This window comes from Homo sapiens, chromosome 12 (assembly GCF_000001405.40).
Source record: "Homo sapiens chromosome 12, GRCh38.p14 Primary Assembly".
In the NCBI taxonomy this organism is placed as follows: domain Eukaryota; kingdom Metazoa; phylum Chordata; class Mammalia; order Primates; family Hominidae; genus Homo; species Homo sapiens.
The window spans coordinates 21,634,435-22,171,434 of record NC_000012.12 but is presented as its reverse complement, the minus strand read 5'-3'; the positions used below and the strand labels follow the sequence as shown (position 1 = coordinate 22,171,434).

The window sequence follows — 537,000 nt, the reverse complement described above, 5'->3', positions numbered from 1 at the left end:
GTCCTTTTTGGTGATTTTTTTTTCCCATTCCAGGATCGGATCTAGAATCACACATTGAATCATTGTCATGTTTCTTTAGTCTCCTTTCATCTGGAACTATTCTTCTATCTTTCATCATCTTTAACATTGATTTTTATTTATTATTATTATTATTTTTTGAGACAGAGTCTCGCTCTGTCGCCCAGGCTGGAGAGCAGTGGCACGATCTTGGCTCACTGCAAGCTCCGCCTCCTGGGTTCACGCCATTCTCCTGCCTCAGCCTCCCAAGTAGCTGGGACTACAGGCGCCCACCACCACGCCCGGCTAATTTTTTTGTATTTTTAGTAGAGAAGGGGTTTCACCGTGTTAGCCAGGATGGTCTCGATCTCCTGACCTCGTGATCCGCCTGCCTTGGCTTCTCAAAGTGCTGGGATTACCGGCGTGCGCCACTGCTCCCGGCCCCAGCATTGATTTTTTTAGAAATTCAAGCCAATTACATGTCTCTGAATTTGGGTTTGTCTGATGTCTTCACATGATTTCTTTCCATTAATACATTTTTGGCAGGAATTTAGCATATTTTGAGACTATTACATTAGGAGGTCAGAGATTCCCCTTGTTAGGGGTTAAACCATTTTTTTTAAATTCCCCAAGCAATGTAAGAGTACTGATTTCCCCACAGCCTCACCAACAGAGTGTGTTGTCAAGTTTTGCATTAACTGCCAATATGATTGATGAATAATATGATATATTGATGCAGTTTTTAAGAAATAAACTTCATCGAAGTAGAATTAGAAAGCAATAAAATGGATCCATTTTAAGCACACAATGTGATGAATTTCAACAACACTTATAAGATACAGACTATGTTCATCACTTTAAAAAGTTTCTCATTGGCTGGGCGCGGTGGCTCACGCTTGTAATCCCAGCACTTTGGGAGGCCGAGGCTGGCGGATCAGGAGGTCAGGAGATCAAGACCATCCTGGCTAACAAGGTGAAACCCCGTCTCCACTAAAAATACAAAAAATTAGCCGGGCGTGGTGGCGGGCACCTGTAGTCCCAGCTACTTAGAGAGGCTGAGGCAGGAGAATGGCGCGAACCCGGGAGGTGGAGCTTGCAGTGAGCTGAGATCGCACCACTGCACTCCATCCTGGGTGACAGAGCGAGACTTCGTTTAAAAAAAAAAAAAAAAAAAAAAAAGTTTATCATTTTGTTTCAGTTAAATCCCCCCAAATTCTTGCCCCAGAAAAACACTGATCTGCTTTCTGACACTATTGATTATATTTGTGGAGGCTAGAATTTCATATAAATGGAATCATAAGGCGCTATAGTTTTTCTTTTTCCTATTTTATTTATTTATTTATTTATTTGAGATGGAGTCTCGCTCTGTCACCTAGGAGTCACCTAGGCTGGAGTGCAGTGCTGTGATCTCGGTTCACTGTAACCTCTGTCTCCCGGGTTCAAGTGATTCTCCCTCCTCAGCCTCCTGAGTAGCTGGGGTTATAGGCGTGCGCCACCATACCCAGCTAATTTTTGTATTTTTAGTAGAGACAAGATTTCACCATGTTGGCCAGGCTGGTCTTGAACTCCTGACCTCAAGTGATCCATCTGCCTCAGCCTCCCAAAGTGCTGGGATTACAGGCGTGAGCCATTGCGCCCGGCCGATGCTATAGTTTAGATGTTTGTCTCCTCAAACCTCATGTTAAAGTCTGATTCCAGTGTTGGTGGTGGGGCCTAATATGAGGTGTTAGGTCATGCTCTATGGCTGAACTACTCCATCCTATTCATATCCCTCATGAATACACTAATGCCTGCAAGAGTGAGTTCTCACTCTTACTAGTTCCTGAGAGATCTGGTTGTTAAAAAAAAAAAACAGCCTGGCACCTGCCTCTCCTCTGTCTTGCTTCCTCTCTCACCATGTGATCTTTAACACACCAGCTCTCCTTCACCTTCTGCCATGTGTGGAAGCAGCTTGAGGCACTCAGACTGCAGAACCACAAGACCAATAATCCTCCTTTCTTTATAAATTACCCAGCCTCAGGTATTCCTTTATAGCAACACAAACAAGCTAAGACATAAGGCATGTACACATTGTGTCTGCCCTGGCTTCTGTTTCTCTGCATAACACTTTTGCAACCCACCCACGTTGCTGCATATACCAGCAAATTATTTTTCTTATTACTGAGTAGTATCCCATTGTGTGACTATGCCACAATTTATTTATCCATTGTCTTTTTTATGGTGTTTTGTTTCCAATTCGTGGCTGTTATAAATAATTTATGAGCATTTATGAACAAGTCTTTGTGTTGACTTATGATTTTATTTCTTTTAGGTAAATATGTAGGAATGAGGTTATCAGGTCATATTGTAGGTGTCTATCTAACTTGATAAGAACTTTCCAAACTGCTTTCCATAGAGGTTGTACCATTTTACATTCCTGCCAGCAATGTTTGAGAGTTCCAATTTCTTTGCATTCTCACCAACAGCTGGTATGATTATTTTTAATTTAGAATTAGTGGGTGTGTAATGGTATCCCATTGTGGTTTAAATTGCATGTTTATGTTAACTAATGATTTTGAGCATCTTTTTATGTGCTATTTGTATATCTTGTATTGTGAAGTCTCTTTTCAAATGTTTTGCCTGTTTATTATTTGGTTGTTTGTCTATTACTGAGTTTAACAAATACTTAGATGTACAGATTGCAAATATTTTCTCCGTTTGTGCCTGTCTTTTCATTGTCTTAAGTATATTTTGAAGAGAAGTTTTAATTTTGACAAAATGAAACCTATCATTTTTCTTCTTTTATGGTGTGCATTTTGTGTGATATCTAAGAAAACATGCCATAAGCGTGGGTTGATTTTCTCATGTTTTCTTCTAGAATATTTATAGTTTTATCACAATGTAGACATATATCAAAACATCACATTGTGCCCCATAAACATATATAATTTTTATTTGTCAATTAAAAACAAGAACAAAGAATAATAGAATAAAAATTAAAAAATTAATTACATTGAGATTAAAAAAATATGTGTGTATGTTTATAGTATATATGTATGTATATAGTTTTAGCTTTACATTTTAGGTCTGTGATCTATTTTGAGCATCTCAAATCTTGTGTCACTCTAGCTTCATGAAAATCTCTTTTTATCCCCCCACCACTTTGTTTCTCAAGAAAATTTTTCTCTCAGGGGACAAGCCTGATTTTTTTCACCCTGGCAGTGCCCAGAATCAGCAAATGCCTTTATGAATAGTTGCAGATCTTCTACTTCCTTCTGAAGGATTTTCCTTCTTTGAAATTTTTCTCCAAGTCATTGTTGCTTTCACCCCTCTCTGATGCTCTTAAATATATGACTGATGTAATTTACCTGGATTTTCTGTTTATTTGTTTGGTGTCCCTGACCTGTTGTGAACTACTTTATCCTGTTAGAAGTGGGTCACCTTTTCTGACTGCTTTTAATATTTTTTAAAAATTTGTCTCTAATTTTTAACAGCGTGCCTGTGTGTAGTTTTCTTTGTATTTATCTTGCTTGTCGCTGTAGCCCTTCTTAAATTGGAAGCTTGATGTCATTCATAAACTTTGAAAAATTATTGCCTATTAGCTTTTCAAAATGCTCTGCCCATCTTTTCTAACCTTTTCTCCTGAGATTTGAATTTTACATACTTTAGATCTTTTCACTGTATGGCATATATCTCTTATGTTCTTGCCTGTGTATTTCCATCCTTTGGTTTCTGTGATTTAGTTTGTATAATTTCTTCTGCCCTTTCTCCCAGTTTATTAATTCTTTCTTTAGCTCTGTGTGATTTGACTTTAAATGTATTCACTGAGGTCTGAATTCCATTTAAAAAATTTTAAGCTCTAAAATTTCTCTTTTTTTTTTTTTCTTTTGGCAGAGTTTCGCTTTTGTTGCCCAGGCTGGAGTGCAATGGTGCAATCTCGGCTCATTGCAACCTCTGCCTCCTGGGTTCAAGAAATTCTACCTCAGCCTCCCAAGTAGCTGGGTTTACAGGCGCGCGCCACCACGCCTGACTAATTTTTTGTTTTTAGTAGAGACGGGGTTTCCCCATGTTCATCAGGCTGGTCTCGAAGTCCTGACCTCAGGTGATCCACCTGCCTCAGCCTCCCAAAGTGCTGTGATTACAGGCGTGAGCCACCACACCTGGCCTGGTTTTTTATATAAATTATATTCAATTTTTGTTGAAATTCTTCATTCTTTCATTTATTTTCTTGAATATATTGTCATACTTATTTAAATTATGTGTCTGGCAACTTTAATGTTTAGATCACCTATATATCTGATTCTTTTGTCTGCTTTTTCTCTGGCGTTTGACTCAAAATTTTTAATATGTCAATTTTGGATTGAGTGCAGGAAATTGCATATTAAAAACCTTCAAGATAACTGGGTGCTCTTAATTATTGTATCTTCCTTCCTGAATAATTTATTTTGCTTTGACAGAAGGTTAGGATAGAGGTGGGTCACCTTAAATTTTTTAAAGACTTAGTTGATATAAAGACTTCAGTCTCTGTGAGTATATTCTACTTCCAGGTCACCCTTATTTCTATGTCAGGGATCTTTACCAAAAGCCCCTCCTCCTTGAAGAGTCCTAACCTGCCATTTTTGTTCTTTAACTCTCCTGAGACTGCAGAAGTTCTGCCTAATTTTTAGGTTTTCAGCTATGCTTTTTGCTTTTGAAATTACCAAGTAAATTGAAGTAAAATTTCAACTCAAATGCTCTGTTCATCTCTTATTCTCTCTTCTTCTAGACTTTCACCTTTAAAATTCTCACCATTTCTTATGTCTTCAAATGGATTTTTTAAAAATTTGTCTATTTTTTATTGTTTTCAATAGGGAAGTTGGTCTAAGTCAACCTAGTCATCAATACTAGGGATGAAAACTATGAGTATCATATTTAATTTCCATGTGTATCATTCAGTACTTGCTAATCATCTTCCCACATCATGCTAAGCCAAAAGAGTGGCTTTTACAGTATTGTAGGGAACTGGGTGGAGAGGCAGGTTGGGTGAATGAGAATTTTCCCCAAGCTGTCCTCTGTCACATCTGTGGCCTCAGAACAATCATCTGTAGTGGTAATTGCAAAGTGTATTGCAGGGCATACACGCGGCTGGTGAGGGAAAATTGGACTGCCCATGAGATGATGTATCTGGTAGACTTTGGAGGTAGGTGAGCTGAATTAGTCATGACTGCTTGGGATCATGCCATGGAAACCCTCAGAAACTATCAAAAGGAGGTTATTTGTATCCTCAGTTTAGGTGGCCTGAATATACAGACTATATTTAAAATGGAATTCCTCTAATTTAAATAAAATACACTCTTCATTCTGAATTTTCTTATTCATCTTGTTACTGTGTCAATTCACTAAGCCTTCAAAGGATGGCAGAAGTATAATATCTGTGGAAATCTCAAGAGGTCATTTTTATGAGTTCTAACTTTATTATCAAATAATATTTTATAAACCTTCTGTGATAGGATTTTGTATCTTCCAAAGACATTATTCTCCATTGTAGAGTAATCTTCTTTTTCATTTAGAAAACTGTATACTGGGATCAGTGGTTAGGTCTTAAGAAGAAAGGAACTGAGCTAAAAGTTTAATTCTACCCCTGTAAATTGTTCACTGGAACCTTTCCAATTCATTCGGAACAATCAAGTATTGTAAGGGTTATGGGTGGAGGGAAGAGGAAAGAAATTGCTCTTATTGATTAAATTTTCTTTTCTTTCTGAGTTCTTGATTTGTCAGATTCCTCTGAGTTCTTGTTTGCACCAACCTTTGAGTTCTTGTTTGCACCAATGATTTTATCCGATAGTTGATCCCAAATCGTCTTAGCTTTTCATAGGTCACCCTTCCAAGGTTCATGAGAAAAAAGTGAAAGTTTGCATCTTTGGTACTTCAATTAACACTGACTTCACTTGGTATTAGTGCTACTTTTAGCAACTGTATTAGTGTATCCTCACACTGCTTATAAAGAAATACCAAAGACTGGGTAATTTATAAAGGGAAGAGGTGTAATTGACTCACAGTTCAGCATGGCTTGGGAGGCCTCAGGAAACTTACAATCATGGCAGAAGGGGAAGCAAACACATTCTTTTTTACACAGCGGCAGCAAGGAGAAGTGCCTGGCAAAAGGGAGAAAAGCCCTTTATAAAACCATCAGATCTCCTGAGAACTCACTTATTATTACCAGAACAGAAGCAGGGGAATAACCACCCCCATGATTCAATTACCTTCCACCAGGCCTCTCCCACAACATGTAGGAATAATGGGAATAACAATTCAAGATGATATTTGGGTGGGGACAGAGCCAAACCATATCATTTCATCCCTGTCCCCTCCCAAATCGCATGTGCTCACATTTCAAAACACGACGATGCCTTTCCAGCAGTCCCCCAAGGTCTTAACTCATTACAGCATTAACCTGAAAGTCCAAGTCCAAAGTATCATAAATTGACACTCAATATTAACCATTGGCCAGATGTGGTGGGTCACACCTATAATCCCAGCACTTTGGGAGGCCGAGGCAGGAGGATCACTTGAGGTCAGGAATTCGAGACCAGCCTGGCCAATATGGCAAAACCCCAGCTCTACTAAAAATACAAAAATTAGCTGGGTGTGTTGGTGGGCACCTGTGATCCTAGCTACTTGGGACGCTGAGACAGGAGAATAGCTTTAACCCAGGAGGCAGAGGCTGCAGTGAGCTGAGATCGCACCACTGCACTCCGGCCTGGGCGTCAGAGTGAGACTTTGTCTCAAAAAAAGAAAAAAAAATTAACCATCACAGCAACCTTTCAGAATTCATATGTACCTGTGAGCATGGTGTATAAACTGAGCTGAATCAATAAACAAGACCTACTTGATGGAAAAACCCTAATAACTCCTCCCATAACAATCTCTACAGTACACCTATTTATTCATCGCTAAGCTCCTTGGTAACTATGGACCAAAACCTGTGTGAAACTTAAAAGAAGAAAAGCAATTAATCTTCTGAACTACAGAAAAACACCCACAATCCAGGTATAAGATAGTTCCCCAATCTGAGCCTCATCTGCATAAAGTGTGTCGGAATCAGCAGCTAAATGAGGAAATAAAGCCCTGATATTTAAAGTCGGTAATGCTTTGGTTCATTTGCCTTTTGATGTAGTATATTTTTATGGCTGAGAGGAAGTAACACACTGAAAAGGACAGAGGAGAGGAGGAGGAAGTGGCAGGCAGTGAGGGCGGAGAAAATAAGGGCAGAGCCACTGAGAAGAAAAACATTAAAAAGCAATAACTTTAGCAAGAAAGACACCAAAATGATTACATGATATCTCCAATAGATTTTACATTAATAAAAAAACTACTGATCGCATTTCTAATGAAAAAGACTTCGAACAGTTGATAAAAAATGATTTATCAGATAATTTCAGTAATAATTTTCAAGACCCACTTTATAGTGAACACATGACACACATCACATGGAGTGTTACGGTCATCTTCTGATTGTTGGGCTTTAATTATGTAAATATTTTCTTCAATCATTTAATTGCTTCATTCAGGTATAATTGGTATGCAACAAACTACATATTTAAAGTGTGCAGCTGACATATGTACACACTTGTGAAGCCATCACCACAATCAACATATTGAGCAGATCAATCACACCCAAAAGATTTCTCATGCCTCATGCCCCTTTGTGTCCCTGCCTCCTGCCTCTGCCCACTTCCTTCCTACCCTGAGGAACCAGTGATCTGCATTCTTTTATTACAGACAAGTTTGCAGTTTTTGGATTTTTGTTTTGTTTTTGACAGTGTTTCGCTCTGTCACCCAGGCTGGAGTGCAGTGGCACGATCTTGGCTTACTGCAGCCTTCACCTCCTGGGTTCAAGTGATTCTCCTGCCTCAGCCTCCTGAGTAGCTGGGATTACAGGCACCTACCACCAAACCTAGCTAATTTTTGTATTTTTAATGGAGACAGGGTTAGGCCATCTTGGCCAGGCTGGTCTCAAACTCCTGACTTCAAGTGATCTGCCTGCCTCAGCATCCCAAAGTGCTGGGATTACAGGCATGAGCCACCATGCCTGGCAGTTTTCAGATTTTTATATCAATAAAATCACGCTACATGTACCCTTTTTCTGGCTTCTCTTAACCCAGCAAAATTATTTTGAGATGCATCCATGTAGAGCACATATCAACTGTTTCTTTCTTGTTATTGGTGAATATGATATATATCATACATTGTTTTTTCATTCACTTGCTGATGCACCTTTTTGTTTGTTGCTATTGCAAATCAAATTGCTGTGAGCATTTATGTACAGGTCTTTTTGTGGAGGTTTGTTCTTAATTCTGTTAGGTAAATACCTAAGAGTAGAATGGCTAAATCATGCGGCAGAAATATGTTTAACATCTCAAGAAATTCTCAAACTGTTTTACGAAGTAGGGAGTTCTAGTTCTTCCACATTCTCACCAAAACTTGGTGTGGTCAGTCTTTCTAATTTTAGCTCTTTTTATTTCATACAACAAGACATGCTTAAGATTCTAGAGGATCACCCTTTGAATACAGAAAATAAAGACCAGCCCCTCATCAGAGAAGCTTTCCATGACCACCCAAATTAAAGTAGCATCCCCCAATTATTCCATACTGTATCACCCTCGTTTTGTTTTTTGTATTGTACTTATTGCTACTTGATATTTTCTTGTTAATTTGTCAATTAAAAATAATTCTCATCCTGTGAGCTAAAATTCTCTCCATAAAAACATACACATTTCAATCTCATTCAGGGTATATTTCCCTTAGCCAGAATAATATCTGGCCCATTTTAAGTGCTGAATAAAATGCTGAAAGAGTATTTTCCAGCTCTGGCCTGACAGCGTTGCTCCAATGGAAAGAATTTCAAATGAAAAATCAACTTGTCTTAAAAAGTGGAAGACAGTGTGGTGATTCCTCAAGGATCTAGAACTAGAAATACTATTTGACCCAGCAATCCTATTCCCAGGTATATACCCAAAGGATTGTAAATCATGCTGCTATAAAGACACATGCACACGTATGTTTATTGCAGCACTATTCACAATAGCAAAGACTTGGAACCAACCCAAATGTCCAACAATGATAGACTGAATTAAGAAAATGTGGCACATATACACCATGGAATACTATACAGCCATAAAAAAGGATGAGTTCATGTCCTTTGTAGGGACATGGATGAAGCTGGAAACCATCATTCTCAGCAAACTATCACAAGGACAAAAAACCAAACATCGCATGTTCTCACTCATAGGTGGGAAGTGAACAATGAGAACACTCCGGACACAGGAAGGGGAACATCACACACCGGGGCCTGTTGTGGGGTGGGGGGAGGGGGGAGGGATAGCATTAGGAGATATACCTAATGTAAATGACGAGTTAATGGGTGCAGCACATCAACATGGCACATGTATACATATGTAACAAACCTGCACGTTGTGCACATGTACCCTAGAACTTAAAGTATAATAAATATATATATATAAAGAAAAAAATAGCACCACAATGAAGCTCCAAGCTCACTGACATCTACACTCCATCTCTACTTATGACTTCTTTGTTCATGTCACCAGTGATTTCATTCTACCAGTTGTGATTCCTGTTGCTTAACATTTCCTGTTCTGGAATCTGTTTTATCCTGACCTCAAAGTCATCATCATACCTATCTCTGGTGCCAAAGCAATGGGAGAAAGAAAAATAACTTCCTTCCTGAGTTTATTATTTCTGTAAGCAATCACTCCACTTTTTTTGATGGTTGTTGTTGTTTGTTTGTTTTATATACCCTCCATCCTGCTGCCGCATCCCAGACTTTCTTTCTTCATAGTCCTACACCTGAAAATACCTTTCATTTCCTTGGCTACCTAGTCAGTTCAAGCCAAGATTTTTGCCTATCCTGACTGAGTTGCCTGCTTCCAAGTTCCCCTTTTGCTTTCATTCGCTTTACACACAGCATCTAGATAACATTCCCAAAGTAAATTCTCACCTTTTATTCTATCAAAAAAAAGCCTGAATGACGTTCTAGGCAAAGGTTGCAAATGAGCCACCTATGGTTCTAATTTCGATGGAATATATGTTTTGTTTGTTTGGGTTTCTCAGTTTTAAAACAAAATTTTTACCCATTTGTTAAATAGTTAAGGGATTTTATATATAAATCTGATTTCTCATAAAAACTAAAAGATCTGCAAACAGTGACCTAGGCTTTCATGAGACAGTAAACAGCTGAGTATTGTCTGCTCCCTATAAACAAAGTAAATACTCCCCAGTTTGCCAGAGTCCCCAACACTCCCTGTTATCTCCCTGCTGGAGCCAAGCATAAGTTGTTATTTATGTTACTCTTGTGCTGTTGTTTTTCTTAGAGTGGAGAAATATTTCTCTAACCTTGTCTGTTTTTCAAACATAAGAAAATGAAAACCTGAGAAGGCTACATATTTGCTTATGGGAATGCAGACCATTTCTAACTATATAATATGGAAAAACTTGTATATGTCTTCATCATACATTTAGCACTATTTACTCTCTTCCATTTCCTACCCAGCCTCTGTGGAGAAGAGAATTTGTGACCCCATGTGATTATACCCCAGAATGGGAGCAGATCCCTCACTCAGACATTCAGCACTTTCCACCGCAGAGGCCCAGGTGGACTTTTTAACCTCACTACTGCTGCACCTATTCTATCTTCAACCAAGATTGTTGTGGCTGAAACTTCTTATGCACTGTCCTGCAGGCCTAAAATCTTTTTCCTATAGCCCCACTCTTTTCAGACTTCACAGCCCACCCACACTTTTTCTGTGAAAAGCCTTTCTATCTTCAAATTGGCCCTTGTCAAAGGCGACTGTCCCTAGTAATCGTTACTGATCTGTCTGCCAGATGTGGCTTCCTTCCTCTCAGCTTCCGTAGCTTTGTTCTTCTACTGCACTTATGGGGCCTATATTCTGCTTTAAGTTTTAATATCCCACTAGGTATTATGTCTAGGGTTCTGGAAAGCTCCAAAGACGCAAATAATATTTTTAGAACTGGAAGAGAATAAAAAAAGCTTAGGACAATAAACAGCAGATATAAACATCTGACATTTAAAGATTTATTACTCAGGACATTTTACTTATACATGCATACACACACATTCTTGCACAAACACTTCTAGGAAGAATATCACAGTGATTTGGAGAATGGGTTTTCAGGTTAGTCATATGTACCAATAGCAGTGATATTCTAGCTAAATTTATTCTGGGGTGAAGTACTTAATCCCACTGAATCTGTTATCACTAAAAAACTACAGGTTTAATATTTCTTTCATAGTGTTGTTAAAAAGATTAAATGAACATAAAACAGTTATCACAATGCTCGGCGTGATATAATAAGCACATTATAAATGGTACCTGTTGTGACAATGGTAATAATTTTAAAATAATTAATGTACTTTCCTCTTGTGACTTTTCAGGTGTAAAAACTTTACCCCAGTACTACTAGAGATGGGGAAAGGAAATTAGCAGTGTTACAAAAGAAAAATAATGAAAATATTATTTTTCATATTTGACATTGAAAGTAGAATTTATGCATCAAGACAATAGCCTAGGCCAGGCATGGTGGCTCATGCCTGTAATCTCAGTACTTTGGGAGACTGAGACGGGTAGATCGCTTGAGGTCAGGAGTTCAAGACCAGCCTGGCCAACATGGTGAAACCCTGTCTCTACTAAAAATACAAAAGTTAGCCATTGTGCACTTATAGTCCCAGCTACTCGGGTGGCTGAGGCATGAAAATCGCTTAAACCTGGGAAGCAAAGGTTGCAGTGAGCTGAGATCGCACTGCTGCACTCCAGCCTGGGCAATGAAGTGAGACTCTATCTCTAGAAAAAAAAAAAAAAAAAAGACAATAGCCTGGTAAAACAGATTATCATTTTGAGAGAAGATTTTAAAATTTCCTTAATATTCTCCCCAACTCTTATTTTTTAGCATATCAAGATAAGCATATTTAGCCTCATAACTAGATTCTTGAGGTTAGAGTTTTCCATAAGGAGTCCCAGACAGCAAGATTCAAGTAGAGAGCCTGCACTTTTCTGGCCGCCAAGGGTTACAGGGAGGAGAGAGAGGGAGGGAGAGAACCACACAGGCGTTGCTCTTGCTAGTTGTCCGCTAGCACACACCTCTATCACCCACACTGATGCTCTTTCTCTCATTCCAACACTGCTATTGGCTCAGTCACCACACCCAGGAGGATACGGAACCCTTTCTCAGAAAAGAAGGAAGCACTCCTGTGAATACGATGCTGGAAGGGGTTTTCCTGCCCATACAATTAGAGCTATCTTGGCTTTTTTTTTGCAGGATCACCCAGGGTTGCATCTAAACACATTTCTTGCTCATGATCAACCAGTCATCCCTTCATTCCTCTTCTATATCCAGGCGTGTTTGCTCCAAAAGTTTATCTAGCCCTCATCTGTCCTCTTCCTTTTAATTTAAAATGAAAACAATTTCACTTCTTGAGAAGATGGACAATATATGCTCCCTGTAAAAAACTGCAAACAATATATGAAGAAGAAATAAACTGATTCTTGAAATCCACTTATCCTGTGATAACCACCGTTAATATGTAGTGACTCTCCTTTTATATATCTCATCATGCAAATAGACAAATATTATGTGTATATATTTTCACATAGTTTATATCATATGCTTGCTGTTCTTGTCAGAAACAATCTTCTAGTTCTTTAAAAAATTACGTCTTTCCTCATATGCATTTTCATAAGACTATAATATCTATGTATTGTAAATTTTCATATCTTTCTACTGCTCACATCATTATATATACACAAATACAAAGGAAAGAAGGAAGATAAGTAGGAAGGAAAGTTACCTGGTAAACATTCAGATGAGCTCCCAAATGATAGCCAGCATGAACTCCTTGCTATGTAGGTGAGCCATCTGCATGACCAGGTCAGCCTTCAGGGGACTTCAGTCCCAGCTACCATGAAAGACTCCAGATGAGAATTGCCCTGGTGAGCCTAGTAACACCATAAAGCCATGAGAGATAATAAACTGTTGTTCCAAGGCACCACATTTGGGGGTGGTTTGTTACATAGCAAATAGATAATGGAACAGAAATTGGTACCTGTATGTGAGGTGTTTTTGTAACAAACAGCTAAAACATGTAATATTGACTTTGGGATTGAACAGTTGAGTGGAACCTTAGCAGTTGGGAAAAATGTTGGCAAACTCTTGAAGAACAGTAAGGAAGTTATTATTTGTTGCTGGATGGAAAAGGCTGGGAGTTATATATAGCAGAACAATTAGCAACACTATCTCCTGAGTTCCTGTGGAATACAAAAAGGGTACTTAACAAACACTTGGCTTTGCAAAGAAAATATCCAGGCAGAATGTTGAAAGTGCTGACTGGCGTCTTCTAGTGTCTATGATGAAATAGAAGAAAGGTTAAAATAAAGATGAAACTGCCCAGTTTTTATTAAAATTTATTGGAAAATAGGATCCATGCCAGTCTTTCTAGCTAGCAAAATCTTCTCAAAGTAAGAAATTGGCTCAGAGCAAAGATTATACCCATGGCACTACCAGCAACACATAGTTTCAGGGTACAGATTAAATAAAAAACATGGCCCTTGTAGATATCTCAGAAAAGTTAAAATTAATGTCCTCATAGACCTCTGAGGTAGACAAGAAAGCATTTAGCAATCTTAAGGGCGTATCACTCAGTCCTAATCTGCTGGGCAAAAAGTTTCTGAGAACCTTGGCATCATCTCAAAGCACCTGATGCTCATTCCAAAGGAGAATGTGGCCTATCCTGAAGATATTCATGTGTGTGGATTTGTCTCATGGAAATAGCACCAGTAATATTCATTGGGAACCTTAAAGAGCACTGTGTTGGAGAAACATACAAACACACATACAACCCACCTACTTGGACTTAAAGGAACACGGGCAATTCAAAAGGAAAAGAGCTCACAGAGGCCCCAACCGTCTTCGGGCCTGAATAAATCTATGAAATCAGCTCAGCTGTTAACAGTGCTATCTCTTATGGAAAGGAAAGATGTCCTGGAGTGCAGAATCAAGAGCTCAAAAGACAGAGCCTAGAACCACAGAGAATTGGCATGGTGCAGTGGCTCACGCCTGTAATCCCAGCACCCTGGGAGGCTGAGGCTGGTGGATCAACTGAGGTCAGAATTTCTAGACCAGCCTGGCCAACATGGTGAAACACTGTCTCTACTGAAAATACAAAAAATTAGCTGGGCGTGGTGGAGTGTGCCAGAAATCCCAGTTATTTGGGAGGCTGAGACAAGAGAATCACTTGAACCCAGGAGGCAGAGGTTGCAGTGAGCTGAGATTACGCCATTGCACTCCAGCCTGGGTTACAGATCAAGACTCTGTCTCAAAAAAAAATCCCACAGAGAATTACCTGTAGGGTGGAGAATGGACTCAGCACTATTTCTACAGTCCACCGACAGTGATGTGCCTCCTGATCTTCCCCCTTTTTAAGTGGAAGTGTTTCATACAGTTCTCTCATCCCTGTCTCACCATTGTACTTGGGTGTGTAAGGGCAGATAACTTGTCTCTTGAATTCACAAGTCTTCAGATTGAGAGGGATCATACTCCAAGAGTGCATTCAAGGTGCTTCAGCAAAGAACTGGCCCCAAGGAGCCCCATTCATACCTGGACCTGCTTTAGGTGAAATCACAGACTTACAACCTGACCCTCGTGACTTAATACAGTGAGACTTTCGGGGTTTGAGAAGGCTGTGAGAGCAATTTGCTGGTAGAATGAAAATAAATCATTAGAAGTAAAAGGAAGACTTCAAGACCTAGTTTCCCATGATGACCCCAGTGAACTACACTTCCCTTTATTCATGCCTTTGTGTAGTTCCTGCACACACTGAATCTGGACTAGCCCTGTATAACCAATAACATATGACTGATGTGATGCTGTGTGACTCCCTGGGCTAGGTCATAAGAAGCCTTGAAGTTTCTGCTTAAGTCTCCTGGCATATTTACCCTTGGAACATTCCCTTTCAAAATCCAGCTGCCATACTGTAAAAAGCCCAAACCACATGGAAAAGCTACATATAAGGACCCAGCTAAACTCACAGTCAGCAGCCATAATCAACTGTAAGCTACATGAGTGAGCCATCTTCTATGTCACGTCCAATCAAATTTTCAGATGAATATGGTACTTACTGCCACCTGCCACCAGCTGCTTGAGAGATCTGAAGCAAGAGCTACTCAGCTAAAGTACCCATAGAACAGTGAAAGATAACACATTGTTGTATTTAAGTCACTAAACTTTATGGTGGTTAGTAGCAATAGAAAAACAGGATACTGCCAAATACTTTTCCAAAATATTGTAGCCAATTTACACTCCTGTCAGTAAAGTATGACAATATCATATGTTGGTAAGGATTTGAATCAACTAGAATTCTTATATTTTGTTGGTGAGAGATTCTGGTGGATGTATAGTGTTAGATGGTTGATTTTTTTTAATATGACAGATTTATTTTATATATCACATACTATGCAATTCAATCATTTAAATAGAATATTCAATGGTTTTTAGCATATATTTACAGAGTTATGAAAGAATCAGCACAATCAATTTTGGAACATTTAATCACCTTGAACACAAGAAACTCCATACCCATTAGCAGTTACTGTGAATTTTCCTTCAACTCCTCGGACAGTAGGCAACCACTACCCTGCTTTCTGGCTTCATAGGTTTGCATATTCTGGACATTTAATATAAATTGAATCTTAAAATATGTGGTTTTTTGTGACTAGCTTCTTTCACTTAGCATAATGTTGTCAATGTTTGTCCATGTTGAAATATCTACCGGTAATTCATTCCTTTTTATTGCTGAATAAGTTTCCATTTTATGGTGTGGTAGACAGAATAATAGCTCCCCAAAAGATGTCAATATACTAATTCTCAGAACCTGTGAATATGTTACCTTATATAGCAAAAGAGGCTTTGAAGATCTGATTAAGTTAATAGTCTAGAGATGGGGAGACTATCCTAAAGTGTCTGGGTGGGCTCAGTGTAATCACAGGGGCTTTATAAGAGGGACACAAGACAGTCAAAGTTAAGGAGAAGGTGATGTGACTACAGAAACAGAGAGGAAAAAGAGGCTATGTCTTGCAGAACCATGAAACAATGAATGAGGGAAGCCTTTAGAAGCTGAAGAAGTCAAGAAAATAATTCCCAGAATGAACCTCCAAAAGGAACATAGCCCTGCAAACACTCATTTTAAAATCTCTGACTTCTAGGATTATAATATAGTAAACTAGCATTGCTTTAAGCCATCAAATTGTGGTAATTTTTTACAGAAGCAATAGGAAATTAAGACATATTGATGTGCCACATCATATATGTGTGTGTGTGTGTGTATGTATATATGTGTGTATATATACACACACATGTGCTCCAGTTAATGGATATTTAAGTTGTTTCTACTTTTTTACTATTATGAATAATGCTTCTGTGAACATTTGTGTGTAATTTTTTGTGTAAACCTGTGTTTTCATTTCTCTTGGGCATCGGGCTAGGAGAAAGATTGCTGCATCAGATGGTAACTATGTTTAACCTTTTGTGGAAATACCAGAGTGTTTTCCAAAGCAATTCTGCCATTTTATATTCCCACCAGCAGTGTCTGAGGGTTCAACTTTCTCCACAACTTGTCATCATTTTTTATCTGTCTTGTTATTACAGCCATCCTAGTGATGTGAAAGCTCTCTGATTGTGGTTTTGATTTGCATTTCACTGCTGGTTAACGTTGCTGAGCCACTTTTCATGTGCTTATTGGTCATTTGGATATCTTCTTTGGAGAAATGTCTGTTCAGATACTTTGAACAGTTTTCTAATTGGATTTTGTTTTATTACTGAATTATAAGTGTTTCCTACATATTCTGGGCACAAGTTCCTTATCAGGTATATAATTTGCTAATATTTTCTCCCATTCCACGGGTTGTATTTTCACTCTCTTGATGGTACCTTGAAGGAGAAAAGTTTTAATTTTAATGAGGTCCAATATATCTTTCTTTCTTTCTTTTTTGTTCATGTGCCTTTGGTATCAGATCTGAGACAAGGTTGTCTAGTCCAAGGCTGTGAAGATTTCCTTAGATGTTTTCTCAAAAAATTTTACAGTTTTAGCTCTTATATTTAGGACTACAGTGCATTTTAGTTAATTTTTAGATACAGCTTGAGGAAGAGATCTAACTTTATCCTTTTATATGTGGATACTCACTCATCCCAACAATATTTATTAAAAACACTATTCTTTTGCCCTCGAATAGTCTTGAGATCCTTATAAAGAATCAATTGACCATTAACATGAGGGTTTATTTCTAGATTCTATATGTCTATCCTTATACCAGTACCATACTGTCTTGATGATTTTGCTTTATTGTGTGTCTTGAAATCCAGAAGTGTGCGTCCTGCATCTCTTTTCCTTTTCAAGAATCATCTGGCTATTTTAGGTCACTTGTATTTCCATATGAATTACAGGATCAACTTCTCAATTTCTTTACAGAAATCAGCTGGAAATTTAATACAGATTTCATGGAATCTCTGCATCAATTTGGAGAGTATTGCCATTTAAAAAGATTAGTTCTTCCAAATCATGAACATATGGAATGTGTTCCCACTGTTTTAGATCTTCTTTAGTTTTTTTCAACAATATGTTATAGTATTCAGGATGTAAACTTTGTTAAATTTATTCTGAAATAATTTATTCTTTTCATGCTATTATAAGTAGAATTTTCTCAATTTCATTTTTGAGTTATTCTTTGCTAATGTATAGAAACAGAATTGTTTTCATATATTGATCTTTTTCATGCAACTTGCTGGATTAGTTTATTAGTTCTACTACATTTTAGTGGATTCTTCAAGATTTTCTACATACAAGATTGTGTCATCTGTATATATAAATAGTTTTACTTCTTCCTTTTCAATATAGATAGCTTTTTACCCCCCATTTTCTTACCCAATTACTCTGGCAAGAAACTCAGTACAAAATTGAATAGAAGTGATGAGAGCAGATATTCTTGTTCTGTTGCTGTCTTACTGGAAAAGCATTAAGTCTTTTATCATTATCTATGATGTCAGCTGTTGGTTTTTTGTAGATGACCTTTATTAGTTCTGTTCTATTCTTGGTTTATTGAATGTTTCTGTCTTGAAGGGCTGTTTAAATTTTCAAGTTTATTTCTGTATCTATTGCAATGATTATTTGATTTTTGTCATTACTTTTTAGTAGTGTATTACATTAGTTTATTTTCAGTTAAAATTGTTTTGTCATGGTACATAATCCTTTGTATATGTTGCTGGATTTAGTTTTAGCATTCCACTGAACATTTGTGCCAAAGATATTAGTATGTAGTTTTCTTGTAACCTTTGTCTGGCTTTAGTATCACCCTGATACCAAGGCCAGAATAAAACTTTGATTATGTTGAGGAGTGTTCTCCCCTCTTCTATTCTTTAGAAGAGTTTGTGAAGAATTGTTAACTCTTCTTTCAATGTTTGGTAGAGTTTACCACTGAAGCCATTTGGACCTGGACTTTTACTTGTGAAATAATTTTGATTACAAATTAATCTATTAACTTTTTAAAGTTTGTTCAGTTTTTCTATTACTTCTTAAGTCGGTTTTGATGATTTGTATCTTCCCAGGGTTAATTCATTTCATCTAAGTTGTCTAATTTGTTTTAATATAATTGTTCACAGTATTCACCTATAATCTTTTTAATTTTTTTTTATTATTATACTTTAAGTTCTGGGGTACATGTGCAGAATGTGCAGGTTTGTTACATAGGTATACACGTACCATGGTGGTTTGCTGCACTCAGCAACCCATCATCAACATTAGGTATTTCTCCTAATCCTATCCCTCCACTAGCCCCTCATCTCCCCAACAGGCCCAGGTATGTGATGTTTCCCTCCCTGTGTCCATGTGTTCTCATTGTTCAACTCCCACTTATGAGTGAGAACATACGGTGTTTAGTTTTCTGTTCTTGTGTTAGTTTGCTGAGAATGATGGTTTCCAGCTTCATCCATGTCCCTGCAAAGGACGAGAACTCATCCTTTTTTATGGCTGCATAGTATTCCATGGTGTATATTGGACACATTTTCTTTATCCAGTCTAACATTGATGGGCATTTGGGTTGGTTCCAAGTCTTTGCTATTGTGTACAGTACCACAATAAACAAACGTGTTTATGTGTCTTTATAGTAGAATGATTTAGAATCCTTTGGGTATATACCAAGTAATGGGATTGCTGGGTCAAATGGTATTTCTGGTTCGAGATCCTTGAGGAATCGCCACACTGTCTTCCACAATGGTTGAACTAATTTACACTCCCACGAACAGTGTAAAAGCATTCCTGTTTCTCCACGTCCTCTCCAGCATCTGTTGTTTCCTGATTTTTTAATGATAGTCGTTCTAACTGGTGTGAGATGGTATCTCATTGTGGTTTTGATTTCATTTCTCTAATGACCAGTGATGATGAGCTTTTTTTCATGTTTGTTAGCTGCATAAATGTCTTTTTTAGAGAAGTGTCTCTTGATATCCTTTGCCTGGTTTTTGATGGGGTTGTTTTTTTCTTGTAAATTTGTTTAAGTTCTTTGTAGATTCTGGCTATTAGCCCTTTGTCAGATGGATAGATTGCAAAATTTTTCTCCCATTCTGTAGGTTGCCTGTTCACTCTAATGATAATTTCTTTTGCTTTATAGAATTTTGTTAGTTTAATTAGATACCATTTGTCAATTTCAGCTTTTGTTGCCATTGCTTTTGGTGTTTTAGTCATGAAGTCTTAGTGCATGCCTATGTCCTGAATGGTATTGCCTAGGTTTTCTTCTAGGGTCTTTATGGTTTTAGGTCTTATGTTTAAGTCTTTAATTCATCTTGAGTTAATTTTTGTATAAGGTGTAAGGAAGGGGTCCAGTTTCAGTTTTCTGCATATGGCTAGCCAGTTTTCCCAGCACCATTTATTAAATAGGGAATCCTTTTCCCCATTGCTTGTTTTTGTCAGGTTTGTCAAAGATCAGATGGTTGTAGATGTGTGGTGTTATTTCTGAGGCCTCTGTTCTCTTCCATTGGTCTAGATATCTGCTTTTGTACCAATACCATGCTGTTTTTGTTACTGTGGCTTTGTAGTATAGTTTGAAGTCAAGTAGCGTGATGCCTCCTGCTTTGTTCTTTTTACTTAGTATTGTCTTGGCTATGTGGGCTCTTTTTTGGTTCCATATAAAATTTAAAGTAGTTTTTTTCTAATTCTGTGGAAGAAAGTCAATGGTAGCTTGATGGGGATAGCACTGACTCTATAAATTACTTCAGGCAGTATGGCCATTTTCACAATATTGATTTTTCCTATCCATGAGCATGGAATGTTTTTGCATTTCTTTGTGTCTTCTCTTATTTCCTTGAGCAGTGGGTTGTAGTTCTCCTTGAAGAGGTCTTTCATACCCTTTGTAAATTGTATTCCTAAGTATTTAATTATCTTTGTAGTAATTCTGAATGAGAGTTCACTCACAATTTGGCTGTTTGTCTGTTATTGGTGTATAGGAATGCTTGTGATTTTTGCACATTGATTTTGTATTCTGAGACTTTGCTGAAGTTGCTTATCAGCTTAAGGAGATTTTGGGCTGAGACAATGGGGTTTTCTAAATATACAATCATGTCATCTGCAAACAGGGGCAATTTGAATACCCTTTATTTGAATACCCTTTGAATACCCTTTATTTGTTTCTCTTGCCTGATTGCCCTGGCCAGAACTTCCAATACTATGTTGAATAGGAGTGGTGAGAGAGGGCATCTTGTGCCAGTTGTCAAAAGGAATGTTTCCAGCTTTTGCCTATTCAGTATGGTATTGGCTGTGGGTTTGTCATAAATAGCTTTTATTATTTTGAGATATATTCCATCAATATCGAGTTTATTGAGAGTTTTTAGCATGAAGCAGTGTTGAATTTTATCTAAGGCTTTTTCTGCATCTATTGAGATAATCATGTGGTTTTCGTCATGGGTTCTGTTTATGTGATGGATTACATTTTTAAATTTGCATCTGCTGAACCACCCTTGCATCCCAGGGATGAAACAGACTTGGTCATGGTGGAGAAACATTTTGATGTGCTGCTAGATTCAGTTTGCCAGTATTTTATTGAGGATTTTTGCATCAATGTTCATCAGGGATATTGACCTGAAATTTTCTTTTTTTGTTGTGTCTCTGCCAGGTTTTGGTATCAGGATGATGCTGGCCTCATAAAATGAGTAAGTAAGGAAGGAGTCCTTCTTTTTCTATTGTTTGGAATAGTTTCAGAAGAAATGGTACCAGCTCCTTTTTGTACCTCTGGTAGAATTCGGCTGTGAATCTGTCTGGTTCTGGACTTTTTTTGGTTGGTAGGCCATTAATTATGGCCTCAATTTCAGAATTATTTATTGGTCTATTCAGGGATTCAAATTATTCCTTGTTTAGACTTGGGAGGGTGTATGTGTCCAGGAATTTATCCATTTCTTCTAGATTTTCTAGTTCATTTGCATAGAGGTGTTTATAATATTCTCTGACGGTAGTTTGTATTTCTGTGGGATCAGTGATGACATGCCCTTTATCATTTTTTATTGTGTCTATTTGATTCTTCTCTCTTTTCTTCTTTATTAGTCTGGCTAGCAGTCTATCTGTTTTGTTGACCTTTTCAAAAAAACAGCTGCTGGATCATTGATTTTTTGAAGAGTTTTTGGTGTTTCTATCTCCTTCAGTTCTGCTCTGCTCTTAGTTATTTGTTGACTTCTGCTAGCTTTTGAATTCGTTTGCTCTTGCTTCTCTAGTTCTTTTATTTGTGAAGCTAGAGTGTCAATTTTAGATCTTTCCTGCTTTCTCTTCTGGGCATTTAGTGCTATAAATTTCCCTCTACACACTGCTTTAATGTGTCCCGGAGATTCTGGTACACAGTGTCTTTGTTCCCCTTGGTTTCAAAGAACTTCTTTATTTCTGCCTTCATTTCGTTATTTACCCAGTAGTCATTCAGGACCAGGTTGTTCAGTTTCCATGTAGTCCTTCATTTCGTTATTTACCCAGTAGTCATTCAAGAACAGGTTGTTCAGTTTCCATGTAGTTGTGCTGTTTCTTAATCCTGAGTTCTAATTTGATTACACTGTGGTAAGAGAGACTGTTATGATTTCTGTTCTTTTGCATTTGCTGAGAAGTGTTTTACTTCCAATTACGTGGTCAATTTTAGAATAAGTGTGATGTGGTGCTGAGAAGAATGTATAGTCTGTTGATTTGTGGTGGAGAGTTCTGTAGATGTCTATTAGGTTCACTTGGTTCAGAGCTGAGTTCAAGTCCTGAATATCTTTGTTAATATTCTGTCTCGTTGATATTTCTAATATTGACAGTGGGGTGTTAAAGCCTCCCACTATTATTGTGTGGGAGTCTAAGTCTCTTTGTAGGTTTCTAAGAACTTGCTTTATGAATCTGGGTGCTCCTCTATTGGGTGCATACATATTTAGGATAGATAGCTCTTCTTGTTGCATTGATCCCTTTACCATTATGTAATGCCCTACTTTGTTTCTTTTGATCTTTGTTGGTTTAAAGTCTGTTTTATCAGAAACTAGGATTGCAACCCCTGCTTTCTTTTTTTTCTTTCCATTTGCTTGGTAGATCTTCCTCCATCCCTTTATTTTGAGCCTATGTGTGTCTTTGCACATGAGATGGGTCTCCTGAATACAGAACACCGATGGGTCTTAACTCCTTATCAAATTTGCCACTCTGTGTCTTTTAATTGGGTCATTTAGCCCATTTACATTTAAGGTTAATATCATTATGTGTGAATCTGATCCTGTCATTATGATGCTAGCCGTTTATTTTGTCCGTTAGTTGATGTAGCTTCTTCATAGTGTCGATGGTCTTATAATTTGGTATGTTTTTGCAGTGGCTGGTACCAGTTGTTCCTTTCCATGTTTAGTGCTTCCTTCAGGAGTTCTTGTAAGGCAGGCCTGATGGTGACAAAATCTCTCAACATTTGCTTGTCTGTAAAGGATTTTATTTCTCCTTCGCTTATGAAGCTTAGTTTGGATGGATATGAAATTCTGGTTTGAAAATTCTTTTCTTTAAGAATGTTGAATATTGGCCCCCACTCTCTTCTGGCTTGTAGGGTTTCTGCAGAGAGGTATGCTGTTTGTCTGATGGGCTTCCCTTTGTGGGTAACCTGACTTTTCTCTCTGGCTGCCCTTAACATTTTTTCATTCATTTCAACCTTGGTGAATCTGACTAATATGTGTCTTGGGGTTGCTCTTCTCAAGGAGTATCTTTGTGGTTTTCTCTGTATTTTCTGAATTTGCATGCTGGCCTGTCTTGCTAGGTTGGGGAAATTCTCCTGGATAATATCCTGAAGAGTGTTTTCCAACTTGGTTTTATTCTCCCCATCACTTTCAGGTACACCACTCAAACGTCGGTTTGGTCCATTCACATAGTCCCATATTTCTTGGAGTCTTTGTTCGTTCCTTTTTATTCTTTTTTTCTCTAATCTTGTCTTCTCACTTTATTTCATTAAGTTCTGCAATCTCTGATATCCTTTCTTCCACTTGTTCAATTCGGGTATTGATACTTGTGTATGGTTAACAAAGTTCTCGTGCTGTGTTTTTCAGCTCCCTCAGGTCATTTATGTTCTTCTCTAAACTGGTTATTCTAGTTACCAATTTCTCTGGCCTTTTTTCAAGGTTCTTAGCTTCCTTGCATTGCGTTAGAATATGCTCTTTTAGCTCAGAGGAGGTTGTTATTACCCAGCTTCTGAAGGCTACTTCTGTCAATTTGTCAAAACTCATTCCCTGTCCAGTTTCATTCTCTTGCTGGTGAGGAGTTGTGATCCTTTGGAGGAGAAGAGGCATTCTGGTTTTGGGAATTTTCAGCCTTTTTGCACTAGCTTCTCCCCATCTTCATGGATTTATCTACCTTTGGTTTTTGATGTTGGTGACTTTCAGATGGGGTTTCTGAGTATACATCCTTCTTGTTGATGTTGATGTTGATGTTGATGTTGATGCTATTCCTTTCTGTTTGTTAGTTTTCCTTCTAACACTCAAGCCCTTTTGCTGCAGATCTGCTGGAGTTTGCTGGAGGTGCACTCCAGACCCTGTTTGCTGGGGTATCACCCGTGAAGGCTAAAAAAACAGCAAAGATTGCTACCTATTCCTTCCTCTGGAAGCTTCGTCCCAGAGGGGTATCCACCAGATGCCAGCCAGAGCTCTCCTGTATGAGGTGTCTGTTGGCCCCTACTTGGAGGAGGTGTCTCCCAGTCTGGAGACATGGGGGTCAGGGACCCACTTGAGGAGGCAGTCTGACCCATAGCAGAGCTTGAATGCTGTGCTGGGAAATCCGCTGCACAGAGTCGGCAGGCAGGGACATTTAACTCTGCTGAAGCTGTGCCCACAGCCTCCCCTTCCCCCAGGTGGTCTGTCCCAGGGAGATGGGAGTTTTATCTATAAGCCCTTGGCTAGGGCTGCTGCCTTTTTTTCAGAGATGCCCTGCCCAGAGAGGAGGAATCTAGACAGGCACTCTGGCTGCAGTGGCTTTGATGATCTGTGGAGGGCTCCGCCCTGTTGGAACTTCCCCACAGCTTTGTTTACACTGTGAGGGGAAAACCGCCTACTCAAGCCTCAGTAATGGCAGACGCCCCTTCCCCAACCAAGCTCGAGTGTCCCAGGTTGACTTTAGACTGCTGTGCTGGCAGAGAGAATTTCAAGCCAGTGGATCTTAGCTTGCTGGGCTCTGTAGGGGTGGGATCCACTGAGCCCCACCACTTGGCTTCCTGGCTTTAGTCCCCTTTCCAGGGGAATGAACAGTTCTGTCTCACTGGTGTTCCAGGCACCACTGGGATATGAGAAAACTCCTGCAGCTAGCTCGGTGTCTGCAGAAATGCCTGCCCAATTTTGTGCTTGAAATCCAGGGCCCTGGTGGCATAGGCACCCGAGGGGAACTCCTGGTCTGTGGGTTGTGAAGACCATGAGGAAAGCCGACTATCTGGGCCACGATGCACTGTTCCTCATGGCACAGTCCCTCACAGCTTTCCTTGACTAGGGGAGGGAGTTCCCTGACCCCTTGCACTTCCCAGGTGAGGCAATGTGGCATCCTGCTTTGGCTTGCCCTCTGTGGGCTGCACCCACTGTCTAACCAGTCCCAATGAGATGAGCTGGGTACATCAATTGGGAATGCAGCAATCACCCGCCTTCTGCATAGATCTCACTGGGAGTGGCAGACCAGAGCTGTTCCTATTCGGCCATCTTGCTAGGTCTCTCTGTTTCTATTTATATCTTACTGTACTGTCTGTGTCTTGAAGATTTGTTATTATTATTAATTAATTAATTAATTTTGAGATGGAATCGTGCTCTGTCACCCAGGCTGGAGTGGATTGGCACAATCTTGGCTCACTGCCACTTTGCCTACCCAGTTTAAAGCAACTCTCCTGCCTCAGCCTCCCAAGTAGCTGGGACTACAGGCATGTGCCACCATGCCTGGCTAATTTTTGTATTTTTAGTAGAGACAGGGTTTCACCATGTTGGTCAGGCTGGTCTCAAATTCCTGAGCTCAGGTGATCTGCCTGCCTCAGCTTCCCAAAGTGCTGGGATTACAGGCATGAGCCATTGTGCCCGGCCTTTATTATTTTAGATTAGTTCATCTTTTACTCTTTCTGCTTAAGATATAAGTAGTTTACAAACCACAATTAAATGATAATCATATTCTGTGTTTTCTTTTTTTTTTCTTTTGTTTTTTTGAGACGGTGTCTCACCGTCACCCAGGCTGGAGTGCAGTGGCGCAATCTTGGCTCACTGCAGGCTCTGCCCCCCAGGTTCACACCATTCTCCTGCCTCAGCCTCCCGAGTAGCTGGGACTACAGGCACTCGCCACCTCGCCCGGCTAATTTTTTGTATTTTTAGTAGAGATGGGGTTTCACCGTGTTAGCCAGGATGGTCTCGATCTCCTGACCTCGTGATCTGCCTGCCTCGGTCTCCCAAAGTGCTGGGATTACAGGCATAAGCCACTGCGCCCGGCCATATTCTGTGTTTTCTGTGTACTTACCATTACCAGTGAGTTTTGTACCTTCAGATGATTTCTTATAGCTCATTAATATGTCCTTTTCTTTCAGATTGAAGAACTTCCTTCAGCACTTCTTGTAGGGCAAGTCTAGTGTTGATGAAATCCCTCTGCTTTTTTTTTTTTTTTTAATCTGTGAAAGCCTTTATTTCTCCTGCATGTTTAAAGAAAATTTTTGCCAAATATACTATTCTAGGGTAAAAACGTTTTCTTCCTTCGGCACCTTAAATATCATGCTAATCACTCATGGTTTCCACTGAAAAGTCTGCTGCCAAAGGTATTGGCACTCCATTGTATGTTATTTGTTTCTTTTCTCTTGCTGCTTTTAGTGTCCTTTCTTCTATCCCTGACTTTTGGGAGTTTGATTATTAAATGTCTTGAGGTAGTCTTCTTTGGGTTAAATCTTCTTGGTGTTCTATAACCTTCTAGTACTTGAATACTGGTATATTTCTCTAGGTTGGGAAAGTTTCCTGTTATTTGCTCTTTGAATAAACTTTCCACTTTTATCTTTCTCTCCACCTCCTCTTTAAGGCCAGTAACTCTTAGATTTGTCCTTTTGAGGCTATTTTTCTAGATCTTCACTGTTTTTTATTTTTTCTTTTGTCTCTTCTATGTATTTTCAAATAGCCTGTCTTCAAGCTCACTAATTCTTTCTTCTGCTTGATCAATTCTGCTATTAAGAGACTCTGACACATTCTTCAGTATGTCAATTGCATTCTTCAACTCCAGAATTTCTGCTTGATTCTTTTATGTCATTCTAATGTCTTCTTTAAAGATATCTGATAAATTCTGAATTCTTTCTTTGTGTTATTTGGAATTTCATTGACTTCACTCAGAACAGATATTTGGCCAGCTGCAGTGGCTCACATCTGTAATCCCAGCATTTTGGGAAGCCGAGGCTAGTGGATCACCTGAGGTCAGGAGTTTGAGACCAGCCTGACCAATATGGTGAAACCGTATCTCTACTAAAAATACAAAAAAATTAGCTGGGTGTGGTGGCAGGCACCCTTAATCCCAGCTACTAGGGAGGCTGAGGCAGGAGAAGCGCTTGAACCTGGGAGGTGGAGGTTGCAGTGAGCCGAGATCATGCCATTGCACTCCAGCTTGGGTGACAGAGCAAGACTCCATCTCAAAAAACAAACAAACAAACAAAAAAGCAAAAAAACACAGCTATTGACTTCTCTGTTTGAAAGGTCACATACCTCTGTCTTTCTAGGATGGGTCTCTGGTGCCTTATTTAGTTCATTTGGTGAGGACTTCTCCTCAAGCAGAAGGAAGGAGGGCTCTTTTGGAGCTGTGAGCTATGCTGCCTGGGATTGAGGGAGGGGTGGTGCAACACTCCCTTGTCTGCCCTGGCTGGCGTTTCAGTAGGTCATGTGCCCACCAAGTCCCCTAGCTCTGAGCCCAGCACAGCAGTAGAACTTGCCTAGGAGTTGCAAGTTTTGTACCCTAGACTGCCTGACAAGGTAATTTAGGACCCCAAAGCACTTTAGCCCATGGAGGCAAGGCTTGCTGGAACTGAAATTACAACCTCTGGATAAACAATTCCCCTCTGCCTATGGCTGGTCTAAATGCTCCCTCTGCGGGTGTCAGCAGAGTTCTGTCCAGTCTTGACAGCACTGTAGGCCATACAAAGTCCTACTGGCTGTGCCCTCCCTCCCTCAAGTGCACAGATTCTCTGTGCTACATGACACTGCCAGGGTATGAGGGAGGGGTGGCATCAGCAAGTGAAGACTGTCTTTCTTACCCTCTTCATTGCCTCTTTCAGTGATATAAAGTTAAAACCAGTTATTGTGATTGTTCACCTGATTTTTGGTGATTTTCTTGAAAGGTCCTTTTTGGGTGTGTAGATAGCTGTTAAATTTGGTGTTTCTGCTAGGCGGTGGATGATTGATAGGGGCTTCTATTTGGCCTCTTGTTCCACCTCCTCCAGCTAGTTTTTATTTAATGACAAATAATGTTAAATACCTTTTCGAAGGCTTATTTATGTCTTTTGCTCTTTTTAGTTGTTGAGATTTTTTATTTTTAAATTATTGATTGGTAAGAGTTTATTAAAGGGTCTGGAAATGCATACAGTATTGAATATATTAATATGTATTACCCTATTTTCTTCTAGACCGTGGCTTATTTTTCACTCTCTAAATGATGACTTTTAGTCAACAGAGGTTCTCAATTTAATGAAATTTAATTGTAATTTCTTTCCTTAATGCTTAGGGCTTTCGTGTATCCTGTTTAAGCAATCTTTACCTTTCCAAGGATTATAAAACTATTCTCCCATGTTTTCATCTAGAAGCTTTTTATTTTTTAAATTTAATTATCTGATGAATTTTTATTTTTTCTTTGTATATAGTATAAAGTAGAATTCATTTTACTTCCCAGATGGATCAAAAAAATAAGTTCTACTCATTTTATTTTATTTTTTTATTATTTTATTTATTATACTTTAAGTTCTAGGGTACATGTGCACAACGTGCAGGTTTGTTACATATGTATACATGTGCCATGTTGGTGTGCTACACCCATTAACTCGTCATTTACATTAGGTATATCTTGTACTGCTATCACTCCCCCCTCCCCCACCCCACGACAGGCCCCGGTGTGTGATGTTCCCCTTGCTGTGTCCAAGTGTTCTCATCGTTCAATTCCCACCTATGAGTGAGAACATGTGGTGCTTGGTTTTTTGTCCTTGTGATAGTTTGCTGATAATGATGGTTTCCAGCTTCATCCATGTCCCTACAAAGGACATGAACTCATCCATTTTTATGGCTGCATAGTATTCCATGGTGTATATGTAAGTGCCACTCATTTTATTTTATTTTTTTATTTTTTTTTAATTTTTTTTCTTTTATTATTATACTTTAAGTTTTAGGGTACATGTGCACATTGTGCAGGTTAGTTACATATGTATACACGTGCCATGCTGGTGCGCTGCACCCACTAACTCGTCATCTAGCATTAGGTATATCTCCCAATAGTATCCCTTGCCCCTCCCCCCACCCCACAACAGTCCCCAGAGTGTGATGTTCCCCTTCCTGTGTCCATGCGATCTCATTGTTCAATTCCCACCTATGAGTGGGAATATGCAGTGTTTGGTTTTTTGTTCTTGCGATAGTTTACTGAGAATGATGATTTCTAATTTCATCCACGTCCCTACAAAGGACATGAACTCATCATTTTTTATGGCTGCATAGTATTCCATGGTGTCAAGGTGCCACATTTTCTTAATCCAGTCTATCATTGTTGGACATTTGGGTTGGTTCCAAGTCTTTGCTATTGTGAATAGTGCTGCAATAAACATACGTGTGCATGTGTCTTTATAGCAGCATGATTTATAGTCCTTTGGGTATATACCCAGTAATGGGATGGCTGGCTCAAATGGTATTTCTAGTTCTAGATCCCTGAGGAATCGCCACACTGACTTCCACAATGGTTGAACTAGTTTACAGTCCCACCAACAGTGTAAAAGTGTTCCTATTTCTCCACATCCTCTCCAGCACCTGTTGTTTCCTGACTTTTTAATGATTGCCATTCTAACTGGTGTGAGATGGTATCTCATTGTGGTTTTGATTTGCATTTCTCTCATGGCCAGTGATGATGAGCATTTTTTCATGTGTTTTTTTGGCTGCATAAATGTCTTCTTTTGAGAAGTGTCTATTCATGTCCTTTGCCCACTTTTTGATGGGTTTGTTTTTTGCCTGTAAATTTGTTTGAGTTCATTGTAGATTCTGGATATTAGCCCTTTGTCAGATGAGTAGCTTGCAAAAATTTTCTCCCATTTTGTAGGTTGCCTGTTCACTCTGATGGTAGTTTCTTTTGCTGTGCAGAAGCTCTTTAGTTTAATTAGATCCCATTTGTCAATTTTGTCTTTTGTTGCCATTGCTTTTGGTGTTTTAGACATGAAGTCCTTGCCCATGCCTATGTCCTGAATGGTATTGCCTAGGTTTTCTTCTAGGGTTTTTATGGTTTTAGGTCTAACGTTTAAGTCTTTAATCCATCTTGAATTGATTTTTGTATAAGGTGTAAGGAAGGGATCCAGTTTCAGCTTTCTACATATGGCTAGCCAGTTTTCCCAGCACCATTTATTAAATAGGGAATGCTTTCCCCACTTCTTGTTTTTCTCAGGTTTGTCAAATATCAGATAGTTGTAGATATGCGGCGTTATTTCTGAGGGCTCTGTTCTGTTCCATTGATCTATATCTCTGTTTTGGTACCAGTACCATGCTGTTTTGGTTACTGTAGCCTTGCAGTATAGTTTGAAGTCAGGTAGTGTGATGCCTCCAGCTTTGTTCTTTTGGCTTAGGATTGACTTGGCGATGTGGGCTCTTTTTTGGTTCCATATGAACTTTAAAGTAGTTTTTTCCAATTCTGTGAAGAAAGTCATTGGTAGCTTGATGGGGATGGCATTGAATCTGCAAATTACCTTGGGCAGTATGGCCATTTTCACGATATTGATTCTTCCTACCCATGAGCATGGAATGTTCTTCCATCTGTTTGTATCCTCTTTTATTTCCTTGAGCAGTGGTTTGTAGTTCTCCTTGAAGAGGTCCTTCACATCCCTTGTAAGTTGGATTCCTAGGTATTTTATTCTCTTTGAAGCAATTGTGAATGGGAGTTCACTCATGATTTGGCTCTCTGTTTGTCTGTTGTTGGTGTATAAGAATGCTTGTGATTTTTGTACATTGATTTTGTATCCTGAGACTTTGCTGAAGTTGCTTATCAGCTTAAGGAGGTTTTGGGCTGAGACAATGGGGTTTTCTAGATATACAATCATGTCATCTGCAAAGAGGGACAATTTGACTTCCTCTTTTCCTAATTGAATACCCTTTATTTCCTTCTCCTGCCTAATTGCCCTGGCCAGAACTTCCAACACTCTGTTGAATAGGAGTGGTGAGAGAGGGCATCCCTGTCTTGTGCCAGTTTTCAAAGGGAATGCTTCCAGTTTTTGCCCATTCAGTATGATATTGGCTGTGGGTTTGTCATAGATAGCTCTTATTATTTTGAAATATGTCCCATCAATACCTAATTTATTGAGAGTTTTTAGCATGAAGGGTTGTTGAATTTTGTCAAAGGCCTTTTCTGCATCTATTGAGATAATCATGTGGTTTTTGTCTTTGGCTCTGTTTATGTGCTGGATCACATTCATTGATTTGTGTATATTGAACCAGCCTTGCATCCCAGGGATGAAGCCCACTTGCTCCTGGTGGATAAGCTTTTTGATGTGCTGCTGGATTCGTTTTGCCAGTATTTTATTGAGGATTTTTGCATCAATGTTCATCAAGGATATTGGTCTAAAATTCTCTTTTTTGGTTGTGTCTCTGCCAGGCTTTGGTATCAGAATGATGCTGGCCTCATAAAATGAGTTAGGGAGGATTCCCTCTTTTTCTATTGATTGGAATAGTTTCAGAAGGAATGGTATCAGTTCCTCCTTGTACCTCTGGTAGAATTCGGCTGTGAATCCCTCTGGTCCTGGACTCTTTTTGGTTGGTAAGCTATTGATTATTGCCACAATTTCAGATCCTGTTATTGGTCTATTCAGAGATTCAACTTCGTCCTGGTTTAGTCTTGGGAGAGTGTATGTGTCCAGGAATTTATCCATTTCTTCTAGATTTTCTAGTTTATTTGCGTAGAGGTGTTTGTAGTATTCCCTGATGGTAGTTTGTATTTCTGTGGGATCGGTGGTGATATCCCCTTTATCATTTTTTATTGTGTCTATTTGATTCTTCTCTCTTTTTTTCTTTATTGGTCTTGCTAGCGGTCTATCAATTTTGTTGATCCTTTCAAAAAACCAGCTCCTGGATTCATTAATTTTTTGAAGGGTTTTTTGTGTCTCTATTTCCTTCAGTTCTGCTCTGATTTTAGTTATTTCTTGCCTTCTGCTAGCTTTTGAATGTGTTTGCTCTTGCTTTTCTAGTTCTTTTAAGTGTGATGTTAGGGTGTCAATTTTGGATCTTTCCTGCTTTCTCTTGTGGGCATTTAGTGCTATAAATTTCCCTCTACACACTGCTTTGAATGCGTCCCAGAGATTCTGGTATGTTGTGTCTTTGTTCTCGTTGGTTTCAAAGAACATCTTTATTTCTGCCTTCATTTCATTATGTACCCAGTAGTCATTCAGGAGCAGGTTGTTCAGTTTCCAGTGGTTTTGAGTGAGATTCTTAATCCTGAGTTCTAGTTTGATTGCACTGTGGTCTGAGAGATAGTTTGTTATAATTTCTGTTCTTTTACATTTGCTGAGGAGAGCTTTACTTCCAAGTATGTGGTCAATTTTGGAATAGGTGTGGTGTGGTGCTGAAAAAAATGTATATTCTGTTGATTCGGGGTGGAGAGTTCTGTAGATGTCTATTAGGTCCACTTGGTGCAGAGCTGAGTTCAATTCCTGGTTATCCTTGTTGACTTTCTGTCTCGTTGATCTGTCTAATGTTGACAGTGGGGTGTTAAAGTCTCCCATTATTAATGTGTGGGAGTCTAAGTCTCTTTGTAGGTCACTCAGGACTTGCTTTATGAATCTGGGTGCTCCTGTATTGGGTGCATATATATTTAGCATAGTTAGCTCTTCTTGTTGAATTGATCCCTTTACCATTATGTAATGGCCTTGTCTCTTTTGATCTTTCTTGGCTTAAAGTCTGTTTTATCAGAGACTAGGATTTCAACCCCTGCCTTTTTTTGTTTTCCATTTGCTTGGTAGATTGTCCTCCATCCTTTTATTTTGAGCCTATGTGTGTCTCTGCACGTGAGATGGGTTTCCTGAATACAGCACACTGATGGGTCTTGACTCTTTATCCAATTTGCCAGTCTATGTCTTTTAATTGGAGCATTTCGTCCATTTACATTTAAAGTTAATATTGTTATGTGTGAATTTGATCCTGTCATTATGATGTTAGCTGGTGATTTTGCTCGTTAGTTGATGCAGTTTCTTCCTAGCCTCGATGGTCTTTACATTTTGGCATGATTTTGCAGCGGCTGGTACCGGTTGTTCCCTTCCATGTTTAGCGCTTCCTTCAGGAGCTCTTTTAGGGCAGGCCTGGTGGTGACAAAATCTCTCAGCATTTGCGTGTCTGTAAAGTATTTTATTTCTCCTTCACTTATGAAGCTTAGTTTGGCTGGATATGAAATTCTGGGTTGAAAATTCTTTTCTTAGGAATGTTGAATATTGGCCCCCACTCTCTTCTGGCTTGTAGGGCTTCTGCCGAGAGATCCACTGTTAGTCTGATGGGCTTCCCTTTGAGGGTAACCCGACCTTTCTCTCTGGCTGCCCTTAACATTTTTTCCTTCATGTCAACTTTGGTGAATCTGACAATTATGTGTCTTGGAGTTGCTCTTCTTGAGGAGTATCTTTGTGGCGTTCTCTGTATTTCCTGAATCTGAACGTTGGCCTGCCTTGTTAGATTGGGGAAGTTCTCCTGGATAATATCCTGCAGAGTGTTTTCCAACTTGGTTCCATTCTCTCCGTCACTTTCAGGTACACCAATCAGATGTAGATTTGGTCTTTTTACATAGTCCCATATTTCTTGGAGGCTTTGCTCATTTCTTTTTATTCTTTTTTCTCTAAACTTTCCTTCTCGCTTCATTTCATTCATTTCATCTTCCATTGCTGATACCCTTTCTTCCAGTTGATCGCATTGGCTCCTGAGGCTTCTGCATTCTTCACGTAGTTCTCGAGCCTTGGTTTTAAGCTCCATCAGCTCCTTTAAGCACTTCTCTGTATTGGTTATTATAGTTATACATTCTTCTAAATTTTTTCCAAAGTTTTCCACTTCTTTGCCTTTGGTTTGAATGTCCTCCCGTAGCTCAGAGTAATTTGATCGTCTGAAGCCTTCTTCTCTCAGCTCGTCAAAGTCGTTCTCCGTCCAGCTTTGTTCCATTGCTGGTGAGGAACTGCGTTCCTTTGGAGGAGGAGAGGCGCTCTGCTTTTTAGAGTTTCCAGTTTTTCTGTTCTGTTTTTTCCCCATCTTTGTGGTTTTATCTACTTTTGGTCTTTGATGATGGTGATGTACAGATGGGTTTTTGGTGTGGCTGTCCTTTCTGTTTGTTAGTTTTCCTTCTAACAGACAGGACCCTCAGCTGCAGGTCTGTTGGAGTACCCTGCCGTGTGAGGTGTCAGTGTGCCCCTGCTGGGGGGGTGCCTCCCAGTTAGGCTGCTCGGGGGTCAGGGGTCAGGGACCCACTTGAGGAGGCAGTCTGCCCGTTCTCAGATCTCCAGCTGCATACTGGGAGAACCACTGCTCTCTTCAAAGCTGTCAGACAGGGACATTTAAGTCTGCAGAGGTTACTGCTGTCTTTTTGTTTGTCTGTGCCCTGCCCCCAGAGGTGGAGCCTACAGAGGCAGGCAGGCCTCCTTGAGCTGTGGTGGGCTCCGCCCAGTTCGAGCTTCCCAGCTGCTTTGTTTACCTAATCAAGCCTGGGCAATGGCGGGCGCCCCTCCCCCAGCCTCGCTGCAGCCTTGCAGTTTGATCTCAGACTGCTGTGCTAGCAATCAGCGAGACTCCGTGGGCATAGGACCCTCCGAGCTGGGTGTGGGATATAATCTCGTGCTGCGTCGTTTTTTAAGCCTGTCGGAAAAGCGCGGTATTTGGGTGGGAGTGACCCAATTTTCCAGGTGCCATGGGTCACCCCTGTCTTTGACTAGGAAAGGGAACTCCCTGACCTCTTGTGCTTCCCAAGTGAGGCAATGCCTCGCCCTGCTTCAGCTCGCGCACAGTGCGCGCACCCACTGACCTGCGCCCACTGTCTGGCACTCCCTAGTGAGATGAACCCGGTACCTCAGATGGAAATGCAGAAATCACCCGTCTTCTGCGTCGCTCATGCTGGGAGCTGTAGACTGGAGCTGTTCCTATTCGGCCATCTTGGCTCCTCCCCCCCATGTGCCACTCATTTTAAAAGACAACTTTCTTCACTAAAGTTTACCTTTGCCATGAATCAAATGACCATTTATGTGTGTGTCTTTCTCTACACTCTTTATTCTGTTCCGTTGTTCTATATGTGTAGCCTTGAGCTCAGGTCATGCTATCTTAACTACATTTGCTTTGTGGTAAATCTTGAAATCTGATAGTATAAGTCATACAGAATTTTTTCTTCTTTCAGATTTTCTTGGCCTTTTCATTTTCATATAAATGATTGCTTGTCAATTTACACACACACACGCATGCACATGTTGAGATTCTGACCAAGTTAAATTGACTTTTATAAATCAATAAGGTGAATTTTGTCATTTTAATAATATTAACTCATCTGGTACGTGGACATAGTATATGTTTCTCTTTATTTATTTCTATTTCTTTATTTAACTAGTCTTAGTAATACTTTCTGGTTTTCCATGCCTTTCAGTAGCAGATTTATTTTCAGAAAATTTATTTTTTATATTATTGTAAATAGTATTGTTTTTCAAATTTTATTTTTCACTTGATTGTTGCCGGAACACAGAAATACAATTTATTTTCATGTATTGACTCATAATCTAACAGTCATGTTCAATTTATATTTCATTCGAATTGAGATTCTTTGGATTTTCTGCATACATGATGATTCTGAACTTTATTTTTGCCACTGGTGTGAATATTTCTCTTCATTTCTCCCACAGTAGACCTTTATATTTTTTTGTGCTCACTTGAAATGTTGGTCAGTCCTTTGTTGGTATACAATCATTTTAAGGGTTTGACCAGCAAAGATTCAACTCTGGTTCACTGAAATAATTGGGCACTTTGTTGCCCTATCTAACCAAATCCAGAATGTCACAATATTAGTGACAAAAACTACAAATGACTCAGACAAGGGTTTATACACATTAGCCTAAAAATTTATGTTTACAGGAAAGCTCAAGATATTTATTTTCTGGCTTAGGTGTCCTGATTCCCGTGTTAGCTAAAGTACTGCTTGTAAGGTTTGTATTTAGTCATAGATTTATTTGCCAATTTCCAGAAAAAATTATATTTGTCTTTTCTCATTCTATGATTCTCTTTTCATGAAATGCAATACTAGCTACTTCCTCATCTCTGTGTTAATATTAATAAGAAGAAATCTAATTTTTCGAATCATTTCCACAATGACAGAATCCATTACAGCCACTAATAGCCTTTCCTTATCTAGGCCAAAGAATTTGATTAATTTTGTTCCTTAATATAATGATTACATTATGATAGTTTGGTAGCTTTTTATGCAAACCATCCTGAGTGTCCAGTTAGAGGAAATATTTTGTAATGTGTGTTATCAAAATTCAGATATCATTTTCACAGTAGACCTTGGCTTGGTAAGGTTTAAAAACTACTTGCGAAGAATTGCAAAGTGTTCCCCAGTTCGAATGTTAGCTTAGTTATTCTAAGGTTACTTTCACATTGAGCTAGGGTTAAGATTAAAGACCATACTTGCTCTGTGTCTTGTGTAATATCAGTGTTTAGTAAGTACTTTTTGATAGATTTGATGAAAGGTGCCATCCCAGGACCAGTTAAGTATTCTTCATAACTTCAAGGAGGTCCTCTTTTCCACCATGTCTTCAGAAGATCTTCTAAATTCCCTGGTTTTGTTTTGTTTTGTTTTGTTTGTGCAGAAGAAAATGATGTCTTTCTGGTTTCCTATCCAAACTCTGGTACATTTGTTTTAATGCATTTTAAAAAATATAGAAATGCTGTTTTTGTTACTGTAGTAGCCTTGTAGTATAGTTTGAAGTCAAGTAGCATGATGCTTCCAGCTTTGTTCTTTTTGCTTAGAGTTGTCTTGGCTATGGAGGGCTCTTTTTTGGTTCCATATAAAATTTAAAGTAGTTTTCTTCTAATTCTGTGAAGTAAGTCAATGGTAGCTTGATGGGGATAGCATTGAATTGATAAATTGCTTTGGGCAGTATGGCCATTTTCACGATATTGATTCCTCCTATCCATGAGCGTGGAATGTTTTTGCAGTTGTTTGTGTCTTCTCTTATTTCCTTGAGCAGTGGTTTGTAGTTCTCCTTGAAGAGGTCTTTCACATCCCTTGTAAATTGGATTTCTAGGTATTTTATTCTCTTTGTAGCAATTGTGAATGGGAGTTCACTCATGATTTGTCTCTCTGTTTGTCTATTATTGGTATATAGGAATGCTTGTAATTTTTGCACATTGATTTTGTATCCTGAGACTTTGCTGAAGTTGCTTATCAGCTTGAGGAGATTTTGGGCTGAGACGATGGGATTTGCTAAATATACAATCATGTCATCTGCAAACAGGGACAACTTGACTTCCTCTCTTCCTATTTGAATACCCTTTATTTGTTTCTCGTGCCTGATTGCTCTGGCCAGAACTTCCAATAATATGTTGAATAGGAGTGATGAGGGAGGGCATCCTTGTCTTATGCCAGTTTTCAAAGGGAATGCTTCCAGCTTTTGCCTATTCAGTATGACACTGACTGTGGGTTTGTCATAAATGCCTCTTATTATTTTGAGATACATTCCATCAATACCAAAACAGATATATAGACAAATGGAACAGAACAGAGGCCTCAGAAATAATGCCACACATCTCCAACCACCTGATCTTTGACAAACCTGACAAAAACAAGCAGTGGGGAAAGGATTCCCTATTTAATCAATGGTGTTGGGAAAATTGGCTAGCCATATGCAGAAAACTGAAAGAAAACCCTTCCTTACACCTTGTACAAAAATTAACTCAGATGGATTAAAGACTTAAATGTAAGACCTAACGTCGTAAAAACCCTAGAAGAAAACCTAGGCAATACCATTCAGGACATAGGCATGGGCAAAGTCTTCATGATTAAAACACAAAAGCAATGGCAACAAAAGCCAAAATTGACAAATGGGATCTAATTAAACTAAAGAGCTTCTGCACAGCAAAAGAAACTATCATCAGAGTGAACAGGCAACCTACAGAATGGGAGAACATTTTTGCAATCTACCCATCTGACAAAGGGCTAGTATCCAGAATCTACAAATAACTTAAACACATTTACAAGAAAAAACAAACAAACCCATTAAAAAGTGGGTGAAGGATATGAACAGACACTTCTCAAAAGAAGACATTTATGCATCCAAACAACCTATGAAAACACGCTCATCATCACTGATCATTAGAGAAATGCAAATCAAAACCACAGTAAGATACCATCTCATGCCAGTTAGAATGGTGATCATTAAAAAGTCAGGAAACAACAGATGCTGGAGAGGATGTGGAGAAATAGGAATGCTTTTACACTGTTGGTGGGAGTGTAAATTAGTTCAACCTTTGTGGAAGACAGTGTGGTGCTTCCTCAAGGATCTCGAACCAGAAATACCATTTGACCCAGCAATCCCATTACTGGGTATATAGCCAAAGGATTATAAATCATCCTACTACAAAGACACATGCACACATGTGTTTATTGCAGCACTATTCACAATAGCAAAGACTTGGAACCAACCCAAATGCCCATCAATGATAGACTGGATAAAGAAAATGTGGCCTATATACACCATGGAATACTATGTAGCCATAAAAAAGGATGAGTTCATGTCCTTCGCAGGGACATGGATGAAGCTGGAAACCATTATTCTCAGCAAACTAACACAGGATCAGAAAACCAAACACCACATGTTCTCACTCATAAATGGGAGCTGAACAATGGGAACACATGGACACAGGGAGGGGAACATCACACACAGGGGCCTGTCAGGGGGTCGGGGGCTAGGGGAGGGATAGCATTAGGAGAAATACCTAATGTAGATGACGGGTTGTTGGGTGCAGCAAACCACCATGGCACGTGTATACCTGTGTAACAAACCTGCACGTTCTCCACATGTATCCCAGAACTTAAAGTATAATAATAAAAAAAAGAAATGCAATACAAAGAAATACAATAATTTTTATAAAACATTGATTTTAAAAATGTTCCCACTGCTGATTCTAATTTACAACCTTGATATTAGAGAGATAAACAGTGTGCCTTGTTGAAAATTCAGCTGGAAAAATTCAAGCTTACTATACTCTTGTTTCTATTTTATTCATGAAGACATACAGACAATATATAATAAGCATAATAGCTATAACATTATAGAGTTCTCATCATGCTTTGTACAAGTAATAATGATAACTAAATAGTGTTTGTTCAATTCACACTTATTAATTGATGTATAAATAATTTTTTTCTTCTGGGTGAATACAAACCATATATATTTTTATTGTCAAAGTTTGTTCTTTCATATAGGTATATGCCCATGAAGGGAAAGAATAATTATTTTGAATAATATCATTTCAGAGAGAATCAAAATTATTTCTATGTTACTTTTGTTTTAGAGAAATGACCAAGTTATGTAATATCTTGTTTGCTATTTCCAGAAGAGCAGGCATAGGGGATGGGCATGTAACTGCTGGCATGAGTAACTAAGAGCCAAGCTCCCTTTGAGTTGATGTGCATTATAGTTCCTTTATCTGAGGACCAAGAGAACCTACCTAAGGGAAGATGCAGGGCTCACATTGGGCCAGATCTACCAGATGCTTTTTGAGAATAAATGTAAACCGTATAACTATGTTTGTTGATAAATATGAAAATGTTGTTGCAAATGGATATTAAATGATTGCCCTTAAAATACTTTAAGGTAAAGTTGAAACGTATTAGTGTGCTCTGTGAATAAATATATCTTACCTAAAATTGATCTGTTAGTTTAGAAAGTAACTTATGATACTTTAAATGTTCCTAGAGAAGGTGGCTAACTTATGCCATATGAAAGCAACCAATATAGGTTTTCACTGTATAATTTCACTGCCTATAATTTAACATCTTCTGCCATCTAAAGCATCAAGTACCAGGAGGTCCTCATTAATAGCACAAAGCCATGTATATTCTCTCTCCCTCATCAAAATAAATCAATATGTTTTGTTAGAATAATGCAGCTATCACTACTAGTCACATTTGTATGAATATTACAATTATAAATACTTAAGACTTATTAACGTAATTTAAAATAGTCTTAATATTAAAACATAACATGCAAATGAGGACCTTGTTTAAACTCTAAATATTTGTTTAACTGTAAGTTTGTTAATATTGTATCTCATTGAAAATACAATGAGATAAATGAAGGCTAGGCCTGATTTAAAGTCTTTGAGAACATTGCTTTCATATTAGTAAGACATCTGCCCTACTTCCTGCAAACTTCTATTTCCCTGCCCCAATTTACTGTTGTCTACCACACTGGAGCATATCCACCATTTGCTTCATGTAAATATAAAGTTGAATTCCTTCCAGGTTCCATGGTAGCAGGCTTGTACGTCAATGATGTTTGAATATAGCATACGTTCTTTGTTCAGATGCTTTTTAGCACAACTGCTATGTATCTACACACAAACAAAATCAAGAAACAATGGCTATCTTCAAGTGGAGAGTGGGAAGATAGGCAAGGACATGAGCTATGCAACTATCCTCTGGTGTGTGCTCCAGTGGAGAGAGGAGCTGGGTACACTGTGGGAAGACAAAGAGGCATGAGCAACTCTGCCCAGGGGTGGGGACTCAGGAGACAGTTTATACAAGAGGAAGATGCCTGAGCTTGCAGGACCAGTAGGAAACCTACATGGAAAGATCTGTGTGAACTTGTGATATGAAGGGCCTAGGGATGAGTCATAGCATAGAAGAGTATTTCAAGCTGAGGAAACAGCATGCGGTTTCCATACCTTTTCACACTCTTTAGAATGTGATTCTACCTATAAAATGAGTTAGCAGCTCAAGTGTTTCCGCAGGTTTTGACGGGTTTCAGGAGGTAATAATAACTACTTACAACAAAACTAATGTATGAATCACTTTTATAATATGCTAATTTTCTACATCCATTTTGTCAGGAGTGACATGTCATGAAAATTATGTTTTATTTTTGCATGAAGGCATTCACTGGGATGCAGACGTCATTGCGAACATTCCCAACACTAGACTTACTCTAACATCTCCTATTGAATTGGGAGACATTTCTAAATTTGAAGAGCTAAAATTGTATTCTAACAGAAGAATAATTCCAATGCCTTTGAGCTATGACATATGCCACCCAGGAATATTAAACAAATGGAATGCAAGGTAAGTTCTATGGGATAAAGACAGAGGTTTGTAGATCTGACAAAACCGGGCTTGGATGCTTGGTCTGTTACGCAGCTTGAAAGGCAGAGCAAATGCCATTTAAATTTTAATAATTTTATTTGTCATCCTTGCATGGGATTATATAGGAAAATAAATAAATAAATTGTAATAAAAATGCAAAGAATAGTTACCTCTAGCCATTTTAAAAATGAACGTTATTATTTTTATTTTTTATTTTTGAGGCAGGATCTCGCTCCTTCACCCAGGCTGGAGTGCAGTGGCACAATCTTGGCTCACTGTAACCTCTGCCTCCCGAGCTCAAGCAATTCTGCCACCGCAGCCTCCCAAGTAGCTGGGACCACAGGTGTGTGCCACCATGCCTGGCTAATATTTTGTATTTTTTTTTGTAGAGATGGGGTTTCACTGTGTTGCCCAGGCTGGTCTCAAAATCTTGGGCTCAAATGATCCTCCCACCTCAGCCTCTCAAAGTGCTGGGATTGCAGGTGTGAGCCACTGCATCTAGTTAAAGTGCACACATTATTATTTTAAAAGTGAATTGTAATTTAAAAGAATGCTTTCTATTTTCAAAACTTTCTTATTCAAATTTAAGTTTTCATGGAGAAATGCACATGGGTTAAGGTTAAGTAGAAACTATGTTTTTAAATTCATACATATAAAATAATTTCAATTTAGTTAAAATATACACATACATGCATAAAAAAAGAGTAGATATAAATATATCAATGTGCCAAGTGACTTTCTACAGTATGGCATTAGCGTTGAATTTTATTTTCTTTAGAGATATATGTATGAGGAATATTTTAAAATTCTATTTTGATGAGGAAAAAAAGAATATTTGAAAAGCAAAATCAGGATACATTGCAAATTCCCAGTAATAAAGCCTCTTCAAACGATGTCAGCCATGTTCTAAACATAAAAACAGAAACAATCTACCAGTCATATATGTAACTGATTGTAACTCTGTGACCACAGTGCCTCTGCCCACACCATCTACTCTTGTGCCCCAAAGAAAGTAAACACAATCAACCAGAGGCGAAATGTCAGAGAGTTTGCCTTTGTCCCCAGTGAATCTGTCAGAACAGGGAAGATGTATTAACTGGATTACAGTTTCATTGAATAAATCATTTTCGTTTCAGCAGATGATTTCTCAGATGGGTGGGAAGGAGGGAGAGAGAGAGACAGAGAAGAGAGAGAGATTTGAGGAGAAAAGAAGTCCGGTAAGCTAAGAAACACTTAGGGTAATGCAATAACATTGAAAACAAATGACTGCCAGAAAGTAAGCTATGTGTTTTGTATACATTACAACAATGACAAGTGTATGTATTTCTCCTTTTATGAGTAAAGAAACTGAAGCTCAGAAGGATTGGAGTACTTTTAAACTATCACAGTGAAAGAAGGTACAGCCTTAAGATACAGTACTTTCAGTGTGTCCCATACTGGGAACTGAGACCTTCCAGTTCTCTCTCCTGAGAAGATAACCTGCCCACTGTTACTGATGGCTTGGTCCCTGAGAGCTCCCAAATTGGACAAGCTTCTTTTGCCCTAAAACGGCCTGTCAAATAGGAGCTTCCTCCCCTAGTCTTTCCCTCCCAGCTCTCAACCCTACTTTGCCTTCTATATTTTCTTCCTAATCCTTGTTTTTCCTTTTTTATGTTTCTAAACTCTCTGATGTGAAAGGTATGCTTCCCAGCACATTTCATAATGTTTTGTTTAATATTTGATCCCCTGTCACTTCCAGAGTCCTGTTCCACCTTCCCTGTATGTCCCCCAACCTCCTCCAATAATTCTTCTGATTTCATAGAATACAGTCTTTGGCAAAATAGGCATTAATGGGTTGCATTGTCTTTCCCAGAAGATAATAGACATGTAACTTTAGGTGTTCTCCAAAAGCCCTAAAATCTCTCTTCTTTGTCAAAACAAATACGTCCAACTAAATGGATGAGGCTTAAAGTTCTGCCATTTTATTCCTTTTTATTAAGAAGTAGATTTTTTAAATTGTGCTCCCTGAGCCTTGGGGTTCTGTGAATCTGCTGAGAAAATCTAGAGCAGTTAGAGAAAGCATGACATGTTGGCTTACTCCACAATTCCTTCCTGGGATAAAGAGAGGATATTGTGGTATTGGAGATGAGTGAGGGGGTCGGTGACTATTTATTCTTGTACACAGTGGCCTTTATACATCTCTCAATTAAAAATAAGCAGGTGCTATTCATGTGGACTCACACAATACCTGGACTGTAATTGAAACTACCTTTAGAAAATTATTACAGCAAGACAAATCTGACACAGTTGACTCCATGTTGCTTCTAACCTCTAAGCTGTCTTTGGTCATTTCTGGGTGTAGACCAAGTTGACTTTGGCAGAAATGTAGTTTATACTTTAACCTTAAAGCAAGGATAAAAATAGCCCTTCCCAAAACTAAACCACCTTTGTAAAACTAATGTAACACCATGATATGGTTTGGCTGTGTCCCCACCCAAATCTCATCTTGAATTGTAACTTCCACAATCCCTACATGCCATGGGAGGAACTTGGTGGGAGGTAACTGAATCACAGGGGCAGATCTTTCTCATGCTATTCTCGTAACACTTAATAAGTCTCATGAGATCTAATGGTTTTAAAAATGGGAGTTTCCCTGCACAAGCTCTCTCTCTTTGCCTGCTGCCATCCACATAAGATGTCACTTGCTCCTCCTTGCCTTCTGCCATGATTGTGAGGCCTCCCTAGCTGTGTGGAACTGTAAGTCCATTAAACCTCTTTCTTTTGTAAATTGGCCAGTCTCTGGTATGTCTTTATCAGCAGCATGAAAATGGACTAATACACACCACAATGTTAGGATTATGAGAGGGTCCTAAATTCTGATAAGGTGTAGGTATAGTTTCTATAATCCCTTACTGCTCAGGAGTCATGTGGCCAAATGTCATAAGATTTGTGTCTTCCCCAATTACTCCTATAAATAACATCACTATTATAGAACCTAAGATTGGATTTTTGAGATATTTTTCAGGCTGACCCCACCCAGACTCTTAACTCATGACTCAACTGATCCCGTGGTCCCACCCAGAGGTGGACTTAGTGCACAAGGACTGTTTTCCACACTCCTATGATTCCATCTGTAACCAATCAATATTCCCCATTCCCTAGTCCCCTGCTCACCAAACTTCCTGGAAAACTCCTAGCCTTTGAGCCTTTGAGATTGATTTGAGGCTGGTCTCACATCAATTAAACTATTTCTCTACTGCAATGCCATGGTCTCAGTCAATTGATTTTGTCTGTGCAGCAAGGAGAAAGAACCCATCAGGTGATGATATAAACATGACACCGAAAGAGAGTTATGTATTAAAAGTGACTCAGCAAATGCTTTCTTACCTAAGTAAAATGTGCCTGTTCTGATTGTCAATTAAAAACCAAGTAGAGCATGCAATGTTGAGCATCACTGAAAATATTACTATCACATCCACCTTCTAATACTGTGTTTAATCATCAGCTGAAGCTGCCCAAAACAACTGTGACTTACACAGGTGAATTTAAATGCTACTTCCTTATAGAAATGTTTTGTACTGGGGTTATTTCCATCCAAGAATAAATGAATCTAACAGATTTTCTACATCATTAGGAATCCAAAAGACACAGCTCTTTCTTTATGCCACTACTATAGAGATAACCCTAATCTCACCTGCATTAAAACATGGGCTACAATTTTAGAGCCATTCCTAAGAGGAAATAGTAAATATAACAATAATTTTTATTTTTAATTTACATGAACTTTATCACTCAAAATGTAAGCATTTTCCAAAAGTTTAAGTGGATCATAACCATTTTTAGAAATACACTGAATATATTATTCTTATATTCTTTCTAAGCAAATTCTTTTTCAGTTTGCTTCTTCACAGTTGTGTTAATCCGTTTTCACACTGCTATAAAGACATAACCAAGACTGGGAAGAAAAATAGGTTTAATGGACTCACAGTTTCACGTGGCTGGGAAGGCCTCACAATAATGGCAGAAGTGAAAGGCACTTCTTACTTGGTGGCAGCAAGAGAGAATAAGAGCCAAGCAAGAGGGGTTTCCCCTTATAAAACCATCAGATTTCATGAGACTTACTCACTGTCATGAGAACAGCATGGGGGAAACTGCCCCTATGATTCAAATTATCTCCCACTGGGTCCCTCCCACAACACATGGGAATTATGGGAACTACAATTCAAGATGAGATTTGGATGAGGACACAGCCAACTCATATTATTCCCTGGCCCCTCCCAAATCTCATATTCTCACATTTCAAAACCAATCATGCCTTCCCAACAGTCCCCCAAAGTCTTAACTTATTTCAGCATTAACTCAAAAGTCCACAATCCAAAGTCTCACCTGAGACAAGGCAAGTCCCTTTCACCTATGAGCCTGTAAAATCAAAAGCAAGTTATTCACTTCGTAGATACAATGGGTATACAGGCATTGGGTAATACAGCTGTTCCAAATGGGAGAAATTGGCCAAAACAAAGGGGCTACCAGCCCCATGCAAGTCCAAAATCTAGTGGGGCAGTCAAATCTTAAAGCTCCAAAATAATCTCCTTTGACTCCATGTCTCACATCCAGGTCATGCTGATGCAAGAGGTAGGTTCCCATGGTCTTGGGCAGCTCCACTCCTGTGGCTTTGCAGAGTACAGCTCCCCTCCAGGGTGTGTTCACAGGCTGGCATTGAGTATCTATGGCTTTTCCAGGTGCATGGTGCAAGCTGTCGGTGGATCTACCATTCTAGGGTCTGGAGGATGGTGGCCCTATTCTCACAGTTCCACTGGGTGGCACCCCAGTAGGGACTCTGTGTGAGGGCTCCAACCCCACATTTCCCTTCCCCACTGCCCTAGTTCTCCACGAGGGCCCCGCACCTGCAGCAAACTTCTGTCTGGGCATCTGGACGTTTCCATACATCCTCTGAAATCTAGGCAGAGGTTCCCAAATCCCAGTTCTTGACTTCTGTGCACTCACAGGCTCAACACCATATGGAAGCTGCCAAGGCTTGGGGCTTGCACTCTCTGAAGCCATGGCTTGAGCCCTATGTTGACCCCTTTCAGCCACAGGAGTGCCTGGGAGGCAGGGGACCAAGTCCCTAGGCTGCACACAGCACGGGGACCCTGGGCTCAGCCCACAAGACCATTTTTCCTCCTAAGCCTCTGGGCCTGTGATGGGAGGGGCTGCCGTGAAGATAGCCCAAATGTCAAGTTCCTCATCTCCATCTGAGTCTATCTCAGCCTGCACTTTATTGTCCATATCACTATCAGCATTTTGGACAAAGCCATTCAATAAGTCTCTAGGAAGTTCCAAACTTTCTGACATTTTTCTGTCTTCTTCCAAACCCTCCAAACTGTACCAACCTCTTCCTGTTACCCAGTTCCAAAGTTGCTTCCACATTTGTGTGTATTTTTCCAGCAGTGCCCCACTCTACTGGTATCAGTTTACTGTATTAGTTTATTTTCATGCTGCTAATAAAGACATATAAGCCAAGTGAGAGGGGTTTCCCCTTATAAAACCATCAGATCTTGTGAGACTTATTCACTACCATGAGAATATTATGGGGGAAATCCACCCCCCTGATTCAATTATCTCCCACTGGGTCCTCTCACAACACTTGGGAATTATGGGAGCTACAATTCCCATAATTGTATGGGACACAGCCAAACCATATCAACAATCTTTCTTATAACATGTGGGTAGCACATATTAGTGATTACTTATTGAGCTAGTGTGTTCAAAACAGAGATTAATTCTGTACAAGCACCTTTTGTTTTCATATACCACCAACCTTTTTAGTGAAATAATTATGCACTGATTGAAGTGCATAGACATATAGCTGAAACCTGAAGAGGTAGTCTGAAATGTGCCTTATATATATACCTGCCTAGAAAATAAAACAACACAAATAAAAAAATACATACACTCACACAAGTAAGTTCCTCAAACAAACAGTGAGAGAATTGGTTTTATAAAAACTAATGAAGGCCAGGTGCAGTAGCTCACACCTGTAATCCCAACACTTTGGGAGGCCATTGCAGATGGATCACGTGAGCCCAGGAGTTTGAGGTCAGGTTGGGCAACATGGAGAAAACCTGTCTCCATTATTTAAAAATGTATTTATTTAAAAAAAAAACTAACGGAAAGTAATTTATCCTGAAAACATCACAATGAAATGTGATTTGATTAAGCTGTACAGCACACATTGGTCCTGCCACTGTGCACAACCATTGACCCCAACCCTTTCTCCTTGACTCATTGGTGTCTGAAGCACTTAAAAAAACTATTCTGAATTCCCAAGGCTTTCACTGAACAAAAATAAATATACCAAGATGATACAGAATTTTGAAAACAAATCATTTAGGAATGCTGCACACCCAAAGAATCCTGTCTCTTATTGGACTTAGAGTAGATCTTTTTAATTGTTATATATTGTTATTTTGCTTGAAAATTGTTATACTTTTATATTTTCATTTCAGGAAAGTCACAGCAAGTGTAGCTTTAACATAAGGACATTGGTAACTCACCAGCAAATAGGTTTGCTATTCCCTATAGAAGAATATGCAATGCTCACACTATTTGAACTCCTGTTTTTCATCATCTATTTTCTTCTTTAACTAATGGCACACACTTAGTGGAATCATAAAGTTTCAGGAAGGACAGGTACCTTAATGTTTATCTGGTCAAAACATCCACCCAATGTTTGAATTACCCTTACAAAGCAACACATTCTATGTGGGAACTGCTGAGATGTTTAAAAAAAAATCTCTTGGCCAGGCACGGTGCCTCACCCCTGTAATCCCAGCACTTTGGGAGGCCGAGGCAGGTGGATCACCTGAGGTCAGGAGTTTGAGACCAGCCTGGCCAATATGGTGAAACCCTGTCTCAACTAAAAATATAAAAATTAGCTGCGTGTGGTGGTGCATGCCTGTAATTCCAGCTACTCTGGAGGCTGAGGCAGGAGAATCACTTGAACCCAGGGGCAGATGTTGCAGTGAGCCGAGATTGTGCCACTGCACTCCAGCCTGGGCCACAGAATGAGATTCCATCTAGAAAAAAAAAAATTAGCCAGGCTTGGTGGCATACACCTGAAATCCCAGCTACTCAGGAGGCTGAGGCAGGAGGATCACTTGAACCTGGGAGATGGACGTTGCAGTGAGTCGAGATCATGCCACTGCACTCCAGCCTGGGTGACAGAGTGAGACTCCAACTCAAAAAAAAAAAATCTTAACAATTTACTGTTTGCTAACCATGTGCTACAGACACTTATCTAAGTGTCATGCTAACATTATCTCATGTCTTCCTTATTAGAACACTATGAAGTAGATGTCCTTATCCTTATTTTACAGAGGAGGAAAATGCAAACCTTTGGAGGCCAAATAACTTGTCCACAGATGTGTAACTAATAAGGAAAACAGTCAAGATATAAATTCAAGTAGCAGCTCGAAAATCTTTGCCCTTACCACAGTGTCATAATTTGTCCTAAAACAAAACAAAACAAAACAAAAAACCAGTCCTCCTCGTTATTAATTCCTCCTCCACATGAAAGGCTTCTAAATATTTGAAGATAGTTTGCATGCCTCACTCCACCTCAATTCCATTTTTGGAGTAAGCAGTGCTGAAATACATATATTTAAAAAAAAAAGATTGGGTCTGCTTTTCCTCAAGAAAAGAAATACTGTTTTTGTCTACTGTCATTACACACTGTGGTTCACCACCTCTCTCTCCTGGCTGCATGAGCTCTGATTTGGCCACATCTCTATTATAGTGCAGTGCTTAGAAGGAAACGCACACCATAGATATGGTCTGACTAGGGCAGGGTAGAGCAGACCTAGCACTGCTTCTGTTCTAGAGATTATTTTTCTGTGACTGCAGCTACAAAAATGCCAGCCCAGACCAGAACTCAGTGAAGCTCACTGGCTTTCAGGGAACATCTGTCTTTGTTGTCACCACGTTAATCAGGACTCATAGCAGAATATCTAGGAGGGGCAGAGTGTGGTTGGAAAAATATTCCACATGATTCTTTTACACCTTCTTAGGTGTGAAGAGATTTTACTTGTAAGTATTCTACATCAGGATGTTCCAGCCTGTGCAAACCCTGTCACCACCAGGAATAGTCACTGAATCACTAGAGCTTTTAAAAGAAATCTGTATGAATGGAAGCAGTAGCTTCACTTTTCTTTACTTATAATGATATGGGGGGGGCGTTAGGGAAGTGCTGGGTAGAGAAGGGTGGGATCCCTGGCGAGGGCTTCACCCTCGGGCATGTGCCTGCGGACCTAAGTGAGAATGAGCACTCCTGTTTTCACACCTGAGTATTGCATTTTCCAAGACGACTCTGGTCCACCATGCCCCCATCCTGCGCCCATATATTCCTGAGATTTTAGCAGGCACACACACAAGTGGCTGAATGTCGAGACCAGCAGACCAGAGATGGTGGAATGACACACAGCAGAGAAAGAAGGAAGATGGGGGATGTCTGGAAGCTGAGGGGAGTTTGGCGGGGAGTGGTCAGAGAAGAATTCGGCCGCTGGGCAGCCCAACTCCAGGGGAATACCATCTTCCCACTCCACCCCCACTTCTAGCTCTCCATCCATCTCAATGAGAGCCACCTCTACCACTCGATAAAACCTTGAACTCATCCTTTGAGCCCACGTGTGATCTGATCCTTCCAGGATACTGGGCAAGAGCTTAGAGTCCAGAAGGCTCTCACACTGGCCCTCTGCCCTTGCAATAAGGAAGAGGGTCGATTGAGCTGATTAACACACAAGCCATCTGCAGGTGGCAAATTTGAAAGACCTTTGTAACACACGCCCACTTGGGCTTTGGGAGTCACGGACACCCACCCCTAGATGCTGCTGTGGGGCCAGAGCCCAAAAGTGCACAGGTGGCCTCTGCACCTGCCCATCTGCATGCTCCCCCTAGCGGTTTGAGCTTTGGGGTGACCAAGCAGATGAGCCACACCCTGGCACATGTCCTGTGAGGGGAACTGGGGAACTCTCCCATTTCAATAAGATAGGGCTGTTTGTCTTTCTGAGTGTATGCATGTATGGATGTATTATATGTATGTGACTGTGTTTCAGGGATGTTCTTCAATGACTTTCCTTTATTTTTCTTTTGGTTTTGAGACAGGGTTTCCCTCTGTCACCCGGGCTGGAGTGCAGTGGTGCGACCACAGCTCACCACACCCTTGATCTCCTGGCCCCAAGCAATCCTCCCACCTCAACCTCCTGAGTAGCTGGGACTACAGGTGCACAGCAACATGTCCAGATAATTTTTGTATTTTTTATACAGATGGGGTTTCTCCATATGGCTCAGGCTGGTCTTGAACTCCTGAGCTCAAGCAATCCACCTGCCTCAGCCTCTCAAAGTGCTGGGATTATAGGCATGAGCCACTGCACCTGGCCTTCAATGGCTTTTTGAGGGGAGGCTTATTCTCTTGCAAATGAAAACATAATGTAGTAGAAAGAAAAGGCTATGGACGTAGAAGACTTGGCATCAAGTTCTGACTATAATTTATTCCCTGTATGACTTTGGATGAGCAGAGTAACCATTCTGAGTTCTACATTTCTAATATAAAATAAGACCAATAAATCTATTCTGTAGGATTATTTAGAGATTCAAATTAAGTAATGGCTGAAATATGCTATAGAAATCTACTCATTATTCTACTAGACACAGAAGACTTTTAAGTAGTTTTATATCAACGTGAAAATACTGCAAGTAGGTATTTTTCTAAAGAGATTGTTTTACAACTGAGGCATCATGATATTCTGTATTCATCTTCAAATGTAGTCATAGACATGAGTTATATGACAAGACAGTATAATAAAGAGACAGCAGGTTGGGCACGGTGGCTCACTCCTGTAATCCCAGCGCTTTGGGAGGCCGAGGCTAATGAAACACCTGAGGTCAGGAGTTTGAGACCAGCATGGCCAACATGGCAAAATCCCGTCTCTACTAAAAAAAAAACAAAAATTAGCTGGGCGTGGTGGCATGTGCCTGTAATCCCAGCTGCTTGGGAGTCTGAGGCAGGAGAATCACTTGAACCCAGGAGGCGGAGGTTGCAGTGAGCTGAGATTGCACCACTGCACTCCAGCCTGGGTGACAGAGCAAGGCTCTGTCTTAAAAAAAAAAAAAAGACAGCTACATTTATCTAATCTTGTAATTTACCTTTTAGATAGTATATAAATATGCTTTATTTTTTCAAGTTAAACAATAACTGTAAATTGTGTTCTAGTAATATTTTGATAGGTTAGTATTTTGATGAAATTAATATATTAGCATTTTTTTTCCTTGTAGCTCTATCTCCAGTCTTACATTATTACTCTATATTTCCTAGGCCAATTCATCCTAGAGAATTTATATTTTCTGTACGATTATCTTATCCTCAAAGTACTTTCTAGAAATTCAAGACTAAGATGCTCATTATAATGAGATATAAGTGTGGGGCAGAAGGTTTGCAGAAAGTGTGGAAGGTTTGAAATAGCTGATGTAAAGAATAGAATGTGTTAATGTAGGATAAGTAGGTTTGGTAGGTGGCCTTGGTGTGAATAGAGTTGTGTAAATTTCTCCAGCAGCACTCTGTAGCAATGGAGAGAAGAAAAGATGGTAAAGTGTTTTGATTCAATACTGGGCACATTTTTAGGTGACTGAAATAAGCAATAAGGGGCAAGGAAGTTGAAGGTTTTGGAAAGAAAACTGTTGAGAGGATGAACAAGGGAAAGAAAGTGAAGATAGAAAGGGACAAAAGTGGTCAGAGTAGGGATTGTAGAAACTATTTATTAAAGTCACTCCAGCTGATGGTGAGACTTGAGATGACACAGAAAATGTTCTAAAGTCAGAATCTTCTGTGAATGTAGGGGAGAGACCAGGAGGTCAACTTATGGCTGAAATATTGAAGGAAAGAGTGGCAGATTCCCATGACTCTCAAAGAAGCCTGGTTTCTATAGGAGGAGGGAGTTCTGGAAGTTTCTAGGAAGCAGTGAGATTGTTGACTCACTCTTCAGACCCTAAGACATAGGTTGGGTGAGAGTGAGCAACCTCTATTCAGGGGCACACAGGGGAAGGAGCCATTTGGACCACAGAGAAAGGGCAGTCCAGGTATATGTTAAGGCCAAGAGGTGGTAGGATAATTCTGTAATTAACCAAAGAAAAGTATTTCCTGGAAAAAGATTTCAAATCTCTATTTTGGAAGCTACATTTTCTTTAAAGCCACAGATCTATTAATAACCTGCACAATGAGGATTCTGATTTAAAAATTAACTAAAATGCTTTCTTAAAAATTCTAACTTTTGGCAGGGTGTGGTGGCTCACGCCTGTAATCTCAGCATTCGGGAGGCCTGGGCAGGTGGACTGCTTGAGCCCAAGAGTTCGAGACCAGCTTGGCCAACATGGTGAAACCCTGTCTCTACCAAAAATACAAAAATTAGCCAGACGTGGTGGCGTGCACCTGTGATCTCAGCTACTCAGGAGGCTGAGGCACAAGAATAGCTTGAACCTGGGAGGCGGAGGTTGCAGTGAGCAGAGATTGCACCATTGAACTCCAGTCTGGGTGACAAAATGAGACTCAAAAAGGTTAAAAATAAAAAAATAAAATATTAAGTTTTTTAAAAAAGGCTTTAAATATATTAATACATTCACTTTCCTATAGTAGTAAGAAAGACACAGGCAGCCAATTCTTTGCATTCTTTTGGCTGACTTAAGTCTTTTTGGAACAAGGTGGGGTATAAATTAATTAGTAACAGAACAGCTTGTTGTCAAATTGCAATCAGGCGATGCTCCAAAAGTTCTTTTTTAAATCTATTTTGAGGCATGTTGCAATATATTTTCAACTGAAAAAACATAATGGGCAGAGTCAATTACACCTGACCTTGGAGTGTGACACTGAGTCTCTAACCCTGCACAGCCTCCTGGGCACGAGAGCTTGAGCTTCACTGACAGTCTCAAGGGCTTCTGCAACCTCAGCAACCCTGGGCAGTGACATCATCCAGGAGGCCTGGGCTGTGGCTGTTGGTGCGAGGTGGGGAGGCAGGTAATATTTTTGAACATTGTTTGGGTGCTAGGGACTAGTTAATTTCCCAAATGTGCATCAGAGATCAGTTTTTCTATCATCCAGTTTTTGTGTCTGGGGAAAGATTGGCTATTCTTAGAGGGCAAACCCCTTATCGCTGACATGGTAATTTGAGTAATTCTAAGATAATGTTTTTTGTAAGTCATTGGAATAGCCTGAGATTGCTAATAGCTAAAGACTGTATCAGGACAGCTTTTTCTAAGCACCAATTCTTATTACATATATAACCTTGTGGGTCCCAGGGACAGAAAATGGTACTGATTTTTTAATGACACTACAGTCATCCTGGAAATTCTTGTTCTAAAAATACATTATGGTTATTTTCTTGCCTTTAATTTCCTCAAGAACTGAAGCCATGAAAAACTGCATTTAGTTTGGAGTTAATTATACTTCAATTTAATCAAAGCTTTAATGTTCAGAATGTCTAGCACAATGTCTGGCAGACACTAATGGCTTTAATAAATGTTTATTCAATGAATCAAAAGTCAGCAGATCTTCAGGAAATCACTAGCACAGTAGCTCTTTTATGCTTGGGCATTAGCTAGAATTTAAACTTTGGATGATGAGTGCACGGAATGATGGATTATAGTACTTTCAATTACTATGTTTTGTGCTTGAGATTTTCATACTATTTGGCTTCTTGTAAGGACAAGAAGTTGCTCACATTTTGTTTTTAATCATCACTGCTGAAGAGATTATTTTGCACGACAATATTTTACTTTTAAGCCCTAGAGGTTTTTTAAGGCTGTCCTTTACCAACAAGAAAGAGATAAAATCAGCTACAGATAAATCCCTAGGACTGTATTTTTCAGCCTTGAACTGAGATAAGTGAATAGAATCTTTTATTTGAAGTCTGTAAACTTTTTGTGGTGAGCCTACAATTATGAAAAGCACGTCACTTTCAGAAAGAAAATGATAAATTCTCAATGTTTGTCTATTTCTCTCAAAAACCAAAGCAGTAATCAGAACACAGTTATTAGGAAAAATGTGTAGCTCTGTATTTCTGTTGCCACTTTTGCTTACAATAAGATAATATTAACTAGAAATAGAAAAAAAACACTAATAGGCTTAATAAAAGATATGGCCATCTGGTTTCATATCACAACATTGTATTTAGTTGAAACAATAGTGAAATTGAGCTCTTCTAAGGAAACTGTCTCACTTTGCGCTGAAGTGGGAAGAACTCAGGGATGCAAACCCATAATGTTTAATATGAACAATTCACTTTTCTTCCAGTTGTATATGGATCCTGGTTTGATCATATTTAAGGGAAGAGTACAAGAGTGACAAAAAAATTATATTTCATGAAGAAATGAAAAAAAGTAAGTCCTTCCCAATGTTCCAACAACCAAAATTTAAATCAAATTAAGTTAAAACACAAAATTTGTCAATGAATTTAGGTTTCAGGGAATTAATTTGGCATTTTGACAAGAGTTGCCCTTACTGTTTTAATTCAATTATTGCTCAGGATCTTTCTGAAAGCATAAAGAAAATAACTACTTTCCTCAGTATAAACGTGAAATTAATAAAATTGCTTAGAAAATATCATTCAGTGAAATGAGAAATGACGCAGCCAAAGAAAATTGTGATCCAAATCATACCATCTGTGCCTCACATCTAGCAGGAACCTGGTATTTAGGAAAGGTAAGCCAGAAAGCCATGTGGTGCTTTGTCTGCAGCCTATATTTGGAAGCAGTTCTGATATGGACAGGAGACAGGGAGATACTGGGTAGAAGAGGGTGGTTCCCTGGCAAACGCCCCATCCTCAAGCTTGAAGATCTGCAGCCCTAAGTGAGAACAGGCATTGTTGTTTTCGTGCCCAAAAAGTTGCCTTTTAGCCCACCATGCCCCCACTATCCTGTACCCATATAAACCCCAAGGCTCCAGAAGCAGACGAGGAGACAAGGAGACAAGCAGGCAAGCAGATGGATAGCAGAACGGCATGGCAGAGAAAGGGAGAAGAGAAGGAATGTCTGAAGGCAAAGAGGAATTCGGCTGGGGACAGTCGGAGGGGAGTTCGGCAGCTGGATGGCCAAACTCCAGGGGAAGATCATTTTCCCACTCCATCCCCCTGCCAACTCGTCATCCATCCCGCTGAGCAACCTCCACCACTCAATAAAACCTCACATTCATCCTTCAAGCCCGTGTATTACCCGATTCTTCCGGGATGCTGGGCAAGAGCTCGGGATACAGAAAACTGTCACACTAGCCCCCCACCCTTGTGAAAAGACAGAGGGTCCACTGGGCTGGTTAAAACTTAAGCCATCTACGGATGGCAGAGCTAAAAGAGCATTGTAACACTGGGGCTGCAGGCACCCACCCTTAGACACTACCATGGGGCTGGAGCCCACAGCACTTGCCTTGGCTTCTGCACCTGCCTATCTATGTGTTCTCTCTCCTATTGGAGGTTTGAGCAGCAGAGGCAACTGAACAAGCAAGCCACACCCCTGCTGCATGTCCTGCAAAGGGGATAAGGGAACTCTCCCATTTCAGTTCCAGAGTTTTGCCCTTTTTAATTTCTCGTTTCATCTTCATACACCCCATATCTTGTGCAATGGATTCCACATTGTCACCCTTCAGTGAATGTTTATTAAACGAAATTCTTGAGTTGCATTCTTTCCAGAGTTGAGATTTCTATGCCCAGTTAGAAACCAATTGAGAGGGAGGCACAGGAGTCAAAAAGTTGGAAATGATAAAGCTATTGAATTCTATGCCTCAAGTCTGCAGCCTAGTGTGTTTGCTTATCGTTTACCCTGAATTTTACAAACATATCCACTTAGTTACAGTCAATTGAATGCAGGCCTTTCTCCCACTGGGGCCAGTCACCAGACTGTGGTAGGGAGCCCTATAAGACACTTGTTTTTCAGGAGACAGAAGGGAGCTGAGGGAGTATGAATGGTACATTTCTCTCAACTCACCAACCTGCAAAATTACCCTCCAGAAATAAGTAGAGGTTAGGAGAAAAGCTGGGATTGCTATCTAGGGAAGTTCCTCACATGAAAACACAAAGAGAAGGAAATAAATCGTTCTCACTAATTCCTGAGGTTTAACTAATTCCTGAGATTACACTAATTACCACGCCTGTAATCTCAGCACTTTGGGAGGCTAAGGTGGGCGGATCACCTGAGGTCAGGAGTTCAAGACCTGCCTGGCCAACATGGCAAAATCCTGTCTCTACTAAAAATACAAAAAAATTAGCCGGGCATGGGGGCAGATGCTTGTAATCCCAGCTATTCGGGAGGCTGAGGCAGGAGAATGGCGTGAACCCGGGAGGCGGAGCTTGCAGTGAGCCGAGATCGCGCCACTGCACTCCAGCCTGGGCGACAGAGCAAGACTCCGTCTCAAAAAAAAAAAAAAAAAAAAAAAAAAAAAGATGTTGTTGTAATAGTTTTGGGTGGGAAACATCGAGGGTCATAATTAGAGCAGTGACAGTGGAATCACTGTTGGGTGGAGCTCAGCTGAAAAGTGAGTTTAGGAGCCATCAGCTTGTCGTGGAATTAGGTAAAATTGTCAAGGCAAGTGGGAAGAGCTAGTGAAGAATGTGATAGAAGATGGAGTGCTGGAGACCCTAACGTCAATGGGAATGAAACAGTCCAAGAAAAGCTTCAAGAAGAAAAGATCAGCCAGAATTAGGAGGAAAACCAGGATCACATATGGCTATTGGTTTATCATTCCTGAATTCTGAGAGCACAGCATCTACAGCAATAGAGATGGAAGCCACGTTGAGGAGTTTGAAGAGATGAGATGTGAAGAGGGGAGCAGCAATAAGGACTGCTCTTCCAAGTAGTTGTTTCTTTATTTGTTTTTATGGCAGAGTGGAGTTTTATTATTACTCAAATCAGTCTCCCTGAAAATTTGGGAATTAAAGTTTTAAAGATAATTTGGTGGGTTGGGGGAAAGCCAGTGAGTCGAGAGTGCTGAATGGATGCATCTTGCAATATTGCTCTTAACAATGAAAACCTAGAATGCACTTAAATGACCATTAATCAAAAACTGTTAAGACACAACCATATAGGGACTCAGTATGAAGTCATGAAAATTGGGTCAGAGATGAAATCATAGGGAATTGAATCTGTCCTCTTGCACTGAGTCAGTTCCTGGGTGGGGGGCACAAGATCAGATGAGCCAGTTATCGATCTGGGTGGTGCCAGCTGACCCGTCAATGCAGCGTCTGCATAATATCTCAAGTACTGACCTTAGGAGCAGTTTAGGAAGGGTCAGAATATTGTAGCCTCCAGCTGCATGACCCCTAAAACATAATTTCCAATCTTATAGGTAATTTGTTAGTCCTACAAAGGCAGTCTAGTCTCCAAGCAAGAAGGAGGTCTGTTTTGGGAAAGGGCTGTTACTGTCTTTGTTTTAAACCATAAACTAAGTTATTCCCCAAATTTGTTCAGCCTACACCCAGGAATGAACAAAGACAGCTTGGAGGTTAGAAGCAAGATGGAGCTGGTTAGGTCAGATCTCTTTCACAGTCTCAGTTATAATTTTGCAATGGCACTCTTTCAAGAAGTTTGAGAGTAGACGATGGGGACAAGACGACGTGGGAGCTCGAGAGAGAGAGAGAGAGGCAGGGTCAAGGCAAAGATTAGGAGTGGTTGGGGAGAGAAGATGAAGGGAAGACAGACTTTAGAAAAGAACACGTGAAGGAAGGCAAAATAAGCAAAGGGGAGATAAAGAGATTGGGAGGGACCCTGGTAAAGAGGACAGTGAGAAATGAAGAAGTTCTGATGCTCAGTGGTGTTTGGTGTCACTGTTGACACCAGTTATCACTGCTCTTTGAGATTTGGATGAGCAAAATAATTGTGATTCACGCATCGTATCCTACAAACTTGGGTAATTTTACTCTAATAGGAAGAGAGTTAATCTCTGGCCTGCCGCACTAGTAACCCTGGTAAATATCCTCAGGTGAAATCATATCGACATGATTGTAGCTGGTGACTTTAGTTCTAATGCATTGAAATTCTATCTAATAAGTGTTTTTCTTGTGCTGGATCTAATCACAGAAGGTTACAAGTGGAAACACCCTCACTGACAGTTATCACCTGAGCACCTGTTGCAGAATTAAACACAAGGATGAACCAATAAAGCCCATTTGCTTCACTCTTTTCATTGATTGATTGGATGGGGTGGGAGTTAGGGACCTATCATGTGAGAATAATTATTTCAAATAAATTACTGAAGTCATTGATTCAGACTCCTTCGCTCACAGAGATACTCCACACTTTACGAAGAATTTATGCTTGTGGTTCTCTTATTTTTTATTTTTTATTTTTATGGGGGTCTCACTATGTTGCCCAGGCTGGACTTGAACTTCTGGCATCAAGTGATCCTCCTGCCTTGGCCTCCCAAAGTGCTGGGATTACAGGCATGCCTGCAGTTCTCTTTACTCTGATGTCAGAAATAGAGCTGATATTCAATAAAGTCGGTTGGGAGCAGTGGCTCACGACTGTAATTCTAGCACTTTGGGAGGCTGAGATGGAAGGATTGCTTGAGGTCAGGAATTCAAGACCAGCCTGGGCAACATAGTGAGACCTAATCTCTACAAAAATAAAAAGTAAGTAATTAAACACTTTTTTTTAAAAGAAAGCGATTATAGTCGTCATGGAGATAAGGTGAGAGGTGAGAACACAGGTGTCACAAGTTTCAGGTCCCATACATATTAAAAATCAGGGGAAGAATTACAGGTGGATGGAAGGACATAAGGACTGGATGCATCTTGCAATATTGCTTATAACAATGAAAACCTAGAATGCCCTTAAATGACCATTAATCAAAAACTGTTAAGACGCAACCATATGGGGACTCAGTATGAAGTCATGAAAAATATAGAAAATTGTATAACTAGCTTTTATTGAGTGCTTCTTATGTGCCAGGCACAGTACTTGGTTTATCTTAAACATGGCAGCAGGCTTGAGGATGACATTCATGCTATCCACACTTTGCTGAGATGTCAGGCACCTGAATAATTTGTCCAAAGTCACAGAGCTAGTAGAAGGTAGTCAAGTTTTGAATTCAAACCGTTTTATTCGTCTTCTCTTTACTCTTAGTCTAACCAAAGGTTTGTCAATGCTGTCTACTTTTCAAAAAACAACTCTGGGTTTTGTTGACTATTTTCCTATTTTTTTCTATTCTCTATGTCATTTATTTCTGCTCTAAGCATTATTATTTTCTTCCTTCAGCTAACTTTGGGCTTAGTTTATTCCTTTTATAGTTCCTTGAGGTATAAAGGTAGGTTGTTTCTCTGAGATCATCTTCTTTTTAAATATAAGTGTTTAACCCTATAAACTGCCCTCTTTGTACTGCTTTTGCACCAACCTAATACATTCTATAACTTTTTTTTTTTTTGAGATGGAGTCTCGCTCTGTTGTCCAGACTGGAGTGCAGTGCCACGATCTCGGCTCACTGCAACCTCCGCCTCCCGGGTTCAAGTGATTCACTGGCCTCAGCCTCTCGAGTAGATGGGATTACAGGCACCTGCCACCATGCCCAGCTAATTTTTTGTAGTTTTAGTAGAGATGGGGTTTCACCATGTTGCCCAGGCTGGTCTCAAACTCCCAACCTCAAGTGATCCACCCACTTCAGCCTCCCAAAGTGCTGGGATTACAGGCATGAGTCACTGCGTCCAGCAACATCTTATAATTTTTGATATGTTGTGTTTTCATTTTCATTTCTAATCTTTTGATTTCTTTTTTGACCTACTGGTTACTCATCTTGCTCTACTGAACCATATATTTGCGTGTGTGTGTATATACACATATTAATGTTAACATTGAAGATAATCAAAGTATAATAAGCAAAAAAAGCAGGTTGAAATTGTGTGATTTTTAAATGTAGTTTATATATGTGTGTGTGTGTCTGCAAAGAGAAACATCTGGAAGAATGCATGTTAGCAGGTCTGTAAGCCATGTTAGCTGAGTGTATTTACTCTATTTCATCTTTTGCTTATATAATTTTCCATAACCTACATATACAATTGTGATATTATTTTTTAAAATAGTTTTTCTTTAAAAAAAGGAAAAAAAATGGCAAGGCGAAAGAACAAATTAAAAACAGGGCAAAGAAAAAGAGTCAGGTCAAATGAAGTAAGAGTTCAGGTGAATAATATAGAAGCCAGACGGCAGAACCAGAAAGGACCAAAGAATGTTGACAATCACAGGCACACCTCATAAATTGCACTTTGCTTTATTTCAGTTTGCAGATATTGGTATTTGTTTTTATTTTATTTTATTTTTTTACAAATTGCAGGTTTGTGGCAACCCTGTGTTAAGCAAGTCTATGGATGCCATTTTTCAACAGTATGCACTCACTTTGTGTCTCTGTGTCACATTTTGGTAATTCTCCCAGTGTTTCAAACACTTTTATTATTATATATGTTAGGGTGATGTGTGATCAGTGATCTTTGATGTTACTATTGTAATTGTTATGGGTGCCATGAAATGTGCCCATGTAAGATGGTGAACCTAATTGATAAGTGTTGTAAGTGTTCGGACTGTTCCACCAAACAGCTGTTCCCACCACATCTGTCTCCCTTTCTTCTAGCCTGCCTGTTCACTGAGACACAACAATATTGAAATTAGGACAATCAATAAAACTACAATGACTTTCAAGTGCTCAAGTGAAAGGAAGAGTCTCACATCACTCACTTTAAATCAAAAGTTAAAACGATTAAACTTAGTGAAGAAGGCATGTTGAAAGCCTTCAGGCTGAAAGCTGGGCCCCTTGCACCAAATGGTTGGCCAAGCTGTGAATGCAAAGGAAAAGTTATTGAAGGCGACTCAAAGTGCTACTTTACTATTTATTTACACAAATAATAAGAAAGTGAAACAAATTTCTTGCTGAGATGTAGAAAGTTTGACTGATCTGGAGAGAAGATCAAACCAGCCACATTTCCTTAAGTCAAAGTCTAATCCAGAACAAGGCCGTAACTTTCTTCAATTCTGTGAAGGCTGAAAGAGGTGAGGAAATGATAGAAGAAAAGTTTAACGCAAGCAGAGGTTAGTTTAAGGCAAGCAGAGGTTTAAAAAAAGAAGCCATCTTTAGAACATAAAGACACACAGAGAAGCAGCAAGTGCTGCTTTCTTTATGTTATAAAGCTGTTTTTATGTTATAACATAAAGATATCTTTATTTCTCTATTTCAATAGGATTTTGGGGAACAGGTTACGGTATTTGGTTACATGAAAAAGTTCTACGGTGGTGATTTGTGAGATTTTGGTGCACTCATCACCTGAGCAGTGCGCACTGTACCCTATGTGTAGTCTTTTATCCCTCACCACTCCCCACCCTTTCCCCTGAGTCCCCAAAGTCCAATGTATCACTCCTATACTTTTGCATCCCCATAGCTTAGCTCCCACATGAGTAAGAACATGTGATGTTTGGTTTTCTATTCCTGAGTTACCTCACTTAGAAAAATAGTCTCCAATTTTATCCAGATTGCTACAAATGTAATTATTTCATTCCTTTTTATGGCGAGTAGTATTTCATGGTATACACACACACACCATATTTTCTTTCTTCACTCGTCGATTGATGGGCATTTGGGCTGGTTTCATATTTTTGCAATTGCAAATTGTGCTGCTATAAAGATGCATATGCAATTATCTTTTTTATATAATGACTTATTTTCCTCTGGGTAGATACCTAGTAGTGGGATTGCTGGATCAAACAGTAGATCTATTTCTTTAAGGAATCTCCACACTGTTTTCCATAGCGGTTGTACTAGTTTACATTCCCACGAACAGTGTAAAAATGTTTTCCCTTTTCACCACATTCATGCCAATATCTATTATTTTTCAATTTTTGCAGGAATGAGGTGGTATTGCATTGTGGTTTTGATTTGCATTTCCCTGATGATTAGTGATGTTGAGCATGTTTCCATATGCTTGTTGGCCATTTATAGATGTTCTTTTGTGAATTGTCTATTCATGTCCTTAGCTCACTTTTTTGTGGGATTTTTTTTCTTGCTGATTCGTTTGAGTTCTTTCTAGATTGTGGATATTAGTCCTTTGTCAGATGTAAAAATTGTGAAGATTTTCTCCCACTCTGTGGGTTTTCTGTTTACTCTGCTTATTGTTTCTTTTGCTGTGCAGAAACTTTTTAGTTTAATTAAGTCCCACCTATTTATCATTGTTTTTGTTGTATTTGCTGTTGGGTTTTTGGTCATAAAGTCTTTGCCTAAGCCAATGTCAAGAAGGGTTTTTCCAATGTTGTCTTCTAGACTTTTTATGGCTTCAGGCCTTATATTTAAGTCTTTGATCCTTCTTGAGTTGATTTTTGTATAAGGTGAGAGATGAGGATCCAGTTTCATTCTCCTACATGTGGTTTGCCAATTACTCCAGCACCATTTGTTGAATACAGTGTCCTTTCCTCACATTGTGTTTTTGTTTGCCTTGTCAAAGATCAGTTTGTTGTAAGTATTTGGCTTTATTTCTGGGTTCTCTATTCTGTTCCACGGGTCTATGTGCCACCAATACCATGTTGTTTTGTTGACTGTGACCTTATAGTATACTTTGAAATCAGGTATTGTGATGTCTCCAACTTTGTTCTTTTTGCTTAGTCTTGTTTTGGCTATGTAGGCTCTTTTTTGATTCCATATGAATTTTAGGATTGTTTTTTCTAGTTCTGTGAAGAATGATGGTGGTATTTTGATGGGAATTGTATTGAATTTATAGATTGCTTTTGGCAGTATGGTCATTTTCACAATGGTGATTCTACCCTTCTATGAGCATGGGATGTGTTTCCATTTGTTTGTGACATCTATGATTCCTTTCAGCAGTGTTTTGTTGTTTTCCTTGTAAAGGCTTTTACATCCTTGGTTAAGTACATTCCTAAGAATTTTATTTTTTTTTTTGCAGTTATTGTGAAAGGGGTTGAATTGTTGATTTGATTCTCAGCTTAGTCACTGTTGGTGAATAGCAGAGCTACTAATTAGTATACATTAATTTTGTATCTTGAAACTTTGCTGAATTCATTTACCAGTTCTAGGAGCTTTTTGGATGAGTCTTTAGGGTTTTCTAGGCATATGATTGTATCATCAGCAAACAGCAGGAGTTTGACTTTCTCTTTACTGATTTGGATGCCCTTTATTTCTTTCTCTTGTCTGATTGCTCTGGCTAGGACTTCCAGTACCATGTTGAATAGAAGTGATGAAAGTGGACATCCTTGTCTTGTTCCAGTTCTCACAGGGAATGCTTTCAACTTTTCCCCGTTCAATATAATGTTGGCTGTGGGTTTGTCATAGATGGCTTTTATTACCTTAAGGTAATATGCCGATTTTGCTGAGTGTCTTAATCACAAAGGGATGCTGGATTTTGTCAAATGCTTTTTCTGTGTCTATTCAGATAGTCATGAGAATTTTTTTTTTTTTTTTGAGATGGAGTCTCACTCTGTCCCCAGGCTGGAGTGCAGTGGCATGATCTTGGCTCACTGCAACCTCCACCTCCCGGGTTCAAGTGATTCTTCTGCCTCAGCCTCCCAAGTAACTGAGACTACAGGCACGTGCCACCACACCCAGCTAATTTTTGTATTTTTAGTAGAGACGGGGTTTCACCATGTTGGCCAGGATGGTCTCGATCTCTTTACCTCATAATCCACCTACCTCAGCCTCCCAAAGTGCTGAGATTACAGGCATGAGCCACCACGCCTGGCCTAAGTTTTGTTTTTAATTCTGTTTATATGATGTATCACATTTATTGACTTATGTATGTTAAACCATCCCTGCATTTCTATTTCCAGGCAGCTGGTGACCAGGACTGAGAACTTGTCCCAGGCCACGAGCCTCCCCATTGAGAAGGCAAGCAGACTCACAGTTTTTTGGCATCTCAGGGATGCTGCAGCAGTGACCTAGTTCTTTCAAAGGGTCTGTGGATTCTCTTGACTTTCCTGATATGTTCCTGCAGTAGTTCTGGGAGCCAAAGTTCACAATGTGAGTCTCCACATGCTGCTCTGTCTGTCTAAGTGGAAGCTACAAACTAGTCTTGCTTCCTATCTGCCATTTTCACTCAATCACGCCAAGATGTCTTTATAACATAAAGATGCAAGGAGAAACAGCAAGTGCTAATGAAGAAGCTGCAGCAGGTTATCCAGAAGATTTAATTAAGATCATTGATGAAGGTGGCTACACTAAACAAGATTTTCAATGTAGACGAAATAGCCTCCTGTTGGAAGAAGATACCATCTAAGATTTTCATAGCTATAGTGGAGAAGTCAATGTTTCAAAACTTCAAGGGAAAGGCTGACTCTCTTGTTAGGGGTTAATGCTGCTGGTGACTTAATGTTGAAGCCAGCGCTCACTTACCATTCTGAAAATTCTAGGGCCCTTAAGTATTTGGGTAAATCGACTCTGCCTGTGCTCTATAAATGGAACAGCAAAGCCTGGATGACAGCACATCTGATTGTAGCACGATTTATTAAATATTTGAAACCCACTGTTGAGACCTACTGCTCAGAAAAAAAGATTCCTTTAAAATGTTACTGCTCGTTGACAATTCATCTGGTCACCCAAGAGCTCTGATGGTGATATAAAAGCTGATGAATGCTGTTTTCATGCCTGTTTATGCCTGCTAACATAACATTCATTCCACAGTCATGGATCAAAGACTAATTTCAACTTTCAAGGTCTTATTACTTAAGGAATACATTTCGTAAGGCTACTGCTGTCATAGATAGTGATTTCTCTAATGTAACTGGGCAAAGTAAATTGAAAATCTTCTGGAAAGGGATTCATCATTCTATTGCCATTAAGAACATTTGGGATTCATGGAAAGAGGTCAAAATGTCAACATTAACAGGAGTTTGGAAGAAGTCAATTTCAATACTCATGGATGGGTTCAAGTTTTCAGTGGAGAAAGAAACTGAAGTTGTGGTGGAAATAGCAGGAGAACTAGAAATAAAAGTGAACCCTGAAGATGTGACTGAATTGCTGCAATATCATGGTCAAACTTGAATAGATGATGATGTGGTTTGGCTCTCTGTCCCTACCCAAATCTTACCTTGAATTGTTATACTCCCCAGTGTCATGGGAGGGACCCAGTGGGGGTAATTGAATCATGGGGGTAGTTTTCCCCATACTGTTCTTGTGATAGTGAGTGAGTTCTCACGAGATCTGATGGTTTTATAAGGGGCTCTTCCTTTCGCTGTGCCACTCTTCTCATTTCTGGTGCCTTGTGAAGAAGGTGCTTTGCTTCCCCTTCACCTTCTGTCCTGGTTGTGGGTTTCCCAAGGCCTCTCCAGTCATGCTGAACCGTAAGTCAACTAAACCTCTTTCCCTTATAAATTACCCAGTCTTGGGAGGTTCTTTATAGCAGTATGAAAAATGGACTAATACAGATGAAGAGTTGCTTCTTATGGATGAGAAAAAAAGAGGTTTTTCCTGGTGAAGATGTTGTGAACATTGTTTAAATGACAACCAAGAATTTAGAATATTACATATACTTAGCTGACAAATCACTAGCAGGGCTTAAGAGAATTGACTCCAGTTTTGAAAGTTCTACTGTGGATAAAATGCTATTGGATAGCATTGCATGCCTCAGAGAAATCTTTACTGAAAGGATGAGTCAATTGATGTGTAAACTCAGTGTTTTATTTTAAGAAAATGCCACTGCTATTTCAACTTCAGCAGTTACCACTCTGTTCAGTTAACAGCCATCAACATGGAGTCAAAACCCTCTATCAGCAAAAAGATTACAACTTGCTGAAGGCCCAGGTGTTTGTTAGTAATTTTTAGCAATAAAGTATTTTTAATTAAGGTATGTTCATGGTTTATTATTAGACAAAATGCTATTGCACACTTAATAGACTATAGTATAGTGTAAATATAACTTTTTATACACTGGGAAACAAAACAATTCAAGTGACTCACTCTATTGTAATATTCACTTTATTGGGGTGGTCTGGGACTGAACCTGCAATATCTCTGAAGTATGCCTTTGACATTAATATTAATCTTCTATGGGCCAGGCACTTTGACCTCATGAAGTTGGCCTTGTCTCCCAATTCGTGCATTTTCGGAGCAATGTCACTTCCTTACTCTGAGATCTCTCTGGTACTACTTTTTGTCATTTCTCTCTGCTTCTTCTTAAACTCAGTTTTTTGAACCCGGAATCAACAACATCAAAAATTCCTAGATTTTACTGTATTTTTTTGCTGTGGGAAATTGTCTGACACTCAGTCAAAACACAGGTATTTACTCAGGACCTGCTGGCTGCTGGTCAGCACTGGATGAGAGGTTCTGCAGGATTACACATGAACAGCACATCACAGTTCCTAACATGAATGAACATATAAGCTATTTGGAAAGAAAAGATGATAGAGAACAACAGAAGATGTTCTGTAATGGATGGATAAAACGTATCACTGGCTCCAGTACAGGTAGACCCCAGAGATGAAGTTTGAGGCTAGAAGTGGCAAAAGACCATTGTAGGCAAGATCCAGGGTTGGGGTTTGGCATTGTGTGCATAGTGGGGGCAAAAAAGGCAGTCCTGTGTGGTTGACCCTGTGGCCAAGGCTGAGAGAGATGATTTGTATGATCAAGAGAGGCTGATGGACTATGTGAAGTGTATATCTTATCTCAATCACCCAACACTTTATATTGAAAGTGAGGATATCACACAAGTAAATTTTGTTTGTGTTTATATAACTTGGCACTTATGTTTTCAATATCATGTTGTAAAATAAATGTCTTTAAAATTAGACTAATTACCGCCACCCTCCAGTCATCAGCACAGCTTCTGCTGTGGAGATGTGCAAGTTGGGAAATAAACGAAACATCATTATGTCCATATTGCCCGCTTTATGATTTTATTAAGTTTAGGTGAGAAACTTTGCCTGTTAGAGTAAAACCTATGACATTCATGTATTTTTAATCTGCCTTTTTTTCCAGAAATAACTTTTTAAACTGCATAATATACAACCATTACAGAAGAAATTAGAAACAACAGATAAGTAAATAAAGAATAATCCCCTATCATCTTGGCACCAAGAGATACAAGATGTTCACATTTTATTTTAAAACTGGCAGATTTCTTTTGTGAATACAATACATTTAAATTGGTTCTTGTCTAATACATTTCCAATCTATCCAGGAGCGGTGGATGATTGGATAAACTACTTCAGAGCAGAAGAGTATTTAATGAACTATTCACAGAGAAGATGAAACACAGTGAACTGGTAAGACACTTTGAAGATCACTCAGTACAAATGGGAAATGAAACCAATTTTTATTTTATGCAATGCAGTGCTTTGGGAAAACATAAATATTTTTCACCATTATAGAAAGCAGATTTTTTTTCAGTGCAAAACAGACACTTTATAAATGTGTCAAAAGTGTCATGTGTGATATACTATTTCATATTTTGTGATAGCAGAGAATTATTAGTAAGAAAAAAAGTGGTGGTGAGGGGGTTAGCCAAGATGGCTGACTAGTAGCAGCTACGTTGTGCCAATCTAAGAGAAATAGAAGGGGTGAGTAAATACAGCACATTGTACTTCCGGTACAATGTGTACACCGGAAGCATCCAGGTACACACATTGGGATTCATCAAGGAAACAATTTGACTCATGAAGAATGGAGAAAAGCAAGGCAGGGTAACTGCCCACCTAGGAGTGCCATGGAACCAGGGGAGCCTCCCTTGCCTAGAGAAGTGTTGACTGAATGAGGAAGTGACTGCAGAGACCCACTGTTCTACCACAGATCTTTGCAACCCTCAGGTCAGGAGATCCCTTCATGGACCCACTCTACCCAAACCTTCAGTTTGACATGCAGAGCTACATAATGTCTCTGCAGAGTAGCCACTCAGGCACATGTGGAGCCCTGGGAGCCTTAGATATCCAGCTTCCTGTCAAAAAGTAGCTGCAGCTCTTTCAAAGTGAGAGGTTAGATCCTCGTACCTACCCGTAGGAAAGGGGCTGAATCCAGGGGAGTGAGCAGCGATGGACTACAGGCACCTCACTGGATAAGACCCACCGGCTTGGGAACCCAGCCAGTCACCAATAATAACCGTTACACCTCCCTGAGATGAAGCTCCCAGAGGGCGGGGTGGGCCACATCTTTGTTGTTTTACAGCCTTAGCAATTGTTGCCTTTGGACTCTAGGAGTCTGAAGTGACTGGAGGCTGGAGCGGACCCCCAGTCCAGCATAGCAGCTCTGCAAAGCAGCAGCCGACTGCTTTTCATGTGGATCCCAAATCCCATTTCTCTTCACTGGGTAGAATCTCCTGACCAGGACCTCCTGTCACCCCCACTGGTGTTTTCTGGCTGACAGCAGTTCCAACCCCTCCCTGAGATGTAGCTCCCAGAGGGAGGGGCAGGCCACCATCTTTGCTCTTTAGCAGCCTTAGCTGCCTTCAGGCATTAGAGTCCATGGTGACCAGGGGCTGTAGTGGATCCCCAGAAAAGCACAACTATCTTGAGGAAAAGCAGCCAGGCTGCTTTTTTACATGGGTCCCTGATCCTATACCTCCTTACTGGGTGGGATCTCCTGATTGGGGTCTCCAACCACTTCTTGCAGGTGTGTTCAGGTTGGTAACAGGTCCGACCTCCCTGGGATGGAGCTCCCAGAGGGAGGGGCAGGCCACCTTTTTGCTGTTTTGCAGCCTTCACTGTTGATATCTTTAGATACTGGAAAATTCAAAGCCACTGGGGACTGGAGTGGACCCCCAGCATACTGCAGCAGCCCTGTGGAAAAGTGGCCAGACTGTTATGTGGTCCCCAATCGTGTAGCTCCTCACTGGGCAGGTCCTCTTGGCTTGGGTCTCCAACTACCCTCTGCTGAGGCTATAGAGCCAATAGCAGCTCTGTAACTCCCTGGGCAGAGCTCCCCATGGTAGGGGCAGGTTGCCATGGTGGCTGTCTTGCAGCCCTTGCCCTTGGTGTCTCCAGGCTCTGGAGAGTCTGTGAGGATCAGGGACTGGTCCAGATCCCCAGCACAGAGCAACAACCCCATGGAAAAATGGTCAGATTGTTCCCCATACAGGTCCCAGTCCTCACTTCTCACTGGGCAGGGCTATCCAACCCCCAACACAACCACCCTGACCCTGCCTGATCACTTCAATCAGAGCCAGCTCAGCACTTCTCCCAGGAGGAAATCGCAGAGCCAACCCACAAACCCTCCTTCGCTGCAGCTGCAGTGGTACAGTTCCAACAGCCCTCGTGCTTGGGAAGGAACAAGGGGCTTAGTCATTATGCTGGCACTTCCAGCACACCACAGCCACGCTATAGAGAGGAGCCCAGCCCCTCTTCCAGGGGAATCCCCACCCCACACTCTTCACCAGGCAGGGCCCCTGGCTCATGACTGCAGAACAGCCACTCCACCCATGGCTGAACATATCCACTGGTAGTGGCCTGAGGAGAGGCTTGTAGAGACATGTTACAGCCCCTTCGTCACTGGTTCTATCCCTGCTGCCCTCAGTCTGAAGAAGAAACAAAGAACCTGAGGGCTACATCTGAGCTTACAGCATGCCACAGTCATATGGAGAGGAAACCAGTCTCTCCTCCCAGTGAACCATTGACCCCCTGCTGCCAAACAAGCAGAGCCCCAAGCTCATGTGCCAGCACTGCACCTGCCCCTCCCCACTGGCTGAACACTCCCAATAAGAGCAGCTCTGCTTCACAGAGGTGGAACCCCCAGGGGCAACCAAAAGCCTCTCTGCCACTGCCTCTGCAGTGGTATTACCCCTGCCACTCTCAGAGTAACAAAGGCAGAAGCAGTGGCAGAGAGGCTTTGGTTGCCCCTGGGGGTTCCACCTACAAGAAAGATGGAGTGCAGGAAAGGGAACTCCAGGCTTGGGCCCACAGCACAGACCCATCCTAGGCTGATTGCACTGAGCGATTGCTGACCTGCATTTCTCTGGGGTGGAGCCCCTAGGATACAAATAAAAGACCATCGGCTACAACCACTGCTAAGGTTCCTTCCTCTGCTGCCTCTAAGTTGGGGAGGAAACATAAACCTTGAGTTCACCCCAGAGCTCTGGTGGACAGCCTGGGAGTGCCAAGCCGCAATTTACAGCCAGCGCTCAAGTGGAAGAGGGGCCCTTGATTTCAGAGCATTGAGAGGGAACATGGCTGCAACTGTGAGGAAATACAGGGGAACCACACAACTGAGCAAGAGCCTACCAACTGACCACTATGCCTAAGCGCCACCTACTGGATCATACCCCAAAGCTTCAACACCAAAAATGTCTAGGTAACATACTCCCCTGTAAAACCAAAGACAAGAAGTTAGCCACAAATAAAAACCCTGCACAAAGCTTCAGCCCTGTGAAAACATCCAGAAAAGAAGTCTATTGACTATACTCAATCTACGCTGCAGTTAAAGGAACACCCACATGCAGAGATGAGAAAGAAGGCAATACAAGAACTCCAGTAACTCAATGGCCAGAGTGCCATATGTCCTCCAAATGACCACACTAATTTTCCAACAAGGATTCTTAACCAGACTGATCTGGCTGAAATGACAAAAATAGAATTCAGAATATAGGAAAAACAAAGATAATTAAAATTAAAATTCAGGAGGATGGCAAACCCCAATCCAAGGAAAATAAGAACCACAATAAAACTATACAGGAGCTGACAGACAAAATAGCCAGCATAAAAAAGAACCTAACTGATCTGACAGAGCTGAAAAACACACTACAAGAATTTCACAATGCAGTTGCAAGTGTTAACAGCAGAATACACCAAGCTGAGGAAAGAATCTCAGAACTTTTTTTTTTTTTTTTTTTTTTTTGAGACGGAGTCTCGCTCTGTCGCCCAGGCCGGACTGCGGACTGCAGTGGCGCAATCTCGGCTCACTGCAAGCTCCACTTCCCGGGTTCACGCCATTCTCCTGCCTCAGCCTCCCGAGTAGCTGGGACTACAGGCACCCGCCACCGCGCCCGGCTAATTTTTTGTATTTTTAGTAGAGACGGGGTTTCACCTTGTTAGCCAGGATGGTCTCGATCTCCTGACCTCATGATCCACCCGCCTCGGCCTCCCAAAGTGCTGGGATTACAGGCGTGAGCCACCGCGCCCGGCCAGAATCTCAGAACTTGAAGACTGGTTCTCTGAAATAGGACAGTCAGGCAAAAATTAAAAGAAAATAAAAAGGAATTAATAAACCTCCAAGAAATGTGGGATTATGTAAACATGCCAAATATAAAAATGATTGGCATCCTGAAAAGGGATGGGGAGGAAGCAGACAACATGGAAAACATATTTCAGGATATCATCCATGAAAATGTCCCCAACCTCACTATAGAGGCTGAGAGTCAAATTCTGGAAATACAGAGAGCCTTGCAAGATTCTATACAAGAAGATCATCCCCAAAAAACACAGTCAGATTTTCCAAGGTTGAAATGAAAAAATGTTAAAGGCAGCTAGAGAGAAAGAGCATGTCACCTACAAAGGGAACCCCATCAGGCTAACAGCAGACCTCTCAGCAGAAACACTACAAGCCAGTAGAGATTGGGGGCCTATATTCAACATTCTTAAGGAAAAAATAATCTTCAACCAAGCATATTATATCCAGCCAAACTAAGCTTCTTCTAAGTAAAAAAGAAAGAAGAACCTTTTCAGATAAGCAAATGCTGAGGGAGTTCATTGCCACCAGATGTGTCTAAGAAGAGATCTTGAAAGGAGCACTAAATATGGAAAAGAAAGACCATTACCAGCCAATAGAAAAACACACTTAAGGACACAGACCAATGACACTATACAGCAACCACACAAACAAGCTGGCACAATAACCAGATAACAACACAATGACAAGATCAAATTCACACATATCAGTACTAACCTTGAAGGTAAACAGGCTAAATGCCCCATTTAAAAGGCTCAGAATGGTCAGCTGGATAATAAAGCAAAACCCAGATATGCTGTCTTCAAGAGACCCATCTCATACACGATGACACCCATAGGCTCAAAATAAAGGGATAGAGGAAAATATACCAAGCAAATGGAAACCAGCAAAAAGCATGAGTTGTAATCTTAATTTCAGGCAAAACAGACTTTAAACCAACAAAAATCAAAACAGACAAAGAAGGGCATTACGTAATCATAAAGGGTTCAATTCAACAAGAAGACTTAACTATCCTAAATATATATGCACCCAATACAGGAGCACTCAGATTCAAAAAGCAAGTTCTTAGAGGCCTACAAAGAGACTTAGACTTCCACACAATAATAGTGGAAAACTTCCTTACTCCACTGACAGTATCAGATAGATCATTGAGGCAGAAAATTAACAACAACATTTCAGGACCTGGACTCAATATTGGACCAATGGATCTGATAGACCTTTACAGAACTCTGTACCCAAAAACAAAATATACACTTTTCTCATCACCACATGGCACATATTCTAAAACTGGCCACACAGTTGGACATAAAACAATCCTCAGCAAATGCAAAGAAACTGAAATAATACCAAACACACTCTCAGACCACAGTACAAAATAGAAGTAAAGACTTAAAAATAAATCACTCAAAACCATGCAATTACATGGAAATTAACCTTCTCCTAAACAAGTTTTGGGTAAATAATGAAATTAAGTGAGAAATCAAGAAATTCTTTGAAACTAATGAGAACAAAGATACCAGAATCTCTGGGACACAGCTAAAGCAGCGTTAAGAGGGAAATTTATATCACTGAATGCCCATATCAAAAAGTTAGAAAGATCTCAAATTAACAACCTACCATTACAACTAAATAACTAGAGAAGCAAGAACAAACCAATCCCAAAACTAGCAGAAGAGAAGAAATAATGAAAATCGGAGCTGAACTGAAGGAGATTGAGACACAAAAAAACATTCAAAGGATCATCAAATCCAAGAGTAGGCTTTTTGAAAAAATTTAATAAGATTGGCCACTAGCTAGATTAATAAAGAAGAAAAGAGAGGAGGTCCAAATAAACATAATTAGAAATGACAAAGGGGATATTACCACGACCCCACAAAAATACAAATAACCATCAGAGACTGCTACAAACACCTCCATGCACACCAACTAGAAAGCCTAGAAGAGATTTATAAATTCCTGGACACATACACCCTCCTAAAACTGAACCAGGAAGAAGTTGATTCCCTGAGCAGACCAATAACAAGTCCCAAAATTGAATCTGTAATAAACAGCCTACTAACCAAAAAAGCCCAGGACCAGACAGATCCACAGCCAAATTCTACCAGATGTAGAAAGAAGTCTGGTACTGTTCCTACTAAAACTATTCCAAAATATTGAGGAGGAAGAATTCCTCCCTAACTCATTCTGTGAGGCCAGTATCACCCTGATACCAAAACTTACCAGAGATCCAACAAAAAAAAGGAAATTTCAGGCCAATATGCCTAATGAACACGGATGTAAAAATCCTCAACAAAATACTTGCAAACCGATTCTAGCAGCACACCAAAAACCTAAACCACCATGATCAAGTAGGCTTTATCCTAGGGATGCAAGGTTGGTTTAACCTATGCAAATTAATGTGATTCATCACATAAACAGAGCTAAAGACAAAATCCACATGATTATCTCGATACAGAAAAGGGTTTTGATAAAATTCAACATCCCTTAAAACCTCTCAATGAATTAAATATTGTAAGAACATACCTCAATATAATAAGAGCCATCTATGACAAACCTACAGCCAACATCATACTGAGTTAGCAAAAGCTGGAAGTATTCCCATTGAAAATCGGCACAAGACAAGATGCCCTCTCTCACTACTGTTATTAAACATAGCATTGTAAGTCCTGGCCAGAACAATTAGGCAAGAGAAAGAAATAAAGCACATCCAAATAGAAAGAGGGAAAGTCAAACTATTCCTTTTTGCAGACTACATGATTCTATGTCTAGAAAACCCCATAGTCTCAGTCTGAATGCTCCTTCAGCTGATAACTTCAGCAAAGTCTCAGGATACAAAATTAATGCACAAAAATCACTAACATTTCTATACACCGACAACAACCTAACTCAGAGCCAAATCAGAAAGGCAATCCCATTCGCAATTGCCACAAAAGGAATAAAATACTGAGGAATACGGCTAACCAGGGAGGTGAAAGGTCTCTGCAATGAGAATGACAAAACACTGCTCAAAGAAATCAGAGATGACACAAACAAATGGAAAAACATCTCATGCTCATGGATAAGAATAATAAATAAAATAGTCATACTGCCCAAAGCAATTTACAAATTCAATAACATTCTTCACAGAACTAGAAAAAACTATTTTAAAATTCATATGGAACCAAAATAAGCCTGAATAGCCAAGGCAATCCTAAGCAAAAAGAACAAAGCTGATAGTATCTTGTTACCCAACTTCAAGCTATACTACAGGGCTACAGTAACTAAAACAGCATGGTACTGTTACAAAAACAGAAATGTAGATAAATGGAACAGAATAGTGAGCCCAGATATAAGAACACACACCTATGACCATCTGATCTTTGACAAAGCTGACAAGAAAAAGCAATGGGGAAAGACTCCCTATTCAATAAATGGTGCCTGGATAACAGGGTAATCATATAAAGAATACTGAAATGGGACCCCTTCTTTATACCATATACAAAAAAATCAATTCAAGATGAATTGAAGACTTAAATGTTAAACCCAAAATTATAAAACCCCTGGAAGACAATGGAATAGGCAATACCATTCAGGGCATAGGAACTGGCAAAGATTTCATGAAGGCACCAGAATTAATTGCAACAAAAGCAAAAATTGAAAAATGGAATCTAATTAAACTTAAGAGCATTTGCAAAGAAATTATCAACAGAGTAAACAGCCAGCCTACAGAAGGGGAGAAAACATTTGCAAACTGTGCATCTGACAAAGTTCTAACATTCAGCATCAATAAGGAACTTAAATTTAAAAGAAAAAAACAACCCCATTAAAAAGTGGGCCAAGGACATGAACAGTCACTTTTCAGAATAAGATGTACATGTGACCAACAAGCATATGAAAAAAAGTTCAACATTACTGATCATTAGAAAAATGCAAATCAAAACCACAACAAGATACTGTCTCACACCAGTCAGGATAGCTATTATTAAAAAGTCAAGAAATAACAGATGCTGGTGAGGTTGCAGAGAAGAAAAAAACACATATACACTGTTAGTGGAGGTGTAAGTTATTTCAACCATTGTGGAAAGCAGTGTGGCAATTCCTCAAAGAGCTAAAAACAGAACTACTATTTGACCCAGCAATCTCATTACTGAGTATATACCCAAAGAAATAAAAATCATTCTATCATGGAGATACATGCATGCATATGTTCATTGCAGCACTGTTCACAATAGTGAAGACATAGAGTCAACCTAAATGACCATCGATGACAGACTGGATAAAGGAAATGTGATACATATACACCATGGAATACCATGCAATCATATAAAAGAATAAGATCATGTCCTTTGAAGAAACATGGATGAAGCCGGAGACCATTTTCCTTAGCAAACTAATGCAGGAACAGAAAACCAAATGCCACATTCTCACTTATAAGTGGGAGCTAAATGATGAGAACACATGGACACAAAGAAGGAAACAACAGACACTAGTGCCTAGTTGAAAGTGAAGAGCAGGAGAAAAGAGAAGATCAGAAAAAATAATTATTGAGTACTAGGTTTTATACCTGGATGTCAAAATAATCTGTACAACAAACCCTTATGACATGAGTTTACCTATATAAGAAACCTGCACACATACCCCTAAACCCTGAACCTAAAATAAAATAAAAGTTAAAAAAAAAATAGAAACTTATAAAGATGGCAACACTACACCAAAATGCAAACTGTGACTCTTGGCCCTTCTATTCAAAGCTCTATAAATGTTAGGTGTCACTTTTCTCTCGTTTTAATTGTGAATGCAAGCAATCCTAGAAGAATAAGTATCTTCAATGATTTATATAGAAATAGGTTACATCAACTTCTTATCTCTGAAGAAAGAAACCAAATGTAACTCACTTTTTTGGAGAGTAAATGAGTGAATTGTTTGTGCTTGCTTTAATGAAAAAGATGATCTTATTAGGATCAGAAAAAAAATTCAAGAAGCATTGAGTGTCATCAATGAAGAAGCCACATATGGCAATAGACTAGTAGATAATTTTGGTTATTATTGCGAAGCTATTTTTACATGAGAAGATGAATATGGCCAAATGAGTTTCCCCATAAATGTCCAATTTACTTCTTTTTATGTAACTAATTTTGTTTATACTTGCATGCCTCTTACTGATAATGAGTCACTAATAGACTGGTTTATGATTCTGATAAATTAATCCCCATGCATTTGTGTAGCCAGTTTATCTCCACCCTCACACTCCTTTTGTTTTTAAGCGGTGGGGAAAAAACCTAGTCATGTAAAGAAAATCTTTTATAATTGTTAAAATGTATTATTTATCAATAGTGAAGTAATGTGGGTAGTTTTTTTATAGTTTTTGGCAGATGATTCACATTTGTGCTGTGTCTAGGTTGACAAAGAAACCCACTATTAATGGGCAAGAAGTGATACGGTCTAGCGGAATAATACATTTTGAATGAGACCTGTGGTCTTTCCCTGCTTTTCTTCTTTTCTCTGGGCCTCAGTTTCTATATTTTTAAATCAATTAAAATTGCCTTTATTTTGAGCAAAAGAAGGTAATAGCCAGGGTACCATTGATCAATTGATAAAACCACTTCACTGAAAATTATTTTTCTCTTGTAATTAACTGTTGACACTTCTATTTGAATGCGTTTCCATTCTGCGGTTAAAAGATATATTAGTTGGCCGGGCGCGGTGGCTCACGCCTGTGATCCCAGCATTTTGGGAGGCCAAGGAGGGCAGATCACTAGGTCAGGAGATCGAGACCATCCTGGCTAACAAGGTGAAACCCCGTCTCTACTAAAAATACAAAAAATTAGCTGGGCGTGGTGGCGGGTCCCTGTAGTCCCAGCTACTCGGGAGGCTGAGGCAGGAGAATGGCGTGAACCCGGGAGACGGAGCTTTCAGTGAGCCGAGATCGCCCCACTGCACTCCAGCCTGGGCAACAGAGCGAGACTCCATCTCAAAAAAAAAAAAAAAATATATATATATATATATATATATATTAGTCGAATTTTTTTTTCTGTTGTTTCTCTCCTTCTCCTAACAAATCAAAGGCACACTACTACATATGGGTGAAGCGCTATGAACAAGACGTATTAGTTGAGAGATTTTCTGTTTGAATCACCAGAATTATTCATTTATTCATTCAGCAGATATTAGTATGCCTACCATAGACAAGACATGATGCCAGGTACTATGAGTCTTATCACGATGAAAAAGGCCAAAATGCTATGTGTCCAGAAAAATAAGAGATCATACTTTACTGGGTAAGCCTCAAAGTCAAGGAATACTTTACAGAGTAAAAGGCATTTGAGCTGTGCCTTAGAATAAGGTGGGTAAGATTTTTAACAAGTGCAGTGTGCCCATGGGGAGGCCTTTCTAGGACGGAGGAAGAGCATAGACAAATGCATCAGTGCTGGAAAGCAGTGAGCTTGGCTTGCAGCCCTTGCTGCAATGTTTCGGTTGTAAAGCAGCAGGTTGAAAATCTTTCTCTCTCTTCCTCACGCTAATCAGGAGGTCTAGTCTGACTGAAATTTTGAGTGCACGTAGAACAATGTAGGCTTAGGCCTAAGCATAAGGCCAGATTATTGAATGCCTTAAATGTTGGCAGTCCAAAGAGTTTAGAAAGATGTCTACCTGTCCATGTGAGATTTCTCCTTACATTCTGAGTTTGAAAACAGTATACTGTGTTAAACCAGACGCATGAGCTAATCTAATTATACATATTTTTGAGATTTGTCTTTAGATCTTCTAAACTTATTTTAGGTTTGCAAAAAGACCATACAAAGAAATGTAATATGCAAATATGAGTAATTTCAGCAAATCTTATACAATTTGAAATTAAATTTCCATCTTTTGCTCGTATTCATGGCAGTCATGCTGAGAAATATCACTAATGATTTTAATGAATGAATTCTTTTAATAAAAAATGAATACATCTTTTAAATTAAAAAAAAGAACATAAATTTTTTGAATGGCCAAATTGTTCAGGATATTCAATAAGGCAAGAATACTTCTATTCAGAAAGAGCATATCACTGTGGGTGTTCAAGCTGCATTAATGTCCAACAAAAAACGTGAAGGATTTTCTAAAATAACAAATGTCTGACAATTTATTTTCTGCCTATTTGGATGATTATGACCTCTAGACAAATATTTTTACTTCAACATTCCCTGATGTTTGTGTAGAAATAGCCTCCAGTGTCATAACAGTGACAAACGTAATCTTACTAACGTGGAAACACTTAATAGATAGATTATATCAAATAACCATATTCCAGTATAGTGGTGAGAATAAAATATGAAAAAATAGTCTACGCCAGGCAAAGTGGCTCACGCCTGTAGTCCCAACACTTTGGGAGGCTGAGGCAGTTGGTTTGCTTGAGCCCAGCAGTTTGAGACCAGTTGGCAACATGGCGAAACCCCATCTCTACAAAAATTAACTGGGCATGGTGGCATGCGCCTGTGGTCCCAACTACTCAGGAGGCTGAGGTGGGAAGATCACTTGTGCCCAGGAGGTCAATGCTGCAGTGAGCCATGATCGTGCCACTGCACTCCAGCCTGGGCAACAGAGCTTGACCCTATAATAACAAAAAAAAAAGAGGCCAGGCACGGTGGCTCACGCCTGTAATCCCAGAACTTTGGGAGGCCGAGGCGGGTGAATCACGAGGTCAGGAGATCAAGACCATCCTGGCCAAAATGGTTAAACCCTGTCTCTACTAAAAATACAAAAATTAGCTGGGCGTGGTGGCACATGCCTGTAGTCCCAGCTATTCGGGAGGCTGAGGCAGGAGAATCACTTGAACCTAGGAGGCAGAGGTTGCAGTGAGCCAAGATCACGTTACTGCACTCCCACCTGGTGACAGAGCAAGACTCAGTCTTAAAAAAAAAAAAAGTCTCGGCTTGGCATTCCAGCAGTATTTTCTTTATTTTTAATGACATTAGTTAAATCACAAAATTTCCTATTTTCCAGTTTTGAAAAGCACAATTTTTCTTGAGATGTTTATGATTCTTTACAGTATTTTGAATATGTGTGCTTTTCTCCAAAACAATTCCCGACATTAATCTAATTTCTAGAATTCTCTCTCTCCTGTAATCAATACTTTTCTATTGCATTAGTGTTAGCCTAGAGGACCTTGTAATGAAAACACTTATTTTAGGGTTATTTATTACCTAGATGACAATATAAAAATTATGTCAGATTGTTTCCATATGTCATAGCTAACGCAAGGCTTAATGGGAAATCAAAATTGTGTTTTGTATATAACACTGAGCTCTGAACTCAAAGCAATGGGCTAAATTAGTTAATTCAGTCAAACACTTTGGTTTTGTATCTTAATGCATGGTGAAATTTATGTTTAGTAACAAATCTATTGGAGTCTTTTGTATCGAGCTCACAGTTCAGTAAGCAATTAGATCCTTGTAAATCTTATATGTATATTTTGTTATAAATAAAGTGTTCTCCTATTGACTTCATGCAATTCAGTTTTTTTCCTTCAAAATTAACATTCGTAGAGATTTACTTAGACATCTCCCTTCCCAAATAAATGAGGTTAGTAGATGAGAAAGGTAATCAAATGTGATCTGGTGAAGTCTTCATGTTGGAGCTGAAATCACACCTGACGTTGGTGTTCAGAGAATGCCAAAGCCATCCGAGTAAGGCAAAGGAGATCTAATGAGGCTGGCAAGTAAAAAAAATGAAAGTAGTGTTAAAGGAACCAAATCCTATGAGTCTATATCATCTTCTCTCAACATTATAATAATTTTGAAACTGAAAAAACTGAAATAGGACTATATTTGATGACATTATAGTATTTTAGATCTGTAAGGTAACTTTGAGATGTTGTAATCCAATTTTGATAAAAAATTGCTTAAGGTAAAAAATATAAAGGTGTAGCCAAGAACCTTAATTTCCAGTACATTATCCATGAGTCAAAAATATTGTTGAGCACATTTTATGTTCCAGGCTCTATTTTAGATTGTATGGGCACATGAAAAACTTGGAGTCTCTGCTGGCAAGATGCTTACATGCTAGAGGAGGTACATATGTAGTTGTTTTTTTAAAAAGTAAACGTATGAGACTGGACATGGTGTCTCAGGCCTGTAATCCCAGCACTTTGGGAGGCTGAGGTGGGTGGATCACTTGAGGTCAGGAGTTCCAGACCAGCCTGGCCAATATGGCAAAATTTTGTCTCTACTAAAAATACAAAAATTAGTCAGGCGTGGTGGCATGTGCCCATAGTCCCAGCTACTCAGGAGGCTGAGGCATGAGACTCATTTGAACCCAGGAAGCAAAGGTTTCAGTGAGCTGAGATCATGCCACTGCACTCCAGCCTGGGTGACAGAGTGAGACTCTGTCTCAAAAAATAAAAATAATTTTTAAAAGTAAACATATGAGATATGCTAGGTACCAATATGTGCTATAAAGAAGATAAAATAAGGTTAATGCAGTAGACAGTGACTGCTTTAGCTGGTGTGTTTGGCCAAAGACCTTAAGGTGACCTAGGAAATCCAATGTGGATGATAAATGGGGCTGGATGAGCTTGGAGGCGTGGCAAATAGTTTGGATTTTATTCTAGGTGGAGGATTTTCCGCAAGGGAGTGAGACATTCTAATAGACACTTTTGAAAGATTAATCAACGGCTAGATGGAAGATGGACCTAAGGGGTCAAGGGCAGTGGTGCAGGGATAAAAGCCTATTGCAATGGTATAGGTGAGAGAAGAGGCATCTTGGACTATTAGAGCAGGGGAGATGGTGAGAAATGGACATTTTCAGGATATAATATGGATATTGAGCCGGTGAACCTATAATAGATATAAGAGACAGAAAGAAATAGATGATAAAGACTAGATTTTTGGCTCATCAACTGAATATCTGAGGATGGCACTTATTTAGGTGTGAAGGTGTATTAGTCCATTTTCACACTACTATGAAGAACTACCTGAGACTGGGTAGCTTGTATAGAAAAGAGGTTTAATTGACTCACAGTTCCACATGACTGGGGAAGCCTCAGGAAACTTGCAATCATGGCGGAAGGGGAAGCAAGGCACATCTTACCATGGTGGAGCAGGAGAGAGAGAGTGAAGAGGGAAGTGCCACACTTTTAAATCATCAGATCTCATGAGAACTCACTATCACAAGAACAGCAAGGGAGATATTCATCCCCATGATCCAATCACCTCTCACCAGACCCCCCTTCTGACATGTGGCGATTACAATTCAAGGTGAGATTTGGGTGGGGACACAGAGCCAGACCATATCAGAAGGCTTGATAGCAGAATGGTTTTAGTGGGCGGGTAGGAAGCAAGTGATTAAAGACTTCTGTTTTGGCCATGCTCTTTGAAGTGTCTATTAGACACCAGATAGTTTGTTGTATATAAGAATCTTTCTGACTGCTGCAGTTTTTGCTGGATTCCAGTGGGAAGTTGCATCAGATTAGAAGATTTATAGAACATTATGGTAATGAGCATCTGTATGATGATGAATGACCTGGGAATCTTGGACTTCTGATAGTGGCTGACATAGCTTAGGATATAAATTAAGACATATTGATCCTGCAAGTCAGAGCATACAATAGATGTAGATGCTGGTCCTTACTTGGCTTGCTTCCACTGAGACAGTTTAATGATATGCAACTGTATATGATGTCGAGATTTATCTTTAGCTTTTTCTTTTTCATAAAAAATTTTAATAACCAGTTTTAAAATCATTTTCGTGGTTAATCTTTCTAAAATGAAACTTTGGAAGAATTATTTTGTCAAAGTTTATTCTGTACCCATGAGTTCAATACTTCAATAATAAACACCACCCAGGAGTTGTGTCTTAGTGCACACGAATACAACAATATAAATTGTAAATTGTTGGTTCTTTCATTAAAGAGGCCAAATAAAGCTAAAATATCCTAAGGAGTCACTTATTTTTTTTCTTTACTTGTAGATATCAGGTACAAGGTACCCAGTCACTGGGTATCTAGATTCTAGTGAGAATGCCATCTTCCCTAACTTTAATTTACACCCATTGGGAAGGGGAGGTGCTCTGCTTTTGGAGGGCAGAGCAAGGTCCGAGAATGTACAAATAGACTTGGGTAAGTTCTTTCAAGTCTTACTACTCATCCTTCATTCATCTCCTGGATCATTGCCCAGAGAATGAAAGAAATTGCCAGTCAAGCCAGCCAGGTAGGTTAAATCTATCCTGGCAGTCCTGGAGACTGCTGCAGACTGACTGCCTGATGTCCGTGCCCACTGGGGTTTTTCCCTTTTCAGAAAGGATTTCTCCCTGATCTCTCCCCACAAACTCTGGCTTTGCTTTTTCATTTCCTAAGAGCAACTCAATATGCATTTCCCCATCCAAGCTACCTTCCACTATTCCCCTACTGATTCTCTCTGTCATTTATATTTTTCACTCTTCTCTTCCTTTCTCTGCTCTACCCTTGCCCCTTTGTTGTCAATGAGTAACTGCTAAATGTGAATGATTCTTCTAAGTTTTATCAACCAGGACTTTCTCCCACCCAAGCATTTGTTTGTGGCTCACAGGCATTTCATCCCATAGTAGATTAACACCAGTTCTATGACAACCTGCTCTGATAGTCCCCAGTCCTTGCCCCTGTTATTTTTCATTTCTTCCTCATTGACTCTCCATAGACTCTTCGCTTATATTTTACTTTTCATATTTTATCATTTGAGCCTTGTGTTATTAAGTAAATGTCCACCTGCCATTCCAGTTTGTAAAGTTCTTGCCAATTAGAGTTCACATGCTGTTCATTTTTGCATCCTTCAGCACACCTAGCCAAGCACAGCACTCATAATAGATGTTTAACAAATGTTCATTGTGAATGAGCTCATGGACCAACTTAAATTCTATGTCTTCTGGAAAAACTCAGTTCCAATACTGCAACCCACATTGATCCTATTTTTGTATTCTCCTAGTACTTCATGTCTGCATTAGTCAATTCTTTGTTTTTAACCTAATCATATGTTCTCTTCCATTATCATTTAGCTGTTTCACATTGTGTAAACCTTTTTTCCCTCATTTTATTGTAAACATACAGAGAGCTCATAACCAGCCTCTTCGGGGACTGATGCAGTGTATTTTCCACAGAAATTGTTCAATAAATACGTGTTGCATGGAAGAATGAATTAATTAATGCATGATTTGAAGAATGAATAAACACACTCCTGTCTTTTTATCTACTGTGCAGCTTCCTGATCCTGTAGGCATGAATGCTTAGTGTCACCTAATTCTTTGCTTTTCCTCCACTTTCCAAATCAAACCAGTCACAATATGTTATTGATTCTTGCCTTTCAGTGCCTCTTAATCCATTCTGAGTGTAATAAGAAATTTTACCCATCCTCCTTCAAACATAAAGGTAAGCAAAAATCAGTTATAAATTATAAAACTAGCCCGTAGCTATTACCTATATGATAAACACATCTGGCAGACAGGTTGGTGGGTTTCATTCAATGTATTTTAGCCTTTTCTCTTTGATAATTTCTCCTTGTAAAGTGTAAGACTATAGAACAGAATCTCTTTCTGCCTTTAAGCAGCTCATTCACAGATTTATAAGATACCATTTAAAGTCAGGTGTATTAGTCTGTTTTCATGCTGCTATAAAGAACTACCTGAGACTGGGTAATTTATAAAGAAAAGAGGTTTAATGGACTCACAGTTCCACAGGTTTAACAGGAAGCATTACTGGGGGGCCTCAGGAAACTTACAATCATGGCGGAGAGCAAAAGGGAAGCAAGCACGTCTTATGCTTGACAGAGTGAGCGAGGGGGGAAGTGCCATACTTTTAAACCATCAGATCTCATGAGAACTCACTCACTATCATGAGAACAGCATGGGGGAAATCCGCCCCCATAATCCAGTCACTTCCCACCAGATGCCTCCCCTGACACATGAGGATTACAATTTGACATGAGATTTGGGTGGGGACACAGAGCCAAACCATATCGTGTAGTTGGAAATCAGTGTTAAAGAAGGATAATGTAGCATTTAAACAATGTTCACATTGGTTTTATTTATTTTTATACTTTAGTTTAATAAAAGAATTGTTGGTTTTTTCCTAGATGCACAGGTACAGGCCTAGGTGGAATTTCCATTTAGCAGAGGAAATGGCCCTTGTGGCTACTTTCGATGAAAAGCAACATGACACTTGATGAATAAGGAGTCAGCCACACACCTAGCCCCATGAGTAACCAATTAGGAAACTAATTACAGGCAAATGCTGTGCCCCATTTAGATAAGAAGAGTGGATTGCCACATTTCCAAAGTATGAGGAACACAAGGTATAACTAAACAGATTTTTAGGTAAATAAATTTGAGCAGTTTTGGTTCAATTGCAATATAATCATTAGTAGTTTTAAATAATCATGACTCTTGCTATGTAGCTATGAGAGTTTACTCATCCCTAATTGTTGACTGGCTGTATATTATTGCTGGGATGAAAAGGAAATTCTCAAGCTGCAATTAATAACTGCAGTACACATCTGAGACAATTTGTATCTACGATAAACACGTATTTGTATGTATATTTCTAAAAATGTCCTCTTACTCAATTCAAATTTGCTATTTCTTTCAATGGATTATATCAGTTTACAGTATCAATTTGACTTAATAGAGATGAGAAGACATAGGTCTTTAGATGTTCTCCATTAGTTAGATTGCTCCTTCATTTTGTGAAAGTTTCACAGTCTACCGGGTCTGTATAAATGACAGCCGAAGGGAGATTCAGGCAGGTAGGGAGAGAACATCCTAGTGATGACTAACTGGGTTTTAGAAAGAGAGCATACTTCTGAGTAATTGTTCCAAGGGAATTTTAATTAAAGTAAATTAGTGTGACCAGCTAAATCTTGCTAGGTAGTACACAGCTGAGCTGGAAAATGATATAGAGAAGTTTATTTGCTCCAGACAGAAATATTTTAAAGGCATCGGGTAAATATATAAACTAATAATGTTAATTTTGCTTCAAAAAGCAGTTCTAGACAATTCAATAAATATTTCATTCTTTTGCTGATACAATAAAGGCCAACTATCCCATCTTATGAGAGTCCAGCTTCTAATTTCAACTGAGGTTATAATGCTTCTGTACCTAATGGAGTAGTATCCTCCCTGAGATTCATAAAACCTAAATAGGAATTCCTTGAGTCCTCTACAAAATGTAAATAAAGCTGAGGCCCAAAGAGTAATGAGGCTGTAGTGACAGCCCTTGCCACAGTACTCCTTCTAGGATGCCAATCAGCAAAGGGACAAGTATGGCAGGAAGGACACCTAGTCAGTGGGCTAGTCGGGCCTCATTTGATATACGAAGGGTAATCTGTAGGCTCATATGAACTCTTGGCCTCATTCATAAGTGTTGGCTCTACAAAGGCTTTTCTAGGCCTGGGTTTCTGCTATAAAATACAAGACATGAAACTTGAAGTAAACTTAAGAAGTAATATATTTATTTCCATAAAATGAGGAAGTAGTACAGAAAGACCCCTTGAGGGCCCATCCAGGTCAGTACCATTTCCACGCCCTGAAATGCCTCCCTCAGGGACACCACCCCTTGGAAACACAGAGAATAAGGAATGCAGTGCAAGTGTATGGAACAGGATAAAGAGATGTGAGGTCACTCCCCAGCCACAGTCATCTACTCTGGCTCTCATAGGTACTTCAGGTTTTCTGCTAAGCAGGCACAAAGGGGTTTCATTTTGAAGAATTATCCCACTATTTTTTACAGTGATGAAGGAAGGATAGGAAGTCCTTTAGAAGGGACTCCAGGAGCTGTACCAAACTCTGAAAATACTGATGATTAAGCCACATGGGGTCATCTCTTCTGAGCCTCCATACAGAAGTGAAGGGTGACAATTAAATAAGAAAAGTGTGACGATAGAGGTCTGCAGATATGAATCTGTGTGTTGGGGGACCCAGGAATGGGGCTCAAAATGAAGCCTCAGAGGCTGCAATAGGTAAGCAATGTTTCCTCAGACACAATAGGTACACCTAATGTACAATTGTTCTGGTGGGCATGTGTCCAGCATGCCCACATAGCCAGCTGGGTCTCATCTTTTGCAAAATATGGCCCTCTGGCCAGGTGGATCAGGCATGAGCAGAGAGACTATGGCTGAACTTGACGGCTCCTTGACAGATCCCTCACCCTCTTTATGGTCCAAAGCTGCCCAGTCTCCAGAGCCACAAAACCAGCCTTAGTTTAATGTTGCCTAGAGGGGTCATAGTCCAACTTTTTTAACTTCATTGGCATTCTTTTCCCAGTTGTACATTCATATCTTTTAGACCATTTCTCAAAGCACATTTTGCAAAATATCAGCATGCTAATTACCTCTGAAGTAATTGTTTAAAATTCCATTTGGGAATTGTTGCTCAAGAACAGTAGTAGTCAACTCCGGCTCCACATGAGAATCACAGGGGAAAAATATTTTTAATAGCAATTATCTGGGCCTCATACCAAAAGACACTGGTTTGATTGGTCTGGGTTATTCTAGGCATCTGAATGTGCTGGAAGCTCCCCACAGTGACTTGAGTGAGTTAGAGTCTCTTCCAACGAACAGGTGTATGTCTGGAGGCAGGTGGGCGGGATGAGGCCACCTGAGGCCTGTTGGTAATCAGGAAGAAAGTCTCCAATGCACACGGAGTACCTATTAAAAAGACTATAGGATGGTTCCTGAGCCTGGATTCCATCCTGCTGTGCTTTCAGAGGGCTGCTCTCTCTCCTTCCTTTCCAGAAAAGGGGGCCTTCACAATTTCATTCCTCTAATAGATTCTCACAATTCAGTGTGCATAAAAGTCATCTGATGGAATTTTACTAACATGCCAATTCCCAGACGTTATCCCAGAAATTTTGATTTAGTAGCACTGGGAAGGTGCTGGAATATATATTTTAGCAATTACTATATGATTTTGATGAAAGTGGTTGAGGGACCATCTTTGAGGAAACACTGCCTAAGCCTTCGCCAAGGTATAATCTGCTACCCTTGGGAATGTTCCCTGTCTTAAATTTTGGATCTAGCACCTAGTGTCTGGCCCTGGGTATAATCATTAACCTTTCTGTGCCTCAATTTCCACACCTGTAAAATAAATGAAATAAAAGTGCTTTATAGAGGTTGTGAGGATTAAAAGAAATTAAGATAGAGGTCATGGTAATGGCCTGAGGTAACCAGGTGATAGATCTGGGTAGCTTAGGGAATACGTGTGTGTGTGTGTGTGTGTGTGTGTGTGTGTGTGTGTTTTGAGACAGTCTTGCTCTGTTACCCAGGCTGGAGTGCAGTGGCACGATCTCGGCTCACTGCAACCTCTGCCTCCGGATTCAAGCGATTCTTGTGCCTCAGACTCCCAAGCAGCTGAGATTAGAGGCGTGCGCCACCATGCCTGGCTAATTGTTTTTGTATTTTTAGTAGAGATGGGGTTTCGTCATGTTGGCCAGGCTGGTCTCACAGCCCTGGCCTTAAGTGATCCACCTGCCTCGGCCTCCCAAAGCGCTGGGATTACAGGCTTGAGCCACCGCACCAGGCTGGGAATACATCTTTCTTTTCGGTTGGCGCTGGTCCTCTAGTAAGGCAGTAGCTTAATCATTTACGTGTCCTCTTTCTATCTCAGCCTTCCCACCACACTTCCCCACTCAAGGCTCACTCCAGACATTGTTAGAAGAAATTTTCCTTCTATCCATGTGATGTGTTGTAAAGAAAGACTAAAAAGTATCCAAATTGTACTTTATAAACAATTTCCTATAGTGGAGATTGATACTCAATGTATGAAGGTCAAATGATGAAGATGTACCATTAAGCCTCATCAGACTCTATTAGTTAATTTCAGTCAGCAAGTGACAACTGCACATTTTAAAACCTAGATCTGTGATGACACCCAGTGGCCAAAATGTCAACCACTGAAATTTTAAAAATACATCAAGTATTTTCATCAGCATACAAATAATATTGCATCAACTTTAAATTTTGAGAGCTATTCAATAACAAAGCATGAAAAGGTTCTACACTGGGAATGTCACCAATGAAATGTGGACAAACCAACTTTCTTTAGTACTGTATTTAGTAGAACTTTCCCAACCAGTTCAGGCAGATAAAAGCACCAGGTTATCAAAGGTGACACATTCCTAAAAAAAAAAAAAAAAAAAAAAAAAAAAAGCTTTTAAACTTGGAAAAAGTAATTTGCATCAGTATATAGCAAAGAACCAATGACCAAATGCAGGAGAGTACAACAGAGATTATTAAGACTTCACACATGGTCCTTTAAATAATTAGAAAATCATTAACATGCTTAGCTTGGCAATTCAGATAACAGTAATTACTTTAGCCAGTACCCATCCCAAAAGGTACAGGATATTTTGGACATTCTTTCACTTGCTCATTCAAAAATATTTCCTGGTGTCCTGGGTTGAGAAGCAGGCTTGGGGAGGGAGATTAATGTCCATGATGTTTGTGAAGGCAGGCTCCTGGGATCGCACTTGTAGATGGAAAACGAAGGAGGAGGATTGTGGAGAGAGAGAGGAGATGGTTCCTATACAGCCTCGGTTGACTCACAGAGAGCGCTGAAGCTAGCCTGGCCTCTCAGCTGTTGTCCATTCTTGGGGTAATGAAGCAGGGCTTTTATCCTCTGCCTCCATCCAGTCACTGGATGTGGGCTACTCCCAGAAAGGGAGTAACCTTAGGTGAGGCAGCGCTGAAGAGGCCTGACAGCTGAGGCTTGTCTACTGACAACACTCCCAGCAGCTGAGGGGGATAAGACCTCCAGGCTCAAGGGTGAGCTCTACGGCCCAACACAGCGTCCACCACACTGACGCAATATGATGCCGACAAAATAAACAGGCTTTTCGATCTTCTGTAACTTGAAGGTAAGTATTAAGCCAATGAACACTTCGATATATACTTAAGGCTGTGAAGGAAGAGAGGGCTTTAAGAGAAGAAAGGGCAGGGGTTGGGGGAAGGAGAGGAGGGCTAACGCCTGGCTGTCTGCTGGTTTCATAATCAGGGCGGAGTGGCAGGAAGGATACAAAAGAGAACTATAACACTTGGACTGGGAATTGTTTACCTTATTCTGTGGGCAGCATGGAGTCACTGAGACTTTTACAAAGGGAACAGAAAGCATAAAGTAGACAAGTAAAGTGGTAGTGGAATAGATTGGATTCGAAGGAAATTAAGCATTTCAAAGTCAACACAGGAATCAAGCATTTTCTTTTGAAGGTCATCTCCAATTTGGTCCTGTGTTTCTGGTCTCATTTCTTACCATTACCTTGTAGATCCTTTCAGGCCTATACAGATAACGACCTCTTCCATTATCTGAACACAAACGTTAACTCCATTTTTTTTGATATTGTCCTTTGACACCAATGAAATTTTCTAGTTTAAGATCCAGCTCAAATTTCACCTCCACTTGAAAAGATTTTTCTGCTTCAAGCCCTTTAAGGGTCTCTCTCTACCCTTATTTTCAGGATAAAGCAAAAATGTCTTAATGTAACTCACAAAAACCAGTACAATCTGGCCTCTGTTTATTCACCTCGCCAGACTCATATCATCCCATTCCCCTATATTTGTTTGCCGAGGTGGTGAGCTTGTGCCTTATTTGGCTTTTTATTAGGTTGGGGCAAAAGTAATTGTGGTTTTTGCCATTAACCACAATCACATTTGCACCAACCTAACAATTTCAGGAAATGTAATAATCTTTGACATGCTAAATGCTATTCATTGTTAAATTGAGAAAAGGTAAACAATCTTCACAAATAAAATTACTTACTTTTGATAGCTCTTCCCCTTCAATGAATCATGGTTTAATACAGAGTATTGGCTGGGTGCAGTGGCTCATGCCTCTGCTCCCAGCTCTTCAGGAGGCCAAGGCGGATGGATGGCTCCAGCACAGGAGTTCAAGACCAGCCTGGTAATGTAGTGAGACCTCATCTCTACAAATAAATACATACATAATAATAAAGAATATTTCTTTTCTAAGTTCACTGATGTACTAAGAAATTTAAGACTTCTGCACTATAATTTGTAGCCAATCATCCCCAGAGCCTTAAATGCTCATGTTAATCATAAATATGATATATGTTTCTTCTATGTGAAATATTTCTTCTAAGTAAAACATTAGTACATTTGCATCTGTAGAATTAGAAGGGACAATTAAAAGGGACAATAGAGATCATCTATTATAAGCGCCTCAGATTATAGTCAAATAAACTGGCTTGTGGGTGTTAAATGTCTTGAAAAGCATACCTTAGCTAGTTCGTGACAATGTTGAAGCTAGAAACTAAGTTCATTTATTGCCAATAATAATAAACATTTAGAGGCCCTACACGAGCCAGGTACTCCTCTAGACATGCTATATATATTATCTCATTGAATCTTCACAATCCTGTGAGGTGATACTGTTATTATCTTCAATTAGAGCAAAGAAGCTTAGCCACGGAAAGGTTGGCTAAACTTGTCCAAATTCCAAAATGCAAAATAATTAGAATAAAAACCCTCAAAAAGATCTTTCTCTTTTCACCTTCTCAAATTTCCAAACCCAGATGTATCAACATATATAATGCATTAAAAATTAAACTCCTTCCATTAGAAAGTAGACTCCATCTTCTGACCCCTTGATCTGAGCTGGATGGTCAGTAACTTGACTCACTTTGACCAGTAAAATTGAGGCTGAAGTAACATTGTGTGACTTCTGGGGAAGTTATCAAAAAGTGTTGCAGCATCCAATCTCACCTTCCAGCTGCTCAGAGACTGTCACGTTAAGACACTTAAACTAGTTTCCTTAAAGTTGAAAGACTGCAAGAAGAGAACAGCCCAGACACCAGTAGATATATGTGAGGGAAATTGACTTGGACTGTTCATCGATTCCCACCATCAACTGACTGCAACCACAGAGTGAGACCATGAAAACAACTCTACTTACCTTAGCCCAAATTGTTGATCCACAGAATTATGAAAAAGTAGTTATTTTTTCAAGTAAACGTGCTTTGAAGCTATTTGTTATATAGTAATTGATAATTGACAGAGCATATGATACTGTCGTTTGATCGATTTACCATGGAATTTCTCTTCCTATCATTTTGTTTTTAACTTTTCTGAGTCTTTAAATTTAAAGTAGGTTTGTGGTAGCCAGCACACAGGTAAGTCTAGTTTTTTTTTTTAATTTAATTCAACCTGACAGTCTCTGGTGTGTTTAGAACATTCATATTTAAAGGGATTATTGATATAGTTGCATTAAAATTTACCATCTTTGTAATTGTTTTCTGTTCATTGCATTTGTTCTTTATTTCTTTCTCCTGCTGTTTTTCTGACTTCTCTGGGGTTAATTAAGCATTTTGTATGATTTGATTTTATATCTTTACTTGGTATATCATATATCTTTTATAAAAAATTTAGTAATATCCCTAGGGTTTACAATATATATTTTAAAATAAGTCCACCTTCAAATAACATTATATAACTTTATAAGACTACTCCCGATTCATTCCTCCCATTCCTTGTGACATTGGTGTCAATTATTTCACTTGTCCATATGCTATAGTCACCCTATACATTGTTACTATTATTACTTTAAATAGCTATCTTTTAGATCAATTAAAAATATTATTTTAATTTCACTTGTTCCTTTTCTAATGCTTTTCTTTGTATAATTTTTGACCTATATCATTTTTTTTTCTCTCTGAAGAATATCTTTAACATTTTTGCAGGGCAGGTCTGCTGGCAATGAAATCCCTCAGTTTTCTCCACAAAAGGCTTTATTTTTCACCGTTGAAGGAAAATTTTGCTGAATATAGAAATATAGGTTGACAGGGTTTGTTTCAGCATTTCAAAGATTTCACCTCACTCTTCTTGCTCACGTGTTTCTGAAGCCAAATCTGATATAATCTGTATCCTTAGTTCTGGTTTGTTTTTTTTTTTTTCTCCTTCTGGCTTCCTTCAAGATTTTCTTTGTCTTTGATTTGCTGCAGTTTGAATATGAAATGCCTGGTTGTAGGATTTTATTTTTAATTGTTTGTTTTGGACTTCTCTGAGCTTCCTGGATTTGTAGTTTGATGATACCGTTATTATCTTCAATTAGAGCCAGGAAGCTTAGCCACAGAAAGGTTGGCTTTGGTGTTTGTCATTAGTTTTGGGAGTTCTTAGCCATGTATTATTTCAAATATTTCTTCTGTCCTGTTCTATTTCTTATGCTTCTGGTATTCAGTTATACCTTTTGATATTGGCCCACAGTTCTTGCATATTGTATTCTTTTTTAAAATTTATTTTCCTTCTGTTTTTCAGTTTGGGAACTTTTAAAATTGAGCAATATTCTGGCCGGGCGCAGTGGCTCACGCCTGTAACCCAGCACTTTGGGAGGCCGAGGCGGGTGGATCACGAGGTCAGGAGTTCGAGACCAGCTGACCAACATGGTGAAACCCCGTCTCTACTAAAAATACAAAAATTAGCCAGGCATGGTGGTGCGTGCCTGTAATCCCAGTTACTTGGGAGGCTGAGGCAGGAGAATCACTTGAACCTGGGAGGTGGAGGTTGCAGTGAGCCAAGATCACGCCACTGCACTCCAGCCTGGGCAACAGAGTGAGACCCCGTTTCAGAAAAAAAAAAAAAAAATTTGACCAATATTCAAGTTTACCTATTCTTTCCTTAGCTATCTCAAGTCTACTGATAAACCACCAAAAGGCATTCCTCATTTCTGCTACTGTTTCTTTGATTTCTAGCATTTCCTTTTGATTCTTTCTCATAGTTTCTGTCTGTATTGACATTATCTATCTGATTTTGCATGTTGTGTACTTTTTTCCATCCCTTTTTTTATTAATCATAGTGTAACTGTGTACCCTCATTTTTCTAAGAGATAGTTTTTTACTATCTTTCTTCTTCTCGCTCTCCTTCTTTTCCCCACTTCCTACTTAGGTCTTTAGAAATGCAGTTATAGCCTTTACCTCCTCTTCACCAGACACTCCCTAGAGGGCAAGTTTATTTAACTAGGTTGTTAGAAGCTCCAGAGTGAAACTCTCCTACCAGGAGGCTGCCTAAAGAAACAACAGTCCATCTACTACCTAAAGTATTTCCACTGTGAAACTCTCTCCCACCTGGAGAATTTTCTGCTGCTTTTACAACCTAGTCTTGTCCACAAAGGGACCAGCAGTTACCAGCTTGACCACCCGGTAGATAAGGCACCGAGGCTAGTATGCAGACCCCCCACCTGCTCACTGACTCCTCTGCATGTCATTCATGCCAGCATGCTGGGCCCCCTTTAAAAGCACCCCACTTTCTGCTCCAAAAGTGAGGTGGTACCCATAAAGACAAGATCCTGCTCCTCTTCCCCTAAGCAAGCTTTGGAATAAAATGTCACTTTCTTTATACCTTGCTCCTGTTAATTGGAGTGACTGGACTTGTGTTTTGGTTACAAAATGTGGAGTGGGGAGTGACTGGACTTGTGTTTTGGTTACAATTTTTGTGGCTCATATGGGGAAGTACTTCATGCCCTGGGTGAGCTAACTTTGTCAGCCCAGTTTCACTACCAGGTGAGGTGTGGGGTCACCTGTGAGTGCCAGCTGCTCATGGCTAGCAGACCCCATAATGGGAACATTAGGAAACTTCCCAGAAGCTGCCAAAAATGAATTTGTTTTGGGGGAAGCTCCCTTTTGCCTCATGGCATGACAACTGCTGCCTTTGGTGCTTCACTGGTACAAGCAAAATGGCCTCTTAAGACGCTGACAAACTTTGAAACTGAGTGAGTAGTTGGAGTGTACCCAAACTGGGTGGCCTTGCCCTATTTAAGACTTGGCTCTTTTGGGGTGTCGCTGGGGCCGTGCTATATATATATTATTTTTTTTTTTGAGATGGAGTCTTGCTCAGCTGCCCAGGCTGGAGTGCAGTGGCCCAGTCTCGGCTCACTGCAACCACCATCTCCCAGGTTCAAGCGATTCTCCCGTCTCAGCCTCCCAAGTAGCTGGGATTACAGGCACCCGCCATCATGCCCCACTAATTTTTGTATTTTAGAAGAGATAGGGTTTCTCCATGTTGATCAGGCTGGTCTTGAACTCCTGACCTCAGGTGATCCGCCCACCTTGGCCTCCCAAAGTGCTGGGATTACAGGCATGAGCCACCGCGCCTGGCCCAAGGCCCTACTGTATTTAAGACCTGGCTGCTAGTGATAGCATTTGAGCATTTTATGCATTTGTATTTATTTGAATATGAAGTTCCATAGGAACTTGGCTCAGACTCAGCTTCCTGTGGAGCCATTTGGAACTGGGGCGGGGGATTCAGGACCTCACCCAGACCCTTGACTGGGGACTCATTTGGAAGCACACCATTTGCATGTGTGAATGAATGACTTTTTGTATGGGCCCTATTGCCTTTCTTTGCTCTCTACCTCCCATTTCACCCTCCTGACTATCTCGGAGAGCTGCCCACCTAGGGTGCTGAGACTCTCCCTGATAAATGAGAAGGGCGGGCCTGGTGCCCCCACACTGTGTAATGGTTGGAAGGTTCCCAAGGTTCCATCTGGTCACTTTACCTTTTTTTTTCTTCTCCTCCTTTCTTTCTCACACCCCACTTGTGAAACCTGGCTCCCATGCCCAGTACGAACTTCACCGGGGCATAGGCCTGGCTCCTGTGCAGGCTGTCTTTCCCTCTCTCTTCTTTTCTCCCTACTTTAAATATGCTGTTACTAAGCTGCTGGTGCTGAGATAGGACTCATGTGGTCTAACTAGAATGTAAACGTTGGAAACTGTTTTGAAACTGAGGGAAGAAAAGATGAGTTTGGGTTTTTTTCTTCTTTTTTATAAGGAAGGGGTTTCTTTTGGAGCCAGGAGCTGTGCAACCACCTGGGGTTAGGGGAGCGGGGATGCCAGAACTCCTTTAGCCGCCCCAGCTGGTGTCTAGTAGGTCACGTGCCCCTCCAGTCCACTGTCCCTTGACCGAGTCCAGCACTAGGACTCTCCTAGGTGTTGAAGTCCTTGTGGCCTCAACTGTCTTTCACGTTTATTTAGAGCCTCAGAACACTTTAGCTCGTGGTGGCAAGGCTTGTAGGAACTCAGGGTCTGACAGTTGGGATCAGTGATTTCCCTCTGGCTAGGGCTGGTTTAAATGCTCCCTCCATAGACAGGCATCAGCTGAATTTGCTCTGATTTTTTTCTTTCTGCTATAACAGGGCAGCACTGAGTTCAATGCCTTACAATTGGAATGCTCTCCCTCCCCCAGGACTCAGAGACACTCTTTGCCCCACACTGCTGCTGCCACAGTGGGTCGGGGCAGGGGGCAAGGGGTGGCATCGGTGATTCAAGAGTGTTTTTTCTACCTGTTCAGTTCCTCTTTCAGTGATACAAAGTTAAAACCAGGTACTGTGAGTGCTCACCTGATGCTAGAGGCTTTAAGGTCATAAAATACTTTTATGAGTTATAATAATAATTTGACTTGCCTGTTTTACAGCTATTGGATTCTAGGTAAGGTCTAGGGACATACTGAGTTAGGTAGGTTCCCTACCTAGGCTGGAAGAGTCAGACAGTTGTCTGCAGCTCTGTCCCTTGTCCTGGGCTTTACAATCCAATATATGGTTAAAATTACTTACTTACCAGATTTTTCACAAAAAATAAAAGTTGCTGAGAGTTAACATTGTAACATGTTAATTGAGACTACTGGAGAAACAGTTTCATACGCAAGATATACAAGGAAAGTAGAATGTGGTTTTGGTAAAAGGTTATAAGAAGGCATATAAGTATGATATGGTTTTTGCTAAAGGGAATGTAATTTTGTCTAATTCCGAGGTTTTTAAGGATTGGCCTAAGCTAAAAGAACGATAGAACAAAACTGAAAATTTAAACAAATTGTGAAAGATTTGTGAGAGATTAATCTTGGAAAAGAAGTTCTACAAGTGTGAGAAAGCTGGCTAAAATTTGAAAGGGATTATTTAGTTTTTCCATAAATCAAACATTAAAATAAAAGCACACTGATGCAGGACCAGAATCTGGGCCCATGTGTCTGAATAATAAGGCTTTCTTAGAAAGTTGATCTGCTCTTTAACACAACATTGTAAAGGATTATAAAAAATTTATGAAAATTTTACCTTATGGTCAAATTAATTAAGATTGGATAGATTTGTTTATAAGGTTTTATTGAAAATTGGGTTTAACATTAATAGTACACTAATGCAAAGGTGAAATTTGGCTTTCTCTTTTGAATAAATTTTTGTGTAATATTAAAAAGTAATAAAAAATGTTTTGTTTGCCTTTTGAATAAATGACAGAAAAAAGAAAGGAAAGAAGAGACAGATTCAGTTGGCCTCATACTGTCTTTATTGGGTTTTATTTGAAAAGCTGTCTATCCTCTATCAATAAGTAAAGATTTTTCCCTTTTACTTATAGTGACATGAGATTTTATTTTGTAATACCAAGTGTTTAAACCTTTGATATTTGATAAACTTTCAAAAGTCAAATTCTAAATTAAGTTCTTTTTTTTTTTTTTAACCTGTTTAACCTTTTCAGATATCAGGTCCCTTAAAGTCTAAAAGAGACATATTTGGCTTATTTGGTATATAAAAACCATACAGGAAACATTGTCAAATATAAAATGGTGTTTACAGTTCTTTGAGTTATAGTCATATAAACATGTTTTGAGCATGTGTTCCAAAATTGTATAAGATTCCTGTAATTCTGATATGTCTTAACATATGTTATCAGTAATAATTATGATTGTTATGCTAAATTACTATGTGCCACATAGCCAGGTTTCCTTGTTGATTGTGTCTTTGTGGCTATTCTGAGAGTTTTGTCATCCATAATTGTTATTTTACTCTGATTCTTTTCAAAGGTGGTTTTATAACCAGCTATAGGACACTGACAGGTGCTCTTGAAGGCAGGTTTCTAATAACTGGAGATTTTGACATTAGAATAAAGAAAAAAAAACTTCCAAAACTCCCATAAAAAGCTAATGCATTTATGCATATCAAACAGAACAGGAATAAATTACATAGACTGAACTAATGGAAGACTGAAATAATCTTTATGACACTTTGTTTGAAACACTGCTAATTCTTTGATTTTTCAGAGTCCAAAAATCCTTTTTCCTTTTGAGCTATTTACAGCTTTTAATAGTTGAGTAAAGTACAGTCCTCTGAGCAAAATTCGGAGAATTTTTCTTTGTTTTTACCTGATTTCTCCAGAATTTGAAAACTATTTGTAAGTATACTTAATTTATGGCAGTATAGTTATCTGCATATGTTCAAGAAGAATCTGTTTTCTTCTGTGAAAGGACACCATTGGAGACACCAGTTATTTTACCAAGGCTTTGACTGAAAGGGCATACTTCCAGGTATAAATAGACTGCTTTAAGGAATCAAAGTTGACTTATACAGCCAATTAAAGCCTCTTGGAAAAAAACTGGCCTCATACCTTGTCCATGCAGTCCCTGCACAGGATTTCCTGACCTGTAGTAAGTAAGAATGTCACTTTGTGACACGCCCAAGAGCCCCAAATTATCTTGAGACCTCAAGAAGAGGAATTCACCCAATTCATACAAGTATTTGCAAGTACAGATGAGTCTGTGGCTGTGCTCAAGGTTTTAAAAGGTCAATTTAAGATTTCTTATAAGTAAAAATTTCAGCAAAGCCAGTTTTAAAAGGAGCCAATATGACAAATAATTATTCTTGCTGCACTTTCTGCAAATAATCAGGCCAAGTATAATAAGACTAAAACTTATTTTGCAAATAAATTTGTCCTATTATGATTTGTCTTTAGTATAACAGGAACTGGAGAGAGAAAAAATTATATTTCAGAAAAAACTATAGTACACCTGTTGTTTGATTCTAGTTTTGTCCTTTGTTTTAGAGTTTTTATTATTTTCTGCAATTTGGACTAAATCCTGAATTCTTTCTGGGTTACAGGTCCCTAAACGAATGCTTTCAAATTCCTTTTCCATTTTTTTTTTAAGACAAACTCTCACTTTGTTACCCAGGCTGGAGTAACAAAGTGATCTTTGGCGTGATCTTGGCTCACTGCAAACTCTACCTCCCAGGTTCAAGCAATTCTCCTACCTCAACCTCCTGAGTAGCTGGGACAACAGGTGAGCACCAACGTACCTAGCTAACTTTTGTATTTTTAGTAGAGACAGAGTTTCACCATGTTGGCCAGGCTGGTCTTGAACTCCTGACCTCAAGTGATCCACCTGCCTCAGCCTCCCAAATTGCTGGGATTACAGGTGTAAGACTGTGCCTGGCCTTCCATTTTTCTGATTTGGACTTGGTGAAATCACTACTACCTTATTCCTCGTAATACAGGAGAGAAAAATATGTCAGCCTGCTACCGCCCTCCTCTGTAACTAAAGATGCTTTGAGTCTATCATCTAGATAAATTGTGCCCAACATTAACCTTTGTTTTTCTTCTGTTTCTATAGAAATGCCTCTTATTAAAAATATATTTGCCTTCATCACATACAGAGGACTAACCCATCTGCAATGCCACCTCCTAGATGAGACACAGCTAGCTAACTAAACTGATTCATTCTCAGAAACTAGACAGGATTTATGATGACTTTCGTGAATATTCACAGCTCTTCCTATAATCCGTTGAACACATATTTAACCAACCTGTTAACATATCTGGTTATAATTGGCAGTGGGGAATCTGCATGACAATTAAGACTAAATGCTACCTAAAGATCCAAGATAATACAGGAAATGTCTTGATAGCCTGCAAGACACAAACCAACAAATCAAAGCTATTTCTAACCCCACATATTGCTAGATCAATGGTTAGCATTCAGTTTCAGGTCAGGATTGTCCTGGTGGTGGAAGCTACTTATCAGTTTAGCCCCGGCTGCAAGAATAGGCATACTTCTCTGCTTTGGATTTTACTACTGTTGCACCCTGTGTAGGGAAATGCAAGACAGGATTTTTCATATACTTTCCAGACCTCACACTATAATGTTCCAACCAATATCATCTGTAAATCCGGGTACTCATGAATATTTCCAGTTCCAAATAGATCAGTTCCATTCTGATACACAATGACTATGCCCCTTTCAGCAGGAAGCAGCCAGAATGAATATGGCACCTAAATCCCATAGAAATGAAATGGAACTTGGCAGTGGGGAATCGTAACCCAATACTCCCATTTTTCTTTTCTTTTTTCTTTTCTTTTTTTTTTTTTTTTTTTTTTTTGAGATGGAGCCTAGCTCTGTCGCCCAGGCTGGAGTGCAATGGCACGATCTCGGCTCACTGCAACTTCTGCCTCCCGGGTTCAAGTGATTGTCCTGCCTCAGCCTCCCAAGTAGCTGGGATTACAAGCGCCCACCACCACGCCCAGCTAATTTCTATATTTTTAGTAGAGATGGGGTTTCACTGTGTTGGTCAGGCTGGTCTGGAACTCCTGACCTCATGATCCGCCCACCTTGGCCTCCCAAAGTGCTGGGATTACGAGCGTGAGCCACCACGCCCAGCTATACTCCCATTTTTCTAAGAGATAGTTTATTTTCTCACTCTCTTCTCTTTCTTCCATTTCCCCATTTCTCTAGTTAGCTCTTTAGAAATGGAAGTATAGTCTTTACAACCACTTCATCAGATACTCCCTACAGGGCACGTTCATTTAACTATGTGCTCAGAAGCTCGAGAGCAGAACTCTCCACCAGGAGGCTGCCTCGAAAAACAGTCCATCTACAATCCAAAGTGTGCCTGCTGCAAAACTCTCTCTCACCTGGAGAATTTTCAAAAGCTTTTACTACCTAGATCTTCCCATGAAGGGGCCAGCAGTCACCTGCTAAACTGCCCAGGGGTCAATAAGCCGCTGAAACTAATACACACCTGCTCCTTCTCCTCTGGATGCCATTCATGCTAGCATGCCAGGCCCCCTTTAAAAGCACTTGCTTTCTGCTCCAAAAGCAAAGCAGTACTCTTAAAGGCAAGAGCCTATACTTCTTCCCCTAAGCAAGTTTTGGAGTAAAAAGTCACTTTCTTTATACCAGAACTTGCTTTTTTAATTGGACTCTGCACGTGGCAAGTGGCCGAACCTGTGTTTTGGTTACCATGGCATTTTAAATTGCCTGCCTGATAGTACCAGAATCTGTGTCATATCTGAGTCTGAACCTGATGACTGTTTTGTCTCTTCAGACCCTGCTTTTTCTTGTTTTTGATATATCTTACAATTTCTGTTGTTATTGTTGTTGAAAACCAGATATATTGCCTATGGTAATAGGTACCAAGAGAAGTCTTTAGTGTGAAAAATTATATTAATCTTGCTTGGAGTTAAAATGCGATTTAATCTTTCTTATAGCTATAGATACCAGAGATTGCAAATTCTTTCAGTGTCCTTGTTTTTGGCTTTAAGACTTCCTTTTGTATTTTTTTCCTTAGAGAAAATCTGTGTCTTGTAGCTTTTTTGGCTGAAATCCACTTTTATTACATTGGAGACTTATTGGTGTAGTGTATGGTGTGGAACAGAGGGAGCACTCTAAAATCATCTGTGTCTTGGTCTTTTAGTGGGCTTGTGTCTTGGGAGATGACCTTCGCAAGTGTTTCAATTTCTCCTCCAGGGGTATAGTTTTTTTTTCCCATTGCTCCCCATTTTCCCTGGCTGTGGCATTCTCAATCAACTTCCTTGCCGCCTTCTCCCCTGCTGACTATGGATTTTTTTGTCCCTTAGGTGAGACGGGAAAGTGGGCTGGAGTTGAGCAGAGTTCAGAGTTCTCCTAGCTAGGTGAGTTTTCAGTATTGCCCTCTGGGGAGAAGTCCTTTCTACTGGAGACAAGTTCTTTGTGAGGGAGAAGGGGCTGGCAGGATTTAACAATGACTATTCTTTACCTCCTCCTACCAGGGCCATTGGAAGATTATTCTTGAATCCTCAGAACCTCCCTGTGAGAACCCACTGGTATTTCTGGAAATACCAATATTTCCAGTATTTCCACGCCTGCCCCCTGCATGACAGCAACCACGAGGAGTTTCTCACTCTCACATTAGACCATACTCAGGGTCTAGCAATTCATGAAAATTACTAGTTAAGTGTTCCTATCAGCTTAGGGCATCCAGGAGCTTCTGCTGGATGTGTGGCAAAAGTAAGCAAGTATCAGATGCTCTTGTATCTCACTGGATGTGCATATCTCTCCAGATGGGTGGCTGTTTGCCCTGAGTCCTTGGTTCTCTGGTAGGTCCAAAAGCCATTGATTTTTGGACCTACCAAAATCCAGTTTTTCTGGATGTAAGGATGGGACAAAATCCAGTTTGTCCAGTTTTTCTGGATGTAAGGATGGGAATGGCAACTTCTAAGTTCCTTACATATTGGAGCTGAACATGTGATATTTTCTTGAGTAAGATTTCCTACTGCTAGGAACACAGGAAGTAGTTGTAACAGTGAGAACTGAATTATCTCCTTGTACTTGGCTTGGAGTCATTGAAACGAAACAAGGACTCCAATATGGTTTATACTCATACAGAGAAATTGATTTTGGAGGTATTTTAGCAGAAGTTTTTTGAGGAATGAATTGTTCATGCTGATAAAGGTAGGACTTGAGAATAAGCTATGACTGGGGTGAAGAGGCCCACAATAACTTGTAGGAACGACGGCTGGAAATATTAGGTTGTGACCAGGCTACAGTGTTTCGTTTGAAGTATGTTTTATTCTGTGGTCATCAGCATGGAGTCACTAAAAGATTTCAAAAAGGTTAACAACTAGCAAAAATCTGAACAAGTAATCTGGTGACAGTACTGAATAAATTGAAAGGACACTGGGTTAGTAGTATCAAACTCAAGCTTTGGTATCTGAATAGAGATAAAAAGGAGAAACTGAAAAGCTGTAAGATTTTAATAATGATAAAATCAGCAACTTGAGGGATGAAGTCCAGGAGCCTGGCCTATAATATGAAGAATTTGAGATGTGACTAGAACTCACAACAGAGTATTGGGGTTGAAGATTATATTTGAGTTTCGTCTGCATGGAGATTGTCGCTGAAACCTTGAATAGAGATGTGATACCTGGGAAAGAACAAGAAGTGGGGTTAGAACCTTTGTGGATGTGTAAATGCAAAGGAGTGGGAAAAAATAAACTTAATAGCAGGAAAACCGGAAGGATGAGAGTAAAACTAGGACAAGATGTAAAGAAAATTAATAAGCCATTAATTTATTTTAATAGCTTTAAAATAAATAAACCATTAATTTTTGTTTAATGGTTTAATTTAAAATAAACCATTAATTTAAAGTTTTTAAAATAAATTGGTGGTTTTTTTTTTTTCTCCAACTTATGTCTGTTCTACAGGGGCATACTCTGGAGTACGCAAATCCAACAGTCCTGACAGAGGAAAGCAGCTTCCTGTATAGTTGACCTGGAAGGTCAACTTCTTGTCAGAGTTTTACATGAATTATTTTTATGGTGGAAATAGATGTAAATGTTCCACCAAAAATGATTTTTATCAGGTAAATATCCACATTTATGAGATAATGCTCCACTGTTAGAATCTAATCAGGTAGAAGAGTGATTTATGTCAGCTGTAAAGTTGTGACAATAACCATATATAATACAGGCATACCATGTTTTATTGAGCTTTGCTTTATTGTACTTCACAGATACTGTTTATTAGAAATTGAAGGTTTGTGGCAACTTTGCATCAAGCAAGTCTATTGGCACAATTTGTCCAACAGCATTTACTGACTTCATGTCTTTGTGTCACAATTTAGTAATTCTCACAATAGTTCAAACTTTTTCATTATTATTATATCTGTTATGATGGTCTGTGAATCTGTGATCTTTCATGTTACTGTTGTAATTGTTTTGGGGGTTGTGAACTATGCTCATAGAGACAGAAAACTTAATCCATAAATATTGTGTGTGTTCTGACTGCTCCACCAACCAGCTGCTCCCTCATCTTTCTTCCTCTTCTTGGGCCTCCCTATTCCCCGAGACACAACAATATTGAAATTAGGTCAATTAATAAGCTTACAATGGCCCCTAAGTACTCAAGTGAAAGGAAGAGTCACACATCACTCACTGTAAATCAAAAGCTAGCAATAATTAAGCTTAGTGAGGAAAGCATGTCAAAAGCCAAAATAGGCCAAAAGCTGGGCCTCTTGTGCCAAATGGTCAGCAAAGTTTTAAATACAAAGAAAAAGTTATAGAAGGAAACTCAAAGTGCTACTTAAGTGAACACACAAATAATAAGAAAGTCAAACAGCCTTCTTTCTGAGATGAAGACAGTTCAAGTGGTCTGGAAAGAAGATCAAACAGGCCACAAGACTACCTTAAGCCAAAGCCTAATCCAGAGCAAGGCCCTAACTCACTTCAATTCTATGAAGGCTGAGAGAGATGGAGAAGCTGCAGGAGAAAAGCAGGTAGCTAGCAGATGTTGGTTCATGAGGTTTAAGGAATGAAGCATCTCCATTACATAAAAATGCAAGGTGAAAAGCAGCAAGTGCTGTTGTACAAGCTGCAGCATGTTATCCAGAAGATCTAGCTAAGATGATTGACGAAGGTGGCTACACTCAACAACAGATTTTCAGTGTTGACCAAACAGCCTTCTGTTGGAAGATGCCATCTAGGATTTTCATAGCTAGAAAAAAGTCAATGTCTGGCTTCAAATCTTCAAAGGACAGGCTGATCCTTTTGTTAGAACGTTAAAGCAGCCATGATTTTACATTGAAGCTGATCCTCAATACCATTCTAAAAACCCTAGGACCCTTAAGAATAATGCTAAATCTACCACGCCTGTGCAGTATAAATGAAACAGAAAAGCCTGGGTGATAGCACAACTGTTTATAACATGGTTTACTGGATATTTTAAGCCAACTGTTGAAACCTACTGCTCAGAAAAAGAGATTCCTTCAAAATGTTACTGCTTATGAACAATGCACCTGGTCACCCACGTGTTCTGATGGAGATGTACTAGCAGATTCATGTTGTTTTTCATGCCTGCTAATACAACATCCATTCTGAAGCCATGGATCAATGCATAATTTCAACTTTCAAGTCTTGTTATTTAAAAAATACAGTTCTAGGGGTATTGCTGCCATCAATAGTGATTGCTCTGTTGGAAATAGGTAAATCGAAAACTTTCTGGAAAGTATTCACTATTCTAGATGCCATTAAGAACATTCATGATTCTAGGAGGCCAAGGCGGGTGGATCACGAGGTCAGGAGATCGAGACCATCCTGGCTAACATGGTGAAACCCCGTCTCTACTGAAAATACCAAAAATGAGCCGGGTATGGTGGTGGGCGCCTGTAGTCCCAGCTACTTGGGAGGCTGAGGCAGGAGAATGGCGTGAACCCAGGAGGTGGAGCTTGCAGTGAGCCAAGATTGCATCACTGCACTCCAGCCTGGGCGACAGAGCGAGACTCCATCTCAAAACAAACAAACAAACAAAAAAACAGAATTCATGATTCATAGAAGGAGGTCAAAATATCAACATTAATGAGAGTTTGGAAGTTGATTCCAACCCTCATGGATGACTTTGAGGGGCTCAAGATTTCAGTGGAGGAAGTAACTGTAGATATGGTATAAATAGTAAGAGAATGAAGTTAGATGTGGAGCCTGAAGATGTAACTGAATCACTGCAATCTCATGATAAACTTGAATGGATGAGGAGTTGCTTCTTACAGATAAGCAAAAAATGTGGTTTCATGAGATAGAATCTACTCTTGGTAAAGATGCTATGAACACGAAGTGACAACCAATAATTTAGAAAATTACATAAATGTAGCTGATAAAGCAGTGGCTTGAGAGAACTGACTTCAATTTTGAAAGATGTTCAATTGTGAGTAAAATGCTATCAAACAGCATCACACACTAGAGAGAAATCTTTCATGAGTCAATTGATGTGGTAAACTTCATTGTTGTCTTATTTTAAGGAACTGTCACAGCCACCTCAACCTTCAGCAACCACCACTGTTCAAGGCAACATCCTTCAGCAGCAGAAAGATTGACTCGCTGTAGGCTCAGGTAATTGTTAGCATTTTTAAGCAATATTTTAAAATTAAGGTATATACACTGTTTATCTGGGCATAATGCTACTGCACACTTAATAGACTACAGTTTACTTTAAACATAACATTTTATGTACCTGGCATCCAAAAAATTCCTATGACTCGCTTTATTGCAACGGTCTGGAACCAAACCCGTAATATCTCTAAGATATTCCTGTATGCAAAATTACCATTATCTCTCAGGGGTAACTGCAAATAATTTGCTTCCTCCAAATAAATACATAATCTTCATAATATATAAATTTATTTGGATATTTGTATTTGTGTATACTGCTGATCCTTGAACAACATGGGTTTGAATTGTGTGGTCCACTTTTATGTGAATTTTTTTAACCATGTGCAGATCAAAAATACATGTGAATCATGCAGTATATGGAGGGCCCACTTTTTGTATATGTGGGTTCAACAGTGTTGACTGTGGTACTTGAGTATGCACAGATTTTGGTATATGTGGGTGGTCCTGGAACCAACCCCCACATAGACCATATGCTGTTACGTATACATATGTGAAGTACAATCAGATGCTCTACCCCGGCATCGAGTGGCTTGTTTCTCACTAAGATTGGTTAATGTTTAAAGGAAAGAAAGAAAATGCATGGTAAATTTCTTCTAGAGCAACAAGGCAGTTTTCATCAAGTTTGAGAAATGTAGTTTTATTAATAGAAGGGCATGTCTTACCATACACACTGTCCCCAGATAAATAAAATCCCAACATCTTTGAAAGCACACAAACACACAGTTTTACAGGGTACAATACAAAGTGAACTTTGATGATGTTCTTACTTGCATTTACTAAAAATCTGAGAAAGACTGTAATCAGTCTCTAAATAATTATCTTGCGTAAAGAGAAAAGTAGAGCACAATATATATATATCACAAACCAAATCACACTCTCTGTAACATTACAACATGGAATTTACTTAATCAAAAATAAAAGCAAACTGGCTGAAGAAGGCTGTATCATTTTTTTCTCAATATTACGCTAATTTCTATTTTTGGCATGAATTATTAACCTTTTCCATTAGTAGGCAAATGTGCTCTGCAAATTCTCGGATGGCACCACGGCCACCATTACATTTGCAAATGTATCCAACAGCCTTCTGGGCAGTAGAACAGGCATCAGCAGGAGCGCCACTTAGGCCCACTCTCTTCAAGCACTCTTCATCAGACACTTCATTTCCTATCAAGTAAAATAAATACTGAGCAAACATTTAAAGAGACAAAGAATATTCTAGCTAAATAATGCAGACAGCAACCAACAGGTAACTCTGGCAACTTCAGTAAGACCTAGGGGCACTGCATATAAGAATACTAAAGATTAGATGGAACAAAAATATTTTACAGTATAATTGAGGTCCAGGGTTTTCCCTAAGCAATCAAAAATAAACTCTTATGAGCTAGAGAAGAAGAATGGAGCATAATTGCTACCTGCCATGCATATTACAAATGTTAGAAATTTTATATATGAATTCTAAGTAAGTTATTTAAATTTTTCATTAAGCAAAATTTCAAACATATGCGAGAACCCCAATTTTATATTGAAAAATTATCAGAATTTAAAATCACTTAGTAATATTGTTTTCTATGCACTGCCCCCTAGTTTATTTGGGGAAAGGGAGAAGAAGGAATTCCCAGACATAATATTTTATCCAAAAACTCTTCAATATTTATCTCTGATAAATATAATTTTTTATCTGACAGAATATCATTAAACCCACAAAATCAGTAATAGTTCCTTAATATCCTCTAATAACCTAGTATATGTTGAGATACCCCCAGCTGTCTCAAAATTGTCCTTTTATAGCTGACTTATTTGAATCAGGAATGAAATAAGGTTAACATATGGTCTTTTGTTTATATATATATAATCTCTTAAATCTCTTTTAATCTGTAATGGTTCTGATTGGTATGCCATTTATTAATAGTTGCTGAAAAATTACCATTTTTAAAGAATAAAAATAGATACTAAATCATACTGACATAACGATATCCTTTTCCTCCCTCTCTGTTAACCCCTTTTTTGGAATAGGATGCATTTCAGAAGCTCCCAGTATCTTTAATTCACCATTCTGAGTAAAACTATTACTATACTTTAGACCACATACAATAGTACAATCTTGGTTGAAGAGAGTTTCTTTTACATTTGTTCTATGCTTATCTACTGAAATTTTCTCATTTATTATTAAATGTGTTGAAATTTGAATCGTTTTCACTAAAATAAAAAAAGTTAGTATTTGCATAATCCAGCCTTTAAGCTCTATTTACTAAATTTTACTTATAAAAGTATTGATTTTTTTAAGAAATATATTTTTATACACTTATGTCACCCATATAAAACATTGGTGAGTGAGTTATTATTTTTTTTTTTTGTAGACATGGGGCCTCACTATGTTTCACAGGCTGGTCTAAAACTCCTGAGCTCCAGGGATCTGCCTGCCTCCGCTTCCCAAAGTGGTGGGATTGTAGGCATGAGCCATCATGCCTGGCCTGCTGTGAGTTTTAAATAAAAATGTAAATGCTCTTCTCCATTTTCTTACCTCTCCTTTTAAAGTGTGTGTGTGTGTGTTTTTTTTTTAATGTCATATAAGTAATACGTATTCGTGGTAGAAATATTTTTTTAAAAAATAGAAGCAAAAAAGTCACAATCATCCTAATTATCACTATTTGTAGATAATCACTACATTTTGACACATATAATTCTAGAGTTTTACCTATATAAATGATACACTTATTACTATCTGTAGGCACTATGTTAAGCATTTTATATTATCTTTGTTTTTCTTTCTAATGGCTTTATAAAATTTGGTTTGTGTTTATATTCTAAGTAGAAAACTAAGGTATACAGAAGCTTGCTTAACATCCCAAAGAAAGATAATAAGTATAGTTGGAATTTGTTATACATTCCACTAAAATTTTCTTCTAATAAAAATTGGATCTGTCTTTAACAAACATTCTGCAGCATTTATGTCCATTAAATCTTCATGTGTGGTTTAAGGGTTATTCCTGAAGTCTCTAGATCACATGCTCCCAAAGTTTTTCCTGTGCTTCTTATTTTGAGGCTCATATTACCCTTGTAAATACTGCTTTCATACATGATTTATAGTTATTATGCATCTTAATAACTTATCAATTTTAAAATGTTGACATCATCAGACTGTAAGCTCTGCAAGCAGAAAGCCTACAGTTCCCACAACCAGTTCCATGCTGCGTATCATCATAGGTACCTGGTAAGTAAGTGTATTGCTTAATATCCAAGTGAAAAACATTGTTATATTTGATCATGCAAATAAATACAGGTCACAGCACTGTTTGTAATGGTTGCATAGTAATCCTTTTTAGGGATATTCTATTTTTCACAGGACATTTAAGTGGGTTCTTTTAACTTCACTATTGGCCCATTTGTCTCATTTCTTTCCTGGAATTGGAATTTGGAGGAAAAAGTATGTACATTCAATTAGCAGCAAAAACTATTCAGAGTGTAATTCATATGTACTAGAAATTCTGCTAAGTGCTTTACTCATATTATTTTATTAATCCCTTCCAGAGCCCTACGGTAATAGGTACTCTCGATATCTCCAGTTTACAGATGAGGAAACAACATTCATCTTATCACAACTGGCTAATCAGTGGTACAGTCTGACTTCACAGCTTGTGCTAATAATCATTCTACATTTGATACCTATTATCAAACTAACCTCCAGAAAGACTGTCCCAGTTTAACAGTTTGATCAGCAGTGTTTGTTAAAAGAGTTCCTATTTCCCTACAATCATACCCATTTGGAGGATGTGCTTTGTCATTTCTTTAAAAATAAGTAAATAATTAATTCCTGGTCCATTTTACTATGGGTGAATAAAAAGATACCAACCAAGATATGCCACTTCTTTCCAGCACAGGCCCATTTCTTTTCTCCATTCATCTACAACTGCTAGCTTGTCTGATACACTGACTTCCATTTTGCAATCCAGTTTTAAAGAAGACAGCGTCTGCTTTGAACAGGCCCTTTCTGAGATTAGCCTCACCTTAAAAAAAAAAAAAAAAAGGATTGGAGGAAGAAGGGAAAAATTAAAAAGTGAAGAAAACAGAAATCTTTCATAATAATTGACCTTGTAGACAGTCCAAATCACAAACGAGTCATCTTTTGACTTTCTGAAGGTCCAAGTAAGAAAACTGACTGTCGAATTAAAATCATGATGCTTTAAAACAAAGCTCATTTTATTTCTCATAGCCCAATAAAGGTGAGACACAGTATTTTATTTTCTACAATAGAAAGGATTCTATCTACAGGTAAAAATTACAACATATATTGTCTGATACTACTCTAAGATTCTCCTATAATTCAATTTATCCAGAGGAAAGTCTATAACCTCTCTCTTGTGCTGCTTAGCAATACATATTTAGGATTTCTGGTAAATTATAATTATCTTAGCTAGCTTTCATTTAAAAAAATACACTTAAACGTTAAGTTATTTTGAATCAAAAATGTCATTCATAAGAATAAGCTAGATTTTAAAAATCCACAGGATATCGTCCTTTTCTAAAATGGTACACCTATTATCTAGGGAATCTTTCTTGCTGCAAGATCCTTTGGGAAACATTAGATAGCTCCCATTTAAAAGTAGTTATGTTTATATTTACTGAATAAACAAGAAATATTATTTGCTGATTAACAAATTCCTAATTCTACTCATCTAAAACTAAATAGTATAATAATTTTCTAGGCGTATGAAGGCCAAATTTCAGATATTTTAAGAGTTAATACTAAAAATTTAAATCTCTTAATTCCTTGCATGTTCTTTGACCCTGAATCAAAATATTATAAAATACTGCTATATTCAGGGAGCACATACCTCAATACCACTTTTCTTTAATAAACTTATCCCAATAGCATCTTTTACATCATAAGATATTATTTCTTTTTGGTCTCCTGATACATAAATGTGGCCATTGGTGAGACATCCATCAATATTGCAAACCAAAAGTTTTATTTCCTTAAGCTTCTCTTTGCCAAAATAGCCATATCTAAAAGAAACCAAAATAGACCTTTGAGTACAAGTGCAGTACTAATCACTCCCTCTCATCTGGCTAAACCAATACATGAAATGTCACCCTCCATTCAATTATTCAAACATTACTCTCCAAATTTACTTCACATATATATTTTAACATATAGTACAGTAAGTAAAAGTAGTGTGGTCTAGCCAGATAATGTTTCTCACTTTATTGAAGCCATGTAAACACATATTTTACATGTCTTCCTCACATGAACAAAGTAATTACAAAGATCCTAAGATGTCTGAAGTATCAGAAATCAGTATCTAGAAATATAATTATTAAGATTTAGTACAAAGGTTATAAAGGTTTATTTGTTTTTACCTTAATACTCTTTGCTCTGCAATAGGCCAATCAATATCCACATCTATATCCACACTATGTTCAGCTCGCATTTCGTAGTATGCCATTTTTCCACCCTAAAGGTAGTATAAATGTCATGAATACTGTTTTTAATATTCATTCACATATATCAAAACTTTATTATAATACAGAACAATGAATTCATTTCTACAGTACTGAGAAAAATGAATAACCCAGTAAAAATCAGTCACATAAAAATGATTTTTAAATTTATTTTTACTTTTTTATTTTTTCGAGTCAGGGTTTCACTCTGCCTCCCAGGCTGGAGTGCAATGGTGCAATCATAGCTCATTATAACCTTGAAATCTTAGGCTCAAGCAATCCTCCCACCTCAGCCTCCTAAGGATCTGGTACTACAGGTATACAGCACCATGTCCGGCTAAATTTTTAAAAAGTTTTTTGTAGATATAAGATCTTGCTATGTTGCCAAGGCTGGTCTTGGAAACCTGGCCTCAAGCTATCCTCTTGAGGCCTCAAGCTGGCCTCTCAAAGTGCTGGGATGACATGCTTCAGCCACCACGCCCAGCTTTTTTTTTTTTTTTTTTTTTTTTTTTAAGGAGAAAGCTCACACAAAAGAAATAACCTTAACATTTTTCAAATTCTATCTAAACAGTTCAAGTTCCCTATTTAAGAAAATTTCTATTTTAATATTGAAAAAAGCAGAAATATTACATCCTCCAGGTTTCTGACCACAAGGGATTTTGTGGAAATCCCTTAATCATATCCTCCTTTTTTTCAAGAAGTCTCTCCTGTCATCATCCAAAAGCAGTATTAAGGTTTTTGGAACTTCTGTTCTAATTTGCAACTAACAGGCAACACAGGGGAGGAAAAATAACTGTAGCATCTGTTGTACAGAGTTTTCTTAGATCTCTGAGCTACTGATGAAAATGACTAATAGTCATCCAAGTCACATGCAGGCAAAGGCAAGGGCAGTCTCTTGATTCTAGGCAAGGGTCAGCAAGAGAAAGGGTCTTTCTTCTGATAGTAATTATTTGAATGACAAGATCAATTACTGGACAATTTCAATTTCATTTTTTTTTTCAGAATTGTCAGTCTCTTCATAAACCTTGTTTTAATGAGAAACATTTTTCTCCACACTTTAGGAATGGGTTAATCATGGTCCTCCTTAGAAAAAAGCTTAAAAATGGTAGTATCTATGTGTGTCAAATCCAATTTTTCTGAACACTTAAATTTAACTAAACAGCTAGTCTATAGTTTGCCTACACATTGACCAGAAGATTTGTAAAAATGTTTTTCTCTCTTTTGCTCAGAATAATAGTCCCATTAGAATTTTTATTACACAATGGAGAGGTTTCTCTCTCTCTCTTTAAAACCGCTATTTCTTGAGTAACATAAGAACCTGAATCCAAATCCTGACAGTACCATTTATTAGCTGTTTTTGCCTTGAGTCAATTACTTCATATTTCAGTGAGGCAGTTTTCCTCCTCTGTAAAACTGGGTAGAAATGTCCACTTCATTCATTCGCTATGCAGATTACATAAGATAACATATGCAAAGTGTTTCACCTACTCCGAAGTACACAGTAAATAATAAATAATAATGATAACTAAAATTAACAAGTTAAGAAATATATGATGCAACCATGTTGCAGGCTCTAAAATGAGAGAGACATTAAATCTGTTATTTGAAAATGAGAGTCAGGACAGATAAAATGATACATATTCAAGCTTACATAGTAAGAGGCAGTTGACTTAAAGTATAATAAAAAAAAAAAAAAATATATATATATATATATATAAAAAGATTCCGGGTTTCCTGACACCCAGGTTGTAACTCTTTTCACCTCTATGAAATTATTTGTCTTTTTAAAGCAATAGAAGTTATTCAACCCTACAGCCACAATATAACTATAACACAAACATGGATTACGTAGTTTTGAGTGGAATAATATGAGTACCAGGACATGTGTAGACACCCAGTACTTGATTCATTTTTTTATCGTTGTAGCAGAATTCCTTGCATATTTACTGAATGGATTCCAAAGATCACTTTGGGGTAAACCTGCAGGATAAATGCCTCAGATAGCAAATGTTGTTGGCTATTACCTTTCCTCTATAGGTTGATACTTTTCTTTATCATAAAGAAATTGTACCATACTTCTTCCCTAGAACTCAAAGTATGCCTACAAAAGCGCTTAAAAGGGTTATGCAAAATGAAGGTACAAACCTGCAAGTAACCCATCTCTATCAAATGTCTTTTAGCAAAATAAAATGAGCCATTTTCATATAATTCTCCATCCCAGTCTTGTCGACGAGGCCGTTTAGCTGGATTTAAATTCAGAGGTTCGGTCACTTCACGAACTAAAAGCAAAAAGTTAGAGTAAGTCCACGTTGCCCTGAATATAGAAAGTGTTAATTTAGTAACTAAAAAAGTTAATAAAAATGAACTCAGAATGCAGAGCATTTCTTTATCTAGATAAAGAACTTTTCTTTTTTTTTTTTTGAGACAGAGTCTCGCTCTGTCACCCAGGCTGGAGTGCAATGGTGCGATCTTGGCTCACTGCAACCTCCGCCTCCTGGGTTCAAGCGATTCTCCTGCCTCAGCCTCCCAAGTAGCTGGGACTACAGGCATGCACCACCACACCTGGCTAATTTTTGTATTTTTAGTGGAGATGGGGTTTCACCATGTTGTCCGGGCTGGTCTCGAACTCCTGACCTCGTGATCCGCCCACCTCGGCCTCCCAAAGTGCTGGAATTACAGGCATGAGGCACTGCACCCGGCCTGATAAAGAACTTTTTTTAGGCTGAATGTGGTGATTCACGCCTGTAATCCCAGCACTGTGGAGGCCAAGGCGGGCGGATCACTTGAGGTCAGGAGTTCGAGAGCAGCCCAGCCAACATAGTGAAACGCCATCTCCACTAAAAACACAAATTTAGCCGGGCATGGTGGTGGGTACCTGTAATCCCAGCTACTTGGGAGGCTGAGGCAGGAGAATCGCTTGAACCCGGGGGGGGGAGATTGCAGTGAGCCGAGATTGCGCCACTGTACTCCATCCAGCCTGGGCAACAGAGTGAGACTCTGTCTCAAAAAAAAAAAAAAGAACTTTTTTAAAGGAATAAAATCTGTAATAATTCTGATGATTTATCTTTGCTTTCCAATAGCTACTAGAAAACTAAAGTATTTTATAATGAAATGTGGAACAATTAAGGTATTCATACAAATATTATGCTTTGGGAGGACATCAAGACAACCTTAAAGTAGCTTTAAAAGAACTGAATTTGTCATAAAATACCTATATTAATATTTGGGCCCTTTAATCTAGTTCTCATTGTTTGCATATACAGAAATAAGTTTTATTTATCTAATGTGGTTGAGAACTTGTTTTTATACAATTATTGCTGAAAAGTAAAGATTTCTCCATTAAATTATTGAAGATTTTATATTGATGAAAATGTTTATGTAACATATTATACATTCTTACCATTAGTTAAAAATATACTAAACATAATAATAAATTATGTTTATGAGTATACCTGATAATAAAGGCTCAGTAATGTCAACATTAATGAATAGAACATAATGTAATCAATGAAGACTTTGGTACTGTCATGTAGAGATTCCTTTGCCTTTCCACTGAGTTTTCCTCAAATCTGTGTGTGTGTGTGTGTGTGTGTGTGTGTGTGTGTATGTGTGTGTGTGTAATAGCTGGTTACTCTCCAGAATCTTTCTTCACTTTTTGCTGCCATTTCTGTGTTTATACAGGCTTCTAGGAATAACCTCTACTTACTTGTTTAACGAAATCATCCCCTGTTCAATTCCACCCCAGTGTTTGAAATAACCCAGGAAAAAACCTTAGCAAATACAAATTAAATAGCTAGAGATAACATAGCTTTATGGGCACTGGCTACAGAGTAGTGACCAGAACTCTCTCTATTCTCAAAAAGTATACAATCTAGGGGTAGAGACAGGTAATAAACCAACTAGATAATTCAAGTGGTACTTTGAAGAAAAGAGAGGGACAAATCTTTCCTAGTATCGGTGGCTGCTTTCTCCCTGGTCATATCTGCTGAGTATGAGGAGAAGGTACAAGAAAGATCAAGCTTTGCATAATCAGAGGGACTCTGCTGAGGTAGGCAAAAACTAGAAGGGCTTTCAATGACCTTGTGGACTTGAGTTACAGATTGTCATCTGTAGGAACCACAAACATATAGCTCGTTTTTCCCCACCTAATGCTTCCCCCTTACAAGACTTTGGCTGAGTGTACTGGGTGGGAAGCTGGGAATGGGCTGGAAAGCAGGGAGACATCATAATAGTATTGTGGTCATCAGATCCCTTAGTCTTGTTAGCAAGAGTAGGGTATGGGTGTGAGTGTCAGTAACACATACAAGATGTATCTCCTAATAAGACACCTATACTAAGAGGTGAGATGAAATTAAAGTTTCAACCCAGCCCAACTCCTAATTGAATCAAAGTGATCAGCCCCTTATCCTATCTTCCTGATAGAAGAAAAGGTGTACCCTCTCTGGAGGAAAATATGTACTCAAGTGTCTATGCCAGATATACAATTAAACATGAGCCAAATGAAGAGGCAGAAATAGGTGACTCACAATCAAGAAAGAAGCAGATTACAGAACTGTAAGTGACTAGATGTTGAAATTTGCAATCAAGGACTTTCAAATAGCTATCAAAAATATGTTAAATTAGAGGAAATGACCTTTTTTTAAAATGGATAAAAAAATGGAAAATTTCAACAGAAAATGGAATCCCTACGAAACAACTAAAATGTACATTACTGAATGGAAAAACACAGTGTTTATAATAATTCTCTGGATAAGATTTATAGCACACTGGACATGGCAGGCAAAATGCCTAGTAAACCCTAGGGAACCCTTCTTATATATGGAGTTAGGAATTTGGGGAAGAACTTCAAAATGTCATTCTTGAAATCCTTCAGAACACTTTGGTGGATGCTTTCTATCTCTATATGACTTGTATGGAGTTCATCAAACATGTCTAGAACAAACATAAAAGTATTTGATCTAGAAAAACAGCATATCTGCCTCAAAAGGCAAACAGAAATAAGAGGATTAGAATGTCCCTTTGTAAAGAGTAAAGCAAAGAATTAATTTGGTCTAGCTGTGTTGGCTCGATAACAGATTTACAGCTGATTGTAAATGTCATTACCTACTAAAGTAATGAGTCAAATACTCTCTTTTACAGCTCCCCTTTTACTCTCCTCATGCCTAAAGGATATTTATATACAAAAAAATTGATTCTCAATAAAATCAGCTAAAATAAAGACTGAAAAGAGATTACCTCCTTTCTGAATTTCACTCCATCGAAACTGATGGCGTCTCACAACAGAGAAAACAGAATCATATCCTTCTTCTCGAATCATTTCTGCAACTTTTTGAAGATCAGTAGGATGTAAACATGGAGAAGTAGCTTGAATATTTCCTACAATGTCAACCTCTTAAAAAGACAAGAGAAATGAAAAGGATATTTAAAAAAAAAGTTCCTTGCAAGCAAGTAATATTAAGGTTTGGAATTCAAATGTTAAAACAAGTCTTATAAGATAATAAAGGAAGTAGAAAAGTACATAAAGGTTTGAATAAACTATTAATCAAATTCATACCATTATGATAATTAAGAAATTCTATGATGGCATCTAGTGAGGTAGAGCTGTCTTTTGAAACTTCAGAACTTCTTCGATGAACTTGTGCACCAAATTGTTTGGCCACATTCTCAATTTCATCATGGTCTGTCGAAACCCATACACTGTTCAGATATCAAAAGAAATTAACAGCCAAATCAAAAGAAATCATTAACAATAAAATGGAGCTCTGTAACCATAAAATACAGCTTATATAATGTGAGAATATTTTTTGCACAATGATAATAATGTTACAGATCCAAAGGAGTATAAAATGTAAGAAATTATAAAGTATTTTGTATATAAATATATTAATGAATAAAAATGCAGTCCTAGATATGCTTTATATAAAGAAAGGAACAACAGACACTGGGGCCTACTTGAGGGTAGAGGGTGGGAGGAGGGTGAGGATCAAAAAACTACCTATCAGGTACTATGCTTACTACCTGAATGACGAAATAATCTGTACACCGAACCCCTGCAACATGCAACTTACCTCTGTAACAAGCCTGATGTACCCCTGAACCTAAAATAAACGTTTTTAAAAAGGCACTAGAAGTCAAATCTAAAGAAAATTAAAGATCTTGCTTATTCTCCATCCAAATCCAAAATATTGTATAAAATATTTTAATATGCTTGCTAAAAAAAAAAAAATGGACTTGGCTTAGCCAAACCCTAAAGGTGAAACAGTTTCAAGCTTAGAAGATAATAAATGCCCAAGTCTGGGCTCAAAAAAAATCAGATGAAACAACTCTTTCTTTTTTAAACAACAAACAATGGGTATATAGATGTAGAATCAGCTGGGTTATAGCCATTGATAACAACAAACATGAAGAACATGACTTCATTAGCTCAAAAGAATTTAACTTAATACTCTATTAACCGCAGGTTACACAGTTGCCTATTTAGCCTTTACAAAATGATGAGTAGGCAAAATGCTGTTTTGGAGAGGGGTACCAGTTTCTATTGAAGTTTTGTTTCCTGGACAGTCACAAATTCCCACTGCTAAATGCAGAAGATGTAAATACTACTCTAGCCACAATGTTTGGTCAGGCCTGGAGTCTCACACCTGTAATCCCAACACTTTGGGAAGCCGAGGCGGGTGGATCACCTGAGGTCACGAGATGGAGACCAGCCTGGCCAACACGGTGAAACCCGGACTCTACTAAACATACAAAAATTAGCTGGGCATGGTGATGCACACCTGTAATCCCAGCTACTAGGGAGGCTGAGACAGGAGGATCGCTTGAACCTGGGAGGCAGAGGTTGCAGTGAGCCGAGATCGCGCCACTGCACTCCAGCCTGAGAGACACAGCGAGACCCTGTCTCAAAAAAAAAGACAAAAAACAACAACAAAACCCTGCCATGTTTTTTTGTTTTGTTTTGTTTTGTTTTGAGACGGAGTCTCGCTGTGTCTCCCAGGTTGGAGTGCAGTGGCGCGATCTCGGCTCACTGCAAGCTCCGCCTCCCAGGTTCATGCCATTCTCCTGCCTCAGCCTCCCAAGTAGCTGGGACTACAGGCGCCCGCCAACACGCCCGGCTAATTTTTTGTATTTTTAGTAGAAACGGGGTTTCACCGTGTTAGCCAAGATGGTCTCGATCTCCTGACCTCGTGATCCGCCCGTCTCGGCCTCCCAAAGTGCTAGGATTACAGGCGTGAGCCACCGTGCCCGGCCCCCACCATGTTTTAATAGTGATTTATGCAAAGATATCTTAATGACTTATAGTCTTTGGTGTATGTGTGTGTATATATATATATATATTTGGTGTGTATATATATATATACACACACAAACATATATACACATTATTTTATATACATACAAAATTATATATAACGTGTATATATAATGTGTATATATAATGTGTATATGTGTGTGTGTATATGTATACATATACACACACACATATATATTTTTCCTTTTATCCCACTCTTTCGATATCTACTGAGGGAAAGATGAACTGCATGTTTTGTTTGTTTTTTTGACAGAGTCTTGCTCTGTCACCCAGGCTGGAGTACAGTGGCCCATTATCTGCTCACTGCAACCTCCACCTCCCAGGTTCAAGCGATTCTCATGCCTTAGGCTCCTGAGTAGCTGGGATTAGATTACAGGCATGTGTCACCACGCCCGACCAATTTTTAGTAAAGATGGGGTTTTGCCATGTTGGCCAGGATGGTCTCAAACTCCTGACCTCAAGTGACCCTCCCACCTCAGCCTCCCAAAATGCTAGGATTACAGGTGTAAGCCACCACGCTCGGCTGAACTGCATGTTTGTCTATGCTCAATTATCATGAGTGGAAAGAAAGTGAAAAACTAAAGAAAATCTTCTAACATCCCTGGATTTCATTTATTTATTTCGTTTATTCCCTTTAATATTTATAGAGGGATTTAAATCAAGGGATAAAGTCAGTAAGAAAAAATAATCAAAGAAAGCCTAGCAAACAAGATGAGCCACTGGCTAGGGGTCAAGAATCCCGTGATATCTACTTATGTCACTCTATGCAGGGCGAACGCAGGAGCCCCCATTTTCCTCCATCTTGAAATCTGAAATAGTGGGAAAAAAATGTTCTCTTGGGAAATGTCATAGTCAAAGGTATATAACAAAGTAAAGTAGCAATGAAAACCTAGTGCATTTTTAAAATAGAGATGACGAGAGGATAAGATGAAATTAGAATACAATAAAAAATAAACAGGGAAGGCAAAAGACATGGTAATTTGGCATCTAATTTACATTAATTGAAATAAATTGCTGAAGCCATTTACTTCATTATCCTGATTTTTACTGCAATGAAAATTCAATACCAGAGGGTTCAGTGGTCTTTAAGTAATGTTTAAAAAGCAAGAAAAAAAACAGAATTTTGGAGGAGGTTTGCTTTTCTTCCTTCCTTCCTTCTTTCGTTCATTCATCCTTAATTTATGAACCATTTACTAAGTGCTTATTCTGTCCCAGGCACGATTCTGGACACTAGGGATGTAATAACATATAGAGCATAGTTTATTTTCTTGAGAAAGTCTTGGCCTACTGATGGAGACTGAGGCCAATATAGCGGTGTAATTCTCTTTAAACCATTAGGAAAAGAGAAGCGAGGGATCAATTAAGTAACTACGCTCTTTTCAGTGCTTTACTTTTTACAAAGTACTTTCACAGTGCCTGCTACATATCAGGTGCTCAATATAGATCTGTTGAATGAATGAAACAGTAAGGGATTAAAAGGATGGTTTCTGAAGGAAGAGGTTCAATTCTGGCTCCACCACATGCTAGCTATATGACCATGGGAAAAATCCATATCTCCCTATGCCTCAATTTTCAGTAAAATGGAGGTAAGTAATAATAGTGGGTACCTCATATGGTTTAGAGGATTAAATATAAACCATTTACTACAGAATAAACATTTAATGTTAGCTATTCAAAATACCAAAATAGGAATGGTAATAAAGTAACATCTACTCTGTCTCATTTAATCCTCACACTCAATCTTCAGAAGGTAGACTGAAGTTCTGCTTCCAGACCTTCAAAGGTCCAAATGTCTAATTTGTATGTTATGTTAAGCAATTACACTGTGAAAAAAATATGAAAACAGTATCCCATATGTACACTTAAAATACTATGATCATAACCTATGAAAGAGACTGAGTAGATAATTTTCCTTTGGTTTAGGGACATAAGATGGGGCTATGCAAAAGAGAAAATGAGCAAGTGAACAAACAGGCCAGTCAAGCAGAGTGAATGTCAAAGTCTAATGCCAATGGCTTTAGCCTCAAATGAAGTCACACCACATCTAACAGGACCAACAGGAATATCAACCATGGTGCCTGTGATAACTATTTTAAATCAGAAGCTGCCATTTTAGGGATAATAACAGCATAGGCCTTTCATTAATCAAAAGTCTATACCCTAAGCATAAAACTAAAACATGTTTACTTTTCCCAAGTATGTTAGGCAACACTTACAAATCAATTTGTTCTGAGGTTTACTTACACAGCACTGAACCACTGTTGAAAATTAAGCTCTTACAAAATCAACTCTGGCAATAACTTTGTACTAAAGGAAAAAAAATTATCTCAGCATTTTTCTTAACTACTAACTAGCCTAGTTAGTATGCAAAGTTAGCAACCTTGAAAAGTACTGTTAGCTTTGATTCTGAGCAGGCCAGAGAAATCTGCCTCAATTAAGTCAAATCGTGGTTTTGAACAAAATAATCTCAAAGGTATCTTCGAGCCCTGAAAAACACAAATCAGACAGCTGCAATTTTCTTCAGCTCTCTCCTAAGGTAAACATTTTTTGAAGAAACAAAAGAGAGGGTAGGAGGCAGGAAGGGTGCTCCAAAGTCCTCTTACAGCTTCATAGTAAGTCAATTGAATATAAGTCAACACATTTTAATGATCTAGTATATAAAGCATACCATGATGAATAAGAGGGTACTTGCTCATAAGAAGCTTAGCTTTTCACCTAGTATGGCAGGAGTCTCCCCAGGCCAAATTCTGCCCACTCCTCAGCCTGTTTCTGTAACATTTTATTGGAATACAGCCACACTCTTTCATTTATGTATTGTCATGGCCACCTTCACAACATACACAACAGTAGAGCTGAGTGATTGCAACAAAGACGATCTGGCTTACAAAACCTAAAATATTTACTATCTGGCCCTTTACAGAAAAAGTCTGCTGGCCACTGAAACTGAAAAAGAGAATAAAGACATCTTTCCACTAACTCTTCAAAGTCAAAGAATGTTAGCACCAGAAATAATTTTAAAGATCATTACAACTTTCCCGTTTTACAAGCAATGGGAGAGTTTCCCATTTTACAAGCATGGAAGATAGTAAAAACCTTCTAAACAAGAGGAAAATGTCAATAACAGATTACATACTATGTGCCAGGCACTATTCTAAGGGCTGCACGTACATTATCTCACTTAATTCCCTCCACAAGCCTGTGAGGCACACACTTCAGTACATTTTGTAGATGAAGAGACTGAGGCACAGAGAGGTTAAGCGATTTACCCAAGTTTGCACAGTTAACACATGGTGATGCTGGAATTCAAATCCACAGTTTGATTTCAGAGTCTGTGATCTTATCTCCCTGCATAGGGCATGCACTAAATGAAGGTACAAACGACGTAGCTATGTATGGGAAAACAAAGGCACAATTACTTTTCACTGAGGGGATCAGTAAAGGCTTCATGGAGGAAGAAGTGCTGGTCCCTTCTATTACCTTTTGACCTAATCTCTCCAGATGCCTGGAAAGGATGACAAATAGCACATAGCCACAAAACTTGAACAGAGTAAATTCACATTGTTACATGATACTGTTAAGTTAGAAATACATTCATTTTGCTAGTTTAGAAAAAAAATTTTTTTTTTTTTTTTGAGACAGAGTCTTGCTCTGTTGCCCAGGCTAGAGTGCAGTGGTCCAGTCTCGGCTCACTGCAACCTCCACCTCCCGGGTTCAGGTGATTCCCCTGCCTCAGCCTCCTGAGTAGCTGGGATTACAGGCATGCACCACCACAACTGGCTAATTTTTGTATTTTTGGTAGAGATGGGGTTTCGCCATGTTGGCCAGGCTGGTCTTCAACTCCTGGCCTCCGCCTGCCTTCGGCCTCCTAAAGTGCTGGGATTACAAGTGTGAGCCCAGCCAATTTTATTTCTTCTAATCGCCACCATTGATATAGTGACAGATACCACAGGTGGCTTGAAGAAGTATAAAACATTATCCCTGTGGTCAATGAGTTTACACTCTAGTCTAGAAGTATTAAATAAAACTACTTGGTACAGAAAAGGTTGATACTAGAGTCTTTTTTTAAAAGAAGTTTTGTACAAATGCTAAAATGTGGAAATGGGAAAATCATTGGTCAATATATATACATATTTTCCAATCATTTCATAGCAAAATCCCCAATGCCTGCTGTAATGGTTGGTTGTTGGGTTCTGACCAACAGAATCTATTCCCCCTCACTTTTGGTAATTGTACTCCAATTTTCCTCTTGATGAACCTGTCATGTTTTTCAGCGGGGGCTCCATCGCTGGTTTCAAGAGTGGAAGATGAAGCTATACTGTAGCAATACAAGCACTATGTTCCTCTTGCCATAGTGACTGGTTGAAGAATGAGCAGGGTACCCAATGAGGCACAATGAAACTTCGAGCTTCGAGGAGAGCACTCCTTCTGACTTACATTTAAACCTGTAAGAATATGAGGACTGCTATCAAAGACACACAAAATCGGTGACTAAAGTGTTAAGGACAGATTGTATTCTGTTACTACTGCAACAGGGAAAAGAGTCCAATGTGAATTGCATTCACAGCCCCAGAAAACGAAAGGCTGGAGACTTTAAAGGCTGAGTTGTGCTAAGGGAAAGGCACTGAGGGGTGCTAACAGGGCTTAGTCCGTGTGACTAGGCCATATGGATTTGTTAACTAGCGCTTATCTGGAAGAGAAACAATCTTCTATCCTTATGAGACAAGGCAACTGAGCAAGTTGAAGCAAGGTGTCCACTGAACTTTGCCCTTTATCTTCCCAGAGGGACTAGGAAGGAGAGTAAGAGTTATTTCCTAGAATGTTCGCATTTCACTGAGACAGGGTTCTGGGGCTCCCAGGTCCTTGAGGAAACAGTTTTGTGTGGTAGATTTACATCTCAAAAGGCAGGGAAAGTTTTTATAATTGCAAGCTTTCTAAACTAATTGCTCTAAAAGAGGGTTCAGGGGCCTCTCACCAGGTTTTTCCTGGAACAATCAGGAAATTCTGGCAGCTTTGAGCCTCTTCAGGAAGCCATTTTAAGGGAACCTGAGATCATCCTAGGGACATGGCCTTAAGCTGCTAGAAGCCATGCTAGGGCTTGGTCAAGTCTCTTGGAGCAGAGGTTTGGAGCAAGTCATTAGGTACCCTGAGAGTTCTGCAGTTCTCAGTACAACCACCTTGAAACCATAAAGGGTCTATCCAGAGCTAAGAAATTGAGGATTCTGGCAACAAAGTGCACCATCCTCTTATCCTGCTTTACTTTTTCTTAAAAATATTTATCATAACGTGATACAACACACATTAATGTTCTTGTATACTGCATGTCTTTCCTTATTATAACGTAAGCTCTATGAGACTAAGGGCTGTCTCTACTGCTACTACACGTGGTTCGGTACATACAACAGTGCCTGTTACATAGTAGGTAGGCAGTAAGTATGCTGAATGAATGAATCATTTTTTTGTCCTTGAATCTGACTGTACCTTAATAAGCCTTTCCCTCTTTTGTTATGCCAGTTTGAACAGGGTTTCCTGATATATACAACCTAAGAGTTGTAAATGGTATTAACAGTTTTGTTCTCCATTTACTGTGAATATGATTTTGATCTCTAGTTCATTTCACAAAAATGATATTTCACTATATTACTGCAGTCTGGATGCACCTACTTCTCTCAGTCCTTTTTAGTTTGTACCCTTTCTAAGAATGTAAAAATATCCCAAAGTTTGTGAGCTTCACAAGGACAAAAACTGTGTCCCAATCATCTTGGTATTCCCTTGGACATGTATAGCAGAAATTAGGGCTCAGTAAATAGCTACTGAATTGAACAAAATCCCCAGGTCCTTCCCTATCTCTCCTTCGCACACTTCCTATTGCACTAGTGTTATCTTCTGAGTGGTGGCTCCTATTTGCCTTGGTCCATCCAGGACTTCTTTTGGGTTGAAACATTAAGAAAATTAGTATATTTATACTTTTTTGGCATCTCCCGTTTTTGAACAAGACTGGTTAAATGAAAATCATTTACCCATATATTAATATGGGTAAGCAAATATAGGTTCAAAAAGAAAAAGAGATGACTTCAAAAACAGTCATCTCTTTAAAAATCGAAACATCAAAAGGTTAACATAAATTAATTTCCACAATAACAACACATTCAAATGTAGTTAGGTTGAAGCTATATGTGTAAATTCATTCTTGGCACAGAATTCGATCTCCCTTCTTTTATGAATAACATCAGCTTGTAACTCCTGACCAATTTGGCAATGTATCTAAATTACGCATAATTAAAACTGTCCATAGGGCAGGCGAGGTTCCAAAGGTATGATTAAATGATTTGTAAGTATTAATATATCATAAAACAGTCAGTTGTACACCTTCCCACTGAGTCTCACGTATTTATAAATGTAGGGAGTTTTCTAGATTGTGCTGACTCACAGGAAGATAGCTGGAGTATTTTTCAAAGGTTAGGAAAAGATCTCCAAGCTGAGCTTGAAATTCAGCTCTGACACCCCGACACTCAACTCCATTCATGAACCTGATGCCTCCCTAATCGAGCAGCACCAAGCAGTTATCAGAGGCTGAGCAACAGGGGAGCTTCGATGGCCCCCATCCAAAGAAGTTCACATATTATCACAGATGTTGCACCGGGGTGGCCTCCTTTACTTTTCCCCGTAAGGTCAACCCGGGAGGAGGGGACGGTTGGGGAGGTGTAATCTCCCCTTTTACGGATGATTCTCAAGGGCGGAGACAGGAACTGTCCCAGGTTATGACCATTGGCAGCTACGGAACAAGGAAGGAGCTGGAGCCCTTCCTCCTGGGCTCTCAGCCCGGCCCCAGGCACCCCGGATCTTGCACATCCCTGGCATGAGAGATGGCCCCCTTCCAAGAGCGGTGGCCCCGGAGGCCCCAGCCCCTCCAGCAGCCCGACTCCCTCTCCCGACCCCCGCCCAGGCCGCGCCGCCCACTCTCGCACATGCGCACCTCTGGAAGGCCCCTGAATCCAGGGCCGCACGCAGGACCCAGCCAATGAGCGGGACCCCCGCCAGGTGCTTAATGTTCTTCAGGGGGATGCCTTTGCTGCCTCCCCGGGCCAGAATTAGGGCTGCCAGGTGCGGGGGCTTCTCCACACCTCGGCCCTGGCCGCCGCGAGAGTTGCGCTGCAGCTTCGGCGGCCGGCCCCGGGACGGTCGCCCCCGCGGGTTGGAGACGGAGGTGGCGGCCCCCTTCTCCACCGAGTCCATCTTCCTCCCACGCCTTCTCCCCAGCTTCTCCACATCCGGGAGCTAGTCCCTCACCACCTCAGCTCGGCGCCGCCCGATCCCCGCCTGGCAGCTGGCGCGCGCGGCCGTCCCTCGCCCCGCCCCCTCCCCCGCCCCTCGCGGTGCTCGCTGGGAATTGTAGTCCGCGGCCGCCTCGTCTGGGGCCAGTAGGCCAAGTAGGCTCTGATGAGGTGACCCCAAAACTAAGTCAAGCAGTGGGAGTCCAGAGATATTTGGAGGAAGTGCGGCTTTTGGGGTGCTTGCAAGTGTCTGTAAATTTCTAAAATTAAAAAAGAAAAAAAGTATTTATAATTGCTGAAGAACTTCCCCACTTTAGAATTGTGGTGGGTTTCCCGTTGCATACCTTGATGCACCCTGACACGAATCCATTTTATATTTTAAAATGTACATTTTAAACATACACCTTTTTTTAATGCCCCTGGGTCATTTTTTCCAAGAAATTACTGACCAGCTCATTCAAATATCCTACAGGCGCCTTAAACTCAACGTTTTAAAAACTCCATTTTTCATATGCTCTCCGCACTTTGATCGACATCAGCATTCCCTAGCAGCAGAAATTTGGAAGTCAGCTTTACTGGTCACCTCTAGTGTGGCCGACACTTGGTTTTTTGGTTTTGTTTTGTTGTCTGCTAAAAATCTTTTCCTTTTAGGAATTGATCCCTCTCTCATCCGGTGAGGGTTTCCCTCACATTCTCTGCACTGTGTGTGACCCAAGCTGGTCCATCTACGCACCCCATTTTCCTTAACACACCTGTGGTCTAGGGACAGGCATATGACCAAGCAGAGCCCACTGGAGTCCTTTCCAGAGAGTCTTGGAAAGAAAGGATCTTTCTCGTGCTGACTGGGTGCTAAGGACCTTGTTAACCTGAAGCCTCAGGGCAAGGGTAGGGTAGGGCGGCAGGGGGGCTTTGCTGTTCTGAAATGGGCTGGAAGACTGATGTTCTCCCTGAGGAAGCAGAACAATGACATGTAGGGATTAAAGAGAAAGAATTCTGGAGGCATCATTTAAACTCTTTTTTTTTTTTGAGACAGATTCTCACTGTGTCCCCCAGAAGGCTGGAGTGCAGTGGCACAATCTCGGCTCGCTGCAACCCTCTGCCACCCATTCTCAAGCGTCCTGAGTAGCTGGGATTACAGAGGGGCACCACCACACCCAGATAATTTTTGTATTTTTAGTTGAGTTGGGGGTTTCACCAGGTTGGCCAGGCTGGTCTTGAACTCCTGACCTCAAGTGATCTGCCCGCCTCAGCCTCTCAAAGTGCTGGGATTATAGGCATGAGCCGCCACGCCTGAGCATTTAAACCCTGATCCAGCCAAGAGGCTCAAAGACATACACCCACACACACCTCTCTTAGGAAAAAAAAAAAAAGAGACTTTAAAGCAGGCATCTCTGACCTAGCATGCATTTTGTCTTTCAGCATGTTTGCAAGCCTATATTTGGAAGTAGAGTCTTTTACATTTCTGAGATGGAGGCTGATACAAACAGAAAGAATGGATTGTAGTGTGTCGGCTTGCCTTCTCCCAGAGGGCAAAAGGATTTTGTACTTCTCAGGTCTTGGCCATTTTTGAGGGGAGAGAAGAAGTCTTTGATGTTTTGGGTCCTATGAGAGGTACTGGATACTTTACATCTCTTAGTCTGTGAATTAACTGAGGGCCCAGCCCTTCCTGGGACTGGTGCTGGAAGAAGGTGCTTCGTGCAGACACAGATAAGGGAGGCTGTGAGCAGACATCAATGCCATGCTTGGGAAAGGGGCAGGCTCTATGAGCCATTCCAGCACTGAAGGGCAAGGGGACAACTTGCCCCCATACACTGGCTCTTTGAGTAGGGCCTTTGCAGTTGCTGTGCCTCAGAGACACCAGCACTGAGCTTTTGGTAGTCATGTGAGGACCCCTACTACACCCCAATAACAATCTTGATTCCTATTAATGATTTAGTTGCCCTTCTCCACAGTAATTCCCTACAGGCCCATAAATCCTAGTGGACCACAGACACCTGAGTAGTTTTGACTCCTGGGGCATATTGGTGTCCTCTAAGCTGGGAACAGAGCAAGTGGCACCACTGTTACTTATCAAATGAGATTATAGCGATTTACATAAATACCAAGAGACTTTGAACTCTTCCAGGAGAGGGACTGTTCCTTCTTTGTAATCTTCTCATCCAGAACAATGCATGGGTCACAGTACTGCTCAGTAAACATTGGTGAACTGCCTCTCATATTACTTTTTCAGTCTCTGCCCACGCATGCTTTTTAAAATATAGTTGCAAACTTATGATAATAAAGCATTTTATATCCTTTGTATGGTTACAGCACAATTTTGATTAGACCTGACACTTAGCTACTCCCAATCTTGAGAGACGGAGACAAAGGAAGAGAGAGAGGTGGTGGTAGTAGAAGGGGAAGGTGATGCATCTAGTTCAGCATATGGCACACAGAAATTTGATGAATTTTAAAAAATGAAATTAGAGTTTACTCTTTTACAATATTTTTACTTAGTCCAAAGAGAGAATGATTGTTCCAGGAAGAGGAAGAGGATGGGTTATCCTGTCTTTTTCTTTGGATTAGTTTTGAGGAACAAAATAAACTACTCTCAAAGCAAATATTCGGTCATCTTTCCTTTAAAGATCAGTATGAAGTGTTGCTGCTGAAGAATAATTCATTCGTATTTATTGTGAAAGAATATATCCTTATATTATCTCTTGTTTTATGATTTTGTATGTAAACAAACTTTGTATACAGAGGAGTCCTTTGACTCACTCATTTGTTCACATTCACTGCATTCCAAAAGCCAGGCTCTGTGCTACACGTTAAAAATACCAAACCAAGAGGTGAAAGGCAGCGAACTTAGCATTATGACAGGGAGACAGGCACACCCCAGTAGAGTGTGATTTGTGCTGTGAAAAAGTGTACATGAGGTAGGCAAGCACAGAGGGAGGTATTTAGGCTAGAGTAAAACTTTTCTTTGCTGAGATGACTCTTGAAAGATTGTTAAAGTACAAAAAAGACCTCAGCTGAGGGAATGGCATTGTGCAAGGTGCAGAGGAATGAGACTACATGATGATTTAGGAAACTTGAAGTGAGTCACTATGACTGAAGCAGAATATACTGGTTGGTTAGTGGCGAAAGATGAAAATAGAGAGGAACGCGTGGGCCAGATTACAGCACATAAAGACCTTATGTGTTCAGCTTTGTTAAGGAAGTTACAGATAGAAGGGATATAACTTGATTCACGCCATTCTTTCAACAAATCGTTATTGCATGACAACTGTGTCAGGCACTTTTCTGGGCACTGAAAATACACTGAGGTGATGAAAAGTGCTCAAATTTTCCGGATATATCTTAAAAGTATAGCTAATAGGATTTTCTGACAGACTAGGTGAAATGCATGAGAGAAACAGGAAAATTGGTGTGATTCCAGGATCTTTGGCCTGACCATTAGTAGGAGGGAGTTGCTATTAACCGAGATGGAAAGGATAAGAAGGACTAAGGTTTGGAGACAAAATTATGAATTCTGTTTTATAAATGCCATGTGTGAAATATCTATTAGCTATCCAAAGGGAAATAAACAGTGGGCTATTGAATATGTTACCCTAGAGTTTATAGGAGGGGTCTAGGATATGAATATAGCTTGGGAGTCATCAGCATTTGGGTACTATTCTCAGCCATAGGACTAGATGAGAAAGAGAGGTGATGGCAGACAGAAAAGAGAAGAAACTAGATGAGATCAGCTAAGATTGAAAAGTTAACAGAAGAGAAAACAAGTCCGAAGACTGCGCCCTGGGGGTCTCCAACACTTAGAGGTTAACGAAATGAGAAGACATGGCAAAAGAGACTGAGACAGAATGCAAAACAGAAGCCAATAGGGTACCCTGAAATCTATGCGAATAAAAGTAATGGAAGGAGGGAAAAGTGATCAATTATATCAAATGCTGTGATTGTCACTGTGAAAGTTATCAATACCAAAATGAAGTTGCTTATGTCTAACCCTAAGATAATAGAGCCAGAAGGCCATGAGGGAGGGGCACTCATGCACTATGCTTCCACCAAAAAAATACCACAGGAAATTTTTTCAAAGTGCAGCTTGCTACATGAGTCATACAATGAGAGCTAGCAGCCACACAAGGACACAAAGCTAGCCACACAAGGACAGCTAGCTGCTTGCATAAGAACACTTGCCTGTCTCCACTAATAAACAGATGTCAATTTCTGCCATAAGACTCTGTAACCAATGTTTTCTGTTTCGAAACAACTTGTATGTACTTCTTTCTCTCTCTCTCTCTCTCTTTTTTTTTTTTTTTTTTTTTTTTTTTTTTTTTTTTTGAGACAGGGTCTTGCTCTGTCACCCAGGCTGGAGTGCAGTGGCACGATCTCGGCTCACTGCAACCTCCGCCTCCTGGGTTCAAGCAGTTCTCCTGCCTCAGCCTCTCGAGTAGCTGGGATTACAGATGCCCACCACTGCACCTGGCTAATTTTTGTATTTTTAGTAGAGACAGTGTTTCACCATGTTGGCCAGGCTGGTCTCGAACTCTTGACCTCGTGATCTGCCCACCTTGGCCTCCCAAAGTGCTGGGATTACAGGCCAGAGTCACCGTGCCTGGCCTTCTTTCTCTCTTTTGTCTTTAGAACCTTACCCTTACCACAATATTGGATGTGCCTATGAACCACCATAAGTTGCATATCCTGACTCGTAATTCTCTCCTAATACCAAGTAAGCTCTTTCTTTTGGCACCCATTTAATCCCTCAACTACTATCCCTTTTCTCTTTTTTCTTTACACCAAAAAAACTCTTTAGTTGTCTATAATCATGATTCCACATTCTCTCCTCACATTCCCTCCTCTCATTCCCTCCTTAATCCACTCTAATCAGGTTTTTTGGCCACCACAAAACCAGTGGACTTACTTTTCTTAAGAGCAACAGTGCGTCCACATTCCTAAACACAACAGCACATGACAATATATTCTCCCTCTTACATGGTGTCAACCTAAAAAGGAACAATCTATTGTCATGTGTTGTTGTATTTAGGAACGAGGACTCATTGTTGATCTTAAGAAAAGTAAGTCCACTGGTTTTGTGGTGGCCAAAAACCTGATTAGAATGGATTAAGGAGGGAATAAGAGGAGGGAATGAGAAGAGAGAATGTGGAGATCACGAGTATAGACAACTGAAGAGTTTTGGTTAAAAGAGGAAAGGGATAGTAGTTGAAGGATTAAATAGGTGTCAAAAGAGTTGTTTTTTTTTAAGAGGTGGGAAATGATACTATCTTTGTGTGTTGATAAAAGTAATCCAATAGAGAGGGGGAAAATTAATGATAACAGAGAAGAGAAGGAAGAACTGCTGAAGCAATTTCCTTGATTAGACCATAGGGGATGTAATCTAATTCTAGGTGGAAGGACTGGCTTTGGCTAGTAATAGAAAAGTTGAACTTTCTGGGCATGAAGCTATAGAACCGAGCCCTCAAACTGATTTAAGACCACCAAAACCAGAAAAAGTTCTGCCTAGCAGCCCTGGAAAAAGAATGCTTCCAGAACAATACCCTGCGATACGATGAATGAAAAATGCTCACTGCTTTGATAATATTAATGGAGAAAGGTCATTTTCTAGAGATACCTAAACATATTCAGTTTACCTTTATGGAGAACTTATATGGCATTCAGACTGCTCAGTGTTTACATGCATTATCTCATTTTATCCCTCAACAACTCTTAACCACTTAACTTCATCCCCAATTACAGATAAAAAAACCGAGCCTCATTTCGAGATGTTTAACTCCTATTCAAATCCCCACAGCTGGCAAGTGGTCAAGGGAAGATTTTTTTTTTTTTTTTTTTGAGACAGAGTTTCTCTCTTGTTGCCCAGGCTGAAGTGCAATGGCGTGGTCTCTGCTCAACGCAACCTCCGCCTCCTGGGTTCAAGCGATTCTCCTGCCTCAGCCTCCAGGTAGCTAGGATTACAGGCACTTGCCATCATACTCGGTTAATTTTTGTATTTTTAGTAGAGACGGGGTTTCATTTGAATGTAGTCTTAAGCCCTAGAAGCAGCATTCTAAGCCCTTATGCTATGAAAACCAGCTTGAATGATTTAGTAAAGTTGAATTTGATGGGGAGAGAAAAAAATAGAGGCATCTAGCATCTACCCAGACTCAGAATAGATATAATCTACTGAGAGATATCTTTATAGCATGTTCTCTTCTTTTAGATAGATGGGGCCCTTGGGCAAGATAGTAGATGAGATTTCAGGAGTGAGGCCAAGAAGAGAGTTGGTACTGTTAATATCAAATATCCTCCCAGGTTACTTCCTAGAAGGGTGCTGATGGAGAATTCCACTGTTCACCACACACTCACTAGAGAGGCATTAAGGCTGGAGTAGGGTAGGAAGGAATTGTTCCAATTGGAACCACCAAGGATGTAAAGACAAAAGTGTAACCCCTCATCAAAGGATGAAGAGGGTGGGTCATCTTACCAGATCTATGTCCCCAGATGTCTTGAGCAGAAGACAGCTACTAGCCCCAAGTCACACAGAAACATATCAACAGGGGCCAGCCCCATTGCTGAAGGAGCCCATGTTGGGGAAAAGGAGGCTCTAGACAAAGGTGAGTTATCTATAGGAAATGTCACAAAGTTGCCCCGTGTCCCTGCCTACTTGTGCTGCTGCTTGTCAACGTGGGAATGGGACTAGATAGCATTGCTCCTTTCAGATAAGTAGGAATCTGTGACCCTGGGAAGAAGCCAGAAATACCAGATTGTCCTAGTTAACACATTGTCCATTTCTCCAGCTGCCACGATGTGACGTGTGCATGCATTGTGCTCAATGGCCTATGTGTTCAGATCTTTCCTTAACCACTTATGAGTGAACTGTCCTTGGGAAAATTACTTATCCTCTATGAGTCTAAATTTTCTCATCTGTCTCATAGATATGATAATAATAATGATCACATCATAAGGTTGTTTCGAAGACTAAGTGACAATGCATAAAAAGGATTTAGCACAGTGAATAGCATATAATAAGAGTCCAACAAATGGAGTTATTAAAATATTTGTATGTCAACAAAGTGTAGTTTACAAGCAGATGCAAAATAACATATTTCATAAGAAAATAACTGAAGTGCTTGATTTTCTTAAAGCATAATACCAAGAGAGGCTCCATATAAAAGAGGTGGAGGGCATGGCCAGGATGAGCTAGAATTAGGGCATTTTAAGATGTTTGCTGTGTTCCTGCTGTGCTTTGCTGTAAACACCTTCTGTGCCTTCCTGTTTCAACTAGAATCAGCTATCCAGATAGCCTCTGTCTGGATTAGGGTCAGGGTTAAGGAAGTGCAGTCCTCAGGGCTATGTCCAGCATGTGGGAGAGCATGTTAAAGGGGCATAGAAAGCACAGGATACCAGATGTGAGTAGGATTGTGAATACTGCAAAAGCAAGAAGTCAGAACTGCTGATGAGCAGAAGAGCAAGCCTCCCAAGTGCTCTGAGAAACATGGAGAGATAATGGCTACCCAATTATATGTAATGCAGGAGTTGGAGGAAATTTTCTTTAAATCTTTTAGTAAAATTGTACTTCAGTTGTAACCACACCAGGCTCAAGGACTCTGAGGACTTATACACAACTGATACTTAGGTTACAATTATTACTAGTTTGATTCCAAACTTAATAATGTTGGCGAATGATTGGCAAACATGGTGATGGGTCTTGAATTACTCAATTATCTTTGTTTTCATGAAGGCTGAAGGACAGTGCAGTAGGCTGAATATTGGCTCTCCAAAAATCTCCAAATTTGAATCCCTAGAACCTGTGAGTGTGTTACCTTACATGGTAAAAGGGGCTTCGCAGAGGCATTTAAGTTAGGGATCTTGAGATAACAAGATGACCCTGGGTTTTATCCAGGTGAGGACAATGTACTTAGTGTAATCACAAAGGCCCTTAAAGAGGGAGACAGTAGGGTCAGAATCAGAGACCTTGTAAAAATGGAAAGCAGGGGTCAGGGAGGAGAGAAGATACTGGCTTTGAAGACAGAGAAAGGGGCCATTAGCCAAAGGATGCAGGCAGCCTCTAAAAGCTTGAAAAGGGAAGGATATAATTTCCCCCTGGAGCCTCCAGAAGGAACTCAGGACTGTGGATGCCTTGATTTGAGCCCTGGGGGCTGGCTTCAGCCTATTGCACATCGCTATGGTATGCCAGAGCAATAACCTGAGCACTTATAGTCTGTGGGTACTATTTTCGTTTGTTTGTTTTACAGGGTTAGATTAATGCACAAGTTCCTGTTTTTCACTCTCTTTTACTTACAAGTGTTTGGTCACTTGCACGTTGAACAGGACCTTCTTATCTATGAAGTCATATCAATTCTATGTTACCTAGTGGGCTTGAAATGTAGGAGGGAAAAACACTGAAATTAATCTTGTTTCAAAGATTTAATTTCTTTCTCCTTTTGAGAAGGATAGAAGGATAGAATACAAATGAATTTAACTGTTTTTCACTTTAAATGTTGTTAACAACAATATATTCATCCATCTCTTCATCAAACAAACATTTATTGAAGGCCTATTCTGAGCAAAACACATTCACTAAGTATTGTGCTAGGTTATATACATTTTTTTTGAAAACCCACAGCTCTAACTGTAAAGAACCTTAAGATTTCATGGAAGAAAACAGATGTGTAAATTATTAAATATGACATATGGGAAATAAAATATATAATATAAGCTGTCTTCAATCTTCATGCATTCAACTGTCAGACATTCTTTATTTTTATACTTGATACATTGCCACTTCCTTTCACTAACATTTATAATATTATGACACTAGGAAAATGTGTTTGAGCTTCCAAACAACTGACAAAAAATAAAATCTTGAAACACAGCCATTATAAATTCAGCATTCATATCCCTAGACCTAAGAGAAATGACAAGTATCCATAAAATTGATCTGAAATCATTAGAAAGTCCAGGAAATGGGAAAAATAGAGAATTTTACTTTGTTCTCTAAATGACCAATCAAAAATGAAATGGAAACAAGTAAAAATATTGTAGTAGAATAATATTTTGAAATACTAATAATGTTTGAAAAATACTAATGTATTCTCCCTATTACCTGGTTGTCCTTCTCACTGTTTGGGCAGCAGGTTTTGTTTTGTTTCCTAAGTTAAGGTGATGAGATTTGAGATAACAGTCTTGTTTATTACATTCTGTTACTGTGATCTCGGTTCACTGCAAGCTCCGCCTCCCCGGTTTGCGCCATTCTCCTGCCTCAAGCTCCTGAGCAGCTGGGACTACAGGCGCCTGCCTCCACGCCCGGCTAATTTTTTGTATTTTTAGTAGAGACGGGGTTTTACCGTGTTAGCCAGGATGGTCTCGATCTCCTGACCTCCTGATCTGCCCGCCTCGGCCTCGCAAAGTGCTGGGATTACAGGCGTGAGCCACCGCGCCCGGCCTTCCCTTTCATTCTTACTCCCCACTAACTTTCTCTTCCTGTTCACAGACACTTACCCTATTATGGTTCATATATGTCTTTGGTTACGCATGTATATGTGTACATATACATGGACACATGTACATGTGTACGGATGTAGCTTTGGTTCGTGTATTTTAAAAGTACTATGTACTAAAAGAAAACTCCTCTTTTCACTTAAGTGTGTCCAGAATATATACCAGGCTACTGGTATAAGGAGGGGAGCAAAAATACCAGGTAACCTTGAAGACTCCGAAAGCAGAAGAGACCAATGCCCTGTTCCTAAGCAGAGACTGGGGAAATGGTAAGACTTCAGAGCTAGGGTTGATTGCTTCCCTGAAGAGATTCATACCCACTTTTATTTCAGGAAATTTTGTTAGTATACAGTTGACCTTTGAACAACGTTGGGGTTAGGAGTGCTAACCCCTTGTGCAGTCAAAAATCTGTGTATAAATTTTTGCTCCCCCAAAACTTAACTACTTAACAGCCTACTGTTGACTGGAAGACTCACTGATAACGTAAACCACCTATTAACATTTATTTTGTATGTTCCACATGTTTACAGTGTATTCTTACAATAAAGTAAGCTAGAGAAAAGACAATGTTGTTAAGAAAATCGTAACAGAAAAATATATTTACCTTTTATTAAGTGAAAGTGGATCATTGTAAAGGTCTTTATCCTCATTGTCTTCACACTGAGTAGACTGAGGAGGAGGAGAAAGAAGAACAGTTGATCTTCTGTTTCAGGGGTGGCAGAGGTGGAAGAAAGTCTGCATGGAAGTGGACTTCGTAGTTCAAACATGTGTTGTTCAAGGGTCATCTGTCACTTCAAATGCATCTTCTGTCCTATTATTGAAGTTTTATTTAACATGGGAAATTTGGTGACGTGTATTATCTGTCTTTGCCTTTTGTCAATTTCTATTACTTTTTCTCTAATCATGTGTAACTCTTCATTTTCATTGAATTTTGTGAGCTCACTTGATTTTTATCTTTGATGTCACTTGCTGTACTTTCACCAGTACCTGTTTCCCCCTGTGTCTCTTCCACCTCATATTTGTTCTGTAATGATTCTATGTATTCCCCTCATTTCTGATTTCTCCCAGCTTTTATTTCATCTCATTCTATTTTCTCACTAAATCTTTGCTGAGTTGGTGGATCTTTGCTGCTGCTGCTGCTGCTTTTTTTTTTTTTTTTTTTTCCACAGAGGCAATTGCTACATTAAGATTTTCTCATTTATATCAAACATCCGCCAAGAATTATTTAATCCTTTGCAAAATTATTCTGCTGAGTGTCCCTAATGTGTCAGTTGATTTTCCTGTTTCTTCCTATCCCCCCACCCCATTCTTATATTCCCCCTCCTTCTAGAATCTTTATGTGGGTTCTGAACAGACTTCCTTCTTATTATTTATCACTGAAACAAGTACATTCCTCCAGATAGCTACAGGAATTTGTGGGCGTGAGGGAGGACCAAGGTCTTGTGTCAGAATAGCTGGATAGGCAAGCTAAGTTTTGTTTGTTTCTTTAACAAGGCAAAGTCTCTCCTCTACTGCCACAGAGAAGGCCTGCTTCAACCAAAACGGCCCCTGTGTGTGGTTCCTCATGTGGCCTAGCCTGCACCATTTGAAAACAAACTGACTTCTTATATTTAGTGCATGCTTTTTCTTCCTACCATTGTGGACCAGGGACATAGATTTTTGCACTTTAGGGTGTCACCGTGTTTCATGAAATGTCCTTTCATTCTGGCTCCTTCTGAGGTGAACAGCAGCAGCATGTTTTTTCTCTGCTCCCTTGTAAGAATTTGCTGTTTGAAATTCGTTTCACCTATATTATGGTGAAGTTTTAACTGACTTCTCATCTTGCCAAAAATAGCTTTAGTCTTTTATTCTTCTTTTTCCTCATTGCTTTTGGATGAGTTCCAGGAAAAGTCAGAAATGCCAACTCTACACTACTATTTTGAAACAAATGTCTCTTTCTTGAATTTGTACATTTCTTGCACTTGCTTTTCTTCTCCCTCTTCTTTCACTTTATACTCTTCTTTGTAGTTTCATCTGTGCTCACAGTTTCATCTAAATGAAATAACTATTGAATCACCATCTTTTTCTTGCTTTTCTCCTATTGGTTAGTCTCTTTTTTGGCCTACTGTCAGTTTCACATGGATATTCCCAAGAGACTTCCATTATTGTCATTCTCTATATCAATGGCATCACAGGTTCTCCCAGCTAACATGGCTGAAACGACTGGAATCCTATTTGGTGCCATTTTTCTGTTCATTCTGTTTTCAAAATATCTCTTGCCTCATTGTCTCCTTTTTATTTCTGTTAATAAGACCCTAGTCTGGACCCCATATCTGGATACCATACCTAATATTCTTGGTTGTCTTATCTAGTTAGCCTGCTTATTGTACCATGTCAACTTCCTTAAATATATCTGATCCGGCTGGGCGTGGTGGCTCACGCCTGTAATCCCAGCACTCTGGGAGGCTGAGACGGGTGGATCACAAGGTTAGGAGTTTAAGACCAGCCTGGCCAACATAGTGAAACCCCATGTCCACCAAAAATACAAAAACTTAGCTGGGCATGGTGGCAGGTGCCTGTAATCCTGGCTACTTGGGAGACTGAGGCAGGAGAATCGCTTGAACCTGGGAGGCAGAGGTTGCAGTAAGCCAAGATCATGCCATTGCACTCTAGCCTGGATGACAGAAAAAATATATGTATATATATATTATATATAATATAAATATATTTATATGATATACAATATGAATATATTATATATTAGATATAATATGAATATATTTATATTATATACAATATGAATATATTATATATTATATACATATATTATCTACAATATGAATATATTATATATTATCTACAATATGAATATATTATACATTATCTACAATATGAATATATTATACATTATCTACAATATGAATATATTATACATTATCTACAATATGAATATATATAAATATATAATATGTTATATACAATATAAATATATAATATATTATATGTTATATACAATATAAATATATAATATATAATATATTATATACAATATAAATATATAATATATAATATATTATATACAATATAAATATATAATATATAATATATTATATACAATATAAATATATAATATATATTATATACAATATAAATATATAATATATATTATATACAATATAAATATATAATATATATTATATACAATATAAATATATAATATATAATATGTTATATACAATATAAATATATAATATATTATATGTTATATACAATATAAATATATAATATATTATATGTTATATACAATATAAATATATAATATATATTATATACATAAAATATATAATATATATATCTGATCATGTTACTGCTTTCCTGCAAAGTCTTTGTTGTTCACCAACACAAACAGAATAATCTCTTTAACCTTCCATAAACTGACATCCAAATTCTCTACTAACATAGAATTATTGGTTGTTTTCTACCCTTCATTCATTGATTGCCATAGCTTTTTTATTTTTCATTCTTTTCCTGATAGGACTATTTATTCATCCCCATTTGCTGATGTTATGATTAGCTGCCAAGGATCTTCTTTTTAAAAACAATTATTTTTATTTTTTTGATAAATTATGATTGCATATAAATATGGGCTATGCAAGGATATTATGACATGTGTGTACAATATAGAATGATTGAATCAAGCTAATTCAAGGTTCTGCTTAAAGAGGACCTTTCAAAATATCCATTTGCTAGTCACTCATTTCCTCACACTCTCCTTCCTTTCCTTCCTTCTTTCTTTCCTTCCTTCCTTCCTGCCTTCCTTCCTTCCTTTCCTCCCTTCCTCCTTCTGTTTTTTTCTTTTCTTTCTTTCTTTCTCTTTCTTTCTTTCTTTCTTTCTCTTTCCTTCCTTCCTTCCTTCCTTCCTTCTCTCTCTTTCTCTCTCCCTCTCTTCCCTTCCCTTTCCTTCCCTTCTCTTTCCTTCCTTCCTTTCTCTCTCTCTCTCTCTTTCTTTTCTTTCCTTTTTCTTTCTTTTTTTTTTTTTTGTGACAGGTTCTTACTCTGTTGCCAAGGCTGAAGTGCAATGGTGTGATCTTGGCTGGCTGCAACATTTGCATCCCGGGCTCAAGCGATTCTGTCACGTCAGCCTCTGGAGTCACTGGGACCACAGGCGTGCACCACCACACCTGGCTAATTTTTGGCATTTTTAGTAGAGATGGGGGTCTCACCATGTTGCTCAGGCTGGTCTCGAACTTCTGAGCTCGAGTGATCTGCCTGCCTCGGCCTCTCAAAGGCCTAGGATTACAGGTGTGAGCCACCGCATCTGGAATTCTTCTTTTTCCTTTTCTCAACTTATGTGTTATACCCATCTATGCATGCCATGTATGTGTCTGCCTTCCTCATTACTTTTGGATTTCCTGAAGCACAGGAGCCATGCCTTTTTCAGCTTATATTAACCACATTACATAACACAGGTTCTTGCAGAGTGTATACGATTCTTTGATTTGAATTTAAGTAAGTTGTGCTAATATATATTTGTAGTGTACCCTACTGATTGTATTTGACTTTGAATATATATATATATATATAAAAATATATAAATATTTTGGATATATATCCAAAATATATATCCAAAATATTCAAGTATTTTATATATATAGTGTGAATATATATCTCAAATCATGTAAAATTGTTTCATATATATATAACTGACCAATTTTATATATACATATAAAACCAAATAATTTTATTTTATTGCTATTTTATAGTAGCTCTAATAATATGAAACAAATATAAAGTACTTTTTTTAGAGCTGCTATAATAAAATGCAATACATCAAGAAAATGGAAATTTATTTTTGATAGTTCTGGAGGCTGGAAGTTTGAGATCAAGGAGTCCGTGGATTTGGTGTCTGGTGAGGACCATCTGGCTCAGAGAAGAAGTCTTCTCGCCGCACCCTCATATGGTGGAAGGGACTAGCTATAAGTGCACCAATCCCATTCATGAAGACAGAAGCCTCACAACCTAGTCATCTCTCAAAGGCTCGACCTTCTAATACCATCACCTTGGTGATTAGAATTTCAATATATAGATTTAAAAAATATATTTGAAGAAATGTATTCTGAACCAAATATGGCCACCCAATGGCTTGTGACATAGCCCTCAGGAGATCCTGAGAACATGTGCCCACGGCGGTCAGGCTACAGCTTGGTTTTATGCATTTTAGGGAAACATAAGACATCAATCAATACATGTAAGATGTACATTGGTTTGATCTGAAAAGGCAGGACAACTCGAAGTGGGAGTTTCCAGGTGGATTCACAGGGCAATTGGTAGAGAGAGTTTATCTAAAGACCTGGAATCAATAGTGTTGAGTGTCTATGTTAAGATAAGGGCTTGTAGAGACCAAGAGTTTTTTTATGCAAATTAAGACTCCAGGTAGCAGGCTTCAGAGAGAATAGATTGTGTTTCTTATCAGACTTAAAAGGGAGCCAAACTGTTAGTTAATTTTCTCCTGAATCAGGGAAAAAGACCTCAAAAAAAAGGGGATTCTCTTCAGATTGTAGATTTTCTCCACAAGAGACAGCTTGGCAGGAATTCAATATATGGATTTTGAGGGGACATAAACATTTAATTAAGCCATAGCAATATTTAATTTATAGTAATTGTAGTCTTTGAAAGCAACAAATCTATATTTATTGTTTTATTTTTTGAGACAGGGTCTCACTCTGTCACCCAGGCTGGAGTGCACTAGCATGATCTCAGCTCACTGCAGCCTCGGCCTCAGGTTGGGGTGATCCTCCCACCTCAGTCTCCTGAGTGGCTGGGACTACAGGCATGCACCACCACACCCTACTAATTTTTTTTGTATTTTTGAAACAGAAGAGCTTTTTATTCCCCTCTCAGGGCATGTGACAGGGGTGTGGCTCACCTGCTTGGTTGCCCCAAAGCTCAAACCCGTAGTGGGTAGGGAGAGCATGCAGACAGGCAGGTGCAGAGGCCAGGGCAAGTGCTTTTGGGCTCTGGCCCCATGGCAGTGTCTAGGGGTGGGTGTCTGCAATTCCAGAAGCCCAAGTGGGCATGGGCATGGCTCTTTCAGATTTCCTGCCTGCAGACAGCCTGTATGTTAATCAGCTCAATGGACCTTCTGCCTTATCACAAGGGCAGAGGGCCAGTGTGACAGCCTTCGGTATCCTGAGCTCTTGCCCAGTGTCCCAAAAGAATTGGACCATACATGGGCTTAAAGGATGAGTGCAAGGCTTTATTGAGTAGTGGAGGTGGCTCTCAATGAGAAGTATGGGAAGCCAGAAGCAGGGGTGGAGTGGGATGGTGGTCTTTCCTTGGAGTCGGGCTGCCCAGTGGCCAGACTCTTCTATGAACACCCCCAGCCAAACTCCCCTCAGCATCCAGACATCCCTCCTCTTCTCTCTTTCTTGTCATGTCATTCTGCCATGTCTGGTCTGCTGGCCTGCTGGTCTCGATGTTCAGCCACTTGCATGTGTGCCCACTAAGGTCTTGGGTTTATATGGGCATAGGATGGGGGGCATGGTAGGCCAGAATGGTCTTGGAAAATGCAACATTTGGGCATGAAAACAGGAGTGCCTGTTCTCACTTAAGTCTGTTGGCACAGGCCCAAGTGTGGACTGCTTGCCAGAGACCTCACCCTCTCTACCCAGCACTTCCCTGACCCCCTTCTGTATCATTTTTTTTTTGTAGAGATGGGGTTTCACCATGATATCCAGGTGTCTTGAACTCCTGGAGTCAAGAGATCTGCCTGCCTTGGCCTCCAAGTGTTGGAATTACAGGTATGAGCCACCATGCCTGGCTTTAATCTGTATTTATTTAAAGATTTTTGTAATTTTGATTTTACTAATAAAATATTTTTAAGTATTCCATTGAATTTCAATTTATAATGCATAATAACATAACCAAGTAACTTAGCTTCATAATTCATTTTAAAATGCTTCTTTTCTTCTCTCTGGCCTTGGAATGTTCTTTGAAGCCTTTTATTTCCCTCCCCTCCCACTGGGTACTTTTTGCACTGGGCTAGTTTATCTAATTATGTACTTGTTTAGAAATGACAGGGGCTAATCTTGAAATAAACCCAGCATGGAGATCCGGCTGTGGAATCCTCCCCATCTAGAGATTACCTCAGGCTGGTTCATTAACAACACAGCCATTGTCAAGATGATACAAGTGTGTACCAGACTGACAATAACTCAAGATAGCCATTGGAACAAGACATGCAGACTCCGTCCCTTATGCTACTCTTGCATGTTTATCATACCAAGTTTTCCTTCTTAATTCCCTTACCCAGACCCAAATTTGATGAATATGTTAATTTGCTTTATTGCAGTAATCATTTCACAGTGTATACATATATCAAAGCATCATTTTGTACACTTTGAATATATATCATTTTCATTTGTCAATTACACCTTAATAAAACTGGTTAAAAAAGAGAACTTAAAACTCAGTCAAATGTCATATTTTAGCTTCATCACCTCAATATCAATTCAATACTTTGTCCTGGTTCTTAACTTACCCAGCTTTGATAATTTGGCCAAGTCTCTTTCTCTTTTTAAAAAAAATTTTGATAGCTTTAGGGGTACAGTGGCTTTTGGTTACATGGATGAATTATACAGTGGTAAAGTCCGTGATTTTACTGCACTAGTTACCTGAGTAGTCTACATTGTACCCATATATGTTTTTTTAATTCCTCACCCACTCCTCTTCTCCCCCTTTCTGAGTCTCCAATGTCCATTATACCACTCTGTATGCCTCTGCATTCCCACTTATAGTGAAAATATAATGTGATTCTTTTTATGGCTGACTAGTATTCCATGGTGTCTACACACCACATTTTATTTATTCACTCACTGGTTGATGGGCACTTAGCTTGGTTCAACATCTTTGCTATTGTGGATTGTGCTGTGATGAATATGTGCATATAGGTGTCTTCTTGATGTAATGACTTCTTTTCTTTTTCCTTTGATACTGCTGGATAAAATGGTAGATCTACTTTTAGTTCTTCAAGAAACCTCCATACTGCTTTTCGTTGCGGAGTTTGTACTAATCTACATTCCTACCAGCAGAGCATAAGTGTTCCATTTTTTTTTTTTTTTTTTTTTTACCACATCCATGCCAACATCTATTATTTTTTGACTTTTTATTAATAGCCATTCTGGCTGGAGTAAGGTGGCATCTCGTTGGGCTTTTAATTTGCATTTCCCTGATAATTAGTGATGTTGATTTTTTTATATGTTTTTCGGCCATTTGTATGTCTTATTTTGAGAAATATTTATTCATATGATTTGCCCACTTTTTGATGGGATTTTTTCCTTGCTAATTTGTTCGAGTTCCTTGTAGATTCTAAATATTAGTCCTTTGCCAGATGTATAGTTTGCAAATATTTTCTCCCTTTCTGTGGGTTGTCTGTATACTTTGATGATTATTTCTTTTCCTGTGCAGAAGCATTTTCATTTAATCAGATCGCATTTATTTATTTTTATTTTTGTTGTACTTGCTTTTGGGGTCTTAGTAATAAATTATTGCTCTAGGCCAATGTCCAGAAGAGTTTTTTTGATTTTCTTCTAGAATTTTTATGGTGTCAGATCTTAGATTTAAATCTTTTATCAATCTTGAGTTAACTTTTGTATATGGTGATAGATAGGGATCTAGTTTAATTCTTCCACAGATGGCTATCCAGTTTTCCCAAAACCATTTATTGAATAGGGTGTCGTTTCCCCAATTTATGTTTCTGCATGCTTTGTCAAAGATCTGTTGGTTATAAGTATTTGGCTCTATTTCTGCATTCTCTTTTTTCTGTTCCATTGGTCTGTGTATCTACATTTATACCAGTATCATGTTGATTTGGTTACTATAGCCTTATAGTATAATTTGTAGTTGGGTAATGTGACGCCTCCAAGTTTGTTCTTTTTGCTTAGGATTGCTTTGGCTATCTGGGCTCTTTTTTGGGGTTCCATATAAATTTTTGGATTGTTTTTTCTAATTTCAAGAAAAATGATTTTGGTAGTTTGCTAGGAATTGCATTGAATCCATAGGTTGCTTTGGGCAGCATGGTCATTTTTGCAATATCGATCCTTCTAATCCATGAGCATGGTATGTATTTCCATTTGTTTGTGTCATCTGTGATTTCTTTTGGCAGTGTTTTGTAGTTCTGCTTGTAAAGATCTTTTACCTCCTTGGCTTAGTATATTCCTAGGTATTCTGTTTTATTTTATTTTTCCAGCTATTGTAAAAGGAGCTAAGTTTTTTATTTGATTCTCAGCTTGGTCATTATTGATGTATTGCAGTGCTGCTAATTTGCATACATTGATTTTGTAATCTGGTACTTTATTGAATCCCTTTATCAAATCTAGGAGTCTTTTGGAAGAGTTTTTAGGATTCTATAGGTATATGATCATATCATCAGCAAACATATAATTTGACTTCATCTTTTCCAACTTAGATTCCATTTATTTCTTTCTCTTGCCCGATTCCCTGGCTAAGACTTCCAGTAATATGTTGAAAATAAGTGGTAAAAGTGGGCATCCTTGTCTTGTTCCAGTTTTTAGGGGGAATGCTTTCAACCTTTCCCCACTCAGTATGATGTTGGTTGTGAGTCTGTCATACATGGCTTTTATTATTTTGAGTTATTTTCCTCCTATTCCTAGTTTGTTGAGGTTTTTTTTTTATCAGAAAATGAAACTAGATTTTATTGAATACTTTTTCTGCATCTATTGAGATGATTATATGGTTTCTGTTTTTACTTCTGTTTATGTGATGAATCATATTTATTGAGCTGAATATGTTGAACCCTCCCTGCATTCCTGGGATGAAACCCACTTGATCATGTTGTATTATCTTGTTGATGTGCTGTTGGATTCAGTTTGCTAGTATTTTATTGAAGATTTTTTCATCCATGTTCATCGGGGATATTAGTGTGTTCTGTAGCTTTCTTTTTTTTGTTATGTCCTTTCCTGGCTTTGGTATCAGAGTAAAACTTCATAGAATGAAGGGATTCTCTTTTTCTCAGTCTTTTGGAATAGTTTCAGTAAGATCAGTACCAATTTTTCTTAAACGTCTGGTAGAGTTTGGCTGTGAATCTGTATGGCCCTAGACTTTTTTAGTTGTTGTGACAATTTTTAAATTACTGATTCAATCTCATTGCTTGTTACTGGTCTGTTCAAGGTTTTTATTTCTTCCTGATTCAAGCTAGGAGGGTTGTATGTTTCCAGGAATTTATCCATTTCCTCTAGATTTTTCAGTTTGTATGCATAGAGGTATTCATAGTAGGCTCGAATGATATTTTGTATGTCTGTAGTGTTGGTCATAATGTCTACATTTTCATTTCTAATTGAACTTATTTGAAACTTCTCTCTTCTTTTCTTGGTTAATCTAGCTAATGGTCTGTCAGTTTGTTTATCTTTTCAAGGAATAAACTCCTTGCTTCATTAATCTTTTGTATTATTTCTTGGTTACAATTTCATTGAGTTCTGCTCTGATATTTTTTATTTCTTTCCTTCTACTAGCTTTGGGTTTCGGTTTGTTCTCGTTTTTCTAGTTCCTTGAGGTATGCTGTTAGGTTGTCAGTTTGTGATTTGTCAGACTTTTTGATGTGGGCATTTAGCACTATAAACTTTTCCTTCAGCATTTGCATAAAAGTTTCCTCATGTGTTTGCTGATATATAAAATAACTGCTTGCTCTAAAATTATAATCCTCTGCAAGTTGATGAGGCATAGAAAAACCTTGGATTACTTGAGAATGTTTATTCTGCCTGGCCTATTTAATTTTGGCTTACTTAGACCCATAATAATAAAATATAATCTTTAATTAAACATGCAAATACTTAATAATGCTAATAATTTTAAGTATTCATTATATAACAGAATGGTTTGCATTTATTTTTAATATTTTTCAATGTGAATATATTTTAGTATCATATCAGTGTTTTTAAACGCTTTAATGAGGTATATTTGATATACAAAAATGCACATATTTAATGTATACGATTTGATGAATGTGAATGTATGCATAAAACTGTGATATCATCACCAAAACCAAGGTACTGAATATATCCATCACCTCCAAAAGTGTGTGTGTGTGTGTGTGTGTGTGTGTGTGTGTGTGTTTTGGTAAGAACACTTAACATAAGATCTATCCTCAACACATTTTAAAGTGCACAATACTGTATTGTTAACTATGGCACTATGTTGTACACAAGATCTCTAGGACTTATTTATCTAGCATGACTAAAACTTTATACCTATTACAACTTTGTACCTTTATACCTATTGAAAATAATTTCCCATTTTCCCTTTCCCCACCCCCTGGCAATCACCACTTATTCTTTGCTTTTATGAGTTTGATTATTTCAGGTACCCTATATAAGTGAAATCATGAGCATTTGTCTTTTTGTGACTGGCTTATTTCATGTAGTGTAATAACCTCTAGGTTTTTCTGTGATGTCACAAATGGTAGGATTCCCTCCTTTTTTAAAAAGGCTGATTAACATTCCATTGCAGTGTATACTACATTTTCTCTGTCCAGTGAACTCTTCATGAACATTTGTTTTGTTTCCATGTCTTTACTATTATAAATATTGCTACCATAAGAAATAGAAAAATACTTATTATGAGGAATTGGCCTATATTACTATGGAGTCTGAAAAGTCCATCTGATATCTGTAAGCTGGAGACCCTGAAAAACCTGTGATTTTGTCTCTGTCCAAACACAAAGGCCTGAGAATGGAGCCAATAGTTTAAGTCCCAGGAGCACTGATGTCTGAAAAGAGGATGTCCCAGCTGAAGCAGAGGGAAAATTAACCCTGCTTCTGCTTTTTTGTTCTGTTTGTAGGCCCTAAAAAATTAGATGATGCCCACCCACATTAGTGAGGGTGATCTTTATTCAGTCTATTGATTCAAATTCTAATCTTTTCTAGAAATGCTTTCACAGACAAGCCCAGGAATAATGTTTTACAAGCTATCTGAGCATTCCTTAGCCCAGTTAACGCATAAAATTAACCATCACATAGCCAGGCATGGTGGCTCATGCCTGTAATCTCAGGACATTGGGAGGCAGAGGTGGGCAGATTACTTGAAGTCAGGAGTTCAAGACCTGCCTGGCTATATTAGTGCACTTTTATGCTGCTGATCAGGACATACCTGAGACTGGGTAATTTATAAAGAAAAAGAGGTTTAATGGACTCACAATTCCACGTGGCTGAGGATGCCTCACAATCATGGTGGGAGGCAAAAGTCACGTCTAACATGCTGGCAGGCAAGAGACAGAATGAGATCCTAGTGAAAGAGGTTTCCCCTTATAAAATCATCAGATCTCATGAGACTTATTCACTACCACTAGAACAGTATGGGGAAACTGCCCCCATGATTCAATTATCTCCCACCAGGTCCCTCCCACAACATGTGGGAATTCTGGAAGCTACAATTAAAGATGAGATTTAGGTGGGGACAGAGCCAGACCACATCATTCCATCCTTGGCCCCTCACAAATCTCATATCCTCACATTTAAAAACCAATCATGCCTTCCCAACAGTCCCCCAATGTCTTAACTCATTTCAGTATTAACTCAAAGTTCACAGCCCAAAGTCTCATCTTAGACAAGGCAAGTCCTTTCCACCTATAAGCCTGTAAAATCAAAAGCAAGTTAGTTACTTCCTAGGTACAATGGAGGTACAGGCATAAATACAGCTGTTCCAAATGGGAGAAACTGGCCAAAACAAAGGAACAACAGGCCCCATGTAAGTCTGAAATCCAGCAAGGCAGTCAAATCTTAAAGCTCCAAAATGATCTCCTTTGACTCCATGTCTCACATCCAGGTCACATTGCTGCAAGATGTGGGTTCCCGTGGTCTTGGGCAGCACCTCCCATGGCTTTGCAGAATGCAACCTCCCTCCTGGCTGCTTTCATGGGCTGGCATTGAGTGTCTGCTGCTTTTCCAGGCACACAGTGCAAGCTGTTGGCAGATCTACCATACTAGGATCTGGAGGACAGTGGCCCTCTTTTCACAGCTCTATTAGGCAGTGCCCCAGTGGGGACTCTGTGTGGGGGTGCCCACTCCACATTTCTCTTCTGCCCTCCCCTATCAGAGGTTCTCCATGAGGGCCCCACCCCTGCAGCAAACTTCTGCCTGGACATCCAGGCATTTCCATACATCCTCTGAAATCTTGGCAGAGGTTCCCAAATCCCAATTCTTGACTTCTGTGCACCTACAGGCTTAATACCACATGGAAGCTGCCAAGGTTTGGGGCTTGCACCCTCTGAAGCCATGGCCCAAGCTGTACCTTGATCCCTTTTAGCCATGGCTAGAGTGGCTAGGATGCAGGGCACTAAGTCTCTATGCTGCACACAGCAAGGGGGCCAATAAAACCATTTTTTTCCTTCTTGGCCTCCAGGCCTGCAATGGGAGGGGCAGCTGCAAAGATCTGTGACATGCCCTGGAGACATTTTCCCCACTTTCTTGGCGATTAACACTTGGCTCCTCATTACTTATACAGATTTCTGTAGCTGCAACATTAAATGCAGAATCTGCTTAGTGGGCCCATATCAATAAACTTGATCTGGTCCAACTTTATGTTGTATTCAGGCCCTCAATGGATTGGAGGATAACCCCCACATTGCTAAGGGTGATCTTTACTCAGTCTGCTGATTCAGATTATCCCAGAAGTATCCTCACAGACACACAGATAATATTTTACCAGCTGTTTGAGCACCACTTAGCCCCATTATATTGACAAATAAAATTAACAATCATGCTACTATTTTGCCTTAATTTACTACCTACATGCTAAACTACTCTTATCAGTTATTTGTAATAATCTTTTAATGAAGATTAAAAATCCTAACAAAAACTATTGCTTGAGTAGATGTTTGTCTCCACTATAGAGGTGAATCAAAGGAGTACCTGTAGGAAGCATTTGTTCTGGTGTCATATTTTATATGTCTGGTACCTTAGTCGCCATGATTCTTATTCTAAATCTATTTTGAACCTTTTGGGTTCTAGCACTAAGCATCTTAATGGTTCTTCTAATAGCCTGGACTGTTTCTCTGGCTACCTACATTGTAACCTGCTACTTTCTTTTGGGTCTGTGTTAAATTAATTCATAGGCATTTTATTTTCAGAAAATTTGGAAAGAAGCCTTCCCCGGAGATGACTACAAAACGTCATTATTGCATTATGCTCAATTCCTGAATGACATGACAGATTTTGTAACATTGTTCACTTTGCTAAGTAAACAAAATTGCGTAAATGTTACTTTTACCTTTGTTGTCTCCTTTTGATTTGATCTTTCAATCACAAATACTCTTTTGTAGACCTCACACAGTGTTGGGGGGTTATATCCTATGAGGTTTCAAATGAACAAAGAATTTTTATCATAACTTTTACTTTCATATAAAAGGTTACGAATTGAAGATGAAAAATAGCTCAGTAACCTGGAAAATGATTTTATTTATTTAAAAGAGATCAGTTTGGAAGTGCTGAAGAAGTAACCTTTCAAATTTAAAGAGATCCCTTAGGAAATGCAATAGAATAGCATATAGACTGAAACATTTCACTAAATAAATACAAATATATAATTTTATAAATATATGTGACCATACATGTATATATGTGTGTGAGTGTACACAGTTTTGAAATGAGGACGTTTACATTCCAAGCTGTGTGATGACAATAGGTGGTAAACAAGTCAGTTTGATTTGAGTAACTTGCTTATAGGCAGATGAATTATAACTTTTTAAGGTTCAATCAAATCAACATTTATTAAGCTCATGTTATGTAGAAGACACTAGCGTGAATAAGAGACAGTTTCTCTACTAAAGGAATTATTGAAGGGCATTATACAAACAGATTTAACAGAAGATAAGCGGAGAAACCTAAGTACCAAAAGACGAATAATAGAGTTTGGCTGTTTAAAGGGAGAAACAAATTACATCGAGTTCAGAGAAATTACATCAAGTTTGGAGGATCAGAAAAGACTTCAAGGATTATATGGGCTTTTGAAATAAGCCCTACAAAGATATGGGAATTTTAACAGATATTGATGGGATGGGACAGGAAAATTTATGCTATCAGATACTACAGGTGGTTTTATTTCTCTCTCATCACTACCCTTTTCTCTCTCTGGCCCTCTTCCTTCAAGGCCTCTTTTTCTTTGCCTACTAAGTGAATTTGAGGACACAGTGAATTTGAGAGTTCATCTTTCTTTTTAACACAATGGAGTATTACTATGGGCCGAAGAATAACTGGTTAAAATAAAATGAAAACCTGCTGAGACCTTCTGCATATATACTTTCTGTCTTTGTTTCCTCCTTGCCATTTCTATTCCTATGATTCACACTTCGTTTCATGGCACCAAGGTTTGCTCACCACTGCACACCCAGAGCTTGCATGTGTCACCACTGCACACCCAGAGCCTGCATGTGTCACCATTGCACACCCAGAGCCTGCATGTAGCAGGAATTCAATAAATATTTGCTGAATGACTAAACAAATGCAAGTATAGAGGCGAGGAAGGAACAGAGGAAAGCCTAAAGGTTTTTTGTTTGTTTGTTTTGAGACAAGAGTCTCGCTCTGTCGCCCAGGCTGGAGTGCTGCAGCATGATTTTGGCTCACTGTAACCTCCATCTCCTGGGTTCAGGTGATTTTCCTTCCTCAGCTTCTGGAGTAGCCAGGATTACAGACAGGCACCACCATACCTGGCTAATTTTTCTATTAGTAGAGACGGGGTTTCACCATGTTGGCCAGACTGGTCTTGAACTCCTGACCTCAAGCGATCTGTCTGCCTCAGCCTCCCAAAGTGCTAGGACTACAGGCATGAGCCACCGCGTTCAGCTGCATAAAGATATTTTACTAACTTCACATCTTTAATGTTTACCAGTTATTCTGTAAACTTATTGTAGAATAATTAGAATGTTGACAGGTAAAATGACACTTAACTTGGTTGTAGATGCAGAGCACTTAAAACCCAAAGAAAAATAAAAGAGCCAAACAATGACCTTGTATTATGAAAACACAAAGGTTTATATCCTAGTAGTTTAAAAATTAAAGTCATCTTATCAAACAAAATATCTTTGTGTAATTTTAAAGGGAATTTTAAAAAGGGAGCATAAGGTGAGAAAATGTTGAATATAAAATTTTGTTAAAGCTTGTGAATATCTGAAATTAGGTGATAATATTTGAATCCAGGTCAGGTTGTTGTCTATCAAAGATGTGACAAGTCTGTGCAACATACAGACATTAGTTAATAGAAATTTAGTCCTTACTCTTCTCAATGTGCCAAAGTCCACAGGCCCCCACAGAACTCCCCCTATTCAACAATTTCCTATTAAAAATGGCTGTTGGTGTTCCATACCCTAACTTCATAGAACATATTTATTCCTTATTGCAATTTTTTTCTGCTAGTTTACATATTTTCTATTTACATTGCTAAAACCCCATACAGCTTTTAATTTCTTTCACTGTATTTAATTGAATTGCTTGTCCTATTTAATCGTGCTTTATAATTATGTAGTTGAATCTACTAAGCAAGGTATATTTAAGGAAGCCTTGTTTCAATTTTTTTTTTCTCTGCTCGAGTCTCCTTATCCTTCTATGGGATACCACTTAACACACATATAACTATATATACTTATGTATTTATATAACTATATATAGATAATTGACCCTTGCACAATGTGGGGGTTAGGAATGCAGATCCCCCATGCAGTGAGAAATCCAAGCATAATTTTTGTCTCCTTCAAAACTTAATTACTAATAGCCTACTGTTGACCAGAAGCCTTAAACCATCAAGAACACAGATGGTTGATTAACACATATTTTGTATATTCTATATATTGTATATTGTATTCTTACAAAAAAGTAAGCAAGAGAAAAGGAAATGTGAAAGAAAATCATAAGGAAGAGAAAATACATTTACTGTTTATTAAGTGAAAGTGGATCAGCAGAAAGGTCTTAATCCTCATTGTCTTTATGTTGAGTAGACTGAGGAGGAACAGGAAGAGAAAGGGCTGGTTTTGCTATCTCAGAAATGGCAGGGGAAGAGAAAATCCATGCATTAAGTGGATTCCTGCGGTTCAAACACATGCTGCTCAAAGGTCACTGTATATTATAATATTTTCCCCTTTTTCTTAAATAAATGATAGATTATGGCCAATGTTTTCTACCTTACATTTTTAAGTATAATGATAGACCCTACAGGTAACTCTATAGCATTATAGTAGATATAAATATTTAAAAAAATGATTAGGGAAAATGCCTAAAGTAACATCACAAATAAAATTGCAATCACTGGTAGACTTTTGGAATATATGTCAATGGTCAACAAATGTTACCACACACTACGAAACCGCTGTTTACTAAAAACTATCGTAATTGGTAATCAAAAAGTAATGTTTTAAGCATTTACATCCTAACGTAATGATTCGTTGTGTGTGTGTGTGTGTGTGTGTGTGTGTGTGTGTGTATGCTTTAGTGGGCTTTCATATATTTTATAAAATTGGTAGGAGTTGCAGGTTGATAAGTAATATGTTATACTTTTTCCTCATTGAAATAATGTGATATGTTCTCTAAGTTAGTGTTGTCGCACAGAATGTCTGATTTCCAAAAAGAGATTACTGATAATAAGAGGATTATGTATTTTATTTCTTTATCTTAATTCACCTGTATGGATGATTGATGTTATAATTTTACTACCAGACAGTAGGTGGCACTATAAGTATGCATTCATTAGAGACCAAATTAATTTATAATAAACTCCGACACGTAATTTGTATTTAATACTTGAAGTTGTTGCGCTTAATGTTGTTCGGAAAATGGACCATTGTCTAATGCCTAGAAATATATTTCTGATATATTTAGAATGTATATCCAAAATTTATTTGAAATACTTTCAGTTATAGCTATTAAGGGTGTGTGCGTGTCTGTCTGTGAGACAGTAGAAAAATATTATGTTACTGATACTCCAATACCAAATTATTGTTTAATTTAGTATAGTGAATAATTTTAATGAGTCAATCATTTCAGTATTACATTATCCAAAATAAAGACTGAGTATATTCCTTAGGCACTGACAAATGAGCTACCTTTCCCTCAATTTTTAAATACTGATTTTTTAAAAGGAAATCAGGCCAGGCATGGTGGCACATGCCCATAAGCTATGCAGTTTGGGAGGCCAAGGCAGGAGGATAGCTTGAGGTCAGAAGTCCGAGACCAGCCTGGGAAACATAATGGGATCCAATCTCTACAAAAAAATAAAAATAAATAAATTAGTCAGGTGTGGTGACATGTGTCTGTAGTCCCTAGGAGCCTAGGAGCTCAATCGCTAGTCATGATGATGTCACTTACTCCAGCCTAGGTGATAGAGTGAGACGGTCTCAAAAAAAGAAAGAAAGAAAGAAAAACAAAGTAGATTTAATGTCAAAATTAGAATTTTGTTGGTCTTCTTAATATTTATTATGATTTTTTTTTTACTTTGAATTTTTAATGGTGCTTTAAAAAAACGTTACCACTGACCTCCATGTTGCTAAATCCAGTTTTCAATTCTCAGGCCTCATGATGTTTGACATATCAACAGTATTTCACACACAGCAGATTACTCTTTTTTTTTTTTTTTTTTTTTTTTTGTGACAGTCTCTATTTTCCAGACTGGAATGCAGTGGCACGATCTTGGCTCACTGCAACCTCCGCCTCCCAGGCCCAAGTGATCCTTCCACCTCTTCCTCTCCAGTAGCTGGGACTACAGGTGCCCGCCACCACACTTGGCTAATTTTTTGTATTTTTAGTAAAGACAGGGTTTCACCATGTTGGCCAAGCTGGTCTTGAACTGCTGACCTCAAGTGATCCACCTGCCTCGGCCCCCCAAAGTGCTGGGATTACAGGTGTGAGCCATTGCTCCCGGCCCTACTCTTTTCTCCTGAAAACATCTTTTTTTTCCTCCCTTAGCTTTTAGGACACCACACCCTTCTAGTATTCATTCTACATCACTGACTGGTCCTTCTCTGTTTTCTTTGCTTTTTTGACTTCCCCTGAATCTTCTAATGTTGAATGCCCCAGAGATCGGTTCTTGATCAACTTTTTTCTTATCCATACTCATTGCCTCACTGATATCATCCAGATTTATGGTTTTAAATATAAGTAAAATTTTCATATTTTAAGTGGAGTTCAAAAGCTTCAGTTGTGTGAAAGGAGCTATTACAGTATTTTAAGGAGAATCTGATTGCAAATCAAGTCACATTTAAGTTCCACAAAATCATGAGATGTGTTATGGTAGCCTCTGTGTACCATCATTCTTATGGCGAAGATTCCCAAATGTATATCTCTAGCCTAGACCTCCTCTCTGAATTCCAGACATAAATTCAACTGCCTACTTGGCAATTCTACTTGGATACCTAATTAACATCTCAAATTAAATGTGCCCAGATTTTTTTCCCCACCACCAAACCTCCTCCACCTCAGTCTTATTCAGCTCAGGTAATGTTAACTACATATATTTTCCATTGCTCAGGCCAAAACCATTGAAAGCATTCTTGACTCTTATTTTCAACCTGCCAGGAAGTCCTGTTGACTGTACCTTCCACATATACCCAGAATCTGACCACTTCTCACTATCTCCACTGTTCCTACCATCCAATCAATTATCACATTTCACTTGAGTCATTGCACTAGCCCTCCAACTAGCCTCTCAACCTCCATCCTGACTGCCTTACAATCCACTTTCAACACAGCAGCCAGAGTTGCTCTCAAAATGGAAGTCAGTTTATTTCATCCTTGCTCAAAATTCTGTAGTGACTCCACTTTTCATGCAGAATAAAAATCAAAGTCCTTGGAATATACTCTAAGGTCTAACATGACCTAGTCCTCATTACCTCTTTAAGCTCATCTCTTACTGCTCTTCCCCTCTCTCACTCCATTTCATCCACTTAAACTATACTGGCCTCTCTTATTGTTCCACAAACACGGCAGGTGCACTCCTATCTCAGGGCCTTTGTACGAAGTGTCTCCTTTACCTGAAAGGCTTTCCTCTTATTCTTATTTATTTATTTTATTTTTGATAGAGTCTCACTCACTCTGTTGCCCAGGCTGGAGTGCAGTGGTACAATCTTAGGCACTGCAACCTCTGCCTCCCAGGTTCAAGTGATCCTCCTGCCTCAGCCTCCCGAGTAGCTGGGATTACAGGCCACCACGCCTGGCTAATTTTTGTATTTTTAGTAGAAACGGCGTTTTACCATGTTGGCCAGGCTGATCTCGACCTCCTGACCTCAGGTGATCTGCCCGCCTTGGCATCCCAAAGGGCTGGGATTACAGGCGTGAGCCACTGTGCATGGCCATCCTCTTACTCTTTCTGTGGCTTGCTCTCTCCCCTCCTTGTTCTCTTCTCCTCTCACATTGAGGGGTATAGTGAAGTTACTACTTACAGTTTCAAACTTTGTCACTGGCCCCAGCATCCCATCTCTCTTACCCTACTCTCTATTTTCTCCAAATAATATATCATCTTTGGTATAATGTATATATCATTTTTATATAGTATATAAAAATATAAATATATTTTAGAAATAATATAGATACATTTATAACTAATATAGGAATTATATAATGGCTTATTATATTTATTATTTTCTGCACTAAAATATAAGCTTCATATGAACAGAGATTGTCTTTTTGAATCACTCCTCTGTTAGTGATTAGGACAATGCCTAATTGTAGGTAATCAATAAATATTGTAGGTAATCAATAAATACTTATTAAATGATGAATAAATGAATGAATGCTGGGAAGATAGTGCACCATACATTTTCAGTATTCAGGGTCTCTAAAGATTGCTTAGATTGTTAATTTAGAAATGATCACTTGGATTTTTAAGGATGATTCACTGATATAATAGTTGTTTTTTCCTTTAAAGCTGATTGAACCAGTGGTGGACTTAACTAGAATGAAATTTCAAAATATTATACAGCTGGCCTAGTTAAAAATATAATTCACACAGTTTAAGGTATAATAAGAAAGTGTCTAAGGTTTGAGAAATATTTAATATATTGAATATCTAGATTGCCCAGTAAGAAAGGAAATTGACATTAATCAGGCTATTAACATACAAGTCTTTCACATACATATTATCATTTACTCCTTGCAACTCTGGGATGTAGGTATTGCCCTAATTCTCCTGACTTGGAGGTTTTGGCTTGGGAACATATAATTACTTGGCCACCGTCACATACTACTTGGGAGCACAGTTGGGATTCAAATCCAGTTTTGTTTCCTAAGCTCATGGTCATTAATGACATGATTCTGCCTCACTATTCTTTAAGAGGAAATATATTTAAATCTTTAACAGAATGTATTTGTTGTGCCAAGGCCAAGTACAGGTAATAAAAAATCAGATAGACAAACCGGTGATTTATGAACATTTATAGCCCAGAGAGACCTCAATCAACTTCTAGACCCACCTCCAATTTCAACCTTGGTCCAGGATCAATTTTATTTTATTTTATTTTGATTTAGATAAGAGATAGATTAAAAAGAAACACTGATGTTAGGTCCCTTCATACTCTATATCTGGATAACTGAAGATAGTGTTTTTCAAGTCTTACTGTACATTCAACTCTTTAGTTCCATCATTAAGGACAAAGCAAAGTAATCTATGTAATAAAATCAACCTGACCGGGACATAGTCAATTTGATTATTCTGACCACTCTGGCAGCCAAGCTAGATTTTGGGTTGATTCCCATAAAAAATTAACCTATCTATCTCCTCTCCTAAACTTGGATGGGAAAAAAAAAATAGAACAAAGTTCTTCTGTCTGAAGTAGATTCTGCTTCCGGTCCCAGCCTCCGGATGATAATGACTCAAAGGGCAAAACATAAGTAAAGTGCATGCAAGGGTCATCTGTTGTTTTGAAATGAAATGAAGTCGCCTAACTCACACATCTGCTCCCCACCCCTGCTTTCTGGAGACGGCTAATGATCAAACGGAGCCCAGATTCTCCCCATACCCGTTTTGTGGAAATACCACCAGGGAAAGTGTTCCCTTGGCACTTAAGCTATAACTCAGAGTCTCAGAAAGTTCTTTTCTCTCTCATGCCCCAGTGTTAGTCGAGTGACTTTTGAGGCTTGAGGATGTTCTGCATGACTTTTATTTTGAGATCACATGTCTTGACACAGCTGGTGAGTGTTAATGACCAGGCCACAGCGCTCAGGTCTGCACGTCCACTCTCCCCATTTCCCAACAAGGGAAACATCCTGGGTTGTGGTTCTCACAACACAAAGGAGACACTAAAGCCTTAGAATAATCCTCAGTGGGAGAGGAGCTATTTTTCAATTTGGCTCAGGACCAAGTGCCAAAAAAACGTAAAACCATTGATTACATATTACTCCTTTTGGCCAAAAAGCAGAAATTATACAAACATGCAGGAACAATTTACTATATTTCTTTCCCACATTCTTTATTTTCCCCAGATATATTGTTTAAATTTGAACAGTTCTGCAAAAGATCCCATGGGAATAACACTTCCCACATGAACAGCTTCCTTGCTTATGAGAGTCAATTCGGTTCTCTGGTGGCCTGAAGGGCCAATTTAAGGTTATGTAAAGTAGCTGAGTAGCTGAGATAATATAACACCAGACGTCCTCATATGCCATTCTGTGGGGGAAGGGAAGAGGGAGAATCGTAAACCCCCAATATCTATGAGTTAATAAAAGACCATTCTCTGTAGCTTTGGGCTTAGTGTTACCTTCATACTATTCTTGCTCATGCCAACACAAAGCCCTGGTGATACAACAGAAAAGACAAGGAGGAGGACTGAGATATGATGTGGTGCAGCTCAGATCAACAACCACATATCATGATTGATATGCTAGGAATTAAACTGAAGGTTCAAAGGCAAGTTACATTCAATCTTTGCCATGAGCGTCCAGCAGAAAGAAAGGGCTATAATTTAAACCTGGTACCTCACAAACCAAAAGCAAGAATCTCAACTACAGCAAGGGGATATTATCTATCACTTTACAATTTCTTTCAACACAGTGATACTACTCTTGTTGGCCACTACCAATCACAGGGATAAAATGAATTAGCAGTTTCAGCCCCATATTAATGAAGCATCCAAAGCAATTGAAATAGAGCAGCAGTTTACCTAACAGCAGAAGTCATTTATTTTGTTATGTAGTTCTGTTATACTCCTGTGAAATTCAAATTATGTTCCCTGCCAAACAGAAAAAAATTTGGTGTATGGATAAAGTTGGAAGGGTTTGGGCAGGTTTTCTGTTTCTTTGTTAAGTGTTGTCTTAGTTATTATATTATCAAAGTCCAGTAGGGCTCCCCAGCCATCGTATTTCTAAGACTGAGGAAGAACTGATTCTTATGCTACGAGGAATTACTTTACTTCGCATAAAACCTTGATTAGCTATCTTTTGAGCAGACTTCAACCTATAGCAAAGCCTACTGAAGAATTTATTGAATGTTACTATATGCCAGGTTCTATATTAAGTGCTTTCTATATCCCATCTCTTTTACTCTTTGTAACAATTCTGAGAAAGTTAATATTATTTCTGTTATTCTGGAGGAAGAAATTGCTAGAGGTTACCTAACTTGCTGAAGATTACTCATCAATTAACCTGTGATGGAGTGGTGGAGCCAGAATTCAGAGCCAAAGTGTTGTAAATAATGGCCAAATACAATGAAATAGTATTGTGCTCAAATTTTAAAAATTCATCAAAAATATAATTTGTTAACAATAAAGATTTTTTACTTACATGTAATTGCTGAGAATATATTTGTATTTTCCAGAGTAGCCTTGAATTTTGCAAAGCTATTTTTTTTTTTGAGACAGGGTCTCTCTCTGTTGCCCAGGCTGGAGTACAGTGGTGTGATCTCAGCTCACTGCAACTTTGGCCCCGCCAGGTTCAAGTGATTCTCCTGCCTCAGCCTCCTGAGTAGCTGAGATTAGAGGCAGGAACTCCTGACTTCAAGCTATCCACCCACCTTGGCCTCCCAAAGTGCTGGGATTACAGGCATGAGCCACTGTGCCTGGACAAATTTTGCAAACTTTAATTCCACTTGAAAGAACAAGATTTTGACAACGTCAGGTGAAATATTTTTCTCAAACAAATGATTTGGGGGAAAAAGCTGGATAGTTAAGAACAATCTGTGTTTTTTTTTATCTTTCTTTTTCTGGAAATTAACCAGCACATTCTCATTGACATGATTTCTGCCAAGATATTTAAAAGTACCATAAATATAGAACAGGTATGCTCAGTGGAACAGACAGGGAAAAGACAGATGTTTAAGTAGTGCTGTTTGAATGGAAAATAGAAACTAGGCATGCATGTAGAGTTAGGTTGTATGATTCAATTAGCCTCAAAACATAAAACATGCTTTTTCTCTTGTTATGGCTTAATAACCTTCTTTATTCTTGTTCTAGTTCATAATTTGCTTTTGCATTGTAAAGAAAATATTTTTGTAGAAATGCAGGTAAGAATTATTTATGCAGTAATAAAATTCTACAGAACAAAATTTATAACACACACATACACATATATACACACACATATGCATATATATATATACATACATACACATATATATCATTTGAAAAGCATATAATATCAAACAAATCAGCTTTGTACCTGACCTGAATTATCACCATTTTTTTCTTTCTTTTTTTTTTTTTGTTTTTGTTTTTGGGATGTTTTTGTTGTTGTTGTTTTTGAGACAGGGTCTTGCTCTGTCACCCAGGCTGGAGTGCGGTGATGTGATCATGGCTCACTGCAACCTCCACCTTGTAGGCTCAAATGATCCTCCCACCTCAGCCTCCTGAGTAGCTGGGACTACAGGCATGCCACCATGCTTGGCTAATTTTTGTATTTTTTGTAGAGATGGGGTTTTACCATGTTACCCAGGCTGGTCTTGAACTTTTGGGCTCAAGCAATCTGCCCACTTCAGCCTCCCAAAGTTCTGGGATTACAGGTATGAGCCACCACACCCAGCTTGTTTGTTCTGTTTTTAATACCTACTAATGTTGGAATGGGAATGGCTGCAAACAAACTCAGTCTCAAAGTTTGTTTTGGGAGGTCTATTTAGTTGTGTGTCACTTGGTTTATCATCTCATTTCAAAGCTTTCATAACATTAAAAAACACAAAAACTAAACTTCATTTTGAGGTTCTATAGCTATGAATACCTGTGTGATTCCAAAGTATAGGGAAAGTGTATGTTTATTTTTATTTATTTATTTATTTATTTTTTGAGACAGGGTCTCACTTCTGTCACCCAGGCTGGAGTGCAGTGGCGTGACCATGGCTCACTGCGGCCTCAACCTCCTGGGCTCAAATGATCCTACCACCTCAGCCTCCCAAGTAGCTGGGACTACAGACATTCAACACCACACCCGGCTAATTTTTGTATTTTTTATAGAGAAGGGGTTTCACCATGTTGCCAAGGCTGGTCTCGAACTCCCGGGCTCAAGTGATCCACCCGCTTTGGTCTCCCAAAGTGCTAGAATTACAGGCATAAGCCACAGCGCTCAGCCTGTTTATTGTCATTTTAATGGTAATGGTATCAATGACCTTCTAATGTAGTTAGGTGTCTTATCTCTGAGGAGATGCTCCTGTGATATTTAAACTGAGATTAGAAGGAAAGTCCTCAGCAAAATACTAGCAAGTCAAATTCAGCAGCACAATGAAAAAGATAATATGACATGGTCAAGTGGGATTTATTCCAGGAATGCAAGGATGCACAACATATGCAAATAAATAAACATGATATATCACATCAACAGAATAAAGGACAAAAACTATATGATCATCTCAATAGACACATAAAAAGCATTTGATAAAATTCAAAAACCCTTCATAATAAAACCTCTCAACAAACTCATAATAGAAGAAACATACCTCAACAGAGTGAAGGCCATCTATGACCAACCCACAGCTAAAGGTAAAATCATACCAAGTGGGGAAAAGCTGAAAGCCTTTCCTCTAAGAACTGGCACAAGACAAGGATGCCCACTTTCACTACTACTATTCAACACAATACCGGAAGTTTTAGCCAGAGCAATCAGGCAAGACAAAATGAAAGACATCTGTACTTGTCTGTTTTCACACTGCTGACAAAGATATACCTGAGACTGGGTAATTTATAAAGAAAAAGAGGCTTAATGAACCCACAGTTCCACGTGGTTGGGGAGGCCTCACAATCATGGCAGAAGGTGAAAGTCATGTCTTACATGGCAGCAGACAAGAGAGAAAATAAGAACCAAGTGAAAGGGTTTTTCCCTTATAAAACCATCAGATCTCATGAGACTTATTCACTCCCATTGGGTACCTCCCACAACACATGGAAATTATAAGAACTAAAATTCAAGATGAGATTTGGGTGGGGACACAGCCAAACAATATCATTCTGCTTCTGGCTCCTCCCAAATCTCATGTCCTCACATTTCAAAACCAATCATGCCTTCCCAACAGTCCCCCAAACTCTTAACTCACTTCAGCATTAACTCAAAGTCCACAGTCCAAAGTCTCATCTGAGACAAGGCAAGTCTCTTCCACCTATGAGCCTGAAAAATCAAAAACAAGTTAGTTACTTCCTAGACACAATGGAGATACAGGCATTGGATAAATACAGCAATTCCAAATGGGAGAAATTGGCCAAAATGAAGGGGCTATAGGCCCTGCGCAAATCCGAAAACCAATAGGGCAGTTATTAAACCATAAAGTTCCAAAATGATCTCTTTTGACTCCATGTCTCACATCCAGGTTATGCTGATGCAAGAGGTGGTTTCCCATGGTCTTGGGCAGCTCTACCCCTGTGACTTTTCAGGGTTCAGTCTGTCTCCTGGCTGCTTTCATGGGCTGGCATTCAGTTTCTGTGGCTTTTCCAGGTGCACAGTGCAAGCTAGCAGTGGATCTATCATTCTGGGGTCTGGAGGACGATGACTCTCTTCTCACAGCTCCAGTAAGCAGTGCCCCAGTGGGGACTCTGTGTAGGGGCTTCAACTCCACATTTCCCTTCTGCACTGCCTAAGCAGAGGTTCTCAATGAGGGCCTGACCCCTGCAGCAAACTTCTGCCTGGACATCCAGGTATTTTTTTTTTTTTTTAATGGCACAGTGGTTTAATCTCTAGAATCCCAGAAAACAGATTTGAGGTATTCATTCCTATAGGATCTGGCTGTGCCTCCTACTCTGATCAAAAAGATTCATGTGTTCAGATACAACAAAGCTAGCTTTCTAACTTACTAACTTACAATGTATATGCATATGCACATGCCTGTGTGTTCCCCGCCATGTATTTATTCTTCATGCTTGGTTTTCTGGCATTTTGAAGTTTGCAGCAAAAGTTTCAATACACATTTATTTCTCTAGTCCGCAGTTGAGCAGGTAACATATCCTGAGACAGAGTTTTTTTTGTTTTGTTGTTTTTTTTGAGATGGGTTCTTGTTCTGTTGCCCAGGCTGGAGTGATGTGGCATGATCTTGGCTCACTGCAACCTCCGCCTCCCGGGTTCAAGCAATTCTCCTGCCTCAGCCTCCTGAGTAGCTGGGACTACAGGCACACGCCATCATGCCCAGCTAATTTTTTGTATTTTAGTAGAGATGGGGTTTCATCGTGTTGCCCAGACTGATCTTGAACTCCTGAGCTCAGGCAATCCGCCTGCCTCGGCCTCCTAAAGTGCTGGGATTATAGGTGTGAGCCATAGTGCCCAGCCTAAGAGTTGTTGATATGCTCGCAGGAAGTGTTTCTGTGTTAAAAAGTTGAGAAGATGGAAACTGAATCCTCCTCGTATTCAGAAGGCTGTTTCAGAAGGTCACTGTTGGCAGGCTTCTCCCTACAGGGATTCAGCAGTGAGGGAGCAGAGTATTCAGGGGACAACTGCTTCTTCTGGAGGGGAGAGAATGAGATGGAGTTCACCAGCAGCTCTTTATGTCAGACTTTTAGCAGGATTCAGCTTTATAAATAAGCTTGTTGCCTCTGAGTATGAGGTCTTCTCATCAACACTCTGAACATTACAGGAAACAAAAAATTTTCTTCCTTCAACTTTATCAAGTTGGCAATTTATCATAACAACAGAACAAAGAGGAATAGGTCTTTTGTAATTGATGTTGAGATTGGCAGTCATGACAATTCCCCCAGCCATCATTGCACACATACCAACAGTAGCATCAATCATCGTTGCAATGGCACCTCCATGAACGAATCCAGGTGGTCCTTCCAGGTAAGGGCCTCCTTGAAATAAGCAAACCATCCTTTTCTCAATGTCATTCTAGAACATCATGTATTCAAAGCCCAGGCCATCATCAAAGCTTCTGGTGAAGAGCTGGGCCTGTGATATCTGTTCTTCTTTCATAAGCTTTGGGTCAGCACAGGTCACGGCTCACTACCCAGCAGGGGCAGGCCTACCGGTGGTGGGCGCAGGGACCCCAGCATGCGGAGGCACGCAGCACAGCTCCTCAGCATGGCTCTGGGCCACAAGGGCCGGAGGACCGCACTTACTCTAGCCCTGGACAGTGAACACTACCTGACATCCAGGTATTTCTATAAATCCTCTGAAATCTAGGCAGAGGTTCCCAAACCTCAATTCTTGACCTCTGTGCACCCACAGAACAACACCACATGGAAGCTGCCAAGGCTTGGGGCTTGTACCCTCTGAAGCAACAGCCCAAGCTGTATCTTGGCCCCTTTTAGCCATGGCTAGAGCATTTGGGATGCAGGGCACCAAGTTTGTAGGCTGCAAACAGCAAGGGGGCCCTGGGCCCAGCCCTGGAAACCATTTCTTCCTCCTAGGCCTCTGGTCTGTGATGGGAGGGGCTGGCTCAAAGGTCTCTGAAATGCCCTGGAGACATTTTTCCCGTTGTCTTGGCAATTAACATTTGGCTCCTCGTTACTTATGCAATTTTCTGCACCTGGCTTGAATTTCTCCTTAGAAAATGGGTTTTTCTTTTCTATCACATCATCAGGCTGCAAATTTTTCAAACTTTTATGCTCTGTTTCCCTTTTGAAAACTGAATACCTTTAACAGCACCCAAGTCATATCTTGACTGCTTTGTTACTTAGAAATTTCTTCCACCAGATACCCTAAATCATCTCCCTCAAATTCCAAGTTCCACAAATCTATAGGTCAGGGGCAAAATGCCACCAGTCTCTTTGCTAAAATAAAGCAAGAGTCACTTTTACTCCAATTCCCAACAAATTCCTTATCTCCATCTGAGACCACCGCAGCCTGGATTTCATTGTCCATATCATTATCAGCATTTTAGTCAAATGCTGATTTGACCAAGTTCTCTAGGAAGTTCTACACTTTCCCACATTTTTCTGTCTTCTTCTGAGCCTTCCAAACTGTTCCAACCTCTACCTACTACCCAGTTCCAAAGTCACTTCCACATTTGTGTATATCTTTACCACAGTGCCCCACTCTACTGGTATCGATTTACTGTATTTGTCTGTTTTCATGCTGCTTTTAAAGACCTACCCAATCTGGGTAATTTATGACAAAAAAAGAGGCTTCATGAACTCACAGTTCCACGTGGCTAGGGAAGCCTCACAGTCATGGCAGAAGGTGAAAGGCACATCTTACATGGCAACAGACAAGAGAGAAAATAAGAACCAGGCAAAAGGAGTTTCCCCCTTATAAAACCATCAGATCTCATGAGACTTATTCACTACCATGAGAACAGTATGAGGAGAACTGCCGCCATGATTCAATTACCTCCCACCAGGTCCCTCCCACAACACATAAGAATTATGGAAGCTATAATTCAAGATGAGATTTGGGTGGGGACACAGCCAAACCATGTCAACATCCAAATTGGAAAAGAGGAACTAAAATTGTCCCTCTTTGTAGATGACATGATCTTATATTTAGGAAAACCAAAAGACTACTCCAAAAAACTCTTAGAACTGGTTAAAAAATTCTGCAAAGGTGCACAATACAAAATCAACATACACAAATTAGTAGTATTTCTTTACACCAATGATGAGCTATCTGAAAAAGAAATCAAGAAGACAATTCTATTTACAATAGCCAAAAAATGTAAAATACCTATGAATAAATTTAAACAAGGAGGTGAAAGACCTTTACAAAAACAAAAACAAAAAACAAAATACACCAAAAAACAAAACCACAAAACGCAGATGAAATAAATTGAAGAAGACACACACACACACACACACACACACACACACACACACACACACACACACAAACATGAAAAGAAGCCTGGGCATGGTGGTTCATGCCTCTAATCCCAGCACTTTGGGAGGTCGAGTCAGGCAGATCACTTGAGGTCAGGAATTCAAGACCAGCCTGACCAACGTGATGAAACCCCGTCTCTACTAAAAATACAAAAATTAGTTGGGTGTGGTGGTATGTGCCTACAATCCCAGCTACTCAGGAGGCTGAGGCAGGAGAATCACTTGAAGCTGGGAGGTGGAGGTTGCAGTGCAGTGACCCGACATTGTACCACTGTGCCACTGCACTCCAGCCTGGGCAACAGAGTGAGACTCTGTCTCAGAAAAAAAAAGGAAAGAGCATGCTCATGGATTAGAATAACTAATACTGTTGAAATGACCATACTACCCAAAGCAATCTACAGATTCAATGCAATCTCTATCAAAATATCAATGTCATTTCTCACAGAAATAGTAAATATCCTAAACCATAAAAGAGCTTGAATAGTCAAAGCAATTCTGAGCAAAAAGAATAAAGCTGGAGGCATCATACTACCAGAATTCAAAATATATTACAGGGCTATGATAACCAAAACATCATGGTATTGGTATAAAAATACACACATAGGCCGGGCATGGTGGCTCATGCCTGTAATCCCAGCACTTTGGGAGGTAGAGGTGGGCGGATCACGCACTCTGCCCTATTTTATGCTTGGTTATGTTTTGTCATCTTTCCCTTGCGGTACTATATCTATTGCGTCAAGATACAATTTCTATCACCTATACTTTATTTGGGTAAATGATTTAGAGGTCAGGAGATTGAGACCATCCTGGCCAGCATGGCGAAACCCTGTCTCTACTAAAAATCCAAAAAAATTAGCTGGGTGTGGTGGTGCATGCCTGTAATCACAGCTACTCCGCAGGCTGAGGCACGAGAATCGCTTGAACTCAGGAGGCGAAGGTCGCAGTGAGCCAAGATCATGCTCCTGCACTCTAGCCTGGCGACAGAGCAAGACTCCTTCTCAAAAAAAAAAAAAAAAAAAAAAAAAATAGACACATAGATCAATGGAATATAATAGAGAACCCAGACATAAATCCACATATTTACAACCAACTAATTTCTGACAAAGGCACCAAGAATATGCACTGTGGAAAAGACATCGTCTTCAATAAATGGTGCTGGAAAAACTGAATATCTATATGCAGAACAATGAAACTGGATCTCTATCTCTCACCATATACAAAAATCAACTCAAAATGGATTAAAAGTTTAAATGTAAGACTAGAAACTATAAAAGAAAGTTATACTAGAAGAAAACATAAAGGAAATACTTCAGGACGTTGGTCTAGACAAAAATTTTATGGCTAAGATCTCAAAAACACAGGCATCAGAAACAAAAATAGACAGATGAGACTATGTCAATTTAAAAAGGTTTTGCACAGCAAAGGAAACAGTCAACAGAATGAAGAGACAATATGTAGAATGGGAGAAAATACTTGTAAACTATTCATCTGACAAGGGACTAATGTTCAGAATACACAAGGAACTCAAACATCACAATAGTAAGAAAACAACCCTTTTAAAATTGGACAAAAGATAGCCTTGTATATAGTGAGACCCTGTCTTTGCCAAAATAAAATAAAAAGATTAACCGGGTGTGGCAGTACATGCCTGCAGTCCCAGCTACTTGGGAGACTGAGGTGGCAGGATTGCTTGATCCTGGGAGATGGAGGCTGCAGTGAGCCATGATTGTGCCACTGCACTCTAGCCTGGGTGACAGAATGAGACCATGTCTTGAAAAAAGAAAAGTGGGCAAAGAAAATAAATAGACATTTCTCAAAAGAAGACATACAAATGGCCAACAGACAGATGAAAAAAAATGCTCAGCATCACTAATCATTAGGAAAAAGCAAATCAAAACCACAATGAGATGTCATTTTACCCCATTTAGAATGGCTATTAAAGAGACAAAAAAATAACAGATGTTGGCAAGGATGCAGAGAAAAGGGAACTCTTATACACTGTTGGTGGGAATGTAAATTACTACAACCAGTATGGAAAACGGTGTGGAGATTTCTGAAGAAACTAAAACTAGAACTACCATATGATCCCACAATCCCACTACTGGGTATTTATACAAAGGAAAGGATATCAGCATACCAAAGGGATACCTGCGTCCTCATGTTTATTGCAGCACTATTTACAATAGCAAAGATACAGAATCAACCCAAGCATCCACCAACATATGAATGAATAAGGAAAATGTGGTATATATGCACAATGGAATATTATTCAGCTATAAGAACAATAAAACTATGTCATTTGCAAAAATATGGAGGGAACTGCAGGTCATTAGGTTAAGTAAAATAAACTAGGGACAGAAAGACAAATGCAAAAAGTCGATTTCATGAGGTAGAGGGTAGAAAGATAGATACCAGAGGCAGGGAGGATGTAAGGGTGGGAGGGGCAAATGAAGAGAGCTCGGTTAATGGGTATGAACATATAGTTCGATAGAAGGAATAAGTTCTAAAGTCCAACAGTAGAGTAGGGTGACTATAGTTAACAATAACATAATGTATATTTAAAAATAACTAAAAGAGAGGATTTGAAGTGTTCCCAACACATAGAAAGGATAAATACTCAAGGCCATGGATACCCTAAATACTGTGACTTGATCACTACACACTTTATGCATGTAACAAAATATCAAGTGCACCCCATAAATATGTACAAATATTATGTATCAATAAAAAGACATAAAAAATAAATTAGGCGAGAAGATTTTTTGCTTTCGTAGTACAGCAGCCACAGGCTATGACTCAACCATATGGCCATGTGAAAAGAACTGGTTCACAGGTGGGGGAAATAAACCCAACACACAGAAAGATGAAAAAGTGTGTGTGTGTGTGTGTGTGTGTGTGTGTGTGTGTGTGTGTTTCTGTAAGAGAGAGAGAGAGAATTAATGTGCCCTTAATTCCTGGTTCTATTCCCTGAGGGACCTGAGGCTGCTCTGATGCCTACAACAAAATACCATAAACTGGATAGCTTATAAAAAGCAGAAATTTATTTCTTAAAGTTCTGGAAGCTGGGAATTCTACCATCAAGGTGCCAGCAGATTTGACATCTGGCAAGAGCCTGCTTTCTGATTCATTGATGGTGCCCTCTTGCTGTGTCCTCACATGGCAAAAGGGGTGATCAAGCTCTCTGAGGCCTTTTTTATGAGGACACTAGTCTAGTCCTGTTCATAAGGTCTCTGTCCTTAAGACCTAATCATCTCCCAAAAGCCCCATCTTTTAATACCATCACTTTGGGAGTTAGGATTTCAATGTACGAATTTGAGGGACATAAACACTAGTCCAGTGCAGAGTCCTTTTACATACAGTGATCTTTTCATCTCAAAGGCTGAAGGACAGTCTGAAACCCACATTCTATAACCAAGAAGCAAAAGACTACACACAGGGTATTGCCCCTAGCCTACGAAATAGTTTTCAGGTGCATATTAAATGGCTGAGGAGAGGCCATGATAATAATGTTAACTAAGAGGTAAAGGCCATATATTCTAGTTTGCCCAGAAAATCTCAGATTATACCATCTGTCCTAATCTCCTGTCTGGCTTAGCATTTGTCTCAGTTTTTATTTTCCAATTAAGCATTATTATTAATAGTTGCAGTAAAATAATCCAGCATGGATCTGATAGAGCTCCACTTTTTATTTCTATTTTCTGCACTGGTCCTAGGTAGTGTGTGAGAAGTATAAGCAGTGAAGATTCTATTTCACATGGGATTAAGTGTGAAAGACAGCAAGCAACACGCTCTCTCTTTTGTAACCCTTCTCACATGCAGTGTAACTAACACTTCTCTTTAAATGGCAGTATACAGAATGCCTAAAGGTGTATATAAAGACAGAAAAATCCTGCAAGTCTTCGGCGGTGGTAGAGAAGTGTTCACACTCACTGCTCTTGCCACCACTAAAGGACCCACCAGTCTATGCCACAGTCTGCAAGAGGCAGGAAGCTGCCAGACCACCAGTTGCTAGGGTTAGGGTGAATTGTAGGAAATCACAGCTTAGGTCTATATGAAATATATACAGGAAATTGTAATTGGGCAGTCTTCAGTCATACATAATGCACTGTTTCTTATAGTTTTTTTGGTCATTTGTTGTATAGTAGAAATTTGCAACTATTTATATATTATTGTTTGGTAGTGTTTTTATATTTTGTCATAATTTTAGGCAATAGTGAGCTCCAAAAGACAAAAGTGCCTATCTTTTGAAAAATTAAATACTTAATTTCTAATTATTAAGAAAGTTCACAAAGGACATGTAATTTTGAAAAAGATGTTAGTTGACATTTACCATCACTGACTACCTGAAACCCGAAAGACACAATCTATGAAAGGAGAATCAGCATCTACTTCAAAATTGAGTCATTATTTTAAGAGTAATGTGCCTGAAAGCAACCATTTCATAAATTCAGCTGTAATATGTGTATTTTATATCACTTATGCAGATCAAATAACTTCTTGTTTGTTGTGTTTTTGGCTTGCAAGTTTTGTTGTGCATATTTGAAAAGGGAAAAGATAGTAGGTGCTAAAATATACATACATATAGTTTTAAGTGAATAATTTATTTGTTGACAAATAAGAACAAAGCAGAATGGAACATTCCATATGAGATAATTATAGGTATCTTTGGAGAAACTAAACCTTAAATACCTTCTATATACAAAATGTTTAATAAATAAATAGATACTCAAAATGCAAAGCTAATTCCTTATATTTCCTTCTATCAATCCTATCCTCTCATTGACTTGAAAAAATTTTTTAAATACTGAAAGATCTTCAGAATTTTTAAAAGAGATGATACAAGTTAAGTATGCCAATAATTTTCTAATTTAATTTTATGGGTTGAATTCTTTATATATATAGATATTTTTCCTGGCATTAAGCAAGGAATCTAGATAGAATTTATCTTTTAAAGAAGTGAAGGACTGTATAAAGGCTTACTTTTTAATCCTAGTTTCAAAATGTCTCTGTCTCTGTGTATGTATATACTCAGGTACCACCTAACAATTTTTCGGTCAATGACGGACCACATATAAGATGGTAGTCCTATAAGATTACAATGGAGCTGAACATTTTCTATCACCTTGTGACTCTGTAGCTGTCCTAACATTGTAGTACAATGCATTACTCACATGTTTGTGGTAGTGCTGGTATAAGCAAGCCTACTGTGCTGTTGATAGTATAAAAGTATAGCACATATAATTATGTATAATACATAATACTTGATAATGATCATAAACAACTGTTACTGTTATATATATATACACTGTACTTTTTATCATTATTTTAGAGCGTACTCTTTCTACTTGTTAAAAAGGAAAGTTAAATGTAGACAGTCTCAGGCGTGTCCTTCAGCAGGTATTCCAGAAAAAGGCATTGTTGTCACAGGAGGTGACAGCTCCATGCATGTTATTGCCTCTGAAGACCTTCCAGTGGGACAAGATGTGGAAGTGGAAAACAGTGATATTGATGATCCTGACCCTGTGTAGGCCTAGCCTAATGTGCATTTTTGTGTCCCAGTTTTTAACAAAAAGTTTTAAAAGTAAAAAAAGAAATAAAAATATTTTTAATAAAAAAGCTTATAGAAAGAGGATATAAAGGAAGAAAATATTTTTGTACAGCTGTACAATGTGTTTGTGTTTTAAGTGTTATTACAAAAGAATTTTAAAAGGTAAAAAATTAAAAACTTTATAAAACAAAAATTTAAAGTAAGCTGAGGTTAATTTATTATTGAAGAAAGAGTGTTTTTTTTTTAATTTAGTGTGGCCTAAGTGTACAGTGTTTATAATGTCTACAGTAATGTCCTAGGCCTTCATATTCATTCACCACTCACAGACTCATTCAAAGTAACTTCCAGTCCTCCAAAGTTCATTCATGGTAAGTGCCCTCTACAGGTGTAACATTTTTATCTTTTATATCATATTTCTATGATATAAAAGATCATCGATGATTGTACCTTTTCTATGTTTAAATATGTTTAGATACACAAAACTTAATATTGCCTACAATATTTGATAGAACAACACGCTGTGCCGTGTAGTAGCCTAGGAGCAATACACTATACCATATAACCTAGGCTTGTAGTAGGCTGTATCATTTACATTTGTGTAAGTGCACTTGATAATGTTCACACAATGGTGAAATTGCCTCATGATGCATTTCTCAGAATGTATTCCTCTTGTTATGTGATGCATGGCTGTAAGTGTGTGTGTATGTGTGTGTATGTGTTTAAAATCAGACTTTTAAATTATGAATCACATTCGAATTCTTTGGAAATCCAAATGAAGCAAGCTAATTTTAAAAAGAAACATCAGGAAATTTTTTCATGAATTTAATCAAAGGAAATAGCTAAGGCTGATAATTACATGTAGTTTATTCATTGCCTAAGCTCAAATAATAATTGCTCATATTTTTATTTTTCCTTGTTTACATAGTATAGATTTGACTGAAGTGTGCCAAAATATGTTGCTGAAGAGGAGCATGTCAAACACCTAGCATACAAACTTGCTCTTATGTTTCCTCTTTTATTTAAGGATCAGTGATTAACAAGACATGGACTTAGTCACCTCAGTTTGTCATCTTATTAAAGAAGATAATCTGTCCAGATAGATTATCAATGGGTCCTGGTTCTTTCTGCATCCCCTAGTTAAGTCTCCCCACAAAGTTCAGATTTCTTGCATGCTATGTGTTAAGCGGAAACATTTGCAAGTTAGGATAGCATAGTGCTATAGTGGCCTAAAATCTCCCCAGTACCCAATGAAAGTAGGCAACAATAATAACCACGTTAAGCAAAGCTAAGAATTCACCAGAAGAAACCAATTAAGGAATAGAGAATGACATCAGGACACACATTTCAAATTCTTTTTTTTTTTAATAACAGAAATTGAAGTTTCTGATGCTGCTACATTTTTTTCCCAGCACCCTCATCCAAGAGCAGTACTGAGGACAAAAGAGGAACTGATAAGATCCTAAGAAGCATCACCAACATCCTTCACTTTGAAGAGAAGCTGGCTAATGCAGTCAGAAGGCAAGAGAACAGTGCAAGGAAAGAATCCATGAATACATCAAGCTAAAGCAAGAATAGAAACCCCTGCATCCCATCTGAAGTCCACAGTAGAGGCCCTAGGTAATTGAGCAGAGATGGAGCAAATGAGTTATAGTTCACAAGAGTCACACACTGATTGGAAATAAGGGCCTCTGATATAGCATAATTAACAACATCTCAGAAGACAAAACAGAATCTATGTCCTGAGCAGGTATTTCATTCAGCCCCATCTGGGTTCTCCCCCTTCTTTATTCCACACCTTCATGCTAGAGCAAGTACAGAGACCACCTGGTACTTCAGTTGTTGATACAAGGAGGTGGGGTGGGGGTGAGCTGGGAGAAATAGTGTGGGATAACTAGGAAGAATATTTTTACTATTCCTCTCCAGAAAAATTTCAAAACTAATCATTTAGGAAAATGTCTCTTGAGTGGAGAAACCTTCAAGGTTGGCTTACAAATCTGTTTCACATGAACAAATAACCAAAAAAAGAATTGTGACATTAGTCCTCCAAGTGTGTCAATACAACATGGAGATATTTTCCTAACCCCAGAGAGTGTTAACACTCTTTCCCACAGTCACTTTGACTTTTCTGACATCTCATTCTAATCAAATTGTCATTAACATCTGTTTTAAGCAATAAGACATTCCCACGGTAGCAAAAAGTATAATGAGTTTTTCATATGGAGAATGTAATGGAAACAAATGAATTGAGGAAAACAATTCAACAACTTGAAAATTCTTGGGTTTAGAGAAAAGAAATACTTTGATCAATGAACATAAACCTTATTTTGTAAAGAGGAATGTGAAAGGAAAAAGAACCAACCAGTAGCAACACTTCAGTTATTTTGAGACAAGCCTCAACTAATGCTTCTTCCTTATTGCCCTTTCCAGAAACTTTCTCAAAATGGAGGGAGCTTTTTAGACTTACTCTTTATTGTCATTAGTGGGTTTTTATTGCCAGAAGTAATGTGGCAAGACAAAAAAAATTCCTTAGTAGAGGATAAACGTAGGTGTCAAAATCTATTGGACAATAACCAGTGTCTCCCTCCTGTCTTTTGTCTTTGCTGTTATAACCACTCAAGGGCTAACACTGTGTGTACCTCCCGTCATCACTTGTGTAAAATTTTACCCATTCCCATCACCACAAGAAGAACTGAAAGAGGACAATAACCAAAAGACTGTCAGTATGTTCTTTTTAGATCAGGTTTTTGATGACTTTCTACAGATAAGAGCTCTCCTCAGGCCAACTCAAACCTATGTTATTTTGGCTCCTTTAAAAACCATCCTGTAATATTGTACCCAAAATAATTATGCCCCCAAAAAAGACAAAGGAAGAACTGGTTTAGCAAAAGGCCTTTTAAAAAGCAAAAGCATTCTCTTTAAATGCTCTGAGATGTTGACTAACACTACAGAAAAATTCTGTGGAATCAAGATTTAAAAATTAGAATGTCAGAGGTGGAAAAATATCTCAAAGATATCTTGCATATCTCTAGTCTACTTACGTGAAATATAATTTCTCTTAATTACATTCCTTAATTTATTTGCTTACCTGATATTTAGAAGTCTATTAATTTCTGGTAAGCACTGGGTATGGAGTTCTGAACAAAATATATGGTCTCTGACCTCAAACAGCTTCAAATCTACTGACAGAGAATAAAACATTGTTATGCAAATAACTATGTAATCTGAATTTTGTAATATTCAGTTATTCCAGTTGCATGGAATTTATTATTTTTATAGGTAGCCATACCATTTATATAGTTCTATGAGAACTAATACTTCTAAGTCTATTTTTACCTCGTGTACTTTGGGCCATCACTTTTCCTATGCTTCTAGGAACCATCTTAACATCATGTTTACACCATCTCCTTAGGTCTTTGCCAGAATTTGAAAGCATGTATGTCAGGAGGATGCTCTCTCTTATTCAAATTTATGTTCCACCCCTCTTGATCTAGCACTCTCAGAATCCAGCACCATGTGAATTTTCCCAGCTTCTGCCAGTATATGTTGGCTAGGTCCTACAGCTCCTTTGGGGTAGAGTCCGTTTTCTTCTTTATCAGGATGTTCCATCATGTTCCAGCTGGGCCATTATTGTCCCAGTGGCAAGGAGGGGAAGTTGCGGAGATCCTGGTTGTAGCTTCTACTGTGCTGCAGGGGATGACCTGTCTGCATTATCTTCAAGTAAAGGGGGAATTCAGACTTTTAATAGAAAGGAGTAGACCACTTCTGAGGCTCTCAAAGAAGGGGAATCTGGGGATTCAAGGATTTTGGATGTCACGATTCCGTGAGTCAGAACCCCATTCTTTCCCATACAAGGCCTGATCTTGGCACAGCAGGCATAGCAGCAGAACTTGAAGTTCCACTACTCTTACTATGTGCTGGGCTTGGTCTTCAGCTTTTATTGCCCACTAACTGTAGAAGATCAAAATATATTTTGCATGGTACAAAGGAAGTACCCTGGCTAACTTAACTTTTAATTGCCTATTAATCACCCTCATCATTTAATTTTTTCCTAAAGTGCCCATAGAATATAGCATCCAATTTTTCTGTCCTTATAGCTATTACTTACCCAGTATTTTTCAAATGCCAGAAACATCACACATGCTAGTGTACTTTCTTTCACCAAAATATCATTGCAGTTCACCATCGATGAGTTTTAGCAGTAGCATGGAGACTTTATGCCAGGGACTATCTGTACTACTTCTCAGCCTTTTGGCTAAGATCAAGTGCAGGGACCATCTGTGTTTCAACTATTACCAGTGCTGAAATCCTCATTACCAGCTGAGTGGTAGGTAATTCAACTTCAAAAGTCCATTTTAATGTCTGCTTTCTTGACTCCACTTCTGGTACTATTGGTACTGGTACTATACTTCTGGTAATATTGCATGGTTAGTTCCCTATGAAGCAGACTCAGAGATTGCAGAGCAGGAAGTTCCTTTGGAAATGCGCTCGGAATCAGTATGTGTGGAATGGAAAAGCAACAGGAGACAGGATTGGGCAGAGGAATAAATTGGGCTGAAACATAGTCTCAACAGAGGCCTCAACTGACTCCATGGGGAGTTCTGAAACTGGGACAGATAGCCCTTTAGAGTTGTCTCAACTTAGGGCAAAGGGACAGATATTTATGTCCCTGAATCAATCAGTGAATATAGACCACGCTTGGAAGAAATCATGACCATCGGGGAGCTGGGACTCTTCAGCAGAGGAACTCACTAAACAGAATGGATAGCTGGGCTATCTGCTGGGAATCCTTCCAGCAGTTAGGAAAATAAATTTTTTATTCATGAAGGATATATTGGTGGTACACTGTGTCCATTACTGACAGCATGAGGAAACTTGTGGAAATATCCCATTTCAGCCAGGAATGTGGGTCTCATAGTCATTTGAACTGCGGTAACAAAATACTGTAAACTAGGTATCTTATAAAGGCCAGAAATGTATTTCTCACATTTCGGGAGATTGGGAATTCCAAGATCAAGGTACAGGTAGATCCAGTGTCTGGTGGGGGTCTACTTTCCGGTTTATAGATGGCACCTTCTTGCTGAGTTCTTACATGGTAGAAGGGATGAGTAGCTCTCTGGGGTTTATTTTACAAGGGCACTACTCCCATTCATGAGGGCTCCATCTTTATATCCTAATCACTCCAAAAGGCCCTACCTTCTAACACCGTCACATTGGGAGGTTAGGATTACAGACATTCAGACCATAGCAGTGGGCAAAGGCATGTGGGGTGGCTGGGGCTATCTCTAGTACTCTCTTCTTACACATGCTTTAATATCATTCTCCTTTGCAGTAAATGCATTGTGATGGCAAAACGGTATCTATTTCTTTGAAACCATCTCCTGTCGGAGCACCAAGAGGATCTGCTTTGGCTCCCTTATTGACATGCTTACTTTTTTTTTTTTTTTTTACTATCTCAAGAACACTTTAAAATATTTCAATCTTGAGAAAAGGAGTAGGACCCCTTGAGTCTAACTTCTTCCTCCACCCCACCTGCATCTTGCCTTCCTATCGAGTTGATAGCATTACTTATGCCATGTTCTCTGAGCACTCTTCACTCTGAATTGTAGAATAGCTCCACTGTCAAAGTCCACGAGATTTGCCTTGTAATTTGTAAATGGCGTTTTGGAGTTTAGGAATGCCCTTTCTCTTTATACAGTCTGGCTCTTAAATCAAGTCTCTCTTTAAAGAGTAAATAATAAAAAAATCTAATGAGATAATCAAAGCTGATTAGGAAGTGCATGGTTCCCTAATCATGCACATAATTTAAAGGATGAAGAATCACAAAGAATCACAGTGTAAATGAAATGAGTGTACTTGTGCTTAAAGTTTTCCAGATATTATACCTGATATAATAGTAGTTTTCCTAACTTTGTAGATATATTGGTATAATAGACTTAAAATTTTTAAATTATTTGCACCCTCCCCCTATCTTTGCATTTATTGTTATCCTCCAAGTGCTAAAAACAGCTTTCTATATGCACCACCCTCGAGGGTTGGGTAGATAGGACAGTGTACAGCAAATAAGCTAATTAAAATTCTAAATGAGACTTATAAATCTATAGCAGAAACAAATAATCTCGAAAACATAGCTTTCATTTGTGAGAGCAAGGCTCTATTGAGAGAAAAAAGGTAAGTGAATTCTGACATGACTGAGCCATTGTGACTTGAAGAAGATTATTGTATATACGACATGACACCAAAGAATAAGTTATATTACCCGCAGGAAAAGAGAGAGATGAGTTTGACCAAATGAAAGAAGAAAATAAAGGTGATGTATTGAGAGGTTAGAACAAGCTGGTTTCTAAGAAACATCCTTTCCTACCCACTCCTGGAAAGAAAGAATTGAAATCCCAGATACATTTGAAAGTATTAAAGAGCAAATGTTAACCATTTTCTGGACTCTGGAAAGTGGCCTAGGAGACCACAAACTTCACAGAGAAGTTCCATGTCACTGTGCCTTACAGGTAGATCAGCAGTGATTGAGTGAGTTGACTAGACTGAGGGGCCTGAGGGTGGACTTACAGAGTCATAGTCAGCTTGAGAGATAGATAGACATTATCAATTCTATCCATTACTCCTTTCTTCTTTCTTCACAGGCATTGAAAGAAACATTTTCCTCTACTCTTGCAATTAGGTGGACCATATCTTAATTTGATCAATAAAATGAGATTGGAAGTGTCTTAGTCAGTTTGGCTGCTATAATAGAATACTGTATATTGGTGGCTTGAACAACAAGCATTTATTTCTCACAGTTCTCAGGCTGGAAGGTCCAAGATCAAGGTGCAAGCATATTTGGTGTCTGGTGAGAGCCCTCTTTCTGGTTTGCAGATGGCCACCATTCTGCTGTATCCTCACATGGCAGAGGCAGAGAGGAAGTTGGCTCTGGTCTCTTCCTATAAAGACACCAATCCCATCATGAGGACCCCAGCCTCATGGCCTCATCTAGATATAATTAGCCTCCATAGTCCTCACTTCTAAATATTATCACTTTAGGGGAGAGGGTTCCAACATATGAATGTTGGGGGACACAAACATTCAATCCCTGGCAGGAAGTGATGCTGTATCAATTAGGGAGCTGATAGCAAAAACCCAAGGTGATTCTCCAGTCTCTCTTCCCCTACCATAGTGACAGAGAAGACCACATGGTCTAGATAAGATGACTACAAGTTGGTTGGCAGAATCTTCCTCAGCATGGCCTCTGAGTGACTGCATAGTCACTCAAAGACCCCACTACAGCAGAGGCCTTGCTGAGGAAGGTTCTACAAACCAACTGAGTGACTATGCACAGTGACTAGGCTTCTGAGTGACTATACAGAGGCTTCCAGAAACCTCGACAGACATGCAGTGTGAGTTAGAAATAAACTTTTGTGTGTTCAATCACTGAGATTTGGGGATAGTCTCCCTTCCCTTCCCTTCCCTTCCCTTCCCTTCCTTTCCCTTCCCTCCCCTCCCCTCCCCTCCCTCCCTCCCTTTCTCTTCTCTTTCTTTTCTTTTCTTTTCTTTTCTTTTCTCTGCAGCATAGCCTCTCCTATCCTAACCATGGGCAAGGGCAGAATCTCCAACCTTACAAACGGCAGAAGATTGAAGGCCCTAAAGAGACCTGAGGTTGGAATGAGTAGGATTTGGAGTGTATGAACTTCACGACCAAGGACCACAGAGAAAGCATAGACTCAGCAGTAATACCGGCCTCATGATGGCAATAAAAAGTCTTGCTGTGATCAGCAACACTATAGCTAAGGCAGAGACCCTTCTTCTGATTGCAGCATAATATGTAAGTTCTCTGGAAATTTAAGTTTACTTTAAGAAAAGGGAGGAAAAGTAAAGATACAAAGGAAAATCTTGAGTGATTGAATTTAAATACTAAGTTGATTGCTTTAAAATCAGAAAAGATGATATGCTGTGTCATCGTCATGTTCTGCTACAGAGACTGTTGTTTGTCTGCCCCTATATCTTTCTCTTTCCTTATGCCTTGATCTTATTCAGCACCATCAATGAAGTGGAAGTGGAAGTGTGTAACTTCTGAGAAATTTTCATAAAAGACAGCTGGAGGGTGCCCTTTGGCCTCTCTGCTACTTCCTCCTTCCTGCTGCTTAAGATGCAGATGCAATGCATTTGTAAGCACTGTGGATGGGAGAGCTCAGAGATCTCTGTGGGCCCCTACGACTCTAGGAAGCCACTGTATCAGGCCCCAGCTGCGTTCTCTAATCTTCATTAAACTTAAGAGCATAAACCTGCACATTTAAGCCTCCATAGTAGGGTCTCTGTTCTATGAAGCTGAACCGAATCCTAACTGATACCCTTTCCTTCTCTTGGTTATATGGCAAGCAATTTCAAGAACCAGAAGCCACAGGAAAGTAGCAGCAGAATTCTAGGTAGAAACCACATTCTGAAGAAGGATCTCAAAGATAACAGTGGGAAAGATTCTTTGTCCTGTGCATTGGAAAAGACAAATTCTCTAAGACAAACATTCACTGTGTTTTATTACTATATTCTTACAAATAGGAAAATTATCCTTTCCAAACCAGTTGCTTGCATCCTAAGAAATGTAGGGCTCCTTATGCTAGCATAAAATGGTGCATTAGTAAACCAAAATTATCCAGCATCAACTAATATGATAGTTGGACTTGCAATCCAGGAAGCACATTTGATGAAGTGTTAACTGTCTAAACAACAGTGAGGCACAGGTAAGTATGGGATTCCCAAATGTGCTTCAGCAATATTTTTGAAATTTTGCATTATTTAACACTGGAAATAATCTTATCTAATTCTTCTATATAGATTACTAGCCGGCTAGGTAGGAATCTTTATTACACTAGAATCTTGTCTTATCTTTTTGCATACTCTTGTGGTTAAAGCGATAATAAAATTTCCTAACTCTAAACCAATTGCTCATGCAATTGGTTTAATGCAATTGATTTAAAGCAAGTTAACAGCTTCTAGGAGACTGTGGCTTTCCCTCAAAGGAGTCTTTGTGAAATTTACAAGAAAGCTAAGAATCAGCTACTTGCTTCCATAATTTAGAGAGGCATTGAGAGTCTCTTTAAACCTTATTTAAACATGCAGTGAATAATCAGAATAGAAATGACCAGAGGTATTTTGTTTCCTCCGTCGTGTAAGAGACAGAAATGTGTCTTTCCATCTTTTTTTTGTCCTCACCCCCAATTCACACACATTTATGTGATGGGTCAAAACATTTTAACATATGTGCAAATACGTGTGTGTGTTCTTAACCTTCTTTTTTTTTTTTTTTTTTAACTTTTGCTGACCTAAGAGATTCTAACTCTGTCTACCAATCTGCCAAGTCTTCTTTCCTTCACCTTCTGTGAATAGTTCTGCTTTTTGCCATCTGGGTTCTTCTGAGCTTTGCAGAATAAGGAAAAAAGTGACAGGCGCAGGACAAATAATATGAAAGACTGTGGAATGGAGGAAAGAAAGATGGAAAAGAAGAGGGGTCTATGTATAAACTTCACAGTGTTTGTGAAATAAAAGTAAAGATATTGAGTTATTCTGAAATTACTTTTTGGTAGCTGGATTGTGTAATTGTGAGCAATCAGTCTTAGAGTTTAATAAGGTCATAGACTTAAACCCTCATACCTCTTTAGACAGTCCCCTCTAAATTAGACCCCTACTTCTCAACTATTGAAAACCCATGGATTAACACAAAAATTTTATGACCATCCACTTTCAGGGATTTTGACATGGCCCTTGAGGGCATAGTTGAAAGTCACTGGGGAATCTATGTTTTCTCACCAGCGAAGGCAATTTTGTTAAATTTACTTTCTGTAGACTGTATTATAAAAATCAATAGAATGCCTGTTAGATGTATATAGGTATCTTATAACATATTGAATAGTATATGACCTGTCATGCAAAACGTGGATGTCTTCCTGCCCCTGTTGCTTTAAATGGAGAATCCTGCTCCAAATCTGAAGTGAGTATTGTAGAGAGGATCCTAGCCAACAACCTGCAGGTTAAAGAGTAAAGTGAATAAAGTATGCTCAACTGTAAAATGGAGCTGTTTGGATTTGGGAGCATTAAGCAGGAGAGGTGAAAAGTAAAGACAATACTGGAAGCAAATGGCTGACTATTGAGACAAGAGTTGAAGATAACTCTGATAGGGTAGATCGCATTGAGTGAAGTAAGCTTTGCCAGCAGCTATCCCCAACAACAGACTGTGGGATTCACAGAAGTTTAGTAGCTCTAGCTTGTGGTATGCAGAAGAATTCCTCAAAAGTCTGTGTGCACAACATCCAAATGTCAGAATTCCCGCTAAGTTAGAAACTGCTAAGCTGCTTCTTTCTACATATATTTGAATCACATACCTTATTCTTATGACAAATATTCTGAAGAATTACTTATTTCATTTTTCTTTTTCTTTTGAGATGGAGTCTCACTCTGTCACCCAGGCTGGAGTACAGTGGCGCGATCTCAGCTCACTGCAACCTCCGCCTCCCAGGTTCAAGCAGTTCTCCTGCCTCAGCCTCCTGAGTAGCTGGGATTACAGGCGCATGCCACCACGCCCGGCTAATTTTTGTATTTTTAGTAGAGACAGGGTTTCACCATGTTGGGCAGGCTGGTCTTGAGCTCCTGACTTTGTGTTCTGCCCGCCTCGGTCTCCCAAAGTGCTAGGATTACAGGTGTGAGCCACTGTGCCTGGCATTATTTCATTTTTCATAGCTAGCTAAATAATGCTGTTCTATGATAAGATCTTTCTAAAACTTTAGGTGTCACTATAAAAGGCACATCTTGAATTAAAAAAGTTAAGATAGAGATAGAGTCTTAATTTTTTTTCCGTCCTATGTATTCTCTCAGCAGTTTGGTTCAAAGCATATTTGTTAGGAGTCAATGCTGCACTGGCTGCTGGAGATATGGTAACGAATGGTACCCTAGCCCTGGCATGTAGAAATACTTTCAATGTGTTAATAACATATTTTTTTTCCACAGTTAACTTTTCTATTAGTTAAATTAGGAAAATTTTTACATTGTCTTACGAATATCCAGTCTCTCAACTCAGCACTAGAGGGAGCAACAGTGCAGAAGAAAAGCTATGAAAATGTGAGCTTCACTATTATTATAGCAATATTGAAAATCACAAAATTTCAGAAAAAAAATATGGCTGAAAGGAGGTAGAATGTCTAACAGTGTGTGGAGGTGAGTGGCTAACCCGTCAGTAAAGTTAGGGAAAGCTGGAGATACCGCTTTGGAGAACTGAAATCTTTTTGAGGGATTTTTTTCCAAGAATAGGGCTTGAAATCTACATTAAACAGTATCTAGGAGACTAGGAGACATCACTCTCAAAGACTTTACTGCCAATATTTATTGACAAGTGCCACCAATCAGCAAGGATAAGACAAGAATAAGTGGGTAGAAACGTTTTTGGCCACAAGCAATACAATTTTGACCTGGGCAATGACCAGACCCTTGAAAACACAGTACTTTTAGAATGAATAACTATATAATGCACAGGACATGCTGTGTTATTTTCTGATAAGAACTTTTTGAAAAATTCAAAAAATTTTGAATGGAAGACAAAGAATTATGCAAAAATTTTAGTACTGAGGACAGAATGATGACTACCATGTACTAAGTGCCTGTCCTTGGCTTTAAATGTATTGTTATGTACAGTTTATTATGACCCTAATGAGGTAGGTAGTTCCAGCTGTATTTCTCATATTGGAAAATAGGCTTAATATAAGCCAAGTGTTAAAGAAATAATTACTGGATCATCATACTATATTTATGTAATATATAATACTGAAAATAAGTAAGATTAACATTCATATTGGTAGTCAGGAATATTATTAGGATTGATACAAAGTATGGCTAAATTTATTATTTGATTTAATATAAAGACCTAAAAATGTGTATTATCTAAGAAAAATTTGTAGCTTTTGGCTTTTGACATTTAGTAGAAGTATTAATCATTCAGAAGTAAACTATATATCTTATTACCAAAATAAAAGGCCTAGGTCATATTGTTCTTGAATTTTAAGTGATGGTTTAAATCTTAACATATTTGAGCTAATACATAGAAGTGCTTATTGTCAGAAGTCACTTAAACTCTATAAAGTCCTTGTAATTCCTTATACTGATTCAAGTGGTGCTGATATCACTTTCTTTGCAAGGTTTTATGTCATGAGTGTGTTGATGTGGACAATGGGATGTGATGTACCAACTTAGATTCTTTCCAGCTCCCTGGTGTTACTGCTTTTGTGTAGGACTTGCTAAACTAATAGCTGAGAACAAAAGGCACTGGGAGTTCACCTTTTAACATGAACAATGTCTACTGTTCCCCACTCCCGTAGTATGAGATACCCACCATTGAGTTCATAAAATGATGGGTTCTCACAGCACCCTGAAGGGTAAAAATTGTCACTTTCTTCTTTTTTTTTTGAGATGGAGTCTTGCGATCACTTTCTTGAGAACACAATTTCTAAAGCATTTAACTTCTCCCCCAACCCCTAGATTGAAGGAGGCACTAGATTTATATATTCTAAAATATGAAGGGTTCTAAAAATTGGAGAATGCCACTGACTTTTCATCTGGAGACTCGTGAAGGCAGAAACCCCACTGCCGAGGAGATCCTCTGATGCCAGAAGCCAGCAGAGCATGAGAGTATCACAGTGTTCCTATGAAGATGAGAGCTGAGGGCCACTATATCCCAGTTCCCAGAGTTCACGGAGGCTAGTTCTCAAGATTCCAAGTGAGAGAGCCAAGAGTTGAACAGAGGGACAGGAGCCACTCAGATTGCTCAGGAGAATGTACACAGAGGAAGGTGTGTGCACCACTGATGAGGGGTCAGGGGAAGATAAACGTTGATTAGAAAATTCCATATGCCACCTACATGAAGATCCCACATCCCTAGAGACAACTGACAGACTGAATCTGATTGAGAACACAGACTCCCGTCCCTTTGAAAGCACCCGACTATGACTTTTGTCTTTCACCAGGACCTTCCATTCCAGGGGTCAGACCAGGGATGGCATCAGTGGCAGAAGCTTGTGAGGAGGAACAGGATTGGAGGTAGGCAAAGAAAATCAGTGAGGCGGAGAAGGAGGGCATGGGAAGATGACCTAAATCTGCAGAGTACATGTTTCCATAAGATTAGGTGACAAAACTCAGTGGGTGGGATGGAATTCAGGAAGGACGGAAGCGGTGAGGAATAAGGGTTAAGAGCACAGGCTGCAGAGCTGAACTACCACATTTTGAATCCTGCCTACTCCATGTGCTAGCTATGGGACTTAGAGCAACTCATTGTCCCTGCACCGAGAGTTTTTGAGAAAATTAAATGGATTAGAACAGTGACTTGAATATAAGAGCCATGCAATCCATGTGAGATCTGATGTTGATGGTGATGATGGCACAAGTGGGCACACTGAAAGTAAACTTGACACCAGTTATGGGAAAATACATTCTAAGTTTGTACATAACTAAGTTCCAGTGCTTGATCTACACCTATTTCAGTGTTCCAATAAAGCACCATGTAAAGTTGATTATTAATGAAATGTCCTTTATCAACTGTATAGTGTTTGCAGTTATATATTATATGTTAACTAAAACTGAGCTCATAAAAATAATTACAACCAAAGAGTTGTTGTTTTCAAACCAAATAGAAACATTCTTTACTTTTAAAATTAAATCCCCAAAGGAGATTTAAATTTCCCATCTTGTGTTGAAACAAATGGCCATCATGCGCACTGTTATTTGTAAGATGAAATGTCCACTCTTTTTGCATAGCAACCAGACTATTTGCATCTGGTCCCTGCCTGCCCATCTAACCTCTCATTCTAATGCCACAGTATCCATTCTCTTGAGTTTACACAGAATCTTTGTTCTGCTTGGTGACACACACACACACACACACACACACACACACCCCTTTGCTTCAGGCAAATGTTTTCCTCAAATATAATTGAGGAGACACCTTCCATGAATCCCCTATTCATGCATTCATTCTTTTACCTAATAGCTCTTGAACACATAATTGTTTTAGGTATCATTCCATGCCCTCAGAGTAAAGGTGACAAACAAGATAGACAAGGTCTCTTCTCTCAAAGATGTGGCACACTAGTGCAAAGAAACGTAATAAATAGGAAAACAGGAAAATAAGTAACATTGGCATTTATATTGGTGGTCAGGGAAGACCTTACTGAGTGAAAATTTGCCAGCTACTAGAACATACATTCCATAATTACAGATATTTTTGTTTATTCTGTTCACTGCTGTATCTCTACTGTCAGGAACATCACTGATTTTCAGTAAACACTTTTTTAATGCAAATGTGAATGCAACAAAGAAGTTTGTGATGAATGCAAAAACAGAGCAGAGTGCTCCAGGCAGAGAAAAGAGCAAGTGCAAAGGTCTTAAATAGGTGGAAGGAGGTTGGCATGTTTGAGGAAAAGAAAGAGAAGAGGAGAGAGAGAGGAAGAGTAGAAGGAAGTGGGGTTAGACAGGGAGACAGGACTCGGCACGAAGGACTCTAGGAAGCCGCTGCGCACAGGAGGAAACTTGAACATACTCTCCTCACAAGTTATCATGTTGTGCTATAATTTCTTGATCTACCCTATTGAGTGTGTTTTTTTCACTTTGTTATTATTATTTGCTCTTTATTTTTTTTTGTAAGCCGCTTTCGTTGGGTTTACAATTTTTTCACTCCTGATTTTGATGTTTAGATAACCCATTTTTAATATTTCCTCATCTGTAATATGTGAACATACACTATAAAATTCATCTAAGGATTGCTTCAACTTTATTCTGTGTTTTGATGTGCAGTGTTTTTGTAAAACATGAAGTATGTTTTTATCATAATTAAGATTTCTTCTTTGAGGTTGGGCGCGGTGGCTCACACCGGTAATCTCAGCACTTTGAGAGGTCAAGGTGGGAGGATCACTTGAGTCCAGGAGTTTGAGACCAGCCTGAGAAACATAGAAAGACCATGTCTCTACAAAAAAAAAAAACCTTAAAAGTTAGCCAGGTGTGGTGGTATGCCTGTAGTCCTAGCTACTTGGGGGACTGAAGCAGGAGGATCACTTGAGCCCAGGAGTTCAAAGTGGCAGTGAACTATGATCACACCAGTGCACTCCAGGCTGGGTGACAGAGTGAGATCCAGACTCTAGGGAAAAAAAAAAAAAAAGATTTCTTTGACAATTAAAGTTTTAAAAGTGTACTTTTAAATCTCCAAGTATATGGACTCTTAATTACCTTGGTTTAATTTTTAATTTTGTTATGGTAAGAAAATGTGCTTCTGCAAGATATATAAATTCTGTGGCACTTGTTGAGATTTGCTTTGTAGCCTAATATGAAGTCAACTTTTATACAGTCATGCTTTACTTAACAATAGAGATGCATTCTGAGAAATTCATCCGTAGCTGATTTTCTAATTGTGTGAACATCGTAGAGTGATCTTCCACAAACCTAGATAGTGTAGCGTCTTACACACCTAAGCTATATGCTATAGTCTATTTCTCCTAGGCTACAAATCTGCACAGCATATTATTATACTGAATACTGTAGGTAATTGTAACACAATGGTAAGTACTAATGTATGTAAACATATCTAAAATAGAAAAAGTACACTAAAAATACAGTATAAAACATAAAAACCGGTAGACCTATTTAGGGCACTTATCATGAATGGAGCTTGCAGGACTGGATTTGCTCTGGGTGAGTCAGTGAATGAGTGATGAGTGAATGTGAAAGCCTAGGACATTATTGTATACTACCGCAGACTTTATAAACACTGTACATTTAGGCTGTACTAAATTTATTTTTTAAATTGTTTCTTCAATAGTAAATTAATCTTAGCTGACTTTTTTACTTTTACAAACTTTTCAATCTTTTTTTAACTTTTTGACTCTTTTGCAATGATACTTAAAATACATTGTATAGCTATACAAAACTATTTTCTTTCTTTATACCTTTAAAAGCTTTTCCTATTTTAAAATTTATTTTACTTTTAAAACTTTTTGGCTAAAAACTAAGACAAAAACACACACATTAGCCTAGGCCTACACAGCATCAGGAGCATCAATATAACTGTCTGCCACCTCCACATCGTGCCCCACTGGAAGACCCATTGGAAGGTCTTTAGGAGCAATAACACCCATGTCATCTTCTATGATAACAATGCCTGCTTCTGGAATAAGAAGGAAGTTCTGAAGGAATTGCCTAAGGATATTTTACAATTAGCTTTTTTTTTTAATAAGAAGAAGTACACTTTGAAGTAACTATAAAAAGTATAGTAAATATATAAACCAGCAAGTCATTTATTATCACTATCAACTATTATGTACTGTACATAATTGTATGTGCTATACTTTTATAGGACTGGCAGTGCAGTAGGTTTACACCAGTATCACCACAAACAGGTCAGTAATGCCTTGTGTTATGATGTTACAATGGCTTCAATGTCACAAGGTGTCACTAGGTGATAGTAATTTTTCAGCTGTATTCTAATCTTATGAAACCATCTTCAAATATGCAATCTGTCATTGACCAAAATGTTGTTATGTGGAGTATGACTGTATATATCCTTTCTGTACTTCAAATAATGTTTCTTTATGTGCAATATAGAAATCAAGTATGTGAACTGTTGTTCAAATCACCTCTTGACTCATTTTTTATCTGTTCTATCAATTACTGAAGGAACTGTTCTAGAGTTTATAATCATGATTGTAGACTTGTCACTTTCTCCTGGTAATTGTGTCAGTTTTTGCTTTTCATATTATTGTAATTTATATATTGTCAGGTGCATATACAGATTTAGAATTAACGTATTTTTCTAATGAATAGCTCCTTTTATCATGGTGTAACAACCCTGTTTACAAATAACAATGCTTCCTCCCACCCAATTGTCTATTTTGTCGCTGCCACTATCACCTGATTAGCGGGCCCACACATATCATTCTGTTTTTCTACTTCCTGTATTTTACTTTGTGTCCTTTCTTCTCTCTTCCTATTGGATAAATGATGATTTTTCAAAATCTCCTTTTATTGTAATTGCACGGTGAGAATGTCAGAGACGTCTAAACCAGAGTGACCCCATCTTGAATAAAGGCTGGAGAAAGCAATACCTGCTGGGTTACATTCCCAGAAAGTTAGGCAGTCTTGATCACAAGATGCTTCTGGTTGAAGAAACGAGTTAATGGAAAAAGGCACTCTCAGTTTAAAATAAGTTTTGCTCGGCCTGGAGCAGTGGCTCATGCCTGTAATCCCAGCACTTCGGGAGGCCAAGGTGGGTGGATCACGAGGTCAGGAGATCGAGACCATCGTGGCTAACATGGTGAAACCCTGTCTCTACTAAAAATATAAAAAATTAGCCGGGCGTGGTGGTGGGTGCCTGTAGTCCCAGCTACTCGGGAGGCTGAGGCAGGAGAATGGCATCAACCCAGGAGGTTCATGCCTTGCAGTGAGCCGAGATCGCGCCACTGCACTCCAGCCTGGGCGACAGAGCTAGACTCCGTCTCAAAAAATAAATAAATAAAAAATAACTTTGGCTCTAAAGATAATAGTACACTCATAAATTCTTCCTGAAATTAATAATTACAAAAGAGAAAACAATACTAACAGTCTGTCACAAGCTAATCACAAGCGTTTATAATAAAGTACACTGTTCTTATCTGTAATATCCGATATAAGCAAGAGTTACATTTGAGGTAGGGGCATTCCTCCTCTTGCTTTCTGAGGACACTCTACTCTGTATTGGAGTAGTTTCTAACAAGCTATTTTAACTTTATTGTACACTGTGACTCACCCTGAATTCTTTCCTGCACAAAATCCAAGAACCTGCCCTTGGGATCTAGGACGAGGCCTCTTTTCCAGAAGTAAGAATAGCTTAAGTCATTATGCTTCAAGTTGATAAATCTGTAATGTTCATATATTATGTGCAGAGGATAAAGATAAGTGGTATCTTTACTCTCCTCTCAGACAATATCTAATTGGTAGAATGCATTAGCTCTCATCTCTGCATTCTACTCACATGTCATTGCTTCTAAATTTAATCTTGCTTTTAAGCACCCATGTTTCCAAATTAACCATTTTTGTTATGGGGATTGTTATTTTTTTTAGAGTTGATGCTAATTTAGTTGAGCCCACATACGTTACCCATTGTTGGCTTATTCCACCTTGTTTCTTGCCTCTCACTTCTTCCTTCTGAGGTCAATTTCTTTCTTCAGTGAAAATTTATTATATTATGAAATCTCACAGTTATCATCTAAAAATGTCTTTATTTTATCCTCCTTCCTGAGTAATATTTTAGTTAATTTACTTTATGTTGACAGTTATTTTTCCCTTTGAAGACATTATCTTGCCATCTTCTGGTATCTGTTGTTACTATTGATAATATATTCCTAGCAGTTTAATTCTTGTTTCTTTACAGGTTATCTGTCTTTTCTCTCCGGTTGCTTTCAAGATGTTTTCTCTACTTTTGAGTTGTGCAACCTTTCTTTCATGTGGATTTAATTTTTATTTACTCTACTTAGGAATTGTATGTTTACTTGTATTTCATAATTTCTGTAAACTCCTTATACATATTGCCTCAGAGAGTCCCTTTCCATTTCTTTCTTCTCTCTTCTTAGGAACTACTGTTAGATCTATGTCAAACCTTATCATTATATCCCTGTATATATTAAACTCTCTGTCAAACTTTCCATTTTTGGTTCTCTCCATCTGTATCCTGGATAATTTATACATTTTGTCAAGTTATTTTTCTACTACATGAAGTTCTTTGTTGCATTAATACATCTTATTGTTTCTGCAGACTGTCTTAGATGAATTTTTTCCCTTGTACATATTGCAATTATTTTCTTGAGTTTATCTTTAGAGGTGCTTGTTTATTTTCCTGCGGGAATCCCACAGCAATGTGTTGGGTCCTGGTCCTTTGAAGCAGACATGTGAGATGAGGATTCAGAGATAGTTTCTATTAAGGAGGTTCTCTAGAGGAAATTGGCAAGAGAGTGGGGGAAGACTGAACAGAGAAGTGGAGGAAGCCAAGCAAGGGTATGAGCTCAGGCAAAATCCCACAGAAAGTGATCTCAGGCTTAACCTGCAGGGGACTCTGGTAAGTTATGCCTTAGAGTTATGAAAACAGAGGCAAGAGAGCTGCTGAAAAACTTAGGGTGGGGGATGTGTCTTGGAGGGCAGTCCTCTGCAAAAGGAGACTCAGTAGATGCTGGCTGTTGGATGGGAAAACACACCATAAAGGGAGTCCCCTGCCCAGCCCCCCCACCAAAATAGTAAAAATGGGCCCAGGGGATCTGGGTGAAGCATTGGACATTGACATTATCCACGACAATGACTCCCATGGGCAATTTTGCATTCGATTCTGCCAGGCACTGAAGAATGTAACTGGCTAAGAATCAACATTGATGTTTGTTTTCTCAGCTTGGGGATTCTCGGATACCATGTAGGTTTCTATTCTTAACCTGTGAAAAGTGCAGGCCAAAGGAGCTGATTTCTTATTTACGATTTGTTTTCACCAAACAAATGAAGCCAAGCAGAAGCCAAGGCAAGCTTGAAGGTTAGGTCCCTGGGCTGCTAAGCCATTTTTTTCCTTCCTAGCTTCTCTTTATATTGAGGATACAGCTCTTCTGGGAAAGGCCATTAAGCAAAGTTTCAGTTCCAAACCCTAATCCCCTGTCCTATGCAAGGGTTAAAATCCAACCCAGGTATTAGCTAATTTAATTATCCCTCCTCCTCCCTCTGTATCACCCCCTAGGGCTATCATAGTATAAACTCTATACTTACAACCCTTTGATTCTGATATCTCGCTATTTCTTTTTCTTTTGAGGGAGCTCAGCTATGCATCAACATCTTCTGTAAATCCAGATTTTCTAGGAGTTCATAGTGTGAATGATTTTTCCGCGTTACTGAAATCCAGAGTCCTAATAAACGTTTGCCTGTTCATTATAAGAATATAAGCGCCTTGAGGGTAGGTACTATGTGTTTTGCTCTCCATAACTTGGACCACGTAAATTGTAAACCTTTGATAAAGATTTGTCAAACAAATGACTGTCTAAGAAAATATCTTCCTTGAAGAAACAAACATTATTTTGTTAATAGTCCATATGTGAGACCACAAAAATTTGAGTATAGATATGTGAAAGAATGGTGCCAGGCACATATTTGTAATAGTGGCATAATTTCTTGTACAGAATAAGAACTCAGTGATCATTATTATTTCTCAGTCACTAGTTATAAAATGAGTTGAAAGTAAAAATGTCTTGATACTTTGCTGTACACATTTATTGCTAAATATGTTCACTTTCTCATAAACTCCTTAGTCATCAATGTTATTTTAAACAGTCTCATGGAGTGCTTACATTTTTCAGAAACTACATTGTTGTAGTAATAGCCCCATTTCAGAAATTTTGGTCTAAAACCTGAAATACCTTTTATTCCTTTTCTCTGATATCTCACGTTCCAATAAAACATGAGATTCTGATGTAGAGAGGGTGAAAAAAAAGATCTCATTATTTTGATGTTAATGGTATGCAGACACTTCTTGATTACAGTATGTATCAGTGACTATAGCAAAACCAATGGAGCTTCAATGACATCAACTATTATTTCCCAAATCATGTTATTTTACTTTAATGAGTTCTCCCCTTTAGTCTCTTATCTCTACCCTTATTGTCATTACTCTGGTCCATGAAAATGAAGCAACAATCTCATAGCTGTGAGATGTCTCTACCTCGAGTAGGTCTCTATTCCAGCATCCAATCTGCAGGTCACAGTCAACTTAATCTATCTAAAAAACAGTTTTAATTATGTATTTTTCCTGTCTAGAAATCTTCAATTTTTTTCCTATTTCCTCATGAAATAATGAATTCTTTAATCTGTCAACTAAAGTTTTCCTTGATTGCAATCTAACCTATTTCCTTTCTTTTTTTTTTTTTTTACTCTTCAGATCCTCCCTGAACTCTGGTCAAACTGAATCTATTGCTATTTTGATTCTACTACAGATTCTTTACTTTTGCTTACGTTAGTTTTTTTGTCTTGAATGCTCTTAACCAAATGTTTCAGTTATGCTCAGTTTTGTCACGGTGGGAGCTCAATAAATATGTGTGGTATCCATTGTTTCTTGAATTAAGTGCAAACCCTTAACTGCATATGGTCCTTAGCTCAATTTGCCTAGCATTTATATAATGAAATCATTGAAGCTCCTATGGTTTTGCTACATTCAGTGATAGTCACTGTAACCAAAGAGTGTGAAATGCCTTTAACTCCAAAAAAATGAGCTCCTTTTTTCATGCTTTCTACATTAGAAAAAGCTCAGGAAACTATGAATCTATGACTGTACATGTTTGCACACTATTCTGCTTACAAACTTTGGACTATGTCTGTGAAAGGGCTCTTCTTACTGTTATTTTGGTTTTCTGCTTACTTAGTCCTTCAACTTTGGATCTTTTATCTTGTCTCTCTTTCAAACGGTTTGTTGTTGTTGTTGTTGTTGTTGTTGTTGTTGTTTTGTGGGAGTGTGTTCAAATTCAAACTGGAAGTAAGATTCTTATCCTTTTAGTCTTGGTTTGGACCCTGGCAGTCTTGAGTGAACCCTAAATGGCCCTGATGTTGAGATCAGTGATGGAGGAACACTGGAGAGAGGGTGTAGAGAACACTGTGAGATTAAAGAGTTCTGAGAATGGAAGTGGAGAAAAGTTGATATCCTCAAGAAAGATAAACAGGAAGAACATATCACCACTATAGCCAGAGGATGAGGTGAACATATTTGTATGCTCTGTGGTCTACAAATGTATTTTATTTTGGTAGCATGAGAGGAATTGGCAAGGGAAGTCTCTCTTTTACACTCTTTTTTCCTGGAAAATAATATATGATTTCTAGAATAACTGAACAACCGAAACACAGCTTTCCTTGGTTTTCATTTTATTCCAAAGAAATTGGAAATTCCTATTTGCAGAATGAATGACTGAAAAGTAGAATAATGTCTTGAATTCTGATTTTTTTTTTCTGTACTGCTATCCTAAAAGTACTGACACAATTTTGCCCCTTCTAATTGTTAGTGAAAATTACCATTGTCCTACCTGGTAACAGCCCATATAAAGCCATGTGAGAAGAAAGTAGGCTTCCTGCAAGAAAAACTTTTAACAAATCATTCAAATGCAAAGCTGCAGGACCAATACTGACCTCTTCAAGCTATAGTTCCAAAACACAAAGCATGATTTTGACTTTCTTAAAGGTAACTTGCTGGACTGAAAATATTCTAGGGTGGTATTAGTGTAACACATAACAAAATCAGAGAGAAGCCTCAAGACTATTTATAAGGAGTGTTGCATGTTGATTCTGCCCAGTTGGGAAACAGACTTATAGCAATAATGGCCACGTGCGGCCCACCATCCTGCAAGGAAGAGTTCTTTAACGCTTTATAAAGACAGGAAAAGGATTTGTTGAGAATAACTCTATTTACACTGCTAGTGATAATTGTAGTCAGTGTCTTATAGAGATAGTTATGATTATGGTATATAAAAAGTATCAGCTATTCAGTTAATTTCTGATATTAATTTCCCATTCCTTAGAAATCAGAGAAAACTCTTAGGCAAAGGTAGCAGGTATCTCAGCTTGCCCTTACGTGAAGCCATGACCATCCTAGGGTATAAGAATATCTGCATAAATCTGAAATACTAGAGGGCCAACACAACAATCTGTTTTTCCACTAAGAAAGAACTCATTCTATAAAAAAAGGAGAAAGTGGAAATACAGAAACTTGGAGAAGTCCAATACGTTACTGTCACTAGATTATCAATTAGACCAGCCATTCTCAATCTGAGAGCAAGAAAGCTGCAACAAAAAAGTAAGTAAAATCTCAAAAAGCTGTTGTTCTATAACCTTCATGAGACATTGAGTCCTCTTAGAAGTGATGACATTGATGACACAGGGACAGAATGTTAGCAATGTTGATGAGTTGTGTTATTGATAAAATGATAAAATGCTGATTTCAGTGCCTTGTATTCTCTGGATATAAAACATCAGAACCCCTGAATAGAAGTCAGAACCCTCAGTCTTGGGCTATGTAGCATCCTCAGGAGTAGTGTCTGGGAAGTGAAACTGCCAATGGTTTGGCATAGCTACCACTCTTAACTTAGGAGCAATTAGACACATTATCCAGTGATCTAGATTAGGAGATAGGAAAATTGGTAGAATCCCCGATGGTAGTCAACAGCATGTTATTAGAACTCTTGTGAGACACCCACTGGATATTCATAAATTTACTCGAGAAGAACTTCTGGGGGTTATATTGCTTGAGGAGTAAGTAGGATTACAGATCTTTTTTTCTTAACTAGTTGTTTTTATAACTTTGTTCTTAAATTTGAAGTACTGCGCCTCAGGGAATGAGGGTTACATATTTAGAATCAGAAGAATTATTTCTCTTTTTCTTTTTTTGAGTCATCCAAGCTCTGTGTGTCTGTGACAGACACTAAGATGTACTGCTCAGATCTTCCTTCAAGAGGGCTTTCTACCCAGCTATGAGGAATATAGTAGCTGACAATCTCCCACAATTGGCTCTCTTAGGATCGGCCTTAGCTATTAATTAGAGGTCAAGTTCTTCACAGTATGCCCCTATCAATTAGACCAGCCATTCTCAATCTGAGAGCAAGAAAGCTGCAACAAAAAAGTAAGTAAAATCTCAAAAAGCTGTTGTTCTATAACCTTCATGAGACATTGAGTCCTCTTAGAAGTGATGACATTGATGACACAGGGACAGAATGTTAGCAATGTTGATGAGTTGTGTTATTGATAAAATGATAAAATGCTGATTTCAGTGCCTTGTATTCTCTGGATATAAAACATCAGAACCCCTGAATAGAAGTCAGAACCCTCAGTCTTGGGCTATGTAGCATCCTCAGGAGTAGTGTCTGGGAAGTGAAACTGCCAATGGTTTGGCATAGCTACCACTCTTAACTTAGGAGCAATTAGACACATTATCCAGTGATCTAGATTAGGAGATAGGAAAATTGGTAGAATCCCCGATGGTAGTCAACAGCATGTTATTAGAACTCTTGTGAGACACCCACTGGATATTCATAAATTTACTCGAGAAGAACTTCTGGGGGTTATATTGCTTGAGGAGTAAGTAGGATTACAGATCTTTTTTTCTTAACTAGTTGTTTTTATAACTTTGTTCTTAAATTTGAAGTACTGCGCCTCAGGGAATGAGGGTTACATATTTAGAATCAGAAGAATTATTTCTCTTTTTCTTTTTTTGAGTCATCCAAGCTCTGTGTGTCTGTGACAGACACTAAGATGTACTGCTCAGATCTTCCTTCAAGAGGGCTTTCTACCCAGCTATGAGGAATATAGTAGCTGACAATCTCCCACAATTGGCTCTCTTAGGATCGGCCTTAGCTATTAATTAGAGGTCAAGTTCTTCACAGTATGCCCCTGCGGCCAACGACTGAGCAAAGTAGTGTTACAAGGTGGTATGAACAAGGGCTTAACTTTGGACACACTGCTCTGGAGCTCCCTGTTGCGCTGGCAGAAACCTCGTCATGTTCATGTCATGGTTTGAAAGCTCCAAATTCTACTTTCTACAGTTTCTTTTTAAGATATTACTTCTCCAATAAACTGTTTGCATTGTTAACTCATGTTGACATTTGCTTTCTAGAGAATCTAACAATGAAGAAGACTGAAAAAACATGTAATGGAATGTGAAAACAAAAGTCTTTCAGTAGAGCTCAGTGATACCAGGCACCTACCAGGCAGTCCTCTCCCCACTTCTGGGTGGGTGGGAGACTTCGGAGCAGTCACACACAGAGTGGAACAAGCACAAAGGATGGCTCTGTCGCCCAGGCTGGAGTGCAGTGGCACGATCTCAGGTCGCTGCAACCTCTGTCTCCTGGGTTCAGGCAATTCTCTTGCCTCAGTCTCCTGAGTAGCTGGGATTATAGGCACCCACCACCACGCCCTGCTAATTTTTGTATTTTTAGTAGAGATGTGGTTTCACTATGTTGGCCAGGCTGGTCTTGAACTTCTGACCTCAAGTCATCCACCAGCTTCAGCCTCCCAGAGTGCTGGGATTACAGGAATGAGCCACTGTTCCCTGCCAACTCTCTGTCTTTTGGGGTATTGATTCTGCACTCTACAACAAATACAAAAAAAAAAAAAAAGAAAGAAAGCAATGCATAAGGGCCCACTTCAAATGCTGGTACTACTTTGAGCATGGTCTCTCCCTTTACTTCAACTCAGAATTAAAACTTTTGATTTTAAGAATTATCTAAATGGTTTTAGCCACATTATTTTTGCAAGTCCAAAAATAAAATGCATTTAAATGAATTTAAATGCATTAAATTTGTATTAAACTAAGAAGCATTCATAGTTTAATACATATTTAAAGTAAATCATCCTGCAATGTTCTGAGAGAATCTTAAGAGTTTGGTTATAGACCACTAGTACAAAACATAGACTGTTTTCAGATAACTTCTACAGTGAAAACTACTTCTGGGTCTGGAATATAAATCAAAAGTCTTAATTCTGAGTTAAAGCAAAGGGAAAGACCATGCTGAAAGTAGTACCAGTATTTGAAGTGGGTCCTTATGCATTTCGTCACCTACAAACAGCAATACTTAACTCTGGAAGGGAGTTGCAAAAGAATAAAAAGAGACTAACACAGTTGGAAAAAAAGTTTTGTATATTTTCCCATCCTTTGACTAGGTTTTGTTGTTATTGCTTTTGTTTCCTAATGAGGACAGGTATCAGATCCTCACCTTTATAATTAATATGTCAATTTTCAGACATGGGTTATGTCCATTGTACTATTTGCTGTTTTCTTAAATGGAGTAAGAGAGATCTTACTCCACTTAACTTCCTCTTTGTCTTTTAAAATAATGACTTGAAATATTTTCCCTGGTGTTTTTTTTCAGGGAAACAAAAAATTGAGGGAGAGATGGAAAGAGAAAGAAAATTGTGGAAAATGTTTTAAGTGAACTTAATGTTTTTTTTTAATGCTTTTTACTTTCCTTGCCAAGTTTAAGCCCATGACATCTTGACTAGAGACTAAATATAAGAAAGCTCCAAACAAATGGAGTCTGGTTAAAATATGGTCACATATGCCTATATTATGTTTTGAGAAGGGATTTTTTCAGTGCAACAAGTATGTATGATAAATAAGCACAAAATAATAATGTCTTATAATTTTATGGTGTTTTACAGTTTGCCAAGGGCTTCCACTTTAATTTATTTTAACCTTTTGTAAAAATACCCAAAAGGCTGAACTGTTGCTTTCGGAGTTTTCAGAGGCTTCAGCAAATGAAGCAGACTGAAAAAACATGTAATGGAATGTGAAAACAAAAGTCTTTCTTGAGACCTTAAGACAGTAGATCTCAGAGATACCAGACACTTACCAGGCAGCCCTCTCCTCGCTTCTGGGTGGGTGGCAGACTTCAGAGCAGTCACACACACAGTGGAACAAGCACAAAGGATGGGAGTGAAGTTATAGCACTTCCCAAACTTCACCTCCTGATCTTGCCTCTCCCCCTTTAAATTTATCAGGCATGATGCCATATTGTCCACTTTGTCTTTCAAACTGCGGGAGACATGTATTAAGCCCACAAACTGATCTCCTTAAGTCCCTTCTCTAACAACATGGGGTTAGGAGGAAACTTCCCTGACTCTTCCTTTTTGGGAGAGTTCTATTTAAAGACGCTTCTTCAAAAGTCCCCTTCAAAAATCATCTTCTGCATGCTAATCCTTGACTCCTTCTTTGCCCTTGTGGGCAAGGACATTTTAAGAATTATCTAATTGGTTTTAGCCACATTATTTTTGCAAGTCCTGCAGGGTGTTCTGCCTCAGTTTGATATATGGTATCTGTTAGTCTCAGTCAAAACTTCTATTTTGATAGCTTATTTCAAATAAATTTTTGAAAACCTAGTGGCACCCATGCACTGCTTACACAGAAGTAAATGCCATGAGATCTGGTTGTCTATCAAAATTGATGGTCCCCACTTCAAAATTCATCCTCGATATTAAATACATGGCTTCACATCTCAGAAGATCATCACCCAACATTTTTGAGCATCAACTTTGTATAAGCTAATATAAAATTCTACGTTCACTTCTGATCTTCTAGATGCTAAGCCCAGACAAAACAAAAATATTTAAAATAATTTCAAATATTTGAAAAACATTGAAAAGTCACATTTAACAGTCATTAAAAAACGGGACAAAATTTATAGCAACACATAAGGTCTTTTAATACTTTCTTAAAGACATAAGGTCTTTTAATACTTTCTTAAATACTTTCTAAAGGCCTGTAGCTGTTCCCTTGTCTTTTGAGCATACAGCTAGATTATATTTTCCAGCCCCATTTGCAGATATGCATGACTGTGTACTTAGCTCTAACCAACAGAATATGTGTCCCTTCTGAGACAAGGCATTTAGGGAGACTGTGCCTTTTTCACACTCTCTTTTCCCAATCATTCTCTGAATGCCTTACTACCATGCCCCAGACATTCTGATTTAATTCATATGGGGTGTAATCTTGATATCAAAAAACTTAAAACCTCCCAAGTAATTCTAATTGCAAAGCTTGGGAATGACTGTCTTAGGGGATAGCAGACCCACCAGCTAGGGGAGTCACATGGAGGAGAGTCACATCAAGTCACATGGAGGAAACCCAGCTGTTCATCAGAAACATAAACCTTCATCTACAGTAAGAAGACTTTTGAGGTCTCTGAGAGAGTATTGTACTGATTCATGTACTTAGTAAATCAGCAAAAGGTACAAGAGGAAAATCATAATGCTAAAGATTACAGGTAGGTAAATGATATGCAGTTGCTTGTATTGCTTTTGCTTCTAAAAAAACTTTATATTAACATATAGTATGAGAAATAAAGACATTTCTACCATTTAATTAGTAAGTCTATTCGTAGTCATGTGTCAAAAAATAACACAAAGAAGCAGATGAGTATAAAAGATCTCTATATAGGCTTATGCAAAATAGGAAAAAAAGTAAACAATTTAAATGTTCACCTGTTGGCTGGCTTTCCACTGATCTTAGAATAAAATCCAAGATCTTTATTATGACCAAGGCCCTGACTGTTCTGTCTCGTATCACCTCACTTTTCCTTGCACTAACTATATTTCAACTACAAGCCTTCTATTGGTTCCTCAAAGGTACCTCCTTCCTCTGCAGGGCCTTTGCATATGCTCTTTTGGTTTAGAACATGAGTATCTTCCCAAAACTGTCTTAGCCTTCACCTGGCTTACTCCTTCTCATCCTCCAAGCTGCAGCTCCAATGTCATTTCTATAGGGAAACTTCTCTGATTAGATCTAGTCTTGCAATAATACAATCTCATCCCATTCTGTACTTTCCTTTTTTAGTACTTACCATGATTTTAATTTTAAAAGTCTTTGGTATTATTTATTTAATGGTTTTCTTCCTTGTTAGACTTAAGGCTCTAGAAAGACAAGAGGTATGTCTAAGTTGCTTCATGCTATTTTCTTCTACCACATGTGAGTCACATGGTGGGCACTCAGTAAATATTTGTGAAAAGAATACATTAACCCAAGTCTTAATACTCTTTGTTTCAAGAAACAAATGATTTCTGAGGTTTGTGGCTGATAGAACCAAGAATATAAACCTGTTGATTTTCACTACTTTCTTTTCATCAAGATCTGATGAACTGTACTTTCTCAGGCTTAAGACCGATATCTGTTTCCCCAAATGAATCATTAGAGAAGGAAATGCACTGTTTAAATGGTTTACATTTGTAATAGAATAAAAAATTGTTATTACGTGACCAAACTACTGTAATCGCTAGTGCTTATCTAAGCGTATTAAATGCCCTCAGGATCTGGTTCCCAGATTGGTCTCTGTGATCTGCTATTCCAGGAACAACATCAAGTTTTTTTTGTTTTTCTGACTTTAACCTTTTATAGCATTTCCTAAGGAAGTTCATCTGTATTCACATCCTCAATAGAAATTTTGAATATTAAGTATTAAAGGCATGTGTATGAGTTGGTATTCCAAAATTATAAGATACATAATAATAGAGATATACATCTTAATTATGCTTTTGTTTTGTACAAGTGAGTATCTTTTTGTTTTGTACAAGTGAGTATTCCCACAAACTGTCATCTTTGGGGAAAACTGCTCTCTAGTTTCTATTGCTTGACTCATGTTAACTGTAGTATGATTTAGAACAAAGTTCATTGCTTCAAAAACAATTTGTCTGTCTCAGGATCCTGTTGGGCTCACATCTACAAGTGTCCTCACTGATATCTCTCCAGAAGCACAGCTCATTACTCTTAAGCTGGATAGTTATCTTCACTTGAATCTCTGCTCTCATTCTAAAGAGTTATGGATGGAACACTACCAAGTTTTCCATGAAAGTTGCTATGGGGCAGTGGGAGCTGAGGTGTAGGCTTGCTTCATTTGAGCCTGCTGGCTTTTTCTCCTTTGTCCTCTGGGTAATCTATGTTTGCACTTGGGAGAAGAGAAGGAAGGAGTAGCAGCCACTAAGACTGCTGCCTCTAGGCTGTCTTTATTTGGTGAGGATTCTGCTGCTGTAACCGGAGCCTATGCTAAGTGGGGGAAACACTGCAAAAGCCATATCAAAGGTGGTGCTACTACTGCAGTTACAGGAAGAAAGGGTTTTAGCACCAATTTAATACCTAGTATGTGTGGCAGACACTGCTAGACCCAGAGTTAGGTGACACATAAAATGAGATATCTGGGAAGAGTGTTGAAACAGGACAGAATTCTTCAGAAAGGAAAAATAGAAAAGGATTACTTAGGCAGTTGGATGAGACAAAGTAAGGACACTGAAGTGGTTAGAGCAGGGGTGTGCCGGGGCTGTAAGTGGTAGAGTTTGGTTGGAATATAAGGAATCAGTGAAGATGGGCAAGCTTTGTGAAGACTTTAAATGACAGAGTGACAACATCAGTGAGTCATGGGAGGTTTGTGTGTGTGGTAAAGCTGTAATTGGAGATGTATTCTGGAAAGATTAACATGATATGTATGTGTAAAATGGTTCAGGTGGGAGAGGCCAATTAGAAGATTGATACAATAATTAATGATTGATATAATAACTAATAACTATCGATACAATAACATTACTAATACAATAACTAATCTAAAGGAGAAAAGAGGCAGAAAGGAAGAGATGGAGGCCAGTCATTGCTGAGTGTATCGTAAATGATTGAATATTTGTATAAGAATGGAAGGGAACAGAGAGACAGTGAGTGATGAATTCAAGACTAACTCCAAGCAAGGCTTTAAGTCAGAGGCACCAGTGCAATACATAGGAAAGTTGGAGGTGGAATTAGTTTAGGAGCAGGGAAAGAGAAGAAATAGACTATGGGTAGTTTAAATTTTTATTATGCCTCCAAGGCACTCTAATATTATGAATTTTATATAAGAAAAAAGTTTAGATTTTACCAAAGTCCTAATGATATGTAGAAATTTTTCTTGACCAATATCAATATTCTAGGTTTTTCCTACTGTCCTTCAAAATAATGTCTAACCCTCACTGTATTTGTGAAGCAGACATATTCTAATTACCTGCCTATTTATCTCCACTCCATAATGTTCTCTATGCTCCTTGCTCCTGGAAGGCAGCAGGAAAAATTCTACCATATCCGCAGTGCCACTAAGTTGGTGGTGGGGGTGGAGAGGAATGTAATTATTTATCTTTTGTTAGTTTCTTCACCAATGTCACAGGAATTATTAAAAACTTAGCTTATAGAATGGAAGTGAGGTTTGCCTACCTAGTGCTAGGCCCATGGTAATTGCTCAAATTAGCGGTCGTTATTGTGACTTTTCATGAATAAAGTAGTAAATCCTTGTGACTTCCAAGTAGAATCATAAAGATAGGATGGTTTTTTACTTTTCTTTTCTGGCTCCTTCTCCAACCAGGTTATCCATATAATTGTGTCATTTCCCAACTCAGTCAATTTTTACCTAAATGATGAGGATGATTGCTTCCACTTTCTTCTTCACAGAATCTGGACAAAGAAATTGCTGAAACAATCTGCTGAAGGAAGAGAGGCACTAACTACTTGTGTAGTAAAAAGTTTGATTTTGACTGTTTAAATGGCTATTTCTCTAGTGCATAGCTAACTCAGTAAGGAAACAAAGATCAAGATTAAATTATATTTTCTGTGGCCCAAGAACTATGTTTGGCATAATGATTCTCCACTATTGCCTGTATTTAAAAATATTTCTGGGAGCTATCGTGGTAAAGAATCAGTTATGAGACCATTATACCACCATGTTTCTAAACTGTGATATGTGCCTTTGATACTTGACGCAACAGAGTAATCATGAAGGGTATTCCTGGTGCACTGATTTTACTTGAAAATATAGGAAGATATACCTCTTTCCATTAAAGTCAACTCGGATGTATAATTTAGTAATTAAATAAATATTTATTGCATTCAGGCAGAATGTCAGATGCTACAAAATTCTGATTTAGAAAATGGACATGGCTCTTTATTGGTGGTAGTGGTGGAGTTATAGGATAAAGGGCCAAATTTGAATCTACTTTTAAGTTGAAACACAAGATGATAAGAAACATTGATCTTGAGATGGGTTTCTTTGGATTAAACTGTCAGGTTCATGAAGATATACATTTGTTCTCAAATGTTGAGGGTAGCTCTGTGGAACAGCTTTGGAGAAACATATGTAAAGCTGGAGAAGCATGAGAGAAATAGGATCTGAACTTCTGTTGAGCAGATGTAGAGTTTTTGAGGTTCCTACTCTGCCTGTGAGCTGCCCTGGCTGTTAGTGGTTGGTTGTCTTTAACAAACATATAGTGTCTTCACTGAAACTAGTGATTAGCTCCTGGCCCAAAGAACACTCTTTGCCTGTGGCCTTTGAACACTGGCAGAGCATGAATAACTTTCTCCCTCTTTTTTTCTTCACATCTGGTAATCTCTCTTTTTTTTTTCCTTTTTACTTGACATGTAATGATTGTAGGTATTTATGGGATACTGAATGGTACTTTGATACATGTATATAAGGTATAATGATCAAATCAGGGTAATTAGCATATCCGTCACCTCAAATGTTTATCATTTCTTGGTTTAGGGAACTTTCAAAATCTATCTTTTTGAAAATATAAAAGAAAATTAATTATGTCAAACTACAGTCATTCTACAGTGCTATCAAATGCTAGAACTTATTCCTCCTATCTACCTGTAGCTTTGTATTTTCTAACCAATCTTTCTCTATTTCTCCCCCAGCTGCCCTTCCCAACCTCTGGTAACCACAATTCTTCTCTCCACTTCTATGATTGCAACTTGTTTTTAGCTCTTACATATGAGGGCTATGATTGCAACTTGTTTTTAGCTCTTACATATGAGGGATAACAGTATTTATCTTTCTAGGCCTGACATTTCATTTCACATAAGGTCCTCCAGGATCAACCATGTTGCTGCAAATGAACAGATTTCATTCTTTTTTATGACTGAATAGTATTCCATTCTCTACATGAACCAAATGTTCTTTATCTATTCATCTGTTGATGGGCATTCAGGTTGCTTCCATATCTTGGCTATTGTGAATAGTGTTATAATAATAAACATGGGAGTGCTGATATCTCTTCAATATACTAATTTTCTTTCTTTTGCTTAAATACTCGGTAGTGGGATTGCTGAACCATAACTAAACTAGTTATAGTTTTAGTTTTTTTGCAAAACTTCCATACTGTTTTTTAATTACTATTATACTTTAAGTTCTAGGGTACATGTGCACAATGTGCAGGTTTATTACATAGGTATACATGTGCCATGTTGGTTTGCTGCACCCATCAACTCATCATTTACATTAGGTATTTCTCCCAACGTTATCCCTCCCCCAGCCCCCCACCCCCTAACAGGCCCCAGTGTGGGATGTTCCTCTCCCTGTGTCCATGTGTTCTCATTGTTCAACTCCCACTTATGAGTGAGAACATACAGTGTTTAATTTTCTGTCCTGTGACAGTTTGCTAAGAATGATGGTTTCCAGCTTCATCCATGTCCCCGCAAAGGACATGAACTCATCCTTTTTTATGGCTGCATAGTACTCCATGGTGTATATGTGCCACATTTTCTTTATCTAATCTATTATTGGTGGACATTTGGGTTGGTTCCAAGTCTTTGCTATTGTGAATAGTGCCGCGATAAACTTACGTGTGCATGTGTCTTTATAGTAGCATAATTTATAAGCCTTTGGGTATATACCCAGTAATGGGATTATTGGGTCAAATGGTATTTATAGTTCTAGATCCTTGAGGAATCACCACACTGTCTTCCACAATGGTTGAACTAATTTACACTCCCACCAACAGTGTAAAAGTGTTCCTATTTCTCCATATCCTCTCCAGCATCTGTTGTTTCCTGACTTTTTAATGATCACCATTCTAACTGGCGTGAGATGGTATCTCATCGTGGTTTTGATTTGCATTTCTCTGATGACCAGTAATGATGAGCATTTTTTCATATGTCTGTTGGCTGCAAATGTCTTCTTTTGAGAAGTGTCGTTTCATATCCTTTGCCCAATTTTGGTGGAGTTGTTTGCTTTTTTCTTGTAAATTTGTTTAAGTTCTTTGTAGATTCTGGATATTAGTCCTTTGTCAGATGGATAGATTGCCAAATTTTTCTCCCATTCTGTAGGTTGCCTGTTCAATCTGATGATAGTTTCTTTTTCTGGGCAGAAGCTCTTTAGTTTAATTAGATCCCATTTGTCTATTTTGGCTTTTGTTGCCGCTGCTTTTAGTGTTTTAGTCATGAAGACTTTGCCCATGCCTATGTCCTGAATGGTATTGCCTAGGTTTTCTTCTAGGGCTTTTATGGTTTTAGGTCTTACATTTTAAGTCTTTAATCCATCTTGAGTTAATTTTTGTGTAAGGTGTAAGGAAGGGATCCAGTTTCAGCTTTCTACATGTGGCTAGCCAGTTTTCCCAGCACCATTTATTAAATAGAGAATCCTTTCCCCATTTCTTGTTTTTGTCAGGTTTGTCAAAGATCAGATGGTTGTAGATGTGTGGTGTTATTTCTGAGGCCTCTGTTCTGTTCCATTGGTCTATATCTCTGTTTTGGTACCAGCACCATGCTGTTTTGGTTACTGTAACCTGATAGTAAAGTTTGAAGTCAGGTAGCATGATGCCTCCAGCTTTGTTCTTTTTGCTTAGGATTGTCTTGGTTATATGGCTTTTTTTTGGGTCCATATGAAATTTAAAGTAGTTTTTCCAATTCTATGAAGAAAGTCAGTGGTAGCTTGATGGGGATAGCATTGAATCTATAAATTACTTTGGGCAGTGTGGCCATTTTCACAATATTGATTCTTCCTATCCATGAGCGTGGAATATTCTTCCATTTGTTTGTGTCCTCTTTTATTTCATTGAGCAGTGGTTTGTAGTTCTCCTTGAAAAGGTCCTTCACATCCCTTGTAAGTTGGATTCCTAGGTATTTTATTCTCTTTGTAGTAATTGTGAATGGAACTTCACTCAGGATTTGGCTCTCTGTCTGTTATTGGTGTATAGAAATGCTTGTGATTTTTGCACAATGATTTTGTATCCTGAGACTTTGCAGAAGTTGCTTATCAGCTTAAGGAGATTTTGGGCTGAGACTATGGGGTTTTCTAAATATACAATCATGTCATCTGCAAACAGGGGCAATTTGACTTCCTCTTTTCCTAATTGAATAGCCTTTATTTCTTTCTCCTGCCTGATTGCCCTGGCCAGAACTTCCAATACTATGTTGAATAGGAGTGGTGAGAGAGGGCATCCTTGTCTGTTGCTGGTTTTCAAAGGAAATTATTCCAGTTTTTGCCCATTCAGTATGATATTGGCTGTGGGTTTGTCATAAACAGCTTTTATTATTTTGATATACATCCCACCAATACCTAGTTTATTGAGAGTTTTTAGCATGAAAGGCTGTTGAATTTTGTCAAAGGCCTTTTCTGCATCTATTGAGATAATCATGTGGTTTTTGTCGTTGGTTCTCTTTATGTAAGGGATTACATTTATTGATTTGTGTTTGCTGAACCAGCCTTGTGTCCCAGGGATGAAGCCCACTTGATCATGGTGGATAAGCTTTTTGATGTGCTGCTTGATTTGGTTTGCCAGTATTTTATTGAGGATTTTCGCATCAATGTACATCAGGGATATTGACCTAAAATTCTCTTTTTCTGTTGTGTCTCTGCCAGGTTTTGGTATCAGGATGATGCTGGCCTCATAAAAGGAGTTAGGGAGGATTCCCTCTTTTTCTGTTGATTGGAATAGTTTCAGAAGGAATGGCACCAGCTCCTCTTTGTACTTCTGGTAGAATTTGGCTGTGAATCCATCTGGTCCTGGACTTTTTTTTGGTTGGTAGGCTATTAACTATTGCCTCAATTTCAGAACCTGTTATTGGTCTATTCAGAGATTCAACTTCTTCCTGGTTTAGTCTTGGAAGGGTTTATGTGTCTAGGAACTTATCCATTTCTTCTAGATTTTCTAGTTGATTTGCATAGAGGTGCTTATAGTATTCTCTGATGGTAGTTTGTATTTCTGTGGGATCAGTGGTGATATCCCCTTTATCATTTTTTATTGCGTCTATTTGATTCTTCTGTCTTTTCTTCTTTGTTACTCTTGCTAGTGTTCTATCTATTTTGTTGATCTTTTCAAAAAATCAGCTTCTGGATTCATTGATTTTTTGAAGGGTTTTTGTGTCTCTATTTCCTTCAGTTCTGCTCTGATCTTAGTTATTTATTGTCTTCTGCTAGCTTTTGAATATTTTTGCTCTTGCTTCTCTAGTTCTTTTCATTGTGATGTTAGGGTGTCATTTTAGATCTTTCCTGCTTTCTCTTGTGGGCATTTAGTGCTATAAATTTCCCTTTACACACTGCTTTAAATGTGTCCCAGAGAGTCTGGTATGTTGTGTCTTTGTTCTCATTGGTTTTGAAGAACATCTTTATTTCTGCCTTCATTTCGTTATTTACCCAGTAGTCATTAGGGAGCAGGTTGTTCAGTTTCCATGTGGTTGTGAGGTTTTGAGTGAGTTTCTTAATCCTGAGTTCTAATTTGATTGCACTGTTGTCTGAGAGACAGTTTGTTGTGATTTCTGTTCTTTTACATTTGCTAAGGAGTGTTTTACTTCCAATTCTGTGGTCAATTTCAGAATAAGTGTAATGTGGTGCTGAGAAGAATGTATATTCTGTTGTTTTGGGGTGCAGAGTTCTGTAGATGTCTATTAGGTCCACTTGGTCCAGAGCTGAGTTCAAGTCCTGGATATCCTTGTTAATTTTCTGTCTTGTTGATCTGTCTAATATGGATAGTGGGGTGTTAAAGTCTCCCATTATTGTTATGTGGGAGTCTAAGTCTCTTTGTAGGTATCTAAGAACTTGTTTTATGAATCTGGGTGCTTCTGTACTGGGTGCATATATATTTAGGATAGTTAGCTCTTCTTGTTGAATTGATCCCTTTACCATTATGTAATGGCCTTCTTTGTCTCTTTTGATCTTTGTTGGTTTAAAGTCTGTTTTATCAGAGACCAGGATTGCAAACCCTGCTTTTTGTTTGCTTTCCATTTGCTTAGTAGATCTTCCTCCATCCCTTTATTTTGAGCTTATGTGTGTCTTTGCACGTGAGATGTGTCTCCTGTATATAGCACACCAATGGGTCTTGACTCTTTATCCAATTTGCCAATCTGTGTCTTTTAGTTGGGATATTTAGCCCATTTACATTTAAGGTTAATATTTTATGTGTGAATTTGATCCTGTCATTATGATGCTAGCTGGTTATTTCTCCTGTTAATTGATGCCGTTTCTTCATCACGTTGATAGTCTTTACAATTTGGCATGTTTTTGCAGTGGCTGGTACCAGTTTTTCCTTTCCATATTTAGTGCTTCCTTCAGGAGCTCTTGTAAGGCAGGCCTGGTGGTGACAAAGTCTCTCAGCATTTGCTTGTCTGTAAAGGATTTTATTTCTCCTTCACTTATGAAGCTTAGTTTGGCTGGATATGAAATTCTGGGTTGAAAATTTTTTTCTTTAAGAATGTTGAGTATTGGCTCCTACTCTCTTCTGGCTTGTAGGGTTTTTGCCAAGAGATCTGCTATTAGTCTGATGGGCTTCCCTTTGTGGGTAACCCGACGTTTCTCTCTGGCTGCCCTTAACATTTTTTCCTTATTTCAACCTTAGTGAATCTGACAATTATGTGTCTTGGGGTTGCTCTTCTCAAGGAGTATCTTTGTGGTGTTCTCTGAATTTCCTGAATTTGAATGTTGGCCTGCCTTCCCAGGTTGGGGAAGTTCTCCTGAATAACATCCTGAAGAGTGTTTTCTAACTTGGTTCCATTCTCCCCGTCAGTTTCAGGTACACCAATCAAACGTAGACTTGGTCTTTTCACATAGTTGCATATTTCTTGGAGGCTTTGTTAATTTCTTTTCACTCTTTTTTTCTCTAATCTTGTCTTCTTGCTTTATTTAATTAATTTGACTTTCAATCACTGATATCCTTTCTTCTGCTTGATCGAATTGGCTATTGAAGCTTGTGTATGCTTCATGCAGTTCTTGTACCGTGGTTTTCAGCTCCATCAGGTCATTTAAGCTGTTCTCTACACTGTTTATTCTAGTTAGCCATTCGTCTAACCTTTTTTCAAAATTTTTAGTTTCTTTGTGATGGGTTAGAACATGCTCCTTTAGCTCAGAGAAGTTTGTTATTACCGACTTTCTGAAGCCTACTTCTGTCAACTCGTCAAACTCATTCTTTGTCCAGTTTTGTTCCCTTGTTTGGCGAGGAGTTGTGTTCCTTTGGAGGATAAGAGGCATTCTGGAGTTTGGAATTTTCAGCCTTTCTACTCTGGTTTCTCCCCATCTTAGTAGTTTAATCTATCTTTGGTCTTTGAGGTTGGTGACCTATCGATGCGGTTTTGATGTGGATGTCCTTTTTGTTGATGTTGATGCTATTCCTTTCTGTTTGTTATTTTTCCTTCTAACAGACAGACCCCTCAGCTGCATGTCTGTTGAAGTTTGCTGGAGTTCCACTCCAGACCTTGTTTGCCTGGGTGTCACCAGCAGAGGGTGCCGAACAGCAAATATTACTGCCTGACTCTTCCTCTGGAAGCTTCATCCCAAAGGGGCACCTGCCTCTGTGAGGTGTCTTTCCGCCCCTGGTGGGAGGTGTCTCCCAGTCAGGCTACACAAGGGTCAAGGACACACTTGAGGAGGCAGTCTGTCTGTTAACAGATCTCGAACACTGTGCTGGGAGAACCACTGCTCTCTTCAGAGCTGTCAGGCAGGGATGTTTAAGTCTGTATAAGCTGTCTGCTGCCTTTTTTTCAGATATGCCCTGCCCCAGAGATGGAATCTAGAAAGGCAGTAGGCCTTGTTGAGCTGCAGTGGGCTCTGCCCAGTTCAAGCTTCCCTGCTGCTTTGTTTACACTGTGGGCGTAGAACCACCCTGTGCAAGCTTCAGCAATGGCAGACGCCCCTCCCCCTGCCATGCTCCAGTGTCCCAGGTCCATCTCAGACTGCTGTGCTAGCAGCGAGCAAGGCTCTGTGGGTGTAGGACCCACCAAGCCAGGCATAGGAGGGAATCTCCTGGTCTGCTAGTTGTGAAGACTGTGGGAAAAGCACAGTATTTGGGCATGAGTGTACCATTCCTCCAAGTACAGTCACTCATGGCTTCCCTTGGTTAGGAAAGGGAAATCCCCTGACCCCTTGTGCTCCCTGGGTGAGGCAACACCCCGCCCTGCTTTGGCTCACCCTCCATGGGCTGCACCCACTATCCAACAAGTCCCAATGAGATGAATCAGGTACTTTAGTCGGAAATGCAGAAATCACACGTCTTCTGCATCAGTCTCACTGGGAGCTGTAGACTGGAGCTGTTCCTATTCTGCCATCTTGGAAACGCCTCTCCATATATTTTTTTTAATGGCTGCACTGATTTACATTTCCACCAACAGTGTATAAGAGTTGCTTTTTCTCAGCATCTGCTGCAGCACTTATTATTTTTGTTCTTTTTGATAGTAGCCATTCTAACTGGTATAAAATGATATCTCATTTTTGTTTTGATTAGCATTTCTCTGATAATTAGTGATGTTAAGCATTTGTCATATACTTGGCCATTTGTATGTCTTCTTTTGAGAAATGTCTATTCAGGTTTTTTTTCTACTGTTGAGTTGTTTGAGTTCCTTGTATATTCTGAATATTAGTCTCTTGTTGGATGAATAGTTTGCAAATATTTTCTCCCATTCTACAGGTTGTCTCTTTACTCTGTTGATTGTTTCCATTGCTGTGCAGAAGCCATTTAGTTTAATATAGTCCCATTTGTCTTTTTGCTTTTGTTGCCTATGCATTTGAAATCTTAGTCTTAAAATCTTTGTTGAGATCTGAAGCATTTTCTCTATGTTTTCTTCCAGTAGTTTCATAGTTTTGGGTCTTACACTTAAGTCTTTAGACAATTTATTTTTGTACATGATGAGAGACTCGTTTTATTCTTCTCCATATGTATATCCAGCTTCCCCAGCATCATTTATTGAAGAGGATATCCTTTTCCCAATGTATATTCTTGGCTCCTTTGTCAAAATTCAATTGACCATAAATATGTTTATTTATTTCTGGATTTTGTTGGTCTTCATTTTGTTGGTCTATGAGTCTGTTTTTATACTAATACCATGCAGTTTTGGTTACTATAGCTTTGCAATATACGTTGACATCTGGTAGTGTGATGTCTCCAGCTGTGTGTGTGTGTGTGTGTGTTTGAGATGGTGTCTGACTCTGTCACTCAGGCTGTAGTGCAGTGGCACAATCTTGGCTCACTGCAATCTCTGCCTTCCAAGTTTGAGCGATTTTCCCACTTCAGTCTCCCAAGTAGCTGGGACTACAAATGTATGCCACCACGTTCAGCTAATTTTTGTAGTTTTTAGTAGAGACAGGGTTTCACCATGTTGGTCAGGCTGGTGTTGAACTCCTGACCTCAGATGATCCACCCACCTTGGCTTCCCAAAGTGCTGAAATTACAGGTGTGAGCCACTGTGCCCAGCCAAGCTTTGTTCTTTTTGCTCAGTTTTGCTTTGGCTATTCAAGATATCTTGTAATTACCTATGAATTTTAGGATAGGTTTTTCTGTTTCTATGAAGAATGTCATTTGTATTTTCAAAGGAATTACATTGAATCTGTAGATTGCTTTGGGTAGTATGGTCATTTTAATGATATTAATTCTTCCAATCCATGAGCACAGGATGTCTTTCCATTTTGTGTGTGTGTGTCCTTTTTGATTTATTTCATCAATGTTTTGTAGTTTTCATTGTAGAGATTTTTCATTTCCTTGGTTAAATTTATTCCTAGGTATTTTATTATTTTTAGCTATTGTAAATGGGTTTGCTTTCTTGATTTCTTTTTCAGGTAGTTCATTATTTGTATATAGAAAGCTACAAATAATGTAATTTTTGTACATTGACTTTGTATCCTGCAGTTTTATGGGATTTGTTTATTAATTCTAAGAGATTTTGGTAGAGTCTAGGATTTTCTATATATAAGATCATGTTGTCTGTAAGGAAGAACAATTTGACGTCCTCATTTCCAATTTGGATACCCTTTATTTTGTTTCTCTTGCCTAATTGCTCTGGCTAGGACTTCCAGTACTTCTGAAAACTGAATTCCCATTGTGTTGGTATTAAGAGATGGGGCCTTTTAGGATTGTCATGGGTGCTCCACTCTCATGAATGGATCAGTACCTTATAAAAGAGCTGGAGGCAACTAGCATAGGCCCTTATGTAATTAACACCCTTGAAATGTTTATAATATTAATCTGATAAGCTATTGTCAGAAATACTACAAACGTAAATAATCTAATCAAAATTACTATTATACCAAAGTGAAAATAATTTTACTATTTTCTGTTTAAATAAATAAAAAATATAGTTTCTGAAATATTAACTGAACAAAAGTATGAGTCACTAATTGTGTGGATGTTTAGATTTTCTGAAATCAATATTTTTAGTAAATTTGAGCAATGTTAGAGACAGGCTAGCCCCCTTTATTTTACAACTAAGGACTGGAAATTCCCATCCTATTTTCCAACTATATTACTTTTAATACTTGATATCATTTATGTTAATGGTTTCCCACTCCTCTTTTTTATTGTTTCACCATGTCAGTGTTTAATTTGCACAAAGAAATAAACAGCGTATCTGGAGTTGGCTGGGCCAATTCAAAGAAACCAGTGCTCATGAAGTTAATATCACTAAGATTTATTAACAAAGCAATGAAAAGACAGTGTCATAGATAAGCTCTAGATAAGAATACTAGCAGGCAAGTGGATGCTATTGCTTCCTAATGCCTCTTGATTGTTTACAGAAATGCATCTGAAATCTGGTGATGAATATAGCCTACTTGGAATGAGGAACCAACCCTCCAGTTTGGAGGAGTCTTAGTTTCCAAGGCTTATTGTCATTAAGCCCAGGGAGGGCTCGATAGAGCCAAGCAAGGTAGTTCTTTGCTATACCACAGGGACATACTTCTGCATTCTATTCCTTTCTGCATCACTTGGCCTATAACAACACCACAGAAAAATAAAGTGTAAAAAACGACAATTGTGGAGATAACTCAGATTTCACTCATCACATATTCATTGATTGTCTGTTGTTTTCCAGATAATGTAATTGATATTGAAGTTACAGGGTTGAAGACGATGTGGTTCCAGCTTTTAAAAAGTTTAAAACTTCATGGGAAAAAAGACACATAAATAAATATGATATAATGTCCAGTTCAATAAAAGACATAACTACCAGCAATCACGGAAGCTTAAAGAATATAATTAACAAACTGGATTCAACAGCTGGACAAGGAATTGAAAAGCATTTCAGACAAGTGGAGCAAATGCATGAACAAAGATTTAGGTGACATAAAAATATAATTCATGGACAGTAGGCACTAAGTGTGCCTAGAACATAAGGTAGCTGGATGATCTTAAAAATATGACTGAAAAATTATAGGGAAAACTAAAGCATTGAGCTTTTATTGAGTAGATCAATCTTTCTTCAAATTTAATAGTGCTAAAAATCACCTAGGATTCTTGTAAAACATATTGATATTTGGTAGGAGAGCTCCTTCTCCTGATCAGTAGATCTAGGCAGCATTGGGCCAAGGAATTGGCATTTTTGGACAAACATATAGGCAGATTCTGGTGCTTCTGATGAAGGTCTTTGATGGACCACACTTTGAAGGATTGGGGCAGAGTGTTATGATGAGATTTGTGTATATGACGATGATTCTGGATCTTGTGGAAGAAAGGCAAAGGAGGACAGTTCAGCCATGGAAATGCCAGTTTGAGGTGTAAAATAGTCTCATCAAGAAATAAGAGCATGAATTAAGGCAGCAGCATCAGGGATGGGGAAGGAAAAGAGAAGTGATAGGTAAATCTCAGAGGCATTTATGTTCAATTGGATGTGAGTGCTGCAAAACTGATTCTGAGGTGTCTAAACTGTATGACTACTACAATTGTATGACTATTACAGGGCTAGTGGCAGCATGGACAGAGATAGGAAATTAGAGTAGTTTGGAGTGGTAGGAATAATAAGCTCAATTATAGACTAGAGGATTTAAGGTACTATATTAGGACATTTTTCTCCTAACACAGAGTTCCTCTTTGGTGAGCTGAAGCAAAATGAGGAATCCACAGGGATCTTGGCACAACTGAAGGGAAGACATAAGCTGCTGGCCTAGATTATGGGACACCAGTGCCATCTAGACTCTCTTGGCTCTCTGCAGATCTCCTTTATTCTCTTTCTATTTATCTCTATCAGGTTCAGTCACCTAGGGAGAAACTGAGCTCTCTTTATCTTCTCTATTTTCTTTTCAGTTCCAATTTCACAATATTAAGGAAAGACCCTGACAGTCTAACTTTGGCTGCGCACCCATTACATGTCAAATGAGCTGTATTTAGGTGTCCGGGGTAACAGACTGACATTGCAGCTCCTATAGAAACCATGTATTAGGTTGGTGCAAAAGCAATGCCATTTTGGACTGTGAATTTTAAATCATAATTAGGCTCAAACACATCTTTATTAATCAGAATTGGAACAACTGTAATCAACACATTTTTGCCAATGAGAAATAAGTTTGTTTATTCCTGTAGCATACAAATCCGTGTTTTGGGATTCAACAAACTCTTGGAAAGCATTTTCTGCCTCCTGCTGGTTGTAGAAGCGTTTTCTCTGTGAAAAGTTGAGATGCTTGAAGAAGTGTTAGTTGGTTGCTGAAAGGTCAGGTGAATATAGCGGATGAGGCAAAACTTCATAGCTCCATTTGTTCAACTTTTCAAGTGTTGGTTGTGGGACGTGCGGTCGGGCATTGCCCTGAAGAATTAGGCCCTTTCTGTTGACCAATGCCAGCTGCCGGTGTTGCCATTTCTGGTGCATCTCACTGATTTGCTGAGCATACTTATCAGATGTAATGGTTTCACTGGGATTCAGAAAGCTGTAGGGGATCAGACCAGCAGCAGACCACCAAACAGTGACAATGACTTTTTTGGTGCAAGTTTGGCTTTAGAAATTGCTTTGGAGCTTCTTCTCAGTCCAACCACTGAGCTGGTCATCGCTGGTTGTCATATAAAATCCACTTTTCATTGCACATCACAATCTGATTGAGAAATGGTTCGTTGTTGTGTAAAATAAGAGAAGACACTTCAAAACGACAATTTTTTTGATTTTCACTCAGCTCATTAGGCATCCATGTATTGAGCTTTTTCACCTTTCCAATTTGCTTCAAATGCCAGATGATCATAGAATGGACGACTTTGATTTCTTCAGCAACTTCTCTTGTAGTTGTGAGAGGATCAGCTTTAATGATTGCTCTCAATTTTTCATTGTCAACTTCCAATGGCCGACCACTATGCTCTTCATGTTCCAGGCTTTTGTCTCCTTTGCAAAACTTCTTGAACCACCACTGCACTGTACGTTCATTAGAAGTTCTTGCACCAAATGCGTTGTTAATGCTACGAGTTGTCTCTGCTGCTTTATGGCCCATTTTGAACTCAAATAAGAAAATTGCTCGAATTTACTTTTTGCCAAACATCATTTCCATAGTCTAAACATAAAATAAACAGTAAGTAATAAATCATGAGAAAAAATGATGTATAACATAACCACATTTAAGAATGTATTCCAATATCAGATGGCAAATTCCAACAATGCAAAAACTGCAATTACGTTTGCACCAACCTAATAGCTCGAGAGAGGGAAAAAATACTAGGAAAAAGATGCTGGACAGATAATATTATAGTATTTACCAAAGTGCCTATAGGACTTCCATTTATAGAAGTCGATCTTGAGAGAAGAATAACTAAGGGAAATATTATTTGTTGAATACCTTCTGTATGGCAGACATTTTATGTGGTACATAGTTCATTAAGTCATCTCAACAATCCTCTTAGGGAGACAACATTATCATACCCATTTTCAGCTGGAGAAATTGAGCCTTTGAGAGCAGGTAGTGACAAAATTTTCAGGAAAGTCTATACTTTTAACCATTTAACCATATTAGCTAAAGCCATGGGGGTGAATAAGTTCTCTTCTGGAAAATATATAAGGTGATTTTCTTTTGAAAGAGAATGCGGTGGCTCACACCTGTAATCCCAACACTTTGGGAGGCCAAGATGGGTGGATCATTTGAGGTCAGGAGTTTGAGACCAGCCTGGCCAACATGGTGAAACACTATCTCTACTAAAAATACAAAAGTTAGCCAGACATGGTGGTGTGCACCTGTAATCCCAGCTACTCGGGAGGCTGAGGCAGGAGAATTGCTTGAGTCTGGGAGGCAGAGATTGCAGTGAGCCAAGATCGTGCCTCTGTACTCCAGGCTGGGTGACAGAGTGAGACCCTGTCTCAAAAAAAAAAAAAAAAAAAAAAAAAAATAGAGAGTCTAGAATGGAACCAGTATTTAGGAATAAGTACTGAAAGAGGAGTCACTGAAAGCAAATGAAAACAGGTAAACTATGACAAGGGAAGAAAAATTTGATGTGTTCAAACTGAAGGAAGCAAAACTTTTAAAAAGGAAGAGTTAACCAAGATTATCAAAGTGGTAGAGAGAAGCCAGGCCAAAGGAAGCTGCTGCATTTGGCAATTAAGGAACTATTTAGTACAGTTACACTTCCATAATAATCTTGTTCGCTGTCCTGCTGTGACTGTGACGATTTAGGCACCCACCATCTCTCACCTGGACTACTGAACATGCTTTCTGTTTTGTATCCTTGTCTCCATTCTTATCTCCACCAATTCATCTTTCACACTGAATGAAAAATAATCTTTTAAAAGCAGGGAACTGATCATAACACTTCACACTTGCTTGGAAAACCTGAGAAGATATTCCACATTGTTTAGCTTGAAATATATGCCCATCACAATCTCCTAGCAATCTTTCTGTCAATAGCTCACTCTAGCAATCTTTCTATTACTAGCTCACTCTATCTTTATTTATGCCACATTAAACTACTCAAAGTTCTCTAAGCATGCAAGATTGTTTCAGCTTCTGTGCTTTGGCACATGCTCTTCTTCCTGCTAGAGAGACTTGTTGAGCCTCCTTCCCCAACATTGGCTGGTGATGAAAAGATTCTATATCTTGATTTTGGTGGTAGTTACATGGCAGTATACAATTGCCAAAACTTAAAGAACTGCTACCCTAAAAAAGTTATATTTTATTGCATATAAACTTTAACTAAATAAGCCTTAGCTAAATAAATGTTTAAAAGGGATATACTGATAATCTCCAAATATATAGCAATTAAAACAAACATTTCTAAATAACCAATGAGCCAAATAAAAAATTTCAAAGAAAACTGGTAAATATAAAGTCAATGAAACCAAAAGTATTTTTAAAGCTAAATAAACTGGATACATCTTCAGCTAAACTGATCAATAAAAAAGATTGAAACTATAACTTAGCAATATTAGGAATGAAAGAAGGGATATCAATAAAAATTCTATATACATCAAAAAGATACTAAAGAAACAGTGTAAACAACTTTATGCCATGGCATTCAATAAATTAGAAAAAAATGTACAAATTCTTTAAAAGTCACAGGTTATCTAAACTGACAGAAGAAGAAATAGAAAATCTGAGTACCATCATGTCTAGTAAAGAAATTAATAGCCATTTTACAAGGAAAATTCCAGGCTCTCATGATCTCAACTTTTAATTCTACCAAAAGTTTAAGGAAGAAATAATAATTAAATAAAATTCTTTCAGAAAATGGATGAGGAGGGAAGACCTCCAGATTTATTTTATGAGACTAGCAGAATCCTAATATCAAAATTGAATGAAGACATTGCTGATAAAACAACAAAAAACAACCCCTAAACCACAAAAAAAGAAAGAAAGAAAAGAAAATGAAAAAATGTTCTTCATGAAGATAGATGAAGAAATTATAAATAAGATATAAGTAAATTGAATCCAGGAATATATAGATGATATCATGACCAGGGAAAACTTATCCTTGGAATTCAAGATTGGTTTAATACTCAACAATCAAACAATTCATTTTGGCCTATTAACAGAATAAAAGGGAAAGAGCTTAAGATTATCACAATATATGCACAAAAAATTTTTTGACAGAATTGAATAACAATTCATAATAAACTCAGCAAACTATGAATAACAGGAAATGTCCCTGATATGACAAAGTAATCTATAAAAATCCTAACCATAATATAATATTTAATAGTGAAAGACTGAATCCTTTTTCCTCTCATACTGATACCAAGTCAATGATGTCCACTCTCATTATTCCTATTCAACATCATACTGGAGGTGATACCTAGTGTAACAAGACAAGAAAAAAATACTGATGGAAAAGAAGCAAATCTGTCTTTATTTGTAGATGATACTTCATGAACATAGAAAATCTTAAGGAATCTACAACAGTACTAGAATTTATAAAGTGAAGTTAGCAATGTTGCAGGATACAAAGACACTTCCATACTAATAATGAACAATTAGAAAATGATATTTAAAAATACCATTTACAGTACTATCAAAATCACAAAATATTTTGAGAGAGATTTAGTGAGCTATGGTATATATAGGATATATACACAGAACACAGTTGGAAACATAGCTGAGAGATAAAGGAAGACCTAGCTAAATAGAGTGACATGTTGTATTCATGGATTGGAAGACTCAAGGTTGTTAAGATGTAAATCTCCTTAAAGTGATCTACAGATCCAACACAATCATAATCAAAATATTAGTGGAATTTTGTAGAAATTGACAAGCCAATTAATTTCAAAATTTATACGGAAATGAAAGGTGCATTGAATAACTCAAGTAATCTTGAAAATGAAGAATAAATTTGGAGAACTTATTCTACATTATTTCAAAATTTACTAAAAATCTACAGTATAAAGCAGAATGGCATAGGCAAAAAATAGACATGGATAAATGATACAGAACAGAAAGTTCAAGAGGAGATTTACATGTACGGTCAAGTTATTTTCAAAAAACATACCAAGATAATTTGATGGGGGAACAGACTGCTTTTTCAAAAATGAATTTTGTCCACACACAAAAAAATGAGAAAATGAGCTTCAATGCCTACCTTATACTTTACACAGAAGTAAACCAAAACTATAACACAGAACATAAAAGCTGTGACCATATAATTCCTAAAAATAAATTTAGGAGAATATATTTATGATCTTAGGCTGGACAAAAATTTCTTAGAGAGGAAAGTCAATGCATTAAGCTACTGAATAAACAAAAATTGCTAATTTGAATTGATCAAAATTAAAATATTCCTTAAAAACACCAAGAGCAAGCCACCAACGGGCAACAAATGTTCTCAATACATATAGCTGACAAATAACATATGCATAATACATTTTTTTAAAAGTAATAGAAAGAATGAATAAGACCTAGTATTTGATAGTACAGTGGGATGACTGTAGTCAATAATAATTTAATTGCATATTTACAAATGACTAAGAGTATAGTTGTTTTGTTTGCAATACAAAGGATCAGTGCTTAAGGGGATGGATTTTCCATGATGTGATTATTATGCATTGTATGCTCATATCAAAACATCTCATGTACCCTGTAAAGATATACACCTACTGTGTACTCACAAAAATTAAAAATTAAAATTAAATATATAGATATATTTTAAAAGTTACAGTTCAATAATAAAAAGATAACCCAATTAAAACAAGATGGGCAAAAGTGTGAACAGATGCTTTACAGAAGAAGTGCATTAGTTTTCTATTGCTGTGTAAGATACTGCCACAAATTTAAGTGACTTCTAACAATGCCCATTTATTTTCTCATAGTTCTCTTGGTCCAGGTGGGCTTGATGGGGTGTTTTGCTTAGAGTCTCTCAAGCAAAAATCAAGGTATTGACCAGGCTGGGCTCTTATTAGGAGGGTCCAATTTTTATTTGGAGAATTCACTTTTAGGTTCATTCAGGTTGTTGGAAGAATTTCACTCCTCATGGCTATAAGAATTTCACTCATTTTGTTGCTACTTGTTGGCTGGGGACTATGTGCAGGTCTTGAGGCCACTCAGATCCTTGACCCATGGCCCTCTTCATCTAAGGAACAGAGAACCTCCCTCACATCAAATACTTCTCATTCTTCAGCTCTATCCGAATTTCTCTTCTACCACCAGCCTGAGAAAACTCTGATTTTAAAAGGGTTTATGTGATTAAATTAGGCATGGATAATCTGCCTACTTTTTTCTTTTTTTGGCTTTATCAAAGTATAACTGACAAATAAAATTTTATATATTTAAACTGTACAACATGATGATTCGATATACATTGCAAAATGATTATCACACTCAAGTTAATTAATGCATCAATCACCTCACATAATTGCTTTTTTAAAATGTGAGAACACTTAAAGTCTACACTTTCAGCAAATTTCAAGTATACAATGCAGTATTATTAGCTATAGTTATATTGTACATTAGATACTCAGAACATACTCATCTTATAACTGCATGTTTGTACCATCCAGCCAACTTCTCCCCGCCTCCCCTGCTCCCTAGCCCTTGGCAACCACCATTCTACTTCCACTTTCTATGAGTTTGAACTTTTCTTGTTCTTTTTAGATTCCACACAAAAGTATTTGTCTTTCTCTGCCTGGATTATTTTACTTAGCATCATGCCATCCAGGTCCACCCATATTGTTGTCACGAATGGTAAGATTTTCTTCTTTTTTATGTCTGAATAATATTTCATTCTATATGTATGTGAAATGTATTTACATACATATATAATGTATGTAAGTATACATGTATATGTTTTATTTATCCATTTATTCATCAATAGACAGGTTGTTTCCATAGCTTGATCATTGTGAATAATATCATAAAGAACATGGGAGTACAGATATGTTCTCCTTGAGAACTGATTTTTGTTTCCTTTGGACATATACTCAGAATTGGTATCGCTGGATGGTGTGGTAGTTCTGCTTTTAATTTTTTGAGGAACCTCCACACTGTTTTATGTAATGGCTGTACCAATTTACATTTCCACTAACAGTGCTCAAGTGTTCCCTTTTCCCTACATCCTTATCAATACTGATCTTATCATTTCGATAATAGCCACCCTAACGGATGTGAGGTGATATATCATGGAGGTTTTAATTTGCATTTTCTGATGATTAGTAATGTTCACCACATTTTCATGTACCTATTGGCCATGTGTATGTCTTCTTTGGCAAAATGTGTATTCAAGTCCTTGGATTGTGTTTTTTAAATGATATTGAGCTGTATGAGTACCTTATATACTTTAGATATTAACCCCTTATCATATATATGGTTTGCAAATATTTTCTCCTATTGTGTAGTTTGCCTTTCCATTTTGTTGTTTCCTTTTTTGTGTGCAGAAGCTTTTTAGTTTCATGTGGTCCCATTTGTTTATTTTTGGTTTAGTTGCCTGTGCTTTTGGTGTTAAATCTAAGGAATCATTGCCAAGATCAATGTCAATAAGATTTTCCCCTATCGTTTCTTTGAAAATTTTTATAGGTTCAGATATGACATTTAGTTTTTAATAAATTTGAGTTTATTTTTGTGTATTATGTATAATAGGAGTCCAATGTCATTCTTTTTGTTTGTGAATATCCAGTTTTTCCAACACCATTTGTTGAAATGACTATTCTTTCCTCATTATGTGATACTGACACCTTTGTTGAAGATCAGTTGACTATATATGTATGGGTTTATTTCTGGGTTCTGTCTTCTGTTTCATTGGTCTTTGTGTCTGTTTTTATGCCAGTGCCATACTGTTTTGATTACTGTAGCTTTGTAATATATTTTGAAATCAAGACGTGTGATGTCTCCAGCTTTGTTCTTGTTTCTCAAGATTGCATTGGCTATTTAGGGTCTTATTGTGGTTCCATATGCATTTTAGGATTTTTTTCCATTTCTGTAAAAAATGCCATTGGGGTTTTAATCAGGATTACATTGAATCTGTAGTTTGCTTTGGGTAGTATGTCATTTCAACAGTATTTATTCCTCCAATCCATGAACACAGGATGACTTTTTATTTATATATATCTTCAATTCTTCTTGCTTTTAAAAATTGATACATAATAATTGTCATATTTATGGGGTACATGTGACATTTTGATACATGCACACAATATGTAATATTCAAATGTGATTAGGATAATCTATCACCTCAAATATTTGCCATTTCTCTGTGTTGGGAATATTTAAAATCTTATCTTTTAATTATTTTGAAATACACAATAAATTATAGTTAACTATAGTCACTCTATTGTGCTATTGAACACTAGAACTCATTCTATCTAACTGTATTTTTGTGGTCGTTAACTAACCTCTCTTAATTCTCCTCTGGCAACTCCCACCTGATTCCCAGCCTCTGGCTACCATTATTCTATTCTCTCTCTACATGAGATCAACTTTTTTAGTTTCCACATATGAATGAGAACGTACTATATTTCTCTTTCTGTGCCTGGCTTATTGTAGCTAACATATTAATCTCCAGTTCCATCTGTGTTGCTGCAAATGTATGTTTTCAGTTTCTTTCATCAATGTCTTATAGTTTTCATTGTACAAATCTTTTGGTTCTTAGTTAAATTTATTCCTGAGTATTTTTTTTTAATGTTACCAAATTGGGTTGCTTTCATCATTTCTCTTTTAGGTTGTTGTTAGGGCATTGGCCACAACTGATTTCTGTATGTTGATTTTATATTGCAACTTTATGAACTTTTTAATTTGTTTTAACAGGTTTTTTTGGTGCAGCTTTTAGAGTTTTCTGCATATAAGTTCATGTCATCTGTAAATTATACTGCTTCATTTCTAATTTGACTGTTTTTTAAATTTCTTTTTTTAGTCTAATTATTCTGGCTAAGACTTTCAGTAGTATGTTGAATAGAGTGATGAGAGTGGTCACCCTTGTCTTCTTCCTGACTTCAAAGGAAGTGCTTTCCAACTTTTCATGATGAATACGTTGTTAGCCATGGGCTGGCCATATATGACATTTATTATGTTGAGGGGCATTCCTTCTAAATATCAAATTTGTTGAGAATTTTTATTATAAAATATGTTGAATATTTTGCAAACATTTTGTATCTATTGAAATGATCATAGGATTTTCACCCCTCATTCTGTTAATATGGCTTTTCATATTCATTGATTTGCATACGTTGAATCATCCCTGGGATAAACCACTGTTGGATTTGGTTTGCTAGTATTTTGTTGAGAATTTTATATCTATATTCAGCATGAATATTGGCTGGTATTTTCTTTTCTTGTAGTTTTCTTGTCTGGCTTTGGTATCACGGAAATTCTGGCCTCATAAAATGAGTTTGGAAGTGTTCCATTCTCTTCAATTTTTTTTGGAAGCAGTTGAGAATAATTAGTATTAATTTTTCTTTAAATGTTTGGCAGAATTCCCTTGTGAAGCCATCTGGTAGTGACTTTCCATTGTTGGGAGACTTTTGATTACTGATTCAATCTCCTGACTAGTTATAGGCCTCCTCAGATTTTCTATTTCTTCATGATTCAATTTTGGTAGGTTTTGTGTTTCTAGGAATTTATCCTTCTTTTGGGGGTTATCCAGTTTATTGGCATATAATTTTTCATAGTAATCTGTTACGATGCTTTGTATTTCTGTCACATCAGTCATAATGTCGTCTTTTTCATTTTTGAGTCTTCTCTCTTTTTTCTTAGTATAGCTAAGGATTTTAAATTTTGTTTATCTTTGCAAGAAATCAGCTCTTCATTTTATTGGTCTTTTCTTCTGTTTCTCTTGTCTCTATTTTATGTATTTCTTCTCTGAGCATTGTTATTTTCTCTTTTCTGCTAATTGTGGGCTTAGCTTGTTCTTTTTCTAGTTTCTTGAGGTGTAACATTAGGGCTTTTTTATTTGAGATCTTTCATTTTCCTTAATGTAGGTATTTATTGTTACCAAATTCCCCCTGTACTGCTTTTGCTGCATCCCATAAGTTTTGAGAGGCTGTGTTTCCATTTTCACTGGTCTCAAGATTTAAAACAAAATTCTCCTTTGATTTCTTCTTTGATACATTAATTGTTCAGGAGTATGTTCTTTAGTTTCCACATATTTGTGACTTTTTCAAGATTCCTCCTGTTATTCATTTCTAATTTTACACCACTGTGGCTGGAAAAGATAGTTGGTATGATTTCAGTCTTCTTAAACTTATTAAGACATGTTTTGTGACCTAACATATAATCCATCCTAGAGAATATTCTGTGTGCACGTGAGAAGAATTTGTATTCTATTATTGTTGGATGGAGTGCTCTGTACATGTCTGTTAGATCCATTTGGCCTAAGATGTCAATTCCAGTGTTTCCTTATTGATTTTCTGTCTGAATTATCTATCTATTGCTGAAAGTGGGGTGTTAAAATTCCTTAAAGTTGTTACATTGCTGATTATTTCTTTTTTAGTTGGGTTAATATGTGCTTAATATACTTAGATGCTCTAATGTTGGATACATATATATTTACAGTTGTTATATGACCCCCTTATTGTAACATAATTATATTTGTTCTCTTGTTGCATTTTTGAGGTAAAGTCTATTTTGTGTGATAAAAGTATAGCTACCCATCCCTGCCCTATTTTAGTTTTCCTTTGCATGGAATATATTTTTCATCCCTTCATTTTCAGCCTATATGTTTCCTGAAAACTGAAGTGAGTATTTCACAGGCAGCAAATAGTTGGGCCCTTTAAAACATCTATTTAGCCATTTAACGAAGTATTTATTGAAGAATTTAATCCATTTACATGTAAACTAATGATTGCTATATAAAAACTTACTACTGTCAACTCATTGTTTTCTAACTGTTTTATAGTTTTTCTTTCTTGATGTCTTTCTTTGAGATTTGATAGTTTTCTGTAGTGGTATGCTTTGTTTTTTTTCTCTTTATCTTTTGTGAGTCTACTACAGGTTTTTGCTTGGTAGTTACCATGAGGCATACATAAAACATCTTGTAGTTATAATAGTCTATTCTAAGCTGACAACAACCTAATTGCAATTGCTTAGAAAAACCTCTACCCTTTTACTCTCATGACAATTTGTGTTTTGATGTTATATTTTTATATTGTATATTCATTAGCAAATTTTTTACATTTAGTTATTTTAAAATATTTTTGTCTTTTAACCATTATACTAGAGTTAAATGATTTACACACCACCATTGGAGTATTAGAGTATTCTAAATTTGACTATATGCTTTCCTTTACTAGTGAGTTTTATATGTTCATATATTTTCATGTTACTAATTAGTCTCTTTTCATTTCAGCTTGAAGAATTTCCTCATAGCTTAGCTCCCACTTATGAGTGAGAACAAGTGATGTTTGGTTTTTCATTCCTGAGCTACTTCACTTAGAATGACTAGATAATTTCAAATGATCTGTCTTACAGTTCACAGATTTTTGGTCTACTTGATTAAGGCTGCTATTGATGCTCTCTATTGCATTTTTCATGTTATTCATTGTATTCTTTAGCTCCAGAAGTTCTTTTTTATTATTTATCTCCATTGAGCTGCTAGTTTGTATGTTTTCCTTATTTCAGAGTTACCTATGTTCTCTTTGAACTCACTGAGCTTCCTTAAGACATTTATTTTAAATTCTTTGCCCAGCAATTTACAGATCTCTACTTCTTTTAGATCAGTTCCTGGAAAATTGTGTTCCTCTGATGGTATGTTTCCTTGACTTCGCATGTATCTTATAGTTTTGCATTGGTATCTGAGCAATTGATGGAGCAGTTATTCCTTCTAGACTTTATAGACTAGCTTCACGGGAAAAGACATTCACCTGCAGGTTGGTGTGAGGGCACTGACTGGATGGAGTGTGGAAATTATAGCTTTGGGGAAGGCCCAGTATAATCTCCACATGGCTTCATCAGCTGAGGTTAACATTGGCAAAGATTGCAGGATTCTTTAATGGCCAAGGCAATGCATGTCTGCAGTGGTGATGAAAGCAGTTGGGATCTTTGGTGGCTGCTAGGAACCTCTTGATCTCTTTTTCTCCCACAGGAGATGTCATGGTTGAGGGGATCCCTCTTGGTGCCAAGCCCAGCACATAGGCACCCTCACAGTGGCAGTGACAATGGTGTCTGATGCACAAGTGGGCATCTGCGGAGCAGCCACAGAGATAGGGTCTGGAGTGCAGGCACTGTGGACAGACAGCAGCTCCAGGGTCCAGGGCTCTGGCTAGCCCACATTGACAGGAGTTCCAATGTTTGAGATGCAGGAGCCTGCCAAGTGACCATATAGCCAGGGTCCAGAGTGTGAACACATGCAGATAGACAGTGGCTCTGTGTCCAGGGCACTGGCTATACTTTGACAGCTGTGGCTCTAGTGCCTGAGACACAAGCGTATGTGCAACAGCCATAGAGCTAGGTATGGAGTGTGGGCATGTGCAGAGTGTTCGCAGAACTGGGGTCCGAGGTGCATGTGTGTGCAGAGAAATTGTGGCTCTGTGTTCCAGAGCAGTCATGGGGTTGGGGGTAGGGGTGGCAGCCCTGGTCTCTGGTCAACACAAAAGCACATCCTTTTAGACAGTACGCAGCAATGTTTCCCTCTCCTGGAGATCTATGGTGGGATGGCTGTTGGTTACCTCAGTGGCAAAAGCTACTGATGTCCTCTGTAGAGTAGGCCAATGGGGTCAGTGCCAACAAACACTATGGGGTTTTCTGCTGTGGGGGTTGTTGAGGTCCTCAGTGGCTAAGACTACCAAGGTCCTTTAGAGGATAGGCCACTGTGGATCATGATGGGACCCAACATATGGCTGATACACATAACTCATCCCTGTTTGTTTAATCTTTGTTTATGGCCATCTGCAGACATTGCTAAGCCAATCTCCCAAGTGACTTTTTTTTTTCCACTGTGTTCTTGCTTACTGGATTTTTGAGCCCTCCTAGGTCTATTTTTGTTTGTGGATAGCTGTCTAATTGTTGTGTTTTGTGGAAGTATAAAGGCTGGCATCTCCTACTTTGTCGTCTTGCTAATGTCACCCCTAATATGCCTATTTTAAAGTCAACTAGTTAGTAACCCTAATTACATCTACAAAATTCCTTTTGTCTTGTAACATAATGTAATCACGGGAGTAACACCAGGAGTAAATGTCATGGGAGCCACCTTAGAGTTGTGCCTACCATGAAAAAATATATAAATGACCAGTAACACCATGAAAATATGTGTTCAAAATCATTCGTTATAAGGTAGATGCAAATTAAAACCACAATCAAGAACCAGTCCACATGCAATATAAGGGCTAAAATTTAGAAAAAGAACAAGATAATACTAAATATTGGCAAGATTGTGAAGCAAGTGCCATACTTTTCTGGAGGGAATGTAAAATGTTTCAATGACTTTGAAGAACATTTTGGTAATTTCTGTAAAGTTAAATGTATAGTTACCATATGACTCAGCAAATCTACTGCTTAATATTTACCCAAGAGGAAAAAAAAAACAAAACACCTATGTTTACAAAACGGTTCACCGAAACTTCATTCATCACTGCCCAAAACTGGAAATAACCCAAACGTATACAGATAGGTGAACGAATAAACAAACTGCATATTCATACAGTGAAATTCTACTCAGCAATAAAAGGAATAAACTATTCATATATACAACAACATGGATGAATCTCAAAAATATTATGCTTACCTAAAGAAGCCAGACACAAGGGAGTATGTACTGTATGACTCCTTTTATATGACATTTGTGAACTAATCTCCAGTGATAGACTTCAGGTCACTTGTTACCCTAAGTGAGAGACAGTTAGACTGACTAGTTAAAGGCACAAGATAACTTCCTTGGGAGATAGAAATACTTTGTATCTTTTTGGGATCATGGTTATTTCAAAAGACTTTGGATTTTACATGTATCATGGATACTTTTTATTTCATGAAAATTATACTTACAATGTTGATTTAAAAATATATTGTATATATTTCTGAAAGAAACAATGGTTTATCTTCTTGTATTATTTAACACTTCTGGAATGTATTTAATGAAGATTAGAGATAAAATGCAAACAAGCTGTAAGTATTTTAAAATGGAAGGGTACCACTATTTGCAGATGAAATCGTATTTCTGGAAAGTCAAGGTAACAGGGTGAAATAGCTCTGGGATTACTGAGAAGTCTTAATAAAGTGTCTGGATATAAGATAAATATACTTTTTTTGGACAAAATAAATAGTACATCCTTAATAGCAGTACAAAATATTAAAACAAAAATATGAAATTTGTATGATCAATCTTTACAAAATATGCACAGACCTGTATAAATTTAATACTGGGATAAAAGGAAGACAAATAAATGGGAAACTACATTTCTGGGTGAAGAGACAAAGCACTAAAAATATGTTCTTTATAAATTACTTCCTAGTTTTAATGAAATTCCAATAAAATCCCCAAAAGAGAGGAGCTTTGAAAATTTTGAAAAGAGTGAAAAGGGGACTGGCACTGTCAGGGTTACAATATAATTTAATCTCTGATAATCAAATCAGTCTAATCATAGCAATATAATAAAAAATTGAAACAGATCAATTGAACAGAATAGGTAGCCCGGAAACAGATCTTATTATGAACTAATTATGTGTATATGACAAAAGTGGTATTACACCACAATGCAGAAGAAAAAGATTATTCAGTAAATGGTGTTGGTGTAACAAATAAAGTATAAATGCAGATTTTCATCCCATAGTGTATGCCAAAATAAATTCCAAAATCAAATTTTTACTAAAGCCTTTAAACAAATATAAATGAAGGTAAATATTTATTAACTAAAGTGTTCTAATACATTGCAAAGGCAACAAGCAGCAAATTTGCCTACGTAAAATTTCCCTTAGGAGAAAGTTCAATGAAGTGCAATAGACCCTAGAGATCTGACTCATCACTAGCTTCTATGTCTAGCACATAGTGTGTGCTCTAATAAATCTTTACAGAACACATGAAAACTTTTTTCTTACTTTTTTGAAAGGCAGCAGCACTATCATTTTTTAACAATATGACAAATTGGGAAAAATGTGTCATATATGAAGCAGGATTAGTATCCTCTTATTAAACATTTGATTAGTATACTCTTATGAAACATTTATACAAATGGTAAACTTCATTAAGACCCATGAGGTACACAAGTATGTGAACAAACTGCCACAAAAGAGGGGATACAAAGATTAATCAATAGTGGGGAAATGTTGAATGTGAATAACAGAATTGAATATTATCTGTCAAGTTAAAATATTTTTTTAAAATAAAAAATAGCAATATCCAATGCTGGTTTGAGTATAAGTGTAATAGCTCATCTCATACAATTTGGGGGACTTAATACGAACTTCATAGAAGGGTGATTTTGCATTCTATGTTGACAGCCTTAAAAATATCTACCACTTTTGATCCCGTAATTATTTTTCACATAATTTATCTTAAAACATTACTTGTTAGAAAGAAAAAAAGTTTATGAAAAAAGGTCATCATATGATCACAGATATTAGTAAAATTGGGCAAATACATGTCAAACAACGGGAAAATGAATCTTATGGTATAGCCTTTCAATGGAATAGTATATAGCCATTTAAATTATTTTAAAAATTATTCTATATTTATTTAAATTATTTATCTTTATTGTCCCATTAAACAGAGGAGGAAGCTGATACACAGAGGGTTTATGTGACTTGTTCAGTCTCTGAACTAACTAGCAGGATGTGATATCGAGCAGGCTGCCTTCCTAGTCCACACTCTTAATCAATGCACCATACCGCCTGTGTTTGTTAAAACATAAAAAAAAATGTTTTCAGTAGTTTTATGGGTGTGTGTGCACAGGTGCATCTACGGGGGGCTCCTTGATCTCCTCTGTACACTTTCACATCTTCCAAAGTTTCTACAATAAGCATGATTTTTAAACATTGTAAATGACCTTAATGAATTGTAATATTCTTTTATAATCCTCAAGTAAACTTCATTTTGTGTAGTCACACTCAAGAGTTTTCATCTTGGGATTATTGGCACCCCCTATTTCCAGTTCTCTCTCCATAGATGCCCTGGAGAGCCTCTGGCCTCGCGTCCAGCTTGCTCACCCGGCCACCCTGGGCTGCATCCATAGTACCAGGATCCTCACTGTTGAAACGCTCTCTTATTTCCCTGCGCCGCTGCAGACAGCTCCAGGGTAAAGTTGTCAAGCGTTCAAAGGCCACAGGAACGGAGTCTTCGGACCCTCCCAGGTTTCGGCCCCATATGGCCTCGCAGATTCCTAGCGGCCGCGGGTTCAAGTCCCAGCCGCTGACGCAGGTCAGGCACTCACCCGGAAGCGCAGCGACCTTCCCAAGAGTGGGGCGCCGGCGGAGAAATCCCCTGGGACTGGCAGGGCTGGAGTCGGCCTGCATCGCACAGGCCACGAGGCCACCGGTGTTTAGGGTTCAGATCTGGGGACCAGCGCCAGCAGACCGCAGTCCTGCAGCGGCGCCCCTTGAGGACGGCATGCGGAGCCTCAGGGGCAGAAGTCCGCCCGGCTGACCATCCTTTATTAAAATACGACAGTTCCTGAAAACAATGCTTATCTCAAGCTGACTCAAAACTGGCTCTTGAGAAAATCCGGTGTTAATTAAAGAGGGTTGTCGGGGACAAAATTCACGGCTTGTGTTTCGCGGGGGAGTGGTTGTGGGGTGATCTTAATATAAACACGTTATCTCGAGAGTTAATTATGTCTCTGGTTGGAAACAGGAGAAGAGGGTGACTGTTTACGCAGTCCATGGGAATCAGCGTCTCACTTTAGGGGACGGTGGGCAAGGGTCGCCCTTCGATAGCGCGGCGGCTGGTCCACCAGAGAAACCAAGTTTTCTAGGTCGCCGGGGAAAAGCGGAAAATTAGACTTGAGCCAGCCTTGCTCCTGTGAGACATTCGTGCACTCATAACCCAGCAGTGGGTGCCTCTACCTAGAATGAGCCCTTCATTTCCCGGATCCGTTCAGGGGGAAACAGCGAAATCCCCAAATCCGCTTCCTTACGTGGCTAATAAAGGGGTGCTTACAGAGCATGGAAAAACAAAACAAAGAAACAAGAATACCTTGAGTGTTTTGACGTTTGAAAACCCGACTCCGGAGAATCATGGAATCATATTCCAAGTTTCAGTGTCTAATGAAGTTTAAGGGGACGCCTATTACTTGGGTTTGTAAAATCGCGGCGTCGCGCCCGCCCCAAGTCAAAGCTGAGCAGAGCAGGGATGGGGAAGGTCTCCGGCCCCAGGCGCGGCGCGCGGGGCTTCTGCCCAGTTTCCTGCTTCTCAGCCGCGGTGTCTGCCCCGGCCCAGAGCAGTCTGTGCAATTTAGAAACTCGATAGGAGGCAGCAGCTGGTCTCCCACCACCCTAAAAATAATCCGTTCCGGCGCACTGCGTGCTTCGCCTAGGGGAGGAAAACTGTCATCGGAGTAAGTGAATCCGTGTCTTTTACATGAATGCCATTTAAACATTTTTAGGAATAACTGTAAGTTGTCGATTTTGAGCTAACATTTCTGCTATCCAAAAACGCCCTCGCACTCTCTCGCACTTCTCGGCACTTAGCTTTCGCGATCGCTATTTCTAGAATTAAGGGACGAGGCCCGGCTCGAGAAGTGAAGGGGTGGGGATCAGGTTTCCAGTTTTACTTCAAAACTGCCGTCTCCTACTCAAATCAACTGGAAACAGTGAAAGGAGTTATTATTATTAGGAGTTATTATTACCGCCTTTCTTGTAGACAATTCTTGTATGTTCAAGAAGTAGTTTTCTATCTGCTTAATTTTTGTTACTCTTTACTTTTTTTTAGGAGTTCTGCGTCCGGGTTTGAAATTTACATCTTAAGACAGTGTAGGAAGTCGGTGTTTTGAAGGTAGCTCAAGTGCACCGGCAGGGGTTTGAAGCAGCGTGAAGCTATTGCCCAAGGTATTTATTTTTTGCTTTATTTGTTCAGTTTGGGATTTTTTTTAAAATCCCATTGCAGTATCTAAGGAATACCTACTGAGTAATTTCAACATTTCTTTTGGTGTGGGATGGTACTTCACAGCCACTGAAGAGTAAATGGGTGGATTCAGATCAGGCACTAAGTCAGAAGTCAGTGGTCATTTTTGCCAGTGATTTTCCCACTTGGATCTGTCATAGTTATAGCCATGGTAGCTAGCTAACTAGCTATACATCTTCTAGTTTTTATTTCATGAACTAGGGACTGAATAACTTCAAAGAAGTGATTACAGCATTTGTTTTTGCAAGTGACATCCATCCTGAAAATGCTCTAGATGATGATAAAGCCCTAAGTTCTTTAAAATGTCCTGCTTCTCTTTCATAACAGAATTTGGTTAATCTCTAAACGATTAAAGAATGAATCCTTTTATATGTAAGAATGAAAACTTTTATTTAAATTTAGCATGTTTTCTCCAGGTGTTTCCAGCATTTTAAACTCTCTGCAATTGCTATTCGATCAGAACTAACGCTTTCTGCTAAGTGAACAGGAAGGAAGACAAGTTTTCACTTGCTTTACTTGTAGTCTATTTCCAAAGGACAGGGCTGGCCACAATAAATGGTGTACCTTATATGCCTCAGCACTTAAATGTGTTTTTAGAATTAAATCAGATAACTACTGCTCGTGTCTTGCAGAGGAACCAACAGACTGGATAGGTCAGGTATTATATTCACCAACTAAATCCAAAATGTATATGTTCTAGATGTGTGGAATTTCATGTAATGCATTTCGAGGAATAAAAACACTGAGGGTGCGATTCTTGCCATGAAATCGTAAGTTAGATAATTAGGAGTATTTCTATTTTATGTTTTCTGCTCCATAGACATACGTTAGAAGCAAAATTTCACTTTGATCTTTGTTTTTAAAGTTTATTCAGTCAAGTTCTCCAACTCTATCACCTCTCATAAACAACTGAGCATATTTCGATGGCTTATGCTTGTGGAAAGGGAAACATTATATCTCCCCATCTGCTCTCCCTTCTCTCTCTCTCCTTGATGCTTGGGCCTCCCTCAGTGCTTAGCTGAATCTAAACAGCTCCAGAAGGGGTGGAGCTGAAGGATGTCAGGTGACAGAGTTTAGCCAGCAAGAACAGCGATTTATACCCTTCCCCAAACATTCCCAATTGAACCTGGTGTCTGGGAGGGAAACATTAAATGACAATTGGAAATTTAAGGATTAGGAACGTGGATTGAATAAAATGCCTTTGATAAACACAATAATTATCAATATATCAGCAATAAGTTTACTGCCTCCCTCTTTTTGTCCATGTTGGGTTGTAATGGAGGCTGGCTGTTAGAGTGCCACATGGACTCTGGATGTTGGATAAGGAGACTACGGGTTAAAGGGAAAGGATAAATGAGGAGTCAAAAGAAAAGGTGAAAGGAGACATGCGGTAAGGTAATGCACAGGTTCAGAGCCGGCCGGAAATGTGAAGTTAGAGTTTATGGCAGACAGAAAAATCGTTCTAAAGCGTTTACTGTACCAACTTGAAGTTTACACTTTTGTTTGATTGCATCATTTCTTATTTTCCTATCTTTTAGATCATATACCCCTACAATATACCCACAGCTACTGAGACTACTGTAATCTGATTCATACAGTCTAAATAAAACCACAGAAACTGTTTCTGACGTGCACCATTGGATTCCTAGTAACTAGCACGTAGTTAGCATCAATAAGTGTTTTTACAGTTCATTAGTTAATGGCATAGAATTCCAGATATCTGGTGTATGTCTGAAAATGTTCTTAAATTTTTCAGGTGATTGTACTTCTCTGAGATTTTTTTTCCAGTTACACACAACATTTATCCAAAGGCGATTTAATTGGTAGATTTCAGGATTGATTAAACACCAGGCAAGCAATGCTTATAGCTAATGAAGGGTGTAATTTGCAAAGCAGCAGGTTATATTTTAGCATCTACCTCAATGATACTAGTTTATAAATGTGGCCAACTGGAATATTATAATTTTGGATAAGATTATAAAAGTTGCTAAAGTAAAAATCATTTTCTAGTTTGTGCGAGGAAAGTTTATATATGTCTTTCAATTAAGAGTGGGCTTTAAGTTTTCTTTTTATCATTTCTACTAAATAAAGGAAGTAGTCTAAAAAATTCATTACTAGCTATTAGTTTTTAGTTTTGTTTTTGTCTGTCTTTGCCAGAAATACATCTAACATACACCTATAAATTAATAACTTCCATTTTGCTGTTTTTTAAAAACTTCAAGTCCCTTTTATTCTTTTATCCAGATTAATACCTTAATAGCTTGTTAGAATTTACCCAGTGTATAACTTCACCTTGAGGTTTTAAAAATACAACTTTTTAAAAAAAGATGAGGGAAAGACTCAACTAGAGAGCATATCAACTATTTATTATAAAAAGAGCTTATCAGGAACAATATGTGAGAGGCATTCTGTATAAGTATCTAAGATTGTAAATACACAGACTCTTTAGCTGAGGCATTCATATAATGCTTTATAAAACCTTTGCTTGAAATTTGATTTCTCTAATAATTTACCTACCATTGACAATCTTTTCTGTATAACACTGTTTTTTCCTAGGAAAAGTATTGTTTGTGACCATTGCTAAATCAATTATCAATGAAAGGAAAGAAAGAAAAGGTACTATGCTAGTTAATAAAATTTTTGCCAGCCTTTTGTAATGCAACTCAGAATCCATTGTGACATAAATATAGAAACTAGGTCTAGTGAGGTTAAAATCTTAAACTGCTACTTGTTTTAAAGAATAGATACGATAGCTTCTTTAAAAAGCAGGTTGGAGGTTGTGTAATACGGTGGAAAGAAATAGTTTATAAGTCAGATATTTGGGTGTGGACATGACCGCTTTACTGGTTGGCAAGTTACTGAACTTATCTGGACCTCAGTATCCTCCATTGTAAAAGATGAATTACAAGGTTGTTCTGAGGATTTAAGATATGCAAAGTGCCCAGAACTTAAATAAGTAGTAGGCATTATAAAATAAGTTTTCAGAATGTCAAAGCTTTTCCTGGAATTTCACAGCAGTATTTTCATGGAGCAGACCTTTGCTCATCTCCCATCTGTTTGGGCACAGCATTAATAGAGAACCATTTAACATGTAAGTGAGAGCACGTCACTCCTCTGCCCCGGAATCCCCAGTGGCCCACTTCACTAAGAGTAGAAGCCGCAATCCTGACAATGACTTACAAAGCACAGTGTGACCTTGTCCTCTGTTTCCTCTCTAAACTCATCTACTTCTACTCATGGAGTACCAATTTCCAGTTAAAAGACATCCTGCGTTTCAAACTTGCGTAGAGTGTATTTCTTGTGAGAATATTCTAACTATGGAATCTGAGTAGTTTCGTTGACTTGTCATTTGAGTTAGGTTTAATTCATCTTGAGCATTTGATTTTTAATATTCTTCAGGGAAAGACTGATTACTGTTAGCCATTACTGCAGGCACACTTGTTTCTGTATATTAGTATTTCCCACAACTAGTGAAATGTTTCAGCAAACTCTGTCACAGTTTACTGAACAACTTTTGTTGTTTATTAGTACATTTTCAGTGAGTATGGGAAAATATTTGAAATTATACCATTTTGACTTTTTAGTCATTGGTTCAATTTTTTTTCTCCTTTTTCTTAATATATGACCATTTTTGTTCTTTGAAAGCATTTTAGTCAGACACTCATTTGAGGTACTACTATAGGTAGATATTAATTATAATACATTTTCCACATGAAAGCATTTTTCTCTGGAAGTAAAAGCTATGGAAAAGAAGATCTCATAGGACGTATTTTATAAGAAAGCTTCAAGTTGCTTTGGCACAGAGTTTCTTATTTCCTCAGCTATCAAAGTAAAAGGGATTAATTTTATGATATAGCCCTCTATTCAAGGCTTTAATAATTTTATGAACAAGAGTTTACTAATAAGAGGATTTTTCTTTCTCATTTCTCTCCCTTTTAGAGTAAACCATATAAGAAGAAATGAGCCTTTCATTTTGTGGTAACAACATTTCTTCATATAATATCAACGATGGTGTACTACAAAATTCCTGCTTTGTGGATGCCCTCAACCTGGTCCCTCATGTCTTTCTGTTGTTTATCACTTTTCCAATATTGTTTATTGGTAAGTAATCTAGTATCTTATGTTATACCATTTGATGTTTATATATCTCGCTAATGGCTGAGATTTGGGATAATGTTGACTTAATTTCTGTAACATGGAAGCTGATGGCTGTGAGAAACGAACAAGCAAGTATTTTGTGTTTTTCAAACATATATTTTTGACAGGTGATCTTCCGTAGGTGAAATTGAGGTCACATGCTTGCTTAGGCATGGCCTTCAGGTAGCAGCAGCAGTTTTTTAAAAAGAAGGAAAGAGAAATATATGAGATAGATCTACAGCATTAGTTGAGCACTTACTTTGGGTTAGGTAAAGGGAATGGAAAATGAATAAAAGAGTACTTGCCTTCAGGGAATAGTCCAGTGGGGCAGATGTGTTAAAGTCATGAGAAATGACTATGCCACATTGTAAGCCTATTTACAAGCACAGGAACAAATTAACCTGCTGAAACAACTCACTCTTTGGAGGTGGTGGGGAAGATAGTGAGTGACATGTCTGGGGAACTGGAAGATGCCAAGCATGCAAGTTACAGTGGGAGTGATGAGGTTGTGTTTTATGTAGAAAGAGGACATTCACAAAGAATTTGGGAAGAAGTTAACAATACAGTTTTGTCTATTATTTTACAGTTTACATATGTATAAAATCTGATAATTAGGGGCAATTATGAATAATTTGTATAACTTACCCAAACAGACCCTTTAACTTTTTTAAAATTATGAAGTATTTTGATACCTAAAATGATGGACATTAATATAATAAATATCCATTGAGCCTACCAACGCTCATCTAAAGAATATAGAAATAAGAATGAAAGGACCTCTCTCTGCACACCATTTCCTGGTCTTGTGACTCTTTCCATATCCTACGTTCCTATCTTTTCACAGGAGACAACCACTATTTTGAGTTGATTGTGTTCAATTTTTTCATGTATGGTATCTTTCCAATTAAATAAGTGAAAAAGTTTTCAGATGCATTTTCTTAAGAAAACTAGCAAAATTTAATGATCTACTTTAAGGGAATGTTTGAAAATCATTCATACACTTTTATTTATTCATTTAACAAATATCAATTGAGAGGATACTATGTGCTTGGCATTATTCTAAGGGGGATTAAAGAACTCATCATATGGTATATACACAGGCCAACATAATTCTTGGTACATAGTTATGTTGAACAAATGTACAGATGCTAAATATATTGAGACCAGAATGGCCATATGTAGAAACATCAGTCTTTGTTTATGTAGTATTATTTGTAGGCCATGAAGAACGCCCTTTGGCCAAAAGTAGAAAAATGGATTTTTTAACTGTAATTCCACAATTAATAATTCCCCAGTTATTGACATCTGGTTAACTTTTTGAGAGCAAGAACAGGGACATTCCATTTTGTATCCCTAGCATCCAGCAAAGAGGCTGGCACCAGGGTATTTGAATAGAAGAGAATTTGAGGGGACATTGTTAAAGGGAAATAGAAAAAATTCAGACTTTTCATTTATGACATTGGCTGCTTGAATTAGTGAAGGATCATAAATCAATCTTAAAAACTATCAGGTACTAGGAAAATCATAAGGTTGCAAAAAAAGACATAGAACTTGCCTATGGGAGTTTACAGCATAAGTTCTAGTAGAATATATTAAATATAACTAATCTTCCAATGATGAATAAATTGAAAACAACTAAGACATGAATATTCATTTCAAATAAAAGGGGCATCTGCTGCCTATACAGAAATTCTTTCCTGCAGTATTTCAAGCCCAAACCCCCATTTGTTCTTGAAGTAGGTGGGGCTTTTTTTCTACAGTCAAAAAATGAGAAAAAAGAACAAAACAAGACAAAAGTGGGGCCTACTAGCACACCACATATGACCTAGTATTACTCTACATGACCTAGTATTACTCTACATGACCTAGTATTACTCTACGTAGTAACTAAACTGTATAGTACTTTAGGGAGAAAACGATCAGAATTTTACTAACATACAACCTTGAATTTTTTTCTTCAGTGGCAAGCTAACGGTGGACCTATAATGGTTTTGAGCTTGCTTAAAAGCTCATCATCAAGAAATTTAGCTTTCTTTGAGAAAAGTATCAGTACTACTTGTTGAATAATAGTGCCTGCCTAGTCATACATAACAATTTTTCTCATATGATGTGCATATGATTAAGAGTTGACTCAGCTAATGAGTCCTGTATTTTGTAACCAAATATGTCTTTTCTTGATTTAGCCCCTTGTAGATTTCATGTCTTCAAAGATTTTCTACACCAAATTTCATGTATTATTATCATCAACTTATTTCCTTTTGAATTAATCAGAAAGCTGTCAGGAAGAGCTTCTGATTAGCATGAGGTAGAACCATGTTGTCATCCAGAGTTGGTATTATTCCTGAGTAATGCCACAAATGTTAATGTGTTAGCCTGAGTAGTCTTGTAAAAGTTAATTGTAATTCTTTTGAATAATGAAAATAGACTAGGATTTCCATTGCTACTCTAGAAAGTTTTAAGGTTTCAGGACCCCCCCACCCCTGCCTTAAAGCTTATCATAATTTAAATTATGTTTATTACAATTGAGCCTTCGGTTTATGTCTTTTTGTTTTTAACTTTTCTCTCTTTTCCAGGGTGGGGGAGCCAAAGCTCAAAAGTACAAATTCACCACAACACATGGCTTCATTTTCCGGGACATAACCTGAGATGGATTCTTACATTCGCTCTCCTGTTTGTGCATGTCTGTGAAATAGCAGAAGGCATTGTTTCAGACTCGTAAGTGATCTAAGTTAAATAATACCACTGCAGTATACCAGTGGGTATATTGATTACACAAGTTCACATCTTTGTAACTTGTGCCCATAAATGTGCTTTATATTTTTTGCTCTCTGATCCATGTAGCTCTTGCAGGAAGTTCTTATGTCTTTTTGAACTTTTTAATGTTAAAAATAGGTATAAATGGAAAGATTGTCTACATTTACACATAGGTCTAATAGCTATATACTTATGTTAATATATTAATTATTTCTCAGATTTTTCCATTTATTTTGTAAAGAAGCAAAGATAGATGAGTCAGGATGAATGAGTCTGAGAATCAGTGAGGATAGAGCCATAAATTGATGCAAACCACAAAACTTTTAAAATCAAGATTTGTAATAAAACCAATTTTTTAAACTTTTATTTTAAGTTCAGGGGTACAAGTGCGTGTTTATTATGCAGGTAAACTTGAGTCACGGAGGTTTGTTGTACAGATTATTTCATCACCCTGGTATTAATCCTAGTACCCATTAGTTGTTTTTCCTGATCCTCTCCCTCCTCCTACCCTCCACCCTCTGAAAAGCAAAAGCCCCAGTGTGTGTTGTTTCCCTCTGTGTGTCCATGTGTTCTCATCATTTACCAAGTGAGAACATGTGGTATTTGGTTTTCTATTCCTGTTAGTTTGCTAAGAATAATGGCCTCCAGCTCCATCCATGTCCCTGCAAAGGAAATTATCTTGTTTTTTTCTGGCTGCATAGTATTCCATAGTGTATATGTACCACATTTTCTTTATCCAGTCTATCATTGATGGACATTTAGGTTGATTCCATGTCTTTGCTATTGTGAATAGTGCTGCAATGAACATATGCATGCATGCTTGTGTCTTTATAATAGAATGATTTATATTCCCATTACCCAATAATGGGATTGCTGTGTCAAATGGTATTTCTGTTTTTTGGTCTTTGAGGAATCACCACGCTGTCTTCTACAATGGCTAAACTAATTTACACTCCAACAAATGGTGCATAAGTATTCTATTTTCTCCACAGCCTCACCAGCATCTGTTATTTTTGACTTCTTAATTGTAGCCGTTTGACTGGTATGAGATGGTATTTCATTGTGGTTTATATTTGCATTTCTCTAATGATCAAGGATGTTGAGCTTTTTTCCATACATGTGTCTGTTCATGTCCTTTGCCCACTTTTTTATGAGGTTGTTTGTTTTTTTCTTGTAAATTTGTGTAAGTTCCTTATAGATGCTGGATATTACATCTTTGTTGGATGCATAGTTTGCAAAAATTTTCTTCCATTTTGTAGGTTGTCTTTTTACTCTGTTGATAGTTTCTTTTGCTGTGCAGGAGCTCTTTAGTTTAATTAGATGCAATTTGTCAATTTTTGCTTTTGTTGCAATTGTTTTTGGCATCTTTGTCATGGAATCTTTGCTCATACCTATGTCCTGAATGGTATTGCTTAGGTTGTCTTCCAGGGTTTTATAGTTTTAAAAACCCATATTTTTAAAGGAATTTTGTTATTTTTATAAAATAAGATGTTTCATTAGACAGTTAAAATATAATGAATTATATTTATAAACTTGAACATAATCTGGTGAAAATATTTTTCTCATATAGTAACAAAATAAACTCAAGAATAGGTAAATTTTGATTATGAAATTATGCTAAATGGTGTAACTTTCATTGAGGAGCTAATATTAGAAGACCTTTAAATTTTTTGATAGGAAAGTCTAAAATTTATTTTCTTCTTATTGAACTGGAACCTCCCTGACATCTGTTTGTGTTTTCTGTTGCAATTAACAAGGAATGAAACTTCTAAGCATTTGTCATGGAACCAACTATTTTGTAATGTTTTATGAGGGCTTTTCGCAGGTATGTGCATGTCTTAATTTCTGATAAAAAGAAAAATTAGAGACTCTAATAGATGCCATCCCTCCAGACATTTAGAAGCTTAATTGGATATTATCTTGTTGGTAACTGTTTAAAATGCTGGTATATTTATTTATACTAGCATAGCCAATTCTAGGCTTAATTTTTATACAGTAGCATTTAGGCTACTGTATCTGTTTATATGCGTATGTATAAAGTAGAAGATAGATCATCCAATATTTTTTTGAAACTTGACATCATGTGGACAAGAAGACTCCTCTGGTTGATATGTAGATTCAGTCAGGTCCTCACAAAACACAGATTGAACTCACAATAATAATGATATATCCTAATGGTAGAAACTTGTTTGTAGTGGTCATGATAAAAGAGGTCCTAAAAACAGGTAAAAATACAGCCTTGATTCTGTGTTATGCTCTTCTACTCTTTAGGTATAGACTTCTCCTTACCCTTTTTATTCAGGCTTTTCGAAACATCATCTTCTAGTTACTTCTTTTTTTTTTTTAATAAAGTAAAAAGGTTTAATTGACTCATAATTCCACATGGCTGGGGAGACCTTAGGAAACTTACAATCATGGCAGAAAGGGAAGCAAACAATTCCTTCTTCATATGGTGGCAGGAGAGAGAAGTGCAGAGCAAAGGGGAAAAAGACCCTTAAAAAACCATCAGATCTCGTGAGAACTCACTGATAATGTTGAGAACAGCATGAGGGAATTGTTGCCATTATCTAATCACCTCCCATGAGGTCCCTCCCCCAACACATGGGGATTACAATTCGGATTACAATTCAAGGTGAGATTTAGGGTGGGAACACAGCCAAACCATATCATAGCTCAATTTAATTTTTAAATTTAAATGTGCTTCTATATTTTTAGCAAATAAAGCTTACATTTTCTGAACTCAGGTACTTTAAAAAATATGAACTAATTTTTCTAGAGCAGTTTTAGGTTTACAGCAAAATTGAGTAGAAAATAGAGAGATTCCCTATATACATCTTTCCCCCACATATGCCCAATCTTCCCTGCTATCAAAACCCCACAGTATATATCCCATATAATTTCATAGTAATCTGCATTTAAGGTGCCTTTAAGTTTTTTCATGGCCAAATAGATCATTTCATTTTAGTGCTGAATGATATTCTATTGTCTGTATATACCACCATTTATTTATCCATTTGCCCACTGAAGGGCATCTGGATTGCTTCTAAGTTTTGGCCATTATCAAAAAAAATGCTATAAACATTTCTGTGCACGTTTGCACATATTGTGTAGACATAAATTTTCAACTCATTTGTGCTGGAGAGTCCTATTCCACCTTTCTGCTCCACTGGCCTGTAATTCTGTGACATTATCTACGCTGAGAGGATCTTGTCTTAGTTTTACAGATGAGACCTAAGATTATCTGTGTATAACATGACCTCCCCAGGTATGCCAATCATTTAACTTCTTTCCTTCCTCCTTTCAGAGGTCTGCTTTTTTGAAAACCTCATTTGTAAAAAAAAATTTGAATTTTTATAGTGCTATATAGATCTGTTTATTGACTACTTGGGCAGTGTTACACTTTTATAATTATCCTAACTTTACAATACATATCAGAAGAATTCTATGGTCCCATATTATATAGAAATATGACATCAATAACCTGTAGAATAAAGATAATTTTCAAAACTTTCTGTCACTTATCTGGATTAAGAAAATGTGGCACATATACACCATGGAATACTATGCAGCCATAAAAAAGGATGAGTTCATGTCCTTTGTAGGGACATGGATGAAGCTGGAAACATCATTCTCAGCAAACTATTGCAAAGACAACCAAACACCGCATGTTCTCACTCATAGGTGGGACTTGAACAATGAGAACACTTGGACACAGGAAGGGGAATATCACACACTGGGGCCTGTCATGAGGTAGGGGGAGGGGGGAGGGATAGCATTAGGAGATATACCTAATGTAAATGACGAGTTAATAGGTGCAGCACACCAACATGGCACATGTATACATATGTAACAAAACTGCATGTTGTGCACATGTACCCTAGAACTTAAAGTATAATAAAAAAATATGTATATATAAAATTAATACCCAGTACAAAACCAATTGACAATATCTAAAATTTTATAATGAAGAAAGAGGAATGATAACACACTCTTCTAGTTACTTCTAAATCCAAACATTTAGTTTTGCTTTTTCTCTTGCCCCATCTTATTCTGGAAACTGCTTCCGTAAGAATCTTCATGATTATTAATGACAACTAATGGAGACTCTTTTATCTTTATCATAATTATGACTTATGACACTGCTGATCACTCCATCTTTCTTTTTTTAAATAAAACCTTTATGAATTATTTACTTAATATCTGACAAATGCTCATTACAATTAGAAAAACAGTGCAAAGTCTTTCCTAATAGAATATTTGATTTTTTTTTTAGTAATAGAAGCATTTAAAGCTAGTAATTTTTCTTTTGGAACATCCTTTGTTCTGCATTAGTTTTTGTTCTCCTTTTTATTTCTACCTGTGATTCCGGTTTACTCTCCTAGGTTTAGGAATCCTTTTTAGTTTGCTCTTTTGTTTAATTTGATTGGTTTATTATTAAAGCATGTAGTTTGTAAAATGATTACTCTTTGTGGTTTATTAGCATTTTTATTATAGTCAAATACTTCATTATTTTATAAATATTTAATTAGTATTAGAAAGTAATATATACACTTTGTAGGAGACAAAATTTTATTGCGTTTACTGATTGTATTACTGAAGTTCTATATGTTGCTTGTTTTTATACTATTTAATCTGTCAAAATTCTAAAAGCAGTGTATTAAAATCTTCACTATTACTGTGTTTTATTAGGTTTTTATTTTTATCATTTTCTGTCTTTCAAAATGATTTCTTTCACCTTTGCAATATAATACTTTAAAAATTTCTTTCCAATGTTCTGACTAAAGACTTTCTGCTGTAATGGGACATAAGCGCTCCTACCAAGCCATCGAGGTGTGCAAATCATACTCTAAAAAGAACATAGCTTAAGGGAAAAAATTAGCATTTGAAGACCATTCAAAACCTACGCAGCTTTGTAAATAGAGAACTAACAAAATAACAGCAATCCTATAAAAATACTAGCATGGTTAAAAGACATATTAAATCCCTAATAAAGGAGTGCCACCATAAGTACAAAACTTAATTGTAGCTGCTATTATCTTTACTAAATCTTTGTTATTGCTTCCTTTAATAATGGTTTGTCATTCTTTTTCTAAAATCTTAAATTGACTTTTAATTTATTTATTATAATTATTTCTTATCAAACCTGTTTAAGGTTATAAACTTTCTTGTGAGTATGGTTGTGACCACATTTTACAGGATTGGATAGGGAGTGTGCTCACTTTAAAATTTCCTAAATAATATTAGTAAGTGAATTTTGGTTTCCTTCCTTCCTTCCTTCCTTTCTTCCTCCCTCCCTTCTTTTCTTTTCTTTTTTTCTTTCTTCTTTCCTTCCTTCCTCCCTCCCTCCCTTCCTCTTTTCTTTCTCTCTTTTTCTTTTTCTTTCTTTCTTTCTCTTTTTCTTCCCTTCCTTCCTTCCTTCCTTCCTTCCCTCCCACCCTCCCTTCCTTCCTTCCTTCCTTCCTTTCCCCCTTCCATCCTCTCCCCTCCCCTCCCCTCCCCTTCCTTTCCTTTGCTTCTTTTTTTGAGACAGAGTCTTGCTCTGTTGCCCAGGCTGGAGTGCAGCCGCGTGATCTCGGTTCACTGCAATGTCTGCCTCCCAGGTCCAAGCGATCCTCCTGCCTCAGTCCCCCAAGTAGCTGGGGTCACAGGCATGTGGCACCACACATGGCTAATTTTTGTATTTTTAATAGAGATGGAGTTTCACCATGTTGCCCAGGCTGGTTTCAAACTCCCGGCCTCGAGTGATCCGCCCACCTCGGCCTTGCTAAATGCAGGGATTGCAAGCGTAAGCCACCACGTCCAGCCAGATTCTTTCTTTGATTCAATAGTCAGAGAATATTAGAAGCATTTCCTAATTTCTGTACTGACAAAATAGTTATCTATTTTTTCCTCTGATGATTTTGATCTATTTACAGGAGGTGGTAGGTGGTTTTTAAGCGCTACCATACTACTTTCACATTTTTATTACCATGTCTATATTAATGATTCCAAATTATATCACTGACCATGTTCCAAATGTCTACAGACACTTAAATTCCATTTGCATGCTTATTGGACACCTTCACAATCCATAAATGTCTGGCGAAACTTATTAGCTCCTCTTTCCAATCTGCTCATCCTCTTAAAATCTTATTTGGTCACACGGCCATCCACACAGACACCCTAGGAATTATCTTCTACTTCTCTATTGCCATCACCCTCATACCCTAATGTTAGTAAACTCCTGTCTATTTCACCAATCAGTCTTTTCCAAATGTATTATTTCCTTCATGTTACTGCTGCCAAAGCTGAAGTCAGACCTTTATCATCTGTCACCTGACTTTATACCCATAGTTTCCTAACTGCTTTTCTTCCTTCCATTTCTCTCCCTCCACTACAAACTCGTGTATTACCAACCAACTTCCTTATCCACATGACTGCTAGAGCTATCCGTTTAAAACAAATCTGATCATACCGCTTACCTATTCAAGTGTTTCAGTTTTCCACGGGTTGAGATGCCAGCCTCTTACCATGGCATACAAAGCCTTCCATGATACATTCTATCTTAAACTTTCTGTTTCAAGAATATTAAACTACTTGGAATTTTGAACATGTTGTATTGTTTCATGCTTCTATGTATTTGCACATTCTGTTCCTTTTTTAAAATGACCCTTTTCCTGACCAGTGGATTCCTTTCCATATTTCAGTTCCCATTGTCAACCATACCTCTCCTGGAATGACTTTCTCAGTGTTCTCCTATCCCCCAATCTTGAACTAGTCACTCTCTTCTCTATACCATTTATGTACTAATATCTTCAAGTAATTTGAGAAAAGCAAAATGTTTCACTCTGTGGCATTATTAATGCCAATGGAGTTGAGGGCTGTCTACTATGCACATCTGGTCTGGAATCACTGGGTCACCTGGTGATCTCTGTTGCCTTCAGAGTGAAGTCTATTCTCCTTGCAGTCATGCTGAATTGCTTGCAATACCCTTGAACACATTGGCCCCTCTGCCTGGAACTGTCTTCCTCTCTTCTTCCTCTGAGTAGCCATTCCTGATTCTTGAAGTGTCAGTTTAGAAGTCACTTCCTTCTCAAAGCTTTCTTTGTCCCAGACGTGCACTCTATGTTCTCACACTGTCCCTTCAGCTGTGTTGTAATTTCCTATTTGCTATTGGTATCCTCAATATACTAGATTTTTTTACTACAGATGTTACGTCTTGTTTTCTTCATGGTTGCATCCAAGTAGCTGGACCAGCAATCACAGATGCATTGAATGAATTAATGAGAATGGAGAAATCACTGAAGACTATCAAGTTGGGAGTGCTGTCAAAGGAACAAACACACTTTTCACACACATTGGAGTTCAGATTGAGTTAACTGTTTTCACTTGCTTTAGTTCTTAAATTATTTCAGCAGCTCTGCCCTACAGTATAGGAGTAGCTATACATTTGTTTCTTTGTAAGCATTTTAAGGTATAGTTTTGTTGTTTACTTGGCCATTCATGTTAAGATAAATCGTTTCCGCAGAACGATGTCTTTCAATATATTCTTCCCTTATGTATTATCTTGGAAACTACTATTGCATTCTGTATTTTAAACATCTTATTGCTAAGATAGAGTTCTTATGAAAAAATTTGAAAAAAAATAAGAAATTATCTGGAACCATCAGCTTTAGGCGTTGACGTACTGCTCTTTCTAGGCGGCGGGAATCAAGGCACCTCCACCTCTTTATGCCAGCCGTGATGGGATTCGTTGCCACTACAACATCGATAGTGTATTATCATAATATCGAAACATCAAATTTTCCTAAATTACTTTTAGGTAAGTATGATCACTTTTGTTGTTTCTCCTTAAAGAGATATTTGTTTTTCCCCCCAAAGGGTTATTTTTCTTTTTCCTCAGGGTAAATAGTATCAGAGTGTGTGGGGAGTAGAAAGTATGGGAAAACCAGTGATTAATTCTCCTGTAGCTGCCCAGTAAATGTGGGGTTGAAGATAAGCTGAGTTGCTCTAGGCTGTGAAAATTCCTTACCCCCAGGTCATCTCTTCTGCAATAAATGCTCTCTGTGGTGTAGGGGGGTGGGGGAAGAAAGTGGAGGAAATATGGCTGGCCTTCTGGCTTGCAGAAGTTGTATTTTAAGAATCAGAGCTCTTGTGAGGAGCTGCGGCACCATGCTGCCCTGTGAACAAGTCATCTCCTCTAGTTCCAGGTGTTTCTGTCTCTGGCTTGGAGTCCAAGGACATTTTCCCAAGGTTCAAGCCTTTCACTGATGCTGTGGGAATGCCACATTTTACTAGAATTACTATGTAGCAGAGTATGTTTCTAGCATAATGAAAAGTATGCTGTCCTGAGGAGCAGCTGCCATTACATCACGGCCTTTCGCACCTGCATTGTGACTAAAATTGTTTTATTAGCCTCTCTTGCTTCCTTGTTCTGTGGAAATCAGAGGCTCTCTAAAATATTCCTAATTTTATTTTTGCCTTGGGTCAAAATTATATAACGCATCTATATGAGTTATGTTCAATACTCTGACCCATCACTGTATTCCTTGGAGTATACTTTCTTTCTTAAAGAGATAAAGGTATGGAACAAGAATCACAGATGGGCTATGAACCTCCTGAAATTGTAGTTCGAATTATGTGTTTGTGTGAATGATGCTTACTGTTTCTGATTTTATTTGATTGTTGTATAATGAAAATGATGTTGGCTAATGATATAGAAATTAGGAGAAGAAATATTGAAAACACACACACAGTATTTTATTCATTTGTCCAGAGGACATGAAAATTTAAAATGGATGCATGAAAGATATTGATTATTTAATTATATGTTGTGTCACATTATATGATTGTTAAAGGCAATCTAATAAAAAAGGTAGAGAGGGTTAAATATTAATTTAAAAGGCTGTCACATTTTGAATTATCTTAATAGAAAGGTCTTTTGTGCAAAATGAGAGGCAGACATTATTGCAGAAAATGCCAAAAAAAGAGAAAGAAATTTCCAACAAGTAGCTGCAAAAAAATATGTGAAATTGAGAATTTAATAAGCTAAATATCTATTTTTGAAAAGTTGATGGTAAAAAGAAAGGTTATAACTAGAAAGGAATTTAGATATTAATAATGTTTTGATGGAAATGCAATCAGAAGAGGCCTATTATTGTTATTTAGGTGCAAGACAGCACAATTTGATCATATTGCTGGAAGGACATGGAGATAAAATATAATATTTCTTGTTATTTTAACAGAGAAAAATTTGGACCTAGGAAAGTTACTCATTTTAAGACCACAAAGATAGTAATTTTGTCTCAACATTTCATTATGAAAATCACCAAATGTACAGAAAGTTGAAAGAATCATGTGAATTCCCACTTACCCAACATCTGAATTCTTCAAATTACATTTTTTCTGTTTGTTTTATCACATATCTACATCTTTTCATCCTTCTATTCATACCTCTCTCCATCTTAGTTTTGATGCATTTTAAGGTAAGTTGTAGACATTAGTATACTTTACCTCTGAACGCTTCATGCGTATCTTTTTGTGAGACAAAATTTATATACATGAAACACAGCGATCTTAATTTGCTAAATGCATGTACCTATATAACACTATCATGACATAACTATCATCCATGCAAATTTTCTTATACTCAATTTCACCTTTACAGAAGCAATATCTGTTCTGATTTTTACCCCCACCATGGATTAGGTTTGCCTGTTCTAGAACTTCATGTAAATTGAATGACACAGTATAGACTTTTAAGTAAGGCTTCTTTTTCTAAGCATGATTTTTTGATGCTCATCCGTAATGTAGCATAGATCAATATTTTCTTATTGTTGCATTTCATTGTATAACTATATCATAGTTTTTTCAATCCCTTGTTAATAGACATCTGTACTATTTCCAGGTTTTAGCCATCATGAGAGTAAAAGCTGCTATCAACATTCTTAAGTATTTTGTGGCTATATGCATTTATTTCTCCTAGGTAAATACCTAAGAGTGAAATCTCTGGGTCATACAATAAGTGGGTAAATGTTCATATTTTAAGAAACTGACATCTTTTCCCAAAATGTTTGTATCATTTTTTATACTCACTAACAAGGTGTAAGAGTTCCAGTTCCACATGTTCATCATTTGGTGATCTTGGTCTAATTTAGTCATGCTAGTGGGTGTGTACTGGTAATACATTGCGGTTTTAATTTGCATTTATCTGATTGCTAATTATGTTGAACACTCTTTGATGAGTTTATTGGCCATTTTTAATCTTTGGGATGTGGCTATTCATATCTTTTGCCCATGTTTCATTGGGTTGCACTTTTATTATTGCGTTGTAGGAATATTTTGTGCATACTAGATATTAGTATGTCATCAGTTACATGTTTTGATAATGTTTTCCTTCTAGTCTGTGGCATACATATTCATTTATTTAATAGGGTCTTTTAATGAGCAGAAGATTTTAAATTTCGATGTAGTATAATTTATCATTTCTTCTAGTCCTTAGTTACTGCTTTCTGTGTCTTAAGACATCTTTGTCTTCCCTCTAAATATGTTTCCCTCTTATTCTCCTGTTTGCTTTTAGATGCTTTATGGTTTCCATTTTTATTTTTAGGACTACGATTCTTTCTAAATTAATTGTGTATATGGTGTAAGATAGGTGTCAAAGTTCTTTTTTTTTTTTTTCCAAGTGGATATCAATGTGTTCCAGCACCATTTGTGGGATAGACTTTCTGTTTCTCAAGAGATTGCATTGGCACTTATGTAAAAAAAAATAAATCAAATGACTATTTAAATTTAATCTATTTTGGCTCTATTTTCTGTTTCTTTGATGTATTCATAGATTTTTATGCGACTAACATTTTCTCTTGCTTTGGAGTTCTTGAAGTCATAAATTATAAGTCACACAACATTTTCTTTGTTTTCCTCCGAAGTTTGCTTTGGCTATTCTAGTTCTTTTGAGTTTCTATATACAGTTTAGAATCAGGTTTACAATTTCTCCAAAAAAAAAAAAAAAAGAAAAAAAAAAAGCTTGGTAGGACCATTATGGGGATTGCATTGAATTTATAAAACAATTCAGGAGATAATTGGCATCTTCACACTATTGGGTTTCACAATCCAGTCTTCATTTATTTAGGTCTTTTGTTTCCCCTTGCAGTGTTTTGTAGCTTTCAGTGTAGAGGTCTTTCATGTCTTGTTAACTTTACTTCAAGTATTTTTCTTTGCTTTCCTTTTATTGTATGTGAAATTTATTTCATATTTCATTTTCAATTGTTTCTTCCATTATGTGAAATGCAATTAAGTATTGATGCAAAAATTCTCAACAAAATACCAGCAAATCAAATTCAACAACACATTAAAAAGATCATTCATCATGATCAAGTGGGATTTATCCCTAGAATGCAAGCATGGTTCAACATTTGCAAATCAATAAATATTATTTGCAAATCAATAAATATTATAAAATACCTAGGAATTAACCAAAGAAGTGAAAGATCTCTGTAACAAAAACTATCAAACACTGGTGCATGAAATTGAAGAAGATACAAATAAATGGAAAGATATTCCATATTCATGGACTGGAAAAATAAGCATTGTTAAAATGCCCTTACTACTCAAAGCAATCTACAGATTTAATGCAATCCCTATCAAAATACCAATGACATTTTTCACAGAAATAGAAAAAACAATTCTAAAATTTATAGGCAGCCATAAAAGACCTAGAATAGTCAAAGCTATCCTAAGCAAATAGTACAAAACCAGAGGAATCACATTACCTGATTTCATACTACAAAGCTGTAGTAATCAAAATGGCATGGTACTGGCATAAAAACAGACACATAGATAAGTGGAACAGAATATAGAATCCAGAGATAAATCCATACATCTATAGTGAAGTTATCTTTTAAAAAGGGCCAAGAACATACACTGAGGAAAGGACAGTCACTTCAATAAATGGTTCTGGGAAAACTGGATATCCATATGCAGAAGAACAAAACTAGACCCTTGTCTCTCACCATGTACAAAAACAAAATCAAAATGGATTAAAGACTTAAATCTAAAATCTTAAACTGTGAAACTACTACACGAAAATATTGGGAAACTCTCTAGGACATTGGACTGGGCAAAGATTTCTTGAGCAACACCCCTCAAGCACAGGCAACCAGAGCAATAATGAACAAATGGGATCACATCAAGTTAAAAAGCTTCTGCACAGCAGAGGAAAAAGTCAACAAAGTGAAGACACAATCTACAGAATGGGAGAAAATATTTGCAAACTGCCTGTCTGACAAGGGATTAATGAGCAGAATATATAAGGAGCTCAAACAACTCTATAGGAAAAAAATAACTAATAATCCAATAAAAAAGGGGCAAAAGATCTGAATAGACATTTGTCAAAAGAAGACACACGAATGGCAAACGTGTATTAAAAGGTGCTCAATATCACTGATCATCGGAGAAATGCTTATCAAAACTACAATGAGATATCATCTCACTCCAGTTAAAATGGCTTGTATACAAAAGTCAGGCAATAAGTAATGCTGGCAAGAATGAGGAGAAAAGGAAACCCTTGTACACTATTGGTGGAAATGTAAATTAGTACAACCACTATGAAGAACAGTTTGTAGGTTCCTTAAAAAACAAAAAGTTGAGCTACCATACAATTCAGCAACCCCACTCCTAGGTCTATACCCAAAAGAAAGGAAATCAGTATATCGAACAGACATCTGCACTCCCATGTTTATTGCAACACTGTTCACAATAGCTAAGATTTTGAAGCAACCTAAGTGTCCATAAACAGATGAATGGATAAAGAAACTGTGATACATGTACCACAATGGAGTCCTATTTAGCCATAAAATAAGAATAAGATCCTGTCATTTGCAACCACATGGATGGAACTTGAGGTCATTGTTTAAGTGAAATAAGACAGGCACAGAAAGACAGACATCTCATATTCTCGCTTATTTGTGGGAGCAAAAAAATAAAAACAATTGAACTCATGGAGATAGAGAGTAGAATGATGGATACCAGAGGCTGGGAAGGGTCGTGGGGTGCTGGGAGAGGCAAATGGGGATGTTTAATGGGTACAAAAATTAGGAAAAATGAATAAGACCTAGTATTTGATAGCACAACAGGATGGCTACAGTCAATAATAATTTAATTGTACATTTAAAAAAGAATTAAAGAGTACAATTGGATTATTTTTAACAGAAAGGATAAATGCTTGAGGTGATCAATGCCATATTTACTCTGATGTGATTATTACTCATTGCATACCTGTATCAAATCATTTCATGTAACCCATAAATATATACCTACAAATAAAAAATAAAATAAAATAAAATGATTTTGTATGTTGACTTTGTATCTTGCAGCCTTAGAAATTCACTTATTACTTTTAGTTATTGCTTTGTAGGTTTCCTAAGATTTTCTGTATAAGCAAACATGCCATCTGCAAAGAGAGACACTTATTTTCTTTCAACCTTCTTTATGCCTTCTTTTTTCTTTTTCTTTTTGCTTGTCTTATTGCTGTAGCTAAGATGTCCAGTAAAATGCCAAATAGACATAAGACTGAAATCCTCTCTGGTTCCTGATTTTAGGGGAAAATGGTCAGTCTTTCATAATTAATTGTAATGTTAGTTATAGGTTTTTCATAGCAGACCTTTATTTGCCTAGTAAGTTTTCTTTTATTTAAAGCTTACTCAGGGTGTTATTAAAGTCTTGAATGGGTGTTGAATTTTATTAAAGTTTTTTTCCTGTATCCATTAGGAAAATTGTATTTCTGTTAGTATGCTAAATTGCATTGATCTGTTTTTCAAATAAAGTAACAATGCATTTCTGAGAAGAACCACACATAGTCATAATATATTATGCATGCTTGATATCACTAGATTTCATTTGTTAAGGCTTTTTACATCTATGTAATGAAGGATATTCATCAGTTATTTTCTTGTAATTCCTTTCTTCAGGCTTATACAGGCTGCATTAAACTGGCTTCATAAATGAGTTGGAAAGTGTTTTCTCTCTATTTTTCTGAAAGACTTTGTATAAGGTTAATTTTATCTCTTTCTTAAATGTTGAATAGAAATCACTAGTAAAGTCATCTGGACCTGGAATTTGGGCTAAGGGAGGATTTAAAATTATAAATTTATTTCTGTATTAGACAGAGTGTTATGTCTAATACTTTTTTATATCTAGTAAAATTTTAGGTCTAAATTTTATTATAATTTAGTAAATATATTGTCTAATTTCCTTAGTGACTATATAGAATTTTCAGAGTATCTACTTCTTTTTATGTTAGTTTTGATAAGGTACATTTTTAAGTAATTTTCCATTTCATGTAAATTTTTGGATATATTGTCATAATGTTATTCATGATATTTCCTGATTCTCCTTTTAAAGTATGTAGGGTATGCAGGGATAGTGCCTCTTTCATTCCTAGTATTGGTTTTTGTGTTCTTCTTTTCTTGAACTGTCTAGCTAGGGACTTATCAATTTTATTAGTCTTTTCAAAGAATGGCATTATCAATTTTGTCCATTTTATCAATTGTTCATTTTTCTATTTTATTGCTTTCTACTCATCTCTATTGTTTTCATCTTTTTTGGGGGATCCTTTTTTATTCTTTCCTGAGCTTTAAAGGTAGCTATGCAGTTTTGAACCTTATACTGTAAAATAAATATCTAAAGCTGTAAATTTTCCTCTGAGTCTTATTTTAGTTGTACTTCTTGAATTTTAAATATGTAGTATTTTTATTATAGTTAATGTATTTTAATATTATCTGACCTCTTTAGTGATTTCTTCTTTAACATGTGGATTATTAGTAATGTGTTGTTTAATTTCCAAATATTTTGAAGCTTTTAGATATCTTACTGCATGAAAAGATCAAAGGTTACCTCCTTATCTCTGTGTCTGATGTTCCTGCCCTTTATGACTCTCTTGCCTTGAGTGTGAGTAGGACCTGTGCCTGGGTTCTAGCCACTAGACTGTGGCATGGAGGAAGGTCTCCAATCAGTAGAGTCTTTATTGAGCCAGCAGACCCAGTCAATACCTAGAACCTGGTGAGAACCTGGAGCAGAGAACCCAGCCTCGTGAGAACCTGGAATAGAGAACCCAATTGACCCTGGCTCAAAGTCCTGAATCCTAGAAACCATGAGTTAATAAATGTGTGCAGTTTTAAGCTGCTCAGTTTGTTATAGTTTGTTAAGTAGCGATAGAAAATCAATAGTCTGACTGTTCTTGATTTTTTAAATTTAACTTTATTGTGGTCAGAAAACGTACTCTATATGATTTCTGTTATTTCAAATTCATTTCTCTTTGTTTTCTGGCTAAACATATAATCTATACCAGTACCATATTCAGTTAATACGAAGGTACAATCTGAAGATGTTAGAAGTATTTTTAGAGTACCAAATCTCAAATAGTTTTATAAATATCAAATAGTATGAGGTATTTGATAGTGTTCTAATACATCTTCTAAATCTTCATTGGTCATATGTCTATTTTTTAATGTATCTTTCTAAAAACTGGACACTTTTATTATTATTAAAAGTCTTTTTTATTTCTGATAATAATTGTCTTGAAGTCGGCTTTGTTTGACATTAATATAGCAACTCCAAATTTCTTACGCTTAATTGTTTTCATTGTATATCTTTCCCATCTACTTACTTTTAAGCTACTCTAATACTTAAGGTGAATCTCTTTAGATAGCATATAATTTGGTCTGTTTTTTTTTTTAATGAATCCATTCTGACTCTACATTTAAGCTAAAACAAGATACACATTGAGTTCATATGCCAATGATCAGTATTTTTCACTAATGAAGTGATCACTCAACTTTTCTGGTTCTGATAAATGTTGTCCAAGCTGGATTGTCTTATGTGTGTCTTAGATTTCTTCTTTCTTAGACCATATTCATTTGTACTTACATTTATTCAAAGTTCAAAGTAGATTGTATCCTTGCCAAAATATTTCTAGGAAAGTCTCTGCTTCTATCTCATATTGGCTGCAAAATGCTGATTGTAGTTTTGCGGCAGTGTAATCCTTGCCTTTCTGGTCCTAGTACTTGACGTTTCAGTTCGCTCTATAAGACCATTGTTCTTTGTGCTATGTGAAAGTGCGTGGTGTTTTAAACCATTTGACTAAGGAAAGTCACTTACTACTTGAATAAGAATCTGTAAGGCAGAAACTCAATTACATAGATACATGAATTCCATGATAATTCCAGGGTAATACCATGAGACATATCCTTGGGTTTGCAACACACCTATGAAGTAGGTTATACAGACACCAACTTGTGAATTATTCATATAATTAAGGCTCTTTGAAAACAGGACCAGAAGATAAAGCTACTTTTTAAAATTTATAGACTTACACGTACATTTTGAAGAGTCTAGTTTATCCTATTATATATCTCTTTACATCCTCCCATCTATCATGTACGGTCAGGATGGACGCACTCAACATTTTCAAGTTATTACTCCTTCAACTCAAAACTCCAGAAGTACACTAAATCATATATGTTGTTTTCTTACCAAGTAAAACCATGTGGAAATATAGTACATAAAATTGCCTTTGTTATTAAAAAGCATCATAATTACATTCAAATGCTAGTGATGTTTAAGAAAAGATTGCATCTTTCTCTTTTTGTCTTTTTCTTTTCAGCCCTGTTCCTGTATTGGGTAATGGCCTTTATTACAAAAACAATAAAATTGGTTAAGTACTGTCAGTCTGGCTTGGACATATCAAACCTGCGTTTCTGCATCACAGGCATGATGGTCATCTTGAATGGGCTCTTGATGGCTGTGGAGATCAATGTCATTCGAGTCAGGGTAGGTAGCTAATGGCTTTTGTTTAGTTACTTGGATTCAAGACCCCAATATGAAAGATTACAGTTAGCTAGAAATCATTAGTATTGACAAGGATGAACACATGTATTTGATTTATATATATAAATATAAAGTTGAACTAATCACTAAATTCAGGCCATTAATGTTTCAGAAATCTCAGTGTGACCCTAGAAACTATTTATTCATTCACAAATATTGATTGATCAAATGCTTGCTATGTGTCAGATATTATGCTCAGTTTATATTACAGAAGAAATTGTTTTTAGGAGAAAGTTCAATCATCCATGATTGGTCTCAAAGCACACCTGGGTTAAGCAAAATACTGCATTCTCAGAAATTTAAAACTGAAAAGAAAATAATCTAATCCAGTTTGCTCATTTTGCTGATGAAGAAACATGTAGAGATAGCTTTGGCTATATATCCAAAGTAATATGGTCAAGACACACACCTGGTTTGTAATTGCATATTGATTGTACTTTCCACCACTTAATACTGTCAGTTATGTTGTGTGAGATACTAGAGATAGATTTTCCAGTATTCATTTTTTATCAGAGAACTTTGAACTTGATCTGTGAGTAGAAAGATATATGCTGCAATGCATGTGGAGAGTAGTCAGTTAACATCAGGAAACCATAGATCAAGAGACTCAATAATGGTGTTGATAATACATTTTAAAATCTAAACAAAGTAAAAACCTTCATTTGGTTGACCCTATCATAGGATATCATGAAACACTGACTCTTAGTAAAAACTATCTTTTAAAAGGTTAAGTGATCTTTTAGAATTGACCCCAAGAGGATTACATGCAAAATTCTGGCATTAACTAGTTCATCTAGTCACAACAGAAGGAAATATCTCAAAGAATATTTCAGAAAGGGATGGAAGGAGGCATTAAAATATAAATTTTGGTCACCTGAAATGAAAATGTAGAAAAGGTTGAAATTTTATTTTTAATATGTGGAAAATAATTGGACTAATTGTTATACTGTGGAATTTTTCTTGCCACAGAGATATGTATTTTTCATGAATCCTCAGAAAGTAAAGCCTCCTGAAGACCTCCAGGATCTGGGAGTGAGATTTCTTCAACCATTTGTGAATTTGCTGTCAAAAGCAACATACTGGTGGATGAACACACTTATTATATCTGCTCACAAAAAGCCTATTGATCTGAAGGCAATTGGAAAATTGCCAATAGCAATGAGAGCAGTAACAAATTATGTTTGCCTGAAAGATGCATATGAAGAACAAAAGGTGATTTAGCGTCTGTCTTCCATGTGCTTAATTACAGAGAATGGTCCTGTTGGCATGAACCTGGGAGGCAGAGCTTGCAGTGAGCCAGGATTGGGCCACTGCACTCCAGCCGGGGTGACAGAGTGAGACTCTGTCTCAAAAAAAAAAAAAAAATATATATATATATACACACACACACACACACACACATATATACACACACATATACACACATATATACATATATACACATATATACACACATATATACACGTGTCTATATACACATACATATATACACATGTCTATATATACACACATATATACACATTATATATACATACACATGTCTATATATACACACATATATACACATTATATATATATACACATGTATATATACACACATATATATACACATTATATACACACACACACACACACACACACACACACACACACATATATATATAAAGACACAAAGCTTAGGCCAGGCACGATGGCTCATGCCTATAATCCCAGCACTTTGGGAGGCCGAGGCAGATGGATCACCTGAGGTCAGGAGTTTGAGACCAGCCTGACCAACATGGAGAAACCCCATCTTTACTAAAAATACAAAAATTAGCCGGGCATGGTGACGCATGCCTGTAATCCCAGCTACTTGGGAGGCTGAGGCAGGAGAATTGCTTGAAACCGGGAGGCGAAAGTTGTGGTGAGCCGAGATTGCACCATTGCACTCCAGCCTGGGCAACAAGAGTGAAACTCTGCCTCAAAAAAAAAAAAAAAAAGGACACAAAGCTTAAATCATATCTATGGTTGAGGAAGAGCAGATTTCCTTTATCTGTCTTCCTCTGTACTTTTGAATCATGTAAATTGGGCCTGGAAGACTGGAAGAGCCAATGAAGTATACTTATATTAGTTGCTCCATTAATACATGAGGAAGGATAGAGTGAGTACTGTCTTTTCTCTGGGACATGTCACCAAGTGGAAAGTAAGAATTAAGTTCAATGATCATGTATAACTAATCCATTACCACGTAATATTAATAACTCATGAAATTTTTGTTATTGTCTTTTCACAAGCATAATATGTTTGTTATATAAAGAGGTAAAATAGATACCAACTAATAATCACTTTGGAGAAATTAAAAACCTTACATTAATTAGTGACTAAAATTTAGCTTCTATAGTTCAAAATGAGAGACTAAATTAAATAAAAGGGCATTGTCTTCCTCTTCCATGTATCATCCTATATGGCTGTCAAAATTGGCTTCCTCTGGCACTTTTCCTAAGTATTCATTATTGTTTTAAAAAATTTAAAGATGAGAGTCTTTGGATATTTTCATTTTGTCTTTTATCATTCTAAATAGTCATGCATGCTACCCACAGTGGTAGATGTGTTTTCTATTGCCATCATCTACAAATATCATTGCCATTTAAAATATTAGGATTCTCAACAACACTGGAAGGAAATAGAGTATGGTAAAACAGCTAATGAGTTTTTGGCTGTTCTAAATGAAGATCAATGAAACATTTATGGTAAATGATGAAAATAATCTCTGTTTTGTGTCAGAAATATGTGTTATGAAATTAAATGGCAGGAAAAGGTTACAACAAATGAATCTGAGTCATTTCTCTGGTTTCACCTCTGGGAAAAGTATTGCATAAAATTTTTAAAACTGCTAAAGTAAAGATGTTTGCAGTCTAGCCTAAGCATAGTTTAATTTTTCTGAGTTCTCTTTACAACAGAGATTAGCTTGAACTTGGTGTGTTAACGTCTACATAAACTTTGGAAAACAAATTATTTATTTAGTTTAACAGGGGGTTGCATAGGGAACATAATTGAGCTCTATTCTAGTGAGTTGACTTCCTTGTCACAATGAAAAAACTTTATCTACCTCCTCCCTAAATTTTAATTATGATGATTGCTCAGGTCTTAAAATTTTATTTACAACAAACAACTATAGCTGTGTGAAGCCATGAGTTGACTTAAGTATAAATGCTGTTCTTCATTTTGCATTTCTTTGAGGAATACCTAGGAAACACAAGTCTACCATAATTTTTTAAAGTATTGACTACCATTCAGGGAGATAAGAAATACCATGGAGGAGAAACAACTTGAAGTTGGGATAATCTGTTTTGTTTAGCTGGTAATTATTGGATAGGCAAACCTGTGGTGATGTAGTAACTCCAAAAGTCTTGACCAGTCTGCCTATAACCTTGATGTTTGTGCTTTACTCTTTTGCTTGCTATGCAATGCTATTTGGCAATTTGCATGACAAATATATATTTTCCCAATCAAAGAAAACTGAAAATGAATTAGGCTTTAAGAATCCTGTGTCATCCTTTGATAAGTAAAATAATACAGAGTCTTAGAAAAACTGTCTTGTTTACTTCTCATTCTCTCTATTTTATTAAAATGCATTCAGTAGCTACTATTTTCGTAGAAGGCAAGGATACAGAATTATGCATGCTATGCTGAAAGGCACACATTAACATCAATTTTTAAACCCTTAAAGTATTTTTGAAGTATAAGAAGGAATTTCCATACATGAGATTAGTTACTGCTCTAAGCAGTTTTATTTTGTTACATCTGTTTTTTTTTTCTTTTTTTTTTCTTCAGAAAAAAGTTGCAGATCATCCAAATCGGACTCCATCTATATGGCTTGCAATGTACAGAGCTTTTGGGCGACCAATTCTACTTAGTAGCACATTCCGCTATCTGGCTGATTTACTGGGTTTTGCTGGACCTCTTTGTATTTCTGGAATAGTTCAGCGTGTGAATGAAACCCAGAATGGGACAAATAACACAACTGGAGTAAGTTCCTGGTGATTTTCAATGGAAACATATTATTGATGGATTTCATTGTAATTGTCACTTTTTATTAATGCAGTTTTATGAGTTGTTCAAATAGGCTTTTTTTCAGAGAATTGAATGCTTTCTAAAAGAAAGAAAACAGTAATTTTCCTTTTAGAAAAAAATCACGTGTTTATGTATTTATTCATTGAATGAATCTGGCCACCAAAATTATTTCTCAGATTCAGAGCCTATAAACATTTAACAAGCATTTACGGTATGCCAGAAACTTTGTGTAGAAATTGTGCATTGATTGTTTTATTTAATCTTTATAGGAACTCTTTAAAGAATTTTTATACATGATGGGTGGCTGAGTCACTTCTTTAGAGGTCTGTGACCAATAATACTAGCAATGTGATTTGTAATATTGTACATTTCTCTTTTCTTATATAATAAAAACCCACCACCCTGTTTCACAATGTTCAGGGCAAGTCACATTATGATATTTTATTAGACATTATGTTATTATATTGGGGCTATATAGTTAAAATACTGCGTGTTTATGATCATAAATATATAATTTTTATTTTCTACTTTTAATAAAGACTGCATTGTGAACTTCCTACTTTCTTTCTAAGTATTGATTTTTGTAGTTCTACATATAGAAACTATCGCCAGATTAATCCATTTTCCTTTTCTGTTCTCTCAATCTGATTTCCTGTCCTCTTTCCATCACGTATAAAAATGTTATGCAATATGAGAACTGACCTTAAATGTTGCCTCTTCGGTGAAGCTTTTTCTGATCATCCTAGTTGGAATCTGACTCTCCTTGATAGTCCCTTAACACACTCTTTACTTTATGTTGGCACTTACTGAAGCCTGTTACTTAGAGATATGTTTATCTTCCTAGGTTGTAAGCTTATGAAACAATTACGGTGAGCCATTCATATTTGTGTTCACAATGCTTAGCCCAGATCCTTGCATACATTAGTGTTCATGAACCAGATATTTTCACCACTGAATACACTTTGGTGATGTTTTGTCCCTACTAGCCTAATTACATACGGATATCTAAATTCCACAGAGTTTATCCATCATCCTTCTCCCTTGCATATATTAACCACGTTTTGCTAAGAAAGAATAGGACTTGCACATTTGTATATATTCCCACAAAAAAGGAGGAAGGGACCAGAAGTAGAATTCTACTAGGTCTAAATCATAGAAAATAGTGTCCAAACTGATGTAATGTACTTAGTCAAATGTTATCTTTCCTTCTTTTCTAACAAACAAGTTACCATATGCTATTGTTACAAACAAAAATCAATTTTGGATATCCTTATGCTGAATTCAGTCGTATTCCTACTAAAACAAAATTTTGTAAGTTATGTTTTGTTACTGGTAGTGTTGCATGGGTGATATAGCCAAATTACCTACTTTATAATTTATTATTTATCTTATTAGCATAAATTAAGATATCTGAGAATCAGAAAAAGGCAACTGAGTGGAATTATTTTAAACTAATAAGGCTACCAAAATTGTATATGTCTTCCATTGGTCTTGCTGGCCAACTATCAATTTTATAGCTTCTACTTCCAAATTAGAGTGTAAACTAACTTGTCTTTTTATTTGCTGCTTACCATTTTACTAAGGTTGGATATACCTTTGCAGGAAATGCATTCTAATTTTTTAAAAATAAATTCTACCTTTTTTTTCTTCAATTAGGCATTTCCATCACTCATTAATCAATTAGGGATTTTATGGATTTACCTGGTTTGTATTGTATTTCACTGCTGTATAATAAATACATTGAATTTTTGTATTTAAATATTATGTATCTTTTAATAAATGCAAACTGTACACCTGGTCTATAAAAAGACGAGTTTTAATATGACACTTTTTTTCTTTGGGGACCAGATTTCAGAAACCCTCTCATCAAAGGAATTTCTTGAAAACGCTTACGTTCTAGCAGTTCTTCTCTTCTTGGCTCTTATTCTGCAAAGGACATTTTTGCAGGCTTCCTACTATGTAACCATAGAGACTGGCATTAACCTCCGTGGAGCTCTGCTGGTATGTAAAGGCTGTGAATACTATTTGTTTCCTAAGAATGCTATATACCATTCAGTGAAAAGAATAGCGGTAGCTTCAGTTTTGTTTTTTCATTCCATTTTCATTTTGGTATTACAACAACAACGTTTCTATAATCTACTTAATGAAAGAAACAGAGCTAATTAATAAACCTATTGAATTAAAAATAACTTTCAAATAATGTTAAGAAAAATATTTTGAAATCTTACATTTATTTATCTCTTTCTGTTTGTTCTAGGGCTTATGCTTAAAGTTTAATGCATGTTTTTATTATATCACTAGAAAAAAGGAAGTCTGTATTTGGTTAAGGACTGAAAATAACTATACTGAAGTAGAAATAACTGTAGTGGCTGATTTAAGAAGATGATCCTATAGAATTTTTCTTTTCTTTTTTCTCAAAAAAATTAAATGTTTGTTATTTATTTTCAGTGAAAATAATCATAGTGTCAATTTTAAGTTTAGAGCTTTATGTACTCTTTTTTTTTTTTTTGGTAGGCCATGATTTATAATAAAATCCTTAGGCTCTCTACGTCTAACTTATCCATGGGGGAGATGACTCTGGGGCAGATCAACAACTTAGTCGCCATTGAAACTAATCAACTCATGTGGTTTTTGTTCCTGTGTCCCAATCTATGGGCTATGCCTGTTCAGGTAGGTAGATAAATATAAGTAAGATTTTTGTCTGCAGAGGAAATAAAACAAAAAAAGCAGTAATGTATTTAGCTCTGTAAAAGGTGTATAGTTTTTGAATGTGCAAATATTACACTCTTTTATAGAAAAGGAAGCTGGGACTCAGAAATGTTATAGCATAGGTTAAGCAAGAGAAGTTTGAAATTATACTGCTTGAGTTCAAATATCTGCCCTACCCCGTCATTTACACAAGTGCTTAACTCCTCAAAGCCCTAGTTTTCTTAACTGTAAATGAGAATAATAATAGTACTTCTCGTAAAGTTGTGGGAATTGTCAAGGTTAAATAGATTAATATGTCTATAACATCTAGCATAGTGCCCAGCATTTCCTGGGCATCCAGTAACTGTTAGTTGTTAGTATTATTGCCTCGATTCATGTAAGTCACAGAGCCATGGTTTGACCCCTTTTATTTTGGCAAGCTCTCTTACAGCATTTCTAAACGAGAGCAATTGCTTTAATCAATCCCATAGTTTCAATAGTTAGTATATTGCAAAATGTCAAACTGCATAAAATGGTAGGAACAGTGACAAACTGGAGTGCTATTTAGCTATTTCCTATGTAAAATAACATTTTAGTAAAGACACGTTTTCTTCTTCCCCTAGCTGGGTAAAAATGGCAAAAGAAATATACTCAGTTTTTTCCTCTGTATAAACTGGACATTTTTAATTATCTCAAGTTTTGCATTCTGTAGATGAAGCTTAAGTGCTAGATCTTATTTGAAAAAATCTGTCATCTAAGTCCCTGTGTCCCACATTTATTCAAGTGCATAAAGTAATAAAGAAGATGCTAGTTTTTAACTTATTGTTTGCCTTTTCATTTTTTAATAGAAAACCAAGGCAAAAAAAAGTGTATATTATGCACAGTGCTTGGCACAAAGTAGGATTTGAGATGTACTTTGTCTCATTTTATCAAAATATACTTATATAAAGGTGAATTAGGTAGCTGCCTAGATGGTGTAATTTTAAGTGCACCAAAAGTCTCTGAATGACTGCATCATGGGTGACCTTAAGGAATTTTTTGTTTTTATTGGATATCTCAAACTACCTAATTAGTTAGGCAGTAAACGTGTCATTGGCCCCAGACAGCTGCTATTAAGCTATTATCATTGGCATATAGGCATAAATTATATACTTGAACTGCATGGATACAGTTCATTAATTGATGTTTTGAGCCATGATAAATCAGAGAGAGAGAGACTAGGATAGCAGGGGTAAATTCTGAGTTTTAAAGGAAAAAGAAGACAGTGGCAAACCAGAGAGGACAGGTCTGAATGGTTTTGCCCTTGGTTTGGGGAAAGAGAAGTATATTAAGATAGGACACTAACTTTAGCTTTTTAACAGTTTTAGTTACCGTCAGCCTTCTTGTCAGTAAGTGATTTCTGAAGTCATAAGAAGGTGAGGAGCTCAGCTCATTCCTTTAGTCCACAGACAACCATCCTCTACTCACATGATGCTGCCCCCTACTTTTCATCCTCTCAGCCTTGAAAAGCTAGTACAATTCCAAGAGAATATAGAAAGTCAAATTTATGGTGGGTGACAGCGTTTTCAAGAAAAAATTTATGCCCTTTTAAAAATCTGAAGACTACTTAAAAGGTTGGAAGTGTCATGGGACCACTTTGCAAATTCATGCAATACATTGGTTTGACATCAGTTGTACAGATTATCATACTAAAAATACATTCCTAGCACTTAGCCTTCCCCAAATAAATCAGAGTAAAACCCAACTGTCACAGCTGGGTTGACTTGATGGTTAATTCTGTCCCTCTAGAGAACCCTAATACCGTTGACTTCCAAATAAACAATATAATAATTAAGAAATACTACATTTGCACTAAAAATTATGTCCTTTCATGCAATGGCTCCCACAACCCATTCATCTTCTCTTTTCCATGTGTTTTTCTCTCTAGATCATAATGGGCGTGATTCTGCTCTATAATTTACTTGGATCAAGTGCATTGGTCGGTGCAGCTGTCATTGTGCTCCTTGCGCCAATTCAGTACTTTATTGCTACAAAGTTGGCAGAGGCTCAGAAAAGTACACTTGTAAGTAACATCTTTTGGAAACTTAATTACAAAAATGAGAAATGCTGTTTTAATTTTATAATATAGGAAATTAATACATACCACTAAAGATAATTTGGAAACAATTCTATTTCACTTCAGTTCTTCAGCAGCAAATGTGTATTTTCCATGTTGCAAAAACAATTTTTAAAAGTGGATTGGAAATTTAAAACTTGATGATCTTAGACTCAAAATACTAGAATCACCGTTCCCCATGTTTTAAAGTACCATGAGGTGATAAGGCTTTCAGTCTTCTTAGATCACTTGTCTAAAGAATCTTAAGCGTACTTTGAGGCTAGTGAACGTCAGTTATTGACATGCAAGAAATGGATCAAGGTGCAAGTGAAGGGTCAAGTTTGCTGCTTCTGAAATTATATTTCCCTAGGGTAGACTCAAAGCATGTGAGGATCTATGGAGTCACATTGACATGTTTCAGTGGCAGCTGCTCTTGCTGAATATATTTCTGGTCAACTTGGCAAGCAAGAAAAAGCCCAATTATTGACCTTTTCTGGCTTCAATTTGCCATGAAATCATTTCATTTGAGCACGAATTTGCTGCTTTTAGAGAAATCTTTGCAAATAATAAAATTGTTGACAGCATGTTTACAAATAAAGTTTGATTAAATATGAGCAAGGCTGTCTGTAAATCAGGCATAAAATGTGAAGATGCTGCCACTGACAGGATTGTTTCTCAAGTTCGTGTTTCTACTATGACAAGCGAGTTGCATGTCACGCAAGCGGTGTTTATCACTTGTTTTTCTGCTCCTTTAGGTAGGTTACTCATTATTTCTGTCTGAGCCAGCTATCCTTTTTACTCCAGCACACAAATACAGAAAGGTGTGGAAGGGGAGCTTAGGAGAGATATGATGATTCCCAAACATCTGTCTTTCATTTAGCTATTCATACCATATTCATTCACTCATTGAACAATCATTTGATAGGCATTTAAACACCCTGTAAAGACAAAACATTGAACAAAAACCAGGCTGTTTGCTACTTTTGCTTTCTCCTATCTGTCTTTTGACCACTCTACTGCCCCTTTTGATAGTTAATTAGTCATATATTACCTTGTTAGTAATTCTAGTATGACATGTGGTGATGAAGGAAGCTGAAACAGCTGGCTAAAATGAAGGTTTCGTATCTGCTACAAATCTCTCTATGATTATTCCAAGTTGTTAGTAAATCTAACTTAAGCCTTACCCAAGAACTTACAAAGAAGTATGTGGAAATCTCTTGATAGCTAAGATAATAGGCTTAGTTTCAATAACTGTGTTATGAAGATGCAATATGAATGCACAGAACACTGTACCCTCATATTTTCAAATAAGAAGCCCACTAACTTTTCTTAAATTTATTATTTTTCTTCTTGTAAGTATGAGTGATAGAGCTGACTGCAGAAGAAATTAAGTTAGATGTTAGGAGTCATTATAAGTCTCCTTATTATGTAAATTTATGTCTATATTATCTGCAGACATGATTCAAGGAAATCATGTGAAACTTTAGAAAATTGTTTTTAGCTTTTATGTAAACCAAAGCAACAGAGACATACATGTTTTTAGGTGGAAAGAAATGTTGAGGCCATCTCATTAAACTCTTTATTTCATGAAGCACAAAGGGTTTAATTGCTTCTCCTGGGAACTTCACAACCTAATTAGTGAGTGGCAGGGCCAGTCTGAAATCAAGGTCTCCTCAATCCCTGTCCATTACATGGTTCTGCCTTTCTGATTCACTTGGATGCAGCTGGTATTATTTTTCTTCCTTTGTTTTATAGGATTATTCCACTGAGAGACTCAAGAAAACAAATGAAATATTGAAAGGCATCAAACTTCTAAAATTGTATGCCTGGGAACACATTTTCTGCAAAAGTGTGGAGGAAACAAGAATGAAAGAACTATCTAGTCTCAAAACCTTTGCACTATATACATCACTCTCCAGTAAGTTGCTGTTGCTCTAAGAACAGGCGACTTTAAGGGCAACCAGAATAACCAACAGTCTATTCAGTTTAGATTGTGATCAATGAAACATTCTAGTTCTTCAAGGACACCTATTTATTTTCTAAACACGTGCTGTCCAATAGCCACCAGCCACACGAGGCTATCTATTTACATTTAAATTAAAGACCAAAGTAAGCACAGGTTTAGAGTCAAGTAGACCTGAATTTGATTCCTCACAACTAGTGTGCCCTTGGCCATGTTACTCTACAAACTGAAATCGTTGGTTTTCTTCATCAGTAAAATGAAGATGGTGATAATAGTAACTGTAATTAAAACCCTGGTATCAGTTCAGTTAGGATAAATTGTTGGTTTTTAGTAAAAAAGTAAAACTTTGTTTACTGAAATTGATTTGACTACATGACGATTGATCTTCTTATCCCCAAAGATCCTTTAACTATTTTTCCATTTGTCTCAGAATACACATGGGTAGCACTTGTGGCTGCAGCTTTTACTCCGAGAAAACTTTGCCACAAAATATCTCGCTTTTATTATTATTTTGCATCAATCTAGGATATCGACTTTGGAAACAAAAGACATCGTTCTATTTGTAGCATTCTGTTTTTAGTAGTGGTGTTTCCATTTACAAAATATAGTAACTCTCAATCGCTAAAAATGTCAAATCCTAGAAATCATAGCATTCTTTTTTTTTTTAATTATACTTTAAGTTCTAGGGTACATGTGCACAATGTGCAGGTTTGTTACATATATATATATGTGTCATGTTGGTGTGCTGCACCCATTAACTTGTCATTTACATTAGGTATATCTCCTAATGCTATCCCTCCCCTCTCCCCACACCCCACGACAGGCCCCGGTGTGTGATGTGAGGGGTCCAAGTGTTTTCATTGTTCAGTTCCCACCTATGAGTGAGAACATGTGGTGTTTGGTTTTTTGTCCCTGCAATAGTTTGCTGAGAATGATGGTTTCCAGCTTCATCCATGTCCCTACATGAACTCATCCTTTTTTATGGCTGCATAGTATTCCATGGTATATATGTGCCACATTTTCTTAATCCAGTCTATCATTGTTGGACATTTGGGTTGGTCCAAGTCTTTGCTATTGTGAATAGTGCTGCAATAAACACATGTGTGAATGTGTCTTTATAGCAGCATGATTTATAGTCCTTTGGGTATATACCCAGTAATGGGATTGCTGGGTCAAATGGTATTTCTAGTTCTAGATCCTTGAGGAATCACCACACTGTCTTCCACAATGGTTGAACCAGTTTATAGTCCCACGAACAGTGTAAAAGTGTTCCTATTTCTCCACATCCTCTCCAGCACTTGTTGTTTCCTGACTTTTTAATGATCGCCATTCTAACTGGTATGAGATGGTATCTCATTGTGGTTTTAATTTGCATTTCTCTGATGGCCAGTGATGATGAGCATTTCTTCATGTGTGTGTTGGCTGCATAAATGTCTTCTTTTGAGAAGTGTCTGTTCAGACCCTTTGCCCACTTTTTGATGGGGTTGTTTGTTTTTTTCTTGTAAATTTGTTTGAGTTCTTTGTAGATTCTGGATATTAGCCCTTTGTCAGATGAGTAGATTGCAAAAATTTTCTCCCATTCTGTAGGTTGCCTGTTTGCTTTGATGGTAGTTTCTTTTGCAGTGCAGAAGCTCTTTAGTTTAGTTAGATTCCATTTGTCAATTTTGGCTTTTGTTGCCATTGCTTTTGGTGTTTTAGTCATGAAGTCCTTGCCCATGCCAATGTCCTGAATGGTATTGCCTAGGTTTTCTTCTAGGGTTTTTATGGTTTTGGGTCTAACATTTAAGTCTTTAATCCATTTTGAATTATTTTTTGTATAAGGTGTAAAGAAGGGATCCAGTTTCAGCTTTCTACATATGGATAGCCAGTTTTCCCAGCACCATTTATTAAATAGAGAATCTTTCACCATTTCTTGTTTTTGTCAGGTTTGTCAAAGATCAGATGGTTGCAGATGTGTGGTATTATTTCTGAGGGCTCTGTTCTGTTCCATTGGTCTATATCTCTGTTTTGGTACCAGTACCATGCTGTTTTGGTTACTGTAGCCTTGTAGTATGGTTTGAAGTCAGGTAGCATGATGCCTCCAGGTGTTCTTTTGGCTTAGGATTGTCTTGGCAATGTGGGCTCTTTTTTGGTTCCATATGAACTTTAAAGTAGTTTTTTTCAATTCTGTGAAGAAAGTCATTGGTAGCTTGATGGGGATAGCATTGAATCTATAAATTACCTTGGGCAGTATGCCCATTTTCATGATATTGATTCTTCCTATCCATGAGCATGGAATGTTCTTCCATTTGTTTGTGTCCTCTTTTATTTCATTGAGCAGTGGTTTGTAGTTCTCCTTGAAGAGGTCCTTCATATCCCTTGTAGGTTGTATTTCTAGGTATTTTATTCTCTTTGTAGCAATTGTGAATGGGAGTTCACTCATGATTTGGCTCTCTGTTTGTCTACTATTGGTGTATAGGAATGTTTGTGATTTTTGCACATTGATTTTGTATCCTGAGACTTTGCTGAAGTTGCTTATCAGCTGAAGGAGATTTGGGGCTGAGACATTGGGGTTTTCTAGATATACAATCATGTCATCTGCAAACAGGGATAATTTGACTTCCTCTTTTCCTAGTTGAATACCCTTTATTTCTTTCTCCTGCCTGATTGCCCTGGCCAGTACTTCCAACACTATGCTGAATAGGAGTGATGAGAGAGGGCATCCCTGTCTTGTGCCAGTTTTCAAAGGGAATGCTTCCAGTTTTTGCCTATTCGGTATGATATTGGCTGTGGGTTTGTCATAAATAGCTCTTATTATTTTGAGATACGTCCCATCAATACCAATTTATTGAGATTTTTTAGCATGAAGGGCTGTTGAATTTTGTCAAAGGCCTTTTCTGCATCTACTGAGATAATCATGTGGTTTTTGTCTTTGGTTCTGTTTATATGCTGGATTTGCGTATGTTGAACGAGGCTTTGCATCCCAGGGATGAAGCCCACTTGATCATGGTGGATAAGATTTTTGATGTGCTGCTGGATTCAGTTTACCAGTATTTTATTGAGGATTTTTGCATCTGTGTTCATCAGGGATATTGGTCTAAAATTCTCTTTTTTGTGTGTGTGTCTCTGCCAGGCTTTGGTATCAGGATGATGCTGGCCTCATAAAATGAATTAGCGAGGATTCCCTCTTTTTCTATTGATTGGAATAGTTTCAGAAGGATGGTACCAGCTCCTCCTTGTACCTCTGGTAGAATTCAGCTGTGAATCCATCTGGTCCTGGACTGTTTTTGGTTGGTAGGCTATTAATTATTGCTTCATTTCAGAGCCTGTTATTGGTCTATTCAGGGATTCAACTTCTTCCTGGTTTAGTCTTGGGAGGCTGTATGTGTCCAGGAATTTATCCATTTCTTCTAGATTTTCTGTTTATTTGCATAGAGGTGTTTATAGTATTCTCTGATGGTAGTTTGTATTTCTGTGGGATCAGTGGTGATATCCCCTTTATCATTATTTTTGCGTCTATTTGATTCTTCTCTCTTTTCTCATTAGTCTTGCTAGTGGTCTATCTATTTTGTTGATCTTTTCAAAAAACCAGCTCCTGGATTCATTTATTTTTTGAAGGGTTTTTTGTGTCTCTATTTCCTTCAGTTCTGCTCTGATCTAAGTTATTTCTTGCCTTCTGCTAGCTTTTGAATGTGTTTGCTCTTGCTTCTCTAGTTCTTTTAATTGTGATGTTAGGGTGTCCGTTTTAGATCTTTCCTGCTTTCTCTTGTGGGCATTTAGTGCTATAAATTTCCCTCTACACACTGCTTTAAATGTGTCCCAGAGATTCTGGTATGTTGTGTCTTTGTTCTCGTTGGTTTCAAAGAACATCTTTATTTCTGCCTTCATTTCGTTATGTACCCAGTGGTCATTCAGGAGCAGGTTGTTCAGTTTCCATGTAGTTGAGCGGTTTTGAGTGAGTTTCTTAATCCTGATTTCTAGTTTGATTGCACTGTGGTCTGAGAGACAGTTTGTTGTAATTTCTGTTCTTTTACATTTGCTGAGGAGTGCTTTACTTCCAACTATGTGGTCAATTTTGGAATAGGTGTGACTCAGAAGGATGTATATTCTGTTGATTTGGGGTGGAGAGTTCTGTAGATGTCTATTTGTTCTGCTTGGTGCAGAGCTGAGTTCAATTCCTGGATATCCTTGTTAACTTTCTGTCTTGTTGATCTGTCTAATGTTGACAGTGGGGTGTTAAAGTCTCCCATTATTATTGTGTGGAACTCTAAGTCTCTTTGTAGGTCTCTAAGGACTTGCTTTATGAATCTGGGGGCTCCTGTATTGGATGCATATATATTTAGGATAGTTAGCTCTTCTTGTTGAGTTGATCCCTTTACCATTGTATAATGGCCTTCTTTGTCTCTTTTGATCTTGTTGGTTTAAAGTCTGTTTTATCTGAGACTAGGATTGCAACCTCTGCCTTTTTTTGTTTTCCATTTGCTTGGTAGATCTTCCTCCATCCCTTTATTTTGAGCCTATGTGTGTCTCTACACGTGAGATGGGTTTCCTGAATACAGCACACTGATGGGTCATGACTCTTTATCCAATTTGCCAGTGTGTGTCTTTTAATTGGAGCATTTAGCCCATTTACTTTTAAGGTTAATATTGTTATGTGTAAATTTGATCCTGTCATTATGATGTTAGCTGGTTATTTTGCTCGTTAGTTGATGCAGTTTCTTCCTAGCATCGATGGGCTTTAAAATTTGGCATGTTTTTGCCGTGGCTGGTACCAGTTGTTCCCTTCCATGTTTATTGCTTCCTTCAGGAGCTCTTGTAGGGCAGGTCTGGTGGTGACAAAATCTCTCAGCATTTGCTTATCTGTAAAGTATTTTATTTCTCCTTCACTTATGAAGCTTAGTTTGGCTGGATATGAAATTCTGGGTTGAAAATTCTCTACTTTAAGAATGTCAAATATTGGTCCTCACTCTCTTCTGGCTTGTAGAGTTTCTGTCGAGAGATCCCCTGTTAGTCTGATGGGCTTCTCTTTGTGGGTAACCCGACCTTTCTCTCTGGCTGCCCTTAACATTTTTTCCTTCATTTCAACTTTGGTGAATCTGACAATTATGTGTCTTGGAGTTGCTCTTCTCGAGGATTATCTTTGTGGCGTTCTCTGTATTTCCTGAATTTGAATGTTGGCCTGCCTTGCTAGGTTGGGGAGGTCCTCCTGGATAATATCCTGCAGAGTGTTTTCTAGCTTGGTTCCATTCTCCCTGTCACTTTCAGGTACCCCAATCAGACGTAGATTTGGTCTTTTCATATAGTCCCATATTTCTTGGAGGCTTGTTCTTTTCTTTTTACTCTTTTTTCTCTAAAGTTCTCACTTCATTTCATTCATTTGATCTTCCATCACTGATATCCTTTCCTCCAGTTGATCAAATCAGCTACTGAAGCTTGTGCATGCGTCATGTAGTTCTGGTGCCATGGTTTTCAGATCCATCAGGTCATTGAAGGACTTCTCTACACTGGTTATTCTAGTTAGTCATTTGTCTAATCTTTTTTCAAGGTTTTTAGCTTGTTTGCGATGGGTTTGAACTTCCTCCTTTAGCTCAGAGAAGTTTGATCGTCTGAAGCCTTCTTCTGTCAACTCGTCAAAGTCATTCTCCGTCCTGCTTTGTTCCGTTGCTGGTGAGGAGCTGCGTTCTTTTGGAGGGGGAGAGGTGCTCTGATTTTTAGAATTTTCAGTTTTTCTGCTCTGTTTTTTTCCCCATCTTTGTGGTTTTATCTACCTTTGGTCTTTGATGATGGTGATGTACAGATGGGGTTTTGGTGTGGATGTCCTTTCTGTTTGTTACTTTTCCTTCTAATAATCAGGACCCTCAGCTGCAGGTCTGCTGGAGTTTGATGGAGGTCCACTCCAGACCCTGTTTGCCTGGGTATCAGCAGCGGAGGCTGCAGAACAGAGAATATTGCTGAACAGCAAATGTTGCTGCCTGATCGGTCCTCTGGAAGCTTCGTCTCAGAGGGGTACCCGGCCGTGTGAGGTGTCAGTCTGCCCCTACTGGGGGTGCCTCCCAGTTAGGCTACTTGGGGGTCAGGGACCCACTTGAGGAGGCAGTCTCTCCATTCTCAGATCCCAAACTCCATGCTAGGAGAACCACTACTCTCTTCAAAGCTGTCAGACAGGGACATTTAAGTCTGCAGAGGTTTTTTCTGCCTTTTGTTTGGCTATGCCCTGCCCCCAGAGGTGGAGTCTACAGAGGCAGGCAGGCCTCCTTGAGCTGCGGTGGGTTCCACCCAGTTTGAGCTTCCCGGCTGCTCTGTTTACCTACTCAAGCCTCAGCAATGGCGGGTGCCCCTCCCCCAGCCTCGCTGCCACCTTACAGTTCGATCTCAGACTGCTGTGCTAGCAATAAGTGAGGCTCCATGGGTGTGGGACCCTCCGAGCCAGGCGTGGGATATGATGTCCTGGTGTGCTGTTTGCTAAGACCGTTGGAAAAGCACAGTATTAGAGTGGGAGTGACCTGATTTTCCAGGTGCCGTCTGTCACAGCCTCCCTTGGCTAGGAAAGGGAATTCCCTGACCCCTTGTGCTTCCTGGGTGAGGCGATGCCTCGCCCTGCTTTGGCTCATGCTCGGTGGGCTGCACCCACTGTCCTGCACCCACTGTCCAACAAGCCCCAGTGACATGAACCTGGTACCTCAGTTGGAAATGCAGAAGTCACCCGTCTTCTGCATCGTTCACACTGGTAGCTGCAGACTGGAGCTGTTCCTATTTGGCCATCTTGCAACCCCCTCGAAATCATAGCATTCTTATGTGTGATGTTAACATCTTTCTCAAACAGCATTGGCCGAAGATTCATTTGATGAATTCGGTTTTTTCCTAAATAGATGATTCAGATGATTGCAACGATTCTCTTGTTAGTTCTGTTTAGAAATAACTCCAAGAACAGTTTTTACATTTTATTTTCACATTAGAAATCAATCAGATTTGCTTCAGCCTCAAAGAGTGTGTTTATGTAAAACTAAATGAGTACTGGCAGTGAGATACACTTTGTTTTTTCTAAACGGGAAAAGGGTTAAAAATATTTGCAGTTTTTTAACTTGTCTCCTTGGGAGCTTATGATGTGATATTTTCTTGAAGATTGTCAAGAAAACTTAGCCATTTTTGAAAACTGAGGAGAAAAAAATACCATTTTCAGGTAAAGGAAGCCAAACTTCGTTCACATAAAACCCTTTTTTCCAATATATTTTCAAAAATTTCAAAATAGAGACTTCTTTCATCCTCAACTCTAACTTTAAAAGCAACTGTTACAAAAATATTGTTTTTTCCCTCAAAGTATGACTGAGTATTCTCATGAATAACAGGGTTTATGTTAGTATACTTTACACAAACTTAGCAAAACTACTCCCACTAATATTTGATTTGATTTATGTGTCAGTTTTGCTCATCTTTGTTGCTCCCAAGACCTTTAACAAATTAAAATTTTGGAAGTTTATATATTGTTTCCTCTTGAATTATAAACTCCTTTAGAGTTTAAAGATTATAAACATTTCTTTTTTGAAATAGATTTAGAGAAAATATTTGGCCTATATAGCCCCTTTATTCTAGCCCTAATGCTTGATACATTAGACATAAAGTTGGAAGGAGTTTTATCTTCCAGCAATGCACCACTAACATAGTGTCAAAATGCTAGAAGACAGGATGATCAAGATTCACTTGCTTATATTGTACTACTCTAAGTTGGTGACCCCTTCAATACATCCTTCTCTTCAGGGGACTGAAATTCTCATAAGAAGGATGGATGTAGCCAAGAATAATAACAATAACAACAACAACAACAAAGATATATTGAGAGTATACTTAGCCAATTATTGCCATAAGTGGTTTTTCATATACCATCTCATTTAATTATTACAACAGCCCAGTGGTTTTGATTCTATTATTTATTTTTATATATTGTTTGAGACAAGGTCTCACTCTATCACCCAGGCCAGAGTGCAGCAGTGCAAACATAGCTCACTGCAGCCTTTAACTGCTGGGCTCAAGTGCTTCCGCCTCGCAAAGTGGTGGGATTACAGGCATGAGCCACAATGCCTGGCCTAGATTTTATTATTAACTCCACTTTAGAATTAAAAGATTGACATATAAAGAACTTAGGTAACCTGAACTTCTTTCAAATCATCCAGCTACTAAAGGGCTGAGGTGAGATGTGAATTCAGCTTGTGTGTCTCTAGAGATGAGAGTTGTGTTGGTATTGAGTCAAATACAAGAAGAGAGAGGGTAGAGGAGGTCATCCTAGGGGAGAGCAGTAAGAAGTCATGAGGGGGAAAATACATTATCCTGTGTTCTTGATAGGCAGCTGGGATTCTTGAGTCAATGGAGCAAAATTCCAGTTTGACCACTTCAAGTTTTATTATTTTGTTCAGTACAATCTTGTTGGTGGTGAGTTGAACAGAGCTGGCTATAAATCCTAGCTCTGACACTTTGTAGTAGAATGGCCTTGAGAAAATTACTTATATCCTCCTAGCCTCAGTTTCTTCATCTGTAACATGAGCTATTAATAATATCTACCATGTAGGATTGTAAAGATTAAAGAAGATAATGGATAATACAAACATTTATTGAGTGCACACTCCATCTCTGGCACTATGTCAAGTGCTTCATACTCATCTGCTACCAAGCAGGTTAAACGAAAATAATACACTTAGAATATAGGGTGAAAATACAGCAAAAGAAACTATCATCAGAGTGAACAAACTACAAAATGGGAGGAAATGTTTGCGATCTATCCATCTGAAAATTGTCTAATATCCAGAATCTACAAGGAACTTAAACAAATTTATGAGGAAAAAAAACCCTCTTAAAAAGTGGGCAAAGGACATGAACAGACACTTCTCAAAGGAAGACATTTATGTGGCCAACAAACATGAAATAAAGCTCAACATCACTCATCATTAGAGAAATGCAAATCAAAACCACAATGAGACACCATCTCACGCCAGTCAGAATAGCAATTATTAAAAAGTCAAGAAACAACAGATGCTGGTGAGGCTGTGGAGAAACAGGAATGCTTTTACACTGTTGATGGGAATGTAAATTAGTTCAACCATTGTGGAAGACCAGTGTGGTGATTTCTCAAAAACCTAGAACCAGAAATACCATTTGACCCATCAATCTCATTACTGGGTATATACCCAAAGGAATGTAAATCATTCTATTTTAAAGATACATGCATGTGTATGTTTATTGCAGCACTATTCACAATAGCAAAGACATGGAATCAATCCAAATGTCCATCAGTGATAGACTGGATAAAGAAAATGTGGTATATACACCATGGAATACTATGCAGCCATAAAAAGGAATAGGATGATGTCCTTTTCAGGGACATGGATGGAGCTGGAAGCCATTATCCTAACCAAGGAACAGAAACTAACCCAGGAACAGAAAACCAAACACCACATGTTCTCACCTATAAGGGGGAGTTGAATAATGAGAACACACAGACACAGGGAGGAGAACAACACACACTGGGGCCTATGAGGAGGGCAGTGGGAAGGAAAGTAGCTAATGCATCTGGGCTTAATAGGTGTAGCAAACCACCATGGCACATGTTTATCTATGTAACAAGCCCGCATATCCTGCACATGTATCCCGGAACTTAAAATAAAATATAATAGGGTGACAATGGTCAGAGAAAGAAGGTTGAGGCAGAAATGTGGCTTCTCATCTGTGTTATTACAAAACTCAGATCAGTGTTTGGATTCGCGGTACTGTACAAGAGTCTATGTTTGACAACTAAGTCATATCTGGACTTGCAAAAGCACAGTCTGATTCTGTTCTATGTACGGTGGTAAGGATAATCCCTGAGAGCAGATGATTTTTAAAACCGGAGTCCTCTACTGTTAAGAAAATTAGATTGCAGCGCACCAGCATGGCACATGTATACATATGTAACTAACCTGCACAATGTGCACATGTACCCTAAAACTTAAAGTATAATAAAAAAAAAAAGAAAAGTAAAAAAAAAAAAAAAAAAAGAAAATTAGATTCTAGCTTCTCACTCTGCTGTTGCCTGGCTCTGTTACAAACAATTCACTTTATCTTTGGTTTCTTGGTTCCTAAAATTCTATAGTTTATGACTGTATGACTATAAATCAACAACTTGGCTTTTTATTTTTACTGTTACTTCCAAACACTAGTATTTCAAGCTAAAATGTGAGTTTTTCTTATTTCAACTAGGCATATCATGCTGATCCAGTGACAGTTAAATATATTCCAGGAGAGATATTTAGACACGCAGAGAGTCCAGGATATGGAGTTATTTTATTAACTGAAAGGGCCATAAATGAATATTAATAACACTGCTGGAAAGAGAACTCGAAGTGATGTCAAGTTCTTGTTTTTAATCTGTGTAATAACCTGATTTCACATATTTAAATTAGTTTAGTGGACTAAACAAAAGATAGACTGTAACCCCTCTGTAGAATACACATTTGTAAATTCTAATAATTTTTATCATTAAAGGATGATTTTATATGGATTCTTTTGTTTGTAACATTTCATAAGAAAAAAATTCAATAAAGAAAAACAGAAACTGGTTAAGACTAATGTATGGGAACTCATAAAACTGCACACAAGTAGATATTAACTGGTAAATGTTTGTGGACTCCAGACAAAATGACATTTAATACTCTTTGTCCTTCCTGTCTTCAAAGAAAGTTAAAGCAATAATAGATGATTAAAGTTACTGAAAATGTTTTCACAGTTCAATGAAACTAATGCATTTTATTTCTTTCCACAGTCTTCATGAATGCAGCAATTCCCATAGCAGCTGTTCTTGCTGTAAGACACTTTTTCTCTCTTTTAGAAATGAAACCAAGTCAGTGTTTATAAATGATTTATGAGCAAGAATGTGTGGGTAGTAATATATATTACCTCACCTCTGTGACTTCTCTCTATGGCAGTCTCCATTGCAAGAGTTCTAATCCAGGGTTTCTCAGTAAAGACACTATGGACATTTTGAGCCAAATAAATTTTGTTCTAGGGGCTGCCCTCTGTGTTAGGACGTTTGGCAGCATCCCTGGCTTCTAGCTACCAGGTGCCAGTAGCAACCTCAGTTACAACAATCAAAACATTGCCAAATGTATGCTGGTACATTTGCAAACATTGCAAAATGAACAGCGGTTGGGAATTAACTGTTCTAATCTCAACGATCTGGTTCCCAGATACTCTTACAACAAGATGGAGCTAGATCAATAACCAGAAAATCTTAAATAATTGCATTATATTTCATACTAAAATGACAAAATCGGCAACTGGTATTATTTGTAGAAATGTAATTAGCTGAGCATGATGGCGCATGCCTGTAGTCCCGGCTAACTGGGAGGCTGAGGTGGGAGGATCACCTGAGCCTGGGGAGGTCGAGGCTGCAGTGAGCCATGATCACGCTACTACACTCTAGCCTGGGCAATGAAGTGATACCGTGTCTCAAAAAAAAAAAAATGGAAGTAAGTCTTCTTTGGATATTAATGCTGACAGTTTTAGTAAAGATCCACAGTGAGGACCCCAAAACAACAGAACATTCTTTTTTCTCCCGGAGTATTTAGTATTGCTTGGAAAGGGCTTGACTGGTTGTTGAAAACTCTGGGTTCTCCATCCCTTTATTCCCCCTACTTAGCAATCTGACAGGGTCAATTACCTAACCTGTAAGTAGAATTTTTTTCTAACTTTCTCATAAGTTTGCCACTATAATTGCAGGTAAGCCTTTCAGGACTTACCAAAAGCAAGTATTGTTTTAATTAGGGAGTTTTGGATGAAGTCATTGTTATCATAGTTACAATGGACATACTGGCATAGCAGAATATGTTAGGTTTCTAGGACTGAATGTACGCATGTGTGACACTTTTTCCAGCTTTCTCTAAAGAACTCCTTTCTTTGCACAGACATTTGTGACCCATGCGTATGCCAGTGGAAACAATCTGAAACCTGCAGAGGCCTTTGCTTCACTGTCTCTCTTCCATATCCTGGTCACACCACTGTTCCTGCTCTCCACGGTGGTCAGATTTGCAGTCAAAGCCATCATAAGGTATGCACTGAAGTGTCTGGCATTTTTTGCTTATTGATAATAGAAATGACGTGTGCTAATAGGAGTATTTGAAAAAATATAAAAAAGAACATTAAAATCACTGCCAGGAGACAACCATTGTTAAAATTGTGGTATGCTACTTTTCAGTCTTTTATTTATTTCATGTAAAAATAATTTTTCAAAACAAAAATTTTAAATTTATCTAGCATTTTTCTCCTGATTACACTTTTTTTTATTATTCTCCCTTCATTTAAGTTTTATAATACCCCATGTTTACTGACTATGCAATATTCTATGTTGGAAATATTCTAATTTATTTAACAATTACCTTTTAATTGAACATTTAGAATGTTTCTATTTTCTCCCTAACATAAATAACATTGAAGTTCACGCATCTCTGTTTATCTGTAAACTTTTCTCTGATGATTTTCTCAGGTTGGATTTCTAGAAGTGGGGATACTAGTTCTAATAATATGCACATCTTTGAGGTCCTTGATGAATATGTTGCTTTCCACTGAAGTGGTGGTAGGTCAAAGAGGGCACACATTTTTAAGATTTTTAAAAATGAATACAGCCATAATGTTTTCCACTAAAGCTGTGCCAGTTTATATTGGCAACAATAGTGACAGAGAATGTTCACATCATCACATTTACTATTTTAATTTTAGTTTAATCTGGAAAAAAATCCAGGCTTAAAGTCTCTGAAAATGGTTAAGAATTGTAAAACCATTTTGTATTTTGCTCATTTAAATATGCTTCTATAGTGTTTCCAACCAGTGCAGATTTTGTCTCTTTATAATATCTCATAATGCACAGCTATAAAAATAGATGTGATATAAGACCATTTTTCCACCATTTTTACTTATAAAAATGTGTTACCAAACTAGATGATACACTGCCTATACGACAGTCTATATGTCTTATGCTCCCATAAATAAGGCACTCTTAAAAAGGAATTTTTCTTTTTAGATATATGCTCTTTATAAACCTATAAAACCTCAGAATGCTTTGTAAACAATCATTATCATATTTATATCTGGCTTTTGAAAGAAGTGCCAAGATGTCGCAATATTGAAGAAAAATTGGAAAATTGAGCCTTTAAATATATGAAGTATCATGTTGCAATTGACGGAAACATAGAACATCATTTGTAAGACTTTTAAAATGAGATAATTGTGCTGGTGTCTATATCTTACTGAGAAAACTAGAATTTATTATTCAAAATACCAGAATCTTCAGTTTTAAGCCAATAGTTTGCATTTGCTTAACAATCACTTAATGCCCAATAAAATTAAAATGCATATAAATCATCTTATAAACCAAATTCTTACAGAATATGATAGTGTAACATAGTTTCAAAGTTAACCTCTGAGACATTCATTAACAACCAGTTCTAGAGCTGTTAGTGTCTAGAGCTCAAGCCTTCTGGCCACATCTGCCCTCATTTTCTTATTGTTCTGCCTTCTGAAACACTTGTCCGGATCACTGACTACTTTTTGTAGCACCACTTCCAAATTAGGCAGTGCTCTGGAAGGGAAGCTACTTCAAACAATAAAATTGATAAATGGCCAGAGTCTGCTATTTTGGTCCTTATTTTCATTTTCTCCACTCAGCAACTGTCCCTTTCATGGTTACACTTTTATTTGAAATTTGACTTTGTACTACAAGTGGAGATAGAAAAGCAGTTGATAACTTGCAATAGATAACACCTCTGAAATCAGGAGGTTACCAAATATTAAAAGGACTTTGACTTGATTAAAAAAAAATGAAAACAATCTAGGGGTGTCCCTCCAATCCATGGTATACAATTCCGTGGTAATAAATCCTAGTACAGTGGAGGATGGATATCCCTGTATATTTCTGCACAGCACTCTCCCTTCTGCACATCTCATGGAAAAGACATTTGCCAGTTTGATAAAGACCAGTCTTTCTTCAGGGCTCAGTTCCAGATTTCCCAAGCCATAGGCCAAACAGAATCTGCTTATAAAAGCCTGATTCTCTCAAATGAGTTTCAGTGGTTGAATTGCAGGTCCTACAGAGATGACTGGTAAGCAGAGAACATTAATCCTTTTTCCCACTGTGTGCTAGTTCTGGGAACCCAAATAAGTGCTCTCCCAGTGTTGATTGGACTTAGAGCATTTTCTTCTGTGCCTGGGAAGCCGTGACCAACCTTTAGTGCCAGTTGGCCCACAGTGAGTTGAGCAGCCTGTTTATAATCGGAGACTTTGGTCAGCTGATTTTGAAATCTCCTCTTCAGGAACTGTGGAAATTCTAAATCCCTCACTGCAATCTTAAATACATTTAGAAACTTGGTGGGTTAGAATGGGATAAAGCACACTGTCAAACTTGTGCTATACATGCATGTAAGAGACTTGTAAACTTCTCTACCGGAGGAGAATTCCATACCATGTTCAATTCTTGGTTCCAAAACAATTCTATGCTTTCTTTTAATAAGGTTTGGCTTATTAGCCAAAGTGGGCTTCATGGCATTCAATGGCTGAGACCTGTATATACCTCATAAAATGGAAGAATGAGGCAGGTGTGATTCAGATTGTCTCCTCACACCCCCCAGCACCCAACACCATTTGATTTTTCTGGACATTTTATGATGAAGTGTTCTTGTCTACTTTCACAAAACAGAATAATGAAAAGTAACTATTATCTAAAATAATAAAATGCTCGAAGAAGAGTGATTTCTTTTTTAGAATGCTTGCCTCACTTCTCCACTTTGTATGTTACAAATCTCCATTTCACCGTCTTACCACCATTTTACTCATCTCTACCCCAAGCCTCAGAGCATCTTCTGTGGATGTGCATTCATTTATTGATACAGGTACATTGCTAGGCATTAAGAATTCCAAAGATAAAAGACTGAAATCTGCAGGGAGTCCACAGCCTAGTTAGACAGACCAGGAAGGGAAACTAATTACTGTATGGTGGGTTATGGTGTTATAAAGCTATACAAAGAATGCTATGGCCCATAATGGCCATCCTTGAAGTTTTTGAGAGAGAAGGGAAACTATCTGGTCAGTAAAGATTTTTTTTTTTAAATTTTATTATTATTATACTGTAAGTTTTAGGGTACATGTGCACAACGTGCAAGTTTGTTACATATGTATACATGTGCCATGTTGGTGTGCTGCACCCATTAACTCGTCATTTAGCATTAGGTATATCTCCTAATGCTATCCCTCCCCCATCCCCCCACCCCACAACAGTCCCCAGTGTGTGATGTTCCCCTTCCTGTGTCCATGTGTTCTCATTGTTCAATTCCCACGTATGAGTGAGAACATGCGGTGTTTCGTTTTTTGTCCTTGCGATAGTTTGCTGAGAATGATGGTTTCCAGTTTCATCCATGTCCGTACAAAGGACATGAACTCATCATTTTTTATGGCTGCATAGTATTCCATGGTGTATATGTGCCACATTTTCTTAATCCAGTCTATTGTTGTTGGACATTTAGGTTGGTAAAGATTTAAAGGAGGTAGTGACTCTTTCATAGAATCCTTAAAAATAGGTAAGACTTGGCAAGTTGGAGAAAAAATGTAAAACATGTTTTAACAGCAGGAGCAGTATATTCACAGGGAAGAAGTGGGTAAGTAGGTGAGAAATCTTGGTATCTTCAGGAGATTAAAAGTAGTTCAGTGTCATTGGAGGAAGGGTTCTGATGTGGGAAGTATCAAGGCATGAAGCTCGAGAGTAAACTCCTGAGCAGCTTTTAGACGATGCTAAAGATGCTGAAAGGCAACCGGATGCCAGTTGTCACTTTAAGAAGCGGGTCATTACATGCACAGATTTGCATTTTAAAAATATAAACCTGGAAGCATGGTGGAAATTACTTCACCCTTGGTCAGGATTTGTGCATTTTCCATAATTGTTTTACCTCTGTGATTTCTGAAAGGACCTCGTATGAATAGAAAATGCTTTTCGTATTACCCATTTATTATTTCATCAGACATTTCTTTAGGAATTACCATGCTATATTTTAGGCATTGGGATAGATTCTAAAGATGAAAATCTTTGCTGCTAACGAGTTCACAGTCTAGTGGGAGAGATAGACATGGAACAAACAACAACAATGACAAAACATCAGTGCTGGAGATCCTCAGCCAGAGAGCCTAGAATGACTGGGGACATGGGAGGGGAAGGGAAGTAAGAGGTTCACAGATAGGTTAGTATTGGCATCCATTGATGGTCCTTGTCATTGATGTTTCAAAGTGGGGTGTTAAGAAGAGAGAATGTCGTCCCCATTCTCAATCAAGGTCAGGGACCATTGCTTCCAATGCTCAGGAAGAGTGGGGCTCATTTATTCCATAAAAGCTTTGAGTCTATACTGGAAAGATTCGTGATTTGTATCTATACTAGAAATGGGAATGGAGAATTGAACCAACCAACTTTACTTAATGTCAGAATCATTGATTTATTCCTTCTTTGATTTATTGAACAAACATTCCTTGAATGACATGTGCCAGGCATTGCTAGATTTGGAATTATAAAGGCAGATGAGACTGGCTTCTCCACTTTGTTTTTTTGTGCAGAGACATAGTGTGAGATTGTTTAAAGGTATTCCTTTGATTGACAGAGCTGCGCTTCTTAAAATCAAATCTTTTCAAAACATAAGAACAGAATGACAATTACAATCTGTAAAAGTGAAGAAGAAATAACTGCCATTTAAGAGGAATAAAATAATGTTTCATAACGCATTTATAACACTGTTTTTCAAGTCTATGTGGTCAGACTTTGCTATCAAAGACTCAAAGAAAGTGTATGAACTGAAGCTCTTCCTAAATAATTACCTCTTTTAGTTCTCTGCAAGTGCAATTTGACAGCTAATAGATTGCCTCAATGGATTTTCGTCTTCCATCATGTTTCTATGGCATGCAAAGCCAAAACACTTAAAGATCATGGGCAACAGACTAAATTAAATTTACCTTTTTCTCATTTTGTTATTGTGTCACAAAAAACAAGTTCTGAAGACTTGTCTGGAGGAACTTGACTATAAGTTCAAATAAAATTTTTAAAAAAGAAACCATTTATTTCATACATATATTTTCTAGTTTCCTATCAAAGGCAATACCTCCCCTGTAGTTGCTGCTGCATGTGCCAAGTTAAGTTTTCCCACTTGCTGCATCCTAGCTTGCCAAAAGGAGCACTTCTTTTCCTTTGCAACTTCACTGAATTTCCTTTTGTATATTATTTTATTTCTAGGATGATGTTTACAAAGCATATTATCATTTTCTTTGTTTTACTTATTTATTTTTGCTCCTGATCCTATGACACTGGTTTGAGAAAATTAGAATGGGTAGAGTAGATGAGCCAAGGAGTCTTGTGCCCAGCCTAAGGAGGTCACATTAAAGAATGTTGGCAAACCAGTCTTCTAGAGCAGGGCCTCTCAAATGGTGTTTATAAAGTGCCTCTGAGTATTGGTCAAATACATAATGTGATTCGTATTTGGAGGCAGGGCTGAGATTTTCTGTTTTTAATAAACTCCCAGTTGATGCTGATGCTGGTGGTCCTTGGCTGAAACTTTTGAGCAGCAAGACTCTAGAGTCCCCTCTCCTTGCCAGGTTCAGAAAATGTGAATCATGCATAGTGCTTAAGCAAGATACACAGTGGCCAAGGATTCCAGATCCTTGCATATTACATGCTAAATGGTTTTAGGCAGGTTACTTAGTTTCTCTGTACGTCACCTCCCCATCATTTGTAAAACTAGAATACTAAGAGGACTTTCCTCATTAGTGTTATTTTTAACCACCCTGTTCCAAGTTCCTAAACAACTTCACTATTTTTGACAAGGAATATAATTGCAAAAAAAATGCAAAGAAGGTTCTGTTGAATTTAGGGTGACAAGTGGTCCTGATTTTTCTGACATTTTTCTGGTTTTAGTACTGAAAGTCCCATGTCCTGGAAACCCCTCTGTCCTCAGCAATTTAGGATGTTTGGTCGATCTAGCTGAATTCCCAGTTGGTCTTGAAAAATGACTCTCACAGGCATCCTACTCACCATAATACTGTGTGTTAAAGTCGTTATTTAGGTAGCACTTTGTTGGTGGTGGTTTTATTGTTAACTCTTATTCTGTGTTTATTGTTTTTTGCAGTGTTCAAAAGCTGAATGAGTTTCTCTTGAGTGATGAGATTGGTGACGACAGTTGGCGAACTGGTGAAAGTTCGCTTCCTTTTGAGTCCTGTAAGAAGCACACTGGAGTTGTAAGTGCTTTATTTTTGTTTTGGAAGTTGTGAATAGAGGACAGTCTCAGCAGAATGGACAGATTAATACAACTGAGTTAGAAGAGATTATAAGCTTTAGTTTTTAACCCATGTGAAGAAAAATCACGACTTGCTTCTCTACAACCTCACAAGTCTAAAATCAATAGACGAATGTATAAGGCTTGTCTTTATAAATCCAGAAAAAATTATCCTAAGAGACAAGACGTGTTTAATTCAAAAGGAAATTGAGAGTTTGCTTACTCCAAATGTATATAAAAATAACACCAAATAAGCTTACTCATGCACCATTTTCTTATAATACCATTTAGCTATACTACACTTTATAGTTTAAAACATATTTTCTGATGCATTTTATCTTTTGATCCACTTAATATATTACATTGTCTCTTTTTATTTTCCAGTTGAATTACATTACATTGTCTCTTTTTTATTTTCTAGCTCTTTTTATTTTGCATGTCATGAGGCTCAAATAAAGTCATAAGATTACTAAGTGGTAGAGCTAGAATTAAAACTTGAATCTTGTAAGTTGTAGACCAGTTCATTTATCCATGATACAAATATTTACTTAGTATCTACATAAAATCTAGAAACATAGTCAATATTATTTTGTCATGCATTACATGTAATATGAATAAGCTTTATTTAAATATATGACTGTGTTTTTTATTTTTTGGCTGCCCTGTGCTTTGTGCCAAGACTTAGGGTTGTAGCAATGAACAAGACATGTGATATCCTTCCTGTCACAGAATTCGCTTTCTTGAGGCAGGAATTGATAAGCAAATTAAAACAGTAACATAGTTTCACTGTGTGAAGAAAATGAAAGAGGGTATTAGAGAGTGAATTGGGTACTTGAAGCAGGGTGGTCATTTCCAAGAAGGCCCTTCTGGAGAGCCAGCATTTGAGCTAAGACCTGAATAAAAAATAGGTACCTTTCCTGAAAACTTATGGGAAAAGAGCATTCCATGCAGGAGAACTAGTAGATGCAAAGATCTTGAGGTAGGAATTAATTTGGTGTGTTCAAGGAACAGAGGGGCACTGTGGCTGGAGCCTGGTGAAGAAGAGAAAGATGAGATGATGCGAGAACAATGATTGAGGGCCCTCGTAAGCCATGGAAAGAGTTTGGATTTTATTGACATGCAATAGGAAATTATTGGAAGGTTTCAAAGTAGGGAGTAATATAATTTTTGTTTATATTTTTAAAAGATTATGTTGTTGTTTTCTGTGTAGAAGGAAGTCAGTGGAGGACAAAGAGTAAAACACGTAGATCAGTAAAGAAGTCATTATAATAATATAGGCAGGAGAGGATGATGGTTAGAATTAGAGCTTTTGGTCCAGTTGCAGTGGATATTGTGAAAAAAGGAGATCAAATTCAGTGTACACTTTAGAGGTTGAGCTGATACAGACTTGTGATAGATTGGATGGAGGAGATGAGGGAGAAAGAGGACTCAAGGAAGAATCCTAGGTTATTGGCTTGACTTCTGGGTAGATGATATAGCCATTAACTGAAATAGGGAGGCTGAGAAATGAGGAGATGGTGTTGAGGTAGAATCAAGAGGTACATTTTGCACATGCAAGTTTTGAGATACTTCTTAACCCAAGAAGAGACATAAGCATTGGAGATATAAATTTAAGAGCCATTAGCCATTAGATAATATTTAAATCAATGACTGGATTATACTACTTTCTTGAAGGAAGTGTCTAAAAAATTTTGAAGAAATTCTTAAAAATTAATATATTTCACAAAGTAGAAAAGCATTATTCCACCGTGAGTCATAAGTTAATGTTAGTTATAATTGTTACTATTAGAAAAAATATGAATATATTTACCATTTATGTGAACCAACACAATCAGTCTCCTGACTGGAACTGATTGGAACTTGGAAAGCTTTTCCCAGGAAATCAATCTATATTATATATTTTTAAATCATGTTTAAAACTGCTAAAAAAGGCAATCTTGTGGTTATATATTTAGACTCGTTTCCTTCTGTTGTTCTGGAGGTGTTTGTTTTTGTTTTTGTTTTTTCACTTTCTGTTAAGTTGTTTTACTGAACGGGTGTGATTTTGTCTGAGAAGGGACCACCAGCCATGTTTATATATGCTGGAGGAACAACGCCTCAAAATGCTTGTTTGTTAGTGTGGGGACATGGACACAAAGACAAAAATGCATTAAAGAGTGTCTAAACTTTTAGGCAGTAGGGGATCAAATATTTGATTAGAACCAGTCTCGTCACTCTTGGGATGGTCCTAGACTACCAAGGAACTTGTCTTTCAGAGATAGGGGGATAAGCAGAGTGAGATGACCTCAAGAAACGGCATATAGGAGGTCAAGTTCATGGAGTTAGGGAAATCTGAAGAATTTTTTTGTATGAGATGTGGCATAGAAGAAAAATTGAACTGAGAAAAGGTTTTGGAAAGAAAAAAAGAATCCCCTTCAAATGCATCCAATATCTTCAGGGTTATTGAAACCAGACTGGACTTCTTGATGTCTTTCAGGGTCATTCATCACTGCTGATGGGCCAAACCACAAATGACAAACTTTTTAAAATGGAGTGAAAAAAGCTGTGTGTTTGAAAATAACACTAATGGAAACTCCTTCTTGAGAGTGCTTAAGATACTATGTATTCTGTAAAAGCTTAGAGTTAAGTGGTTTTGGCTGTAGAATCTCCATGGAGAATTAGTGACAGTCTAGGGCCAAAGTCTCTTCATATTACATCTGTGGAACTTCGACTCAAATCTCTGTCAACACATTTACTCTTCCCACCCTGTTCTTAGTTTTGTGAAGGGCATGAAGTCATTTCTTTTGGACCTGTGGGGGCAATAATGTTACAGAATTAAAGACTCTAGAAGACAGTACATTTTATATGTAGGTGTAGACCTGTTTTGTATGGAAAATATACTTAGCCTAAAGGATAGTGGCTTTCTACAACCTCTCATGCAGTGTACTTCCAGGAGTATTTGTGAGGGCTGTAGGAAGGAAAAACAAAACTAAAATAAAGTTCATGAACATACTCTCCTCCTCTCTAAGTCAAAATATATTAGTATTTTCTGTGTGACAGAACCACTGCTAGTGTCTTACTTTCTAATCTTTTCAGTGGCTTTTTAATTTGTGTATTTATTTGCATGTAGCCTAGCAATGTACTATTTGATAGTTTGGGTGTTCTCTTGATACACCAGTTGATGGAAATTGGAAGAGCAATATCTTGTTTGGATTAAATTACTGATTATTTGAGTACATTCCTAATTCCCATAGTAAAACCCAATGGATTTTTCAAAAAGCTAAACCTGCAGTTCCAGGCCAAAAAATAACCCCCCAAAACCAACAACTTTCACAATTCTAGAATCGTTTCCTTTCTAGGTAACTTAACAGTTTAAAGTGTATTATTACTTAGCCTTCATAGTCTCTATAAGGTATTTGAGTAGGAAGATAATTATGGCTGAGTGCATTGGTTCATACCTATAGTCCCAGCACTTCGGGAAGCTGAGATGGGCAGATAGCTTGTATCCAGGTGTTTGAGACCACCTGGGCAACATAGGCAGAACCTGTCTCTACAAATAGCAAATAAGTTAGCCAGGCATGGTGGCAAATGCACCTGTAGTCTCAGCTTCTCAGGAGGCTGAGGTGGGAGGATCACTTGAACCTCGGTGGTCAAGGCTGCAGTGAGCTGTGTTCATGCCACTGCACTCCAGCCTGGGGGACAGAGTGAGACTCTGTTTCAAAAAAAAAAAAAAGTTAATTATTTATGTTGAAATACTGACTCAATATGTTTCTGGAAGAAATTTTGAGCTTTAAAATTTTTCCAGATTAGAGGTTTATGAGCTAAATATTCTACTTTCTCTTTAGCCATTTATCTCTGTGTGAAACTGAACCAAAAAATTAGAGAATGACAAATTTCTAGATATGACTTACATTCACCTTAAATATGTGAAGACTGTCACAACTCAGCTGGCATCCTCTTTATAAAGGATGTTTTAGTCCATTGACTAGGAATAGGGCTATAACATTTGAGATAGACTAGATCATTCTATAAGACTTATGGATCTCCTGATGAAACACTGTAATATCTTTGGACAAAAAAAAATCTAGATCTTTATGCTTTTGTCAATCCATAGCAGAAGCTGGGTGCCGTGTAGCTCAATCTGATTTATGTGAGTGTATCAGATTAAAAATCCTCATGATTCAGAGAATTATCAATAATGTACGGGTGGAATGTTTACAAGCCTGATAACTGTATTAGTCTATTCTCACACTGCTAATAAAGACATACCTGAGACTGGGTAATTTATAAAGGAAAGAGGTTTAATGGACTCACAGTTCCACATGGCTGGGGAGGCCTCACAAACATGGTGGAAGGCAAAGGAGAAGCAAAGGCACATCTTACATGGTGGCAGGCATGAGAGCATGTGCAGGGGAACTCCCCTATGTAAAACCATCAGATCTCCTGAGACTTAGTCACTATCACGAGAACAACACGGGAAAAGATCCCCACACCCATGATTCAATTACCTCCCACTAGGTCCCTCCCGCAACAGCCAAACCATATCATAGCCTAACAGATGGATTCTAGTTTGACCTGAGTTAATCTGATCACCTTTTAACACCATGCAGTTGTTTTTATTGCCTGGGCATAATCCATCCATATCATCAGAGAAAGATTATCCAAAACTTAGTTTGGGACTCTGTACTTTAACTTCCATCATTTGCAAGTATCCTATTTTCATATTTTTCATTTTTTCTCAAGAGGCATGTGAATGAGGTTTAACTATAGCTTAAGAATTTTTCATTTTTTTTTATGAAGGAGTCACTGAAATAATTAAAATATAACATCCACTTCTTTTTCTTGGAACTTAGGTAGCAATGTGAGTAAGTGTTCAGTAAAACTTCATTTTTTTAATAAAGCCTCAACTTGTGTTCTTTTCCATTTGGAATGCAGCAGCCAAAAACTATAAACAGGAAACAGCCTGGAAGATATCACCTGGACAGCTATGAGCAATCAACACGGCGTCTACGTCCCGCAGAAACAGAGGACATTGCAATAAAGGTTATTTTTATTTCCTGGATTCTTACATGAATAGAAACATTTATGTTACTATTTTATGGTGAAGTTCTGTGAAAGTGTCCCAAATTGTGCCTTTAAATTGTTTTTACAGTTGTCATTAACCCTAATAACATTTAAAAAAAAATTCTGAGTTTTAATTGTCAGTTCTTCCTCATCTCCCAACCACAATTTTTGCTCCAGCAGCACATTTCAATAACCAGAGAATGTGACTTTCTTCTGAATCTGCTTTAGAAGCTAGTGTCACATGTATTTTTTCTGGTATTCCTATGTTTATCAACCAAATAAATTGATTAATGAGAATACCAATATTATAAGTTCAAATTTCAGGAATATAAATTAAATAGTCATTGTTTTCAATCAGGGGAGACTCAGACTAGTGTATGCATTCACCAGTTTCCCGGTACTGCCCTTGATCTCATTTCAAACTTGGCTATTTGGACTCTCCCCAGGCATTGTGCTTAAGTTAAGGCAGAACAGGCAACCGAGAGTTGGGGATAAAAGGGAGTAATCAGTGTTGTGCAGGAATTGGAAGAGCTGCCGGCAGCAGTCAAAGGCCTCCATCCATGGGAGCTGCCAGAGTCCTGGAAACTTAGCAAACTGGCTGCATTGGCTACTGGAGGATATCCAATTCTCCTGCACAGCCTAGGCCAGTCACAGAGACGGGGAGGCTCAGTATGGGGTTTATAGTAGAGCCAAGAGCTATGTTTAGGTCTCTCTCTCCTTGACACCTGACACAATACCTTACCACAATAGCCACTTCATAATCAGAACAAACATGTGATTGAGTGGAACAAGCTAGTGCTAGCCCTCCCTTTTCCACTAATTTGATGCATGATATTTGGGCAAATTACTATGCCTCATTGAGCCATGGTTTGCCCATCTTGAGGTGGACATGCCATTTTAGTGTGGTTGTTTTGGGGTTAAAAGGATATGTCACATATGAATTTTAAAGAGAGCTCTAGTGATTCTTGACTTTGGCTATGCATTAGAATCACTTACAAAGCTTTAAAAAATGTGTGTGTGTGTGTGTGTGTGTGTGTTGTTCCCTAGGCGATTATAATGTTCAGGCAGTGTGTGAACTAGGGGCTATGAAAAGATAAGGAATGAGAGATTGGAAATGGTCCTCTATGCTGTTGTTTCCCCACTATGCCCAGATAACAACTAATGTATTGGTGAATAAAAAACAGGGCCAGTTTTTAATTGACATTTTCTGTTCACTATAGTAGGAATCTAAAAATATGTCTTTTCCATGTGTTTCATTAATTTTCTTTTTGAAAGAAAAGAGAGACTATTATGAATTTTTTTTCCAAAATTGACCATTCATGCATTAAGAAAAATAGCTGCTTATCAATGGCTTTGACTTTGCTGTGCTTCTGAATGGCCTCCGCAGTTTCAGGCTCACTTTCAAGCCCAAATTAATTTTTTATTTACGGTGAAAGCTCACAAATTGGTAATAATATATTTTTGAAATATTTTTATTGTGAAATACAACATACTGCAGAGAAGTACATATTTATATCAGCAGCTCCCTCAGAAAATGCTCCAACACATATATCTGCTGTCTTCTTATATTTTTCCCTGAGATATAATTGCCACCCTGTGGCAATTATAGTCATCATTTCCTTGATTATTCTTGCTATGCTTGCTTCCCTAAGAACATATTTTTAGTTTCTTAAAAGTTTAAATATGTGTATATGTGTGTGTGTGTGTTGCTTCTTTTGCTCAACACTATGTATGTGTAATTCACCTATATTTTATAAATGTAATCCATTCACTCTCATTGCTGTTCTATTGTACAAATTGTTCCATTCTATAAATATACCAGAATTTAATTATCTGTTCTACTTTTGATGGTCTGTTGGGTATTTTTCAGTTTGGGGCTATTGTGAACAGTTGCTGAGTTGTACGGTATGTGCATCCTCAACCTTCCTAGATAATGGCAAACTGCTTTCCAAAGTGATGGTGCCAATTTACAATTTCACCAGAAGTGACTGAGAGTTCCTGTTGCTCTACATCTTCACCAAAAAAATGCTTCTCATTTTTTTGCCACGTGTTGTGTGCTGGGAGAGGTGTAACTGTATCTTGCTGTGGTTTTTATTTGCATTTTTCTGATTACAAATAAGGTCAAGCAACTTTCGATATAAGATATATTTATGAAAATGGCCACTGGGGTTTGAGTTTGGATTTCTCTTTTGTGAATTACCAGGTTGTTTGTCCTTCTCCTCTTTAAAAATTTTTGGTACTACTTTGACAGTCACATATGTTGCAAAATTCTTCTCCCACTCTGTGTAACTTGGCTTTCCACTCTATGATATCTTTCATTGAACAGAAGTTCTTAATTTTAATATAGTCTAGGATACAACTTTTCCTTTATGGTTAATGCTTTGGTTTTTCATCTTATTTAAGAAAACTTTTCCTACCCAGAGGCCATGAAGACGTTCCATATTAGCTCCTAAAAGCTTTGAAGCTACACTTTTTAACTTTAGTCCTTTAATACACATAAGATCAATTTTTGTGTTTAGTATGAAGTAGGGATGTGATTTAGTAGGTAAATCAGGGATGAATAATTTATTAGTAAATCATAAATGTAGCAGTAGTACATTTAGTAGTAGTCATTTTCCCAAATTTAGTAGTAAATCAGTAAGGTCTGATTTAATGTTTTCAAGTGTGATATCTAGTTGCCTAGCCCCATGTATTATTGATCACTGTCCCCACTGATCTTCAGTGTGATATCAGTTACACATCAAGGATCTATATGTGTGTGAATCAACTGATAGCCTTCATTTATTTTTCTCAGATTTATGTGTGTTCAGTACTCCGCTGTAATGATTACTATAGCTTTCTAACGAACATTGACACCTTTTAGAACAAGTCTTTATAACTGGATTTTTTTTCCTTCTTAGCTATACTTGGACCCTTGGGGGAAAGAGGCTTAGGTGTTCTGGGGCTCACACCTTTGAATTTGTATTTTTTCCTTATATTTTGGACTTGGAATTTCCTAACTGCTTCTTTTAGTGAGATTTTTTACAAACCAAATTTTGTTCAGCATTGTTACTTATTTTCAGCAGGAGAAAATGGACAATGGTCTGTGTGTGCCCTGCCTTTAAATTTAAAAAAAAAAAATTCTTTTCATTGAGGTGAAATTCACTTAGCAGACAACCATTTCAAAGTCAACAATCCAGTGGCATTTAGTACATTCACAATGTTGTGCAACCACCACCTTTACCTAGTTCCAAAACTATTTCATCACCCCAAGAGGAAATCTCAAATCCATTAAGCAATTGCTCCCCATTTCCCACTCGCCTTGCCCCAGGCAGCAACCAATGGATTTGCCTGTTCTGGATATTTCATATAAATGGAATCATATACTAGGTGACATTTTGTGTCTATCTGGCTCCTGCTTTTAAATTTTAATTCATTCTTTCCCTGTATGCCTGATACTCCTTCCTATCAAAGTCACCTCATCCCCAATATACATACCTCCTACCCCCATCATTATAGAACCAGCTCTAATGTGCTTGATGTGCTTAGGCATGCCCATATCTTTGTAAAATATGTAGTGTTGTCCTAAGTGTCTATGTGCTCTCAATTTACTTGAATGTTTTCTTGATCGTTTGCTTCTGCTAAGTGCACCATTGTATCTTGTAGAATGTGTCGCTGCATTTTACTTATCCCCTAGTGATGTACACTGAGCTTGCCTCCATCTTTCCTCTATCATAAACCCCGTTATGATGATCATCATTGTACCTATCCTTACATGATCCTTTGCAAAGACTGATTTATATATTAGCTGACTTTCCAAGTTCAGACATCTAGTTGGGGAAGTCAGGATTTTAACCCTGCTGGTGGGGAATTTAGTGCATTTTGTAAAAGGCAGGAGGGAATGGAAGTGTAAATGGCAGCAGGAGAAATTAACTTTAGCCTTCCTCCTCTTCTATCTTTCTTGTATGGATGTTGTTCCTTCTTTTACTTCAATGTAGCACCAAATCAGAAGGTGACATTGCATTCTTTTAGTTCTTTCCTGCTACTTTCAGACCATAACCTTTCCCTGTCACACTCATAAAGCTATGGTATTTTCTACCTGTTTTCACATCTATTATCAGAGGACCTCATAATCACTCTTCCACCTTCACTGTAGATGTGAGTATGTTTCCTAGTCCACCGTTCTGTCTTTGTATGTGCCACACATAGTTAGGATTTAAACTTCCAAGGGCACAGTCTATCCAGTATCCCAGCCTGAAAATCCCCTAATCTACTGTCACTCCATTTACACAACCTCACCTGTATCACTGTGTCACCTTCTCCACAGCATTCAGCAGCCTGGTTATACATGTGTAGAAGGCATGAGGTTGGATTGCTGCAGAAAGGTACTAAAGGATTTTTAGCATTCTTCATCATATCACGAATTGAAAGACCCTCCTTTCACTTTCACTCTTTTTAATTTTTCATTTATACCACTGAATAGCCATAACTCTAAATCAGAATTTCACCATTGTGTGTTCTACCTTGGGTTGAGTCTTTTAGCACTTACAAATTTTTATTTTAATTAGAAATTATTCATTGATACCACACATATAATTTAATTTCACACTCATATAATTTGGATTCACACTTGGTCACCACCTGGAACTGCATCCCCTCTATCTTACTCTATTAGACTAGTCAGTCACTGACAACAAAATCCTGGTACCCAAGTTTTCTCAAGCCTTTAATTTCACGGTCATTGTTTTTTTTTTAACACCATTGAAACCTTCAATATCTTGAACTCCTTCTTTTTCTCCCAGTCCTTTAGTACCTTTCTGCAGCAATCCAACCTTATGCCTTCTACACATCTATAACCAGGCTGCTGAGTGCTATGGAGAAGGTGACACAATGATATAGGCCAGCATGGCCACAGAGTTATTATCTCCAACCTCAGCTGACTCCCCTCCCCCAATAGCTATCTGCCATCCTTTTACATGTCTCTTAGCAGCATTATTTTCCAAACCTACAGTAGCTATGCAGCTGTCACCACTCTATTCCCACCTCCTTCTCTCTCCTTTTGTCTCCTCTTTCTCCAGATCACCTTAGCTCCCAATTTGCTGAGAACATCAACGGTGTCATGTAGGGTCTCTCTTAGTTTCATGCTGGCCCTTGTCCACAAGCATCTATTTTTGTGCCTCTTTTAGCCTCCTCACCTACCCTAGGAGAGAAAATGGAATCTTCAGCCTCTGAGGCTGTATAATTTCTTTGCATGCCATTTGTCATTTAACCATAATGACAGCCCCAGCCACCTCTGCCCCAGCTAGCTCTATTCATCATTTCCTCTGACATATTTTACGGTTTTTTTGATCTTCAGCCTATTCTCACTATAGTTCTTTACCTACAAATGCTTTCATTGACATTCAGTATATTTTACAAAACTAGTTAAAAGGCCTCTTTTTCCAAAAAGTTTTTTGACTCATCCCAGATGTAAATGATTTTCTTTATGAGCTGCTGTTGTACTTAGTGTCTGTGTGTCCCCTCTCTTTGGTACTGAGCCCATAATGTCGTGTCTTGTACTCACTTCTTTCCATGGTTTACTTACTCAACTGATTGCAAGCTTCAAGAGAGCAGGGAGGATGCATTATGCCTTCTTTGTAATCTATGCCAGCCTAACACAGTCCCTCAAACAGAGTGAGGATGATCAGCCATATTTACAAAGCAATCAGTAATTCGAATCCAGCCCTTCCATGCGACCCTCCTTCCATGACTAATTTCACACATAACTGTGTGATGGATATTACTAAATGTTGTGCCATATATATCACAAGCTACAGAAAACCTGCATGGACAAACATAAGCTAGCCTTTTCAAGCAGTTTTTCACTCTTTAAGTTATTCATTTTATGAAGGGTTTTGGGGGTTATATGTAGTTATAATTCAGATATCACAAATCCATTCTGCAAAATTCCTAAACAACAGTGTGCTTAGAAATTTCATTTATGGTTTTGAAATAAAACATTAGTTTATGAGCAAAGTGTATCTTCAATTTCTCCTGATTTTTAGGAGCCTTTCCTCCCCTCATCTGTGTCTACTTCATCCTTCTAATTCCTGGGTTCTGTTACTGTTTTATTTCCTATTTGTATAACTGGTAAAACTATTAAGTCCACTTGAAGCTTGTTAAAACAAATAGATTGTGTGGGATGAATAGAAGGTATTGTGATTTTTCCTGATTATTGACGTTTATACCACAAGCAATGTTGCCTCACTTCTTTTATTATTCTTTACTCTTTTTTTTTAACTTCAGTGAATAGTTGGCCTACACAGTTCAGGAAACTCATTGATTACAAAATTTTCCTCCTCAGTTAATGAAGTCATTTTGCTGGAATAATTTGTGGTTATTTCTCTGCTTTATTTTAATCACTAGGATTTGGGGAATTGTCTGGCAGTGAGAAAATAATTAATGTAGAGATTTCATTGGGAAATGTTTGGGATAATTGTCTTTTAAGAATGTCCATATGTAAACTATCTGGTAATCCCAAATTTTCAGAGATTTTAGCATTCTTCATAATATCGCAAATTTAAAGACCCTCCTTTCACTTTCATTCTTTCTAATTTTTCATTTATACCACTAAATAGCCGTAACTCTAAATCAGAATTTCACCGTTGTGTGTTCTACCTTGGGTTGAGTCTTTTAGTACTTACAAGTTTTTATTTTATTTTATTTTATTTTTCCAAGATGGAGTCTCGCTCTGTCACCCAGGCTGGAGTGCAGTGGCGCGATCTCGGCTCACTGCAGCCTCAGCCTCCCGAGTAGCTGGGACTACAGGCGCCTGCCACCACGCCCGGCTAATTTTTTGTATTTTTAGTAGAGATGGGGTTTCACCGTGTTAGCCAGGATGATCTCGATCTCCTGACCTTGTGATCCACCTGCCTTGGTCTCCCAAAGTGCTGTGATTACAGGCATGAGCCACTGCGCCTGGCCTACAAATTATTATTTTAATTAGAATTATTCATTGATACCACACATATAATTTAATTTCTGTATTTTTATTTTGTAGGTCACAAATGGATACTTTTCATGGGGCAGTGGTTTAGCTACATTATCCAATATAGATATTCGAATTCCAACAGGTAAGAGTTATCTGTTATGCATTTTTGTAATTGTTCATGACCGTAACCATAGTTTTCCAAGATAATTGAGCCTAACAAAAAGATACTTTTTAAAGACATAAATATTATTTATGATTACCTATTTGCACTATTGTGCTTGCGAGCCACTGTGTCACTGTGGGAATGGCTGGAAATGATAAGACCTGCCTTTCACAGTGGCGTCTATACCTTTGGACAATTATTTACTGTTCATTTGCTGATTTGGGCAATTTAAACAGTGGGGTGGTTGATTTCACTTTTTGTTTGAGAAACACTTTAAAGAAAGAGTATATGAGAAACTTATTTTCTGTTTGCGAGAAATACTGATGAAGTTTTCAAGATACTTAAAATTTAAATATCCAATAATTATATGTATTTAATATTTTTAAAAAGTTTTATTGAAGTGTAATTGATCCATAAAAATTGCACATATTTAATGCTTACATTTTGATGAGTTTGAGCATATGTGTATACCTGTGAAAACCATCACCACAATAAAGGTATTCAATATGCAATCGCTACCAAAAATTTCCTTGTGTTCTTCTGCTTTTATTTTATTTTTTGTGGGAAGAACACTTAACATGAGACTTATCCTCTTGACACATTTTAAAGTACACAGTACTATATTGTTAATCGTATGTACTATATTGACCAGCAGATTTCTAGAACTTATTCATCTCACATAACTGAAATTCAGTAATAACTATTGAACAACAATTTCCCATTTTCCCTTTCCCCCATCTCCTGGAACCCACAATTCTATTTTCCGTTTCTGTGAGAAGAAGTGTCTAAAATTTTGACTAAATTAGTTAAAATACCTAAAAGAGTCAAAATTTTAGATACCTCCTAGAAATAGAATCATACAGTATTTCTCCTTCTGTGACTGTGGTGTCCTTCTGTGATGTCCTCTAGGTTCATCCATGTTGTTGTGAATGGCAGGATTTCCTTCTTTTTATAACACTGAATAATATCCCATTGCATATATATACCACATTTTCTTTATTCATTCATCTGTCAATGGACATTTGGGTTGTTTCAGTATCTTGGCTATTGTGAATGATGCTACAATGAAGATGGGGGAGCAGATATCTCTTTGAGACCCTAATTCTGATTCGCTTGCATAAATACCCAGAAGTGGGATTGCTGGATCATATGGCAATTCTATTTTTAGTTTTTCGAGGAACCTCTATACTGTTTTCCATTGTTGGCTGCACAATTCTACATTACCAGCAACAGTGTGTAAGGGTACCAGTTTCTCCACATCCTCACTAACACTTTTTATCTTTCATGTTTTTTTATTACAGCCATCCTAACAGGTGTGAGGTGATAAGTCATTATGGTTTTGATTTGCATTTCCCTGATGTTTAGTGTTGTTGAATGCCATTTTATATATACCTGGTGGCCATTTGTACTTCTTATTTGAAGAAATATCTCTATTCGGGTTCTTTGCCCATTTTTAAATTGGATTATTTGTTTCATTTCTGTTTTAGTTTTTTTTGTATTTTATATTTTGGATATTAACCTCTTATCAGGTAGATAGTTTGCAAATATTTTCTCTCATCCCGTAGGTCTCCTTTTCATTCTGTTGTTTCCTTTGCTGTGCAGAAGCTCTTTAGTTTGATGTGGTTCTACTTATCTATTTTTGGTTTTATTGCCTGTGCTTTGGTGTGAAATCCAAGAAATCACTGCCAAGTTCAATGCCAAGAAGTTCTTTCTTTAAGGATTTTTATAGTTTCAGGTCTGACATTTAAGTTTTTAATCCATTTTGAGTTGATTTTTGTGTATGGTGTAGTATAGGCTCCAATTTTATTCTTTTGTGTGTAGATATCCAGTTTGTTGAAACCCCTTGCTGAAGATCAGTTGACTGTATATGTATGGGTTTATTTATGGTCTCTCCCTTCTGTTCCATTGATATATGCATCTGTCTTTATGCAAGTACCGTACTGTTTTGATTACCGTAGGTTTGTAATATATTTTGCAAGCAAAAAGTGTGATACCTCCAGCTTTGCTCTGCTTTCTTAAGATAGCTTTGGGTATTTGGGGTCTACTCTTTCCATATGAATTTTGGAATTGATTTTTCTATTTCTGTAAAAAATGCTGTAGGGATTTTGATAAGGATTACATTGAATCTGTAGATTGCTTTGGGTAGTATGGACATTTTAACAATATTAATTCTTCCAGACCCTAAGCCCAGAAGTCTTTTCATTTTTTTTGTTTGTGTTAATTTCACCAATGTCATAGTTTTCAGTGTATATGTTTTTCACTTCCTTGGTTAGTTTTATTTCCAAGTACTTATATGCTAACAACAAACTATCTCAAATTAAGAAAACAATACTATCCACAATAGCATCAAAAAGAATAAAATATTTAGGAATAAACCCAGTAATTTTTCCTTAAAATGTCTCTATAATTGAATAGAAATATTTTTGACCTGGCCTTATGCCAGGTCATTAGGTGAAGATTTTTCTATTATAAATGCAAAACAAATTTATAATAGGAACAGATTTTTCTATTATAAATGCAAAGACACTCTCTTCTTCAAATAGAAATTGGAGAAGAGAGTTATCACAATTATTTATTTTCATCAAAACTGCCCTTTTTATTCTGAATGAATTGAATATTAAAGTTAAAACTAATCTCGATAATCTAGGCAATTATTTCATTACTTTCTTTACTGCTATCAGCTATTTTCATAGTTTTAAAAATAATAAATCATTATATATATATATATTTTTCCTTTTCCAAAAAGACTTATCAGAGAAAGGAGCTGTTTAGAATACCTTACTGCTGGAGATCAAAACTGGGCCATTGATTGTAAAACATTAGCTTTTTCTAAATGTGTTTTGATGTTATTTCACCAAGAATCCATCTCATTCTGTAGTTATCCTTTGTTTTGCTTTCCTAGGTCAGTTAACCATGATTGTGGGCCAAGTAGGATGTGGGAAGTCCTCTCTTCTCCTTGCCATCCTCGGTGAGATGCAGACATTGGAAGGAAAAGTTCACTGGAGCAAGTATGTATATTTTTAGTTGGCTTCCATTGCTATGTCATACATCTGATAATCTTCCAAGGAAAGAACTTAGACAAATACATTTACATGTTCTGACTCTGAAGACCACGCAGAAATAAGCACAGCTTTAAAAAAAAAATTGATGGAAACCTTAAAAGTCATAAATAAAAAGTTACAAAACAATTTATTACAAAGGTTGTTTATAATAGTATAAACTAGTATATTGCTGAGACAAAAGTAAGGATGGGATTGTAAAGATAGGTTTTTAAAGTTAAATGGGTAACACTTCAAGAAATAACTTAAAAGTTTATTCTATAACAAAATAAGTTATGGAAAATGTGCATTATTTATAAGGCTTAAATAGAAACAGTGCCTTAAAGTTTCAATGTTCAGAGAAGAAATATCAAATGATCTTTTCCAAAATCTGTATAAGAAAGTGAAAATCAACTATTTATCCTTATACTTAAACTAGATACTAGAAGCGTCTAGTTGGAGATATGAATAGCTTTGATTAGTGCAATTCTAAAGACATGGAAAAGAAAGTGCATCTTCCAGACATTTGAATGATTGCTTCCAGCATGATGTTTCTTCTAGATATTTGAATGGTGGTCAAAGCACATTGTGGTAATAAAGTGATTCAGAAATATGTTACATAATTGGTTAATAAAGAGTAAATTATACTTATTTAGTTTGGCCTACTTAGTAGACTCCTCGTAAGTAGTTTATGGATACACTGGCTACAGCTGATCTAAGAAATTAGGCTATAGACCAGTGGTTCTCAAACGGGTGTGATTTTTGTCCCCGGGGACATTTGGCAATGTCTGGAGACATTTTTGGTTTTACACTGAAGCATTGGGTTGCTACTGGCCTGGTGGATAGAGGCCAGGGATGCTGCTAACATCCTACAGTGCACAGGACAGCTCCCATACCAAGGGATTCTCTTGTCCCAAATATCAATTGTGCTGAGGTTGGGAAACCCACAGATGTTCTTTCATATCATTTTGTATCTACTATCATGAATTCCACCGTGGCTGAGTTTGCTGTTTACATACACAGACATCTCTCAAGAATGAGAAGACTATGGGCCTTTTAAGAGTAGATTTTATTTTAAACTCCAATTAAGAAAAAAAAATTCTTGGTTGTGAAATTCAGACTGAAATTAGAAGTGTAAATCCTGTTTTCAGTGTCATTGGCAAAAGAAGAAGACTGAGAATTGTTGAGTGTACATTTTATCCCTGTCGAGCAAATCTAGCAGATAGCCTTGCAACTGTTTAGCGCATACCCAGCAGAGAGCTCAGTGAAACATTGCTACCTCAGTTTGCTTCATGGCACTAGACAAGGTTTCCCCTGCCACTATCCTCAGGCAGTAGATGGTGTCAGTCACTAACCTCAGGCACTAGATGATGTTCCCCTAGCCACTGTCACTTCTATCTTGGATGAAGAAGTAGATCCCACTGGATTTAATTACATTGTGTAGCTTGTACAACCATAATTAAGTTATTTGGGTTTTGTTTTTATCCTGATTTACCATCATTAAAACAGAGAGAAAGAATGACAGTGACAGAAAAGGCTTGAGATTTTATTTTCATACTACCAGGAAGATCTCCTAATCTGGCCTGTTCCAAGTGTAATTTAACTTTCCAGGCCCCAGCCCCACTTGAGCTAAATTGACCCCCAATATTATCATTCATAATTATCATTGTGTTAATGAATAAAGAAATGATGTGAGGATGCAGAAAATATTCTTTATAACCTATTTATTTTCTTGCTTTCCTAAGCATGTATACGATTTATATTGTATCTTATTTCATAAAGTTTTGTATTGTTTTATTTAAAATAACATAGTAGAGTTTGAAAGATAAAGAAAATTTTTAAATATTGTTTAAATAATCATCTGAAGTTGTAATAGACAGAAATGCATGTACTGAAGTCCTGTATAATTATAAAATATGGGCCACAAATTTCTGAACTTCATGAAAGCTAGGCAAAGAAGGAAACGTGAGGAAAAAAACAGAAACATTTACTCAGTAGAGATTGATTTTCTCTTTTTGGAGAGAGCTGTGAAAGAAATCTGCCCAGCTGTGGTTTATGCCTATAATCCCAGCACTTTGGGATGCTGAGGCAGGAGTATCACTTGAAACCAGCAGTTCGAGACCAGCCTGGGCAACATAGTGAGACCCTATCTGTACAAAAAAATTTAAAAATAAGCAGGTCATGGTGATGCATGCCTGTAGTCCTAGTTACTTGAGAGACTGAGGCAGGAAGATCTCTTAAGCCTAGGAGTTTGAGTCTGTAGTGAGCTGTGAATGTGCCACCACACTCCAGCCTGGGCGACAGAGTGAGACCATTTCTCTTAAAAAAAAAAACAAAAAACTAAAGAAATATCTTCCATATACCTTATAAAAAGTCAATAAAAGGTTAATTCTTAATGTCTTCAATATTCCTAAAATTTATTCAAAAGTAAATTCCATGTGCCAATTATTACAAATAAAATTCAGAATATAATACTAGATTATAGATTATATAATAAATGTTATGTGAAGGTTTAGAGGGCAGGCAGGAGGGGGTGAAGGATGTGGTATGGGTAGTATCAGAACAACACAGTCTAAGTATGCAGATCTTCAACATCTAGTTTGATCCAGGAATGAAATTAACTACACTTGGAAAAATACATAAATTGTACATCAGTTGGACCATCTTCCATGTTTAGTATGGAATACAGATATTTTATTTCTTAGTCCTTTCTTTTTCATTCAACATTTACTGAGTACCTCCTTCATGCCAAACACTGATTTAGGTATCAAGGATATAGAATTGAACAAGACAAGACAAGTCTCTATCTCATGCGGTTACAGTCTAGAATGTGGCCTGTGTATAAGTAATCAACAAGAAAAAGACATAATATTAGACTTTGATAAATGCTGTGACAATGATAAAACAAGGCAATATAGTAAAGGTACTATACCTGTGAGGTGTGTTTGAGGATCCTAAAAGGGTCTAGAATGGCTGGTAAATACTGACTGATGCAGGTGCAAGCTGAGGCTACCTGGAAAAGGAGGAAAGCATTCTGGGTATGCTGTGGAGTTAAGATTTTGTTCTAAGTTCAGTGGGAAAATATTGTAGAAGTTTAAGTAGAGGAGTGATTTACATTTTTGCAAAGATATGATGTACAATTTGAAAAAATGATTCGGACTTGTGGTGTGAAGAATGAATTACAGAGGCAAGAGGGAAAGTGCGGGAAACCATTTAAGAGTTCATTTCACTAATTCAGATGAGAGATGAAGGTAGTTTGATGTAACATGGTAGCTGTGGAATGAACCAAAGTGAATAGATTCAGCATATACTTTGGAGTCAGCCAGCAGGATGAAAGTGTAAGAAGGAAATTGAGATAATTCTGAGTATTTATAAAATTCCTGTAACCTAAAAATTATCTTTTTATGAGCATTTGCCTTACTAGACAACAATGCTATCTCTTCGCTGCAGAAAGGACCGAAGTTTTCTTCAAAAATGTTTAAGTTGGTTCAACACACAAACAAATGAAAATGTAATATTCTAATAGATTGAATAAGTTAATGCAAATTCTATTTTTATTTAATTAAAAGAATTACTTATTTTTTTCATAATATCCTTAATATCTGATAAAACATATTTTAGGATCAAGAAGATTCAGAGGATACTGACATTCTTTTAAAGAGTTATTTGTAATTACTCTTTTCATTCCAGAAACAAAAGCTGTATGCCCAGTCCAATAAAGGCATATAACTATTAATTAAAGCTAAGCTAATTTAGAAATTATTGATATTCATAAGCTGCTGCTGTGTAAATGCTTAGAAGTCCTTTACTTCAACAGACTGAATTCGTTTTTTTTAAAGCTCAAAACAAACCAAAACAATAAACTAAATGATATGGTAAGACACCAAATACTTTGCTATCATTCTTTCACCATTACATGTGTCTCTGATTGCATAAATTTTATTTATTTATTTATTGAGACAGAGTCTCACTCTGTTGCCCAGGCTGGAGTGCAGTGGCATGATCTTGGCTCACTGCAAGCTCGGCCTCCTGGGTTTATGCCATTCTCCTGCCTCAGCCTCCTGAGTAGCTGAGACTACAGGTGCCTGCCACCATGCCTGGCTAATTTTTTGTATTTTTAGTAGAGACAGGGCTTCACCGTGTTTGCCAGGATGGTCTCGATCTCCTGACCTCATAATCCGCCTGTCTCGGCCTCCCAAAGTGTTGGGATTACAGGCGTGAGCCACCGTGCCCGGCCATAAATTTTATTTTTGAATGTGTCCTCATGCACAGGCATGAACAAAATCGAGTAAAGTACTCTGACCTACTGCAGCAGGAAATATTTACTTTGGGCCGGAGAAAAGGCATTGTTGTTCATCCAGCACACACCTGTGTGGGTAGAACGTGGAACATACAGATGCCGATAGTTGTTTCCTTGGGAATTGCTTCCTTTGACCTAGTCTGACATATTGTAGACCCAGAAGAGAAAAGATGAGAGAGAGGAGAGAGGAATGAAAAAAATTCTCCAAAATTGTCAGAATGCCAATGTGCACATCAATCTTGCATCCAAGTGTGCTTCATATTTGTTGAAAAACAAATGTTCTGCCTGACTGAAGTCCTTTCCTGGTTGTCATGATAAACAATAATTTCTACTGATATCTTAGGAGCTAGAACTAAAATGCCTTATCTGATGAATAGTTTCAGAGGAGTGTCCAGAATGCTTTTTAATTGTGGTGGTAATGATGTGAGAAACAGCTTGTCATTTATCTTTGTTTTCCTTTTTTTTTTTTTTTCTTTTCCCTCTCACCCATGCCATCAACCATCCTCCTCTTCAGGCCCCTTCTGTCCTGACATTCTATCTCCCAACATCTTAGTGTAATCAGCTTTGTAACAGTGCTTCAATTATTTTCAGACAAATGGAGGAAATATTCCTTTTCATGTGACTTTCCTGGCATGAAGGAATAATAATATTAAGTCAGCTTTCCTGGGTCAGATGTAATATATCATGTTTGTGCCAGCATCTAGTTTCCCTTCTTCCAAATGTCATTCCTGATTTAAATTTGCAAAAGTCACTCTCCCATTCCATAATATTATTAACCATAATACTTGGAAGTTGCTAATACACTGTGTCGACTTTAACTTTTACTCTGGGAGGAAAATACACACAAATTCTACATGGAGAGGTTTTCAGAAGTGAAACTTTATTCTGTTTTCTAGAAGGGGATTTTCTATATGACCTCTTTGCATTCTCCTGTTGTCTTGAGTGCTGTAGAGTACCACATTGAATGGTGGAGGATGAGTCTAGACAGAGCTAAATCTACTTCTTTATTTTGGAAGAGAAATTATATAACCTTCCACAACTGAATTTGATTAAACATATTGATATGTGAGAGGGCCGGAATAGGTAGTCTCTGGAAGTTAAGGATTATAACATTATTCATAAAAATGTTAGTGAAATAATGGGTTAATTTGTTTTTGGAAGATGATTACCTACAAATGAGTCTAAGTTTACCTCTTTTTTTCTTTCTCTGAAAGAAAAGGAAAATATACGTAAATCCTTCAAGGAGAGGTTTTCAGAAGTGAAGATCCCCTATGTGCTGTTTTGCTTTTTTCAGGACCTTACTGCATTAATTAACCCTTTTCTCTTATAAATGTCTTTATTTATTGCTCTTCACACTCCATTATTCCCCACCCATTTTTTAAATAATGGTCTTTCTTATCTCTCAATCAACTGGAACATTTCTCTTTTTAACGACCTAGTCCACCCACACTTAACCTCTGTTCTTCTCTTTTACTCTGTGCATTGCAACCTGGATGAGAGGGTCTCACCAATGACTGCCTAAGTGCTAACTCCCAATAATTTGTCCTCAGTCCTACTTCTCCATAGATTTTGAAACTCTTCACCCATCGACGACTCCTTGAAATCAACTTGGCTTCTTGGTTTCCGTGACCCTTGCATTTATTAATTTGTTAAAAAATATTTGTTGCACACCATTTATATGCAAATCATTGTATTAGTTCTAAGTTGGGGGAGAAATAAGTGAACAAGAGAAGGCAGGCCCCTATTTTCATGAAGCTTACTGTTTAGCAGGGGAAACCAAGAGGAAGTAAGAAAATAATTTTATGGTTATTTTATTAATGTTTTATAAAGACTAGGAAGAAGTACAGTGTTTTATAAGAACGATTATAGGTGACTTGACTGAGTCAAATCTGTGAGGTTGGCAAAGGATTTCTTTTATGATCTCCAGTCTTGTTCCCTCTAGTTCAGTTGTTACATTCTGTGATCACAGTGATATTTCTAAATTGAACCTGTATCTCTCTCTTGTTTAAACCTTTTTCAGTAGTTTTCTTTTACTTTTAGGAAAAGTTCAAGCTCTATAAAATGGATTATGAGCCCCTTCATTATCTGGCTGTGCTTACTTTTTAAGTTCATTGCCATTTACACCTACATTTCAGCCATGCTGAATATACATCACTTCTTTGTGTAATCAGGATACCTCATGGCCTTCTAATACATATTTTCTCTGGTCTGAAGTACTCTTGGCTTTTTTTTTTTTCATCTAGCACACTCTTAATTTTCCCTCTGACATCAACTCTATTGTTTACTCTGATTTGCTAAAAGTGGCTTGGTGCTCTGGTTCTTTGCTTCTTTGTTTTTGGTTGTTGGTTCTTGATCAGTGCCCTACTACCATCTTTTACCCCACCTGTCTCAGCCCTTATTCCCTTATTATGCTCCCACAAAAGTGAAAGTGGTGTGAAAGAAGGAGTGGATCTTTCTTGTTTGCTGTATCTCTAACGTGTGGCACTAGGAAGTGATCAATGCATATTTTTTAACTGATACTGAATAAATAGAGTCGGAATTTAACCAACCTTTATTGAATAGATTGATGAATTCTTAATCCATATCTCTGCGTTGGGCTGACATTCTCAAATGTCCAACAGGTATTTACACATGTCTAATGGGCATTTCCACTTGAATGGCCAGAATACAAATTAACACATTCATTTCTGCCACATACTCACTCTTCTCTCTTCCCTGTCTTCCTCAAATTAGTTAAAACTAGTGAGGTCACCCATTGGATTTATACCACAGAAAACAAAGTCCAAATTTCTTGTTATCTAAAGCATATTGCGTGGAAAATATTATTCATAAAAATGATCATTTCCCTATTTTTTATCAGTAACTTAAATCAGGGAACAATTATTATTGGGAGGAAATTTTTAGTCTGAGGTTGCCTTTTTTGCCTCTGTCAGCCATCCCAAGATGTCATTAGCAGTGTGCAGTAGTGAAAATGATCCTTAGTAACTCTAAACCAAATATCATTAGGTAGCATAATTAGGTAAATTTTCTCCACAAAAACATACAACATTTTGCAAAGTCAAATAGAATCAATTTTTGGAGTTTCTGTAGGCTTTAATTATTTGTATGGTTATTGAATTCACGTCTGTAATGTGTATGTTATTGAATTCAACTGACCCTAAATTATAAAAAATTAGAACAATAAAAGAAATAGGTCTTCAGGTGTCTTTCCTCATAATACAGGCATAACAAATTGTGACCAAAGCCCACTTTTTACATAAATCATATCAATAATTGATTCTACTTAGATGTAGTTTGGTTTCTGGTGCATGTCTGTTTTTCTTACAAGCTCCTGAGGGGCCAGTGTGTTTTGTGTATCTTTCGTGTTTAGTGCCCAAAAAGTATTTCTGCTGCTACCTTAGGGTAGCTAATTTGGAATTTAAATTTATTGAATTCAAATTTTAAAGGTTGGAAGGCCTTGGAAATACAGAGTCCTTATGAAACGGGAAACTGTATTCTAGAGGGATTCCCCAAGTTTACAGCTGTTTGGAGCAGGGTTAGCACTAGAACCCAGTCATTGTATGAACCAAAATTTTTATGAAAGAGAACAGTGCTATCTATGTTTTAGAAGCTTACTAAGCAATTATTTCCTAGCTGATGAAGACATAAAGAAGAATACTACTTATCTGGTTTGTCTTTGAAATTAATATCAGAAACCATTTGGGAAATGTGCTCTTTAATATGTCCAGTGTTTATTGTATCTCTTACCTGACGTGTATGCACATTGGTTCTATATTTCTACTTCATAATTAATGAACATTGTTTGCCATACTTGCAGTGTAAATGAATCTGAGCCTTCTTTTGAAGCAACCAGAAGGTATTATTTCTATTTTAACCTGAGTTTAATAAGAATAACTTCCTTCCTCAGACTTTAATCTCTTTAATCTCATTTTGCTTACTCTGATAATGTATAGTTATTTATTAAAGTGTGCTAGCATATTTCCAACAGCAGTGGTTCGCAACCTTGACAAGCTGCTAAAAGAACTAATTTACCAAACAAAGTGGCTCCTTGTGTCAACTGTTTTCCTCTCACTGAGTCACACGTGTCCCAACTTTGGCTGAAACTCAAACTATCCTCAGTAAACTGGGTTTGGGATTTCATAAAATAAAAATGTAAGAATTAATACATATATTGATTATGAGTTGAACAGTGATGGGATCCATCTGTAAGGTAGAGATGAAGAGCCAAGTGCTTTATCTACTTAAAAGGAAAAACAAAAACAAAAACCTTAAAGAGCTGAGTGGGGTGGGGGGGAAAGCAGGCATGTCAGAGGTTGGGAACCATTGTTTTACTCTGCATATGATTATCTCAGAGACTGCTAGCATACTATATAGTATCATGTCTTCTACACTCCTAAGACGTAATGTTTTAGAAAGATCATTGAACATTTCTAGCTACTCTCTTTTTTAACCTTGCTCTCTTTTAACCCTATTTCCTTCATCAGTACTTTACAGATCATGAACTAACTGTGGAAATCTGACTTTTAAACTGACCTGCCCTTCCCATCATTCTCTTCAGCTCACATGTATTTTCCTAACTATTGGAAATTAAAGTCTGATGTATAGACATCTGGTAGAATTTGCAAGTCAAAAGGGGGGAGGTAGTTATTTTTAAAATATAAGCGATTTCAATATATTTTGAAATATGCAGTTTTTACATGCACGATTTCAATATTGAAAGTTTCAGGGACTCCTTAAGATATTCTTTGTTTTGAAATATTTACATATTATCTATTACCATAAAATATGTTAATGTGATTAAGCCACAAAGCCATACAATAATTACAGTATCAATTAACATCTTAAAGTTTGCATGTAGAATTTATAGTTAATAAAGTGCTATTAGTATAAAGTAAAATGTCTGTAGCTATAATCTTTTAATTATTTTTTAAAAATTATAGTCATTTTAGAAAAGGAAATTTCAATTAGTTGTTTAGACCATAAAACACTTCTTCAGTGTAGAAAACCAAACTTTATACATGTGACATTTTGATTAAATCCTAATCCCTTTAATTTAGGTGGCATATTTAATCATTTCTTAATAAGGTTGGTGGTCTTTAAATTTTTCTCTTTTAGAAGTTTTCCATTTCTGTATCTGAGATAGTTTACTAATTTTATTTCCCCTATTTATAGTAAAATACATACACGCACAGTACCTTTGCATAATCCTGGTGTTTTTTTTTTTCTTTTTCATTTTTCAGTAGGAACAGGTACTCTGTGGCATATGCAGCTCAAAAGCCTTGGCTATTAAATGCTACAGTAGAAGAAAATATTACTTTTGGAAGTCCTTTTAACAAACAGAGGTAATTTTGAGCATATAAAATTTAGAACCAAAATGGCAACTCTTTCTGACTCGTGTGTTTGGGAATGAACAATGGTTTCTGGAACCTTTACATCTGGTATTTTCTTTCCTGCTGGCCCCGTTTTCATCCTCATCACCAAGGTCTTTTGAATCAATTCTTTGAAGAGAAGCCTCACTGGAAGTTCCAGCCCATCTTGGACCCTTATTGAGAACAATTTGTACACCAAAACTAAACAGCAATTGAAGTGTGTATGTGTGTGGGGTGGGGAGGGTAAGAGTGAGGATGTGTTGCTTAGGTTGTTGGTGAGAAGATAGAGAAGGAAAAATTCAAGTAAATTTCACAAAGGAAGTTTAATTGTGAAAAGAAGAAGAATATAGGACCTGAGGGGTCTGGTGACTGGGAACAGCCAGAATACACCATCTTTCAAGCATCTTTTAAATACCACCACCACATAAGAAGGTATGACCCTTTCCCTGAGCCACTCTTGCAAGCGTGGGTCTTAGGACCATAAGCTGGGTCTTGAAAATTAAGGAGAATAAAGTAAGTGGAGAGGCAAGAGGAAGGGGGAGGGAGGAGAAAAGTAGACCATATGAAAGACAAAACCTTTAGGACCTGGAGCAAACCAGACAGAAAGATTCAGGAGGCTGAGACCAGATAGTTGGGGGGCCTAAAAGCCAATTGGCTACAATGATGTGCATTCTATATATACAGATTCACATATGTGCATATATACATATATATGGAGACATTTAGGAGTCAGTTGGAATAATTATCCAGGCATGCAGTGTGTGTTGCCTACACTTAGGAATGACGGTAGAAATATAAAAGAAGGGATGGTTGAGAAAAAAAAATTGAAGAACAACAATGGACAGATATCAACAGGAAGAAGAAGAGGGAAGAATGAAGAATGACTCTACTACATTAAGATGAACTGATTAAGAAAATAAAATCATTGCCATTTCCCCCAGCATCTTCAATCCCCATGCTTCCTTGTACTTCCAGTTCATCTGATTTCCAGTCCCAGCCTTATATGAACTTGAGGACTGTCAGTCCTCACTATCTCCCTTGTCTCCTCTCTTCAGCATGCATGACAGTGTGGAAGGGCGCCCACTCACAACCTCTGCTTTAGCCATAATGAACCTCCTGCAGTCCCTTACATTCATCATGAACTTTTTTACTTTCTCAAGTTCCTTAAACTTCGTTACTCATTTTCTTCCTGAAAACTTACTACTCAACTTTCTGAACACAGTTTAAGCTTTGCCTCCTCTGATACTTCTCAGAATGGTCAGTCATTTCTTCATTTGTGTTCTAGGAGTGCTTTATACTCACTTCCACTATAATACCTAACAAGGTAAACTTTCATCGTATATTTTTGTATCAGTCTTCTGCTCCGTGAACTAGCTTTTTAAGAGTCGGAACCCAGCTGGGCGTAGTGGTTCACGCCTGTAATCCTAGCACTTTGGGAGGCTGAGGCAGGCTGATTGCCTAAGTTCAGATGTTCGAAACCACCCTGGGCAACATGGTGAAACCCTGTCTCTACTAAAATGCAAAATAATTAGCTGGGTATGGTGGTGCACATCTGTAATCCCAGCTATTCAGGAGGCTGAGGCGGGAGAATCACTTGAGCCCAGGTGGCAGAGGTTGCAGTGAACCAAGATCGTGCCACTGAACTCCAGCTTGGGTGACAGAGTAAGACTCTGTCTTCAAAAAAAAAAAAAAAAGGGGGGGGAAGTAGTACTTATGTATCTTTGTATCCAGAAATGTAGAGCAGAGGCTGGCATATAATAAGTGATTCAGCAAATGTTTTATTTCAACTTCCAAAGTATTGAATTTGGCACTTAGTTTATGGACAATGTATTAATTGAGATCTAAAAATTCAAAATCATTTCTCCCAAAGGTACAAAGCTGTCACAGATGCCTGTTCTCTTCAGCCAGATATTGACTTATTACCATTTGGAGATCAAACTGAAATTGGAGAGAGGGTGAGCTATATATAGTTTCATTAAGCAATGAACAAAAATCTAGAAAAGTCTTCTGGTTGTCTTTAATCTTTAATAGAGAATCATGAAATTTGAGAGCTTAGGAGTTGTATGTTGTCCCAGTAAGAAGTTCCAGAAAACCAAGGATGGGAGTCCTTTGATGCCACTCTTTCTTACGTATTAATATTTATTGAGTAATCACTGTATACTTAACATGGTACTAGTCACTTAAGAGTTCTCAAAGAAAGGTGAAACATAGTTCCTGGCTTTGACCAAATGCATTTTTGCTTACGTGGAGCTTGCTGTAATAGGTTTGAAACTAAGATTACTTTCCATAGCTTCTCCCAACCTTGTTGAAAATCTGTTTATTCTTATTAAAGTGCTCTTTTTTCTTTGTGTAACCATGTTTTGCATTGATGTCATATTATTCAGACAAGCTGAAAAATAGTTATACCTATAATCTTTAGAACAACAACGTCTACAATGTTTTAATCGTTGTAAGTCCTGGGCACAAACTTTATATGCATTATCTACTTTCACAACAAATCTGTGTTATGGGTGTTATCGTTATCTGCATATGAAGCTGCAAAAATCAAGGCTGAGAGAGGTTAAGGAACTTGCACAGTTGCCAAGGTAGTGGTGTAGCCAGGATTAGTCTGGCTCTGTGGCCTTTGTTCTTAATGGCTGTTCTTTTTTGCTACATACCGCAGTGTGTATGAGAATGGACTTAAGTTCTGTGAGCCTCAGTTTCCACATGTGTAAAATTAAAACAATACCTACATCTTGGAATTGCTATGAAGAATAAGAGAAATTTAAAAATGTAAAGCCATTTGCACAAGTCTGGCACATACTAAGAGGTCAATTAATACTAGTTTTTTTTTTAAAGTGTAAGTGGTACTTTATTATGAAAGCATACTCTTGGATAGTACTCTTTCACATAACTCATAATATCAAATTTGGGTTGTATGTTAAGTAAACTACAGACACAACTCAGTAAACAAGAAAAAATCTTGGAATTGCTCGCATTTCCTAGCAAGTGTTTTGGTTATTAATGCTTCTGTACAGCAGAGATCTCTATTAGAGTGAAAGGAAGATTAACCATATCAGCCTGAAGCCATCTTGATTATTTTGAGAACTGTTGGCCAGTAGACAGTTTCCATGTTTTCTTACCAATGTTACTACAATTTAATTAACAAGTTACTATCAATCTAAGATTTTTAAAAAGACGTTTGTAATTTAAGGTCATATTACCAAAAGATCATTTACTAATATTAAAAAATGGGTATTTGGGGGTGTCTCTTCTCTAGGGCATCAACCTGAGTGGGGGACAGAGGCAGAGAATCTGTGTGGCACGAGCGCTGTATCAAAACACCAACATTGTCTTTTTGGTAAGAATATGGCCTTCCCTTTTATTTCTATTTCATTCTTCCATCTGGACAAATGAGTCTTTAAAAAGGTGTAAGTCAAGTAACTCAAGGAAAGATGGTTTAACTTGTGAAATCGTAAAGTATATAGGGGAAATAAATCCTTGAAGTACAGATTAGTAGATCAGTAGAAGAGCAACGTATCTTGAGAGTTGGGAGGATCCAGATTGGTGTCCAAGAGACTTAGATGCCCTAAGTGGTTGTTTTTCTGAGTTTCTTAACCAGGAAAGGATTTGGATGGTATTGGATGAACGAGGCAGGATCATAAGTCTTCTTATTTATATTTGATGGCAAAGAAAAAAAGCCAGAAAATATACTCTTGGTAGACACAGGGCTAAGTAAGCGTAGTACCCCATTCCAGTGCTGTGCAACTCGGGCTGTGGATAAGCTTTATCTGTGATGCTCCCTACAACTGTAGAAAGCTTGGTTTTGCTCTAGACCTGTGGCATAATCTGTAAAGGTAGAATCTAAAATTTATGTCTTTAAAAACGTCATGAATGATTTTCGTGATATCCATCTTGGACTAATAATTTACTTCTAGCTGTGGATCTAGAAATAAAATTTGACGGTTATGTTGATTATAATTTTGGTCTATTTTGGTCTCTCCAGCAGGAGGTACCTAAAATAGCTTACAAGTAGACAATGGGGAGATGCTGGCAGAGTATGTAAATGCATCCCTGCCTTCTCCTTCTGTACAATTATTAACCACTTATCAATCTGGTTCCCAGAACATTTTTAGAGTCTTCACTCCATCTAATCTCTAGAGCCTCTTGAAAAAGTAAGTTGGTTTTGGAGTTTCCCACTGAATTTGGATCTGTCATTGGGGATGGTAGCAGAATTTGGACATACTAATTCATCCCCCTAAGAATACCTGTCTCCAAAGTTATTCCCCCTCAAAACCTAAAAACACCATGAAAGCCATTGCAGGATCTAACAGTAGCCTATGTAATTGTAGATTTTTTTTTTTTTTTGAGATGGATTCTTGCTCTGTTGCCCAGACTGGACTGCAATGGCACCATCTCAGCTCACTGCAACCTCCACCTCCCAAGTTCAAGTAATTCTCCCACCTCAGCCTCCTGAGTAGCTGGGATTACAGGTGCATACCACCATACTTGGCTATTTTTTTTTTTTTATTTTTAGTAGAGACTGGGTTTCACCATATTGGTCAGGCTGGTCTCGAACTCCTGACCTCAAGTGATCCACCTGCCTCTACCTCCCAAAGTGCTAGGATTACAGTTGTGAGCCACTGTGCCCAGCCGTAAATTCTTTTTATAATAATGGATGGATCCACAACTAGAAATGACTTCTTGAACCTTGGGATCAATTACTGACTGAACCTGAGGAACTGCCTTGGAAATCTGAAAGGGACTGAGGTCCCCTGGGTGTGGCTTTCTTCCTCAGTTCATTTTACTGCCTGCTATGATTTAGTGACTCCAACCTACTTCAATTGTAGAATCATGGAAATCAAAGAAGTTGTAGGACTAAATTATTGTCAATTCCCACCCTTTCATTACAAGATGACTTTTAGCATTAACTCTAACAGCTTCTCGATGACTCTCCCTGAAGATACATTGCTCACCTTTAAGGCAGCTTTTCCTGGTTGGACAGTATATAAATTTCCTGTTACTGCTATAAAAAATTGCCATAATTGGTGACTTAATCAATGCAGATTTATTATATTATCTTATACTTCTATAGATTAGAAGTCCATCAAAGTGTCAGCAGGGCTGTGTTCCCTTCTGGGGACGGGAATAGTCAATATTCTTGCTTTTTCCAGCGTTTACAAGCTGCCTACATTCTTTGTCTCACGCCTGCCTTCCTCCACCTTTGAAGCCAGCAACATGATGTCTCTCTGACTATTTTTACATAGTCACGTCTTCCTCTCTTCACAGCCGGGAAAGTTTTCTGCTTTTAAGGATGCATATAGTTAGTTTAAGCCTGTCTGGATAAGCTCCTCATCTCAAGGTCTTTAGTCTTAATTACATCTGCAAAATCCTGCTGGACATATAAGGTAACACAGTCACAGGTTCTGGGGATTAGGACCAGGGCATCCTTAGGGGCCATTATTCTTTCTACCACAGACAGCTCTTATTATTGGAAAGTTATTATGGTATTGAGATCTGCTTCTGAGTACTATCTGTTCATCAGCCTGCACTCTACTTCTGCAGCAAAATATATATATATAGTTCAACATTCTAATATTAGTGTCATAACTTGTCTAAATTTACATTTCTCTAGGCCAAGCAAGCATAGTATTTTCAATTCTTCCACAAATAACATATTTTGTATAACTTTTCTTAATCCCTGATGTATAGTGTTTATATAAGTGTCCCTTTGAAAAACTCTGTGCTAGATGCACACTGCTCAGCTCAGATAACCTTAAAACTCTTGGGTCTTATGATCTTGGTCTTATTACTCCATTGCAACTTATTGAAAAACATTTTAGCAGCAATGGAATGCTGTTGATGTGTTTTAAAAATTCCTCAAAAATAATAATATCTCACATTTCCATTGTTTAAAAATTCACAAGGTACAGTATTATCCCATTTGATTCTCATCACAGTGCTGAGAGAGGGTAGATGGTATCCTCAAGCTAAATGCGGAAACTTATCCAAGGACTGATGTCTAGTGAATGACAGAGTTTGTGCTAGAAATGCATGCCTTTTGAGTATTGGCTATGTAATCAGCAAAGATTCTCTGGTATTTTCTGAAATTATTGCTGTATTTTCCTTTTCTCTCCTTTCCTTTTACATTTCTTCTTTACTCACTCACTCCCTGTTATCCTTTCTTTATTCCTCCCTCCCTTTCTTCTTTCCTCCTTTCTATCTACTAAAATTCAGTGAACATCCCCAATGCCATCTGTTGTGCTGGGTAAAGAAAATAGAGTTGAGAAAAAGGCATTACTTATATCTTTAAGGATTTTACTTGTACATGTCACTTGAATAGTTTCACATTTTGCTCTAAATAAATTTTTATCATGTTAGCCTTGATGCAGTATAAAAGTTAGATGAAAATGTCTTAATTATGTATCAAAAATATTATTTTTGAAAACTTCATTGCATCTGCAAATGTGCTGTATCAATGAATATATTAAATTATTTCCAAAAATACATCCATATAAAGAATATACTATTTAAGCACATTTATTGAATATATAAGAGAATATATTAATGAAGACTGTACATATATATATTAGAATAAATAACATAAGCTTGTAAACAAAGAATTGACCATTCATTGAATTGGCCGTTTGGCAATTGTCTTGCTTTCTTTAAAGGAAATATTTCCCCATAATCTTATTATATACATTGAATCTGGAGACATGTTTCTCAAGCCATTAAGCCTCAATTTTTAGTAAGTTGTAGAAAAGGTTATATTTGACAAAAAAAATCACAAATCCCCACCATGAAGCTATGGCATATAAATGATAGTTCTGTGACCTAGGCATGATTCTAAGTACTTTATACACATTAGCTCACTTAATTCTCATAATAACTCTCCTAGGTTTGACATTATTGTTGTTATTACTATTATTATTGTTATTACTGCTGTTCACAGATGAACGTACTGAGGCTTTTGGGGATAACTTATCCAACATCACACAGATAGTAACAGTGAAGCAGGGATAGAAAGTCAGATGGCTGGATTCCAGAGCTTGTGTTCTTAGTCACCACACTCTTCCTTATTAAGAGATGCTTGGAAGATGCTAAAGTCTCACTGTGATACATTGAAGGGGTAAGCACAATATTAATCCACCATGGCTTTATTTATAAGAAAATAATAATAAAGCAACACTTTTGAAATGATTTACAGACTTTGACTACATTATTTTGTTGCATCTTTGCAGCAATCCAAGGTGCTTTCTCTCAGGCCTCTTTATTATCCCCATTTTACAAATTAAGTGACTGAGTTTGAAACATTGGCCAGCCTCCAAGAGTGGTCATAACTACAATTTGGACCTTTTAATTTAGAGATAATGGACTTTCAATTATGCCTTACTAACTTCTAACATGTAAAATCAGAATTTAGGCTGGGTGCGGTGGCTCACACCTGTAATCCTAGCACTTTGGGAGGCTGAGGCAGGCAGACCAGTTGAGATCAGGAGTATGAAACCAGCCTGACCAACATGGTGAAACCCCATCTCTACTGAAAATACAAAAAAATTAGCGGGGCGTGGTGGCGTGTGCCTGTAATCCCAGTAAGTTGGGAGGCTGAGGCAGAAGAATTGCTTGAACCCAGGAGGCAGAGGTTGCAGTGAGCTGAGATCATGCCATTGCACTCCAGCCTGGGCGACAGAGTGAGACTCCATCTCAAAATAAATAAATAAATAAATAAATAAATATCAGAATTTTATGGACAGTCAAATTGAATTATTATAAAAATTTATTTTCAATTCATGTCTTATTTTTTCTGTGAAAAATTCCCAGGAAGAATCATTTGGGATAGTTTGGTCTACGTCACAAATTATTCTTGGGGTTTTAATGGAATCAGAAGCAGAAAGTTATTTCAAAGGCAATCAGATTCCCCCTGTGAAAATCATCTGCTTTTCTAAAACCAATAATTTGCTGATATCAAGATTTGCTAAATCTTGATAATTATATCCTTGCTGCATTGTTGGTGATGGAAATGGAGACACTTTTGTCAGTGTAATCCTGATATTTTTCCATTGCTGTGGAGATATCACTTTATATTGGTTCTTTGACTTTCATTTTTAAGTAACTGCAAAGTTACATTATAACTTCTATGTTAAAAGAAATTTCATATATTAGTGGTAGAATTCTCTACCAGTTATCAAAATCTAATAATTTTAAAATTCAAGTAAGAATATTTTTTTCTTGTTATTAAAAGGAGCTAAATGACAAGGAGCTAGTGTCTGTGATGATTTTGAAAAGCAACTCACTGGGCAGTTGAAAGCCAATTCCTATACACAGTACTTATTGCAACATCTCAGAAATAATTGATGTGCATTAAGATGATCCAGAGGGTCTGAAAGATTTGAAATATTTCCCTTGTCATCCAAAGAAATTTCAGGACAATCAAGATAATTGTGTCTATTTCTATAAAAGTCATTTGAGGACACTGATTATATCATCCATTTATTCACAATTACAATATCCAGCAGACTGATTTTTTAAAGGCTCCTATAATTCTTAATTACCCTTTAACTATCAAAATGCTTTGTTAATATTTCTTTTGCATAAGGATTCTCCTAAATGCTTTAATAAGGTCAAATTTCTTATAGTTTCTATCTATGCAGACAAATAGATGGAAAGTTGAAAAATTACTGAGCTAATCATATGACAATCTATAATGATTATACATAAATTTATTCTAACTTCCAAACTTCAGTTTCTCTCTAAATAGCAATTACTTTTGTTTTGTTCATTATTCAGATTATTAAGCAATGCAATCTATCTGTAGAGAGACTATGACTGTGCTCAACTGAAAATTTTGCAGAATTGTTATTTTTAGATATCTCAACATGTAGCCTGTGTGTAGTAGCATGAGAAACCAGCTCCTTCTTTCTTGGGCCCATAAGACAAAGTAGAAGTTTGTTTGCATATTACCTATTGGAGAAGCAACAAAGAAAGAAGGGTAATGAAGAAGACCTTTATAAACTTTTTTTCCCACTGTTCCATTAACTCTTCCCAGTTTTTACCTGAAACATCCACCATTTTTTACTGCTTTGTCCCTTCAGTGCTCCCTCAGTTTCTTTCATTCCCTGCCATCCCTGGTCCTTCTAAGGAGTGATTATATTCCTGCTGCACCTCCTCCCTTCAGGTCACTTTGCTTTCTAACTCATAGTTTGAGGATACATTCCAGTTTTCTTCAGTTGTTTCTAGCTCTCCTATTTTTAAGATCCAAAATGTGAAACATGTAGTTTGATGCTCTATATAACATTTTAGGTATGAAATATATATGAAAATAATTTATAGTGATATCATCAACAAAAAAAGACAATTAATGTGAGTTCTTAAATTATTTTCTAAATATCTTAATCACTTGGTGGATAAAAACATTCTCCCTAGAACAACTGTCATCAGGAAGTGTTAGGCATGCTATTCTTATATATAATAATAATAATAATAGCTAACAATGTAAATTATATACCCACTACCATACTAAGCACTTCATGTATATTAACTCATTTAATTCTGAAAATATCCCCATTAAGTAAGTCCTGTTATGATCCAGTTAACATTTTCTTTTTTCTTTCTTTTTTGACAGAGTCTCGTTCTGTCACCAGGCTGGAGTGCAGTGGCGCAATCTCGGCTCACTGCCTCTTCCTCCTCCAGGAACCTCTTCCTCCTGGGTTCAGGCGATTCTCCGGTCTCAACCTCCCAAGTAGCTGGGATTACAAGCCCACGACACCATGCCCAGCTAATTTTTGTGTTTTTAGTAGGACAGGGCTTCACCATGTTGGCCAGGCTGGTCTCGAACTCCTGACCTCAGGTGATCTGCCTGCCTTGGCCTCCCAAAATGCTGGGATTACAGACGTGAGCCACCATGCCTGGCCCAATTAACATTTTCTATACCTAGTTTTGTTATCTAGAATTCAAGTACAATTATCTTTTTCATTCTTTGTTTTGCTCTATTATTATAGATTGCTGAGTAATACGGTTTTTGAACTTGCTGATTCTGTAAGAATTCAAAACATTTTGAATAGTGTTATTTACTTTTAAAATAATTTTACAAAGTTTGTTTTTCTTTTTGCCTGCAGGCACTTCTAACTTTATTTCATTGTTTGTTTTTCTCCTGGCCCTTTTTTATTTTATTTTCTTTAATTTTTATTTTAGGTTAAGAGGTACATGTGCAGGCTTTTTATATAAATTGTGTGTCATGGGGGTTTGGTGTACAGATTATTTTGTCACCCAGGTAATAATCATGGTACCTGACAGGTAGTTTTTCTTTATCCTTTTTTTAAATAAATTAGATTTGGGGGATGATTTGCCCTTAGTTATTTGTATTACTATTTTCGAGAGGAATTGAGTTATGTAACAAGTATAGAAAACGTCCATCTTTCCTCCATTTTACTGATTGCAGGATGATCCATTCTCAGCCCTGGACATTCACTTGAGTGATCATTTAATGCAGGAGGGGATTTTGAAATTCCTGCAAGATGACAAAAGGACACTCGTTCTTGTGACTCACAAATTACAGTATCTGACGCATGCTGACTGGGTAAGAGTTTAGAAGAGAATTTTGCTCATTTTTATATTATAGTCATATAAATAGAGACAGTAAAAAATGCTTTCTGAAATAAAGGTAGTTCATTTTGCCAATCAAGGCTTTTCGTCACATTTCTGGGAATATCCGCTTTCCTTAGATCATAGCCATGAAAGATGGAAGTGTCCTAAGAGAAGGAACTTTGAAGGACATTCAAACCAAAGATGTTGAGCTTTATGAACACTGGAAAACACTTATGAATCGGCAAGATCAAGAATTAGAAAAGGTAAGTGCTCATAGTTCAGAAGAGTTCAGAGCCCAATTCAGAAGAGTTAGAAATTTACTAATTACTAAGAATGCTTTTTAAAAAATTACCATTTAATACTTTGTAATATAATGGTCTTTATCTGAAATCCAAAGCAATTGTATCTTTGCATATTATTAATGAACAGGGTACTTTGAACCTATAAAATTCTAATGCCATCTTTGGATGAGGTGCAGTCAGGTTTTTAGAGGCTGTTTGTTTACATTTCAACCATAGTGCAATTATATGTGTGTTTAAAACTTACAGAAACTACTTAACTGAAGCATGGCGTTTCCTTATTTTTTCTTATTTATACCTCATTTTTCTCATCTATAAAAGTAGAATATTTTCACTAACCACCTACAAATAGAGGGTCATTGGAAAGTCAAAAGCCAAGGTGATCTTGAAGGAAGAGCTCTGAGTAGTGGGCAAAGTTGTAAGGCATATCTGGGATAAGGCTTCTGGGGTGAAAGAAGGTAATCAGAAGGAAATAAAAATAAAATTTTACATTTGTACTTTTTTTGAAGTCCACAAAGCCCTTTTTACATGATGTGTTTTAATTCTCACAAACTCCTGACAAATAAGCAAAGAAATATTATCTTACTTAGACAGATGAGAAAGCTGAGGCTCAGAGAAGTTAAGTAACTTACCTAAAGTTGTACAGCATATATAATAAGTGGTACCAATGGGATTTAAACACAAGTGCATATCCGGTGTAATTACACTATAATGTTATGGGTGATGTAAGTATAACATTGAATGAGGTCATCACAGAGTTGGATACCAGATTGAGTACAACAAAAGAGGAAAAACTCTGATAGACAAGTGAAATTGTAAATTAAATTTGCAAATTTTTGAAATGTTTTGTTCTTGAGTTGGGAGTACAAAGTGTCCAGCACTTGGTATTCTTATCCAGGAATGAGCATTTACAAAATGAAATATTTGTACCAGTGAATTTCTTTAAAATATTAGGAAATTTAAATATATTATTTTAGAAAAGAAAATAAAGGATCTGTCTCCATAGAGAGAGGAAGATACAAAGTCAGATAAACCCTAGGATTTCTCTACCTTCTTTGGATTTGCTAAAGATCTCAAAAGCAAACCACACAAAGAAGAAAAGATATATGCAAAAATATACAAGCAGAATAGGACAAATCACAGAACCATTGAAATGAGGATATTTGGCAAAAAAAGCAATAAACAAACAACAAACCCCAAAACAGTATCAGGTACAGTTGACAAGTGCCTGCTTAGGAATTGTGCTGTGGGAAGCTTGATTCTAAACGTACCGGGGATAACTCCAAATGACATTTTTTTCAGTGATCTAAATGCCAGGGACAAAAGAAGATGACGTAAACTTAAGGATTGGGACAATTTATGGTTTACTTTGGAAAGAAGAACTAGAAAATAAAGAGAGCTGTTGGCTCAATATTATAGTAACACTGTTAAGCAAGCCAGGAAGAAAGTCCATTAAGTTGTATTTAGAAATGAAGTGATCACTTGAGATAGCATAGCTGTATAATTAAAGACACATTACAGGGTTATGTATGAACTGAAGGAGGTGTGGAGCAAGTTAGGGTATGGACAGGGTAAATCCAGTTACAAGGTAGAATGGCAGCCAGTAGAAGCCAGAATGAATCACGCACCTGCCCAGAATCCTTATCTCAGGATGGAGGGAGATTACTGCCATGTAACAAAAGGCAGGCACCTGAATTCATCTGCAGCCAGAATCACACTGTGAACAAGACCACTACGATACCTTGGGGAAGTTTTTGTACAAACAGATTTCGGTTTACTTTGTTATGGGACAGGACAGGGTGTTTCCTATCAACCTGGGCCAATTTTCCCTCCTAGAGGACATTTGGCAACATTTGGAGACATTTTTGTTGTCACAAACTGGGGCAGGGGGATGCTATTAGCATCTAGTGTGCTCAACATTCTGCAATGCTCAGGGCAGACCCTGCAACAGTGCGTTGTCCAGCTCAAATGTCAACTGTGTCAAGGCTGAGAAAGTCTGGCCTAGAGCCAGAACAGATCAAGCAAGTGGAGAAGGAAGGTGAAACCGAAGGATGCACAAAATTTCCTAATGCAGTGCTTGAAAAAGAGCTGTCAGTTTAAGGATCAAGGGGTAAACAGGAAAGAATATGATAGATAGTAATGAAAACTACAAAGGAGAGGGAGTTAACACTTTTAGCTGATTTAAATATTAGCTTAAATGACATGAACCATTATCTTCTTAATGCTGTTAAGCAGAATAAACTGGTATTATTTAACACTCCTCACTTCCCTCTCTACTGTCCTCACCTGGCCTGGCCCAGTGAATATTTATTGGATAAATGAAACTAAATTTTTATTTACTTAGTCCAAGCATCATCACTATTTAAAACATTTAACCTATAATGAGCTTAATATGAGCATTTACTCTTAGGAAAAATTGCTTTAAAGTTTGTTTGGGTTTTTTTGTTTGTTTATTTGTTTTTTTAAGTCTCCAAGGTCTTAAACCTTTTGGTCACAGCATGGGGAATCGAACTGGAATCAAATCTACTTTTCATTATGAAGGTTTATTTTATTTCATTATATGATATGCACAAGACAGGGATCCTCTTTAATTTTGAGTTTAATTTAGCTTCATTTATAAATGTTGGTCTTCATATCGTTATGCAAAATTTAAAACTGGGGTCAAACTCTCTGTAAAAATGGGATTCAGGAGACATTTTTGTTTTCACTCTTTTAACCAAGAATCTGAAGTAGTACAACCCTCTAGAATAGAAAGTTTCCTAAATCAGACATGTTGTATGAGGCCAAAAAAAATCAACCAAGGTCACTACCTAGCGACTAATCACAAAAGGTTTATTGGTTTTTTGATGTAACAGAAAAACTGTGTAGGTTTTTTTTTCTTTGTATTGGCATATACAGGAAGCTCCCAATTTACCATAGATTCCAAAATGTGTGGGTTAGTTGTTTAGAATTCAGAATACATTTCCCCACAGAAAAGGGGAAATGGTTGGTTTTCCAGAATAGCCGGTAGAACCTGATTTAACCCACAATGTAACTGAACTGATACTACTACTGCAGTCCTGAGGTCAGGGGAGCTGGTGTGTTGGAAGCAGGGCATGGAGAAAATGAAATGATTCTACCCTTCTTAACTACAGGATAAAGTTCACAGCAATTCTTAAAAATCTGCAAAGTTTGTTTTTGGCACGTTTCCCTTCTCTTTCTGCATATTTTCTCCTCCTAGGGCTTTCTCTTACACTGCTAGGCACCTAGAATCCTCATTGCCTATTTTCTTCAACGTTCTCTACCTTCTTTCAGATCCTATTGAATTCCCTTTCTTTTGTGCAGCTCCCTTAGTGAGATGCTAAAGAAACTCGTTCTGATTTAATAATTCATAATAGTGGATGACTGACATCAGTTTAACCAACTTGGAACCATGTGCTCTTTTGAAGGAAGATATGTATTAACATGAATGAATCCTTAATTAGAAAAATTACAAGGATAGTCTGAAGGTGATGTAAAAATAAGTAGCAATGGTAGAAATATGCTTTAGGGCTCAGGGAGATATCACCCTGCTTCTGGAGTCAGTTGCATCTCATTCTTGCTTTTCCTGGTCTCGTGTGCTGCTCCACACCTTTGAGCACTGCAGCACTTACTACAAGTCTAAGGTTCTGCCCCCACAGCTGTTTCTGTGACAGGAGTTGTGGATCTCCAGAGTGAGCACAGAGCGCTTGAGATTGGTAAAGGTAACTAACCATTTACACGTGTGAGTCATTCATTGATAAGTCACAACCTATTGGTGTTAGCTCCTTGCATGATAGTACAATGTTTACTGCAGGATATGGAAGCTGACCAAACTACTTTAGAGAGGAAAACTCTCCGACGGGCCATGTATTCAAGAGAAGCCAAAGCCCAGATGGAGGACGAAGACGAAGGTAGATCTTTTTTCTTTTATCTGGAACATTCTAATGGGATAACAGGATGCGAGGGTTTTTTATGTGTGAGTGTCTCCATGAGGAATAATAAGCCACTTTGCCAGGGGAAAAAATTAAATCAAGTAATACTGAAAATGGAAACAATAGGAGTCAAGGAAAGGTGGATGTAATCCATCAACAGTCATCTTGAGGGCCTCCACAGAATATGTCTTACTACAGTTGTTATGTGTGAGAAAGACTTGAAAGGAAATGGCAGTGGATTCTAAATAGATCTAGAGTTGTGTTCAGAAAAATTGAAATTGTCTAGTATAATGACCAAATCTGCTTAAGAAAATTTCAATCCTTCAGAAATAAGTAATAAAGGGGAAATATGGCATTTTGAAGTAGCTGTATTTGATTCATTCAGTTCATCTTCATGAGGTTTTCATGACAATATAGCCATGAAGGATAAGAAAATTAGAATGCCATTTGTTATGTTTCAGTTTTCCAGATCTGATAAAGTATACTGGGAAAAAAAGATTGACTGGAAATGTGAGGAATGAGATGAAATAATTACACTGCTTTGACATTCATTGCCAAGAATGTTGTGAGATAAACCACCTTTTAAGTCAATAGAGTAAATGCTTTATGCCTCATTTCCCATTGTAATTTTTGCTTATGCCTGCATTTCTACCAACCAATTAAAAAAAACAGAGAAAATGTTCATTTCAAGTCAAATAGCACCAAAATGTGCTTTTATATTTCTGTATTTCAACAAATATTCATTGAGCGAATGAATTAATGAATGAAGGCTACATTTTACTTTCAATTTCTATGATTAAAAATGTTCTTAAAGAATTTTTGGTGCTGTAAACAGACATCAGCTTCTAGAACTCTATATAAATTATTTCTAATGGGCTATAAGAGTGGAGTTGTACCCAATTATTCTGTTCAGTGTTTCAGTGGGGATGCTGACTGTGCCCTTGGCTTGCTGTGTTAATCCATATTCTCAGGTATAAAATAAGGTAATAGCACTTTGCTTACAGGGTAAATGAAGTAATGTATGTTGAAGAGCCAATTACAGTACATATTACTTATTAGTTTGTTGCTGCAGGTCCTATCAGAATGCTCAAGCCAACAGTAGGGGAAGAAAAGAAGTAGAGGGTACTTCCTTTCTCTTAAGAGAAAGGAGTTGAGTCTTAAGAGACTCAACTCAAGTCTTAAGAGACTTGGAGTTGCACGTATTGTTTCTGTTTACTTATTATTGGCTCTTTCATTGCTTGGAAAGATTAAGTACTAGGAATGTGAGGAAATGCTGTCTTTAGCTGGGCAGCCATGGACAACTTTAAATTTCAATTAATATAGAAGCAAAGAATGGGTATTGGGGAGACAGCTAGCAAAGTGCAAGTGTCCACCTCTTTGATCATGCGAATTTCTAGTCTGTTCTTCTCACACAAAGGACATACCCCTGCCAAAGGGGAGAACCTCTGAGACGTAGTCATTTACTGCATCCAGCTCAAATATCAGGATCTTTGGTGATGCTCAGTCTTCTCATCATAAACATATTTGGATCCCTGTGGTCTAATAACCTAAAAAGTAAAGACAAGTCCTTCCTCCCCACAACCTGATATGTATATAGTATAGTATGAAGTACATACAGGGTAACTTTAATGAATAAAGTTCCTTTGGAAAAGCAAAAGATGGGAACACAGTCACTGGACCATAGAAATGATCAAATTTTGATTGTCAGGAAATGCAAAGCCTGCTTTAGCAGTGGAGTCCTTCTTAAGGAAGCCCATCTTGGAGTTTCTAGATGGTTTAAACATCTGAGAGGAATTCCTAGCCCATTATCCTTTGTGTCCCCTGGCTTTGCCCACTGGAAGTTTCCTCCTTGGGGCCATAGACAGCATGGAGTATGCCCTCTTGTGCTATGCACAGATTTCAGAGCTTACTCCCTCCTGGTGCAGCTTTATAAATTCAGAAATTTGCAGGTCACAATATTGTAGATGTTTGTAAGCCAGGTATGTGGTTTTTGTTGGCAACACAATTCCTTCAATAACTTTGTAAGTTTCTTCCAGTCAATTTGATGTGCAGTAAATCAGCAAATAGTCTCATCCAGATGTAGATTTTACATTTGTTTTATCACTCATTCATTCATTCATTTTTCACCTATTTTCAGAAAGAAATAAGGTTTGCCCTACTAAAAGCATTTAAAACTTCAATACTAATGCTTACATTTTTATAAATGTATGAATGTTTATATACTATTTGTGGAGCAATAAAAATTATATCTAGCCGGTGCCCATCTGAAGCTTAAACAAAAGTTTTTTGTATGTAGAGGAAGAAGAGGAGGAAGATGAGGATGATAACATGTCCACTGTAATGAGGCTCAGGACTAAAATGCCATGGAAAACCTGCTGGCGCTACCTGACATCTGGAGGATTCTTCCTGCTCATCCTGATGATTTTCTCTAAGCTTTTGAAGCATTCGGTCATTGTAGCTATAGACTATTGGCTGGCCACATGGACATCGGAGTACAGTATAAACAATACTGGAAAAGCTGATCAGGTACAATTGGTTCGGTTTTGTTTTTAAATCATCAAGGAAATATTGAGATTAACAGTGATACCTTCTTATCTAGTTAGATGCTTATATCCCAAATGCCATAGGACTTCTGTGATAATTTAATAAGTTAATAATTACAACAGGACCTGAAATAGAATAAACTATCAAAAATGTTAAAATAGAAGCTATTATTAATACTTTTAAAGTTTATCATAAGAAATATTTAAATATAATGTTTAGACTTGTATTCAAGAGAGTTTATACATATATTTTTATATATGTTATACATATATACACACAGAGGACCTTTTTGTATTTGTTCTTATGGTATTTGATGTTAACTACCTACATCAGTATATTAGCTGGTCATTTTGAGACTAGGAATGAGAAAAGTGAGCTCTACAACATAGAAAGCCAAGAATATGCCCCAAACCTGAAAACAAACTCTTTCTCTTCATCTGCTTTTAAGCAAGCCTTGAAGGAGAGTGAAGGGAGCAGGTGGAGGCTTGGCCTGTGGAATTATGGTGGGGATACTACCCTGGGCCTCAAAAAATTGCATTCCTTCAACCGTCTAAATGCATGCAAAATAATGAAGAAAACAATCTTGTCTGACATTGACATTTGGTTTTCTAGTAAGAAAGAACTCCATTGATAATTTCCTATGTGCTTTTTGTGTTGGTTGCTTTTTAGACCTACTATGTGGCTGGCTTTAGCATACTCTGTGGAGCAGGCATTTTCCTTTGCCTTGTTACATCCCTCACTGTAGAATGGATGGGTCTCACAGCTGCCAAAAATCTTCACCACAACCTTCTCAATAAGATAATCCTTGGACCAATAAGGTAAAACAGTGGTTATTTCTCACTCCCACACATAAAATAATAAAAATATGCATTTTTCAATTTAAGTGGAATGTGAAAGTTAGAAGAATTTCTTTAGTCCTTGAGCAAATGAATAGGGAGCTTCTCATTTTCATGACACTAAGATGCCCATTAGCAATGCCCAGGTTCCAAATAGTTTAGTATTATCATATACTTCCATCTGTTTATTGCCTAGGTTTTTTGATACCACACCCCTGGGACTGATTCTCAATCGCTTTTCAGCTGATACTAATATCATTGATCAGGTGAGTAACTGGGTTACTTCCAAGTTCAAAAATTAGTTTCACAATGTAAGCTAAATAGCATTTTAAGATAAAGTATAATTCCTATTAACAATAGAGGATTTCTGAAATTTAAATAAAGGCCCATTTGTATTTGTATCAATACATGCAAATGATATCTAGAATGAAATCTTAAAGGAAAATCTTAACTCAGACTAATTTGTACATGTAGAAGAAGATACTTGGAGAACCATCATGAAGTAAAGAATGATTGAACATTTAAAATTTTTGATTATAAAAAAATTGTTTTGATTAAAGTCATATCAGCATTCACAGTATAAAGTTCTTAAAAGTTTAGTATTCATGCAGAATTTCTCTCAGAAGTGAAGGATGGGATGCCAAGCTGTCTTAAAGTCCTTTACTTTTATTAGATTGGTTCTTGAAGCTTCAGATGGTGTGATACTTTAGGAAAAATTCCAGGAATGCCAAGTTTAGCCTAAGATCCTTAGGAATCTAAAAGTTTGTTTGAAATAAAAGACATCAAACTCTGAAATTATATCACTCTATAAGTGGAACCCTCTGGATGACTGAGAAAGGAATTCATCATATCCAGCCCTTGTCTTTTCTGACTTTCCAGAGTAGCATTCGGAATACCGAAATGGCCCTCAATTAGAAAGAGGGTTGATGCATGCAGCTGACTGCAGAGTATGATGAGAAGTTTTGATGTTTTCATGGCATTGGTGTTAGGTCAGACTGCACCTAAAACCTTTCTAAGGAATACACATTAGAAAAGAAGAAATGAATCACTCATTATTTAGAAGATGACATGATTGTCACTTAGAGAATTCAAAATAATTAGTAAAATAACCAATTAGAAAAGTCAGCAGAGTATCTACATAAGATATATCATATGAAAAGCAGCAACTTCCTCTATACCAATTTAAGAAAATAGTGAAAAACAAACTCCATTCATAACAATAAAACCTATAAAAACAGAAATAAACTTAATGTGAAGAAAATATGTTCAACAATCCCAGAAGTCATAACAATCCTGTACAGAGAAAGAATTTCCCTATTAGATATTTTTTAAATACTACAAAATTCAAGCACTCTGTTAATTGCAAAAGACAAGTAGGTCAAAAGAGCAGCATGGAGAATTCAAAAACTCCATCTTATGTAGAAATTTAACGTATAAATGTGGCATCTTAATAAGGAAAGGATTAATTTTTCAATAAAGGATATTGGGATAATTAGCTACCCAAAAAATACAAAGCAAATGCATATAGCATAGAGGTGGTCATATTAAAACATAAAGCTATAAAGTAATGTAGGAAAATAGTTTTAGAATCTTGGGGTGGGAAAGGTCTTTCTCAGTAAGACAAAGAACTCAGAAACAATAAGGAAAATAGGTTACTTTTGAGCCCACAAGTCAACAGAAATGACTATAAAAAACTTTAAATTGTGATTGAGCTAAAAGCACCAAAGGTAAATTTAAATACAATAGATAACTGGGAACAAAAATTTGCAAATATTTTTTAAATAAACATAATATATACAGAGCATCTAAAAATCAATAAGGAAAAATTAATTCACTCAAAAAAGCCCAAAGGATACGAGGAAGCAATTACAGAAAATTAATTTAAATGTATTACAGTAGAGGAATAGCTAAATAAGCTAATACTATGCAACCATTAAAAAGAAATAGATTTGTATGCACTGCCATGGGAAGATTTACAGTCTGTCTTGCTCAGTAAACAAACACATGAATGAATAATATTTATAGTACAGTGTCATTTACATAAAACACCCAAGGTAAATAGGTAGATAGACAACTAATCAACGACATGTTGATAGATAAATAGACAGACATAATAAACTATGGGAAGTGAGTGAAGAATTGCTTAGGATGAACATGCTTATACACTACTTTGGTAGTTAACTGTGTAACTATCAACATAAAAATAGGTATTTTTGTTACATTGCAGCCAATATTTCACTGGGCTAATCATATTTTCCTTTTAAACTACCCTAATAGCACATCCCTCCAACCTTGGAATCTCTAACTCGCTCAACACTGCTCTGCCTGTCTGCCATTGGGATGATTTCTTATGCTACTCCTGTGTTCCTGGTTGCTCTCCTGCCCCTTGGTGTTGCCTTTTATTTTATCCAGAAATACTTTCGGGTTGCCTCTAAGTAAGTAAAACAGCATCCCACTCATTTTCAAAAGCTTATCTACAGTCAGCCCTCTCTATTCATGGGTTCTGCCAACAACAGATCAAAAATATTTGGAAAGAAAACATTCCACGAAGTTCCAAAACACAAAACTTGAATTTGTCATGTGCCGAGTACTACATTGAATACACACTGATGAAGCGATGTGTGATGTGTTGCCATTGAATTAGGTAGAATAAGTAACATACAGATGATTTAAAGTATATGGGATGATGTATGTAGGTTATATGCAAATGCCACCCATTTTATATAACGGACTTGAGCATCTGCAGATTTTGGTATCCATGGGAGGTCCTGGAATCACTTCCCCATGGGGACAATTGTATTTGATTTACTGTGATCTACATTTGCTGTAGTGTTTTTCAAGATAAGATGTGGAATTTAGAAATGCAACCTATATGAAACATAATGAAATCTATCCTGACATTATGATTCATTTAGGTATCAATTAATATTATAATTATACCTATAATTGGTTGTCTGGGCCTTACCTAGTCCTGGACATATATTAACATGTGGATTGATCTATTGAGTTTTGAGTTCTAAGACTGACAAATTTTTCACTCCATGGTCCTTTTTCTGAACATGACATTGATAGAAAACAAAAAATCAAACATAGGCCGGGCGTGGTGGCCCATGCCTGTAATCCCAGCACTTTGGGGGTCTGAGGCGGGCGGATCGTGAGGTCAGGAGTTCGAGACCAGCCTGACCAACATGGTGAAACCCCGTCTTTACTAAAAATACAAAAATTAGCCAGGCGTGGTGGCACCCGCCTGTAATCCCAGCTACTCAGGAGGCTGAGGCAGTAGAATCGCTTGAACCCGGGAGGCAGAGCTTGCAGTGAGCTGAGATCACGCCACTGCACTCTAGCCTGGGTGACAGAGTGAGACTCTGTCTCAAAAAAAAAAAAAAAAAAAAAAAAAAAAAGGAAACCAGAAACATAATCCCAAAGAGTAAGTGATTTAATATTATTATACTCTACAAATGGGAAAAAAAATATTCGTTTAGGATTTGTCATTTACTGAGATGTTGAATAAATGAAATATAATACCAGCTGTTTTAAAATTTCCAGTTTAACTTTGAAACCCCGCTATATATAGTATAGTAAAGTTTGTTATTTCAACAAATACTAAGCACTCATTGTGTCACAAATAGCTGTGTTAAGCCACATGACAGGTGAAGAGATTGATATGTCAGGGGCCTGTTCTCAAGAAATGTATAGTCTCTAAGGAAGATAAAACATATACAAAGTAATCCTAATACATGGATAAGTGCTAGAATAAGAAGGTAGGTATTGAGTTTATTCAGAAAATTGAAAATGTTAATATGACTTGAGTGCAAGGAAGGTGAAAGAAAGTAGGAGGAGATAAGAAGAAAAGAATTGTAGATGGGAACCTCTGAATGTATCATATAACATTTCATAATTTGAAGAAATAGTTGTTTCTCCCTCTTAGCTATGAATTAGGATCCTTTAAATGTCAGGGATCCACATTTAGTCTGTTTTTCATCCCTAGACTCATCGTCTTTGCTTGCAGCAAATTCTGATCAAAATGGAGAAGCTAGTAATCAACTTCACATTTCTTTTCTTCTGATACTATTGCTGGTCTACTTGCTGGTGGGGCAAAGATGTTCAGAGTTATTTCATCACTGCTGATGGTTTCCAAATCTGTCCTTGCCTTCTCAACACTGATATCAGTCATGTCTTACTTTAATCACATACTCATTTGGTCCTATTATTGCCCTTTATCAATACAAATGGAGTGCAAAGTTTGGGAAAATATTCCTAGTCCATCACAAATTTGAATTGTGAATTCTGTTCATCATCAGAATAATCTATTAGAGACTAAAGTATGGAGAGGATGGTTATTTTAAAGAATTAATATTGACAATGGATTGTACGCTATTCTTATTTGAAATTATCTGAAAGTTAGCAAATATAACCATATGATATTAAACCTCACAAACAAGGATCCTTCTAGATGTTGAGGTTCTTTAGAACTCATCCATGTTGAAAAGCTCAGGCAGCTTAACATGCCATTTTTGTATACACTAAAGAGAACTTAAGTGGGAAACTAGCTACAGGAAATGCTCTGAAAAAATGAATATTTAAAATCATGGATCAAATGCTTGCTTAGCTTTGTAAGTAACTGTTTCCTTCTTGCAAGAATACAAGATCAAGCTGTGCCCTCACCTCTTTGGTTTTATCAAACACAGTTTTATAAACAAAGCTTCCTCCTTCCACAGTATTTTTCCTTCACTCCAAACCTCAATGTAGTGACCACCTGTTGCTTGTGTCAGATTTACAAATAGCCATTTGGTTTTATGTTTAAAAATAACAGACTATTCACATTCCTTCATATTCCTTCTCCCACTTCCTTCTATCTTTCTCTCCCCGAATCCCCATGTGAAAATTCTGAATGAGGGAATCCATTTTAGAAACTCCATTTTGAAAAGACTTGCATTTGTTTTGGGAACTAGACTACACTGGCAGCCAGGAATGGCATAAGTTAATTGTTGAAGATTATGGAACCATGTTCATCCGTTCAGTTGACCCTCACAGGTGAATGCCAACACTACTTCTCTAATCTTCTCAACCCCAAAAACCTAGAGAAGGGCAGGAAAAAAGGTCTGAAAAGTAAAAAATGGAATGCATTGAAACATGTGATATAACTGTTAGCCTATCTTCTATAAATTCTAGCTCATGTGGTTTAAAGAAAAGTTGTCATGAATATATCTTTATCAAAATGGTCAGATTCAGCATTTCCATTCATTCAGTATATGTCTGTGTTTTATGTACATGTGGTTCCTTAGAGAAACTGTGAATGGAAGTTCCATGAAGGCAAGGATTCAAACTCACTGTGTCCAAAACTAAACTCATTATCCTTTCCCTCCAAATGTCTTCTTTCTGTGCCCCTGACCACCACTCTGGTAAACAGCACTGTCACTTTTCAAGTCTGTTAAACTAGAAATAGCCAAGCTATATGTGACTCTTGTTTACCCTGTGAAAACTAATTGATCATCACAGCAAATAGGGCTTCTTCTGACTGTCCCACATTCCCCTACTTCCTATTTTAAACTTGACCAGCATCACATTAATTCTGAACATTTTTTTAAAAACCTCTTATATGGACTATATTAACTGATCTTCCTCACTCACCCATTCTCTTTCATCCTGTACATTGTCTCCCAAGTTATGTTGATTAAAGGATTAAACGACAGCTCTGATTACCTTCTTTCTGTTTTATTTTTGAGACAGCGTCAGGCTTTGTCACCCAGGCTGGAGTGCGGTGGAGTGATCTTAGCTCACTTCAACCTCTGCCTCCTGGGTTCAGGTGATTCTCCTGCCTCAGCCTCCTGAGTAGCTGGGATTACTGGTGTGCACCACCACGGCTGGCTAATTTTTTGGTAGAGACAGGGTTATGCCATGTTGGCCAGGCTGGTCTCAAACTCCTGGCTTCAAGTGTCCACCTGCCTCAGCCTCTCAAAGTGCTGGGATTACAGGTATGAGCCACCGCACCTGGCCAGATTACCTTATTTCTAGTCTTCAGCGATTTTTTTCAGCCCATTAAGGATGTTTCTACAATCCACTGTCACCCTTACAAGGCCATATCCTTTACATAGCCTCTTCCTACTACAACAGCCCTAAAGGACTCTGGGCACCAGACAGATTGAACTTGCAAGATTCTTCAGACACCGGTGCTTGTTCTTGTTATTTTTCTTCTTGTCTATTTTGTAGAAGCCCTCATCAAGCTTAAGGTCTCGCCTAAATTCTACCCGCTTAAGGAAAATCCCACCAATGTCCTAGGTATGAATTAAGTGCTCATTCCACTGAATCCTGTAGCAGTTTACTTTGGCTGTTACACAGAGATGATAGTTTTGTACAACACATTATGTTCAGCCTCTACCTGTATTCATTATATACCCATCTTTCTCTTCCTCTTTAGATTGTAAGCTGTTGAAGTTTTTGTTAATTGAGTGCTAGGGGAAAAAATTTCAATGAGGAAAACAAATACAGTGACAAAATAACTTTCTCTTAAAGAATAAACATGGTAGTCTTTGAGTCTGGATGCACATGAAGTTTATTTTTGCCCCTCTCTCTACTAGGGACCTCCAGGAACTTGACGATAGTACCCAGCTCCCTCTGCTCTGTCACTTCTCAGAAACAGCAGAAGGACTCACCACCATTCGGGCCTTTAGGTGAGTAAACACATTTTTATATTAGCTGACTAGGCAATAACATCATCAACAAATATTTTTCTACAAATAACTGATCATTGCTTTCATTTTGTTTGATCTCCCCATTGTGTGCCTGATGGTGTACTAAACCAAGAATAAGAAAAATTTGGTGTAAATGATCAGAGTTAGAGTTTACTCATCCAAAATGCTAACTATAATAAAGGATGAAGCAACAGATAGGAAAAATACTAGCTGTGTGACTAGGATAAGGCATCTGAATTCTCTAACCTTGGTTTCCTCATCTATTAAATGGAGAAAATCAATTTTGCTTCTTAGGGTCATTGGACTAGTTAATATTATCCCTGCGAAGTATTAACCACACTGACTATTGAAGAAGCATCCAATAAACAAGTTAAAATAAATGTATAAATAATAATAGTAATAATAATTCTCACAAAAGAAATATTATTACACCAAAGTTGTTTTAGAATTTAATCCTTTTTCTTCAAGGTTTGTAAACAGAGTAATAACCTAAACTTTTGATCAAGGGTGTTTACTTTCAAAAAATTACCTATCCCAATTTTCCTATTCAAGTCAGATTAGCAAAGAAGATGATATTACTGAAAATTTCATTTAATCTAGAAAATTGATATTTTAGTGTTATAACGTTCTGAAATCCTAATCGCAAGTATATATAGATTTTAACCAGAGATTTTTCTAACCTACGAAATTTATTTTTAAATATAGAATTGGGTCACAGAGTAGAATATAGAGAGACAACTATCCACAACATCATGTTCCACAGCACGTCTACATAATCTATGTAGGCGGCATCATGAAGCATTCATGCTTTCTGCACTGGTATGTTTTTCCATCATAATGTGCAATTCCTTTTATTGGAGATGTCAAAATTATTTATTGGCATTGAATGTAGATATTAACATGAAATTTATATTCTAACAACCACCAATGATCACTGGTATTAATATGTACACCATATTAAAGATTACTTTTTTCACCAAATAAGTCCTTTCAATTCAATTTATTTAAGAAACATTTGAGTACCGAACATATGCCAGGTACTATTCTTGCTGTAGATATATAAAGACTAAAAAGACACGGCCTTTCATTTCCAACCAGCAAAAAGTGGCACTGTTGCCCTCCCTCCCCACATCCTCCCCACATACACCTGCCATGTTGTCCTTTTTATTTCCTTTGTGATATTTATCTGAGTATTTTAAATCATCTTTTTTATTTGTTTACAAGTTATCTGTCCTTTCCAACTGGAATGTAAGCCCTATCAGTTCATCCCCCACTTTTTCTTTTTTTTGTTGTTGTTGTGGCATCATTAGCTGGGAAAAGTGCCTGGGACTAAGTAAGTGCTCAATAAATATATATTGACTAAGTAGCTAACATGGGCTGTGTTAAGGAGCTCACAGCCTAGTAGGAGAGAGGGCTTAAGAAAAAAAATAGCAACACAGCATGATACATAGTCTAATATCACAAGAAACAACTGTGTCAGAGAGCAGGGTAGCACTCTGTCTAGAAGGAATGGGGAGATAATTATTGAATAACAAATCTTTGAATGAGGAATAATTGACCTGGCAGATACAGGAGATAGAATATTGAAAGAAGATATAACAGATGTGTGAAAATATAAAGATTTCTATTTTATATGGAAATCAAAAGAGTCCAGTACTGTTGGAACATACATTAAGTACAGAGAAGCTGTCTGTGGCGATGAGGCTTGAAACCATAGTAGAGGCCAGTGCACAAAGGGCATTGATAAGTATCTTTAAATAACTTAGACTGGATCCTTTCAATGTGTGGTAGTCACTGAAGAATTTTGAGCAGGAAAGTGATATGATCAGAGTTGTGTTCATCACAATAACTCTGGGATACTACTATGAACTGGGGATGGTTAACGCCCGAGACAAGGAGACTCCAGGAGGCTGTTGCAGTGGTCCACATGAGAGATTACAAAGGCAGGATAAGGAACTAAGGACCGGGAGAGAAAGCACAGATTTAAGGAATATTTAGGAAGTGGGAACAATGAGATTTAGGAGCAAATTGAATGTGAAGAGTAAGGTTGAGGGAGAAGTTGAAGGTGATTCCTTCTAAGTTTCTGATTCCATGAGTAGGTAGTTTTCCAAGTTAGGAAATTGAAGATGATGTGGAGGATTGGAGAAGGAGTTCATGAGTCTGGTTATGAACATGTACAGGTAGTAATGAGATATCCAGCTGGACTGTTTTTGATCATTTTGGTATACAGGTCTGATGTCTAAGAGATATCTAAGGGCAGAAGATACAGGTTTGAGTATCATTCTTTTATGGATACTAGTTAAAGTTTTGGCCATGGATTTGATTGCTGAGGGAGATGGTGTAGACTAAGAAAAGAGGAGCTTGCAGAAAAATTTCAGACTACCAGCACTTAACGAAAAAGTAGATAAGAGAGATCCTGTGGAAAATATGATCTGCCAATTGCTGCCTCATTAAACAGAGCTGGTCCTCTTAGGTTAAGAGGAAGATAGGTTATATGACTTGTGCCTCCCAATATCCTTTGATATTTGGCTAACCAGTGCCTATCTCATTGCTGAAATATCAGTCCATGATTATCATCTACTGTGGTAAGCCTTCTCTGAATGTGAGAATGTAGAGTCCATGTCCTTCTTAGATCTCTATGTTAAGTTGCATCCTAAACTTAGCACACTGCATCATAATCAACTGTTTGTGTGTTTGCATTCCTCTACAAGATTGGGAGCTACTTAAGAGCTGTAATGTGTCCTTCATCTTAATCTTTAGAATATTGACAGAGTCAGTTACATACTAGGTGTCCAGATGTTTTGTGAATAAATTAAAGGACACTTCGTTGCTCAACCTACTACTTTCTGTTAATATCTCCATGGCTCTTTACTTCAACATCTATCTGCTTCCAGCCCTCCTAATTTGGACAGACTGTTTGAATTCTGTTCCCAGTCAGCTTGCTCAGTAAAGGGGAAGGGTTGATGTTGCCCCTTGTCATGGTCTCAGTCTTTCAACTAAAAATCCTATTGAGCTCCTCCTGCTCCTGGCCAACCCCAACATAGGCCAGCCTGATGCCGTCAAATCCAAACCAATGCCTTGTTTATGGGAGGAGGATCTACGTCTTGGCAACCTTGATGTTGTGACTGCTAGTTTAGCAAGTTGGTCCCTGTAAAGATCAACTATCCTATGAGTGAGAAGTTAATGGTGGGAAAGATCAGTTCACTGGGCTCCCTCCTCATGTGCGCACTGTGTGTGTGTGTGTGTGTGTGTGTGTGTGTGTGTGTGTGTATAATGTTATATATGCTATATGTATAAGTCATATATATATATCATTTTCAGCCCCTCTTTTATTCTTCTGGATATATATATATGAAAGGAACAGATGGATGGAAAAAGACACATTCGATTCCTGACCACAAGTACCAAATGGATATACATATACATATATATATCCAGATAGGAGAGGCCAGCACCCAAGCACTTCGCCTCCCTAGAGGCCATTAAAGGCCCTTAAGTGGTCAGCTGAAATTTTTGATAGCCCTTTATCCAAATGGCACCTTCTGGTAAGTAAACCTTTACCTGTAGCAGCTCTACCCAGGTCAAGGACAGGTCTGGAAAGCCTAAGGGACTGCTCTACCTGTGTTTGATGCATATTACCCTAGGCAACACCACTGTAATGCACCTTAATTCAGTCTTGTCCATTTCCTTCCAAGACCTCAATGACATATAAGTGCCAAATGTTAATACTTAATAGGGCAGAACCCATCTTCCTACTAAGGGAGAGGAATTCAGACCAGTTGGGAAAATAAGCCATCTAAGTAATAGGCAAAAAATCAGGATAGTGGCATCATTGGAGTTAATCAAGTGAGCATTTTAAAAAGAAATTGAATGGTCAATAGTAATAACAACATAAAAGAAGAATAAAAAGGAATTAAAAGTGTCCATTGGATATGGCAACCATGAAGCTATTGATAACCTTAGCAAGAACAGTAATGATAAAGTGGAGAGAATCGAAGGCAAAATTCAGAGGGTTAAAAAATTAATTGGAAATCAGAACATGGACATGGCAAGGAAAAACTACTTTTTGAAAGAGTTTTACTGAGGTGGGAAGGAGTTTAGGAGAGCTAACTAAAAGGAGGAGCTTTTTTACTATTGCGTTTTCATTTTTAAGAGGATAATGAACTAGACATTTTCAAAGACTGAAGGGAAGAAGTGGAGATATAGGCGGGATGGGACAGTTAACGGAGAAGATTATTACAGCAGATTAGCAGGAGTATGTTAAGTGCCCAAGTGTGAAGACCACTTCAGCTTGAAGAGTATTTGGTACATAGCTCCTCTATGAAGGTATGAAAAGGATCTGAATAGATTCAGGAAAACTGGCAGGTGAAACAACAGGAAGTTGATGAGTTCAACATATAACAGCCTCTGTTTTCTCCTTGAAGGACAGGGGAAGTCATCTTCTGAGAGGGATGGGGACAAGAACAAGGCAGAGCATCGTGAAGGGAATGAGGAAGATTTAGAATGAAAGAGGAAATTGACCAAGAGTCAAGATTCAGATTTTTCATTTACCTTCTTCCCTAGACACATGAGCATAATTTAGCATTACTATCCTTAATTTTACATTAGGAAAACTTCTAGGTAGCTTTAAGTAGAACAAAATATTATGTTAAATTTCAATGCTTGAATTAGAGTTGGAAGAAACAAAAGACAACTCAACTTCTATCTGGAAGTACCTGCAGGATCCAATCCAGGTTTAGATCCTCCAGAGTTCATTTTTTAATGTTTTATTTTAGTTTATTTATTTCAATAGGTTTTTTGGGAACAGGCAATTTTTTGTTACATGGATAAGTTATTTAGTGATAATTTCTGAGATTTTGGTACACCTGTCACCCAAGCAGTGTACATTGTACCTAATGTGTAGTCTTTTATTCCTCACCCCTCTTCCATCCTTCACCCCAAGTCCCCAGAGTCTATCATATCATTCTTATGCCTTTGCATCCTCATAGCTTAGCTCCCACTTATAAATGAGAACATATGATATTTGGTTTTCTATTCTTGAGTTACTTCTCTTAGAGTAATGGTCTCCAATTCCATCCAGGTTGCTGAGAATGCCATTATTTCGTTCCTTGTTATGGCTGAGTAGTATTCCATGATGTATATATACCACATTTTCTTTACCCACTCACTGGTTAATGGGCATTTAGGCTGGTTCCATATTTTTGCAGTTGCAACTTGTGCTGCTATAAACATGTGTGTGCAACTGTCTTTTTCATATAATGACTTCTTTTCCTCTGGGTAGATACCTACTAGTGGGTTTGCTGGATCAAATAGCAGTTCTACTTTTAGTTTTTTAGGGAATCTCCATACTGTCTTCCATAGTGATTGCACTGGTTTACATTGCCACTAGCAGTGTAAATGTGTTCCCTTTTCACCACGTCAATATCTATTTTTTTTTTTTATTTTTAAACTATGGCCATTCTTGCAGGGGTAAGGTGGTGTCTCATTGTGGTTTTACTTTGCATTTCTCTGATGATTAGGGACGTAAAGCATTTTTATTAACTATCATAAATATCAGCATTTTTAAACCCAAAAGAAGTCTTGAAAATGGGATGGCCCTGCTGCCATGGATAAAATTCTAGAATCCTTACATTTGGTACTTGTGGTCAGGAATTGATTGTGTCTTTTTCCATCCATCTGTTCCTTTCTTTCAAGCTAACTGGAGTCCCCAGAGTCTTGAACTCTTTGGAAAGTTAATATTTACTGATGAGGCTGCTTTTCCTCCCCCGCATTGAGGGTTCGTGGTGTACTCACATGAAGCAATGAACTCCCTCAAGTAGTTTACCACGAAAGCATCACAGTTAAATTAGACTGAGATTTTAGTGACCTTTCCTATTTTTTTCTTGTCTGACAGAATAAAGGTCTAAGAATGTTCAGAAGATGAGCTGGATATGGATGAAAAGATACAGGCTGAGTGTGTCAAAGTTTCCATTAGGAAAACAGAAGGTTTCTTGCCAAATAGAAACACGCAGAAAGAATGTTCACTGCATTTTCACCCCTCCCCTCTCACTGCTGCCTCAGACTATTGCCAACTCCATTTACAAACTCTTTAAGAGTGGATCTGAAACAATATCCCAAAACTAGAGGAAGAGTCAAAAGTGTTCCAGATAAAGCACTTTGTCAGAATCAAGTGTTTGAGGTTCATCTCAAATGTAGTCCACTGGCTTTGGTCCACCTGGCCTCATCTCCAATCTCTCCATCACACAGTCCTCTAGGGAGAAGAACCTGTCTCAAGCCCCAGAACATGTGGCGCTTTCTCATTTCTGTGCCTTTTCTCATATTGTTCCTGCTGCGTAGAATGCCTTGTTCACCAAAAACATTCTGCTTATCCTTTAAAAACCTCACTCAGATTATCTTCCTTGTCCTTTGTGACACCTTGCTTAACCCTTCCTCTCTCTCCACCCTTCACTCCATTTCCTACCGTGCTGATCCTCTGCTTGGTGCAAATCATGCCCTTCCTTTATGTTCGTGTAGCATTTTGTGCATAAGATCCTTATAGCTAGACAGTGTGTTGCACCATTTTTACTTGTTAATGCTGTGTTTCCTCCCTTCACTAGACAGTTGACCCTTCAAGGGAGTAGGTCATGTCTTGTTCCTATATCCTCAGTGTCTAGCATAATGTCTTGCTTAGAGTGGATGATTGCTAAATGCTCCCGAATGAATGGATGAAAATCTACCAAACATGTACCTAGCAAGTACAAAAAAGAATGAGCCAAGGTGGATGGATCACCTGAGGTCAGGAGTTCAAGACCATCCTGGCCAACATGGTGAAACCCCATCTCTACTAAAAATACAAAAATTAGTTGGGCATGGTGGCACATACCTGTAGTCCCAGCTACTGGGGAGGCTGAAGCAGGAGAATCGCTTGACCCTGGGAGGCAGAGGTTGTAGTGAGCTGAGATCGCACCACTGCACTCCATCCTGGGCAACAGAGTGAGACTGTCTCAAAAAAAAAAAAAAAATGAGCCTTGCGTGTGTGTATATAGAGAGATGATAGATTGATGATAGATAGATAGATAGATAGATAGATAGATAGATAGATAATCTTTATGGTTCATGTTCATTGTTTCAGTAAATCCTATAACCCTTTGAACATCCCCCCTACCCTTCAGTTGTTCTCTATATTCATCCCTAAAAAGGTCAGCTGGAGGGTAAGCTTGGACTGCTTAGTCCCACAGCATGAGTGCTGCCATTCAGGCCAGGTCCTCCTGTGCATGGCAGCATGGCATTTGGGTCATGGATACTCAACTCAATGTGAGGTAACTATTTAGCTATGATTGCTGAGTTCTCTGATTATTGTAGATTAGAGCTTACTGTCCGACTGAATTATCTATCTTTTTTGACATATTGGAATGATCAGATTGATTGGATAGATATCAAGCGTCTGCTTTATATTGGCCTGTATGGATTACTTCAGTGGGCCAAATGAACACCCCTCCCAGGATATCTTCATTCTTTGACATATGATGATTTATTATACATTTTTACAATTTTACTTAAAAATTGGGGAGGTGAGTGGGGGAAGTGTTTTATCCAGAAGGAATCACTGCCATTTTGTCAGATGAAGTTTGCTTATTTCTTGCAAACATAACCCATAGATGGGAGGTCTCTATAAGACAAGCCGTGGCTGCAGAGAGTGAATAAATCACATTTTGATTTGGTATTTTCCCTACCTTCAAACCAGTTATTTTTATTATATTATCCAGCCTTCCAATGTTTCTGTTATTCAGGAAAAATAATTGAGAAATAAAAAGAGACTATTGTTGTGATTTAGAGAAGATTTTTTCTACCATGTAACATGAATTTCTTTGAGATATTGGCTCAGATGTTTAAATGGATAGGGCTTTTACTAACAGTTTTATTTATAAAATAGGTTACACAGAATTTGGTGTGATTTTATTGAGCACCAAGAATTAACTTAATTTGCTGAAGATCAATATCCAAACGATATATATCATAGAACCCTGAAAGTACACAGACCAAATTCCTTTTATGCAATGACCATCCTTACAAATATTTCAGAATTTGGGGGTGTAGAGCATTTGCCGTCATCTCTAGTGTCCCCATCCTCTACTTGTTGCCACCCCAGTTTTTTTCCTTTGGTTCCCAGAAATATTAGGCAAAAAGATAATTTTAAAAGTATATTTTTGCCAATTGCAAATGCATAGTTTTCTGTCTTCCCTGGTTCTGTGCCAGCACTTCCCACCCAACTCTAACTGTGTTGTTTGGAAAAGTAAAATAAATGCCACAAAATATCGGTACAGTTGCATTTCTACACAATTTATCCTGGATTTTGTAAGGCCCTTTTAATGTAGTAGGCTATGCTTTATTCTCATGGCTACAATAATTATGTGGAAATTTATGAACTGATCTTTAATACAATGTTGTTATTAGAAGGACTCTTTTTCCTAGTAAGGGTATAAGAAAGGAAATAAACACCTGACCACACCATCTCTACTAAGAATGCAAAGAGCAGTAGTAGCTGGTCTTTATTTTGAAGTAGAAGTCTATTTACTGGGCCGGGTGCGGTGGCACACGCCTGTAATCCCAGCACTTTGGGAGGCCAAGGTGGGCGGATCACAAGGTCAGGAGATCGAGACCATCCTGGCTAACACGGTGAAACCTCGTCTCTACTAAAAATACAAAAAATTAGCCGGGCATGGTGGCGGGTGCCTGTAGTCCCAGCTACTCAGGAGGCTGAGGCAGAAGAATGGTGTGAGCCCGGGAGGCGGAGCTTGCAGTGAGCCGAGATCGCGCCACTGCACTCCAGCCTGGGCAACAGAGCGAGACTCCATCTGAAAAAAAAAAAAAAAAAAAAAAAAAAAAGAAATCTATTTACTGATCATTCCATGCCATCAGTTTGTCACTGTGTTGAGTAAATAGTGTAGTAATAAGTGTGACTGTTTCTTATTACCTCTCCTGTTGTGTGGTTAACATCGTGTTTTTGTTTTCTGCAGGCATGAAACCAGATTTAAACAACGTATGCTGGAACTGACGGATACAAACAACATTGCCTACTTATTTCTCTCAGCTGCCAACAGATGGCTGGAGGTCAGGACGGTACGTTCATTTCATGATTTCGAAATGGAAACCAAATAGAGAAGACGCCTGCTGCAAAGAGGCAGACAGTTGTAAAAATTAGTATTCCACTGAGATTCGGCACTAGCTTCACATTTTCTGGACTTTAAAATAGCTCAGGTTTGTTTATGTTACAGATGAAGTTTGTCATAATGTTTTAGCTAATGACAAGACAAATAGCCCAAAAAGCAAAAATTCATTTTGTGTTCATTAGTTTCTAGATCACATAAGTTAATGGAATGGCAAATATTTGTATAACTTCAAATTTTTTTTTCCAAAAGAGCACATTTGGCAAGTGAACAGATGTACTCATTTCCTTCACTGAGTTGGTCCTGCCTGGAAGGATGGCAACTTTCTACGTTTTAAGCCAGTGGAGGGTCATGTTAGTGCAAAATGTAGAAAACTACAGTTAATCATCTGTTGCCTTCTGTCTTGCATAATGTAGAAGAACAAGCACAAGCTTTGGCATCACACAGACTTGGTCTAGCAAGTTAATTTTAGTCCCAGTTCCTCATCTGTAAAATAAGAATGTGTACCTTGTACCTTGTATGGGCATTGGATTAAAAGTAACATAAATCCCCTACTACACTGATTGGCAAATGCATTCAAGAAATGTCTTTCGAATGCATGCATGAATGAATAATGAATTGTACCTGCCCTGGTAGGGGGTTCATAAGCCAATGAGCTGGAGTATCAAGTAGGAGAGATGAGAAAGACATTCCAGAAGGCAAGGAATATAGTTTGTAGTCTGTGCGATCCGGAACATGGATAAGCTACTTTGATGGTAATGTTGAGTTGAGTGTAATTTTTTAAATAGGTATTTGCCGGTTTTGAAAAGAAAAAGCATGTTTATCTCTACTATTGAGAGAATCTTATTTCCACTAATTGCGTTTCACTAACATATAGGCTTTCTTTCAAAACACAACAGAAAAGAGAAGGAAGATGGTAAAGGGAATTTAATAGGGTAGAAATGAAGGAGCCCAAATTAAAATCTGAGTAGTTGATTGATGGATACAGATTAAACAAGAATCTTGGACATCCTTGTGAGCTTTTATTATCATGATTTCTCACTGGTTTACAGAGATTCTCCTCAACTATATTAGTCATTATGTAGAAATTATTCAACAGCACAGCATAGTTATTTTTCACAAAGTTTTGACAGAAGTACTGGTTGCTGATAAATTCCCTCCAGGTAGCTGTGACAGTTGGAAGAAGGCAGGACAGAGTTTCTTGGGAATTACGTATAGATAAATAAAGGCAAGTGAAGTGTTACTTAGGATTTATCACAAAACCAAAACATTATTCCCAAACCCTATACAAACCATAATTCCATAATTCCTTGCTTTAATTCCTTGTTTTGATATGTGAGTGTGTGTGTGTGTGTGTGTGTGTGTGTGTGTGTGTGTGTGTGTTGTTCTATAAGGGAAAAAATCATATATGAATAATATAATTACTGATGAAATAGCTTACTGAAAGAATGTCCCGAAATCATAAGGGAGAAATGTTAGCAGTTACCTTTGTATCTGGTTTTCCTGAACTTGAAGATCAAGTATGTCTTTTAGGGGCAAGCATATTTGCCTTGGACTTGAGGTGAGAGTCTGACCGACTCCTGTTTCTGCTCTTTAGCACTTCCTGCTGTCAGATTAATGGATAAGTGTTGAACAAGAATCTTCAAGCAAACCATATGCTCTGTTCTCATAGCCAGAAGACAAGATATTAGAGCCTTAAGACTGCCAAGAAAGGGAAGGTCAGGAAAAATTAGAAAGGAACAGCAGCCAAACTCAAAATTGTTTAGTTTAGTTTGTCTCATAACCCAATACTTTAACCCCCACGTGAAAAAGCAGTTGAACCTGTCTAAATATAATAGACTCTGTATCTTGAATTCCACCTGCAAAAAACAAAATACTGACACCTGAAACAGGAAGGGCAGAACAGGCCATTCATTTGGTTACTTTGTAATGCATTTGTTACTATGTCTTCTCCTTGCTTTCTGTGTATTAGAATCCTTCCAAGATTTGCAATCTAGTCTTATTACTAGAACTCTCCCTTAAAAATTAATACAAAATATTAAGGAGTATTTTATTTTCATTTCCGATGGGCAAAGATATATTTTGGCAAGAAACGTTTGTTGATTTATTGCAAGGTTCCAGGCATATCTGCTGACAGAAGTCAAGGTTCAAGGTCCTTTGTGTATGCTTTGCCTCCATCCATTGTATTTATATGTCAGTAACTTTATATGGATAAACACGTGTACACACGCACACATGCACACCCCTCTAGACAATCTCAGAGATCCATTGTGAGACCAGTCAGATTCACTGTCGCTCTGCTCTTCTGAGTGAACTGAGAGTTTTCATTGGAACCAGGTGTATTTAAATATAAATACTATAATCCAAGAACATATGCCACAGTAGGAGTGTTAAATAAGGTAAATGACTTCTCCTGGGAAATAACCTTTTCTCTCAATTGTGCACATATAAATGACCTCATTACTACTGTGTTTCTGTGGGCATGTCCACATCACTGGAGACAGAATTTTAGTTTGGAATAACTGGATCTTGCGTGAGAAAAATGAAGTTGAGATATAGTACCTTGGAGACTAGGGTGTGAACTGTTCTCTACACCCCACAGCTGGATATATTCTGTATTCTGCCTTGTAAGTCTTTTTTTTTTTAAAGTAATGAAAATTTCTAATTGGCCCAGTACATCTGCATTGATCTTATCTATGGTATCAACACAACCCCCTCTTTGTTGTATTACTCAGTAAGTTCACATAAATATCTGCTTCTAGCAAATATTCTTAGAGTTCCCAGAGCAGGAATGCAACCAAAATGATATAAAGAAGGTCACTTCATTGGACATAAATTAGAAGAGGCAAGCAGGATTTCTTCACACAGATTTCACCAACTCTAATTCATGGACTCAGAGCCATAATGGAAATGGGAGAAAACATGATATCATTGCTTTCTGTGGCTATCTTTCCCCTCCCTTCCTCTTTATGCCTAGTTTTAACTTTCCAAAGCCATGTCACTGCTATTGACAGAAAATCTCAAGAAAGAAGAGAGAGAAACCAGAGTAGAAACGCCTTTTGTTGAATTTGGGACGTTCTCCGAACCTCATCCAATTTTTGTTTATCTTTTTTTTTAAATTATACTTTAAGTTCTGGGATACATACGCAGAACATGCATGTTTGTAACATAGGTATACGCATGCCATGGTGGTTTGCTGCACCCATCAACCCGTGATCCACATTGGGTATTTCTCCTAATGCTATCCCTCCCCTAGCCCCCCACCCCCGGACAGATCCCAATGTATAATGTTCCCCTCCCTGTGTCCATGTGTTCTCATTGTCTAACTCCCACTTATGAGTGAGAACATGCGATGTTTGGTTTTCTGTTCCTGTGTTAGTTTGCTGAGGATGATGGTTTCCAGCTTCATCCATGTCCCTACAAAGGACATAAACTCATCCTATTTTATGGTTGCATAGTATTCCATGGTGTATATGTGCCATGTTTTCTTTATCCAGTCTATCATTGATGGGCATTTGGGTTGGTTCCAAGTCTCTGCTATTGTGAGCAGTGCTGCAATAAACATATATGTGCATGTATCGTTATAGTAGAATGATTTATAATCCTTTGAGTATATACCCAGTAATGGGATTGCTGGGTCAAATGGTATTTCTGGTTCTAGATCCTTGAGGAATGGCCACACTGTCTTCCACAATGGTTGAACTAATTTACCCTCCCACTAACAGTGTAAAAGCGTTCCTATTTCTCCACATCGTCTCTAGCATCTGTTGTTTCCTGACTTTTTAATGATTGCCATTCTAACTGGCATAAGATGGTATCTCATTGTGGTTTTGATTTGCATTTCTGTAATGACCAGTGATGATGAGCTTTTTTTCATATGTTGAGATAGAGACATGAAAAACCCTTCAAAAAATCAGTGAATCCAGAAGCTGGTTTTTTGAAAAGATCAACAAAATAGATCAACAAAAAAGATCAACAAAAAAGATCAACAAAATAGTCTGACTGCTAGCCAGACTAATAAAGAAGAAAAGAGAAAAGAATCAAATACATGCAATAAAAAATGATAAAGGGGATATCACCACTAATCCCACATCAATACAAACTACCATCAGAAAATGCAATAAACACCTCTATGCAAATAAACTAGAAAATCTAGAAGAAATGAATAAATTTCTGGACACACACACCCTCCCAAGACTAAACTAGGAAGAAGTCGAATCCCTGAATAGACCAATAACAAGTTCTGAAATTGAGGCAATAATTAGTAGCCTACCAACCAAAAAAAGCCCAGGACCAGATGGATTCACAGCCAAATTCTACTGGAGGTACAAAGAGATGCTGGTATCATTCCTTCTGAAACTATTCCAAACAATTGAAAAAGAGGGACTCCTCCCTAACTCATTTTATGAGGCCAGCATCATCCTGATGCCAAAACCTAGTAGAGACACAACAGAAAAGGAAAATTTCAGACCAATATCCCTGATGAACATCATTGCAAAAATCCTCCATAAAATACTGGCAAACTGAATCCAGCAACACATCAAAAAGCTTATCCACCACGATCAAGTCGGCATCATCCCTGGGATGCAAAGCTGGTTCAACATACGCAAATCAATAAACGTAATCCATCACATCAACAGAACCAATGACAAAAACCACATGATTATCTTAATAGATGCAGAAAAGGCCTTCGATAAAATTCAACACCCCTTCATGCTAAAAACGCTCAAAAAACTAGATATCAATGGAACGTATCTCAAAATAATTGTTTATGTTTTTAAAAAAATACAGCGCTTTCTTTTCTTTTCCAAGTCATGTTAAATAAGAGTTAAGACAATCATGATTTTTCCTCTTTGTCTACACAGATAGTTTTCCCTATGGAAGATCTAGCCTTGCCCACCATATTCATATCATATTCATTTTGAATTGGGAAAAAAATAAAGGCCATAACACACTCAAATCATAAAAGGACAAGAGACTAAAAGAATAAAATAATTTGGCTGGTAGAAAGCGGCTAGACTGTGGCTGGCCACCGGACTTGCTTTGGCAGCAGAGCGGACTGTTTTTCCTCTGGGTGCCAAGTGAAGCCGGCCGCGGTTGAGTGCAATGTGTCACTACAGCCTAACCTCTGATTGCTGCTTGCGTCCTCTCGTTCAGCACAGTCTTTTCTCTTCATCCCTTTGGACTAAACAATTCCAGTTCTTTGGCATTGGTGTTTTCAGTTGCAAAAATGGTGTAACTTTATCTAAAGGCTGTCTTTCCAAGGCTTTGTCTTGCTGTGTGGTGGAAGGATAAAAGAAAATTCACATGAAGAAGCCAAAAATAAATACTTTAGAGTCAACAGGCTAAAGTGAAAATGGTCTTTAGGGTGAGCTTGCACAAGAGTCTATTTTGTGAGACAACACTGCTTTTTTGTGTGTTCACAATTCAACGACAGACAGGGATGCAGTGATCTCGTAATTTGAAGGCCCTAATATATTCTTGCAGATACCCAGTGGTACAATAATGTGCTCCTGAGTGCTATATGAAGGAGAGGGATCACATACTTTTGGGTTGCTATTAACTATTTACAAGGCTGCCTTATAGAGAATTACAGTTTTCATTATAATTCCAAATATAGATAGATGTCTTTGAATCACTAGAAATCTGAAAAGAGACCTCTCTTTCGACATGGGAATCTTCTGGTGGGGAGTATTGAATTCACAGAATTGATGGAAGCTGTAATTTACTATTCTACAGATAAAAGCCCTCTTTTGAATGTAGATAATTCATCTGTGTTGTAACTTCTGTTTCCTAAGTTGAGTCTCCCATTTCATTGTATCATTTGGATGGAAGGTGGTTTTCACTGAGTAGATTGCTTAGGATGTGTAAGGCTATAGCAGTAGAATAAATGCTATTAGTGATCCCCAAGTATTAGCTGTCTTCTGTGAAAGTTATGCAGACCATCTGCTTCTCCTTTCTTAGTTTATTGCCTCTAAGCCATTTGCTTCTCACGTATTTGCAAAGGAATGGAAAGATGTAACCGTAGGGTCACTTTGTGAATCATTAAACTTGTTAAGTTTAACAGTAAAAGAAGTGAACATCGGAGACCTAACAAAAGCTTTTTTTTTTTTTTTTTTTGAGACGGAGTCTCACTCTGTCGCCCAGGCTAGAGTGCAGTGGCATGATCTCAGCTTACTGCAACCTCTGCCTCCCGGGTTCAAGTGATTCTTCTGCCTCAGCCTCCCGAATAGCTGGGACTACAGGTGCCTGCCATCACACCCAGCTAATTTTTGTGTAGAGATGGGGTTTCACTGTGTTAGCCAGGATGGTCTCGATCTCCTGACCTCGTGATCTGACCGCCTTGACCTCCCAAAGTGCTGGGATTACAGGAATGAGCCACTGCACCTGGCCACAAAAGCTTTTATGTTAGCTATTAATTTCACATTTCTATACTACTGTAATATTTGAAGAGAAGTGATTGAAATTTAGTGATTTTGCTGAATATTTTTTGAAAAGTGTAGTACACAAAGGAGCTTCATCCCTTATGCAAATCAAGATAAAATTCTGATCAGTAGTCTCTAAAATATTTCCAGTACTTTAGAAAAAAAAAAAACAGTTTTTAGCAGTGGTAGTAATCCAGCAGTGAGCTGGAAAGTATCTAGTTAGTAAAATTAAAAGACAGCCTGAATGACTTTTTCTTTAAAAAGAAAGTTTAAAAATATTTTTATAATAAAATAACTTTGTTATACATACTAAACTACAGATATATTGGCTTTCAAGCTATAATATCTATTTGAATTTAGTTGATTGTAGATTTTGAAAATCAGTTCCTCTTCTGAAAATTTTTGCTATAAAATGTACCTCAAAAAGCTATGCCTTTCTTTTGCTGAAGACCGGGTCAAAAATAATATTTCTAAAACATTTTAATATATGAATTTGAGCATATTTGGATTGCTGGCCTAATAACTAATAATATCTAGTGATCATATTGAAAATTATACAAGTAGTTTTGAAAACATTAACCACGTGAAAGGGGCCCAGAAAATATATATTGACTACAACTTATTGATGAGTCTTCTCCTTTTTCTCCCATCATCTGTTTTCACTTCTTTTGCTGGCCCTTTTGCCAGAATAAGACTACCTACCTGTTACCAGAATTATCATTTTAATTCAATGGAAAATAGTTTAAATTATCTTCTAATCAAATCTACCATGTCATTCTTTACAGTGGGTGAATTCAGGAGCCCAATATAGAATACAAAGATTTCCATAGTAAACTAAACTCAATAGCGAGAAATTGACTGCATAATGTTTTACATTTCCTTTATTATATTTATATTCATATTACTCCTACTGTTTAATTTCCATTTATTTAGACCCAGTGATTTTTGATATTTCAGTCAGCTATGACCTTGTTCTATTTTGTCCAAATCTGTTCTTTATAAAAAACACAGCAACAGCATTTTGTGAGTTTTTTTCCCACAATTAAAATAGTAAAATATATACATATATATAATAATTTGGAACTGAATGATGAAATTCATGGCTTAGGTAAAAGTACTTTTCACTTTAGAAAAGGAAATAACTCATAACACTTAAACATAGCAAAGCTTTTTAAGAGACAGTCATATTACAGTTCTAAATGGACATGGGAGTTAAAAGATTATAAAACTCGGTGTTGGACTTCCCACTTTATCAAAAAATGTATGCTTGTAGTATCTTTACATGTTCAGCTCTTAAAATCTGGAAATGAGATTGGTAGAGACTTAAATGATTCATACAAATCCTAAAAGAAAAGTCGGGAGAAGTCCTAAGTTGGAAAATAGTCAGCTCATAGAAAAACTCAGTGAATGTTTTATGAAGGGGTGAATTTATCTAGTCATTTACTCCACAAACAAGTACTGAAGCTTTACAATCAATGTATTTAGCATTATTCCTATTGCTGGAGATAATAATGGTAAAAATTCAAAGACCCTGTCCTCATGGAACGTAGATTCTAATGAGAGTAGATAGACAATAACCATGTAAACAAATAAGCAAATAAGATAATTTCATACACTTCGGAGTGCTTTGAGGAAAATAAAACAGGACAATGGGAAAGAGAAGAGCCACAGGGCTGGAGTTAGGAACCAAGAAAGGAAGACTTTTCCAAGGAGGTGATGTTTGAGTTGAACCTCAAATGATGGGAAGGAGCCAGGTATCAGAGACCTACCGACAAGCATTTCAGGCAGTCACTGGCAGAAACAAAGTTGATGTATTCCCAAGAATAGGAAAAAGGCTAGTGTGGTTGGAGTACAGTGAAGGAGCAGGAAAGTAATCTCAGATGAGGTCAGAGTAGACAGGGTACAAAATCCAGACATATAGTCTGGATAAGGCTATATATATAGATGAGAGCCTATATATAAGGTTTTATATATATATATAGGCTATATATATAAGGCTTTGTCACCCATCTGAGTTTGAATGTATTGTAAGTATAATAGGAAGGCACTGTTAATTCTAAACAGGGGAGTGATATGACCTGACTTACATTTTTTAAAGAATGTATGAATGGATGGATGAAGTCAGCTGGCAGGAGGTAGAGAATAGAAGTTAATGAAAGAAGTACCTTGCCTCAAACTCTTAACATATACACCACTCACAGAAATTTCTCAGAAGCCAGATGACATATTTTTTTTAATGTCAAGCCAGACATACCTTGCTGGAAGGATTTTCTGGTACTAATTTACTTTCTGCAACTTATTACAGAAACTCTATGAGACTTTTAGAAAAAATAATATGGAAATCCAAATGTATAACATAAATTTGAAAGTATTAACTTTACACAAACTGGCTGAAAGGAAAAAATTCATATTGCTGTAAATATTTTAGAAGTATTTGGGAGCACTTTGGCATGTATAAACTGCAGAAGAACAGCCCAGACTGGTTATTCTCTGCATCCATGTAGTTAATTCAAATAAAGAGGAAAAGAGAAAGAACAGTCTAGTAGGGGTGTGGCAAGTTGTTAACAAAAGGATACATCAGAAGAGGCAATCAAAAAAGTATTTACTACCTCTGTGGAATTTATTGCCTCAAAGGATTAACTCTATGTGATTTTTTTTCCTTTAATCTTTGTAAAGATCATGAGCATCAATATGGAATTAAATTTTAGTGCCTGCTTTAACCTTTGATGTTTTATGATGCATACACATTTTTAAGTTTGCTTTAAACATCTGAAAATTATCCAAAGGGAAAAAAAAAGACATTCTGGTATGTGGAGATGGAGAAATCTAACTGGTATTTAACATTTTTATTCCTTTAAAAATCCTTGTGAATTAAACATCATTTCTATTTTTCAAGGAAGAAATTGAGTCTCAGAGGGTTTTAAGTTGCTTGTCTGAGCTCATTAACTAGTAACGGGCAAGGTCAGTGTCTGAACCCAGATTTTGTTTCCAAGGCTGGGATCATTGGTTGTTCTCCAACAGTTTGATCTTTCGAGCTGTTTTTAAAAGAGACAGGAATGTACACATGTGAGGTCATTTGAGAAACATCTTCATTCTTTGACTTCAGCATGTTCAACATTCCATTACTGTCATTAATGTGTTATCATCTAGTTGTGAGATTTTTTTTGAGGCACCAGAGACAAATCTATCTAGAGAAGGAGTTTATCAGTGGAATGAGACTTGAGATAATTCTAGAAAGTGAGCATATCTGAAATTCTACCTGCTTTGGGGATGTGTGACACATTAACATGAGAAGTTTTTAGAATTTCTTTTTTGAATGATGAGACAGAACAATACCTAAGAACGCTGGGAAATGAGATAAAAAGAAAGCGTTAGGAAATGGACAGATGTTCCCATCTTTTATTTGAATCTATGGCTGTTATTAAAGAATTGTTTTAATTTTGGAAAAGAGTTTATAATTGAATCATACACTATTTAAATACATTAAGACATGTCCATACTTGTATTGTCTGAGCAAGCATAGTGCTTATTCTTATTTACATGAAATCTGTAGGTTTAGTGTCCCAGACTCTGAGCCAGGTAGTTGACAAAAAGTTCAAATAGTAGGTTGGAGCCAAAGTAATTGTGGGTTTTGCTATTACTGTTGCATCAACCTAATACAAATCCCAACAAGTTAACCACAGACAAATTTCTGCAAGGGCCTCACTACACAACACAAAGGAGCTAATCATAATCCTGACATAAGCACACATGAAATCTGAGCTAGAAAACCGGGTCCAAAAATAACTGCTTGTCTGGCAACATAATGCAGTAGAAAGTCGGAAAAAAAAAAAAAAAAAAAGTAAACCCTACATCTGATCCTTGTTGTGCCACCAATTGTAGCTTAACTTCTGGCAAGATGTGTAACTTCTCTGAACCCATATCACACACACACACACACACACACACACACACACACATATATATATATCTATATAGTTATATATAGATATATATATAGATAGATATAGATATAGATATAGATATATATAGTGAGAGCATGGACTCACTCTCCATTCCAGCTCTAATATTGCAAGCTATTATTCTTCTACATCTTAGGTATTCTTCCTCTGAAACTTAACAGGACACACATGGAATGATGTGTATTCTCTTAGTGATCACCTCTGTAAATTGATTGAACTTGGTTTAAGAACTTGGGAGTAACCTTTTAACATTTTCTCTTGCTTTTTCAAAGGATTATCTGGGAGCTTGCATTGTCCTCACTGCATCTATAGCATCCATTAGTGGGTCTTCGAATTCTGGATTGGTAGGCTTGGGTCTTCTGTATGCACTTACGGTAGGTATGGATAAAAATATTACAGGAACAGATAACCAAACACCGCATGTTCTCACTCATAAATGGGAATTGAATGTTGAGAACACATGAGCACAGAGAGGGGAATTACACATACCAGGGCCTATTGGGGGGTGGGGGTGAGGGGAGGGAACTTAGAGGGTGGGTCAATAGGTGCAGCAAACCATCATGGCACACGTATACCTATGTAACAAACCTGCATGTTCTGCGTATGTATCCATTTTTTTTAGAAGAAATAAAGGGAAAAAAATCTCATTTTGTGCAGTGTTGGAGGGTCTACTACAGTTATTACCAACTCTTATTCATGGACGTTAGAGGAAAGGTTTAAATTCATAACAAGATTACATCTTGCAAATAATAGTAGATTGGGGCCCAAACCCAGCTTTATGGGACAGTTTGGATTCACTTCTAGCATTGTGAACCAATTTTTAAGAACTTCTCAGATCTTGTGGTCAGAGTACTCTCCAAGCTGTTTGGGATCCGTGTCCTGAGTTGTACACAACCCAGCTGGGGACTAGCCTACAATGAATGTGAATATACATGAGATAAGTGCAAACAGAAGAGTATACCACTATCCATCATGCAGGGAAATCAGGACAGTTCACAAAATAGTGACAGTTATGGACCCTTGAAGGAACCAGACACCTTCTTTGCTGATATATCGCATGACATTCTCCTTGGTCTCTAATATTCTGTAGCACTTATGAGTTGTATCACACATGTACACTAATGGTCCAAGTTATCTCGTTCCAAAATTTCCGGTGATTAACCACAACTTCTTACTTTAATTTATTTAAAACAATTTTTTTAATCACCTGACACAGATAACCAATTATTTGAATTGGGTTGTGAGGAACTTGGCTGACCTGGAGGTCCAGATGGGTGCAGTGAAGAAGGTGAACAGTTTCCTGACTATGGAGTCAGAGAACTATGAAGGCACAATGGGTATTGCTCTAAATATTGTTTGTCTCACTTAAATATTTATTTTAAACAAATATTAGTGTTTGTTGGGCACATTGTTGTTTCTGCTTTTGCTTTCCACTTCAGTATCCAGAAAACTCTCTCATATCTTGGCTTTGCTTGATTATGTACACCGGAAAAGATGTGACTATTTAGGCCTGAAAAGTCTTGGATAAAACCAGAGTCCAAACAGATATTTATTTAATGACATTTAAAGAGAAAATATTTGGGATTTATTACATTAATTGCTGACCTAAACTATAAACTACTATATTCCCTTTCTCAAGACGTTATTAACTTAGATGTCAAGAAATTTGGATCTTAAAATACGGACTGAGATTCCCAACTTTGCTAGGATAATACTGTCAGGAAATTCAATACTGAGGACAGAATAATCTTCATTAAATGCATATCTCCAAGCTTAAAAGGCATTCCTTTACCTAAATTTTTCAACAGTCATCTAGTTCTTCAAGGACAAAATCCAGAAAACTTAGCTAAGACCATGAGCCCCTTCATTAGCCAACCCTTGCCCATCTTTCATGTCTCATTTCTTGTCATCCACCTGCACCACTTTTACTCTGGCCACACTAACATGCTAGGCTTTCTTTTCCTCTTTATTCTCCTATGTACATATATTTAAAATAAATTTCCCCATCTCCCATCCTTTAAAATTCATCTCAGGCACTGTTTCCTCTTGGAGCCCTCCTGGACCTCCAAGGTTAGCACCATCCATGCTCCCAGAGCACCGTAGGTTTGCCTTCATCATGGGGCCTCCATGTAGTACTGTAGGTGCTGACCTACTGGACAATTCCCCAAGGACACAGAAAGCACCTTGAGCTGTGTCTTTCGTCTCCATATTCCCAGCACCTTGTACAGCACCTCTCACATTTAAAGCACCTAAGTGTTTAATGACCAACTGACTGAACAAATAAATCAATTCAGAAATGAACTATCTCTGTCCACTTTGAATAGAATTGAGTGACGGAATGCTAAGGAGAGATGATGATGGTTAAGGCTCCAAAAACAAACACGAAAAAAACTGTCTTAAAAGTGCGTAATCAAAAGGTGTTTATTTGAATGTGATTTAAACTAAAAAAAAAAAAAAAAAAAAAAAAAAAAAAAAAAAAAAAAAAAACTGCCACATAGTTTGGTTCAGTATTACTTTAAATTTAGAAAAATATATATATATGTATAAATGTATTTAAGTATGTATACATTTCTTTCTACATCAATCTCTATCTGCCTATTATCTGTCTATTTCCCCATCCCATCCTCCAGATCCTTCTCAAGTTCCAGAACATTGGCCACAAGAAGGGGAGATCAAGATACATGATCTGTGTGTCAGATATGAAAATAATCTGAAACCTGTTCTTAAGCACGTCAAGGCTTACATCAAACCTGGACAAAAGGTATGAAATCACTGCATTTGATATGTTGTATACATAAAACCTCTGAGGGAGTCTGCTTTTTTACTACCTAAGCTCTTCATACTTCCCAGCCAAGTAAGTATATTCCCTACCTGATGTAGGTCAAATTATCTGCATAAAAGAAAAAAGGGAGAGATAGGATCAGACTACAGTACATGTTCTCCAAGTCATATTGTAATTCACTAGTCTCCCATGGAGATCAGAAAAGTCAACAATAGGCATGTTTTTAAAAATTTCTGTCTTCTGACTCCTGGCCATAATAGCCATCCCCTTGGGAATCTTTGCATTCATAATAACTCTAGTCCCCAAATGACTTCTTTTAGTTATTGTAAAAAGAACAAGTGGGCAGAAGAAAATGGAATCATTCTACTTTTTGTTATAAAACTATCACTTCTTAGATAACATGGAATAATTATTTGTTAGTCCAACAATATACTAAATGCAAAAAAAAAAAAAAACCATGAAGAAAAAACAAGGCAATCACATGAAAATAAAAATAAATAGAATGAAATCATTGAAGATTTGGTGAGAACTGTTTTTATATTTTTATTTTTTATTTTTTGAGACAGGGTCTTGTTCTTTCACCAAGGGTGGAGTGCAGTGGTGTGATCACGGCTCACTGCAGCCTCGACCTCCTGGGCTCCAGCCATCCTCCCACTTGAGCCTTCTGAGTAGCTGGGACTACAGGCACACACCACCACATCCAGCTAATTTGTGTATTTTTTGTAGAGACAGGTTTTTGCAATATTGCCCAGGCTGGTCTCAAACTCCTGGCCTCAAGTGACCTACCCGCCTCAGCCTCCCAAAGTGTTGGGTTTACAGGTGTGAGCCATTGTGCCCAGCCTGTTTTTATCTTGAGAATAATTCATAATGTAGATCTAAGAAAAAATGATAACTATAATGTAATTATTTAAACATAATTACAGTTTTATCATAATATCTTAAGTTAAAAAACAAAACTTAAGCTAATCTTCTGTCCTTTTCTGAGTCCTCTTCTCTTTGAGTGACAGCTGTTTTCCTAGGTGGGCATATGTGGTCGCACTGGCAGTGGGAAATCATCGTTATCTCTGGCTTTCTTCAGAATGGTTGATATATTTGATGGTGAGTTGCTAACTAAATTTTTTAAGTGGCCACTTGGTGCTTTCCTTTAAAAAAACATCAATTTACCTAATCCTGCAGAAATCAAAAGCAAATATTTATAAGGACTTTGTGCTCTACACATGGTTCAAGGCAGATATCCCAAATAAACAGCTCAAAAGTAAATAAAAGACATAGAATTGGGGAAATAAAATGATGAGCCTTAAACTCATGTCTATACATTATTGCTAAAGCATTTTAATAAACTTGTAAAATGAAAACAAGGCCACCCACTTTGAATAGCAGTAGGTGGAGGTGGAATTTCAAGAGAAAGAAAGAGGGAGGACAACTGCCTTGCTTCCTTTAGACTAAATGTATGTCTCTTTCCAACAAAGGAAAAAAGTACAAGGAGGTAAGTAATCTGCATTTTAAATTTTGGTACATGACTCTTACCATCATCTGCTTAATAACATTGCTTAATGACATTGAACGTTTTGTGAGGAGGCAACCTTTGCTGCAAAGTGATAAAGCTCATGGTAACAACATACACAAAACATACACATTCATCCACCATAGTATTAATAATATGATACACAAGAGCGTAGAAATAACTTAATCTTTTTTTAAAAAAAGTCACATTTAGTCTATCAAGTGGCCTATAAATAGGCCAGCACATAAAGTATCTTGAATGAAAGAGGATCCAGCAATGAATTTGACCGAACTTATTGTACTTGACAGTACAAGGAGTGCTTACTATTATTATCTGTAATGATTACGATGACTATAGTACTTTGCATGTTTATTGTACTTGACAGTTTATATTATTGAATTTAATCTACACAACAGCTCTGTGAGATAAAGAGGTCAGTTTATGAACAACAACATGGAACTATAGTAAATATAGTTTTTTTGGGGTTCAGATTCAGGAACAAGGTAAACTTCTGTCACTAAGTTAGCAGCTTATTTTTTCCATGGCTAGTAATAATGCACAGATACTTTAAGGACTTTCAGTGGGATTAAAGTTATAAGGCAATTAAGTGATCAAAAATCAACTGACATTTTTCATTAAAACACTATGTTTATGACTGATCATGTTAGGTTAGCCTGATCCTTATGAGTTCAGACACATGATTTCAGGTCCCATGTGAACTATCAATGATTTATTCTCTTTTTAATAGCCATAGGCTATTAAGATTTTAATTCATAATTTATTATTTCTGATCTATTATTCCTGAAAGACATAGGTTAAGCTAATCACCCTTGCCTGCTCTAAATCTATCTGGTAAAAGGACTGCAGCTGCCATTCTGAGCCTGACATCTTATCTCACAGGGCAATATGGTCTCTGCACAAAAGTGATAGGATTAACTGCATATATCATGGTGGAGAAACAACATCAACACTGCACAAACCTCTATAAGTCCATATGCAGTATGGAGAAATTTATTAAAACTTGATAGTCATATCACAGAATTTACTTCTCTATTTGTAATGCATTGTATTATTAAATCAATACAGGAGTGAATGACAAAGATCCTGGTTTTTAAAGAGCTTGTATTCTAGTTGGGGAACAGACAATAAAAAAAGATAAGTAAAAGTGTGTAGAATATCAGATTCTGATAAATCCCATAGAGAGAAATAAAGTGAGGAGGATAAAGGGAATACTAGAAGGAAAAGTACTCAGTAAGGGATAAAAATACTTTTTGGTTGGTATGATCACATAAACAGAATAAAAACTCTGAATTCCCTTAGGAGAAATATATAAGAAAGAAAAATCACCACCAAATATGTATATTTTTTAGAGACACAAGATTTTTTTTTATTATACTTTAAGTTCTGGGGTACATGTGCAGAACATGCAGGTTTGTTACATAGGTATACATGTGCCATGGTGGTTTGCTGCACCCATCAACCCATCATCTACATTAGGTATTTCTCCTAATGCTATCCCTCCCCTAACCCCCTACCCCTCGAGAGGCCCCAGTGTGTGATGTTCCCCAACCTGTGTCCATGTGTTCTCATTGTTCAACTCCCACTTATGAGTGAGAACATGCAGTATTTGGTTTTCTGTTCCTGTGTTAGTTTGCTGAGAATGATGGTTTCCAGCTTCATCCATTTCCCTGCAAAGGACATTAGCTCATCCTTTTCGATGGCTGCATAGTATTCCATGGTGTATATGTGCCATATTTTCTTTATCCACTCTATCATTGATGGGCATTTGGGTTGGTTCCAAGTCTTTGCTATTGTGAACAGTGCTGCCATAAACATAAGTGTGCATGTGTCTTTAAAGTAGAATGATTTATAATCCTTTGGGTATATACCCAGTAATGGGATTGCTGAGTCAAACGGTGTTTCTAGTTCTAGATACTTGAGGAATCACCACATGCTTAAATGGAAAAGTGGGTCTCCTGAATTTCAACCCCTAACTAAGAAATAACTTTCAATTTGTAAACAAATATTATTTTACTTGTGATTTTACTATGTGTGTGTAACTTCTGTTTCTCCTTAACAGGAAAAATTGTCATTGATGGGATAGACATTTCCAAATTACCACTGCACACACTACGTTCTAGACTTTCAATCATTCTGCAGGATCCAATACTATTCAGTGGTTCCATTAGGTAGGTAACATATTTAGCAACACCTGTATGCCTTAGGATTTAGCCTTTGACTCATAGAAAGGTTTTACTCAGAGTCATTTTTCAGGTATGAGTGAACTGATATCAAGGCAATAAAATCAAATATACCATCCAACAATTTGGATTGGAAAAGCCTAGAGTTGTAAATTAACCTATAAAATTATGTTTCCAGGAGATCTTCATCCCTTTCAGTTTGATTCTATAAAAGCCACTTTTTCCACTATACTTGAGAACGGTGATGCTTGGCAGACATTTCTAAGGTGTTCCATCTTACAGATATCCAGTCTAACTTGTGTGTCTGGCCTGACCTCAGCAGATATTCTGACTTTGGTTAATCCCTTTATCTATCCCTCCACCCCTTACAACTTTACTTCAGCCAAAATTGCTATGAATAAAGCTGCTACAGTCTTCATACCTGGTTCAGGGTTTCCCACCAAAAAAAAAAGGGCGGGGGGGATATCAACCATCTGCTAGGTGCTTTAAATATATTATCTGATTAAATTCTCAAACCGTTACTCTAGGGTAGATATTTATTATCTCCATTTTATAGATGAGGGTTTTGAAACTCAAAGAAGCTGTAACTTAAACCAAGTTTGTACACCTAGTAAGTGGAAGAACTGCTATTCCAACTGAAGTTTGCCTGATTCCAAAGTCCATGTTGGCATCTGTATTAGTCTGTTTTCACACTGTTGTAAAGAATGATCTGAGACTAGGTAATTTATAAAAGAAAGAGGTTTAATTGACTCCCAGCTCTTCATGGCTGGGGAGGCCTCAGGAAACTTACAATCATGGCGGAAGGCAAAGGGGAAGCAAGGCACATCTTCTCATGGTGCCAGGAAAGAGGGAGAGTGAAGGGGGAACTGCCACACTTTAAAACCATCGAATCTCATAAAAACTCACTCTCTATCATGAGAACAGCATGGGGGAAACTGCCCCAGTGATCTAATCAGCTCCCACCAGGTCCCTCCCTGGACACGTGAGGATTACAATTCGAGATGAGATTTGGGTGGGAACACAGAGCAAAATGATATCAGCATCATCCCCCAGATCACATCTCTCATTTGACCATATTTTGTTCTATTTTGCTCCTAACCTCCATCTACTTAATTACAAAGAAGTGTTTGCCACCTCCTTTTACTAATTACTCTTTATTGTAAAGAAAAAATGTATGTAAGATTGCCTAGTATTTAGTTGTAAAACTACTTTAAAACTTCTGGATGTGTCAAGTAATTTAGCAATACCATAGTGAATTTATATCTCCAAATATATTTATTATGAATACTACTTGATATGGTTTGGCTATGTCCCCACCAAAACCTCATCTTGAATTGTAGTTGCCATAATCCTCAAGTGTCATGGGAGGGACCCAGTAGGAGGTAATTGAATCATGGGGGCGGTTACCCCCATGCTGTTCTCATAATAGTGAGTGAGTTCTCATGAGATCTGATGGTTTTATAAGGGGCTTTTCCCACTTTGCTTAATACTTCTCTCTCCTGCCACCATGTGAAGAAGGACATGTTTGCTTCCCCTTCTACCATGATTGTAAGTTTCCTGAGACCTCCCCAGCCCTGCAGAACTGCAAGTCAATTAAACCTCTTTCTTTATAAATTACCCAGTCTCGGGTATGTCCTTATAGCAGCATGAGAATGGACCAGTACACTACTATTGTTGGTGATGGCAGCACAGCTGATCTAAAATAGTGTAATATGCTCCCATAGAGATGTATGTATGTAGCATCAGTCCTGCAGGAATATTTTGCTAGATACTATTTGGGTTATACTAAGCATAGTTTGGAGCCAATGGAGCTAGGTAACAAACTTGATAATATGATATAATGTATACAAAGTTTTATAATGATATCAAGACAATTTTTTATACTATTAAGATCATGCATTCATTCATCAAGCATGAATTCAGTGCTTGCACTGCTCTGGGCACTGTTCTAGGTGCTGAATATACAGCAGTAACCAAAACAAATGGAACTTACATTGTAAGGAAAGAAAAGCAATAAGCAAATATACATAAAAGTTTCTATATTTTCACTTATTGACTAATTAACTAATTTTTCCCTACAGATTTAATTTAGATCCAGAGTGCAAATGCACAGATGACAGACTCTGGGAAGCCTTAGAAATTGCTCAGCTGAAGAATATGGTCAAATCTCTACCTGGAGGTCTAGGTATATTTCCTAAATAGCATATTTATTTTTTATATATGCCATTAATCCTACATATGTCTATCTACGTTTTATGCTATAATCACATAACTTTAGTGTTAAATCCCCTTATATTTAAAATAATATCCTAAAAGTCATTAGAATATTTCAAAATCTAATGTTTTTGCATGGGGTACAAGAGGGTGAACCCGATAACAAATTCTGTTCTATGTGACTACTCCAAAATATTCCAATTAATACATTTATCTCTGCCATCTTTTCACAATTGGTGGGTACAGGTCATTGTAATGGATGTTTCCCTGTAGTTACTCTTTCTCAGTTGACCTGTCTGATCACCTACCATCAGGAAATGAGTGGAAGGATTGCAGGAGCTGTTAGGTTTAAGTCTTTGGCACCACTTAGGGAAAGGCAATTTTGCCCCATTAGTAGCCATTTTCTCTGCTGCCAGGAGGGAAAATTCTTTTTATTTATATAACATAATTTTCTTTGTGTTTGAAGACATTGTTTTGTATTGCCTTGAGGCAGTATCAATTTTAAACACTTGTGTAAAGAACACAACATGTACTCAATCACTGATAAAAATTCAGTCCTAGGGGTTGTACAATGTCTGACAAATAAATGATGACAGCATGAATGTGATTATTGAAACCACAGAGAGTTCATACTATCTTTAACTCATTAAAAGGAACATGTATAATTTTTGACTTTGCTTCCTTAACATCTTAACTCATCTAAGAAAGCAATAGGAAAGATAATAGTTATTGATATTCTAAATTTAATATACAATATATAGTTGCCAAATTGTGGTGTTTGGCATCTAGTTTTTAAAAAGTCAACCTACAAAATAAAATTATGTTTATCTGTTAGTTTATTTGAAAAGCAGGGCCAACTCAGAAATACTACATTTTATTATTTTAATTAAGTTCCAAGGAGAGAGTATGCCACAAACAAAAGTTAAGACAGCATGTCTTTAAGGAATGTTTTATTGACTTGCCAGGGTCAGGTTGTGAAAATAATTCCAGAACTCTGGATGAACTTTCCATAATGATTTTTTCTTTTTTTTTTTTTTTTTTTTTGAGACAAGTTCTCGCTATGTTACCCAGACTTGAGTGCAGTGGCTATTCACAGGCATGATTATCGCATACTACACCCTCTAATCCCTGGGGTCAAGTGATCCTCCTACCTCAGCCTCCTGAGTAGCTGGGACTATAGGTGCCCCACTATGCCTAGCTCCCATAATAGTTTTTTGATGTCTCCTGTGGAAAGCCCAGCAAGTCTACTTGAGAAATTAATGCATGCTTATAGAACTTTCTCTCTTGGCATTTAGAGATCCCCTCTCTCACCATTAATATTTGGAAAGACAGTTGCATCTTTCTAGTCCTCTTCATTAACATGAGAGCTGCATGCACCTGTTTAGATTGTGGGCATAGTGTTTTGGGGTTATGGTACAGCACAGGCCACAGGGGATTGTATTTACATTATGTAACCGACTGAATATGGTGCTCATCATCTTAGTAAAGATGACCAGGGCTTAATGAAGATTTGGTTCAGGCCAGCTTTGGTGGAAACATTCCTTATGTCCAGCATCCTCTTATATGTAAATCAGAATTTGGAGAATAAATACCTATTTTCCCATCATGACAAATTATAAGACTTTGATACCATTAGAATATAATCAATAGAAATTTTCCCCAGGACATTAGGGAAAGGTGTTTGAATTCTAATAAAAAAGACATTTGGAAACAGAATTTTTCTTAAACTCACAATAGTACAGTTTATGAAATGTAGATGGAAACCAAAAAAAAAGAAAAGGATAATGAGGACATATTCATTTATCCATACAACAGTGTGTTATTCAGCTCCTGTGTAAGATACCGCAGTACTAGGGACATTCTGACAAAAAAAAAATAAACCCGGTCCTTATCCACTTGGTACTTACAGTCCAGAAAGATGGTATAATGAAAAGAGAAGTGGAATTAGAGTTGAGAATATTCTGTATCTTATCAAATTAGCTAAATGTGACTTTGGGCAAGCCATTTCAGCTCTCTGGGCCTTAGGTAATTATATTAAGTAATCTCCTTAGAGAATTGTATTAAATAATTAAATAATTTCCAAGATCTTTCTGTCTTCCAAATGTTTTATATCCTCCTATCAGAGGTAATTCACTACCTATTGTCATAAATGAGATAATTTAGGGACATCTTCATTTTCCCAAAGTGGAGTTCCTCTTTGTGTTCCAGTATGAAGTCCTTGCACCAGCACTAAGTGATATCCATCATGCTGTCATACAACATAATGTGTTTTTCATGATTTTGTCCAAGGTAAATGTTAGTAGCATTTCTTTAGTGAAATCCTTGCTTCTTTCTCTGATTTAGATGCGGTTGTCACTGAAGGTGGGGAGAATTTTAGCGTTGGACAGAGACAGCTATTTTGCCTTGCCAGGGCCTTTGTCCGCAAAAGCAGCATTCTTATTATGGATGAGGCAACAGCTTCCATTGACATGGCCACAGTGAGTGCATTATCTAAGCTTTTAAAATTGACGAATTGGAGAAATGTGCATGAAAATTACAATTTATTATTTCCTGATTGGGTTCTGAATCCTCAGTACTATTGTTTTGAGAATCTGCTCAATCATCTACTGGATGAACTGATGATAGCACATTGAGAATTACAATAAATAGGGCCCAACATATGGTTGAAAGGCATTCCTATCACCAATCAACATAAAATAAATTTGCCACAACTTTTTGAAAAATTTTCAGAACAGTAAATTTCCAGGGCTTAGTTGATGAGAGGTACTGTACTATATTCAAGTACTACGCCAGAAAAGTTCTGAAATGCAGTACGAAAATCTCTGTTTAATAGAATCTATTACTAACCAACACCACTCATTATTTCCCAAAGCAATTTGAAGAAGAATGATTCACTGGGATTAACAATGGCTAGAATTAATAACAGTCTTCTCTATGTGTTTATGGTAAAAAGCCATAAATTTTGCCTTTTGAAAGATATTATTTGAAATTGTCAAATGTGTCCAAGAAAGATCTGTCCAGAAGGCTGTGATTGAGTAGGGAAAATGTTTCATTAAATCACAAACTGCATATGAGCTAGCAATTAATATTCTTCTGAAAGTTAACTTGATATTAAAATTTGACTTCAGAAAGGACACATTGAGGGTTATTATAACGGTAATACTGCCTCAACAGAGAAGAGAGAGAGAATATGAATTAAATGATTGAAAGAAAGAACTCCTTCACTTTAAAAATTGAACCAAGATTTCCTCTAGGACAGAGATGGAATCTGTACCCAGAACAGCCTTTAAAATATAATTATAACAGTGCTTTGTGGTGGAGATAAAAACAGTTGCTGCCTAGAATGTCCATTTATGTGTCAAAGTCCAAATTTTTGGCATCAATTTTAGTTTTTCCCTTTTTTGACTCAAAGGTTAACATCATTACAGAATTTTGCTGGTTTCAAATACATACTTTTTGTGGTATAACTCAAGTGAGCACTTTGATACCCATTTAATTTCATTTTCTTCTTTGCATTTCCTGGAAATAAATCTATCACCCACTTCTGGCTGATCACTGACTGACTTTCATTTGTGTTTTAAAGACACGTACAGAATCCAGCATGAACCTGCTGCTGGGGACTGCCCCTTCTTATGACTTCCACAGAAAATGAGGGATTGAGAATGCTCACAAGGGATTCAGTGGAATATTGATTGTTCTTGGGGCAAAATATTATGATGACAAAGTAATCCCGAGAAAATTTACACTTTTTTTTTTTTGCAGGAGAATATTTTGCAAAAAGTAGTAATGACAGCCTTTGCAGACCGGACCGTGGTGACAATAGCTGTAAGTATGAGAAGACGGAGTTGGTATACCTCTTTGGTTTTTGTTCTAACATGTTATCATCTTTAGGTTTTAGCAAAATATACTTGTGTTGAATTATGTATTTCTCTGCTAATGTTTCTGTATCTGTGCAAAAAAGAAAAAAAATACGAAGATGTTTTGAAAGCATTGTTCTTTTCCAAACTGTCTGCTCTACCTAACTGACTTCCCTAAGTTAGAATGATAGGACATCCTAAATCTAAGGATTCCAGCAGGTCATGGCCTCTGCTTGTTCACCAGATAAAATGGTAGTTCATATAAAATAATTCTCTTTTCTATAATCTGATGGTCTGATGAGCAGTTTCAGGAAGAAAATTCCTAAATTTGATTGCTTATTCTGCTACTATCTATACCTAATTTCTATGTTTCCATTCATTAATCTACTAAAAAATAGACAATGAGATATCTCACAGTAGGGTCAGGTAATTTTTTCTATTTTAGATAGCACCAATCAAATAGAAGAAGTGCTTAAATATTTGTAATTCACGTTATAGCTCACTTACAGTAGTCCACAGTTTTCTGCCTTTTCCTCTTTGCAAGTGGATTCTTGCTCATATTTAGGCTTACTGCTTAATAAAAACTATTTTTTAATGAGTCACTTGGACATTTTTCCTTCTGCTGATTCTCTTCTTTTCTATTTTTCTCTCCAGCACCGTGTCTCTTCTATTATGGATGCAGGCCTTGTTTTAGTCTTTTCTGAGGGTATTTTAGTGGAGTGTGATACTGTCCCAAATTTGCTCGCCCACAAGAATGGCCTCTTTTCCACTTTGGTGATGACCAACAAGTAGACCATCATGATCTATTGCACCAAGTCTGTCATTCTCCGGTAGTTATCTTAGCAGTATCCTCTCAGTAAGGCATGGCTAATGCTGTGAATAAAGGGAAGGGCTGAGATGAGGGAACTAACTGCAGGGTGTTATTACAAAATCAGCTCAACCAAGTGCTTTTGTCATGCTCACTACCGAATGGAGCTCATGCATGTGTTTTCAAATATATACATGCAAAAGAGAGTATTTATGAAACCTATTAACTGAATTTACCTCTTATTCTAAGGACCAATTTCACTAGTCCTTAGGGATGTTTTGTAAGCATCCATAAAAATGCCATACACATTTCTTACCTGCCCTGGAGAATGCATTGTTTCATTTACATAGTTACTTGAGTTTCACTGGTGAGTAATGTGAGTTGTGTATGGAGTGCTTGCTATGCTTCCACTTTCTTGGATGATGCATGGGAGAAACAGAACCCTTTGGAGTGCAGCTTTTTTCAAGATGGCAGGAAATGATGTCCCATCAGGGCCTACTTCCTGCAAACTGCCTAAGTAAAGAAAAATCTACTTTCTCGAATTTTTCCAGTGAACTCTGTGGTTCCTCTTTCCCAGAGGAGAGTCACCCAATTAACTCAATTCATATTAAGGTGTGAATGATTTAAGGGGTAGGAGAATTGGTTAACTTGAAAAAGAATTATTCAGTATTTTCAAGAATTTTCTTGCTGGAAAAGGTAGGGAGATATTTTGGAAGAGAGAGAACTCCCTGTTGCCCCAAAATGGGTGGAGAGAGGGAGAGAAAACAGACCATTGCCTATTCAAAAGAAGAATTTTCCCTACTCTGCATGAAGCATGGCGTTGTTGGATGGTTCTATTTAGTCTGTATCTGGAAGATTACTTGAGCATAATTTGTATTTTTAACAAAATGTTAGGTTTCCTAATTAGGTTACCTCTTACCTAATTTCTCTTCTACATTCACTGAATACTTTTCTATAGACTTATATTTCTTTCACTCATTCTTCATTTCAAAACCACTCATGTGAACGTGGCCACTAGGATACCTAGAATTCCCTGCTCCCACCCGCCCCTAATATACATGAAGCTGTCATGGAAGAATCACTGTAAGATTTTTTAGAGGACCAACTCCTCATAACAGGCCCATAAAAGGGAGAGCACCACCATGCTTGTGGTAGACTCCTTATAGAATTAACTTAAACTCTTAAAATTAACTGTTTTTCCTTTCCTGCCTAAGAGCTTATTACTTTGGTTAGCTGCCACTAAAATTGTGGAATGCCTTAACAAGATAATTTTCTCCAGCTTCTGAAAGGAAGCACTCACACACCAAAATAGTCCATGGTATTTATTTCTGAAAGTGATTACACGATTAATTTCTCTGGAATATTTTGAAAATTTTATCAACACAATTACAATTGACACCACACTTTGTCAAGGAAAAGTTATTTGGATTAATGGAATAAAAACCAACTATATTTATTTCTGTTGACCAAGATTTTTCAATGTTTTTTTTTTTTTTTTTTTGGAGACAGAGTTTCACTCTTGTTGCCCAGGCTGGAGTGCAATGGCTCGATCTCAGCTCACCGCAACCTCCGCCTTCTGGGTTCAAACGATTCTCCTGTCTCAGCCTCCCGAGTAGCTGGGGTTGCAGGCATGCACCACCATGCCCGGCTAATTTTGTATTTTTAGTAGAGATGGGGTTTCTTCATTTTGGTCAGGCTGGTCTTGAACCCCTGACCTTGTGATCCGCCCGCCTCGCCCTCCCAAAGAGCTGGGATTACAGGTGTGAGCCACTGCGCCTGGCCTAATGTTTTTATTTTTATTTTTTTCTAGTAAATATTATTTTAGAATATCAATGCAATGTTTATAAGATTATATTTATGGGTTTAGAGGCCAAATTCTTTTTTTAGACATCCATGATATGGCTATTGAACAGCTAATATTTTTCTGGAAGGAAAATGCACAGCAGATATTATTGGATAGCTTGTTAAGTTTCTTTTTCTAAATGCATGGGTGTGCAAATGGCTCTGGTCCTTTCTCAAAGATAAATAAACATTAGGCTCCAAAATCTTGTTAATTCATCAATGTATTAGGTTGGTGCAAAAGTAATCGTGGTCTTTGACATGATTACTTTTGCACCAACCTAATACATAATTTGTTACCAATATTCAGCGAATGATAGGCTTGTCATGGGTATTGAAAACTGGCACATGTTCTAAGCTGGCATCATTATCACATTTCATATATGTTTCTTTTCCCCTCACGTCATGAGTCACAACTATAACTGCTGGCTTTTCTGAAAGCATAAACACTGAGCCCACCCTATCTACATGGCCCAGGGCAGAATGTAGGCCCTCAACTCTGGGGATGGTTTTAGGTAGGACTTTGGAATGTTCAGAGAAGCACTTTGGAAGACTGTGTATCAGCTAAACAGATGGCATTTTTAGGTTTAGAACTCTGGACAGGGACTCCCATCAGCACACTAATATTTTGACCTGCATAGTTCAGGTTCCGTATGGTAGCCCCTGGCCACATGTGGCTATTATTTGAAATGTTGATAGTTCGAATTGAGAAGTGCCATAAGTGTAAAATCTGTACTGGATTTCAAAGACTTAATACTAATAGAAGCATGTAAAAGTTATCATGAATCATTTTTATATTGGTTACATATTGAAATGATAACATCTGAATAGATTGGGTTAAAATGTATTAAAGTTGCTTTCATTTGTTTATTTCTACTTTGAAAATGTAGCTCCTAGAAAATTTAAAATTACTTGTGGCTCCCATTATACTTCTATTGAACAATACTGATCTTAGCAAGAGTAAAAGCCCATCACACAGATCTTTCCTTTCTAATTTATAAACATAAAAAATAATAGTAGTTGACATTTATTATTTGTTTGTATATGTCAGACAAAGTGCTGAATTTTTGATATGGATTATCTCATTTGAACCTCATCACCCTTCTCTGAGGCAGGTACTATACCATAATTTTACAGATGTGAAACTGGAACTATACAATGTTAAGTATATTGCTCAAGATTGCACTACTAACAGGTGGTAAAGCCAAAATACACAAGCCCAGTTTATCTTCAGAGCCTGTTCTCTTAACCATAACACTGACATGGCAGGTGAATGCTCCTCTAAGGTATCAGAGAGCCTTATGAAACAGTTAGATGACAGGATGGAAATAGCTCACATTTTGAAATTAGTAAACCTAATTTTGATACTGGTTCTGCTACTTACTATCTATGTGACCTCCTGATTTTGCTTTATCTCTGTGAATGGTCTCCCCTATAAAGTGGAGAGACATAACACCCACAGCTGAGGAATGGTCTAATGATTCACAAGAATGTGTGTGGAGAACTTAATATATGGCATATGCTCAGAAAGTGGTAGCTTTTATCATTGTTAGTTACTAATTAATCCAAAGGGCATCGCGTGGAAAGAAGGAATGGGTCAGTGGCAGTGATCTCCAAAGACTGAGACTGCATGTCTAAAGGCCTGGGTAATCCATTCTATTACTGCATGCCAGAATGGACTTCCCCATATTGTCATCCCGGAACTAAACCACTTTCCAGGGTTCTTCGAATTGTGTTATAGCCCAAATAATTAGTGACTGTACACAAGAGATAATTATTGTTGACATTAAAGTATAACCCAACTGGTTTACAATGGCCTCTCTTAATTTAATTACTCGATAAACAATTTTACCCTACTTAAACTTAAGGTTTCATGAAAATGATGACGCTGATATATTAGCTACACTCAAGTTAGTACAGCCCATAGAAAACCCAGCCATATTGGCCATTGCTTAAAAATATGTAAATAAATGATAATTTAAATAAGGAAAAAAGGGGAGGTGTCTGTGATCCCTACATCTTGTCACTCACCAAGATAAACAAATGTCCCAGAATAATTCATGAAATATACATATTCCATTGTTTTGGCGTGTGCCCTGAAATGTGTAACAAATACATGTTTTCTTTTCACTCACAGCATCGAGTACACACTATTCTGACGGCAGACCTGGTTATTGTGATGAAGCGAGGAAATATTTTAGAATATGACACTCCAGAAAGCCTCTTGGCTCAGGAAAATGGAGTATTTGCTTCTTTTGTTCGCGCAGACATGTGAAGGAGTGTCTTAAAACAATACATGTATTTAAAATAATGCAGTCATAACCTAATTAATGGATCATCAGCTTGACCTCTGTAAAGTGGCATCTTAAAACTTTTACAGATTTTTGCACAAAAAGTGGACATTTATTTTTCCTGTTTTTAAAACAGTTTTTCAAGATATTATTGCTTAATATGTTCATTATTGATGTTTTTATAGTGATCCAGCCACTCTAGCTTTAAGAATAGCTAGGTTGTATTAAAACATGTAAGCTACTTTAAGTGATAAATCAATAGCTAAAGTTTTCTCCTAACTTTAAGTCTGGTAAATATCTCTCAGGAATGGAAGTGTCAATGAGTAGTCAGTATTACTATACTCTTGTTTGTAAGAATATATTTTCCTTATTGTTGGAGTCTCCAGAGGTTATTGGAAGGAATAAAAAAGGACATGTTTTCTAACGAAACTCTCAAATTCATTATCTACTTCATGAGAATTTATTTGTATTCATTAACATTAGTAATACCTATTTTTCTTAAGAGCCTTCTTTTTTCCCTTTTGTTTCTTGTCACCAAGAAGTTATCACACTTATACTTATTCTATAAGGCCAAAGCCTTATCTAGAAAGATCATGAAGAGTTTGGATATTTTTAAAACTATACTCGAATTTTCATTTTTTCCTGTCCTGTAAAGAGAGAATTCTTAAGATATCAGGCATAATGTATGTACCTTTTCCAGACTGAAGTTCAAAGAATGATTAGGTTCAATCTTTCAGTGGCAGGCCAGCTAAACTTTCTATAGTTTAATGATTAGCTGTGGTTATGATCTTGAGCCCTAACATGCCACATTACTCAAGATTTACACAGGCAAGTGACTTCATTTGGCACTGCTAATAATGGCAGGTGAACATTCCTCTCAGGTGTGAGATATTTCCTATGAAACAGTCCACTGGCAGGCTGGAGATATCTTACACTTTGAAGTTATATATATATAAAACAAGTGTCTATTTCTAGCTGAAAGAGTTTACCTCTTCTAGACATTTATGCCCAATGGTGTCACACATGATCATTTGCTCCTGCTCTAATTTTAATGTGCATACAAAAAATATACCAAAAATGTTATTGTAATTTTAATGAGCATGTAAAGAGTGTATCAAAAATTGATGGGATATTAGTGTTAGGTTTTGCTTAAATGAAAATTAATAAATTCAAAAATACTAAAAGTCACCTTCTTTGTCACGTTAGCAACCAGTTTCTACTATTCTGTGCCCATCCAGTGTCAATATCATTGATTTCTTTTTCATATGAAGATCCACATGCATTGTAAGATTGTGAAGATATATAAAATTGATGAATTAAGAGAAATTATGCCACTTTCCTATAGTTTCTGTGTTCTGTTTATTGTATGGTGTATTCACTCTTGGAAAATATGTAATAGTTGTGTATCCAGAATATGTGTCTTCACCTGAATATTTAATCTTTATATTTACAAAAAAATAAGTTCCACAAGATGGACAAAAATGGTCCATGATATTTAGCTTAAATTGTAACCTTTTGTTGTGTATATAAAACTTCCTTGGAAGAAAATAACCTTATTGTTTTCTTAAAGCTAAACAGAATAGGATTGGTACTCATTAATTATGTCTTGCAAATATTTTCTAAAAATTCAACCACTCTCCTAAAATGGTGTTTAAATATTTTGTAGGGCAGAATATGCATATTGCCTGTTAGCAAGTAATAATTCATTCTCATAGAGAAATGGGTTTTTACCCATGGAAGTAATCTTTTTTTTTTCTTTTTTTTTTTTAATTTTTTTTTTAATATACTTTAAGTTTTAGGGTACATGTGCACATTGTGCAGGTTAGTTACATATATATACATGTGCCATGCTGGTGCGCTGCACCCACTAACTCGTCATCTAGCATTAGGTATATCTCCCAATGCTATCCCTCCCCACTCCCCCCACCCCACCACAGTCCCCAGAGTGTGATATTCCCCTTCCTGTGTCCATGTGATCTCATTGTTCAATTCCCACCTATGAGTGAGAATATGCGGTGTTTGGTTTTTTGTTCTTGCGATAGTTTACTGAGAATGATGGTTTCCAGTTTCATCCATGTCCCTACAAAGGACATGAACTCATCATTTTGTATGGCTGCATAGTATTCCATGGTGTATATGTGCCACATTTTCTTAATCCAGTCTATCATTGTTGGACATTTGGGTTGGTTCCAAGTCTTTGCTATTGTGAATAATGCCGCAATAAACATACGTGTGCATGTGTCTTTATAGCAGCATGATTTATAGTCATTTGGGTATATACCCAGTAATGGGATGGCTGGGTCAAATGGTATTTCTAGTTCTAGATCCCTGAGGAATCGCCACACTGACTTCCACAATGGTTAAACTAAAGAGCTTCTGCACAGCAAAAGAAACTACCATCAGAGTGAACAGGCAACCTACAACATGGGAGAAAATTTTCGCAACCTACTCATCTGACAAAGGGCTAATATCCAGAATCTACAATGAACTCAAACAAATTTACAAGAAAAAAACAAACAACCCCATCAAAAAGTGGGTGAAGGACATGAACAGACACTTCTCAAAAGAAGACATTTATGCAGCCAAAAAACACATGAAAAAATGCTCATCATCACTGGCCATCAGAGAAATGCAAATCAAAACCACTATGAGATATCATCTCACACCAGTTAGAATGGCAATCATTAAAAAGTCAGGAAACAACAGGTGCTGGAGAGGATGTGGAGAAATAGGAACACTTTTACACTGTTGGTGGGACTGTAAACTAGTTCAACCATTGTGGAAGTAATCTTTTAATGATATTTTCTTATTATATTGCTACAGGCAACATCAGTAGAAGCCTATCTAGTTACACTAAACTAAAGATCACATTCACCATTCTTACAGCCAAGTGGTTGCTGGTCCCCTCATAACTTTTAGTTACTTAAGTTGAGTAAATGTCTAATTGTTTACAAACTAAATTGACTAAATAAGGTCAAGGATAATGTTTTTCATTGATTAACCATTTATTATACATATAATCTATTGAATATAAAAAGATTCACCTTGAAATAATATTTGACTATATAGGTACATATCTGTAAAAGATGACCACCTTAACTAAATCAGATTTTACATTTATAAATTTTATATTTAATTAGTCAAATCAATTTTTAAATCATAACTCCTTAATCTCATAAGAAGCAATAAATGCATAAAGCATTATATTAAAATACCAGGGTTACTTATGTCATTGACAGGGAAAAGACTTTGTATAAACAATTATGCACCATCTATTTTTGTACTCTTACTCATGATCCATTTAAAAGTCTACTCAGCTCTAGATTAGATACCAGAAGACCCTCTAAGTAACTGATAACTGAGATTCGGGACCATGTCTTGTTTGCCATTGTGCCCTTGGAATTTAATACAAGTGCCTAACCCACAGTAGGGTTGATTGATTCACTGATTAGTTTTACTGCCATGTGCCTATAACTATAGGTTATTCTCTTTCCTTTTCTATGTTGTGTTTATTCTATTTATTCTCTACAATATATAAAATGTATTTGTTCTCTACAATAAATGTGTTTATTCTCTACAATATATAAAAACATATTGGACTACTATTACATAATTAAATTACTCTTTTATTTGCTTAAAGAGGGTGATTATTTTTTCACTTACCGTTCCACTGAGCAGCAACCGGGACTGGTCAATAGATGGAAATCAATCCCAATTTAGAGACAATACCTGGCCCTGCTTTGACAATCCTGTTTCACGTTTGCCAGAGTCATGCACTTCCTTACTTTTGTATATAGGCTCCAGAGAAGTTTCCATTAAGTGAAACAGCTATATTAATTTTTTAAATATATCTTTATTTAAATAATTGGATGTCTGGACTTTATCCCAACGTTTATTTATCAATTTTTATAGTTGTCTTCCAATATATCTTTTATCATTTATTTTGTAACACATTCTTTGGAGGTCTGTGATTTATAGTACTATGATAATTCCCTTATTGACTCATTATTCAAAGTTAGATGCAGTCTTCTAATCTTAGCTATTTGGCATAAGAAGCAATAGCCAAGGGGATGTATCCTGTACTTTATGTTTAATTTGTTCTTCAGTAACTACATATCATTTATATCAGATTATCTTAAGTATTAACAGGATTCACCTGGATCAAATTCTCCAGTGAAAGAGCTTGTATCGGTATTTCTAGTAAGTGCCGACAAATGAGATACATAATTAACCAAGTTTGGGAATCACTGAGCTACATCAATCATTACACTAGTTTCCCTTTGTTGTGCTGAACATAGAATCATAAAATACTAAAGGTAATTTTCACATGCTTCCTTTCCCTGCTGACATTGCCTTATCCTGAATTGCTAAAACAAGCCTCTCGATGTCACGGAATTAATTGCCTTAGTTCATCATAAAGGAAACATTGTTTAACGAACTGAATCTTAGCTGAGAAGTTACCACAACAGGGACTCAAAGACTTATTTTCTTTAGTTTTGTTGTGTAATCAGCAACAAAGGATCTGAAGATAAAACTTTTTCCACAAAGATGCAAAGTGTTTCAAACATTAATTGTATGTGTATGTGACCAATTTGAGATTTCACTATTGATGTTTCACAATATGGAAGGAAGGTAAATTATCTGTGATGATTATTCTCTTTCCCATCTTATGTTTTTTGCAAGTCTCATCATTGCTGATATATAAAGGCTGATATATTCATTTTACATATCTAATAAATGGGATTTAAGTTATTTTTTTCCTATGGACAGTAGCAAATTGCCCTTAGCCAGTCACACTATGGTCACCAGTGCCCTACTTCTAAAATGACAAAGATAAAGGGAGCCATATCTGGCTAAATAAGTTAATTAGCCATAAGGAATGGACTCTATGACTCAGTGCCACCAACCATCACAGACCATCACCAATTACACACTCCATATTCATGACCAAGAGTTTCGTTTTCAGGCCATTATTTTTGCTAATCTGCCCACTGTGTAAAATAAGTAGCTTGGTGGCTGGCAAGATGGCCAAATAGGAACAGCTCCGGTCTGCAGCTCCCAGCAAGATCAATACAGAAGGGGGATGATTTCTGCATTTCCAAGTGAAGTTCCTGGTTCATTTCATTGAGACTAGTTAGACGGTGGGTGCGGCCTACAGAGGGCAAGCCAAAGAAGGGTGGGGCGTCACCTCACCAGGGAAGCTCAAGGGGTGGGGGAACTCCCTCCCCAGCCAAGGGAAGCCATGAGGGACCATGCCGTGAGGGATGGTGCACTTCGGCCCATATACTATGCTTTTCCCATGGTCTTCGCAACGTGCAAACCAGGAGATTCCCTCGGGTGCCTATGCCACCAGGGCCCTGGGTTTCAAGCACAAAACTGGGCAGCCGTTTGGGCAGACACCAAGCTTAGCTACAGGAGTTTTTTTTTATCATACCCCAGTGGTGCCTGGAACGCCAGTGAGACAGAACTGTTCACTTCCCTGGAAAGGGGGCTGAAGCCAGGGAGCCAAATGGTCTAGCTTAGCAGATCCCGGCCCCACAGAGCCCAGCAAGCTAAGATCCACTGGCTTGAAATTCTCGCTGCCAGCACAGCAGTCTGAAGTTGAGCTGGGACACTCCAGCTTGGTGGGAGGAGGGGCGTCCACCATTACTGAGGCTTGAGTAGGTGGTTTTCCCCTCACAGTGTAAACAAAGCTGCTGGAAAGTTCCAACTGGGCGGAGCCCACCACAGTTCAGCAAAGCCTCTGTAGCCAGACTGCCTCTCTAGATTCCTCCTTTCTGGGCAGGGCATCTCTGAAAGAAAGGCAGCAGCTCCAGTCAGGGGCTTATAGATAAAACTCCCATCTCCCTGGGACAGAGCACCTGGGGGAAGGGGCAGCTGTCACACAGCTTCAGCAGACTTAAACGTTCCTGCCTGCCAGCTCTGAAGAGAGCAGTGGATCTTCCAGCACAGCGCTCGGGCTCTGCTAAGAGACAGACTGCCTCCTCAAATGGGTCCCTGACCCCTGTGCCTCCTGACTGGGAGACACCTCCCAGCAGGGGTCAACAGACACCTCATACAGGAGAGCTGCAGCTGGCATCTGGTGGTGCCCCTCTGGGATGAAGCTTCCAGAGAAAGGAACAGGCAGCATTCTTTGCTGTCCTGCAGCCTCCACTGGTGATACCCAGGCAAACAGGGTCTGGAGTGGACCTCCACCAAACTTCAGCAGACTGCAGCTGAGGGGCCTGACTGTTAAAAGGAAAACTAACAAACAGAAAGCAAAAGCATCAACATCAACAAAAAGGATGTCCACAAAGAAACCCCATCTGCAGGTCACCAACATCAAATACCAAAGGTAGATAAATCCACGAAGATGAGGAAAAAACAGCACAAAAAGGCTGAAAATTCCAAAATCCAGAACGTCTCTTTTCCTCCAAAGGATCACAATTCCTCACCAGCAAGGGAACAAAACTGGACGGACAGAGAATGAGTTTGACGAATCGACAGAAGTAGGCTTCAGAAGGTGGGTAATAACAAACTCCTCCGAGCTAAAGGAGCATGTTCCAACAAAATGCAAGGAAGCTAAGAACCTTGAAAAAAGGTTAGACGAATGGCTAACTAGAATAACCAGTTTAGAGAACATAAATGACTTAATGGAGCTGAAAAACACACAAGAGAACTTCGTGAAACATACACAAGTATCAATAGCTGAACTGATCAAGCGGAAGAAAGGATATCAGAGATTGAAGATGAACATAATGAAATAAAGTGTGAATACAAGATTAGAGAAAAAAGAATGAAAAGGAATGAGCAAAGCCTCCAAGAAATATGGGACTACGTGAAAATACCAAACCTACATTTGATTAGTGTACCTGAAAGTGACAGGGAGAATGGAACCAAGTTAGAAAACACTCTTCAAGGTATTATCCAGGAGAACTTGCCCGACCTAGAAAGACAGGCCAACATTCAAATTCAGGAAATACAGAGAACACCACAAAGATACTCCTTGAGAAGAGCAACCCCAAGACACATAATCATCAGATTGAACCAAGGTTGAAATGAAGGAAAAAATGTTAAGGGCAGCCAGAGAGAAAGGTTGGGTTACCCACAAAGGGAAGCCCATCAGACAAACAGCGGATCTCTCTGCAGAAACCCTACAAGCCAGAAGAGAGTGGGGGGCAATATTCAACATTCTTAAGGAAAAACAACCCAGAATTTCATATCCAGCCAAACTAAGCCTCATAAGCAAAGGAGAAATAAAATCCTTTACAGACAAGCACATGCTGAGAGATTTTGTCACTACCAGGCCTGCCTTACAAGAGCTCCTGAAGGAACCACTAAATATGGAAAGGAAAAACCAGTACCAGCCACTTCAAAAACATACCAAATTGTAAAGACCATTGACAGTATGAAGAAACTGCATCAACTAACAGCCAAAATAACCAGCTAGCATCATAATGACAGGATCAAATTCACACATAACAATATTAACCGTAAATGTAAACAGGCTAAATGCCCCAATTAAAAGACATAGACTGGCAAATTGGATGAAGAGTCAAGACCCATCAGTGTGCTGTATTTAGGAGACCCATTTCACGTGCAAAGACACACATAGGCTCAAAATAAAGGGATGGAGGAATATTTACCAAGCAAATTGAAAGGAAAAAAGCAAGGGTTGCAACCTTCGTCTCTGATAAAACAGACTTTAAACCAAAAAAGATTAAAAAAAGATAAAGAAGGGCATTACATGATGGTAAAGGGATCAATGCAACATGAAGAGCTAACTATCCTAACTATATATATATGCACCAAATACAGGAGCACCCAGATTCACAAAGTAAGTTCTTAGAGACCTACAAAGCGAGTTAGACTCCCACACAATAATAGTGGGAGACTTTAACACCCCACTGTCAATACTAGATCAACAAGACAGAAAATTAACAAGAATATTCAGGACTTGAACTCAGCTCTGGACCAAGCAGACGTAATAGACATCTACAGAACTCTCCACCCCAAATCAACAGAATATACATTCTTCTCAGCATTACATCACACTTATCCTAAAATTGAGCACTTAATTAGAAGTAAAACACTCCGCAGCAAATGCAGAAGAATGGAAATCATAACAAACAGTCTCCCAGACCACAGTGCAATAAAATTACAACTCAGGATTAGGAAACTCACTCAAAACCACACAACTACATGGAAACTAAACAACCTGCTCCTGAATGACTACTAGGTAAATAACAAAATTAAGGTAGAAATAAATGAGTTCTTTGAAACCAATGAGAATGATGACACAACGTACCAGAATCCCTGGGACACAGCTAAAGCAGTGTTTAGAGGGAAACTGATAGCACTAAATGCCCACAAGAGAAAGCAGGAAAGATCTAAAATTGACACCCTAACATCACAATTAAAAGAACCAGAGAAGCAAGAGCAAAAAAATTCAAAAGCTAGCAGAAGACAAGAAATAACTAAGATCAGAGCAGAACTGAAGGAGATAGAGACACAAAAAACCCTTCAAAAAAATCAATGAATCCAGGAGCTGGTTTTTTGAAAAGATTAACAAAATAGACCACTAGCCAGCTAATGAAGAAGAAAGGAGAGAAGAATCAAATAGACACAATAAAAAATGATAAAGGGGATATCATCACTGATCCCACAGAAATACAAACTACCATCAGAGAATACTATAAACACTTCTACACAAATAAACTAGAAAATCTAGAAGAAATGGATAAATTCCTGGACACAAATACCCTCCCAAGACTAAACCAGGAAGAAGATGAATCCCTGAATAGACCAATAAAAAGTTCTGAAATGAGGCAGGAATTAATAGCCTACCAACCAAAAAAAGCCCAGGACCAGACAGATTCACAGCTGAATTCTACCAGACGTGCAAAGAGGAGCTGGTACCATTCCTTCTGAAAGTATTCCAAATAATAGAAAAAGAGGGACTCCTCCCTAACTCATTTTATGAGACCAGCATCATCCTGATATCAAAACCTGGCAGAGACACAACAAAAAAAGAAAATTTCAGGCCAATATCCCTGATGAACATCAATGTGAAAATCCTCAATAAAATCTGGCAAACCGAATCCAGCAGCACATCAAAAAGCTTATCCACCACGATCAAGTCAGCTTCATCCCTGGGATGCAGGGCTGGTTCAACATATGTACATCAATAAACATGATCCATCAAATAAACAGAACCAATGACAAAAACCACATAATTATCTCAATAGATGCAGAAAAGGCCTTCAATAAAATTCAATACCCTTTCATGCTAAAAACTCTCAATAAACTATGTATTGAAGGAATGTATCTCAGAACAGTAAGACCTATTTATGACAAACCCACAGCCAATATCATACTGAATGGGCAAAAGCTGGAAGCATTCCCTTTGAAAACTTGCACAAGACAAGGATGCCCTCTCTCACCACTCCTATTCAATACAGTATTGGAAATTCTGGCCAGGGCAATCAGGCAAGAGAAAGAAATAAATGGTATTTAAATAGGAAGAGAGAAAATAAAATTGCTTCTGCTTGCAGATGACCTGATTGTATATTTAGAAAACCCCATCATCTCAGCCCAAAATCTTCTTAAGCTGATAAGCAACTTCAACAAAGTTGCAGGATACAAAATCAATGTGCAAAAATCACAAACATTCCTACACACCAATAATAGGCAAACAGAGAGCCAAATCATGAGTGAACTCCCATTCACAATTGCTGCAAAGAGAATAAAACACCTAGGAACACAACTTACAAGGGATGTGAAGGACTTCTTCAAGGAGAACTACAAACCGCTGCTAAAAGAAATAAGAGAGGACACAAACAAATGGAAAAACATTCCATGCTCATGGATAGGAAGAATCAATATCGTGAAAATAACCATACTGCCCAAGGTAATTTATAGATTCAATGCCATCCCTATCAAGCTACCATTGACTTTCTTCACAGAATTAGAAAAAACTACTTTAAAGTTCATATGAAACCAACAAAAAAAAAGCTCGTATAGCTAAGACAATCTTAAGCAAAAAGAACAAAGCTGTAGGCATCACACTACCTGTCTTCACACTATACTACAAGGCTACAGTAACCAGAACAGCAAGGTACTGGTACCAAAACAGATATAGACCAATGGAACAGAACAGAGGCCTCAGAAATAATGCCACACATCTACAACCATCTGATCCTTGACAAACCTGACGAAAACAAGAAATGGGGAAGGATTCCCTATTTAATAAATGGTGGTGGGAAAACTGGTTAGCCATATGCAGAAAACTGAAACTGGATCCCTTCCTTACACCTTATAAAAAAATTAACTCAAGATGGATTAAAGACTTACACGTAAGATCTAAAACCATAAAAATCCTAGAAGAAAACCTAGGCGATACCATTCAGGACATAGGCATGGGCAAAGACTTCATGACTAAAACACCAAAAGCAATGGCAGCAAAAGCCAAAATAGACAAATGGGATCTAATTAAACTTAAGAGCTTCTGCACAGCAAAAGAAACTATCATCAGAGTAAACAGGCAACCTACAGAATGGGAGAAAAATTTTGCAATCTATCCCTCTGACAAAGGGCTAATATCCAGAATCTACAAGGAACTTAAACAAATGTACAAGAAAAAAACAAACAACCCTATCAAAAAGTGGGCAAAGGATATGAACAGACACTTCTCAAAAGAAGACATTTACGTGGCCAACAAACATGAAAAAAAGGTCATCATCACTAGTGATTAGAGAAATGCAACTCAAAATGACAAGGCCATAGCATCTCATGCCAGTTAGAATGGCAATAATTAAAAAGGAAACAACAGATGCTGGAGAGGATGTGGAGAAATAGGAATGCTTTTACACTGTTGGTGGGAGTGTAAATTAGTTCAACCATTGCAGACAACAACGTGGTGATTCCTTAAGGATCTAGATCCAGAAATACCATTTGACCCAGCAATCCCATTAATGGGTATATACCCAAGAGATTATAAATCGTTCTACTATAAAGACACATGCACCCGTATGTTTATTGCAGCACTGTTCACAATAGCAAAGACTTGGAACCAACCCAAATGCCCATCAATGATAGACTGGATAAAGAAAATTTGGCACATATACACCATGGAATACTATGCAGCCATCAAAAAGGATGAGTTCATGTCCTTTGCAGGGACGTGGGTGAAGCTGGAAACCATCATTCTCAGCAAACTAACACAAGAACAGAAAACCAAACACTGCATGTTCTCACTCATAAGTGGGAGCTGGACGATGAGAACACATGGACACAGGAAGGGGAACATCACACACCAGGGCCTGTTGGGGGGTGGGGGTTAGGGGAGGGATAGCATTAGGAGAAATACCTAATGTAGATGAGGTGTTGATGGGTGCAGCAAACCACCATGGCACACATATCTATGTGAAAAAATCTGCATGTTCTGCACATGTATCCTAGAACTTAAAGTAAAAAAAAAAGAATTAAAGGTCATCAGTGTACAATGAAAAAAAAGATGGTGGAGAAATAGTTTCCACCTCTTAATGGGAGAATAGTAAGCACATGCAGGAATTGAAGGAATTGATGGCAGCCATTTTGCAGGCAAGCTACCACAACTACTATGGACTGGGAGATTTGAGGGAAGTAGCAAGAAACATTATTTTCTAACCACCTAAAAGGTACAAACGACCACTGAGGGTTCACTTTTTGTTCATTCCTCAATGCTTCTTTTCAGGTCCTCTCTACTGCATAGAGACAAATGTAAGTTTTGAAGTCCAAAATAATTGAGTTGCTTAATGCTATAAGAAGTTGCATTTATTCAAAATACAAACACAATTCAGCTTTTGGTGGGATTTTTTATGTTTTATTGTTTGATTATTCACTTTTTACCTACCAAATTGCAAAACTTAAAAATCATATTCAAAATTGAAGAGTGTACTATAAAGGAGATATTTTCATATTTTATAGTTGGAAATGTAAATCTACAATACTGCAATGTGACAGTGAGTGTAAGTGACATTAACTAGGCCAAGCACGGTGGCTCATATCTACAGTCGTAGCACTTTGGGAGGCTGCAGTGGAAGGATTGCTCGAAACCAGAAGTTCAAGACTAACCTAGGCAAAAAGGCAAGACCTTGTCTCTACGAAAATAAAAATTTTTAAATAAAAAATTAGCTGGGCTGGGTGGTGCACACCTGTAGTTCCAGCTATTCAGGCAGCTCAGGCAAAAGGATCCCTTGAGCGCAGGAGTTAGAGACTGCAGTGAGCCATAATGGTGCCTGGACTCCAGAACAAGACTCTATCTCTAAAAAAATAAATAAATAAAAGAAAGATATCAACTAAAAAAAAATAAGTAACTCGTTCGTATATATCAACAGTGCAACTTTGATGCAGTAGCTTAATGCTATTTCATTCCCATCTTTCTCTAAAAGAATGATTAAAGTATGTACTGTTTATACAACATTATCAGTTATTATTAAGTGAAAGGCCATTGACCTTTAATATTATCAGAGCCAAGTGGATTTAGGCCAGCTCTTTGATATCTAGGCCAGCTCCTTGACTCACAGTAGTTTGAGTTTTCTGTTTCAACACTCATGAAGTAAAAAGTAATTTTTAAAATTCTTAAACTTTTTCAGACAGCCAAAATGTTCATCAGTTATTTGAACTTGGACGTAAACAGAATTTCCAGCTATTTGAATCAATTAAACTGTCTGTTAAATCTATTTTATAGGTTACAACCTAAACCTATCCTCCAACCCCTCAGTACGTGTGTGTGCACTGCATGCACACACATATACACTCACATTTTAGCTTAACTTGCTGCCTTAAATAAGGCTATAGTTGGTATGAAACTTTATATCACTAATGCATAGATAAATGCAGGTAGTTAAAATAGATGGCATAAAGAGAAATATTCTTACAGTAATCTGTAAGTGTATCTTTCAGACCTAAATCACCTTAGAAAGAAATTTCACTTCTAAATAGATCATAAAATGTGTTTCCAGTGATATGAGATTCAGCCCTTCTTCTTTATTTTATTTATGTATTTTGAGACAGAGTCTTGCTCTGTCGCCCAGGCTGGAGTGCAATGGCACGATCTCAGCTCACTGCAACCTCAGCCTCCCAGGTTCAAATAATTCTCCTGCCTCAGCCTCCCAAGTAGCTGGGACTACAGGCATGTGCCACCATACCCAGCTAATTTTTGTATTTTTAGTAGAGATGGGGTTTCGCCATGTTGGCCAGGTTGGTCTCAAACTCCTGACCTCAGGTAATCCACCCGCCTTGGGTGTAATCCCTCCCAAAGTGCTGGGATTACAGGCGTGAGCCACCGCACTCGGCCAACCTTTCTTTTTAAACTACCCTTTAAGATAGCACTGGCAACATCTTGCTGGGTTACAGTGAAGAGGCTCTTTTTAGTTCAATGAAAGGATGATAATGATTGTCATGAAAGCTGTTGAACTGGGCATCTATGAAAAGTGGTTGTCTCCCTACTAGGGGATGCTGTGTGAAAATAAACTTTGGTTATTTCATCTTGATTGATAATTTGTTGAATATCTGCTGTGTTCATCTTTGAGTAACAAAATATAATTCAGGGATATTATTTGTTGGTGTAGTGCATAGCTATGTAGTATATTTAAAATAATATAAAATCTTAAGAAATAAGTATCTTTATTATACTTGCTTTACAGATGAGAAACTGAGGCTAGGATTTAAATGATTTATCCCCAAATCACTGATTTAAATTCTGACCATCTGACTCTAGAAACTATCCTTTTAAACAGCATGGGGTAGGTGTGGAGAGGAGGTTGGTATTGAAATGTTATATCTGCACTGGAATCTAGGAAAAGCAGAATTATGAGATCTCAGGGAAAGTGAGGACTGGGACCTGTCTAGGGACAGTCCACTCCCTCAATTCCAACTCCCTGTCTCTAGTTTCTCGTTTTTCTTCTGCCCCATTCTTATCCCTGCCTACTTCTTTCTCACCTTTATGAACCATTCCTATCCCTAAGACTAAATCTTCTGGCTTCTCAGTCCACAACTATCTCCATTTCTCAGATTGTCTATTTCAAAGTATCAAGCAAAGAATCTACCTTGTGCAGCTCATCTTTTAATCTTATACATGACAAAGACAACTGTGCATTACACATCACTTTGGGTCAGGAGTCTACCTCTGACCTAAGAAGCTGTTGTCAGGTAGTATATGCCGGTTGGGAGTAATGAGGAGAAACTAGCACAGTCTAGAGAGTGATGTGAAAGCAAGAAGGCAAACACAAATCACAACCAGTAGTTCCAAAAAAAGACTAATGAGACTGGGCTGGCTACTGATTATTTTCCTTTGAGGGAAAAAAAAAAGAGATTGAGAGAGGAAAAACCTTTCCTCTATCACATAAGCACTAAAATGAGCTGTTGTCTAAAACCCTTGGCCTTTCGTCTCATGTTCTCTCAACCTATCTTTGTTCCAGAGAAAGGGAAAGTCTAAAGAAGGCTGTACTTTTCTTTTAAAACATGAAAACAAAACAAAATCTCTTGCCATAAGACTCCAAATATTGACTTTTTAAGCCCAAGTTTCATTTCTCTATGGGAATTACTGCATAACACATAGCTTACGAGACATTTTCTCACAACTTCCCACTCAAAACAAGCAGTAACACCCTACCACCACCACTACAGAATTGCACTATCCCTAACACATATGATCATTACAAGCACATTTTGGACAGAAGCAGCCATTTTTCCCAGTGACCTATCACTTGTGGACACTTATATGTGCCAAGCACTTGGCCCAGGCAGCACAATTCCTATGTCCTTGGCAAACAGGAAGGAGAAGACGGCAAAAGGCAGTGATTTGGGGTGACAAGTTTTCACTAGAAAATAGGAGCGTCTCTTCTTTATTCCCACTTGACTGAACTTCCAGCATATATTCAATGTAACAAAAACATTATATTGGAAACACAAGGCATCCAGGCCTTTGGCCAAAAATGTAGGGGAAAAAAATAGAAAGCCTAATATTTCATGGGAAATTCTTGGCTTAAATAATATTTTAATAAAGCTTAGCTACATATGCCAATAAAGCATAGAGATGACATACTGATTTATGATTTAAATATCATTATAGTCTCTGTGATGCTGGTATCATTTTGTATCAAACAATATGAAAGAGGAAAAATCACTGGGGAAAAGAAGAGAAGAGCAACATGAAATCAATTGAGATATCAGTAGAATGTTTATTGCATATACCATCTAATTAAAAATTTGCTGTAAGGGTAATAATAGCTAACATACATTGAGCAGATATGATATAAGCCTTACAAGTATAATCTCTTTTGATCTTGAAAAAATTTCCCTGAGGTAGATATTATTATTTCCATTTAATAATTGAGATTCATAAAGGCTAACTTGAGCAAGGTTTAGCAGAACTCAGAGGCAAACTCAAGCAATCCAACTTCAAGGCCACACTCTTAGTCGTGTGCTATACTAGAATAAAGATTAATTTAGTGAAGTCAATTATTTGTTTTGGGAATAAATGATTTATACTGTATGTGTTAATACTGAGTGTCAACTTGACTGGATTGAAGGATGCAAAGTATTATTCCTGGGTATGTCTGAGGGTGTTGCCAAAGGAAATTAACATCTGAGTCAGTGGGTTGGGAAAGGTAGACCCACCCTTAACCTGGGTGGGCACCATCTAATCAGTTGTTAGCACAGCCAGAATATAAAGCAGGCAGAGAAATGTGAAAAGACTGGACTGGATTAGCCTCCCAGCCTACATCTTTCTCCCGTGCTGGATGCTTCCTGCCCTCGAACACTGGACTCCAGTTTCTCCAGCTTTGGGACTTGGACTGGCTCCTTGCTCCTCAGCTTGCACATGGCCTATTGTGGAACCTCACCTTGTGATTGTGTGAGTTAATAGTCCTTAACAAACTCCCCTTTATATATACATCTATCCTAATAGCTCTGTTCTCTAAAGAACCCTGACTAATACAGTATGTGACATATAATAAAGAATAATTATGTGAATCTATGTAGAATACTATTGAAAAGAGAAATGGACCAGGAGACCTGACTTCTAGTCTTGATTCTATCAATTGAATATATGGCCTTGGATTTATCATTTAAAGGCTGGGTCCCCATTTCCTCATTTGCAAAAGGAAAACCAAAAGACATGACAATAACTACCCTGTTGGCCTCACTGAGTTTTTATTAATCTCAAATAAAATGATGGGAAAATAACTTTATAACTTGAAAAGCACATTCCAATACGGAATGTTAGTATGAGAGCCCACTACATTGACCATACCTTAATGAGCACTACATGAGATTTTTAAAATCACAGAATAAGTGTTTTATTTCCTCTAAAAACAAATTGACTATCCAACTTTGCAAAGGTGAGATCGTATATTCAAGATAAGAAATTGAATAAAAATAGCTCCAGAATATTGATACCCTAGAGGTCCTGGAAAGGGAAAATCCAAAATCAGTCTGCTGGGGTACAATCTAGATCCCATAGGGAGGAAAAAAAAACAAGAAAATTAACTCACATTCAAAATTAAAACCACATGAGAAAACACATACCAAGATTGGAACCCAGACACAACCAATAGGAATATTAGCACAATAACTAGAAATCATTATAAAACAATCTATAAGAAGTTTTAAAGTATGTATGTTTGCCAGTAAGCATGTGAAAATGTGTTCAACATCATTCCTCACTGGGAATGCAAATTTAAAAAACTATCCCCTAAAATGGCTGAAATGACAAGGACTGGCAATACCAAGTGGGGTGAGGTTGGAACTCTCATATAACTGCAGAAGGGAGCGTGCATGGCACAACCAGTATGGAATACTGGCAGTTTCTACTAAGGCTAAATAGGTACCTATACCAGGACCCAACAATTTCATGCTAGGGCATATATCCAGGTGAAATGAATGCTTATGCCCACAATAGATCTTGTACAGAAATGTTCCATAGCAGCTTTATTTATAATAGTCAAATTTATAATAGTCAAACAAACATAAATAACCCATATGCCTGTCAATAGGAGAATGGATAAATAAATGGTGTTATATTCACAAAATGAAATACTATTACTGGAATATAAAACAACCTGGCCACATTTCACAGACACTCTGTTGAGTGAAAGAAGCAGGTACTAAAGAGTACCTACTGTGTTATTCCATGCATACAAAGCTCAACAACAAACAAAACAAACTGCTGATGAAATGCCATAAAAAGGTGAGCTCTGCTAGGGAGCAATTACAGTCTAAAAAGGGCAGAAAGAAATCTTCTATGGTGATAGATATGCTTTATATCTTAATATCTGATCCATGTGGTAGTTAATTAGTTGTACATATAGGTTTTTAAAAGGTGGTTAAAAAAAATAGAACTTCTAGGAAAAAAACCTCTAAAATTATTATTAAAATTCAGTGGATATATCAAACCATAATTAAGCTTAGATGATGAGAGAATTATTTCCATTGGAAACAGATCTAGAATGCAGTGCAGAATAAGTAGATAAAAACCATGGAAGAACAACCAGAAGATATGGAGGATAAAATGAAAAGGTCTGAACTAGGGATCTCAGAGGAGAGAAAGAGAAAATGAGGAGGGTTCAAAGAGCCAAAAACTATTCCCAAAAGAAGACATTTATGCAGCCAATAAACATATGAAAAAAAGCTCATCATCACTGGTCATTACAGAAATGAAAATCAAAACCACAATGAGATACCATCTCATGCCAGTTAGAATGGTGATCATTATAAAGTCAGGAAACAACAGATGCTGGAGAGGATGTGGAGAAATAGGAATGCTTTTACACTGTTGGTGGGAGTGTAAATTAGTTCAACCATTGTGGAAGACAGTGTGGTGATTCCTCAAGGATCTAGATCCAGAAATACCATTGACCCAGCAATCCCATTACTGGGTATAGACCCAAAGGATTATAAATCATTCTACTATAAAGACACATGCACACATATGTTTATTGCAGCACTGTTCACAATAGCAAAGACTTGGAACCAACCCAAATGCCCATCAATGATAGACTGGATAGAGAAAATATGGCACATATACACCATGGAATACTATGCAGCCATCAAAAAGGATGAGTTCATGTCCTTTGCAGAGAAATGGATGAAGCTGCAAACCATCATTCTCAGCAAACTAACACACGAACAGAAAACCAAACACCGCATGTTCTCACTCATAAGTGGGAGTTGGACAATGAGAACACATGGACACAGAGAGGGCAACATCACACACTGGGGCCTGTCAGGGGGTGGCGGTTAGGGGAGGGATAGCATTAGGAGAAATACCTAATGTGTAGATGACGGGTTGATGAGTGCAGCAAAACCACCAAGGCATGTGTATGCCTATGTAACAAACCTGCACGTTCTGTACATGTATCCCAGAACTTAAAGTATAATAATAATAATAAAGAAATTCAGACTCAGATGATTTCAAAATTATTCTAAGCTTTCAAGAAGCAGCTAATCCCTACTCTATATACATTATTTCAACCGATGGAGAAAGAATACACACCAATTCTTTTTACAAAGACTCATAACATTTACCCAAAACCAGACAGAGAAAACACAGAAAAAAATAATACAGACCAATCTCATTCACAAATATTTATGCAAAAGTCCTAAGTAAATTGTTTAACAAACATGATCCAGCATTATATTAAAATAACAGTTCACAGTGACCAATTGGAGTTTAACCTCAGGAATGTAAAAATAGTTTAATTTTTTTTAATCTAGTGACTTAATTCACCATATTAACTGGTCAAAGAAGAAAAAAATAGATAAACTTGGTAGATGCTAAAAAGGCATTTTGTGTAATTCTTTATCCATCACTGATTTAAAAAACAGAAAAGTAGTAAAAACATACCACCTTAAAGTGATAAATATATAAATTATATATTCTGGAAGCATTTTATTAAAATCACTAAGAAGAGAAAGCATGCCTGTTATCACCATTTTTGTTTATCAATAATCTAACAATACTAACAAATTCAGGCTAAGAAAAAATAAAATAATAAATAATGAATTACATCCTAATTATTAAGGATGCTGTATCCAAGTTATAATTATTTTTAAAAATATTGTTTTAGGGCCAGGCGAGGTGGCTCATGCCTGTAATCCCAGCACTTTAGGAGGACAAGGCAGGCGGATCAGCCTGGCCAACATGGTGAAACCCCGTCTCTACTAAAAAAAAATACAGAAATTAGCCAGACTTGGTGGCAGGTGCCTATAATTCCAGCTACTTGGGAGGCTGAGGCAGGAGAATTGCTTGAACCTGGGAGGCAGAGGTTGCAGTGAGTTGAGATCGCGCCACTGCACTCCAGCCTGGGCGACAGAGCAAGACTCCATCTCAGAAAACAACAACAACAATAACAACAAAAAATATATATATATATGTAGTTTTAGGTGTCCTGGGCCTGTGCTAAATCCTTTACATACTCAACTCATTTAATCTATACAACTCTGAGAGGTAGATGTTAGTCCATTTCGCAGAAGAGGAGATTGAGGCTCAGAGTCGTTAAGTATGTTATTCAAAGTCATCAACCAAGTAAATGGCAGAACTGGCACCTGATCTCGTCTTTCTGACTGTAAACCTCTGTGAACTTAAATGGAAGGTTATACTATAGCTCATGCATCTCCCATAATTTCTCAATTTTTTAAAGAAAGATTGACTTTCAAATCCATAATAAATTTCAAGAGGAGATCATTTTATTATCCCATCAATTCTAACAAAAAATGAGGTAATTTGACATTTTAAATTAGACACAACTCTCAAACATGTAATTCCAGTGTGAACTTGTTTAGAAAAAATGACCTGGTGAAAGTTTTTCTGGCACAGAACATTTTTACCTTAAAAAAAAATCATTTAACAGCAGAAAAAATATCCTGGCTTCATTGGGCCCAACAAGTCTAAATATCACTTTAAAACTTTCAACCTCTATAATCCTTTCTATAGCTGACAGTTTTGAAAGGTGGCAATAAGGACCTGCTCTACAGAGAGTTCTGGAAAATGTCAGGTTTCTCTTTCCAAGCATTGCGTGAGTCACTAATTTTGGCAAAACATAATGACATGAAAGCATAGCAATGGATCAGGTGATCCTTGGGAATTGCTTTTTCCCTGAGTTTCAGAAATCCTGTGAAGAGTTCCTGTGAAGAATTCCTATGGCAGGACAGATCCCAGGCTCACGCGAACTTACCTTTCTTTGGCATGAGAACATGAAAGCATAATTTCAGGCCCTGAAAAAAATCAACAGTGACAGCCACTATTTCTCATCTTCTCTTGGGAGAGGGCCTACTAGCTTTATTTATAATTAGTATTTTGTAGCCTACCAGTAGAACATAATCAGCATGGGTACTCTTTCTTTGATGGAAGGAACTACTTTTCTCTTGGAAACACTATTACAGTAAAACACATGTGTTGATTTCTGAGTCCTTATTTTATTACCAGTATCTTGGTTGGCTCCTTTTTAGTCCCCAGTGTCTTAATTAAGTTCAAGAGTTGAGGAGACGGTAGTACAAGTATTGGTTAGTTATAATAGCACTCTGAGGGTTGGTAAGATCTCAAAAATATTCAGGTCTATAAAATGATAAAATAAATCTGTGAGCTGTAGCTTTTCCTTCCTACCCCCACAGCCTGCTCTGAGACCTTCTTGACCATCACCAAACTAAAACCAGCCCTAAGATATTAATGAGTTGATATTTATTAAGTACTTATCACAGGCCAGGAACTATCCTAAGCATCTTATATTATCTCATCTTGCCCTAAAAATAATTCTATGAGGTTCTAATACCTGGCTGGGCAAGAGAATCTCCAGGATAACTTTTAAATGTGCTTTATTTTATTAGAAGTGTTTATACCTTTTCATTAAAGATATTTTAATTTCTGGGCCAAAGATCATACTTCTTATTCTATCCTTGCTCAATAGAAGTCTGGTGGGGCATGAAATCATATTACCAGGTGTTTCTCGTGCAGCTGGACCATAGTTGGACAATCATCTCCTTGAGATATTGTCTAGTAAGAAAAGCACAGGATTTGGAATCAGATGTTCTGAGTCTGTCATAGCTTTCTACTTGCTTGGTAAGTGACTTTGGAAAGTCATTTTGCTAAATTCTAATCAATTCGTGTGCAAAATGAGAAAAATAACCTAATTTTCATGCAACTGTCTCAAGGATTAGGGTCAGTGATTTTCATAACCTAGTTACCTGGCAGACTCCCAATCCTTATTCATTGGGTAAATGGAGAGAACAGTGAAGGCACTTCCCAGTTTTCCCAGCTCTTCTTCTGCCTTTCCTCTTATCCATCTGCTATACTGATTTTCTTATTGTTCTTCAAGCACATCAAACTATTTCCTGCCTCAAAGCTTTTACACTTGCTCTTGGGCTGCCTGAAGCACTCTTTCCCAAGTTGATCATACAGTTGATTCTTTATTCAAATGTCACTGTTTTAAAGAGGTCTTTTTTGAACCCTATCTAAAACTGTCATCTCTGGCCCTAGTTACTTTTGATCCTTATCTCAATTTATTTTCTTTATATATTTTACCACTATTAATAATTATGTAATGTATTACTTGTTTGCTAACAGCTTTCTCCCCAAGAATGCCTTGGAGCAGGGATGTTGTTTTGCTCACCTAGATGCAAATCAAAGGGTAGTTATTGTTGTGAGTGCCTCCTTTCCTGACCTTTCTGATTCACACCTGTGAGCTTGCTAAAGTATGAGGAGCTGAGCTTGCAAAGAAGAAATGGGGTGACCTTATTTAAAACAGAGTGATGCTTTTCTGCACATAAATAGATACATATCTCAAAAAGAAATGTTCTCCGAATTCACTGGAACAAATAACTGAGAAGAGTTATACTGTCATTCCCATTCCATGATAACTCCAAAAAAGTAAGTTTATAACATGCTGTTTTGATTACTAGTTTATGTAACAATTTTATTAAGTTGATTCCAAAGCAATATGTTCCAAAGTGGTTTATACGAGGACACTAGTAAAGCAGCATACTAAGCAAATAGACCAACCATTATTTGTTCAGCTAACATGACTCGTTTCCATTGCCATTTTGAAGACCCTCCAAATTTTTAAGTCTAATATGGCTCAGGAAATCCAAGAGTTTGAAGTCTACAAGTCATGTCAAAGGCAAAGTCAACAACTGGAAGAATTTCACCCTTGCTCTCAAGGGTACTTTCAGAAACTTCACTGATTTGCATTTGGTAATCAAAGCAGCAGACAATTAGGAAAAGCATCAACCTAATATTTTCTCTACTTGTCTAAAGGCACTTGACAAGCTTTGTTTCTTAAGAGAATGAGAATGTCAGAAACCCAAAGAAAAATGCTCATAGGGTCTAAAAGGAACCTGGCAGATGCTGACTTACAACTGAACCAAAATCTTTTAATTGCTTTTTAATTGCATAAATTTCTGCAACATGAGTAAATTCTAACAGGATTCCTGCATACTCAAGAAAATTATAATAGTAAATAAAATTAGCTGTGTTCTAAACTTATTACTGATATCCTCTGGTAGTGTGCAAATTAGTCTTCACTCCTGAAAGAACAATTAAGAAAATTATTGAACAGTTAAGAAAATATACCTAACTTTTAGTGGACAACAGCATATAGTGATTGAATAAGCAGATGAATAAAATAAGCCCTAAGTAGTAAATGTGCTCTTGAAAATTAATTGATTTTTTTTTGCCAATTTCTCAGCCAGAGGCAAATTTAAATGTTCACTGTTTGGACCATAATATGAGGGAGAGCTAGAGGTCAGTCAATAATAAATATTTATTGAGCAGTTACTATGTGTCCAGAAAGACTTTTGGGGGATAGAGGTATATGTCAGTTAAGCTTAAAATCAAGTTGTAAAGAGAAACTTAGCTAGCAAATGCCAGACAAGTTTAAGTATTGCTGACTTAGAGCAATTAGGGAAGTTAGGGAAGTTGCTAAAGAAGGGAGAAATGGATAATTTTGCAGGAGTGTCCAATCTTTTGGCTTCCCTGGGCCATATTGGAAGAAGAATTGTCTTGGGTCACACATAATGTACAATAACACTAACGATAGCTGATAAGCTAAAAATCACAAAAAAATCTCATAATTTTAAGAAAGTTTACGAATTTGTGTTGGGCAGCATTCAAAGCTCTCCTGGGTTGCATGCAGCTCGCGGGCCACGTGTTGGACAAGCTTGATTTAAAGGTAGAGCAATATAGTAAAGAGAAAAGTGAGAATAAGAAAATTTTTGTAGACAGCTATAGAAACAGACTTCAAAGTGAATTCCAAAAGTTCACATTTCCTATGTGGGTTCTGAGAAATAGTTGCAAAACCATGAAGGGTAGAGAGAGATGAGAGAGAAAATGCAAGAGAGAGAAATACCATGTTTTGAACACTATTCCTACTTCTTTTCATTTGACAAGTATTTATTGAGTACCTACTCTTGGGATCTCGGAACAATTTGAGACCCTGGGTGTGTGGTGATATTAAACAATGTGCTCTCATGCAGCTTCCACTTAGTGCAGAAAAACTAGTTGAAGGACAAAGACATACACTGCTTAAGGAAACAATGTAGAAAGGGAATACAAAGAAAAATATATATCTGTAATATTCTTATAGCACACATTCTTTACCATTTAAAATGATTACTATTTGTTCTTAGGCCTACTATTGTCAAACATTTACTTATTAATTTCTTCAAATTTGATCTTTATTATGTGCCCTGATTTTGAATCAATCAAGTTAAATTACTGACTAATAAAAATATGACATTCTGTTATGAAAGCAAGTTGAAACGATTTAAAATTGCGTATTTGGAAGAATACATCTCAATGAAAAAAAAGAGTCTGAAATATGTATTATACCAAAAGAACAGAATTTTCAGAGAATTCAGATATGGATTTTTTTGTTGCAAATCTTCTCATAAATTCTCCACAGTACTTCAGCTCTTCTCATTCCAATTTTCTTATTATTTTTCTGTTACTATGATAAACATCACAGTCACCTCTGACTTTTCCCTTTTCCAATATTGACTCTGTATAACATTCCTTTTGTATGTATTTGTATAGTGCCCACTGATGTTACCTATTAGCCCAAGACCTCATTCCTTCTCTAATTAATGTAACAGTTTCCAGCACCCTCTTCTGCCAGTTACAGAATTTTGGAGCCCAGAGGGACTATACTCAAGAAATGCAACCCTTAAAGCCATTATATTCTCTGCTTCTGGATCAATCCTCTTAAAACAGGCTCTTATTGTGTAGTTTTCTGATCAAAATCTTTCCATGGCTTACCACTACATACTGAGGACTCCTCAGCTTCTTTTGTTGAGCATTTAAGGCTGTCTATGCATTTTTTAAGGCCCCAATATGCTTTTTCAACTTTGTATTTTTCATTCATTGATTCAAAAATATTTTTTGAGCCCATTTATAATTTAAATGGTGCTAGGGCCTTGCTACAAAGATGAACAAGTCACAGCCTTGCCCTCTAGCAGTCCCCAGTTTAAGGGAGGGGGTACAGGAGTGGTGGGAATGGGTGTGACGAGTACATGAAAATCTCATTAAGTATTGAGAGTAGGTGGTAACAGCGCCTGCCCAGGGAGCACTGAACTCAAGTGTCCAATCCTGCTGTGTAGCCAACTTGGCTTCATCAATGCTGACGTGGGCTGTCTTTTCTCTGCTTTTCTGTATACCCTAAATATATCTAGGCTTACAAAGCCTAGATCAGATGCCAAATAATCCATGGATTTTTCCTTAGTCTCCTACTCTTAAATATCTCTCATTTGAATTCCCATGACATTTTAAAATTTCCTTTCCTATTCTAATCACATCCCTGCTTGTATTAGAGAATATCTCTCTTACTACAACTGTCTGCCTCTTAAAAGCAACAACTATGACATATATTTATATATCTCTAGACACATAAACCTAAAAAAAGCTTACAAAGGTGTTCAGTAAATGTTCCCCAGGCTAAAATAATGAATAATAATGTGTACAAAGTCAAAGGTAAAATAGAACAATGGCGGGAATTGACTATACAAACTGATTCTTCATAGACTTGTAAAACTATTATACTACATAAATTACTGCAAAAATTAATGACAGTAGAAAGGAGGACTACCACTAACAAACTAGGATCCTGGGCTTACAGGGGTTAAGGAGATCTAACCACAAGGAGAAAAAAAAAGTTCTTAATTTGCCTTCATTAAAGACTAATTTTAGGTCTTTGGCTAATTAAATGAATACATTGTTTATGCTCCATACACTTTCGGCTCGAGTCTTGGAAAATACGTGGAACTTCCAAGAATTAAAGTTTCCATTAACGCAAGTGCCAAAATCAGGAGGCTTGACCTGTGGGAAAAAGCACATTTGTCTTCGCTGGCTCCTTTTCAAAAAGCTATAGATGTTTATTGTATAACCTTTTTTGTGCGCAAATGCTGTTTTATCATTCAGACCCATCTAGACAGAGGAAGAAGCTGCAACATTTCAGAAAGCAACCAATTACTGAGGACCGAATGACCTGGCCTTATCAGCGCTGAAGTGTTAACGGCCGTCCCTGTTTGGGGTAAAATTTCTTCATTGGGAGCCAGTCAGTGGTTTCTTTTTTTCTTTCTTTTCCTTAAGGGGCCGGGGGTGGTGGGGGGCAGTCGCTGTTTTGAGGTGTGTGTGTGTTTAATTCCCTGAGAACTGGCTTTGGCTGGTGAAGAAATACTTTACTATAGTGGGTTTCAGAACATCTTCCACCTGTATCTCTCCTAGCAGGTGGAAATTTAATGTAAATAATTGTGTGTGCCCACAGCTTGAACGCTTTGGAAGAATATTTTCTGACCTCTCTGCTTTTATTCAGTCCGAAGTAGCCCAGTTATCATGAAGTAGCCCAGTTATCTACCTAGATTACAAAATAAAATTAAAATTAAATCTCCTTACGTCAGTGAACTTGGAGTCAGAAAGTTCTCTCCCCTGAGCAGAGAGCCTTTTAAAGACTTGTGTGTCACGCTGGCGGCAGGGGGTCGCGGCTACTGGAAAGGAGCTGGCTCTGCAGGTCCCGCCCTCCCCCGGGTCGTCCCTCCCTCTGGCCTGCTCCCTACCTCCCGGGGACTTGCGCTCGCCCCCTCCCCGCCCGCCCCCTACTCCGCGACAACGTCGGCTTCCGAGGTCTGGCGTGCGTCAAAGCCCTAACTGGGAGGCTGATTTGTGGAGCATCGCCCCCCCGCCCCCGCCCCCCCAGTCCCTCCTCCTTCCACTGAAGTGGCCAAGGGAGTTGAGCTGAGCAGGGGGAGGGGAAGATCTACACCCATCCCCCTTCCTCTAGCCCTCCCTGCGTTTAGATTCAGTTGCACCTTTTATTATTTTAACTCTTCTCCTTAGGACACGCAGCCCCCAATTTGTCCCTCCGGCCTGGGCGGCCCCTGGTCCCGCGCGCCAGCATGGGAGAGCGAGGGACCTGCCCGCGGCCCGCCGGCGTGTGCAAGGAGGTCCAGCCGCCGCGCCCGCTACCCGGAGTCTGTAAGTTTCAAAGCTGCTCCGGGGGAGCGGAGGGGGGAGGCTGTCCGTGTTCCCGTAAATGATTTAAAATGCAAAACACCGCAGAGGCTTGCAGTGATGGATGGACTTTTCGGGGCACACTCCCTACTGCAACCCGCAGGCTGTTGTCTTGGGTTTTTTCCCCCCCGCACCTTGTATATTTGATTCCTTCGTTGTAAAAAAAAAAAAAAAAAAAAGTTTTCAATTTATAATATTATGATTTCCACAGGAACCTTTTTAACTCTTTTTAGATGCAACTCATACTTCTTTCGCATTTAAAATAATTCTTATAACTTATAAATTCTATAGCACACCACTTATTATAATTTTGTCAGATTACACGTTATTTAGACTGCGCAAGGAGTCATGGCCTTTGCTTACTTCTAAAAATAACGGAGGAAGAATTTTCTCTCTTTACTTTTAATATTGCTACATCATCTAAGTACTTTAATAAGTAGATCGTGCACCCAACTGGTCTTAATCTTCATGACTGACGCCACGTGCTGTAGCCTTGCACTAATTTACAGACGCGGTTAATCGCAGAGAATTATCTTTGAGCCTGCTGTTTACCGGAAGGCTCCTGGTTTTGTTTAACTAAGGCTATGTCCATATGTACTCAGAATAAGAAAAATTGAAACAGTTCTTTTTATTAAAACCAAGTAATTTTTCTGAGATCCCAGAACTCAAGCACAAGCTAGATTCATGTTTGGGTTAGTAAAAATCACATTTTTGGTTTTGCATGTCACCTCGCACATGTACAGACATATCCTTGAATACAAGGACCCAAGAGGTGAGGATAGGGTGGGTTTTTAAGTTTTTAATAAATGTTTCCCTCGTGCAGGAGGACGGGTGTCCAGGGACGGAGAGGCAGGTGAGAGGGAGGTGGCTAAGCTGGCTATGGTGACAGGACGATGTTGGCCAGAAAGAGTATCATCCCGGAGGAGTATGTGCTGGCGCGCATCGCCGCAGAGAACCTGCGCAAGCCGCGCATCCGAGACCGCCTCCCCAAAGCCCGCTTCATCGCCAAGAGCGGGGCCTGCAACCTGGCGCATAAGAACATCCGTGAGCAAGGACGCTTTCTACAGGACATCTTCACCACCTTGGTGGACCTGAAATGGCGCCACACGCTGGTCATCTTTACCATGTCCTTCCTCTGCAGCTGGCTGCTCTTCGCTATCATGTGGTGGCTGGTGGCCTTTGCCCATGGGGACATCTATGCTTACATGGAGAAAAGTGGAATGGAGAAAAGTGGTTTGGAGTCCACTGTGTGTGTGACTAATGTCAGGTAAGAATGTAGTGGGATGAGGCAGGGGTTGAAAACAGTAGAGAAAAAATGTCAAAATGCCCTTTCTCTTATCATTCTGTTATTTAATTGAAAGTGAAATAAAGGGTTTGTTTTAGAATCTTCAGAAACAAAAAAGCACAATAAAGAACAACACCTAACACAGTAAGTATTTTTTAAATGCAGCTTTATGGAGAAGAGTCTCTGAAAACCTGAGCTTCAGTCCTTTGGACTAGCCTTGAAAATGTTATACCAGTTATCAAAAAAAAATTGTAATTCAAAGGATTACACAGAGTGCTTTACTCCAAAAGCGCACACATTGAGTTCAGTATGAAAAAGCTGTTGTCCATAGTTTCAGTGCCCACAGGTAAATATCTCTGATCAACAAAAAATATTGTGCTAGTGGACATTTTTCTTGACTCTTCTAACCCATGACATTTTCAGAAATAATAAGAAAAAAATGGGAAGGCCCTAGGGGGAGAGTGTCCTAGATTAAAAATCTACTAAAAAATGAAATAAATATCATCCCTTCTTTATCGAGATTATCATAACATAGCTGATTGCTTGCACTGGATTCAGAAATTAAAAGTTATGCTAAGATTCAGAACTAGAAATTGCTAATTTTTAATGACAATTAGTCCAAAATTTTATGGAAGGGGTTATATAGAAGCAATTTAATTTTGTACTCTTCTTTCAAAGTTTAAATAGAATAGGGACAAGATAGTTCTTAGATTACCTAACTTTGGCTTCTTTCTCATATCATAAGTATCTCAAAGACAGGTAAATTGATTTCAGTGATTCACCTCTCTTGCTTTCACATGGTTTAAGAACATTTAGTTGAGGTGATTTCTTTGTTTTTTTCGGGGGGAGGTGGAAAGAGATAAATTATATCAATTACCAAGATGTTCACTGTGAAGCAAAAGAGTAGTAATAATACTGGAAAATTTTCCAAAACATTTTTAAAAGAACATTTTAAATTCACATAATTCACAAAGCAAAGAAACTTGAAAAAGCATTATGATACCAGGAAACTGTAAAGAATGGGACCTCTAGTGACCCTGAAACCTTATTAAGCTAGCATATCACTGCAGAAAGTGGACCCCAGACTGTGAACTTGTCCACCCTTCCATTTGCTAAGGAACTACAATGCCAGCCTTTCAAGGAGGAAGGCAGCATTAGTGCGCAGAGATCACACACCACAGATTTCAGCTCAAATTCTGAGCAGCAAAAACTGTATTGAATTGATCTATTGCTTTTAATATTGATTAGATATTATTTTCTTTTTTCAAACTTCTCACAAACTGTTGTCTCAAAGAAAATGCAGCTGGAAAACATAGATCATCAGTATACCAGATATAAAGAAAACACAATACTTAAAATATCCGTTAAAACGTTCAATAGATACTCTAAGATCAAATATCATTATCTATAATATATATCTTTAAGAAACTTACTGGCACTGATAATTGGTGAATCATTTTCATATCAAAATAAAGTTTTAATCTAAATTATATGATACTGATAAAAAGAGAAAAAAGAAATGGTAACAGCAAACCTTAAAAATCTTCATTCTCTCCCAATGAGAATGTAAAAGGTGACTAATAATAATTCTAATTCTTTGCATTTTTCCCTTTGTGAATTCAATGTCCAACCATATCACTAAAATTGGAAACAACATTTTTCATTGAATATTCACCAGTATTTCCAAATAATGTTTGACCATTCTTCTCTTAGGGTGACTCATTTTCTCCTCCATGTATTTTCTCCTGCAAGGAGTCTCTTTGACTCCATTTAATATGAGTCAAAAAATAGACCAATATATTTCCTCTTTCTCGATATTATCCAGCCTACCTCTTTCTGTAACAGAACAAAGAAACAGCTAAACACTTTTATCTCTTGAGATTGTTTAGCATAGCAAGTGTCAGTAAAAAGCTGGGTCTTGTACCATATGTAATATTTAGAATTCATAAACAATATACAAAATGTGGCTCATGAATAGTCTCTTAAACCATTAAAACAAACTATTTGGGATATTTATCATTAGACTGCTCTCTGAGGTATGGATACATTATCAGAAATCAGTGTTGTATCCATACCCCTTCTCTGGGGTCCATTTTTATTCTTGCCATGTTTTGGGGCTATACCAGATATCTTTTTGTGGGTAGTTAGTGCAATAGGCAATTACTGTAGTTTTCCATGAATCATTTTAGCAACAAAAGAGAAAGGCAACTTTCGCACTTCACTTAAAAGCTAATCAAAAGAATAATCCATGTATTCTTGCTTATCCCTCATAATTTTCTACCAAAGTGCACTGTACATACCAAGTACTCAAATGTTTAAACATTTTTCTCACCTGCTGTCTGTAGCATTAATAAATAGGTAATACTTTGAGAGATTGCTAATGTGTAGGCTTGTCTTCTATAAAGTTAGAGAAGTTTGAAATTGTGGTTGGGGGCAAAGATAGAACTAATATTGTTTCTATGAAGAAGCCACAGCAGTACTTGTTGTGAAATTAAGTGTTATAAATTGATAGTAACAAATGTGGTGCTTCCCATATGGGAGTAAATCAGAATCCCCTGAGAACTTTTCAAAAGCATCTTACCCAGATCCAACCTCAGCCTACCAAATCAATGTCTATTCACTAAGATAGGGAGTAGATGTGCAATTTGAAAAAGCTTCCCAAGAAAATCCTACAACTTCTTGGTTCCTTCCCTCTGCTTCTTTCACAGGATTAGGCCAAAGTGAGAAAATTCAAGTTAGTATAATATTAATTACAGGTATACCTTAGAGATATTGCAGTTTTGGTTCCAGACCATTGCAATAAAGCAAATATCAAAATAAAGACAGTTACACAAACCTTTTGTTTCCCAGTGCATATAAAACATTTATATTATATTGTAATCTAGTAAGTGTGTAATACCATTATGGCTGAAAAATATACATATCTCAATTCAAAAAATATTTTAATGCTAAAAAATGCTAATGTTCATCTGAGCCTTCTGCAAGATGTGGTCTTTTTGCTGGTGGAGGGGCTAGCCTTGATATTGATGGCTGCTGATTGATCTGGGTAGTGGTTGCTCAAGGTTGGGGTGGCTGTGGCAACTTCTTAAAATATGACAATGAAGAGTTTGCTGCAACAATTGACTTTTCTTTTCACAAAAGATTTATCTGTAATGTGTGATGCTGTTTGATAGCATTTTACCCACAGTAGAACTTCTTTCAAAACTGGAGCTAATCTTCTCAAAACCTGCCACTGCTTTATCAACTAAATTTATGTAATCTTCTGAATTCTTTGTTGTCATTTCAACAGTGTTCACAGCATCTTCACCAAGAGTAGATTCCATCTCAAGAAACCACTTTGGTTGCTTGTCCAGAAGAAGCAACTCCTCATTCATCCAAGTTTTATCATGAGATTGCAGCAATTCAGTCACATCTTCAGAATGCCCTTGTAATTCTAATTCTCTTGCTATTTCTACCACATGTGCAGTGACTCCCTCCACTGAAGTATTGAACCCCTCAAACTCATTCATGAGAATTAGAATGAACTTCTTCCCAACTCCTGTTAATGTTAATATTCTGACCTCCTCCCGTGAATCACAAATGTTCTTAATGGCATCTAGAATGGTGAATCCTTTCCAGATGGTTTTAAATTTACTTTGCCCAGCTCCATCACAGGACTCACTATCTATGTCAGCAATAGCCTTATGAAATGTAAATTTCTTAAGTAATAGGCCTTAAAAGTCGAAATTACTCCCTGACTCATGGCTGTAGAATGGATGTTGTGTTAATAAGCATAAAAACAGCAATCAACTCCTTCTACATCTCCATCAGAGCACTTGAGTGACTAGGAGCATTGTCAATGGGCAATAATATTTTGGAGGAATCTTTTTTTCTGAGCAGTAAGTCTCAGCAGTGGGCTTCAAATATTTAATAAATCATGCTGCAGACAGATATGCTGTCCTCTAGCCTTTATAGTTCTACTTATAGAGCATAGGCAGAGTCAATTTAGCATAATACTTTGGGGCTCTACGATTTTCAGATTGATCAATGACCATTGGCTTCAACTTGATGTTACCAGCTGCATTAGTTCCTAACAAGAGTTAGCCTGAACTTTGATGCTTTGAAGCCAAGCATTGACTTCTATCTAGTTATGAAAGTCCTGGGTAACATCTTCTTCCAATAGAAAGCTGTTTCATTTTCAACACTGAAAATCTGTTGTTTAGTGCAGCCACCTTTACTAATTTTCTTAGCTGGATCTTTTGGATAACTTGCTGCAGCTCCTCCATCAGTACTTGGTGCTTCACCTAGCACTTTTCTGTTTTGAAGGTGGCTTCTTTTCTTAAGCCTCCTGAACCAATCTCTTCTAGCTTTAAACTTTTCTTTTGCAGCTTCCTCACCTCTCATCCTTCATAGAAATGAAGAGAGTTAGGGCCTTGCTCTAATTCAGGCTTTGGCTTAGGGGAATGTTGTGACCTAGTTGGTCTTTTATCCAGACCACTCAAATTTTCTGCATCTCAGCAATGAGGCTATTTTGCTGTCTTATCATTTGTGTCTTCACTGGAGTAGCACTTTGAATTTTTTTCAAAACTTTTTCTTTCCACTGTTCACAACTTGGCTGTTTGGCACAACAGGCCTAAACTTTGGCCTATCGTGGCTTTTGACTTGCCTTCCTCACCAGCTTAATCATTTTTGCTTTTGATTTAAAGTGAGAGACAGCGAATATTTCCTTTACTCGAACACTTAGTGTTCTTTGTAGGGCTATTAACTGACCTAATTTCAATAGTGCTGTGTCTCAGGGAATAGGAAATCCTGATGAAAGGGGAAGAAACAAGGGAACAGCTGGTCAGTGGAGGACTCAGAACACACACATTTATCGATTGTTTGCCATCTTATATGGGCATGGCTCATGGTGCCCCAAACTAGGGGTTCCCAATCCTTGGGCTGCAGACCAGTACTAGTCTGTGGCCTGTTAGAAACCAGGCCACATAGCAGGAGGTGAGCAGTGGGGGAGCAAACATTACCTCCTGAGCTCTGCCTCCTGTCACATCAGTGGGGGCATTAGATTCTCATAGGAGTGTGAACCCTACGGTGAACTGCGAAGGTGAGGGATCTAGGCTGCGGGCTCCTTGTAAGAATCTAATTCCTGATGATCTGAGGTGGAACAGTTTCATCTCGAAACCATTTCCCCCCACACACACCCCCCAGTATTGTCTTCTACAAAACCAGTCCCTGTTGCCAAAAAGGCTGGGGACTGCTGCCCTAAACAATTACAATAATGACATCAAATATCACTAATCACACATCATGGTAACTGATGTAATAATAATGAAAAAGTTTGAAATTTTGTGAGAATTACCAAAATGTGACACACAGACACAAAGTGAGCACGTTTTGAAAAAATTGTGATAATAGACTGGCTGGATGAAGGTTGCCACAGACCTTCAATTTATAAAAATGCAGTATCTGCAAAATACATTACAGCAGAGAAGAATAAAATAAGGCATATCTGTATGTGACCTTGACACAGTCATTTACTAGTTTCTGCCCCTAGTTCTCCCTTTAATCATTTCAGTATTCTCCAGAACACCTAGAGTAGTGCTCCCCAACCTTTTTGGAGCCAGGGACTGGTTTTGCGGAACGCCAATTTTTCCACTGATGGGGGTGGGGGATGGGGATGGTGTGGGGATAAAACTGTCCCACCTCAGATCATGAGGCATTAGATTCTCATAAGGAGGGATAACCTATATCTCCCACATGTGCAATTCACAATAAGGTTCACTATACCATGAGAATCCAGTGCCTCCACTAACCTGACTGGAGGCAGAGCTCTGGCGGTAATGCTGGCTTACCCACTACTCACCTCCTGCTGTGTGGCCTAGTTCCTGACAAGCCATGGACCAGCACTGGTCCCTGGCCTGGAGGTGGGGGGGGGGGGGGTTGGGGACCCCTGACTTAACAAAATTAGATCATCAATAAGACACTTTTCTTTCCAAATGGAAAACAACTCCCTTCTATTAAAAATACTAGTTGTTTGGAATAATGTGTTTTATACTAGTTTTTTTAGCACTGTGCTATTTCTATATGAGACACAAAATAAGTATTAGCTAATGAATATGATTTTAAAGATTATAAATAATAAATTCACTCAGTACTCAGTACCTTCCATATGACTCAAGTCTCCTAAACATAGATACGCAATAAATAATAAACATCTACCTGGTAGAAAGTTTTACAAAGTAAACTGTGCCTTTGTGAAAGTGAAGTATTTCGCAAGGTAAAATATGCATATATATGAAAATATATTAATCTTTTACACAAATTAGGCCCATCACTATGTGACCTATGAAACATTAATAGAATGTTAATAGAATTAGGCCTTAGCTTAAGGGAACTTAATTAATAGAATGTTAATCTCCAGAAGTCTGGAGGTAGATGCATGCAAGAGAGAGAGAGACTGTTCTAAACACAGTTTAGAATTAGGCATTTTACAAGTTTAAGTTGGCTAGTCTTTCTGCAAGCATTTAATAGTCTTTGGTGGAAGAAAATGAAAAGCTCAGCTTGGCATATTTCATTATTCAAAATGTGACCTGATGGTGTTCTTTTCTGATATCATTCCTCACAGGTCTTTCACTTCTGCTTTTCTCTTCTCCATTGAAGTTCAAGTTACCATTGGGTTTGGAGGGAGGATGATGACAGAGGAATGCCCTTTGGCCATCACGGTTTTGATTCTCCAGAATATTGTGGGTTTGATCATCAATGCAGTCATGTTAGGCTGCATTTTCATGAAAACAGCTCAGGCTCACAGAAGGGCAGAAACTTTGATTTTCAGCCGCCATGCTGTGATTGCCGTCCGAAATGGCAAGCTGTGCTTCATGTTCCGAGTGGGTGACCTGAGGAAAAGCATGATCATTAGTGCCTCTGTGCGCATCCAGGTGGTCAAGAAAACAACTACACCTGAAGGGGAGGTGGTTCCTATTCACCAACTGGACATTCCTGTTGATAACCCAATCGAGAGCAATAACATTTTTCTGGTGGCCCCTTTGATCATCTGCCACGTGATTGACAAGCGCAGTCCCCTGTATGACATCTCAGCAACTGACCTGGCCAACCAAGACTTGGAGGTCATAGTTATTCTGGAAGGAGTGGTTGAAACTACTGGCATCACCACACAAGCACGAACCTCCTACATTGCTGAGGAGATCCAATGGGGCCACCGCTTTGTGTCCATTGTGACTGAGGAAGAAGGAGTGTATTCTGTGGATTACTCCAAATTTGGCAACACTGTTAAAGTAGCTGCTCCACGGTGCAGTGCCCGAGAGCTGGATGAGAAACCTTCCATCCTTATTCAGACCCTCCAAAAGAGTGAACTGTCTCATCAAAATTCTCTGAGGAAGCGCAACTCCATGAGAAGAAACAATTCCATGAGGAGGAACAATTCTATCCGAAGGAACAATTCTTCCCTCATGGTACCAAAGGTGCAATTTATGACTCCAGAAGGAAATCAAAACACATCGGAATCATGACAGCAAGATAACCCCAAGACAGTCTTTTATCAAGTTTTGACGGTTTATGCTGGGCACTGCCAGACTGAACCAGAGCTGGAACACAATAATGTGTCCTTCTACATTTTATTACACTAAATGATATTCATATTCAAGCAACAGCACTTTCTGTAGTAATAAAAAGTAACACACCAAGTGGAGGATTCATGGCTTATGCTTGTTTCATACATGTAGAATTCGCAGTGATATACTTAAGTTATGTGCAGGGGTGGGTATGCTCGTTTCTCTCAATTTGAAACACAAGAATTACACTAATAGTAACAGGCCTTGAGCACAAAATTTGGTCAAGAAATGAGTCTGTTTGAAATGCTTAGTTGGTGAAACCCAGATCGCTGTGTTACTAATGATCACTCTGGAAATGCAAATAGAATAGGAGGGGAAAAAACAAAATCATGTTAATGCGTTTTGTACATCAGCCTTCTCCTGTCTCCATGATAACTGCATTTGGTAGGAAGCCTGAGGCAAAAACTGCTTAAGTGGATCTGTTTGTAAGTGGATTCAGTTCATTCGCTTTGTCTGTCGGTGACTCCTGAAGGTTTCCTGGTCCATCTCATTGCGGCCTGTTGGGCAGAGCTGGACAAGGTGTCTTTGAAGGAAAGCTAAGTCTTGTCTCATTTAGGACTGGGTTCCCCACAGTGACAGTCACTTCCTTCAGCATCTCACTTCTTCTTCTAGAATCCCCACAGGGAAATACTGTATTGAATATTTTATTAAAACATTTTCTTTGTACTCACTGTAGTTTTGTGATTCCTCTTTCACAAAATCATCCCAAGTTAAAACTCAAGATGTTTTTAGAGCCATGTAAAAGAGATGTCAAAGTGATAACACTCACTCTGAGATTCCTCTCTCTCAAGTCTGTTTGCTCCAAAACTAGCTTTTTTTTGCTTTGTTTTGATTTTATTTCAGGTTTTAAAATGTCCTCTTGGTTTTTCAATCTAAGCCTGACATACCATAAAAATCCTATAAGCTTTTTTTTTTAATCTTCAATCTCCCATCTTAAAACTATACTTCCTTCCCAGTAGTATCTGAATTTAGGCTTGGCATTTATAGATTTAGCATCATCTCATTTGCTAAAGTGAGATTTTCTATCAAAGCTTCATTTAAGCATATTTAGTGCCTGCTTCTTCAAGGAAGGGATGAGACAGGAGAGAGAAGTACTAGGTTAATAAACTATATATGCTTTTATTCTTACATTTTATAGCTAAACATCAGAAAGCTGAGCTATTGTGAAATCTTTCACACAGATTTGGGGGTTTGTATTTATGAACATTGAAATAGGTAATTATGAAATGTTCTATCTTAAGACTCATGATTCCAACCAGGTGAACAGAAACTGTTTATCACGTCATTGAGTTAATCATTCCTGAAAGGGTTCTAACTGTTCCTCTGAACTCCAGACTCACAGATCAAACAGGCACCTGAGGCTCCACTTGGAGATTGAACAAGCATTTCAAACTTACTAGGTCTAAAACCAAATACTTCATTCTCACTCACAAAAGCTGCCCTCCTCCCAGTCTTTCTTCCAATCACTCAGGCATCAAGCCATGACCTGGAAGTCATTCTTGCTGCCTCTTTCATACCCTACATGCCATCCATTAGCAATTACCTCTCGGCTCTGCCTTCAAAATATATCCAGAATATGACCAATTCTCTTTACTCCACCACTTCCTTCATAGTCCAAGCAAGGATACTGTATATATGCATGCATCTGTACCAATTGTTTGAATATTAAAACATTTCTGTCTAGGTTGCTAAAGACTATCTTAATAAAACTTAACCCAACAGCAACTATGGAGGTGGATATCAGACCTCAAAGCAGTTCTGGAACAGATGCAGGTTCCCACCTTCCCACCCCAGGGCAGCTGAGCAGACCCAGAGGTAGCTGCCACACAATCCAGCAGTAAGAACATGGATAGTGCCTTCCTGCTGCTCAGTAGTAGCCCAACTTTGTAGAGGTGACACAGGCTGTGCAACAGGTGATGTCAGGACATAGTGGAGCTGAGATGCAAAATTTCTGAGTCCAGGGTCTAGAGAATTCCCTGGCACCAGGGGCAAAGCTAGCTATGGAGTACGGGAAGTTCCCCCAGCCACCTTCCAGCTGCAACTAAACGCTGAGTGTCAAGGACCTAATGACTGTCAATATAATGGGCATGTCAACGAAAGGTTATGAGGGGCTCCCTATGTCAAGCTGTGGCTCAGACAGGGACATCATTTAGCTAGAGACAGCCACACCAAACAAAAGGTTCTATCAACAATTTCTAAAAGTCTGAAAATGTTTTAGAGAGTATTAAAATGATTTTCTGACCTATTTTTGCTAAAACATATTTCACTGGGTAAGCAATTTTGAGAACTACATAGTTTTAGAAGATAAGACGGACTCTGTACATATATATGTGTACATGTATGATTTTGACTTACATATTGTGTTTAAATATTATTTTATATTCAGTATTTTGGTTCTCTGCTTCTACCCTTTCTTCCACCTCCATAATTCATACAGCAGCCACAATATTTTTTTAAATCACAAGTCAAACTACATGACACCTCTTCTTAAAGCCCTCTTCTGCCTTTTTCATTTTCTTTTTTTTTTTTCTTTTTTGCAGACAGAGTCTCACTCTGTCGCCCAGGCTGGAGTGCAGTGGCACGATCTCAGCTCACTGCAACCTCTGCTTCCCAGGTTCAACAGATTCTCGTGCCTCAGCCTCCTGAGTAGCTGGGATTACAGGTGCGTGCCACCACGCCTGGCTAATTTTTTGTATTTTTAGTAGAGCCGGGGTCTTACCATGTTGCCCAGGCTGGTCTCAAACTCCTGAGCTCAGATAATCTGCCCACCTCGGCCTCCCAAAGTGCTAGGATTACAGGTGTGAACCACCGTGCCCAGCCCTTTTTATTTTTCTTAAAATGCAAACCAAAATCCTTACCAAGGCCAACAAGCCACTACATCTCATTGTTAGCGCTCTTCCCCTCAGAGACTCCTACACTTTACCACACTGGCCTTTCTGCTCTTTGAGAAAGAGACATATGGCTCCTGCATCATAGATTTGCTTCTACCTGGAGAGTTTTCCCTCAGAAAGCCTCATGAGTCTCCCCTGTCATTATTTAGTCTCTGCTCGAGTGTCACCTCGTGAGGAAGTACAGTGTAATAGTTATAAAAACAGACCCAGAAGCCAGACTCCCTAGGTGTCAATTTCAATGTTAACATTTAGCATCTGTAAGGCCTTGACAAAATTAACTTCTTTGTGCCTCAGTTTCCCCATATATAAAATCAGAATGATTATAGTATTTACCTCACAAATTTGTTGTGAGGATTAAGTGAGTTAACATATATAAAGGGCTTAAAAGAGTATAATTCAGTGGCCCAGGACAAACACTTGAAATAAAGGATTTCCTTTATTTCAAAAAAGGCAAAAGGCAATAAAAGAAAAAAAAGAAGGATTACCTTCAACTAATTTGCTTCTTAGTAAATGACTGAGTCATTGCATTACTCTTCTTTTCTAGGACAGAGATAAAAGCACTTTGCAACATGAATCTGATCTCTTAAAACCTCTGCAGCAGAGGCCCTTATATCTGCCCACTCCCAGTTGCTTTTCCTGATCCTTTGACACCTTTAACAGACACTTGCCTGTCCTCAAACATTGTCATGTGTAAAATACTACAACGTGTAAAAAGGAAACATTTTGCATACAGAGATTTCTGCTTGCACTTGTCTATCATTTATTTATTCATTTAGTAATATATATTGAATGTCTGCCATGTCTGACATTTATCATCTGCCAAAAATAACTAGGTGTGTCTATTTTCTTTAAGGAGGAGCAGAAATTGATAGCCCGGGTACATGCTGATTCTGGTAGTAAGTAATCAGAGATGAAAAGTATCAGGTAAGAAAAACTGGAATACATGCCAGAATTTGAAAAGAGACACTTTCATCTCAAAATCAAAATCAAAACATACTGCTAGTTACTGAGTAGGCATGGGAAGACAACGGAAGACCTAGAACTGTCGCACATACAGCTTTGCTGAGAGCTGGATGAGAAAATAGAACATTGTCCTTAGAACTATCATTTTTCCTGCTTTATCCCCATACCATAGTTTTATTTCGACAATTCCTTATTGTTTGCATCTCAGCTCAAGACTCTCTCTAAAGAAAATCATTGTTGCCCTTGCTCACAGACATTTCTAAATATCCCTGGCCAAAATGTTCTGACACATAAGTGTGTCTCAGAACCGACAGTTTCCCAGCAGCTGAAGGAAATGACCTTAGTTCCCAAAGAAAGTCTAACTTGCAGAAAAGTTACTCGCTTAATGAACATAGGGCAGCATTTTCTCCCCTCCAATATTTGGATTCATTTTGTTGTTGTTGTTTAGCGACTTGGCATTCATGGAGCCAGTTTTCCCTTTGATAATAAATCAATTGTAGATAAAGAAGAAAGAATGAAAAGATATCTACATCTCCTGGGGCTCCCACTCCCAACTTTTGTTATTTTCAGCATGGAAGGTAGAGGCAGAACTGTAGTTAGTGTCTCCAAGGACCAGTGCATTAAAGTAACCATAACAAATCCTACAGGCTGTTTAAGAGGAAACCCAAGGGCCATGTTCTTCCCATGATCTTTATGCACAATTCTCATCAATGGTGATGGGAATTTCCCCACAGACCTAGAAAGGATGTGACTCTTAATTACACCCCTTGATAATCACACTGATTCAAGTTTAAGTTCAAGAAAATCTTAATCAGTCTTTAGCTTCAGATCAAAATATTACGTTGGAGCCCACTTTCATTTTAGGTTATTTACATCTTCATGAATACTCTTTTCAAGAAGTGTTCCCGTTCTCATGAAGATTTTCTTGGCTGTACCATATGGCACTCCTTCCTCCACTCCAATACTCCCTGGGGTAGTTGGAATGAAACTATTGCCTTACATTGAGTTTATCTTAATTATTTGAAGGAACAAAAATATTAAAGCTAGATTTCCACATACTAGTGGATTGCTTCAGTGGGTATGGAAAAGTGGAGGCTAAAACAGTTGTCTGTAAAACTGAAGTTTATAGTACTTCAAAAGGCTTCACTTATTTGCCATTGATTGTTGAAGAAAGTTCACATTCTTTACACATGATAGTCAAGACTCTTTGTGGTTTGATTCCAACACACCTTTCCTGCCTGGTTTTCTAACCCTACCCACAACACCTTATGAAGCTTCAAGTTTACTGAATGCTTCACTCACATTCTGCAAGTTGCTGAGATTGAAATTCTGTGCTTTCTCTATCACCACAAACTACTATTTTTACAAAACCTTCTCAAATTCTCCACCTAAATCACTCCTTTTTTTAATCCCTACAACGTTTACCTCTATTTATTGGTTATTTCATAATAACTGGTATTATATAGCTTTTGAATATCCTAGACATCTCTCTCCACTAGATTGTAAGTCCTTTCCCCAATTACTTATCACTGTGCTTGCCTAAATAGATGGCGATAGTAGCCTGATAGTTACCACCCCAAAATCCATTATTCATTTTCCTTCATAGAAACAGAGTTTAAGCTGGACATATGAATATCCAGCGAGAGATTACACATTCCCAGTAGCTGTGTCAGTTACTTACGGTCATGTGCCAAATCTGGGGCTCAATGTCCTATGAACAGAAGCTAGTGGACCACTTTCAATTCTTGATTTTAAAAACTCTGAGTTTGTATGTCTTGACCTTTTGCACGTTCCGTGGAGTGAGCACATGTGTGATGGAAATCCAGCTTTGACCAGGCTGATGAAGATAAAACCTGTGGAGTAAATAAGACGGAAGTAACCTGGCACAGCAAATCACTTTGTGCAACAGGGCCTTGCAAGCCTGGGCTTCCTAATTTTAGCCAGTTACACAGATGAGAATAAACATCTATTTTATTTTGGTAGGTTTTTGGCTTTTTCTTTTTTTTGACTGCTTGTTTGCATGTTTTCTTACTACACTACAGTTTGGCCTCTATTCTGAATAATAAAAATGCTAAATTATCAAATGCAAAGGTAACCCACAGAATGGCAGAAGATATCTTCAATTTCATATTCTACAAAAATTCATCTCTAGAATGTATAAAAAACTCTTAGAAATCAGTAAAATAAACTTGGGCACCCAAATAGAAATAATTGACAAACAATAGGAAAAAATTACATCACAAAAAAGAGAATCCAGAAAGCCAACACACATATCCAAAGGTACTTGATCTCAGTAGTAATCTAATGCAAGTGAAAAGCACAATGTAATGCCATTACACACTACCAGAATGGTTAAACTGAAAAAGATAAGGGCAAGTGTTGAAAAGGATGAGGAGCAACTGGAACTTAAACATACTACAAGCGGGAGAGTGTATTGTCATAACTGCTCTGAAAAACTGTTTGGCAGAGTCTTGTAAAATAAAATACAACAAATGCTATGACTTAGCAGTTCCACTTTAGGTACATCTACAGATACTTATATAAAAAATTTTTATAGTATCACTGTTACTATAGGTCCAAACTGGGAACAACCCAAATGTCCATTTACAATAAAATGGATATGTAAGTATCAATATGTTTATACAATGGACTACTACAGAACTACTACAGGACTACTACTACACAATGCTCTGTACCAGGCATTGTGATAAAACCTGGGGATACAAATTATAAACCAAGTCACCACAAGGTGCCTATAGACTATAGCCTAACAAAGACATTTACCAAAAAGTGCCTGCAAAGATATATTACAAGACAGTGGTTACACGCAGGAACTTTGGAGTCAGGCAGCCCTGGCTTCTCTGCCACTTACAGTAGTGGGACCCTGAACAAGTTCCCCTGAGCCTCAATTTACTTAATATATTGAGTAAATTAGTATTATAGTACTTAGTTTATATTATTATATATACTATATGGTATGCTATATATTATATATAATATACATATACTTATTATACTATATGTATATATATAGTTATTTTGAAGTATTGATGAGAATGTGTTCAGCACAGTGTCTGGAATATAGTAAGTGCTCAATAAATCTTAACTATTATGATTACTATTAATATTATTTTAGCAGGAGCAGCAGGAGAAGTATGGTGGTGCTCCTAAGGTAGTGTCAATTAAAGGGCAGGAAATAAAGAGACTCTAACAGACAGGGCAATAAAGAACGAATGAAAAGGAAAGAACCAGTGAATTTATTCTATATGGTCCTAAAATAACCATCGTGACTACACGGGAAAACAATAAGGGATGGGCCCCATCTTCTACCAAAAATGTTAACTCCTACCCAGCCTTCAACTCATAAGGTACCACTTCCTCAAGTCATGTGTCTAATTTCATAAACAACATGAATATCTTAGAGCTCAGTATTTTAAGCCAGGAAAAGAGATAACAAGAGTGGCTATCAAACCCCTTTCTCTGATTCTCTGATATTCCTCTGCTTTATAGCAGAGGCTACGAAGGTACACTCAGAGGTTAAGTAATTTAGAACCAGAGAATCATTAGAAAACAGAGTGAGCCTGAGAAGGATTTTTAGCCCAAAATGGTAAGCTATCCCTTCAGCTGATCCCCTTATCTTTGAAATAACCCCCAAAAAAAAAAAATTAAAATCACACTTAATCTACTGCAGCCTGGGTAAACAAGAAAGGCTTATCAGTGGAAAAGAAATTTTTAGAAATTCCTGGAAAAGATAAAGAGGATAGAATGGAGTTGCTGGGAAAACCAATCACAGCTGAGACCTATTACCCAGATTCACTCAAAAGAAGGTATAGAGTCGCTAAACAGGGGTTTTGCAACAAAAGTCAGGAACTATCCAAAGTTCAGAGGTGGTAGCTAGTGGCTGGGAACAGAAGCCAGAGCAGACAGCAATTTCGGGACATTGCAGAGCTGTAGTAGATCTGTACTGGTCTGCAGACAGACAATAATTTGCACTGTAAGTAACTGGGGAACTAGTGCCTGAGACTTCTAGGAATGCCAATGGTACTTTGGGCCCTCAGATAACTTGGGCTACCACAAGTGATAGACAAAGAAGACGGATGGAGTTGAGCATTTGAATTAAAGTTTTATTCAACATGCTTTGAAGTTTCTTAACATTTGGTTGCAATTTACGTTTATAATTATATGAATATATTTCTTTGACAGGTCACAATTTTGGCACTCTCTAAAGGGCCTAATTTGACATGCACCATAAATCTTTTTTAAAAAATCACCCAGACACATAATTCAACTTACAGTATTTCCATTTTAGGTGGAACTACTCGTAAGCAGAAAGGATTTCTAGCATGACTTTTGTCTTTGTAGCTCAATAGTATTACCCTGGATTTGGGAGAGAAGGTGAACTCATTTCAAGAACGGGGAACTAGGTTTTTCAGAACATTGCAGTAGCTGTAGAAATGTGTGTTGTAATGGAGACAAGCTACAGGGAAACATAGAAAGCTTAATCCGGAATGCTGGAATGGTGAATATGGTAAATATAACTAAGAAACAAGAGGGAACTTATCAAATTTAAATGAAATTTTTGACATTTGAATAAAAGATTTCCTGTGTGGTTATTCAAAGTAAAATTATTCTGCCCCAGAATTCCTTTTGCAAATTACCCTTTAAACCAATTGTGTTTTATTGAGGAAAAATGTGATTCTTTTCTCTTTTTAGCCTTTTGTTACAGAAAATTTCAAACATATACAAAAGTGGAGAGCTTAGTATAATGAACTGCACATAGTAATCACCCCCTCAATAATGACCACATTAGGGCCAATCCTTTTTCAATTTATCAGCTGTTGACTCAACTACACTTTTCTTCTCGTAGTAATGGAAGCGATAATGGAAGTTTAAAAATAACGAAGCAGAACCTGGCAAGGGCCGTACCAGGTGTTGTGCAAACAAAGGACTATGTGAACATTTTTAATGTGAGAATAGCTTTTAGAGATTAAGTCCAAAGAATGAAAAGACTTTGAGATGGGTCTTGAATGATGGACACTATTTCAACAGGCAGAGATGGGCAAGGAGGGTAACCGAAGCATAAGATTACAAGTTCCATGAGGCCAGGAACATTTTCTATCTTGCTTACTATTGTGTTTCCAATATTTAACAGTTCCAATCCTTGCTTGATAAATATATGAATTAATTAATCAATGCCATTTATTCTGCTTTGGTTACCTGGCCCTTGCCAGGTTCTGCTTTGTTATTTTTAACCTTCCCTTATCGCTTAGACTACAATTTTCTCTAGCAATGGGCTTCTTTACATTCATCTTATATTTCATTACTGTGACAAGAAAAGTGTAGTTGAGTCAACAGCTGATACACTGAATTAAAAGGCAAGAAATATCACAAGAATTAATGCTAAGATTTTACAAAGGAATTCACAGTTCTGTTGGATTTAGGGTTTAAAGGATGTCTCTATGGAGCTAATCATTGATATAAGAATTTATTTTGTGATAGTCAATGGTACCAATTAGTAGTTGAAAAGGCAGATAAATCACATAATTCTAAGAGAAAAATCAGTGACAAAGATTTTTTTTCTTTTTGTTTTTTGAGTAAAATAAATGGTTCCATGTATATGGGCATCTAATAGGTCTAAGGGAACCATACTATGAATTTGACTTGAATTTTAAAAGTAGATGTAAATAAATAGCTTGACTATTCTACCTAAAATTGACCAAATACCAAAACTATATTTAACTTTAATTCGCTAGAATCCCTATAGTGCACATTTCAAGAGGTGTCTCTCTTTTGTTGTTGGCACAATTCAACTTAATTATGTGATTTTCCACCCCCTGTTTTATGTATTTGTTTTATTTTTACCTTTCTTGCCTTTAACTGGATTTATTGACTAGTTTTTACCTCCATATACATAGGAAATGCTTGGAGAAAAATCAATGTGTTTTATGTATACAATCCACCAAATTTAAACTCTTCAATTAATAAGCCACATATGAGTGCAGCCAAAAAGAAGATTAAGGCTCTGAAATCAGGATTTTGAATCATCTTAAAACATAATATGAAACTGAACACAATGTCTTAGTGTTCTTTACCACTTAATACTACTGATCACTCTCATCCTTTGGGAAGTTCTTATCTTTTAGGGCTTCAGTGATCTACTTTGCAGGGTGTTCTCCTGACCTTTCTGACCCTCTCACAGGCCATCTATTTCTGTGGTTTCATCTGAGTTGTCTATTTAGATGCCACTCCACACACATACATTTATTCCTCTAACTCAATACCTACTGTAAACATTCTGCTGGAGAGCATGCTCAACATAGCAAAAAACAAATTCTGTGTATTTTCTAGGAGTCACCCCCTCATCTGTAATCTTTTGATGGTGAGAACCAGTGTTGAATTATAGTTGCTTTTTCTTATCCCCTAAATTATCCCTGGCCTTCTTAATAAATCAGTCTCCAAATATCACAGATTTCCTCTAGCACAATGTCCCGTGCATCTGTCTCTTTTTACACTATCTTTATTCTTGTCCAGGCCCTCATTACCTGCTGCCTGGGCTATTGCAATGAACTCTGATCTGATCTTCAACCCTTTTTTCCCACTCATTCAACATACTAGCAATGAAATTTTCATAGAAGTGAAACTACGATCATATTTTTTCTTCAAAAAACTCCAAGGTGTTCTCTTTCCTTCTTAAATTCAGATTCCTCACTTTGACATTCACTAATCTCCCTTCTGAATCCATCAGTCTCCCTCCTCCTGTCATTTATTTCCTTTATACAGGCTAAATCTTACCCCTCTTGCTGTTCTCTAGAAAGACCTTTTCTTTTTCCACCTTGCCATGATTCAAAATCCTGATTTGACTCAGGTATATATAATTCAAGAAACCTTCTAGACAGGCTTCCTCAGAGTCTATGTACAGGTATGGACAAACTGCTGTCAAACATTTGAGAATTTCCATGTTATATTAATTGGCTGTGTTGGAAGACAAAGGCAGTTCTTGGTGCATCTCAAATGTTGAAGCATTTTGTCACAGCTCAGAGTCTAAAGCCTCTTCCCAAAGCATCTTGTGGTTTTCAGAGCCTTAAACTTCTTTTTGGCTGCACTCATATGTGACTTGTTAATTGAAGAGTTTAAATTTGGTGGATTATATATATAAAACACATTGATTTTTCTCCAAGCATTTCCTATGTATATGCTATGTCAAATTTCTTCCCAGGTTGGGCAGAAAAATCTCTGGACTTCCAAAAACTTTGTCTACTTAAAAATTCCAATAATATATCAGATGGAAAACTTTTACTCCCCTATCACTGGAAAGGCTGTGGCCCAAAAGATTTGAAGTGAATGGGTGGGGTGGGAGTAGTCTGCTCTTTTTATCCCTCTCCCCTTCTCTCACCTTGGAGGAACAGCCTATTGCTAGAACATCGCTTTCCTCTTCCTTTTTGACACCCTGGGTGTTAAGGAGAGGAGGGAATAAAAGAGCTGGTAGAAAATATATTATGTAACTGGTATCCAATATGTTTCCATCTGTTTCTAGTGGCGTCTGCCAATGTCGTGCTCTCTACCCACAAGATGTGTATGTATTTTTCTTGGGATGACTTAGCACTGTTATTACATTACTAAGCACCCCATCAGCAAGGGGCTTTCTACTCTCTATTTTTTGCCAGTGGCCATGCCTTCACTGTCTCTGTACTAGTTATCTATTGCTCTATAACAAATTACCACAATGCAATGGTTTAAAACAGGAAACATTTATTATCTTGCAGTTTCTGAGGTTCAGAAATTTAGGCATGGTGCAACTGGATCCTCTGATGCAGGCTCTCTCATCAGGCTCAAACAAGGTGTCAGCCAGGTTCTCTCATGAGGCTTAATTAAGCAAGTCTCATCTAAACACTTGGCTAGGAAAGGATTTGCTTCTAAGCTCATGTGGTTGTGGGCAAAATTCAAGTTCTTGGCACCTATTGGACTGAGGACCAGTTTCTAGCTGATTGTTGGCCAGAGGCCACCTGCAATTCCTTGCTGCAAGAGCCTCCCAACAGGGATGCTTGCTTCATCAAAGCATGCAAGCCAAGAAAGCAATGGAGAGAGTTTGCTAGCAAGGTGCAAATTATGATCTTGATAATGAAATACTGGAGGTGACATTCCATCATCTTTACTATATTCTGTTGGATAGAAGAGAGTAACAGGTTGTAAATACAGGGAAGCTGAGGTCACTAGGGGCCATCTTAGACTCCAATCTGTAACAGTCTCCTTTGGGTAAGCCTGGACCACTCCCATCCTCCTACCTTATTCTCTATCTTCCTTCACTTCGTTCTTCATGTGGAGCTTCAAAAGAATTGAAGTTCTCTTCTGCATCTTGCAATGGCCACAAAAAACCTGTCTGGGGTGAGGGGTCATTCCCACTTTCCCAGGGGCACTATACCACTGTTTCTTCTCTCTGTTGTCACAATCAATTCCAGCAAGCCTTATACCTTCTCCAAATGACAAGCTGACGCTAGAGTTTATATTCATGTACTCCTTGCAGATTCTAGGGAACACAAGTAAAGGCTTGTCAAAAAGTGGCCCACCCTCTCCATCTGAGAGGACCTGTAAGTTCTGCAAGTTAGGAAACATCCTTCAGAGCATGTGATGGCAGTCTTCATATTTTACAGACACCCCTAAGCTTCATGAATGATTCTGTTAAACTGGTCTCATAGAGAGTAGGAGGAAAAACCACAGAACTTCCCACCAATCTGATGCTACTTGACTTTAACCACTATCCCTCATCTCACAGTCTTCTTGTACAAGCACAGAAAGTGCAGGAAGGTTTGAGGGCTGTGACCAGAGGCAGGTTTTGTCATCTATTATAAGTGCTAAGGGGTTCAGGGTAAAGAGGATATAAGTTTTCCCTCGCTTAATAGGACATAGTGGTATGTAATACTCTTTGACCCCAGGAGTAGAGCCCTAGTTGCCAATTCTGAGAAAAATCTCCCTAAGCATCCTCTTATATGTGCAAGTCTAAGAAGAACTCTAGGTGTTAGGCTACCAGAGCCTCCTCTACACCATTAACCTGTAATCCTGGATCCTTGTAGCCAATCTAAGTACTGGTCCCATAGTCTCACTTTATCTACTTCCTGCCATATCTTATATTTAGTTGACATTTTTTAAAAAGTGGTCACTTTGTCCATTGTCCTAGTGATATTTAGGTTTTGCACTCTTAGTTATTGCCTCTCTATCCTGTGTCTTTTCATTCTCCCAAAACAAGACAATCTCATTCACTCCAAAGCTTCAATTATTCAGTAACTGTGAAATCTGAGCCTCAAGCCCCAATCACATCTTCATTTGTGCATCCCTATATTTAAATGCACGTTAGTAGAGCATGCGTAGAAGAGCTGAGGTTCCTTAGAAATGCTAAGTCATTTCTCACCTTGTAGAAAAGAATGAAAAACTATAGACTCTTTGACTGTTACAATTAAAAGGAAACTCTGAGATTGTCAGCCCTCTTCATTTATCAGATTAGGATCCTAAAGGAAAAGTTGTTTAGGAGAAGTTCAAATTAGTTTGCTTTACTCAAAGTACACTGCTTTTTCTACTGTATAATACAGTTGTTTGGAAAAAAATATTAAGATCATACCGTATTTACCAAAATTGCATATATTACAGGTATTATACAATTAAAACCACATACTATATATATGGTGGGATTTTAACTGAGAGTTGCTACATTGTTAAAAAAAAAAAAAAAAAAACTTGTTTGGAAGTCTGTCCTAAGCTTGCATATTATAAATGAATTGTGCTTCTTTGTTTTATGAGAGTTGAAATCAGACCTCTTAAACAATGCTTACAGAAAGTACTGCTTCTCTTGCTACAACTGGTAGTGACCCATGTTGGGGGTGACAGTACAATTGAGTCTACCAGAATGTGAGAAAAGGAGTTTTTATATTGCATCTACCAAAAAGGAAACTCCATTTTAGTTAGAAAGAAGCTTGCATTAATTCAACATTTGGATGAGGTCCAAAGTCAGTTGCAGTAAATCTTGATAACTACTGCTTGTTTCAAGCTAGAGCCAAGCCGTTTGTTTATTTTAAACGCTTGCTCGATGGGTTACTCCCCTGGGAAAATGACCTTGTTTTCATCTCAGGCCCAAGGGAAGCTTCTTATGCTGTGGAATCTTATTCCAGAATGTGTCTGGAATGAAGAAAGTTGCAGCCTATACTCAGCTAGCATGATCATCTCATTCACTTCATCGACAAAGCTTTTGACTTTCTAAAATAAAAGTAGGAAGACTTGGAAATTTTAACGCTTCCCTTCATCCTCCAACACCCTCATCCCCATCATCCAAAATCACAGCTGAGAACTGCTCAGTGCTACCTAAGTTACTTAGTTCTCTTTTACTTTTGGTGCCCCAAAGGTGATAGAAGTAACAACCCCCATACAGTCAGAGGAAACCCAGATGATTCTACGGATGCTCTGTGGGTATGAAGCAACTTGACAAATAGGCCAACTGCAAATAACATGGGCATCTGGAAGGAGCAGAAAGCAGGTTTGGGTTGACATGTAAATGTGGAGCCTGTGGTCACTCTAGAGTAACACCCTTTCCTTCTTTATCTCCCACCCCAACACACAGTTAGGAAGGCATCTGCAATGCAGACATTGGTTAGGTACCAGGCCTCTCCTGTACACACTTCTAACTTGTAAATATTCCTCAAGGTGATAGTACCTTTTGATATCTCAATCATTAACTTGTTAATTTGATGATTGTTTTTCTTTTATTATTATACTTTAAGTTCTAGGGTACATGTGCACAATGTGCAGGTTTGTTATACAGGTATACATGTGCTGTCTTGGTTTGCCACACCCATTAACTCATCATTTACATTAGGTATTTCTAATGCTATCCCTCCCCCATTTCCCCACCAACTGACAGGCCCCAGTGTGTGATGTTCCCCTCCTTGTGTCCAAGTGTTCTCATTGTTCAATTCCCACCTGTGAGTGAGAACATGTGGGGTTTGGTTTTCTGTCCTTGTGATAGTTTGTTGAGAATGATGGTTTCTAGCTTCATCCATGTCCCTGCAAAGGACATGAACTCAACTTTTTTATGGCTGCATAGTATTCCATGGTGTATATGTACCACATTTTTTTAATCCAGTCTATCAATGATGGACATTTGGGTTGGTTCCAAGTCTTGCTATTGTGAATAGTGCCACAATAAACATACATGTGCATGTGTCTTTATAGCAGCATGATTTATAATCCTTTGGGTATATACCCAGTAATGGGATGGCTGGGTCAAATGGTATTTCTAGTTCTAGATCCTTGAGGAATTGCCACACTGTCTTGCACAATGGTTGCACTAATTTACACTCCCATCAACAGTGTAAAAACATTCCCATTTCTCCACATCCTCTCCAGCATATGTTCTTTCCTGACTTTCTAATGATTGCCATTCTAACAGGCATGAGATGGTATCTTACTGTGGTTTTGATTTGCATTTCTCTGATGACCAGTGATGATGAGCATGTTTTCATGTGTCTGTTGGCTGCATAAATGTCTTCTTTTGAGAAGTGTCTGTTCATATCCTTTGCCCACTTTTTGATGGGATTGTTTGGTTTTTTCTTGTAAATTTGTTTAAGTTCTCTGTAGATTCTAGATATTAGCCCTTTGTCAGAGGGATAGATTGCAAAATTTTTCTCCCATTCCGTAGGTTGCCTGTTCACTCTGATGGTAGTTTCTTTTGCCACACGGAAGCTCTTTAGTTTAATTAGATCCCATTTGTCAATTTTGGCTTTTGCTGCCATTGCTTTTGGTGTTTTAGTCATGAAGTCCTTGCCCATGCTTATGTCCTGAATGGTATTCTCTAGGTTTTCCTCTAGGGTTTTTATGGTTTTAAGTCTAAAGTCTTTAATCCATCTTGAATTAATTTTTGTATAAGGTATAAGGAAGGGATCCAGTTTCAGCTTTCTACATATGGATAGCCAGTTTTCCCAGCACCATTTATTAAATAGGGAATCCTTTCCCCATTTCTTGTTTTTGTCAGGTTTGTCAAAGATCAGATGGTTGTAGATGTGTGGTGTTATTTCTGAAGCCTCTGTTCTGTTCCATTGGTCTATATATCTGTTTTGGTACCAGTACCATGCTCTTTTGGTTACTGTAGCCTTGTAGTATAGCTTGAAGTCAGGTAGTGTGATGCCTCCAGCGTTGTTCTTTTTGCTTAGGATTGTCTTGGCAATGCAGGCCCTTTTTTGGTTCCATATGAACTTTAGTTTTTTCCAATTCTGTGAAGAAAGTCATTGGTAGCTTGATGGGGATGGCATTGAATCTATAAATTACCTTGGGCAGTATGGCCATTTTCATGATATTGATTCTTCCTACCCATGAGCATGGAATGTTCTTCCATTTGTTTGTGTCCTCTTTTATTTCATTGAGCAGTGGTTTGTAGTTCTCCTTGAAGAGGTCCTTCACATCCCTTGTATGTTGGATTCCTAGGTACTTTATTCTCTTTGTAACCATTGTGAATGGGAGTACACTCATGATTTGGTTCTCTGTTGTCTATTATTGGTGTATAGGAATGCTTGTGATTTTTGCACAATGATTTTGTATCCTGAGACTTTGCTGAAGTTGCTTATCAGCTTAAGGAGATTTTGGGCTGAGACTGTGGGGTTTTCTAAATATACAATTATGTCATCTGCAAACAGGGACAATTTGACTTCCTCTTTTCCTCATTGAAAACCCTTAATTTCTTTCTCTTGCCTGATTGCCCTGGCCAGAACTTCCAACACTCTGTTGAATAGGAGTGGTGAGAGAGGGCATCCTTGTCTTGTGCCGGTTTTCAAAGGGAATGATTCCAGTTTTTGCCCATTCAGTATGATATTGGCTGTGGGTTTGTCATAAGTAGCTCTTTATTATTTTGAGATACGTTCCATCAAAACCTAGTTTATTGAGAGTTTTTAGCATGAAAGGCTGTTGAATTTTGTCAAAGGCATTTTCTGCACCTATTGAGATAATCATGTGGTTTTTGTCATTGGTTCTGTTTATGTGATGGATTACGTTTATTGATTTGCGTATGTTGAACCAGCCTTGCATCCCAGGGATGAAGCCAACTTGATCATGATGAGCAAACTTTTTGATGTGCTGCTGGATTCGGTTTGCCAGTATTTTATTGAGTATTTTTGCATTGATGTTCATCAGGGATATTGGTCTAAAATTCTCTTTTTTGTTGTTGTTGTGTCTCTGACAGGCTTTGGTATCAGGATGATGCTGGCCTCATAAAAGGAGTTAGGGAGGATTCCCTCTTTTTCTGTTGATTAGAATAGTTTCAGAAGGAATGGTACCAGCTCCTCTCTGTACTTCTGGTAGAATTCAGCTGTGAATCCGTTCTGTCCTGAACTTTTTTTGGTTGGTAGGCTATTAATTATTGCTCAATTTCAGAGCCTGTTATTGGTCTATCAGAGATTCAGCTTCTTCCTGGTTTAGTCTTGGGAGGGCGTATGTGTGTCTAGGAACTTATCCATTTCTTCTAGATTTTCTAGTTTATTTGCATAGAGGTGTTTATAGTACTATCTGATGGTAGTTTGTATTTCTGTAGTGATATCCCCTTTATCATTTTTTATTGCATCGATTTGATTCTTCTCTCTTTTCTTCTTTATTAGTCTTGCTGGTGGTCTATCAATTTTGTTCATCTCTTCAAAAAACCAGCTCCTGGATTCATTGATTTTTTGAAGGGTTTTTTGTGTCTCTGTCTCCTTCAGGTTTGCTCTGATCTCAGTTATTTCTTGACTTCTGCTACCTTTTGAATTTGTTTGCTCTTGCTTCTCTAGTTCTTTTAATTGTGATGTTAGGGTGTCGATTTTAGATTTTTCCTGCTTTCTCTTGTGGGCATTTAGTGCTACAAATTTCCCTCTACACACTGCTTTAAATGTGTCCCAGAGATTCTGTTACATTGTGACTTTGTTCTCATTGGTTTCAAAGAACATCTTTACTTCTGCCTTCGTTTCCTTATTTATCCAGTAGTCATTCAGGAGCAGGTTGTTCAGTTTCCATGTAGTTGTGCCATTCTTAGTGAGTTTCCTAATCCTGAGTTCCAATTTGATTGCACTGTGGTCTGAGAGACAGTTTGTTGTGATTTCTGTTCTTTTACATTTGCTGAGGAGTGCTTTACTTCCAATTATGTGGTCAATTTTAGAATAAGTGCGATGTGGTGCTGAGAAAAATTTACATTCTATTGATCTGGGGTGGAGAATTCTGTAGATATCTATTACGTCTACTTGTTGCAGAGCTGAGTTCAAGTCCTGGATATACTTGTTAACCTTCTGTTGATCTGTCCAATATTGACAGTGGAGTGTTACAGTCTCCCATTATTATTGTGTGGGAGTCTAAGTCTCTCTGGAGGCCTCTAACGACTTGCTTTATGAATCTGGGTGCTCCTGTATTGGGTGCATATATATTTAGGATAGTTAGCTCTTCTTGTTGAATTGGTCCCTTTAACATTATGTAATGGCCTTCTTTGTCTCTTTTGATCTGTGTTGGTTTAAAGTCTGTTTTATCAGAGACTAAGATTGCAAACCCTGCTTTTTTTTTGCTTTCCATTTGCTTGGGATATTCCTCCATCCCTTTATTTTGAGCCTATGTGTGTCTCTGCATGTGAGATGGGCCTCCTGAATACAGCACACTGATGGATCTTGACTCTTTATCCAATTTGCCAGTCTGTGTCTTTTAATGGGGGACATTTAGCCCATTTACATTTAAGGTAAACATTGTTATGTGTGAATTTAATCCTGTCATTATGATGTTAGCTGGTTGTTCCTTTCCATGTTTAGTGCTTCCTTCAGGAGCTCTTGTAAGGCAGGCCTGGTGGTGACAAAATCTCTCAGCATTTGCTTGTCTGTAAAGGCTTTTATTTCTCATTTACTTATGAAGCTTAGTTTGGCTGGATATGAAATTCTGGGTTGAAAATTCTTTTCTTTAAGAATGTTGAATATCGGCCCCCACTCTCTTCTGGCTTGTAGGGTTTCTGCCAAGAGATCCACTGTTAGTCTGATGGGCTTCCCTTTGTGGGTAACCCGACCTTTCTCTCTGGCTGCCCTTAACATTTTTTCCTTCACTTCAACCTTGGTGAATCTGACAATTATGTGTCTTGGGGTTGCTCTTCTCAAGGAGTATCTTTGTGGTGTTCTCTGAAAAGCTGAAAATTCTAAAAACCAGAGTGCCTCTTCTCCTCCAAAGGATCATAGCTCCTTGCCAGCAACAGAACAAAGCTGGATGGAGAATGACTTTGACGAGTTGACAGAAGTAGGCTTCAGAAGGTCAGTAATAACAAACTTCTCCGAGCTAAAGGAGCATGTTCTAACCAATCGCAAGGAAGTTAAAAACCTTGAAAAAAGGTTAGGTGAATGGCTAACTAGAATAAACAGTGTAGAGAAGCCCTTAAATGCCTTGATGGAGCTGAAAACTATGGCATGAGAACTTCGTGATGCATTGTGCAACCTTCAATAGGTGATTCGATCAAGTGGAAGAAACGATATCAGTGATTCAAGATCAAATTTATGAAATAAAATGAGAAGACAAGTTTAGAGAAAAAAGAGTAAAAAGAAACGAACACAGCCTCCAAGAAATATGAGACTATGTGAAAAGACCACATCTACGTTTGATTGGTGTACCTGAAAGTGACGCGGAGAATGGAACCAAGTGGGAAAACACTCTTCAAGATACTACCCAGGAGAACTTCCCCAACCCAGCAAGGCAGGCCAACATTCAAATTCAGGAAATATGGAGACCCCCACAATGATGATTGTTTTTCTTAGCTAAAGAAAGAAAACTGCAGAAGAAGAGCTTTGTGACTGGGAGGAAGATACCACAGGGACAATTTTGGTGCAGCTGGTTTTAGCCCTTGAAAAAGCTTAGAAGGAGGGTTATTTGAACATGGCTGTAAACCATGATCTTACTATCCCTGGAAATCTTTGTGTCTGGAGAGCAGAGGAGAGAAAAAGAAAGATAAGGTAAGAAAATAAAAAGAGACAAAAGTGAGTAATAAAACAATACAGACAAAATTAGGCTGGGGCACACCTGGTAGGCCATCCAGTTGACACATTATAAATAGTCAATTTCTAGGAGCCAGACTTCCACTGCTAGTTTCTGCAAATACAGTCTTGTCTTCCATTTGACGTCATGTAAAAATTGCTTTGACCAGGAGGCTTACTGAAGATACATTAAGATAGCAACAGCTTGTCTGGAAACAGTATAAGAATAGGCTCCTTAGTGAAGATCTCAAGATGATTCTATTTTTGTGCCAGGTGAAGCAGCCGAGGCTAGAAACGGTAATCTGTGCAAAACAGAATCTGTCAGATACATCAGACCAGCACTGCTGCTTCTGCTATTGTTAGTTATAGGGCAGAAGTTGCAAAAGCGAAACGAGGAATGAGAGGCAACATAAACTCAATGCTCAGATTCATAGACTAATCTCCCGAATAATTTTTCAGCTATCTCAGACACAATCTCTAAAAAAAGAATGAAACAAACAAAAACCCCAAATCTGAATGGAAAAATAATCTGCTAGTGTTCCACTCTCTTGGAAAGTTTACTTGAGGCATTCTGACTGAAATGACAATTCAATGGGGGAAGGAATAAGTGCAAGTCCCGTCTTCTCATAACCAAAAACGAAAAGTTGCTTACCCACACAAAAACTGTAGCACCTCCCCAACTATATTGGAGCAGGCCAAGAGGGAGGTGGTGTTTTCTTGGCAGTTCAGATTTTCAAAAATGAAAATTGTCCTATCTCATGTTCTATACTCACAGCACTCAGTGTTTATTAGTGGTAAGGTATTAATAAAAGCAGCATACTAGAAAATAGCTTCCTTAGAGAGGTACTCAAATTTTTATCAGGGTCTGTGGAAACCATTTAGTGCCCTGCAATTCACCAACTAATAGCTGAGATACAAAATAAGTTTTGGCAAGAATCTAAGAACCAGGAATCTCTTGTTTAGGCCATGATTGAATCTGCTTATAAAGTAATAGTAAAACACAGGTGACTTGTTCATTCACAATGCTTGGATCATAAAATTCAATTCTTGGATTCGAAAAGCCCAATAAGAAATATGTTGGCATTTAAGAAATTGGTTAAAAACATATTTTGCAGCTATAGCTTTAATGAAAATAATGTTTTCCCAAACAGGTAGAATGAATAGCTTGACACAGAAGACATTGGCTGGCAACTTCACTTACAGTTTGTAATATGTAAAGGGAAGAGACAAATGTACTGGGAAGGTAGTGTGTTAAAACACTACTAGTAATACAAGCATAGGTTCTCCAAGAAAGGTGAAGAGCAAGAAGTAGTGAGAATCTTATGGTAGTGTATTCAATTTTAAGAAAAAATCACTTAAAACAATAGAGATTTACAAAACACATAAATTTGAGGTAGTCATTTACTTTATAGAATACAGTTTCATAGAGTGATGTCAACAAAATGACAGACTAGGAATCTTTACGCTCTCTTTCCCTGACAGAGACACTGAGTTAACAACAAGGTTTCGTTGGAAACATAAGAATAGACCGTGTATCTACATTCTAGCTTGTTTGGGGGCTACACAAAAGACTAGTTTCTGTCTCTCCTAACTCCAGGTGCTGACAGGACCAGCGGCATAATATGGAAGCCACTGAAAACAGACGATAACACTGCAGCATATTAGAGCTATAGTTCTCTGAGCAGATGCCAGCAGGAGCAAGAGATAAGAAAAGTTTTGAGAGGTCCTAGGACCTCTGAGTTTATTAGTGAAGTTTATTATTCCCTGCACAAGGCTAGCATGCAAAGTCTCAGAAAGGTGGTCATGTATTTCAAATGCCCAAATCTCAACAAAAAAATTACAACAATGACGTCTTCTGTGGAACCCCTCTAGTGAATTTTTCAGTCCTGTTACTGTATTTTTCAGCTCCAGAAATTTGTTTTTTTTTTTATAATTTACAAAAAAATTGCTTTACAATTTACAAAAGATTACAATGCATATGAAGAAACAGGAAAACATGGTACAAAGGCCTAAAATTAAACTCCAGAAACCTACCCTAAAGAAATACGTATCTATGCACTGAAATAAATAATTTAAAATAAATATTATAAAGATGTTTATAAAACTGAAAAAGAACCCAGATATACAACTAAGTAAAATCAGAAAAATAACAAATGAACAAAATGAGAATATTAACAAAGGGTTAGAAATTGATTTTTAAATACCAAACAAATTTTTGGAGCAGAAAAACACAATAATTAGATAGAAAAAATCACTAGAGGGATTCAACAGAAGACTTGATCAGGCAGAAGACAGAATCCGTGACTTTGAAGGTAGATCATTTGAAATAATTGATTCAAATGAGGAAAAAGGAAAGAAGGAAAGTAAAGAAACCCTAAGGGATGTATGAAACACTATATGCTTGATCTGTACAGGCCAATCTATACATTATGGGAACGTCAGAAGGAGAAAATAGAAAAAAAGGGGCACATAGATTATTTGAAAAAATAATGGTTGAAAAACTTGCTACATCTGAGCAGAAAATGGGCAGACAAATTCAAGAAACTCAAAGAAATACAACCAGGATAAACCCAAGATAACCATCCCAAGACACAAGACACAACATAATCAAACTGTCTAAAATCAAAGAAAAATAAATAATTTTGAAAGAAGCAAAAGAAAAGTGACTTATTGCAAGCTAGGAAATTTTAATAAGAATATCAGTGGATTTCTCAGCAGAAGCCTTGCAGGTCTGAGGGAGTGTGATGATATATTCAATATGCTAAAAGAAAAAAAATTGTTAAGGAAGAATATTGTTTTCAGCAAAACTATACTTCAGATATAAAGATAAAGGAGAAATAAAGACTTTTCCAGATTAAAAAAAAAGCTGAAGGAGTTTATTACCACTAGACATGCTCTGTAAGAAATGCCAAAAGGAATCCTTCAAGTTGAAACAAAGGGACAGTAGATAGCAATATTAAGCCATACAAAAATATAAGGCTCTCTAGTAATCTAAATACATGGACTAATACAGTAACCTGTATTATAGTAATTCTGGTGCATGAAATTTAAAAACATTAAAAATAATTGTAAATCTATGTTAATGGGTGTATAATATGTAAAAATGTATTTTGTAACATTAATGATAGAAAGTCAGGGATGGAGCTGTAAAGCAGCAGTTTTTTGATGTGATTGAAAGTAACTTGTTTCAATTTAAAATAGAATGCCATACCTTTCAGATGTTGTATGTAATTGAAATAGTACCCACAAAAATACCTATAGAATACACACGAAAGGAAATAAAAAAGGAGTCAAAACTTGTTGCTACAAAAAATTAATGAAACACAAAGGAAGCCAGTAAGAGACGAAAGGAAGGACAAAAAGGTATAAAATAGGGGTACCTAATTTTTTGGCTACCTTGGGCTACACTGGAAGAAGAAAAATTGTCTTGGACCACACATAAAATACACTAACACAATAGCTAATGAGCTTTAAAAAAAAAAATCACAAAAAACAACCTCATAATGTTTTCAAAAAGATTACGAATTTGTCTTGGGCCACATCCAAACCCATCCTGGGCTACACTCAGCCTGCAAGCTGCAGGTTGGACAAGCTTGGTATAAGATACAGAAAACAAAATGACAATATCAAGTCTTCCCTTATCAGTAATTACTTTAAATGTAAATGAATTAAACTCTCCAATCAGAAGACATAGATTGGCTGAATGGATTAAAAAAAAAAAAACATGATCCAACTACATGCTCTCTAAAAGAGATTCACTTTTTAGATGTACAAATACACATAGGCTGAAACTGAAAGGATGGAAAAAGATACTGCATGCAAATAGTAACCAAAAGGAAGCAGAGGTTGCTATACTAATATCAGACAAAATAAGCTTTAAGTCAAAAATGTTACAAAAAGTAAAAGGGGACATTATATATTAATGAAAGGCTTAATTTATGAAGAAGATATAATATTTATAAATATTTATGCACCAAGCCTCAAAACTCCTAAATATGTAAATAAAATTTTGACAGAATTGAGGAAACAAATATCAACACTGTAGTTGTAGGAAACTTTCATTTCTTCATTTTCAGTAATAGATAGAATAACCAGACTGAAGATCAATAAGAAAATAAAGAACTCAGACACTACGATAGACTAATTGGATCTATCAGACATATACAGAGCACTTCACCCAACAATAGCAGAATATATATTTTTCTCAAGTGTACATGGAAGATCTTTCAAGATACAACAAGTTAGGCCATAAAACAAGTCTAACAAATTCTAGAAGATTAAAGCTATACAAAGTATCTTTTCTAGTCACAATGGAATAAAATTAGAAATCAATAGCAAAATGAAAAAATGCACAAATAAATGTAAATTAAACAACAAATTCTTATATAACAAACAGGTCACAGAAGAAGTCACAAGGAAAATTAGAAAATATATTGGGACAAATGGAAATGAAAACACAACAAACCAAAACTTATGAGATGCAATGAAAGCAGTGCTAAAAGGAAGATTTATACATGTAAATTTGTACACTAAAAAAAAGGAAAGATCTTAAATCAACAACCTAACTCAAGAAACTAGAAAAAGAAGAACAAACTAAACCCAAAGTTCTAACAAAACTTAGAGCAGAGATAAATGAAATCAGAAACAGAAAAACAACAGAAAGAAATCAACTAAACCAAGAATTGGTTTTTTTGAAGAGATAAGGAGAATTGACAAATCCTTAGCTAGATTAGCTAAGAAAAAAAGAGATGATTCAAATAAATTGAAAATAAAAGACTGTACATTACAACCAATGTCACAAAAATAAGAATAATAACAGAATATTATGAGCAATTTTATGTCAACAAATTGTATAACTTAGGAGAAATGGATGAATTCCTAGCAACACACAACTTATCAAGACTGAATCATGAAGAAACAGAATATCTAAACAGACCAATAATTAGAAAGGAGATCGAATCAAAAATCAAAAACCTCCCAACAAAGAAAAGTATATGACCAGATGGTTTTACTGGAAAATTCTATGAAATATTACAAGAATCAACACAAATCCTGTTGAAACTCTTCTAAAAAATTAAAGAGAAGTGAACACATTCAAATTCATTCTATAAGATCAGCATTACTCTGATACCAAGGCCAGACAAAGCTCAAGAAAACTACAGACCAATATCTCTGATTAATGTTGATGAGAAAATCCTCAACAAAATACTAGAAAACTGAATTCAACAGCACATTAAAAGAATTTTACACCATGACCAAGTGGAATTTATTCATGGAATGCAAGAATGTTTTGACATGTAAAAATCAATCAAATTAATATACTGCATTAACAGAATGAAGACCAAAAGTCACATGATCATTGATATAGTAAAAGTATGTGACAGCATTTAATACCCTTTCAATAAAGTATTCAACAAACTAGAAATAGAAGGAAACTACCTCAACATAATAGAGGCCTTATATGAAACATCCACAGCTAACATCACATTCAATAGTGGAAAACTGAAAACTTTTTCTTTAAGATTGAAAGCAGGGTAAGGATCCCAGCACTTGTCACTTCTATTTAATAGAATATTGAAAGTCCTAGTCAGATCAATCAGGCAAAAAAATAAAATAAAATAAAAGGTATCCAAATTGGAAAGGAAGAAATAAAATTATTTCTATTCACAGATGACATAATCTTATATGTAGAAAACCTAAACATTCTGCAAAAATAAAAACTATTAAAACTAATAAATGAATTGAGCAAATTTACTGGGTATAAAATCAACACACAAAATGAGTTGTATTTCTGTATATTAACAATGAGCAAACCAAAACAAAATTAAAACAATTCCATTTGTAATGGCATCAAAAAGAAGAAAACACTTTGGAATAAGCCTAACCAAGAGGAGAAAGACATGTCAAAAACTACAAAACATTGCTGAAAACAATAAAACATTGCTGAAAAAAGTTAAAGAGGACACAAATAAATTGAACAATATTCTGTGTTCATGGATTGGAAGGCAATATTGTTAAAATGTCTATATTACCAAAAGTGATATACAGGTTCAATGGAATCCCTATTATTAATAAAATCCCAGTGGCATTTTATTGCAGAAATAGAAAAATTTGTACTAAAATTTATTTTAGAATTAGGAAAATTCATACTAAAGTTTCAAAGGACAGCAAATAATCAGAACAATTTTGAAAAAGAACAAAGTTGTAGAACTCACACTTACCAATTTCAAAACATATAAAGCCACAATAATCAAAGTGTGGTATTAACATAACAACAAATATAAACCAGTGGAATAGAAGAGATGACCCAGAAATAAACCCTCATTTGTATCATCAAACAATGTTCAACAAGGATGTCAAAACCACTCAATGAGGAAAAACACCACCATTCAACAAATAGTGCTGGAAAACTAGATATTCGCTTGCAAAAGAATGGTGCACTGTGTCTTCTACTATATACAAAAATTAACTCAAAATGAATAAAAAGTCAAAATGTAAGACCCCCAAACTCTAAAGCTCCTAGAAGAAACTACATGGAAAAACCTTTATGACATTGGAATTCGCAATGTTTTCTCTCAGGTATGAAAACTAAAGAACAGGCAACAAAAGCAAAAATAAACAAATGAGACTACATCAAACTTTAACCCTTTTGTACATCAAAGGACACAATCAACAGAGTGAAAGGGCACCCTACAGCATGGGAGACAATATTTTCAAATCATACATCTGATAAGGAGTTGATATCCAGAATACATAAAAACTCTTACAACACAACAACAAAATCAAATAACCCAATTTTTAAAATTGGCAAAGATTTCGAATAGACATTCAAATATCTATTTATCTCCAAAGATGATATACAAATGGCCAACAAGCATTTGAGAAGATGGCCAACATCACTAATCACTAGGGAAATGCAAATCAAAATCACAATGAGATACTAACTCATACCCATTAGAGTGGCTACTATCAGAACAACAGAAAACAACATGCATTGGTGAGAATGTCGATAAATTGAAACCTTGTGCACTGTTGGTGGGATTGTAAAATAGTCCAACTGCTATGGAAAACAATATGGAGGTCCCTCAAAAATTAAAAGTAGAGCTACCATATTATCCAGCAATTCAACTTCTAACCATATATCTAAAAAAATTGAAAGCAGAGTCCTGAAGAGATATTTGCACACCCATGTTCACACAGCATTATCCACAAAGCTGAGAGGCAGAAGAAATGTAAATGTTCATCAAATGACAAATGGATAAATGAAATGTGGTACATACATACAGTGGAATATTAATCAACCTTAAAAGGAAATTCTGATACACACACTACAACATTGATAAATCTTGAGAAAATTATGCTAAGTGAAATAATCCAGTCATAAAAACACAAATACTATATGATACCCCTAGTCAAATTCATAGAAACAGTAGAATAATTGTTACTAGGGTTGGGAGGAGGGGGAAAGGAGTAGTTGTTGTTTGATAGGTACAGAGTTTCAGTTTTACAAGATAAAAAAGTTCTGAAGATCTGTTTCACAACAATGTAAATATACTTAACGCTACTAAACTGTATATTTAAGAATGGTAAGCTAGTAAATTTTTTTGTTTTTCACCGTGAAAAAAAGACAATTTCATAAAGTATACTCAGTAGAATTTTAAAAATATTTCATATACGTTTTTCTCTTTGTAGATTCTCCAGACCTTTCTCTCAGTATCTACACATTTTAACAATAGTTCTAATTATTATTCAGAATACTAGTAGTAATTAATAGAACCAAAATAGATATGAAGCCAGATCTGTATAACTCCAAATCTGTGCACATTTTACCATACAAACGTAACTTTTTCTTTGCAGCTTAGTTTTACGTTGTTTTTCTAACACATGAACTAAAGGAAAAGGAGAATGTTCATCTGAGAAAATCTTCAAAAGATTTGTATTTTTACTTAAGGAAAAGGAAGGAAAGTAATTAATCTTCTCTTCCATAGAAGACCAGGAAGACGTTCTGTGAGGAAGACATAGGTGGAAATACGGAAAGCAGAAAAGACAACTTCGGGGTGGCCGGGAGATAACAGAAGGTAATCAGAAAATGAGAAATTATAAGAATAGTTCTGACTCTCAACTCCTTACAAACAGCCCACAACTCATTATTCTCTGGCTCCCTAACGAGTCTCACCTTTCTATTACCTCCATCTAAGACACTGTCTCTGCCAGGCTACTGGAGCTGCCACCATGACTTATTTCTGAAGAAATCCCTATTTCTCTGTCTGGCAGTTGGGAAGTCTGGGAGAGTTATTCAGACCTCAGTAGAGACAGAAAAGTATTCCAAGTATAATATCTAAATGCATATTCTCAAACAAACACTATCATTCTTAGAAATTAAATTCCATAGTATTAAAAATACTGCCTTATACATTAGATGGCTTATGGGATTGCTGTTGATGCCCTGCCTAGGTCCCCTTTACTATGAGGGGGCACCAACCTACCGTGAGCTGGCTGCAAAAAGGATACAGCTCCACTTTTCTCCTAGTACTGTTGTGAGCTGACAGGAATTGCCTTGTATAAAAATGCCTGAACAGCATGGCCAACATGGCGAAACCCCGTCTCTACTAAAATACAAAAATTAGCCGGGCATGGTGGTGGGTACCTGTAATCCCGGATACTTGGGAGGCTGAGGCAGGAGAATCGCTTGAACCCAGGAGGGGGAGGTTGCCGTGAGCTGAGATTGAGCCACTGCACTCCAGCCTGGGCGACACAGCGAGACTCCGTTGAGGAAGGGAGGAAGGGAGGGAGGAAGGAAAAGAGGGAGGGAGGAAGAGAGGAAGGGAGGAAGGGAGGGAGGGAGGTAGGGAGGGAGGGAGGGAGGGAGGGAGGGAGGGAGGAAGGAAGGGACGAAGGAAGGAAGGGACGAAGGAAGGAAGGGACGAAGGAAGGAAGGGACGAAGGAAGAGAAGGAAGCCTGAGAAGTTATAAGCATAGCTTGCGGTTGATGACTCAATAATTCAGGGCTACAAAAGCTCAACCCCTTTGCCTCAATTTGGGATAATACTGTGGTATTATTTTATGCTCTAGAGCTTCTCATGTGATGGGTGAAGCCAGACTTTATCCGAAGCCTATTTTCGTTTGGCCTTCCCCTCTGCCCTATCCTGCTGTCGGTAGTTTTTCACAGCTTTTTCCCATGTCAGCACTCCCTCAATAAACAACTTGCAAAAAATACCCTGGTATCAGACTCTCTTCCAGGGAACCAAACCTAAGACATGGAGAAAATAGATTTCTAAATCTAATTGCCTTGGAATCTAATTGGTATATAGGTTTTGTTATTTTTTGTGTGTGTGTGATGGACTCTTGCTCTTTTGCCCAGGCTGGAGTGCAGTGGCGTGATCTCGGCTCACTGCAAACTCCACCTCCCGGGTTCACGCCATTCTCCTGCCTCAGCCTCCCAAGTAGTTGGGACTACAGGCGCCCGCCACCACGCTCGTTTTTTTTGTTCTGTTTGTTTGTTTGTTTTTGTATTTTCAGTAGAGACGGGGTTTCACCGTGTTAGCCAGGATGGTCTCAATCTCCTGACCTCGTGATCCGCCCACCTTGGCCTCCCGAAGTGCTGGGATTACAGGCGTGAGCCACCGTGCTCGGCCAGTATATAGGTGTTTTTATAGAAAAATGCATTTCAAATTCTAACAACCAATCTATTAAAACATTTTTGAAAATAAGCCTGTGTATGCATCTAAAACTAAGAAACATTTTTTTTCAGGTTTTATTATTAAATAGCCCAGGTAAACACATATGCAGAGAAATAACTAAAGTCTCCTTCTTCCAGGTAATAGCAGACTAAATAACTCAGAACTATCCTCCTGCTGAAGGCAATAGGAAGTCTGGCAAAGTATTTTTTAATTCTGCTTAAAAATGTCAGAGAACTAATAAAATAGTAAAGAATTATGAGACAAGATCCATGGAAAGATGGAGGCTTAAGGAGGTGAGCTAGAATTTGGAGGGACTTTTCTCCTGGGAGAAATTCACCAACTCTATCCAGGGGCTCCCAAATTAAGTGCACTTTTAATAGCCTCTGGGAGATAAGGGTTCAGATAATTAACTCCAGAGCCTGCTGAAAAGAAAAGGATTTATGTGAACATTTTGGGAGTAAGGATGAACCAAAAATAGGCCCTCCTAGAGATGGTAGCTTAGCTACCAATATTTTCTCGTTTTTTGTTGACTTTTATATGAAGTTCAGAGGTACACATGCAGGTTTGTTACGAAGGTAAAATTGTGTCATGGAGGTTTGTTGTACAGATTATTTTATCACCCAGGCATTAAGCCTAGTACCCCTTAGTTATTTTTCCTGATCCTCTCCCTCCTCCCATCTCCCACCCTCAAAAGGGCCCTAGTGTGTGTTGTTCACCTCTATGTATCCACGTGTTCTCATCAGTTAGCTCCATTTATAAGTGAAAACATGCAGTATTTGGTTTTCTGTTCCTGTGTCAGTTTGCTAAGAATAATGGCCTCCAGCTCCATCCATGTCCTTGCAAAGGAAATGATCTCATTCTTTTTTATGGCTGCATAGTATTCCATGGTGTATATGTACAACATTTTCATTATCAAGTCTGTCGTTGATGGGCATCTAGGCTGATTCCATGTCTTTGCTATTGCGAATAATGCTGCAATGAACAAAAATGGGCATATGTCTTAGTAATCGAATGATTTACATTCCTTTGGGTATATACCCAGTAATGAGATTGCTGGGTCAAATGGTATTTCTGTTTTTAGGTCTTTAAGGAATTGCCACACTGTCTCCACCATGGTTGAACTAATTTACACTCACATCAACAGTGTATAAGCATTCGTTTTTCTCCACAACTTGGCCAGCATCTGTTATTTTTTTTTTTACTTTTTAATAGCCATTTTAACTGGTGTGAGATGGTTTCTCATTGTGGTTTTCATTTGCATTTCTCTAATAATCGGTGATGTTGAGCTTTTTTTCATATGATTGTTGGTCACACGTATGTCTTCTTTTGAGAAGCATCTGTTCATGTCCTTTGCCCACTTTTTAATGGGGTTGTCTGTTTTTTCTCAAATTTGTTAAGTTCCTTATACATGCTGGATATTAGACTCTCATCAGATGTATAGTTTGCAATTTTTTTCCATTCTGTAGGTTTTCTGTTCACTTGCTTGATAGTTTCTTTTGCTATGCAGAAACTCTGTAGTTTAATTAGATTCCATTTGTCAATTTTTTCTTTTGCTGCAATTGCTTTGGGGGTCTTTGACATGAAATCCTTGCCTGTTCCTGTGTCCTGAATGGTATCCTATGTTGTCTTCCAGGGATTTTATAGTTTGGGGTTTTACGTATAAGTCTTTTATCCATCTTGAGTTAATTTTTTTATATGGTGTAAGAAAGGGGTCTGGTTTCAAGTCTTCTGCATATGACTAGCCAGTTATCCCAGCACCATTTATTGAATAGGGAATCCTTTCCCTGCTTCTCATTTTTCTTAGGTTTGTCGAAGATCAGATAGTTGTGGGCATGTGGCTTTATTTCTGGGTTCTCTATTCTGTTCCATTGGTCTGTGTGTCTATTTTTGTACCAAACAGATTCACAGCTGAATTCTACTAGATATACAAAGAGGAGCTGGTCCCTACCATTTGTATTGAAACTATTCCAAAAAATTGAGGAGGAGGGACTCCTGCCTAACTCATTCTATGAGGCCAGCATCATCTTGACACCAAAATCTCACAGATGCAACAAAAAATGCAAACTTCAGGCCAATATCCTTGATGAATCAATGCAAAAATCCTCAACAAAATACTGGCAAACTGAATCCAGCAGTACATCAAAAAGCTTATCCACCACAATAAAGTAGGCTTTGTCCTTGAGATGCAAGTTGGGTCAACATACACAAATCAATAAATGTGATTCATCACATAAACAGAACTAAAGACAAAAATCACATGATTATCTCAATAGATACAGAGAAGGCTTTTGCTAAAATCCAACACCCCTTCATGTTAAAACTCTCAATAAACTAGGTGTTGAAGGAACACACCTCAAAATAATAAGAGCCATCTCTATGACAAACCAACAGCCAACATCATACTGAATGGGCAAAAGCTGGAAGCATTTTCCTTGAAAACCAGCATAAGACAAAGATGCCCTCTCTCATCACTCCCATTCAACATAGCATTGGAAGTCCTGGCCAGAGCAATCAGGCAAGAAAAAGAAATAAAGGGCATCCAAATAGGAAGAGAGAAAGTCAAACTATTCCTGTATCTAGCAAACCTCATAGTCTCAGCCCAAAAGCTTCTTAAGCTGATAAGCGACTTCAGCAAAGTCTCAGGATACAAAATCAGTGTGCAAAAATCACTAGCAGTCCTATACACCAACAAGAGACAGGCTGAGATCCAAATCAGACACATAATCCCATTCACAACTGCCACAAAAAGAATAAAATGCCTAGGAATACAGCTAACTAAAGAGGTGAAGTATCTCTATAAGGACAACTATAAAACACTGCTCAACGAAATCAGAGATGACACAAACTGAAAAACATTCTGTGTTCATGAATAGAGAGAATCAATATCATAAAAATGGCCATATTGTCCAAAACAATTTATAGATTCAATGCTATGCCTATTAAACTACCATTTGGGTTCTTTACAAAACTAGAAGAAAACTATTTTAAAATTCACATGAAACAAAAAATGATCTTGAATGGTCAAGATAATCCTAAGCAAAAAGAACAAAACTGGAGGCATCATGCTACCTGACTTCAAACTATACTACAGAATTACAGTAACCAAAACAGCATGGTACTGGTACAATACTTTCAATATTTCAAATTGAACTAATATAATCCTACATTGCTAGTAACCCTAGTCATCTACCAGAAATAAAAGTAAGTCCTTCCTGGAGTAAAATAATTTCATCCTAGGCCTCCAGTTATTTCTATAAGTAATTTACAAGGTATCTCAGTCAGTTTGGGCTCCATTCTTATGACCTAATTACCTCCCAAAGGCCCACCTTTTATTATCATCCATTATGGATTACAGTTTCAACACATGAATTTTGGGAAAAAATATGCAGTTTATAATGCAAAGTCTGACATACAATATAGTAATCAGACCCAGCAGTAGATAAAATGACATGAACAAATCAGCAGGAACAACAGACAGTAGAGATGAACCCACAAAAACTCCACACAGCGGAGTTAGTAGAGAGGCACTTTAAAATAACAATAGTCATTATGTTCAAGAAAATGACAAAAATTTCAGCAACATATTGGAAATGGAAATATATAATCACAGATTAGAACTCAATGGATAACATGATGAAAGGGTATAGCAGCAGGTAAAAAGTGGTGAGGAGAGAATTACTGAATTGAAGGAGAGATCAGAAGAAAAAAATCCATAATGAAACCACAAAAAAATGGGGGGAAAACCTAGAAGAGAAGGTAGAAGACACAGAGGATAGAGTAAGAATCTAATAAGTAACAAGACATGGAGTCTCACAGAGACAGGAAAGAGAGAAAATGGTCAAAAGCAATATTTAAAGAGATAATAACTAAGAATATCTCAATGTGAATAAAACCACAGATTCTAAAATCTCTTATAAAAACCCAGAGTTAACTAATCAATTTCAGCTTTCTAAGGATAAAATTTTTTAAATTTAAGCATACTTTTAGAAATGTTATCTATAGAACAGAAATAATAGTCATACCACCAGGATTACTGTAAGATCATATACGGTAGCATATTTGGACACTATATAGAAATTAATTGTGATCTCAAGTGTTTTGTGTTTTAATATAATTCTAAATTAATTAATTTACTAAGAGTTAAACATCATGTAAAAGTCTTGACACAATAATAAGTCTTAAAAATGTTAGGTAAAAATACTCCACAAAATTAGTGGGTTTAACTCATATAATAAACACTCATCACAATATATTAGTTATAATTTATTAATTGTTCTCCCTCTTAGTCTTTATAGTCTTTGTCTGTGATATTTATTAATCTTAAGAAGCTGTTGGAATACTCTGGAATAACTGGAGCCAAGTAGGATTTTTCTGGCATCAAGGAAGGAACATGGAAGAAAATCAGCAGACTAAATTTACAACCAAAATTCAATAGTCCCTAGATGATTGTGATATGAGATCAATATTCATTTATATGCACGTGAAGATAAATATCATGAAAGTTCCAGTATTTATATGATGCCCAAATAAGTCTTTTTTTAAAAAACCCATATCCGATTTTCAAAAACTGCCATTAGATAATTATAGAAAGTTATAGTGCCAGAAAGTTAGGAAAGCAGAAAACTTGAAACTAGCTCATAAACATTTCAAGAACCTAATGAGGGTTATTTTCACCTACAGATATTGATCAAACTCCAGAAGAGGACAGAGTAGTCAGCCAAATTTACTATCCTCACATGACCTTTCTTGGTTGTTTATCTTTTTTGTACTCTGCTGAATTTCAAATCAAGTGTCTCATGTTAAAGCAGAAGAAAATTTTACTAAGTGAATTAAAGGAACTGGCTTCCAGAGCCAAGTGAGCAAGGAAGCACCAAAATGATTTTTCCCCCCCGACACATTAACTTTCAAAATTTTAACTGTAGGTAGTTGGAATTAGGGATTCTTCAACCGATAAAAAATAGTCTACCTGTACTCCACTATCATAGTAGCTTCCACTCAGTACAATACTAGATGATTTTCTTTTCACGTTAAATTTCATTACAATGTTTTCAGCAGGAGCCAAGTTTCCAAGAATGAAACACAATCATAGGTAAACAATTATAACCATATAAAATTAACAATAGATTTAAATTCGTGTCAATAAATTTTGAGTTAATTTGCTTACTAAATATGTATTTAGTGATCACTTACAGAAAGACAAGCACAGAGATAGAAAGATGAAAAGATACAAATCTAACTTGAAGGAGGTTATACTTTAGGACATTTATGCAATCCACAATTACAGAATTGTTCCATAACTGCTGAGATGCACAACACTTATATAAGATATTTTGGAACTACATGCAGTTGTTTCTAAGTATTGTTGGGAAAATTGGGGAAAACTTCAGAGAGGTGCGTCAAAGAGCTACGAGAGAGAGAAGCATCAAAAGGACCAGGCATTCTAGTCTACAAGAATAACTTATGCAATTGACTTACAACACGCAAAAAAAAAAAAGTGGATACTAGAAATTACAATATTCATGTTGCTGAAGCATGAAAAAAAGGAAAAGTAGAAAATTAGGTTATTTAGATTGGTATGGACCAGATAATAAACGAACCAAGATTTCATTCAATAGGCTGATTGTTTTCAAAAGAACCCAATGGATTTTCAAGCACCCCTGCAGAATCCAAAGAGAGACAAATAGATGAAGATCCAGGCCGTTTCTCTTCCAGTAGACTGACATCATTTTATCCATTTATTTTGGGGATTCAGGCAATATTTTATTGAAAATCACTGTTATAAGCAATGAGAGCCACCAGGGAATGCTAGCGAGGTTTTCCCAAGAGCTGAATTCATCAGAATGTGTTTCACAGCATTAGTTTCAAACATTTTCAATATATTTCCATTTTCAAAGCCATATTGTCTATTTTTAAAAGACAAGGAGATATGAAAGTAACATAGAGGTAGGCATACAAAAGATGACTGAGGGCACCAATTGGGTTCTAATAAACAGTATTTTTTGCTGTTTTGGATCATCTTTAAGCAGATGACAACATACTATATATAGCATGCATAATCCTGTTCCTCTTGAAGTTACCAGGTCTTGTTTGACAGTCTCAGATCTGTCTTTTAATGAACAATATTGTTACATCTTATAGCCCTTCTTAAATATACTTCAACATATATGAATAATAAATAAATTACTGGTAGCAGAGCTCCCCACCTTAGGAAATATGAATCCATAATTCTGAATTCTAACATTACACAAAACTAATTTGTGTGACCTTTAATGAAAACTGAATTCTTGTTTACATAATGGAGAATTCATTATGTAGGAGTAGTCCAGGAATTAATAATTAAGCAGAGCCAAAAAGGCGAGAAATAGCAAATGCTTATCTTCAGATCTCTACACCATAAAATCTCTATTTGGTAAAATCTAATTGGTATGAAAATGACTCTTTAAACCTTCCAAAGTAATTAGAGCATTTTCAAAAATGTTTTCTTATAAAATATGGTTCCCAAAATAGTTCATACTGGTTATTTTGAGAAGGTGCGATTTTTTAAAAATCTACATATAAAACTCAGAATTCATTCTGCCATTATTGATGAAAACATGGAAACAAGAACAATTGCACCATATGGAAGACTGTCTAGACAAGAATGTTAGGGGTTATGACTGAAATAATTTATTGTTTGCTGAGAGCCAACAGTATGCTTAGCATTAGACAACACATCAAAAGAATAGGACTGTAGCCATTGAACTCACAATTTAAGCCAGACACACAAACATTGAAATAATAAATCATAACAGCTAAGAAAATTGTGTGAATTTCACAGGAATGAATTTGGGTGTTGATTTACTTTATTAGCAATAAAAAATTAAGAGATGCCAGAAATAATCATCATAAAGATTGTCAATGCGTGTTATTAATCTAGCCCCAGAATTAGCTACCTGACTGAATTTTAAAAAGCAAATTTGTGACATTTAACAATCATGAGAATGAGTATTTTTTGCAGCAGCATTTATAAAACATTTTATCACATGCTGATGTTATGAAAAGCAAATTACGCTTAATGTTCATACCTTCTTTGTGTGCATACATTTACTATCACCCATTTTTTCATTCTTTCTTGCCTTCATGATCACTGGTCTTTCAATAAATAAAAAGAGTAAGCCAGTTAGATTAATTTTCTGTTTTTTATTTAAGGGCACATTTTTATATGCAATCATATGGATGTAAATGTCACCCATGCTCAAGAAACTTCAAATATTTTTATTGTTGTCACCCTTCCAAAGAGTGCTAAAAGTATTAAACAATAGTCAGCTTTGAGATTAGAAACCTATGCTAGGGTTTAATTCATAAATATTCTGTGTTACACTGCTGTGGAAATTAGGTGGTTTTAGATGGTGGTTTTTAGGCTTTGACTAACGTAACATCTCCGGACCTTTGTTCCTTTACCTAAAATATGGGTAATACACAGAGTTTTATAAGAATTAAATATGGGAAATCTATAAAACAGGTGGCCTTGGTAAAAATAACAGTGAGCAAGTATCTATTATTTAAATAACATAATAATGTTTCTGCATGTATGAGTTTATCATGCTAGAAAAATATAACAAAAACCAGAGCTAACAGAAACAGAATTATTTACAGTAAAACCCCAAGGAAAGGAAAGTATTTGCTTTACGTTTTTGGAGAAATAAAAGGTTAAGAATTAGGGGAGAAATCTCCAAGAGACACAATTGTTTCATTTAAGAACAATTCTATATAAAGTTCATAGCTGTTTAACAGGAGTGAATGCAAGTTTAAGGTTAGTGCTTTGAAAGGGAATTGTTGAAACCCATGAGCGTGAAGTAACATTTATGTAGATAACGGCAGGATGTCCAACCAAGAAGACCCACGTGTGTGCCCAGAGAATGTAATACAGATACCTACATATAGTTAGAATAAGATCCTATAAGATCACATTCTATAAAATGTGCTGCTTAGCTGGTTTTACTTACCAATGGCCTTAGTATCAAGACTAAGGTCAAAAGTAGGGTACACATTGTCCAGACACACAGAATAATCCCTGCACAGGTTGTTTAATACTGGAGTTAATGTAGATTACAAGGGGATTTGTCTAGATTCTATTTATTTCATTCCACAAATACTTCTTGAAAACTTGTTATGTGCCAGGGATTCATAGGCACCGGGAATACAAAAGAAACAGAGTAGGTGAAACAATAAAAACAAATAAGACAAACAAAGACTTTTATTATGCTTACCTTCTATTCAGAGAACACAGAAAATACACATACAAGTGAGTAAGTCTCCTAATATACTCAAAGGTGGTGTGAGGTATGGAATACAAAGTAGGGAAGGGGGAGGGAATGAGCTGGAGAAATGAAGGATGCAACTCTAAAGATCTAGACCAGAAAAGACCTCACTGTGAATATGATATTGAAATCAAATATCTGAAGAAGCAGAATCTTAAACTAGCAATCCATGCATATGTCCATGGAACAAACATGCCAAGAAGAGGGAAGAGCAAGTTCAAATTGACTAGAACAGTGCCTGGCATAGAGCAAGTATCTCCAATATTTCTTCAATGAAAAGGAAAATTGTGTTGGGCTAAGCAAGATGAGTTTTGGGGAATGACAAGAGGAGGAGAGTCATTCTTTTCTTCTTTTGGTGATGGGACACTCAACAAACAACAGAGGAGCAGATGCATCTTCCAGAGAGGTGATCTGGTTCTGCAATGCCAGATGCCACCATGACCACTGAAAGCCACTGTGGCATTTACTTGGGATGGGGCATCTGATCCCTTGGTCCTGTCCTGCCCACTCAACGTAACTTTGACTTTGTTCTCTTCAGTTACTAAATCCATGGCTCAGCAATGAACTTCCTACTCCCAGCAACTCTAAGAGGCTGCTCCTGAGGTGTCTCCCAGCCCATGAGCTCTGATGCAGTGCATTCCTGCCAGGAACTTCATTTCAGCCTCAGGTGCAGGTGCAGGTACCACAACTTACATCTCTTTACATGACCAGCTCTACAGAGTCCACAGTAATGGCACTGTCATTTTATAATGACAATTGGCACAAATCAGTTAGTCTACACTGGACAAATATAAGGAAAAATATAGCACTTATTTTTCCTATTTTTCATATTATCAAGCAACAGTCATAAAGCAGTCAATTAAGTTAATTGAATTGGAATAAGGAGAAAATTGTTTATAATTACCTAGAAACTCACCTTCTATATTTCACAAGGAAGAGAACGCAATTCAGAGAGTCTCAACAGTTTATGGCATGCATGTTACAAAAGTGTATCTCTTCTATGTACATTTCATGAGTTATAGTTCATTTACATTGGCTCACATAAACATTCAAGTCTCTAAAATTGAGTAGTGTGAACAGTGCCCAGGTTAAAAGTAAGACTGGAAAGAATTTGCTAATATATACAACTATAATAATTTGCGAGGCTGTAATGAGCTGTGGGTTAGCCCGTCATTTATTCCTGCATCTCACCATGATCCTTTCCTGCAGCTGTTCTGCAAACATCCATTCCTTCCCTTCCCTGGGACAGATCTCAGCGACGAAAACTCTAAGTCTCTAATTTATTGAATGTTCACTCTATGCTAGGCCCTGAAGGAAGGGTGCCACACACAGTGCCTCTTTTAAAATCACCAATAACCTGGGAAAGAAGGTAATCTTATTATCCCTGTTTTATGAAAATTAAAGCTCAGATATGTCAAATAATTTGTTCAGAGTTACATAGCTTAAGTTCCCAAAGCAGGATTAAACTGTGGGGCTTAAACTGTAGGATACAGAATTAAACTGTAGGATACGAGAACTTGAGATTTTTGTTATATTCTCCACATGCCTAAGTATTAATCCTGATAGGAGAGCAGGATCAGGCAGGGGCTGGTAGTGTCAGCCTGACAATATTAAACAGCTTCCCAAGGGGCCCCCTGAGGCAGAAAATCTTATATGTCTCCCCTCTCTCGGGAAAAAAAAAAAAAGTCTGATTTTATTTGAGATAGGAATGTACCTAGCTAAATATTTTTCTTATCATCCCTTCCAGCTAGAGTTGGCTATGTGACACATGACTAATAATATTTAAATAAAAGGCTGAAAGAAATTCTGGGAAAGGCTATGTTTACCTAATAAATGGGGACGAGTTGGACCAGAATATTCCCTCCTTTATTCCTTTCTCAAATGTAGACAAGAAGCTGGTAGAACTGCAGGCGCCATCTTAAAGCCATAAGGCAAATCACAGAGATCTTGGCAGTGAATTTGAACTGCTGAACCCACAGCAGACCGCCTACCCTCAGACATCTTATCACAGAAAGAAAATATAGGCATACCTTGGAGTTATCACACGTTCCCTTCCAAACCACTGCAATAGACTGAGTATTGCAATACAGCCAGTTACACATTTTTTGGATTCCTAGTACCTATAAAAGTTACATTTACAGTATACTGTAGTCTACTAAGTGTGCAATAGCATTACGTCTAAATAAATAGTGTATATACCTTAATTTTAAATACTTTATTGCTAATGATCATCTAAGCTTACAGCAAGTCATAATCTTTTTGCTTGTTGAGGGTCTTACCTTGATGTTGACAGCTGCTGACTGATCAAGGTGGTGGTTGCTGAAGGTTGGGGTGGCTGTGGCAACGTCACAAAATAAGACAGCAATGAAGTTTGCCATATTGATTGACTCTTCATGAAAGATTTCTCTATAGCATGGGGTGCTGTTTGATTTAATAGCAACAGGGTCTCACTATGTTGCCCAAGCTAATCTCCAATGCCTGGCCTCAAGCGATCATCCTGCCCCAGCCTCCCAAAGTGCTCGGATTAGACATGAATCACTGAAACCAGCCTAGAACTTCTTTCAAAATTAGAGTCAATCCTCTCAAACCCCACCGCTTTTTCAACTCAGTTTATTTAATCTTCTAAATCGTTTGTTGTCATTTCAACAATGTTCACGTTGTCTTCATCAAGAGTAGATGCTATCTCAAGAAACCACTCTTTGCTCATCCATATGAAATAACTCCTCGTCTGTTCAAGTTTTATCATGAGATTGTAGCAATTTAGTCACATCTTCAGGCTCCACTGCTAATTCTAGTTATTTTGCTATTTCCTCCTAAGTCACCTACAGTGACTTCCTCCACTGAAGTCTTGAACCTCTCGAAGTCATCCATTAGGGTTGGAATCAACTTCTTCCAAACTCATATTAATGTTGATATTTTCACTTGTTCCCATGAAGCATGAATGTTCTTAATGACATCTACAATTGTGAATATTTTTCAGAAGATTTTTCATTAACTTTGCCCAGCTCCATCAGAGAAATCAGTATTTATGGCAATGATAACCTTACAAAGTGCATTTCTTAAGTAATACAACTAGAAACCAGCAAGCCAGATTGATTCCTGGATCCATGGACTTCAGAATGGATGTTGTGTTAGCAGGAATGAAAACAACATTCATCTCTTTGTACATCTTCATCAGAGCTCTTGGGTGATCAGGTGTGTTGTCAATGAGCAGCAATATTTTTCTCAGAGCAGTATGTCTCAACAGTGGGCTTGAAATATTCAGTAAACCATGCTATAAACAGATGGGCTGTCATTCAGGTTTTGTTCTTTTTATAGAGCACAAGCTGAGTCCATTTAGCATAAATCTTTTTTTTTTTTTTTTTTTTTTTTTGAGATGGAGTCTCACTCTGTCCCCCAGGCTGGAGTGCAGTGGCACAATCTCGGCTCACTGCAACCTCCGCCTCCCAGGTTCAAGCAATTCTCGTGCATCAGCCTCCCAAGCAGCTGGTATTACAGGCACCTGCCACCACACCCGGCTAATTTTTGCATTTTTAGTAGAGACGAGGTTTCACCATGTTGGTCAGGCTGGTCTCAAACTCCTGACCCCAGGTGAGGCCACCCGCCTCAGGCTCCCAAAGTGCTAGGATTACAGGCATCAGCCACCACGTCCAGCCCATTTAGCATAATTCTTAAAGAATTTTCAGAATAGCCAATGAGCATTGACTTTAAATTAAAGTCAACAGCTGCACTAGCCCCTAACAAGAGTCACTGTCTTTCATAGGTGAAGTTCGTGACACTCCCAGACAATTACAATAGTGACATCAAAATATCACTGATCACAGACCACCATAACAAATATACTAATGAAAAAGTTTGAAATATTGTGAGAATTGGCCAGGAGTGGTGGCTTACGCCTGTAATCCCAGCACTTTGGGAGGCCAAGGTGGGCGGATCACGAGGTCAGGAGTTCAAGACCAGCCTGGCCAACATGGTGAAACCCCATCTCTACTAAAAATACAAAAATTAGCCAGGTGTGGTGGCACATGCCTGTAATCCCAGCTACCAGGGAGGCTGAGGCAGGAGAATCGCTTGAACCCAGGAGGTGGAGGTTGCAGTGAGCCGAAACTGCGCCACTGCACTCCAGCCTGGCAACAGAGCGACACCGTCTCAAAAAAAAAAAAAAAAAAAAGAAAAGAAATATTGTGAGAATTGCCAAAATGTGGCCCAGAGACAAAGAGAGAACCTGCTTTCAGGAAAATGGCACCAATTGACTTGCTTGATGCAGGGTGGTCACAAACTTCAATTTGAAAAAAAAAAAAAAAAAAGTCTGTGAAGCTCAATAAAGCAGAGTGCAGTAAAATGGGGTTTGCCTAGAAGTCTTTACTTATTTAAGCTATTTTTGACTGGATATTCTGTTACTTGTAGATAGTCTTACTAGTAGCTGACACAGGAGAACTCACCTTATCTTGGGGTCCATTCTCCTCCATCTGTTCAACTCTTACATCCCAAACACCATCAACCAAAGACTTAAATATTGCACAAAATAAAGAATTAATGTTGAGCTTGGCACTCTGATGCCAGCTGTTGCCATACTTCACCAAAAATGCAATGTTTTCCCTTTCTGCCCTTTGTTCACTCTCTTTTGTATATTTGTTTCTTCCACTAATTTTTTTATGCTTTCCAGAAGAAGAAAGTACTCTGCATATGCTAGGAATGTTTAAGTACTTCCTAAATAAAATACAATAAATCCAAGAGTAACCTGAACACTGAGAGACATTTTTGGTAGCTTTTGCTAGCTATTTAATGTTCAACACTTGCTTTCAAGATGTTTTTCTAAATAGTAAAATAAAGAGTTATATCAAGTATTAGTCAGTACTATCAAGTGGCAGACTAATATTAAAAATCATGTAATGATCTCCAGATTATCACTATCTTCCCTTGATTCTCATAAAACTAATTAAATCAAGGAATATGTTATGATTTGGTTTTATGTAAGTCCTAATCAAAAAAGGGCCATGTCCTGATGAAACATTTTCAAAATGGCCAGGGTAGAGGATAAAATTCAGTCTTGTGAAAAGAAACGTTCTTTCTCAAAGTTACTGGAGTTTTCTGCACCTGCTCTTGTGACATCAATAGAGGAATTAAATCACCTGATAATTAAAGTGGTCATCAGAGATGTGTTGTGTTGTAACTTACAGCCATGGTTCTCAAAGTGTGGTACCCAGACTTACAACATCAGTGTCATCTGAGAACTTAACAATAAAAATTCTCAGCCCCTGGAAATCTGTTTTAACAAATCCTCTAGGTGATCGTGATAATGCTAACATTTGAGAACAACTAAACTTTCCGAAGTAAACATATTTGCTAAAGTACTTTTTACTAGATTAACAATGATAGAAGGAAATAATGGAAGTTTCTGGGGGAAAATCTGGAAGGAGAGAGAAGAAAGGAAGAGGACAAGGGGAGAGGAAGGAGAAGCACGATGGCTGCTTGATGAGGAACACTTTTTTATGATTAATTCCCAACATAACCTTTACAAAGTTTTCTATATATCTATAAAAGACATGACAAACTTGTTACAAATAGCTTTTTAAAGAAATATATGTGATTGAATTTTTTTGTGTGTAGAAATTTCCTTAACTGAACACTTTTGTCAATTTCACTCCTTCCTCTCAGGTCTTGATGTAACATCCTGATATTGTTTTTTCTCCCTTTATACCCATCAGATTCAATGTTCTTCCTGGAAGTGGATTTCCTGTTATCTTTAGGGAATCTTTGCAGGAAAATACTCTTTTGAAAGCAGTTACTGAAATCCTTCTTCAAAACTTTTGTCATTTGTTTGGAAGTTTAACCTTTCACTTACATAAAATTTTCACTCTTGCATGTGCTTGTGACTCTTGCCACGTAACATGTGAGCTCCTTTATTCTAGGGACTTGGTGCCATTAATTGTTGTCCTCTCAATGACAAGTAATAGAACTTGACAAATAATAAATACTCAGTATATGTTTGATAAATCAACAGTGTTATCAAGAGATATTAATCTTTTCAAGACCTCCACTTCTCCACCTCTGCTCCTCTACTGGATATCTTCTCTCTGCTCCCCCTTCTTGGCCCCAGTCTACCTCCTTGTACTGACTTCTTCTTAGGTTTGGCCAATGGAGAGCTATTATAGGAGACTGGAGGGAGACAGAAGAGTGAGTTCAGAGTGTACATTCCCCTGCTGCCTCCCTCCCTGTGTGGTCACCTTGAATTGGCTGTGTCCCTTGGCCTAAGGTCACTAATTCTTTCAAGGTGGCTGTGTGCAGGCAGCTCTTCTTTTCCACTCTAGTAACCAATTCTTCCCCTCGTTCTTTTGGGAGAAAGGATGATAACAGCTCTGCTGACACTAGCCACATGACTACACCATCCTCTGTGGTTCCTATACACCCTGCCCATACCCATGTAAATAGATCCATTATTAAACCATCTTGAAATTATCCTAATCTAGATGTGTCATTTGTTTACTGTGAGAACACTAACTTTTATAACTGCCAGATTTTAAGAGTATAAGTAAAACTTTACATATTTTACAATATTCATCAACAACTGAGTTCTCAGTACATGTGATTTTTTACATAAATATGCTATTTTTAATATTCAGCAAGTCTAATATCTTACATTTGGGGATTTTAAAACTCACCCCCTCCCTACTCTACTGTGGAGGTGGTGCAGAAGGACTCTAAGTCAATCTGTGTCTGTCTGTAAAATGCTCTGTTAAAGGCAGGATTCCTGCAAATAACTTCACACATGCAAATGACTTCAGAGAAGGCACAAATATACATCTAAAACGCATTCCATTTGGGGTTTTTTTGTTTTTGTTGTTGTTGTTGTTTGTTTGTTTTTTTGAGATGGAGTCTCACTCTGTTGTCCAGGCGAGAGTGCATTGACACAATCTTGGCTCACTTTAACCTCCGCCTCCTGGGTTCAAACGATTCTCCTGTCTCAGCCTCCCAAGTAACTGGGACTACAGGCATGCACCACCATGCCTGGCTAATTTTTGTATTTTTAGTTGAAATGGACTATTGCCATGTCAGTCAGGCTGTTCTTGAACTCCTGACCTCAGGTGATCCACCCGCCTCGCCTCCCAAAGTGCTGGGATTACAGGCGTGAGCCACCGTGCCCAGCCTCCATTTGCTTTTTGCAAGCATAATAAAATTTTTCCTGTGGGTATAATATCCTTGATTTATTACTCACACTTTTTGTCTGTTAGGTTTACGTTTTAAACCATTTTTTTTCAGCAACAAAAACACTTGCAGACCTTTAAAAATATACTTTTAAGTCTGTATTTTTTAAAAAGCCCTTCCAATGGTTCCAATTAGGAGCCAGGGTGAAGCCCAGTGTGTATCCTAGTGGCATAGGATTAACATTAAGTATTTTTACCTATTTAATTTTTTTATGTTTCATCTATCATGCAGCACACATAATAGATTAGAAAAAGTTCCCACCATTAGATGAGCAGGAATCTAGAGGGAAAATCCACCTTCAGTGAAGAAGACCTCAGCTTTCCATCTTAAGTATAGCTTTTTGAAAAAGAAATGGGATAAGCAGATTATATGTCAAATAAAGTGAGCAAACTGATTCAGCAAGGTGCCTGTGCTCTTCTAGTCATGGTGAATCCTACAAGGCCTATATTTAGTGATGAGGAATAAGCACTTGTTGAGTGACTATTAAGTACTAGGCATTTTATCCACATTATTTCATTTAGTCTTTATAGTTAACTCCAAAAAGACTAATATCTCAAAGTGTTAAGGTAACTTGCCAAATATCCCACCATTAATACATAAGTTAAAAAGAATAGGACTTGAAATGCTGCAAAAAATAAACAGATGTAAGTTCTTCATTCTTTAAACAAGCAAATATTTAACTTAAATTTTTTCTTCCATCATGACTCTTTAATACAAGATTTTTAAAAGGTTATATGCTGTAATTAAAGTGAAGACCATCTTGCTGAGTTTGTCTTCTTTCAAAGCCATGTTAGAAACTCCTACTAACTCTTCATTAGATTTAGAGGGAAATAAGCCCTTCCTGCTCTTGGTCTTTTATACACTCAGCAGAACAAGACCTTCACAAGCAAGCATTACCCCTTTCTGATGACGACAATGCATTAATCCACCAAGAATATGCTAGTATTGATATATACCAAGTAATTTTGTAAATATAAGGCCTTTTCATTTAGGAAAAAATTTTAAAAAGGCATTAAATCATCCTTTTCCCTAGGAAGATATCCTTCTCAGGCTGAATTTGTCAAAGACCACCCCGAAAATAAGCTATATAAATTCCTGTGAAGGCCTGTTTAATTTATGGCCCAGGGAAATGTGTAAGTATTAGAGAGTCACGCCAAGAGACTGCTTAACTGGGTTAACTGACCTGAAATTTTCTGGGCCTTTACAAGACTTGAAATTTTCAAACAGCATTTATATATGCTTATTATATAATAGCCAGAAAAATAAAAGTGAAAGGAACTAAATAGACCTTTGGAGTGAAGGCCTCTTTCTCATGTAGACAGTTTAATAGCTTTTTGTAAAATAATACCATTGCTATTAAAGATACTTCTGGAGGACTTTTTTCATCCATAAAGCAGTGATTTCCTGTGAGCACTGCAGTATGTTGCCATTGGCTCATCACCACTGAAAGGCTGCTTCTGGAATCCAACACAACTGGATCTCTGTGATTACTCTTCAGCAAATTCACATTTAGCAAATTATAAAAAGGGACAATAGGTCATTATCTCATTTTAAAAATACCATTTCCGTAGACAGGTCTCTGTCATAGTGATATTCATGTCTTAACTTTGAGCACTTATGAAGCAATTCATCTTTTCCATTTTTTCAACTTCCTGCCAGACACTTTATCAGAGGAAATTAAATAAGTTCCCTTGAAATCTTTATGTCCTGAGTAAACAAAGTGTAAGAAAAACTTTCAGAAATCATCAAATACCGAATTTTTTAAATATTAAGAATGTTTATATTTTTTCACACACTACTTTTAGTGCTCTTAATGGTATTACTAACTTGCAAAACTGTAAATGGCCTCAATTAAAGTGGCTATAAATAAATAGTGACAGCAACAATTCATTGAACACACACACACACTATGAGCCACTTACTAATTTATACGGTTGGCACATATATGCTCTCAACAGCTCCAACAAGAGATTCAGAGAAGTTAGATTAAAAGCAATACAATTAAAATTCAGAACCATGTCTGACTCACTCTACATTGTGATTTTAATCATGCAACAGTACAGCCTTCCCAGAATGAATCTAGAAGGTGAGCAATAACCAATTTCCCCTCTCCTTTCTCCAAAGATATTATTTATAATCCTCTCACAAGGCAAGAGAAGACAAGGAGCTTGATATGGTCATATTTTGTCATACAATGGTTTTAAGGGAAGAGCAATGAACCTGACTTCAGACTGACAAACTGTTACACACCAGGCACATCACTTGTTGTCTTGTGATTTTTTTGTATAAATTATATATAACATAAAAATTATATACAAATATATGAAAAAGTATATAAAAATTATGTAACAAAGGAACATTATATAAACATTTGTGGGGAAGGTACAAAAATGTTTTCATTGGAAGAATTTACATTTATTAAGGGCACTGTGGACATTCACATTCTGTCAGTATTTGAAAGGTATATATTTTGATCTCTTTTTTAAAATAAAGAGACTAAAGATAAAGTTAAGTACCTGGAGCAAGGCCACATGGCTATTAAAGTTATCATCTAAACTAAAGCACCCCCTCAAATTCTCAAATTGTGAACTTTCTTATCGTAATAACCTCGCCATTTCCGGTTGATTTCCAACAGCTGTTTTTGTTATTGTTCTCGATGTTTTCATTTCCTGCACCCCATTTACAGAGAGTTGGTTTCAGAATAAATCTTTCCTTCAGCAAATTAATTTGTCCTGCTTTAATTCTCACCAAACGGTTCATCAAAATGTATAAGGTGGACTCTGTGGCAGTGGTTCCCAAACTTTGCTGATGTTGAAATCATCTAGGGATCTTACACTATTCGAATCCTGCTTCTACCTCCCCAGAAATTCTGATTTAGTTGGTATGGGCTGTGAACTGGAATGCCAGGTGTTTTAAAGCTCCTCAGATTATTCTAATGTACAGCAAAATTTGGTTACCACTGTCCTAGTAATTGTTTAGACTTCTCTTGGACTGAATCTCCAAAACTCCCCAGCTCCTGCTATCAGACTATATTACTCACCATCCCTGCTTATTCCAGTCATCTGAGGACCTCCAAGACCTTCCTCCTATTCTTTGAAGATGTTAGCAGTGGTAACTCCAGAGCGATTACTGCCATAATTCTTGGCGATTTCCATGTCCAGGCACATAATCCTTTCAACATTTTATCCTTTCAGATTCTTGACTCCTCTTTTGAACTGTGGTTATCTTTCACTCTACCAAAGTCACCTCTCAAAACATATCTCTGTATGTTTTACCAATAACTGCATTATTCCCAACCTCAAGTTCAATCAGGCCTCTCTCCAGCCACCACATCATATCTTTCTAGATCATTTATCTTGTCCCTTACTCAAAAAATTACTTGACTTTGGACCTCCTCCTATTATTCTATCACCTTTTTACTGTGCCTTACCCAAGTCATATTCTCACCTGCTTCTTATCCAGATTAGATTCTAGAAGTCACCAGTGTAAACACTCCCTTACATACACTCTTGACTCTTAGCCCATTTTCCCCTCCATCGTAGTCCTCTGGAAAAACTCTAAACCTAGCTAGATAGCATTCTCTATGTAGTTCTCACATGCACCAATGGAGGAGCACAGAGCTGAAAAAAGAAATGCACTCAACCATGCTCACTGGGCTCATTTTTATGACCATTAACCTCAAGTGGGCCCTCAGTGCTGCTAGGCAATTTGATTCATTTTCCTAATTCGTTCACTCACCCACTTTCAGAGTGGTGATTCTTCACTCTGAGTTGATGACCTAGATTATTATTCTGCTGAAAACTACGAATCAGTTGGGAGAGAACATTCATATGGGTCTACCCCAAACCTATTATGCCATCTTCATCTGAGCTTACATACTCCATTTTCCCTCATGCTCTGTGGATAAATCCTCTGTGTTCTTATTTAACACCACTTCTTCCACTGCACACTGGATTCTACCCCTCTCACTTACTTAAGGTAATATTTATCTCCTTCTCCAGACATCTTTTCCATTAGTATACAAATATACTCTAACAGTGCCTATTTAAAGAAAAAAGTCCTTCTTTGACCCCATATCTTCCCCTAGCTACTGCCTCATTTCCCTGATTGTCTTTACTGAAAAAGTTCTCATAGGAGTTATCTATCCTTAGTCTTTCAATTTGCTCCACAGTTATATTATTTCCCTGAATATCCTATTTTTGTTGAACCCACTCTGTAACAACTATGAAACTCTTCCATTGTAGTGCAAAAGCAATCATAGATAATATACAAAAAACTTGCAAGGCTGTGTTCTAATAAACTATATGCACACCAATAGGCATGGGCCACATTTGGTCTGTGAGCTGTAGTTTGTAGCAACTTGCATTATACAGCTCCTGTTTCTTTCCTGAACCTAGTCTGTTTAGAATGTAAACACTTGATGGCAAAGATTTTTATTAATAGTAGATCATCAATTAACAGGCATAGTATATAGTGAATTAACATTTTTAAATAAATATTGAATGTTACATAAATCTATTTCTCTTTTAGTCTTATTTTTGTAATTGTTACTTTTTTCTGTGATATTCTGAATGGGTTGAGCAGTACCAAATGATATTTTTTGTTGTTCAAGAAGTAATTGTGTATGTTTTAGTTGAAGAAAGAAAAATCCAGCTAGTGGACTTTTTTAGATTCTCTTTATGAAAAAATAAAATCAATCCTCTGCATGTTTTATGATTAGGCACATTATTATTATTGTTTGGTACCTTTGAATTGCATTTTCTTAAAAATTAAAAATGGAATTGAATCTGAATCAAATTGGATAATAACTGTGTTAGTCCATTTTGTGTTGCCATAACAGAATATATGAGGCTGGCTAATTTACAAAGGTAAGAGGTTTACTTAGTTCATGGTTCTGCAGGCTGGGTAGTATGATAAGCATGGAGCCAGCATCTGTTTAGCTTCTGGTGAAGGCCATGAGTGAGGTCAAAACGTGGCAGGGAAAGTCAAAGGGGAAACAGACAGGCATGAAGAGGAACCAAACAGAAGGAGGAAGCTCGCTTTGTAACAACCCACTCTCAAAGCAACTATTCCATTCTCAAAAGAGTGAGAACTCACTACCAGCAGAGCAGGAGGGTGACACCAAGAAATCTGTAAGAGATCCACCCCCATGACCCAAACACCTCTTATTAGGCCCAGCATCACCAAATTGGACCACATTTCAACATGAGTTATTGTTGGGACAAAGCATACTCAAGCCATGCAATAATCAAATCTATGTTCAATGTTTTAAAATAAAGTAAAATTAAATATTGACGATCACAATCCATTTTTCTGAGGGAAGTTGTTTTACTGCTACACAAGGAAAATGGTCATTTCACAAACCATGGAAGATGCACATGTGCTCAGGCTCCCGAATATACATCATGCTGGGAAACCCACATGAATCCTTGTATAGTTGTTTCCAGTGGAAGATTGCCCCAATACCATCAAATCCCACTGCCATGAAACTCTACATTTGTTAACTCAAAAATAGATGAAAAATGTCTGACTCTCAGCAGCCCATCTTACTGGCAATTGTCTATATCTACTCTGATTGCTTCCAGGATATGTTCAGGCTGAAGTATCAGTGTCTATAATTTACTTATTTATTTTTCCAGCCATATAAAAATTTTCAATTTTACGATTTATATTGAAGTTAAAGAAAGTATTGTCTTCCTGAAGTTTTTTGATCTCCTCTGTTGTGTTCCCAAATTACATCTTAAAAGCATCATCCTAGTGCTCCTGAAAGAAGTCATTATGGGAAAATAGCAAGGCCTCTCCTTTTCCTAGTGTCACAGAAAATGCAGGAAATGTTCAAAGACTGCAATGAGTTCCCCAAACACAAAATGTTTCTGCACTCAACACTTTACTAGCATTTGCAGCCACATACATTTAGACATTTGTGATTCATTACTAGACCACTATTCTCATAAGAACATAAAATAAGAATTAAGAAAATGATCATCATTCTTAACAACAGAAAATCTGCTCTTCAAAATTGCTGACAGAAAGCCAAATTAATAAATAGTATTAGTCAAACTAATTGAATTTATTTATTATCTAAAGATGCTCTTCCACACAGACAGTCTTGGAAAATAAGGCTACACTTCTTGTATTTACTCTGAAAGTAAAAATCTTGTCTGTATAGACCTTGAATTATCACTTTGTACTTTTCTAAAAACAAAAGTGCACTCAATTTACAATATGTGTTTCTAAATGAAAATAAACGACTTTCATTCAGATGTTTGTGAAACCAAACACAGACACTGTCATTTGAGAAGCAGAATTTATGGGAAAAGAAAGAGAGAAAAGATGGTTCTGGGATAGTTCAAATCCCAAAGGAAGAGAAGGACACATATCACTTAGCAAGAATTCCCATCAGAAACAGGACACATGCATTTCAGACAACAAAAAAACTGAACGGGACCCAAAAACAATAGACAGATAAGGAGGTTTAAATGAGTGAAAACTACTTTTTGTTGTTTATGTAGTAGTCTTACAAATAGATTTTAGAACAATTTTCCAGCGATAAATTTTTTAATTTTACTCAAATAAGAAAGTTGTTTAAGATATTTACTTTAATATTTTAATAAACATGGCTTTTAAAGGGCCATCCGTGTGCTAAAAAGTATCAGAATTAAAATATTTGCTTGAGGTTTACTAATGACAAAAATCTCGTGTCAGTATTTTAAAGAAAGGTAACAGATTAATAATACAGAAGCTGTGAGAGCTACTTTGGAAAGTCTCTTCTTAAAATGTCCTTTTAGAAGTAAGTTACCATCAGTTGAACACCCTACCTTTTACACCATTAGACTAGTGCATAGCCTGGAAGTTAGTTATCTTCCAGCATGGGAGGAGTGTTAGTCCAATTGAGAAGAATATACTAAATGCTATCAACTATTTTTGTTATTGCATCTCAAAGAATATTAAGGTTTAGTGCAATTCTATGCAGAATCCCAAGCAGACATGTTTAACTTGGCAAATAACTCTAAACTTCTGTAAGATAAAATGAGCAAGACAAACAAGTAGATTTTTGTGAGGAACAAAATCATAACATGAGGAATTTGTCTTACTAGATGTTAAAATTTACTATAAAGGTACAACAATCAAAACTGTGAAACTTAAACAGGAATGAATAGATCAAAGGAGTATAATCAAGACCCCAAGAATGCTCACATACAAAAAACTAGTATATGCTACATGTATGATCAGTAAGAAAATACATAATCAGCAAAAAAAAATGCATAATACATAAGAAAATAGCTGATAAGCAGAAAAAGAACTATTCCATAATGATCCTGGAAAATGTATCAATTATTTGAGAGTAAAAAAACAAATAATTCCAAGTGTATCATAAAGTTAAAAATTAAAAATTTGGGGGATTCCTCTTTCAGTTTTGGAGCCCCCCCTCTCTGTCTCTGCACGGGGGAGCTTCTTCCTCCTGCCTTCTCCCTTGTTTTTTGTCTACTAAACTCTCTACTCCTTAAAACCAAAATAAATAAATAAATAAATAAAAATTCAAAGCAGAAAAATAAAAACCAGGAGAAAATATAAACAAACATTTTCAAAGCTTTATATGGAAAAGTTAAGCTTTAAGAAATGGAAAACTCACAAAGAAAACAATTACTAGATTTAATTATTTGTAAATACTATCAAGAACTGCCAGTATCAAAATTAAAGGTAAACTCTAAAATGGAAAAATACTTCCAATAAATATGGATTCAGATAATGTCTTTAAGACATAATTAATTCTTATGAACCTGAGAGCAACATATCACACAACAAATTAAATTGAGAAGAATCACAAATGAGCAGTTCACCAAAGAAAAAATTTAAATGTTTATTAAACATATTAAATTGGTCATCTCCCTAAGAAACAAAGAATGTAATTAAAAATAAGACAACTTTTGCCTATAAATGGAATGAAAAGAGCGCTGTGATCTATTGGGGGAATTATAAATTGGTAAAAGTTTCCTGGGAGAAAGATACACAGATATTTGCCAAAACATTTTTAATAATAAAGTCAAAACTGAAACAACTTAAATATCTAACAATAGGGGAATAGTTAAATAAATTACGGTTAGTAAGATTATGCACTTGGATAATATTCATAATCGGTTACTTTAAAAAAAAAATCCAGTAACAAAACTGTATATTGAATAATCCAAGTTTGATATCACACTCTCACACAAATCCACATACACATTTTTGTAGAAAAAAAAACAGAAAATAGGCAAATACATTGTTTGCAATCTTTTGATCATTCAGATTTGCCTTATTGTCTTGGGATTTCTTAGAATAACTGCAAGGGGTATGTATTGTTATTTTTAGAAATTATTATTTAAAATAACATGTGCATGCAGTAACCATGCATATGTCTGATCTTCAGGAGAATTGCAGGAGATAGTCCCCATCTTCAAGAAGCTTATAGTTCCACTCACAAATGTGCATACACATGAAAGACAAATCACATGTAGATGACAAGGTATATTCAAATATCAGCCCATGGAATAATTTGTATTTTGGAAATCTGAGGCATTGTGGATTAGAGTAGTCAAGGGGGCTGAGTCTTGAAGGAAGTTAGTCTGATAAGAACAGGTAAGTGATCAAGACTTGAGAGCAGATAGGACAGGACATGACACATCCTGAAGACAATGACAAAGCATGTCTGGCAATATATCACATGTTTGTACGCTTTTGATGGGTATTTTAAAGTTAAAAGGTATCTGGAAAACCAACATAAAGGTACTACTGTACTAACACATCAGAGTATTTACAACTGTCATTTTCTTGCAGAGATTCTATAATAGCTTGCCTCTCTGAGAAAAGAGGTAAAACTCATTTTTAACAGTGACCAATGAGTTAATTAAGTGTATGAGCATTCTAAACTTTATCACAATTGTAGATAGGCAACATTTTGTCATTGTGACTACATCTCAACTCCTTAGGGACAAATAGAACTGTCCACTAACAGTGGCTGTGGTGAGCAGGGCTCATATATGTGCTATGCAGGAAAGACAGAACTTTCCCATGACCTAAAGAGACTCTGCAAAGTGACCACAGATGGTTTATACCAGAAAAGCTGGAAAAATTATATGAAGTCCTGTGAAAAACCTTAGTTTGGAAAAAAAAATAAGAGGAAGCAAATAAATAGGAGGTCACCAGCAAGCTCCAAATTAAAGGAGGTCTCTCTGAATCACCCTTTCTGAGATTTTAGCATATGGACTTCCTAAGTCACAAAGGCCTGGAGAGAAGATGAGAACCACAGTAAATTCCAAATCCCGGAGTTTTATTATCCCATTGTTACACACTAGAGAGATTTATGGAGCCGCTCCCAAAAATGTTGTAAGTGTGCTACAGAAATGGCTTGTTCTCCCTGAGCCTTTTAATAAAGAAGTAAGGCAGTGTGCCAGGAAGAGTACAGAGTGAAGAGTAGGTGACTAGAACTTCAGCTATCCTGATAATTCTCTGAGGGAAATGGCACATCATACTTAACCTCACAGGGTTTTCACTTTCATTATCTGCAATATGAAGACAGTGTTCAAAATCAAAGAGGCACAACCAGTCCTGAGCAAGCTGAGAAGATTGCTGCTCAGGAGGACTATCCAGAATGTTCAAAAATAGAAGATGCCAGCTGATTCCATACAAATTCCAAATAGTGTCAGGTACACTATAGGCCGCAGGGGAAAAGTCTAGTGTCTCTGGGCTCAGAGTTTCTAGACCAGGAGAGCTCTTGGCCTGCCACTCTCACTTTACAGAAATAATACCTGACATTTGAATGCAAGCTAGCCTAAGAGTTGAAGTAAACAATACTTTATTTATAAGATAAATAATAATTGCAGGTAAATAATATATCTAGGAGAAACATAATATTTTACAGATGCAAAAACTGGAAGCATAGAGAAATTAAGCCACTTGGCAGAGACGAGACAGCTGTCATGGCAAAGTCCTCAAGACAGGGTCACCCATTCCAGCAGCACCCTCTTAAGCATTTGGCTCTGTCTTCCTTCAATAGAAAAGAGCTGGGACTTGCCTGAGATTAAAAATAGTTAAGCATTTTGCAAATAAGTGCTTAGAAAGATCTATTTAATATCATAAAAAATAGAAAATAAGCACATTGGCTTGCCTATCAGAAAGACGTGTGGAAATTGAGACATGACCAAAAACAACTTACTAGAAAACAGCTATACTTTAACACTGTTTTTAAATTTCATTGAGATGTTTTGAATAATCAAAGATGTAACCTCCAGATATCAATGTTTGTTACTTTTAGGCTAAGAGTTTGTGGGAAATCAATCCTACAACTTTTTCTCTCACCATTAATCAAAAAATAATGATAGTTTCCTGTAGAGGAAAGTTTTGAGAGGTAGTGATTAAGAGAGTCAACCCTGGAGGTAGCTGGCTTGGGTTAAATCCTGGTCCCAACACTTAATGGCTATGGCACGTTGTCTTAGTCACTGCTGCATCCTGAATGCCAACCAAAGGGTCTGACACTTAAGAAACTGGTAATAAAAGTGTAATGAATTTTTAACACTTAATTTGTTTTTGAAGAAAATGGGGACTTGGCTCTCTCTCTCTCTCTCCCAGCCCCCCACAACCACCACACAATCAAGACATGTTTTGAAAGGATGGTATAGCATACCATTTCTGTTTTTTTCTTTCTCTTTATCACTTGTGAGAATAGCTGCTTCTCCTAGGAAAGTGACATTTGTAGAACAGCAGCATGAATGTTATGTTATGAATATATTAACCATGGATTAAAATAGTTCTAACAGGCACAAATAAGACATTTACATTTGGAGCCTAAAATAGCCAGTTTGTCTACTTTGGTCACATTAGAGGAAAGCTGTCACTCCACTTGCCCTCCCATGGACCTATCTGATTGGAGCCTTTGGCTAGCATTTATTTTTTTTGAAAGAAGCAAAAAAAAGTTGAGGAAGGGTTCAGATGGTATCTCAAACTACCTAAGAAACACAAAGCCCTTTAGCTAGGCTTTGAAGTTTGTTCCTCTGAGCTTGTGGGCAAACAAAAAGCATTAGCAGCATTCAATGAAAAATAAAAAATCATGCAAGAAGAAACTAAATATTTTAAAGCACCCGTAACCATTAAAATAAATAGCTAATGTAATGCCATGTGTAATCTGGAAAACAAGAAATGAGTAATTAGGGGGAAAGTTCATTTCAGTGGACGACGAATTGCCCTTAAGGTTTCTGACTGCCTACTTTAAATTACTATAATATTTACATTGTAAATTCAGTTATAATTAGACTACCCAATTCCTCTCAAACAATACAGACTAAGAGGCTTTGGTTAACATCCTAGCTTTATTACTAGCAAGTTGGACAATTAAAACAAATAATTTGACCTTCTTCAACTTTAGTTTCCACAAGTTTAACTAAGACAATTGAAACAGATCATTTCCAAAGTTCTTTTTTAGTTCCAAAACACTATGAATTATCAGGCTAATAACAAAAATGCGATGTAGAAGATGAACTGCATTATAAATGTCTATTTAATGTTTTAATTCAGTAATTCAATAATAATGGTCAACATGTATAGAGCCAGGCATTTTTTGACACTTTACATGTATAAATACATTTAATCCATCTAAAATTTCCATGAAATAAGTCCTAATATTACCCCAGTTTTGTAACTGAGAAGACAAAGAAAAAGTACACTGATTATAAAGCTAGTGGTCAAGCAATGTAGCTGGGATTCAAACTCCACGCAATCTGGCTCAGAATCCCTGTGTTCAATTCATCACTCTGCAATTCTGCTAGTGCAAATTTCAAAATGCAGATCCAGAGGAGAAAAGACCCTGCCCCTGGCTATTATAGCAGTTGGTAATGATTCCATTCATGCAAAATGTCATGTCTTCCTAGATGTGCTTTTTCAGGTAGAAAAAAGAATTTTGAAGACTAAAATTTATTTTTTTCCCACAGAACTATTAATTACATATCCCCAGGCCCTCCCATCTTTTAAATATTTTCCCTAGTTATAAAATTACTTCATCTGATTGCTGGGATTTAAAAGTAATGCTGATTGGCCAGGCGCAGGCGCAGTGGCTCACGCCTGTAATCCCAGCACTCTGGGAGGCCGAGGTGGGTGGATCACCTGAGGTCGGGAGTTTGAGACCAGCCTGGCCAACATGGAGACACCCTGTCTCTACTAAAAAATACAAAATTAGCCAGGCATGGTGGTGCATGCCTGTAATCCCAGCTACTCGGGAGGCTGAGGCAGGAGAATCGCTTGAACCTGGGAGGCAGAGGTTGTGGTGAGCCGAGATCGTGCCATTGCACTCCAGCCTGGGCAAAAAGAGCAAAACTCCATCTTAAAAAAAAAAAAAAAAAAAAAAAGTAATGCTGATTTATTAATATTTTATTACTTTTGTCAAAACATGTAGAAGTGAATACTGCATAAATACCTCGATCCTATAAAGATATGATTAGCAGACGCCTTTGTTAAATATGAGTACTGGTTTCTTAAAATATAATTACTATTTGTTCTGGCCAAGACTATCATAAAATATGGAATAGATGAAGGATAAAACTTACACAAATGGTAACTTACCTATGCCTGTAAGTCTTATGTGAATGTGTATGTGTGTATGAGTTACTAAATACAAAGGAAGTCAGGTAAAATTACAGCCTATTATCAGCAATTCCTGAAGAAAAAAATACAGCAGTAAAGTTTTAGGTATTATGTGTTGCTAAATTTGCATAGACTTACTAAGTTGAGTTCATATGGTCTAATTCAGATTAATTCAAGAGCATGTGATGAACTGGAACTTATTTATTTCATAACAGCAAACATAGGCTTCTGCCATTCTGACACAAAACAAAAGTAATGGAAAGAACAGGTATGGTAGCACTTCTCTGGAGAAAACTCCACATGGAAATTAAAAAGCTGCCTAATCTCTCTTTTCCACCTCCATTGTGGGAAATGCGGCAGCTGCTGATGCACGGAGGCCACATATGATGGGAATACGGGAGCTTCAGGTGATGAGGGAATGGATTCCTCTACCCTACACTTCCCAAAAGGGGAAAAATACATTTTTTACTGGAAAAAAACCTGTAAAAAGCACACAATAAACCAAATAAATTATGAAACATAATTATGCCATGGTCATGTTGCACAATAAAAATCACTATTAAAGAAATGAAGATTAAAAAGAAAGCCTTGGCAATATTAAGCCCCATAATCTGCTTCCTCTTTCGATATTTCAGTAGCACAACACTTATCACTATCTTAATGGATGTGCACAATATGTAGGGTATGCACTTAATAACTATAAATACATATGTAAAATAAAATACTATCAATGGCAATTTATCTTAATGCTTTCATTCTCCTGGGTTATTTCCTTCTGACCAACATTCTAAGAGGGGTAAGAGAAAATACCAGTGGGCTTGAGACCATAAACTGCATGATTTCATTTATATTACATAGAAAAAAGCAAAGTTAATCAACGTTATTCAAAGTTAAAATAGATTTGGAAGGATAGGTAATGAATGAAAGGGAGCATAGAAGAGGTTTTTACGTGGCCGGGCACGGTGGCTCACGCCTGTAATCCCACCACTTTGGGAGGTCAAGGTGGGTGGATCACGAGGTCAGGAGATGGAGACCATCCTGGCCAACACAGTGAAACCCCGTCTCTACTAAAACTACAAAAAAATTAGCCGGGCGTGGTGGCAGGCTCCTGTAGTCCCAGCTACTCGGGAGGCTGAGGCAGCAGAATGGCGTGAACCGGGAAGGCGGAGCTTGCAGTGAGCCGAGATCGCGCCACTGCACTCCAGCCTGGGTGATAGAGCAAGACTCCGTCTCAAAAAAAAAAAAAAAAGAGGATTTTTAGGGTTCTTGTGATGATCTGTCTTTTGATCTGGTTACTAGCTACAAGGATGTGTTTAATTCATCAAGGTGTCATAATAAATATGCTTTCAGTATATATATTTTAATTTTTAACACTTGTAAAAAATACTCTTATTTTATGTTTTTAAATTATATTCTTATGCACTAACAAACAACTATCAGAAAATGTAATTTTAAAAAATAAACTATTCAAATCTATTAGAATGACTGTTGAAAAAAGTTGACCACACCAAGTGCTGGTGAGGATATAGAGTAGCCAGAACTCTAATGCATGTTGCTGGGAAAGCAAGATGGTACAGTTTGGCGGTTTCTCATAAAGTCATGCACATGTGATGAGATCCAGAAATCTCACTCCTAAGTATTTTCACTAGAGAAATAAAAACTTATGTTTAGACAAAAACATGCACAAAAATGTTTGTAGCAGCATTACTCAAAATTACTCAAAACTGGAATCAACCAAAATCTCTCTCAAGGAGTGAATGCATAAGCAAACTGGTACATCCATATAATGGAATACTCCTCCCCAATAAAAGGAACAAACTATTGATACACAAAACAACATAGATAAATCCCAAATGCATTACGCTAGGTGAAAGAAGTCAGTCTCAGATTGCATACTAAGATTACATCCATTTGAAATTCTGGTAAAGAGAAAACTACAGAGATGAAGAACAGATCAGTTCAGAGTTAGGAGTAGTGGGGACAATTTTACCTCAAAGGGGTAGTGTCTTAGTCCATTTAGTGTTGCTATAAAGACCCTGGGTAATTTACAAAGAAGAGTTTTACTTGGCTCACAATTCTGTGGGTTGTACAAGACGCATGGCACCAGCATCTGCTTGTGGTGAGGGCTTCAGGCTGCTTCCACTCGTGGTGGAAGGTAAAGGGCAGCTGGTGTGTGCAGAGATCACATGGCAAGAGAGGAAGCAAGATGCAGGGAGGGAAGTTCCAGGCTCTTTTTAACAACCAGCTCTCAGAGGAAGAGACACAGAAAGACAAACATCACATATTCTGACTTATATGTAGGAGCTATAAAAGTAGATCTCATGGAGATAAATAGTAGAATAATCCCAGAGGCTGGGAAGAGTGTGTGCAGGGGTTGAGGGGATCAACGAAGAAAAGTTGGTTAATGGGTACAGACAGATAAAAGGAATGAATCGTAATGTTTGATAACAAAGTAGAGTGACTACAGTTAACAACAATATATTGTATATTTCAAAATAACCTAGAAGAGACAGCTTGGAATGTTTCCTACATGTAGAAATGATAAATACTTGAGGTGATGGATATCCCAAATACCCTGACTTGATTATTAGACTTTATATGCATGTAACAAAGTATCACATGTACCTCATAATTATGTACAGATATTACGTATTAACTTAAAAATGAACTTCAATACATATTTTGCACCATGTAAAAAATTAACTCAAAATGGATCACAGAGCTAAATGCGAAACCTAAAACTTCTATGAAAAAAATAGGAGAAAAATATTTGTAACTTTGGATTAGTTAATAATTTATTTGATATGATATCAAGTGTACAATACACAAAAGAACAAATTGATAAATTGGACTTCATCAAAATTAAAAACTTCTGTTCTTTGAAATATCGTTTCATAGAGAGGATACTTTTTATTATCACTGCTAACCTGCGGAGGTAGCAGTGAGCCGAGATTGCGCCACTATACTCTAGCCTGGGCTACAGAGCAAGACTCTGTCTCAAAAAAAAGAAAGAAAGAAAATCACATAATCTTTATTTAGTATATATTTAAAAATTATCAAAACCCAGTAATAAAAATATAAATAACCCAATTTAAAATATGGGCAAAATATACTTGTAGAAAAATGAAATTGGATCCCTATCTCTCACCATATACAAAAATTAACTCAAGATGGATTAACGACTTAAATCTAAGACCTGAAACCATAACAATTCTAGAAGAACACCTAGGGAAAATTCTTCTGGACATTGGCCTAGGCAAAGAATTTATGACTAAGACCCCAAAAGCAAATGCAACAAAAACAAAAATAAATAAATACCTAATTAAACTAAAAAGCTTCTACACAGCAAAAACAATCAAGAGTAAACAGATAGCCTACAGAATGTGAGAAAATACTTGCAAACTATACTTCTGATAGAGGACTAATATCCAGAATCTACAGGAAACTCAAACAAATCAGCAAGAAAAAAATAATAATAATCTTTTTTTTGAGAGAGAGTCACGCTCTGTCGCCCTGGTTGGAGTGCAGTGGCACGATCTGGGCTCACTGCAAGCTCCACCTCCCAGGTTCACGCCATTCTCCTGCCTCAGCCTCCCGAGTAGCTGGGACTACAGGTGCCCCCCACCATGCCCAGCTAATTTTTTGTGTTTTTAGTAGAGACGGGGTTTCACCATGTTAGCCAGGATGGTCTCGATATCCTGACCTCGTGATCCACCTGCCTTGGCCTCCTAAAGTGCTGGGATTACAGGCCTGAGCCACCACACCCAGCCAAATAACCTTATTTTTAAATGAGCAAATGGCATGAGCAGACATTTATCAAAAAAAGATATACAAATGGCCAACAAACATATGAAAAAAATGTTCAACATCACTAATTATCAGGGAAATGCAAAATAAAACCATAAGAAGATACCACCATACTCCAGCCAGAATGGCCATTTTAAAAACTTGAAAACCAATAGGTGTTTGCATAGATATGAGAAAAAGGGAACACTTGTACACTACTGGTGGGAATGTAAATTAGTACAGCCACTATAGAAAACAGTATAGAGAGTTGTAAAGAACTAAAGGTAGATCTGCCATTCAATTCAGCAATCTCACTACTGGGTATCTACCCACAGGAAAAAAAGTCATTATATTAAAAAAAAAAAAAAACCCCACCTATGTGTATATGTTTATCATAGCACAAATCACAATTGCAAAGATATAAAATCAACCTAACTGTCCACCAGCCAATGAGTGGGTAATAAAAATGTGGTTTATATATGCCATGGAATTCTACTCAGCCGTAAAAAACAAAGAATGTCTTTTGCAGCAACTTGGATGGAACTGGAGGCCATTATTCTAAGTGAAGGAACTCAAGAGTAGAAAACCAATTACTGCATGTTCTCACTCATAAGCTAAGATGGCTACTCAAAGGCATACAGAGTGGTATAATGGACATTGGAGACTCAGAGGTGGAAGGGTAGGAGGTGGGTGAGGGATGAAAAATTACCTAGTATGTAAAATGTACACTGTTAGGGTGATGGATACACTAAAAGCCCAGACTTCACCACTATACAGTTCATCCACATAACCAAAAAAATGGCTGGACCCCTAAAAGCTGTTGAAATAATTTTGTTTTAATGGGCAAAATATGTGAAGAGATACGTCACCAAAAAGAAGATATACATATGTCAAATAAACACATAAAATAGTGATCAATATTACTACCCATTAGGGTCATAGAGATTAAAGTCATGCTGGGATAACATTACACACCTATTAAAATACCTAAAATTTAAAAAAACTAATCATGTCAAGTGTTGGCAAGGAAGTGGAGCATCTGGAACTCTCATTAACTTTTGCTGACAATATGAAGCTGTAAAACCACTTTGAAAAAAAATTTAGGCACTTAAAAAATTGAAATACACATCTATCATATGATGAAGACATTGCATTTCTAGGTCTTTACCCAAGAGAATTGAAAGTACATGTCTAAAAAATGTATACACAAATGTTTGTAGCATCTTTATTTGTTATCACTGAGAACTGGAAACAACACAAATGTGCATCAACAGTTGAATGAATTAATAAAGTTTGGTAAATAGAGACAATTGAATACTAATCGGCTATAAAAAGGAATGAACTACTGGTATACATAATAACACAGATAAGTGTCAAAATACTATTCTTTAAGAGAAAAGCCAAACAAATACATACTGTATGATTCCATTTATAAAAAAGACTAGAAAATACAAACTAATTTACAGTGAAGGAAATCAGATCAATACTTTCCTGGAAATATGGTAGGTTGAGGTGGGACTGGAATGAGGGACTATAAAAGAACATGAAGAAATCTAAGGGAGTAATAAGTATGTTTATTATCTGAATTTTGTTTATGGTTTTCTATACATATGCATATATCAAAACTTATCAAATTGCACCCTGTATTAGTTTTTTATTACTGCATAACAAATTATTGCAAACCTAGTGACTTAAAACTAACCTATCATCTTACCATTTCTGTGGGCCAGAAATACAAGCATGAGCTAACTGGATCCTGTACTTGGGATCTCACTAGACTGAAATCAAGGTGTCAGCCAGGGCTGTGATCACATCTGAGACTTAGGGGTCTCAGAATTCAATGACTTGTGGTTGTAGGACTAAGATCCCCATTATCTTGCTGGCTGCTGGCTAGGGATTCTCCAGTTCCTAGAGCTTGCCCCCAGGTTCTTGTCACGTAGCCATCTCACAACATGGAAATTGACTTCATCAAAAACCCACCTTACAGGCGTGCAGTGGCTCACGCCTGTAATCCCAGTACTTTGGGAGGCTGGGGCATGCAGATCACCTGAGGTCGGGAGTTCGAGACTAGCCTGACCAACATGGAGAAACCCCGTCTCTACTAAAAATACAAAAAAATCAGCCAGGTGTGGTGCTGCATGCCTGTAATCCCAGCTACTCGGGAGGCTGAGGCAGGAGAATCGCTTAACCCAGGAGGCGGAGGTTGTGGTGAGCCGAGATCGTGGCATTGCATAAAGGCCCTACCCTCATAACCTAATCTAATCCTAATTATCTCCCAGAGGCTCTGTCTCCAAATATTATCACATTGGGGGTTAGGGCTTCAATGTTTGAATTGGAACAGGAGGGCCACAAACATTCGGTCCATAACAGAGAGGATTATACAGGGTGTACACTCTCAGGAGTAGAAATTTGGGGGACTATCGTAGAATGCTGCCTACCACATACCTTTTAAACATGTGCAGTTTATGTCCACACAAAACATCAATGTACAAAAAAGACAAAATGACATAAGGGAAAGAAAATTATATTATCATCAGACTTCTGGACAGCAATGTATTATCCCAGAAAAAAGTAGAATAAACTTGAAGATACATACATATGTATGTATGCCGTGGATTTTATGTCCAACAAAATTTACCTTCAAGTATAAAGGGCACACATGAATTTTTATCAGCATGCAAAAACTGAAGGAATGTTGTTTCTATTTTCCTCCTTAGGAATCTACTATGGTAGGTACTTTAGACAACCAAAATGAATAGAAAATTATCGGTATGAGGACTGAAGAGGAGTATTAAACATATAGTTACTTGTAGAGCCAGATGAAGTGAAGATTAAAGGAAGAGAGTATAATATATAATGGTTTTATATTTAAGCAAAGTAGTGAAGTTATAAAAAATTGACATAATGTGTAGAATATGCAAAATATATTTGAACAATTCTCAGTAATTTTTCATGGTGGAGATTTTGGTATGGTTATTTTAAGACTATTCTGTTTATAACATGGGATAAAGTAATAATTACGGGAAATTCTAATTTTATTATCTCCTGCATTCATGGGAACCAAGATTCTTGATACAGAAGAAAGTAGTTGTAGTTAAAGTAAAAACAATCCCTGACACACACATCTCTTTCCCTAATTTTAATTGGAAATATATCAGTAAGATCTGATAAACTATTTTGTATGTACATACAGATATGCCTATGGTATATGTATATGTGTGTCTACATTCATATCTATCAATATTTTCTCTCTTGCGCATCTCTTCCCACAGGAGTCTCTGGCTACATGCTCCCGACAAGACAATCACAAATGTCAATTGCACGTAACTCCTTGCGAAGGACAAATGTTAAGGTTCTTTTCCACTAAGCCCAGTCCATCTCATTTCTCTGGCTTCCCTCATAAAATGATGAACAGTCTTTGCATCCGTCAGTGATAACAGAGTCTCAGCTTCCCATCTCCTGTGAATAAATTCTTGGGGGAGGGAAGCATCTACACACCTATCTAAAACAAAGAGGCCTTAGGCTACATAAATCAAAATATGGGGTAGGGAGGATTTCTAACTTTGCAGAAACAAAGTTCAGCCAATAGATACAATTACTATTACTAAATAGTACACTTAATGCTTCAGTCTGAAGGTACAGTCAATCCTCCATAGCCATGGGTTCCAATGTCTCAGATTCAACCAACCTCAGATTGAAAATATTGTGGACAAAAATATAAAAAATAACAATACAATAATAAAATAATACAAATTTTTAAAACAACATAGTATAACAACTATGTATACATCATTTACATGATATTAAGTATTATAAGTAATCTAGAGATGATTTAAAATATACAAGAGGATGTGCACAGTTGTATGCAAATACTATGCCATTTTGTATAAGGGACTTGAGCATCCACAGATTTTGTTATCCACAAGGGGTGGAGGGTACTGGAACCAACCCCCTTTAGCTACTAGGGAAGAACTGTACTGCATTTTGGTTCCTTCACTGGATTTCAGAGCTTCTCATCCAACATTAGCATTGGGAAACTCCTGGATGAAAGGGAACATCTCCCATAAAAACAAATTCCTGTACCACCATTGCAAGATAGAAAGTGATTACTACTCCCCACATGAAAAATTCTCCAACTTCACCACATCAAAGTCAGGAAGCTATTGAGCATTCAACATTCTAGAATAAGGCAACCCAAAGCTTTCATTGAACAAATATGGTTTGATTGCACAGGTTTGTCAAAGTGCCATGTGGTTTTTGAGTTCCTAAACACCACAATGTCCCCAAGCAAATTTTTAAAACACAAGTTATTCCTTCAGGATGCCAAGATTCCATAGGAACATTATCCTCTATTTCAAAAATAAAGTATAAAGCTATTTGAAAATAAAATATCAATCAGTCAATGCCGAAACTGTAGGAAAGACTGAATGTTGCCTGCCTTTGGAAATCTGTGTCATTCCAGAACATAAAGGCCAATTACCATATCTGCTCAGAAATATATATCAGAAATATATATCAGAGTTGGAAGCTCTTTAGTGGAGATGGATCTTAGAGGCCCCTTTAAGACATAGGCTTTTAGAAACCTTCTATATTAAAGCATGCTCTTACATCCTTCCAATCCTATAACAGAATAAACGTTTCAAAGCACCGACCTGTTAATTACCTTATTTAATCTTCACTATGTTGCATTCATTTGTAATGTTGTTTCTTATTCAATTAAGTAAAGAAGCTTAACTTCTAGATGCATATTATGTGTTTTAAAAGGCTGCAAAAAGCATAAGAATAAAAAATTATTTTCCCCATTAGCTTATCATCAGGAAAATTCCAGACCAAAGAAAGGCATGGAAGTGGATGGTTATGGAGTAAACTTCTGGAAGAAACAAATGTGGAAGACACAGCTTTTCCTCTTTGTAACTTAAGCCAGAATCAACCTACTTTTATCCAGGGGGTAAACTGAGAGAGAAAGAAAACTCTCTATTGACTATTGCGTGCATGCCAAAAGATCATAGACTTTATCTCAATGAACCCCATATAGGCGTTATTATCCCCATTTTATAGATCATGATAAAAACATGCCCACAGCCATATGTGTGGTCTTTGAAAGTACACCATCAAACCCAGACCTATTGATTATAATTATAAGGCCTCTTTTCCTTTCCATGGTATCTCACTGACAAAACCTGTGTTGCCTGGTCTGTGACCACGTCTTGGTTAACTGAAGGAGAACAGAAAATTGTCCTTTTCAGCTGAAACTAAAACCAGATCAACTGACGACTCCAAGATGTTAAAAAATGGTCCAGATAATCCTGACTAAAAATACAATGGACAAACAACTTTATCAATTTCAGACTATTTTTCCCGGTCTCTTGAATTTTGCATGTGAATGTTTCATTTAAAAACAGCCTCATCAAGCAAAGTTTAAAGAAGTGTGTCCAAAAAAATTATAGGTTTTTCCCCCAATCTTTAGAAGATTTTCATTGCTATTGCTACGAAATACAAAAAGTTAAACAAAAAATTTTGTTTTCCAAGCTGAAACATGTATTTGTAAATCCAGGATAGTTAAACAAGAAAACTATTCTTGCAGAAAATATCTGAAAAATGAAATAAGCAATATTAAGACAAACTGAGTAAGGAAGTGGTGATTAAGTGGAGTAAAGACCGAGGTCATGTACATCTGTGCTGTGTAAGGGCCCACTTCATTTTTTGATAACTTCACTTTTTCACCCTTAACAGGGTTAACCCTAGAATGTGACAAGGGTAGCCTATGACAGGCGACATTTTGAAGTCACATTTATACAACCTCTACCCCAAACCCAAAGACCTCTCTCTCTCTGACACAAACACACACGGAAATTTATATACTTTTAATATACACAACCCAAGGTAGTCTTTTACAATTTACCAGAGTCATTTATTACTTAGTGGCATTCCAGCTCTCACACAAAATCACGATATTTCCTGTGCTTCCCTCCATGCACGTTTTGTTCACTTCTTTGCACAAGGGAACTGTGACTCTAGCATGCTGACTTGTCGTAGAAAATAAAGTGGGAATTTTTGGCCATCACTTTTAATTTAGAGCTACTGGTTCATTTCTAGAATAACATTAAACAAGAGAACGATTAAAAAAAAAAAAAAAAGAGAAAGAAATGAATGAATAGGTTATCACTGCCATCTGGTGGTGAAAATGCAAGAAAACAGGATATACATTCTGATAGCTCAAAATAGAATTAGTTTGGGAAAAGCATTGTTTTATAAAATGTCAAAAAATGTTCAGAAGTTTAATTAAGAAATGATTATCAAATGTTTGTGTTACTGATATGACTCAGAGTAGTCGCAATACGGAATATATGATCTCTTCTGATTCACATTTTTTTTTTCTCAATTTCCAGGAACATAGAGGTGTTCCTACTTTTCAGGCCCAAGAACCATAGAAAAAGTTAAATGATCATTGCATCCGTTTCACCTCCCCATGGCACTCCTCCTTCACAGTTGTTATTTCAAGAGAACTAAGTATTTACAATCATGCTATGTGGTGGGCACAGCATACAAAACGGACATCTCATCACCTGCTTGCCTCTATCAGGCTCTGAAGGTGTCTTTCCTAGGAAGTTGTCAACATAATTAAATCAGACAAACTTCAAGATACCATTGCTTTTGACAGTGTGGAGTTTCAACATGACAGACTTTGACTCTGCAGGGGGATTCCACAGCAGCTCCCATCATATCTAAGCTTCTATTACACCCAAGCTTCTATCACACACTAAGCAATGTGATCTCACATTACACAGCATACTAAACTCTCTATATAGGAAATCAAACTTTCTTACGTTGCACACACACACACACCATTTGTTTGTTTCTGCTTTCAAGTCTTTATGCTTTCTTTTATTTTCACTTGTATTGCCTATCATATTATCCTCTTCAACTACCCAGGTCCTTGCCAAACGTAAAAATTCACTGACTTGAAAATGCCTCAAAGGTTATCTATATATTACTTTTTAGGGTTTGCTTTCTATATGTCAGACACTGTTTCAATCATTTTATGCACATATTAGTATTTCCAAATTCTCAAAAAAACTTTGGAGAATTATTATTCCTATTTAAGCGTGGAGAAAACTTGGCTCAGAGCAATGAATAACTCATCTAAGTCTGCACTGGGAGTGAGTGGAGAAACCAAGTTTTGAAGCAAGGTCAGTCTAATTTAAAGGTTAAACTCATTCCTTCCTTGCTCATCATTCTAACAGGGCTTTAGTACACACACATATATGATGTAAGAACAATACATATATGTTCTTACATCCCTTTCCTGTGCAATATGATCCATTCCTCTCAAGAAAGTATGAATGACATTTCCTTTAGCAACTCCAGAGAACCCTCATTAGCTAATGAAGTGGTCTCTTGGTTAACAGTGTGGATTTCAAAATCAGAAAGCATTCTACCACTAGCAACTTTACAGTATTGCAAAAGTACTAGGCTTCAGATCTTCAGTTTTGCCCCTTTGAAATACTAATAAACCTTTTTGAAAATTAGGTGAGATAATCCATGAAAAGAGCTTAACTAGCATCATGCCTGTGACATGTTAAGCACTCAATAAAAGTTGGCGTTTATTATTTCAGTCTCTTTTATATACTGGATATTCAATGCAGATTGATGATTAACTGTTTTCAGCGATATGAAAAGGCCTTTATGAAAGGAAAAGAGCTCTTCAGAATATTGGATGACTCTGAATGGTGACTCTAGAATAACAGGGCAAGACTCTATATGGGCTGTAGAATCAATCATATGAGAGATCTGGGTAGAACATCTTCACATATTGGAAAATGTAGGGGACACCACGCTCCTGGGGTTTCTAGGCTGGCAGTGAACACATGGAAAATTCTAAATGTGAAAATGACAGCTTTGTCAGTTTGCTCCTCGAGGCCTGCCAAAGACTGCCACAGTCCCTGTCCATCTCTAGTAAATCACAGTAACTAATTCAGCTCCTACACCAAATTTGGCTTCTTCTATGACTTTTCCTAACATAAAAACACACAAAAAAGAATAGCAGCACAAAAACCACATAAGTCCCAGAAATCATTTCCAGATGAAATTTTATATGTTCTGCTTTCTAGTTTTGGCAAGTCATTGAAAAGTAAAATAGCAACCACTGTGAGAGAATTCTTATATTTCTGGAAAATGATGTTCCAATGTTATTTTTAAGGAAAGGAATGTTTATCCTTCGTTCCGAGGAATGATAAAAATGTTCCCAAATTACCCTTTAAAAAGGCAGTGATTTTACAAAATATATATATATACACACACACACACATTAATTCCTCACTTTATATCTTAAATAGGTTCTTTGAACCTATTGCTTGTTAAACAAAAGTTTAAACAAAACGACATATAACAAAACCAATTTTACCACCAGCTACTTGATATAAATAAGATTCAGTTCCTACAACAAATTTCTGGTCACAAAAACATCACCAGACTTCTAAATAAAGAGCCAAAGCACTTCTAATATTAAACATAGAAAAATATTTGAACTATATATACATTTTTTAACTATTAATATACTCAAGCAGGATAATTATCTACCCATTTATTCCAGCTCGGGGTTGTAGGTGGGTGAGTCTGTCTCAGCAGTTCAGGGCACCAGTCAGAAACCCACCCTGGATAGGCCGCCATCCCATCACAGGGCACACTCAGGCACACACACTCACACTCACTCAGACAGGGGCCATTTAGACATGCTAATTCACTGAATGTGCGTATCTTTGGGATGTGGGAGGAAATTTGAGTACCCAGAGAAAACCCATGCAGACATGGGGAGAATACTCAAGGTTCACACGACAGTGGCCGTAGGAAGAAGCGATATTTTTTCTCATCAATGCGATGAGAAAACAAGGTTGAATGAAACATTATTCACTTACCTGGTGCTTGAGTGTGTGGTATGTGTGTGTATGTGTCTATCTCCAAAGATAATATTATTTATTAAACCACTGTCCCACTCCCGTGAGCACTGATGTCCTAAGAATCCCACCCCTGCTATTGATACGGAAGTGGGGAAGGGAAGTGCTGGGAAGGGAAGTGCTGGTGTGGGCCCTTTAAATGATACGGAAATAGGGAAGGGCGTGGTCCCTGACTAGGACTCCACCACCTGCCTTGTGACCAGGGACCTAGGTGAGGACAGGCATTTTTGTTTTCCTGCCCAAATGTTGCATTTTTCAAGACCACCCTGGCGTGCCACTCCCCCATCCTATGCCTATGAAAACCCCCAACACCCTAACAGGCAGACACACAAACGGCTGGACATCGAGAGGAGCACATCACTGGAGGAACACGCAGGTGGCTGGACATTGAGAGGAACGCACCGACAAGCACCAGCAGGCCAACAAGCCACCAACCGACTGGCAGACTGACACGGAGTTTGGCTGGGGCAGTCGGAGGAGAGCGCCCAGGCCATCCAGCAGCCCAACTCCAGAGGAAAACCATCTTCCTTCTGGCTCCCTCATCTGCTGAGAGCTACTTCCACTCAGTAAAACCTTGCACTCATTCTTCAAGCCCACGTGTGAACCGATTCTTCAGGCACACCAAGGCAAGAACCCGGGATACAGAAAGGCCTCTGTCCTTGCCACGAGGCAGAGTGTCTAATTGAGCTGATTAACACAAGCTGCCTATAGACAGCAAAACTAAGAGCCCCCAGTAGCACACACTCACTGGGGCTTCAGGAGCTGTAAAAATTCACCCCTAGACACTGCCATGGGGTCGAAGCCCCACATCCTGCCCATCTGTATGCTCCCCCAGAGATGTGAGCAGCGAAACACTGAAGAAGCTAGCCACTCCCTCTCTCGCATGCCCTGCGAAGGGGACAAGGGAACTTTTCCAGTTTCACTATGACCATGGCAAAAGCTACATACCTCAAGACTGCCCATTGAGATTAGAAAACAATACAAAATCCTGACCCTTAATCCAGCTGTCTTACTTCTAGGAATCAACCCAAAGATACATTAGTAAAAACAGAAATATACCTGCTTAATACTGGTTTTTTTTTCTTTGCAACTTTTATTTTAGGTTCGGGGGGGTACGTGTGCAGGTTTGTTACATGGCTAAATTGTGTGTCATGGGATTTCTTAGTCACCCAGATAATAAGCATAGGACTTGATAGGTAGTTTTTTGGTCCTCACCCTCCTCCTACCCTCCACCACCAAGTAGGTCTTGGTGTCTATGGTTCTCTTCTTTGCGTCCATGTGTACTCAGTGTTTATCTCCCAGGTGAGAGAATATGCAGTATTTACTTTTCTGCTCCTGCATTAATTTGCTTAGGATAATGGCCTCCAACTCCATCGTGTTACTGTAAAGGGCATGATTTCCTTCTTTTTATGGCTACATAGTATTCCATGGTATATACATACCACATTTTCTCTATCCAGTCCATCATTGATGGGCATTTAGGCTGGTTTCACATCTTTGCTATTGTAAATAGTGCTACGATGAACACATGCGTGTATGTGTCTTTATGGTAGTTTGGGTATATACCTAGTAACGGGATTGCTGGGTTGAATGGTAGTTCTGTTTTAAGTCCTGTGAAAAATCTCCAAACTGACTTCCACAGAGGATGAACTAATTTACATTCCTACCAGCGGTGTGTAAGTGCTCCCTTTTCTCCACAACCTCACATGCATCGGTTATTTTTTGACCTTTTAATAATAGCCATTCCGATTGGTGTGAGATAGTATCTCATTATGGTTTTGGTTTGCGTTTTTCTAACGATTAGTAATGTTGAGCTTCTTTTCATGTGTTTGTTGGCTACATGTATGTCTTCTTTTGAGAAGTGTCTTCATATCCTTTGTCCATTTTTTAATGGGGTTGTTTGGTTTTTGCTTGTTAATTTGTCTAAGTTCCTTATAGATTATGTATATTAGACCTTTGTTGGGTGCATAGTTTGCAAATATTTTCCCCCATTATGTATGTAGGTTTTCTGTTTACTCTGTTAATAGTTTCTTTCAACTATGCAGAAGCTCTTTAGTTTAATTAGGTACCATTTGTCGAGTTTTATTGTTGCTGCAATTGCTTTTGAAGTCTTCATCATGAAATCTTTGCCAGGGCCTATGTCCAGAATGGGATTTCCTAGGGTTTCTTCTAAAATTTTTATAGTTTTGGGTTTTACATGGAAGTCTTTAATTCATCTTGAGTTGATTTTTGTATATGGTGAAAGTAAGGGGTCCAGTTTAAATCTTCTGCATATGGCAAGCCAGTTATCCCAGCCCCATTTATTAAATAAGGAGTTCTTTCCCCATTGCTTGTTTTTTGTCAATTTTGTTGAAGATCAGATAGTTGTACATGTGTGGTTTTACTTCTGGGTTCTCTAACCTGTTCCCTTAGTCGATGTGTCTGTTTTTGTACCAGCACTATGCTGTTTTGGCTACAATAGCCTTGTAGTATAGTTTGAAATTGGGTATTAAAGTGCCTCTAGCTTTGCTTTTTTGCTTAGGGTTGCCATGGCTATTCAGGCTTTTTTTTTTTTTTTTTTGGTTCTACATGAATTTTAGAATACTTTTTTCTAATTCTGTGAAAAAATATCATTGAGGTAGTTTGATAAGAATAGCATTGAATCTGCACATTGCTTTGGGCAGCGTGGCCAATCTAACAATACTAATTCTTCCTATCCATGAACATGGAATATTTTTCCATTTGTTAGTGTCACCCCTAATTTCTTCCAGCAGTGTTTTTTAATTCTCATTGTAGAGATTGTTCACCTTCCTGGTTAGCTGTATTTCTATATATGTTATTATTTTTTTGGCTACTGTGAATAGGAATAAGTTTTTTTATTTGGCTCTCAGCTTGGATGTTCCTGGCGTATAGGAGTGCTAGCGATTTTCGTGCATTGATTTTGTATCCTGAAACTTTGCTGAAGTTGTTTATCAGATCTGGGAGTTTTGGGGAAGAGACTATGGGATTTTCTAGGTATAGAATCATATCATCTGCAAAGATAGTTTGACCTCCTTTCTTCCTATTTGGATGCCTTTTATTTCTTTCTCTTCCCTGGTTGCTCTGGTTCTCAAGGGGAATACTTCCAGCTTTTGCCCATTCAGTATGATGTTGACTGTGAGTTTGTCATAGATGGCTCTTACTGTTTTGAGGTACATTCCTTCAACGCCTAGTTTGTTGTGCATTTTTAACATGAAGAGATGTTGAATTTTATTGAAAGCCTTTTTGTGTCTATTGAGATGATTGTGTAGTTTTTGCTTTTAGTTATTTTCATATAATGAATCATACTTATTGATTTGTGTGTGTTGAACCAATCTTTCACATCAATAAAGCCTAGTTAATCATGGTGGATTAGCTTTCTGATATGCTGCTGGATTTGCTTTTCTAGTATTTTGTTGAGGGTTGTTGCACCTATGGTAATCAGAGATATTGGCCTGAAGTTTTACTTTGTGGTTGTTGGGTGTTTGGCAGGTTTTGCTATCAGAATGATACCAGCCTCATAGAATGAGTTAGAGAGGAGTTTGTCATCCTCAATTTTTAAAAACAGTTTCAGTAGGATTGGTACCAGCTCTTCTTTATACACCTGGTAGAATACAGCTGTGAGTCCATCTACTTCAGGACTTTTTCTTAGTAGGCTTTTATTACTGATTCAATTTTGGAACTCATTTTTGTTTTGTTCAAAGTTTCAATTTCTTCCTCGTCCAATCTTTACCAGGTTGTATATTTCCAGGAATGTATTCATTTCTTCTAGGTTTCCTAGTTGGTTTGCACAGAGGTGTTCATAATAGTCTCTGAATGATACTGTGTTCCATTTCTGTGGGGTCAATGATAATCATTTTTGATTGTGTTTATTTGGATTGTCTCTTTTTTCTTTATTAGTCTAACTAGTGGTTTATCAATCTTAATTATTCTTTCAAAGAACCAATTTTTTGTTTCATTGATTTTTTTTTTTTGAGACAGATCTCAGTCTGTCACCCAGGCTAGAGTGCAGTGGCATGATCTTGGCTCACTGCATCCTCCACCTACTGGCCTCAAGCGATCCTCCCATCTCACCCTCCTGAGTAGCTGGGACTATGGACATGTGCCACCACACTCAGCTAATTTTTATATTTTTAGTAGAAACAGAGTTTCTCCATGTTGCCCAGACAGGTCTTAAACTTCTGGGCTCAAGTTATCCACCCACCTCTGCCTCACAAAGTGCAGGGGTTACAGATGTGAACCACTATGCCTGGCCTTGTATGGCTTTTTGCATCTCAGTTTGATTCAGTTCAGCTCAGATTTTGGGTATTTGTTTTTTTCTGCTAGCTTTGAGGTTGGTTTGCTCTTGTTTTTCTAGTTCTTCTTGGTGTGATGTTAGGTTGTCAGTTTGAGATCTTTCTAACTTTTTGATGTGGTGATTTAGCACTGTAAACTTCCCTTTTTGCACTGTTTTAGCTGTGTTCCAGATATTCTGGTATGTTGTATGTTTGTTTTCATTCGTTTTAAAGAATCTGATTTCTGCCTTAATTTCACTGTTTAAAAGAATTTCTTGATTTCTGCCTTAATTTCATTGTTTATCCAAGTCATTCAGGAGTAGGTTGTTTAATCTCCACATAATTGTATAGTTCTGAGAGACCCTCTTAATATTGATTCTTATTTTTATTGTGCTGTGGTTCAAGAGTGTGGTTGATATGTTTTTGGTTTCTTTGAATTTGTCAAGAATTGTTTTATGGCTAAGCATATACTTAATTTTAGAGCATGTGCCATGTGCAGATGAGAAGAATGTATATTCAGTTGTTGCTGGGTGGAATGTTCTATAAATGCCCATTAGGCCCATCTGGTAAAGTATCGTGTTTAGGTCCTGAATATCTTTGTCAGTTTTCTGCTTTGATGATCTGTCTAACACTGTCAGTGGGGTGTTGAAGTCTCCCGCTATTATTGTGTTGTTATCTAAGTCTCTTTGTAGGTCTTGAAGAACTTGTTTTATCAATCTGGGTGCTCCTGCGTTGGTGCATATATATTTAGAATAGTTAAGTCTTTTGTTAAATTGAACCTTTATCATTATGCAATGTCCCTCTTTGGTTCTTTTTTGATTATTGGTCTGAAGTCTGTTTTGTCTGAAATTAGAAAAGCAACCCCTGATCTTTTTCATTTTCCATTTGCTTGGTAAATTTTTTTACATCTCTTTACTTTGAGCCTATGGGTGTCATTGCATGTAAGATGGATCTCTTGAAGACAGTGTACAGATGAGTCTTGCTTCTTTACCCAACTTGCCATTCTGTGTTTTTGTAAGTGGAGTGTTTATTTTCCATTCAAGGTTAATATTGTTATGAGCAGATTTGATCATATCATACTGTTGTTAGCTAGTTGTTATGCAGGCTTGTGTGGTTGCTTTATAGGGTCAATGGTCTATGTACTTAAGTGTGTTTTTGTGGTGGCCAGTAACAGTCTTTTGTTTCCATGTTTAGCATTCCTTTAAGGACCTCTTGTAAGGCAAGTCTGGTGGTAATTAATTCCCTTAGCATTTGCTTTTCTGAAGAGGATTTTGTTTCTTTCACTTACGAAGCTTAGTTTGACTGGATATAAAATTCTTGGTTGGAATTTCTTTTCTTTAAGAATGCTGCATATAGGCCTCCAATCTCTTCTGGCTTGTGGGTTTCTGCTAAAAGGTCCACTGTTAGCTGGATGGGGTTGCCTTTGCAGGTGACCTGCCCCTTATCTCTAGCTGCCTTTAATATTTTTTCCTTTGCATTGACCTTGGAGAATCTAATGAGTATGTATGTGTCTTGGGGATGGTCATCTTGTATATAGTGTCTCACAGGGGTTCTCTGAATTTCCTGAAATTGAATGTCAACCTCTCTAGTGAGGTTAGGGACATTTTGTGGAAATGTTGTGGACAATATGTTCAAATATGTTTTCCAAGTTGTTTGCTCTCTTTCCCTCTCTTTCAAGGACACCAATGAGTCATAGCCTTGGTCTGTTCACATAATCCCATATTTCTTGGAGGTTTTATTGTTTTTTGTTCTTTTTTATTTATTTTTGCCTAAGTTGATTAGAAGAACCAGTCTTCATGGTTCATGCCTGTAATCCCAGCACTTTGGGAGGCAGAGGCGGGCAGATCACAAGGTCAGGAGATCGAGAACATCCTGGCTAACACGGTGAAACCCCGTCTGTACTAAAAAAAAATACAAAAAATTAGCTGGGTGTTGTGGTGGGTGCCTGTAGTCCCAGCTACAAGGGAGGCTGAGGCAGAAGAATGGCGTGAACTGTGGAGGTGGAGATTGCAGTGAGCGGAGATGCGCCACTGCACTCCAGCCTGGGTAACAAAGCGAGACTCTGTCAAAAAAAAAAAAAAAAAGATTGTTTTCCTTAGCTTGGTCTATTCTGTTGTTAATACTTATGATTGTATTATGACATTCTTACAGTGTGTTTTTCAGCTCTAGCAGATCAGTTTCTTTCTTAAAATAGCTATTGCATCTTTCAATTCTTGTGTTATTTTATTGGATTCCTTAGATTTCTTGGGTTGGGTTTCAACTTTTTCCTGAATCTAGATGATCTTCATTACTATCCAGATTATGAATTCTATCTCTGTCATTTCAGCCATGGCAGTCTGGTTAAGAACCATTGCTGGGAAGCCAGTGTAATCATTTGGAGATAAGAAGACACTCTGGCTTTCTGAGTTGCTAGAGTTCTTGTGCTGGTTCTTTCTCATCTATGCAGGCTGATGTTCCTTTAACCTTTAAAGTTGGTAAACTTTGGATGGAGCTTTTTGCTTTTATATTTTCTGAAGACCTTGAAGTTTTGACTGCGGTATAAGTTGAGTTCAGTCAGCCGGCTTCATTTCTGAATGATTTCAGATGGCCAACGCTCAGCTCAGCAACTGTGGGCTGCATGCTAACCCTGGGGGGCTGGTAGCAGGCCCACAGCTTTGTTCTCTGTCCACTTGAGGTTAAGCACCTGCTATGCAGGACGGGCTGAAGTGCTCTGGTCTGCTGACAACACTCTGATGGGGGGTGCCAGCAAAAGCACATCATCAGGGTGGTGGCAGCAGAGTATGCATGCACTGCCAGCAGCATCAGCATGATGGGGTATACATGTGCTCACAAGGGTGGGGAGATAGCATCCTTTCATGAGTGCTCACAAAGGTGGCTGCAATGAGGCAGTGTCCACACATGCCAGAGGGAGCGGGGCAGCAGCAGGAGGTCCACACACACATGCCAGTGACAACTGAGCAGTGAAGTCTGTGCATGTGCACACTGCCAAAGGGGTGAGGGAAGGTTGTAGGTGGGTGTGCACCAGCAAGGCCCATCTGCTGAAGCTCCCTGATTGTTAGGTGGGGTCTGCCGGTGAAGTAGCTATGGCAGCTGCCACCAGGAAGCACCCTAGTTGGGCATCCAAGGCTGTGCTGCAAATGGGCACGGCCAGGCAGGCATGCTGGGAGAGACTGGGAGGCAAGGGAGTGCACAGATCATACTAGCCCCATCCCATGGGCAAAACCGTGCCACTCTGTCCAGGTATGACAGGAAACAAAGGCCAAAGCCACCTAGGGGAGTGTAGTGAGCCTTGGGGATGAATGCCCCTGGCCGTGCTCCACTGCCTCTATTCCTATGCCAACCCCCCTTGGCTCTGCACAGGCTGGAATACTGTCCCTGCCACCTCTCCAAGTAGCTCTCCTATCAGCTCAAGTTTCTGTGGGGGTCATAAGAGTCTCCTGAAGCTAGGAGTCTGGAGGTCCATGGCAAGAGTCGGCCACTGCTTACCTATTTAACTTATCTCTTCCCCCAGGAACTGCAGAGGGCCAGGAGCAAGCCTTGGTGTTTCACTGCCCTGGGCAAGGTTTCCAGCTTCCTCCCGCTTCAGCCCAGGGTCTGCGTCTTCCTTCCTTCCTTCCACTCTCTTAATGTCTTCCCTTCAAATATCTGCTCAGAGTGTGCTGGTAGTCCCTCTATGGGAGATGCTCTTCCTGGCTGCATCTAGTCAACTATCTTAGGTCTTCTCCAAGATTCTTCAATGAATCATTATTTATAATATTAAAATACTAGAAAGAGTCAAATGTCCATCAAGAGGGGACTGGACTGATTAAATAATGTATCCTTACACAATGGAATACTCTGAAGATGTGAAAAAGGCATAAGCCATATCTCTATAAATCTATTAATTACGTAGGATATATTATGGAGTAAAAACAAAGTAATGAAAAACTTGTACACTATGCTACCATTATCTGAAAACAGAGTATGTGTTTGTGTCTAGATATATTTTTAAAAAATCAATGGAATGCTAAATTACAAAGTTTTTTTTTTTTTTTTTTTTGAGACAGAGCCTTGCTCTGTCACCAAGCTGGAGTGCAGTGGCGCGATCTCGGCTCACTGCAACTTCCGCCTCCCAAGTTCAGGCAATTCTCCTGCCTCAGCCTCCTGAGTAGCTGGGACTACAGGCACGTGCCACCATGCCCAGCTAATTTTTGTATTTTTAGTAGAGACAGGGTTTCACCATGTTGGCCAGGATGGTCTTGATCTCTTGACCTCGTGATCCACCCCACTCAGCCTCCCAAAGTGCTGGGATTACAGCTGTGAGCCACCGCACCTGGCCAGTGAATGCTTTAAATGTTTTATACATACATAAATATTATATATTAGTTATATGAATAGGTACAAGTAATTTTCGAACACAGTAATCTTTTCTGAACATCCTTAATGACAAATAGTCTAAAGACAAATAAAACCTGAAAAAACACATTAACTATTCTCTGTAATTCTTATTGTTGATGGTAGTGGTGATATTGTCATTCTGAGACCATTGAGTGTGTCATATAGGATAAAGCAAATATATTTGTGTCATTAACAAATAGGAATTTCAACATGAGAAAAAGTAGCTACAAACATAAGGTTAATTAAGTAAAATTAAAGTTCTGTCTTCCTGAATATTAATTGAAAATACTGGTGTGAACCTATGATGAATTTTACCCTAAAACACAAATTATTTCAAGGGTTCCTTAACTCTGTCCTCAGCAAAGGCCTAGAACTAATGAGTAGTACTAGAACTACTACTAACCTAGTAGTAATGAGTACTTTAGTGCCCATGTTGTGGTCTCTAAAGATGATTTTCCACTATATGGAAAGTGGGGTTCCTGGAGAAAGGACTGATTCCAAAGCTAGAGCAAGAAATTTACAAAATAAACTTGAACTATCTTGTTGAATCAGAAAAGAAGGAATGCCAAGATCATGCCAAAGGACTCACTGGCCAACCTGAAGAGATTCCCACTGCCCTGAAATTAGACAATTAGAGCATCAATAGAACAATAAATACAATCACATCACATGTATTAAACCTATGGTTTATAATAATATTCAAACAAACAAGCAAACTCATTGGCCAACTTTGGAGGATAATATGCAACAAAGTCATTATTTTGAAAACGAGTACGTAAAGGGAAAAAAATCAAATTTTATCCTGCTTTTTCTATATAAATTATACTTTAAGGTAACTAAATGACTAATGAGGATAGGTTTCTCTGTATAGAAATACAGAAATATTCCAGCTAATAAAACAGAAAGGAATGATAGAATTTTTTTGTAAACTATAATGAATTAATGGATTTAGGTAATGATTAATAAGGGCTTCTAAAATCACAAATAAGAAAACTAACCAGGCAAGATATACCTTTCTATGGAAGTGCAAAAAATCTATCAAGTATGCTTGACAAAATAATAATAATAAACTTATTATTATTATTCCAAATCGACTCTAAATCTAACTACCAATTTACTGAAATTACAGAAATATATAAAATGACACCATAGAGATGCAATCAGCAAAATTCAGTTTCTACAACAAATAAATTGCAAGAGTGGGAAAAAAGTAATGGAGAGAAGCCCTATAGATTAAAAAATATTTGAGAAACATAGTAACCAGTGGCAATGTTGTATGAAGCTTATTTCTAATGTGATGCAAAACAAAAACACACTGAAAATAAATTACGAGACAACTGGGAAAATTTGAACACTGACAATACTTGATGATATTTAAAAATTATTGTTAATATTTTAACAATATTAATGCTAAGTGTAATAATGAAATTGTAGTTATATTAAGAATTCCTAGTCAGGCGCGGTGGCTCACACCTGTAATCCCAGCACTTTGGGAGTCTGAGGCAGGCAGACAGCTTGAGCTCAGGAGTTCAAGACCAGCCTGGGCAACATGGTGAAACCCTATCTCTGCTGAAAATACAAAAATTAACCGGGTGTGGTGGTATATGCCTGTAATCCCAGCTACTTGGGAGCTGAGGCAGGAGACTCGTTTGAACCCAAGAGGTGGGGTTTACAGTGAGCCGCAAGATGGTTCCACTGCACTCCAGCCTGGGCACTGGGAAACAGAGTGAGACTCCGTCAAAAAAAAAAGAATTCCTATCTTTCAATGATACTAACATATTTACAAATAAAACTATGTCTTTATTTTGCTATTAAATGACCTAGTATGTTGGAGGAAAGTAAATAAAGGCAGAAAGGAAAAAGGTAACTGGAACTGGTGATGTATATATTGGAAGTAGTTACATAACTCTATTTTGGTGTACATTTGAAAATTTCCATAATAAAAAGGACAAATAACATTGAAATCTTTACTATTAGCCTACAAGGACCTGTATAACCTGGTCCATGCCCACCCTCCTCATCTCATCACTCTTCCCTTGCTCATTCTGTACCAGTGACTTTGACAGCCTTTCTGTTCTATGAATATGCCAAGCTCTTTGTCTAGAGAAATATGTAAAGAAATAATAACAGAATTTTCCAAAAATTTTGAAAGACATCAAACAAAGATACAAGAAGTGAAAGGAGGCAGTAATTATTTGCCACTTTTCAATTAATTCTAATATCCTTAGCTTGTTAAGGCACTCCATTCTGTGAAGACCTTCCACTCCAAACCCAACCTAAATCTGCAGTTGACCACCTGGGTGGACTTCAATGGAGAATAATCTCCTCAATCCCATCCTGACTGACTGGGTTTTGCATCATCTGTGTGACCCCAGAGACCAGCATTAGCAAGCCTCAAGTTAGAAGTTTTTAGCAAATGTAGGTTCTGTGATGCCTTTGAGCTAAGGTGCACTAGATGATAGGGGAGTAATAGTTGTTTCTTATTTAATTTGATGTGGAAATAAGAATGGAATGAAATGGCTATCAATACAATTTCAGAAGTCTTCTAAAGGCACTGTCTTCCTTGATGGTTCTTATTGCAAGGCAACTGATCTGAAGTAGACTGAAGAGGGAGGCTGGCTTTAGAAACAGAGACTAAAAAGTGGGGACACTGGGCCAGGTGCAGTGGCTTATGCCTGTAATCCCAGCACTTTGGGAGGCCAAGGCAGGCTGATCATGAAGTCAGGAGTTCAAAACCAGCCTGGCCAGCATGGTGAAACCCCATCTCTACTAAAAATACAAAAAATTAGGCTGGCATTGTGGTACACGCCTGTAGTCCCAGCTAGTTGGGAGGCTAAGGCAGGAGAATTGCTTGAACCCAGCAGGCAGTGGTTGCAGTGAGCCAAGATTGTGCCACTGCACTCCAGCCTGGGTGACAGAGCATCTCAAAAAAAAAAAAAAAAAAAAAAAAAAAAGTGGGGACATCTGAGTTACTTAAGAGTGAAGAATCAAGAGAACTTAAGTGAAGTACAAAAGAACAACAAAACAAAACAAAAATAAGAATAGGAAACAGAGAAGAAAATGACTGCAAACTAGATTCTTTAATCCCCAAAGATTCATTTATAGGAACACAAAACAAATTTTACTTTTGTGTTCAGGGCCAGCCATAAAGATCCGTCCTTAAAGAGAGTGAGACGAAGGGCACATTGCAACAGAAAGGTGGATGCATACAGAGTTATATAATTTTGCAGCCATTCCACACACCTTGGCAAGGGCCGATGGTTTCAAAATCCAAGAATAGCTCCACATGTGATCTCTGACTGATTGGGAAGAGGAATATGCCTGGCATGGCAAGAGAAGAGCACTCCCAAAAATGATGAGCAAGAAAATCATTTTCTCTGCTAGAAATAGGTCAGAGAACTTTCCAGTGATGAGATCTGGAGATTCAGAAATCAATGGTGGTCACTATTTTGCTGCTTTTTAAAAGGCAGAGGGCTGTTAATACCATTCATCTCATTTATTCAAACAAACACATTATTTGAAAATACATTGTTTTCCAAGCCCTGTACTAGACACAGAGAATACACTACTGGGCAAAAGAGGAATGGATTCTGAGGACAGGTAGAGTATCCCTTCTTTCTCTATCAGTAAGTCAGTTCTCCAGACCTATTTACTGAGAGGCCAGACAAAGGATTTTTCTAGGCTCACCTTTCTTAGCTGCCTCTTCTAACAATCCCTGTGAAGTAGAGTTTAAAGTTGACTGAGTCCATAAGAGATTAATGTACAGTAATTAAGGATGTAAAACAATGTTCTCCAATGGCCAGAATTCTTTACTCTGCAGAATTTATGATATATGGCAATGAAAATAACTAAAACCTTCAAAAATTTAGTACTCAAAACAGGACAAAAGAGCTAGATGAAACTTGTCTGCTTTACCACCACTACTATAGTCACTTTAATCCCAAGATAGGTAACTCAAGATTGGCTTCAGCTGTTTTGTCTAGGCTGAAGGGCAATTTATATTATGAAAAAAAAATGACAGTATCAAAGAATAAGTTCAGTTGTCTGCTTTATTCCATAAATATAAATTAAGCCATTAAAAGTAAGTTAGCTCCTAGAAAATGAGCAGCTTTTTGTCTGTGAAAACTGGTATCAAAATTAAAGAAACAGGAAAAAACAGCCCCACTTAACAAAAAAAGATACAATATCCAAGAACCATTAAATGCTCAGATTATGAGTAGATACTTTTCATCCAGAATTGATGACCAAGCATGGGTCAGGCTAGTCAAATACTCCTGAGGTTCCCAGAACATATCTGGGAGCAGAATATCCCAGGTAAGTGTGAAAGCAATGTGCCAACAAAGACTTTCGTTCCTCAAATGCCCCAGCACTTTAATGTTGAATTGTGATTTTTTTCTACTCTCAGCTTTGGCCTTGTTTTTGTGCCTGTACCTGCTTCAGACAGATCTTCACAAATAGTGCCTTTGGTCAGTTAACCATAGGTGGTATGAGGTCTAGATTGCGCAAAACTAACAAGAACTTGAAGACAACTATCTTATAAAACTGAAATCAAAGGGCTTAAAGGACATTCAGTTTGTTGATAAAGTAGATATCACCTTGTAGAAACTCAAAAGGCCATATATAAGGAACATGAATAAACATTTTTATTTATTTATTATTTTTGTTTTTTGAGATAAAGTCTCACTTACTCTGTCACCCAGGCTGGAGTACAGTGGCTCAACTCACTACAACCTCCGCCTCCCCAATTCAAGCGATTCTCCTGTCTCAGCCTCCCAGGTAGCTGGGATTACAGGCACCCGCCACCACACCTGGCTAATTTTTTTTTTTTTTTTTTGAGACGGGGTTTCACTCTGTCGTCCGGACTGGAGTGCAGTGGTATGATCTCGGCTCACTGAAACCTCTGCCTCCCAGGTTCAAGCAATTCTCCTGCCTCAGGCCTCCCAAGTAGCAGGGACTAAAGACGTATGCCACTATGCCCAGCTAATTTTTGTATTTTTAGTAGAGAAGGGGTTTCACCATGGTGGCCAGGTTGATCTTAAACCCCTGACTTCAAGTGATTTGCCCACCTTGGCCTCCCAAAGTGCTGGGATTTAGGTGTGAACCACCGACCATGCCTGGCCTGATTTGTTTGTTTTTTGTCATTGAGATTGGGAGGAGGGATAGGAGTTGGTGTTTAAAGATATCACCTAATCATTTCCTTGCATACACAGGAAACATAAAACACAATTTTCCCTCATGTTGGAAGTTGAGTGCTCTCAGGGCATAGAGTGAAGGAAAGTCCTCATTTTGCCCTAAGCAAATGTTTCCTGGGTATGTGGCTCCAAGGGAAGATGCCAATGCTAAGTTCTCTAAGAGTACTAGCAAAATGCTTCTTGCACATCATAACTGCTTCATAGCTATCTCTTCAGTACTTTTTCCCTGGTGATCCCTAACCAAGGCTCCCACAATGGGAGCATCAGAGCTTGCACATTGGCCTTGCAGAAGCTATACCACCACCACCACCACACAAAAGACTTGGATTAAGATCCCAAATGCCTCCCCCAATAAGAGCCGTTTCAAATCTCCAAACTATTGTCTTTATTATCATAGTTTCCATAAACAACCGTAATTAAATGCATACTAGGTACTAGTGTTTTACATTTAGTAACGCTAATCTTCAGAATTTTCCAGTTTATAAAAGAGTTAACTGAGGCTTAGAAGGTTTAAGCAATTTACCTAAAACTACAAAGTTAGCAAGTAGTGGAGTCTTGGTTGAACTATATGTCTCAGTCTTAAACTTATCTTCTTAGTAACTCGACGTCTAATGAGAAGATAAGCAAAACAACAATTTTAAGCTTATGAAAATCAATAAAAAATCATAAATTAACAGAAAAATACAAATTTTCAGCACTGCTGCTACATTTTCCAGTTCCCTTTGTCTCTAGCTGTGAATGATTTCACGGAAAGAATAGAGATGAATACGTTCGGACTGAAATAGAAAATGTTGGAAGCACTCATTTAACATTGTGCACAGTATTTCTAGAGAACTTCCAGCAGGTGGCAGTATTTAAGAACATTACTGGTAGTCACAACTTTGGCAGCTATTGCTGCAAAGAGAGATTGGGTGTCAAAAGTCTTTTTTTTTTTTTTTTTGAGACGGAGTCTCGCTCTGTGGCCCAGGCGGGAGTGCAGTGGCGCAATCTCAGCTCACTGCAAGCTCCGCCTCCCGGGTTCACGCCATTCTCCTGCCTCAGCCTCCCGACTAGCTAGGACTACAGGCGCCCACCATCACGCCCGGCTAATTTTTTTGTATTTTTTTTAGTAGAGACGGGGTTTCACCGTGTTAGCCAGGATGGTCTCGATCTCCTGACCTCGTGATCCGCCCGCCTCGCCTCCCAAAGTGCTGGGATTACAAGCGTGAGCCACCGCGCCCGGCCCAAACAAAAGTCTTTAAACTTCGGCCCAAACTTGAATTTCCAGTTATTTTATTCATTGTCCTTGGAAAGTTTCAAGAGCTAAAACATTACCTTTTTCTTATAATTGTTTAATTTGAGGTTCACTTTAACTTGCAGATATGGAACAGTGGTTTCAATAAATTACAGTAAATTTAGTTAATCTTACTTTGGAAATTGTGTAAGGTCTTTGATGTTGTTCCAAATATCAGTTCCTTCCCTGGAATTTTGTGGCCTAAGCCTCAGAGCAGTATTCAAATGGCTGTTATTTTGTATTGTTTCTTAAATATCTAGAAAATATGTGAAATACAGGGTCAGGCTCTGTTGACAATGCACAGGAATCGTTCAAAAGGCTTACATTATATGCTTGGCCTAGAAACAAACAGAACAGTTTGCCACATTTTCCTAACAGTTAAAACCTCTTGCAAACTATTCCACATTCAGCATTTCTCTCTGCTCTGCAACACTCATCCCTCAGTCCTGTTTAGCAAACCATATACCTTCTGTGATCATCACTGTTGTTCCCACTTCCATCCATTACACTCATTCTCCCATTTAAAAAAATTTCTTGCTTTACTCTTTTTCAATCCATGTACACACCTTGCTTCAAAATACTTTTTACGAAACATTCCCTAGGCATCATTCCTTGACTGCTTCTGTGTTCTTCTTTTGCAACTGTGTATTTTCTTGGAATGTATAAAATCAATTTTCCCATAATGTACATGTTGTATATGTTTATCTTGCAATTTTCAGTTGAACATGTGTCATAAGTATAGGTAAGCAAGAAGGAAGATTTTACCAAAGAAGAGAAAGTTGTCAGTTCATTAAGACAAAGTCCATTATGTTTTCTTTTCTGTATGGTATCTCTCAGAATTAAACTCATCCATTGTATTATTTTCTTCCTGTCAGTTTCATTGCCAGAGTCATAATAAACTTGAAATGCTCTGACATAATTAACTAGCTGGGGAAAGGAAGAACATAACTGTCAGTTAATTTAGGAAATGACTATGCTTATCATTGCTCAGATAATGTGTTTGTGTCTCACACACATTCTCATTTCCCTTTCCTTGTAGGTACATCGTGACAGGCAGAAAAAATCAATCTTCTGTTAGAAATAGTTCTGTAACTTATTTTTCAAACAAACTAAAAGGACTTTAAAAAAACAGCATTGAAAGAAACTAAGTGTGGTTTAGGAAGAAAGGAAATACATTTCTAACCCAATTTATGCAGTATAGTTTTCCCCCAAGATTACCTACTTACTTTCAAATACATGCTAACAGGCTGTGTTTATACAGCCCACACATAGATGAGGAAAGCTTACACAGTAAACTCCCCAGCTTCTGGGAGGACTTTGTGGCTCAGTAAAAATGACAGAAGGATTCCATGGAATGATATAGCTCTATATCCTAAACACCTTTAATCCAAGGGTTTATATGAATTTGTACAATAGCTACTAGGTATAAAAATAGTGTAGTCTATGCGTCCTGGAATAATCAACCAATATGAAGCCACCAGAAATGTATTCAGCTGGTAAATGTATTACCCTTCAGATGGGTAAAGTGTTTCTCATGCATTGGCAGTGGAATGCTCAATGTTTGGGAATGGCTGGAATAAATAAGAGGTTTTTTTAATCCTTCCAGAGTTATCTGTATTTTAAAAGTTTATAACTAATGAAGTGTCCATGTCTTGAGTTTGTGTGCACACGCACATGTGTGTGTGTGAGAGAGAGAAAGAAAGCAAGAAAGAGAGAGAGGGAAAGAGAAAGAAAGAAAGAGAGAGAGAGAGATCCTTTTTGGGAAACCACTGATGAGGCTATCTGGACTCTCACCCTGGGAAAATGTCCACATGCATATACGCACAATTTTATATAAAATTCAGAGGTTTTATGGGTTTACTCAAAGGTTAGAAAGACTTACATCAATTGACATGACTTTAGGCAGTGCAAAAGTTAAACTAAAACTCTTCAGGAAATAAAAATATTAGGCACATAAGACATTCCCTGGTTTAAACACATAACACACACACCCACCACACACACACAGCCAGAGTTCTTGAATTCAGTTAGGAAGATGACGCATCTAAAGTCATCATTAGCTACCTCACACAAGCTCTGACAACTCCAAATTGCTCCTCTCCCTAGTTTACAGTTCGGCATTCCAGATCTCAGTGTTTTTGCTCCTGCTCACCTCCTCTCTCTCCTAATTCAGCTCCACCTTAAGAGCACAGACCCTGTCTTTCAGAAAGCCTCACCTGGCTGCCTAAACCCTTTCTGTTCACAGCAAGGCCAGATGCCCCAGATATCGCCTGCACAATAACACATCATTTCATGTTGAAACCGGAAAAGTTCCCTTGTCCCCCATGCAGGGCATGAGATGGGGGTGTGGCTCACTTTTTCAGGTGCTCTTTTATTTTAGCCATCTGTAGGCAGCCTGCGTTAGCTCAATTAGACTCCCTGCCTTATCTCAAGGACAGAAGGCTTTCTGTACCCTGGGGTTTCTTGCCTTGGTGTACCCGAAGAATTGGATCTCACGTGGGCTTGGAGAATGAATGCAAGGTTTTATTGAGTGGAAGTAGCTCTCAGCAGATGGGGGAGCCAGAAGGGAGACAGAGTAGGAAGATGGTTTTCCTGTTGGAGTCAGGTCACTCAGCAGCCGGGCTCTCCTCTGACCACCCCGTCCAAACCCCACGTTGTTCCACCTGTCGATGGCCTGCTGGTGCCTGTCGATGTGCTCTCGACGTCCAGCTGCTTGTGTGTTCCTCCGCCAGTGTGCTCCTCTTGACGTCCAGCTGCTTGTGTCTCTGCCTGGTAGGGTCTCAGGGGGTTTTATAGGCACAGGATGGGGACGTGGCCGGCCAGGGTGGTCTTGGGAAATGCAACATTTGGGCAGGAAAACATAAATGCCTGTCCTCACCTAGGTCTGTGGGCGCAGGCCTGGGGATGGAACCCTAGCCGGGAACGGAACCCTAGCCGGGGACCATAGCCCTCCTCTACCTAGCACTTCCCTGCTGGCCTTCCGTATCAATAGGGCCTCTAAACTGTGAGCGATTTGAGTACAGGAACTCTGAGTTATTTAATTCTGTGTCCTCAGATCTTAACTCAGTGCCTGGCACTGAGAAATGTTTTTGAATGAATAACAGTGCACATATGCGTGTGATACATGCACTCAGTATTTAAATTCAGGTGGCTTAAAGTTCACAACCCTTGACTTTGTGTTCAAGAGAACTTGAAACAATACCACAGCCTTTGAACAAGCTTGTTTAAAAGGAGCAAGTACTCATGAATAAATTATCTTCTGTCTCACTTTCAGCAAAGTATACTTTGAAAGGAAATGGGCCAGTTCCCTTATAGGTGAGTTCTCAAGTGGTCAGTTTTTGGTATGTGAATTTTTATGATAAATATTTCCCTTTCCTTTTCATTACACTATTATCGTTGTATAAAGAAGTGTACCTGTCTGTGGCATAAAATTTAAAAGATATCAAAAGATAAACAACACAAAGTAACCTTTCTTCCTCCCCAGAAGCAACCATTTGTAGTATTCATTAACCTTTCACACAGAGTCTAGGCATATTAAAAAATAAATGACATCTTTTGTTACATTTTAAGACATACATTCAGAGAAATATTTCTCAATATTTGACAGCTGCCATAAGGAAGAAATAGCATGTAGAGGTGCTTCTTCAGAGACAGGCTGAGTCTAAGGTGCCTGTAAGGATTCCAGGCAAATGTATCCAGAAGATAGCTAAAATAGAGGTCTGAGACTCAGGAGAAAAGGTCAGGTGGTAGCCATCAAGGGTAACAAACTGTTGATGCCACTGGAATGGTGTAATAGCTCAAGCACCATAGACTGTGGGTGAGATGCTGGCATCACACTAAATCCTAGGAACCACCAATATTTAGGACAGATGCAAGAAGAGCTAATAACCAAACCCAGGAAGTCTAAGTTAGGGTCACCCTAACGGCAGATTTAATAGCAGTAGATTTTCAAAATCAAAGGAAGAGAAAATTTTACACTCTACTCTTTAAATTACACTGATATGCACTAAAAAGGCCAGTATTGTGAATACTGAAAAGAGAAAGTATCAGTAGTTCAGTGAGATGAAAAAAAAAAGTATCCATCAAATACCTATTGACGATTACTGTGTGCTAGGAATGTGGGAATATAATAGGGAATGGTACTGTCCTTTTACAGGTTCGAATTTCTGTGAAATTGTAAGTCTGCAGGCATGCCCTAAGATGATCTTTCTTCCACATGGCTGGTGGAACATTCAAAGTGGAGAGATCAGTCTCAGGTTGCCCTGATGTGAATCATCCACTTACACTTAGGAAGATTTTGAAAGCCTTGTAAACATGTATTTTCTAACCTGTTCAAACTTGGGTCTAGGAAGAGAGGTCAGGAATGCATCAAGGTAAACATGCAAAACATATCAAAGAATAGGAGGAAGAGAAGGAGGAGGGGGAGAAGGAGCATTGCCAACGGGTCTGAGGCTTCCATGTTCTCATATCATCTTCATTCATTGGTCTGTTTAACAAAAAAGGAAGCCATTGTAAAGATATAGAAAAACCGAAACATTTTTCCTACTCTCTACTGTCCACAACACAATCCACATGGAACACTTCTGTGACCTCTGGTCTGGTCTCCAAAATGTGTGAGGATTTCTCTTAACCAGCAATGAAGCAATTCTGACACCAGGTATGTGTAGATTTTCCCCACGCCACAAGCAAACAAGCAACTCTGCAGCAGAAACCAGCTGAGTGTCCTTTAATTCTATTCAATTCTGAGACTATTTGCCTAGAGATAGCATCAGATCCCACAGAATGAGGGCTCAGTCCCACAAGACTGCCCTCCCACTTCCGATGCCAACCAAAAGCCCCAGGTTATTTTACCCGTGCTTCTGAGCAACTGGCTATAAATCAGGATTCCCACGCTCCCTCCTCAGGTTTGATTAATTCGTTAGAGCAGCTCACAGAACTCAGGTTTATTTACCAGTTTGTTATTAAGGATATTACAAAGGATATGGATGAAGAGATACATAAAACAAGCCATGTGGGAAGGAGAGTGGAGCTTCTATGTCCTCCACAGTCATGCCACCCTCCAAGAACCTGGAAAGTCTCAGAACCCAGTCCTTTTTTGTTTTTATGGAGCCTTCATTACAGAGTCATGACTGATGAAACCATTGGTGATCAACTAAACCTTCAGCCCCTGTCCCCTCCCTGGAGGTGGCAGGGTGTGGGGAGAAGGCTGAAAAATTCCAGCCCTCTAATCCTGCCTTGGTCCTGAAACTACCTAGGACCACCAGCCACCAATCAACTCATTAGCAAACAAAAGGACACATCACTTTGGAGATTCCATGGATTTTAGGGGTTGTATACCAGGAAACAGGGAAGAAGACCAAATACACACTTCACAATATCACAACCATTAAATTATTTCCTATAATATGTCTTGAACTCTTTCACACACTGAAGATACAGAGATGACAGATGAGCCTCTAGAAGTTTGCAGTGTACAAGTAAATTAGCAGACTATACCTGCTGATATTGAGAGGTGACAGCGCACTGGCAGCCCTCACAGCCCTCACTCGCTCTTGGTGCCTCCTCGGCCTTGGCGCGCCCACCCTGGCCTCGCTTGAGGAGCCCTTCAGCCCACCACTGCACTGTGGGAGCCCCTTTCTGGCCTGGCCAAGGCTGGAGCCGGCTCCCTCACCTTGCAGGGAGGTGTGGAGCGAGAGGCGCGAGCAGAACTGGGGCTGCGCAGAGTGCTTGCGGGCCAACGCGAGTTCCGGGTGGGCATGGATTGGGCTGGCCTGCACTCCGAGCGGCTGGCCGGCCGTGCCGGCCCCGGGCAGTGAGGGACTTAGCACCCGGGCCAGCGGCTGCGGAGGGTGTGCTGGGTCCCCCAGCAGTGCCGGCCCACTGGCGCTGCGCTCGGTTTCTCCCCGGGCCTTAGCTGCCTCCCCAAGGGGCAGGGGCAGGGGCAGGGCTTAGGACCTGCAGCCCGCCATGCCTGAGCCGCCTCCCCCACCCCCACCCCCACCCCCACCCCCACCCCCCAGCTCTGTGGGCTCCTGTGCAGCCCGAGCCTCCCCGATGAGCACCGCCCCCTGCTCCACTGCGCCCAGTCCCATCGACCACCCAAGGGCTGAGGCGTGCGGGCACACGGGGCGGGACTGGCAGGCAGTTCCACCTGCTGCCCAGGTGCGGGATCCACTGGGTGAAGCCAGCTGGGCTCCTCAGTCTGGTGGGGACTTGGAGAACCTTTATGTCTAGCTAGGGGATTGTAAATACACCAATCGGCACTCTGTATCTAGCTCAAGGTTTGTAAACACACCAATCAGCACCCTGTGTCTAGCTCAGGGTTTGTGAATGCACCAATCCACACTCTCTATCTAGCTACTCTGGTGGGGACTTGGAGAACCTTTGTGTGGACACTCTGTATCTAGCTAATCTAGTGGGGACTTGGAGAACTTTGGGTCTAGCTCACCGATTGTAAACGCACCAATCAGCACCATGTCAAAACAGACCACTGGGCTCTCTGTAAAATGGACCAATCAGCAGGATGTGGGTGGGGCCAGATAAGAGAATAAAAGCAGGCTGCCCAAGCCAGCAGTGGCAATCCGCTCTGGTCCCCTTCCACACTGTGGAAGCTTTGTTCTTTCGCTCTTTGCAATAAATCTTGCTGCTGCTCGGTCTTTGGGTCCACATTGCCTTCATGAGCTGTAACACTCACTGCGAAGGTCCGCAGCTTCACTCCTGAGCCATCGAGACCACAAACCCACCAGAAGGAAGAAACTCTGAACACATCCAAACATCAGAAGGAACAAACTCTGGACACGCCACCTTTAAGAACTGTAACACTCACCGTGAGGGTTCGCGGCTTCATTCTTAAAGTCAGTCAGACCAAGAACCCACCAATTCCGGACACAGTATGAGTAGGTATAGTGTGTCCCACCGCTCCCAGGGGCCCCTTTTACATGCACAAGTGCACAGGCCATGGCCCAGACAGATATATGTAGAGGCAATAAAGGTCACCCTTCCCCGTTTTGGGGTAAAGAAATGATACAGGGAATTTTACACTAGGAACTATTAGTCCTTTCTTGGTTGCAGTTATAGGGCATATCCTGCCACTTTATCTAATCTGAGCTCTACAACAATCCATTGCTATGTGTAGAGATGAGGAAGGTTAAGAAAGATGGCACCATCTATTCACTGTGACATAGCTAATCATGGGAAAGCCTGAATTTGACTCCAGACACTCTAACAGAGAACATATACTTGTGATCATCACCCTTGCTGCTTCCTATAGTTGCCTATCACCTTGACCAAAGCATTTGGGATTAAACAATATGATTCTTATTTATGGGGTGGAGTGAAGGCAGTGAGGGTAGAGAGCCAAAGATAAGGTTTGAGACTCTTTAGAAACTTAGAACAGTTTTCCACAAAATGTGTACTTTGGAAACCTGTATCAGAATCACTTGGATATTTATTAAACACACAGTCTCTTGAACTCCACCCCATACCCACTGATTCAGAATCTTTATAGGGTATTTAAGAAATATTAGTTTGAACTGTGATACAATAGTATTTAAAATTCCACTACTATAATTACAAAATATTGAATGTAGTACAGTTTAAAGGAAAATTCAGAATTTCTGAAAATGCTTCTAAATATGCAAGACCATGCAGTCAGGCTGCATCTTCACCATCTAAAGCACCTATTTTATATAGGGAATTGAGAATTATTCACAAGGCTTGATTATGTAAAAAGGCTCTGGGGCCACCATAGAAACAATTCTGGGCTTGCCAATGTAAACAACTAGAAAACTGAACAAGACGGGAGAAACAGGTTTTTAGACATTATAAAATAGGCACAAGAATGTGATCCTTGAAAACTAGGAAAGAAGATGATCACTATAATTGCCTTGACTTTCTTCCTGAAGGGATTTTTTGGACCACATTGGAGGTATAAGTCCAAGCAGAACACTGCAGTGTCATTGAGTTGAAAAGACAGGGACTAGAGTTCAGAAAAGCTCAGGCAGCTGGAATGTGTGGGGTGCACATAAGACAGGAGGGCAGCAAAGAACCATTGAGAGGAGCTGTAAACGAAATGTTTCTAGAACCCAAAGGGAATCCAGAGATATTCAAACTCGGGTCAGCCATTAGTGTACAGATCCTGTTGAAGACCCAGGGTTTCAGTACATCGCCCAGAAGTGTAAACCTTGGTAATACATATAAGCCAGTCATAGAGCAAGACCACTCTAGACCTGCTCTAACAGTTTAAAAACAAGCCTCCACAGCATCAAGCTGATCCACAAGTAATTTAAATGTCTGTCAAACAAACTTCCACACTCTTTATAAAATACAGTAAAATCTAGATACTTAACTTTCAGAAAATGGATGAGAAGGATATACTTTCCAACTCGTCTTCAAAGGCCAGCATTAGCCTTGTAACAAAATCATCAAGAAGTTACCAGAAAACTACAGATTAATTCTAGAGATCTAAGATGTAAAAATTCTCAGCAAAATATTAACAAGTGAAATCCAACAAAATACTAAAATACTACCACCACGTGGCCCCACAAGTAGGGTTTATTCCAAGAATGCAAGGTTGTTTAATATTTGAAAATAAGTCAGTGTAATCAAAGATAAATACTAAATCATCATATTAATAGATACATATAAGATGTTTGCTAAATTCAGCACCTATTCTTAATAAACAAAAATAAAAACAAAAACAAAAGCACCCCCACTGAATTTAGTATCATACTTAATACTGACTTAAGGGCTTTCTCCTTAGATTGGGAACAAGAGATAGATGTCTACTCTCCTAACTGCTACTCAATAAAAGTGCCAGTGCAATAAAGGAACAACAAAAAAATTAAAAGGCATCTAAACAAGTCTGGATTGTTGAAGTTACACATGGAGTCACATAAGACCAAACAATGGCATGCTTGAGGAATGCACTGTTGCATCTCAGTGGTCTGGGGATTCCTAAGAGCAAGTCCATACCCCTATAAGTGTGGGGATGAGGTGAGGGCTCTCTGTCAACGAATGAGACTTTATCCCCACCTGCAATTACTCCCTAAATAATCGGGGCAGGAAATGGGGATTTTAGGGGCTCAGCTTAGACAGTGTAGAAGAGGAAACACCTTCCTTTCTCTGGAGTTTGTGAATCAGTGGCCTGGCTGTGTTCAAGGCTACTCCTTTTTGGAGGGAAGCAGTACCCTACAATTTGTAGTTGGGTCCAGAGCTAAGAGTGACATCTGCAGGGGAGCTTGCATCTGTGGACTCCGGTGTGGCTATCTATAGGTTCCAGTTTTAGGCTTTCTGTGTTATAATTCCCTTCTGTTCTTCTTAAACTATCTGATAAATTTTAATAAACATTATAGCCTAATGTCTGCTCCCACTGGAGAGAATGATCTGTTATCATGCTTGAGGTGAAACAGGCCAAGGAAAAGCAAGTGGCACTTGGGAGAAGCTGGTCTCAAAATGGAAGAGGGGACCTGCAGGAGAATGAAGCAATAGACTGAAGCCCTACCACTGATGGAGACAGGGAGCGATAACAAGGACTGATTTGAGAAACACTGTGCACATTACCCAGGAGTTCCCAAACACAGCTGGAAAGCAGAAAAGTGGAAAAATGACTAAAATGTCTTTGGTCTTATGGGATAGAGGCTCTAACTGTTGAAACTAGACATTAAATGGAAATGTGACGTAATAAGCTAATGAAGGCTAAAACTCTTGGGCCATGAGATATAATTCTGGAGATTCCATGCATAGATACCACTAAGAGACACAAAAGGGCTTGTTTTTACTTTGTTTTTGCTTTGCCAAAGGCCAAAAGGAGAGGAAAGAAAACCATAAAAGTTATGGTTAAAGGGAGCCTATAATAATTCTGAAAGAAACAATCCCACATACCATAATTCCAAATGTTGAAATCTTAAAAAAGATCAAAATCTTGAAAATATAATTCTGGTAAAGATAATTTAAAATTATTTAAATAACATTTATTTATATTTTAAAAGGATATTTGAGAAAAAAAAGAATATTTCATAGACCACTTTACATAATAAAGTAAAATATTTTTATTATGTAAAGGTCTATTGTAATTATTTTATTGTGCAAAGATCTATTGTCATAGACCACTTTACACAATAAGATATGTAAAATATACATATTTTTGCAAGCATAAACACTCAGCTATAGAGTCTCACGGGTACAACAGTTATGAGCAGAAAAACCATATTCATAAAGAAACAGGTCAAAAAGCAAAATGTATAAATGCATGTCACCATGGTTGGTAATTGTGTGCACTTAGTTTTGTAACTACAGTCATCTGAAGTACCGTGAAGGACAACATAAGTCTTTTGACAAGACGAATCAAAGATTGTGATGGGTTGCCACCGCATTTGCAGTCTCCCAAAGAGCCGAGACCTTGTGAAATTTTATCTTTCACAAATGCATATGTACAAAAAGGACATCTTTTCATTTATAGAGGAAGCTTCAATGTTTTTATGTTGAGAACCAGGGAAGCAAAGGTACCTCTCAGTCTGAGAGCGTCAGGACCTGGGGGACCACTGATGTAAGTTCTGGAGTCCAAGAGCCAGCAAGTTAGGGGTTCTGATGTCCAAGGCAGAAAAAGAAAAGTCTCTACTCTCAAAGATACCAATTTGCCTTCTCTATCTATTCTCTCCAAGTCCCTAGCTGATTGGATGGAGCCGCCAACATTGAGGGCAGATCTTCCCCACCTACACCACACAGGCTCACACAGCAATCTCCTCTCAAAACATACTTGCAGATACTCCCCCAGAAAATTCTTTACCAGGTTTTTTTGGTATTCCTTAATTTGGTCAAGTTGACTCCCAAAATTGAGTCCACAAGTTCACCCCTTGTCAACTTGGCACCCACATGCATCTCCTTAATCACCCACACTTAATTTTTTTTTTTGAGACAGAGTCTCACTCTGTCACTCAGACTAGAGTGCAGTGGTACGATCTCAGCTCACTGCAAACTCCACCTCCTGGGTTCAAGCGATTCTCCTGCCTCAGCCTCCCGAGTAGCTGGGATTACAAGGCACCAGCCACCACACCCAGCTGATTTTTGTATCTTTAGTAGAGATGAGGTTTCACCACGTTGGCCAGGCTGGCCTCAAACTCCTGACCTTGTGATCCACCCGCCTCAGCCTCCCAAAGTGCTGGGATTACAGGCATGAGCCACCACGCCCGGCCACTGAATTTTCAAATAAGAAAATAACAAGATAATAGTTCCACCAAACATGATGTCGTTATAATGTGATCGTGATTTTGGGGGGATTTTAGACTTCAGGGATTTGGACTTTAGGGATTTTGATTTTTCGGGATTTCAACATTCAGGATTATGGTATTCAAGTCTTTCAGGATTATGATCCAAACTCATGAGAAAACATCAAATTTATTAGTTCAGAACAACAATAATACAGGCACACTTGGTTTCTCAAGTCACCTGCTTGGTCCTCCTTCCAAGTGTGCTTTTCTTCCTTTCTTTCTTTCCTTTTCTTACTGTTCTAAAGGTTTCTAATAAAGTTCCACTCCTGCTCTAAAACTTGCTTTGGTCTCTTTCTTTGCCTTGTGACCCTCAGTCAAATTCTTTCTAAAACCCCCCACAAAAAAACAAACAATATATTTTTTCATAGAAAGTAGAAAATCTCCTTGTCTGGTAGCAAAACTGTGATTTCTAGGTTATTACCAGCTGTGTGTGTGTGTGTATTGACCATGCTCTTTCACTAGCTCATTATCTTCAGTACTGCATAGTGGTTAAGAGTTCTGGTTCTGGGATCTTGGAACTTGACTTTTGGGTTTGAATTTTAGCATCACCACTTAGTAGCTTTGTGGTCTTAGCCAATTTATTTGACCTCTCGGTGCCTAAAATTTACCAACTGTCCAATAGGGAGAGTTTTAGCACCTAGTTTAAAAGGTTCTCATGAAGATTAAACACGTTATCATATGCTAATTTAGGCAAAGCACCTAGCACACAGTAATAAACTTTAGTAACTTTTAAACTCAGTAAATTTTAACAATTTTTATTAAATTCTAAACCAGTAAGAAAAATATACATACAATGCTATATTATTCCTCACATGATCTAAGAGACCCAATATTTGAAATTAGGAAATATAATTTGCCAAAAGTAAAGCTATCATTATGAACAGTAAGTTATTTACATCTGAAAAGGATTGGTTAGAATCTTATTGTTTACTAACAAAATTTCAACTATATCTTTTATTTTTAGGTTGTGGGAGACAGAAAGGACGCATATTAATATGTTAAAGACAATTACCCCTAGGCAGAGGAATCGGGGTATGGGGAAAGTAAGGACTTTTGCTTTCTTACACCTTCCCGTATTTTTTCAATTCTTTATAAAAGATCATGAATTATTTGGAGAATAAAATTAAGATAATTAAAGTGAGAGGATCTGACAGTATAGTATCACTTAATTAGCCAGAAGTTGGATTGTACCTTCTGCCTCTGGCTTTACAATGCTTCTTTTGCCCCGTTACACTGTAATCCCTATTCATTAAATACTATTAGACATTTGTCTCAAGGTCAACATCATGAGTACACTTTTGACTACACCACCAAGATTAAACAGAGCCATTCAAAGCACCTAGTATGACATCTAGCCATAGTAGATGTCAATAAATATTAGCTCCCTTATGTTCTACTCCCCAGTGGCACCTATTTTTTATTTAACAAATTTCATTCAAGTAATATCAGGGCTGGGAGTGATGGCTCATGCCTGTTATCCCAGAACTTTGGAAGACCAAGCCAGGAAAATGGCTTGAGGCCAGGAGTTTGAGATCAGCTTGGACAACATAGAGAGACCCCCATCCCTAAAACAAAAAACAGGAAACAAAAAAATCAACTACAACATCAGAACTCTGGATTTTAGGGGCTACTTTTGGTTCACCTGTTTTCAAATTGTTTTTTGTTTGTTATCACTTTTTATTTTCTTTTTTGCCATAGGCCAAAATCAGAGAAAACAAAAAGAGACACTAAACTTTTATATTTATATACACAAGGCTTTTATATTTAAATACAGATGAGTGAAGTGTTCCTTGTCATATTTCTGCTTAGGAAGCCCCAATGAGCATTTGGAGAGAAGGGTAAACACAGCTGCCTGGAAATGGCTTTTAGAAACCCATTAAGCTGACTGATTTCAACCACTGGTGATGGATGAGGGTAGGAACAAATTCCTTCGTGGTACACGAGAACACTGCAAGAAGTTACATTTTAACCTGTCTGAAATAATGAGTAAGACATAATAATTAACGTAAATGCTCAATCCACTCTCAGAATGCCTGAGGCAAATGTTCTCTCCAACGTTTTCTACTCTAAAAGTAAAATAAACTCCTGAGTCCACTGATATTGCCTAAAAACCTAGGTAGTGCCTGATATATTTTTAAGTATTTTTAATATTTACTTTCTAGTTAGAAAAACAATCTATCCACAATGCACAAATTGCTTAACATGAATAAATGTGTATTTTTAAAAAAATACTCATATTAATATTAAAATTGCTAAAATTTGAATAAGGTCCCTAGTTTAGCTTACAGTAGTGTACCAGTGTTCATTTTCTGATATTAACAAGCTCAATGATAAAGTAAGTTGTTATTATGGGAGGAAGCTGAGTGATGGATACATGGGAACTCACCAAACAGTTTTGGCAACTTATTCTGAGTTTAAAATTAACACAAAATAAAACGTTTTTTAAAATCACCCTTACTTTTAGTATTTTGATATTATTAAAGCAAACTAAATATGGCCCGAGAAAGACTCCATACTTCTATATTTGAGTCCTTGTGGATGAACTGTAACCTAGCTTAGTAGTCAGACAAAATTGAAAACGTAACTTCAGAGTATGCATCTGTAACTATAGCTAAGTCTTGGCCATTCCAGAGGCCATACTTCAACCATTCATACACTGATGAGTGTTAAAACTGTGTTCAAATAAGGCAAACACCGAGCTGTAACCAATCCAGCCATTCTGTACCTCACTTCCAATTTCTGTACGTCATTTCCCTTTTTTTTTGTCTGTAAGTCTTCTTCCACCACATGGCTGCGCTGGAGCCTCTGTGAATCTGCTGAGATTTGGGGGGGCTGCCCGATTCGCAAAACATTCATTGCTCAATTCAACTCCTTTAAATTTAATTTGGCTGAGTTTTTCTTTTATCAGTATTGAAATAACAATGACATTGTAATTTCAAACTGGTCAAAATAATACATCAGTTAGGACCTCTTTTATCGTCAGTGAAGTTTGCTTACCTAAACTAGCCTAGGGACGAGGCTGCATTATGTTGCCTTTTTTTTTTTTTTTTTTTTTTTTTTTTGAGAGAGAGTTTTGCTCTGTCACCCAGGCTGGAGTGCTGGAGTGCTGGAGTGCAGTGGTGTGATCTCGGCTCACTGCAACCTCCGCCTCCCAGGTTCAAGCGATTCTCCTGCCTCAGCCTCCCGAGTAGCTGGGACTACAGGTGCCCACCACCACCCACCATGCCTGGCTAATTTTTATATTTTTAGTAGAGACAGGGTTTCACCATATTGGTCAGGCTGGTCTTGAACTGACCTTGTGATCTGCCCGCCTCGGCCTCCCAAACTGCTGGGATTACAGGCCTGAGCCACTGCGCCCGGCTTACGTTGCTCTTGATGCAGAAACTCGAATGCCATCACTGGCTTCTCTTTTGCTGTCTCTCGTCTTATTCCCCTTGTTTGGCTCCAGTTTTAGATAGGTTTTTCCTTTGGGAAGCTTTGATGTATTTAAGGAGAGGAAGAGATGAGAGGATAGAAAACCCCGAGGCTGTTTTCAGAAGTAAAGTGAATAGTTGCTAAGTAGAGAAACAAAACAAGAAGAATGCTCACTTTGGTAGAGGAGCAGATAATGGAAAGTTTAAAAAATGTGAAAGTATACACAACCAATAATCATAGTTATACAAATTTATAACAAAACATCACTTTTTTTCCTACTGCCTCTATAATTGCAGAAGAGAACCAAATACCCTTTTCATCTGACAAACTGGACAAATAAAATTTAGTAATATGCAATATGATGACAGTATAGTAAGACATATGCAGATGGGGTTTGGAATCAAAGGGTACAGCCCTTCCAAAAAACTGTTCTACTCTTTTACCCAGGAATTTCACTTTCAGAGACCTACCCAAGCAATGACAAATACAGATGACTACAATGTACAATGATATCTATACAACATTATTTATCATAGTAAAAAGCATAATGTCTCAAAATATGGGAACAGTTAAATACATCATGGTGTTTCTGAATGATTGAATATTTAGTAACCATTTTTTAAAAGGAAACAAATCTGTATAAATCTGTATGTTAAGAATGATCCGGCGGGGTGCAGTGGCTCACACCTGTAATGCCAGCACTTTGGGAGGCTGAGGCGGGAGGATCATCTGAGGTCAGGAGTTTGAGGTCAGGAGTTTGAGACCAGCCTGGTCAACATGGTGAAACCCTGTCTCTACTATAAATACAAAAATTAGCTGGGCATGGTGGTGGGTACCTGTAATCCCAGCTACTCAGAAGGCTAAGGCAGGAGAATCGCTTGAACCCAGGAGACGGAGGTTGCAGTGAGCACAGATTGCACCACAGCACTCCAGCCTGGGTGAGAGCGCAAGACCCTGTCTCAGGAAAAAAAAAAACAAAAATTTAAACACAGAGAGAGAGAGAGAGAGAGAGGGAGAGAGAGAGTCTGCTTACTAGTTGTGTGATCTTGGTCAGGTTATTGACCTTCTGTGATTCAGTTTCCCCATATCCTTAAAATAAGAAAAATAAAAGTACCCACCACATAGGGTTGAAATGAGGATTACGTAAGTTAATATAAGTAAAGTAAGCATTACTTATACTTGGTTCATGTGAGCACATTATTACATGCAGTTAATGCATTGCATGCCTGGCACATAGTACTATTTTCAATAAATGAAAGCTTTACACAAATCATATAATACAAATTCCTGGATGTGTATTGCTTTGCAGGACTCTAACAAAACTTTAGTCAAGTGAACTCTAGGGTTTTCTAGCAAAAAAATCTCAGTAATAACACTTTCCACCTCACAAATTAATGTATATTTAAAGGACTAGATACTCATGCATATTTTAAATGAGCACAGGGAGAGAAAGGAATCAGCAGCTGGACTTTCGGACTACAACTCAAGAAGTCAGAAAGAATGAGTAGTTGCTCTGAGGATCAGGACTGGGGATGAGAGAGAGGCGGCGGACTGTTTTTTTTTTTCCTTTATTTATTTTTTTTGATACAGAGTCTCACTCTGTCACCCATGCTGGAATGCAGTGGCGTGATCTCAGCTCACTGCAACCTCCACCTCCTGAGTTCAAGCGATTCTCCTGCCTCAGCCTCCTGAGTAGCTAGGACTACAGGCAAATGCCACCACACCCAGCTAATTTTTTTTTTTTTTTTTTTTTTTGAGACAAAGTCTTGCTCTGTTGCCCAGGCTAGAGTGCAGTGGCATGATCTCGGCTCACGGCAACCTCTGCCTAGGGAGTTCAAGTGATTCTCCTGCCTCAGCCTCCCGAGTAGCTGGAATTACAGGCGCCCACCACCGTGCTTGGCTAATTTTTGTATTTTTAGTAGAGATGCGGTTTCACCAGCTTGGCCAGGCTGGTCTCAAACTCCTGACGTCGTGATCCACCTGCCTCGGCCTCCCAAAGTTCTGGGATTACAGGCATGAACCGCCGCACCCCGCCCATGCCCGGCTAATTTTTTGTATTTTTAGTAAAGACGGGGTTTCACCATGTTAGCCAGGATGGTCTCGATCTCCTGACCTCGTGATCCACCTGCCTTGGCCTCCCAAAGTGCTGTGATTACAAGCTGGCCGGGACTGTTTGTTTTATTACCAGCATTTGCATTCTGATTAACCTTTTATTTTCTAAAACATAAACTAAACAAATAAAAAAAAATCTGTGTTTTGAAATGTGTACAGCTAGAACATAGAAAAGCTACTATCTCCTTCAGGATCTCTGATATAAGAAAGTAAGTATTTGCAACTGCAGTCCTTGGCACCAGAAAGGATAATAGTTCATGGTTCCAGGAAGGGGAAATATAGATGCCATCAGACGACTTCACACAATGCCCAGAGAATGTAGACTAGGTGCTTCTGTTCCCAGAAGCAGCACCCAGACAATGAGAAGAACACCATGTGGAAAGAAGTGGGGCAGTTCTGGTTTCTAATGGGCTCTGCTGATCTTTCAGCTCCTCTGCCTGAAAGCTCACTTTCAGACAAAAACTATGAACTTCAAACTGTGTATAATTCACTATACATGCATATTTTATTCTCTGTATAACTCTAGCAAGGCTGAACCCCTAGCAAGTCAAAGGCTTACCTGAGGTGCCCTTCCCAGATTTATCATGTCCCCCGGGTAGTGCGTCCGGAATTGGTAGGTTCTTGGTCTGACTGACTTCAAGAATGAAGCCGCCGACCGTCGCGGTGAGTGTTACAGTTCTTAAAAGCCGTCGCGGTGAGTATTACAGTTCTTAAAGGCGGCGTGTTCGGAGTTTGTTCCTTCTGGTTGGTTCGTGGTCACACTAGCTCAGGAGAGACGCTGCGGACCTTCGCGGTGAGTGTTACAGCTCTTAAGGCCGCGCGTCTGGAGTTGTTTGTTCATTCTTCTTGGTGGGTTAGTGGTTTCACTGGCTTAAGGAGTGAAGCTGCAAACCTTCGCGGTGAATGTTACAGCTCATAAAGACAGTGTGGACCCAAAGAGTGAGCAGCAGCAAGATTTATTGCAAAGAGGGAAAGAACAAAGCCCCCACACCGTGGAAGGGGACCACAGCCACTTGCTACTACTGGCTCGGGCAGCCTGCTTTTATTCTCTTGTCCGGCCCCACCCACATCCTGCTGATTGGTAGAGCCCAGTGGTCTGTTTTGTCAGGGCACTGATTGGTGCATTTACAATCCCTGAGCTAGACACAAATGTTCTCCACATCCCCACCTGAGTAGCTAGATACAGAGTGTGGATTGGTGCATTCACAAACCCTGAGCTAGACACAGGGTGCTGATTGGTGTGTTTACAAACCTTGAGCTAGATACAGAGTGCCGATTGGTGTATTTACAATCCCTTAGCTAGACATAAAGGTTCTCCCAAGTCCCCACCAGAGTCAGGAGCCCAGCTGGCTTCACTCAGTGGATCCCGCCGGTACCGGGCCGCGGGTGGAGCTGTTTGCCAGTCCTGCGCCGTGGGCCCGCACTCCCCAGCCCTTGGGTGGTAGATGGGACTGGGCGCAGTGGAGCAGGGGGCGGCGCTCGTCCGGGAGGCTTGAGCCGCACAGGAGCCCAGGGAGCGAGGGAGGCCCAGGCATGGCGGGCTGCAGGTCCCGAGCCCTGCCCCGCAGGGAGGCAGCTAAGGTCCGGCGAGAAATGGAGCGCAGCGCCAGTGGGCCGGCGCTGCTGGGGGACCTAGTACACCCTCCGCAGCCGCTGGCCCGGGTGCTAAGCCCCTCATTGCCTGGGGCCGACAGGGCCGGCCGGCTGCTCCGAGTGCGGGGCCTGCCAAGCCCACTCCCACCCGGAACTCTAGCTGGCCCGCAAGCGCTGCGCGCAGCCCCGGTTCCCGCTCGCGCCTCTCCCTCCACACCCCCTGGAAGCTGAGTGAGCCACCTCTGGCCTTGGCCAGCCCAGAAAGGGGCTCCCACAGTGCAGCGGTGGGCTGAAGGGCTCCTCAAGTGCCCCCAAAGGGGGAGCCCAGGCAGAAGAGGCGCCGAGAGCCAGGGAGGGCTGTGAGGACTGCCAGCACGCTGTCACCTTTCAGTAGGAGACAGCAAGAAAGCATCTTTCCATAAGTAGAATAAATATAGTCAAAGTTTTTCCATGACGTTTTTCAGATACCCAGAGAAAACAGCTTGCAAGAGCAAGAGATAAAAATGTATCCATATTCATAGCTTTGAGCCTAGGTATTTTTTACCGATAAACTACTTCTAAACATCTGTCATTCAAGCACATTAGGGACGTACTGCTTAGCACAAACTAGTCTATATCCAAGTAGACACCACAATGAGTCAATTCACAGTTATTAGTATGATTTAGAATTTAACTACCTGTCTTCTAAAAAGAACAGCTAACATGTAAACGGAAAAAGGTACTCTATGTTACAACTATCTAATGAAGGGCTAGACAATTAGAATCGAATTATTTTGCTTTTTGAGACATTAAACCCTCAGTTCTCCTTTTTCCCCACTAGTATTATTTTCTCTCCCTGGAACCTTTTTCTTCTTCTTGTTAGAGATACCCACCAAGGCCAGTTGCTGTCCATTTACAAGCATATATTGCTATTATAGTAATACCTCACCTACCTGAAGCTCAGCTTCAAGGAACTTCAGCTCCTCAAACTATTCCGAAGAACTAGGAAATAAGGAAAATGATGTAAAAGAATCTATGTATCAATGAATGTCTTTCAAATCCTAACTCAGGGTTCATTTACTCATACTGTGCCTCAAGTTTAATAGGTATCTGCTGGGAGATATAAATGTATCTTGTCAGAAATACTATGCTACTTGGAGATATAAAAGTGAATAAAGTACCCTCAAAGAACTTACAGTCCTAATAACATTAGCTAATCTGGTTTTGTGGCTACCGAAGAATAAAGACAGCAAAATAGAATTTACAAAGAATCCCACAGAAAGGCACACAGATAGCTGCAAGACCAAAATTATTTTTGGTTCTATTCTTAAATCACAGACTAATTTGAGGCCAGTCACTCAAACTCTAGGCATTCATTTGGATTAGATTATTTTAAAGTTCCTATTTTGTTCTCCAATTCTATGAATACAGTTTTAAAACAGTTCACAATCTGACAACAGGAGACTTTTTTTTTAAGGCATGAGAAGTCAAAAAACACAGCAGTATGGAGTCATTTACTATAGGAGTGAATTACTCCATCTTCTGCAACATCATAAATATTGTTGACAACAGCCCACAGGCTGGAAAAGCCCAGACGGGCAACTTGTATGTTGTTATGTTTACATCCTTTATCTAATCATTTTAAAATTCATTGACTTGTTTATTATCTATGATCCTCCACCAGAATATATGTTCCTCATGAGCAGGCATTTTATCTGTCTTGATCACTGAAACAGTGCCTGTCACAGAGGAAGTCCTCAATATTTTTTGAAAGAAAAATATTCTCCTTTTGACAAATATTGTTTTGACAATTTTGGACATTAACATTCAATTTTATAACTACGTTTCTGGGAATTATTTGTCCTTATCTCTAAATTAATTGGTTTAGCCATCATTGCCTGTATTTTTATGCCATAATTCCCCCCTTTCTTGGATTCCTAATTTTGCTTATTTTTCAATATGTTGGCATATAGTTTCCCAATGATTTTTTTCAAAATAGAATGGTATGGGGCATATATTTTCTGGATCATTGTATATATAAAATTGTGTTTTACACATAAAAGATAACTTGCCAGGGTATACAATTCTCAACTATTTGAGAGGGGTAGTATGCTCTCCTGGCATTTAGAGTTACATACTAGAGCATTCACTTTGTTCAATCAGATTAGAACACCTTGTGGCGAGGAATGGAAATGAGGGTAGAGGAGGGAAATAGATACCTCTTTTCATTTTTTCCTACCTCATCTCCAAAGTTACACAGTAATGGGGATGGCAAGAAGAGGAATAAGTGGAAAGATATTTAGAAGTAAAGTCTAAATATCTGACTTGCAAAGTAAGTGAAAAAGAAATCTAGGGTACCTTCTAGATAACTTGCTAGGCTGACTTGGCTATTCTTGCTTCAAACTTGGATTTAGGGTTAATGTAATACTTTTGAGATTATCCTCCAAGCTCTTTTCCTCACCATCACATTTTAATTTGTAATTGGACTGTATCTTCAGTCAAAGTCCCCACTAGCTGAATGATTTATGCTAGGAGAGTTTGAGGCTTATGAATTCTTCTCAACAAACCCTTCTCTTAGTGATTCTTTACTCTGAATTTTTATTGTACTTTAACCAAATTTCTATTGCCACTTATTGTAATTGAAATAGGTTGCCTACTTGTCTGTCTCCAATGGACTAGGAACACCTCAAAGGGCATAATCTTATATTTATGTTTTTTACCAATGCTTGGCACTGAGAATAAACTGAAGCAATAATTATAGAATTAGTGGTCATATACAAGAAATATGCATTTACAAAAAAAAACACTTCACATACAGGAAGTTTGTGAGATGGCTATATTTGAAAGCATTTTAATTATAAGAAAACAGAACTGAAGCCAGACTCTTCAGAATTCCTCCAATTTATCATTCATTCATTTATTCATCAATGCTATATTTAGGTACCAAGCACTGGCTGAGTGTTGAAGACAGAATGAATGACAACATCCAGCTTTGGAGTCGATTAGGGACTAAAAAAGAAAGTGCATCTCACTTAGTGGTCCCACATTTCCCCTAGAGGGCAAAGCCTGACCTTGAGACCAGGTGGAATTGTAGGGGAACTTCAGATGGCAGGGACAAAGCCTCATTGGTCTTGTCAGGCAACGAGTAAGCAATCATTGCGTGTTTGTTGAAACAGGTTGAAAAAAATAGTCATTTTCATCAAATGAACTTTAAAACGGAGATGATCTAAATTCAGATGTATTTTTTTAAGTCCTTTAAAGTTTAACTGAAATGCAACATAGAAATTTATTTCTGGCCGGGCGCGGTGGCTCAGGCCTGTAATCCCAGCACTTTGGGAGGCCGAGGCGGGCGGATCACGAGGTCAGGAGATCGAGACCATCCTGGCTAACACGGTGAAACCCCCCTCTCTACTAAAAATACAAAAAATTAGCCGGGCGAGGTGGCGGGCGCCTGTAGTCCCAGCTACTCGGGAGGCTGAGGCAGGAGAATGTCGTGAGCCCGGGAGGCGGAGCTTGCAGTGAGCCGAGATCGCGCCACTGCACTCCAGCCTGGGCGACAGAGTGAGACTCCGTCTCAAAATAAAAAAAAGAAGGAAAGAAATTTATTTCTATTTGTACTAAATCTAATAGAACAAGAGCGTTAAAGTCCAGAAGAGTCGGGGATGGGCAAGTTTTATAAATAACTTGGCCTCCGCATTGAAGAGCCTGCGAGATGTGAGACCAGCTGAGAGCGGAAGCCTCTGGAAGGAGACCTCCTCATCTGGAGGGTGGGGGAGGGAGTGTGCATACTTGAGCCCTTGTCCTTGAAGGGGATTGAGCGAGCCGAGGGGAGGGGTAGGCGGTACTCGGATTTCCAATCACAATGGAGAAACCTAAGAGGCTGCGGTGGTTGTGGGGCCCCGCCCCCTCCTCCCTCCTTGCAGAGCCGGCGCCGGAGGAGACGCACGCAGCTGACTTTGTCTTCTCCGCACGACTGTTACAGAGGTCTCCAGAGCCTTCTCTCTCCTGGTAGGTTTCGGCTCAGGACCCTGAATCCTGGCCCACAGGCAAGCCTGATGGGACGTGCGGGGTAGTACTTGTATGGGGAGACGCGGGAAGGAGGAAGAAGCACATCTGTCCTCCGCGGCCTTTAGCTCTGAGCATCCGGCCGCGGGCCCTGACTTTGCCGCTCAGTTTGGGGCGCAGGGGGGGCCGTGCCCTGGCGGAGGAGCAGAAGGCAGAGGGTAGCAGCTGCGGCTCAGCGGAGAGACTTGTTGCATTTGCAGCTAAAACCAGGCCCTACTTGTCCTTGGTGGGTTCATGGCGGCCACATCACCCCCACGGCCTGCTGGCGGGAGTCGGGACACGTGCCCGAGTAGCTGGGGGAGGGGGACGGAACCAGGTGGCCTATGAAGGCTGGACGATCTTTACCTCGAATATTTGAATATATTGCCACGGTAATAGAGAAATGCCCTTGCACTCGCTGGGATGAGGAGAAAGGCACCTAGATGACCAGCACGTTTGGCGCTGCACTTATTTTTACCCGGCTCTGACGGTCTTTCCAGGAGCCATGCGCCAGTTCTTTCCTGCAGGGCCTCTTTTCTGGATGCTTAGGGGCTTCGTTTACTTTACCAGCCTTGGGTGCTCCGAGTAAGGAAGTCCTAGACTTGTCCCCACAGACCTTACTCGGGGAGATCTCTAGCTTCTGCATGCCCTCGTGATCTGCTGTTCTTTGCTGCCGGTGCCCTGAGGAAAAGATGGTTTGTGCGCACCGCGAGCAGTACAAGCTGCAGTAAGGGCCTGGGGAATGGGGGGAGGGGAGGAATTCAAAAGCAAAACCTGAATTTTTAAAAGATTACGGTGAGAAAGATTCTGCAAAGAAGATCTTTGTTCCTGAAATTAAGGCGCTCCTTTATTTCTAATGATTTATATCCACAGCAGTGAGGAGACATAAGGGACCAAGACTCAGAGATTTTTACCGTTTGTCGTTCTTGTTCCTTACAGCCTGCACTCTGATGTTGGCACAGGCCTGTATATCATGCAGACCATTTTCTTCTCATTTCTTAAAACTCTTTTTAAGGAAAAATTGAAGAAAAGCACTTTCTCCAGAAATATCTGAAAGAAAATCTGGTTCGAGCCTTTAAATTGTACTTCCTGAAGTTTTCTAAATTAAAAGGTCTATCAGAACAACGAATCTGTATTTATATAGCCACTGTTTCTTCATTTTCATTTTCCACTGCTTCCTGGGCCCCCTGTATACCAAAACGGTCGTAAACAGACCATCTAACAACAATAAACTTAAGTGCAGAACAACTATTCATGTGTGTCGTCCTTCAAAAAGAGATGCAGCATTCTTTCTTCTGAGCCTGTTTAAAATGCAGGCCATGTCTGAATTTATTTCATTTTAAGGTCATCTATTTGTGGAGGCACTTGCACAACATTGCATCTTCTCTCTTTAACGTCCACTAGGAAACTGTAAATGTGATCTGTAAAGGCGAAAGAATCTCCTTTTAATTTATCCTTACAGATGGGAGGAAATATTTTTTGGAAAAAAAACTATAAGATAAAATAGTTGTTACACAGTTGTCTCCAAATTCAGATGCTTTATTCCAACTTTGAGTCCTGCTAACTCTTACTTTACGTATACAGTTAATAGACTAGACTTATTGCTTAGTCCATTGCAGATTAGAATTAAAAACTAGACTGGGAAGCTCTGGTACAGTTTGAGACAGGTATGGTGACCTCAGATGCGACATAAAAAGTAAAAAACAAGTGAAAATCATGGACATTACAATGGGCTACTACAATTATAAGTAATAATTGTGAAGAAAAGGCTTATTTGCCATCTGTATTCTCTGTTCAAGAAGACAGGGTGGTATATATTTAGTGTACTATAAATTGCCATGGAATTGATGTTTATTTCGATAAGTTTTGCTCTTTTTTTCAGTTATCTAGAAAACACATCTGGTTATCTGATGGCACAAGTACATTTGGTGTTACTGTACAGATCGTTCATTTTCCAACAGGTTTCGGTTTTGTTTTTTTTTTTACATTTTAGGGGTCTTTAGTTTGGATGGTTAGACAGAAACTGTTTCAGAGACTGATAGTCTCCTAATGTGATCCCCTGAAACGACAATGTATTAAGTGTCTATCTACTTTCCAAGAAGCTTCTTAGGTGCCCTAAAAGGAATTCAGGTTGATATTTTTGCAGACTTTGAATAAAAATTATTCATTGCCATTATATTGTCACTATGTATTAAGTATGCATTCTATGTCCAGTACACTGTAACACATTTTATGTGAGACAGAGTAGAAGAATCAGTCCCTATCTTCCAAGAATGATAACCATTAGTAGTAGAAATTATGTTCATAATTGGCCATTTATTCTTTTTATCCAAGCTTAAGTATGAGTCAATACTAGACCCAAACTTAGTTTACATAGTTACATATACATTCTTAATAGAGGAAACAAACAAATTAGCTAATTTAAACAAATGTTCACAGGTTTTTAGCCAGAAATATTAACAACCTACTAAATACTCACATGGAATCATAGGCTGAAGGAAGAAATCCAATTCTAATGGGCTTCATGAAAGTTTTTACCTTAATGAATTCTTCCATTAAATGGGTCTCATGGTTCTTTTTTTTCTTTTTTTCCTTTTGAGACGGAATCGCTCTGTTGCCAGGCTGGGGTGCAGTGGTGAGATCTAAGCTCACTGCAACCTCCACTTCCTGGGTTCAAGTGATTCTCCTTCCTTAGCCTCCTGAGTAGTTAGGACTACAGGCTTGCACCACCATGCCCAGCTAATTTTCTTTTTTTTAGTAGAGACGGGGTTTCACCATGTTGGCCAGGATGGTCTCAATCTCTTGACCTCGTGATCCACCAGCCTCTGCCTCCCAAAGTGTTGGGATTACAGGCATGAGCCACCATGCCCAGCCGGGTCTCATGGTTCTTTAAAATATATTCTGCTTTCTAGAATATCATTAGGCTCATTTTAAGTTGTACTTCAGTTCGAAATTGCAACAGTAACATTTTAAGGATGATTTCTATTTGGATTTCATATGCAGATATACGTGTAATGTTTTGATTCTTTCCTTGCAGTGCAAAATGGCAACTCTTAAGGAAAAACTCATTGCACCAGTTGCGGAAGAAGAGGCAACAGTTCCAAACAATAAGATCACTGTAGTGGGTGTTGGACAAGTTGGTATGGCGTGTGCTATCAGCATTCTGGGAAAGGTACATTTCAAGAACACCATAGATGATAGAGAAGTTCAGCATGTATACACAGTTTCTTTGGGCACCTTGGAATTTTATTATATCTTTAAAAGATTTCTTTTTTTCCTGAGCAATTTGAAGTTGTAGATGTAATCCCACTTCACTTTCAAATATTTAAGCATGTATCTCCTAAAAGAATTATATTCTCCCTATGTGACCATAAATAGTTACTACACTTAGAGAATTTAACACTGATGCAATACTATCATCCAGTATACACTATTAACATTTAAAATTCTCCATGTTGTCAAAATCATGCCGTTTATAGCTATTTTCACCTCAGTCCAAGATCATGTGTCTCATATACTTACGTCTCTTCATTCTTTAAGCTGGAACTGTTACTCAACCTTTCTTTGTTTCTTGTGTCATTGACATTTTTCTAGCATCCAGGTGAGTTCTGCAGAATGTCCCTCAATTTGTCTGTCTGATGTTTTCTTGTAATTCAGCTCGGGTTGAATTTTTTGGGTGGGATTGGAACTAGGTGATGTCATGTCCTTCTTTGTGCAGACCATCAGGAGACACATGATGTTCAACTTGTCTCATTACTGCTGAACTTAATCCCCTGGTTCAAGTGGTCACAGCAAGCCTTCTCCACTGCAAAGATCCCTTTCCCTCTTTTAATTAATAAGTAATCTGTGCCATGCATGGCTTTGTGAGGTTGTGGGAATATTCTGTTATGCCCCTGAAACTTTTACCTAATGGTTTTATTTTGAAATGATTTCAGATTTACAGAAAATTTTTAAGAATGGCAAGAAAATAAAACTTTCATAAATAATTCACCTACATTTACCAATTCTTAACATGTTGTTATTTATACTCTCTCACCATATATACATACATATATGTGTATATATATATATGTGTATGTTCATAGGTAGATTTATAGATACAGAGATCTATAGAAATACATAGATGTCCATGACGTATTTGTCTATATCTATCTATAGATGGCTGGAACCATTTGAGAATAAATTGCAGATATTATGCCCTTTACTTACATGTCCTTTAGAGCAGCAGTCCCCAACCTTTCTGGCACTAGGGAACCAGTTTTGTGGGAGACAATTTTTCCACAGATGTGTGAGGGGATAGTTTTGGGATGAAATTGTTCCAGTTCAGATCATCAGGCATTGGCTAGATTCTCTAGATTCAGTACTGGCTCGTGACCTGGGTGTTGGGGACCCCTGTTTTAGAGTACGTTTCCTAAGAATAGGACATATTCTGAGATCATCAGTGCAATTATCAACATCAGGAGATTTAACACTAATACCATTCTATTATCACCTTCCACTTCAATTTTTCTTACATACCTCCATAGGCTTTTTGCCTTACCTCATATGTATCCTTTGTAGTTCAAACCACAGTTAAGCTTTCTTTAGTTCTCGAAGACTTGAGGAAAGAAGCCCTTTTCTTATTTATTTCACTGAATGGATTCCTTATTTCTTCTGATGGCTGCCTTAAATGTAGAAACAACAACAAAAATGCTGCCTTGCCTTCAGGAGAACACACTGTCCCTTTGTATCATATGTAAAGGCTGCCTGAATAACCCCTAACCAAGCCATGTCTTTTTTCAAAATTTAAATTCTAAAGCAGCAAACTGAGTCTTTACTAAGAAACAGTTATCAAAAAAATAAACTAAAAAACGTAGTGCACACCCATGAACATTTTATCCTTTTGCATTTGCTTCTAGCTAGTTTCAATTGACTAGGTAACTGTCATTTAGGATAGCAGCTCCCTATCCTTTTGCATTTCCTTCTAGCTAGTTTCAATTGACTAGGTCACTGTCATTTAGGATAGCAGCTCCCTATCCTTTTGCATTTCTTTCTAGCTAGTTTCAATTGACTAGGTAACTATCATTTAGGATAGCAGCTCCCTATCCTTTTGCATTTCCTTCTAGCTAGTTTCAATAGACTAGGTAACTACCATTTAAGATGGCAGCTCCCTAGATTACAGGGAATTGAAGTAACCACAATTTCACGCTCACTGTTCGTGCCAATAAAAACAAAAACTATTTCAGCTTACATCATTTTGAAAAAGACATTGAGTATGTGCCATGTTCAAAGATAAAATACTTTATTTTAAACAACCTTAGGAGATAGGAACTGTTCATATACTTGCTGTTGGATGAGATGGCTGATGCTTAAAGAGCCTGTCCACAGTCTCACATGTGGCAGTGGTGGAGCTGTATTTTGAACCCAGGGCTCTGAACTCTTCACCATAGTGACTTTTCAATTTTCTTTTTATTCAATGCTACTATTTAAGCATTTAGAAAAAAATAAATGTATTAATTAAATACTAGCTAGAGATTTTTCTTACCTTCTGTTAATCTCAAAATTTGAGCCTTTCAGGAAACTATATCTGAGCTATCATGATTCTATAAGAAGTACCTCTATGATGTAATCATAAATTTTAAATCTTCTTCAGTAAGTAGTTTAATTGAGACTGTGCCTGGAGTTATATAACACTTTGGCTCAACTCAAGGGCTTGAGAGAATAGCCCCTGCTGCTACCACAGTTGGACTCTTCAGATTCAGAGACTATGATTTCTGTTTTTCAATCTAGCGTTCTTTTCCCTTTATCTTTTGCAAAATGGAGTACATTTTCTTAGAAATTATGTGGAGACTATCTAATGAATATTTTTGAAAAAATAAATGCAGGAAAGAATGACTGACTTGTTGAAAGATGATTTTACCAATTAAGAATGTCTAAATATTATTTTAACGGTTAAAGATAAAAGTGGTTCCAAATTATGTTAATACATGGTAAAGATTAGAAATCCCACTAGCTTAATAGAGAAAGGAATATAACTGCATGTTGGTGTTTGTATATTACTTCATTTATTCCTTTCTGTAACATGTCAGAGGATATTGTCATCTATATCATATGGCTGAAATCAACAAAAACCAAACACCTAAGATCACACAGATAGTAAGTGCCAGATCTGGCCTTTTTGAGCTCATAGATGGTGTACCTTGCCCCCAGAAGTTAAATAAAAGCATAGCATTGGAGAGGTTGAGGAGGGACATGCATTAGCCAGATTCGCGAAGCCCACTAAGGCCCCTTTGTACAGTGTCCCACCATATGAAGACTTGATTATTTTTGGCTTCTACTTTTGCCCACTCTCTGCAGCCCATTGCTTATATAATAACCATAGAGAGCTTTTGTAAAACTAGTGGCTCCGCTACTTAAAACTCTCCAGTCATTTTACAGTGCACATATGCTACACACATACATAAAATCCCATGAGGCCTCACAAATCCTCCCTGCCTGTTTCTCAGAGCAGAGCAATGGAGCACACAACTGCAGGGGCACCATACACACCAAGGCAGCAGACCTGCCAGTGCAACATGATGGTACCATCTCTGACTTCATCTCTTCTATTTGCTTTCTGCCTCCCAAATGCCAATCTCATTTTTGCTTAAACTCTTTTGCTTGCATTTCCCTTCACCTGGAATGTTCTTCTCTAGGCCACAGGGTTGACCCCTTCTTATCATTCAGATCTTACTGCAAATGCATGCCTTTTCAGGCAGGCCTTCCCTGCCTTCCGATATAAAATAAACTTCCTTCCCAGTAGCTTCAACATCTCCTTGTCTTATGCCCTTCAGAGCACTTCTACCTTCAGAGATTAGCCTGATTTGTTGTTTGTTTAATTCCTATTTCCTTCCTGATATGTTCCATGGCAGCAGAGACTTTATCGTAACTGTATACCTGAGTAGGAGGATAATGCCAGGCACTTACATGATAAATAAATGAATACTCCTGCTATTACTTGTAAGCTTCACTCATGTTTTGTCAAACTTGGTCATGGCTTCTGATTTTTTTACATCTTCTACTACCAGACTTTACTTTTATCCCATTATCCATCTCAGACTCTGCATTTTAACTACCAAGAGGAGGATCTGAATGTCGAACTCATCATGTTGTAAGGGTCATGAAGAGCTTTGAGGCAAGATTATCATAAATCCTTAGCTTCTAAGTCTGTCTTTGGTTTGAGTGTTTATCTTTGCTTCAGTCAACTGTAGCCATGTTCTTGTGGACAAACACAGTATATAACAAAGCTCTTAGGAGGAGCAAGGTAGGTACAACGACAAATTGCAAAGTAGTTTTTGCAGTGCAAGACTGGGCTTAAAAGTAAAACATAATGAAAATTTGGTATTTGTACAAGCCACCTTTGGTATTTCAGCCAGAAACATGCTCAAATAGTATTTAATAATAATGTAGAAGTAGCATTTCAGAGGGGAAGAAACACAAACTATTGAATAGATGGCACATATCCATTTAGTTAATTATTTGAGAAAGGTTATACCTTTTCCTCCCGCAAAATTTTATGCATACTAAACACTTGGAGAGAGAGACGTGTGTGTGTGTGTGTGTGTGTGTGTGTGTGTGTGTGTGTGTGTGTATTTTTTTTCTCTTGAGAGAGAGAGTCTTACTGTCACCCAGGCTGGAGCACAGTGGCAGAATCTTTGCTCACTGCAACCTCTGCCTCTCGGATTCAAGTGATTCTCCTGCCTCAGCCTCCTGAGTAGCTGGGATTACAGGTGCATGCCACCATGCCCGGCTAATTTTTGTATTTTTAGTAGAGACAGGGTTTCACTATGTTGGCCAGGCTGTTCTCAAACTCCTGACCTCAGGTGATCTGCCTGCCTCAGCCCCCCAAAATGCTGGGATTACACGCATGAGCCACCACCCCTGGCCAACACTTGGATATAAAAATGAAACCATCAAATATTAAGGCACTGGTGGTAGTAATTTATTACTTAGGAGGAGGAAGAGGCAGAATATATGGCTGTGTCTGGTCCACACAGGACTTTAGATTAAAAGCCTTTTTTTAAGTCTGTCACAGGAGTAGAGTAAAAATAAATAGGTTTTTTTAAAGCCATTTTAGTGATACATTAAGCAAGCTTTCAACAGTGGTATTCTTGGTATCTAAGTGACCTTGATCCATAATAAGAATACTGCTTTTGCAGTTAATCTAAACCTTGCTGTTTCAAACATTTTAAACATGCTTACAGCTTAAGTGAAATATATATATGGAAAATTCATTGTATAAAATATGTGAATACAGAGGGAGATTTATTTAAGCCAAACAATAGCACCAGTACTTAGTCACACATCACGCCTCTCCATTTGGGGGATATTCAGTGCTGCGGATGCAGCTAAATTCAGTGTTACAATTATTATTATTTAAGTGTTGGATCTCTTCCTTCCTTTTCAGCCGAATATGCACTTCTCAGGCAATTCTCTACACCCACTGAAACAGAGACAGGATCTGACATCCTGTGACATCCTTTTCTACTTAAGCACTAAATTGTTTTGCCCTGTGGATTTCAGCAGCACACATGTGATGTTACTAAAATAAGAGTGATATTCCCAGTGCTCAGTACCTTAATAGAACCATTATAGCTATTATTAAGTTATGTTGCATTAATTTAGGACTTAAAAAATACAAATGAGAATTTTGTGTGTTCTTGTCAGAGATTGCAAAGAACAAAAGCAGCCTTAAAGGTGTCAAAACGTGTTTAAGGAAAAATGGATAAAAATTAACGCCAGTATTTGATACACATGGAAATGAGGAAATGTTTTGTACGTGATCCCCAACTCACAGAATGATCATTTCAAAAATCTGCAAGTAATTTGGTTGCTCAGAGCTAAGGACACATTCAGTCATCGGGAAGCTTCAGTCTTAGAGAAACCCTCACAAGCAAGCCCACTGTAACTCACTTCATGAGACCAGGCAGCCACTTAGATTTTAGCAACAGAGGACAGTGTTTATTCATTGTATTCCAGGGAGGAGACTTGCTTTATCTAACAAGCTGAGTAGGTCAACTTTTCTTATTGACTGTCTCCCAGCTCTTTGCTGCATCTCCGTCTGGTGGCCCCTGCTGCCTGGGCTACTCCACCTTATTCCACCTTATTCTTCAAAGTGCTTCCTGAACTCCAGTTACCTACCTACCTGGCCCCTCCCCCCCATTAATACCCTTCACCTGTGTAGCTGATCACACTACTATTCTTAGAAGAGGTTGACCCTTGAACAACATGGGCTGGTTCACTTACAGGCAGATTTTTTTTTTCAACCAAAAGTATATTGAAAATACAGTATTCAGGGGATGCGAAACCCACATATATGGAGAGTCTTTTGCATCCGGTGAATACTGTCCTTTCTGTATACTTGATTATGCCCAGATTTTGGTACACTCAGAGGTCCTAGAACCAATCCCTTGAGTATCGTATATTGAGGAATGACTGTATTGGCATTTTTAACTGGGCCCCAGTATTGATGTATTCTACTTAGCTGATATTTTTGCTAACAGCCATAAAAACAGTAAGAGCAAGGACTCTGGTGATGTTTCAATAGGAGGGATAACCACTTTATAAACAGTTTATAAATTATGACTTCCATAAGATAATGGAATTTCATAGCTGAAAGGTTGCTTAGATGCATGTAGACCAACCACCTTTTTTTTTTCCTTTCTTTCACTTTTATGTAGATATTGAGAAAATTTAAAAAATTATGATTCCAGGCCCAGCACTGCCTATTCCAGCATTTTGGGAGGCCGGGGCGGGTGGATCAACTGAGGTCAGGATTTCGATACCAGCCTTGGCAACATGGCAAAACCCCATCTCTACTAAAAATACAAAAATTAGCTGGGTGTGGTGGCACGTACCTGTAATCCCAGCTACTCAGGAGGCTGAGGCTGGAAAATCACTTGAACCCGGGAGGTGGAGATTGCAGTGGGCGGAGGCTGCAGTGAGCCGAGATTGCACCACTACACTCCAGCCTCGGCAACGGAGCGAGACTCCGTCTCAAAAAAAAATATGACTCCAGATCAAGATTAAATAGTATATTCATTACTTTAGATTGTATTTTGAATGGGGGACAGAGAATGACAATTGGAATAGAAAACAAAAGAAATCTGAGACTGGGCAAGTCTCAGGCACAGATTTGGAGTGATCACATGAAAAAACCTCCCAATCCTAGATTCCTCTGTCCATAAAACTCATCTTCCTTTCCCCACCAAGACATTTGAGTGGATCAGAGCCACCCTGAAGATTCCAAGCTTCAACCTGGGTTTCAAATCCTACTCTAAAGTAAACTCACACTCCTGGTGATTTAAGCCAAATCTACCATCTCAGAAAGCCTCCAAATTGGGGTGACCTCAAGGATGGACACATTGCCCAAGGTTGTTTCTGGGCCTGAGTGTATTTTTGTTTTCACCATTCCCTCTCCATTAATATAGACTTGTATTCACTAGGCCTACTCTTGAACTAAGCTGGTTTCCTAATGAATCTTTAAGTCTACATGTTCTTAAAGTATAGTTTGTATCATGTGAACTGAATCCTCATTGAGTATCTAACTCCATGGTAAAATTCTCAAGATGTTTAGATCTTTGGTGCTTAGCCATGTTAAAGATCTTTCTTTGGGTTAGATTGTGAGCTGACGCATCCTAGAGTGGCTTAGGGTTCTAATGCCTGTTTTTGCGTTTACAGTCTCTGGCTGATGAACTTGCTCTTGTGGATGTTTTGGAAGATAAGCTTAAAGGAGAAATGATGGATCTGCAGCATGGGAGCTTATTTCTTCAGACACCTAAAATTGTGGCAGATAAAGGTAATTTCACTTAATGCCCAAAGTGATCTAATATTTTTTTCATGGCCCCAAAACACATTTGGAATGCATCTTACAGCATAATAGATTTATTTGTAAGTAGGAAAGGTTGAAGTTTTGGAACAGTTATTTCAATAACTGTTAATAAGATATTTATAATGTAGTTTAGCAAATTCAGATTATTGCAAAATTGTTATATAATTATAAAATGTTTCCCTCTTTTTCCTCATTTTATAAAAAGCTCTTACTTCTCTACTGTATTCTACTTTTTATTTCTCAAATATTTTATATTCACTTATTAATGGACAGCTACCTAAAATGAGTTTGCTAGCCGTAAGTGATCACTGATATGTCACTAACAGGAAATAACAAATTGGATTTATCGCATTGTTTGGCTTATTTTACCACGTTTCTTCTATAGGCCAATTTTCTTTCATCCGTTTCTAGAAACTCATTGCTACTGCTAAAATGTACACATAGCAAATTGACATTTTCCCATTGGAAGTGTATGTAGAAAATGGTTATGTATTCCACACTCCACACTGCCACACTAGTTATCTTTATCCTAAAACAGATGCTTTCCCTAAAATGAAAGTTTGAATGCATTCTTTTCTTTAAAGATTTCTTATCTTTTTATAAACCTTTGTCTGTATTCTAAAACCTCTGGCAGGGCCTGCACAGCTCTCAATTTAGATATAACCTGCATTTCCTCATGGCTCATCATTCTCCTCTCCTCCCTCAGTCTGTTATAAAATTAGTCTTCCCATCCTGGTGAATCTGGTGTTGGCAGTTTCTTTTCATCTGGGTCCAGTTTATCCTTAAGGTTAAACTCAAGTATCACTTACATTAACCCTCTCCCACAGACCTTCTACACATTTGATATGTAACATTTTGGGCTATTGTATTATAATGCCTTGTTTATATGTATCTGAGAACTAGCATGTTTTAGACCCCAAAAGTATTGGTACAATGAAGGGGTGGCCTGCCTCTCCACCCTTGTGGGCATTTCTCGTCGGGTGGAACGAGAGACTGGAGAAAAGAGACACGGAGACAAAGTATAGAGAAAGAAAAAGTGGGCCGAGGGAACCGGCACTCAGCATACGGAGGACCCACGCCGGCACCAGTCTCTGAGTTCCCTTAGTATTTATTGATCATTATCGGGCGTATCTCGGAGAGGGGGATGTGGCTGGACAATAGGGTAATAGTGGAGAGAAGGTCAGCAGGAAAATATGTGAACAAATGTCTCTGCATCATAAACAAGGTAAAGAAAAAAGTGCTGTGCTTTTGATGTGCATATACATAAACATCTCAATGCCTTAAAGGGCAGTATTGCTGCCAGCATGTCCCACCTCCAGCCCTAAGGCAGTGTTCTCCTATCTCAGTAGATGGAATATACAATCGGGTTTTACACTGAGACATTCCATTGCCCAGGGACGAGCAGGAGACAGATGCCTTCCTCTTACCTCAACTGCAAAGAGGCCTTCCTCTTTTACTAATCCTCCTCGGCACAGACCCTTTACCAGTGTCGGGCTGGGGGACAGTCAGGTCTTTCCCTTCCCACAGTCAGGTCTTTCCCTTCCCACGAGGCCATATTTCAGACTATCACGTGGGGAGAAACCTTGGACAATACCTGGCTTTCCTAGGCAGAGGTCCCTGCGGCCTTCCATAGTGTACTGTGTCTCTGGGTACTTGAGATTAGGGAGTGGTGATGACTCTTAACAAGCATGTGCCTTCAAGCATTTGTTTAACAAAGCACATCCTGCACAGCCCTTAATCCATTTAACCCTGAGTTGACACAGCACATGTTTCAGGGAGCGCAGGGGTGGGGGTAGGGTTACAGATTAACAGCATCTCAAGGCAGAAGAATTTTTCTTAGTACAGAACAAAATGGAGTCTCTTAATGTCTACTTCTTTCTACACAGACACAGTAACAGTCTGATCTCTCTTTCTTTTCCCCACAGTACAAAGTAATTTCAATGCCTTGAAGAAACTAAATAATAGCTATTATGTATAAATTTTTAACATTCTGGGTACTGTGTGAAACATTTTGCACATATTATTTCATCTGACTTCATCTTTGCAACAACCTTATGAAATGTAGGGACTATAATTACTGCCATTTTATGGGAGAGGAACCTTACAAAGTATTACCAATCATCAAAAGCCGCACTGTAACCCAGTTTAATTATGTGAATCATCCATAGCTGTTGAGTCAAATGATCACATCAAATCGCAATATCCATATATTTCGAAAAAGGACACACTTCCTTAAGAAAAAAATCAAATCTCCAGGGAAACTTGCAGCGCTAAAAAGCAAATAAGCTTCCTAAAAATATTGAGTATTAGAAATCCAAGTTTTAGTTTCCAGACAAAACCAAACACTTCACTGCCTTCCTTCCCTTCCTAAATTTTAACTTTTTAAGATAAAAGTAACTTAAAATTGGTTTTTGTTTTTGTTTTTTTTTTTTTTTTTTTTTGATGTCTACCTATTGGAGTCACTGTTTACACTTCATTTTATTCCTGACAATTCATTGAATTCATAGCCAAAAACATACTTTCGGGTCATCTTTATTTTCTGAGGCAGTTTGATGTTTGGATTATTGCAGTGTAGCTCAAGGGAGAAAAAAGAAGCCACAGGAACATTAAACTTCAAGCCCTTACAATACAGAAAACTTAATTCACATATATGTTCTAGAAGCTTATGTATGGTTAGGCTTTTAGAGCATGTCATATAGGTTATGTTATAATGAAGAGTTGCATTTAAAGTACCTGTTTTTGCTTTTCTTTTTAAAGATTATTCTGTGACTGCCAATTCTAAGATTGTAGTGGTAACTGCAGGAGTCCGTCAGCAAGAAGGGGAGAGTCGGCTCAATCTGGTGCAGAGAAATGTTAATGTCTTCAAATTCATTATTCCTCAGATCGTCAAGTACAGTCCTGATTGCATCATAATTGTGGTTTCCAACCCAGGTATTATTGTATACTTTAAGTCTCTGTTCTGTTAAGTTCAGTGTTTTGGTGTTTCTGTTGTTATTGTTTTGGACTAAAATCAGTCCCAGTATTCATTTACAGAAGCAGTTTACATGTCTTCTTTCATTGGCCCTAAATAGTGGTGTTTGCAAAACAAATGCCTCTGTCCCAGGCCAGATGTTCAAAAAATGTGACAAGAGTTTTAGCTAAAGCAATTTCATGTTTTTGCTTCATCTGGCTTGGTTATAGATTCTGAAGGCTTTTAAAACTTTTTTATAAAGATTATCCTGGGATGGAGAATGAAGCATTCGAACATAGTTTCAATTTGTAAGAAACATTTTGACATATTTGACCTTTTATTTTCTGGAAAATCCCATTATACAGAATTGAAACAGATCAACTTTGAAAAGAAGCATATAAGAAAGCCATTAAACAATTCTGTTTTAAAGATAGAAATAGACTGAATTGATGGACAAATATATGCTAACACCAAATGCTCTGACTTAAAAATTGCTTTCCTTGCTAACTTGACATCTACAGGATGAACATTAAACCTTCTGACTAGAAAGAATGCACTTTTTTAGCCTTAACAGCTAAAATATGCTCTATTTGATATACTGCTTTTATCTATAGTTTGCCACCAAAATTACTGCATGTTGGTGAGCATAGCAGGTACATTGAGAAAATAGTAAAGAAACTGGACTGATTATCTCTCACACTTCCCATAGAGAAACACTGTGAATAAGAGCTAGGGGAATCCCCACAGTATCTTGAGTATTGAGAGTTGAGAGCCAGCAAGGACAGAGGTTATTTCCATATTTTTACTTCTGCAAACCAAGATTGGAGTTTATTAAATGGTTCAGTCTTATATATAAAACTTCTCATAAATATATATGTGCCAGGTAGATGTAGAATAGGAATGACAAGTAGCTAGCACATAGTAAGTTACTGCATCCTGTGCCTCAGGCAGGCGTCACTAAATGATTATGCAACTTTCTACATATAGCTTCACAGCTGGATTTTCCAGGGAGTCACTTCCATGGAATCAAAGTTGGCAAGGAAAAGTTATCCAGTCCCAAATGTCCTTGAATTATCTTAGCCATTGTCTACAGATTAGTGTGGGGGTGGAGGCTGCAGGATTAACTTTCAGCTCTTCACCTTCCTTGTGTGCACATTTTTTACTTTTTACAGCTTAGCCTGCAAGTGCTGTGATCCTATCTGGATCAGCAAAAGTTTTATGTCTGTGGTTTTAAGGCTATGCCACGCTGGAGCAAAGGTTCTGACATAGATGTTCTTTTATTAAATAGAAATTTTTAATACTACGTATTATCACAGTTGTTTACTGAAGAATACCTCATGCCCAGAAAAATTTGTGGTAGCAAGATTTGGTAGTTTAGTAATCAAAGGCTTCTTGGTTTATGATGACAATCATTATAATTATGGAATGTTACAACTGGGGGAAACTTAACTGACAACCTGGTTCAACCTGTTTTGTTTTTTTCAACTTTAAGTTAATTAATCTGCAAGGTTCTTAAATATTCTTGTTTCACATAATAATGCAAATGTAAAAGCACAGTATTGCATTTTTCATGTCTTGCAATCTTCATATAAGGCTTAAAAGTTTGTTTTTGTCACTGTCATTCCTGGTATCTCTAACAATGAAAAGTTAAAGTATTTACTTTAATCTTTCTGGCCACATCTCATTTGGGGAGTGGGGAAGTGGGAAAAGGGAAGCCAGGGCACCCCAAGCTGCCTAACAGTTGAAGTTGGTTTTGGTTTACTTACATATATTATTTCCAAAATTTTTAGTGGACATTCTTACGTATGTTACCTGGAAACTAAGTGGATTACCCAAACACCGCGTGATTGGAAGTGGATGTAATCTGGATTCTGCTAGATTTCGCTACCTTATGGCTGAAAAACTTGGCATTCATCCCAGCAGCTGCCATGGATGGATTTTGGGGGAACATGGCGACTCAAGTGGTAAAGAAAAAAAAAAGAAATAATTACTTGTGATGTTGGTTTTGCCATTTTGAATTTTTCATTTTATTTCAAATTTTATTTTTATAGACTTTGATGTACTTAAGAACAGTTGCAAAAATAGTAGTTACTTTTCTATTCTATTCCATTTTGCTTTATCATTTACTCTCTCATCTCTCTATCTACCTATCATCTATCTTTACCTTGATCAATTAAGCATAAATCAATTCCCTCACCTTTTTCTCCTTAAGTTCTTTACTGTGTATTTCCTCAAAACAAAGATTTTCTTTTTCATAACCACAGTACACTTCCCAAAATCAGGAAATGTAACCCTGAAACAATATTATCTAATCCAGAGTCCATTATTCACAAGTTATCAACTGTCTCAATAGTGTCCTCTAAAGCTTTTTTCCTAATTCAGAATCCATTCTAGGCTCACACATTACATCTACTATATATCCTTAGCCTCCTTCATTCTGGAACAGTTTCTCAGTCTATCTCTGTTTCTCATGATCTTGACATTTTTGAAAAGTCAGGTGAGTTATTTTGTGGAATGCCCATCATTTTAGACTTGTCTGATTGTTTCTTTATCATTAGGTTGAGCTATGAACTTTTGGTGCAAATACCACAGAAATGACCCTATAGTTTTCTCATGGCATCACATCCAAAGGCATGTAATGTCAGTGTGGCCAACAATTGGTGACACTAACTGTGATAACTCAGTTAAGGTTGTATTTTGCCAGGTTACTCTGTGTGAAGTTACTGCTTTTCCTTTGTAATTTATGAGTAATTTGTGGGAAGATGTTTTGATGCTGACTAGGAAAATGTCTGACTCCTCATCAATTTTTCTCTGCTAAATTTAGCATCTATTAATGATTTGTGGTTGAATAAATTACCATGATAGTTGTCAAACATGATCTACTAATTCCATCATTTATTCTGTATTAGTTGCATTCCACTGTAAGACAGAAATTTTTCATCTTCCCTCTTTATTTATTTGTTGATATCAATGTGGCCTCGGATTTTTATCTCATGCCCAAAATATTGTGTCACTATCATTTGTAATGCTCAAGTTGTCCCAGGCTTTTCAAACTGACTCTTACGTCTTTTTTTTTTTAACATGTCCCATCATTTTTGAGCACTGTCTTGCACAATAAATTGCACCAGCCTCATTTTGAACTTTCCCCTTCCCAGCACTAGAATCAGCTGTTTCCCTAATGAGCCCTGTTTCCTTTTAGTGAGGAATGGTAGTTAGAAACCAGGATCAGGGCATAGGTGTGCTTGTGCTACTGGTATATCTTTGCTTCTAGGCCCTTTGAGTAGACAGAGCTATTACATCCATTGTATTTGCTGAAGGAGGAATGAGTTAGGTAACAAAAGCTTATAAATAACTTGTATCTACTCTTCTATAATGTAAAATAAACCTTACCTCAAATGAAATCTTATTTTTAATAAACTATTAATTATAACTATCAATTATTTAAGTAGTAAGAGACTGTATGATAAAACTAAATAGTTTCTTTAGGAACTTAAATTGAAGTAAAGAATTGTACATAAATTAGTAATTCAAAAAGAGCAACATTAAAATCACATTACACTTTTTTTTAGTGCTTCGTGTTCAGACAATTTAAAACTATATTATAAATGTTTTATTTTAAATTAATATTTTTCTCATTTAAATTAATTATTCTTTGAACAATTTTATGTAAAACTGTTTTTGAACAATTTTGATTCTGTTTCATAGATCTAAATCTGTTTATTAAACCACAATATATTGAATAAGCTCATGGCAAAAAAAAATAATAAAATAATCCAATATTGAAACTAATAATTTAAAATATTTTATTAATAATAATGATGATAAATAATATTTTTATTTTACTAAATTCATTTCTGCCACCTGTGTAAAGGACTATTTTCTCCCAATAAGCTCAGAGTATAAATCTTCCTTTGAATTCAGTGGGAGTTTGAAATGCAATTTTAGTAAAGGGTTTATCTTGGTGCTATAAGAATTTGTTCTTGAAGTTGTAGCATAATTTATTTCTGATTTTTTATATAAGAATGCTGACTTTTTTCTGACACATATCACTTTATTCAAGAATTGTTTACCTCCAGGGACTCATCTGAATTTTTGTCTGGTTAATTGTAATGGTCCTATGTGTCTCTCTTGATCAGATTAATTTGAGCATGGAAAGTTTTTAGCAAGTCAACTCCATAACTTTAAGCTTGGCTCTCCCTTCTTAACAAGATAATGTGACTAGCAAGTTCTTAACTTCTCTGAACCTGTTTCCTCATCTATAAAATAAAGATAATTATGCCACCTATGTACTATGTAAAAAGTACTTAGTACAATGTCAGGTGTACAGTAAAAGTTCAGTAAATGCTAGGTGTAGTTATACATTGCTAGGTGATAGAAGTGATATTACATGTCCTCTAGTTCAGGACTTTAATTTTAGTGAGAAAAAGTGATATTACATGTCCTCTAGTTCAGGACTTTAATTTTAGTGAGAAAAAAAATAAGGCAAAGTAGGTGAAGTAGCTATTGAAGAACTTTTAGTTAGTTAATGCCATAGCTACCACTAGAATTATGTCTTCTGATTCCCGTCCAATGTTCTATTACATTATGGCTGTTATTTTTCCCAGAACATCTTTTTAAAATTTTTCATGTTGATCTATATTGTGTACGTAAAATGAAAGAGAATTAAACCATGCTCACTAGACATGATTATGCAGATTTCATAATTTTCATCAAAATTGTAAAAATATCCAATTACCCTAACTTGCCAGAAGTTGTGGACTAATAGGGGATCTTATTTGGCTTTAAATAGCTTTTCCCTTCATATCTGTTTCAGTCATAGTAGATTCTACCCCACACTTTTGCTCCTATTTCCAGAGTCTACAATGTACTCCTCCAAAGGTCTCCAAGAAACATATAACTTAGGTTTTAAGGTCCAATTCAAAGGCCCATTTTGTGTAGTTCTTTCTGATACTCTTCTCCTTTAAATTAAGTAGACCCTTATTTATAATTTTTACCCCACTTTCATAATTATGCTTTATTTGGGTCTTATTCTAGGATTTTTTTTCTTTACTGTAGAATAAAGGAGCATATATTAGAAAAATATGGAGGAGAAAAGTTAAACATTCCTCAAACCAAAAGTTTAGCATAGTCCCCAACTAGAATCCCTGTGATTTCACACACCTAGAGAGAAGCAAAGAATTTTATTTTCTCTGTAACTATGACACAGCAATTCTGCTTTGCACTAAAATTCTTGAAAGTTAAAAGGTCAGACATGTTGCTATTTGAAGGCAAACGTCAGCCTTTTTGGGGAACTATACTGGAATCTACTGGAGAGTCACTTATTGGAGCAGTTCCAGTTGGTATTCAGTAATTTGCATCATAGGTGAAATTGCACTAAAAGAAGAAAATATTTTTTAAAATAATGTAAGAAATAACTGCAATGTCTTTTTTTTTTTTTTTAAACAGTGGCTGTGTGGAGTGGTGTGAATGTGGCAGGTGTTTCTCTCCAGGAATTGAATCCAGAAATGGGAACTGACAATGATAGTGAAAATTGGAAGGAAGTGCATAAGATGGTGGTTGAAAGGTAAGTGAAAGGGAACTTGATTTTAGATGATTAATTTCAACTCTACTTAAATAAAATTATAAACATTTTCCATGGCTGTCTGCTCAGATAAACTCTTAATGTAGTAATTATGCAGCTGTTATCTTTTGAAACTGATAAGACTTTTACACTGGTCAAACTTGCTATGCCAGTCTCCCTAGGGAAAGTAAATATTTTCTCTAGAGAAACTCTATTGTAGAGGTAACAGGAGCAAAATGTGGAATTAACAAGTGAGAAGAGTCTTCAAATTGCCACCTCTCAACAAATAAGGTTGATTTATTTAGAAAAGTAAACTTAGAAACTATTGGTTTCATAATTGCCCCAAATAAATAAACTTGCTTGCTGATTGCTAACAGTGTTTAAGTTTTAATAACAGGACTAACTGATGTCTCAAATATAGAATCATTTTGTTCAATTTTAGTAATTTTTTTTTCAGGAATTTGAACTATATGTGGAGAAAAGGAACCTTAAAAAAGTTGAAAGAGTCTTTATAATTTCAATTAACATATACCTTTATTTTACAAGTGAGAAAACTATGGCTCACCCAGATAGTGTAACTGGTCCAAGGTCTTCTAATGATTGGGTGTCAATTGCATTAAATCCTAATTTTCCAATACTCAGCTAGAGTTATTCCTGCTGCTTCTCAAGTGCCAGGGCCTTTATGGGTTTTAAGAGCTACAATTTGTGCTGAAAAAACTGTCAGGCAAGATACTCTTATCCCTTTTATTAGTTAGTTGATTATGTTAGGTGACAGTGGCAAGTGGGACCTCACAATTGAGATATATTTTGTTCTTTCACTTTTATTGTTTCCTGATTTTATGTGTTTGGAAATATGTTTACAGATTTGTTACAATGATTGGAAAATGTATATTTTTGCCACAGTGACTTTATAAATCTTAACTTATACAATAAACTAAAGTTATCAAGCATTTATATAGTGTTTACTGTGTAGTGCTTACAGTTTTAAGCATTTTACATATATATTAATTCATTTAACACTCAAAAAGGGAACACTAAGGCAATAAAGGGTAAATAATTTGCCCAAGATTATAGTTAGAGACAGAGCAGTAGTCAAAGTCAGGTCTGGTTTCAATAATGATTGAGTCTTATTTCAGTGATGTCTTTTATAATTTTTTTAAGTGCCTATGAAGTCATCAAGCTAAAAGGATATACCAACTGGGCTATTGGATTAAGTGTGGCTGATCTTATTGAATCCATGTTGAAAAATCTATCCAGGATTCATCCCGTGTCAACAATGGTAAAGGTAAGACAAACTACCACAAAATGTAATATGATTTCTCGCATTGTATTCTACAAAAAGATTCATTTAAAGAGGCTCAGACCAGATAAAATCATAGTTCAAGGTTATTTCTGTCTCTCAAAGTTTTATGTAAACTATTCTCATTTTCCAACAGAAGTCTTGGACAGCAAGGGCAGAAAACTTAGAGAATCTAAGACATTCAATAGATTGTTGTCATTCTTTATATAATTTTGCAAATTAAATATTAACTCTGAATCTTAGCACATTCTTAAAGTATTGATCATTTGAATAAGTGTAATAGAGTTTCATTTAAAGTTGATGTACTAAACTCTAGATTGCCTTTCATATAGCACTTGATACCTTAGCAAATACAGTTTAATTCAAAAGCTATGGAGCAAATGCACAAAACAGGTAGAAATTAATGATTTTTTAAACAAAACTAAAATTATATTAAAATATTTTGTAAGACAACTGACTCATTTTCCACAAGTCAGTGTAAATCAAGTGTGTCAATAATTGGGTAATTACTGAGTCTTTGGGTACATACATAGGAATTTGTTTATTCTATCTACTTTTGTGTATGTACAAAATTTTTGAAATTAAAAGTTTAAAAACTGACATTAAGGTATGTTTAATATAATTAGTTATATAGTTAAATTGACCCTGTGAATAAATTACCCACACGAACTGGTAAAGTGTTTTGGAAATTGTATTTTTTTTTTTTTTTTTAGCAATTCTTGGGTATTCCAAGCATCTTGCCTTTTAATGGTCTCTAACTATTACCCAGGACCTCATAAGTTGGCTACCACCTGAAATTTCTTCCTAACTAAAAGTCTTTAAGCAACTTAAAATTTCATAGAAAGTAATCCATTAAGAACCACAATTAAAAGCAATTTAATTTGAAGACTCATATATCAAAATTTATTAAAGTGTATTTAAATAGAGCAGTGTTCAATAAAATACGTATATAATAAAATTAAATAAGTACTTGTTACTTACAAATATCTAATTTTCTCATAGTGTATGTTTGCATATTCTATGTATAAAACCTAATTCAAAACATAAGTATTGGGGAAATGTGGACCTGTAAGTGATGAAAATTAGATTAGGGAATGAGTTCAGGCCTATCAAGTTTTCTACAATTCTTTCTGTTGGAACATCGGACCTTTGATTATTCTCTTTTTTCCCCCCTTTAGAGATTAGTTCTTGCTCTGTCACCCAGGCTGGAGAGTAGTACCGCTGTCATAGCTCACTGAAGCTTCAAACTCCTGGGCTCAAACAGTCCTCCCACCTCAGCCTCCTGTCTTTGATCATTTTTACTTACAGTTTCATGTCTTAATCTCGATGCTTTGTTGTTCTGGCAGGGGATGTATGGCATTGAGAATGAAGTCTTCCTGAGCCTTCCATGTATCCTCAATGCCCGGGGATTAACCAGCGTTATCAACCAGAAGCTAAAGGATGATGAGGTTGCTCAGCTCAAGAAAAGTGCAGATACCCTGTGGGACATCCAGAAGGACCTAAAAGACCTGTGACTAGTGAGCTCTAGGCTGTAGAAATTTAAAAACTACAATGTGATTAACTCGAGCCTTTAGTTTTCATCCATGTACATGGATCACAGTTTGCTTTGATCTTCTTCAATATGTGAATTTGGGCTCACAGAATCAAAGCCTATGCTTGGTTTAATGCTTGCAATCTGAGCTCTTGAACAAATAAAATTAACTATTGTAGTGTGCTTCTGTTTCTGGGATTCCTTCCTTAATGATTCCTGAAAGATTTCAGTCAGTCTGCCAAGTCATTCTTACCACACGTCATAAATGTCCCTAAATTCCAACATCATCTACACTCCTCCCTCTGGATGAGACAAAAATTCTTTTTTGCAACAGGTGCCACGGTTTGTTGTTGTTGTCCTGAGAATATGATTATCTTTTTAAGGTTATAACTGAAGAAGTTGTAACGGATGTCAATGTATATGACATTTACAAAGGAAGCCCGTTTTAAAAGGAAGAACCCCTAAAATGGAAACTTTGTTAGAATTCTATTTAATAATGAAGGAAAATGAAAGTTTGGTCTGGATTATTCAGATTGAGTCTACTTGGAGATAGCATAACATGTGAATTTACAGGGAAACTTAGGTAGACTTCCTTTAACAAAGAGTTCCAAATTTACATGTCATATGTAGGGGTCAATTTAGGTAGTGTTTAAAACATGAGTTTTGGTGTCATATAAACCTGGACTTGAGTGCTGGCCTTATCGTTGATTAACTGTGATCTTAGTCAAGTTAACTACTTAATCACTCCTAATTCTCATTTTCCTCACCTATAAAACAGTGATGATAACAACACCTCTTCAATATGGGTTGTTTAAATGAGAAAATTATGTAAAACTCTTAGCACATAGCTTGGTCATCATGGTAGCTAACATTTAAGTAGTGCTTACTGTTCCAAGTGCTTCATAGATGTTAACTTAGCTAAATCATCCCAACTATCCTATAAGGTAGTGTTTCTTCACCTCAACACTATTGACCTTTTGGGTTGAATGTTTCTATGTAGTGGGGGCTGAACTGCGCATTGTAGGCTGTTTAGCAGCATCTACCCAACCAATGCCAGTCACACACCGCTGCCGACAAGGTGTAGCCAAAC

General features: G+C 37.8%; 4 protein-coding genes, 3 long non-coding RNA genes and 2 pseudogenes across 24 annotated transcripts, besides 25 other annotated features; 6 read left to right on the top strand and 3 right to left on the bottom strand.

The window, feature by feature from the left end:
- Positions 1 to 31,386: 31,386 nt before the first annotated feature.
- SULT6B2P (sulfotransferase family 6B member 2, pseudogene) lies at positions 31,387 to 66,942 on the top strand (annotated as a pseudogene). Of its 2 annotated transcripts, XR_001749042.2 has the most exons (4): positions 31,387 to 31,409; positions 40,876 to 41,062; positions 42,220 to 42,300; positions 63,899 to 66,942. The product of XR_001749042.2 is annotated as a sulfotransferase family 6B member 2, pseudogene, transcript variant X1 (transcript). The 2 variants fall into 2 exon arrangements; XR_001749043.1 differs by lacking the exon at positions 63,899 to 66,942 and having other exon boundaries at positions 42,223 to 42,848.
- Positions 34,007 to 34,615: an enhancer, noted in NCBI's record as "NANOG-H3K27ac-H3K4me1 hESC enhancer chr12:22289754-22290362 (GRCh37/hg19 assembly coordinates)". NCBI's record gives its function as "activates a minimal SCP1, AML or CMV promoter by ChIP-STARR-seq in primed H9 embryonic stem cells {active_cell/tissue: H9 hESC(primed)}" and the evidence as "EXISTENCE:reporter gene assay evidence [ECO:0000049][PMID:30033119]".
- Positions 49,998 to 50,057: a silencer, noted in NCBI's record as "silent region_4287". NCBI's record gives its function as "represses an Ori minimal core promoter by ATAC-STARR-seq in GM12878 lymphoblastoid cells {active_cell/tissue: GM12878}" and the evidence as "EXISTENCE:reporter gene assay evidence [ECO:0000049][PMID:35858748]".
- Positions 69,455 to 69,594: an enhancer, noted in NCBI's record as "active region_6097". NCBI's record gives its function as "activates an Ori minimal core promoter by ATAC-STARR-seq in GM12878 lymphoblastoid cells {active_cell/tissue: GM12878}" and the evidence as "EXISTENCE:reporter gene assay evidence [ECO:0000049][PMID:35858748]".
- On the top strand, positions 88,908 to 107,662 carry LOC105369690 (uncharacterized). Of its 2 annotated transcripts, none has more exons than XR_931423.4 (5): positions 88,908 to 89,049; positions 100,810 to 100,863; positions 102,415 to 102,572; positions 105,000 to 105,090; positions 107,508 to 107,662. It is a non-coding gene; the product is annotated as an uncharacterized LOC105369690 (long non-coding RNA). The 2 variants fall into 2 exon arrangements; XR_931424.4 differs by lacking the exon at positions 88,908 to 89,049 and adding an exon at positions 92,753 to 93,908.
- Positions 105,767 to 125,217, bottom strand: CMAS (cytidine monophosphate N-acetylneuraminic acid synthetase). 2 transcript variants are annotated; one of them, NM_018686.6, is made up of 8 exons: positions 124,872 to 125,217; positions 116,144 to 116,286; positions 115,825 to 115,980; positions 112,735 to 112,868; positions 110,509 to 110,603; positions 109,983 to 110,154; positions 109,001 to 109,154; positions 105,767 to 106,314 (listed from the first exon to the last, which is right to left on the bottom strand). In NM_018686.6, exons 1-8 carry the CDS (start codon positions 125,129 to 125,131, stop codon positions 106,124 to 106,126), a joined length of 1,305 nt encoding a protein of 434 aa, NP_061156.1. In that variant the 5' UTR covers positions 125,132 to 125,217; the 3' UTR covers positions 105,767 to 106,123. The 2 variants fall into 2 exon arrangements, 1 of the variants encoding a protein (NP_061156.1); NR_135117.2 differs by lacking the exon at positions 109,983 to 110,154.
- Positions 122,519 to 123,124: an enhancer, noted in NCBI's record as "OCT4-NANOG hESC enhancer chr12:22201245-22201850 (GRCh37/hg19 assembly coordinates)". NCBI's record gives its function as "activates a minimal SCP1, AML or CMV promoter by ChIP-STARR-seq in naive H9 embryonic stem cells {active_cell/tissue: H9 hESC(naive)}" and the evidence as "EXISTENCE:reporter gene assay evidence [ECO:0000049][PMID:30033119]".
- Positions 124,085 to 124,790: an enhancer, noted in NCBI's record as "NANOG-H3K27ac-H3K4me1 hESC enhancer chr12:22199579-22200284 (GRCh37/hg19 assembly coordinates)". NCBI's record gives its function as "activates a minimal SCP1, AML or CMV promoter by ChIP-STARR-seq in naive H9 embryonic stem cells {active_cell/tissue: H9 hESC(naive)}" and the evidence as "EXISTENCE:reporter gene assay evidence [ECO:0000049][PMID:30033119]".
- Positions 124,964 to 125,333: a silencer, noted in NCBI's record as "silent region_4286". NCBI's record gives its function as "represses an Ori minimal core promoter by ATAC-STARR-seq in GM12878 lymphoblastoid cells {active_cell/tissue: GM12878}" and the evidence as "EXISTENCE:reporter gene assay evidence [ECO:0000049][PMID:35858748]".
- Positions 124,964 to 125,400: a biological region, named in NCBI's record as "Sharpr-MPRA regulatory region 13841".
- Positions 125,093 to 125,320: a silencer, noted in NCBI's record as "fragment chr12:22199049-22199276 (GRCh37/hg19 assembly coordinates)". NCBI's record gives its function as "represses an EF-1alpha promoter that drives an FKBP-Casp9 reporter gene in an ReSE screen in K562 erythroleukemia cells {active_cell/tissue: K562}" and the evidence as "EXISTENCE:reporter gene assay evidence [ECO:0000049][PMID:32094911]".
- Positions 125,106 to 125,400: an enhancer, noted in NCBI's record as "tiled region #13841; K562 Activating DNase unmatched - State 1:Tss, and HepG2 Activating DNase unmatched - State 1:Tss". NCBI's record gives its function as "activates a minimal TATA promoter and a strong SV40 promoter by Sharpr-MPRA in K562 cells, with weaker activation in HepG2 cells {active_cell/tissue: HepG2 | K562}" and the evidence as "EXISTENCE:reporter gene assay evidence [ECO:0000049][PMID:27701403]".
- On the bottom strand, positions 161,847 to 162,977 carry THEM4P1 (thioesterase superfamily member 4 pseudogene 1; annotated as a pseudogene).
- Positions 202,078 to 202,247: an enhancer, noted in NCBI's record as "experimental_26510 CRE fragment used in MPRA reporter constructs". NCBI's record gives its function as "activates a minimal promoter by MPRAs in K562 erythroleukemia cells, with activity observed for the non-introgressed 12:22122207 variant allele {active_cell/tissue: K562}" and the evidence as "EXISTENCE:reporter gene assay evidence [ECO:0000049][PMID:34662402]".
- Positions 229,599 to 230,576: an enhancer, noted in NCBI's record as "H3K4me1 hESC enhancer chr12:22093793-22094770 (GRCh37/hg19 assembly coordinates)". NCBI's record gives its function as "activates a minimal SCP1, AML or CMV promoter by ChIP-STARR-seq in naive H9 embryonic stem cells {active_cell/tissue: H9 hESC(naive)}" and the evidence as "EXISTENCE:reporter gene assay evidence [ECO:0000049][PMID:30033119]".
- Positions 230,009 to 374,046, top strand: ABCC9 (ATP binding cassette subfamily C member 9). 8 transcript variants are annotated; one of them, NM_005691.4, is made up of 41 exons: positions 230,009 to 230,235; positions 230,610 to 230,725; positions 234,741 to 234,902; positions 237,512 to 237,653; positions 245,372 to 245,493; positions 254,332 to 254,498; positions 255,525 to 255,767; positions 258,369 to 258,563; positions 260,457 to 260,609; positions 261,123 to 261,278; positions 263,224 to 263,358; positions 265,147 to 265,309; positions 276,120 to 276,160; positions 277,261 to 277,403; positions 283,501 to 283,609; positions 288,562 to 288,669; positions 295,709 to 295,781; positions 298,705 to 298,810; positions 306,958 to 306,996; positions 308,381 to 308,482; positions 310,380 to 310,464; positions 311,769 to 311,849; positions 318,930 to 319,067; positions 319,213 to 319,338; positions 323,189 to 323,285; positions 325,603 to 325,832; positions 326,520 to 326,668; positions 326,883 to 326,952; positions 328,964 to 329,121; positions 333,265 to 333,357; positions 342,375 to 342,477; positions 353,184 to 353,285; positions 354,128 to 354,248; positions 355,542 to 355,672; positions 356,713 to 356,791; positions 359,278 to 359,386; positions 361,480 to 361,583; positions 363,956 to 364,089; positions 365,375 to 365,437; positions 366,124 to 366,299; positions 370,254 to 374,046. In NM_005691.4, the coding sequence occupies exons 3-40, from the start codon at positions 234,761 to 234,763 to the stop codon at positions 366,259 to 366,261; spliced, it is 4,650 nt and encodes a 1,549-aa protein (NP_005682.2). In that variant the 5' UTR covers positions 230,009 to 230,235; positions 230,610 to 230,725; positions 234,741 to 234,760; the 3' UTR covers positions 366,262 to 366,299; positions 370,254 to 374,046. The 8 variants fall into 8 exon arrangements, with proteins under 8 accessions (NP_005682.2, NP_001364202.1, NP_064693.2 ...); NM_001377273.1 differs by lacking the exon at positions 366,124 to 366,299 and adding an exon at positions 233,358 to 233,417; NM_020297.4 differs by lacking the exon at positions 366,124 to 366,299.
- Positions 271,238 to 271,738: an enhancer, noted in NCBI's record as "H3K4me1 hESC enhancer chr12:22052631-22053131 (GRCh37/hg19 assembly coordinates)". NCBI's record gives its function as "activates a minimal SCP1, AML or CMV promoter by ChIP-STARR-seq in naive H9 embryonic stem cells {active_cell/tissue: H9 hESC(naive)}" and the evidence as "EXISTENCE:reporter gene assay evidence [ECO:0000049][PMID:30033119]".
- Positions 271,739 to 272,239: an enhancer, noted in NCBI's record as "H3K4me1 hESC enhancer chr12:22052130-22052630 (GRCh37/hg19 assembly coordinates)". NCBI's record gives its function as "activates a minimal SCP1, AML or CMV promoter by ChIP-STARR-seq in naive H9 embryonic stem cells {active_cell/tissue: H9 hESC(naive)}" and the evidence as "EXISTENCE:reporter gene assay evidence [ECO:0000049][PMID:30033119]".
- Positions 278,769 to 280,298: an enhancer, noted in NCBI's record as "VISTA enhancer hs2151". NCBI's record gives its function as "enhancer in: dorsal root ganglion[5/17] | trigeminal V (ganglion, cranial)[5/17]" and the evidence as "EXISTENCE:transgenic organism evidence [ECO:0001131][PMID:17130149]".
- On the bottom strand, positions 342,174 to 509,122 carry KCNJ8-AS1 (KCNJ8 antisense RNA 1). The gene is made up of 5 exons (XR_007063241.1): positions 508,664 to 509,122; positions 411,350 to 411,521; positions 344,011 to 344,225; positions 342,332 to 342,528; positions 342,174 to 342,212 (listed from the first exon to the last, which is right to left on the bottom strand). It is a non-coding gene; the product is annotated as a KCNJ8 antisense RNA 1 (long non-coding RNA).
- Positions 375,969 to 376,018: an enhancer, noted in NCBI's record as "active region_6096". NCBI's record gives its function as "activates an Ori minimal core promoter by ATAC-STARR-seq in GM12878 lymphoblastoid cells {active_cell/tissue: GM12878}" and the evidence as "EXISTENCE:reporter gene assay evidence [ECO:0000049][PMID:35858748]".
- Positions 396,315 to 396,532: a silencer, noted in NCBI's record as "fragment chr12:21927837-21928054 (GRCh37/hg19 assembly coordinates)". NCBI's record gives its function as "represses an EF-1alpha promoter that drives an FKBP-Casp9 reporter gene in an ReSE screen in K562 erythroleukemia cells {active_cell/tissue: K562}" and the evidence as "EXISTENCE:reporter gene assay evidence [ECO:0000049][PMID:32094911]".
- Positions 396,315 to 397,372: a biological region, named in NCBI's record as "H3K4me1 hESC enhancer GRCh37_chr12:21926997-21927994".
- Positions 396,375 to 397,372: an enhancer, noted in NCBI's record as "H3K4me1 hESC enhancer chr12:21926997-21927994 (GRCh37/hg19 assembly coordinates)". NCBI's record gives its function as "activates a minimal SCP1, AML or CMV promoter by ChIP-STARR-seq in naive and primed H9 embryonic stem cells {active_cell/tissue: H9 hESC(naive and primed)}" and the evidence as "EXISTENCE:reporter gene assay evidence [ECO:0000049][PMID:30033119]".
- On the top strand, positions 396,729 to 406,480 carry KCNJ8 (potassium inwardly rectifying channel subfamily J member 8). Its single transcript, NM_004982.4, has 3 exons — positions 396,729 to 396,889; positions 397,749 to 398,192; positions 404,812 to 406,480. Exons 2-3 carry the CDS (start codon positions 397,819 to 397,821, stop codon positions 405,710 to 405,712), a joined length of 1,275 nt encoding a protein of 424 aa, NP_004973.1. The 5' UTR covers positions 396,729 to 396,889; positions 397,749 to 397,818; the 3' UTR covers positions 405,713 to 406,480.
- Positions 397,373 to 398,371: an enhancer, noted in NCBI's record as "H3K4me1 hESC enhancer chr12:21925998-21926996 (GRCh37/hg19 assembly coordinates)". NCBI's record gives its function as "activates a minimal SCP1, AML or CMV promoter by ChIP-STARR-seq in primed H9 embryonic stem cells {active_cell/tissue: H9 hESC(primed)}" and the evidence as "EXISTENCE:reporter gene assay evidence [ECO:0000049][PMID:30033119]".
- Positions 397,846 to 398,140: a silencer, noted in NCBI's record as "tiled region #9497; K562 Repressive DNase unmatched - State 4:PromP". NCBI's record gives its function as "represses a minimal TATA promoter and a strong SV40 promoter by Sharpr-MPRA in K562 cells {active_cell/tissue: K562}" and the evidence as "EXISTENCE:reporter gene assay evidence [ECO:0000049][PMID:27701403]".
- On the top strand, positions 413,565 to 445,824 carry LOC102724261 (uncharacterized). The gene is made up of 3 exons (XR_429056.4): positions 413,565 to 413,662; positions 433,649 to 433,738; positions 444,179 to 445,824. It is a non-coding gene; the product is annotated as an uncharacterized LOC102724261 (long non-coding RNA).
- Positions 513,112 to 513,291: an enhancer, noted in NCBI's record as "active region_6095". NCBI's record gives its function as "activates an Ori minimal core promoter by ATAC-STARR-seq in GM12878 lymphoblastoid cells {active_cell/tissue: GM12878}" and the evidence as "EXISTENCE:reporter gene assay evidence [ECO:0000049][PMID:35858748]".
- Positions 513,112 to 513,694: a biological region, named in NCBI's record as "NANOG-H3K27ac-H3K4me1 hESC enhancer GRCh37_chr12:21810675-21811203".
- Positions 513,166 to 513,694: an enhancer, noted in NCBI's record as "NANOG-H3K27ac-H3K4me1 hESC enhancer chr12:21810675-21811203 (GRCh37/hg19 assembly coordinates)". NCBI's record gives its function as "activates a minimal SCP1, AML or CMV promoter by ChIP-STARR-seq in primed H9 embryonic stem cells {active_cell/tissue: H9 hESC(primed)}" and the evidence as "EXISTENCE:reporter gene assay evidence [ECO:0000049][PMID:30033119]".
- Positions 513,593 to 536,093, top strand: LDHB (lactate dehydrogenase B). Of its 7 annotated transcripts, none has more exons than NM_002300.8 (8): positions 513,593 to 513,684; positions 516,758 to 516,892; positions 524,419 to 524,536; positions 527,327 to 527,500; positions 529,310 to 529,483; positions 532,965 to 533,082; positions 534,241 to 534,364; positions 535,726 to 536,093. In NM_002300.8, exons 2-8 carry the CDS (start codon positions 516,764 to 516,766, stop codon positions 535,891 to 535,893), a joined length of 1,005 nt encoding a protein of 334 aa, NP_002291.1. In that variant the 5' UTR covers positions 513,593 to 513,684; positions 516,758 to 516,763; the 3' UTR covers positions 535,894 to 536,093. The 7 variants fall into 6 exon arrangements, with proteins under 7 accessions (NP_002291.1, NP_001302466.1, NP_001167568.1 ...); NM_001174097.3 differs by having other exon boundaries at positions 513,593 to 513,967; NM_001414234.1 differs by lacking the exon at positions 516,758 to 516,892.
- Positions 513,672 to 513,921: an enhancer, noted in NCBI's record as "active region_6094". NCBI's record gives its function as "activates an Ori minimal core promoter by ATAC-STARR-seq in GM12878 lymphoblastoid cells {active_cell/tissue: GM12878}" and the evidence as "EXISTENCE:reporter gene assay evidence [ECO:0000049][PMID:35858748]".
- Positions 513,952 to 514,041: an enhancer, noted in NCBI's record as "active region_6093". NCBI's record gives its function as "activates an Ori minimal core promoter by ATAC-STARR-seq in GM12878 lymphoblastoid cells {active_cell/tissue: GM12878}" and the evidence as "EXISTENCE:reporter gene assay evidence [ECO:0000049][PMID:35858748]".

Excerpts from the sequence above, each read along its gene's own strand:
- LDHB (XM_006719074.3), top strand. The coding sequence starts at position 516,764 with ATGGCAACTCTTAAGGAAAAACTCATTGCACCAGTTGCGGAAGAAGAG. Across the intron at positions 529,484-532,964 it reads GGAACATGGCGACTCAAGTG|TGGCTGTGTGGAGTGGTGTG; the intron begins GTAAAGAAAAAA and ends TTTTTTAAACAG. Across the intron at positions 533,083-534,240 it reads CATAAGATGGTGGTTGAAAG|TGCCTATGAAGTCATCAAGC; the intron begins GTAAGTGAAAGG and ends AATTTTTTTAAG.
- CMAS (NM_018686.6), bottom strand. The coding sequence starts at position 125,131 with ATGGACTCGGTGGAGAAGGGGGCCGCCACCTCCGTCTCCAACCCGCGG. Across the intron at positions 115,981-116,143 it reads ATTTCTTAATTATCATAATG|AGGTTGACATTGTAGGAAAT; the intron begins GTATGAATTTGA and ends TGTCTTTTTAAG. Across the intron at positions 112,869-115,824 it reads GAGTGAAATTCAGAAAGGAG|TTCGTGAAGTGACCGAACCT; the intron begins GTAATCTCTTTT and ends TTTTGCTTTTAG.
- KCNJ8 (NM_004982.4), top strand. The coding sequence starts at position 397,819 with ATGTTGGCCAGAAAGAGTATCATCCCGGAGGAGTATGTGCTGGCGCGC. Across the intron at positions 398,193-404,811 it reads GTGTGTGTGACTAATGTCAG|GTCTTTCACTTCTGCTTTTC; the intron begins GTAAGAATGTAG and ends CATTCCTCACAG.
- ABCC9 (XM_005253288.5), top strand. The coding sequence starts at position 234,761 with ATGAGCCTTTCATTTTGTGGTAACAACATTTCTTCATATAATATCAAC. Across the intron at positions 245,494-254,331 it reads TTTTCCTAAATTACTTTTAG|CCCTGTTCCTGTATTGGGTA; the intron begins GTAAGTATGATC and ends TTTTCTTTTCAG. Across the intron at positions 295,782-298,704 it reads AGATATTCGAATTCCAACAG|GTCAGTTAACCATGATTGTG; the intron begins GTAAGAGTTATC and ends TTGCTTTCCTAG.